The 433,459-nt window shown below is 44.4% G+C and overlaps 33 protein-coding genes, 2 long non-coding RNA genes and 1 pseudogene across 49 annotated transcripts; 17 read left to right on the top strand and 19 right to left on the bottom strand.

The window, feature by feature from the left end:
* The first annotated feature begins 12,982 nt into the window (after positions 1–12,982).
* LOC121620931 (retinoic acid-induced protein 1) lies at positions 12,983–25,315 on the top strand. Its single transcript, XM_041957184.1, is given in 5 exon segments — positions 12,983–19,666; positions 19,880–19,973; positions 21,075–21,124; positions 23,714–23,761; positions 23,764–25,315. Coding segments are annotated over 5 exon segments (7,041 nt in total). The 3' UTR covers positions 23,929–25,315.
* Positions 25,316–25,894: 579 nt separating this feature from the next.
* srebf1 (sterol regulatory element binding transcription factor 1) lies at positions 25,895–41,112 on the bottom strand. Its single transcript, XM_041956623.1, has 19 exons — positions 40,785–41,112; positions 37,594–38,238; positions 35,463–35,638; positions 35,181–35,318; positions 34,757–34,975; positions 34,530–34,644; positions 34,128–34,285; positions 33,812–34,028; positions 33,506–33,690; positions 33,039–33,300; positions 32,550–32,716; positions 32,067–32,235; positions 31,796–31,904; positions 31,448–31,557; positions 30,408–30,540; positions 30,083–30,248; positions 28,785–29,000; positions 28,037–28,148; positions 25,895–27,695 (listed from the first exon to the last, which is right to left on the bottom strand). Exons 1-19 carry the CDS (start codon positions 40,888–40,890, stop codon positions 27,475–27,477), a joined length of 3,624 nt encoding a protein of 1,207 aa, XP_041812557.1. The 5' UTR covers positions 40,891–41,112; the 3' UTR covers positions 25,895–27,474.
* A 1,386-nt stretch (positions 41,113–42,498) lies between these two features.
* Positions 42,499–61,455, bottom strand: LOC121620382 (TOM1-like protein 2). 3 transcript variants are annotated; one of them, XM_041956418.1, is made up of 16 exons: positions 61,392–61,455; positions 57,052–57,136; positions 55,479–55,557; positions 54,914–55,063; positions 54,313–54,447; positions 53,579–53,722; positions 53,207–53,323; positions 52,382–52,515; positions 51,813–51,855; positions 50,705–50,876; positions 50,212–50,326; positions 49,280–49,355; positions 48,308–48,382; positions 46,030–46,089; positions 45,419–45,455; positions 42,499–45,272 (listed from the first exon to the last, which is right to left on the bottom strand). In XM_041956418.1, the coding sequence occupies exons 1-16, from the start codon at positions 61,441–61,443 to the stop codon at positions 45,127–45,129; spliced, it is 1,620 nt and encodes a 539-aa protein (XP_041812352.1). In that variant the 5' UTR covers positions 61,444–61,455; the 3' UTR covers positions 42,499–45,126. The 3 variants fall into 3 exon arrangements, with proteins under 3 accessions (XP_041812352.1, XP_041812353.1, XP_041812354.1); XM_041956419.1 differs by lacking the exon at positions 48,308–48,382; XM_041956420.1 differs by lacking the exons at positions 46,030–46,089; positions 48,308–48,382.
* Positions 61,456–62,342: 887 nt separating this feature from the next.
* drc3 (dynein regulatory complex subunit 3) lies at positions 62,343–65,588 on the top strand. Its single transcript, XM_041956460.1, has 12 exons — positions 62,343–62,502; positions 62,585–62,701; positions 62,841–63,007; positions 63,114–63,260; positions 63,414–63,533; positions 63,641–63,753; positions 63,855–64,029; positions 64,146–64,277; positions 64,485–64,555; positions 64,823–64,946; positions 65,237–65,368; positions 65,493–65,588. Exons 1-12 carry the CDS (start codon positions 62,343–62,345, stop codon positions 65,586–65,588), a joined length of 1,554 nt encoding a protein of 517 aa, XP_041812394.1.
* A 487-nt stretch (positions 65,589–66,075) lies between these two features.
* On the top strand, positions 66,076–71,143 carry gid4 (GID complex subunit 4 homolog). The gene is made up of 6 exons (XM_041957275.1): positions 66,076–66,438; positions 66,979–67,038; positions 67,898–68,005; positions 68,614–68,715; positions 68,809–68,939; positions 69,061–71,143. The coding sequence occupies exons 1-6, from the start codon at positions 66,214–66,216 to the stop codon at positions 69,122–69,124; spliced, it is 690 nt and encodes a 229-aa protein (XP_041813209.1). The 5' UTR covers positions 66,076–66,213; the 3' UTR covers positions 69,125–71,143.
* Positions 71,144–71,546: 403 nt separating this feature from the next.
* On the bottom strand, positions 71,547–72,960 carry LOC121620751. Its single transcript, XR_006007591.1, has 3 exons — positions 72,780–72,960; positions 71,970–72,048; positions 71,547–71,827 (listed from the first exon to the last, which is right to left on the bottom strand). It is a non-coding gene; the product is annotated as an uncharacterized LOC121620751 (long non-coding RNA).
* Positions 72,961–73,037: 77 nt separating this feature from the next.
* On the top strand, positions 73,038–77,340 carry LOC121620750 (NADPH oxidase organizer 1-like). Its single transcript, XM_041956929.1, has 8 exons — positions 73,038–73,189; positions 73,275–73,355; positions 73,454–73,526; positions 73,611–73,794; positions 74,624–74,814; positions 74,916–75,035; positions 75,614–75,731; positions 75,925–77,340. Exons 1-8 carry the CDS (start codon positions 73,124–73,126, stop codon positions 76,676–76,678), a joined length of 1,587 nt encoding a protein of 528 aa, XP_041812863.1. The 5' UTR covers positions 73,038–73,123; the 3' UTR covers positions 76,679–77,340.
* Positions 77,341–77,567: 227 nt separating this feature from the next.
* tbl3 (transducin beta like 3) lies at positions 77,568–90,996 on the bottom strand. The gene is made up of 23 exons (XM_041957019.1): positions 90,852–90,996; positions 90,677–90,728; positions 90,412–90,507; positions 89,790–89,837; positions 89,530–89,671; positions 89,342–89,426; positions 88,237–88,407; positions 88,043–88,118; positions 87,840–87,936; positions 87,554–87,771; positions 87,216–87,357; positions 86,644–86,702; positions 86,367–86,473; positions 86,101–86,236; positions 83,468–83,707; positions 83,114–83,184; positions 82,289–82,445; positions 81,938–81,996; positions 81,066–81,169; positions 80,168–80,239; positions 79,754–79,912; positions 78,900–78,993; positions 77,568–78,394 (listed from the first exon to the last, which is right to left on the bottom strand). Exons 1-23 carry the CDS (start codon positions 90,881–90,883, stop codon positions 78,013–78,015), a joined length of 2,799 nt encoding a protein of 932 aa, XP_041812953.1. The 5' UTR covers positions 90,884–90,996; the 3' UTR covers positions 77,568–78,012.
* A 534-nt stretch (positions 90,997–91,530) lies between these two features.
* Positions 91,531–93,467, top strand: rnf151 (ring finger protein 151). The gene is made up of 4 exons (XM_041957885.1): positions 91,531–91,581; positions 92,166–92,335; positions 92,455–92,551; positions 92,920–93,467. The coding sequence occupies exons 1-4, from the start codon at positions 91,579–91,581 to the stop codon at positions 93,388–93,390; spliced, it is 741 nt and encodes a 246-aa protein (XP_041813819.1). The 5' UTR covers positions 91,531–91,578; the 3' UTR covers positions 93,391–93,467.
* A 631-nt stretch (positions 93,468–94,098) lies between these two features.
* Positions 94,099–96,484, top strand: rps2 (ribosomal protein S2). The gene is made up of 7 exons (XM_041957358.1): positions 94,099–94,142; positions 94,467–94,604; positions 94,699–94,788; positions 95,362–95,469; positions 95,571–95,904; positions 96,174–96,265; positions 96,357–96,484. The coding sequence occupies exons 2-7, from the start codon at positions 94,470–94,472 to the stop codon at positions 96,438–96,440; spliced, it is 843 nt and encodes a 280-aa protein (XP_041813292.1). The 5' UTR covers positions 94,099–94,142; positions 94,467–94,469; the 3' UTR covers positions 96,441–96,484.
* Positions 96,485–97,275: 791 nt separating this feature from the next.
* Positions 97,276–98,924, bottom strand: ndufb10 (NADH:ubiquinone oxidoreductase subunit B10). Its single transcript, XM_041957636.1, has 4 exons — positions 98,715–98,924; positions 98,257–98,395; positions 97,710–97,849; positions 97,276–97,427 (listed from the first exon to the last, which is right to left on the bottom strand). Exons 1-4 carry the CDS (start codon positions 98,860–98,862, stop codon positions 97,339–97,341), a joined length of 516 nt encoding a protein of 171 aa, XP_041813570.1. The 5' UTR covers positions 98,863–98,924; the 3' UTR covers positions 97,276–97,338.
* A 157-nt stretch (positions 98,925–99,081) lies between these two features.
* On the top strand, positions 99,082–103,810 carry LOC121620420 (60S ribosomal protein L3-like). The gene is made up of 11 exons (XM_041956459.1): positions 99,082–99,095; positions 99,851–99,944; positions 100,598–100,790; positions 101,149–101,317; positions 101,404–101,539; positions 102,226–102,412; positions 102,510–102,670; positions 102,816–102,917; positions 103,231–103,326; positions 103,489–103,608; positions 103,700–103,810. Exons 1-11 carry the CDS (start codon positions 99,082–99,084, stop codon positions 103,757–103,759), a joined length of 1,332 nt encoding a protein of 443 aa, XP_041812393.1. The 3' UTR covers positions 103,760–103,810.
* Positions 103,811–104,249: 439 nt separating this feature from the next.
* On the bottom strand, positions 104,250–111,922 carry LOC121620256 (testis-expressed protein 2-like). The gene is made up of 11 exons (XM_041956238.1): positions 110,717–111,922; positions 109,048–109,248; positions 108,367–108,646; positions 108,084–108,271; positions 107,383–107,565; positions 106,657–106,756; positions 106,096–106,228; positions 105,833–105,970; positions 104,945–105,154; positions 104,725–104,845; positions 104,250–104,634 (listed from the first exon to the last, which is right to left on the bottom strand). Exons 1-11 carry the CDS (start codon positions 111,920–111,922, stop codon positions 104,488–104,490), a joined length of 2,907 nt encoding a protein of 968 aa, XP_041812172.1. The 3' UTR covers positions 104,250–104,487.
* Positions 111,923–118,758: 6,836 nt separating this feature from the next.
* Positions 118,759–121,036, bottom strand: LOC121621329 (zinc finger protein 180-like). Its single transcript, XM_041957755.1, has 2 exons — positions 120,760–121,036; positions 118,759–120,452 (listed from the first exon to the last, which is right to left on the bottom strand). The coding sequence occupies exons 1-2, from the start codon at positions 120,941–120,943 to the stop codon at positions 119,311–119,313; spliced, it is 1,326 nt and encodes a 441-aa protein (XP_041813689.1). The 5' UTR covers positions 120,944–121,036; the 3' UTR covers positions 118,759–119,310.
* A 1,032-nt stretch (positions 121,037–122,068) lies between these two features.
* Positions 122,069–126,259, bottom strand: LOC121621330. The gene is made up of 7 exons (XM_041957756.1): positions 126,003–126,259; positions 124,788–125,131; positions 124,366–124,426; positions 123,554–123,989; positions 123,205–123,395; positions 122,985–123,111; positions 122,069–122,613 (listed from the first exon to the last, which is right to left on the bottom strand). Exons 1-7 carry the CDS (start codon positions 126,184–126,186, stop codon positions 122,466–122,468), a joined length of 1,491 nt encoding a protein of 496 aa, XP_041813690.1. The 5' UTR covers positions 126,187–126,259; the 3' UTR covers positions 122,069–122,465.
* Positions 126,260–126,669: 410 nt separating this feature from the next.
* On the top strand, positions 126,670–128,787 carry LOC121621034 (methionine-R-sulfoxide reductase B1-A-like). Its single transcript, XM_041957332.1, has 4 exons — positions 126,670–126,769; positions 127,338–127,480; positions 127,715–127,829; positions 128,151–128,787. Exons 1-4 carry the CDS (start codon positions 126,715–126,717, stop codon positions 128,168–128,170), a joined length of 333 nt encoding a protein of 110 aa, XP_041813266.1. The 5' UTR covers positions 126,670–126,714; the 3' UTR covers positions 128,171–128,787.
* A 567-nt stretch (positions 128,788–129,354) lies between these two features.
* Positions 129,355–129,862, top strand: LOC121621152 (annotated as a pseudogene).
* Positions 129,863–141,832: 11,970 nt separating this feature from the next.
* LOC121620765 (heparan sulfate glucosamine 3-O-sulfotransferase 6-like) lies at positions 141,833–155,884 on the top strand. Its single transcript, XM_041956951.1, has 2 exons — positions 141,833–142,507; positions 154,591–155,884. Exons 1-2 carry the CDS (start codon positions 141,996–141,998, stop codon positions 155,207–155,209), a joined length of 1,131 nt encoding a protein of 376 aa, XP_041812885.1. The 5' UTR covers positions 141,833–141,995; the 3' UTR covers positions 155,210–155,884.
* A 9,522-nt stretch (positions 155,885–165,406) lies between these two features.
* On the bottom strand, positions 165,407–166,502 carry fahd1 (fumarylacetoacetate hydrolase domain containing 1). The gene has a single exon (XM_041957745.1). It carries the CDS (start codon positions 166,421–166,423, stop codon positions 165,761–165,763), a length of 663 nt encoding a protein of 220 aa, XP_041813679.1. The 5' UTR covers positions 166,424–166,502; the 3' UTR covers positions 165,407–165,760.
* A 256-nt stretch (positions 166,503–166,758) lies between these two features.
* Positions 166,759–171,196, top strand: LOC121620916 (hydroxyacylglutathione hydrolase, mitochondrial-like). 2 transcript variants are annotated; one of them, XM_041957158.1, is made up of 9 exons: positions 166,759–166,897; positions 167,438–167,579; positions 168,809–168,873; positions 168,971–169,088; positions 169,176–169,284; positions 169,474–169,577; positions 169,847–169,948; positions 170,045–170,124; positions 170,288–171,196. In XM_041957158.1, exons 2-9 carry the CDS (start codon positions 167,475–167,477, stop codon positions 170,385–170,387), a joined length of 783 nt encoding a protein of 260 aa, XP_041813092.1. In that variant the 5' UTR covers positions 166,759–166,897; positions 167,438–167,474; the 3' UTR covers positions 170,388–171,196. The 2 variants fall into 2 exon arrangements, with proteins under 2 accessions (XP_041813092.1, XP_041813091.1); XM_041957157.1 differs by having other exon boundaries at positions 167,395–167,579; positions 170,288–171,195.
* A 554-nt stretch (positions 171,197–171,750) lies between these two features.
* On the top strand, positions 171,751–175,976 carry LOC121620484 (hydroxyacylglutathione hydrolase-like protein). The gene is made up of 9 exons (XM_041956532.1): positions 171,751–171,876; positions 172,089–172,230; positions 172,646–172,710; positions 172,806–172,923; positions 173,042–173,150; positions 173,368–173,471; positions 173,748–173,849; positions 174,077–174,156; positions 174,259–175,976. The coding sequence occupies exons 2-9, from the start codon at positions 172,126–172,128 to the stop codon at positions 174,407–174,409; spliced, it is 834 nt and encodes a 277-aa protein (XP_041812466.1). The 5' UTR covers positions 171,751–171,876; positions 172,089–172,125; the 3' UTR covers positions 174,410–175,976.
* narfl (nuclear prelamin A recognition factor-like) lies at positions 175,308–179,831 on the bottom strand. The gene is made up of 11 exons (XM_041956530.1): positions 179,766–179,831; positions 178,846–178,941; positions 178,482–178,625; positions 178,219–178,348; positions 177,978–178,112; positions 177,427–177,545; positions 177,196–177,325; positions 177,037–177,109; positions 176,787–176,924; positions 176,344–176,501; positions 175,308–176,034 (listed from the first exon to the last, which is right to left on the bottom strand). The coding sequence occupies exons 1-11, from the start codon at positions 179,829–179,831 to the stop codon at positions 175,793–175,795; spliced, it is 1,431 nt and encodes a 476-aa protein (XP_041812464.1). The 3' UTR covers positions 175,308–175,792.
* A 1,845-nt stretch (positions 179,832–181,676) lies between these two features.
* Positions 181,677–188,567, top strand: e4f1 (E4F transcription factor 1). Its single transcript, XM_041957408.1, has 14 exons — positions 181,677–181,803; positions 182,074–182,207; positions 182,295–182,376; positions 182,612–182,793; positions 183,033–183,153; positions 183,249–183,401; positions 183,512–183,699; positions 183,903–184,157; positions 184,342–184,453; positions 184,668–184,885; positions 184,987–185,185; positions 185,282–185,445; positions 186,806–186,868; positions 187,580–188,567. The coding sequence occupies exons 1-14, from the start codon at positions 181,707–181,709 to the stop codon at positions 187,952–187,954; spliced, it is 2,343 nt and encodes a 780-aa protein (XP_041813342.1). The 5' UTR covers positions 181,677–181,706; the 3' UTR covers positions 187,955–188,567.
* A 1,199-nt stretch (positions 188,568–189,766) lies between these two features.
* Positions 189,767–215,488, top strand: grid2ipa (glutamate receptor, ionotropic, delta 2 (Grid2) interacting protein, a). Its single transcript, XM_041956458.1, is given in 25 exon segments — positions 189,767–189,889; positions 191,354–191,626; positions 191,729–192,061; positions 192,150–192,304; positions 201,554–201,826; positions 202,850–202,935; positions 203,122–203,191; positions 203,669–203,965; positions 205,134–205,285; positions 205,479–205,640; positions 206,155–206,261; positions 206,373–206,520; positions 206,806–206,860; positions 207,469–207,796; positions 208,799–209,248; positions 209,735–211,228; positions 211,368–211,455; positions 211,842–211,931; positions 212,101–212,297; positions 212,389–212,544; positions 212,879–212,965; positions 213,055–213,184; positions 213,367–213,485; positions 213,592–213,756; positions 214,682–215,488. Coding segments are annotated over 25 exon segments (5,619 nt in total). The 3' UTR covers positions 214,763–215,488.
* Positions 215,489–219,761: 4,273 nt separating this feature from the next.
* slc5a11 (solute carrier family 5 member 11) lies at positions 219,762–225,208 on the top strand. 2 transcript variants are annotated; one of them, XM_041957733.1, is made up of 14 exons: positions 219,762–219,791; positions 219,935–220,039; positions 220,150–220,209; positions 220,302–220,406; positions 220,529–220,634; positions 220,748–220,828; positions 220,916–221,121; positions 221,745–221,880; positions 222,117–222,224; positions 222,317–222,467; positions 223,016–223,184; positions 223,471–223,686; positions 224,725–224,851; positions 224,976–225,208. In XM_041957733.1, exons 1-14 carry the CDS (start codon positions 219,777–219,779, stop codon positions 225,206–225,208), a joined length of 1,818 nt encoding a protein of 605 aa, XP_041813667.1. In that variant the 5' UTR covers positions 219,762–219,776. The 2 variants fall into 2 exon arrangements, with proteins under 2 accessions (XP_041813667.1, XP_041813666.1); XM_041957732.1 differs by having other exon boundaries at positions 224,725–224,884.
* A 330-nt stretch (positions 225,209–225,538) lies between these two features.
* Positions 225,539–246,428, bottom strand: arhgap17b (Rho GTPase activating protein 17b). 4 transcript variants are annotated; one of them, XM_041957728.1, is made up of 21 exons: positions 246,061–246,428; positions 241,691–241,730; positions 236,522–236,626; positions 235,997–236,073; positions 235,626–235,737; positions 235,171–235,247; positions 234,953–235,055; positions 234,628–234,696; positions 234,440–234,521; positions 233,668–233,795; positions 233,064–233,175; positions 232,900–232,981; positions 232,692–232,772; positions 232,162–232,275; positions 231,973–232,064; positions 230,921–231,059; positions 229,888–230,166; positions 229,140–229,261; positions 228,660–229,058; positions 227,489–227,540; positions 226,713–226,913 (listed from the first exon to the last, which is right to left on the bottom strand). In XM_041957728.1, exons 1-20 carry the CDS (start codon positions 246,111–246,113, stop codon positions 227,533–227,535), a joined length of 2,274 nt encoding a protein of 757 aa, XP_041813662.1. In that variant the 5' UTR covers positions 246,114–246,428; the 3' UTR covers positions 226,713–226,913; positions 227,489–227,532. The 4 variants fall into 4 exon arrangements, with proteins under 4 accessions (XP_041813661.1, XP_041813664.1, XP_041813662.1 ...); XM_041957729.1 differs by having other exon boundaries at positions 227,495–227,540; XM_041957727.1 differs by lacking the exon at positions 227,489–227,540 and having other exon boundaries at positions 225,539–226,913.
* Positions 246,429–248,558: 2,130 nt separating this feature from the next.
* Positions 248,559–250,367, top strand: aqp8b (aquaporin 8b). The gene is made up of 5 exons (XM_041957345.1): positions 248,559–248,818; positions 249,332–249,458; positions 249,533–249,747; positions 250,048–250,182; positions 250,325–250,367. Exons 1-5 carry the CDS (start codon positions 248,559–248,561, stop codon positions 250,365–250,367), a joined length of 780 nt encoding a protein of 259 aa, XP_041813279.1.
* A 2,445-nt stretch (positions 250,368–252,812) lies between these two features.
* Positions 252,813–257,261, bottom strand: LOC121621219 (meteorin-like protein). Its single transcript, XM_041957611.1, has 4 exons — positions 257,102–257,261; positions 256,146–256,552; positions 254,377–254,436; positions 252,813–253,733 (listed from the first exon to the last, which is right to left on the bottom strand). The coding sequence occupies exons 1-4, from the start codon at positions 257,185–257,187 to the stop codon at positions 253,396–253,398; spliced, it is 891 nt and encodes a 296-aa protein (XP_041813545.1). The 5' UTR covers positions 257,188–257,261; the 3' UTR covers positions 252,813–253,395.
* Positions 257,262–259,794: 2,533 nt separating this feature from the next.
* cbx8a (chromobox homolog 8a (Pc class homolog, Drosophila)) lies at positions 259,795–262,535 on the bottom strand. The gene is made up of 5 exons (XM_041957114.1): positions 262,337–262,535; positions 262,171–262,214; positions 261,684–261,749; positions 261,153–261,219; positions 259,795–260,781 (listed from the first exon to the last, which is right to left on the bottom strand). Exons 1-5 carry the CDS (start codon positions 262,403–262,405, stop codon positions 259,924–259,926), a joined length of 1,104 nt encoding a protein of 367 aa, XP_041813048.1. The 5' UTR covers positions 262,406–262,535; the 3' UTR covers positions 259,795–259,923.
* Positions 262,536–267,892: 5,357 nt separating this feature from the next.
* cbx4 (chromobox homolog 4 (Pc class homolog, Drosophila)) lies at positions 267,893–275,737 on the bottom strand. The gene is made up of 5 exons (XM_041957113.1): positions 275,419–275,737; positions 275,259–275,302; positions 274,483–274,548; positions 272,303–272,369; positions 267,893–270,839 (listed from the first exon to the last, which is right to left on the bottom strand). The coding sequence occupies exons 1-5, from the start codon at positions 275,485–275,487 to the stop codon at positions 269,436–269,438; spliced, it is 1,650 nt and encodes a 549-aa protein (XP_041813047.1). The 5' UTR covers positions 275,488–275,737; the 3' UTR covers positions 267,893–269,435.
* Positions 275,738–304,973: 29,236 nt separating this feature from the next.
* On the bottom strand, positions 304,974–326,639 carry tbc1d16 (TBC1 domain family, member 16). The gene is made up of 13 exons (XM_041957112.1): positions 326,498–326,639; positions 322,947–323,159; positions 322,128–322,290; positions 321,727–322,035; positions 315,624–315,818; positions 315,266–315,413; positions 315,006–315,170; positions 314,316–314,464; positions 311,319–311,453; positions 310,184–310,370; positions 309,562–309,741; positions 308,247–308,393; positions 304,974–307,601 (listed from the first exon to the last, which is right to left on the bottom strand). The coding sequence occupies exons 2-13, from the start codon at positions 323,125–323,127 to the stop codon at positions 307,302–307,304; spliced, it is 2,259 nt and encodes a 752-aa protein (XP_041813046.1). The 5' UTR covers positions 323,128–323,159; positions 326,498–326,639; the 3' UTR covers positions 304,974–307,301.
* Positions 326,640–327,388: 749 nt separating this feature from the next.
* gaa (alpha glucosidase) lies at positions 327,389–336,557 on the bottom strand. 4 transcript variants are annotated; one of them, XM_041956426.1, is made up of 19 exons: positions 335,374–336,556; positions 334,898–335,049; positions 333,870–334,035; positions 333,024–333,120; positions 332,761–332,880; positions 332,481–332,599; positions 332,155–332,286; positions 331,806–331,916; positions 331,602–331,715; positions 331,090–331,174; positions 330,791–330,908; positions 330,186–330,319; positions 329,894–330,045; positions 329,576–329,724; positions 329,343–329,484; positions 329,100–329,198; positions 328,340–328,504; positions 328,018–328,170; positions 327,390–327,839 (listed from the first exon to the last, which is right to left on the bottom strand). In XM_041956426.1, the coding sequence occupies exons 1-19, from the start codon at positions 335,902–335,904 to the stop codon at positions 327,774–327,776; spliced, it is 2,805 nt and encodes a 934-aa protein (XP_041812360.1). In that variant the 5' UTR covers positions 335,905–336,556; the 3' UTR covers positions 327,390–327,773. The 4 variants fall into 4 exon arrangements, 3 of the variants coding, with proteins under 3 accessions (XP_041812357.1, XP_041812359.1, XP_041812360.1); XM_041956423.1 differs by having other exon boundaries at positions 327,389–327,839; positions 331,602–331,916; positions 335,374–336,557; XM_041956425.1 differs by having other exon boundaries at positions 327,389–327,839; positions 329,894–330,042; positions 331,602–331,916; positions 335,374–336,557.
* Positions 336,558–336,739: 182 nt separating this feature from the next.
* Positions 336,740–345,790, bottom strand: samd9l (sterile alpha motif domain containing 9 like). Its single transcript, XM_041956422.1, has 4 exons — positions 345,669–345,790; positions 345,534–345,591; positions 344,582–344,646; positions 336,740–342,357 (listed from the first exon to the last, which is right to left on the bottom strand). The coding sequence occupies exons 3-4, from the start codon at positions 344,583–344,585 to the stop codon at positions 337,727–337,729; spliced, it is 4,635 nt and encodes a 1,544-aa protein (XP_041812356.1). The 5' UTR covers positions 344,586–344,646; positions 345,534–345,591; positions 345,669–345,790; the 3' UTR covers positions 336,740–337,726.
* An 832-nt stretch (positions 345,791–346,622) lies between these two features.
* ern1 (endoplasmic reticulum to nucleus signaling 1) lies at positions 346,623–368,070 on the bottom strand. 2 transcript variants are annotated; one of them, XM_041957163.1, is made up of 22 exons: positions 367,829–368,070; positions 361,343–361,463; positions 358,241–358,274; positions 358,034–358,106; positions 357,767–357,839; positions 356,714–356,836; positions 356,078–356,179; positions 355,737–355,995; positions 355,051–355,129; positions 354,322–354,481; positions 353,811–353,926; positions 353,524–353,715; positions 353,071–353,335; positions 352,858–352,948; positions 352,570–352,759; positions 352,142–352,241; positions 351,805–352,004; positions 350,821–350,968; positions 350,535–350,662; positions 349,866–349,989; positions 349,190–349,257; positions 346,623–349,107 (listed from the first exon to the last, which is right to left on the bottom strand). In XM_041957163.1, the coding sequence occupies exons 1-22, from the start codon at positions 367,904–367,906 to the stop codon at positions 348,541–348,543; spliced, it is 3,291 nt and encodes a 1,096-aa protein (XP_041813097.1). In that variant the 5' UTR covers positions 367,907–368,070; the 3' UTR covers positions 346,623–348,540. The 2 variants fall into 2 exon arrangements, with proteins under 2 accessions (XP_041813097.1, XP_041813098.1); XM_041957164.1 differs by having other exon boundaries at positions 353,071–353,320.
* A 156-nt stretch (positions 368,071–368,226) lies between these two features.
* LOC121621471 lies at positions 368,227–369,191 on the top strand. The gene is made up of 4 exons (XR_006007628.1): positions 368,227–368,433; positions 368,527–368,639; positions 368,819–368,874; positions 369,051–369,191. It is a non-coding gene; the product is annotated as an uncharacterized LOC121621471 (long non-coding RNA).
* Positions 369,192–370,344: 1,153 nt separating this feature from the next.
* tex2 (testis expressed 2) lies at positions 370,345–398,087 on the bottom strand. Of its 4 annotated transcripts, XM_041957351.1 has the most exons (14): positions 397,452–398,087; positions 396,804–396,891; positions 396,478–396,569; positions 381,778–383,566; positions 379,789–379,989; positions 378,401–378,764; positions 377,402–377,691; positions 376,739–376,882; positions 376,504–376,603; positions 374,424–374,544; positions 373,708–373,830; positions 373,201–373,410; positions 372,391–372,511; positions 370,345–371,675 (listed from the first exon to the last, which is right to left on the bottom strand). In XM_041957351.1, exons 4-14 carry the CDS (start codon positions 383,539–383,541, stop codon positions 371,526–371,528), a joined length of 3,588 nt encoding a protein of 1,195 aa, XP_041813285.1. In that variant the 5' UTR covers positions 383,542–383,566; positions 396,478–396,569; positions 396,804–396,891; positions 397,452–398,087; the 3' UTR covers positions 370,345–371,525. The 4 variants fall into 4 exon arrangements, 3 of the variants coding, with proteins under 3 accessions (XP_041813285.1, XP_041813284.1, XP_041813286.1); XM_041957350.1 differs by lacking the exon at positions 396,804–396,891; XM_041957352.1 differs by lacking the exon at positions 396,804–396,891 and having other exon boundaries at positions 373,708–373,824.
* Between the last annotated feature and the right edge of the window lie 35,372 nt (positions 398,088–433,459).

The raw sequence follows: 433,459 nt of genomic DNA, 5'->3' as shown, positions 1-433,459 counted from the left end.
CTTGCCGTGTCATTCTGTGGCATAAACATGCTTACGCCGTGATACTTCATGCACAGCGATGATTTAAAAACACTTTAGCGCAGGCCTATTTTAAACCGCCAGGTGTCAGATGAGGAAGATCAAAGAGGAAGGTTCCTTTTCTAGGACACTATCCTGAGATTTCTGCTGCAAAGAAAGACATGAAATGGAACACAACGTGGCGGAGACGCACGTTTGTTTCCTCGACTGGAAAGAGTTGAGCGCTTGTTATTGCGATCATTACTTTCATTATCGCTCTGCCTTACAGGTCAGGCACATTTTCTGAGAGGGGATTCTGGGAAATGCTGAAAAATGCTCTTTCCAGCAAGGTTTATGGCAGACTGATGGTATGAAAGGCTGTATCTGAGAAGAGATTCTTACTTTTTTAAACTTGCTCACCTTAAATCTGATAGTTCTCAGTCTTTCACCTGACAAGTGGCCAAATTTAGCGGAAAAATGGCTTCGTGCATCCAAGGAAAAGCATCCAAGCTGCAAACTGGACAGAGCTTCAGGCAGCATGTAGAGTGACAGCCTTCATACTCATGATGTGTAGAACTGTGGTAGCTGGTAAATGCGGCATGTTGGGGGTGTTTCAGGATTTAGTGTTTAGTGTTTTTGCTTGCCAGTGGCTCAGTCACACACACACACACACAAATGCATGCATACACACAACCTCAGTGTCAGGTCTGGAAAAGGGCAGGTAGGAAAATGGTGGTAATTATCATTAGTTCTTTGTGATTAACCAAGTGACACACACACAGAGACACAGACACACACACTGATCTGATGCCCTCTGCTGTGTGGCACAAAATGGCGGTGTGTGTGTGTGCGCGCGCGCGTGCGTGCGTGTGCATGTGTGTGTCCTAGCAGAGGCTGTGTCTGTAAAAGAGAGATGGGAACGAGGCCAGGCAGAGGAGGATGGGAGGACTTGGCTAACATCAACTTTGCGTCCGTGTGTGCGCGCGCGTGTGATAGTGTGTGTGTGTGCGATAACATTCAGGTGAGAGGGGGGACATTGACTGGCTCGTTGAGTGAGGCCCCAGCCGACATCTGCTCCATTTAGAGCCTCGTTCACACACACGCACGGAAACAACACAGACGCAGGTGTAAATACAGAGGACGCAGAGATGGAAGATAGGAACGATTTCTCCTCTCCTGGAGGTGGAGTGTGACCTTCACTCCAACTCCCCTTCCCTTCGTCCGTCCCTCCCTCCTTCCCTCCTTCCCTCTCCCCCTGTATCCCTGTAGTTCAGCGCTCAGTTGCGTGGCAGGTAATTTGCGCGCTATTGGAGATTAAAGTTTAATTAGTGAGCGAGGAGTCATTTGGGTCTTAGTTGAGCGGAATAAGGCAGCGGTGTGCATGAGCGTACGTGCGCGTGTGCATGTCTGTGTGTGTGTGTGTGTGTGTGTGTGTGTGTGTGTGTGTGTGTGTGTGTGTGTGTGTTCGCTCGCTCGCCCAAACGCATCAAGGCTCATCACCGAGAGAGAAAACGAAAGAGTGGGAGTAGAGGATCCAATTCCTCCTTTCATCAACGAAGAACAAAGGATGGAGTTTTCCCCCTCTCCTCTTCATCTCCTCCTCCTCATCTCTCTCTTGTCTTGCCTCTTTTCTCCTCCTCCTTCCTCCTACCCCCAGCTCCCGAGCTCTTGGTTGGCAGACTTCCACAGCCATATTCACACTTCCCTGGTCCCTGGCGAGACACGCGCGCACACACACACACACACACACCTCCAGCGCCACCATCACACTGCGGAAAAAAAAGAGAGTTAACTTTGTCTCTCTTCATCCACCTGTGAGACGTGACCGATAGATGTGTCACCTGAAGCGAGAGGTGCGCGAAAATGCGCCATCATGGCATGATCACTTCTTCCTCTTCTTCTTCTTTTTTTTAATTGGTAGCATCTTTCTCTCCATCACTCACTCGGTCCGACACAGTCTGCTGGTCTCAATCTGTTCCTCCCGTCCTCCTTTCTCTCCCATCAAGTGTTATAACTTTGTCATCTGTCTCTTTACTTTTTTTTTCAATACTCCTGCTCTTAATCGCGTGGACATCAAACGTGCCATATGGTCGCACACCAACACGGCCGCGCGCGCGCACGCGCGGCGCACGCGGGCGTCTCGCGAGCTGTGCTTGCTAATGACGGGGGAGTCTGCGTCCCAGCACCGCTGTTATTTCACCGGCTCGAGACACTAACGCGAATCAATAGGCAGCACGGCCCCGCGATAACGATCTCCGCTTCTCCTCTCCTCCCCGCTTCTCTCCATCCGCGCCCTCCTCCCGCACACATCTGCCTTGATCTCCCCGCTCCAATCCATCTCCCGCTCTTCCTCTCCCTGTCTCTGCGCCCTCGATCTCACATCCCCTCTCTCTCTCCGCTTCTCACCCCTTGTCTTCTTCTCCCCCGGCTCCCTTGATCTCTCCCTCCACTTTCTCTCACCTCTTCCTCCAATCTCTCCGCATCTGCTCTTTCCGTCTCCTCCATATTCCCTCACCAAGTCTCTCTCTCTCTCTCGGGCCGCTTCTCCCACTCCCTCTCCTCCACTCTTTTTCGGCCCTGTCGGATCAAATGTCCTCTCCTCCTAGCCCTCTCCTCCCGGCTCTCTCCTCGCATTTCAGTTATCTGCCATCGGTGTATCATGGGTGGCTGGCCTGCTTTTAGTGTCTGCAGATGGAGTGGAGTATTCCCCAGTCTGGCTCTCAGGTAACAGTGGAGAGGTGAGGAGAGGAGAGGAGGGAGCAGGCCATCAAGGACACCTTCTGGGAAGATGCCAGAAGGCACAGATACAGACATAGGTGTTTTTTGTTTTTTTTTTAAGATCCAGGAGAATGAATGCTGTCCTGCTTAACTGGAACGCACAGTCACGTGCATGCACACACACCTGAAAGCACCGTGCAAAGCCTCGATGGAGGGAGTTACTGCAGGAGGGGATAGGGACAGGTGCATACAGGAAGTCTGGTCCACTGATTTGACCCGCTCACCAACACCGTCAGCAATTCCAGCCGCAGCTCATGGAGGATATTCAGGTACTTAAAAACACGTGGCGGACGATTTGGCGCCTTAATTTGTGTTAAATCTGAACATGACCTGATATCTGAGCAGACATGATGCACGTATTTTATCTGATGTCCCTGAGAAATAAACCTCTCCAAATCAGTATCGAAGAGGCCCCAAATAACTGCAGGACTTGCCTGAGAATCATCGCGTTTTTAAGTATCAAAGTAATCCAGTGGTAGCTGTCTGTACATTAATGGGTCCACTGCAAACAGGAATTGCCAATAGCTAATTCGGCATACTTTTAATGGTGGTAACTTGCCAAAATGTAAACCAATGTAGGCTAAAAAAATGTGACACAGGTTGTAGCCCTCAGCTACCTCAGTGACCCTTTGGAAGCGTTATACTTCCACCTTATATCCCCAGAGCATTATGGGAACTGTAGTTCCAACCCTCAAAGCATGCAAATTCCCCCAATAGGTAATCATACTGTTTAAACCCGTTGTTGTCTGTGCACCTTCTTTCTATTGACATGATTTCAGATATTTTCTTTCTCTTAGATCACGGAACACTTTCTCAAGAGATTGTAAGTTAACACTGGTGCAAGCTGCCAGCATATAAAACTAGACCCAAGAGAGCTGTTAAAGCTAAATAAGTAAATGTGTGTTTGCTTGTGTGCGAGTGTGAGGTAACCACAAGTACACACACGCACACACACACAGACAAAACACATGATGTCTGGCCTCCCTAATACAGATATGAAATAATTATAAGTACTGTATGAACAAGTCAGAGACATGAGTCACCAGTGAATGCATAAGCCATGACATATCACCCCCCTGCCACTCAGAAATAAAAAATGTATGTCTTTCCACTCATTATTTTTCATAAAATAGACGTGACTACGCACAAAAAAAGACTTTCATTCTTATTTATAGACACACAAGCTGCAGAGGACAACATCTGAGGCTGCTCATCGCCACTACCAATCTGTCCTCCAGGCTATGGGTTCAGTGTGCCAGATCAAAGAGCTGCCTGCCCTAGTCTAACCTAAGACAAGGTCACACACACATGTGCAGACAGACACACGCAGCACCGCCAGCAGCTGCACTGTGGCTACAGGGCAAGCAAAGGGTATGAAAGTTAGAGGACAATGGAGGACAGGGTATAACTTAAAGGACACAGTGAGAAGGAGAACAGAGGTGGAGAGGTAGGATGTGTGGTTGCGTGTGTGTGTGTGTGTGTGTGTGTGTGTGTGTGTGTCTTAGACAGAAACAGCAGGAGTGGCACGGCATCATCAATTAGATGAACCGAAGTGGCACAAAGAGGGAGCAGGTGCAAATCAGCGTGTATGTGTGTGTGTGTGAGTGTGTGAGTGAGTCTGTGTACATTTGCACATGTGTGAGCACTTGCGTGTAAGTGTAAATGAGTGGAGGGATCGAATACATGGGAAGTGGAACACACCATGAGCCCCAGCAGGGATGTCACACCGAACCTGCTCCAACACCGCTCCCTCTGCTTTATTGAAGCGCTCCACCCCATTACCTGGAAAGGGAGGATGTGTGTGTGTGTGTGTGTGTGTGTGTGTGTGTGTGTGTGCTTAGATGGACCAAACCAAAATGGGTCACCACAAGACACGAGCCATTTCACATCTGTTTCCCAACCTGAAAACACAGAGGAGAGTTGGGCAGGGCACCTCTCTCTCTTGCTTTTGAAATACGTTTAAAATACAGATTGGACACGCTCGCTTCTGATCGCTGTGTTTTTTTGTCTTCCTCTCTCGTCCCGTCCTCCTCCTGCATCGTTTCTTTCTTGTGCTCCACAGTCTCCCTCGCCGGAGGATTCTGATGGAATACCAAGTAGCTCTGCGGCCCACTTTACAGGACCCCAACTCCCCTGTGTGTGCTTTTGTGTGTGTGTGTGATGAGAGATGAGAAAGAGGCGGAGAACGAGAGACAAGAAAAGGTGTGTGGGCATGGCTGAGGTTATCAATACTATGGGAACATGAACCCACGGTCTGTATATCTCACTCACTCTGCACTCTGGAAGGTTAGCTGGAGTCCACCGATGCCCTAACACTTGCACGCGCACACACACACACACACACACACACACACACAGTCGTTTATCCGTTTATTACTTCTGGGGACATTGCATTGACTTACATTCATTTAATGGAGACTTGCCTAACCCTAACCTCAAGTCTTCACCCTGAATTTTAAGGATTTACATTATGGGGACATACATTTTGTCCCTATAAGGGAGGCTAGTCCCCACGATGTGACTGTGTAAACGGATTTACGTCCTCACAATGTAAGTAATACACGTCCACCTACACACACACACACACACACTGCGGGGGCATTGCAGGCAGTCAAGCTTGATCATGAAAGCTCTCATCAAGCCCGCTCCCTCGCACAAACACATTCATGCTAAACACTTGCACGTATGAGCACATATTAGCAAACGCTTGCACAAGCTGAAAATGATTCACGTTTGTAGTCGCCTACCTACACACAGACATCGACTCACTCGCATATAAGCACACAGACACATACGGTGGGTAATGAGCAATCAGTTTTCCTTCTTCTGATTCCTGTCACAGCCCCAGGTATCCACGACAACCTTCCCGAGAAACAAACAGAACCTATGTGATGTTTACGTGTGTGTGTGTGTGTGTGTGCACGCTTGATTGCGCGCGTGCCTGTCATTTTCTCTCGCTCATCCCTCTCCTCCATCCCCGCCAGTCTCGCCGCTCCGTTACCATGTAAACAAAGCCAGGTTTAGTCCTTCAAAGGGCAACGCTCGGCAGCTGCCCGTTGGAGGTGACCGCGCTGAAAGACGGACGGACGGACAGAAAGGGACGATAGAAAAAGAGATAAAGGAGAGTTGTGCGGAGGAGCAGAACAAGGGAGGGCTGAATGGTTTTGGGTCAAGGCTAGAAGGCTGGAAAAGAGAGAAAAAACATATTCAAAGAAATAGGTCTACAGGATTTGTCCTTTCACAGCCCACATGCTCATCTTTCGCCCATTGTTCAGTGAGAAAGTGAAGTGATTCAGTGTTGTGCCCTCGAACGCCTATAAAGTGATATATGTAGATGGAGCAGACTTAAATCGAAACTCGTCTCTCAGAAGAGCGCACAATGCCGGCTTCATGCTGCTGGCTTGAGTCTGCGTGGCGCTGAGCACACACCACGCTTTCTTTCTGTGTGGGACAAAACGATCAATACACGGTTCTCAAAGATGCAGCGAGGAAAAAAGAAATTCTCCAGAAAGACCTTGTCAAAACAATAGACATAGGCCGAGCGGATTTTCCAATCGGTGGCATTCACACAGTGAGGTGCCTTCCTCCCAGGATGCAACGCGCTAAATGACGCTGAGCAGACGTAGAATGAAATAAGTGACAGCAAAGCATGTGTCTCTCAGCTTTTTAACAGTCAAGTGAGAGATTCCTGTGTCAGATTCTATTAAATTGATTTCAGGTATTTAATTTCTGCTTTCTAAATAGATCTATTAGTTTCGTGCGCATGGACAAGAATGTCCCGTTTTGTGACAATCATACGGTTGCCGAGAGAGCGCAATGCACCACAAATTACGAGAGCATGCAAGGAGGCAAAACATAAGCAAATTAATAAAACATCGTCATCACTTTGACAGCACACGTGCTGCGGATACACACAACACAACCAAATACAGAAACACGCTGCAAGTTGCACACATGACAGAGAGACACAAAAAAGTGTCCAGCTTGGACGCCCTTGTTGCCGTGGTTTGCGTCTTTTGAAGTTGCTGAAGTCGGGTCCTCCTCTGCGGTGTTTGAAAATTAGCTAAAATGTATGTTTTTTTGTTTTATTTAACATTTAACACTTAAACCAAGCTTTAGCCTTTTGCTTATTATTAGCCAATTCGAATACCCTGACGAAATTAGCACAGTGGATTGTGAAACGTTGAACTACTTGCGGCACGTTTCTCTATTTGGTCGTGTTGTGAGTGTATGCATTGCATGCATTGTCAAACTGATGACAGAATGAAAACAATGGTGGACGTGATGCAGCCATGAAAGATACTTCTAACTGAAATACATTTGTTTGAAAGGAAAGTTCATGTCCGTCTCCACTATTCCTATAGATTCAACGTTGTGACTATTTCACGGCCTGCCATGAGATTGTGCTGCACTAATCAAAATCAGCCTTTTATTGTGAAAATTTGTTGGGTGTCAATAAACATCACTAGCTGATCTGTGATTGTGTGTGTGTGTGTGAGTGTGTTTCTGTATGTTTGCCTGCATGTGTGAGAGCATCCGGCATGCTTTTATACATACACAAACGAGAGCGTGTGTGTGTGTGTATGTGTGTTTGTGTTTGTGTTGTGCATCACCTTTGCCTCAAATACACACTCAGACTCCCCAGGTGTATTCCCCACGTTTACTTGCGTGATTTCTTCATGCCATATGCATACTCAAGGTTTTCCACATGACTGAGTGGCTCTGCCGTTGCCATGGTGACTGTAGACCCTGTTTTGTGTGTGTGTGTGTGTGTGTGTTTTTGTCACTGTTGTTGCTTTTATGGCGTAACAGTGTGAAGCTGCTCCTCTCGGAAAGGTCACTGGACATCACTGACCTGTCAGTCAAAGAAGGGCGATGGAGAGATACGTGTCCACACACATCGGTCCAGCGCTTCTAATGAATTGAATTTCACCGTTTTTTTCATCTCAGACACAGAGAGAGAGAGAGGATGTTGTTTCTACAGTATGGTGGGATAAAATCGTCTCTGCGTCCTGCTTTCAGAGCTGAATAGGAATTCTAAACCTAAACCGCAAAGTAGATAACACGGCGGCTGATGTATCCCTCTCTCGCCCGCAGACACGTCTGCCTCGCTTTCCCTCTCTCTCACTGACCTTTAGTCATTCTTTCATGCTGAAGCCGCTGCAGCGTGTGCATCTGTCTGTCTGTCTGTCTGTTTGTGCAATCAAGAGCTCCCTCTTCTCTTCTTCCAGGTTCATGCATTTGAGTAATGCCTGTATGGAGTGTGTGTCCACGTGCACAATTCGGTGTGTGTGCGTGCAGACGTTTGTGTCTAGAGTGTCATCTTCATCAGCGGTGGAATAGACAGCCATGCCTTTGAATGTCGATGAGTCATCCTAAACCCCAGAGATGAGACGGTTGCACCTCACACACACACACACACACACACAGACCCCGCATTAACTGGCTTCACTCGCAGAACCAAAATGGTCTCCCAGATCGACCGGGGTAAGGCTCAGTTTCCTCAGTTTTAGATGCTATTGAGCTGTTGCAGCCTCAAAGCTCAGACAGATGCGCTTCAGCAAAAACCTAGTGAAGTTAATGAAGGGAAACAGAGGAATTGGTAGGAAAATACAGAGACTGGTTCATTTCTGTTTGTTTTTTAAATCGGGACGCCAGTCTGACACATTGGGTTGGGCTGAGAGAGAAAAATAAGCCAACAGATGGAGACGATGAGAGGGACAAGAGTCAAGATGAGGTCCCCATTACTCATGTAGCTTCTTTCAGCCATTCGCCAGTATTATTTGATGGAAATCATTGTAATGTCAGCAAACTAATGCGTGAACATGCTCAATATAATCAAACTGCTTACATCATTCATTAAAGGCTTACGCACACACGACTCCCTCACTGTCAGCCCTCCGATCCGGTTTATTCACCGCCTGCCCAGTATAGCCTCAACGCGCCATCTGTCCGTCTGTCTGCCCGTGAGTGTCAATGGCAGGTCTACGCCCCTTCCATGTCTCTTCCTGTAATCTATGTGACTGGCTGCTGGTGACCCTCCGTGACCTCCAGCTGTGTGTCATGACAACGGGACACCGACAAATGTCAGAGCAGATATTGGCTTCCTCCGTCTCCTAAGCCTCTCCCTTGGGGAGGAACCCACCCACACAGCCTGGCCAGACACTGCAGAGGACAGGAGGAGAGAGACGGAGGGAGGACGCGTGTCTGCCTGTCCTTGTGTCTGTCTTTCCAGTGTGTTGAACCTGCCGTTATCAAGCGAAAGGGCACGGTGTCCGCCGAGAGGGGAGGATGCTGAGATGCAGAGGATGCTGGGGAGAGTGATAGTTGGAGGCATCTGAATGCTCTGTGTGCCTCATTGAAGTGTGTGTAATTAGGAAGGGGGTAGCAGCGTGCTGATTGGGAGCAGCAGCGGAGCAGGTTGCTGTGTTATTTTGGAGCGTGCTGTGTTAAACAGGGTGTTAAAGGCAGATGTGTTAGACACGAGTGTATGTGTGTTGAGATGGGGCATGGGGGAGGGGGGGCAGGGAGAGTGGCATGTTTGGGTTATTTTCGAATGCGTTGTCGGGTTGTCGAGGAGCATGTGAGCGGTGGTGTGTGTGTTGCCGGGGCGTGCTGTGATGATTCTGGTGGTGGTGGTGGTGAAGTGCGAGCGTTTGTGAGTATGTGTGATGGGGTGAGCGTATGTGTGTGTGTGTGTTTCCACCCAGGCCGCTCCACCTCCCCAGCAAACTGCCTCTGCATGCATAATTAACCAGGATGACTGGGGAGGTAAACACACAGGGAGACGCTCCATCCTTCCACTCTGTATGCCTCCACTTACATGTGTGTGCGCACGCGTGTGTGTGTGCCCGCACTCGCATTTGTTTGTGTCAGATAGACAGAGAGCAGGAAAAAGACTTGAAGCAAAAGTGCTTCAGAGCCAGAGTTGATGGAACGAGAGAGCTGTCTGCTTCTCCCTTTGTGTGTGTGTGTGTGTGTGTGTGTGTGTGCGTGCATGTATGCGTGCGTGCATGCATGTGGCTTGTTCTGTGTGTGTGTGTGTGTGTGTGTGTGTGTGTGTGGAGAGAGAGAAGATAAATCCCATCTCAAGCTGCCTCTGAAGATGATGTGATGAAAGAGAGGGAGAGAGGATAAAAAAAGAATGAAGGGGGGACTGTAACCAGTCGCAGCTCTGCGCATTATGAACCATCCAGCGGAACAATCAGATTCACCCTCCTCTCTTCCTTCACCCCTCCCTCACTCCCTCGCTCCCTCGCTCCCTCACACTCCTCTCCTGCTCCTGTCCTTCCTTCCTGACAATATTTTATTTACAGACAGACGCATTCTAATGCTAGAGATCCGAAACACGGTCCTGTGGGGGCCCTAAAAGCGCGCACAAGCCGCCGAACGCTGAACGTCCGATCACTTTAAGGTTTTGGAATCTATAATAACGATGAAGCTGGTTATGAGGGCAGCTGCCTTGATAAGATTTGAAGAGATAATCAATCACGCGTCTAGCAGCTCATGTTTGTCTGGAGGGGTGAAGCATTTGACTAATAATGGACCCCACCGCATTGTAAACTGGTGCACAATCTACCGTTTTGCATGTGTGTGTGTGTATGTGTGTGTGTGTAAAGTGTGTGCATGTGTGTGGCAATTGCTGCAGCTTATTTCCCAGGAGCCCAGGTTGTAAAGCCCACTCAGTAAATCATCTATCCTCCTCTGTCCTCTGCACCCGCTTCTCCTCATCCTCCTCCTCTTCAAACTTATCACTCTATCACTCGTTTCCTCTGCTCGCGCCCCCCGCCCTCCGTCTCTCCACCAGCCTCGACTGACTCTTTCTCTCTCTCCTCCCATTAGACCCCCAATGCCTTGGTGTCTTTCTCAATCGCCCAGTTGCCAATACATGTGTTTGCCTCTTCTTCATCTCTCCTTCTCTGCGCTCGGGCAGCAGCAAAATCAATGCAAGCACTACCTAATAAACAGATAGACAGATCAACAGAGAGGATTCGCCGGTCTCAGCATGTATCCTTCGTCCTCTGTCCTCTCTGACCCCTACTGAGGCAGGGAGCAACACAACATGACGCGGTGCATTCGCAAATACAGCAGTCGGCCGGCTCCACAATGCCAGGGCTCTCTGTGGAAGATAGAAGTGGAAGGAGGAGGTGCAGCACGGAGGTGGAGAAGAGACGTGATTGGAATTTAGACGCCATTCGTGTGTTTGAGTACGAGAGAACAGACAGAAGGAGGAGTGAAGTAAATTGATTGGGGAGAGAGTTTCTTTGGTTTGTTTGCTTTGTTTTTAGTGAGAGACACACAAACAGTGAAAAATCCAATTAATTATTCTTCATAATAGGCTATTGTGGAGCAGAGCGGATGTGAGAGAAACACACACAAACGCGCAGACAGACACGAGGCATCGAAACGCTGGATCCCGACATGTGTGCCTCAGTCCATCCTCTCTGCTGTGCTCGGCAAGCTTGGTCTGGCAGAATCCCACCCCCCTGTCCCCTATAAGTGTCTTATTTAGGTCATTGTGTAAACAAGTATCCTCAAACACATGCACGCACACGCACACACACACACATACACACACACACATACATATACTCACATACACACCCACACACACATCACCGCAGGTGAAGCTCTAGTAGGCCTCAGGCAGGTGAGATAGGAAGGTAGGAGGGAGGACAGAGAATCTCCAGGGGAATCTGTAGGTGTGTGTGCGTGTGTGTGTGTGTGTGTGTGTTTTTCTATGAATGTGTGTGTTTGTGTGTATATTTAAGGGACTGCCAAAAGCTGTGGACCTGCATAGATAAACAGAAACAGACCTACACTCACTCACAAACTCACATTCAGGGATGCACACTCAAGACTGAATGCATGCAACATTCACGCACTGCTTTGCCTCCTTGCGTGCACGCACGCACACACACACACGCACACACACACACACAAACACACACACACACGCAAACTGTGTGTTTCAGAGATGAATAATGCTACTGTGCGTCTGGTGGGATGCACCACCGTCCCTGGGGCGGGTTGAATGCCGGGATATTGTGCTGGAACTGGCTGACACACACACACACACAGGCTCAGTGCTCTGTCTCCAGGTGACTCCGTTCCTTTTATAGAGCAGGAGCACTCTCCACCCCTCCTCTCTTCCGTTCCCTTTTATATGAATGCATAAACACACACTCACATTCACAAACATAGCCACGTGCACTGACACACTGAAACAAACACACCAAACACAGAGCACACACACACACGCCACGACAGCCCTTCTGGTGTACTGAAAGCGTGCATGCAAACACACACACTGTAACACTTCCCACTTCCCCTTGGAGGAAATTGGAGTTTGCGCTTGTGCGGGAAAACACAGGGAGGAGAGAGGAGGAGGAAAGGAGGGCTCAGCTGAACCTTTTATGAAACACTGCATCAAAGACAAACCAGAAAATATCACTTTACTTTGTTTGTTTAGGTAATAAATTGTAATATATTGGAGCGGTTAGAAAAATGGGGCCAAGTCTGGGGACCATATTTGATCCAAAACAATTATGGATAATGTGTCGTAAAAAATCAGCTGGAAAACTAAATGGCGTCAGTGGCTCTGTAAGTCATGAACTGACTTACAGGCCAGTGTTCCGAGCCAACATGGACGCTCTTCAGATGTGATCTTGTTGCTGTTGCAATTGTTATTATTATTTATTTACATACAGACAGGTAATTGAGTTCACACAAACACATTCTCTCTTTCTCGTTTTTCTCCTGAACATGTCAATCATGGTACCTGAGACCGCATCACATGTGTCTGCCCCTCCATCTTGAGAGGCTGAAACAGATCCTGGAGCCTGCACCATTGAGGGGCCATTTTACACACACACACACACACACACAAACACACACACACACACACATACACACACGCGTAATTTCTTCAAATTTAACTACAAGTATTAGCAATTTGAGCAGTCTGAAATACAGTTATCGTTGTGAAATGAAATGATGCCAGTGAATGAAATATATCTGTGTTTGTGGGTCAGAAATCTAATAATATTGTAGCTACATGGGATGTGCACACTTGTGTGTGCTTGAGTGTAAGTGTGACTGAGTGTGAAAAACATCATCCTCAATGGTTTTCAAAGAAGGGGAGAATGTGTCTTTGAGTCCAGGTGAATGTTAAAATAAAATTAGACATTGAATATGAAAGGAGAAGATGCAGAGTGGATGAACCCCAGGCTCCGCTACACTAACCCTCATAATTTCTCTCTCTTTTCTCTCACTTCCCCCGCTCTCCCTGACTTCAGAACCCCTAACCCCCCTCCCCCCTTTCCCGTCTCACCTCACCTCCCCCTCCCTGCTCTGGCTACAGACGGAGAGAATTATGCAGTCCTTCCGCGAGCGCAGCGGTGGTTACCACAGCAACCAACCCTGCTACCAGCAGGAGCCCCATGAATTATCCCGCCTGGAGACCTACCGGCAACACCCGCATCATCCACACCCCCAGCACCCACACCCAGGTCCCGGTCCACATCCAGGCCCGGGCCCTGGGCACACCAGGTCAGGCTATGAGGCTCATTCACTGGCAAACCCCACAAGCATGCCTCCAGCTGGAGGACCTGGAAGTGGAGGAGGACCCAAGGACTGTTACAGCCAGCAAGCCTACCCAGGCTATCCAGGCAATGGTGGAGGAAATGGGAGTGGAACTGGGGGCTCAGCACCCTCACAGGCAAAGAAATCCTACAGAGGAAGCAAAGTGCCCCCACCAAACCACAGTCAGCACCTACAGGGTCCTGGGGGCTATGGTAACCACATGGGCACTGGGAATTACTCAGCCCAGTATATGAGTGAGGGCCACCTCCAGCAGAAATGGGAGGACCCAGCTCAGTTAGCACAGTATGACCAGGAGATGGTGGGACGCATGGAAGCCGGTGTTACCCCTGCACCTGGCTCCTCCCAATACATGGACCAGAACATGCTGGGTCACTCCCAGACCCAGTGCCACCAGCCCTCCACCCCTGCCTATACCAGCCCCCACCACCAACCCCACCCTCCTAACCCTGCCCCCTCCCCTCTCATGTACCCCCAGAGTCACCTGCACTACCCCCAGCACTCACCTTCTCCTTCGCCATACATGGAAAAGTGCAACCCTATGCCACACTGTTACAAAGGTTACAACATGCCCCCCAATTCCCAGTATGGCAGACAAATGAGCAGCCACAGCAATCTGAAGCAGGGGGGATATAGGTCAACCCAGAACAGTTATGGCTACCAGCAGCCTCCCTCCAGAGGTTATGAGCAGCAGCCCCCTTTACAGGCCATGACCAATCCCCAGGAGTCCCACCCTAAATACCAACACTACAGCCAATCACAGCAAAACTACTGTCTCTCAGAGCTGTCCGTCAGATCACCAGAACAGTATTATCAGACTTGTAGCCCCTCCTCAAGCCACTCCCCTGCCCGCTCAGTAGGGCGCTCCCCCTCGTACAGCTCCACCCCTTCACCGCTAATGACCAATCCAGAGTCTTTCCAGTATGGTCAACCTCCCATGACCCCTGGGGCAGCTTCCTCTTCTTCATCCTCTTCAGCCGGCATGCAGGAGCAAGCCACTACCAATGCCATGCTGATGCCCCCACGCTCACACCCCTCACCCAATTTGCCACATGCAGCCCCTCACAGCTATACCTCCACACCGCAGGTCCCCACCATGAAAGAGCGCTTCTCAGAAAAGCTGTTGTCAAACCCAAGTTTGTGGAGCCTGAATGCCCTCACCTCTCAGGTAGAGAACATCTCTAATAATGTCCAGCAGCTGCTGCTTTCAGAGGCCCTGGTTGCCAATAAGAAAGGCACTAAACGCAACAGTGGTGGGAGCAACAGCAGTGCTGGAAGTGGAGCATCCTCCAAAAAGGGTGAGGAGTACAAAACTCCTCCATATCCAGACAGCGGTGGTGGTAGTGTTGGTGGAGGCCCCATGCAGGACCCGTACTCTACCCCTCAACACCAACCAATGCCCATGGAACTTCATGAGGGAGGCTACTCCAGCAGTAGTGATGAGCAACTGGACAGGGGCTACTACTACTGTGGCCAGGGCAGAAGTCCCGCACAGGCCCCCAGTAACACACAACTCAGCCTGGATACAGCCTCTTCATGCTCTATGACATCACCAGATGATATGTCCACCAGGTCTGGGGACTCAGGTCTTCACAACCTTACCCCTGACCCTACTAGATGTCAGTCAGGGCAGGGAGGAGATGGCATGAGTACTCCAGTGAAAAGCATTGGTGATGAGAGGTCTCCTACAAGTATTACAATCCCTAGTCCCATGAAACAAGAAAGGGACTCCCCTTCGGATATACAGCATATCAATGAGCCTGTCAAAGAAAACTTTGAAGAATCCGCCTGGACAGAGAAATCAGCTGACAAAGAGGAGGTTACAACAGAAAAAACCTCTGAATGCGAGAGAGACTCAGACACAACAAAATCTACAGAGAATCTGGAGAAATGGTCAGATGAAGAGAAATGCCCAGCTCTCTACAGTAAAGTAAACAAAGCATTGTCAGAAAAAAGCTATTGCTATAAGGAGACGGTGTACCAAGAGGTCCAGAGCAAATATGACCCTGATGCACGAGATTCAGTTGAACAGTCCCCAGCAGCTCTCTCTGACTCCAGCCACAAGGAGCACTTTGGCCAAGAAATGAAATCAGAGGCATTCAAATCTGAGTCTCCAACCGCCTCTGAGAGCTCAGTGAAAACATTGCCTTTCATTTCCAGAGGTGACCTTGAACAGGATCAATATTCCACCGAGAAGGAGGACAGCTCAGAGAACACCTCTCCAACCCCCCAAGTCGAGGCCTTGGACGAGAGCAACTCAGACAAGAGAGAGAGTAGAGATGAGGAGGGGGAAGGGGAGGAGGAGGCCGATGAAGAGGAAGAAGATGAAATACAGAAACAAAAGCAGCGTTCTCTTTCCCCTCCCCTGTCTGCAGAGGTTAGGGAGGAACTGGGAGAGGAGGAGAAAGTGAGTCAGTCATTGACAGAGGAGCACATGAATAATAGAGATGGGCCAGAGAAGTCTCCTGGAGATCCCTGCAGCAGGACAGAGAGTCAGACTACTGAGCTCCATATTGACAATGAGTCTGCAGGGGCGCCTGCCCATCCAAATGCAGCAGTAGCAGATGCTTCTGCGAGGGAATCAGCCATTGGTGACACTGCTCCTCAGCCTCAGTCTGCTATGCCAGTCTTCTCAGCTCTCAATGATAAAGCAACACCTCCAGCTCCGGCCAGGGATCATATTGATCACAGTGATGCCAAAGTGCTGGAGCCAGACTCTCCTCAGCTGCCAGGGAAGTCAATACTTCCTTCAGCTCCCTCCTGGGCAGACACTCCACCCTCTCCGAAAAAAGGTGATGAGGACATGGAGCCAGGCATCAGCTGCGCCAGTGCTGTGACCCCCTTGGCCAAGCCAGAGCCTGTGGCCCCATCTGCTCAGCCAAGGGCATTTGGACGTAAGCACGCCAGGGGCAGAAGAAGAATCATGCATTCAGGTGTGGGAATCAGGCGACAGCTAAGCTTGGAGCGGGAGGGGGAGAAGGAAGAGGAAGGAGCTCCCTCGCCTACACAGAAGCCCTGTATGCCCCCTAGCAAAACTGTGCTATTCTCAGATCAAATGGACCTAGCTCATCGGGAATCTATTGTGAGCCAGACTCCCAAAATGCTAACAGATGGTTTTCGCTCAAGAATGTGCACTCGTTCATTCAATGCACCAGACTTGCCACCGAAAGTTGAGCCTCATGTGAAGAGAAAACCAGGCCCCAAACCAGGATCAAAGCCTGGGCTCAAACCAGGACCAAAACCTGGGGCAAAACCTGGGCCAAAACCAGGAGCAAAGCCAGGTCCAAAACCAGGGCCAAAACCTGGCCTAAAGCCAGGGCCAAAGCCTGGGCCAAAACCTGGGCCAAAACCTGTGCCAAATGAACCAGAGCTGCCACCGAAAATTGAGACTCCCATAAAGCGTAAACCAGGACCCAAACCAGGTTCAAAACCTGGACCAAAACCTGGGCCAAAACCTGGATCAAAACCTGGGCCAAAACCTGGGTCAAAACCAGCTCTAAAGCCGGGTCCAAAACCAGGGCCTAAGCCTGGACCCAAGCCTGCAGATGTTTTGCTCCCCACTGACACTGCACCCATCAAGGCCCCAGTAGGTCGTCCCAAAGGCTCAGTTTCTAAAGCAAAGCTGCTACAAGACGAAATCATTCAGCCTTTGACAGGACTACAAAGCAGGGGCAGGAAGAGCCTAAAAGCTATAATATCACATGATAACCAGGATGTAAAAGCAGTCTACCGGGAAGAAAAACAAGCAAACCATGAGGCAAAGGTGCCAGAGAAAGAGGGTAAGAACATGGTATTGAGATCCAGAAAGCCCTCACAAGAAAAACTGTCCAAAGAAAGAGAAAAAATCCTAGAGGAAGATATTCTACCCCAGACACTAACAGAAATTACAGCCACTGATGTTTCAAATGTAGAGGAGTCTGTTACTGTGGAACAAACTCTAACTCCCCTTCCTCATGCAGTCAAAAACACAGACGTTCCTGCTGAATCACCTGCACCACCTGCCTCACCAGTCCCAACTGAACAATCTGAAGAAAAGACATCACTTCCACTAAAACGGAAACCTAGCCCAGAACTTTCTACAACCCCAGTGAAGAAAAAGAGGGGTCCAAAGCCCAAACCAAAACCCTCACCACCACAGCCCCCCCTGCTGGAACAGGTTGTCTCTACACCCAAGGAGAAGGGTGTCCGAGGCCCCAGAAGAAAGCGAGGGCCACCTAAAAAAGCCTCTGTGGTCACTCCCCCACCCAAAGATGCTCCTCCCAATATCAGTGAAAGTGACATCACTAATGATGTGCCTGTGGTGCCTCCTCAGTGCCCGACTAAAACAAAAGTTCTTCCGCCACGCAAAGGCAGAGGACAGAAATATGAGGCCATGGTGCAGAAAATTACATCTCCTAGCTCGAAGAAACACTTTCCAATTCCCCAGATAGACAGCAATCTAACTGATGATGTGACAACCAAGGCTTTGTCTCAACATGTCTTAAAGGAAGGTGAGGCATCTATGCTCATAAATAGCACTGAGATGATAGAGGGGGAAGTGAAGAGCATAGAGTCTAGTCAAGAAGAAGTGAAACAACAGAGAAAAGAGATGACGCAAGAAAGGCAAAAGCATCTGGTGAGTCAAGGCATATCAGTGCCAAAGGAGGTGAGACAAGAGGTGGAAGAGGAGGTTGCAAATAAGGAGGAAACGAGACAGGAAAACATTCAACCAGGGACACAGCAGGACGTTGGAGCTGACAAGGTTTGGAGCTCAGTGGAGGCCCTCACGGCTTCAGGAAAGTGGACACAACAGGCCTCAGAAGAAGTATCTTCTGCTCTCACTAAGTCTGTCAGAACTAAGCGAAAGAGATGGGCCATGGTGGAGAGTACAGATGCCTCAGTAGTAGCTTTGGAAGCAGGGAACCTAATAGTTACAACACCAAGGCTAGCCAAGCAGAGGGCCATTAAAAACAACCATGAGATGCACCTAAAGCAGCGGAGGAAGAAGAGAAAAGGCCAAGCCCCTCTCGAAGAAACAGAGACAGTTGAGGAGACAAATCTTGAAACAGCAGAGCTACAACGGGAGAGGGTAGAAGAGAAGATAAACCCCACAGAGTCCACAGTGCCTCTGCCAATCAGCCCAGATGAGGTCGCAGAAACCCCTGAGGTTACCAGCAGCACAGAAGTTGTCCAGAAACCTAGGAGAGGCAGAAAACCATCAGCAAATCCAACCAAGAGGAAACGTGGTAAAACCTCATCAGAGCAGATTCCTGGCAAGCCAATGAAGGTCCACAAAAAGCCTGGACCAAAACCTGGGATGAAAGACGCCATGGAGGTAATTGAGGCAGTAGTAAGAGCTGCAGGATGTGAACGGGACGAAAAGGAGGAGAGAGAGCAAGACGAAAGGGAAAGAAGGGAGGGAGAAAAGACAGAAAATTGTATTGTGGGTCCTGTGGTGACGATATCAGAAAAACAGACCGAGACCATTTCTGTGAAAAGAATCAGACGCAAACCAGTCCATCAAAATTCTAAACTGTCTTTCTGTCCTTATGTCCGGATTAACAACTCCAGAGACTTTTCCTCTTGGTGCGCCATAGTCAACAAGCCTGAGGACGCAGTAATATTCCAGAGACGCAGAAAAAAGGGCATACTCAGAATGAGGAATCCTTTCACAGTCGCAAAGGTAGTGCCACACACTGCTGCCATGCTACAGGGACCCTTGGTAAACAAAAACCTAATTGACAGGTGTCTTACATGTAGCCTGTGTGGAAAGCCAGCAAATTACAGAGACCTGGGTGATTTGTGTGGACCCTACTACACAGAGGATGGCGTTCCGCGGAAAATTTTGACCATCAGGCACAGAGAATCCCTCAGGGAAGAGTCAGAGAGGGCCGATGACGACAACAACAGCAGCAGTGAGGAACCAGGCGACCCTGCAAAGAGTGAGGGTGAGTGCAGCACAGAAAAGGAGGGCAATACAGAAGCATCCACTCAAGAGGGCAGTAGTAGCAGGCACCATCATTGGCGCTACCGGCGGGCAGAAAGAGCAGAAAGAATGGGCCAGGAGGGCGGTCCACGAAGGTTAACTCTCCGAGAGCGGTTCAGGAGGATGAAGCAACTCCAAGCCATCGGCACAGGGGCCTCAAGTGATCAAGAGGGCAGTGACAGCGTGTTCCAAAGGCTACAAGTGGAGGCAGAGGCTAAAGAGCACTGGGCGCATGAAAACTGTGCCATCTGGACCAAGGGAGTAATTATGGTAGCTGGGAGGCTATACGGACTGAAGGAGGCTGCCACCAACTCAGCCCAAACGGTACAATAGCAATTATACAGAACTGATTCTGAATTCTGAAATGACATTCTTCTTACAGTCACTTTCAGAATCGCAGCTTTTTGAGAAAAATTGCTGTTAACATTGAACTTGTTTTCCTTTTTTTCCTCTCTCTGTCCCTGTGTTCCTCTATCGGTCAATTTGGTCCTTTATTGGTCTCGGCCCATATATGTCCGTCTGTCTGACTAACCCCAGAGCTGCTACAAGTGCCAGATTGTGGGGGCGTCCCTCAGCTGCTGTTGGAGAGGCTGCTCTCATAAATACCACTATGTCTGCGCCAAAGAGATAGGTAAGAGACCACAGCAAGAGAGAGCTTGAGAGGGAGAGGGTAACAAGGGGCGAAAAGGGAAGAAAAGTCAGGGAAAGGGAGGAGAAATGAGGAGGGAAATTGGGAATGGGAAATTGAACATGGGTTTAGAGAGCAGTAGGGAGGGGAACAAAATAAGGCAGGTCGAAAATAAGGGGGAAAAGGAAGGAGGAGAAGGAAGAAAGAGAGGGGAGGGGAAAGTGGATGTGGGTAAAATGAGAGAAGGAAAATGCATCAAGAAGTAACATTATTGAGTGCGAGGAGAGATGTCTGAGAGTGCTTGGGGAGAGCAAAAGAGGAAAGGAGGGAGGGAGCTTTGAATAAAGGGGATGATGAGACGAAAGTGGGACCCTGGAGTGTGCAGGAGGGTGAGGGGGAAGAGATAGAAGGGAGGAGGGGGTGTGGATGTGTGCATTATTGACCACAACCCCTGTGGCTCCGTCCATCCATTCTGTCGTCAGGGGGACTGAATGTGTGTGTGTGTGTGTGTGTGTGTGTGTGTGTGTGTGTGTGTGTGTGTGTGTGTGTGTGTTTGCATGCAGCTGTGTGTGTGCCTGCTTGCTTAAATGCTTCTAAGTGTGCAGCCACGTCGCCTGTGTACGTTCCCCTCAGCGCTTGCCTGTGTGTGTGTCCCTGGTTGGTGTTGTCAATAGAAGTGAGCGTCTGTGTGTCAGCACATGCGTTGTATGGCTTCCCCTTACATTACCTCATGCCAAGGAAGTACAGTGTGAGGATTAGAAGGCCTGCCACGTCTGCCTAGCCAGCACAGAGAGCGGAGCGAGGCCCTTTTTAATCCTGCTGAGTGCACCAGCCATATCTGACTGCCTGCCTGCCTGCATCGCAACTCATCCACTCAGTCTCTCTCCTTCCTCTGTTGCTCTCCCTCTCTCTCTCTGCCTTTTTTCCTGCTCGTTTTTCATTTTAACCTCACCTCTTTGTCATCTATCCGGCTTTTTTCGAGGTGGGGTGGGGGCTGTCGTGTGCATTTGCCTCACACTATTTGTTCCGTTTATTGTCAGTGTTGATCTGCGCCACCGTTGCTTATTCTTTCCTTTTCTCTGCGTTCTCTCTCTTCCTGCCCAGGCTGCACATTCCACGATGATGACTTCTCCATCAAATGTCCTAAACATGAGGTAAGACAATCACAGCCCGGTAGTGAATAAATGCATAATCAATCCTTAATTTATCCATTTTGATGTTTTAGTATCTTTTCAGCTGATCTCTGCTGATTGATTCCAAATTATTGCTGCAGCCTGCCTTAAAAGTGAGTCAGGCATGGAAGAAAGAAGGGTTAGATGAAGAGGATTTTTGGTGCCAAGGTAGTGCCCTTTAGCAGCTCCCATGGTACCAACCTCTCAGACATGTTTTCATATATGTTCATGTACCATCATCCCATCACAACACTTCCTCCCTCTCTGCTCTAAGACCCACTGTGCCTTTTGATTTTTTCTCCCCTCCCCTCCCCTCCCTTTTCTTGGCTCCTCCCTTCATCCCTCTCCTCAGCACAGAAAAAATTGAGTTCACACTTTGCTGTCACAGGCAGCAGCACCATGGCTGGATAGATGATACAGTGCAAGACAGAAAACACAATTGTCAGCTCGTGTAAAACAGAAAGAGAATCAAAGGAGAAAACATGAGGGCTCGGGTTGGTGTTCGGTGTACGCTGGTATCAAGTACCATATCTACTCCCATGCCAGTATGTAACTCATGGAGGCCAGGATCTCATCTTGGACTGACTGGTATTTTGTTACCAAATCAATATGTACCCAATGACCTTGGCAAGCTAAACCCATATCATCCACCACGAGCTGTGTAAACACTTAGTTATGCGCCCTTTCTGTATTACCGTCACTCAACACCCACTGTTATGACTGCAGACCGCTGCCATTACATCGGGTCACCGTTTTTGTGTTAATATGAAGGGTCCGGCGCCGCTGTCAGCTTCCCTGTAAGACAGACGCCATCTGCTGGTGGCGTCTTTCCGCTGCAGCGGCAGAGAGAAGGAAGGTCAAATGCAGAGGGAGGGAGGAGGGGGAGCAGAGAGGGAGAGATGCTGACATTCAGCAGGGAGCAGCGGTGCATTGAGGCAGCAGTGGCAGTAGCCTCCCTTCCTCCCTCCCCTCTCTGCATCTCCTCTCTCCCTCCCTCCCTCCCACTCTTGCTTTCCTGTTCTCCTCTGTGCAGACTGACAGGGATGAAAAGCTGGCTGTTGATCAAAACACCCCACCCAACATCACTGCCTGCTATCCTCCCCACATGCTCTCTCCACCCTTTCTCCCTCTCGCTCTCTCCCTCTTTCTCTCGTTATTTCTCCTCCCTCGCTTTTTTCCACTGCTTCCCTTATTTTGCGGCCCCCCTGCTGTTCCAGCTCCCTCCGTCTCTCACTCCGCTCACCTCTCATCTCCTGTGAGCTCCCTTTTCCATTTTCAGCCATCCTCCCTTCATCCCCCGTCCTCCCTTTCTTCCCCCCTTTCTCTCTCATCTCCTCCCTACTCCTCTCACCGCCTCTCCTCACCTCAACTCCCACGTCTGAGCGGCAGAAATAGCGTATGAGAAACAGAGAGAAAAGGAGAGCAAGACAGAGAGAGGTTGTTGTTAGCGGGCTGAGGCAGAGCTGTCATCAGCTGAGGGATCTGAAGGTCTGTGTGTGTGGGTCTGTGACGCGCCAATTTGCGCTGAGCAGCCTAATCAAAGGGAGGAGCAGACACATACATGCACACACACACACACACACACAGACAGACACACACACACTCAAGCATGCAGCCACCCCACCCATGGGCCCCCCTCTGCCTGTGCTCACTTGGTTTCAGGCTAATGGAACACACATATGGATGAAATTCAGCGGTGGACCCTCTAGAGCTTAGGGACACACACACACACACACAGTGTGCATCCACACGGGTTCATTAACGCTACCTGTAAACTCACACGCGTACGTATATGCATGTAGCGAGGGGGAGAGAGACAGGCGGAGAGGCAGGGCGAAGAACAACTGTTCTGTGCTGCGGCTGAGTGGGAACAAAAGGCACAGAGAGCGACAGAATGAAAGAGACAGAGATAGACAGAGAGTGAAGGTGTAGAAGAATGAGTTAGTCCAGGGAGGTAAACAGAAAGAGAGGGAGGGATGGAGGGAGGGTAACTTCAAAGAGAAAAGGAAGAGAGAGAAAGAAAGAGGGAGAGATAAGAGACACAGAGCAAAGCTACTGGTCTGAGTCCAGGCCATAAGGATGGGCAACTGGCAGTTCAGAGAGAAAGACGGAGAGGGTGAACGAGAGATACTGGGGGCTGCAGAGGAGGATAAGGGGAGAGAAAGCGCTCCACCACCGCCACCACACCAGCGCAATTAGTGGGCGTTCCTGCTGTGTCTTTCACAGCGGAGCTGGTTCACCGGCCAGCTGCATCCATCTCCCCACTCCTGCACACTGCAGCCAGCTCGCTTTCATGTCTGCAGAAACGCTCCGGCACACTCGCAGAGACGCACGCACAGCACGAGAGGCACCTCCACCTGCAGTATACCTGACGCCACGCATCCTGCGCTGTGTTTCAGAACGGTTTGGACACATACCAGCGGAAGATAAAGGCTCGTGAATGACGGGAAATGTTATGTGTGCTGAGTATAATGCCGTGCTGTGAGTTCAGGGCCAATGCAGAAGAAGCCCTGGAAACATCTGGCACAGCTCACACGTTTCTTCCTCTCTGTGTGTTTGTATTTACGTCAGTGTCTCCTCCCTATCTCCACAGGACCTGTAAGATATTCCAGCAAACCACCTCCACCACCAACACCACCTCTCAGCCGGTCAAGCGTCACCTATCCGGCAAGGCAAATAAAAACGCTGTCCTAAACAGCCACCTACACCTAAAAAACACGGTGAGGACTGATGCCGGACAGGCACATCGGCCAGTGGGGCTGGGGGAGGCTGAAAGGCTGCACTGAGGTGGAGCTGGGAGCAATACAAACCCTGGAGAACGGCCCCCGCAGAGAAAAGCTGCTCCCTGGACCCGGCCTGGAAATGTGTTCTCTCCACTGAGCCCCTCACTGGAAGGCAGCCGCACTGTTTAACAGGAGGATAGACTGCGCGGTAGAGACGGCGAGCCTAGGGCCCAGTGCACAGGGGGGCTGTTTGAAATGCAGAGCGAGGAATGTGTGTGTGAGAGTGTGTGTGTGTGTGTGTGTGTGTTCTGCCTTCGGATGGGTTGCTATCATATTCAGACACCTGGCGGACACTGATTGGATAGGAGCATCCCTCTGGCCACCTTGTCTGCAGCCCAAGAGGTGTGTGTGCGCGTGCGCGCGTGTGCATCATAATCACAGAATTGTCATTCTGCAGCCACATCACGGGTGTGTTTGTGCACATGTGTCCGTGCGAATAAGGAAGTTCGTCTCTGATTCAAGATGTCACGCATCAGAAAAAAAAGAACAGCAGCCAATCACTGGATGTACTATCTCAATGTGTGCGTTTGTGTTTAAAACAAGACGAAACAAAAAAGGAAACTGTACATGATGATGTGCTTTACAGGTTCTAAATATTCTGATATTGAAGAGTTAAGAAAAAAGCGGACGCAGTATTTTAATATAATGCTCTTATCTTCGGAGATGTATTTTGATGTGCATTATGACTATACAACATCATTGCGTCACCCTTGGTATATGTCAGGCTTTGTGTTATTCCGAAATTAAAAAAAAGAAAAAATAAAGAAAAAAGAAAACTCTGCTTAAGAGTCCATTTCAACTGTGTGCACATTCAGTATGTACAGTAGATGCCGCCATCATCACTTGACAGGTTGCAGAGCAGGGCTCCAAGGGTCCAACCGGGAGTCAGGTCATCTCACCTCATATCTATGTACAGTTCAGAAGTATTACTGTTAAACATTGCCACGATGTATGATTTCACCTACCACAGCAGTGCAGAAAGATATACATTCGAATCAGATTTCATAACACACCCGTCTGTCTGTGTATCTCAAATGTAGCCTCTTTCACTCTTCCATGCTATGTAACAACGCCCTGCGCAGGGTCAGTCAGAGTACTGGTCATATCAAAAGGAGACATATTTAAGTATTAGAGCATAAAAGAAAGTGCAAAAAAACGCCACACCAAACTTTCTCTTTTATGAAGCTCATTATTTAATGGTGTATATAAGTATTTGATGCTGTTTAAATGTAAGATGTGATGTACTAATATAATTGTGTATAGTATTTCCTAGAGATGTTTATTTTCTATAAGATGGAATATGTTATTGCTTATAAAATGTTATTAAAAGAATCCATTGATGAAAAAAAAACGTTTTTTGGGAATGTCACTTGTCTTAAGTTGGAGCATGCCGTTTTATTGATTTTCATGTCTCTTTGTTTGGAATCGATGACACAGCATCACTTTGTTTGAAATGTTTTTTGTAACGCCAATGTTAAATATACCAGCACCTTTCAATGCTGCTATGACCAATGCCTGCTCTTTTTGTCTTTACTGCACATGCACGGACATGAACACACTGGAGACACTGTTCGGGTCAGCGCATTTCCTCTCATCCTGTGCAGTTTAATGGTGCTGCTGTGCAAGTGCTCACCAAGTCAAAGTACAATTTTCCATTATCACAGCTATATTAACAAAATATCTTCAGTCAGATTTCAAAGCTTCCAATCTGATATTAATAAAATTGTTCATCATTCAAATGAAAAAACAATGCTTGAAAAAAATGCTTGGCTTTTAGAAGAGATGAACAAGATTTAATTTATTTCAGCATTTTTCCCAAAACATATATCTTCTACATTTTGCAAAAGTTTTGTCCCATTTTACATGTGAGCACACGACCTACTTCCATAATTTTAGTGGAGGGAGACTTTTAACTACTTTTATTACCACCATCATGTTGTATCAAACTCCATTACCTCATTAAAACCAAAAGCACCACAGGAAACATTAGTCTTCTTTACAAAATGCTTTAATATTTACATCATAAAAGGATGCAGCCAAAGAACAAGGAAGAGATGAAAAGATGTCAAAGGACACATGAATATTACCTTTCGACATGGTTGCGTCTCATTCATCTCAACTCATCGTCTTTCAGTCTTTCACATTAGTGACACACTATATAAACATACTGGTCCTGGGATTAAAAAAAAAACAAAAAAACATGCCAAAGTTTCTTTTTTTAAACATTTTACAGTCATCTACAAAAAAGTTCAACAACCGGTGCTTCTCTATGGGGCATGAAACTATAATGACTGAAAGAGCACGTATTGCCCTTCATGTGTCGGAGCTACAAAGAAAGAACAGAAAATGATTCACTACAGGCCCTCTTTGGAGAAAAATAATGGTCAATATTTTGAAATTGTCTGCATGACTTATGTAACTTGTTGCAAAAGTGCCAAAGGTTCATGGTTTAGTCTGAGTTGTCAGTCGGGGGTGCCAGAATTTGGACGCTGCCAATTTCTTTTGATACCATAGTTGCATATGTGTGCAACAGTGCAAAAGGTCAACTGAGTCAGACGATGTGACGCAAATAAATTGATACTGTCGCCTTGGCAATACAGAACAGTAACTGCATTATTTGGGCCTGGTCAAACGCTACCAAGTACAACAGGTTAAAGGGAGGAAAATAAGCATTTATCACTCTGCTTATGCAAAATACTGCTTAATCAAAGTTCATACAGATTATAAATACATTTTAAAATATGTACACAGCAAAATAAAACAAAAAAAAAAGACCTCTATGAAAATAACCTCATAAAGCCATATTATTACTCATCTTGTTTAAATCAGCCTCGCAGGGCTAGTGCAGACAGACACAGAGCTTGTGCAGCAGTATCACCAGTGAAACATGATTCAAATCAACTTGAACACCGTTTGAACAACCTGCGGCGTGGTTTCCCACTGAACAGGCCCAATCTCAGTTAGGTTGTTCTCCAGAGAAGCCTCACTCTGCAGCCAACCAGAGCAGCCCGCCACTCCAACCCACTGAGCACTCCCGCCTGTAGAAGGTGCATCCATGTTGAAAAGATTGAGGGGCGGGACTATACTGAACAAACGCAGGGCAAATATCTCTGTCATGCTTTACTCTCTCGCACTCACACACACATACATACATCACTCACACTGAACCATGATGGCTCCTCTCTGTGGACAAACTGTGGCACTGCAACGCACTCCCACGAGGGGGATTCTGCTCGGTAAGAGAGAAAAATGCTTCTCATGTTCTGGTAACGATTCACAGCGAGAACTCTACAAGTGCCACCTGACGTGGGGTTGGGAGGGACAATCCATGAAGAAAATCCTGACAGTTTGATATGAATCTGTGTAATCTAATAAATCTGTTCAATAGCTGCTCGCCTAAATGCCAGAGATTGTAAGATTCTATGGTTGTGTGTCTGCAGGGGGGGGGTCTTTTCTGTTTGTGTGTTTTTTGTATGTCAGAGATGCTTCTATATACAGTGTCCATGCATGTCTCTAGACCCCTCCTCTCCCCCCTCCAGTCCCTTCTCTCTAGCTGTTGGTGACGGTGGTGCCGCTGCCCAGCTTGATGATCATTTGCTGGCAGTCGTGGAGGGTCCTCTTGTCTCCCAGCTTTTCCAGGGTGCGAGCCGCGTCCGCCAGCATGCCCACCCTCTGACCGGGAGCCGACAGGAAGGAGGGAGGAAGGTAGCGGCACGCCAGCATCACGGCCTCCGCCTGCTCCCGCTGGCCTGGCCGCGTCTCGCACTCCTCTGCACGCAAAAAAAGAAAAGAAAAGAAAAAAAAACACATGAGAATGTCAGTAGTGTGGAATTTCAGGGTGAGCTGCTCCATGTCATCAGCCACCGCCAGCCAATAAGACGTGTGGCTCCTTGTTCGATTACTGATAGGAATGCTGTAGATTGAGCAAAATAGATGAGAAGCTGACTAGAGCCACTAATTGCAGAAACAGCCCAACAAACATTAAGCTCTTATCTATGTGGACAAACAATAAAGCTGAAAGAAATTCAAAGCCTCATGAGCAGCAAAAAGCTAATAAAACCATTCTGCCTGCAGACAGATTACTTACTACAAAAACTCAACATCCACACACCTGTTTTGGCTCCGGGCGTAGCTCTGCGTCGCAGTGAGCGATCCAGGAGCTGATGTGTGCGGGTGGGACTGGCGCCCGCCATCAGCCTGGCTGTAGCTTCATGAAGGAACAACTGGAAAGAGATGGAGGGACGAGAGATGAGAAGGAGGAGGAGGAGGAGGAGGGATGAGAGCAGGTGATGGTGACTCATACCGAGCGTTCGGCTCTACCTCAGAGAGACTCTGAATCCTTGTGAACAGCGCTGCTAAACACTTGCCTCAGGGGTGTGTGTTTGTATGTGTGTATGTGTGTTGCAAGACCTCCCAGCTAATTTCCACAGAGACTTGCACCGTGGACTGCCTGCAAATATGTGCACAGGAAGTGTTTGTACGTGTGTTTCTCCGACAGTGATGCCATTTCATATTTGAATTTCATGTTTGCCATTCGAGGTATTTTGGAGGAATCTGTCTCCATGCCTGTCAGTCTCCTACATGTCTGCTTTTGAGGATTTTAAGGCACATTCTGCTGAGTGATGGATTTAAGTGCCTGACGATTCAAACACACCAACACACGAGCTGCATAGGTGTGCTCATCTTAAGTATCTGTCAGTGAGCCAGTACTCATGTTGTTTGGATGTCTGCTTGTGGATATTAAGGTTAGAAAAGAGTCAAGAAGAATTAAAAGTTTCACTATGTCAGCTGAATGCTAAATGCGGCTAACGCTAAACAAACACCAGGTAAAATGTGGTGGCTAACACTATTACACATACTCTTCGCATTGCAGGCCTGAAGCTGTGCGCCAGCTTGCGTAGCGAGCTGAGATCTTGCTGGAAGCCTTGGAGCTCCGGCGGGGAGGCTTGATGGACGCCCGCGGGGCCGCTGGTGCCTGCTGACCCCGACCCAGCAGGACTGGCACCTTGCTGCTGCAGACGCCACACGTTGGTCCTCATCACCAGCAGGAGGTCACACAAGAGCAACTGGACGACCTACGGAGAAAAGGACAAGAATAGGCCTGAGACAGGAGACATTTTACTGCCAGAGCTCATCACCGACGCCACAAGCTGCGGTGCAGTAACACCGCCGACTAATGACGTGGATACTGAATTGTGAGCAACGTGTGGTGAGTGTCAAAAAACACAGTGGTGGTTGGAAGGACAACATGTGTCTCTGTGTTAGACCTGAAACTGAGGGACAAGCTTAGGAAGAAAATATGTGTTTCTACAACAACTGTTACACCGAGGGCCAAGCTATATGAAGGGGAAAATGAGAAAAGCACAAATAGTGTGCTGTTAAAGCGTCTAATAAATCCAAATCTGTTATATTGAGCTGTATGATAATGGTAAGTCAAACTAGAACATTTCAGTGGCCGTTCTCAAATATTTCTGGGAGAAATCTGTCTCAATAATTATTTTATAGTATTAATTTCCACCATAAAACTATGAGTCATTATCTGGATTTATAAAAACACTATGCTTCGAATGACAGCAGATAAAAAATACATTACAATAAAGCTCTACTTAACGCTGAAGGGCATTTTCCACCCTCACTGTGAGTGTGTGTGTGTTCTGCTGTTAGCGGCCCAGCTCTGTGTTGCACTGCAGGTACATTGCACTCCGCTGAGACACACATGCAATGCAACTACAATGCACCACAGCTCTGGCCGTAGACGTACACACGCTGTGAGCTACCTATCCACCAGCATTACCATCTGCTGAACGCCAGAGGGTAGGACACGGCGGTATCACACAGAGGAGCCGCTACAGGGGATTCACCGTCTGTGGTAAAGTGTGCGACTTCGTATTGTGAAAAGCGTTTGTAAACTTGGGTGATTACGTGTGCCCAATAGTCTGCATTTCTAATTTTATACACACACACACACACACTCGTGTGGGCACATCTGTCACTGTGTGCATTCGTGTGTATTTTTTTTAAATATTTTTAATGTTAATGCTGTCGCCCTCACAGAATTTTCCTCAGAGGAATGATAAAAATCAACTTGACTTTAATGTGCACTCTACAAGTGCTTGTGCCTTTGTGTTTGTGTGTGTGTATGTGTGTGCGTGTGTACCTTGTCTAAACTAGAGCTGTGGCAGTGTGGGCCTAGGTTGAGGCTGTCTCGGAGCAGGGCGCTGGCCTTGTCGCTGTAGCTCAGACTCAGCTGGCAGTTTTCTGGCTTGGACAGCAGAGCCCGCACTGCCCTGAATATGTTCAGACATGCCTTGGGCAGAAGACTCCTGACAGAGCGAGGGGGGAAAAGAGACAGAGGACACAGGTTAAAGTAGTGGAAAGTGTGTGTGTGTGTGTGTGTGTGTCCTCTGCTTGGCATCAGCAGACGAGTGCAACACACTCTAAGGCTGGCTGCAAACGTTCCAGCATGTGCACGTCCAACTTACTCTGCGTTCTGCAGACTGCGGGGCAAGTGCTCAACAGTCGGATACAGTCTCTCCGCCGCGGCGTCATCTCCTTGGAGCCAGTTGATGATCACCACGGCAACAGAGGACCACCACTTGGAGTGGGGGTCGCAGCCTGGAAGTTGGAACAAAACAGTCAAAGGCGAGACACCCGCAGACGAACAAACATGCAAATATTTGAATCCCCTGCTGCCCACTTTAACATTTAACATGCATGAGAGTGTGCACACACACATGCGCACAGACAGCTGCTGTCTGTATTTTTTGACCTCTGAATCAATCTGTTTCTCCCCTCTGGCATAGTCACAACATGCTGAGAGGAAGCAGCCATTTTGACGACTCCCTCACGAGGGAAAACTACTTCATTTAACATTGGGCAAAACACACACACACACACACACACACACACACACACACACACACACACACACCTAACACTATGTGAGCAACCTGAGGGTCTGCCAAGAAAAGTCTCTCCATTAAAATCCCTGCACAGCCTCCCTTTCCCTCCCACACCCTCCCTCCTCTCAAGGTGATCACCAATTTGACAGCGCTGAAGATAGATGAAGCAATCTACTGGATGCCTCCCTTTCACCTAGCCCCCTTTCACTCAGATCAGTGATCAGTGAGGACAAAGGAAAGTGGCGGGAGGGTGGAAGTCAACCCAGTGGAAATCAGGCTACCCGATCTCAATAGCATAAAAATGAACTTTATCTCACTGCTTCTTATTTTGCAAGCGTATTAAGGAAATCGAACCGCCGGGGCAGGAAAAATGCAGGGAAAGCAGATGCAATTCTCTCAGAGGAGATAAGTGGTAATGAAGAAAGGAGCCCAAATCTACACTTGAATGTGTTGACGTACTCGAGCAACAGAAGCGGCCTCAGTCAGTGAGTGTTAGGTTGCCAAGGTTTCAGATGCTGATTTTGGGCTGGGATTCAAAAGAGGGCTGCCATTAGTTGGCACTAATGATTTCTGAGCAAGTGTGCTGTTGACAGAAGTGACAGTTGCCACCAGTGACTTACCAGTGATGGTGGCCATGTTGGAGCCGATAGCAAAGGACTGGGAGGTGGCACCGGCCGCGTCTGAGGCACTAATCAACAGCTGGAGGTACTCCAGCGCATCAGCATACTCCCTGAAGAGACACACACGCTGGAGGGTTATTTTGCTGCCACGTGAATGTACAATCACAAGTTCAAATCTATTATTACCAAAGGTGATACGTTTATTTTTTATAGTCAATTGTGTTAACCTTATTGTTGTTGTTCCACTTGTCTGCATCAAAAAATAAAGCAACCATTAAAAATTCTAATTTAGGCTATAAATGGCATACAAATTAAACAGATATTTGGAAGTATGTTTTGTTTTCTCACCCCTCGCCCTGGCTGGGGCTTTTCTCTCCACAAGGTTGGGCCACACAGTACAGAGCCTTCTCCAGGAGGTGTTCTCTGAAGGCCTGAGTCACTTGGGCCAGAGGATCCACTGTAAGAGCACAAGCAAACCATTAATGCGACAAATACAACTGAGTGAGCCTCTGCGAAACAGGAGGTTTAGGCATTAGGTGACAAATTTTAAGAGGATTCATGGCATTGAATTAGCCATTCAAGAACACAGGAACACAAGGAGGGTGTACGCTGCACTGACCAGTGTTGCCAGCCTGGCTGTAGATGCTTTCTTTAGGAGTGCTGCGAATGGCCCAGTCCCCGTCCACAAAGAAGCGGTGACCTAGCGGGTGGCAGAGCCACTGCATAGCTGGAGGCACACTGCCACTGGACGACAGACAGGCCTGGCGGGCACTGCTCAGGAACACACGCTAGCAGAAGAAAGGATAGTTTACTAATGGTGTTTGTGTTCAGTGCAGTTCAGTTGGTGTCAAGCGGGTAAGCCCCAGGGTCATTAACGACTCAGTTTCTGTTAATTAAATAAGGGAGACAATCGAGCCAAATGTCAACTCAAAACTTGCTTGCTGTTTAAGTGCACACCACTTGAACTCCAAACGACCAACAAGTTGTGAAAGTACATCATTCTGACAGCAGCTAAGCAAAAACAACTGAATAAAACATTATATCTGCACAATATAAATGAGTGAGGTGGGTGGCAAGGCATGTGCTAACCAAGGAGACTTACAGAGGTAAAATGCAGGATCCTTGGCAGGCTGGCTTTGACCCGTAGAGCTGCAGACACGTAGACCTCAGCCAGAGAGGCTACAGGCAGGCAGGAGCCAGCACACTCCGCCAGGTTCACCGCACTTAGAGCCATGTGCACTGCTGAAAGGTGGCTGCCGTTCAGCTTGCCTGTATGCACAGACAGAAGACAAGAAAATAATTGAATTTTTTCTCAAATACACAATTTTACAAAGGACAGTGATGCAATAATCATACAAAGAAATCACAAAAAAGAGGGAAAGTGGTTTCGTAATAATTACATATGCCAAATTATTTTGCAGCCTTGGTCTAAGCTCTTTATTGGCACTGAATTCTCATAATTACTTAGAGCAAAAAAAGGGGGCTGAGTTGTTTTTTAATCACCTTAGATCCTGTCGCTTGAATACGCCACCCGACAGTGCTTGGTAAACTTCACAAAATTAGAAACAGGGTCTTTGTCCCAAGAACCAACCTGTCATGTGTAGCTGGTGCAGGCGGTGGTAAACCAGGGCAGCGTCACGGCTGCTCTTGCACGCATCCTCCTGCAGGGGGCGGTCAGATCGCAGCCCTCCAGCCCGGGCGGCCAGCCAGCGGCCCACCCAGAGCCGCTGGAGGCAGAATCGTAGCAGGGACCAGAGAGCAGCACAGGCCAGATCCAACTGGGAGGTGGGTAAGGGACGACCGAGAGCCTTTAGACAAGTCCACAGGTTCTGACTGGCCTGAGCAAAATCTCCCTGGGGATGGTGAAAGAGATCGGTGATGATGAGGGAGAACAGAGACAGGTAGACAACAATGGTGACAGCTGAGGAAGAATATAGGAACGTGGTGTTCTTTTGCAAATGACCTGTCTCCATGAGGATCATTAGACTACATCTGTCTGTATCAAGTAAAAAGAAAAAGAAAAAGAAAAAGATAATAAAAGAAAAAAATACAACATACTCTTGCTAAGTCCAGGTCAGCCTGCTTGCGGTGCCTCCAGAACAAGACAGAGGATCCAGAGTGTGGTCTGGTTACAGGCTCTCCATACACTAACAGCCGAATCAGAACCCCGGACACCAGAACGCCATTCAGGAGCCACACCAGTATAGTTGGCAGCATCCAGTCCATCCAGCCCCACGAGTCCGCTACAGAAAAACACATTAAAAAAAAAATTGACTGTAAAGTCTTGGAATAGATCACATGAAAACCAGAATCTTACATAATTTCAAACAGCTAATTTTTTGTGACAGTGGCTTCTTTTTGTACCTGCGATATCCACATCCAGGATGCTCCTTCCTGCATGATGGGTGGCAGTGGCTGCTGCGCTTCCAGCTGAGCTGCTGCCAGATGAGCAGAGCAGGGCGGCCAGAGGATTGAGGGAGAGGAAGAGGAAGGTGAAGGCGCACAACGCCATGCGGGAACGGTCCAACATGCCACCAGCGCTACCTCCTGCTGCCGGTCTGTCCAACGTGCCCACATTCGGCTGCCGAGCAGAAGATGGACATTTGTGTTACTCCATAGACAACAAATACAGTTTGTACTCTGCTGCTGCAGTTTTACAGTTTAAATGTGAGCTGCGTACCTTTGTGTCCTCCCCCATCGGGCTGTCAGGCTCAGAGTCACTGCCACAGTGGGAGAAAGAGGTGGGGGAGCCCACGTCAGAGGCGGGTGGGGTGGGCAGCTCGTTCTTCACGTCAGCCGGTCCGTCCACCTCCATGGCAACCAGGTCCTTGAGAGACTCTGAGGAAAAGATGAGGAGAGCAGGTCGAGGGTCAATCAGCAGTACAAAAGTAAAGACATCTTTAACCTTCAATTCCACTCACTCAGAGGACCATTTTCACTTTTTGTCATTTGAGGATAACAGTCAGCTATCTATAGATCTCATCACAGAAGGTCAACTGAATGACTTGCTTTCAAGGAGCTCAAATAAACTGCAGAGAGGCTGTTATAGAATAAAGACGAGCGAAAGATTTGAAGCACGTACTGTTTTTCTGGGCTGCCATTTTCAAAGCCATGTTCTCCTGTTTGAGTTTCTGGTTGGTCAGCTGCAGGTAACGAATGTAGTCAATGGCCTTCCTCAGCACTGCAGACTTGTTGAGCTAAAGAAAAGCAGAGACATACAATAACACGGTTGGCTTCATCTTCCTCTTCTCAGTGTTGCTGCTTGCCAGATCTCACAAAAAGCACCCCACATGAGGTGCTCTCTCCCACCTTGGCCTCAGTGCCAGCCACCAGATCTTTGAGCTCGATGATTTTATCATTAATGGATGAGCGGTAGCGCTTCTCGATGGCGTTGTGGGCCGTGCGCTTCTCTCCCTTGTGTTGCTGGCCGGCTGGCTTGCCGCTGATAGCAATGCGGTTGATGGGAAGCTTGTCAGCATCCACCATGACGGGCACAGTGGTCAGGATGGTGCCACCACCCATAAAGGCCTGGGGAGGTAAGAGAGAAAAAAAAGGATGAGTTACTGAAGAATGCACAGTAAAATCATACTTGAGCCGTAATCAACACAATTGTTTCAAATTAAACTCATAGGAGTGTTCAGTATAGTGTGATCTTAGCAGTGACGGCTATGGCTTTAACAAAAGTACACTGTATGATCTGAGTATTGATCTGTGCTGCATATGATGTGCCTACCTGCAGTGACGTGCTCTGTACTGGGTTAGTGGTGGCCAGGGATGTGGGAGAGGCCATGGTCGTGACAATGCAGGGGTCATGCTTCAGAGTGGTCAGCAGCAGAGACTCAGCCTTGATGAACTGGGGCTGCAGCAACACCTGAAAAGACACATAGCAAGTACACATATACAGTAAATATACAGTCCTGCTTTTGGTTCCGTAATACACAAACCAGAGACTACAGAGCATTTATGATTTTATCTATAAGTGAGGCTCATTCAGGTGCCAGTCGAACACTCTTACAGGTACTTGCTGTACGTGGGATGTGATGGTTTGGGCTGGCGGGCTTGCTGTCGTGGCCAGGAGAGGAGACGTGGTGGTCAGCCCTTGGAGCTGAGTCTGAATGGTCACTGGCTGGACACTTGGAGGTGAGGATGACAGAGTGGTGGTGGGTTGGCTCAGGCTGCCGGGACTGCCGGCTAGGAAAGAGTCACACAAAAAGATTTTTTCAGCCTGTACAAAATGTAGAAAATGTCCATGACAACAATCTGTCCAAATACCTGGGAATTCTACTGAGCATGAAGTAACTGCTAAATTGCTTTCACCCAATTATTGCAGCAGTTTTTTCATGCGAAACTATTTCTGTATCGTTTATAAGCTGATGATATCATATCAGAAATCTGAGTGACATCAGATTCTAGCACTCAAACAACAAACCTCTACTGCAATTTTGTAGTTTACCATTATACCAGAAGAAATTACAGCACAACCAATACACTACATCAGTAAATGGCATCCGCCACTATCAAGAGAGTAAAAGAAATCCAGTATGCTTTTCTCTCTGCTGCGATGTGTCAGTTTGTAGTACATTTTTGTGATCTTTCAATTTCAAATAGCAGATCACCTGTTAAACCTGAAATAAGCAACACAAATAAGTCTTATAAGCCTGAATTGGTACCAAGACAAAAACATGCTGGCATTGACCAGAGAATAAAAAAAAAGAGATTTGTATCAGTTTAAAAAGAAATATTGGTTTTTATTGGTGCAACTCCAAAGGCAAGGGCCTCTTTTGCTATACTTGACACTGCACAAGTCATTGTCTGTAAGTTTTAGGCCAATAGGTGAACTGTAATCTCATTGGAAATAAGTGACAGCAATATTCAGTGTGTCACCTTATGCTTCTTATCAGCTCCAATGACTAACTATTGCAATCAGCTAGTCATATCAGGGTTAGGGAGTTTCTACAGGAGTAATAAAAATGTATTGCATCTAAGACAATTCAGAAACCGCGTTTTGTTTACTACTTTTCTCAAAGTTGGTGTCAAAAAAAAAAATAAACAACCTAAAACTGACCACTGATCAGGGTAAAGTTTTCACAGTTACACTGTTGCGGATGTGTATATATAGTACAATATACAATGGAGATTGCCCAGACAAAGTATTTTCACTTAGCACACAGACACTCACACCGCTGGGCAAAGTCTGTTAGATTAGGACTTGATATGAGATCACCTGTGGTTGAATAACCTAGTGTCCTCACAGACACAAGCAAAGAATAAACAGATTGAGTGGATTCATTACTTTTAAGTGTCAATATTCAATATTACACAACACAGATTTACATAAACAAACACATTTTTTCTATGTCAATTCTCCTTCTTAGAACAAAATTCATTTGCTCTCCATCTTTACATCGTTTCCTGTATGTCAGTAAGTGATTATAAGGTTGGAACACAATGCTGTTGTGTGTCCTGTGTCCATCTGAATAACCCAGGAGTCACTTCCTTGTATCTCAAGAGTCAGGAAAACAGCCATGCATGCAGGAAAACACTCAACACAACTATTGTTGAGAAGGATTGTAAGAGTCTTATCACTAAAGAATCAACACTGGCAATCGTATAAGCTTCAAAAACCAATATTTTAGCTCCTATTGGCTAAAAAAAAATGCAGCATTAATGTCTTCTGTAAAAGCCATTTTCAACTACTTTTTCACACTGTGAATGTCAGCATTTGCAGCTGTCACCGAGCCGGCTAAAGACTTCTTATTTGCCACCTGATTTTTTTTTTAATTCAAAAACCAAAATAAACAAATTTGTCAGCCCATTTCTGGCGGAAAGCTGCTGATCAACATTGTTAAATACATGGACGGAATAAGATAAAGGACAACAGGAACCCCACTGTTGAAGAACAACTGTATTAACTGAAGCAGGCAGGACAGAAACCGATACTGAATTGATCCGATGACAGACATGCAAAGTTAAAACACCTGCCACTGCATAAAGAAAGTAAGATCATCAACTTTTTAAAGCCCTTAACTTGGATGACTTACCGTAATATGTTTTGATTTTTTTAAAGGACCTGTAGATATCCTATAGTATCTATCCAGCACCTGCAGGCACTGGATTAACCCTCATCACCATTAAAGAGTGCTTACCTGTGTAGCCGTTCTGGCTGCTGTAGTTGGTCCGGACCTGTTGGGGCTGAACCTGAGCCTGAAGCTGTGTCTGTGGCTGTGTCTGTGGCTGTGTCTGTGGCTGTGTCTGTGGCTGTGTCTGTGGCTGCGGCTGCGGCTGCGGCTGCGGCTGCGGCTGCGGCTGGGGTGCAGGCGCGGTGAAGAGGGCCTGGGGTGTGGAGCTGAAAGCTGGATTCGGTCCTGGTGAGCCATGGGGCGAAGCTGCCTGGGCCGGGGCAGACGGGCTGAGAATGGGTTGGGGCTGCTCCACCTGGGGCTGTCTGAGGCTCTGAGCCTGGTGTGGGGAGGCTGGCTGCTGCCTCTGAGTAGAGTTGGGCACCGTGGCCAGAGGGGACTGCTGGAAGGTGGGAGGCTGGAAGGTCTTGTCTGGGGTGGAGGAACTACGGGTGATGGGAGGGCCCAGGAGCGCATCCAAGTGGGGGCTACTGCTTAGGATGGAAGAGGAAGATGTAGATGGAGGTGTTGTAGTGGTGGTTGGGGGGGCCGGTGAGGTGATAGACCCGGTCAAACCGGGAAGCTCTTGGGTGGGAGGGGGCCCTGTGTATGGAGGGTTATCAAACAGTCCTCCAAACTCCATGTCCTGGTTGCTGATGAGCTGTAGCATGTCTGAAGAGGGAGAGAAAGCAGAACCACCATCACTGCTATTGACAAAGTAGACAAATGCATGAGAAAGTAATCAATGCACCAAACTGAAAACAACTTCTCATTAGCAAACTGGATCTCCTGCATTTCCATCTATATTGATAATTACCCGTGCATCAACACACGTACCGTGTTTATGCTACAACAGACCAGAGAGAGTGATCAGAAGTAAGACAGAGAATACAACAACAAAACATTCAAAACTCAAATTAACATCCAAATTGTACACTGGTTAAAAAAAAATTTTTTTTTCTTTGTTTAGCTTTTATTTCCAAGATGGAATCGCCACACATTTCCAGGGTTCGTGCAGCTTTTTACGATTGAAACTCAAGCACTTTACAAGCACTTTCAAGGTCCATAAACAAAACATTTCCAGATTCTTGAAGCATTTGTCATCACATCCCAATTGTTGCTATGAATTTCAAATGTGAAAAATAACATAAGCCGAATTCCTTTCTAGCAACAGCAAATAATGTCTGTTGTCACTTTCCTTACTTTACCAGCTGTTCATTTTAATTTTGACTGTATGTTTTCATCATGTTTATTTGATCCTTACTTATGTAGACACCACGAGACAAGAAACAAACGTGACAATGGGATCACTTCATTTCAAATATTCAAAGATTTTTGGTTTACATGAGTGATTGTGTAGGTGAAACACCACCTATTCGAGCTCAAGCACATTCCTAATTTTGAAAACTGGTTTAAATCACTCTTTTTCCAAACTTTGTACAAACTCTGCATGTTGATTTATGACAAATGACTGTTGGGGTATCTTCAAACAGCTTAAGGTTTTTGCTTTCAACACATTTTGGTTTCTTTTCATTCTCATAAACGATGACATCAATTAGAACCAGGATTCAAAAATAACCAAAATTCGATCTCGATGGCAAAAATAACTAAAACATATTCACGGTGCATGCTGATATTCACAAACACACAACAAGGTCTTGTGGACAAGATAAACACCACGCACACACATACCATACTGTACTACATTTAATGTTCACCAGCTCCTGTGCAGTAAGACTATTTATAGCATTCCTGCAGCTGTGGGCCAAAGTACATAAAAGGATGAAACTGGCACATGTACTGTGACAAACATATGAAAGTCATGAAACTAACTTGATTATAGCCTCACTACTGAGTCCTGGGTTCCTAAAATGTTCCTAGATGTATCTTTCCATACAAACCACCTTGGTCTTATGGGTAATGCGCTGCAGCTTGAAATATATGTGACAACAGTTTACTTTCAGTTCATTCAAGGTACTGCCAAATTCTGCTGCAGAAAGATGGCAAATAATTTTATAGTCTCTAATTTCGAAGCTCACCAGGAAGATATTGCGACAAAACAGACACTTGGAGTGTATGTTGTGTCTGCAGAGAAACAGCAGCCTGGATTTGTAATCCAGTGTTTTGTATGAGGTGATCGCTCTTGACCAATCAGAGCGCGTCTCGGAGACTTGCTATGCCGATCAGCCCAAGACACGGAAAGAGAGGGAGCGCTGTCTGCGGCTTCGCGCGAGGTTACCATCGAGCAGCATCACTGAGGGTTACTGTCGGTCAAATTTGGGAAGCGGGCGAGCAAGACTGCAGGATGTGTACTACAGAATACAGTATACACAGTGGTGCTTTTCACAAATACACATATGAGATATTACTGGAAAACAAAGTATACAACTAAGATATGTATGTTTAATGTTTCTCTTTCTCATACACCCCTAATAATACGCCAAACGAGTGATGAGAATGTGACCAAAACACATCCATTAACAGTTGAATTGGGACGAAAGCATTACCATGTGCACATGGTTTTATTTTTTTCTAAAAAGTATATCACGCTAAAGCAAACATAAAAAGCAGGTGATCACAACAAAAATAATAAAGGGACGAAATGTGTCAATAGAGCGTATCGTTGTAATAATCCTATTTTATTTTATGACAAAAATATAAGGTTTGTCAGTTCGGTCAATTAAGGCACTGTGAACCCAACACGGAGGAATGAACGGCAGTAACCTCTGTCTGTGGAGCAGGCTGGGGGCGGGGCGCGCTCACGACCATTTCCCAGCACGTTAGCCTCACCTACTAGCTTAGCTCTAATTATCGGTTGGTCTTAATTTACAATAAGATTAAGGCATTGAGTTGTGATAGTGTAAGACATAACACTTCAAAAGCCTAACGAGACCACCAATTATTAGCTCAACTAAGCTCCTAGGAATATCTTAATGGTTAACGTCAGTTTGTCTGGCTAAGGATGGCTGTTTAAAGCTACGTTGCGAGCTAATGTTACTACCTTTAACTTGGATCACATGTGATGCTTTAAATTGGAATAAATTAGGTTTTTAGTCTAGATATCAGATGTAAAACACAGGAGGCAGGCTGTACTGACAAGTGAAACGCACATGCCATGCAGAAGGCAGCGCTAAGTTACAGGCAGTGTTATGGGCTTAGCTTTTAGCAAATGTTAAACACGTCTGGATTAGCTACCAACCACTTTTACATTTTCCTACCGTCAATGTCGCTTAGGAGGGCCGTGTCAATATCGCTGGGGTCATTAAGCGACAGTGTTGGATCCAGGTTATCCAACGAAGGATCGTCAAAAGACAGGCTGTTCATCTTTACACTTGTGTCCGGCTTTCCAATATAGACTTGACTCGCTGTCGAATCGAGGATCAGAGGGAAAAATCGGAAAATTTCTCACGTCCCTACATTTGCCAAGGGGTCGGATCCAAAGTGTACCTAGTACAGGCGCAAAGTGAGCTGCAACTTTGTATTGATGTGTCAACTAGCTACTCATTCCTACCCCCATGATCGTCCGGGGAAACTTGTCAAACCAAGACAAACACTGGAGCTCATTCAGTACTAACATGCTTACGGCGGTTGCCGAACGAAACCACCGAGCAGACGGTGATTGACAGGCGCGCTAGCCAATCAGTATCTTTGAACCAGATTCCCACGTCCTTGTGTCTCACGGTTGTTTTGATCATTTGACTGAAGAGGAGTGAGGCATGTTGAGCATTATGCCATATTTTTATAATAAGACAATGTACAATAAGAAATGAGTATTAATGTACTCGGCAAACCAATATAATGACTCCTGAATATACATATGGATCTATTTGAAAAGCAATAGAAAAATGTTATCATTGTGTCGAAATATAACATGCTTTCTATATAATAAATCAGGCTTGTTATTCACTCCATTCATGTACAGTCATATTTATATTAGGTATTTATATCGCCAAACTGTGTATTCTGAGGGAAACAGCGTGGATGTGTTTATTGTGGGCTTGCCCCCCGACAGCCAATGAGAGCCAAGAAGGCGTGTGCCACTGAAAGCCAAGTTTGTTTGACTCGAAGCAGCGGCTCCTCCTGTAGAACCAGAGAAATCGTCCAATGGGACGCTTAGGAACCGAGTGGGGTGATCTGACGTCACATCACTGGCTCTAGTGATTACATCATGTGTTTCTATCTTCGAATAGTGGTGGCAGCAGCAGGGGAGTAATCTGCAGAGATACAGGTGGCCTGACAGAATAAAAATAAGGCAAATTGTTATTTTTTGCCAAAGAAATTTAGAACAATGCTGATTTTTTTTCCTGCATTACAGTTACACATTAAAATTAGCTTAGGAAAGTGAGGCTTTTCCAGTGACAAACACTTAAATTAATAATGTAAACAATGGCCAACACACACTTTATTTTCAGATCAGCATCAACTAAAGTAAAACTATAATGTGAGCACACTGCTACATGAATACAAAAGGTGAGCCCCCCAAAGGCACGATGGGGAAATGGGTCAGTGACCTAGAGTAGCACTACAAAGTTGTTGGTGTTAGTGGGACTGGAGTAATTTTAAAAGCATGTCAGCAAGCCTGGTATTGTTAGTGATGGGGTGTGTTTGTATTGAGGTGTTCGTCTTATTCACTTGACTATGTGATTTTTGGAAACCTGCCATGCCAGTGATGCTCCATAGCTACGGGAGCAAACTTTCATAAAATCTGCATGTGACCAAGATTTGTTTACATTCTATGTGTACTAAACTACTGGAGCAGAAGGGATGAAGTGTCCATGACCAGCACACAGGAGGGGGTGAGGGGATCATGTGACATGAATGACCAGTACAGTGCAAGATTGAGGGCTGGTTGCATCAGCATTGTGCATGAAGAAGAAGCAAGAGACCGCCACGCCACCCTGAACTGTAAAATAACCACAAACAGTTGTGAGGTAGAGGTCACACATTGCTAGTGTTTTATTGGGCAGTTACATACGTGCATTAGGTCAAACAACAATCTGACCATTAGTAATGGCAGCAGACGGCACAGCCAAACAGACATGGGACTCCAACAGAAAACAAGCCTCTCTTCCATGTCCACACAACATCAGCAAAACATTCTGCTTCATCAAAGTTAAAAGACATTCATTAACCATCTCGAGAGAGCTAGAATTTCGAGGAATACATGTTGCACTCAGAGACTTAAGCCTCATAAAAGCAAGTCACACAATACACTGTTACAGATCCAGAGATATGTAACACACAATCAGAAAAATACTCACACTCCCTTTGAAAGGATCTCTTGTTACATTTTTAGTAATCCTCTTTGTTCAGCCTGCATGGTAAGTTTTTCAAAGTGAACACAATGGCTGATTGTAAATTTAACGCTATTATCTCAGTTACCTGGCAACCATACTAAAACTATATAATCATACAGCATTAAAAAAAAGTTAAAGCTCATTAATCATTAATTTTCTAAAGATTTAATCACAATGATTATGCAGACACAAATCATTTTCAATGCCATCATTGCATTTATGCTAACGAGTGTAAGAAATATTTCCCTCTAGTGGAAGGCCCGCACTGACAACAGATAATTCAACAAGTAAATCTGAAGCATGATTAGGCTTTTACAACTTGGGAGGAGATTCAAACGGACTGCCTCGATTGACAAGGCTTTTGGTCTCAAATGGACTGAAAGAGAAAAAAATCTTTCAAGTGCAGAGCGACGGTAAAACAAAGCAGAGGCTCGGCAAAAGAGCTGGAATGAAGACAGGACTGCTTTTTGCCTCAAAGTGCAATCTTAACTACACCAAGGACAAACTCCAGTAGGCGCTACTTTGCTGAAATCAGTCAATCACACAGATGCTTGGCAGCAGCTCCAACAGGAGCAGATGAGAAGAAGAATGAAAATACGGCAAGTATGAAAGTACGTCTTTGAATGCACAAATCAAGAGAGTAGAATTGGGTTTGTTTGCTGCGTGCTTCAGCCTCAACCACAAAAAGATCAATAATGAAGGGTACAAACATGTTTTTTTCTTTTATACATGAACTATAAAAATACAATCAGGGGATCAAATAATACATAAACTTATCTGTCTTCTGGATATAAGTATGAGCTGATACATTTTTAACCAGATACAGAAACTAAAATCCCTGCATTATGAGGTATATAGATTACATAGTATAGAGTAAGTGAAGATTTACCTACTATATGAATACATGTTTTACAACAGTGCATTTCTGTAAGCTATGCATGTTATCTTTCAGTCGACTACGGTGCCAGCGATAAGTCATGCTGATAATTTAAATGCCATGTTTTGTCTTGCATCTTCATGTAACTTTTCATAAAAGGTTTTACAATCCAAAGTGTAACAGTCCATTAATCCACTTCTATGTGAACACACGCTGCAGTTACACAGTTAGAAAACTTATGTGCAAAATGATGTCAATCTACAGACCACTTCCCATCCCCTAGAAAAATAGTAACCATCTTGTAAACACAAAGGACAAAACACAGAACTGTTTTTGTTTCAAAGTGCACAGATATTAATATAGCAGGGGAAGGAAAATGTTCATGATCCTTTAACATTTATAACACATGAACACGGTTATTGTTCGACAGCTAAAATCCAGTGCTAGTTGGTAATTAAAGCCTCAATATTCTTTGGAATGGCTAAAAGGGTTTGGAATTGTTCAAAAGCACATTTTTCTTAGCTAGTTTGTTGCAGCTTTTCAGAGGCCTGAAAAGACTGATGGGACATATTCCATGGACATAATCCTTCCCCTTAGCCATTTGAAATCCATAACAGAGAATCCTAACTAGTGCTTTCTAGACTTTTTTTTTGTTTTTTATTCCCTTTGGTAGAAGGAATGCTGGCATACACTCATCAAGATTAGGTAAGATTTAGCTATTATATTCCTAGTTAGCAAAATTAGCCTGCTAACACAGGTCTTTTCTCCACACTGCTGCAGGCAAATTGGGCAATAAAACATGTTGCCATTCCACAGATATCTCAGTATTAAAAGCATGACTAGAGCTCTAACTGGAGTATTTGTGGGGTAGGGGGGATTGCATGGATGGACCATAACCACAGCGCTAGTATGCAGTACAGAACAAAGACAGTAAATGCATAAATTAGCAATTAACTGAATTTAGTTTAACAACACAATATAATCCTAATTGTATTTTTCCATACTGACTCAATGCATTGACCTGCAGTGAAAGTCCTCCATTAATCTCGCAGTAATATGCCACATTTTTAATCCACATCAGACAACTTGTCTTCCTTTGGTGGCGCATTAAAAATGAGATGCAGGGCTGCGAGTAGTACATCCCACACTAACAGATTAATACATCCATATAGAGTTAAATGCAACACAGCTGTGTGCAGTAAACATGTTGGACCTCTGCATGTTAGAGCAACACGGTGGCAAGAGAATGACGAGGGGGTGGACATCACTCGCTACACCACTGCCAGTCAGCGATGAAATGGGACTGGAAGAACTGTTTGGGAGGAATGATTTAGGGTGAGGACCTTTAGATGCTCTACGAAGAGATCAAGGTCCTCTGAGATCAGTCTACAAGGCAAAGAGGGCGTCCTCCGTCCGTTCAGCCTTCTTGTGGGAGCCACCAGGGGCGCGGGTGGGGTGAGCAGGGTTAGCTCCGGGGGGAGATGGCAGAGAGTCTGCTGCCTTTGCTCGCTCCTCCAGGAACTTATCAAACTCTGAAGGAAACAAATTGATTTGTCACGGACATGGGAAAGTGAGGGTTCATCAATGTTACAGTTTGAATCAGGACAGGGTGAAAATGAACAAAACTTCACACATGTTTGAGCAAGTGGAACAGACATAAATTGTGATCAGTCAATACCTTCACTGGTCACCCCTTCGTCTGTGGTATCCCCTTTCTATTAAGAAAAAAAAAGTAATGAGATAATATACACATTATGGTAGAAAAATCATTAATGGAGTTGTCTTTGTTTCAAAAGACGCAAACAAACCTGAGTGAACAGTGTAAAAAGCATCATACAAGTCAAATGCCTGTAAAGTTCACGCAAACGGCGGAAAATCCATACAAAGTTGTTCATGAAGGACCCGTCAATCATGCATCCTTCCACACTTCCCCAGATGAAGAAAACAAGGAACCCTCTAGAGCCTGACTGCACAACCTCCACATGCATACAGTATGTTAAAGAAGCTCATATCAGCTGTTTTAACTTGTTTCTGTTTTAGCACCGTGTTAGCATTTGTAAGTCAGACCACTCAGGAAACTATTGTATGTCAGTCATTGGTGGAAACACATTAGATTAGAGTGAATGAAAGGACGTGACGAGAAAAGAGACTAAAGTAAAATGTATGCAGTTATATGTGAGATGGCAGGATGAAATGTGTGCTACCAAAGAAAAGGCAAAAACAAAACCAAGAGGAGAAGAGAGAGAGAACAAAGAGAAGAAGATATAAATCAAGGTAAAGAAGTCTCACCACATCAGCACAGAGCCACTCCTCTATGTCATCCATGACAGAGGACTGCGATACGGGGATCTATGGAGCAAAGCCATGGACAAACCAAGGGGTAGCACCGAAGCCACACAACAGAAAGACACCCAACCCAGACAACAAAAACAAAAGTTGTAACACGCACACACACAAACACACAAAAATAACAAGAATAGGAATCACCAAAGGCTCGGAGAGGAAGATGAACAAAATAAAACAAATCAAAAATGAGAACAAAAGTAAAAAATTTGCTCAAAAGACACACTCAACCCCTCTCAAGTCTGTGCTCTGATTCTTCTGTACTGCGCGACTTAGCTGTGAGAACAGGAGTTCCCAGGTTGGGTATTGTTCTCATTAGTTCTGTAGTGCTGACATGGCTTAACAGCTGCCGACTAATGTCACACAGCAGCGTTAATTATTCCACATCATTTGTTAATTAGCAAATCACTTGAATGTGATTAAGAGATTGATCGGTTGGGAGAAGCTGAAAGCACAGGGGCCGTCGAGAGGCAGGGCGATCCCTCGGTATATACAGAGGTGGAGAGCGCGCGCGCTCGCCCGCACACACACACACACACACACACACACACACACACACACACACACACACACACACACACACACACACACACACACACACACACACACACACACACACACACACACACACACACACACACACACACACACACACACACACTGCACACACAAACGCTGCATGGCGTGCAGTGACTGTGATGATGGGAGGGTGGACGATGTGCGATGGTGTTCATTTTTGTGTGGGCACCAAACGATCCCAGTGAATCAGGACAGCTAGGAAGTTGCGTTGCATTACATGTCACTGAAAAAGGAAACTTTCTACTGTGACTCAAAAACTGTGAGGAGTAACAATTAGCGGAAACTGGAAAAGATACTCGCATGCTTTTTGTTTACAAAGCAGAAACGTTCACACGTCTTCCACGTCCTTTCACTGCCTACGCGATGAAGTCAAAGTCCACATTTGATGTCGACCTGATATCAAAGTTGAGCAGAGAAAACAAAAACCTTTTCCTGTGGCCCTGTTACATACTACAAACAGCACGGGTGGGGTTTCCTCGTGAGATCCCAGTTAAAGCAGTGAGGAAGCCTTTGAAAATAAAGGTCAAGGCAGTGGAAGTCATTCACAGGAAAAAAAAAAAACACATGCAGCTGTGTGAAAGGAGGGGCAACGTGTAGAAAAGTGCGCTTTTCCTATTGTGACTCACAGCTGATACACATGCAATCATTTATATTCAAATATTCACAGTCATAACATCAACTTAATCATCACACTGTTACAAATATTACAGCTACTGATTTGTCTGTTAGTTGATCTATTTCTGGTTAGTGTGAGACATGTGAGGCCGTTACATCTAGTGTATCATCTAAGATCCAAAGACAGTTAGAATACAGCTGATAAATACTCTCCACCACACAGCAAACCACCATCCACTTCCTTATTCTTTGGCGCTTGGATGATATGTTAGCAGCACTTCAACAATGTTCATCACTGTCGATGTTGCTGTGTAGCGGAAGTATGTGCTGCTTCAGCGTGCAGCTGTTAAAAGATGGATCGAGCCGATGGAAGTATCCCGTCCATAAAGGGAGGTGGCATTAAAGTGGGAAGCATCAGTAATGCTTGTCCATGTCAACAGAGTGCAATAGAGGTGGGCAATATAAATAAGTATATATCATATATCAATATAAGTCATTTTATATCAGTGCAGCAACACATAAGGTTTCCTGTAAATGAAATTGACAAACTTGTATCAATAAAACACCTGAAGTTTTATATGTTTTACATTATCATTATTGTTTTTATTTTTTTTCACAGAATTTTTTGTTAATTCTGTGAATTAAATACTTAACAACATATTTGATCATGCAAAAAAAATGATTTGCAACATTGCCTAATACAACCAGTTAAACAGATATTAAAGAGACGGCTACATTAGCAGAAACAGCAAAGTTAGACAACTCTCTAACGTCGTAAGGTATCGTCATATTGCCCAACACTAGAGTACAAGCTCTGCGCATGACATGGAGGGGGGTGTTCTTGGGGGGGGGGGGGGGGGGGGGGGGGGGGACTTTGTTGGTACTGGACTTGTTCAAGCATTCCAGGAGAGAGCTGTGAGATGAGGCTGAAAAATGGAGAGCAGCTCATGAGGATTATGGAGGTTGAGAGCAGGGGTGATGGCGGACATGAGGGAGGGGTAGGAGGACACACTGAGGATGGAGTCCTCACCATTCCTTGGGTAATAAGCCAGCTGTCTATGGGCAGCTCCTGATCTGCTGGGTTATCATCCCCTTTTACCCTCAGCTGAATCAACAACAGAACAACACCTTACAATAGAGAAGAAAGGTAGCAGGCCCCACCACAGCATAGCACACAGTGCAGAGAGAGAGACAGAGGAGAAGTCAAATATGCAAGAGACGATCGCAATTTAAAGGAGGAAAAAAAAGAGGGAACGAAAGAAAATGGTGAAAGGATCATTCCATAAAGATGAAAATGAGGAAAATAAAAAGGGAAAAAAAGACTCTCTCAAGTGAAAGTACTGTCCGACGCACACGGCACTGAACTAAAAAAACAGGGATGGTATCCGCAGTCACCACTGTGCGTGATCTTGTGTGTGTGCATGTGTGTATAGCAGTTCAGGTTTCAGAATCATCTGTCTACATAGTGATAACTGTGCAAATATATCGCAATGTGTGCTCAGGGAGAATGACTACAAAAACCTTGAAACAAGCTGTTGTGTTTGACTTTCTGCATGACCTTGACTGTGTGGTGTTTTATTTAACTGAATTAAGAATGTTCTGATAAATCTGGTTTGAAGAATGAACCTGAATCCATGTTTTTAATTAACAGAACTGCTAGAGCTAAGATTTACCCAGAATAAATGCAAAAAAATGACTCACGTGGTACCACTTTGAGCACTTATACTTATTTATAGGCGCGCTTGACATTCGCATAGTCGCAAGATATTTATTTTAGCTATTAAGTAATAGCAATGGTCAATACACAAAGTTCAAGTACCACTGCACACAGAACAAATGTCACTGAACAACATAGTCTAACAGACCATCACATGCAGGGAGTGACTGAGGGCTGAAGACAGACTGGTACGGGAAGGCTTGTCAGCCATGTAAATAACACAGCACACCCACACTCCATACATGGGTGAAAGCTGCATTAAACTACATGCATCAGGGTACTCACCCCTCCTGCGTTCTGTTGTCTCACATCCAGAGCCGAGGCCAGGCCGCCCAGAGCCTGGGGGTCCTCATACTTTACACTGTGCACGAGAACATAAACAACATAGTTAACAGCACTGGAGCAGGAGAATGAAACACTAACCAAAATAAAACGACAGATGTGACAAATAATGTAAAAATACACCTTGAAAGAACTTTTCGTTTAACACTGTCAAAACGGTTAAACCCCCAGCATTTCTCATTTTTTCTGGCCAAATTGTTTTTATAAGACAGCACAGAGTTAAAAGACAGAAAGAGGAGAATCAAATGCGACAAAGGTCACTGGCTGGATTTGAACCAGGGATTTTGCTGTTATGTGGTGCAGACACGCCTGCACACCCATCCTTCTGCAGCTTTCACAAACATTCATCAAGAACAGGAACAAGTCCACAGTACTGGAGAAGAAGGCAAAAGTCTTGAGAAAAGTAGCCTAAATAGACAACAATGCAAAGCGGTAAGGAAGAGAAAAGTTCCTTTTACATATTTTCCTGAACTGGGCAACCTGCCTTCTTTACTTTATCACTTTTATTCTCTCCACCTAAATGTTTCAACGTTCAGCTGAAGGCAACAAGTCCTTGGCGGAGAAAATATCAGATTAACATCTATAGCCTGGAGTTATTCAAAAGCCGTTTCAGGAAAATACATGAGTAAGGGCAGGTTAAGGGACAGTGGGCACATCAAAAAGTAAAGTATAAAACTTAATCATGAAAAAAAAAAAAACTTGTATGCAGGGAACATCACAGAACAAAACTGTGTAAAAGCGCCCATGGGTGGACTTTACTTTAAATATTAAAGATGGTTATGAATAGCTATTTAATTAAAATAAATGACACCCTGAATAATAACACGAGAGGATCTGGGCTGCCCTAGAAGCAAAATTTAGAAACCAAGACTCACTTTTTACGCTGCTCAGCCAGAGAGCTGCTCCTGGTCTGGGCAAACATGTCAAAGTCGTCCTGGTTGCGGCCTGATAGAGAGGACAGGGTACCGCTCACGCTGTCTGACGCCACATCTGGAGAGGGAGACAGCGAGGGAGGAGAGCAGAAAAGTGACAGGATATATGGAATTAATAAAAAATGCAGCAAAGATTGAGCCCTGTGTAGCTGCCTCTACATCAAGATCAACAAGAATAGCAATATATCTAAGCTTTAATTAGAATACTGTGCATACTGAACTGCAGAGTGGTAGGGAAGAGTGTCTCGCAATGAGTTATGTTGCTGGGCTGATCTCCTATTAGTTGCCAGATTATGAGCCTTTTTTACACTCTGCTGCTTCTCCAATGCCAGGTCTGCAGAGACTAGAGGGGGGGCGGCTCTGGTGAGAGCGAGAGTACGATAGTTGGGATTTGGAAGCAAGATGGATAACAGACTAGACGGTATTTTGTTCTTACCAAGCCCAGCTAGTGCAGAGGACAACGAGGCTGTGGGGGGGTTGTGCGTCGGGGAGGCAGTGGCCCCGGCGGTGGAGTGGGGCGGGGGGCTGGAGGCGATCCTGGGCGTGACAACGGCAGGGGAGCCCGGGCCCAGGTCTATCAGGTTGTCCTCTGTCGCCTCATTCAACATCTGAAGTAAAATGGATGTAAATAAGCTTGAAACAGCGTCAATATGCAGTGCCTTTGAGGTTTTGCAAGCAGAGAGGAAGAAGGCTTCTAAGGAAATTAGAGTGTTTTCCCTTTGTATGCAGAGAGAGACAGAAAATACTTTGTAGCTACCGAAAGTCTACAGGATTGACTGTTTACATGATTTGAGCAGATTATGGGTGAGTGGCTGTGGACTGGAGGCTATGCACAGGAACAACAGTGAGGGCTGAATAAACGGACTTCAAATGTATGAGACAGGAGGCAAGAAGGAAGGCAGGGAAGGACACATAGTATCGTGTTTCACACAGTGGTACTGCTGCTGACACGTCATATGGGTCTAAGCATTAGCTCCATATAGCAGACGTGTTAACAGTTCATCACTCTGTTCATCCCGGCGCGCTGGCTGGGACTGAACGTGGCACTAACATCATACTTGCCTCCATCAGCTAGCCACAACACAAACAGACAGAACACACAGAAAGATCAACAGAATGCAAAAACAAACAGCTATGTGGGATGTAGTGAGAGATGCCCCAATCCTCTGGCGAATCACTGATACTGGCAAATGTACTCTCTAAATAGCCGATTGGAACTAATTCTGCTTTGCTCTTCCAGTTTTAACGAAGCTAAATACGATCCACTTGCATTACATATTAATGCTGCTGTGGATAGTGTATGCAAGTATAATATACAGTAAATAATATTTATTAATTCAGATACTGAAATGGTTTCTGTTTGAAACATCTCTCATAGCATTAATGTTAGAGAAACTGCCACAGGTGATGCAAATGCAGATGTACTGAAATGTAAAATAAAAAGATGAGAATTTTTCTCAAAACAAGCTATAAAGCAAACAGAAAACAAGCGATCCTAAGAGAGAATTTAGGGCGTTTGATGAGTTTCTGCTGATGGTACTCACCCCGTTGTTCTGCGCCGCTCTACCTGACCTGTACCTCTCGTACCTGCAAGCGGCAAAAAAACCTTTGAATGTTTTACCACAAGCTTTGTGATGTTCAAATGCTTACATGTTTCATCTCCAAAAACCTCATGAAAGAGACATTTTACCAGCGTGAAGCTGCTGAATGTTTAAAAGGGAATGAATTAGGCGTAGTTCTTCATATAAGATCTGCAACTTTGTGAGGTTTGAACTCAAACTGTGTCCAATCTGTTTTAGGCATGTCCTCTCAAAAATTCAATTTTTCATTGGTAAGCATAGATATAATCACATCTTTAAATTTGTTGACTGAGATACAGTTCGTCAAACCAAAAACGTTCTAACAAGCACCAATTATCTATCCAAGTTCAGCTGGTGGACAGGCAGAAACTGAACTCACATCAAAGTGATTTTTAAGCTTTTAAGTTCTGATAAGGTAAAAATATAAAAAATTAACTCAAGGATTTTTCTGAAAATCACAGCATGTAGCAACAACAAGCATGTCGTGCTGTGCCACATGAATGAAGTCTGATTGACGCTTTGATTGATCATACCTCTCATATCGGAGGAAAATGTTGTTGAGGTCGTCATTGACATGTAGCAGCTCCTCAGTCACTTCCTCGTTAGAGACGCGTGAAATCAGCTCGACCACTCTCTGCTGCATAGCTCTGCATGTTCTGTTCAGCTCCTTGACAGGTCGGCACATCGACAGATGAATTGATTAATCAATAGACAGAGACAGAAACAAGGAGGTGTATAGAGAGGAGTGAGCTATAGAGAGATGGACAGACACAAACAAACAGGCAACAACTAATGACATCATAATTATAAGCATAATGATTTTGTCAGACACCTACAATATTAAACAGCTCAATCGTGACAGAATAGGAGGAGAGGCCTGTCAAAATCTGGGAAAATTAACAATGCAATAAATGTACTGCATGTATATTTTTCAAAAGGCATTCAGTGTTGAGCAAGTCAGAAATATTTGCTCAGCTGTGTACAGATTCCGTGAATGCTTTTTCTCGAGCAGCTGGAAAAAGAAAAGTCAGAAAAGGTGCCACATAACCGTTACAACTGGCACAGGGCCCTCAGCTCCGAGCCAGATCCTTGCAGCTGACACAAATACCTGAGCGGATTTGCCATGAGGAGATTAAGCTCTACATGACTTTCTATACAACTGGTTATTTGCCAATTCCAGGAATTTTACCACAGCCAACTGGCTCTTGATAAGTTGTGGGCGAGTTGAGCGTTTCCTGTGAAAGCTAAGGACACTACTCCCCCTGGTGGTTGCACACAGATCCAACCGTTTACACCTGACGTGCCATGTTGGCAAGCTTGTCTCTTACATTGTGTGTGTGTGTGTGTGTGCCTCCAACCTGGAGCAGTTCGAGGTCAGAGGCATCTTCCTGACCAGGGACCATCTCTGTCAGCATCTCCGACATGACTTTGGTGTTTCCTCTCACCACGTCCAGCTCACTGCGCAGGCGAGCGATCTGAAAGCACAGAATGTCAAAGGCCATATAACAACATCCAGGGCTGCAGATGTTCTTGAAGACAAGAGATGAGTCATAATATCCACCTAAAATCTTGAAATCTGATTTAATTTATGTACTTCACAACTTGCTGAACTCTGGATAAATCTGCTCTGGGGAAATAGGCTGTAGAAATAAATGACTTCACTTTAGGAGCAACGAGTGCAGCAAAAAGTTACATTTCATCGGTCAAAGGTTGCAGGCAATGCCCCTCACCTGCTCAGGGGTTGCTGTGATGGGGCTGGGCACCTGGGGGGTTTGTGTGGCAGAGGCGGGGATCGGGGAAGGTTTAGGCGTCCCAGCAGCAGGTGAGGCAGGGGCTAGGTACTTGATCATGGCTGGGTCTACCTCTGGTGTACCCTGGAAGACAAAAATACCCCTATGGATATTGCCATGTGAATGTGTAACCCCATTTCCAAAAAAGGTGGGGCATAAATACCATAGAATGTGATAATTTGCTAATCCTTTTTGACATACACTCAATTTGAAGCAGTCCAAAGACAATATATTTCATGTTTTATCTCACCATCTTGATTGATTTCTGTAAATATATGCTTACTGATGGCAGCAACATCGTTCAAACAAGTTGGGACAGGAGCAACAAAAGACTGAGAAAGTTGTGGAACGCTTCCAAAACACCTGTTTGGATCATTCCACAGGTAAACAGGTTGATTGGTAACAGGTGATAGTATCCTGTTTGATTATGAATGGAGCATCCTGGAAAGACTCAGTTGTTCACAAGCGAGGATGGAGCGAGGTTCAACACTTTGTGAGCACACGATTCTATAAAGGACGTTACTACATGGGCTCAGGAACTACTATTTGTCTCCAACACAGTTTGCAAATTATTGCATTCTGGTTTTATTTATGCTCTACACTGCGTCCCAGCTTTTTGGGAATCAGGGTTGTACATATGTGTTTGTACTGTATGTGTATTTGTTTCTTCTCACCCTCTGTGGCGTGTGGATGGGAGACAGCGCATCCAGGTCGGCCATTGGGAACTCAATGCCTTTCCTCTTCAGCTCCTCATAAATGTGGACCACGCCGGTTAGATCAGGGCTACTCCTGAAGGCATCAGCCCAGGCCTGACACAACACACACATTATCACACAGAATATAACTACATCACAAAATCAGTAGAAAGAAGTTTATTATCCTGCCCTGTGTGCCAAAAAGAAAAAGTGATAAACACAGTCTCTGATAGTGGAAATACGCAGAGCAGAGGACAGAAAGACAGAGTCTAAAAGAGGAATCTGTGGGGTCTCCTTCAACAAATCCCTATAAATAATTAGAGGACAGCGGAAAGAGAGATGGAGGACACCACCTGTTGGCCAAGGGAGGTGACCTCAGGTAACTGGATAACACCAGAGGCTGCAGTCTGTGGGGCAACCTGCGTGATGCCATTTTTAAAGCTGACTGTTACAGTCACACTAAGCGGGATAACTGTCATTTAACAATATGATTCCATGACGTCATGTTTCAATTTGGCAATGGAAGTGTGGCTTAGTGAGTAAAAACAGAAAGAGCACTAAGACAGAAAGAAGCCCCAACCTGTATGAGCGACAGCACTTTGTCTTGTACGATGGTTGGAGGGTTGGTTTTGGGGGAGATGATTTTGACCAACACGCCGTCGATGAAATCTCTGTTGGCCACCTGGACATGAAACCTGTGGCCGCAGTTCTTTACACATGTCTCCAATACCTGCAGAGGGAGGGAGAGAGAATATTAAACAGAGGTAGAAGCCCGGCAAATGAAACAGCTGGAGAGCGGGAAGGCTTGTGCGAGACAGGCAGCTAAGAAACAGAAGACTTTGTTCACTGGTGTTCACAAGAGATCTCAGTCAGGATGCTTCCATCACACAGACGGGCTTTCAACTAGCAGAGATATCGAAGACGTGGGCGGGTATGAACACAGCATGGCTAAAAACAGTCGTGACAGTGGCCGAGAGAAGAGACAAAGTGGAATAAAATGCCAAGAAAGAACACAAGATCTAACAACTTAGATATGGTTTCCTGAGAATAAACCCATCAGGGAACTATCCGAGGCTCAAAACCAGTTTCTTCGCACAATTGCAATTTAAAGCCAGTTTTACAATAAAAAAGGAAGAACCTCGCACCGTTAGCGCCAGCATCACTTCTCTGTAGTTCTTGTTGCCACAGAGTCTCTTCTTCAGTGCCCGCATGGCATCTTTTGGCCTGGAGGGAAACAGCAGAGCAGATACAGCTGGATAAAGCACCCCAGCTGAGAGCAGGCACAACATCTCTGACTTTGTTGGAATAAATGATTTTTCCGTGCCACAATAACAGATGCCAGTCAGTCTGTCAGTGTGACTGTCTGACCAAGACAGAGAGGAACCGTCACGCCATCTGTTTCTCTTTTCTTCCTGCGTCGCTATCTGTTTCTCCCAAGGCAAGATCAAAGCTGCCCATGCATGAAGAGTTCAGGTTGGCTTTCTGCCTCATGCTGGCCGCCTCTTTCCTGCAGATGAGGCGTAATAAGCTTTTATGAACTGCTTCATGAGATACTCTACATTTACTGAGTGAGGGAGCTGAAACAGACAGAAATGGATGGAGACAGAGCATTAAGTGATGTATAGCTTCCTTGGACAGCATTCTGCACGTGCCTGTTTCTGATTCAGAGTTGCAGTTGCCTTTTTGGTTTCGGACGGTACATCTTTTGTGCTGTATCTAGTTTCACTACTTATCAGACACGTGAGAGCACACAGTAGCGTATGTTAAAACAACATAAGTGAAAAAAAGTCATTTCCAGTTGCAGACTTTCCTGAAGCTCAAGTCTAAGTCTGGAGCTAACCAGACGTTGTCTGACTTGCTGAAGACAAGAAGTTCTGTGTTCTGTGAAGCTGAACTCCGTCTCTGTGTGTGCTTTGGGTGTGACAGAGAGGGCCCCATGTTGCATGCCAAGACAATGAGTGTGCGTAGGCTTGAAGAATGTGAAAAAAACATTGGAAAAGAGAGAGGGGAAAGTGCTGAGGGAAAAATGGAAAAAGACAGATTTCAATATTCTTCCTCGCTGGGATCTCTTGACGATTCCATTTATTTAGGCTACAAAACTGTCTGTTTAATATGCCTGACTGTAGCTGGACCAAAAACGCTCTCGCTACGATACGTCACAAGTGAATTCAGTGGTGTTCAGTGGAAGAAAGTTACAAAAGTGTGTATGGATTGTTGTACATTAAAATTTTCATCCATCATATACTACAATCCACAATCTTCTCTATAGCTGTTATGGTCTAATAAAAGGTTACAACATTTATGAATGCTGGAGACGGCAGATAAAGCTTATTGTTGAAATAGGTTTGAACATGAAAAATGCAAATCATCATCATTTCATGTTTGACTTTGTCATATTTCATGTTCTCACATAAAAATCCAACCTTTGTAGAAGACTCACATAAGATTTCATTCATTAACACAGTCATTCAGTCAGTCAGCGACACCTAAAGAAAACAAAAGGCTTTCTGTAGTGTCGACGAAGCACTGTAGCCAGTGTATTATTTGCTGAAGTCACTCAGTCAGCCAGTGTGTGACACAACAATGAAAGTTGTGAGACTGACTGATTCAGGAACCACAAGTCTTTTCAGGCCACATTGCCTCACCAAATCTAGGGAACGCTGATAAAGCAAATTGCAGCCCAACAATGATTAACGTCTAAAAGGTGTGGTGGCTCACCCCTCGTCTGTCTCGTTTATGATATCGCAGATCTCCATGTTGAGGGTCCAGTCCTCGTTCTGTAGGCCTCCATCTGTGGCCCTCTCTGATAGAAAACACAAAAAGTTCAACAGAATGTTTAGATTTAGATTGATATAATGTTATTTCCACTTGATTTTTGCCCTGACTTATCTTCATTATAGTGTCCACTGACAATACATTTTTACCTGACCACTAGCGGTTTATAAACCCAAACCTCAGGGTGGCTGGCACTGCAGTAAATTCTAATTTTGACACCCGATCCACTGTTTACACCCTGCCAGCTGTCTCACTAGTAATCATGATGCCGCATTTTACTCAGGCTCAGTCGTTGCCTGTGCTAAAGTGGATGCACACTAATTAAAGCAACCCATGGTTTACATAACATCGAAAGTAACCGTTGCATAAACAGGCCAGCATGTGGTGGCAAGACTTCAGTGCTATAATGTCCCTTTTTATTCAGCCAAACATCTTGTGCATATAAATGGAAAATAAATCACAAGCCATAACCTTATTCACTCAGTTAAACACTGACATACAACAAATACAAGGCTAAACAAGACCAATGTCTCGTATTTGTTGTAATTTGTTCTGCGATGATCGTTTCTGTCAAGAGAACAGAAATTTAGCAAACTGATATAATGAATAATAAGAAAGCAAAAAGCTATAGCATGATAGGATTTCCTAGAAAAAGAGATCTACACTGTTACTGCAATTTTAAATTCAGGCGAACATGCTCTGTTACTTTATAGCTCTCTTTTTGAGCTGTGGGAAGTCTGTCCAAGCGAGATCCATTAATAGCCTAACTGGAAACTAATCCCTGTTAAAACGGTTGGGATGAAGTCTTGGTTCAGACCACATTTCTTTATTCCACTTCGTTTTCACAACATTGTTATCTCCAAATCTCGCAAGAATGTGCTGGAAGATACGATCCACCACCTGTTGCTCCAACTCCAGCAGATGACCTAAAAGAAGCAAACAGTCAGCTGGGAAGAGGGAAGCAAACATCTCAGAGGACAGTGAAGCTGCTTGTGGGTGTGAATCGGCTGTGCGCTCGGCCACAGAGACCTGCTTTCCTCTTCACACTCCACTCTACCATTTAATAACATTTTGGCTACAGCCAGGAAATAATGTGACCCAGACTGTGAGCAGCAACAGTGATGAAGTAGCATTGCAGTCATCACAGCGTTCCTTGCCCCGTCTCCTCCCTCCTCCGCCCGTCCCCAGAATCCATCCATCATGTCTGTGAAGGTTCATATCTTTGAGGATCGCGGTCATGTGGGGAGAGATTCACGGTGAAAAGGGAAAAAAGGTTTTCCACCGAAGTGAGCTGTGACCGAGTTCCTGTGACTGACACTCAATAGATTCTCATTAGATGACTCTTGAGCTTGGACAGGAGGAGCTTCCCTCCCTGAAGCCCAGAGGCTCTGAGCAGGCTGTCATGCCCAGGCCAAGAGCCTCTCGCTGGGCCGTGTTGCCTTCCTTTTGGGAAGCTGAACGTCGGACGAGCCTGACAGCCATGATTTATTCATGCTCTACCTCCCCCTCTCTAATCAACTTGTCAGAGACTGGGCAAGCACACAGAGACAGGCATTTTTTTTGGGGGGGGGGTGCCACCTACAAACACACTTATCTACAAAGACAGAGAGACATAAAGTGAATTTCAGCAGCATTTAAAAACACTGAGCTGTGCCTCGGTGTTAGACTGTAGAGTATATAAAGCATAAGTTTGGAAGAAATAACAGCTACTGCCACAGAGATATCCCACGTAATCTCCTCAAGTGGATTGTCAGGTCAAGGCCGGGTGGAGCACGAGTGGCAGAGGAGGAAGAAAAAGAGACAAAAAAAAAAATCTGATCACTCCATGTGAAACGAGCTGGAACGACACTGAACAATCAGAGCCTTGCTAATGAAGTTAAATGCCCGCTGAGTGCATTCATTCATGGTGTTGTGTCAATTCCCCCAAGTCCTGGGAATTGACACCAGTGAAGCCAGTTGATCACATGGCTTTAACGGTGGCAGGCCGTGCCACACACTACCAACAAAGCCACAGATCTCTGTCCCTCTCTGGCCTCATCTCTGCACGTTTTTTTCTTTTAAGACTCTTGCTTTCTCTACACATTTTCTCCTTACAATTACCTTCTGTCCTTATTGTATTTTCTGACTTTTTCCTCCTCTAGGTACCTCGGCAAGAGTTGAAGGTTGTCTAAATATTAAATATGGCTGTAAATTGCATTCAATGGAACTTTGTCTGGTCAAACACTGAATGAAAAAGAAAAACTTTGAATTTAAATTTTTGTATGTTATTCTGCGAAGGACAATAGTCAGCGGAAACTAGTCATGTATGAAAAGATGACATGGCAAACTGATCTATGGGCCTACTGACAAGCTGTGTAAACATCAGTTTTACAAGTCAATTGCTCCTGAGCCCATGTAGTAACATCCTTTTTACAATCATGTGTTCACAAAGTGGTGAACCTCGCTCCATCTGTGGAATGATCCAAACAGGTGTCTTTGGAGCGTTCCACAACTTTCCCAGTCTTTTGTTGCTCCTGTACCAACTTGTTTGAAACACGTCGCTGCATCAAATTCAGAATAAGGATATATTTACAGAAATCACTGAAGTTGGTGAGGTCAAATGACAAGAGGCACAGCAGAGGAGAAGGGCAAAGAGCCTTGATCGTGAAGCTGCAGCATGAAGAGAAAAAAACATAAAAGAGACCCATGGCTTGAACCCCCCCCCCCCCCCCCCCCCCCCCCCCCCCATGTAAAGTTACAACATAAAGATGTGCACACATGGCACACATCTGCACACATCATTCACCACCTCTAACCCCTCCACCGCCTCCTCAGTCACTTTAGGAAATGAAAAACCTCTATAAAGTTCTCCATCCCTCATCAGACCTGTCTCCTCCTTTGATCTCTCACTCATTGTTTCAGGTAAGCTGATCCTTTGCCCTGCTGCTGTGGTATACAATACCACTGCAGCAGCCCAACAGACAGCTGACAGTACAACACTGCAGCCATCTCTGTGAAATGGGGAAATCCAAGATGTGCTGCATCCAGCCCACTCCATGCATGACCTAGAAGGACCTCTGTCAAGTAAAATGTTTGAAACTGTACTCACAGTTGGTGCCAGACACTCAGCAGCTAACCATTGGGTGGTAGACAACAGGCCAGAGGACAAGTCAAAGGCCCTCTAATTCATATTGATGTCCTTCCTCCAAACTGTTTCCAACCACTGCACTACTGAGCTTCATTGAAACATGCACTACTTTCTATCTCTGGTAAGTGAACCATATGTTGGGTAAGAGATGAGAAAGTAATAAGAAAATCTGAGATTTACAAAAGAGCAGCTGACTGTACTTTCACTCACAGAAGAAAACATGTAATCAGTAAAAGCTTCTGTGACAGCTGCTGCTTTTACTTAAAGGTAAACACAAATCAGCGCTGTGAGAAACGAATGTTTGGGCCTCATCTGTTTGGAAGGGCCTAACTAAATGTTAATATAACAGGACATGCAGCTTCAGATCTTTCCACACATTCATAAACAGTAGCATTCAAAATCAATTGAAAACTGTTTACAGAGCCAGCGATGGTGGCCTCAGAGAGCTGGGGTGGGTCACAACAGACCTCCTCATCACTGAGCCTTATCAGAGAAATCCTGATCATTTGTGCCATTCTCTCACGATAAAGGCACAGGAAGGCCTTGGTGAGACTGCTCTGGATCAGAGGTTGTTTATCTCTGAGCAGTTTTGCAGACAGCATGCAAGTATAGATGCAACCACATCAAAGGGATGTGGTGGGCCACGTCGCTCCTCTCCTCTGCAGGACGAATAAGCTCCACAGCACAGAGCCTTAAGATTCTAAAACTAAAACCAAGTAGGTTAGGCTGACCGAACAGTGTGGTCAACTAAAAACCAAACCACAGAGTTCAGGAACTGAGGAAATATTGAACTTAAACTTGGCTACGATTGTGCGAGACACTTTAAGCCAAATCACTACACTGTCCATGTCATTCCCTCTCATTCAATTTCCTTGAAGGCTACATTACATTGTCTACACAAATGGAGAGTGATTTCACGTAAATGCATTCGCGATTAACGTGACGGCGGACTAAGTTAGGCAGGTTAGCTGGCTAACATTAGCTGAAAGCTCATTCCAAGCAGATGACGTTGGCTGCGAGTGCGCTAGCTGGCTATTTCTACTGGCGCAACCTTAGGTAAATCCTACTAGAAAACACCAAATGTCTGCCCATGCTCAAATTATGTGACGTAGAGGAAGTATCACATCTCTAATGAAAAATTTCAAGGCTAACGTACCTATACATTGGCCCACGGGAGTGCTGTACGGATTGCCGAGTAAGAACTCCATTTTGACAACAAACAATCCGCTCGGGAATGACAGAAGCTGAGGCCCAGAGGCGGTACTACCAAGTCCCGCCTTTTGAGTAATGCGATTGGTCAACAAAACAGCACTTTCAATACGTATGGCTGAAATCAATGTCGGTCATATTTAGCAACTGAAGCTGTGTTCAACAAACATTTTTACACATATAAACAGGTAATTTACTTGATAGCGCACCACAATTGGACAGAAATGCACGACAATACATGATCAGCGATACAAAGTGGACCAAAGCATCAATCCTCCGAAATATGGCATTGAAATTTACATAACTACTGACTGGATATATCCTACAGTGCACTTTTGAAAAGTTACACAGAAGAAAATAAGTGTGCGCAAAATTTCACTGTCATCATAGCTAACCATTGTCTTGATTTGTGCTGTTATTACATTCATTAAAATTTCAAGCGAGTATATTTTGACGTTAAAAGTTTATTTTAACAGAGTCATTTGACCGTACTTGAACGCACCGTTACTATGGCTAGTTGCTATGTAACGGTGTAAACAACAGAGGTAAGAGGTTAGAAACTGACCTAATCTTAGTACGAAAGCTTATGTGGATTTTTGTTTATTAATTTGCCTTTAAAATAACAAAAAGATTAGCTAAATATTGCGGTTGTTCGTTAGTAGGTATTAATGTTGGCTAATGTTTGTCTGGTAAGATCATTCATTCATTCATTCTAGCAAGCTAATGATGACGTTAGCTACTGTAATCCTAGTTACACTATCATTCTTTTCCGTTCTTTTGTTTTCCATGATGTTTAATTCAACAAGAAAAAGTGCCAAATTAACAAAATTTTCTACTTTCTTTTATTAGCAGAGGGTAAAGTGAAGTCAAGCGTGCCTCCAACCCCACTGACAGCAGGATGAATAAGTACCTGGTTAAATCTCCTCCAGTTTTGATAGATGAGGAGATTCTGCAGGAAGCTGTACTGCAGCATCTTTCTCAAGATCAGGCTAGGCGTATTGCAAAGGAGGAGGGAATCGTCTTCAGTGAAATCCTTAAACTACATCTGGATTACAGAAGTGAGATCACTTTTTACTAAATGACTAAATTGTGTATAAATGTGTAATGGGTTTAGGTATGTGAGATGTTGTTTGTTTGCAGACATCCTGCTGATTGACCACTTATGGGAATTCACATCCTTGGCCTTTCTTGATTTGAACAACAACCTCATACAGAAGATTGAGGGCCTGGACCGTCTGGTTAATCTGACATGCCTTAGTAGGACAAAGCTTTGTTTTTTTTATCCTTCTCACACTTCTTTGCCATAATTGTGCAGGTATTAGCAGAAATGCAAAGAACATCTTAAGATATCAGCCCAGTAATTACTTGTAGTAATGATTCTAACTGTGTCTTTTAGATCTGTCATTCAACAGCATAGAGAAAATTGAGGGACTGGAGTCTCTGCGGCAGCTCGAAGTGCTGAATTTGACCAACAACAAAATCTCTGTCATCGAAAACATGGACGCACTTGAGAAACTCAGTCATTTCTGCATTGCAAACAACTGCCTTGGACAGCTGGACAATGTAACAACATTTTCTTGCACAAATCTGTCAAATATTATTTGTTACATTTGTGTTTTTTAGTTTTGGAATGTAACAATATAACATGCAAATTTAATGCATTTCAAAGGTGCTCTACCTCAGGAAGTTTAAGAAGCTGTTCACCCTCAACTTCTATGGAAATCCTGTCTCTAAGGATGACAATTACAAATTTTTCATCGCAGCCTATTTTCCAGAGTTGAGGTACCTAGACTACAGATTGCTTGACGAGAAGACAGTAAGTACAGGCAGTGGTGTGTTTTAACTCAAACTCAAGTTGCAATCTACTGTATTCACATAAGTGTAATGGTTGTCTACCTTTAAGCCATTTTTTTAATCTTCTTTTGTACTACAACATTTTTTTAATCAAATCACACATATCTATGGGCAGAAAAATAAAGCATCTATGAAATACCACGATGTCCTTGAGAAAATGAGACATGAGGAGCTGCAGTTACAACAAGCTCATGAGGCTGAGCAAAGCCAGGAAGCTGAGGTCAAATTACACACGGTAATACAAGTTGTATAAAGTTAACATTTGGCAATGCAGGTATTTTCCACCGAGCTCACAACATTTGTGTACATACTGTGTGTAAATGAAGTTGTTCTCTCCACCAGGATGCCTTTGTGGAGTTCCTGAATGGGTCTTATCTTTTTAAGAGCATGCTCAAAGATGATCCAGAGGCAGAGACGCTACACTGTGTGCCCGGAGTGGCTCCTGTGCTTGAAACATATCCTTTATTGTCTTGTTTTTCTAATCCATGCAGGTGCATTAATCTGAAACATATAATCTGAGGAGATCATTGCTTGAATTCCTTAATCCTACACTTACATTTGAGCACCAAATTGTGGAGCTGTTTATGCAGTTGTTTAAAACAGGCTTGTCTGAACATAAGCAAAGAGAGAAGGAGGTGAACTCCTTCATCAGTGGCCAGACTAAGCTTGTGGCAGACTCTCAGCAGATAGCATCACACATATTGGCAAAGTTTGAGCAGCAACACAAAGAGGTGAGCAATGAGGTTTTAAAAAGACCAGTACTGGGTGGTACTCAGCAAACTTATGCAGCTAACTCAATAAATCTGTTATTGCTGTAAGTTTATCTCTTGTGTTTACACATTTCTAGAGGATAGTGGAGTTGCAACAGTTATCAGACCCAGACCTGCTGAGGACCAAGATCAACCATTGCAATGATGAAATCAACCAACTCTGTAACAACCTCATGGCTCTGGATTTTGAGCTGGTCAGCCATCTGAAGGTAGATGTGTCAAAATCTGTTTTATTCTGAAAGAGATAATGTAATTGAATTTAAGACATTCTAAGACTCAGTGATATAAAGTATGTTACATAGATTATTTTAGACTCTATAAATGCAGATATACTCATTGGATTTGCACCTACATGTCAAAAGTGTCATATGTGCATCTTTACTGTGCCTCATAATTAATCCTCCTGTTCATTTCAGGATATTATCAAAATGTTTGACACCAACATCTCAAGCATGGTTGGCAACTTCAGTGAAACTGTTCAAGGGATATATCCTTTCTCACTGTGCATCAGTTTAAGAGCTGTCACGCTGGTTCATTACAGTTGTCAGGGTCTTGTCTTCACTATTGAGATACTGTGCTCATACCTTCTCATTTGGGAAAGGAACCAGTCGGGGCCCCAGGGCAGTCCTGGTTTTGTGTGGTCAGTAATCCAGTTTCAGTGTCAGGGTTTGAATCCCACACAGCAACACACAGACAGAGTTTGGGTGGAAATTAGCAACAAATCTAATCTAGACTTTCCATGACACAGTCATACATTTGCGCAATGTAGAGATCTGGAGGATAATTATCACGAGAAGGTGAGGGAGATTGCTTTGGCAACTCTGGAAAATGTGGCCAAGGACGACCTGGAAGAGGACATGCCAGACGATGTTAAAATGGTGAGAGCTATCCCTTTTAGACACACTCTGGCCATCCAAAATATAGGATTACATTGCAGGAACTATTATAGTCTTGAAAACTGTCAGTGCTCATTTTGGCATATATTTGTAAAGAACTATACAGTATATAATATTGCAGCTGTAGAAGAGTAATAGCAGTCTAATGTGAATGCTGACGACAGAGATGAACCTGAATTGACTCAAGATGAGGTGAGGATGTCGTTCATTACCAGTGTTACCAGTACCAGTCAGTGTTATCAGCCCTTCACACCTGTGTTTTCTCTCTGTAGCTGTTTACAGACAGAGACACAGTGATGGACGCCTTGGCCGCCGGCCATGACAACCACCTGCTGAAGATCAATGACCGAGAGACTCAGTTGGTTACACGTGTCAATGCCTGGAAAGTGGCCCTCATTAAAGGGGTAGAGAGCTGACATTGCATTAAAACAAACATGCCAATTTGTAATTTATATATGGATGACAATCTCTCCTCCATATCTAACAGTCTTGTTATTGCTTGCTTTTTCTCTTTATTGGTTATTACAGATTGAAGACAAGGAACTTAAGCATAGCCGCACACGCATCTCAGATATCCACAGATATGCGGACTATTTGAGGGAGCAGCTGGAGGTGTTGCAGTAGCATCATAAGCGAATTTCATCCCAAACATCCCTTTTTGCATTTGGTTAAAAAGAAAAAGAAGCTGAATGTATACATGTATGTGTATTCATTGCCATAAAAAAATGGATGGATTGTTATATGTGGTGTGGTAAGCAGAATTGTAGATTTTATCATATATTAAATATGTATTGTAAAAACAAGAATTTTTTCTTTGTGGAATGCTGTTTGCCGAACAGAAACAATAACTTCATCAAATTTTTGCTTATAGTTTTTAGAGTAAGCATTTAAAAATCAGACCTAACTTTCGAAAACTAGGACCAAAACATTGTTAATTTTTTTTATATTTCTCTCATATATCTCTAGTTGTAGTGCAGTAGAAACTTGAATACAACTCCCAGAATACATTTGGGTACATTATCCAATACGACTCTTGCGCGAGCGGGAGCACCAGTTTCCAGCCAATGGAATTCAGAGAAGCTGGATTCTGAAACGAAACGTTGCCGTATCCCGCCTTAGTAGCGAATCCATGGACTAGCTCGTAAAATTGAGCGAAGTTTTGGACCTCGGGGATTTCGCGCAGCTGGCAGTCCCACCGCTGTCAGCACCCATTCTCTCGCCAGCTGCGTTGCGCTCAGTCAGAAAGTTCATGACGGTTGCTGACGGTGACAGTTTAGCGCTCATCATGCCCGTCCGAGCAGAGTGCTGCACTACCACCGGCTCGGCCTGCCCATCCGCGGCGTCTCTTGTTCCCCCCGCGCCGATCAACACCTACCAGCCGGGGGTGGCCACCTCATTGCTGTACAGCGGTGCACAGTTTCGGGGTTATCAGAAGAGCAAAGGCAACTCCTACGACGTTGAGGTTGTTTTGCAGGTAATGTGTTGTTGACATGCGCTAGTCCTGTTTAGTATTAATATTAGTTTATTCACTGTTACATGCAAAATCAGCATATTTGTAGCCGGAGTTGCTAACTTGCTAACTAACCTAACGTTAGCTTGCTAAGTCTTTTCTGCTGGCTGTCGGGAAGTACTAACACGCTGACCTAATTATGAGCCAGCCCAGGTGACTGCGTCTACTGTGACACTTTCACCAAATTTCAGTAATTTACGTTTTCGTCACCTGTTTTGCACTACTTTTACTACCCAAACACGTTAGCATTTTGTGCAACTAGCTACCCAAATGAGTGGAAGCAATCTGCCAGTGTTGACTTGGCCAGCAATGTTAGCGGACATGCGAACACAATGTATAGTATAATAATAATATGCCTGCCTGCACGCCCACTTCGTAAGGTTTGCCTCTATTCACACCAGCCTTCCTGCATTGTTGTACATCATAAAGAAGAACAACAACCATTCTTACACCCATGATTTCAGGCGCAATTACATGTTCCCTAAATCTGTTTGTCTTGGGTAGCATGTGACTGTGGAGGACTCATACTTGTGTGGATACCTGAAGATCAAAGGCCTGACTGAGGTAAGCTTTGAAACTAGGTCAGGTGCAGTAACACTGACCTTTATTCTGTCAAAGACTGAGCGCAAACTGGTTTCCACTTGCCTGATGCAGGCTAAACTGTGACAAAGATTACAGGCTGCCAGGTCTAGACTCCTAGAGTCCTCAGCTTAAGTGTGTCAACTGTATACCCATTACATTACGCAACATATGGAAGGGAAAAGGTCAGCAGGATCCTGAAGTGAATTTTTGGCTGCAGCAGAGGGGAGTGAAAGATGAGTAGCCAGGTTGTGTTTGTGTTTCTATAGAAGTAATGAGTCATGTTTAAACTGACAAGTTGCTTATGAGAAAATTAAGAGAACAAACGTATAGGGCTGAACATTAAATGGAAATATTATCCAAATTGCAATATCCAAACTGCAGGAGTAACATGTCACAACATAAATGAAGGATTGTGGCACTACAGAAATGCCCCGGCCTACAAATCATATTCTCCTGATGTAAGGGAACATGCTTCAACCCTAAACTGACATTTACTCACATTTCTGTTCGTTAAGTGGGTGTCTGAGTGCATCTGCTTATTGCAAAAAATATATATATACGCAGGGCAGCAAGTCAACATGCAAAACCATGGTTGTATCATGCTTACTGTAATCTCTTCTGCTGATGCATAGCTCATAGGCCGCTGCACAACATGTACATGAGGAAGGAAATTCTTGAAGTCTAAATCATCCTCATGTTGCACCAGGATTGACAGAGCAGTCTTACCCTTTAGCTTTTTTAAAATGAATATCATCTGAAGGGAATGCACCGTGGATGCAGTGTTGAACTGCTATTCATGTATTAACCTTTTCTTTGCCTTCTCATTTCCTCTATGTGACAGGAGTATCCCACTCTCACAACGTTCTTTGCTGGTGAAATTATCAGTCGAAAAAGGCCCTTTTTAACGAGGAAGTGGGACGCTGATGAAGATGTGGACAGAAAGCACTGGGTATGTCCTGTTTGTCTGACAACATAATAGAAAGGATCCCTTTTTGTTAAGGAGTAGAATTATTTTCATTTAATCAGAAATCCACTGTGTCGCTCTCCCCAAAGCCACCAGACTCCATTTAGAGAAACAGTCATTTTTATCATCATAAAACACACTTCATTCAAACTCAAAAACAAAAATAAATCTCACCAAACCAATCTTGGTTCATCTGTCGACTGTTCCACCAACAATCACCATCTCAGGTTTGGGCCAAATAAACCCATAATTCACTGAGTTCGATGTGAAAATGAGAGTGAGAGGAGCGAGAGCGATGGTGGAGAGAGAAGCAGCCTGAGAAACAGTGTGGAGAGGCAGAATATTTTTCCATCGAACTCAGGAATTATTTTCACATGATGATGATGATGATGGTGACTGGGGAGATTTAAATCTGTTGGACTTCAACAGGTTTTCTTGGTTTAAAAAAACAGTGATTAGTGGATAACGGAAACACTAATGATTAATACTGATATTTTAGGTAGCAGTCTTTCAGTTAAGGAAAGTAGACTTTGCATCCCTAGTTTCTGCTCTGTTACCGGTTTTTAATCTACATTTAATGAACTCTTTTTCAGGGCAAGTTTAAGCCTTTTTACAAATACACCAGAAGCTTTAACTCAGATGACTTTGACTATGAAGCGCTGGACAGCAGTGATTATGTCTTCATGAGGTGGAAGGTTAGTACACAGTCTCACTGTGCCTCTCATCACTCTCTCTTCACGTTAGCTTTAAGGTCTAACCTCCACTTTTTTTTCCCCCTGTGCCATCAGGAGCAGTTTCTAGTTCCAGACCACACTATCAAAGACATTAGCGGCGCCTCCTTTGCTGGCTTCTATTACATCTGCTTCCAGAAGTCCACAGCTACTATCGAGGGGTACTATTACCACAGGAGCTCAGAATGGTGACTACCAGCACTACAAACCAGACTCATTCACTCACTCATGATTCAAAAAATTCTTTTAGTCTCTTTTTTTGCCACTTTAGTACATGACTCTAATGCCGATTTCTGCTTACATCTGCAGGTACCAGTCTCTAAACCTAAACCATGTTCGAGAGCACAGTGTGCCTATTTATGAATTTCGGTGACAAACGCACGGAGAAGCATTGAGTGAAGGAGGGGACTGTCCATACTCCCCTACAGTTAAATGGGACGGGAACGACAGAGAGCTGTTTAGTGCCAAGATTGCAGCTGACCTGTTGTCCTCACTGCAGGGAAATAAATATGGTCAGACACTCTCCTGGTGTACTGAAAGAAAGAAGGCACGCAGAGAGAGAAGAGTTTAAAGGAAGACAAAAGATCAATGACAGTTCTTACCGTTACTGTGGGACTGACGTTTGCCTCGGATTACATTTCTTACATTTTATTTTGCCCTTTTTTGTCTGTTTTTATTTCAGTTTTGTGCTACCTGATTTCTTTGCGCTCTGTCTCCCTGTGGTTGGACATCAAAATCGTTTTTTCCTTCAGTGGAGACACTAAACATCACTTGCCTTTCATTTGCGAAAGAAAAGGGTATAAATATGTGAGAGGAGTTTTGATCAGTGAAGCTTAATTTATTTCTCTTATTTTAAATGTACAGTATCTTTGCAATATCACTGCTGCCCCACAGTGATTAATGCAGAGTAGGACGGGGTTGTTGCCAAAAGGTTGCGAGAGAAGCAATGATGAGAAGTGATCTGCTTTTTATGCAAGGTCTGTAAGACTGTGATGGTCTGTTGCTCAGGGATGGCATGTTTGGGCAATATGTATTTACTAACTGAAAACCAGCAGCTGAATTCGGCTGAGTTAGGACTACAGCGACGTTGGCCTCTGAACGGGCCATTGATCACCAATAACAAATCATTTCCAAGCTGCTGCTTTTTCAGAAGATCCTCTGAAGACGGTTGTCTCAAGAAAAAGTCTATAAAAGGCTTCACATTAAAATGTGTCTATGCAAGCCAAAGATCACTAATAGCTCTGATTTCTAACCCAAGTTATTTTGTTTTCAGATCATTTCTCTTCCAGAGTGGTTTATTTTTTAAAATCGAGACTGATCTTGGAGTGGAAATGCCTGAGAAACTCAGTAGATTTATTTAATTACAGTGACCAGCATTTCAAGCTCAGATATGTGGCAGTACATTCCGACTCTGTTTCAAAAATGTTCGAGGTTTTTCACAATTTCAGGCGTCGACAAACTGTTGAGCAGAACGACAGAGATTTGACTGACTGGGAGAGTTGAGATGTGACACGGCAGAAGCAGTGCAGTGATTTGAATGTTAATTCATTTCAGTCTGTGGATAAAATCTCAGTTATATTCAACCTCTCCTCATTATTTCCATCTTTAGAAGCAGTTAAATGTGGCTGAAGGAGTTAATTTTATGCCTTGTTCTCTTAACCTTCAAAACAAAGGCACAACAGCTGGACGTAACTAAATAACACGCTTATCTCCGACGTGTCACTGCTCTGTCCTCGGTGGAAACAAAACGATGTGAAAAAGCACCTTTTGTGGCTCATGAAGAGTGTACTTTAAGTGTAAAGTAGGGAAGGGTGATGGAGAAAGAATAAAACCTCCTTTGATGCTTTAGGAAAAACCTGCTGCCTTACAATTTTAAATGTTTGTAATGCTTTGTTGTTTTTTTAAAAAGACATGATTAGGTTAGTAAAGTTTATTTGAACAAAATCATGAAAGTGTATTTCTGTGTCCGAGAGGATTTGTGCAAGAAGTGGCTGAACTTTGGATCAACAACCTGAGGATTCTCCAAGTTTCTCTGGAAAGGGTTGATACGGACGTTGTGTGCTGGAGAGTGCATGTACTCCGCCTGCCTCTTTGTTGCTTATAGACTTTCAGCTGGCTTCAGCTGCAGCATGACAAGTGGATTTAATGGGTAGTGGCAATACTGTATAATGTACAGCTTTTTTTTTTTAACCCAAGCAAGCAGATTGAAGATGTTAAGAATCACAATAATTTGCTTTTTTTATTAATCAGATACAGAGAAACAAAAAACAATGTGCAACGTGTATGTGGGATTGTGTCCTTTAATGTCTTGAATGGATCCACCTGATTTCCTAAGTCAGCTCAGAGATGATGATGTATGATAAATGTGCTATAATTGCATTGTGCAAGGAAAAATAAAGAGTGAACTATTTCATACACAGCTGTGTATTCTTGATGTTGTTTGGGGGCGTTTCAGTAAAAGCGGCACTGGTAACGTTGGTTTGAATGCCATATTTGCCTTTATTGGAAAAAGACATTAACAATCAAACGACCTGTGCAGGATTCAGGCCACAGAGATCACAGCAGCCGGCACTAGATGTCAGTAGTGGACCATGAAAATGTTATCTCTCCATCAGGATCAACACTATCCAAACCTCTCAATGTCTAATAATTAGTGGCATCTGGCAAACTTTGCTTCTACATTGTGTAGATGCTGATGAGTAAATTAACTCATGTTTACTAATTTACAAGCCAGCCCCTCTTACATGTGCACACAAATAACACACATACACACTGACTCAAATCTTAGTGGAGGAAGCACATTCCCAATAAATGCTCCATTCCTTTATTATCAAATCAATTGCACACAACAGCCGTTTCATGTGCTGGGTTGTTAAAAAATGCTTTTAGTATTAAATGAAAGCCAGCCCATGACACAACGTTTGGTTATTTTTAGGTGCATGGAGACCAAAGGTAGTCTTGCAAGAACAGTGTGGCTTCTTCAACACTTCCAACTAACAGATGTGTAGAGTAACAACAAATGTGTTTTGGGAGTTCCTTCGCAGCAGGTTAATGATCAACCTATAAAGCTGCCTTCCTGAGAACACACAAAAAAGAGTAAATGATCAAGAAATGTGGCTAGTTTTTGGCGTACGTGCTGCAGCTCACGAAGCCTGGCTGATGAGAGGAGGAAACGTGTTTGTATGGACGACAAAAGGAAAGAATGTGAAAAATAATACCTTCCTTATCAGGCTTAAATGAAGCTGGCAGCTGTCTGAAGAGCCGTTCATTATCTTACAGAGACTCTGGTGCACTTTCCTGTAATGAGTGAAACAAGCAGTCCCAGAGAATGCTCATATTGCCCATGTGTATGAGTATTCATATATTAATATAGACTGTTGTTTAGGTTGTGTGTGTGTGTGTGTGTGTGTGTGTGTGTGTAGTAAAATGCATCTAATTTCTTGCACCACTTGCTTGCAGCATCAATGGAAAGCCACAGTAAATCAGACACTTTGACAGGTGTGAATATGATGTGAATCCACACTGCTTGATCAAGAACAACTTTGGTATAATAATCATTATTATAACAGACTTCTATAATTTATACAGTATGTAAAAAGACATGAAAGTACTTAACAAAAAAGGAGAGACAGAAAAGACAAAGAAAGAAGAAACCCATTCATCTGTAATTCCAATTGTTTTCCCTTTATTCTTTTGTCCATTACTGCTTTGTCTTTTGTCCACATTTGATTGTTCTTTTCTTTATTTCTCCACTTACTGTCTGTTAAATGCAGCTGTGCATCTTCAAACTGACCCTGTGAAGCTCATCCCTCCACAAAAATGTCACAAAATGAGCAGAAGCATGTTTTTTTTTCATCTCTCTGAAACTAATATCTTCTGATGTGACTGGCCTGAATAAAGTGGGAGTCAGTATAAACAAATAAATAAATGAACGGGATCCACCCTGTCTGTGTCGTCATCGGGTGTTCTGCTGTTGCACATCCACCTCACCTCCACCAGCCAGACCTGAAGCAGGTGTCAGGACTTACCGAGCAGAAGAATCAGTTTCACCAGGACTGGAAATGGGAACAGATCCGTTGATTGATTTCCTGGACACGCGTGCTGCCTCACCCACGCATCCTAAATCACAATACAGATCGTGGAGTGACATGATGTGTATTCTGTTACGAGGGTTTGCAGCAACGCCGGAGTTTCCTGCCGGTGACGAGTTATTTTCCACCTCTGATTGTCTGCGTGACTCACGCAGCCACGCCCGCTGGCCGGTGGTACAAATGCACCTGCAGAGCATCCCTGCCCCAGACCCGAACCAGGCCGAGGAGGAGCGCCTTCTGCCCCCGCTCACACCTGTGCTATCCAGCACGCCTTTCCTATCATGGAGGCCCAGCGGTATCCCATCAGCGTCCGTGTGATCGGAGTGATGCACAAGGAGAAGAGCAAAGTAAGCGCACATGATGTTTTTTTCACACGTCCCTCGATGCTTTTCGACAGCGTGATAAACAAAAAACTGCATTTTCCACCTCCAGATGTACGTGATCTCCGTGCTGTGGTCGGACCAGAATGACATTGTTGTGTATAGAAGTTTTCGGGATTTCAAGAAAATGCACGTAAGTAGGCTATAGGATGCCGCCGCGCGTGCTGGCTCTCGCGCACGTGCAGGTGGTTGTTGGTTTATAACAGCAGCTCTGTTGTGAATTTATTACAGAAACAAATGAAGAAAGCGTTCCCAGGCTCGAGTAAACTGAACAAGTCCGACAGGGTCATCCCCAGATTTCGAGGTACGTGTGCGTCAAGTTTTGCGCGCCTCACAGTGCGCATACTCAGACACTTTGGATTGTGACTTAAAGCCTGTGTGCTTTTAGACAAGAAGATGAAGCGCAGCAGTCAGAAGAAGGGCCCGACCAGGTCACTGGTGCGCCTCAAGTTCTTGCAGAAATACTGCAACGAACTTCTGAGCAGCGACCCGCGCGTCTGTCAGTCTGCGGACCTCATCAAGTTCTTCCACCCCACAGACCAGGACCTGCAGCCGGAGTTCGCCAAGAACAGGTGGGCCAGACACGGCGATTAAAACGCCACCAGGCTGTGAGGGGAAATTGTGTCAGCCGTTTTGGGCCCTGGGCGAAATGTTCTCTTAAACCCAGAGCTACCTGAAGCTGTTCGACTTGGAGCTACATGAAGCTCTGCAGTGAAGTGCAGTTTTAGGTTTTGAGGCAAAAACTGTGAAATTGAGACCCCAGCACAACATGAATTATCCTGATGATCCTCATGAATTAGTAGATTATGAAAATACGGAAATAATAGTAGAAACTTGAACAAGAACACAGAAGAAAAGGGCTCTACTCTGCCCTCGTTTACATCTATATTTGTCTTAAAAGTCTTCTATACACTCAGTCTTGTTCATTTTTTAAATTCAGATGTGTTCCAGTGGGCGCTACAAACCACTATAAACATATTCATAATAATAATAGCAGTGACAATGTGCAAATACAAATTGTATGTGGGTAATGCAAATGTGCAAATGGTAAAGAAAGTAATAATAAATTCAACAATCTAGTAAAAATATTGCTGATAATAGCACTAAAGGGTTAAATTAGAGTTATCTTTAACCCTGGTGCAGGGTCTGTGTATATGATTCCTGTAGCTGTTAACATGAACAGGTAGAAGAATGTAGAGGAACTGGAAAAATAGACAGTTTGTGTCTCTGAGCAAGCATGTGCACCTGCATATTGTTACGTGATCTGCATCCGGAGGCTTTGAAACAACCTGGAAGGCTGTGAAAGGGGAAAAGGGCTTTATGTATTGCAGGGGGGGGGGGGTGTGTGCATAAGATATTCTGTGTTTTTCCTCCACGTGAACCCGCCACTCTCCTCCTCAGTATCATGGTCATGCCGTCAGAGGATGACATCCGCGCCGGGGTGGGACAGGTCGGCGGGGGTAACGTGACCCAGCCGTTCGTCACGGAGACCTACAGGTGCGTGGCCCAGTACGAGACCAAAGACACCAAGAACAAACCTTTCAAGGTGGCGGTGGATGAAAAGGTAGACGTGCTCATCAAAGACAAAGCAGGTGAGCGGGCTTCACTGTTCGGTGTCCTGTTAATGATTGAGGAAGAGCCCACAAACCCAAATACACAGAGGCCTCTTAAACGAGTGTTTGTGTTGGCTCAGGGTGGTGGCTGGTGGAGAACGAGGACAAGCGGATGGCCTGGTTCCCTGCCCCCTACCTGGAGAGGCTAGATGATGATGATGACGACGATGAAGATGAGATAGATGGGACTACTGAAAGAGGTACAAGCATAGATGGATGTCAACTCTTCGACATTCTGGTTTTAATTTTGAGATATTGGGCTTCTTCTCTCAGACGGGTGGAAAGAAAACATTCAAAATACACATTGAGGTATTATTTTAGTTCAGATTTCTGTTCTGGAAATGTACACAATTTAATAGATCGTTTACATATTAAACATGAAGTTTCAGAAAACCTGTGAAGTTTTATGGCGATAACTGTTTTTACCCTTTTCACCTGTCGTCCATATATTTAAAGGCCACTTTCCTCATAATCTGAGTCAGAAACATAACTTTAGTAGCACTCAAACTTCACACTTTTGCTTATCTGCAGCATATTCTGAAGGTTTTTTACAGAAGGGTTTGTTCATATATCAGTATTTGCTTGATTTATATGACATTTTTATCCTAAAGCTGATTTTTTTTTAATGGCTGTTCACATGTTCAGATTTCTGTTCTGAATATGTATGAAGCTTTTGGTCATATTTAATTCGATAATGTCTTGTTTGCATATTTAAACATAGAATTTTGGAAAACTTGTCATTAGTTATACTGCATAAGTCCTTTCCTTTCACTCTCAGGAGTGCTGTACACTGCGGTCAAGAGCTACAAGGCCAGCAAAGATGACGAGGTAACCGTGGCCATCGGCGCAGTGGTGGAGGCCCTGCAGAAGTCTGACAATGGCTGGTGGCTCATCAGGTATTTAACACTGCTCATGGCTGATGATGATGATGATGTGCTCATGTTGACTTTTTTTGGAAGCGACGTCTTGAGTCGCTGCAGCCTGAACACATGCGGTCGTATCTTGATGTGAAACAAAAAAATCCTGGATTAGTTTCAAAACCAATCCGGACTTTCACCCCTACATTCTTGTCTTTGTTGTGTTGAACAGATACAAAGGTAAAGTAGGTTACATCCCTGCAATGTACCTGCAGCCCTACAACCACCCTCATATCCGCATGACGGCCCTCCATCAAGACCCTCGCGCCTCCCCCCAGCTCCTCATGCCCTCCTCGAGTCTGGAGCAGCAGTCCCGCCAGTTCAGCCGCTCGCAAGCAAACCTGCTGCAACTCCCGGCTGCCAGGTCGCCGTCGCCCGGCCAGCCGCAGCCGGAAAGCAGGCAGCGATCTCGCTCTCTGAACATCCCGTCTGAGCAGCCTCCCCCTCAGCGTGCAAGCACCCCTGTCTGCCCTGCAAACGTTGCCGCCAAGCCTACCACCATACAGCACGCCCCTCCACCCACCATCATGGTGGAGATGGACGGAGACGGGGGGCGACGTGGCAGGAGCCTGACGGAGGACAGCGAGGGAAGCTTCGATAGCGACAGCAGCGACTTCAGCTTCAGCGACGACCTCAGTTCCTCCTCGGCGAGCTCGACCTTCAACCTGAGCTGGGGCGTCAGCGCCGAGCAGCTGCGCCTCAGCCGCACGCCTGAACCCACGGCGAGCGACCGCCTGAGCCCGACAAGGGGCTCGGAGGGGAAAATGATGCCCAGCGTCTCTGATCCCAACCTGTACAAGGGCCCGACGACGCCGAAGGTGCCGCCCAGGCCGCGGACCCAGGAGATCCTCACCAGGTGCTCCACCGTCACCCGCAAGAAAGCAGCCGCTCTGTCGCCCACACAGACTGAGATGCTGAGTCGATGACGTGTTTGCCAACGTTTGCTGTATCATTAGAGAACAATGCTGTTGCTGAAGGATTGAGTTCTGCTAATTACAACTGCTTGTGAACTTTGTTTAATGGAAGAGATGAAAGAGATTGTGTTCAGCAGCGTAACTGTGTGTGAAGAGAAAAGCATTCAGAGGCTGTGCATTGTGATCAGAGTGGGAATGTTTCAGAGCCATGACGTTGTGCCAACACTTGGTCAAGTTGTGTTTGGTAGAAATGTAACTTATTGGTCTCGTTAATGTTGTTTGCACATTCTTTGACTACACTGCCAACAAGTATGGAGAAAATGTAGCCTGTACAAAAGGCCTTGTTTACAGCAAAATCACTATAAACATGTAGACGATAAATCAGGATGCACAAAGCTTTGCCACACACATGCCTCCTTCCTGTCTGTTTCGAATGATCATTTATTTTCCATACTGGAAACCTCGCGTTGTTGTGCCTCGTATGCATTTTGACTGTGCAGAGTGCATCGATTTCTTCTTGTGGCAGCAAAAGTAAATGTTTGAGTGTGCCGACTGGTCCGCAGCCAGCTCCACTCCGCCAGCAGGATGTGTGTGAGTTAACGCTGAACCATGTAGATTCTGGTTGTATTCACGTTACTGAAGAGCTTGAATCAAATAAAAGCATGTCTGGGCAACTTGTACAGTGTTTGTTTTTCACATAAACCTTCATTAACATACCCTAAATTGAAAGGATCATGCAGCAGTTTAGTTTTAGTTATACTTGTAGTCCCTAGTATGGGTCAAGCTTCAAAAGCATGGATCCTCCATTTCCCATAATCCACCCAATTACATTTTTTCCTGTCTGGTAGAAGTGCATATCATCACATTTTGAACTCCATGTTCCTGGTCAAGCATGAAGGTAATTTCGATGAATCATCAGGGCAATTTAAATCACAAAGAACATACTTTTATTATATAATCATATGTGGTCATGACATATAAAATGCCCACGTTATGTAAGGAGCCTTTTGTGTTGCGGTCGAGCCGGTAGATCAGGACTGCGCAACATTGCAGAAGCAGACAATGTAGTCGGGGACGAATGCCTGAAAGCTAATGCAGCTTCTCCCTTCAGTCTTTCCGTCCCTGCAGCTGCTCCTCCTGATGTACAATTTATTGACACCAAGGCAGAGAGTCTTTACACCTGAGCTGCTGAGTCGGGGAATGCACAGAGAGGCCAATTATCTGTATTATCATGACTCCACGCTGGCCTCCCTCCGTCTCCTCCCGCACTGCCGCACACTCAGTGTGTCGCTCCAGCTGATGGTCCGAGACAAGGCGACCTCCTGCTGTCAGCCTGCAGATCCCTGTCAGCTGGCGAACGTCTGGCGTGGTGCAGAGGAGGAAACTGGGAGGCGCTTCACCGCTTTCACTGTCGTTTCCTCCTCCTCATCTTCTTCCAGGTCTTCCTCCTCTGAACTCTCCTCACTTCCAGAGTGGTGGTTGCCATTCGTTTTGGCGCCCTCTCCGTTTTCTACTCGCCCATTGGTGGCTGAGGCTTTCTTGGCGGCACTGACCTCCTCCTCTTCCTCTTCCTCTTCAACTGGGCAATTTGGGTCTTCATCTTGCCCGCTGTCGCTGTCGTCTCCACCTCCTCTCTCCTCATCGCCGCTGCCCATTCCTTTCTCCTTGTCAATCATGAAGAACGGCTGAGCGAGAGGAGTGGTATCCATCTCTTCATCCTGGTCCATGCTGGACAGGAAAAAACCAACAGGGGTTAGATGTTAGTCTCTCAACAGCATCTATTCAAGTAATTAGATACAAATATTCTGAAGTCATACGCGATGTATGAACAAGCTATGTGCAGTTTTGTATATTATGATGTATAAGTGTCACAGAAAACTGTCATTGAAAAAAGACACATGAAAAAAAACCCTGAAAAACACTTCAAAACATAAAAGTAACAATTAATAGTAATATTTAATGTGTGTTTAATTTTTCATTCTGTGGCAGATCAACCTGAGTCAGTCTCCTTTCTTTCACCGCGCTGTGACACAAACTTTATTTTTCTACCTCGTGTTGAAAGGTCAAAAAGCCGCCGCTGTCAAAGCTTTCCAGAGTTGTGGACTTTATTAACGGCCGCACACTGTTTCCGTGTCTGATAAGCTGCTAAATGTGATCTGCTGCTCCAACTCAACTTCCTGGATCACGTTTCACTACATTCGCCCCCTGCGCTGTTCCCGGTCTGAATCCCCACCTGGACGGCGCTCCGGCCACTCTCATCTTCTGCCACATGTAGTTCAAGAACATGGAAGCCTGCAGCAGATGTCCGATCCTCTGCATGTGTCTCTCTGAGGGGGGGGCGGACAGAGGGGTTAATGAGTGATGAGATGGGAACAGGCCGTCATATACAAACTGGAGTGTCCTGCTTGTACGTACACTGTGTTTACAGTGAAGAAAAAACACATACCAGAGGTGGTATGTGGGTTTTTTCATTGTAAACACAGTCTAGTGTCGAGACTTAAATATCCTGTTTCTCCAGTTTACCACATGCTGCAGGCCTTTTGACAAAAACCCGTGACATTAATATATCATCTCTAAATTCACTCACACTCAAAGTACATGATGGTGCAACGGATATCGGATCACGACACACGCCAATTTGTCAAAGGGGGTTAAAAGAAGCAGCCTCAGACACCGGGGACTTTGTTTAAGGGAGAGTCCCTGCAGTGACTGCAAAGGGACTTAAAACCTGTTTGTTCCCATCAAGCAACATACCAGCTTTAGATGAGCTTCTCTGGCACTTGTTCAAGTTGCTGCTTTTGCCAACTAAGATGATACATTTGTTCCAATTACATGTCAGCATTAACGGTAATCCCAATGTACTGTTCTTCATCATTAGGGTAATTACTGTGAGTTTATGTTTTGCCTGGCCTGTTTATCTAGTCTGTTTTATTTACAATATCTAATATATTAGATGTGGTATATTAGATATAAATATCTGAGATGTGGGGAGAGGCCTTCTTTTCATATACAGCTAATTTTAGAGTCATTTGGACACATAACCTACAATCTACATAAATACACCTCACTGTCTCCTCCTCTGCTGACCTGTGTACGGGATGAGTCCCTCCAGGTGGGCTCGGGCGCCCTGGTACTGCAGCAGCTCCTCGGGCGGCAGGTGCGTGAGGAGCACCTGCAGGACGGCCTGAGCATCGTGGCAGTTTCTGGCGTTGGTGTTCCACACCACGCAGTAGCGCAGCAGCGACTCTGAGAGGAAAGAGAGACTTCACTTCCAAACTTTCCACAGACGGCTGATCTTGTGTTTGACTGACAGCCTCTTTGAAAAGGCGGCAGGCTTGTGAATTTCACTCAACAATTCTAACAATGCAGCCACAGGCCTCTGGCCCATTGTTAAAATACTTCAATGTTTGAAAGAGGAGTTTTAATCTGCTTTATTTTTCAGAGAATAACCTGACTTTTAAACCTTAGAACATTTTACTTGTCGTTTTCGGTGTTCGTTACCTTTCTGGTCCAGTCGAAGTTTCAGCACCGTCTTCTCCAACAGCTCGTGGCTATCCTCCACCTGACGGATGGCTACAAGCAGCATGAGAGAGACACCGTGTCAAAGGCAGCAGACAGTCAGTGGCTGCGCTACATTTGTTCATGTTCAGTGTGCACTAATCAGGTTTGGTTTGTGACGCCGCGCTGTGTTATTTCACATACACGCCTTTAGTCTCATCCAGTGCTGCCGAAACATCTTTTAATGTCAACATCTCGAAATATGTGAGTCTCCAACAGAATGACATCACTTCAGTCGTGCAGGACAGAAACAGTCTGTGTCAGCGTGACGAGCGTGAATGCGATCGAAACCGCATCACCATTACAAAACTGAGGATGCGTTTGCCTTTTGTTTGTTGACCTGCATGCTGATTCACCCGCTGCAGGATGAATGATGTCCTAACACCTGTTACTTAAGACAGATAACTCCTATTGTTCAAAGAGATAAACAGAGACACAAACACAGACAGAATCAGAAGAAGAAGTAATGTTGCTACAGGATTAAGCCTAAACGTTATAAACAATGCATGATATGTCCCAGAAACCTCTTTGTCTTATTCCGCCTGTAATTGTGTCACTCAAAGACATGATAGACTAACAGAACGTCACTGCACACGCTTGTTTTGCTTTTCCGGCTCAGCGTCACGGGTATCAACGCTCGAGTGGCTCAACTCCTACAGCAAGCAGCCGTCCACAATGAGCGATGAGAGATGGCAGGAAGTTAACCACAGGTGAAACCAAAGATGCAGATCTGCTCCTGTCTTAGGGGCTTGAAGGCCAAATGCTTGAACTTGGATTAGGACCTTTGTTGTGCGTCTCAGTTTCAGCTCAATGTAAATTCACACAGCCGTAGCACAAATACCTTTGATCACAGAGAGCACGGTGTGAGGCTGGTCCAGCGAGATGGCAAGACCCAGCGCCTTCAGATACTTCTTCTCATGGAGCAGGTTGGACAACTCCTGCTGCCTTCACGCACACAAGAAACACACAAAGACACGCGTTCAAACCTGCGGACCAGCCCACGCACCTGTATGCATTTAAGAATTTACAGCAAAGTAGCTCATTAAATATCAGGAAAAAAACGAGTTTGTCAAGGTGGGTTCAGCTGTGGTATGCTACAAAGTACAAAGCAAATAGTTCACATTCACTTTTGTTTTTCACATGAAAATACCTTAAATTGAATATTTACTTTGACTTCATGTTGTTTTGAGCAGGAGTTCATCCGAACTTATTTCAGTACAAACAACAAGGCTGTGGCGTCTTTTACTTGAAGAAATCTGACGGGTTTATCCTATCTGTCATAATGAATCTTCTCTGTCTGCGGGACTGGCTGATAATAACCGATTTGTTACCCAGGCTGTCTGAGTGCATGTATGCACACATCAGTGAACAAACACACACAGATGTCTGAGAGCCAGTATTCCTTCACTCTTATCAGACGCACACACACACGCAGCCCTGACCTTTGCCAGGCTTGAACCAGTGAGGTCCACCTTAGCCCAACACGCTCTCTGTTTATTTACTGGGTGACAGACAGACAGACGGGATGGCGCAACTAGATGGAAAGTGGACCTAAGTAAGAATCCTGCAGGATCTCTGACCTTTAACAAAGAGATGACAGGATTTTGTTTGTCTGCCGCCTCAGTTTGACTGAACGGACGGAGGTTTGCGGGGCTGAATCAGCGCGCTCTGTGATTGACTTTTCATACCTCAAAGATAACGAGTGTCACTCACTTGAGTATCTGATCCTCCTGCTTGGCCTGCTCCTCTGCCAGCTCCACCTCAGTCACATCCTAGCAGTGGACACGACAAACACTTTCTATGATTATCTGTTGAAGCCTGCAGGGGAAATTCCTCATTTTCCCCCCATGAGAAGAGAGAGCTCAGACACATTTTCATTCTAGTTCTTCAAAGGAACCTTAAGCTGCCACATCATTCTTTCCTCAACCTTCTTTTGTGATTCATTTCCCAGAATCAGAATCTGGCAATCAATACTTTTAGCTTTCTAGAAATTTAATAGCTAGCTGCTGCAGCTTAGTCCCCCCTCTGCGTCCTCTGTACGACCATCAGTCCAATCACACTTACCACCCACACGGTGATGTTAGAGTCCGCAGAGCCGGTCACCATCTTGTCGTCTTTGCGGCTGCCGTGGAGACCCCACACTTTGTCCTGGTGGGCGTCCAGCGTCTTCACGCACTCATTGGTCTTTATGGTCCACAGCTTTACTAAACCATCAGAGCCGCTGAGGACAGAGCATGTTCAGGAGAGGTGAGTTATGAGTGTGTGTCAACAGTTCAGACTTTTCTTTAAACGACAAGCAGAGAGACGGGAGGACGAGGATCCACAATAATTAAAAAACACATACAATAAATAAAATCACATATAATAATGACAATATTAATAGTGAAAATGATCATTAGATACAGATTTAAAGCCAAAACTGCCAGCATGCAGACTAAAAAGCCCAGATTTTCACGTGTGCAGTTGATGTACAGTATTGTATGTAGTGTGGATTTGGGACTTTGTATTTATCTACATGTCAAATGTTTTCCTACTACACTCATTTGGAAAGTTTGCTGTCAAACGTCAGAACAACAGAAAGTTACTTCATCTTCCTCTGCTTGGCACCTGAGGCTGCAGCTTTGTTTGTTTTTCCACATTCTTCAATCTTATTAGCAAGCAAGCCTGACAAACGGTGGTTAGAGTCTCAGCAATGGATCGTGACAATCGCGCACTGGAGATAAGATGATAAGCATAAGTGAGGGTTTCTGAGCTCAGATTTCCTGCTGCAGAGCACAATGTGAGGCTGTTCGTTCAAAAAACAACTTTCCACAATGAACCTGCGAATGCGATCATTGGACAGTGCGCTTTGATGGAGAGAAGCATTGCATGAGAGGCAGGTGGGGTTACCTGGTGAGCAGCTGAGTGCCTCGACTCACAAAGACGACCTTCAAAACGGACGCATCGTGACCCTCGAACGTCTTTAAAAAAAACAAAAAAAACATGTAATTTCTACTTTCCAGCCACAAAAACATCTAACTTACAGTCAGCTATAGGAACAGAACAAAAGCGTAACTTCAGCAAACAATTCTTGACGTATTTCAGATAAGTGTTATCTTGACTGAATTACTCAGGCCTAACATAATAGAAAATCACCTGCTGGAATAAAAAGTGGGAGATATTCTGTCCAGTAAGTGTTTCACTGATAAGGAAGGGAAGTAAATGAGACCCTGTGACACCTGCATGTCTAATCTCCAGGCCCACCTTGAGGCAGCTGAAGTCCTGCAGGCTCCACAGTTTGGTGGTGCCGTCCGCGGAGGACGTGGCCAGCACCTGGTCGACGGGAGAGAAGCAGACGGCCCAGACGCCGCGACGGTGGCCCCGAAACACCCCCAGCAGGCTCACGTTCCCCTCCCCCGCCAGCGACCACAGCTTGGCCGTGCGGTCCTGGGAGCCCGAGGCCAGCAGCTTGTCATTGGGCGACACCGCCACACTGTTTACATCCTGGAGCAAAGGCGAGGGAGCGAGATGAGGAAATGAAGAGCAACTTTTTGGAAAATTGATTTAGATTTCAGTAAATGCGAGCTGAAAGGAGGAAATTCTCTTTGAAAAAAGGAGATGGTGCTAGGAAACGAGATGGAAGACGGGGGGGTTGGAGGAAAAAAGCGTGAAAGAAAGAGATGATCGGAGCTGTGTGAGCTGTATGTGAGGGGACAAACAGCCACCAGGATGTCGTGACACCTTCTATTCTTTGGAAAGAGAACAAAGTATCAATACCCTTGGATCAAATTACAGGAAAGCTGTTAAAGAGTCGGGATAATGCTGAAAACCAGAAACTCTAAGACAAAACAATATGAAAGGGATTAAAGGTCTCGTACCTCCTCCTCCTCTCATAGGCAAAGGATGCAACAACAAGTTTGTGTGATTGACTGAGGTGAACTGCATTATCTGGACAGATGAACTGAGACCCTCAGTCATAATCGATATCTTTTTCTCATCTGACAACGCACACGAAAAGGCGAGGCAATGACAACACCTGCCACCTGTAACCTGAGGAAGCGTACAGAGTTGGACAGGTGAATCATAAGCCTCTTCCACACATAGTCACTGGTAAATTACTGGAAGTTAGGGTTAGACTCTGAACCAGAAATTTAAACAATGGGCAAATAGAGGCCTGAATATATTAGATACAGTAATTGAAAAAAGATAAATCAAAAGCTTTCCTGAATTAAGAAGGGAATATGGATTAGAGTATCAAGATTTTTACATGTATTTACAAGTCAGAGACTATTTTAATAAAGAAATAAAGCCAGACCTCCCAGATGAACCAAATAAAGTGATTGTGACTCTATGTAATGCACACAAGAACAAATTTGGAAGAGTAATATCTGAATTGTACCAGGGTATGGTAGCAAATAGAAACACTTCAACTTTGTACATATGAGATAAGTGGGAGAAAGAACTAAAGGAAGTAATAACTGACGAGACGTGGTATAATATATTTAAAACACAGCTAAAAAAAAAAACTAGTTGTTCCAGAATATGGAAAGAATTTTGCTAGAAAAACATTGTGAGATTTTTCATCACACCGAAAAATGAAAAAGGGACGATCACCTGTTCAACAACTCTGCTGGAGACTGTGTGGGGAACAGAATGTGGGTCACACACATCCAAGACAGACACTGGTATCTGATTAAGATTTTACTGGCAGCTTCCAAGAAAGCCATCACAAGGAAATGGTACAAAGAAGACCCCCCCTACCTGGAGGAACTGGATGGAGATCATTGATGAGATACACGTTATGGAGAGACTCACACATATTATAAAACTGCAACAATCATTATGCGAAGGCAGATGGGAAAAATGGACTGTCTACAAAAAACAGCATAAAGACTTAAAGTAATTTTACTGACACTATGTTCTATATGTGTTGTGTTTTTTAAATGAGAAAATCAATAAAATATAAGTTTAAAAAAAAAAATTATTGGGAGTGATTGCGGCTACATTCAGGAACACACGCCACGGAAATGCTGGAACAGACCGGGGAAAGGGACAGCTCAGCAGATGGCGGTAATGCAGCATTTATGGATGCCAACTGCCATGAAACTCAATAGAAGAAGAAGATGGTGAGGTGAGGCCTGACGTACATACATGTGGCAGGAGACGTCTCCTATTTTCTCCAGGACTATAGGGGAAAAGCAGCTTTTTTTTATCCAGTGCTTTTGTCTTTTTTATTGTTTGTTCGTTGACTGCAGTGTTTGTAAAATGTGTGTCACGATGGATGATCCTGTCTGCTGCAAACCAAATCTACCTACGGGTACAAATACAGTAACCTGAACCAGAACACAGCTGTGCCGGCATTTCCCTGAGATGTGACTCTTGAGACGGGAAATTGGCGGCACAGACTTCCCCGAATATCGATCCCTGCTCCCTCTGACACATGAACCGATGCGGGAAATGTGTGTGAAAGGGGCCAATAGTTCAACATTTTGAAAAGGCTCACAAGTTTTTCCAGTACAAAGCATTTGTAGACACACCCTGACACAACTCGTCTCTTCACTTGTCACCTCAGATATTGGTTTCCATTTCATTTGCAGCTGACTGAGCAGCTCTTTGTCTGCTATGGTTTTATATATAAATATACACATACACACACACATACACACACACAGTGCATCCTCTATGTGGTGGGCTCAGATCTGGACAGGGATCATTGTCACATGGTGTAAAGGATAAATGCAATAAGAAAAAAAAATCATTTGCAGGAAGTTTAGATGTTGTTAACAAGAAAAAACTTTGTGTGCATACATGTGTATGTCTTTCTGTTATACCATCAGCTACAAATGGTTGCAGGCTTATATCCTTCCTGAAATGTGTGTAGAGTTTTGTGCTTGTACCTTATCATGTGCCTTCTCTGTGGCGCGGGGGGTCAGCCGATGTATGTCCGCCCCTGTCGTAGACAAGTCTGCGGGCAGATCCCACACCTTTACTGTGCAGTCCTGACTGCCAGACACTATGAACGACGCTTTTATCCTGCACACAAACACACAAACAGCAAAGATGGAGGATCATTCCCGTCATCTTTTCTGAGCATGTGTGTGTTGGTGCATGTGAAGAAAAAAATGTGTGACACATGTGTGACAGCAGGAATGTGGGGTGTTACCTGGAGCAGGTGATGGAGCCCACGGCGTTCGTGTGGCTGGAGCCCTGGGCCACACAGTGCACCTGACCACTGTCACTGTCCATCCGCCACACACGCACTGACCTGTCCTAAAGACAAAGACACAGCACGCAGGTGTTACTGCTGGTTAACATGTGGTGTCTCTATGTGGTGACATTTGTGGGTTTGTGGTGCTGCTGGAATACACGCATGTGCTAAATGCATTAGTTTCTGCTCTTTGTCTGCAGCATCGCTGGATGGTGCAAACATGCATGCTCACCTTTGCACAGCTTGCAAAGAGAAAGCCCTTTTTGAACACGTCCAATGAGAGGACAGTATCTGTGGGAGATAAACCGAGAAGTGAATGTCAGAGTGGATAAGCATCTATCCAACCTGCTCTGCAGGTCACCTTTCAACAACACAAAGCTGAGATAACCTCATTGTGTCAGATCGGAATTCTTTGACTCTGGTTCAGCCATTGACACCCTTCATTTTCCACCAGTCCTGCCATTGTTTATGGAGCCTCTTTTTCATTTTTGCTTTTGGGAACTCTGTTTTTAAAGGTTTATATGAATACATCCGGATGGAAAAATGCCTGATTTTTCTAATAATAGTTATTTCAGCGTTTGACAGAAAATGGAGTTAAAATGTGTGGAAGACAGATAAACTGCATCAAATTAAGATAAAACACTGATTACACGTTTACTTTTTTTGCTGTTCATCTCTGTGGGGAAACACATGCTCACTGCAGTACTGTGGAGCTTTCATGCCCTCTGGTGAACAAATACGACACACTGTGACACGCAGGTACACACACACGCGCACACACGTTGCCCTCTGCTGGTGACTGACCTGTGTGTCCATACAGGATCTGGCAGCTGTTGGTGAGCAGCTCAAACACCTTGAGCTGGCAGCTGTTGGTGGCCACCACGATGTGGCTGTCGTCTTTGCCCAGAAACTTCACGTCCAGCACCTCGTCACTGTAACCCACAAACTGTGAAAGGGTGGACAGAGGAGGACAGTGTCCATTATTTCTGCATAAACGACAGTGAAACCAGGCACAGATGTCTGGGGTCTCTGGTTTGATGCTACACAAGTTTCTTATAATAATGTGCAAGGAACAACAAAACATCTCGAAACACTGAACAAAATTCACATTCACACATGTGCACAGTATCCTTGGAGCCCACCTGCTGCTGTGTGGTGAGACCAGGCAGCTGGTACAGCAGTATGTTGTGTTCTGCTGTGACTGTGGCCAGCCTGGAGGAGGCGGGCAGGTGAAGAAGGTACATCAGACTGCGGGGGTCGTCGTCCTTCTCTTCCTCCTCCTCCTCCTCCTCTGAGGCAGTGGTGAGGGTCTGGGTGTAGACACATCGCGCCGTGCTGGCCTCCCACACTCTCAAAACACCTGCAAGAGGGGGAAGAGGTGAGCGACAGAAGACACAGACACACAGATCAGTCGTTCAAGAGCCGAACCTTTGCTGCCAGCTGTGATGAAATGCAAGTCCTTGCTCTTCACTCCGATCTCAGAGAAGTCTTTATTCTTAGGCAAAAGCACAACACCCTCCACAGCCTGGAGACAAAGACAACACACACAGAAATCAAGCTGTGGTATAGTCCCCCCACATGTTATTTAAAAATGTCATTCAGTTTTCAGCACACTGTTTTCCTCACTTTACCTCATAGACCGGAACAGTTCTCTTGGCTTTCTGACTCTTCAGGTCCCAGACTGTGCAGATCTTGTCTCTGCCAGAACTACAAAGAAAGTTTAGCACACAATTACACACAAAGAGCACGCAGCTTTAAATGCATTAGAAAGCCAAAAATGCTTTAGGCTAACAGCTCATCCACCGAGCAGCTGCGTGTACGGTACCTGACCATGGTGCCACCGTCGGGGCTGAAGCTGAGGGAGGTGACGGCGCTGTAGTGGCTCTGCAGCACACACACACACTGACTGGAGCGCAGGTCCCACAGCCGAATGCCACAGTCCAGAGAGGAGGAGAAGAGCTGCAGCCTGCTGATGTCCGGGTGGAACTGGACCAGGCTGCAAAGATGCACAAAGGACATTTATTTTGTAACTTTCAACTTTCACCAACTTTAAAAACTCTTCAATACTGGAATACCTGAAAACGTGATGTTTCTGGCTTTCATAACCAGCAGAAAAATACAGAAGAGCTTTTTTTAATAACGCTTTCCGCAGATCCCTCATGTCGTCCGAGCATGTTTGATAGTGATCTATGCTTACTTCGGATTAGTCTACAAACTTGTTTAAAATACAAGCCACTATATGTACAATCCTGTTGTATCTTGTAACGTGTCCGCACCTGTAACAATTAAACTGAGAATCTGCCCCTGTTGAATTAAAGCAGTTATGCTAATTTATTTTTCTGTTCAATTATGTTTTATCTTTATATGTTTTTAATACCCACTGATAAGTAGGTACAAAAAGTTCTGTCCAGAGAGCTGGCATGTGATCCCCTGTAACTGTACTAGTATGACAGGCCGTCAGGCCAATGGGAACTTCAGCTTTTAAAGTGGTTTCCTTCTTAAATAAGTGCTGTGTGCTGGATCAAATTTATGCTGACGTGAAGAGCGGTTCATGTAGATTTCAAAAAAGTAACTGATAAATATTTAACGAAATTTTAGTGTTAAGTTTGAGAATTAATTTAGTGTGGTGGTAGAATGTTTAATTGCAATAGCCCAATAGTCTTGAAATAATATAATCCAATTATAATAATAATCTTGTTTACTTATTCATGTATCAAATAGTTTCTGATTTAAATCAAAATGTTGCTCATTTTAGAATATTTTATCGGGTAAACTATTGTGCCTTTGTTTAGACAACATTAGGCTTCTGTTGTTAAATGAAAAAAAAAAATCTAGGAAAGAGATACTGAAAAAAGGAGAAATTACATTACTCTTGTCCTTGAGCTAAGTGTACATACATATGATTGCAGTTCACAGATATTTGAACTTACTGTACAACGCCTGAGGACCCTTTAAGGTTGTGGGTGCAGTACTGCTTCACCACATCCCAAAGCTTTATAGTGCCATCACAGCCACCTGCAGGACAACAAGAAGACAAACTCTATCTCTCATGTCTATGTAGCAGAGATCAGCAGAAACATGGAGCACAAACCCCACAAATAAGCCTGTAATTGCTGACCTGTGGCCAGGAGGGTAGAGGTGGAGTCAAAGGTCATGCTGGCTACAGGAACAGTGTGAATGGCCCTCCAGGAGCGAGTGCACTGAGCTTGTTTCCAGTCCCACTGCTTCAGTAACAGAGCTCTACTAGCTGTGACCAGCAGCTGTGGTGGGACAAAGAGCAGAGACACGCTAAACACTCTTTTATAGGCTGACGAGGTGAAATCACACCGTGAAGTTTGACTGAAGTAATGACTGAGGTGGTTCAGGTGTTTGCTTTACCTCATCATCACAGCTGAGTGCAAAAGATGTGATGTCCTCTTGATCGTCCTGAAATTACATAATGGAAATTACATAATGTTTGACCTCATCAACTTCAGTGATTTTTGTAAATATCTGCTTATTCTGAATTTGATGCAGCAACATGTTTCAAACAAGTTGGGACAGGAGCAACAAAACACTGGAAAAGTTGTGAAACGCTCCAAAAACACCTGTTTGGATCATTCCACAGGTAAACAGGTAGATTGGTAACAGGTGATAGTATCACGATTGGGTATGAAAGGAGCTTCCTGGAAAGGCTCAGTCGTTCACAAGCGAGGATGGAGCAAGGTTCACCACTTTGTGAACACATGATTGTATGAAGGATGTTACTACATGGGCTCAGGAACACCGTTGTTGAAGACGCACTTCTTTTAAAAGTGACAGTGTCACAGTTTTTTGGAACCAGGCTTGCAAATAACTTAAATGATTATGAAAAATTGCTGCCATTGATCAACTGATTCATCGTTTTTACTCTAATCAAATTATTAACAAACCAATACTATAAATACCGAATTTATCATCAATAAAATCAAGTAAAAAAAAAAAAAAAAAACACCTATTACATAAAGTTTTTCGGACTCACATGCTCAACACTGTGGACAGTCTTCCCTGTGCTGATCTCCAAAACATTGACACGAGATCCACAAGTGCAAAAGATGTATTTTTCATCTTTGCTGATCTGAAAAAAATACATGAATAATTAAACAGACAGAGATGTTTAAGGGGCAGTCATTCGATTTTACATGTCAAAATCAGTTTGCTCAAGGATATTTTGAATGCTTTGTATCGCTTCTCGCTTTAATCCGCCTATCACCATCACCATCATCAATACACTGCGTATTACTCACTTGCACTTTTCCTCCCTTGTAAAATGGTTCAATCTTGCTGGAAACAGTATAACTGCAAGAGAATAACAGAACTATGACTGTATGCTGCAGCAACTTTAAATGACACTTTCGCCTAGCTCCTGCTAGTCAGATAGCAATGTTTGCTATCTGTACGTGCTCTGCGCCAAAAACTTACTTCGTTTTGAATTGGAGGTTGGGATTTGCCATGTTGCTCACGAGAGATGCCAAAAACGAAAAATATTGACAGTTATGATGATGTAAATGACTTATTCCTCAGTTCACACGTTAGCTGAAGTCAACACATCGCTGCCGCATGTTGATAACCGAGTCGCACACATTGTACGTCATCCGAGCGCACTGAATTGTGATTGGTCAGACGGTTTTTGCTCGGAACACTGTGAAATCCCTTTCTATTGTAAACACGTGAAAGTACAGAATTTAGTTTAAAAAACGTAGACTGGTCGCTGTTTAAGGACAAGTTTTTAATATATATTGTACATTTACATTTATAAGTGAAATATTTGAATGCCGTGCGATCGTTACCATCTCAAAAATAAACTTTGCCTTTTTGTCCCCGAGGCTCAGAACAATAGCCTCTGCTGGAGCTATTCATGTTAAAAAGTTCCTGTTGGACGGGTGGAGGCTGAGCTTTGATGCTAGAACAGCAGGGAATGGACGCGCTCCATAATGAGCGCCATTCACTCCCTTCGTTTTTATAATTTACTGTTTTCATTTGTCCGCACACAAACACACACACGGTCCCTCCTTCGTGTTTTGTCACGAATGTTCATGTGAGTTGCATTGATAACACGGGTGTGTGTTTCGTGTGTGACATGTGAGAGGACCGATATGGAGTAAACCAGCGCCGGGAATGGAAACACGGTGAGGAACAGGAGATTATCATGGTGAGTTGACAACAGCTTCTGTCTATTTACCATTTTTTTAATATAGATTTTATTTCTCAGTTTTATTAACAGGTATCCTGCGGGTAAATTCCGAGGCTGTTCTTAATATGTGAAAAACGCCTGTTATCCTTATAACTTTGGTAAACTTTTTGTTGAATTTGTTTTCCCTTTTTTCAATTAAGAATATATAGTCTTGTGTGAGTATTGTGGTATTTTTCAGTGAAACATCCGGATTAACTAAAAATGCAATTATGGAAACTATAATAAGAAGACGAATGTGTTTTGAAGCACTTGTAATCTCGTGTTTTGTGTTGAAAAAACGCCTTTTGGTAGAAGGATTATGCCTGCTTTTTGTTATCATGTAATCAGTCATATGACTTTCTAGAACAATTCTATTTTGTCATGTCTTGCCTTTATGTTGAAAACACTGTGGACCTGCTGTAGGCAGCTGCAGAGCCATGTTTTACAGCTGTAGGGATATAAAACTCACCCACAGTCTGTCCATCTCTCCACCTGAAATAATGATAATGATAACACACAATGGGAACACAGAACAAAGTAGGATTTTCATTGGTCACATCCAGGCGGACCCAGAGGTGTCAACACAGAGTGGGGGCTATGATGTGGAGCTGTTTGTGGACACCCCAGACTATGATCTGATCTGCACCATATGCCAGGGGGTCCTTAGGTGTCCGGTAAGAGCTGCATGCCACCACATCTTCTGCAAGAAATGCATCTTACAGTGGCTGAAGAGGTACTAAACATGACATGAATCAATATCACCACACAAGAACGTTATAGAACTGTCCTTAATTGTTATTCATGTCTGGTACATAGAGATGAACAGAACTAACTGTTAATTATCATCTATAGGCAGGAGACCTGCCCCTGCTGCAGGAAGCCTGTTAACCCGAGCCTGATCTTTGTCATGTTCAAGCTGAGCAAATCTATTGGACGCATGAAGATCAAGGTAGGAAATGGAAAATAGAAGTTGTACATTTATAAATAAATAAATAATAAATTATAGTAATCAAGGATGGAAGTTACATACTCTTATTACAGCTCTCATTACAGTAACTGAGTGGCTACATTAGTATTTTGGGGGTAAAAATGAGAACCAAACAAATATAATAACACGGCCTAAAAAGACGCCTTGCACTACACTACATCGTCTTGAGGCTCTGGGGGAGGGGGTCAGTAAAGGGGTCCACTGTAGATTTTTGCCCTGGGTGTACATCTGTCCTTGTGAATTGGTTCATAGAGCATATTCAGTATGTGAACCATGTCTTTTATATATATTGATTTCTTTGTATATCTCTGTATCTGGCTTCTTAACAGTGTAAGAATGAGATCCGTGGTTGTGCAGAGACCTTCCCCCTCTCGGAGCAGTACTGTCACAGCATGAGCTGTCTGTACGAGCTCATCCCCTGTCCGTACCAGGGCTGCCGGGCGCAGCTCCTCCGCAGGGACCTGGACACCCACGCACGCCACTGCGAACACTGGCGTCAGCCCTGCCACATGGGCTGTGGGACAATACTCTCCCACCGCACACAGGCGCAACACAACTGCTACAAGCAACTGAGGCAGGAGTATGAAGCCAGGCAGAGGAACCACAGGGCCATCGCCACCGCCCTGCAGAGGAAGATGAGGAGGATGCAGAGCACCATGGCCCACATGAAGAGGCAGATAGGGCTAATCTGCGAGAGCCTGGAGGTGATGGACGACCTACATGAGGTAGAAGAGGAGGACCTAGGAGAGAGCAGTGGCAGCTCCAGTGGGACTCCAAGTAGCAACAACAGCAACTGCTGAGGGACTTGTCGGTTACCGCTGCTGGTTGGCTACTGCTGTGTACAAATTCTGCATGTGTTCATTTCTTTGAAGTTGTGTGTTTTTGAAAATGTAGGTTTTGATTAAAAATGAGTGAATTTGTAACAACTTTGTGCTATATTTTATTCTATTTTGTGAATAAAGTATTTGACATTACACTTTCATCCTGATCTTCATCTGGGAGAAGAGTGGAGGCTGAGTCTTTGCTGACAAGTGATGAATGAGGATGAACACACTAATGCACCTGTCCAACAAAAATCATTTTTCTGCACCTTTACAGGACAATGCAAAACATGACTCATCCGTGAACACAAAATAGGCACGTGACTGCATATAGAACAGATACATCAAGTTATATAATTATAAATATATATATATATATATATATCACCAACAGAGAAAAAATTATGTCTTCCAACAGACTGAGAGTCTTCCAATGGATGAGCAGTTTTTCTTTTCTAAAGCTTTTTACTATAAGGGAGCATCTAAAATAAAGGCTATTTTTGCTTGTTTTTTAAAAAGCTAAAATATAACCAAGTTCATCAACAAGAAAATAGATCAAATCAATACCAACAATCTTAAAACCAATCCTTCAAAAACAGATCTTGTCTGGAAAAGGCTGCCGGTAGGGGCAGTCATTAGCGCGTTCACTCTTAGAGGAAATATCGCGATAACACTTCTACATATAAGCCCACGAGACTTTTTGCTGGCCTTCTTCCTGTTATACAGATCACGTAAGTTGAATACTAGTAGATACACTCCGGCCAAAATCCTCTTATATCTCACTCATCGTTCTGCCAAATACAATAATTATATCTACAAATTTACGCCTGAATATGTTATTACAAAACCCTGCTCATATTTACGAGGACAGTGAGGCAGAGTTTGAGATATTTATAAATGATGATGGAAAGTCCTTAACGTTAAACATGGCGGCGATGCTCGTGTTTTGTGAGATCAATGAAGTGGCTAGCTAGACAGATGCTCGCTCATTTCAGCCCTCTCTTGCTGTAGCGATTAAGTGATAAATTGACTATTATATGTGATTTGTCCTGCAGCAAATGGCGGACGACGCCGGTGGTAGAGGAGGTTTTCGCGGAGGTTTTGGCGCAGGTGGCCGCGGTCGGGGCCGTGGACGCGGCAGAGGCCGTGGAAGGGGCCGCGGTGCCCGGGGCGGCAAGTCCGAGGACAAGGAAGTAAGTTTCAGACCCACGAGTGTTTAAAAGTTTACTTGGAATAAACCGAAAAGCCATCAACATGTTTTTCACGGAGATGTTTGTCTTCTTGTAGTGGGTGCCAGTCACCAAGCTGGGCCGCCTGGTTAAGGACATGAAGATCAAGTCCCTGGAGGAGATCTACCTGTACTCTCTGCCCATCAAGGTAAGCAGTATGTGAAGATGACCGTAAGAACTGCCTGTTAAATATTAGATTAAAATGCACTAAAACCAGTGGAGTAATGGTGGGTCTGTTGCATGCAAAGAGGCTCCTAAGTGGTCTCCCCAGGGTGGTCTTATTAATTTCAGGAAGCTCTATGATATTTTTGCTTAGTTAGAGGTTTGTACCTGTGTCTATCACATGCAAATCACAGAGCTAAGCATCACTTTATCTCAAAGAACACTGAACCAGAGTGTCAAAGATAGTAAGATTTTCTTCAGCAGAGATGCTTAATCTTTATACATGCTAGGCACAAACTGGGCTTAGTGTATTCTACAATACAACTGCATGAATATGTGTGCAACACCATTTGATGGATGTGGTATAATGGAATTGTAATGCAACATTTTTGATAGCTGCACCAGTGTCCCTGAACTTTATAACTTGGTGTTGATAAATCTGCACTGCGCAGTCTTCATCAAAATTAGTCTTATTGATATAACAGTCTAAATGGTAGTCTCACAGCTGTGGTGGTCTATAATCTAATGTGCATCTTTTTTCTTTTTTTTTCCCTCGCAGGAGTCTGAGATCATCGACTTCTTCCTGGGTTCTGGTCTGAAGGATGAGGTGCTCAAGATCATGCCTGTCCAGAAGCAGACCAGGGCTGGTCAGCGCACCAGGTTCAAGGTAAGTTGACACCAAATCTGTAATAGTGACCTGATTTTCTCAGCATTGTCATCCCATATTGCCGCTGGTCCAGATGTGACATTGTTTGGCCTTGTTTACAGGCCTTTGTTGCCATCGGTGACTACAATGGCCACGTGGGTCTGGGGGTGAAGTGCTCCAAAGAGGTGGCCACAGCCATCCGTGGGGCCATCATCCTGGCCAAGCTGTCCATTGTCCCCGTCAGAAGAGGTTATTGGGGTAACAAGATCGGCAAGCCCCACACCGTGCCCTGCAAGGTGACTGGCCGCTGCGGCTCTGTCCTGGTGCGTCTCATCCCTGCCCCCCGTGGTACTGGCATCGTGTCCGCCCCTGTGCCCAAGAAGCTGCTCATGATGGCCGGTATCGATGACTGCTACACCTCCGCCAGGGGCTGCACCGCCACCCTTGGCAACTTTGGTAAGATTCTTCTGATGGTTGTGTGTCTTATACTGTGTGCGGGTTTCTCCTTGCTCTGCTCAGCTTCACCTCTGCAGTGGTGTAGTTGTCGTTATCAGGAGAGAAAGAAACGAGTATTGTAATGCACGGCAGAAAGACTGTTTAAGTGGTCTCCTCTGTTCCCCTTTTCAGTGCTCAACATTTTTTTTTCCAAAAAAGATAAATGTTCCTATTTGCTAAGAGCTCCTGCTTAAACATCTACTCATGGTATCTTTTTACTTCCCCATCAGCCAAGGCCACCTTTGATGCCATCTCCAAGACTTACAGCTACCTGACCCCTGATCTGTGGAAGGAGACTGTCTTCACCAAGTCTCCTTACCAGGTACAGTACACAGCCCAGACATGATTTGTTATGGTTTTTAACATGTGAGGTTTGTGTATTAATGGACTTTTCTGTTTTGTTCTTGTTCCAGGAGTTCACTGACCATCTGGCCAAGACTCACACCAGGGTGTCTGTGCAGAGGGGACAGGCTGTCCAGGCAGCTGCTACCTCCTAAACATTTTATACAGAGAATTGTTGAATAAACATTCTGAAACACCATGAGATGTGTTTGTCTTGTTATCTGTGCTGAACTCAAGACAGGGGTGTTCTGTAACACTGCAAGGATGGAAGTGCAGTGAAATGTCAGTGACCACAATAGGCAAAACTGTGTAGTTTTCCATTAACTTTTATGATTAACGTTACCAGGTAGAAGAGGATATGTATAAGAACCACAGTATTGATGTAGTGATTATATATTTTATATAAAATGTATGAATAAAATGATGAGACATGTATCTGGCTAATTCACCAAATGAAATGCCTAATGATATATAATCAGTATTACCTGAAGTCAATTCTGCTCTTTAACTTGTCTACAATGGTGTAATACATCCAAATATGGCAAAATCTGGTCACCTAAATATATTCTCACTGTATCTGTTCACCAAAGTACCGATGGTCTGTTGACAGAATCAGCTGCTGTATTAAAGAGTAGGTGGGTGTTTACGTGACCCAATAAGGAGCACTGTCATGACAGCAAAAGGGTCCAGCTTTCCCACACAAAGACATACATGTTAATTCTGTCTGCTGTTGACCAAGACACTGGCTTGGGCCAGACTTGGTCCCAGGCACCACACAGTGGCTGCCCACTACTCCCAGTGTCTAGGATAGATTACATGCTGAGATCAAATTTCACTATATGTTGACCTCTGTTTGATTGTTGGTGTGACAAGGTTGATTTGATTTATTTGAATAACAGCTTATTGTGCAGCAGTCACTTGAGAACAGAGAATTTTCTATCCATGCATGTGTTGTCACAGATGGAAGGATGGAAAGACACTAAACAGACATGAGTTATCACATAAATTTTATTTTACAATTATTACACAGGACAGATAGTTAGAGAACTGTTCCTAGGCACTCTTGGCCTCAGCTGCCATCATCCGTTCTTTTTGCTTCATCAGACATTTCCTCCCACTGCCGTACGCTCCCAGGTCTCCATCTGGAATGAATGAAACACAGAAAGTGGGAGCCGAGCAAAAAGTTCAAAGTGATGATGTCCATGCGAAAAATCCTTATTTTAATGATCAAGTCTACAAAATTGCACAAATGCTTATCACAGTTTCCAAAAACCTAAGGTGTTAAAAATGTTGTTTAGTCCAATTTATATAAAAACCGAGAAAAGCAGCAAATTCTCACTCGTTAATTTTTTGCATGAATGAATGAACTGATTATCAAAAGAGTTGCAAAATATATTTCTGTTGATTTACTGCACATTACTTACAGCGTGACAGGAAGTTCTTGGTCACCTCGTTGAACTGTTGCATTTCTTTGGCACAGTTCTGGTCATGGCTGTTTCCTTCTCTCTGCTGGCAGGCCCTCAGACGCTCCTGGATCACCCTCACAATCTCCTGGTCCACTTTGCTGAGGGGGGAAGACAACAACACCAGGTGAAACTCTTCAGCAGTACCTTCACGGCTGATAGTGACACTAATGGCGACCAGACAACTAGAGCAAACTTCGAGGTGTAAGAATTCACTACAAGTCCTTGTTGTAGGGACTGTATTTTTATGCCCATGCTGTTTCATAATGAGACTCCTAAAAACGGTCTTACACCCATATGTGATTCTTGAACATCTCATCCTTAAACCACGGGGCACTGATGAGCTGCTATAACATCCTCCAACACAGTTTAACCTGGCTGCAGAAATATGCATGCAAACATTCAGCCACACGAGCATCAGGGAGGTCCAGCACTGATGCAGGGTGATGAGACCCCAGACACTAACGTCCATCGGGGTAAAAACATCTCATCTCAACCAGTGACTTACTAGTCTCTCCTCCACTGCATCTCGGCCTCATAGTAGCAGAGATAATCTCCGTGCTGGCACTCCGTCAGGTCAGGGACACGGCGGAACTTCTGGTGGTAGTAGACAGACTTGTTTTTACCCCGAATGCTGTCAACAACACCTGGACGAGAGGGGGGGCAGACAGTTCAGGACATAGCTAAACGCAGGCAAAGACATGAGGGTTATAAGGATACTGTGATTTGATACTTCTGTTAATGACGCTAGCTAGCAGAACAGCTAGCTAATATGCACCCATAACTAAGTGGCTAGCTAACGCTGGCCATTCAGCTTTGTAATTGATTTGGAGTGATAGTTAGAATAGAAGCACCAGTGGTAGCATTGTTACAACGTTCAAATATATCAATAATATATCAGTACCGCTGCTGGTAGCTATGTTGTGCTAGCTTGTTAGCCCAGTTAGCTCTGTTAGCTTCAGTTACCTCTAAATGTGGTGACAGGCAGGTCCACGGAGTAATAGAAGAGTTTAGACAGGATCAGAGCTGGATTTGGCAGCGCTGTCTGCTTGTCCACAACCGGAGTCTGACGAGGAGGCTCCGGATATGCTCCTTTATCATAGTCCGCAGGCATTTTGCCTCTTTTCGACCAACACTGAATTCGACCTCAACAGCTCTCCTTTCGAGTGGCGCATGCGTAGAAGACGCGGCATAATGGCGAAACTGAGGTCGTTGATGTTAAAACTTAATGTTATCCAGATACGTTTTATTCTGATAATTCTGAAATTATAATTCAATACAAATATTATACATAAAGAGGAATTTAGTATAACAATCACAGAGTTTTAGAAACATGAAGGTCGAAGGGTAAAGGTCACAGGTGGACCTGTTGTCCCACGGAAATGCAGCAGGTGGTGGTGCAGAGCTGACATCCTTCAACCACCAGTGCACAGATAGTGGAAACTTCTGACACTCAAAATGCTCTTTAATATTAATCATCAAGAAGCATTTAAAATGACAAAAATGCGTAGTTTTTTTTTACTGAAAATACAAAGAATTTTATAACAAAACCATATTTGTGTCCATGTTTGCTTATGTATGAGGCGCAGAATGCTGCCAGGAGCCTAAAAATTAGCTTAGAGTCTTATGTAAGATTTGACAATAAAGCTCTGATAAGCAGCACTGATAAAGGTGTGTCTCAGCTGTGAGATGGCGAGTTAAACAGTGAACACATCTGTCTTGCTTGCCTCTTGATGTATTCCAGTGATCCGGACCACTCCGATGCAAGGAAACATGCTGGCTGATTTCATGTGGCCTGATGGAGGCTGCATATGGTAAATACAAACATGTCAAATTGTTGATTTGTTATCAAAGAAAGCGAAAAGACTGTGTCTGTCCTGAAGCAGACCAGGTGGATGTTGGCCTCATGACAGTGAAATCTTTCTTCTTCTTTTCGCTCTCCTTTCTTGGTCATGTGGTTCCTGTCCACTGGACCTTCCCACCACCTCAGACGCCTGAGTTTACCCTCTTCCCTCCTCCTTTCTTCTCCTGTCAGAACTTGGCAGAGATTGCCTTGTTTGAAAGCGAATATGCTTCCTCAACTGGGCCAAATACCAAATTAGAGCCCTTACTCCGTGTATCATCTTATGTACGACCCTTGTATCAGCACTGGCCCCTCTCTCTTTCTATCCCTCGACTGGACACTGCGCGGACATGGTCAGTGCTCCTCTTATTTTTTGTTTATTTCTCCTCTAAAGAACACACTGATTTGCATTTTTGTCAGTCTTTTGACTTCCGCATGTGTGCATGTGTCACTTTGTTTGGCCATCTGGGTTTATAAGGGAAAGTGGAGCATATTAAAAACGTATCTTTTAATGGCTGCCTTTGAGGAGACCACGTGGAATACTGAAATGGCGACTACTTCTTATGTAGCATCCCATCGTCTGAGTTTTATTTGTTTTTTGGCCTGTGCTGGATTTCTGAATCACGTTAGAAATCAATGCAGAAAGTACAAACATGTGGCCTGACAGGAAGTCAACACACCTGAAGATTAAAGGACTTGATTCTATTACAGGTCATTGTTTCGATGTCCTGTTTCATTTTCATTTCATACTATTTTCAGAGGACCTTAATACCAGAGGATTTTAATACCTGAAGCATTTTGGAACGTAGGCCAGTTGTTCAGAAACAGGATAAAAGACCACATTTTATTGCACTGAGTTCAGGAAAGGATTAACGTGTCTCTTCTTGATCTACTGCTGCAGTTCATGTGGTATTACTGCCAAAATCATTGCAACACATCGGGGTTGCATTTCCATGAGTTTCATGTCAATAAGTGGTGACTCTGTGTGGCTTCTGTCCTTCTCCAGTCTCATCGCAAGTTCCACGCCCCTCGCCATGGACACATGGGGTTCCTGCCCCACAAGCGCAGCAAGAGGCACAGGGGCAGGGTGCGCACGTGGCCCAAAGACGACCCCAGCCAACCTGTCCACCTCACTGCCTTCCTGGGATACAAGGCTGGCATGACCCACACGCTGAGGGAGATTCACCGCCCTAGCCTTAGTATGCACGACTGGTCTTACTGCAGCACGGATGCATGGGAGGATGAAGGAAAAAACATTGAGTTTTAATGATTCTCGCTGTTTGTTTGAGAGGATAATGTTACTGCCCTGTTGTGCAGCTTTAATGCAGTTGCACTAGTGTGAAACATTATTACAGGATGTTAAGAACTGAATGTTTTAAGTAACTCAATCAAAAATGTCATCTTTTTTGCATATTTTTTGCCTTTCTCTGCTGCATATTGTTAATAATCCTGCAATGCCACAAGGAGCTACTGTTACAACATGCTTGGTTGATCTTTACTGAATACTGATGGTTAAAACATCAAAACAGATGACTATTTTCCATGTTTCTCCCACAGAGCAATCAAAGCGAGAGGAAGTAGAGGCAGTCACCATCATTGACACTCCTCCAGTTATTGTGGTGGGGGTCGTGGGATACATTCAGACCGTCCATGGCTTGCGTTCCCTCAAAACCATCTTTGCAGAGCATCTCAGTGACGAGTGCAAGCGCAGATTTTATAAAAACTGGTGTGCGATGACACAGTGCTCCCCTGCATGTACACCTACGCGGTCATCGCCTCACTGACGCTATTGTTTCCATTTCTGTGTTTCAGGTACAAGAGCAAGAAGAAGGCCTTCACCAAGTACAGTAAGAAGTGGCAGGATGAGACAGGAAAGAAACAGCTGGACAAGGATTTTGAAAGGATGAAGAAATACTGTTCAGTAATCAGGGTTATTGTTCACTCTCAGGTAGGAAAAAGTGTTTTTTTTTAGCTAATTTCACTCCAGTTGTAGAAAAACAACAATTGCTGTTTCATCCCACGTCAGTCAAACTTCACTGGCCTAATGATTAGCAGTTATTCACAGCCCATCTCCTGAGTCCACCCCTGCAAAAGGGCAGAAGTGTCAGACTTATCCACCTGACCACATGCAACGGAAAGAAAAGCCGCCACATCACAAATCTCTCTGCTGCTGAGAGCCAAACAGCTCTGGCTACGACACTCTGTCCCTGGGGAGCACTGGAGGGTGCCGTGTCAAATAACAGTTTAAAAATAATTTTCAGGGCAGAACCTGGCAGCTCACCCAGGATTTGCCGAGGGAAAACCTTTATGTTGGCAGCGATCAATATGAAGATCAGCCAGGATCTCAACTCTTTAGCGCTGTTGCTAGATTTTTTTCTAGGTAGGTTTCAGCTTCAGAATAAGGTCAAAATGTGCTTTGAATTATTGGTGCTGTGATAGTTTTGTGATGTTACAGAGTTCAAACATGATCTTGAACTGGATCATAAATCTAATTATAAAAAGACGGGGCTGGGGATACCTTATAAAGCATAGTAAGCTCAAAGCAAGCTTTCTGGCTTTTTACTAATCCACAAAAAGCCTTTCTATATTCTTGGCCTCCTTTCAGTTGCAGTTTACAGGCTTCTCCATTTCCAGATGCGATTGCTGCCCATAAGTCAGAAAAAGGCCCACATCATGGAGGTGCAGCTAAATGGGGGAAGCATCTCGGACAAGGTGGACTGGGCAAAGGAGCGTCTGGAGCAGGCTGTGCCCGTCTCTGCTGTCTTCTCCCAGGATGAGATGATTGACGTCATTGGAGTCACTAAGGGTCATGGCTTTAAAGGTGGGAAACTGGCTCGGACTAGCTCGGTCCAAGGTCCTGTAAAATAAATGTAGGCCCTCTCTGATCTGTTCTTATTTCTGGCTCTTTGTGCTGCCAGGCGTGACAAACCGCTGGCACACAAAGAAGCTCCCCAGGAAGACCCACAAGGGTCTGAGGAAGGTGGCCTGCATTGGAGCCTGGCATCCGGCTCGTGTGGGGTACACCATAGCTCGAGCTGGTCAGAAGGGCTACAACCACCGTACTGAGATCAACAAGAAGGTTAGCTGATTGTTAGGAGTCCAGTTTCACCCACAAAACTTCATCTTCAGCTGCTCTTAGAAAAATCAGCTTTTATCTAACGACCATAATCAATTTTATTATACGTAAACGTAGGCAGGTTTACCATAATGCTATGTCTCCTCAGATCTACCGTGTTGGTAGGGGTGTGCACATCCAGGATGGAAAGGTGATCCGGAACAATGCCTCCACCAACTATGACACCAGCCAGAAGACCATTACGCCGATGGTACAACTCTAATTCTTCTATGACAAGATTATAATATGAAATAAAGAAAGGAACAGATGGATTCTCTAATCTACCACCTTATCTATGAGTGGTAATGCTTTCCATCATGTCATAACCACACCTGCACAACACATTGAAACATTGCATAGGCCATTATAATTCATTCTGAGTGTGATAATACCTTCTTTCAATTTAAAAGGTGATAATGTGCATCGCATCATTCATTATCAATACAGTAAGGACTGCAGAACAAGTGATGGCAAATTTCTTCCTGAAAACTCTTCGTTCACTTTTTATCTGTATGTCCCTGCAGGGAGGCTTCCCACACTACGGTGAAGTGAATAATGACTTTGTCATGGTGAAGGGCTGCGTGGTTGGGGCGAAGAAACGTGTCCTCACACTCAGAAAGGTACCGTGTGACTTTGAAAGTCTAACTTTAGATCTTATAGGCAGTTTGCAAGTGTCTGACTTCACACTGAACAAAGCAAATCTTCAAAGCAAAAGCAAAGGCTCCTGCATCATTGCAGTACATGTGGAGTATTTGAACATCTTTGCATCCCCCCCTCTCCAGTCTTTGCTCGTGCACACATCCCGCAAGTCTAAAGAGGCCGTTGAGCTCAAATTCATCGACACCACCTCCAAATTTGGTCACGGCCGCTTCCAGACGGCCCAGGAGAAGAGGGCATTTATGGTGAGTGTGAGAACAGTTTGGTGCACACGCAAATGTCATTATCATAAATGCTTCTGCACTGGTTGAACCCTGACCTCTGGTTCACCTGCAGGGGCCACTGAAGAAGGATGCCCTGAAAACTCTGCCGGAGCCCCTAACCGAGGAGGCCTGAGAAATATTCTTATATCTGACTTCTCGTACAGAAATAAAACTGAGATTCATATACAATGTGTTGTTGTTCCATGAAAATTAGCTCTGGTAACAGCTGTGTGTTGATGTTTTACTGTAACCTCTAACCATTCTAACTGTATGCTCAACAAGTTCAACAAGATTTAAAGGTTTGAAGAAGTTTTTATTCACTGATAAATCCATGAGCATATTCACGCTGTTCAAACCTGACATGCACCACCTCTTGAGCACAATCAGATCAGATTATCATCTCCATGTTTTTCAGTTTCTCATTTCTGCAAACTCACAGCCAACAAAAGAACCAGTGGATTAGAAAATGGATGAATGGTTTGTTGGAACATCGGCATCTGGTTTTGACGTGCAGTAAAGACATCCAGTTTTTTTTTTACAGTCTCACATCTTTTATCAGTAGTAGCATTAAATAAAAAAGTTGCATTTTGGAAAACTGGCCTTTCATGTGCTCTCACTGGTGTTAGATACAGTTTAATTGTCTTCACAGTAGGGGGCACTGTGGCACCATTCTCACAGTCCTGAGTTCGTTGTGCCCAGTGCTCCATTCAGGGGGTGTCTGTCTGCACCGGTTACAACGAGCACACTCGGGATGAGCACCGAGCAAGCGCCCACCTGCAACAGCCTCAGAATCTGGTCAAGACCCATGGCAATAGCTGCACAATGCATTGACGTCGTCCCAACTGTGGCCTCACAGCGGCGCTACTCTGACAGGTAATCCTGGGACTCCACGGAGGACTGGTGGGATGAGGAGTGGACTGAGGATTGGTGGGATGCAGGTGGGTTGTCCAGGCCAGATGTCATCAGGGGCAGATATAGATCGTCCATATTGGGCATAACAAACACTTTCTAATGAGGGGCAGAGGATAACAAATGAACAATTAGTGCAATGATTAAATGTTTTTACTGATATGGAAGACGTTTCAACAGTGGACTCACCTGGAACTCACACTGCAGTTTCTTCTCGATCCACTCAGTGACATGAGTGAAGGTGACCTCCCTCTCCCCGAGTGTGGGGCGCACATGCAGGTCTAACCTGGGAGGCACCCTGAAACTGTACCTGAGGAGACAGAGCGAGAGAACGAGACTGCGTGAGAAAGAAAGAAAGAAAGAACATTTCAATGTGCGGTCTAAAATGACAGAGAGAGTCAGTCAGTACCATATCCTGTCAGTAGGGGGAGGGGGGATGTTGACGGCCAGAGTGCCAGAGAGCTCCAGAACCTCAACGCTGAGCATCAGAGGCATGTTGGACACCTCAGCTATCTTCTTCCTGATGTACTCGTTCTCTGTGGCTTTCTGGAAGTACTTGGATTTCGCTATCTTGTCCACAAACCTCAAGATCTTCCTACTTGTGCTGCCACCTGTGTGCCTGCGGGAGGATAAGAAGAAGAAGAAGAAGAAAATCTTTTCGTTTTACATGTTTTTACTTTCTGTTCCGCATAAATGTTGCTTATCTTAATCTTGATGGTTTCATAACATCAGAGCACTGTCGTTTCTTCATTGTTCCCGAGTGAATCAGATTCATAAACCTTTCTCACAACAGACATTATGACTCAATGTAGCAGGGAAAGCACAGGTGGACTTAAAGGTCGGGTGAGTCATTCTGGAGAAAGAATTTGAAATTCTGCAAATCATGATGTCGCTTATTGTTTGCAGTGAAATACAGTTTTTTTGCACGCAGCCTTGGCTCTGTAAATGGGTAACGGGCCGAGCCACAGAATAGCCAATCAGCAACAGGTGGCACTCGAAGAAGACAGCAGTATCAACAACCTTTCTCCAGAACAACTCGTCCCACCTTTAATGACCTCAGTGATTGCCATTGTTAAAGTCACTGAGTCCACCTGTGCTTCCAAGTCAAGTCGACATGATTCGCTACACCTGTGTTTGACAAGTCAAACTATCTGCTGTGAAAAAATGGACTTTTCCACCTTCTGTTACATCACCGAACAGGATATGAGCTAAAGCACAACATGCCTCAGAATCTACAGTGACATCATGTTACATTTCATCTCTGTGCTAGAAAATGCCAATAAATTCGTTAATTTACCCTTCAGCTGCCACCACTGTGCTCTTATCTCCGGCAGACCCCTGTGGCTCAGACGGAGGGGCTTCCTCTTCATCAGACGAGCCTGCGCTGGATGACTCTTCATCACTATCGGCCAGTATACACAGCCTGGGCTTAGAGCTGAAAAACACACCAGCGGTACTTCTAAATGCAAACCACTGAGCTCATTTCTCCTCAAGCATGCTCACATCCACCTCCACACTCACTTACTCCACTGAGGAGTATGAAAGTCAGATGAGCCTCACCCTGCCTGCTGTGTCTCTGGAAAGCTGTGAGCCTCATCCTCTCCATCTTTACCCAGCTTGCACAGGTTCATCTTCGTCTCCAGGGTCATCTGAAGGCAGCCTGTGTACACCAACTCCAGCTCCAGCCACAGGCCTCGGGGATAAATGAAGGGAGGGAAAAAACAGCTCACTGATAGCAGTTAATGCTTCAGATTTCTTAACGAACTTTGATCCAAAGCCTGAGTTGGGTTTGGAGGCTGAGCCAGCAGCTCTTCTAGATCTGACCAATACAGGTTAGCTCACAGAAGAGGATTGCTAATCCTATTCGCTTACGCTTAGGAAGGAGACAATAGAAAGCTTTAAGAGCTGGCATGACAAACTCTGTAATGAAACAAATGAGATCAAGGCCTGAGCTGCCTGCAGGAGCATGTCTCAGAGAAGAAATCTGTTCAGTCCGGATCAAAGTGGTGGACTGGCCGACAGAGAGACCCCCATGTTGCCATCTAGAGAGCCACATCGCTGACGTGGCTCATAATCAAAAGAGCAAGAGCGCGTATACATGAGCATATTCATCCAACGTACCTCTGCGGTCCAGTGTAGGTGTGGAGGTGCTGAGGACTTGAGGCAGACATGTGCCCATGTCCAGATCAGCCAGAGTCAGCTCGTTCATGAAGTACGGCAACTGTAATGAGACAAACAACACCTCTTATGAGTAAACGTGCTGCGCTCATGTCAGACATACAAACTTCCAAATATAATGTGTAAAATGAGTAGAGAGGCTCCGCAGAGGAAGCTATTACTGCAAAATAATGAGTGAGCAAGGGATGCCTGCAGTGTGTGTATGTGTGTGTGTGTGTGTGTGTGTGTGTGTGTGTGTGTGTGTGTCTGTGTGTGTGTGTGAAGGACAGCGGAGTAAGATAGCGGAGCAAAAAGGATGGTGTGTGTCGAAGAGGAGAGCAGGACATGAGTAATGAGATCCTGCAGTGCCATCAGTGCTCCTCTATTCACTTCCCCACCTCCTGCCTTTGGAACCAGAGGGAGTGCATTATCAGCAGACTGTCAAACACACACACGCAAACACACACACACACACACAGGAAAGAGAGCTGCAGCATCGATGTGCCTTCATGTCACATCTTTTGACCTTGTGCACAGACCAGCACTGATGTTCAGGTCATATGATAGAGTGACACAGTTTGCAGAGACCTACGGGGTGCTCACTAGGCCACGTCGTTACTCAATATGACACTGATGATGCCGTGAGAATATGAATATGAATGCGAAAACACGCAAACGATCAACCCTCACCTTGATCTTGCTGAGCTTCTTCTGGATCTTGTGTGCCACCTGATCGGTCCAGTACTTCTCCTGAAGAAAGTCCCAGAAGATCCTTCCCACCAGGGAGTTCACCCAGGTGGACTGGCCCTCGGTAGAGCAACCCTCCGCCCCTGCACCGTGCTGTCCTCCGGATCCATGCTCTTCATTGTGAAGCTGCAGGGAATAACAGTGAAATAAGAGGTTACATGACCCGATAGAGCTGAGATGCAAGATACAAGGTTTGCAATTTATATGCTCATCTGTCCTCAGGCCCCATTTATGCTGACTCTCATACTGGCTCTGCATCTACCGCCTCCAAACAATAGGACAGACTGTGTCTATGTGGGGCGCCAATTCCAAACCACCCAAGCCAGGATTAGCGGCGTGGTATGGTATGCTGCAGATGTACCACAGTCAGTTGCTATTAATATCCTCCCAGCCAGGTGACACCTGATATTTCTGCACAGTGACATTTGGTCTAGTCAGCAAGGATGTGTTTGGCTGAGGCAGCATGCTAGGCAAGGCTGGTCTGAGCGCAGGGCAGAACAACGGAAGAGTAGCTGATACAGGCCAGCTCTGATCAACGAGAGTTATGCAGAATGTTAGCATGGCATGTAGATGGCAAGTAAGGTAGAGTTCTGATCATGTGATGCTAGGCCCGATACTAGATCTAAAACCAAAGTGTTGTTGACCTTCTTGTGGGTCGTTGGGCTTCCCTTGTTGCTATGGCAAGGGCTGGGGGTGGGATCGCAACTCTGTGAGGCAATCAGTTGAGTCATGTAGGTGCTGTAGTCCAATAGCGTTCTTGCTTTCATAGCTCCGGGCAAGTCCCGCAGCTCCTCTGTGCTTTCTCTGACGGCGTCTCCGCCACAAGGTGTTTCTGAGTGAACAGAGAAAAGACAGACATGAAGTGAAGGAGGTAATGTTTTGCAGTCTGCAGACAGTATTTCACCACGAACCGAAACATCTTCCTACCCGTGTTCTCCTCCCCGCTCACGCTGCTCTTGGCTCCAGCCTGGGAGGCGGAGGCAAAGCGCTGGAACCACTCCTCCTTCTCTCTGCCGGTGCGGCCAAACAGGTGCAGGGTGACAGGAAGCTGGTGGTCCGGGGCCGCGTGTCTCTCTGCCCTTTCTTCCTCCTCCTGACCCTCAATGACGCTCTCCTCCCCGACCTCCCCCTCAGCCAGAGTGATGCAGATGGGGTATTTCTTGTTCCACACCCTCTTGCGAGCCAAACCAGGTGGCAACAGAGACACCTGGGATCAAAATCATCAATCAAGGAAAAGTGTCATTTTATTTTTAGCCATGTTTTCTTTCTACAAGAGATGCTGGCAGGCGGCAACTGTGTTGACAGTTTGCCGTTGCCAGAGCCCCCCCTTCATTGATTAGTGTTATTCTGTTACCCTGTTGGAAGCTACTGCCTCAGTATGCGAACAGGACAGCAGCCGGGTCAAGTTCATTCAGAGCATCATCACTTCGGTTGTAATCCTTCTGGTCTTTCACCTCCGTTTTAGATGACAATGTGGGTGCAGAGAGACGGGCGTAAAGAGTTCAGGTGAGAGGCCACCCCGCCTCTCTCTTTTAACTCCCCTCTGAAGGACATGTTTGCACCCCTGGGCCCCAGAAATGAGATTTTTTTTATTGCAAAAGCACTGACCTTACAGTTAGCCAGCTGGTAAGTGCGTGAACGCAAAAACGAGGCTTCGTGGACCATCTCGTCGAAGCCTGCCCACCGGGGGATGTTGGCACGCGGGTATGCCAGGCGCAGGCTGCTGCCCTCCAGAGTGACATGGACAGAGTGTGTGATGGAGGGGTGGAAAGTCTCAGGGTCGTAGCTGTGTGTCTCATTCATCCAGCCCTGGAGAAAATGATGACGATGTTAAACCCAACAGGATAAGATCATCGCAAGTGGCCACACAGTCAATCACAAACCACACTTTTCCTTTTTAGAACTGAACTATAATGAAAGCCGTGCTGAGGCTTCGTTTAGGTGCTTTTAACTGACAGTATATGTATGTATCAAAAATCTAGCAAAGACTCTACTCAGGCAAATGAAATCCACAGCATGTGGTGCAAACTGTGACAATGCAGCTCAGCAGGAGGGGAAACATGAGACAAGGCAGAGTGCATCTGTCTCATTTGACCCTGTGGACAAGCCTTTGAAGTGGCCTCCGGCCTGCAGTTGGCGACTCCTCTCTCCTCGTCATAAACCTCATCATGATCCTGCTAACTCTGCATCTGTGGAGGCAGCCAGCCTCACCTCTCAGCAGAGCTGTCAAGAAGTGCTTTAGGAACGCTATTTTCAAATTATCCTGCTTTTAAGATGCTGAAAGTGCTGCGCTTGAGGGCAGTTTTTTATAAAGCAATTACCTCCAAACTAATCCATTAAACGGCACCAATAGCACTACCTTTAATGCCATCCAGTGACTCACATGGCTGCGGGTGTTTGTTGTTTTGATCTCTAACCCTGCAGAACAAACATTAGAGCTTGAACCTCATTTCCATGCAGCCAAATCAGTGACAGGACAGCACTGAGGAGCAGCTGCAGAAAACAGAGCGGGTATACAGCCATGCTAACGGCCCTGTGAGGCTGCTGCACCACGTTAGCATGCTGATGTTAAGCAGTTGTAAGGTTTATCATTGTTACCATCCTATTTTAGTGTGTTAGCAGGCTGACATATGCTAATTAGCACAAAACACAGCTGAGGCTGGTGGGCATTTCATTAGTTTAGCGGGTATATTAACGCACAAAGAAGTGGTGGTCCAGGCGACACTGCCATTCCTAGCGCCACAGTGCTAGCATGGCTTAAAACTAGAGTTTGAGTAAGATCCAACGCGTTCATGTGCAGATATGTGTAGGTTACTTTTTTTTTGAGAAATCAATGAAATTAGTTTTTTAAAACTAATGAACAACTAAGAGTCCTGTGCCAACAAGTGGTACCATTGAGCTGTGTTGATCGTATTTCTGCAGGCAGCCAGTAGCAGTGAGCTTGGCGGGTTCTTGAACTGACAGAGGAAATCTTAAAGAGGGGGAAAATGAGACAACACATATTCACAAACACCCAGGGCTGGGTCAGACTACTTTGAAATGTAGTCAGATACTGAATCACATGGATTTTTTTGTAATCATTAATGTAATCCATTGGATAACCAAAAAAAGTGTAATCTAATCAGAATGCTTTTGGATTACTTCAAAATCACGCAGTAAAAATATTGCACCATGAACTAAACACGGAAGTAGCCACAAAATAATTAGTCATCTACATTTTCAATGCAAATAAAATGCATTTTGTTCAGCATTTTCCAGTGGGTCACTCATTCATTACCTCTAGGGTTTCTGGATCTGTGAGCTCTCCATCCAGTAGATCCGTGTTCAGGGGTCTGGACTTGTTCAAACGTGAGCCCTTGTTGTTTCTTGCAGACGAGCGTCGCGGGGCAAACATGAACACCACCACCAGGCCCAACATAAAGCCACACGCAACCCCCATGGACAGGCCTGTCACATAGGAGGGCAGGGGCAACACAAAGAAGCCATAAGCTAGAAGACCCACAAGGAAGAGCCAGTGAAGAGGCAGCGATGAGCCCGGCACTGTGACTCGAGACGCCGTGTAAGTTCTGTGATGAGTCCCTCTGGACCCGTTCTGGAGCTCCACCACCTGAATCATATCTCCGTAAGTGCGAATTTCGAAATGGCTGTCTCTGCTGTGGGTCTGGCCTTCTGGGGATAAGGGGGACTTTATTGAGGAGCCCTGTTGGAGTCTTTTCAGCGGTGTGTCACACACACCTCTGTGCTCCCCATCAGTCCTCCTCCGGCACTTCAGATCCACATCTTCACTGTCTTTTCCACAGCTGCCTTGGGAGGCCGGGGAGTCTCCGGCACCAGAAGCTCTTCCCTGCTTGGGGCTGCCAGAGCTTTCGTCACCCATGATCTTACTCAGCATGCTCAGTGGATCCTGCATGGCCTCAGAGAACTTCCTCCGTGTGTCCTCCAGCTCTGCGATCAGCGAGCTGCCCCGGGGTTCAGCGGGAGGCATGTTGCCTGCGGACGGAGGTGATGCCCAGTCATCATCCTCACTCAGACCTCCTGCTTCAGGCCTGGCCTCTGGGATCTTTGGATGGGTTAGCTGCTTCCAGGGATGCAGATGCAGCTTGGAGTCTGACTTGGAGAGGTTGACCTCTGGCTCGACCCGGCGGGAAATCTCAGTGCTCAGGGACTTGACCAGGCTGAGCAGAGGCTTGCCTCTCAGAGAGCTGCTCTCGCTCGGGTCCAGCTCCGTGGAGGAGGATTTGACCAGGTTGGTGGTGACAAGCAGGCTTGCTGATGATGCCGAGAGATCCGCTAAAGAGCCTGGGGATGAGGGGGAGTGGGGCAGGAAGGGGGGCTGGGAGCGATGGCCTTGGCTCAGGTCCAAATCCATCCCGAGGCTGAGGTCGGGCTGGCTCTCCCTGCCTTGTGGTTTTTCTTTAGAAAAGGCCACACTGGGACCTTCATCGTGGCGGTCCAGGCTAAAGATGAGCTTGCTCTGCTCCATGCTGGCTGTCAATCGGGAGCTACTGTGAGAATGTGCTCAACCAAACAGAGCAGCAGTCCCTGAGGACATGGAGCATGGTGCTAGCACAGGCAGACATGTAACATCCTCCTTGAAAAACAAGAAAAAACAGTGAAATGAGGTTATTTGAACATGCTTATGTTTAATGACAGCATGACATTTAACACTAAGTCTCTGCTGCTTCTTCATCTGCTGCTCTGACCTTCTTCCTCTCCAGTGCTTTTCTAATTTCCTCTCCCCCTCCACCTCTCAACCTTTCTCTCTAATCTCCTCTGTGCTTCCTCCTTTGTCCTCTTTACTGTACCTCTTCAGCGAGACAGGTAACTCTATGCGTTTCACGATGTGTGTGTGTGTGCTTGTGTTTTCTGCCGGAGTCATCACAAGGAGTCGTTAGCACAGACGCTTTAATCCCACAGTCACAGCTGATCCCAAACTAGATGCAGAGATCCGGCTCATTAGCTTAATTGACACATTTGTTTGAGCCAAGATTCCCTTTACAAAAGCGTTTTCCTCTCTTGCCTTATCTTTCCCGCAGACATCGAGGACTGTTACTCATTTACCTCCCGTGGCCAATAGCAGCTCTTCAATCACGAGCTCACTTCTCCAGACTCATGGCTTACGTGAGGTTTGATTTAAGTAAAACACAGGAGGAAGCAGCCTCATCTGTGAAAGCATCTGCTCGTGTGGACGATGAGGGCGAACACATGCCAGAGAGCTGCAGAGACAAACAAATGCCCACACTTGACCAACCACTCCAGATAAACATATGCACACTCACTTTAACTCCATCTGTGGTTTTGTGACCGAGATTTACCGCCCGGCTCGTCGTAGTTACTTTCTCCCTTCATACTGAACTCTCTCGCTGGAAGTAATATCTGTTACAACTCCGAGTAAGAGCTCATTTACAATTAGTGCGGCTTAAGCTTCACCATGTCATGAATATAGCAGAGAAAACAAGCTGCCTTTTTCCAACCGCACCCCAACCACTGTCTAATGCGCCAACAATTAGACACTCCCTCTGGGATATCAGGGCTTTGAGAGCGTATGGATCTGTAACAAGCCGTTTGCAGCTTGTTTACATGTGACAATCGCTCACATGAATCATGGCAGCCAGGCAGCTCAGCCCATTTTTGGTACGATCCAGACCGAGAGTGGATTAACTGTAATCCTCCATATTAAAGAGGCTTTCGCGACAGGAAATTAAGACACTTGGGACATGAATTAAATCTGATGAATGATCACTGTGCCTCTCAACTCCAGATGCATTTTCAAATGCCAATCGCTTGTGCTAGTTGTCAGCCACACACACACAGAATGCAGTGGCAACCAACAAGCTGGCTTTATGAGCAAGCGCTGAAGCAAAAAATACTATTTTTGTTGAATGTGAAGGTTTCTGTGACAGGTGCTCATCACCCCCAAAGAAGCTAATCAGCGGACCCAGAGGAAAGATCTTGTCTACTTTTCTACTTTTGTGTCCCTGTTTTAGTGAGTTAGCTCATTAGTTTTTGCAAATATCTCATTATTCTGAATTTGATGGCAGCAAAACGTTTCAAACAAATTGGGACAGGAGCAACAAAGGACTGGGAAAGTTGTGGAACGCTCCAAAATCACCTGCTTGGATCATTCCACAGGTAAACAGGTTGATTGGTAACAGGTGAGAGTATCATGATTGGGTATGAGAGGAGCATCCTGGAAAGGCTCAGTGGTTCACAAGCGAGGATGGAGCGAGGTTCACCACTTTGTGAATGATTGTATAAAGGATGTTACTACATGGGCTCAGGAACTCTTTGTGAAAGCGTTTGTTTGCAAATGATTGCATTCTGTTTATATTTAGATTTTACACAGCGTCCCAACCTTTTTGGAATCAAGGTTGTACTATTCTTGGTATTTCGAGGCCACATTTATACATAAAAGCAGCAACAGAAAATGTAATAGTAGTCAGACTTGAGCAGTGACTGGTTATTGTCCTGTATTTTAAAAATATCAGTCCTAACCTGGATGAAACCAGTTCACAAGGTGACAGATAGCCATTCGTTAGCATGTTGCTCGCATATTTTAACTCTCCCACTGGCTCCAGCCTCATCTCCTCACTTGTTTGCACACTGTTGCACACAAGGAGAGATATTAATTTTAGCACCAACCTGCTGGGCTGTTTGTCAAATCTAATTAACCAAAAGTGCTGCTCCGCAGGGCTCAAGAAGCCCCAGACAGCCCTGCATTACCCTAATCAATTTCTGCTTTGGAGTCAATTTGGATCAGTTCATGCTGACAGGGAGAGGAAAACCTTTGCTGCTCTGTGGAACACAGCAGAGATTTGACAGCTTTCCAGTCAGGACTGTGGATGATGAAAGTTTTGGTTTGTCCCTTGAGAGTGGAAAGTGGATCAGATTTAGCAATTTTATAATGACAAAAGGGAGAATTTCTTTATGTAGTTAATGTAAAAACTCTTTGATGCCCCTAACAGGTTCTGTTAAACATATTTCTCCCACAGGAGAAGGCAAGTGGGGTGAAAACAGAGCTGCAATCTGCTCTGCTGAAATACACTTAATATCTACATTTCCCACAACAGAATCTGACTTATCGGAGACAAGAAATGTCACATTAGTGCAACAACTAATGATTATTTTCTCTATCACTCAAAAAAATTGTGAGAAAATGCCCATTACAATGTCTCTGGGACAAAAGTGACGTCTTTAAATGTCTCATTTTGTTCAACAAAGGATAAAAACCCCAAAATATTCAGTTTCCAGGAATATAAAACAAAGAAAAGCAGCAAATTCTCACATTTTGAAAGCAGGAATAAAAAAAATGCTGTTTTTGTTTGAAAACTGTGGTTTCATACGACCACAGTAGGTCACCTGAAAACTTTGACTGTTATATGACTGTGTGTGTGTGTGTGTGTTGATAATAGCAGCAGCAGATAATAGCGGTTGCTGACTCTGACTCTGGAAGACTCCAGGCTGCTCAGTGAGGAGGAAAAGCTAATGAAGTTGACATTTTTTTAAAGCGGTGGAGAGGTATTGCTCGCTACCAGACATTTTAAATGGCTGAACGCAGTAGAGGCTGACTAATCAAAGCCTGCGTATTTGCTCATGATGGGACAGGTGCATTAAAAGGTCTATCAATGAGCATAGACAGTAGCTGGAATGGATTAAAAGTGACAAGGAGAAATGAGGTGACCATCAGAAAATCCCACTTTTATCCCTGATGTTGGTATGAGATTGAAACAAAAAAAAATCATGTCTTTCCACCTCCTGTCCTCCACTTGGCCTTTCTATCCTGTTTAAACGGGGACAATAGGATAAATAAGACAGAGACACAACCTGATGAAAGCCCAGCTGGAGAGAGGGCTGTTTATGCAGCCTGGCATCACGCAGAGAGGCAGGACGCTTAACTCAATGGCGCTCCTGTATTTAATCCTGTCCTCAAACTACCATTTGACCCTGCAGACTGACACATTTGGCACAGGGCTGCTGTTGTGTGGGTATCACATGGTCAGCCTCACTGAAGCTGGACTTCATCTCATTAAGCAAAGGTTGACTCACTGTTTATGGACACCACCTCAGTTTTTAAATGAGTCCCTTTTGCCTCTTTTAACTTTTTCCCCTCAGGAGATAGTGCAGTTTCAGGGGACTCAAACGCATCACCGCAGTGCCGGCGCGAGCTGCCTGTTCTCACCTGTGGAGAATTCCGCTTTGTGCTCAGTCCGAGGCACGGATTGATGCACAACAACCAGAGCGCTTACCTGAATCCGTCTGAGCGGCTTCTCCTGTGGCATCAGGGTCGGGTTTCTGTGCAGGAGCGGGCTTCAGGTGCAGGCTGCAGTGATCGCTCCGATGCTGCAGAGAGCTGCACTCGGGGACGCGCACCACCCACCGACCGCAGCCAACAAATATTAATTCAACTTTGCTCAGATTGCCGCGAATCGTCGTCGCAACATCTCCAGAACTGCTTCAGGGATGTTTTTCCCACCTCTCCATGTCAACGCTTTGAGGTGAACGCGTCGGCAGCGCTGCCTCCGTTTCACGTCGTTTATTCCTTCCGCTCCAGGAGGCGTCAGCCCGACACAGAGTAATGTGATTACTGGAGTCCAGGTCTGCAGACTGGAAACTCTAATCCAGATTAGACTGGAGAGGCCAACAGTTGACAGAGCGACTCCTCCTCTCTGCTCTCTGCGCTCAGCGCCAAAACACAGTCGCTCAACTCTGCCCCTCTGACACCGCAGTCCTCAGTACGCAGACTTATGTAATTGCGCGACCTGGAAAATTCATGTCAGAGTTACCGCTCAAAAGAAGCAGATTACTAATTTTCATTGGTTTTCTGGTTTTAAGGACGCGCCATCCTCAGTTCTGCACATTTCCAATCTGCATATCTTCACAAATCCCCTCTAATTAAATTATTTTCGATCATATCTCACCGATGAGACTTCAGTTTGTTGAAATTAAATCATTACTATTAAAATGATTAAAATGAATAAATGCATCGTTAGAACAGAGATGATAGAGTGGGCAACAGCTGGCTTTTGGTATGCGCGTGGATTGTTATCACTTCCTGCTCACGTGGAGTCTGATGCTCTGTGCTGCTGGTTATTCAGAGCAAATGAAAAATACACAGTGCAAACTTTTCTTTGAGACGGGTGCAGATGGAGCCTCGGGTGTCCCTGCAGAGGAGACTGCAGGGCGGTGCTGTGCTGCTGCAGACTGCGAAGGTGTGAACCAGCGTTGCCACATACATGACTTTAATCATGTGTAGTATGTGACTTCTCAGGATCAGCCAGTGTTGCTGGCAGCTGCAGGCTTCATGTGTCCTTCAGTCCAACTCATACAGAATAGCTTCGGTGTGTCTGCTGCCACCTGCTGGCTAAACTGCAGAAGTAGAGATGTTTCTTTTCGAGCAGCATGCTTCAGATCTCGTCTGTCTGTAAATCCTTAAATGTTTCATTAAGAGGCTAAATTCATAAATGATGGGGAACTTGGCGAACACCCATTACACAGCATTAAAGGGGCACTACAGCAATCATGCACTTGCATAAAGTTGGGAGCTCAAAAGAGAAATGTTTGATTTAAAAAAATGAGGTTGAGAAATGCCCTCTTTTAGTCGCTGGTCAGGGTCAAGCTCCAAAAACTTTAAATCCTACAAGTCCCATATTGCTATTTAATGACATCATCAGGGTTATTTCCCAGAGCTCCCTTCAGAGCCACAGAGAACATTATAAAACTGTTTCTAACATCACAAACACATCATCTAATGACCTTCAAGTTCCTTTGAAGGCTCACTTCTCTTCTCATGTGTTTCGTGTGCTTCATGAAGGGTACAGTAAAACTGAGTACAAGACGTTTGCACAGAGGAATGATATTGGTGAAAAGATAAATCGACTACAGTGATGTGATAAGACAGGATATTAAACTTTATTGCCCCACATGTGGAAACTTGGTTTCACCATGAGAAGACACCACACAGAACAGTATACAAAAATACATACATGAAACATATTGACCTCTGACAGTCAAAGGGAAACTGGCTTTGCCTGCGAGCGTCAGTTAACCGTCTCGATAACTGCCAACATATTCAGCTTTCTAAGTCAAAAACTGTAAACACAAACCTGAAGGGATTCTGGAGACAGGTAAAGGGGCTCTTTGAGTTGTTGGAAAAAACATGACAACGGGACAGTCACAGTTATCTCCTCAGCAGACAGAACAGTAAAATAAAAAAGCACATTCTTTAATTCATTGCTTTGCCAGTTTGTGTAAATAGGTTAGGAAGTAACACTTCCAATGAGAACTGTTTTGAAGCCTCAAGTTTGACATTATCATCGCCATCTTGTTTTTTTTTGGAAGCCAGAAGTGACCACATTGGGATGAGAGGGTGGGACTGTGGAGGAGACGCACTGCTAAATCTCTATCCTGATTGGATCTGCCTGACAACCCGAGGACACAGTGGTAGCAAGCTACTCCAAATGAGACCATAACTCACAAAATGAACATCAGGCTGTACTGAAGAAAACTTGAAACTAGCGATGGAGACCTTAAATTCATTAGGAAACGGTTTACTGAGGTTATAAATCAGTCAGATTCTCATAAGCTTGCATACAATCAAACTTTTCTGCAACCAGAGGAGTCGCCCCCCTCTGGCCATTAGAGAGAATGCAGGTTTAAGGCACTTCCGCATTGGCCTCAGACCAGGAAGCTCCGTCCACTATTTACTTATACAGTCTAAGAGTTTACACCTGTATGTAGATTTGTTCTTCTTGCTCGGCTTTGTGGGTCCATCGCTCATCGTACGTGACCGCATGGCCCAACAGTCGCGGGTGGATTCTAGCCACGTCCCTCTCTCTCTGCTTTCTGTCTGCCTCTTCACCTGTCGCTTCCAAACTAAGGCAAACAATGCCCCAGAAAATATTCAAATAAGAATAAAAAAATAATAATGTATCCTTGAGCAAGACACTGGAACAAACCTGCTCCCTATGTGTGTATATAAAAATAAACTACTCTGGTTTAAAGCATCAGCCGATCTAATGCAATGTAAAAATGGTTACATCATGGTCTCACACAGCACACAGATACAATGTAGTGCTGTGGAAGGCAAATTTTACAACGACTGAACTCAAATCATTTGCCAATATTTGATATGTGGAATATTAACCCACAAATCTCTAACACTGCTAATTTCAAACAGTCAAAGCAGCAGAACCACCACAACAACGTTTTCCTTCGTCCAGTATGGACTGGAGCGCGTGGGTCTCTGTCTCACTTCCTGTTACGGTGCGATCAGACTGGATTTTGTCAAAAAAAAAAAAAAAAAAAAAAGCGCTGGTAGGGTTGTAAAGATAAAGTGCTGGAGCGAGTGTTATACAGATTTTAATAAAACATTTTACACCATGAAGCGCTACAGGCAGGCAGCAGCTCAGTCAGACTGAGCTCTGCAGTGCGTGAAGGAGGCAGGGTCACCTGGTGGCCTGTTCCTCTAAGAAATAAGTGGAGAAATCCAGCATGGCTGCACCTGCAGCTGTGGATCTCTATAGAATTAGAGCTTTCATGTTAATCACTCTTATAAGTTCATGCTGATTCATGACACGATGGCCTGTAACTCCTGAACAGAAGTCCAGGCAGCCGCGGTAACTGAAAACAGGTGGACCAACTTGAAAGTTTCAGCAAATTTCCATGACAACGTCAATGTTCATGGCAAGATGACTTATTTCAAGTAAATCAATGTGTGCTGACGTGTACAAAATCAAACCGAAGGCTATGCTTTCTGGAGCGGCTGGCAGCGATCTAAGCACACATGAGATGCAGTCACGAATGGCCGACAGGTGAGTTACGCCACACGCTCTAACTCGCGTTCAAGGTCAGAGATGACCCGCGTGGCTGACGTCACTCTGCGGCCGCCTTCTCATGAGTCTGCAGGTGCATCTTGAGATTAGGAGCGAACCTGTATCTCATACCGCAGACGTGGCAGGCGTACGGCCTCTCTCCTGTGTGGGTGGTCCTGTGTCGAGTCATCTGCCCGCTTTGGCGAAAGCGTTTACCGCAGATATCACACGGGTACGGCTTCTCTCCTGAGTGGTACCTCATGTGTGTTTTCAGGTGACTGCTAGTGTTAAAAAGTTTGCCACACAAGCCGCAATGATACGGCCTCTCCCCCGAGTGACTCCTCTTATGAATCGTAAGGTTCTGGCTCTGACTGAACGCCTTCCCGCAGATGTCACAGTGATATGGTTTCTCCCCAGAATGGGTCCTCACGTGCACGGTCAGATGCTCTCGGCGGTAAAACGTTTTGCCACATTCTTGACACATGAACTCCTTGACGCCCGTGTGTATTCGCTCGTGCAGCCGGAGACAGCGGTTATTGGCAAACGTCTTGCCACAAATGTCACAAAAATCCGTCTTGTTGTGACAACCTTTTAAATGGGTTATCAGCTCTTTTGTCGACTGGCACGTCATCCCACAAACAGTGCAGTCGCTCCGGTTCTCGTGTGTTTTTATGTGCTTCATCAAAGAGCCGATGTACTGGAATCCCTTGCCGCACAAGTGGCAAAAACCCTTTTCATTTTTAGATTTGTCACACAGCAACGCTGCCTGGCCCTTCTTTCCTTTCTCTCTTGTCGCTTTGGCCTGGTCTCCTTTGCTGTTCACCACCTCCTCATCTTCCTCACTGTCCTCCCTCAGGGCTGCAGAGCAGTCTGAAGACGCCGGCTGCGTTTCGTACAACGCTTGTGTCTCTGGCTGATATTGCTCGCTTTTCACAATTTCAGGAAAAACAACCTCCTGTGTTTGACTGTCATCCCCAAGTTCCTCCTGCTCTTCTTTTATTCTGGACGTCTTGAAGTCAACCGAGCAGTAACTCCAGATATTATTGTCCACGTCTGCGCTGGTTTGAGAGGGTCCCGGGCCTGTGGTGCTCAGACTGAAGTTAGACTCCTGCTGTGTTGAAGGTACTGGGGTCTCCTGCAGCAGCAGGGCATCACACTCGTCTTCATGCTCTGCTGCGCTGCTGGTCAGTGAAGGCTTTCCAGCTGCAAAATAGATGGAGCAGAAGTTACGAACAGCCGGTACACACAGCACGCTCTCTCTCCTAAACCTCTACCTGCTGCTACTCTGAGGCACAGAACAGTTTGCACAGTATTGGAATATTTCCACTCTTGCAGCAGCAAACTCCTACACTTCATCGTGAGTGTCTCGTGGTCGTGTGCGCATGCGTGGACAGGGGGGGCGCAACATCCACAGCTACTTCTTTAGCTAACACCACGCTCCTAAATGTAGAATACAGTGCGTAGTAGCGCAAAACGCCGCTAAACAACACATTTAACAGGAGTCCCACACCTGATGTCTTTCGCAGGAGGTCCAGCTGGTGTCGCAGACTGTCCACCTCCCCTTTAGATCGACTCACTTCGGCTTCGTACAAAGCTAACGTGATGGTTTTCTCCACCTCCCCGAGGATCTCCTCCGCCGCTGTGTACAGCCGCTGGTGGACGAAGGACCGCAGCTGAAACATCGTGGTGTCCATGTCTCAGGAGACAGATACGGGACAAAAACATCCGCCACAGCAGGCGGATGGCAAGAAGAGGAGCTCAGCTAATCAAGCTGAAAGCACTCAATCACCACAGTTTGTGATCCGCTGACAGATGCGATATTACTTCCGGTTTGCATCGTTCATAATAAAAGCGTTAAATCTGAGGAGCCATGGAAAAACAAAGCAACATCACCCTGAAAGTGAGAATATAAGAAATAAAAAAAAAAACCAAAAACCTAAACTATACTAAACTAACTTTAATATTAGAAACTGATCCAAACTGAAACTAGTACCATAGTCTAATTCTACATACTGTAACCGCACTGATATTGCTTGGCAATATGCTGGACGTTGGTAGTGAAATTTAAATAATAATAAAAAGTTCCTTTTTGTTGTATTTCTGGATATAAAAGTGCAAGAGAATAAGAAAGATAATTGACTGAAAAGAAGATACTATGAATCAGTGTAACATAAATATGATAATATAATATAAACTAAAACAATATACACCAAAACACGACTGTACTTTATTCTTCCTTTAGGCAAATCAATCATGAAAAGGAAAGTGTAATTTCAACTTTAACTAAACTAAGCAGTGAGCAGGAATTGTGAGATGAGTATGACCAGTAGAAGGTGAATATAAGAAATAACAAAATGTTGCTTGTCCCACTGAATGGAAAATTTATATTTAAAAACCGCCCAAATGAAACAGCTGATGTTTTCGGCAATTTCTACAATAAGGAATTTTGGTACCATCAAAGTACTGAGCAGTGAGCTTGAAGGTCTGACAGCACGATCGCTGATGATGCCATCAGCAATCAGTCTCACCAACCACACTCGAACAGGTGTTCAGGTGCAGACTAAGTCTACCTGTGACAGACTATGCAGTTGGTCCTGGTAGCTGATAATTAAAACTGTGTAATGTTGATGCATGTTGTGAATTCTGGTGGACACAGTTTTCTTCTGTGAGCTACAGCCATTTATTTACAGTCTAACAACTACTAAATTTAAAAACAAGAAAGTGAAAATCAATTGTTTACATCCTTGATGTATTCTTTTTTATTTAGTGAATAATAATTCAATAATAACTATTATTTTAATACAAAAAGTAAAAAGCACATGTGTGCATCCTGGAACAGAACCGCATGGTTTTGACGAGTCACTCGTTGCCAAACTGTAACATTTAGGAAAGCAGTGAAAAACAACCCAAAAATGCACATTTTGGAGGGAAATATAGTTTACAATTAAAGGTACAGTATGCAGGCTTTTCTTAAAGACTCATACAAAAGTAATCCTTTTCAGTCATCACTTATGACCCAGTAGAAGTGTGTGGGGGTGTATTTATCTTGGGGTGTTCCTGGCCTGTAGCCTGCAGTGGGTGTGTGGCCCCAAGCCTGTAACAGGTTCCAGCTGAGGCTGGGACCACAACAAAGACAGCATAGTATACCTTTAACTCGCAAACTACATGAGCTAATGTGGCCAACTGCTGCAAAAACTATATACTCCAGTGTTTTTTTCAACATATACTGTTCATTTGGTTCTCCAAACACTTTTCAAATATGGACAATATGATGTCCAACATTCTGGACATGAAGCCATGAGAGGCCAGGTCCACTGCTTCCACTCTGTCCTTGATGGCTGCTATGGCTCTCCTCAGGTGGGACCTGCAATGAAAGGTACACTTTCCTCCAGTTCAGCGTCTCCATTGACTTCCACTGTGAATTGTATTTTTGCATATGGCCGTATGAAATTTCAGGAACTGGATTTGAATGCTCTCCACTAATGAAACTGTAATTCCAAGCTGTGCTCAGTTATTCGAAGCAAAGTCAACGCTACTTTGTTGGCACAGAAAGCAGACTCAGACATCAAGTGAATATCCATACCCCCCGAGCTACTAACTAAAGATTAAGTCAGAGTAACAGAGTCACATAAAATGTTTGTCAACCATTTCAGATGCGCAATCTCACATGCAGAAATTACTTTATACATAAAAGGCAGCGAGATGTACATAATTCACACTAAGCCAAAAACATACCGGAACTCGGACAACCTCTCCAGAGTGGCCACCTCGTCCTCAGCCTCGGGAATAACGTAGAGACCTGGAAAGGGAAGATGGTCTCGCACCAGGCCAGCGAGGCTCTTGCATAATGCGTCTACCTCCTCTGATGAAAAAAAAAAAAAAAAAAAGATAGTATAAATAGTGAGTCGTCAGCAATTTGTAAAAATGACGAGGACAGAAAAATGACACAGCTTGCCTTCACAAAGCCGAGAAAATAGGGACATCTCTGTCGTAATCTCACTGGGCTTAATCCTAGCTTCCTCCAGCTGGGCTTGCAGTTCCTTCCTTGCGTTATTATCCGTCCGTAAGTACGCCGCTAGGGATGAAAATGACATGTATTCTGGGGGGCCTACCCGGCGCACTAGTTCCTCCACTGTGATTTTACATCTGTGTGGACAAACATGATCACATTACAATACATCTAAGACGCTGCAGTTTGCGCCTGACCCTGCAGCATGGATTACACACAGACAGGTATCATTGGTAAGTAGGAAACAGCGCTAGAGGTGAATTCTGAATATCAGAATCCTTTTGGCGAATCATACCTTTTCTTTTTCCCGCCGGACGACAGAGGGAGTATGCTGCAAATTTCTTTGAAGATCTGTGGTGTGCAGGGGGCAGGAGCTGCGGTCGGTGCGTGGTGAGAGGAGGGAGTGGAGTGGGTGGGGACTGCTGAGTGTGAGGCGCTTGTGGTGTCAGTGTTGTTGACGGTAGCGCCGGCGGTGGCAGCGGCGGCGAGGTTAGCCGTAATAAGTGGGTGAATTTGGGTAAAAGTGGAGTGCTTGTTAGAAATGGAGGGAAATGAGGTAACAGACTGGTGGGAGGTTGTATTTTTTGAGCTGCGGGTGTTGTATGAACTAAACTGGGAGGTAGAGGGGTATGCGGGTTCAGGAGGGGAACACTGGTCGTTGGTGGAGATGTCGGGTGGTAGCTTTTGCTGGTTGATGGCGGATGGGTAGGCAGTTTGCTCCGGTGGGTCGACTGAAAATGAAAAGCCATTTTCATTAATTAATTGTAAAATAACCTAAAAACCAAACAAAAATCAAAACGCAATCATGGAACAAAATCTACCACTAACAAGAGAGGTGCAATTACTGTAAAACTCTGCTTTAGTGAATTTCTCCATTGTGAGATTAATAAGGTCTTATCTTTAAAAAAATGAAGCCTTTATTTTTGTTTTGTAGAAGAGGTTGATGAAAATGTCCAAACTTAGTGCTGAATATATGAAAAATGTACAAAGGACACTGATTGACACTGGACACTGAGTTTCCTTTCCGTTCCACGCCTGCTGTAGCCAGTTTCAGAGTCAGCGGACGCAAACTTGGTCTGAGCATATAAAAATTCAATCAGGCCTTACGTGAATCCTTGTGAGGATTAGGACAAGCGGTCCTCTTCCGCTTCATTCTTCGCGGCATTTTCTGAAAGAAATGAAAGATAGCATTTTATTAAAGGGGGGGTGCCACCTCTTTTTATAATTCACATGTGATCCCCTGCACCAGGAGAGCTCACTGAGTATTTGTTAACATGGACCACTGTCTCCTGCAGCTTGAACTCAGACAGTCAAATAAATTCCCCTTCAGCTGTGAAGGGGCTAACGCTGATGTTTTCTGGACGAACGTAGCTGGAAAGCCAAACAACCTAGTTGGCTTGTTAGCTTTAATATTGTCATTCTGGCTTCTCTTGAGAGAATATACGAGATATAGCAGCATAGCTACACAGTAATCAATAAGTATTTAGTATTTGCTTGAACAGCATAGCGTCCATAACTTTAATATTTACCAGTGAAGCAAACCGTGGAGGGTTGGTCGAGAGCGGGATGTGCGGTGAAAGTGAAAACGGCACCTCATTGGCTGAAGCCTTGTTTGATCCTATTGGCTGCTGGGGAACAGGCATTGGATTTCTGTTAGAAAGGCTTTCTGCAAGGCGAACTTCTCCCACGTGCACCAAGCAGTAGTTCCAGTTATTATTGTCCAAGTCTGTGCTGGTTTGAGAGGGTTCAGGGACCTCAGTGCTCAGACAGAAGCTAGACTCTGGTGGTGTCGAGGGTTTTGGGTCCTCCTGCAGCGCAGCATCACATTCGTCTTCACGTTTCACTGAGCTGCTGGTCAGTGCAGGTTGGTCAGCTATAAAACAGACAGCAGAGGAAGTTATCCAACAGCCTGTAATGTTTCCTACAGAGCTCCTAACATCCTGACAGGTGATATCTTTTTATCTTGCAACTCTCTCCTAACTCTCATGCGAGTTTCTGGAAAAGTGTTGCAAACTTGGCTCTGAAGATGCACAGCATTCAAACAGTTGTACTGGTGCTGCAGCAGAGCTGTGGATCGGACGTGGAGTGAGGGGTGGACTGACTGTGCACATGCACAAGGAGAGAGCACCACCCACAGCTTCAGGGCTCCCCAACCACGTCACGGGGGACACACTGCTGGTAGTGGGTTGGATCCCCTGTTGCCTTCAGAAGAAGATTCAACAAAGACCTGGAAACCTTCCTCTGAGATTTTGACAACATATAATCTTATCCATAGGTCTTATTATAGTTTGCATTGATTGATTTCTCCATGAAATCATCTATTTATTCATTTATTGGGTGGCAGTAGTTGGGCTATGACTATTATACCGTTGAGTTTTGTTGGTTTTTACCTGGATTTTACAACTTTTCTTGTAGTTTAGAAAGGGTCAATACAAACAATAAACAATAAGAGTACAACATTGTGTAAATGAAGTGTCAGTAAGGACTCATTTGCTGATTTGGACGTCAAATGACATCACAACCCAGAAAAAATTTGCTTGCAAAGTAAACATTTATGAAACCTAGTTTGCACTCAACCATTGTTTTCACTGAGGACGCTTCACGGCAGAAACACGATCCTTTAACAAACCTGATTCCGGGTCAAATGAATGTTTGAAATATCGTATCTGTACGCGTCTACTCAGGTTTCCAGCACAAGGTTTCTCACAGGGAATAAGATCAGTTCCTCCACAGCGGTCCCACACCTGATGTCTTTCGCAGGAGGTCCAGCTGGTGTCGCAGACTGTCCACCTCCCCTTTAGATCGACTCACTTCGGTTTCGTACAAAGCTAACGTGATGGTTTTCTCCACCTCCCCAAGGATCTCCTCCGCCGCTGCGCACAGCCGCTGGTGGACGAAGGACCGCAGCTGGAACATCGCGGTGTCCATGTCTCATGAGACAGATACGGGACAAAAACATCCGCCACAGCAGCCGGATAGTGAGAAGACCATGGAGCTCAAACCTGACATTCCCGCTGACAGCCGCAGTATCACTTCCGGTTTGAATCATTCAGAATAAAAGCAAAAAATAAATCAATTCACAATAACAAAGCAGCACCAACCTGGTGGTGAATGTAAGAAAAAAAGCAGCAAAACCCTAAACTACTAAATTTAATATTAGAAACTGATCTAAACTAAAACTGGTGTAATAGTGTAATTCTAACTGTAATTCTACATTCATCATTTTTACTGTAATAATATTGCAACCATCCTGATACAGGGAGCATAAAGAAGGTGAAGAGCAAGCAAAGTGGCAGCACTGTTAGGAAAATCATTGCGCGTGGTCAGCAGTGTCCAAAAAGAAGTAAGAGCTGCTACAATCCAGTGGGTGGCAGCAATGCGCCTATAAGATGTTTGCCAACAGACATTAAACAACTAAAGAAGAAGAAGCAGACGCCGGCCACTGAAAGCAGGAGGATGTCGTTTTGTAGTTTCTTCGGCGGAGAGGTCTACAAAGAGCACTTTAAACCAGGTATCTTCATGGCTTTAACTTTCTGTGCTTGAGTCAGAGTCTCTGCACATCGAGTGCTGTTTAGAGACTGTTTAGCAAAAGCAAAAGTTAGCGCTAACTAACCAGCTGCTGTTAGCTAACTATTCACTGTAACGCTAACGTCAAATAACTTGGTAAACAGTTGTGTTGATCAGGGCAAAGTATCCACTATTGTTCCTTGTGAGCTGTGAAATACCAATAAAAACTTTTTAGGACGGCTTGAAATTGTGCACATGGTCACAGAAAGTTACATCGATGGGCGTAAATACTGGAAAAACCTTAACCACTAACCTGGTTAAGTTTTGTAACCCATCTTCAGGTTACACAATAACTCTGTTACAAAACTGGATGTTGTTTAACTGCTAAGACGTTAAATTTTTACTTACTTATTTAAAAACAGATACAAACACAACATTATATAAAAATTATACTGAATTATATTACAAAAAAATTATAAACAAACAAAATGTTTATTTTAATAATAAAATGATGCCAACAAATTACCTGTTCAGGTCATTCTGAAATAATTCTTCCATCCTTCACTCCTCAGGCATTTACGCATGTTCCAAGTGTGATCACCAGCTGTTCTCCAGCTGCTCCAAGTATGAGCATTCATCTCCATGGCCGGCCTTCACAGAGACCATCCACAAGGACAGTGTGTCCAAGCATGAGGAGAGACCCGGGGCTTTTAAGGTACAGTCAGTAGAGAAGAGATTCAGAGGAGAGTGTAAGAGTAAGTTTACTGTGTTCATTTCTAGACCAGCCAGCACACAATTCCATATGTGTATATTCAGTATAAACAGAATAACTCCTGCTGTAAGTTAATAGCTGCAGGTGAAGAGCTTTTTACCCTCAAACATTAAGTTAAACTTTGTTTAATGTAATCCACTGCTGACTCTACTGTATATCTGTAATGTGTTGTTACAGGTGCGGTGTGGGAAATGTGGAAATGGACTCGGCCATGAGTTTGTGAATGATGGGCCAGCCAGAGGCCTTTCTCGCTTCTGAATATTCAGCAGCTCACTGAAGTTCATCCCTAAAGGTATTATTGTAGCTAATGTGTTCACCCTGTTATGTCGGCTTTGTGTTATTTTGGTCCTAGTTATACGTATCTAGCTATTCCATGCTCAGTACATATCTTGATCTTTAAAAAAGCTAATTTCAGTGATACTTAGTGAAAGCGTTTGCCTACGTTATGTGTCATTTATGTGTTTCTTTTTTTGGCGAGGTGAACTTGTAAGTGTCCTCGCAGGCATTACAGTTACTCCAATTTGCCCTAAAATACCACATTGGCTGTAATGTACGACCTGTGAAACTGCTCTGCTCTCCCACGGCCTCACGGCGTCTCTCTCCCCTCTCACAGATAAGGTTGATGGACAGTAAGGTGAGCCGTCAGAGGGAACTGCTGCTGGACTTGTAGACGTTTCTCTGTGCTGCTGAAGGTGCGGACAGTGGATGACGAGTCCTGGGACAAAACCCAATCCGGGAGCACCAGGGTTCTGATGAACGATGGCCTCGCTGGACAGTGAGAACAGAGGACTAGTCTCAACGTCTTTTATTCCAAATCATCACCGTTTGCAAGATGGCGTCACTGATTACACAATCACCGTCTCATCAGTTTGACATTTTTGGAGATTTATTCATAATGATTGAGATTGTCTAATGGGAAGAATAGACTTCTCATGACCCTATGGCCTCTTGCTTGCTGAGAGACTAAAATTTTATTTTGATTTTAAGACATCATGCCGGAAGCAAAAGGGGCATGACATGCAACAGATTAGATGAACTGTTTCCAAAGATTATATTATGATAGATTTTTGATCTTTTATTCATCGACTATGGTCTTCACCAGCAGTGTTTGGTGTGCTAGATGCAGAAAACGAGTAGCAATACATTCTATTTTCACACTCTTGGGATGCTTTATGTAAATGGGTCACAATGACTGATATGCAAAGAACTGAAATGAATATATTTTAAATTAAAATAAAACAATGCTTTGATGAAGTCTGTAGTGTTGTTTTCAAATGTGAATGTCCCTCTTTCTACTGACTGAATAGTTTTAGGTCTTATATATGATTAAATACAATCGAGTTTATAATGAGACAAGTTGGACTCTTGTTGTGGACTGAACTGGATTGCAGGTTTAGCCACATGGCTCGGAAAACTAGTTCTGTCCTCAAAGCAAGAATGTAATATGGAGCTCTTTTCCTGACAAGGGAAAAAAAAACACTTCCTGGTATTTTCTTTCTTTACTGATCCCATAATAATTATCGCATTAACATTATTATATCAACTGATGACATATATTGTTATTTTTAATGTTTAAAATCAGACATTTTAGCCAGGCTGAGCATTCGACATTGACACTAATGCACAGTCACGTTAGTGCTGCCATCAAGTGGAAGTAATGAGCATAAGACCCGATTCCACACACGGGAGACCAAGCTGTTGACACATGATCTGGACGTGCAGGTTTGTTCCAGCTTGAGCCGGGCGGCCCCTTGTAAACACACTTTTCAAACTAAAGAGAAACTCCTTTTGGTTTGAAGACATTTGAAATGGATGAAATGTCATATTGCTCTTTCTCTGGTGGAGAAGAATATAAGAATCACTTCCAGCCCGGTGAGTAGTAAAGAAGCATGAGGCATGAAAATGAAAGTCCACGCTTTGTTGGCCCATTCATTGATACCTGTTGCCCTCTCAGGTGTGTATGTGTGTTCTGAGTGTGGGCACGAGTTATTTGCCAGCTCGTCAAAGTTCGAGCACTCTTCTCCTTGGCCAGCCTTCTCAGAGACCATCCACGAGGACAGTGTGTCCAAACACCCTGAGGCATGGGGACCCATAAAGGTGCTGGATGTTTGGTTTTATAAGCTGCAACATATCAAATGGGATTTCCTCCCACACCTGTTATTACTCATGTGATCCATAGGTGCAGCATTTTGATTTGAATATGTTACAATAGGTTTGTTGTGGGAAGTGTGGCAATGGACTGGGCCATGAGTTCTTGTACGATGGACCAAGAGAAGGCCTATCACGCTTCTGAATATTCAGCAGCTCGCTGATGTTCGTCCCTAAAGGCGAGTCTATGAGTGCTTTCTATCTGTCACGCACACACAGTGCATCACACAGCCGTGCTAAGAGATCATCAAGCCTAAGCCTCGTTTGTTCTGGCCTCTTATCTCTCCACAGAAAAGGTTGATGGACAGAAAGGTGAGCTGTGAAAGAGGAGGCAGTCTTCTGCTGCTGAAGGTGCAGACTGTGGATGAAGTGCTCCGGGACAAAGCCTGATGGAGCTCCGGGGCTCTGATGGATGTTGGTCTCGCTGGGCAGCTAGAACAGACTGGCCTCAACCAAAAGCAGCATATACAAATTCACCTCAACTTGTACTGCAACTGTACAGAAACAATGTCATATGTAACGTCCCTCCTTGGCAAAGAGTACAAGGTGTTTCACTGTCTCAGTAGGATAGTTAGTCAGTTTTGCACCTTGTTTGCACTGCTCATTAACCTCCCACTCTGGATCTATGAAAACACGTTGAACACGCAGTAGAGGCCTCATGTCCTTTCTCTGAAGTGTAATTGCACACCACCATCAGTTGATGGCGCTATGAGCCCTAAAAAAATCTTTAATGAATGCATTTATAGCTCACCCAATGCAATACTGCAGGCATGCATCAACTGAAGTACTGAACTTACTTGATGCAATTTTGAACTACTTGTACTTAAGTTGAGGGTTTTCAATTTTCTGATTCTGATTATTTATACAAAATATACTTAACAAATAAATGATACATCATTATAGATTAAACTGTGTAACACCAGTAAAATGAGCTCCCCTTTTACCAGCTGCAACATTAAAGTAATGAACACATTAATTAATCAATAATTATGATTCACTAATATAATATATAATATTCTGAAATAGGTAATGATTCTGTATAAGGAGTACTTTAGCTTTTGGTACTTTAAGTATATTTTGTATCTAACACTGTACTACTTTTACTCAAGTAAAGTTTTGAATGCTGGATATTTACTGGTAGCTGGAGTATTTCTACATGGTGGTATTAGTACTTTTACTTGAGAATAATTCTTTAACTACTGCTCATTCCTTATGCAACAGCAAAGAAATACAGTACAAGAAATGCAGTACTTTTGAGTGACTTTTTACTGCCGCTGTGATTCACTTGCAACATTTTCCCCTTTCAGTTAAATGTGTTTGAGTAAATGTACAAGTACCTGCAAAAAACTCTTCACTTCACAAGTTAAAAAAGCTGTTATAAACTCAGAAAAACTAAAAAAAAAAAACAAGTTTGTGTACAGTCTTCACTGCATAGTGCTGTTGAGCAACAGATGCCCACCTGCCCTCTTCCCCGTTATGGTAGGGGTCTGTTTCAGATCCTCGAGTTCTCTGGATAACTTTGCTGGTTAAAACTCAGACCTCAGTCCATGTTCCAGACTTGAGAGGGTTCAGCGTCCCTCTACCTGGCAAAGTCCTCCAGACAGCTCCGGTAAACCTGCCTCTTGGCTCGTGGAGTGGTGGAATTATAAACAAAGTGAGGATGTGGGGGTACGTTCAGCGGCTCTTGAGCTGTTTAAATGTCTGGGGACGAGCAGGTGTGGAGTTGCTCGTTTCAAAGGCTCCAAGATCAGAGGGGGAGATGAAAGCTGCAGCGTCGGGCCGGGGATTAAGAAAGGAAGTGCAAACATAGATTGTAATGATGTGTAGTGGTACAGCATTTAAAGCAAAGACTGTTTTGTGCATTTGATGCAATGATGGTTTTGTCTCTGAGGTATGATCAGAACTCTTGAGCATTGTTTTAAATTTCAGCACTTTGCCCTAAATGATGAATGCTGTGGATCTTCCTCTGACTTTAAGCCAAGCTCGTCCTCCTCTGCTTCAATCCAAACATCGCCTCTGACCTCACCTCCAGCTCGTCATTAATCGAGTAATACCTTCCTCATGTCTGATTAGACGTCTTCTCTGCCGTGTGGCCACACACGCAGCCACCACACAGACCAAAGTGTCCTAGGGGTGACGTCTGGAAGAGGAAGGGAGAGTCAGAGACGGGAAGAGAGACAAACAACAACAGACAGACAGACAGACAGACAGACAGACAGAGACCAAAATACAAAGAGAAACCACATGTGAGAGTGAGAGATGATGAGGAAAAAGGAAATTGCCCGAAAAACATGAGGACTGTAATTAGCATTTGCTATCTGCGAGAGCACCCTTTCTGGCTGGCATCTGAGCACAGCTGTATGGCCAAGAGGAAGCAAACAGGAAGCAGGAAGTGGTAATCCTCCGATAGGATCATGAGACGGCCTCAAATCCACTGACCTCCGGGGCTCATCCTGCTCCTATAAGCAAACGGGATCCTTAATTACATTAAACCACCACTCCAAAGCCTTCCCCAGTCCCAAAGGCCAGGCCTCGAGCTACAGCTAAACATGTGTGTGTGTGTGTGTGTGTCTGTGTGTGCACCACTGACTCATTCACAGGACATCTTGTTTTAATTGTAACCTATAGGAGCCAGTTGCTCAGATGTGGATGTTTACAGGCGCTGCACCTGCTTCTGTTTTGAGCCCCGGAGAAGAGCGTCTCCTTCTGCGTCCACCCAGCTCATCCAGGTAGAACTCCCTGAAACCATGCGTCACCCAGCGGCTCTGCTTCACACGCCGCAGAAGCTGCACGTTATCGCTTCGTTGGCGAAAGAAGCTCCCCAATGCGTGACTGCGAGAGGGAAATCTCCTTTCATCAGGGAGCTGTATCTGCAGAGCACGTCGTCTTCATCCATACATGGCGGGGCTGCCCTCCACATGTTATAGGCGCACATGTGCAGGCCAAACATCTCCCCTCCGTGTAATGAATGAAAGGATAAACAAAGCTTTTATACATGTCACTGGAATGCGATTTCATCTCCGGTTCAAAGGAAAGTTCTGGAAACTCGAGGCCGTCCAGGTTGGGCACTGTTGTAATCCTGTCAGGACAACATGTGTTTGAAAGAGCCGGGGCTTACAAAACCCCAAAATGAGAATATCTGCGCTCGTCCTCACTGAAAGGCCCAGCGGTGAACCACCGTCTGAAATGATGTGCAGTTTACTGGCCGTATAAACATATTTTTACATGTATATGAAATGCATATCTTGGCGTGTCCCGCTGGTTATAAACACTGTGAATGTGGAATGAGGAATAATAAAAATACAATTACATTAAGGACGAAACAATGAAAAACCTCAGTTTTCAGTTTGTTCCAACAAAACGTCAACAGCTCGAGCATGCGAGGGATCGTTTCGCAGAATGTGGAAAGCCAAAAAGAGGCATGTGAAATCCAAAGTATGAGGGCTCTGGGTGAGAAAGCAAACAACATGAGAAATCTTCAATGGCTTCTGCGGCTTTATTGTCACCTTTATCACACGATCACATTCCTGTTTCTGAGCTGCACCAGCTTCAATAACACGTGTGCTGGCAAACACCGCTCGCTATCTGCACTCTGATCTGTTGCGGGGAGACACGACCCCGAGACAGCAGCGCAGGTTGGTCTGAGGGCTTCAAAGGGAATGCTTGAGGTGTGTGGCACCGGTATTGTTCATGCAGATCAGGGAGAAGGGGTCCTTATTTTCAGGGGGCCGCTGGATTGACTGCGGGATAAGAGAGAATGTTTAAACCAGGAGAATGAGGCCGGCTGACTGTGTGCCCACATGTTAGCTTTTATCTCTTGATCAGGCACTGCGGGTTTGAAAGGCCTCAGAGGTGGGCACGGCAGTCCAGAAAGAAACTGTGCATTGTGTCAAGCCACTTTTCTCACACCACTCTCACACCGCTGCATGTGGAGTCGGGGGCTTTTAAAAACGATCTAATGGAGCCTCAGATAGAAGCGTGCCAGAGGCGAGGGAGCATTTATCAAACGTGCCGTCTTCAGAGTATGGAAATATCAGGCCGGTTTTGGAGTTCGGCTGAATGATTTAAAGGGGGCCGGGCTCGCAGATAGTCAGGGCCGTGATGGACTGTGGAAAAATGCTGTATTTGTGTCAGCGCGCGCTCAGAAACGTCAGAGGCCTTCGAGTGTCTGGAGAGGTTTAATGCATGTGAAAAACATCTAAATGCAGGCAGACTGAGCACTACAGAGGAGAAGAAAGTAATTACCTCAGTCTTTCCCTGGGTTCAGTGCCACATACTGTCCCCCCTGCCCACCCACCGACCCACCCGGCTAACCCGGGCTCCCTGCAATTTGTGGCTGCTCATCCTCTCTCATAGTTAGTAATCCCAGCGGGCTCCATCCGAGCTCCAGATCAAACTGCCTGTGTGTTAAAAATGACTGCAAGCATGTTTGTGCATACTCGTTTCCTTATATGATCTCACACTCTTTTCAACGTGTGTGTGTTTGCTGCACATATGTACATAGAGTCTGTACCAAATTTTGTGGCCCCCCACAGGCACCAGATGGGTGGTCTTAATAGTCAAAATTGCTCCTTTGGTCATGCTGATTGTTGACTTCTGTGCAGAAAATGTTAAGAGGTGCCTGCTCTTTATTCTCCTCAGTGATTATAACCCAATCTGGAGCCTGTAATCTGCATCACTCCCAGTATTATGAGGCAGTTATGGCGGTGTTCTCACTTCAGTCTCTCTGAGTAGATACTGGGAAAGTGACAAAATGTCACATTTGAATCTTTTACCAAAAATAAAGCGTTAAAACAATAGTCTGACATCTCGGGAAAACATTCATTCCCTTTGTGGTGGGGACGAACAGACTGATATCACTCTCATGCTGGTTCTCTTAGCTTAACATCAACAGGGGAGAAAGGTATTGTAAAAAATAAGTGAAACACTATTTTAATGCTGCAATCATCTCATCAGTATGAATCTAAATCTACCTCTACTTTTAAAAGCTTAATGAAGGCTTTTTTATAGACTGTGGAACTGAAGGGTCATTAATAGAGATGATTCACATTCTGGAATAAAGTCATTCTTGTACAGTAAACTTAAAAATAAAGTCAAATAACTTGGAAACAAAATAAAAGAGAATGAGGCCATTTTGATTAAGAAGATTTTGAGGTGTTGGTAGGTTACCTCTCTTTGGTACCTCTGGACAGAGACGCTAGCTGTTTCCCACTGCTCCCAGTCTTTGTGCTAAGCTACGCTAACCGACCGCTGGCTCCAGCTACATGCATCGATCTTCTCATCCAACTCGCCACCACGCAGCAAATAAGTGTATTTAAGGCACATCTAGCCTCTTTAATGTTGCATTTTACTGCAAAGAATAATAATTACCGGATTTCAATAAAACATTTCACATGTGTGTTTATTTGTGTGATCACATCTGGATCCCCCTCGTTGCACGAATGAGGGGAATTCCACATACCTCTGCAGCTTTATGCCCCTCAGCACCTATTGTGCAACACACATTCACACACACACTAATTTTACCTTTTAACAGCAGCTCCTTAGAGTGTTCAACACGAGAGCCAAATGTCTTTCTAGACTTATGATTCATCGCCCACTTTTATATATAAAAAATAATCCTTGAGTACATGATTAATATATCAACATTTGGCACCGACAAACTTTAATTCTCCACATTTGCACTTTATTCCTTTAGTTTTGTGCCAGAAAAGCGAATACCCTCTAATCTGGCCTGTCAGTCACCCTGCAGTAATTGTTTCTGTTGATCCCTCAGCCTTTCCCTTGGCTCATCAGTGTCCTGGATATGTCGGGAGAACACCGTGTTATGCCAATACTAAAGACAGGAAGGACAGAGGGTTGTGTTCCCCTCCATGTGTATCTGTAACAATTATTCCAGGGAGTGAATGATTACTTGGTCAGAACAGAATCCAAATTAACTTGAGATGTATTTTGGGGAAGTCCGCTGAAAAGCCGTCCCGCTGTCATTTGGACCGGCAGCTCTGTTGTGTCCCCAAAAACACAAAAAACACAGACCTCAAAACCCAAAGTGAGACCAGATGAGAGCAATGGGAAGGAGAGGAAGATTTGTGTGTGAGCGTGCGTGATTGTGTGTGTGTATGTGTGTGTGTGTGTGTGTGCTGGTAAAGGGGTTAAAAAAGAAGAGGTCAAAGACTCAGAATACATTCCCACAGGAATGAGGCTCACGGACAACCCAATGTGATTATCAGCTTTACGACAAAGTGAGGGTGTGGTGTTTAAAGAAAGAGGACAAATCTCCAGGTTTACCACGACCACGACTCAAAGTTCTGGACCTGGCCTTGAAGTCTTGTTCCAGAGAATCTCTTTGAAGCATAAGTTAAAGAAATAGTTGCAAATTTTGAGAAATTTGCCCTTTTTCAGAGAGTTAAATGAGATGTTTGATGTCACCCTCCAATCTGTATGGTAAATGCTAGGCTGCAGCCAGTTAGCTTATCTTAGCATAATGCCTTGAAACAAGGGGAAACTGCTAGCCTGGCAATGTATGAGGGCAATAAAATCTGCCTACCAGCACCTCTAAAGCTCCTAATTAACACATTACATCTTGTTTGTTTAATCTGCACAAAAAACTATGTTTTAAAGTGACAATTCAGTGTTTCACAACCAGGAGATAACACATAATGATAATTTGGCGTATATACCCTCATGAAATGGCAATTAATCGTTTTTACACTTGGGTTTTCAGTATGTTGGAGCTTTGGAAGAGCTGGTAGGCAGCTTTTATTACCTGCTAACCTGCCGCTGGCTGCAGCTACACATTCAGCATACAGACGCTTGAGTGATATTAATCTTCTCATCTACCTCTAAGGAAAACAAATCAGCATATTGTCTGACTATTCTCTGAAGTTTTCCTTCATCCCAGCCAATCCAATGAATTACTGCGTTTGGATAATGATATCCAAGTATCCAAGCTATGTGTCCAAGCAGTGTGAATGTTTTACTAGAAAACATCTGAACAAAAGTTTTGATTTAAATGGTTCAAATTGTGAAATGTCCAATCTTTTTTAAGTTCATTTGTCTCGCCTGTTTTTTCCTGGTGGGTCACATATTTGCTACACTCCTGTCCCCTTCGGCCAAAACAACCGTCAGCACCTCTGCTGATCGGTTGCTTGTTTGAGTCGCGCATGATTTCGCATTCCTGTGAAATGCAGACTGGCCCCCACGGGGAAGAGGCTCATCTCCTGTTTCTGCAGCATGAAACTGTTTTACACGCGCACACACACACACACACACACACACACAGGACAGGTGATACTGTTTCAGCCGACCTGAGTCAACAGGGAAGCAATGGATGGAGCTGTTTTTCTCTTCTCTTTTTAGGATGACAGCTCTCTTTTCTCACAGTCGATGTGACAGGTCGGAATTCGAAAAACATGGGAAACTCCAGAGAGCGGGGAGACAAACTGCTGTGGTTTTACACCAGTAATTACAGTCAGTTAACACCCATCTGATGACTGTTTGTGTTTTTATTTACAGAGCTCGTCCAGGTTTGACTTGTTTACATAAACGAACACATAGCCGCCGGCTGAATAATGAGACGAGCACCCGGCTGCTTGTTCACATCTCTTGGCCCTCCCGATTGTTTTGCATGAGCTGAGTGAGCGTGAAAATTAACGAGCGCGTCCATTTGGGTGGCGGTTCTGGCCCAGTAACAGTAGCACAGTGTTCGCTCCAACTGTCCGTGTCAGTGAATCGCAAAGATAGACAGAAAGTTGTTTTTCGCACACTGGGCGGAAATAGATGGTGACAGAGACACATAAAAGGCAGGGCTGCGGTCTGGAGCTGACGTCACGGCAATCAGCGCTTGAGTCGACGAGGCCTTTCGATGAAGGGAAGCCGCACAGAGCAGCCCACAAGCATTTCTGTAAGTAACAGTCTGGGACTGGGTACCACAAGTGGTGCATGTGCACGCAGGCTGGAACAATAGGCCTCCACAGGCGCACAGATGCATGCATGAGAGCCCGAAGGCAGAAAAGTCTGCGCTCGCATATCCGCACACTTCACATAAACATGAGACACATGCTGCAGCTGAAAACGCTTCACCTTCACGGCTCCGTCAGATTTGCAGCCACACGTCTTCGTGAATCCCCCAAAGTGAGCTGGGAGGCATGAAACTGTATACCGAGCTAATCACAGTTGTCTCCTTCTTAACCTCTCGCTCACACTCATCTTCTGCCATGAAGACACAAACACATATAGGCACACACAAGCTCCCCTCACACACCCCTCTCTCTCTCTCCATCTCTCCCCCTGCGCCTCCACCCTTCCCAGCACACCCAGTATCACTTAAGAGCCAACCAGCAGATCCCACTTTTCACCGCAGAGCTGTGGATTAGAAAAGAAGGCATTTCCCAAAGGGTCTGCGGCTTGTGCGATGACATGATTGTCATTCAGTTAAATTCACGCGGCGCTCTTTAGATTCCCGCTCGCCTGATTCTGCTGCTACAATAAGGCTTCCAGAGAGGGTAAATAATAGTTTTAAAAAAAACATGCGACTCCTGTACAGACTTGCTCCCTGGAGAGGCATCTCAGTTTTTACTGCCAAGATGAAAGACACATTGAAAATAGTTCTGTGCAGCTGGTTTCCAGCGGTCGAGGAAGGCTTGCATGCATTTTTGTTTATTTCAAAAATATCTGTGGGCTTATATCGCTGTACATGCATATCAGTTACGTAATTGAACCTCCCGGCTCTGGGTGCTGCCCAAATCGAACCCTCATGAAGTTGGAATGAATCGCAGGAAACTCTTCCTCCTAAATTACTCCCATGTTGAACTTGAAGCATTATGCAGGTCTAACACTGTTTAATGCTTCCAAGGCCGTGGAGGCTGTTGTGTAAGCTCCACACATCTCTCCTCTCAGATCTCTGGCACAGTCATCCTTTCAGTGATGTCTCTATAAAGCTGCAGGGCAAGACTGCGAGTTCTCCTGGAGGCGAAAGAAGGTCCGCGCACCTGTGCGAAGGTGGAGGGACATGAGGGCCGGATGATGGGAGGAGGAGAGGAAGACGAAAGGCGCGGGGGCATTGTGTGTGGACGGAGAGATCAGAGTGATTTTGTTCAGCCTTCCGTCTCCTCGTCCATCCGTCATCCTTACCGCCTTTGCGTATGTCTGCAGATGAAAGTTGGGAAGGCTCCAGGAGAAGGGTGGGGCTTCACAGGCGCTTTGTTGTTGGCTTTTTGCATTCAGTGATCTTCTCCACCCGAGGGTTTGGCCATTGAGCATCTAACACATAGCAGAAAGCGCGTGTGACATCTTTCATGTCTTCAAAGGAGCCGCACTTCAGACACCACAATATGAGCATTGAACTCAATTGTTTTGGAAAAAAAACAGATGAAAAGTGCATTTGTTTACAGGCCATACAAGCTGCAATAAATCCAAAACAGTGGGAAAAACCTCTGCTATACATCTTCTATACACAGATATTCATTCCAGACACATTAAAAAAAAACACCAGGAAACTGCAGCCATGCCTCTGCACCGCCACACTGAGTATCTCCTGGGCGGTGGTTTCAAGGATCTGTCACGACGGCTTTAAGGATTCTGCCGGCTGTCTTGCGGCTATCGCAAATGGCCAACAGCTTCTTCCTCATGCTGGAAATTGCGAAATGAGAGTGGAACATTCTGCTTTTGCTGAGGAGGATGCCTAATTCGCTGTAATGGCTGACACATGTACACACCACCAGCAGGCCTCTGGCTATGGAAATCTGTATCAGCGGTACACACGGGGATGTAACAGCAGCGCACACCTGCAGGCACGGCAGTTGAAAATGAAAGTTGAAAATGCAGTAGGCTTAAATGCCTACACTTGATTGTGAATGTGCGCAGTTATGAAGACGCATGCACAGAAACACATCAGCAGGCAGGCACATCATCCAGCCTCAGTCCCGTACACACACACTCACAGTTCACAACTCGCATGTTGTATTTGTTTCGTCGACGCTGCAGCTGCCTGTTTGTGTCTTTAATCTCGCTGTTTATATTTCTGGGTCCAAACCTGTCAGTGTAACTCCAAGTAGAGCAATTAGCAGGAGGGAAAAGCAAATAAAATGTCTGATGAAAGCAGAGCCTGGATCCTGACCTCATTCTGACTGAGTCCGCCGCTAGCCAGCAGACAGTCATTTCCAAAGCTGTGAATTCCTCAGTGCCAGGCTGGCCTCTCTTTGGATGGATTTACAATGGCTGTTTGTGCTTCAAAACATATCATTATTCTATATTTGCCTGGGTCATGTCAGTATCCACAGACCTTTGTTTGAGCACTCTTTTTTTTTTTTTCAAAAGCACATGTCAGAAGACGGAAATTGCAATCACAGCTTTTGTGAAGCTAAACTTTGAAAAGTTTATATGTCCCTTAAATGAAAAGGAATATCGTTGTCATGTATGTTAAATATAAATCGTGTCAGCTCCTCTCTTGCCTTATTTGCAAGCAACAGCTTGCTTTCTTGCTGTAATGTTGTTTATATTCTTGACAGCTCTCCTTTATAACAACCTGCTCCTATCGACTTAAGCAGGCAGCACGTGATCGGTTCATTTTATGCAGGAGAAGAGTCAAACGATGCATCCCTTTTTATGGGAACATGCACTGAGCCTGATGAAGAAAACCTGGGTCAGCAAAGAAATGGACCTGTCAAACCCAACTGGGTTTTTAGGTTTCGTCACAGCAGCTCACGCAAAGAAAACCAGGCTAACTCACTTCGTAGCTGCCAAGAACATATCCCCATAAAATGCCACTATTGATTTTACACTTTGGTTTTTGCACGGACTAAAAAGGAGAAACTAAGTGTTAATGAATATTAAAAAGAAATTTAGAGATGTTGGAATACAGATTTTTCTACCTTTGGACAGAGTCAGGCTAGCTGTTTCCCTCTGTTTCCAGCCTGCGTGCTAAGATAAGTTAGCCGGCAGCTGGCTTCATGTTTACTGCACAGGCAGGAGAGTGGTATCAATCTTCTTATCTAACAAAGCAAGAAAAAGTTGAGCTTTTCCTGTAAGTAAAGTTTAAACCAAGCTATTTTCTCAGGGGAAAGAGGAAAAAAGATAAAATACAAAATCCTCATTTAGCCAACGCACTGATTCATTTATTATCTCTGTCTGGAACTACGGCTCCAGGCTGAGTGTGTGGAAGTGTGTGTGCGCCTCCTTCCCAGACAGATTATGTACCTCAGTTCCCCTTTACCTCCCCTCACTCTCTTTCCATCAACCTCACCCATTCAAACAGCTGCTCGGTGTGTTCGCCAGGTTCAAAGCCTGAGCGCTGTCTCTTTGCCAGGAGAAACTCTAGACCTGCTCCAGCTTTACGCCGTCGGGGGAATATCCCGGTGCTGATCCTTCCTGTACTGCTCCAAAGGTGACACGCTCAGCCCTCAGATACTGTAGTTATACGGGGAAGAGCAGTTCACAGGGGCCCCGCCTCGCTTCGGGCCCATTGTTTTGGAGGTCTGTGTTGGGAGACTTGTCAGCTACGTGCCGCTTCAGTGTTGGGTCTCATGGTGCAGGGAGGATACAAGAGGTTTTGGATGGACATCCTCGGGCCTTCTCTTATTCACGAGGCTGACATCTATCATAAGGGTTCAAAGGGGCGAGGAGGATTTTCCTCTGTGGGATCCACTTACATTTACACTGATGTGCCTGTAGCTCATAATAAAGCGCTTTTTTTCATGTTACAAAGTTCCACAAAAGCATATCATATATAGATAACTTAAGGCAAACCACATGTTTTCCCAAAGGGTTTTTTATATGCATCAAGTGGTTATAGATGATGGAGCTTAATGCATATTATTATTAATGCATGCCCTCATTTATGTTCTAAATAAGAAATAAGTTTGGATGTTCTTGCAGTATAGAAATAAAGCTGTAGGCTACAGCCCGAGCCACTATATGCATGTTTATCTATAGCTGGAGCAGGGAGGGGTGGAGACTTGTAAAAAAAAAAGGGCGTAGGAAAAGCGGAGGAGAAACCTTGAATGGGAGATTAGTTGACCTCAGAGCGCAGAGATACCGCAGGCTGCAAGTCTCATTCGACTGCAGATGACTGAGTCATGTTAAATGACAAAACTTTATCGACTGACAAGGAATAATTTAGTCTCTTATGGGGGAAAAAGGAGAAACATTCCACGCTGTGCCTTTCCACCGACGCCAGAAGCTCTCCAAGTGATGCTTCACTTTTGCGCAACAGGTTCAGCGAGGTAAATTTAAGAAGGTATTAACTCAATGTAGGAAGAAGAAGCATGCTGTCCCCGTTTTGGCCCTTTGGCACCGCGCAGGAGATCAACTCATGGGATGTAGTGGATGCAGAGTCAGGTTCAACTTCGCCAAGGCGCTGTCCAAAGTCTCGGTGTTTTTTACCATGGTCCTGATCTTCACCTACTTCTTCTACTGCCTCACCGGACTCTGCGATTCGGCTCCGAGAGCTCTGTACAGCCAACAAGCTTCAGACTATGACATTCTGGACGATCATCGCCGCTTTTTGGACGACCTGCGACCATCGCCGCGTCTCCTCCCGGACAGAAACCGCACAGCCTCCGCGGACGCAGAGCAGGTGGACGCGCCGGGACAGCCGCCCCAACACGTGTCGGACAGCGCGAAGGACAGCGGCCAGGGCAACGGCATCCCCGTGTCCAACACGTTCGGGACCAAGAGGTTTCCGCAGGCGATTATAATCGGCGTGAAGAAAGGAGGAACCCGCGCCCTGCTGGAGTTTCTCCGCATCCATCCGGACGTGAGGGCGGTCGGCGCGGAGCCTCACTTCTTCGACAGGTTTTATGATAAGGGGCTGGAGTGGTACAGGTAGGAAACACACCGACAAACACACGTGCGCACGCAAGTTAAGGTTGACTTCTAGCTGTTTTGCAAAGTAAAAGCTGGAGGGAACTTTTCACACCTCTCCTGAATGTATAATCAATTAAAAATAATATTATAGGTAAAAATAAAGGCAAAATAGGGCTTAACCATGAGCTTTAATTTGTTATGAACACCACTGTATTGACTGTAAATTCACTATTGGCTGCAAAAGACATGCTTTAACTCCCAAAAGCAATATGCCAAGTCTTTAAATCTTCACATTAAAGGCTTGGATGCTCTCTCAGACAGTGCAGGATGACCAGTGCAGGCTGAAGGGTCAGATGCAGCGCTGACAGGCAGAAGTGCCCCTGTGCAGAAGTGCTGATGTCTCCTCATCAATAGCCTGGACAGCCAAACACTGGCTCGCTGATGCATTCACATCACCATAAGCCAATATCGTCACTGCATGCTGCACTGTAGATCAAAAGGCTCGCGAGGTCTCCGAGGAGCACTTTATCATCTTGACAGTCATCGAAGCAACATTTATACACTTCAACATGACAGCATTATTCCCATCCTGATCAGAGCGCGAGTCATGCAGACATTACAGACTATAATATGTCTCCCGCATATACAGGATGTAAACCTGACTGATGCAATTAACTCATATCAGACTGCACGTCACAGTGATGTACAGGTCTCTACATGGAGGCACATAAAATGTTCTTCAGCTACTGTCGCAGTGACAGCAGCTGATCTGGGGGTGACTGGGCTGACCAGAGCTATCATTTGGGTGTAGTTTAAGGCCCTAAAGGAGAACAATTCAGGACTGGATGAAGCTAAATCCTGATCATCTCCAGATGTTCCACCTGGAGAAGGTCCCGGCTCACAGCTTGTCACCAGAGTTACAACAGCCTTCTCTTTTGGACCTGTGAGCATTAAAGGTGACATACGGAGAGAGTGAGCTTTGACAGGATGAAGAGAGCTGATAAACAAATGCCGTGCTGTAATTTAATCTCCTCTCTTTTTTAAACCCTTAGCTGCATTTTAACTGGGAACAGCAGGACACATGGAAACACTTTCATCACTGATAATTTTAGCATGCTGCTAAGCTTCCTCTCTATTTTTCTCATAAACACATGCACCAAATACACATGCAGGTTGGCGCTTTGCTGCCTTCTCCACGACTCTTCTTCTACACTTCTCTCCTCTGCTGTCTCTCTTCACCACATTTATCCTTCTCCCCACATCCTGCTCTCTCCTCTTATTTAACCTTCTCACTGTCTTTCTCTTTCTTCCCTCTCATCCAGCTTCAAGTCTCTTCTATACTCTTCCTTTAGTGTGGGGGATGAAATACCTGTGGTAGACCTGGTGTTTCCAGGTCCATGTTTTATGTGTGTTTCTGTGTGTTTTAATTAGCCTGACTGGCGCTGTAACGCTGCTATGCTTTAATGCTGTAGTTTTGTTGGTGCTATAGCACAGCAGTGACACTCATATGGTCTCCGAAAGTTAGATCAGTCACAATAAGGTCTGCAGCTGATGATTATTTTCATTAAGAGCATTCTGCTGATTATAATTTCCCAACATAATTTCCACTATTTATTAAGATTGCTTATTTAGTTAAATTAACAGCATAAAAACCAAGTATATTCTGTTTTCTATCATACATGACAAAGAGAAGCAACTAATCTTTAGATCTGAGATGTCAGAACTGGCACATATTTGGTATTTTTGCTTTGAAAAATTACTGAGAGATTAGTGGATTACCAAAATAGTTAATAATCTGTCGACTGACTAATCTTTCTATTAATCAAGCAATCGTTTCAGAAAGAAATACTTTATGTGCAACAGAAATTGCCAAATTTTTCTGTAGCTATAGCTTCGACTACAAATGTCATGATAAAAAAAATGTCTCAGCATTTGTTTGTGTTGATTTTTCAGCAGCTTTTATATCGATTAAATAAATGACTGCAGGGCAGGTGATTCGCTTAAACCAGTTCTGATGGGTGTGAGCTACTACTAGTATTTTGTTGATTTTTAAGATTAGCCATTTTCCACATCGGGCAGACAAAGCGTAGCTGAAACCGGAGGTGCAGAGGAGTTGGAAGGATTAACAACAACAATAGAAACAGCAGCAACGTGATCCTGGGTGAAATCACTGAAAAATGATTCCCCTGTTGTCATCGAATCTCAGAAAAATTGGCAAAAGTCTGTTTGCTGTCATCTGCAGTGACCCACAGAGAAGACTCTAGAAGTCATGGAGCGCGGCGGTGTGTGTGTGTGTGTATTTGTGTGTGTGTGTGACAGCAAGAAGTCATCCATGTGGAACAAGCAAGTCCTCTCCACCTGACAGTCACATCTGGAAGCTAACAAACACACGCACACACACGCACAAACACTTTGGTACGAGGCTGCTGTGTATGACAGGCTCTGAAAAGCAGCCCTGATATTTTATCTGGTTGAAGTTCTCCGCTCCATCTGCAGCTCTCTGCTAAACAGGGTCACATTTCAATGATGTGCATGAATATAAATATTTCACCAGATCATTAATTTAATCTTACTATGGCAGAATTAACCTACACCATTTTATTACTTTATCGACTCTCCCTTCATTTAAGACATTTATGACCTTTGCATGCTCGTGTTTCAGCCATAATCAATATAAAAACTTATTCAAATGCCTCCAAATGAGAAAATTGTTAATCATTTTATAGATGAATCAGAGTCTCTTCATAAGTAAACAACCTTTGCCAAAGACACATTTCAGATTAGCGTATCTGACAACAATTTGTGCATGGTGAAAACCCGCCTGCTTCCACATGTCTTGGAAGGAGAAATAAGCACGAACTGTTTGGCGATTTCAGCAGATGCGTGAGAGTCGTGTGTCAAATATTGAGCCTTTGCTGTCAGACTCTGGCGATCTTCACGCTGGAGACACTTCACAGACGCAGCAGTACCCTCCCGAGCTTGCTGCTCAGCAGCATTGTCTTCTGTGAGACGATCCTCATTCGTGTGCGTTTTCCATCGCTTTTATCTCGAGTGATGCAGTCTGCAGCCTTCTGTCTCTCTTTCCTCTCCACCCAGTCTGTCCCTCCATCCAAACCCTTCTCTAGTTTGCATGTGTGCATATGAGCCCATTACGGGAATGGAAAAGCCACAAATAGTGCATTCAAAATGAGGCAAAGATTTAATGAATTTCTGTGTTGTTTTATGGCTTTAAGGGGACTTCATGGGGTGATGGGTTTCATATGGGACTTGAGAGCCACCACAGAAAACTGAAAAACCTCAGCTTTCCACGGCACAATGGCTCTGATTGTCACGGCTTTGTCACCATGACGTGTGCTGGAATGAGTCACTCACAAGTCTTCTTTTTTTTTTTTTTCAGCTCCTTGATGATGTGAAAATGAGAGCATTTGTTGTTGTTGTCTTGTTGTTATTTTAAAAGAGATGAACACTAATCGCACAGCTTTGGATCCACGATCCAGAATATCGTCATAGAATAGAAATACCAACTGTAATAGAAATCAGTATGCATTTCTATTTGAGGAAAAACACCAGTCCTCATCAATATTTTGAAAGCTCGTCAATTGGCTGACCTACAGCCTTGACACCAAAGGCCATGCCTGATCGGATTGCTATTAAAATATAGTATAAATCCATTAAGGGCAGCAGCACAAGGGCAAGGAGAAATTACATTGGTCCTTAAAAAGACATAGATTTTTGTGAATATGGATATGAAGTGATGACAACAGGTGAAATTAAGAGAGAACTATGTGTTTATGTGCAGGTCATTTTTGATAGGCGTCTTTTCAATCGAACATCAAGTTCCTTGGATCAATTTTGTGAGATCAGAAACATGACTATCTTCTAAAATAAACTGTCAAAAACCTCACCATCGTGTTACTTTTCCTTCTATTAATCCAAATCTGGCTGATCTGATCTTTTTCTCAAATGCTTTGGAACCTGTTATAAAACATGGAGGCACTTGTTCATTTGTTTAATTTCTTAAAAAGCATCTTCATCGCATTTGACCTTTTACCCCTTGCATATTTCTCACACAAAATTGAAATACTGCATATTTTAAAATGTGTTCTTTTTTAGATTACTGCTATATATTGTACAAAACTCTGCACTCCTTTACCATTTATAAAACAGACTTGATACCAATTGTTTGCCGTTTATTACTGCCGTTTATTACTGCAGTCTGTTGTCACGTATGTAAATGGTCACATCTTTGCTGTCTTCAATTGAAAGAAAATTAAAAACACATTGAGAAACACTGATCAGACATGACAGAGTACAGCACAATATTTATTCTTCCTGTATGTGGAACAGAAACTGGTTGATTGGTTGGATGATTTTAATAGTGCATTTATGAATATAGGTTAATCCTGACTAATACTCAGTGTCCAAAATAGGACTTTTCATTTTTGTAGTGTTGTTAAATAATGATGGAACCATGAGCTGTTGAGGTGTTCTTATATGCTAGATCTGGTTGGTGAGACGGTGTAGATAGTTTTCCAGGAGGTCAAATTCAAACGCTTACCATGTCAGTCAGGATTTTTGACAGCTGAAATGGTGAAAGTGGACTCTAATGCACGTGGGCCAATGTTCTCCAGAGTGAGGGTGACTTTCCCCACACCTCATTCTGTGTCCAGCCCCAAGGCCATTAGTGATAGAGGCCAAACACGACTGATTGGTGTAACAGACAAGGAAGTGGTCTCTGTAGTTTTGAGCTGTATTGTGTTTTAATGTTGGTGGGGTTTGGCTGGAGTTGGGTCTAGGTGATGTTATAAGGTTTGAAAACACCCACACTCACAAACCATATGGTGGAAATTATAATAATTTGAGGTGCATTGTGGTGCATTTTGGGGCGCCTGTAAAAATCTTGGTTAAGATTTCAGTCGTGTCAGACTGCAGTTAGCTTGTGAGGAAAAGAATGTGCGAAGAAACCATGGTTCTGTTTCAGTTGGCAAAGAGGAAGTGTTCCAGATATTTGGTAGTCATGCTCAGTTGCACCGCCGCTTCCAAAAAAGAATAACTCCAGGGTTGAAAACAGACAGGAGCATCCAGTGGAAATACAATGATATCACCCCCGGGAAATTAAAAACAATTTTCTTGTCACACATAGTCTGTGGTTTGAATTGATCCACATCTCTGATTCTCATAACTATAATAAATGAAGAACTGCAATCATGATGTTCTGTCAGCATCTGGCTAACATCAGTATTAGGACAAGGGTCCCTAGCATCAAGAATCAAGTATACTGAAAGTCTTGTTGACTTACTGTTATTAAATATAGATATTTCCAGATTTGCACAATAGTTTTGCATGCTTTTACACTACTTTTTTAAAGTGAAATTTGTGAAAGGCTAGTATCCAGCCATGCTAGTGGCTGTGTGAGGACGAACAGCGGTGCTCTGAGCTAAATGCCAATGGTCAGCATGCTAACAGTGACAATGCTAACATGCTGATGTTCAGCAGGTATGTTTGTGGTAACATTTGCTGATTGACAATAAGCACAAAGCTCAACTGTAGTTGATGGGAATGTCATTAGTTTTGGACAAAATGAAATTTGACCTGATGATGGCGCTAGATGAAAAGTTCACCAAAGTTACTGCCGTTTCTCGTGAGGGGAGCCTGAATGTCTGAACCAAAATTCATTGCAATCCCTCTAGTACTTGTTGAGATATTCAGTCTTGAAAAAGTGGTGAACCAACCGCCCACCAACGGTATATTCTTCATAAGGTATCAAAAAAGTATTGTTTTGGTATTGGTGCTGGCATAGAACATTTTCAAGCCAAGCCCATCCTTTGTACTCGTACCCTGGTGTCACTGCTACTTTCATGTGCCAAATGCCACCGTCCTGTGAAGACTAATTATGACTGGACGCTCATATGCCATGCAGTTACTAATTAGCCATTGACCAACAAAAAAAAATTTCACATTTCTTTATAGAAAAGCCCACACACGCACACACATGTGCATGATTTTACACCCCCCACCCACCCACTAACCCACTGACACACACACATATTCAAACTCATTGCACCGACTTCCTGCTGTAAACCACTAAAGATGAAGATGTAAAACACTATATTCTCTGTAGAAGCGGAGCAGTTCAGCTAACCTCCTATTGAGAAAACCCTCCTCTCCATCCGTTACTGCATCATTATTCATAGGAAGAAAATAATCATCTGATAGCAATGTATTTAAAATCTGTGGGTGGCAGCGGTCTTTCTGCCAGTCATGTGGGTTCCCAGAGGGCTCTAACCATCCACTTCCTCTCTCTGCCTATGGAGAGAGGCGATGAGAGTCAGAAAAAGCGGCAGAAATTCACCTCCAGGCTGACACTCGAATCAAGTGTTTCGCGTGTTTGTGTGTGTGTCGCATGCTGCTTTAGCTCTGATACGCACTCATTCGCCGGCTGTTCTGAAATATTGTTTTTAACGCTGTTGCTCATTCTCAAGCTCATCCTCAGGCTACGTTTGGCTTTGCACGGCGCTTTGGCGTCCATGACACTTTGAGGCCTCGTTGTTAGCTCAGGTTTCTACGGACAAAGAGCACGTAGACAGCATGGCAACGTTACCCCTCAGTATCCCACAGACAGTGATGACTCCTCATCCGTGGCCTGCTGAATTGTGCTCATGATGAAACACAGGTTATACATAAAGCTGTAGCTTGACACTTTCATTTCTGTCCATTAAATATGAAGCTACTGTCAGCAGCTGGTTAGCTTACCTTAGCATTGAGACCAGAGACAGAATGAAAGCTAGCCTGGCTCTATCAAAAGGTAATAAAAGTTCACCACTTAACACATTACATCTACATCTACAAGACTAAAAATGACAAACTTCAGTGTGGCTATAAGTTTTTCTGGACCCACTTTTCAGCCATTTTAACCCACTTATATATGATGAAAGCCTGTGTTGCCATGGAAACCACATGTACGAGCCTGCAAAATATAACAGCTACATTAGCTTGGAAATATGAGGCACGTACTGTTTATCAGACCACAAATTAGACAGGAATTAGCTACCTAGCATGCTATTTCCTAGCTGTATGTTCAGTGGGTGTCTGGTGTTGAGTAATGGGAAACTTAAATAAGGACTATGAGTTAACAGTCTGAGTCAAGCATATGTATATGTACGTAATTTTATAAAAATGTCCTGTTTATCAGACCACAAATCAGACAAGAAGCTAGCTAGCGTGCTGTTTTCTAACTGTGGAATACAGTTAGAAAACAGCAAGGCATTTAGTAATGTTAGCTTATTGGCATGACAGCAACTGAAGGGACGCAGCCGTCCAGACTTTCGTCATATGGAAGTGGACATGGTTTCATCTGAAGTGGGTTGGAAAAATGCTTTTTGGACAAGAAATAACTGCAATAACTCAAAGATATAACTAATTTGTTATTTTAAGAGGTGCTGGTAGGTGGATTTTGTTACCATGGGCAGAGCCAAGCTAGCAGTTTCTGTTTCCTTTATGCTATGCTAAGCTAAGTGGCTGCTAGCTGACCTTATATTTAATGGAAAGATATGAGAGTGGTATTAATCTTCTTATCTTACAAACTATACAGTATGTTGAGTTTTACCTTAAAGTTTTGATCTTTTCATGTATTTCTTCAACAGAAAGCATATGAATCCTTTAATTCATCCTCATGTATACTCTTGCATAGCCACGCAATGAGTGGAGTCAATTTTCACATCTAACTGCCGGCAAGAAAACAAATAAGCATATTTCCCAACATGTCAACCTGTTCCTTTAAGCTGCTATTTTCTGCTTGTTGACCTTTCAGAATTTCTTTTGTTGTTTTCCTGTTGTTTTCTGGTCAGAGGAAAACAGCAACATGTGTTTCATCCAGGCATGGAGGCGTAAATCGAGGTTCCCACACTCATCCTGTCAGCCTGACGGGCCGTCCGTGGCCCTCGGGCTGCCTCTGTCTCCCTCTGAGCTCAGCAGCACTGCTGGGAAATGTTTTCACTCAGTTTGTTGTTTGCTCTCCTCATTTTTACGGCCTTGATTTTCCACTGCCTCATTAATTGGGTCTCGGCTATGAAAGCGTTTTGGACGTAGAGACGCCTGCCAGAGCAGAAGTCTCCTTCAGCGAGCCAGTGTTTAGTGTAGATGGTCCAGTAAATGAGTATAATAACCTGTGGAATTTAAGATCTGTTTTTGTTTTAGAAAACAACACGATAATTAGATTTTTAGGATCTTTTTGTGTACAATCGGCTCTACTTTGTGTGCAGAATGTCTTTTGTTAGGGCGCTACAGGGGATGTAGCTGCAGCGCTTCAGCGGGAGAACCCATAATCTCGGAGGGCAGGAAGTGTCTTGGCCACATCCTTGTTGCCAGGGTTAGTATTTAATCTTCTGATCCAGACTGCCTAGAACATATCAGTAAAGTAATCAGCGCTGTAGCACTTCAGGGAAGAAAAGCACTACATCCTTTAAGCAGCAGGGAGTTCCAGACTAATGTGGCTAGTCAGCAAGACTTTCCAATAGTGGACTAAATAGAAAACATCTTGGTGCCCTGACTAACTCTCTTTGCACATTAAGATCCAGTAGAATGAAAGGTATTTTTCCTTAAGTTAAATGAGAGAGATCTGTAAAGCATCTCCAACATTACAATAGATTTACATGCATGAGAAAATTGACAAGAAATGAATCATCCCTGATCTGTTTACAGTTTCTCCTGACACCACATACAGGAACAGATTTATGATAGAGAATGGCCATTATTGATTCTCTGATAATGAGACAGATTGTGATGAGGGAGATAGGGACCAGAGGAGAGACGGGGGGAAAGCCATAATTCATTAACTATTCATGAGTATGGAAAGACAACTTATGGTCAATTACTGAAGTGACACTTATGTCAAGGAGTGAAGGACAAATCCGAGAGTAAGGATGAGAGAGAGGAGAGGACAGAGAAGGGGACGAGCACTCAGTTTCTAATCAGTAAACACTGACACCTCCGTGCTCGCATGTGTGTCTGTGTATGTGCACACACACACACGCAGACAGGCACACACACGCAGGAGCACATGTACACACTGTGAGTAATCCGTCATATAGAGACAGACGTATTGATTAGACACAGATAAACAGGGGACAGACAGGCAGCGATAGGCCATTTGCAGCTCTTGTAGTTGGATAATAATCAATTAATGGTCTTTTATTATGAGGATCATTTAATGGGGGTGGATTGAAATGGCTTAACTTCAAGTAAAGAGGGAAACTTGAAACTTGCAAGTCCAAGTTTCCTCCTTCACACTCGTGGTCACGGTCATGAACTACAGAAGACTTTCTTTATAGTTGCAGCACACTTGGTGCATCTCCAAATATAAACCTTGTTTCCCCTTAAGTAGCTTTAAATAGGTTTTTTTCATCTTAAGCATCAACTCATCCTCATGTACCCAAAAATTCGGCTTGACACCTTTTTAAACTTTATAGGATTAGTTTGACATTTTGGGAAATATGCTCATTTGCTTTCTAGATGAGAGGATCTGTATATCCAGTATGAAGCTACATTTGGTTAGCTTAGCTTAGCATGAAGACTGTGAACGGGCATTCAACCAAAGGTAAGCACCTGTAAAACTCACTCTTTGTTGCTTACAAGAACCAAAGTGTATAAACAACATGTTGTGGTTTTTTAATAGAAGCAGGAAGTAAGTGCACCAGGCCAAGAAATAATCTGGCATGCCCCAGACCCCCAACCCCCCAAACACACACACACACACACACACACACACACACACCCACACACCTTAAACCACAACATATTGCTTTTACACTTTAGTTTTTGTACAGACTGAACAAACCAGATATAGTGTTAATTAGTGAGCTTTAGAGGTTCCGGAGGTGGATTTTGTTACCTTTGGACAGAGCCAGGCGATTTATTTCCCCCTCCTTGGCTAAGCTATGCGGCTGGCTAGAATCACATTTACTACAAACACCAGAGTGGTATCACTCTTCTTCCTTGTTTTTTTTCCCAAAAAACAAGACTATTCCTTTAAGATCCCCAATGTAATGTGGAATAAAGTTTGAGTTCTGTGGGTTTGAACAATGTTTGGCTGCACAGGAAGAGTTTGTAATGACTGATGCTTGTTAAGGGCTTACTGTGCAGCATTTGACCACAGAGCAAGGGTGAAATCAGTGAACCTGTACTTTGACTTATGACTGCTGCTTCTAACCAGAGTCAACCTGCCTAATGTACTTTGAGACTGTTGGAGGGTCACTTTTATCAGCCATTGGCGTTCTGCCTGACTCTAGTTCTCTCAGCTGGAATATAAAGATCGAAATGATGTTGAAATACTGTACCGAAGGCTCAAGTGAAGTCAATCATTCTACATGGCAAACAAGAGTGTATTTGTTTTGGTTTTTTTTACTGATCAGCTCAAATTTCTTAGCGTTTTTGGTTTTGCTGTTTTTCATCTTTAAAGCAAACAATGGGGCCAATGAACCGTTACTTCATGAATACAACAGTTTGCTTTTTATTAAACATCAAATCAGTGTTCGACCACAGACAATCTCACTAGAATAACTGGAAAAATGTGAATAAATTTCCCTTGGACGTCCATCAGCTATCCACATTTCTGAGTGGCCTCTTGTCATTGACATTTTGACTCTATGCAGACTTCCAATCTGAAACAAATAAAGCACCCAGGCTCCATTACTTGTCTATTTTATAGGAAGCCACATGAAAGCTCTCTGTTTCCAGTAAGACAGTATAAGATGTGTGGAATAAATGAACTACAGACAATTCATTTGCTTTTTTAAACATCGCTCATCATCCGTGTCATGTGAAACAATTTGTCTCTGAAATCCAAATCCACCACAGTTTTGCCTCACGCAGTCCATCAATGTCAAACGCAGACACACCAACAAACGCTGGATCTGTCGGATACCCACAATGCCAGTTTGCCAGATAGTGCTGAAATTAAAGCGGTCTGTGTAACAGGCAGGACAGCTGCTTTGAAGTGTGATGAGATGCTTTGAATCAAATCATTGAAGAACTTTCATAAGAAAGCAGGTGCGCACAATTTGTAAAGTAGAGAAGAAACGTAGAAAATTCATTGCTGCAATATAGTAGCACATAATTCAGCACATGTCCTTTCACTGGCACATTCTACACGGCGTCTCTCCTCATTGCAGCCATATGTTTAACACACTAGCTGAGCTCAGCAGCTTGCCATCCTGGTTGCACTTCCTGCACGCTTTGGTCTGTTTGGGTCCTTGTAGCTACCCGGAGGGGAGGTGAGGGTGCTGGGGGGTTGGGAGGTACACTTTGCTCTCGCAGGAAGAAAGGAGGGGATCTGTAGGAAATTGCTGTTAAGTGGTTCTTGAGGCTTTGTGGTTTTGACTCATCAGGCCCATAGCGAGGGGATGGTGCTTTCGTGCAGGCCATGCAGTGAGGCTCAGATGGCTGTTTGGGGCCCTGGTGCATAAACACACCACAGCGTATGAAGCTTTAATCACAGATTTTGGGGTGCTTTAGTGTTTAGTGTGTATAATGTGTTTACGTTATCTCTTGATTTTCCTTTCAGTGAAGTCAGTACAATAGAACAGACAAATGGGGCGATACTATCTTGGGAAGTGCAGATATTCTTTACTCTTTAGAATTCATGCTGTAAACTGTTGCACATTCCCTGGTTGCTTTACATGTTTTAATATCAAATTCTACTTTCTATTTATGATTCTTGCCTTAAAGTGTTTTCTTTTTTTATCTTTCTTTCTTCATATTCTCTGCTTACTGTGTTCATTGTTGTGCACCAAAACACCAAGTCAAATTCCTTCTGTGTGAAATTTGGCAGTAAATCTGATTCTGACTGTGAGATCAGACCCAAGCTCTCTTGAAAAGTTTGCAGAATGATAAGTGATGATGCTACTGCCACTTTTTTAAAAGTTGCATTAGCTGTGCTCTTTCATTAAGAACTGGTCAAACCTCTAATGTGAAAGTGGTCACTCTTAAAGATCCACAGAGAAGTGTCATCCCACTCAGTGTTTTAGTGTGTTTTAGGTAGTTATTTTGGTTTTAAGGCTCACACCTTTACTGTTTTGTTTGACCAGTTTCCTCTTTTCATTTAGGAACCTGATGCCTCGGACACTGGATGGCCAGATCACCATGGAGAAGACACCCAGCTACTTCGTCACAAAGGAGGCTCCCGGCCGTGTCTGCACCATGAACTGCCATACCAAGCTCATTGTGGTGGTCAGGGATCCTGTGACGCGGGCTGTATCTGACTACACCCAGACACTGTCCAAGAACCCCGGCCTTCCATCCTTCCAGAGCCTGGCTTTGAAAAACTCCTCCACAGGTCTGATTGACACCACATGGAGCGCCGTGCGCATTGGCCTCTACGCGAAACATCTGGAGAACTGGCTTCAGCACTTCCCCTTGTCTCATTTTCTGTTTGTTAGCGGTGAGCGGCTGGTGTCTGATCCGGCTGGGGAGATGGGCCGGGTTCAGGACTTTCTGGGTCTGAAAAGGGTTGTTTCAGACAAACACTTCTACTTCAACCAGACCAAAGGTTTCCCCTGCTTGAAGAAGCCAGAGGGGAGCAGCAGGCCTCGCTGCCTCGGAAAGTCTAAGGGCAGACCCCATCCTCAGATCCCCTCGGAAGTCCTGCGGAGACTCAGAGACTTCTACAAGCCCTTCAACCACCGTTTCTACCAGATGAGTGGACAAGACTTTGGCTGGGACTAGCAGAGGAGATTCCTATCCCAGATAAAAGCCAATCTCTTCTGGAGACTTATTGCTCCACAGGGCTAACATTCTCAGGGACAGGGTCGAGGAATACGGGGTCCACAAACTGAATGCCTCAGTGGAATCAACATGACATGCAGCACATGAACTGTCACCGTTTTTCTGCAGAGTAAAAGCCAACATGGACAAAGTGCTGCCAATATATAAGTTACACACATAGTTAATGGCTTAGTTATTAAACCATTTTCTTGCTTGTATGTTAATGTTATTGTCGTACAGAAGTTAGAAGAAACCTACAAACCAAAGGGAACGCAAACATTGCCTTTGAATATAATTTTTGACTTTCTTTATGTTTTGTTTATAAAATAAGCTGATATTTATAGTTTCTGTTGATTTGAAATACAACAGTTGAAGATTTCTTTTATGAAAGAAATGTATTTATTACATGACAAGGCAAGACATAAAAGTGACTACGTTTTCATTGACAGGACATTGGAAAAAGTGTCATACTTCATGATGAACCACTATTTCTTTTTAATTACTAGCAGTGTTATCTTGGCTGCATTTACATTTTTGTTACATTTATTGTTTCTAAATGGTCTTTAAAATGCTACATGTCTTAGCTTGATGTTGCAGGATACTTCTCAGTACATTGCAGTTGATATACCACGGATACCTCATCTGTAAATAGTAAATGTGCAACAACAGAAACCACACACACATTCCATTTTTAAGTATTTGTAGATATGTTCCCTGTCAAAGCTACATTTTAATTTCCTTGGACAGTACCAACTGTATCCACTGTCATCCACTTCAAATAAATAACTTTTTTGTGATTATTTTGAACCATTTTAAACTCTATGTGTACACAGAGCACAGTGGTGTGTATAAAACTTTAATTCTGACTCTGATTCTTTGTGTTGTGAAGTAGTTTTAAAGGACATTGCCTTCCAGAGTACAATGTTTCATCTTTTATCATTTCAAGCTGAGCATATTTCTATAAAGACTGCTGGAAGGATGACATAATTTTCCTTCAAACGTGAATCATAATCCAACAAATATAATGAGTGTAGCTGAAACCACTGCCTATTATAACTCCTATTTGTGGAAGGATCACTTTCAAGGTCGAGGAGCACATCAATAATTAACTGGGCGACATTGGTTTGTGGGGTTATGGGTTACATTTAAAAAAAGTTTTCAAAAACCCTACAGAGCACCTTCAAGTTTGTCACACACATCAATTGGTCCTGATCCAAAAAATCTGCTCTTGTAGTGTTAAAAGTAAAACACACAAAATATGGAAGATAAACAGCCAAACAGAGCTGTCTTAATACTTAAAATACAAGGACTAGCTAGTTCAACAATGCTGTTTCTTTATTACCATGTTTTCTACATGGATAATCAACTGGTGAGGAATATTTTAGCATGCTATCATGTATCTTTTACACGCTCAGCTCTCAAAAACAAGGGAAAAAAGCTTAAAAGTAGTGCAGCCAGACTAAAAACAAGCACTGTCAGGCTGGGACTCAAATCAGGTCACAGATGCAGAGATTTCAATATACAGAGGTTTATTTACACACAAAGACCTCTTTGCTGACAGGCAAACAAAACAGGCTATGAAATTAACCTAGGGTTAATCGATCTAGCAAGCGAGTAGAATTAATCTATACAAAGCAATGAAAAGAACAAAATGTAACAAAAATCGTTCCGAATGGAGGATAAGGAAAAGAACACCTATGGCTACAAAACCTAAGTAGACGAAAATCACTCCTGAGGGAGGAAGAACTCAAAAGGCTATGAAAACGAGAAACATTTAAAGTAAGGAATCAGAATAGGGAAAATAATAAATTTCACTCCTAAAAAACGGAGGATCTACAATCACTTTCAAAACTGAGACTAACAAACAAAAAACACTAAAGAGGACTATGAAATGGCTATGAACAAACAAAGACAAAAAGGCAAAAACTAGACTATAGAACTTACAAACAAAAACACTCACGAAGAGGAACAAAGGCTTACGAAGACAAGGTCAGGCTCGGGTGAATCGACCTACGGACAAAGACACACTGGCACAAGACAAGGGGGATGCAGACTATTTAAGCACTTGGAGGGTAATAGGGAACAGGTGGAGACAATGGGTAATCAGGGAGGACACACCGGTGACACATGAGGAAGGGCAAGTGCTCTGAAAGGAGAGGAGAGTTAGACTTTCAAAATAAAACAGGAAATGACAAGACAGAAAACCCAAGACGGGACAAACCTCACCACAGCGTGACAAGTGCATTTGTTTGTATACAAAGAACTTCTGACTTTGATAAAGCAGGTTTGTACTTGCCAGTGATGCTTACACAGCTTTATTATTGTGGAAATTCTAGTTTCAAGCATGAAGTAATTCGGATAATAATAATATCTCAGTAAGAAGTTATAATAGCTTAAGACACTTCAAGACAAAAAGGTCCGAATGAGTGAAATGCTGAGTGAGTTCTTGTTTTAATATGAATCAGTCATGATTAAAAACAAAAACAGCTACAGCCGCCGTTTCAACCCAAAACACGGAGCTAGCGTTAGCTTAATTTGTAAGCAACAGCTACAGCTAATAATGCAGCAGGCAAGTTCAGACCAAACTGACAGTTGCCGGGTAGAAACTACATCTGTCCCTTGTTGACCCGTTGTTTAAGGAATGGTGAAGTCTTTGGAGCGCGAGCTAGTTAGCATGCAAACTGTAGCAGCAGGGCCGAGCTAAGGGTTGAGGGAGCAGCGAATGGCCAGTTCCTCCATGATAACCCTGTTAGCGCAGTCCTGGTCAAGCTGCTCCTCACCCGCTCCTTTTATTTACGCTCTCAAGCCGCCTTTATTTTGTCTCTGGAGAGGACTCCGGCTCGGCCTCTACCCTCTCCTCCTCGGCCCCTCTCACACGGCTTTTCCCTCTCACCACTTCCACACAGCGAGACCACATGTACAGTCTGAGGCCTGCGTGCGCTGTGGCCTTTAATTATGAAAGATGTCAGCTCAGTCAGGGAGCCCCCTCCTTCCTCTCCGGGCGCAGAATTAGCAGCAGAGCTCGTCTCTTTCATGGTAAACTATCCTGCGAGGGGGGGAACATCTGCTCTCGTGGAACAACCAAAGAAGGAACTCACTTCAGATCTGAAACATACACTGCAGATGTTTTTTTTTTCTCTGGACAATGCATGGAAATATGCCTGACCAGTTCTTTCATTCAAGGATTAAACCAAAACTATTCAATCAAATCGATTAACAGTGAGCTTTGCTTGTGGGAACATTAGCGGCTTGTGAGAGGAAAAATTCGTGGCTGCTTGCATTAGCATGCCAGTGTGTGCAATCGTGCAAGTTTGCGTGCACACACGCCCATTACTTTTTTCTCTTCCCATACATCTTGCCTTCTCTAATTCCTGTCAGTATTTCTGTCACATCCCCCCTCTGTTTTATATGTCTGGTATTAGCTTTTAGTGAGCCTCGCTAAAATTTAAAAGTGCTTGGCTCACTTCATCTGTGCCAGCTTTTATGACTCGGTATTACCAGTCGTAGTGATAGCTGCCTCTCCGCTGTGCCAGCCCAGCAGCAGGCAGTAAAGATAACTGATTTCCCATTCCGCCATCTGGGAAAGACGTTGGAGTCGGTGTTCGCGGGACTAGCCCAGTCGTTAAGTTCCATTAAATCAGCAGGACGTTCAGTATAATCTACAGTTGTCACTAAGCGCTGGTAATGATGTGAGAAATCCAATTGAGGTGGAGGAAGAAAGACGGAGGAATGATTGAGAATATATTCCCTGGAAGCGACACGTGAGGATGCACGTTGGTGTTCATGTAAACGATCTACTGCATATTTAAAAAAAAACCCATAACTTCATCTGACGGTGTGATCTAAGCAAACAAGTCTTATAAAATCGCCTCTGGTCTGCGTTTGCACACACTGCTCCGTTAGAGCTCGTGAACACACAGCCTCCACTTGTGGCTGCCACAAGAATCTGTAGTCACCACCAGCGTTTAGTCATGTTTTACGGCTCTGTCATCAATATTTTGGGATTCAGAAAATTCACGATTTGCTTTGATTCAATGGAGTACAGTGGTGTGAGTACTGTTTTGTTTTTTCCTGTGCAAGCACATTGAGTGCAACGTTTAAACTGGAGTCAGATTCCTTGTATGTGTGCACATGCTTAGACAATAAAGCCGATTCTGACTCTCTGAAAACAATAACTCTTAACCACTTTTGAGTGGTTTCTCTGTAGATGATACAGTCATAAATATCAAAAAGACAAACAACAGGAAATGCTTTATCATCTTATCTAAATGACCACAGCTGAGCATTGTTCGACAGATTTTGAATGAAACACATAAGCCTTGAGCTGAATGATACAATATGAAATTTTTATACATTTTGGACCGTCCATAAACTCAGACAAATTGTTGCCTTAAAAGAATAAGCCTGGCGTACAGTTTTTTTTCTCACTGTCAACAAATCCCATGAAAAGACCAGAATCAACAATACCTTTGACTTCCTCACTTGGTCTGTGCCTCATTTGGTTCCTAAAGACATGCATGTGGGTTTGACTCAGAACAAACTACAGTGTCCATTTTCATTGGAATGGAGAATGTCAGTGGGGGTCAATCTGGATCAGAGGAATAACACATGTTAAGCTTCGGTGACCTGTAGCATCAGTTCATTGGTGGTTTGGTTGAAATTAATGGAGAATAAAGCACACACATCCCAAAAAAAAAAAACAAAAAAAACCCCTTCAACAAGTGCTGGACCAAGCAGAAAATCTCATGAGAAAAAGTCAAACCTTTAAGGTTTTCGGGTTAATTCCTTTAGATTGAGCCAAAGCCACCGTTTAAAGCCAAAAAGAGATGTCACCCTCAGCGCTTACACTAAATCCAGATGATAGACAGGCAACATATTTTTCTCCAAGTTTGTTTGAAATACAAGATATTCTGGATTACAATTTCTCAATTTAAGTAAAAGGGAAAGACAATAAATGACACGTCCACAAAACTGCAAATCTTCCCTTCTCATGGGGACGGTAATTTGTTTAGCTTCGGCTGGCATGCAGCTTCCAGGCATTTGAGCCCACAATTTATTGCGTGCCATCAATTCCTACCATTGTGGATTTGTTTGCATGAATGAAAATCACCCAATGTGGATTGAGTTACAGGCCACTGTGACTATTTGAGATTAGGCGTGATGAGGGATGTGTATTTTGTGCGGTGACTCTTCGTTGGGAATAATGGGCGCATGGCAGACTAATGAGAAACACTCGGAGGGAGGGATGAACCGCTCTGAAGGGAAGGGGGGCTGATCCCTGCGCAGCAGATAAAAAGTAGGATTAGAGTGTAAAAGTGGTTTCCCTCTGAGGAGCCACAAATGAAGACGGTTCATACTGAGGACTCCACACATTTTCCACCCGTACCGCAGTCTCCTTCAATTCAGGGAAGAAATGCTCGGGGATTTTCTCTCTTCTCTGCGGTTTAGGCCTCACAGCATCTTGTTAAATTGTGACTCCAGCTTTAATTGATGAGAGAGTAATTTGGGTTAGAGGGATTTTCAAATGGTCATGGTAGCTCAGTGCAAATTGGGGAACTTTTTTTAGGGATATGGCATTAAGAACTTTTACAATGGGATTTTACAACATTGTTTTTCTGGACATATTTCAGTGCATGCCTCTGCTGCCATTTTAGCTTTCAAAATTCCAGCTCCAGGCTCTTTTAGTGGGCTTTGATTGGAAAACTTGAACAATCAGAGTTTATAGAGAAGCTTGTGCTCGGTTGATGAGGTACTAACTGAGACAGAGCTGCCAGATGGATGGAAACCTGTCACACTCAGAAATAAAGCTGATTCTTAAAATAACATTAAAAAACAACTTCTGGAAACATCTGTGCTCGTTTGGAAATGTACACACATCTGTATGGATGAAACAAACTTAAATCCAATTCTGCATTTAGTTGTGAAACCTACAGTAAGCTCCACGCCACACTACCCACCTGCACCTTCAAACAAAATGTTAACACACTACGTACAGTTGATCACTCTGACTGAAAGAGGCTCGCACCTGGCCTTCACGCATGGTTTCTTTTCATTTGCCAAAGGCCCCATTCATTATTCTGCAAGAATGAATCACAGCCCTTAAGTTTGGCCTATAAAAAAATCACAAATTGGTTCTTGATTTGCTCCGTGGTGTTATTAATCCCCAACCACCCACTTGTTCATTCTGTATGAGACTGGCTAATTGAAGGCGCGGTAACTGTTTACATGCAGAACCAGTCAAAACTCATCAATGATTTTGGAAATGCAGGAAAAAGAGGTGCATTCACTGTAAGACCCAGGCTGACGTCCAAGCATGTAAACCTAAGCACGCATCCACTACACACACACACACACAGACACACACACACGCACACACACACACACGCATGCACGCACGCACGCACACAGTGGCCCTTCTGCCTTTCCAAAAACAAATTAAAAATCAATTTCCAGGCCGTGTGAGTGTGTGTCTTTTTGATGTGATATGTCACATGCATCCTGTTTGACTCAGTCCTTCCAGCGGGTGTGTGTGTGTTGGTGGTTTTTTTCTAAGAATGGCCACACCGCAGCGCTGTCTGATGACATACAGTGTAGCACGCAAAGAGAGGTAGCACGAGTGGTCATTTTCCGGACACACACGCACACGCACACACACACACACACACACACACACACACACACACACACACACATTGCCAAGTTGTAAAACATTTTCACATGTTGGACCTTCCAATAAATTTAATGTCAAGGGCTGCTGTGGCAAAAAAAGGTCAAAGCGAAGTACTTTCAAATTTTCAGACGCCTTTCAGGCATCTAAGGAAGTTATATTATTCTATTTGAGCATTTTATAATCCAAAAAAGGCTGTTGTGTTTCTTTTTACGTGATTTCAACTGAAATTATATGTTTCTTCATATAAAGACTAACTTAACTGGACTTCATTGTAAAAAAAAGTGAAAAAAAAACAACAACAAACTAAACAATTGAGGTTCCATTCAGGATCCATATGAACCACTGTTACATGTTCAAGCAAGCAGCCATGTTTTCCACGTGAACCTGAGAGATTTGACCCAGCAACCTCCAGCAAGTCGGCTACCTCTGAACTACAGCTACTGATGAGCTGATGGATACAAACAGATGTTTTAACATGTCTGTGGTAATATGTCACTTATGGCGTGTTACAGTAGGTGTAAAACAGGGCTCATTTTCAACCGCTCCGCATATCCTGTTTTATCATTGCACAGTATGTTTTGGTCATATGTGCACGCACAGCATTACATCACGCCAATAGAGGCTTACAGTAGACACCCATTGAAGGAGTGCTCACAAAGTCTAACAAGACCAAGAGCCTCCAGCCGTGTCATGAGAGGTTGCACTCAGCTACATGCTAAGATCAGTATGCTAGCATGACAATGACAATGAGACCGTCAGTTTTGCAAGTATTCATAAATCAAAGCACAGTGGGCAAATTTTGACTTGGTGGTGGCACTAAATAAGAAGTCAGGGGCTCGCCAAAGTGATGACAACTCATTCTGAGGGCGACAAAGATGTGTTCACCACATTTCATGGCCATCCGTCCAAGAGGAGCTGAGATATTTCACCCAAAGCCACAAGAGTCAACCTCACAGTGGCACCAGAGGAGAAGTCAGGGGATCAGTCATCTGGGAACCGTGAATGTCTGAACCAGTTTTTGTGCCAGTCTATCTAATAGTTGTTGGTATTTCAGTCTGGACCAAATTTAAAGACACTGACGTTGCCATCCACAGCGCCATGCTGCTAAAAATGTATATTCAAGCCAACTTTTGCCCGTTATTAGATGGGTTTGTTTACAAGAGAATTCCCTCAAATCTCTGCTGTTTGGCTCAGTTACCCACTGGCTTGATTTCATGTCACAGGTGACATCACCGTTAGTGCGCGTTAGATCGGAAGCCTGTGGCCTCCATGTAATCCCTTCTCTCTTGAAAGCGTCGAACAGGCCTTCTCAGACCCCTGCTCCATGACAACAGACCGCTTCATGTGGTGAACGCTAAACCAGAGCTGAGCCGGAGCTTTGAAGCCATTGTTAAAACCCGTGAGGGTGTAATACCTTCAGTCACACGGGGACAATGAATAGTATGATTCATATCTCATAAAAGACGACACCTGTGTGTGCATGCCATACCGTGCACCGCTGTGCTAACATAGTGGGGGGAAAAAACAGGCCACAACTACATTTCCCTGATCCCAAATCTAATTGAATCTGTCATAACTGCTCTAATGATGGACGTGCACAACCCCGGAGTCCCCTGAGGGCCAGGGCTTGGGTCCTGTGAGTCTTGGAGATAACATGCCCCACAGGTGTGGGGAGATGATGTACGCTGACTCGGGTTACAGCAGACTGGCCTGGGACAGGTTGATGGAGGCTCTGATTGATCCTGAAAACAGAGAAGCCTGTGGGAAAATTGTAATTGAACCTGGAACAGATGTTTAACAGTCCAGGAAGAATGTGGTTGTGATGAAGGTACACAGCCTGAAAGAAAAAATGACTCTAGATGAGCAGAAATACCACAGTTTCATTAAATGATATTAGCAAGAGGAGTCTTTTTGGTGCATTTGATTGTTAATTAACCAGACGGCATACACCGAAAGGGCATCGAGGTTCACTGTGCAGCTACAGAAATGTACCCACATGGTAGTTTGAAGCAGAAACGGAGGTCCATCAAACTTTCTGGGGAAAACACGTCTCTGCTAATCCAACAAGCAGCAAAATGTGTTCCAAATTTAAGAGTAACCACAGGTAGCCAGTGCCAAACCCTCAGTCCTCTAAACTCGCTCACTAACATGAATATTTTCTCAACTTGAACTCATCTGGGATAAACTTTACTTCACATCGAAGCTTCTGGAGGGGGCACCACATAAATTCAGACTGTGCTGCTGAACGTGACGGTCGGAAATATCCTCAGATGTGAGTCGACTTTTATCATAATTACACCAGTGGGCTAAAATACACTAACGTATAAGCTCTGAGAGGGTCAGACGCTATAGATGCTGGTCTTTTTTACTGCCATTTTTACACCGTCATTATAATCATCATTATTTTTATTTCTATATCAATATCATTGTGACATCTTGGGCATGACTGCTGTTATACTCGTTAGTAATGTATTGTGTCTATGAAGCATTTAATGTTAATTTTACTTAATTTTCAAGTATGAATCTATTGTTTTTTCAACAAAAAAGAGCTGCAATGGTGGCATGTAACTAAGTACATTTACTCAAGTACTGAATTACCTCTAATAATAAATATTTTTACTTTAAGTACATTTAAACAGTAAATACATTTACTGCAGTCCTGTCCTTCACTGCAATTTTGAAGTACTTGTGCTTTACTTGAGCATTTATGTTACTTTATATTTCATTTCAGAGGGAAATGTTGTACTTTTTTACTCCACTTTATTTATTTGACAGCTGTACTGACTGGTAACTTTGCAGATTTGTATTATTAATACAAAAAGTAATTAACAATACATTATGATGTACTATTGTAGACCAAGCTACCCGTCAGTTTCTAAAGTCATTAAAATGAGTTAATTGGTAGCTTGGTCTACGATATTACATCATGATATATTGTTAACTACATTTTATATTAATAATACAAATCTGCAAAGTAACTAGCTGCAATGTTATAGTGATGAACACATTAATGCATCACTGATTATAACACTGTCATATTATGTATGTTACTCTGAAATGGGTCATTCTGCATGATGAGTACGTCTACTTTTGATTCCTTTCTTGCTTCTAATATTTTTGTGTTTTCACTCAAGCACAATTTTGAATGCATGGCTTTCACATGTGACAGAGTATTTCTACACTGTGGTATTAGTACTTTTACTTCAGTAAAAGGATCTCAGTGCTTCTTCCAGTAGTGGAAGAAGTTCAACTCAGTATATACAGAATATAAAGTAGTTAAAATTAGCTCCCACCTAGTCAGCCATAACATTAAAACACTTCCACTTTAATGCATTAAAAATAATCTAACAATGTTATATGTATTAATTTAACACTGAGGGTTATTATGTCTCCAATAACAACTTTTACCTTTTTTGATGATACATTCATGTGTATTATGAATGAGTATTAAGTTTTGAAAGAAAGAGATTAACTTTTAACAAAATGTATATTTTTTACAACATATTATTGCATCTTTTATTTGAGAACAAGTTCAGAATACTTCTTCCACCACTGATGATTTGTAACAAATGAATGATGGACGATTATCTTATCCCTGACTTAAAAAAGATAACACAGTAAAACAGATAATGAGATCAATCAATGTAACCATACTGTGTTCTGCAGACTTATTCTCAAATACTGTTCAATGCAGAATAATCAGAAATATGCTCTTTGATGGCACAGCACTGCCACCTGCTGATCCAAACACATATGAAAATATATTGATAAGAATTAAATTCAACCTTTCAGTGAAACTCTCTTCATGAGTCTGAGTATTTATGTCTTGTTCTTTATTCTCACTACTGGTCTTGTCTGTCTACTCTGAAGCTCATGGTGACAACGTCCTCGATCCCAGCCTGCAGCTCATCGTGCTCCTGCACGGCGGACACTCCTTTGGGGGTCCCGGTCAGGATGAGATCCCCCTCCTCCAGGGTGATGAATTCGCTGATGTAGCTGATGAGATAGGGGATTGAGAAAATCATCTGGGAGGTGCAGCCGCTCTGCCGCAGCTGGTCGTTCACCTTCAGCCACAGCTTCACGCTCCCCGGGTCGGGGATGCGCTCCTTGGGAATGAACTCACTGACGGGGCAGGAGGTGTTGAAAGCTTTGGCAAGGGTCCAAGGCAGACCTTTGGACTTGCACTGGTCCTGGATGTCCCGTGCTGTCATGTCCAAGCACAGAGCATAGCCTGCAACATGCTCCATAGCGGCGGACTGGGGGATGGCCGTGCCCCCTTTCCCGATGACCACTCCTAACTCCACCTCATGGTGCAGGTTGCTGGAGTATATGGGCACCAGGATGGGTGAACCCTCTCTTACATATGCAGAAGGTGGCTTCAGGAACAACACCGGCTCCGTAGGAATCGCATTTTTCAGCTCTTTGGCGTGATCTGCATAGTTTCTCCCAACGCAAATTATCTTCCTCCCCCATTCCCAAAAGCGGGATATATTCCGTGCTGTCATTGTGGAGAAAGGTGGAGGTTTCAGCCGCTCTGAAGCAGAACGCACCAGGTTGACTAAACTTTGACCGACTGGTCCCCGCAGACAGATTATTAACCTACGGCAAGCCTGAAAGGACATACAGAGAACGCAAAAAAATCTAATAACAGAAATGATATCGATAGATGTAGAGGATTTACAAAACCAAACGGAAAAATAAATTCCCTCACATACACCCTATTCTATCTTTATGGATTTGGCGTTTTAAAAAAAGTAAATAACCAATCTACTCACGTGTGAAACTGTATATTTACGATCTACTCCCCCTGAGTTGATTGGTGGAGCCTGGGAGGTGAAAGTTGAAGCGGAACTGAGGCAGCAGACAAACTTTTCTGTTCGTACGATTGTGATAAGGAAAGAGGGCTGTTGTTATGTTATTCAAGTCACTAGTAGGGAGTGCCTGCACTCTGCTTGGAGCTGCAACAGCCTTCAAATTTGGTATGTCCACACGAGTTTTTTTGGGGGGTTTTTTAGCATACAAACATCTAGCTAGCATGTTAGCTTGTGTACATAGATTTTAACCAGTTGCGGGTTGCTAACGTTGTTTTTTCTTTTGGCGTGTCTTAAAAGGAGTCAAAAGAACACAGCTGGCCTGCCTGAGCAAACACATGCACCTTGTTATATAATCTACCCCCTGACAGTCAGATTGGATCAATACTGTGACAGATAGCTAGCTAGGTGACATAAATGTAATGCATTATTAGCATTTGAAGCTATCGTTGTTTACCTCATGGTGGTGTCGTTTACTTGTCCAGTCAGTGGATGCTGTCCAATGCCAACAGCTTCCGGGTGTTTGTGGCCGCATGACATAAACATGTTTAGTGAAAGAGAGCAGGAATCAAAGGAATTATTAACAGAGAGTCCTCATGCCAGTCAGTCATAACATAACATAACATGCCAGCCTGTCAAACATTGACTTGTAACTTCTCATGAAGCACCTGTGGAAGTCAAGGCCCAAGCAGCTGCTCTCCTTCACAGCGCAGTGAGGAAGTCCTCTGTGGTGGAACAAGCAAACATGAAGATTGAACTTCTCCCAGCTCTCAGCGACAATTACATGTACCTCCTGATTGATGTGGACTCCAGAGAAGCAGCTATCGTTGATCCTGTGGAGCCAATAAAGGTCTGTGCATTTCATCATGTAATGTATTCTGTATTGAAAAGTAACTGAGCACATTTAGTCAATTATGTTTGAGGTACTCTTACTTGATCTTGTCCATACTGTGCTACCCAATACTGATACTCGACTAGATTTTAGAGGCAAATATCATAGTTTTTATTCTGCTTTATTTAACACTTCTAGATACTTTACTGATTCATATTTTAGATGCAGAACATGGTCCCAATTTACAGGATATGATGAGTAGGGGATGAGCTCTAAGGATAAAATCCACTATGTGTGTGTGTTTATTTATATACATATGTCAGCAAAAATATAAATATTCCAATATTGTAATACTGTTGTTGTTCATTTATTAGCAACATTGTCCTAACACACCCAGAGGTATTACTATACAGTCACAGTTTATTACAATTTAATCATTACGGATTAAATTGATCAGTACTTAAATAGTTAAAATGAGCTCCACCTTGACCAGCTGCCACCTCAAAAGGCTGCTAGCTGTGGCTGCAACAATAATAATTCAATTGTGCAGCACATATAATATCAACACTCGGAAAGGGGCCCCTCTGCATAACAAGCACTCTTAATGTTGATACATTTAATGTATTTTGCTGGTAAAATTTTTGTTCTTTCATGTACGTAAGGTTTTGAATGCAGGATTGCAAATAAAAATCCTGCATTGAACATTTTTTGTATTCCTGCTTAAGCAAATGATCTCAACGCTTTTTCCATGACATATCATATTATATTACATTATTATTACATTATATCGTATTATATTACAATACACATGCTTCCATTTATGGCTGCAACGAAAGGTTATTTTCAGTAAACTGTTTCTTTTTTTTTTACTACCTGAACCCCTCAGATATTCAATTTGTGATCATATAAAACAGAAATGAACAGCAAGTCCTCACATGTGAGGAGCTGGAATCGACAAATATGCTTCCCTTTTCCTTGATGAACATTTTAAGGTACAGCTGCATATGTGCGAGTGCAAATGAAGATGCATATTTGCTCAACTGCTTCTATAATTTTGTACAGGGTCCAGTCACGTGCAAAAGTTTTAGCATGTGAGCAAATATGCATCTGCACTTGCGTTCGCACATATGTGACTGTCCCCTTAAACAATGATCAAAAATTGCTGGTGATCAGTTCCCTATTGAGTTGATTCATCAATTCCTCATGCAAGCACATCTTCAGTTTGGCCCTTTTTATGCTTTTTACAGGTTATAGAAGCTGTCCGAAAACATGGCGTAAAACTCACAACAGTTCTGACCACTCATCACCACTGGTAAGCTACATGCTAAACTGGCTATTATTTGCATGACACAGTAAATTCAGGAGAGCATTCTCTAAGTTCACTATGGCTAACCATTCTCTCTCCTCAGGGATCATGCCAGTGGAAATGAGAAGATGGTGAGACTAATGCCGGGACTGAAGGTCTATGGAGGAGATGACAGAGTTGATGCAATTACAAAGAAAGTTTCTCATTCCAACACCTTCAAAGTAAGACCATCAGTCTGTCTGTTCTGCAATCCAAATATATACTTCAAATGGCTGACATTTGACGAGACAGGTGTCTTTCTTTCCCAGCTTGGATCACTCAATGTCAAATGCCTGTTTACGCCGTGTCACACAACTGGTCACATCTGCTACTATGTGACAAAAGAAAACAGCACTGAGCCACCAGCTGTCTTCACAGGTATGTCTCATCTCATTAACCCTTCCAATCAGATGAGCTGAAGCGATGAATACCGGGTGATACTGAAGACGATGAAGTCTCTGACAAAACCCCTAAATCTGTCGAGCTTGATCAATAAATATTGATGCAGTAAGAAGTCATCGCCCTGTTGTGTGTGAGCAATAATGCATGCTTTTCTTTCCCATGCAGGGGACACGCTGTTTGTGGCTGGTTGTGGTAAATTCTTCGAGGGTACAGCAGAGCAGATGTACAAAGCCTTGATAGAAATTCTGGGACGCCTGCCTCCTGAAACAGTAAATATATGCACTCCACTTGTAATGTCAGGGTGAAAGGTATTACTGGAAGTCTAAATGCATCACGGAAGACTTGAATAATTCTGAAAGTAGTTACAGAAGATTTGAGATGGAAGTTAATTGAGAGAAGAGCTGTGTTTAAAAAAATATGTTTCGTCATCACACACGTGTGATACAGTTCCCTTGTTGAGTGGTAAAATGTGCTGTTCTGATAAAGTATACTTCAGCTGCATGCCAGGCTGACTAACCACGTTGTTTATGTATTTTAGCGTGTTTACTGCGGTCACGAGTACACCGTCAGCAATCTGAAATTCGCACGTCATGTGGAACCAGACAATGAAGTCATTCAGAAGAAGCTAGCGTGGGCAAAGGTATTTGACTGACGTGTCACATCCAATCAGATGATCAAGTGCTGAACCTGCTGAGAGTAAAAATAACTTTGCGTCTGTGTGTTTGTTTTTCTGTAGGAGAAGTGCAGCAGTGGAGAACCAACCATCCCGTCCACTCTGGCAGATGAATTCACATTTAACCCCTTCATGAGAGTCAAGTACGCAGTGCACAATTTAATATTATTTCAGAAGATTTTCCAACAAAAAAATTGTTTTGTTGCTGTGCAGCACATATATGTGTCAGTGTAGTTTGTCTAGAGCTAATTGCTGTTAGCTCTGCTCATTTTTTTTAAATTTTTTTTAAAATTTCTTTTATTTTAGAGAGAAGTCTGTGCAAGATCATGTAAAGGAGACAAGCCCGATTGAAACCATGAGAAGTCTCCGGAAAGAAAAAGATGGCTTCCGGGTGCCCAAGGAGTGATGTCCATGCCGACTGTTTCCGAACAACTGCTTACAACACTGCTAGCCGTCAATAGCATACTACAGAAAATATCTGCAATTAATCTTCAAAGCCATTTGAAATACCAGTAGAAGTCCTGCATTCATTTCAGTCGAGGTACACATTCAGATAATCAGTCCTAATATGACCATAAGATAATCTGTCATTATTTAAGATGTATTTGGTTTGTTTGGATGATGTTGGTGTGATGATTTTAAGGAATATATGGCCATTAATTGAATGATTTAAATGAAAAATAAGTTTGTTAATCTGTAAATGGGAGTTTTAGAGTATAGTTTTATGTTGTAATATATAACTGTGCAAACTGCTGTCTCGTGATATTTAAATTCCAAAAAAATTATTGAGACAGGGAGCTGCATGAATGACAAATGTTGCAATATGTGTACAATTTTTGTAAATTGATAAAGTCATTTCTGTAAAGGTTCGTATCCATGATTTATTCTGACCTGGAATGTGTCTTCATGACACTTCTCTGCATATTTGCTGGTTTAGTTGTTCAATATATAAAATTCAGCACAAGTGCTTTTATTCCTTCCTTTATTTAAAAGCATTGTGTGTGCAAAGCATTGTGAATTTATCAGTGTGTCAGCATTAAATGTTCTATATCCTGAATGCTCTTTTGCATGTGAAGGACAATCTTACAAAGAAAGTTGCATGATGTTCTTTGCAAAAAGCAATAAAACACGTACTTTAAGTCAGCAGAAAATGGAAGACTTGCATTTGAAATGTACTTTAAGTATCAAAAATAAAAGTAGACATTATGCAGAAGAGTCCCATTTAAAGTGTTATATCATCTATATTGTTGGATTGAGAGAAATGCATGTCAGCATTTTAATGTAGCTGTTCGAGCTGGAGCTAATTTTAAAGGCCTTCAAATACTTAGTTAATAGTTAAATTCAATAAATGCATCATTTTTATGATATAAAAATTATCTGCAAACTAATATAAGTGTCACAAATGTAATGGTGGCTCAAATTTAAATGATAATGCAGTGAAGTACAAGTATAGCAGAAAATGGACATTTGCAAGTAAAGGTACCTCGAGATACGAGATAAGTAGAAAAAATAATGAAATGTATTATATTATAAGTAATAATAAACAATTTATTATATAAGTTTTTATCTTCAGTCAAATTTTTATTATTTTATTTTGTTTTTTGTTTCATGACTCATTCAAAAAGAAAGCATGATTAATAAAACAACAAAGCGATACAACAAACGAAGACAAATTTCCCTTTACAAAAATATCTTATTTGCTTAAAACATCACAGATCGAAAGGCGTGTTTCTGGGCTCGATTAAAATGTCTTGGATTTGACATGTAGGCTGGACGATGTCGCGATAACTTCGCAGTCTGGGTACAGAAATGTTCAACACTGCTGTATTAATAGCTTTCAGAGCATCGCAGACGCACAAGGATAAAACAGACTGATCGGGATTTTTTAATCTGAGGTAACCGTGTTTTTCTTGACGTGTGTAGATTGTGTAATTTAATGTTCAAGATTCACGACACACCAACAGAGGCAGTGGTGGCTTTAACGTCCTGCTAACCCAAGAGTGCAGCTGCATCCTTGTATTAGCTGAATTCAACACTTTATAGTATCAGTGATAAGAGTGCAGCTGGTGCAGATAAATACTGTTGACTAATTGAACTCTCCCTGAAGTGTCGCGCCCAGTGCTGCGCATGCGTTCGAGGGAGCCATGAAGGTAAAGGTGATCTCCATCCTGGAGGATAACTACATGTACCTGGTGATCGAGGAGCAGAGCAAGCAGGCTGTGGCCGTGGACCCTGCTGTGCCACACCGGGTGAGAGGCACACACTCCTGTTGTTGGATTGTGGTCTTTATTCTTTCTTTGTCTTTGTTTGCACAAATTCAACATTAGTCGAAAAAGTGTGAGATTTTCTCACTGAAAAAAAAAAAAAGTAATAGAACAGTTAGATTTGATCAATTAAGAAACAAACTAAAAACAATTCGAAAAATCTGAAACACATACTGTAGGTATAATACAGAGAAAAGCAGAAAAGCATCCTAATTTTCACATCACATAGACAAAGAAAAGCAGCAAATCCTCACAGTTTTGAGGCTGGAACCCAGGACAGTTTGGCCTCTTTGCCTGAAAAATAGCTTGAATGATTCATCGGTTATCCAGATAATTGCTGATTGTTTCCCTGCTGTTCATATGTGAAATGCTAACAGGTAGAAACTGTTTGTTTTGACAGCTGCTAGAAATAGTGAAGAGAGAGGGCCTGTCCCTGACGGCTGTTCTCACCACACACCATCACTGGTGAGACCGTTCGGTCGCCATGACTTAAAGTGAATCAGTGATACCACATAATCCCCGCCAAAGCAGTAATTGACCAGCCTGTTTTCACCGATCAGGGACCACGCTCGGGGGAATGAGGCTCTGCTGAAGGAGGTTCCCGGGCTGAGGGTGTACGGGGCTGATGATCGGATCGGGGGTCTGACGGATAAAGTCACCGACGGTCAGGAACTCAAGGTGCCCACAAAGCAGCAGGAGTCAAATGAAAAAAAAAAAACATCAGAAAACAATGCAGCTTTTCTAGTTGCATCTCTGCCGCGCTGTCTTTTGATATTGTGTCTTCTCCACTTTGCAGTTCAGCTCCATCAATGTGAGGTGCCTGTTTACTCCCTGCCACACCTCTGGTCACATGTGCTACTTTGTTTGGGAGGATGAGTGCACTGACGCCCCTGCTGTGTTCACAGGTCTTTGTCTCTAAACATAAAGAGCTGGTGAACCAGTTTTTACCTGGACAGCACCGTCGCTGTCACGTCACGTGTACTGTACTGTATATATCATCACTTTATCTTGACTGGCTACGGATATGAATCCTTGTTGACCAGCACATTGTCCATTGTTCTTGTTGTGTGGGATGACAGGGAGTGACCGCTGTCTCCGCTTGTCCTTTATTTTGGTTGTCAGGGGATACGTTGTTTATTGGCGGATGCGGGCGGTTTCTGGAGGGCACGGCAGAGCAGATGTACCACAATCTCACCCAGGTGCTGGGCTCTCTACCTCAAGACACGGTTAGTGGAAACAAGAGATTGTTGCCCTCTCAGGGTTAACGGCAGCTAACATGACCTCAGACAAGAGCTGGTCGAAGACTGAGTCACTGTGATGCGTTAACACAAATACAATGAAGGGATTGAATGCAGCCTGACTCTGGTTTCTCCCTTTTTAGTACAAAATATCTCAAAAATGGCCCAAAGCCGAGAAATACTCAAACTCTGCTGCTATGTGCGTGTGAGTTCATTCATTAAATCTGTAATCCTGACTTTAAATCATGCTCTGTTCATCTGTAGAAGGTGTTCTGTGGACATGAGTACACCATTAAGAACCTGAAGTTTGCCATGCTGGTGGAGCCAGAGAATGAAAAGGTTAAAGAGATGCTGAGCTGGGCCCGGGTGAGCAATACAAGGAAAAGAGTATCCAACAAAAGACCAAAACCACAGTAGCCATGTTAAGGGTAATGAAGGTGGCTCGCTGATGTGAGCTGCAGGATAAATTAATTGCTGGTTTTGGTCTTTTTCGTGAGATTTAAACAAAAATATAGAATATCGCCAATCTTATCTGTTAAAATCATATGAGAAATGCATTTTGCAGAGTTGCCTGACAGTCTTTTTGTCTGCAGGCCAGAGATGATGATGACAAACCCACAGTGCCGTCTACCTTAATGGAGGAGTTTGAATACAACCCTTTTCTTCGGCTATCGTGGGTTTTTGATATTTATCCACTGTATGTTTGAACGCAAGTGACATTTCCTGTCACAGTTTTGTGTTAATCTTTCTTTCTAATCCTCGTCCTTCACTGTAGGGAGGAAGGAGTACAAAAGTTCACAGGGAAGACGGACCCTATAGAGGTGCTGAGGGCCCTGCGGAAGGAGAAGGACAAGTTCAAGAAGCCCAAAGAGAGACTTCCTCCCCATGCCATGTTGGCTTTGGAGTGGGGGCTTCTCAGACCCTGAGCTCCGGCTTCGGAGCTCTAACATACTCAACCATCAAGGAGGAATAGTTTCGAATGGCTGAATGAAGCAAGACACAAGACTGTAGCGTGTTTGTTCCTGCATTTAACCAATTCATGCCGCTGCTGACCCCCATGGGCGTGTGTGTTGTTTTCATAATTATGAAACAACGTCTGCACAAAAAGGCCAGTGTAAAGCTGCTCTCATTTAATATCCCTAAAATTAATTTAACGGCTGGTCTCCAAGTCTGATATGCACAAACGAGCTGCACCAGGTAATACCCACTAAAAAAACTCCTGAGATTTTAATGTGTTTTGTGTATTTGTTGCTTTAAAAAGCTGGTTTTGGGAGAAAATACGCTTAATTTCTTAATGACTTATTTGTATTAGACTCTTTAATTTCCTCAATATACACTTTTGCTCTTCTTATATGTTTATTTTCTGTGTGGTAACCATGTGACTTTCTGCTTCAGTTGTTCATGTTAACTCTCAGTCCAGAGCTGGCACAGCGCTGTGGAGACAGGTCTGGTTATGCAAGACTCTTTCCCTATTTCAGTTTGAGCATTGTGAAACCAGTATATTTCACAGTTGCGCTCTTGCTTACTTTTGCAGTTGAACGTGACAACTGATTTACCTTAAAACACAATTTAAGTAAATTTGTCTATAATTTATAGCCTTATACTGAGTATTTGGGAACAGAGGTCTGATATGTTGCACTCAAACTGTACAAGGGTAGAAAAATCATGCAACTCTGATGGTAAACTGCTGCTTTTTATCTCAAAGTTTACATCCTCACTCTGCAAGAGCTTGTAACTGTACATCAGTCAAGATTATTCAATAAAACATATCAGTCTGAATCAGTAATCTTTAAGCATATTCTTCACATCTTTTAAAAAGAACTTACAAAATGAATGGTTACAATTAAATAATGTCTTTATTTTTCTGTATATATACATGTATATATATATACATATACACACATAATAAGGTTTAATAAACAGGAATGATTATATTTTGCTGTATATTATTTCAGATCACATTTTTGAAGTGTAACAGGTGCCACACAAATTAATAACTGACTATTCATACGTGTGAAATGACAATCAGCAGTGTAAGGACAAATTCTCAGACCACATACATAATTTGGCTTGACTTTCATCATTGTGTCTTCTATCCACGCCTGGGTCTTCTACCTTTCCAGGCACACTATGTTAAGTGGCTTAAAAGGTTGTTGGCACACATCACACCTGCTTATATTCGACTTTGCTCACAACCCAGAAGTAAGCACATGTATCTGGACGGTTCTGTATTCAGTGTCTGCTGTGCAAAAATAAAATTCTGCAATAACATCCAGTCTGCTGATGGTGGATTCCTGCAGATGCATTATTCACCACTTCATAGTGAGCCCGTTCGTCATCTTCTCCACAGTGTGGTACTGTGTGTGCAGCAGCTCTTTGGCTCTCTGCTCCCCTACACTGCGTAGCCAGGACTGGTACAGCTCGGCCACACGAGAATCATCCTCAGGCGATAGGGGGCGCTCTGCCTTGTAGAGCGCCTCGACCTTCTGGAGAAGCTCCTTTGGGTTCTGACCAGGTAAGGGCTTCACCTGTCCGCCACCGTTTAGACAGCCTGAACAGAACAAAGAGGCGAAAGAGAATGTGCTGTGTTTATCGCTTTAAATTCACCTGCAAACATGTGCAAACATTAGATTAGTTAAGCAGCGCTATCATGACATCTGATGACTCAAAGCATGAACACTGCATTCTAGTGCTTCCATATGTACATATACGTAATGAGCATGCCATCCATCCTCAACACTTCAACTGTAATACTAAACTCTGGTCTGTGGTGTGTCGCTTTACCAATGGAGGAAAAGTGCAACGGCACACGTGAAGGAACACATTTAGCAAATTATCACATCCACATATTTCACTTTACCTGATGGACAGGCCATGACTTCCACAAAGTGGTAAGGTGACTTCCCCCTCTTGAGCTTCTGCACCAGGTTCTGGATGTTGCGGAAACCGTATGTGGATGCAAAGCACAACAGGACAACTCCGTCTCTCTCTATAGTCACTTCCTGGAAGTCTTTATTCCTGTGGCAGAGAGGTTGAGGTGGGAAGCCAGGCTTAGGCAGAAATTCATATACACATGAGGTAAAGACAAGTAAGATGGGGCAATTTTTGGCGCTGCGCACGTAAAGCCGCTAAAACAACTCATAAGTTAGGATCCAGGTTGACTAACATCCTAAGTAAGCATGAGCTACAAGGAAAGTTATTCTGAGATCATTAAACTTGGAACTGTTCTTGAGTCACAATGAGCCTGAACGACAAACAAGCACAATGCAGTCGAGCTTCTTAAAGCCATCGAGGCAGACTCACCTGAGGGTTTTGTAGGTGAGCTCCTTCACCTCTTCTCCAAACAGCTGCCTGGCAGCATAGGTGAAGACATGATGGAGGTAGCCCCCTGACCCGCTCCCAGCGTGGCTCAGGAACTCACCCCCACTCACGCTGCTGAACCTGGGTTGAGAATAATATGTAGTGGGTGACTCCATCTAGTCTTATAGAAATTCATGCTACGGCTTATTTTGAAGGAGGAGGACTAACAAAGACAAAAAGTGAAAGAACATACATTTCATCAAGGGGCGCCGGTTCCACATCACTAAGAGACACATTTTTCTCCTCCAGCATTATCTGAACCTCTCCTGTATGAGATGGTGAACGGTGTAAGAGAGAAGATACATCCACATCCACATTCATACAAAGAGCATCATAAGAGTAGTTACTGTACCAGAGGTGATGACACAGTCCACTTCCCGAGTCTCAGCTTCGTTCATGTAGAAGTCTGACCTCGAGGCCTCGAGTTTCTTGTCAAAGCAGGGCATTACTGCCACATGGTAGATCTGCTGTGGACTGAGACCCTGACAACACACACAAAATAGACTCATTATTCACTGTTTTCATAACCATACATCTCAACTTGTCACAGTTTGCAGTATCTGCTGTGCAGGTGTTCCCGTACCTGTTGTTCAGCAAAGTAGCCTTTAACCAGAGAACCCATCATCTGCTGGGGGGAGCGAGTGGTACTGATGTATGGAAGAATGAACTCCCCGTGGGTCTTCTCTGCATAGCAAATCCAACCTGAGCACAATACAAACACACACACACACACACACACACACACACGTAAGTATTATTACTTTTTTATTTGACTTTTATTAAGCATATCAGTAAGCTACGTGATCCACCACAGGTTCCTCGCATAATTTATTGTTTTATTATACTTTTACAATTTATTAACCAATGGAATTTCACAGTGCAACAATCAAAATTTGTTTGTCTGCAATTAAAAAATACACTGAACCTTGCCATATCTGAAAAATGATATAATAATTAATATAAGTGGTCAATAAAATAAGACATGTTTTCTTATTCTGTAGTTGTTACATTGTACATTTGGTCATTTTTGCTTTTATTAGACTGTGGACAGCAAAGGAGAGCTGACAGGAAATGAGGGGAGAGACATTAGGATGACGCTCCGACATTATACATAGAGGGTTTTTAGTGGGGTACCTGGACAGGCTGATGTCAACATGGGTAGACATTTGGTGTCCTGCTCCTTCCTCTGGAAACGCTCCACAAACTCCCTCTGGCTCTCCAGCAAGCTGAAGGTCCGACTAAAGCTTGTATCAAACACATGATGAACCCCTGCAACAATGATAATCACCTTTAGAAGGGTTTGTGTCAGCCTAGATCAACCTCTCATGTTCATCTTCCTGTGTTACTTTGGGCTGTAGGTGGGATTTGCACTCACCAAGACCTTTGAAGAAAGAAGTAAGCCTGCTCCCTGCCTCAGTACTGCTGAGGTCATAGCGTGCTGCAAGAGAGGCTCTGGACTGCGGCGACACCGACACCACCACCACCTTTTGCTCTGTCGCACTGGCCTGTGGAGGGAGTCCAAATGATACATAGGTGAATACGTTCAACAATATTACTGTCACATTCAAAAGGCTGCAAAAGCAATCATGACCTTGACACATACTACACAAGCCTTCAAACACAAATATCCATCTCCACCTTGTTGTTGCGCAGCACTTTAAAGAGCTCCTCGTGGCTCTGCTGCGTGATGAGGACACTCTCAGCGGAGGTGATACAGCCACTGCAGGCCAAACAGTCATTCAGTGTGATCTTTGCTTTCTCCAGCTTCTGCTTGCCACCATCCTACAAACACAAGACGGATGAATTCAAGGAAAACAGCAGTGCAATCCTTCATGTTTTTGTATTTTCTTATTGTTTTTTTCAAAAGGGTAATCATACAAACACGCGGTAGATCGCCAATAACACGGATCACATGTCAAAATATCACAGCAAACTACACTTAAGACGGGACAAGAACAGGAACAAGGACAAAAGAAATATTCAATACAGTCTTGATACCCACCTGGCTGACCTGGACGTAACTGCCATCGTCTTCTATTTGAATTTTGGCCACAGATTTACCTTGTTTCTTCTCTACTTTGACAGGTTTGACACATTCCTACAGAACAGGAACCACACATGTAAAGCAAATTACAACATAACAGTTGTACTTAAAGGGTAAACACAGCAATGTATAACAACATCCGAGGGGCCCTGACAGAACTGAGTGAGAACAACCAAAGAAAGAGAATAAGTACGGACATCAATAACACACAAGAAAAAAGTATTAGGGGTCAACACAAGGGACTTTAGCCAGATTCGTCAGTTATTTAACATCTTTTTCTCAACACATTTGGTCAAAGATCGCAGGAAATTACTAAATTCAATTCAATTCATGACAGGCAAGAAATTAGAGTTTAAGACGCAAATGACCATCACTGCCGCATCATTCATCAGTTATAAATCTAAATAATATAAACTGACAATATAGACTTTCAAATGACAGTTTGAGCAATAACATAACTTGCAGTGCCGTATTTTCCATTGAGATGAAGTATAATTCAAATGTATCAACTAACACCAAGTTCTTACTTAATAACGTTAACGCTTCATCACTGTTACATCATTGCTAACATTAGCAACAAGCTAGCTGCTTACCACGCATTCAACATTTCTAACTTTAGTGGGTTTTGCGATAAATAACAGATAAACCAGATAGTTCACACTGCATTATGTTAAGCTTTTGTCGAGATGAACTCAGGGTTGCTGTCGTTTTTGTGGTCAATCGCTCACACAACAGCACAGACAAGAACAGCTAACAGTCAGCATACTAGCCTTTTCCGTACGTTTTCGCTGTTGGCTGTTTTTATATGTGAAGATGATCATTAGCGATAACTATGTCCTTTTGGAATAAATCTGCTGTTGCTATGATAATTTCAGTACCTGAGAGGGGGTGATAAAATCATCGAGGTCTGTCAGCTGCAGCACACCGCTGAACTGCGAAGCCATATTTACTGCCGTAAAGTGGTTCTTGTTTACTTTTGTGTCGTGAATAGCTATCCTCCAGCAGAGACAACCCTCCCTGTCAACCAGATGTTACTAAACTTATCTGTCATCTCTCTCGGTATTGATTTAATTATATGTATCTTATATGTCTTTTGTACGTGCTATAAGATTATAATAAGGTGGAATCACAAACTCACAATCTTAAAATGCTGATATGAGTCATATTCACCCAAATAAAGGGAAATGAACAAGTCATAAACAGAAAATATAGATATTACATAATCTCTACAAAATGATTTAAAAAAATACATGCAATGACACAACCTCACCAATTACTTATTAACCTCATAAACTGGGACTGCATTCTTTTCAAGTATTTCACTTTTATTTTAAATTGCAGTGAGAAATGAAGGTAGAATAAGAATGTCATTGTACAGTTTGTTCAGTGTAGCCCCTTGTTTCTCAGTGACCTTACAAGATGAAATACAGTGTCAACCTAAAATGTATTTTTTAACTGTTGAACATGTGAAGCTGCTGCCTGGTCTGGACTTCAGTTGTTACTTTTGTGTGCTGGTAAATCATGTGTCCTCATCATTGAATGCATGGCCACTTTAAACATTTAATGTGAAAGATATCTTCGCAAATCTCTCTCTCTAAGCCATGCCACTGTTTGTCCTCTTTACTGATGCCAAGTAACTTATTAATTGTAAAAACTTGTAGATATTAGAGTAATATATTATTATTGTGCAAAAATGATAAAACCGAACATGGTAAAGAATTTCTCATGGAGCAACGGGTGGGAAGCAGGGACAGGGCATGGTTAATCCCTCCCCTACATAGGTACAGTAGTACAACAGGAAACTTCACATGTGTTAAACTATAACGAAGACTCCTGATATGCAGAAATTATAGTCTGATGGACCAATATAATATTATGAGTATGTAGAGACTGCTGGACAGCCTGAAGGAACTCCACATTAATAGCCAGGGCTGCTGTTAATTTCTGGGTCATTGTGTCATTGTCTACATATTCTGATTCATTTAGAAAGAGTGTAGCACTCTCCTTGACATGCACTGTGTCTTTCAGGGCCTTTGATAATGTGGGGCCCCAAACCTGTCCCACTTCCTGCAGTGGATATCCAGGTATGCTTGAATTAACTGACTGAAAGCTTAGATGATTCTGTACTATGCTGACTTTGCTTCCAGATATAAGATAAATTAAGATAAGGTAAGATAAGTGTAACAGGGTCAATTGTACAGCAGTGTAACAGAGTCATACACCATGAATGATTATTTCACTTTCATTGTCAGAAATAAATGGAGAGCACCTCCAAATGCATCCAGGTCTGGTTCTCTGCATAACACAACGCACACGACGATAATCCATCGGTTACATAAGACAAGATAAGATAAGATAAGACTTTATTCATTCCCAGCTGGGGAAATTTGAAATGTTTCCAGTGTTCTCTATATCTCTATATCATTGTATTAACCATCTTAAATTATTAAAGCTAATGGGTTTTTTTCTAATGGCTATGAGAGCAAAAAAGACATGCTTTATTACGGTACAAAAATAATCATATGTTTATCACATACGGAAATAGATAAAGGATTACTCGATATCACTATAGAATTTATACGTATACATTCATTTCAGGGCGAATTTTAAACATTTCACAAAATACTTCGTATAATTCAATCATTAATTCACATAAGATTTATGGCCCGAAATTAAATAAAATATTATTTCCTTGTTTTCTCCTCTATCCATGAAAAGACATGCGCCCTTTTGTTGTTATGACTACGTGGTCGTAAATCCGCCATGTTTTCCCTCCTCCTTGTAGTAGCGTTGCGACAGAGACGGAGAATTCGAACGACATGAATGTAGAAAATAATCATACGGCAGAAACAGAGAGGGAGCAAACGAAGAACGGCAACGAGACGATCACCATTCAGACTACACTTGGAGATGAAGGTCAGTCCTCTTCCTTGCTGAAACAAGAGTGAAATGTTTATCAGATGTTGTATTTGGGCCTAGCTAACTTCCTCCATCGGGAAATGTTGCTAGCAGCTAGCTTTTAGCTGCCATTAGCGACAACATTAGCGCCTATGCGTGCTCGCCGCAGCTTTGCTCAGATTAGAGGTCCAACCGCTCAGCAGTATTAAGACAAGTGTGCATCAGATAGGTGGTAGCTAGCAGCACTAATACTTCATGAAGTTGTCTCATACTGACATGTGTTGTCAGATGAAGATGTGCACAAGTGCGGACGCTGTCAGACCGAGTTTTCCACGCTGGAGGCGTTCATCCAGCACAAGCTGCAACAGAACTGCAAGCGTGTGGATGCACGGGAGGCGAGCAGCGAGGACGCCAGTCAGGAGGTATGAGCTGTACTGTGTGTGTTTGTCTCCAGTAACCACTATGAACAGCAGAGGTGGAATTAAATGATGATATCCACATTTTGCCAGGTTACTGCAGCCAATGGAAATTCTTCAGAGGTAAAAACAGCTGAAGGTGCATCCTCAGATGAACAAGTGAAGACCTCTAATGGTGGGTCAAATTATTAATAACTATTATGAATTCAGAAAAATGCATCATAATTTCCCACAGGTGACAAGGTGACCTAGGATCAATTGCTTGTTTTATCCAAACATCAGTCTAAAACTCAAAGATATTCGGTTTACTACCAAATATGTTTAAAAAAAAAAAAGTAGTTTCAACCTGTGAATTACATCTTTAAATCTGCAGGGGGATTTGATTACTATTATGTCTGTTTTTGTCACAGATGAAAACTGTGGTCTGTTGGGTCGAGGTCGCAGGAAGAAAATCGTTTCACCTAAAGTAGCCGACCAGTCGGATGGGACTGAAGGAGCCATATCTGACAATGCTGACAATAACAAGCATGTTTACAAAGTCAACCAAGAGGGACGCTACATTTGCCAACTTTGTGAAAAGACATTTAAAACAGTGAGTCATTCGTTTCATTTGTGTGTGTGTGTGTGTGTCTGTGTGTGTGTGTGTGTGTGTGTGTGTGTGTGTGTGTGTGTGTGTGTGTGTGTCTTTTTATCAGGAAATGTGGTTAGATTTTCTTATATGAGTACCTTGAATGAGTAGATTTCGTAATTGTTAGAATTCATCTTCACACCAGACAGGGTATATATTACTCTTTGCCATGTGTCTAATACTTTCTATTTTTTTCTTGACAGACCAACATCTTGAGAACTCACATGAAAACTCACAGCGACCAGAAGAACTTCTCATGTGACTTATGTGGGACCTCCTTTCGCACAAAAGGCTCACTGATTCGTCACAATCGTCGTCACACTGGTACAGACAGTAAACTGTGACTGTTTTTTCTTGAATGGATGTCCTCTAATGAATTTTACCTTATGATAACACTTCGCCTTCCTGTTCTCTTGCAGATGAACGGCCGTATCGCTGTAACCTATGTGGCCAGTCCTTCAGAGAGTCAGGTGCCCTCACCAGACACCTAAAGGCCCTCACACCCTGCACAGAAAAGATACGCTTTGTTCAGTACAAGGAGATCTTGGTCAGCAAAGATGGAGTACAGAAAGGTCAGAATTCTACTGCAGGAGCTGTTGCCTTGTGCAAATGTGTCTGTTTTAGAATAACTATGGATGGAATAATCCATTGAGTCACTGACAGGTCTGTCTGAATTGTCCAGGAGTTGAAGATGATCACACTGCAGTGGCTGGCCAGCAAGAGGTGGTGGTTGTGGAGCAACAGCCAGACGAGCAGGAGATGGTGGAGGGTCAAACTGCCGTCGTCAGTGTGGTAGAGGCTGGTTCCCAAGAGGTCCTCCATCAGGTCCACTTCACAATGGAGGTGGATGGAACAACACAGGAGCAACAGGTGAGTAGAGAAAGGGTGCACATTTGGCTAAACTAATCATAGTACACGCAGATTATGCACTCTTTCCTTTCCTTAAAATGCTTTTTGGTACATTCTTGGAATGATGAAGAAAACATGCAGTCATAGGGATTTGAGGTGAGACGGTTTTGACTCAAACACTCATCCAATCTGTTCTGTTGACCTTGTGCTCTGCCTCTGGCCAGGTTGTGGTAGAGCAGTCTCAGGCAGAGGCCCTGGCTGCTGCTGCAGCAGCAGGCGACAGCCTCATCTGCCAGGCCATCATCAACTCTGGCATTGCGCTGGGGACAGAAGAAGCTGTGGTTGAGGAGACCTCACAGGCCACCGAGGAGATAAATAAAATAGATTCTGACTGTCCTGATGCTGAACAGGGTATCACTGAGATCCAGGTCAAAGAAGAATTTGTGGAGGTGGAGATGGAGGCAGAGGCGGAGGCAGAGGTAAGGATGACACATGTACTGCATTGCAGTACATGCAAAGGACATTGCAAGTCTTCAGTACATATATTATATGAGTCTGGACAGACATGGATGTAAACTCCAACTTGAGAGACGTACAACCCAGAGGCAATAATTCTAATTTTTCAAGTTCTTATTTTCTGCTTCTTCTTTTTTTTCTTTACAGGAAGCAGGTGATGGAAATGATCAGACGTCACCAAAATTGCACACGTGCCCACACTGTAATCGCTCCTTCAAGGGACTAAATTACTTCCGCTTTCATGTCAAGGGTCATTTGGGTAAGTCCCTAATAATTAACTATGGCTCACAGCATCACTGTACGCTGCCCTCTTATAATCATTTTGTCCTACTTGTGTCAAAATGTGAAATCAAAAGAAAACAGTTGATGGGACAGTGATCTGTCAGAAAACTATGTTGGAATTTCAGGAACTTAATGGACCTTTTTGTTTGTTGTTTGCCATTTTTCTCTGTGTGTCCTTTCTCTTAATGCAGGCTACAAACCCTTTAAGTGCACACTGTGCCACAAGGAGTTTCTGACTGGCTACCTGCTGAAGAAACACATGGAAGTCCATTTCAGTGAGAGGAGGTACAAGTGTGGTGAGTGCGGCAAGCTGTACAGAACCATTGGGCATGTACGTGAGCACATGAGGGCCCACTCAGATGAAAGGCCCTACCACTGTACCAGATGCAACAAGGGATACAAGACAAAGGTGATTTTTGTAGATATGAATCAAATAATTGTGTTGTACGGAAGTGAGAGTTAAGAGACATTCCAGTGTTAGTGTCTAAGATGTGTCTTTGTGTTGCTCAGAATGCCTTGCAGGTTCATCAGCGGACTCATGGTGATGAGAAACCGTATGTTTGCCAGTTCTGCTTGAGAGGCTTCAGGGAGAAAGGTTCTCTGGTGCGACATATCCGCCATCACACCGGAGAGAAACCTTTTAAGTGCCCGAAGTGCAACCGAGGCTTTGCTGAGCACGGGACTCTCAATCGGCATATGCGCGCTAAAGGTCAGTATGGTCGACAGGAAACAAACAAAACTTAAAACCAGTAGCTGCAGCAGTGATGCAGACAGACCTGATAACACAGCCTGGGATCTCCACCAGGAGGCTGCCACAAGGACGATTCCAGCGAGCAGCAGGATGCGGTCACTGAGGAGCAGGCGTCGGTGGACAGCCTCGCTACAGCGGCCATCATCTCAGAGGATCCTCATGCTGTCCTGGTGGAGTTCTCGTCGGTGGTGGCAGACACACAGGAGTACATCATCAAGGTGAGCCACAGGGGAGCTACAGTAAGAGGTGCATTTAAGGGTAAATCGTATGAAAACGTTCAAGCACTTCTGTCCCTATAAATGAGTTCATGGCAGGTGTTTTCTGTTAGTGGTGACTCATAGAGACTGCACTGTTATATCATTAATTGAGATGTAATCTGAAGGGCGAGGTCTGCAGATAATTAATTGGGTCATTGATTAGAACCAATCATTCAGCACTTTTAGAGTGCCGAGTGCACAGACCTTTAGCTTTGAACGTCACATTGCAGGACCATTAAAGAGGGGGGAACTAGTTTATTAATTTGCAACTGACATGTAATTTGTTTAAAGAGAAGAGTAACAGCAGACTGAATTTAAAAGGCACTGTTGTCAATATGAAATAACCGTGAAATATGGTGTTTTTACATGGTACAAATACAGCTACACAGTATACAGTACAGGAGTTATTAGATCAGGCACTAGAAGTCAGCACAACTGCTGATATAATGTGTCCATATTATTAGTGATGACAGAAGAAGCCGTAAGAAGCTTTGGGCTTTTCTCTCCATTTGTGCCAATAAAGGTTTTAAAAGATTTGAAGTGTTGGGGCTTCACACTCATCGAACAGTGACATCTGGTGGCTTGTAAAACTTACAGCAGCCCTTCAAGTCTGTGACTGAAGCAGCACCATACCTCGCTGAAAGTAGTATTTTTTTTGACTCCTGCATGTGCAGTAAAAGTTCAAGAAGCCTGCTTGCTATTAAATCTGCATCATTTTGATAAGAAGTGATGAATTAAATATAGACATTATCGTGCAATATACTGTAATATACAGTACATAATTATAATTGTCCAAAAAAAGCCAGTTAGGTCAGCACCTAACAATGCTTTTGTCAGGTTTGTGAGTCTGTAATTCCATTCAATTGCCAGAATATAATAAAAAAATAAAATCAAAATACATTTCTCACAGATTTTACTGGAGTTACCTGTGAGTCATGTGAGTCCAGTGAAATCCAGTCCGTGTTTTTCATCAAGTCGATCGGGGTTTATTTACAGCTGCTGTAGCAAGGACCTCCTAGGTCTGGAGAGCTCCCTGGAATTTATTTCCCAGAGGTTTCAGCAAGAGAACAAACACAGATTTACATACAACGCTGACTTTAAACAAGAAAACAGAGAAGACAGACGCCAAACAGGAAACTTTTTGCTTACACGGGACAGTGTCACCACCTCCTTCACCAAAATAAAATAACCTCCTGTGGTTGTCATACCAGATTTAGGTTATTATAAAGATGAAAATGAAATGTGCTGTAATGTGCCTTAATGCTGGGTGTACCATAGTGCTGGATTTAGCCATTTATTCTATTTGTCTCATATCCTCTAGACTCAAACAGACGAGGATGTGCAGGAAGAAGAGGTTACACTCATTCAAGACGGCCAGAATGAGGTCAGTACACACACACGTGGGCTCACACACACACACACACACACACACATGGGCACACATCTGTATGATCTATAGAAAATCTCTGTTTCTAGAATTGGGCTGTTAATTGTATTTGTCTTATCTTATAACTAGGACATTCACTGCTGCATTTCAGTAGCCATTAACTGCTCACAAAAAGAAGTCCAAATTGAGAGGCTCTTTACGAATGAGCCACGATATGATTGGATTAAAGTCCCAGCAAGACTGCAGAAACCTAATGTTTGACTGATATCTTTCAGAGACATTGGGAGTCTTTCCTTCTCTAATTACCTTAATTTTGTTGGTATAATGTTGAAAATAATTGTTCAAATGAATCTGTATCTGCTCTGCTAAACTATTCCCACACGCTTGATTGTGGTTGAGCATTGGGACGCGTAGCCATGTTTCTTTCTGGCTCTTGCTGCATGTCTGCTGCTTAAGCGCCACACTACACAGTGTTAAAGTCACCCAGCGACTGTGGCTTGTCAACAGCTACACACAGCGCCCCCAGCTGCATATCTGCTGTAGATGCATCGCCACTGATCGAATACTGCACTGTGCTAAAACCACAGATGAAGACTTAGTCTACGTAGATGCAAAGAGTTGACGAGTGGCTTTGATAGTCGACTATTCAGTGAAGCCCCTACTCATAACTCTACCTCTGCCCGTTTCTATCAAACCTCTCTCTGCCAGATGGGAAACCACATCATGAAAGTGGTGCAGCGCATCGTCAGCCAATCACAAGGCGCCGGCGGCACAGGCAGGCACCAGATCATTGTGCGCAATGTTGCGGTGAATGAGGAGGGCACGTCCATCTCTGACTGCGGGGACACCATCACCATCGCTACGCCCGAGAGCCTGACAGAGCAGGTGGCCATGACGCTGGCCTCCGCCATCAGCGACGGCACGCTGCTGGCCACGGCGGGCACCGTGGAGACGGCTGACGGAACTGTTACTATGGTTACCACAGAGGAAGCGGTGGATGAGGGAATACAGATGGTGCAGCAGCAAGAGGAGTATGTCATCACCTCCCCAGAGGAGGTGGAGATTCAGACTGTCATTGTATGATGGACGAAGACTCTAACGCAAAACAACGGCCAAAGTGTTTATCAGGTTTATAGTTAAAGAAGCGGAACAACCTACAAAGAAATGTGCATGTGAGTTTGATGACTAGCAAGACTAGCTCTAACGTGTGTTTAAATTCGGGGATTGACTTTTTAAAATGAAGCACTGCTCGCTAATTTTGGAACTTTTAGGTGCATACAGCTTAAAAGAATAACTAACTTGATTAATTTTGTAAGGGTGAAGTTCTGCACAGATGCGTATGTGTTCTTAGGTGGTGCAAACTGAACATGTCTTTGCCTTTTATCTGTCGTAGCCTGGTCTCTTCTTCATTACTGCAGTCAAAAAGTGAAATTCCTTCTTTTCTGTTACTGCCCAAAGTGGCATCACATGAGTGTAGTTTTCACTTCTGCTCTCTGATGTCCGTCGACTTTTGAAACTCTTCACCTCCGCTTTGAAATGTGATGCCCTTTAAAGACTCACGGATGCGTGTGCGTGCCATTTAGGGAGAGGATAAACTGAACAGTGTTGCCCTCCTGAGCTGATCAATCATGATGCATCTTTAAGCATGACGGATACACCAGACATGAAAAATGTGTTCACTTTATTCGAGCAGAGTTTGCATCAAATAAATGCTATTTTCTTATACAGTTGGCTTCCACTTATCTTTGTTGATAATCTTTTTTTCTAATTGAGAAGATTGTCTTTAGGCATGTGATCATTTACATCTCACTATTATGGAAAGAATTTTCTCTGGCCTGTTTATATCTGGTTGTTTTCAATCTTCTCATTCATAGTTTTTACCCAAAGTCTCCAAAACACCTTAACATCTGCCCATTTCTGGCATGTGTTGCTGTCCTTTTTTTGTATTGTTTTTTTAGGTGTGTGTGGCTGTAGAGTGAATGTCATCTAGCATCTCGTCATGGAAACACCACCTGCTTTGAAACCACACACACACACACACACACACACACACACACACACACACACACACGTGCCAGGTAAAACACAGCATCCCCTGCTCCAGCTCCCTCTGAGACACACACCACGAGGCCTGTTCTGACCGACGCTCGGAGAAACCAAGTCATGCCGTTTACTGTTTGTTACTGTAATATTGGCAGTCCTGTGCTAAATTCGCCTTATCTGATTGGATTAGCTGAAATAGTGCTGCATTTGGTGTAACCTTGAGCATATCTGTAGGCTACATTTCTAGCTGGTGTTCTAGTACTGAGGTTAACGCAGCCGCTATAATCAGAGAAGTGTCCCTGGCTGGTACATCACAGTTTCTGGGTCAGTCCTCAGCCCTCTGAGGGGGGCCCCATCCACATGAGCAACCGAGGAAGACAGAGAGAGAGAGGGAGAGAGAGAGAGAGGGAAAGGTATTTATAGAAAAATGGGGCTTCGCAGTACCTTTTCTTGCAAAGAACCATTTCAGGACCAAGTGAGCGTGTCCTAGTTTTCTGATCGTCGCTCAGCCATAGGGTTTGGACTGAGGCTGAGGCTGGACCGCCTCACCCGGGATGGAGAGCCTGACTCTCAGACGCTCTCCCCTGTCCTCAAGCCTTCCTCTCATCAGCCACACACCGCTGCTTCTCTGATTTAGAACAGGAGGAAGCATTGGCCCAGATAACCTACAGATGTGACCCTTTAGGTGTGCTTGAGTTGCCTAGCTGGGTAGGGGCTTTTAGGGGAGGGGGCAGTGAGCTCAGGTGAGGAGCAGCAAGAGGGTGTCTAAGGGCGCTCTTTGGCTGCGTCGACCTCCAGGCCGGGGGTGAAAGGAGGCTGGCTGGAACGTGCCCTGCCGCAAGTCGGGCAAGGATGAGGCGTTTCCTGAGCAGAAAGGGCCGCTTCTCCCTGCGCCAAAGCAAGTCTGGGACCCGGAGTGCCTCCAAAGATTTCTGTAAGTCGATTTCTTTGAATCTTAGTTTTTACATGATGTTTGTGAAAAAGCTTCATCTGCTGGAGGTGAGATAAAAAGCTGAGGGGAAAGGAGCTGAGTTGGGTATGCGGGGCGCAGGCTAGAGAGAAAAGGACAAGAAGTCTTGACAGTTGTCTGTGTGCCGCCCGTGTTCTGCTGGGGAGAAAAGTTTATGATCCACAGCTCCATGTCAGTGATTTCTTCAATCTATTGTAGATCAATAATCAGCTTCAGCTCCATGTTTCCTTTCAGCAGGCTGACACCAAGTTCTGTGGCTCTTTGAGTCTTTGAATTGGATATGTTTTATTCACTCAGCCACATCTCACCCTGAATCTGTAGCCCTGTGCTCCAGTAACTGATTTGCATTGAAATAGATCTGACATTCCTGCTTTCCTTTGCAGAAGTCTTGCACAGACTTAATTTCTCACTTCTCCTGCACTTTCTTTGCTACTTTTCTTACTTCCCGTCTCTAATTTAGTTTCTCTCCGTCTGTTGGACATTTCCCCCGTCTCCACCTTTCTATGCCTCTGATCAATTACGAAAAGAAAACCAGCAGTTTGGTGCAGCTGGTTTGATGGATGACTGGAATTTTTTGTGCATCTGCAGTTTTATCTTACATAAATGCGCTCTGCCTTACATCCCAAGGTGAAGTTTTGCCTTCTAATTTTGCACTTTGGTGTTGTTTCATCATTTGAAAACACTGAAGATGTTGTATCAGATGAGTATCAGAAGTATTTTCTGCTTTTACACAGAAATCTGATTTTGCCAAAGTGAGTGTGAGGATCCTGGAAATGCAGATGTGTAGTGCAAAAAAAAAGAGAGACAAAAAGATTACAAGTTATTATTAAACTAGTAAACTAAAATAACATCTAGCAATAGTGTGGTGGATTTTCCGTCAGTGATCCAGAATTTGATGTTTATGGGCTGTTTATGGAGAAATCAGCAGATTACATCATAATGCGGACTGACCAATCCCTGAAATATCCTACATGTATATCTTTGACGTATCCAGATGGCTGTAGATGACAGGAGAAGAAGTGAAGTGAGCCTGTTGGGACACTTTCTGTTGCAGTAGAATGAGGCCAGTGACCAGGGGAAGGCCAGCAGGTCAACATGTGGGCTAGATACCAACAGTCAGAAATAACCAACTCTTTTTCAATTTTTTTCCTTTTTGTTGGCGTTCACCTTACAGGAAAAATAAATCTATCAATCTGAAAGTGCTTTTTGATGCGACTTCTGTGTCTTTATATTTGTGGCTTCATTAAGTAGACCAGTGCACCTGCTGCTAGGCTACAGAAAGGCAGCTCCCTCCCTGAGGTGCCCTATTTAAACCAATGGACCGTTTGACCTCCATTTCACAACCTGCTCGTCTTTATGAGCAGCTCGCACCAGATTATTAACGTGTTCCTGCACGTTAATATTGACAATAAATATCATACAAGCAGTAAAATATTCCGTCTCACAATCTCACCCTTTGCCTACCAAAGTCCTCTGTCCGTCCTGCAGACCTCGGCCTCCCAGCCACCAATCAGAACTGGCCGGAGGCTTTTGGCTTCCGACTGGGCGGCACTGGGCCAAGTTACATCCTGTCCGTGGTGGAGGGCAGTAGCGCCTACCTAGCTGGCCTGCAGCCCGGGGACCAGGTGGTGGACATCGAGGGCCAGGACGTGACCAACCTCAGCACACCGGCCCTGATCGCTCTGGCTCAGACCCTCAAGACAGTGCCCCCCAGCATTGGAGTGGTTTCTCGGATCGAACAGGTCAGCTGACACCCAATAACCCACATGCTACAGTGAAAGCACCTCAGCTGTGCAGTGGTGCAAACAGCACTGATGTGGCAACCTTTTTTCCCCCTTCCTCAGATTGACATCACTCCCGGCCCAGATGGCCGCTTTGGCTTCACCATCGTTGGAGACAGCCCTCTGATGGTGGAGGACTGCATGCCCAACGGTCCTGCCGGTCGCAGCGGCCTCAAGGCCCGGGACTACGTCATGGAAGTCAACGGGATCCCGGTGAAACACCACGAAACGGCGGCGGCCATGATAAAAGCAGCTCAGGGCCGGCCTCTGCGTCTGGGCGTGCTCAGTATGGCACGGCGTCCCAAGCGGCTGAGCAGCAGCATGAGGGTGTTGTCACAGAGCGGGGACAGCGTCAGGGAGAGCCGCGCCCACAAGGCCATGGAGTTCAACAAGAAAGTGGGTGTGAAGTAGATGCTTCTTTCAACAGACGTTTATGTGTATAATGAATTAATAATTCACGCCTGTGCTTTTATTTGTCCACCAGGTGGAGGAAGTGCTCGGGGAGGAGCCAGATGTGAAGGAACAGCTGTTTGAGGTGCTCAAGCAGTACGCTGCCGAGAGGGACGTGGAGAGTCTGGCTGAGGCCCTGCCCGACATCTTGATCACGGAGGAGCACCAACAGCTGATTGACAGCGTCAGGTAGCCAATCAGATGCTCGGACATGCGTTCAGAGACAGACACATGTCTCATGTAGTGATTAAAGAGTAAGGAGATGTCTTAAAACTGTTTTGTTCCCCCTCTCCCTCTGCACTAAAACAGATTTCTCCGCCTTCACATCTGGTTTCAGTATCTGTCACTGCCAGTGATGCAACCAGGACAATTCATTGATGTTTTAGCTGACAGTGCTGCTTCCAGTCTAAACTCTCATAGGATATACAGTATGTGCCGTTTTTTAGTGCTGTCATGCACTGGGAAGAAACGGAGATGTATATTTTGTTGGGAAAGTTTACTGGCTAATGACCAGAAGACTAAAAGTCACTACGCCAAAAGTGGATTTGAGCACCAGTTTTTAACCGTAAAACATTGACAAAACAGGAGAGCACATTTTATTAACAGGCTAGAAACACACTCCACTAATTCAAATTCTCGATCAATGATGGACCCTCTTTGAAATACAGGAAAACAGCCAAAAACTAATGCATCCTAATCAATCTCAATCCAGTGAGAGTGCGAAATGAATATTAAACAAGGCTAACTGTAATAAGGCTCTGACTGTGTTGTACTTCAAGTAGTTTCTCACAGTTTTTGGGAACGCTTGTAAAAGTGCACTCGGGAGAGTAGGTGTCCATTGTGTGTTCTAGTGTCTGCTCTAGTTCAGCCTTACACGACAACAGGGACACAGTGAGGAGGGCAAAAACCCCTTAACTGCTCCATGACATCCATATTTTTAAACTCCCCCACGTAGGACTTTACAATGAATCATGGGAAAGGTTCGCATCAAGAGCACATCTGAATATATTTGGCCTCAGGCTGAAGCAGTGCAGTAAAGCAGCTGCCCTTGGGTGCTTGAAAGTCGCTTTATTCATGTTTCTCAGGTACAGCACACAAGGGTATGATGAGAAATTCACCTCAGATATTGCGTTTCTTCCTCCTCAGCACTGATCAGAAAATCAAAACCCAAAACACAATACCTCTGCACACACTTGCAATTCGTTTTGTCATCCCCCCCTCCCCGCCCATCTTTTCCTCTCACTTTGACTTTCTCTCTGTTGGTCTCTTTCTTTCCCATTTCTCCCTGTCAGCTGTGATGCACTCTTTGATACACGCACCAGTTTCACTGGATGCTGTTTATTCCCTCCTCTGCATACGGCTCTCAGCTGCTGCAGCCAGTTTGCTGCCGGTGGTTGAGATATGCACACATACAGTACGAAAACAGAACAACATGCAGATGCTTAGGCTGCATGCTCGCAGCACTGTTCCTCACATGCACACGGTCCTTGCTTTGAAGTTCAATGCTGGGAGAAATCATGAATTGCTGCCTCAGGTGAGTACTGAAAAAACTACTTGGCGTTGCACATTTTATAACAGTTGTAGCATGTGAGTGGTCATCAAGTTTGGTGTCAAAGCGTTCTCTGGTGTCCGCCTTTCATGGCCATTTGTGATTGGTCATGAATTAAGCTGTAGTGTATTGAAATCATTCTATAGTTGCAGTCTCGTAACAATCAAACAGCATTCAGTTTTTCCTGTGACTCATTTTCGGGGAGCCGTCCGTTCTCCTTCCAGCTAGAAAACAAAGCTGTTGTCCAGCCATCTCGGCTTCCTCCGACACAGCTGTCTGTATCCCAGCTTTGATAGCACATTTCCTTCCTAGAAAGCTGCCTGTGAAAATGCTTTGTAATGTTTGTTTTTGCACAGGCTCCCATTAATTATGCATTTGCTGGATCCATAGAGGACTGAGAACTGTTTCCTCACCTTTGGGCTGTGAGAAAAGTACAGCAACTCTCCCAATAAGAGTCTGAATCTCTATTAAGATAAATCCATTTCAGATGGCTGTAGGTATATACATAATATATAATAAAAATAATATATATAATTCCATCCTGGTGTGATTAGTTCAGGTGCACTGTGACCTTGAAGGGCTTTAAAGCAAAGTCCTCTTCTCTTTGTGTCTGCCTGCTGTGTCATTCTGTTGTCATCATTATCACTGCCATTTTTACCATAATTTTGCCCCTTTACACAAATCTTGCAGGGTATTGTTGGGTTTGCATTATCCAGAGAAGGCTAAAAAAAAAATCGTATTTATATTCCAGGTTTGGAATAGCTCTTATCGTTTACAGCAGAATCTGGCGATCATGTTTCTGTGGTAGGAGCCTCAGGGTGTTTTGCTTCCAGATGTCCATGAGCCATGCCTCAGGGTGGTGTTGGTGGAAATGGCTGCTGCAGAAAATGAGATGTCTCAGGTGTCTGGGGAAAAATGCAGTGTAGAAGTTCTCTGTTCTTTGGGAAATGCGTTGCTGGTGACAGTTTTTAATTGGCTGCTTTTTTAGGTTTGTGTATGGCTGCAGGGATGGCAAAGGTAGTCAGTCCACCACTTCGGTCCAGACTGAAATATCTCAACAGCTATTGGATGGGTCAGCTCAAAATTTGTTACAGACATTCATGGTTCCCAGATGATAGATCCTAATGACTTCGACTTTTCCTCCTTTGGCTGAAATGTCTAAAAAACTATTAGATTGCCATGAAACTTGGTATCCTTCATATCCTCCAATCACGGTGATCCCTTACTTTCCCATCTTGCCATCATCAGCTCAAAGATTAAATTTATCCGATGCAACCAAAGAAATTCCTCGGCTGTACATTGTGTTAATGCTAATAAGCAAGCTAACAAGCTAAACTAAGATGGTGAATATGGTAATATATAATATTTCCTCTTTAAATTTTCTAAAAATGACTATACATATGTCAAATATTCTGTTCAATTTGTACTTACATTATCCCAAATGTAATGTAACGGTGCATTTCATTTGGTCAAATTCGTCACAGGAAACATCAGATGGCACATGAGAGAGTGAGGAAGGAAGTCGTTGAACAGGATTAAATGTAACATCAATAAAACTTTAATACATTACCTCATTTGTGAACATCTCTTCCTGAGTACGTTGGGTAGATTTTCATCTGCAGTGGAAGTTGTTTAACAGTGAAGACAACAACTCCTGTGATCCCATGCCACTTCACATTGCCATCAAACAATGCCATTTGTTTAAACCTGCAGCATGTTAGCGTGTTGCTTATCATTAACATGTAGTTCAAAGCACCTCTGTACACCAAGCCCAGCCTCACAGAGCTGCCGCCATGGCTTTAGACTCTTAGTCTTGCTTAAGTTAAGATACGAGGTGAGGGTTAGACTGAGTTTGTCCACACTGATCGTCTGTTTTCTCCGTTTCAATTTACTGCCCTTTGGCCCCTGATCACAGTGCTCGGTCATTATTCCCAGCAGGGAGTTGATTAAGAAAACAACAACAACGTATCATACGAGAGGTTGTTAGTGATGCCAGTGTCGTCATTTGAGGTGTGGAGAATCAACCCGTCTGCCACTGAGGCTGAATCTCTCTCTTCTATTCACCCGCTGTCTCCGCCCCAATTTGTGTCTCCCAATCCGTCTGTCTCCGTCCACCTCAATCACTGTCACTTCCTGTGGCAGTCGCACGCTCACACATGCATATGAAAACTCTCCACCCGCCCCACCCGGGTCCCATAATTTAGAGGTCGTGTGTCAGGTGTGTTTAACAGGCTTATGAAGTTATCTCATCTGCATGCCTTGACCAGCTGGGCCACACTCAGCTCAGTCTGCCTGTGTCCCCTCTCCGATTTGCCTCGCCCTCCCACAGGATGTGTTCTATTTTTAAGCAGCCTATTTCTTTTAATAAATTCTCTCTTAGGTTTCTGACGCACTTGCCAGTGTCGATTCTTAAACGGCTGTGAAACCCAGGGGTTAGCGAGTGCTTGAGCACTTGAAAGTTATGCAAAAGATCGCGTATCTGGAGTGTCATTAGAGACAGTCTTGGAGCGCCTATTAGCTCTTTTGTTCATGCGGTTCTGTAGTGTTATGGTAATTGAATGTAATTATAGTGAACTGTAGGCCTTTGATAGCGTATCTGTTTTTAGACTTAAAAGATTTGAATTAATTACACTGATGCATCCTAGACCCAGGATTAAGTATGCAGAACAGTTATTTTCTTTTACTCTTCCTTAATATCTGTATAGCAGAGTGTTTTTGTCTCTTACAAACGCTTTATGAATCAGTAAAGTTGCTTTTGGAGCTTGAAATGCTTGCAGGCATTTGGATAGCTGTCGTCATGCTTGTAGAAATAAGCGTCATGGATGCTGTGAGTGTCGCTCAGACATGACTGTCGAGGCTTCTGTGCAGTCACTTGTACACATTGTTGGTTCTTGCACACTCACACAGTCATTGTGCTGACCTGCCTATGAAATTCCACTGGGGCTCTCCTCACTTCTCCACTTCTCTCCTCTCTCCCTCCTCACTTACTCCTCTGTTCATCTCATTCTTTCCTTCCTCCTCCACTGAGGGAAGAGAAGATTTGTCACTCTCTTACCTCTTACCGCCGTATGATGGACGACTCGGTGACAAGGATTATCCTTTGACTGTGACCGAGAAGGCTCCCCCGTGGCGACCTTGACCCTGGCCTCTTTGGGACAAAAGATGGGGACAAAGGAAGAGTGCTGCCCCAAACACGAAGTTGGAGAACAGCTGATGATGCTGCCTGAGGATGTTTTGGAGGTGTGGAGGGATGTGAATCACGGCCACTTTTCCAGTTTACTCCCTCCCTCTCCCTCATTCTCTCTCTTTCTTCACCTGGCTGCTTTCCGAGCCTACAGCAAACGCTTTTGAGATCCAGGACACCTTCCCTTTTCTCGTCTTCTTCCTGCTTTGTCCGGGAGAGTTTGTTTGTGCAAACTAGATGGGGACTCATCGAGATACGGGAGAGGCATTTGCATTGCTTAACTGAGCTCAGGCACTTCCTCAAAGCCCCAAAGAGCCATGGGAAGGGATAGGAGCCTTTCCAGACACTTTCGGTATGGCGCTTTTCCTTTGATCTCAGCTGTGTTCGCTGTGCTTTGTCGTTTGTGCTGACTTGTATCTGAAGTTGCTGAAGTATTGTTGTGCAACTGCTCTCTGTTTGTTTGTTATCAAGGTTTGTATTGATGTTTTTTTTTTACACTTTTTGTCAGCATGTGAAAATCTGAAATTCTGCGGGGTCCCTAAATTTGACTCCAGCATGAGAAACTTGATGAGCAAACTGCTAGGTTTCAGCAAAAGTACTGCTGGTAATTCATTCTTGTTATATTCTCGTTTCTTGAGACTTTTTCATTCGACCCAGCGTCTCTTGCCAGGCTTTGTGTTTGTGAATTCATAACTGGCCCAGCTGTCAAGCTGGCTGATCAGAAGTGGGTCTGATAATAATGGTTCTTGCGAATGATTGCAATTGTCATTCATCCCTCTGTGAGCTGTGTCCTTGATCCACCCCTCCTTCAGACCTAATTATAGACTCCTCTCGCCCTCCTTATAATTGAGGGCATCCCAAAGCCTACATCCAACTTCAATGGAGGAAAGCTGTGAAGTTTCTGCTCACGTGTTTTAGTTGTGTTACGAGATTTGACAAGTGAAATATTCTTTGACTGAGATCGTGACATGACATCGAGGTATTTGGAATATGTTGTTAGAAATCAATAGTTGAATGAATTAAATAGTGCCAGGCCCTGATACTGTCATAAATACTCAATAAATGGCCCTATTCTGTTCTGTTTTCCCTATCTGCCGTTTGTCTGAGCAACCACGATGATGTATGAGTGTTGTTTGGGAAAGTTCTGTGGCCTACATAGCCTGCTTCATTCCCAGTAGTTATGTGACCCTGGCCTAGAAAGAGCTCTAGTTCTCCACTTACTCTCTTTTCTCATCTCTGGCTCTGTGATATTTTACTGCTTGAGTCTTGTATCTATCTCTGGAACTTTTTCTGCCATTCTTCAAATCTATTCTGACAGCTTGGCTGCTTGTCAGTCTTTCACCATCGTCTGTCTCTTTGTTTCTCTGTCACTCACTCTGCCTTTCTATGAGCTAAGTTTACAGATTTTTTACTATTTAATGTTGTCGTGCTGTCTCTTACTGGAATTCTCATAGTTCTTCTCGTGCTATTCAAAACCGATCCCCAACACAACAGTTCAGAGCAGCCTGGAGTAGCAGATGAGCACATTGGAGACTTTTTGCTGCATTAATAAACCCTGCACTTAATCACTGTCACCCACTTAAACTGCTCCCCTGGCCTTTATTTAAATTGATGCACCAATAATAAGCAGATGAAATAGTATCTATGGAAGAGATGATCCTTTCACTGATGCCCACACTCAGTGACCGGTGTTGTACTGATACAATTTCTACACACGGACGGACATTTACCTTTTATCAACAAACTCACACCATAACTTTAACTGATTGAACCAAAGTGACACATTTTGTAGCAATATCTGCAGCTTGAGCAAAGGCAAGACTCCTACCCAACCACTCGTGTTGTTTAACAGTAAAACCAATGGCACGTCCACTTATGTATGTCCACAATAGTGTAAAAATGTAAGTGTGCTAAGAAGATTAAGATCATCCAAGTCACAGAGATATATGATTGTATATCATGATGATACTGATAAAGTCAGAGGTGAGTTAAAAGGGGGCCCAGGATTGAGCCCTGTGGAACACTATATAATAAATTCATTGTTTTTGACACATGCAGATAGTTGATGAAACAATGCAACATACTGTCAGAAAGTCCCACTAACTTTTCCATTCTCTCTAACAGAACAGTGTGATTGACAGTTTTGAATGCAATGACGACATCAAGAAACACAAGGATGCACTTGTTTTTTTCCAAGTCTAATCAGGTCTGTTCTGCAAGTCCCAAGTAAGTTTCAAGTTAAGGCTGCAGCTACCAGATCAGAAGCATCCAGACTGTGCCTCTTTTAAAAGTCGCTGAATTGCAACTTTTCACTGCTGTAATTATTTGCATTGTTTGACTTCTTTTGTGATATGCCCCGTTGATGTTTTAAGGTCCCTTACAAAGCAGCTGCTTAAGAAACAAGCCGTGTTTCCACATAAGTTCATTCAGAAGAAACGTTGTTATATGCTAATTGGGTGGCACACACACACACACATACACACACAAAATGAATCAGCAGTTAATGCTCATTATGTGACTGTTATGTGTGTTTGTATGACTCCACAGGGTGGGGAAAGAGAAGAATTGTGGACGGGACAAACTGTAGTGTTGCTGCAGTGCTATTGACTTAATACTGTTTAGGGAGATTTGCATTTGCAAAATACTGCAAGTGTGTCTATAATTGGACACAAGGATTCCAAAGCAGAAAATCTGCCTTGTGATATTTATAATCTTTGTTTGATCCAGTGCAGCTCATAACTAGATTCAGAAATCCGTGCAAACCAGTTCAATAACAAAAACATGTTTCATAAGTCTGAGTGGTCTTAAATGGTAACTAACATTTTCTAAATGTGTGTTTATGTTACACCTACACACAGGCTGGGTTTTGGTGTGTTCTCAGGCTTTATTGGATGTGTGGGTGTCCAGGACAGCTATAAAGGTGTGTTAGTGTGCGCATGCTTGCAAAAGAAAGTGAACTTTAGTGAGTCAAAATTATGTCGGGATAGAAATCTGAGTGAAATATCTGTTAGCTTGCCTCAACTTTGGATTGTAAGATATTAGTATGGGGGTAGATCAGCTTTGGTGTCACACTTAATTCAAAGCCAATGCTTTCTGTACATTTTTATGAAACTACTGAATAGAGAATCATCTAATCCCTGCCTCCAACACTGTTCCCAAGTGTACCTGCAAAAGGACTGTGATGGCTTTGAAAACCAAACTGCACCGCTGAGCCTTATCCTCAACAGCAGCGTGTGAGTAAGGAGTTGTGCTGTGTGTCTGGATGCACTCTGAAAAACCAAAGTGCTCTTTTCTCGTCTGCACAGTGGAAGTACTCGGGAGATTCGTGTTGAAGACGTAGAGATAGAGAGAGGCTTGTGTTGAGGATGGGAGGCAGCGTCGTTTTGTAGGCAGGATGGGGAGGAATATGCAAAAGAGGAAAAGAACAAATGACGTGTGTGTACATGGCTGTGAGATGGAGGTTTGCCCGTGTGTGTGTGTGTGTGTGTGCGGTGATAAACCACAGATAAAAGCGAAAGAATGGTGGGAGATGGCGCCCTATATAAAAAGGAAAAACACACACTAAAACAGTTTTCAAAACACAGTTATTGGCAACGATTCTTCCATTTCTGGGTCATTTCTCCTGTTTTGTTATGTAATTTCTTCTTCTTCTTGCAGATAATTGGCCAAATACAAACCACAGGCAGCAGACAGCACAGCTACAAGAGAGCTTAATGGGAGAAGACATTTCAAGCAGTCTAAAACATCAGTGGTAAATGTCAGGTTTGAGTGTTAGTCCCCGGGAAACAGACAGAAGAGGCTGCTTTCTTTACAGTTGAGAACGTTGTGCTGATGCTGAACAATCTCTCAGGGAGAAATATGCCAGAGAGAGGCAGCGGTATCAGTTTTACAGGCAGCTTGTGCATCTGAAATTTAAGCGTTCTCTGATGAGTTTGATGCAGCCACTACTTGTTCTCTCTCCAGTCTTGTTTTATTGTATGGACATCTACATGCATGCAGCACACAAAACAGACTGGAGGGAGGTGGGCGCACCACGCCCACAAAACCACCACTGGAACACACCAAATATCCCAAACTGATACCCAAGAGTATCCGAGGGTGGGTTTTTCCTTTAAGAAGAAAAGAAGTCGTTGGGAGTTGATTATAGGAGGGGAAAAACACCATAGCAGGGGGAGTGGAGCGCTTTCTCCCAGAGGTGGCTCTGAGCCTCCTCCTGTTCGCATATATGCTGTGAGCTGTCGCCGATGCTGAACGCTCTTACCTGCAGCTGCTAATGTGACAAGACCACACAAAGCTCGTCTCTCATCTCTTTCATACTCTCACACCCACACACACACACACACACACAAACTAATGTTGGACCAATCCCTTCTACCTGCCTCAGCCCTCCCATGAGATGATATGGACTGAACTATTTTTGAACCAATTAAGTGCATCCTGCAGCTGGAACAATACGTAATCAGAGCAAGAATCCCTCTGTTGTTTTGGATGCTGTGGACGATGGATCAGGAGAAGGAATTATGGATTTTGTGGGGATTTTGGCTGAAATGCTGCTTTGATGCAATGTTCTTGTTTCTTTTTCTGTAAACCCTTTCAGTGTGTGTGATATTGCTCTCATGTAGAAAAGCAGAAACTGGACGCCTCTGCTTTCCTTGACTTTTCCTCATCAATCTGAGGTTGTGTCTGATCCCACCATGTTTGCCAGGATCTTCATTCCCAAGAAGCACCGGGAACGTTTTGACGAGGTGGTGTCCCAGAGCCTGATGAGCCGGCTCAAAGGGCGAAGCTTCAGCGACCCTAGTCGTAACCACCTTCGCCGCAGCCGGAGCGAGGACCACCCCGAACGCCTCCTGGTCTCCACCCGCGCCAGCTCAGTGCCACGCACCCACGCAGAGGAAGGCGTGGTCCCCCCAGCCCGCGGCATGCGCAAGACCACCTCGCTCATAGCTGGGCACTCCAGCGGCACCACCAACTGCAGGTCTGTATTAAGCGCCGCCGTGGTTCGCATATGACAGGATTTTCTCTGCTCGTCCTCTCTTGTTACATCCTGGGTGTTTTGGCCTCAGCAGGAGTCACAGCTTTTATTTCCCATCAGCTGCACAGCGCGCATCACTTTTAGCTTTCAAAGAAAAACCCTCATCCTAAAATAACACCCTCTCTCTTCTTACGTCTGATCAGATTTATAACCCCTCCACATGAGAGCTGCTGCGACAGGTCTTCCTGTGGAGGCGTGGAATTGATGTGAATTAAGATGAGTAGGAGTTAAGTGAAAAATAGACCCTTCAGTGGGAAAGCCAATGGGAACATAAACCTGTTTGTACGGTCACGCCTGTTCATGTGCTATGACGTTGTTTCCTGTCATCTCTTTATGATTTGATAAACAAAATCAAAATGGATTAAAAGATATTTAAAAAAAAAATAAACACGCAAACAACATGAGTGCAAACAGCCCGCCGCCATCTCTTGAAACTGTGCCCCAAAGAAACTGCTAATCTCTTCTACGGCTCTGGTTTGGGAGGATGTTATACGGCTCTCTTGGGATGTACTGTCCATATTTAAGTAGGGTTGTTAATGCAGGATGTGAATTTAAAGCAGTCTGCTGAATATGGAAATCTGCAGGAGGCCACAGATGGGCTCAGTTTCTTTCAGGATGGGCAGAGGAACTTATCAATTAAATTCTATTACTTGTCTCATTGCAGATAACTTTTTGAACAATGTGAGCAATGAGCTATAGTAATTAATGGATCCTACCATCCTTAATTAAGTACTATTTGTCTCCATTATGTCATATTTATTGAGTTTAACACAGTTTCTATGGTAACCCATGCATTTTTACAATGTAGAGAATTAAAAGCATTACCATAATCATGTATTAACCATGCAAATTCAGCAAGTGCTTTAGACAGGGCTGCGTATATTTACCTGCTTCTCTTTGACCTCATATGGTCTCTGGTTATTCCTCTGTCCCATTATTAATCAAAGCTCAAATTTGTCTCTTCAGGACGGTCAGAGTGTGTAAGGGCAACATGAGTTTTGGCTTCACTCTGCGAGGCCATGCTCCAGTGTGGATTGACTCTGTCATCCCCGGTAAGTTAAAGTCTGTGTGCTCGTTTGTGTGTCAAGAATCACACGTTCATATGCGTGGTTTTAGTTATGTTGTAATTACACTATTACACTTTATATTGTAATAACACTTTATAATATTATTACAGAGCTGTGCCATTCTCCTAATGAGGAAATGATCAAATCAGACGTTGCTTTCTCTCTCTGCAGGAAGCCCAGCAGACAAGGCCGGTCTAAAGCCAGGAGACCGCATCCTGTTTCTCAATGGACTGGACATGAGGTCGAGCTCTCGTCTGCTTTTACTTCACAAATTCCTTGCAAATTTGTGTTCAACCTGCATAAAATCTAAATCAAATTGAATAGAAAAGAATTCAGTTGATTAAGTAAAAATAAATAGAGTAATTTGGTTCCCCTGCTGAAGATGTTTCGTTGCTTGTAGAGCTCACACAGTTGTTGAAGTGAGTGGGGATCTCATTTGAGAAGGACTTGATAGAAAAACAACAGTTTCCTAGAAGTTAAAAGACAAACAATAATAAAGGAGCTCCACAGATAATGAAAAAATGTCTTTTATACTCCAGCATATGTAAGGTCCTCTGCAGAATACACAAAGTATTTCACAAGTTGTTTGTTTATTTACACATCGGTCACATGAAAAGACTAATTACTACACAGTACAAATTTAAATTATGGCATTGAGCTTCTTTCTGAAACATAACTGGCACATGCATCCCCATGTGTACCATGCATCTGCCTGTAGGACCTCCTCCCATGAGAAGGTGGTGTCAATGCTCCAGGGCAGTGGTGCCATGCCCACTCTGGTGGTGGAGGACGGTCCGCCTACTTTCACCCTGGCAGAGCAGGACCTTGTAGGTGGTGGCATTCCCACAGAACGTGCACGCTCCCCTGTGCTCAGCTCCCTGCAGTGGGTGGCGGAGATCCTGCCCCCGAGCATCCGGGTTCATGGCCGCACCTTCGGTCAGCAGCTGGAGCACCTGCTGACCATCCAGGAAAGGTACACCATCTGCAAAGCTCTGGAGAACTTCTTCCAGCACAGGTGAGCAAAAGGGCTGGGAAAAAGGATTGGGAGAGGAGTCAGAGGGTGGATGTGAAGTGATGCAAAGAAGACAAGAAAACGCTGAGAGGAAAAGCTGGTCATGTTTATATTTTGTACTGTTTGCAAAATACTGCAGGGGAATAGGGGAAAAAATGTAGGTAATAGATATCACCATGAAACTTCCCCAGTTGATTCCTTACGGATTCCTTCCTCATTTTTTGCACTACGCATTTTCTGAAATTTTATGTTTGAATGTGCAAATAAGTCATTTCATTTTATACAACTTATGTGAGTTGGAATTTTGATCTTTTTTTATCACTCCACAAATCAGAAAATTCTGTCAATGGACATAAAAAAACCCTGTGTTTTTAGAAATAAAATGTTATGTAATCAGGCTATAAATGATATATGAACAAACCCTTCTGTAAAAACCTTCAGAATGTACTGTAGAGGAATAAAACTGGGATGTTTGTTGAGTGTAAGTGCTACTGAAGTGGAGCTTTCTGGCTCAGAGTATGAGACAAAATTCATTTTGAGAAAACATCCTTTATATGTGTTGGAAAGTCCATAGAATTTTGACAACACTAAGACCCTGCAGGTGAAAAGAGTAAAAACAGTTAAAAAAAGTTTTTTTTTTAATTATATGTCTAGATGTAGAAAAAAGAAAATAATTTATTAAATATGTGCTAATTTGCGTACATTTCCAGAACAATTTTTAATTTTTTCCTTCCACTAGTCTGGCAGAAGACATGTTATGAACGCAAAAAAGCCCAAAATCTCAAAATTCACCGGTGCTTGAAAAAGTGTTTTGTCTGCTGTGTCTGGCCTTGTGTGCATTTAAACTAAACCCCTGATTAACATGTAAAACTACAGCGAGAATGTACATTTTATGCAATTGTGGTTCGCTATTAAGGTTTGGGAACATTAAAACCACAGAGGCCGAAATAACCTAATTTTTCCATCCCTAGCATGAGCCGAGCTCCAAATCACTGGATCTACATCCCACATTACCCATAATGCCACCATTAGCATCATCTCATCAGACTGTGGTGGAGTGCCCTGTCATTCTGTGTCCAGTTTCCTGCATGACATGGTTGACCACACCCGTGAGCTGTGATTGGACAGCCAGGTGATCTCTGTCACCTTGCCTGTGTTTCGATGGTGACAGGAACGTTGACACCCTGATCGTGGATGTGTTCCCGGTGCTGGACACGCCGGCAAAACAGGTGATCTGGCAGTTTGTTTACCAGCTGCTGACGTATGAGGAGCAGGAACACTGCCAGAGCAAGATCTCACGCTTTCTTGGATACAAAGCGCCAGGTGTGTGCACGCATTTCTCCTTCTTTCATTCTTCTGAGGTGTATGCGCGTACGAATGAGACGGGGTTTGTGTGTGAGATGGACGCTGTCATTATGTGGGAATAAATTCACTGGGTCAGATCAACCCAGGTGCTGCAGACCTTCATACACCTTTGCCTCTTCCTCTGCATTGCCAATATGTGTGTGTGTTCCAGTTCCACCACCACCACCACCTCCTCCCCCTCCTCCGGAGCCTGAGGTTGCCCCCGAGCCCCATCGACGTAGCAGCTCCATGAGGGTGACAGGGACCACGTACAGGAGCAGTGTGAGGGGACGTAGCTCTGATGACCTGGTCATTGGCACACACTTGGGCATGGGTACAGAACTCCATTATCTTCATCATCATCATCATCCGTAGCAACAGTAACACTATGACCGCCATGATTCTTATCGCCATCATCACTAATGTTATTTTCAGCATGCACATTACCCTCACTGTCATTATAAACACAGACCTCCCATTTTTTTGTATCACTGCTTTCGTTTGCGACTGCCAACTTCTTTTACATGACAGCATGGTTCACACTAATTCAGTTCATACTATATGTTTTCTACAAGCTTTCACATACTGAATAATAGTTTAACATATTCCCACGTAGCCAAAGTCGTTTGGTTGGCTCCTCCATTACTGGCCCAAAGACAGGCTGATCGCTGCAAACTGGAGCTGATTGTCGCCCAAATCAGCACAAGCCCACATCCTAAAAAGTTGGCCAGAGCTGGCTCCTTTTTAGTCCTCTGCTGTGTGAACGCAGCCAAATGTGCTCAGCTACGGTCTGCTTGCTCGGCTACCTGGGTTGTATTTTGGTCATGCTAACGGGTGTATTGTTATAGGGCTCCGTGTAGAGCCAATGCTGGAGACAGGGATGAGGTTGGCTCCGGGAGAGAGGCAGTCAGGAGACGGTACTTCCCTTCCTGAGACTCCCAACAACCTCACTAATGTACGTACCGAGGCCCATCCTCGTGGGAAAAGATAAACATCAGCTCAGGACTCGTCCTCATTAGGGCGAGAGGTCTTACTCTGGTTTCTTTGTACATTTCCACCATACAAGCTGTCAGCAGTGTACGCTGAACTGGAGAACATGTATTCAGCCAAGAGGTCCAAGTCTCTGAAGAGTCGTCCTCCTCCTGCCCCCGAGAGTTTGCTGGACCTGGAGCCTCCGTCGCGCACAGCCTCCCCAACAATACATGCTAACACAGGTAGCTGAAAGTATAAATGTTACACCAAGCTCATAGCAGCTGGAATTCCATTTGACTGATATGCCGTATAAATGACTATCTTGCTGATCTGCTGTGTGCATGAGTGTGTGCGTATGTGTGCTTGTGTGTGTGTGTAAGAGAGGGTGGATAACAAGTGTTTAAAAAGCACTGCAGTGCAACAGTGATAAATCCCAAGGTAGCCAACCCATTTCTGACTCAAGTGAATATCCTTGAATTTAACACTGACACAATTTCTGTGATTTCATGCTGCACATAAATACACAGCATAGCAGAGTCTCAAAGCATCACCCTGCTCTGAATCTGTTTCAACCCGGCACTTGTGATTAGTTTTGTTAGATTAGGACCTGAGGAGGAAGGAAGATCTGCAGACGGGGATGCAGAGTGCACCCATGAGAGTGCAATCCATCTGCATCAGGCAGGGCCAGGTTGACGTTAAATAGAAGGCAGTCAAATATAGCCTAGAAATACTGGATAAGGAGGATATGGTGATGGTGGAAGTGGAACTAGAAAACACACAGTTAAAGACCCCCAACAATAAAAAATGTGTTTTCTGCAAGGGTTCCTCTAGAAGACATGTTCAGACTACCAAATTCTTCAAATGCAGAACTTTTTACATTTTTCCATTGTGGAGGGAAAGACACTTATTACTCCTGCACAACTATGATTTTATTACTTTACTTTTAAGTCTTCAGACTCTCTAGAGGGGAAGTGTGTAGGTGTATTTGTTTAAAAAAAAAAGTATTTCTGTGCTTCTTTTTATCTGCAATGTGAGACGACCTGACAACACTTTACTGAATTGATCAACTTGTCGGAGACTGTCATTGACAGCCTTTCATGATCTATTTAAACACCTGAAAGTCAGAAGAGAGACATTTCTGTCAGTATTATGTAACTGTACACTGTACGTCTCTTCCTTACCCCAGGCAGCCGTAAAGGCCCCCCACCCCCTACATCCTGGCCAGAACCTCTCCCCAGCCCCCCTGCAACCCAGTTCTATCCATCAGGGCTGACAAGCCAGACCAGTGGCGAGTCCAACCCTTACATCAGCCTGGACAGCCCCCCTCCATCACCTCCAGAGCCCCCTGACTACCCATCCAGTCCCCCCACCCACCGCAGCGGCAAGCGGCGTTACACCTTCTCCAAACCGCCACGCTCAGAAGACACAGACCGCTTTCTGGATGCACTGAGCGAGCAGCTGGGACAGCGGGTGGCCATCATTGATGACTTCCTGACCCCTGAGAACGACTACGAGGAGGTAGAGTCACAGGACTGCATGTCCCAGTTATAAGAAGTGATAATGAATGCTAATCATACGTCTCCAGTTAACATGTGGTTCAGATGTTATCAGCTGTTACGTGTTATGAGTGCAACGGTCTGAATCATTAACTTTTTATGTGCTCATGCTGCTCCTCACAGATTGTTTTATTATTACTCAGCAAAAAGAAACACAGGCAACAGAGAAATTAACCTTCAGATAATCTGTTCTGCTAAATGTAGAAAAGACAACATTTCTCTTGATCAGGCTTTAGGTGGTAGCTAAACTAACACTGAAAATGAAAAAACATTCATTACCCAGAAGGTTATATCTACACACAGAGTTGTTTGTTTTCCACATACAGTCAAGCCTCACTTACACAGTAAATTCACAAGCCAGTACTTGTATTTTTTCTTGTTTAAATACCTATGATTCCATAGTTTCTGGTGCTAGTGGGTTAATTCCCCATGACACAGCACACTGATTCCCTGTGATACTCTAATGTAAGTCCTGCAGCCAAATATAAAATAGGACAGATCCTTGAACACACATACACGTACTCACCTGTATAAAGAAATATCAAGATTTATAATGAAACTGTGTTAAGAAAAGAATCTTTAGTGTAACATTGCAGGTTAAACAGCCTTGCATAAGAAAAACAGATCCCCTCTATGTTGTCCACCAGTTTGACCTCAAATAATGATTAAAAACACAATCAGTTTTATACATGTACATGTACATGTGCATGTATACAAACAATTTCATGTTTTAACCATGTTTGTACAGCTGTTGCAAAGAAATACATTGAGTAGATCCTGTGCAATCTGCCCAGTTTGTATAAACACCTGTGTGTATTTTAATGTTCAGCATTTGGGATAAAATAGACTCCCTCCTGTTTTAACCATTTAAAAGAATTAACACATTTTTGATCAACTCATCTAGACTGACAAGTACTATTTTGACTTTGAAGGCCTAATGAGGTGTAATTGGTGTTAATGCCAGGATATTGTGCAGATGGGCTTCCCAGATGAGGAGGATGAGGATAATGAAGAGGAGCTGGGTGTGGACGAAGACGAAAATGGAGGATTTGTGGCTCCAGAGCTCAGCAGCCCGAGTGACGTTCAAAGCAGCAGTGGAGAAGAGAATGCCTCCTCCCTCACCTACTCTTCCTCTTCTGATCACATCCCCCCGCCCCCAATGACTCCTCCGCCGCCCCCGCCGGTTCAGTTCAACGACCCGCCTCCTCCCCCTCCAGCACCTGCACAGACTCAGCCTCAGCACCAACAACAGCAACAGCAGCAACAGCTCAGTTACACCCCGGAACACTCCCCAAGAACATATGTGCCCATCCGGCGGAAATCTGGACCCCCTCCCCCACCTCCACCCCGTAGTAATCCACCACCAAAACGCCACTCCTTACACAAAGTGCTGCCCACAAGAGAGGAAATACAGGTCCATGCTACCATACAAGAGCTGAAAGCCTACCAAGAACAGCAAGCCTACCAGGAAAGACAAGCCTACGAGGAGCAACAAGCATATAAGGAGAGGCAAGTGTTTGAGGAGCAGAAAGCCTATGAAGAACAGCAACTGTACCAAGAGCAGCAGGCTTACCAGGAACAACAGGCCTATCAGGAGAAACTTTTCAAAGAGAGACAAGCTTATGAAGAGCAGAAGGCATATGAGGAGCAAAAAGCGTTTGAAGAGCAGCAGCTATACCAGGAGCAACAAGCCTACCAAGAAAGACAAGCATATGAACAGCGCCAAGCCTACCAAGAACAAAAAGCATATGAACAGCGTCAAGCCTACAAGGAGCAGAAAGCATTTGAGGAGCTTCAAGCCTACCAGGAGCAAAAAGCTTATGAAGAGCGTAAAGCCTATGAGGAGCAAAAAGCTTACGAGGAGCGTCAAGCCTACGAGGAGCAACAGGCGTATCAAGAGCAACAAATGCAACAGATCTACCAGAGCCACCACTCGATGCCTAATCAGCCAACGCAGCAGAAAGCCCACTCACCACTGCCTCTCCAGCAACTCCACCAGTCCTTACCCCCACTCCCCTCTCCAGACTCCACCCATCACCACGCTAACCATCCTCTTTACATGATGCGCCAAGCACAGCAGCAGCCGGCACACCAGGGTCACCACCACCGACGTCAGTCCCGTTCAGCCCCATCTCCACACCAGCCGTCACCCCAACCGACAGCCCACCCCAGCCAACAAGGTCAGTACTCTGAGGGCATCTACCAAAGCCACCAGGGCATGAGACACCAGCCCCACCATTCTTCTGCAGAGATGCTCCACCAGATGCACCCAGCCCCAGCCCACCACTCCTCTGCAGAGATGCTCCATCAGTTACAACAATCCCAGGCCCACCACTCATCTGCAGAGATGCTCCAACAGATACAACAAGCCCATGCCCACTACTCATCATCGGAAATGCTCCACCAAGTGCACAAAACCAAGGCCCATCATTCTTCAACAGAGGTTCTGCAACAAGCTCACCAGATGCAGCAAATGCAGCCCCACCACTCCTCAACCGAACTTCTTCATCAAGCTCACCAGATGCATCGGGGACAAGCACACCATTCATCCACTGAGCTGCTCCATCAAATGCACAAACCCCAGGCCCACCACTCCTCCACAGAACTGCTCCATCAAGCCCATCAGATACACCAAACTAAGCCACATCACTCTTCCACGGAGCTTCTGCATCAAGCCCAGCAAGAGCCTGCCTCCCTCCCAGTTCAGCTGAACCGGGACAGCCACTCCCACCAGAGCCGGAGAAGTCTTAAAGGTCATCAACAGGCCCAAGTGTCACCACAAGGCAGACACCAAGAGCAGCAAATCCACCAAACCCATCATCCCCAGCCCACCAAACCCTCTCCCCAAAGACCCCACTCTATCCAGCAGACCCACCACCACTCCAGCACGCCTCAGATCCACCACATCCACCATATGACCCCACAGCCACCTCCGCAGGACTATCAGCACCAGATTCATGTCATCCACCCTCCCCAGCAGCCCCACAGGCCTCAGCCACTTCTCTCCACCTTTCAGCCCCTGCAACCACACCAGCCCACCCTCTCCACTTTCCAGCCTCTGCCACAACACCACCAGTCCCAGCACCAAGTGCAGTCCTCCACCCAAGCCACCCGTCCACAGTCCCAGCCCTCACATCACCTGCTTCAGTCGCCGCACCAACCCCAAACTCAGCCCCACCATAAGCAATCCCACGGCCAGCCCCAGTCCCTCCCCCACTCTCTATCTGACCCCTCAGAGCATCTGGAGCCCCCACCACCTCCACCCCTGCCCCCACCCTGCTCCCCTCCACCCTTGCCCAGGCCTTCGCTGTCCAGGATGGACTCCAACCACATGAGCGTGAAGAGGTTGCGCTGGGAGCAAGTGGAAAACTCAGAGGGGACTATCTGGGGACAGGTGAGCTTTGTGGGGTTCAGACATGTGGAGCTAAGCCCTCTTACAGTGTAGCACCATTTAGATTAGAATTCCAAGTTCAAAGTAATATAACAGCCATGGAATTGTAATTCATGTTGCCATTTTTACATGTCTTTGGTAGTTGGGAGCAAATTCTGACTATGAAAAACTGCATGACATGGTGAAGTATCTGGATCTGGAGCTGCACTTTGGGACACAGAAGAGCTCCAGTGAGTATGAGTGGCTGGATGTATATCTGGTATATCTGCAGTGCTTTAAATGGAAACACAGCTTAAGGTCATAAGATAATATGTAAAAAAAAAAATCTGGATTTAATGAGTGAGCCCCATTCATGTGCACAGTATATGGCAAATATTTTAATCAGAAGTTAATTTGATGGAATGATAGATGACACATTCATCATTATTTCTTAGCACATCACTACCCAAGTTCTTGGATCTTGGTGTCCTTGGAGTGTGAATATTTGATCACTGAATCTGCAGCATTTTACCCCTGATCTTAAAAAAAAGCTAACACTAACTGAATTCAGCTCTCTACTGTCAACTATGTACCTCCATAACATATGGGCTTTTACTAACTCTGGTCCCATATTTAGTGCCTGCTCTAGAACCATCCCCCCTGCCAGACACCTTCAAGAAGAAAGACGTGATCGAAATTCTGTCCCATAAGAAAGCCTACAATGCCTGTGAGTGTAAAATGGCAAATTATTCTGTTTTGCATTCCATATGTGTCTTTATGTCTTCTGCTATCAGATATTCTTCCTCTTTTTTCTAATTAGCTCAGATTTAGAGGCTCATTTATGGTTCAGAATTAAGAATTTATAATCCATGTCTATCTTCCTTTTTAACCTCTAGCCATCCTGATAGCCCACCTGAAGCTCTCTCCAGGGGAACTACGTCAGGTGCTGATGAATATGGCCACTGATAGGCTGGAGCCAGCCCACATCAAACAGCTGCTGCTGTATGCCCCCGATGCAGAGGAGGTCAAAAAGTATGAAGAGTACAGACAGGACCCCAGCAAACTCAGCGAGCCAGACCAGTTTGTGCTGCAGGTACAGTCAGCTGGTGTGTTTATACAAGTGGTTGTGTTCATTGCCTGAGTCTGTGCCATTGTCCATACACTACATTTGTGTTCTCCATCAGATGTTATCCGTCCCGGAGTACAAGACCCGTCTGCAAAGCCTCCTCTTCAAGTGTTCTCTGCAGGAGAAGACGGAGGAGTTGAGAGGAGCGTACGACTGCCTGTACAAGGCTTCGCTGGAGCTGAAGACAAGCAAGAAGCTGGCTAAGATACTAGAGGTAGCCTACTGTTCAGCAAAGTACACTAACAAGGAAAAAGAGCATGTTGTTGTTTATGGTTTAAAAGAACCTGCTGTTATGATGATGATAAAAATGCTCCTTTTCACAACTCTGAGTGGTTCTGATAAGACACACTGCACTGCTCAGTCAATCACAAGCAAGGATGGAGCGAGGTTCACCCGTTTGTGAACACAAGATTGTGTAAAGGGTGTTAATATATGTTGTACATTGTACATGTGAGAGATGAATGTGTTGCAAATGTAATGAAATCTGTTGGTAAATTAGCTGTTTGACAGAGTTACAGTTCTGCTTGCTGCATTCTGTCTTCCTTTAGTTTGTGTTGGCGATGGGGAACTACTTGAATAACAGCCAGCCTAAAACCAACAAGACCACAGGCTTCAAGATCAACTTCCTCACAGAGGTACTTCACACATGCAACAAAAAAACATTGTGCTTGCTGCCCTTGTTTCCTCTCTTGTATAGTCAGTAACTTCTTTGTGTCCTCTGCAGCTGAGCACAACTAAAACAGTGGATGGGAAGTCGACATTTCTACATATTCTGGTCAAGTCGTTATGTCAGCACTTTCCTGATGTGTTGGATTTCTCCAAAGATTTAACCATGGTTCCTCTTGCAGCCAAAGGTGCATAGATACATTCCTCTTTGTCCTCTGCTCCGGGGCTTGGGAGCATTTTAAAATATAGAGAGCACTTATTCAGGATTTATTTGTCCTCGTCGTGTTTTTTCATTTTTGTCGCTGATTTTAAGTGTCCTCCTTCTTCCTTCTTCTATTTCCGTACTTTGCCCACACGCTCTTGTCTATAGTAAACCAGAGGACTATCACATCAGATCTGAATGACCTTCACACAACCATCCAGGACATTCGCTCAGCCTGTCAGAAGATGCCTGCCACTGCTGAGGACCGTTTCGCTGTGGTCATGAGTGTATCCTTCACAAAGCTGCCAAAGAGCTGTGGGCTAATGAAAAGAAAAAAACGAATGTAGTAGAAGTGATGATGAAGCGTGTGTCCCTTGACTCCAGTGTGTGCAGAACTTCCTGGAAAACAGTCATCCAGCAGTGCAGTCTCTGGAGTCCCTGCAACAGAGAGCTATGGAAGAATTCAGCAAAACTGCCTCTTACTTTGGAGAAGACGGCAAAGCCACCAACACTGAGGCCTTCTTTGGTATCTTTTCTGAGTTCATGGGCAAGTTTGAGGTGAGCAAGAGAGATTCAGGCCTTCAGATAATTCCTGTTGTCACCTTTGCAGCCAGCGTGACAGTCAAAACTATATGCTTTTTAAAATATAATGACTATATGCTTATTATCCTCTGTAATTCTCTCTCAGCCGTCCCCTAAACTAATGAACATAATAGTTTGAAAAAGCCTTAATTTGTCTTCAAACAGCTCGTGATTCACAAGTTTAATGGCTGCAGATAAACCCTTTCGCTGCCTCTGATGATTGCCTCATTACTTCCTAGATTTTCTACTCCGCCAGTGTTTTGTTTTTTAGAAAGGCCCATGCAGTGTGTTTGGTAATGAGCACAGCCTGAAGAGAGAACAGAGAAAGTGCGCCAGGCTAATGTGCTAATAATGAGCTCCACACAGCAGCAGGATCAGTGTGTTGACACTGAGTATCCAGCGCTGTGCTGCAGCCTGGCAGGCCCTCGGGTCTGAATATTTTCCTCAGGTATGCAAATCTGAGCAAATAAAGCAGAATTTTCAAAAAAACAGATCTGAACCAAGTCATTAAAATAAAACTGTATTCTATAAATTCAGCAGCAGCTCAATATGAAGACGACAGTTTTCATGAGTGCAAACTGTTTTCTACGCAGCCTTAATGGTCTGAGGTTCAAAGAGCGCCACCTTGAAATCACTTGGACTGTAATTAGTGTGCATATGTGTGAATGATTTTAATGGTTGGAATCATATTTATTCATTCATAAAATTATGGACATTTCAGGTCTGAAATCCTTTATTATACAGCACCAATTAAAAAGACTGAGCAGATTAAAAAACAACACAAAATAACAATAATAGATATGCATGCAGCATAACCACGCATTCCTCTAAAACTAGTGACAAGCCAAAGCGGTAACAACATGTATGTTAGCTTACAAACCCTGTTGTTTCTTTACCACAGAGAGCTCTCAGTGAGCAGCAAGCTGCAGAAAGCCTGAAGAGCCCCAGAAGTCCACGAATGGCCTCCCCACTGGCCTGGTAACACACACATACACACATACACACACACACTCGTATGGAGATGACTGCACAGATACACAAACACATCCACAGACATACTGCATGCATGTACTGTATGTACATGCACACACACACACACCTCTCAATGCACATTGTTGAGCAAAAAAAAAAAAAAGATTTTATGTGTTTTTGGTCAAATTAAGGGAGAAACTTTTGCATCAAAGATGGACAACTTAGCTTTATACCAGTGGTGTCATATCTACTGTTTGTCTTTTCAGAATGAAACAGAGTTGTTGTCGCAGTCCAAAACTTTAAATGGCGAAGACTACTACTTAGAAAATATCCTTGTATGGCCGTCAAGGTCTCTCTGCTATTTGAAAGATAGTTCCTCAGTAACATCCAATAGTTTAAGTTTTCTTTCTCTAAGCCTGAGTTCAGGTCGCGTCTGTAAGCGTGTTATTACAGCCCTACAGTCAAATCTTTGCTGTATATCCATGAATAAGACATAGATTTACAATAATACTCTTTATCCTGAAATAGATATTGAATTAAAATGCATTTACAGTCGCTCGGTGGTTTGGAAGAAACCACTAAAGCCATTCTCCTGTTAGTTTACATGTTCAGTATTTTTGTACGCCACCCACCACACTGAATGTAACATAAGTCCTTTACTAAGTGAGCAAACACTCGTTGAACTCAGCTGTCCTGATGATGGCTTGTTCCATTGACTCTGTTGTATCTGCCTCACTGTCAGCGGTGTTTCCAAAAACACCCACCGTGTCAGTTATATATGCTTTTTTTTTTTCTAAATGGTGTTGTTCTTGTGTGATTCTTAACTTCTAATGCTACTCACTTGTACATATGAGACCATGTCAGTGGGAAGGTGGCACTTGCAACTTGTTTTTATAAAATTTTAACTGTTCGGAGGATCATTTTTAAAGTCATCAATCACAGGAAGCCGAGGTGGGATTATGTGGAGTCAGCAGCGGGCAGTGTGCAATACGTGGATGTTTAGCTGAGTTCCACTGTTAGATATTATCCTCTTTAAACTATAACAGAGATATATTGTGTTTGTACTGTACAGAATGAGAGTGGATGTAAAGAAAAACAGGTACAGATGCTACATTATACTGTGTGAAGCACTTTGTTACGCTCATGTACCACCCAAATATTTCTTTTGCCAATTCTGGACCATGAAGTTCTACCACGACAGCAGTGTCGTTAAGTTACTCGCAGCAGATGCAGCATTTTCAGACAGTGAATAACGCAGCATTACCAGCTTCTCAGACGTGCCACTGCTCTGTAAAACATAACGCTTAGTCTACGAGTGATGATTTTTAATAGTAAGGCAAATAATTCTGATAAGAATAATGTGTGCAGCTATAGTGAGCGCTCTGTTTTCTAAAGGTCTTAGTTGCTTTTTTTTCTGCTTAAACTACAGAATGTAAACCTCTGAAGCATTGCTGTCCATTTAAGGCCTATAAAGTGTTAAGTCTGTATTTTGTATTGTATCCTTACAATGCTATAAAGAGTGGTATGAAACCGGCTTTTGCCTGGATGTCTGTGTGTTTTTCTTATGTAAAAGCAACTCATCGGTGCTCGTGAACATTTGTGGTCTTGTGGAGGAATGATACTGTATCCTCTGCTTTATTATCGACAGTACAAAGGGAATCACCTCAGACGCCTCACACTCACTTGTTCCTGCAACTCTTATCCTGTAAATGACAATCCTGTCTTTACAACTGCTGCCCACGCCTTCCTCTCTATTGCTGCAACCAGTTTATCTGTCCTGCTGCAGCAAAATCTCACACTAACATTAACAGATTGTAGGCCTGTTCTGGACATGCAAGCACACACACTCACACACTCTTCCCCTTATCTAGCCTTAACATAATGATATCTTTGCCTGTACTCTCTGTAATTGGAATGCATTTGAAACTCATTTAGCAATCCTTTCACTGAGTGCTGTGCAAACACTTCTCTGTTAGGAGTAATAAATCCTTTACATGTTAACTCAAGCTTTGCAGCGCACTAGGTGACAGTGGAGTTTGATCTTTCGGCGAGTGGGGGGGAAGCTTCAAGACAAACATGAGATCCCTGGTATTATCCCGATGTGGCTTGTGACATGCTGTATTGTTTTGGCCGCACAGCACAGCTCGAGGCAGTCCAGCTGGAATGATACACAGCGTGACATCTGACTGGAAGGTGAGTGTGCTTAGCGGATAACACGGTCCGATGCGCAGCCCGGAGATGGAAACAGCTGTAGCTTTTACTGAAGTCTGAATTGCGGTGAAAATGTGAGTAGATTTGTCGTTTGCTGTGAGTAAGCGAAGTTTGTTTTTTATGGCGCCTTTCCAGCACACGTGTCCCACAGTGCTTCACAGGTCAGCAGAGGAGTTAGAGGGCAGAATCTCTGAGCTTCACATGGTGATAGACGTAGTTTATCAATCTAGATTTAAATATTAAACAGTATTCAACTTGGCCACAGTTATTAACTGCTCAGGCCCATAACACGCAGGACGGCACGCTTAGTAAGCACACCTCCAGTAACTGACAAATTGTAATTTATGGAAATTAATTAAAAAAAAACACTCTCTCATACAGCGTGTGTCCCCTGGTCAGAGGTGTAAGTACTCAGAAAAGCCATTCAGTATTTTACTTCATTGAATGCACAGAAGTTTATCTGATCAGTTAAACAAATCAGGTGAGTCTCCCAAAGTCTCCAGTGTGAAAGTCCCTCTGGACTGACAGGCCTGAGTATTGTTTTAAGACAAATCTGAAAAAATACGTGTGTCCTTTAAGTATCTGAAATTTATGAGTCTGCAGAGTGGCCTCTTGCAGACTCTGACGCTGTGGTATTACACTGTCACACAGATAAAGATCTTAAACCAGCTGAGACATTTTCCCTCTAAACTTTCTCAAACGGTTTGATCTAAATAACCTTTGAAATTCAAATTCTACTCAAGTAGATTTAGTCGATAAGACCTCTGTTATTGATTTGTACTTTTACTTACATAATGGATGTGATTACTTTTTCCACTGCTGGCTTTTCACCACCAAGTGTCTGCCTACATTATATACCGTTGGGTAGTTTAATTTATAGTAAAGAGTTCTATATAATTGACTCATCATATGTTTTGTCAAGTCTGTACATGAAAAGTAACAATATCTGTCAAAGAAATGTAGTGGTGAGGTCAAAAGTAGTGCATAAATGATATAAAAGTACCTCAAACTTGTATTTAAGTACTATTAACAAGACCAGGCATGGTTGGAGCACTCTCCATCCTTACCTGTGAACAACTGAGCCTTTCCAGGGTACTCCCACCTGTTACCAATCAACCTGTTTACCTGTGGTTGATGAACAGGTGTTTTTGAATTATTCCACAATTTTCCCGGTCTTTTGTTGCTCCTGTCCGAGCTTGTTTGACATGTGTTGCTGCATCACATTCAGAATAAGCAGATATTTACAAAAATCACTGAAACTGATGAGGTTAAAAAATGAAATATATTGTCTTTGTACTGTTTTCAGCTATATGTCAAAGATGATTACTGAAATTTCACTCACAAAGCTGTGAATGAAGTGGTCACATGACTCCTAGGTCATCTCTTCTTGCTGAAAGTGGTGCTGTCAATCATCCCCGGTCTCCTCTGCTTAGTTTTGTGCTCTCTTTGGAAACTATTCCAGACCAGACAATCTAAACATTTTATCACCTTACTCGCTATCACAGACAGAACAGAATGGACCTTACAGAAGCCCGCCAAGGGACCAGCATGCCCCCTTCCACTTCGCCCGCTCCAGGGGACGTAACAACCCTGGCTACTGTGGATATAGTGGTGCTGGTAGTCTACTTCCTACTGGTTCTGGCTGTCGGCCTCTGGGTAAGTACAGGGTGAAGAGAGGTCTCTGTCTCTGCAGTACTAAAACCTGTGGTGTGTGGAACGCTGTTCTGGGTTGTTATGAACTGAGAGATCATGGCTTCAAAAATCAAAATGTTCCGCACAGACTCTTTGCCTTAATGCTGCTGACATCCTTCAACAGAACAGAGCAGAATTATTCTGTATCACACTAACTTTGTCACAGGTTACATCCCACTTTCAAGGCCTGCTCGTTGCAAAGATCTCTGTTCATTCATTAGATTCTGGGAACCTGTGTTTAAAAAGCAGCCTGTCCATGCTTGAATAGAGATGGAATAGGACCCTTCTGAATCATGAGAGAGCTGCAGTACATTGACTTTGATGGCAGTTGACTGTAAAACACAGCTGAGCCTGATGACCACATATCAGGCCCGTATTAATATTTAGCTTGTGATTTTGCATCACGTCACTTTCCTTGAAACATGAGATAAGAGGTAATTTCCTGTTTGTCAGGAAATGCCTTCTTTTCTCATGCTTTTTTTTTTTTTGTGGTCTGAACAGATTCTGCTCGGGCTCCTGCTCTACATCTCCAGAACATCTGCTCAGTGTGTTACTGTAACAGCTGTCAGACACATCATGGTCACTTACGTGCAGTATACGTGGAAGAATGTAGAATTTCATTGGCAGAATAATGAACACAACCCGTGCATGGCGCAGTTTTTAAGTGCTTTACAAACATTTTAGCTTTAAAAGGAAGCAGATATGCCACAGGTGGCTTTTTCTTCTTCATCTACGCTCGGCAGGTTCAGCACAGCAGCAGCACACGGCTGCAGGAAGTGCTGGAGTCACGGTTCTTGCAGCGTTTCTTTCATCTGGAACCCTGTTGCATGGGTCTGATTTTCCTCCACCCCTTTCAAAACCATTCAATGGCTTCAGCTAAAAGAAATAAATCAGTCACCAAGGTGTGGTGCCATGTTTTAGTGCTTGATACTGCACATGATGAAGCTGTCTTATCCCTTAATAGGGGATCCTGTTTGTGATGCCAAGAACTTTCTTCTCAGGTGTTGTGAATCCACAGTTCTTCTGTAATTATATCTTTAAGAAGTGTGTCATTTTTCCGGCAGTCCATGTGGAGGACAAAGCGCAGCACGGTGGACGGATACTTCCTGGCAGGGAAGAACATGACCTGGTGGCCGGTGAGTCAAACAACATCAGATCAAACTAAAAGCTCTCTATCTCTAATTAGTTAACACTGTAAAGGCCAGATGGAGGCGAGCTGTTCTGCAGATCAAAGTGAAGCACTCATGATTCTGATTCGGACTCTTTCATCTATATTTAGGTGGGTGCCTCGCTGTTTGCCAGTAACATTGGCAGTGGACATTTCATCGGCCTTGCAGGGTCAGGAGCTGCCGCAGGAATCGGGGCTATTGCGTATGAGTGGAATGTAAGAAATTGCACATGTGCTCTTAACATAAAAACAAGTTTCATATGATGAACATAGCTGCTGTTTTTCCAAGTCTGAATCATCCAAATGTGATATGTGGTCATCGACAGGGCATGCTGATGGTGCTGCTGCTGGGATGGCTCTTCCTGCCCATTTATATCGCCTCTGGGGTGAGTCCACACATCAAACGTCAAACAAGTGCATGCACACGGCTTTGTCCGTGCAGTCCTTCACAGCCATCTCTGAACTGTCTCTTCTCCAGGTGACGACCATGCCAGAGTACCTGCAGAAGCGGTTTGGTGGCAGGAGAACGCAATTATTTATAGCCGTCCTGTCCTTATTTATATACATCTTCACGAAAATATCGGTATGGTGCAAATCCACAGTGGTTCTGCAGTGTTTCCTGTGTTCAAACAGATATCTACGTGCATGTGTCTGAAAGCTGCTGCATTTTGTGTGTGTGTGTATGTGTGTGTGTTTCTGGACCAGGTGGACATGTATGCAGGTGCAGTGTTCATTCAGCTCGCCTTGCAGTGGAACATCTACCTGGCTGTGGTGCTGCTGCTGGCAGTCACCGCACTCTACACTATAGCAGGTGACCTTTCTCCTTCCTTCGCCGTTTTAAACACCTCTTGCTTAGAAGCGGACACAGGAGTGCTGCCTGTTGCTTGTCCCGCCTGTCTCTGACTGTTTCGCGTTGTGTCCCAGGTGGTCTGGCTGCAGTCATCTACACAGATGCCGCTCAAACTGCTATCATGCTGGCAGGATCTCTCACCCTCATGGGCTTCAGTAAGTCAGATCTGAATGTGCATGACACCCTCACATCACCAGCACTTCATGCTGCAGTTCATCTCACCCTGCTGTCCCCCTGTTGAGGCTTTGCCGAGGTCGGAGGCTGGAACGCTCTAATGGAGGGATACGGCAGCGCCATCCCTTCGGTCCGTGTGCCAAACTCGACCTGCGGCATCCCCCGAGCTGACGCCTTCCACATATTCAGAGACCCCGTGGACTCTGACCTGCCGTGGCCTGGCGTCCTCATCGGCATGTCCATCCCTTCCATGTGGTACTGGTGTTCTGACCAGGTACTTGGATAAACTTGTCCTATCAAATAAGAGCAAATGAAAAGATAAAGAATTAACACTGTGGGTTTAACAGTGGTGAAAAATGTCCAGATATTACAGCTCAGGATATAGAAAAGGCCTCCTCATTTAAAGACACTTTAATCTGTGAATATAAATTAAAGCATGTGCGGCAAGTCTGGTCCCTGCAGGGAGTGTCAAAATGTCAAAAGGTCGTTCATTTAGAGAGGTGAGGGTGTATTTTAGTGTTTTTCCAACTTGTTTCTGCTGCCCTACAAATTCCTCTGAAGTTCGGAATAAAAGAGTATTTATCTAAATATTCTTATCTTGAGAATACGCCACGTTTTGCTCCTCAGAGAGGTTAAAAATTTCTTTTAAACACTATCAGAGATGTTGTTTGTCAACCGGCGAAACCTGAAACAACAGGGGACAGTTCAGCCCCCGTATCTCATTCATGCACAGAAAACCTTTACCCTTCAGACCAGACACGTAGCAGCAAGCTAAGTGATTTCCTTATCCACCCTGATCCACATCTTATAGCCCTCTATTACATGCTGCTGCATATCTAAATGACTCATTAACCAGCGGTCCCTGGGGGTTAACCGAGGGTCTGGGATTCTCTGCAGGTGATTGTGCAGCGATCCTTGGCTGCTAAGACCCTGACCCATGCAAAAGGCGGCTCGCTGCTGGCAGCATATCTGAAGATTCTGCCTTTCTTTGCCATCATGCTGCCCGGCATGATCAGCAGGATACTTTACACAGGTACGGTATGAAATTCACCTTATCATGGATCAAGCCAACAGCTGGGGAAATGTGCTTGACATCACATAGTAATTATTGTAATAAAAGTGCTCTAATGGGTTTTCAGTACTGGTCAAATTAGTTGCATTTAGGCTACATTGATGTGTTGAGAGCTTTAATATTTAAAAAGCAATTAAATGGATTAAACTGAATGGGACTGCAGATGTTTGAGTGTGTGTTTTGATGATATTGTGTAGACGATGTGGCGTGTGCAGACCCTGAGCTGTGTCAACAGATCTGTGGAAACCCAGTGGGCTGCTCAGATACTGCCTACGCCCGACTGGTCATGGAGCTGCTGCCTGCAGGTGAGAGACTGTTTCCCGTGCCGCCTTCCGCTCTGCGTAAACGTGCCTGCAAACATCTCTTTTATGCCAACCTGCTGCGCTTTCCCTCCCAGGACTGCGAGGTTTGATGATGGCGGTGATGATCGCTGCCCTCATGTCCTCTCTGACCTCCATCTTCAACAGCGCCAGCACCATCTTCACCATGGATCTGTGGAAGAGCTTCAGATCTCGTGCATCCGAGTGGGAGCTTATGATAGTGGGCAGGTATGTGACCACCTCTGGACAAGCGGGCATAGCCCAAAATATAGTCCTGGTCTCAGCATATATGCTGTGTACTGCAGCGCTGGTTTAAGCCTGCAACCAAACAAATCAGGCGTTTTTTTTAAAACATGTCAGGAAGTTGAAAAGTTTAAGGAATCAGAGTCTCTGCAAAGGCCACCCTGCTTTTTCCACAGAGCTCTTGAGTTAAAGGTTAAAGGCTTATACACCATGCAGAACATTTCAATCCCACTCAGGCCATCAGCATTTAAAAAGGAACCACATATGGCATTATAGTGCACTTTGGATGAAATCATCCACCAAATTGCATATTAAATTATGACATTTTTTCTGTCATGCTTGCCCAAACCATAACCCCTCTTTCCACATATTCCTAAGTAACGACTTCACCAGATTTTCTTTTCCTGCCTTCACTTGCACAAGCCCTTATGACCAAATGTACGGTGCTGTTCAGATGCACAGTTTTCCATTCCCTGCAAGCCTTTGCAGGACTCAGTGGCGTTAAAAACACGGCTCTGATGTTTCACATGCAGGGTGTTTGTGCTCGTGCTGGTGGTGCTGTCCGTGCTGTGGATTCCTGTCGTCCAGGCCAGTCAGGGTGGGCAGCTTTTTATCTACATCCAGTCCATCAGCACCTACCTGCAGCCCCCGGTCTCCATCATCTTCCTCTTGGGCTGCTTCTGGAAGAGGACTAACGAGAAGGTAAAGTGGTGAAGCCTCAAACTGCGTCTGTGACCGATCAAACCGGTCAGATCGAAGGAAAGTAAAAGTTTATTAAGACTATTATTCACTCACTGAGACACTGAGGAGCGAGATCCTGCAGAGTAGCAGTGTCTGGACACGTGACTGCAAGAATCCAGATCACGGTGTGAATGTATCTCATAGCCATATGAGGGGAAACGTGAGAAATCCCTGTTTTGTGTCACTTTTTGAGTCCTGCTGTGATTGGATGGTGAAACGTGTGATTGCGGACTCTCCTCTCCCTCAGGGTGCATTCTGGGGCCTGACCGTGGGCCTGCTGGTGGGCTGCATCCGCATGCTGCTGGACTTCATTTACCCTATGCCCCTGTGCAACGAGGAGGACGACAGACCCGAGGTGTTGAAATACGTCCATTACCTGTACTTCTCCATCTTGCTGTCCGTCATCACCCTGGTTGTGGTGGTCGCAGTCAGCCTGGCCACGGAGGAGCCCACACCGGAGCAGGTGAGGCCACTCAATCAGATAGAGTAATAATATAAGGAGGATCTGCTCATTATAACCAGTGGTGGAATGTAGCTAAGTACATTTACTCATGTAATATAAGAATTAAGCCCACTTCTTATGCCACTTTTTACTTCTACTTCTCTACATTTATCTGACAGCTTTAGTGACTTTACACATAATATTTTTGCATCATAAACATGTGACGAGTTTATAAAAGATGATGTTTTCTTGTATGTTAAACTGTGCAACAGTTTATACAAATACAGCTGCAATGATTAGTCGGTTAATCCATTCATTCGTCGTTCATTGGCAACATTGTTTGTTTCATGATTCCAGCTTCACAAATGTGAGGATTTGCTGCTTTTCCTTTTGTTTGTTTTTTTTTTTTCATAATTGTTGATGTTTTTACTATTGGATGGACCAAACTAAGCATCATGAAGGTGTCACTCAGGACTTCTCACTATTTTTTGAATATTTACAAACAAAACAATCGATTAATGGTTGAAAATAAGGAGCAAATAAGGAGCTGTCTAATACAGAATAGTTTAAAATGAGCTCCACCTCAACCAGCTACAAGAGTCAGATCCTGCATTTTTCTGCATTCAGTAGAATTACTTTTCATGCCTCAGGGACATTTTCATGATTATAGATACATAATTTTACTTAAGCAACATTTTCAGTGCAGGACTTTTACTTGTAACAGTGTTTTGATTGTGACATTAGTACTTTCACTTAGGGACCTCAGTACTTCCTCTACCACTGATTATTACATCACTCTACAGCACCACTAGATGTCAATAACACCTCGGGCTACCTTTTGCACAACCTGACATTGCATTAGCTTGCAGTACACTGATTTAAAACTGTGACCAGATTTATCGTCATTTGGGTCCTTCAGTAAAGTATGTTGGCCTGTTTTTGCTGTAATTTTGCTGACTGCCAGCCAAACTTTCTGAAACATCTACAGGAGAAAAAAAAAAGATTTTCTTGTTTGGAAGTTCACTTTGCACAGTGTGTCAATTTTTGTTTATTTCACAGATTAGTCGCCTCACCTGGTTCACAAGGTTTGACCCAGTGGAGCCCAAAGAGCAGGTCTTCTCAGTGGAGCGGAGCACTAAGACCTTAGAGATTACCAGTCAGACCAATGAGATGGGAGAGCAGGAGGGCAGCAATGGAAACACATGTCATTTCAGGAAAGGTGGGTCTCTCTCCTGCTTGGCGTGACACTTTTCCATTTGACCATCTGTTGGTCTAACTGCTGAGCACACCCTCTCTCTCTCTCTCTCCAGACTCTTCATCCTCTGTGTCCAGCGTCCAGAGGCAGTCCAGGCTGACGTCTGCCCTCTACTGGCTGTGTGGGATGGAGAGAAGGAGGGAGGGAGGCAACAACCTCGTGACGCCTCCTGCACCTGAGACGACTGTCTGTTCCCTGGAAGAAAAACCACGTCTACGAATCATTGTTAACGTCAACCTCATCATTTGCCTCTCTGTAACTGCCTTCATCATCGGCTACTGGGCTTGACAGGCAGGTCTTGACACTCTGATTGGACACGTGGAGCATGGGGTGGGTAAAACTTTGTGAACAGTCGTTTCTGTGCCTTCAAAACACACTGGCAAACTCACTTTACTTGTAAATGAATCATATGCCAAATTCCATTCATTTGTAATGACAATATTTGTAACATTGGTGATTAAAGTTTTTAACTAATTATAGCTGTTAAACTGATGATGATGCTGCTGCAGGTCAAGTCTTTTTCACACTTTGTGTCCACCTTTGTTTGAATAATTACGAGAAACACTTACATTTTTGACAAAATGATAAATAAGTGACGAGAAGAAGCTGACAACACTGTAAAATGTTGAACAGTATTTAATTATTGAGAGTAATGATGCATTGTGTGCAGAAAAGCCAACATAAAAAAAAAGCTGAAAATAAGAAATAAAAAAAAACGTAATCAAAGAGCTGAATAACACCTCAACAATGTAAAAAGATTGTCAGCTGCAATAAAAACAACACACAAACAGGAATTGCACCATTTGGCTGTATTTGGTCATAGCTTTGAGCTCGAGGGGGAGTGATCAGATACAGGATTTATAATGTCTAAACACAATTATCACAATCAGTTTGGTAGAAAAATCCCTTTTAATGATAAAAGCTAATCCTTGAGCATCAAAGAAGAAAAAAATTTGAGCTCGGTAAATCAGGTCAGTCGAAATCAAATAAAATTCAGATGGAAAACAAAATAAAATTCTCCCCCCGCTGGATTACTGGAAGGAAAACTGCCTGAAATACCAAAATGACAGCACACGTGCTGTGGAGAGGACACCGCTGGAAGACGACTGCGTTTTTTATTGCACTCTTGCCAAAATGTTTGGTCATTAGCAACCATAATATAAGCCGAGCAGCTCTAAATTTTTATCAGATTTCCATTGGCCCACAGCCACGTCTTTGGTCCTGATGTGTTTGGTGCTTAAGTGTTTGGCAAATATCTGAAAGTTTGGAAAATGATTCTGAAAATGCCAGAATGTGATTGTGTTTACTGATAAATAGATCATCAGCAGCTGCCCAACACTCGGACATCTCCACACAGCTGCGCTGCTGAACGGCAGATTTCTCTCTCTCAAAAAACATTCATAGCTTTCAATCAAAAGTCTCGAAAGCAACATTTTAAACAGAAGCCGAGTTCAGCTGCTGTGTGTTCAGGTTATGTATTTAAGTCCCATTAGCCTTGAGTCTAGCGAGGTTCTGCAGTCCAATCTGAAAATACCCAGCAGTACATAGAACAAAGAGAGCCTGATATGAAGTCTAAGAGCTGGACAGGAGCTTTTTCAGTTCACGCCACCACTGGAAGATGAGGTTTCTGGTTTGAGTGTCAGAGAAAAGCTTGTTTGTTTTTCCCAGAGAGCAGTCTGGCATCATGTGAGTGAAGCCTGCAGAGCTGGAGTGAGCGGATGCGTTTGAGTGACCTCTCTGATATTTGATTTTAAGCTTTCGAATCTGTTGCGTGGGCCAGCTGAGCGGAGGAGGATTTTCGATGATCCCGCTTTCTTTTTTTTTTTTATTCACAGAATGGTGCTCTCTGTCTCTGTCTCTGTCTGGGTCTGAGGGTCTAGGGGCGGGGCTGGGTTGGTGGCGGGCTCTTGACCAGCAGAGCTCTCCCCTCGTTGGTCCACAATCACCTCAGGGATGAGGGCTCGTCCAGTCCCCTTTAGGAGCAGGCCTCCGTCTGTGCAGGACAGTTAGGGGGTCAGCGAGTAAAACAGTTTGCACACATCTTTAACTGAAGCTCAGGCAACGAACTGACAGTTTCAAAGTGGCGGAGCACACACACACACATACCACCGTCACACACTCAGTAAGACACCAAGGATTGATCTTTCTATTACATCTAATCAGTACTGCATCACAGTACCAGTCATGAGACATTTTTAGAGATGGAGGCAGCTGTTGAAGAGTATCCTTGGTGTGTTAATCTTTAAATGTGACACATTTTCTACACAGATCTGTCCAAGAAGTGCACGTACAGAAGAACAGCACAGTTTTAAAGTTTGCTGAAGGCCATGTTAGTTATCACAGCAAACTGTTAGCTGTTAGCAGCATCGGTGGACGGTGTGCGAGTCACAAGCATGTTAGTTTTGCTGCACATGCATACTTATACACATAAATATATGTATACAGCATGTGCACAGGCAGCAGCTACATGCTAAAGAGGAGCAAACGCCTGCATCCTTTGTTCGCCCACACAGACATACACACATGCAGCGGACACAGAAGCAAGGCGTCAGCCAATCAGATCCTTACCATTACCTGCCTTACAAAGCTCATCTGAGAGGCAGGTCAGCAGCTCAGACATCTGCAACATTTACACATTTCCTGTCATGCGTCAGATCACCACAGTTACTACATTTAGTGTGCGAGGCACTATGACAGAGTGAAACCAAAAGCCAGACGACTCTGTACAGCGATGCCCTAAGAGGAAGCTGAAATCACTCAGTACTGAATACAGTATCAGCAGACGAGCAGCGAGTGATTTCAGTCTGCATGGAAGAAATCATGTTTAACTACGTTAAACATCACTGCAGACACACTCTCATTATGCACCGCGTTTCACTGCATCTGGGACTAAAATGACGAACAGTAAAAGTACACCAATCTCAATTCCCACAAGTACTGTACTTAAGTATCATTTTGAGGTACTTACACTTGAGAATTTACATTTTCTGCTACTTTATACTTCTATACAACATTTGTGTTATTGTAGATAAGACTTTTATTGATGCACAATGAAATGGGCCATTCTGCATAATGAGTACTTTTGGTACTTCGAGTATATTTTGATGCTAATATTGTTGTACTTTTACTGAAGGAGATTTCTGAATGCATGACTTCTTTTTGTAAGGCAGTATTTCTACACTCCAGAATTGCTGTTTTTACTTAATTGAAAGGTCTGATTACTTCGTACAACACTGCTGAAGGCAAATGTTGTCTTTTTTTCTTTTTTTTTAACAGCAGCATTTCACAAAACAGGTACTTTTAATTTTGATACTTCAAAAGCATTTTGCTGATAGTACTTGTGTATTTTTACTTAAGTAGGATTTTTAGCATGTGACTTTTACTGAAACAAGAGTTGTTATAATTCTGGTATTTCTACTTTCAGTTAAGTAAACAATATGAACACTCCTTCCACCTCTGACTGTCTTAGACCTGTGCACCACAGCAAAGATCAAAGATCCTGCTCCACCTGGAGCTCCATGTGAGTTTCCACTGGAAAAACTTCAGTTCACATGTTGTGGACACAAGCACAATGTCTCTATTTTACAGTGTTATCTGTAATGTAATATTTTTGGTAAATACATTTAGCTTTTCATGCGTTGCTCGTACTATTTAAATATGCTGAACACTATTTCTTAGATAATGTATGACTGTAAGAAGACTGTGAAACAGGACTCGCGAGATACAGGAAACACACTACCTGTTATGATCTTGGAGGCGGAGCTGCAGATTCCATTACCATTGTCATTTGCTGCAGGCTGGGGGGGTGGCGGCATGCTGGGTCGGGGCCTTGGCCTAGGAGCTGGCCTGGAGGGGCGCGGCAGAGACCCAGTGGGGTAGGAAGACAGCGGGTTGGAGTGCGAGCCATCATGGGGCGGAGTGTCGGGAGGTGTGGGAGTGCTCGGGGGCGAGGGCTCCGACTCCCCCTGGGCGTGGTGGACTTGAGGAGGCTGTGGGGGCGGGTGGTTCGGGGCGTGGATGAGGCTGTCTTTGCTGGGGTTGCGGCGGGGGGTGATGGGTGGGTGATGAGGTGAGCCTGGTGACTGGGAGGCAAAGGGGCTGGCTTGTTTGGGTGGGGCTGGGGCCTGCTTCTTGGTGCCTTCAGAGGGAAAGATAATTATTACATAATATAAACATCACTGGTGCTAAATAATAATGGAAATAATGTGCATTCTCTCACCTCTGCGAACCAAGTGTGGACTGGGGCCCCTGGATCCACCCTGAGAGTAGGGGGTTCCCACTGCAAGATGGGCTGAACCATTCCTCTGGGGAGGGGGGGTGGACATGAGCTCTCGGGCTGGGCTGTGGAAATACCATGAATGCAAATGTTAATTCACCAACACTTCATCTGTGCGTTAGATTTAACAAGGAGGTGCTGCATCGGTGCAGGAACTCATGCACTACACATAAAACAAATATTTCCATTCAAACGCTGATTTACATTAGATGAAGGTTATCACACTAGAAATAACTAAAAAAAAAACAATATGAAGACAAGTGTGGAGAAGAGGGTGCAAAAATCAGAAGTTTGTTCAGCAATGCGCTACATGCAAAATCAGACATGGCCAGAAGTAGTCAGCCAGACAGACACGCTGACGGGCAGGCAGGAAGGAAGGGGAGTACATCTTTAAAAATAGGCTGAGTTTGGTCAATCATCACAACAAGCAGGAGGGAGGATAAGAGCTGCCTGTACACAAAGCATCACATGATTCTTGTTGCATTACATTAAACGTAAAAATGAAGCCAAATTAAAAGCTGTGGACATAATAACGTTGTTATTGTCATGACGTTCTGTTTTATCACTTCCGTTTCGGGACTAGACGAATCAAACACATGACAAACACAAAGGGTGGCTGAGCTCCGGATTGGCTGATTGGCTGCGAGCAGGCGGTGGAGTATTGTTGCTACCTCAGCTCGCTCCTCCTTACCTGCTCTCCTCTGCGCTGAGCTGGCTTACAACCTGAGGTTTCACTGTGGCTACCTGGACCCCACCACCCAGACCACCTCCAACAACACCACCACCACCACCAACACTCAGGCCAGGCTGCTCAGCCTCTGTAGCCGGGGATGGAGGCTGGGGCTCAGGCTGGGCCCAGGCTTCCAGAGGGGGCAGTGGGGGTTGGAAGGTGGGTGAGGTTAGCTGTGGCTGCTTTCTATTTACAGCGGCGGCTCTACGTGGAGCGGGCTCCGGCTGTTTGTTAACAGTGCTAGGGAAGGGGGGAGAGGGGAGAGAGTTCAGGAGGGCAAACCACACGCCGTCAGACAGAATGAAAAGGCAGGAGGCCAGAGAGAGACAAGAGACAGACAGAGAGAGACGCCACTTCCTGTGTTCAGTGAAACCAGCTCAGAAAGAAGAACCCAAAAAAGGACATAAAACCACATGACTGTCACCGTTTAAAGAGAACAAAATTTGAACTGCGACATCTCTGCAGGGACAAAGGAGACAGACCATACAAACAAAATGCAACAGAGGAAGCCCACACAAAACATAAAACCAGCAACCTACAGTGTGACCTAAGCTTTAATTGGAAAACAAAGGAGATAACACAGGAGTACACAAGAGTAACACAAGAGAATTGTAGCTATAGACAAAATGCTGTCCCAATGATAGTGAAAAATGTTTCATAAAAAATGTCTTCAGTACGGACCGTGAGGAAAACATAGATCAGCTTGTGCTAAAATCACCTAAACAATAACAGAAACGTGGTGCAAAAATCACACAGAACATCATTCCCTTCTTTGACTTGTCAGTAACTGGGGGCTACATGGGACTACGGCACAGCTTTGAAGTCTGGACTGGGCAGATCTTCAGTGGGTGTTTCAGTGACTGTGATGGACTCGCTGGCCACTACATAGAGGGCCGACACAGCTGGGCCCCGCGACTCCTGCCTGCTCAGTGTCTTGGGACGGGACGGGAGGGTGAGGGGCAGGCTGAGGCTGAGGTTGGGGCGAGACAGGTACCTGTCTTTACGGGGGGTGTGACTGTCCCCGTCCTGCCCCACCAGGCTGCCGGGGCGTTTCCTCTCCATGCCGGGCTCGGGGTCTGGGGTGGCTGGGTGGGTGGGCATGGCGAACATGCCCGAAACGTTGAAGTCCACGTCTAGGGGGAAGAAGGTGGGAGGCAAATAGAGAAGAGATGATGAAAATTATGATGGTAAACATGATCTTCAGATTCTAATAATGAGTGTGGGATGATCAATAATTCTGTTATGATATTTTTTGCAACGCTAGCTATCAAATTATAATTATTGTGTGTTTGTGAAATGCTAGCATGCTAACACACTAAACATGGAAACCATCGTACCTGCAAAACATGTTAGCATTGTCATTGTGAGCATGTTAGCATGCTGATGTTAGCATTTATCTCAAAGCACTACTGTGCTTAAATACAGCCTCACAGAGCTGCTAGCATGGCTGCAGGATTTTCCAATCTGGCATCTGACAATCACTAGAGTTTGCCAATTGCACTTGTTGCAAAGCGCAAATGTGATGGAGACAGCATATGCAAATTAAGAGGAGCTCAAGAAGAGCCTCCAAAACCTGAAGTTGCTGGGGTTTTTTTTTAATCAAGGAGGTTGAAACATTTTCTGCTCATTACAGCTGCATTCAGCATATTCAGACAAAATACCATCAAAGTTTTGTAGCATTTTTTGAGAAAGATATTATGAATCACAGCGCACAATGAAAGCGCTAACCTGAATCTGCAAAGTAAAGCTATCAAATAAATGCAGTGGATTTTTTTACTCCAATATTTAGTATAAGAGTATAAGAATAAAATAGTATATAATGGAAATACTCAAGTGCAAGTACCTCAGAATTATAAGTACAGTACTTAGTTACATTGCACCACTTGGAATTAATAAAGAAACATTCAAAGGACATGGCCAATGGTTGGTAATAAGTTAAATTCTCCCCAAATCTCCTACTTGCATTGTCTTTTCTTTATTATTTTACCTCCTATAGGTAAGACAAAGAGAAGAAATATTATCGCAAATACAACAGAGATGTTTTACCTTCTGGAAAGAACCAATCAGCATGCTGGATAATGGGCTCGATGATGGCGACCACGTGGACAGACGTAGCCGCTGCCATCTCTGCCAGCGTCCTAAGGACAACCACAGACAAGCAGGAAGCCTCATCAGCCTCAGACTTCACTCGGACGTTAATCATGAATGTGAGGTACGAGGTCTCAGAGTTATTACCCCTCAGTCTTTGCCCAGAGCAGGTTGGGCCCCAGCACTATGGCGATGTTGCTGGGAGTCATCTTATTGACCTCGCTGTCCTGAGCCAGTTTAGCCAGAAACTTCACCAGATACCTGCAGCAGAGACGCCGACTGCTTTAAAATCATCATCATGAACCATCTATCATCACAGTTCAACCACAGCGCTTTTCCCTCTCAGACTGTAAGGTCTGAAAGATTTTTTTAGAGGTCTGAAGAGGTAAAAGTGTCCAGTATTTCACAATAAATAGCAAAAAGTTGAGCAAACTGGGAAAAAAAGGCTTTTCTCGTTCTCTTTAATTATCTTTGGCCTCCAGGTTAGGACCACTGTTCTAAGCAGAAGTGCAATGGGTTTCTATTATTCCACCCGTTAAAATCTGCTGTATCAGTTATGAAAGCAAGAAACAGAACAGAAATGACCTCTACACATTCAGCTCTGTCCTGGTGTACGTTCAGAAACGAAGCTGGCACCGCACCTGAGCTGAACACAGCAGAGCTGAAGATGCTCTTACCTGAGGTTCGCCTTGTGGGTCTTTGGCAAACGGTCACATGTCACCCACAAGGCCTGAAGCCTCTTGTCAGGGTCAGACACACTGAAACCACACAAACACACACACAGGCAAAATATATACTGGTTATTAAAGCACCAGAACATCTAAAGCAACCTGAGAGCACACACTGTGTGTTTAACATGATATTAACAGAGCCATGTCTTCTTACTTGGAGGCCTGCAGCCACTCGTCGTACTGGCCAAAAGTCATTAGAGGTTCAGGAAGTTCCCTGAGGTAGGACTTCAGGGCTCCTGTGTGTCAAGAGAAAAGCTATGAGAAAATGATCTGGACCAGATGGTTTCACTCTACGTGGATTTGCAGACGAGGTTGTACCAGCGACGGCGTGGGGATCAGAGTAGAACTCCTCGAGCTGCGAGGTGGAGCAGTCCAGCGCCGCTTTGAGCTTCTTCAGCTTCGAAGCTCCGGCAGCTATTCTGAAGAGACCCTATGAGCGAAGAAAAAGGTAGAGGGAACAAGCGCTTTTATTCGACAGGTACGGGTGACCGGTTTCAATCCTGACATTCAAGAAGTGAGTCTGGGCTGGTGTCAGGAAAGGAGAAGTGAAGCAGATCAAGTGTGAATGTCGAGGGAGATGTGGCTCTTTCAGGATGAGTGGCAGACAGAGCTTTGTGTCTGAAATTGTCCTCCTTGGGGAGTCTACTGACATGGTTCAATTTAATGTGTGTAATAGTGAACACACTAACGTATAACAGATGTCTGCATGCACACACACACACACACTACAGCCTCACACTGACCACAACTCGCCCACAGATGTTTCCAGACCGTACGTGCCGTCATTTCTGCAGAGCGCTCCCCATGTCCCACATCTCCTTCCAGCTCCAACAGAGTTAAGTTTTATGGGTACAAATTTACAAGAATCTCTGGTTGATCTACCCGTCAACTTTGCCCCACTTTGACCGCAATCCATCCGTACCTCCTCCTTCATGCCGGTCTCCAGCAGCATCATGACGCAGGCCTCGATGGGCAGAGCGATCTCGCGGTTGCTCCTCTTCAGGTGCTCCTCCAGCGCCGTGCCGAACGCCGGCTTCTCCATCCAGGAGTCTGAGAGGGACAGAGGTGCAGCGTCAGCGTCTTCACGCTCATCTGAGTGTCCACAGTTGACGGTTAACGCTCAAAGCTTATCCCCAACTTTTAAACCAATGTTTTTAGACTTACAGAGGCTGTGTTGTGTGAGTTTTAGTTGGACTTCTATTGATTATTTTGGACATAAATGTAGTGCTGGTGGTCTCTTTCATCCCACTGCTTTGCCATCAGTGATACTTCCCCCTCTTTATTACCATCGTCTGCTGCATGTCGACCGCCTGAGCTGTTCAGTAACTCATTTATTGAGACCAGAGAAAAAGCAGATGTGTCATATAAGTCAGAGACAAAGGAGCTCACATGCTAATTTATGCTGCTGGCTTTCATGAAGTAAATAAAAGCTTCTCATCATAGACACATTTAAGAGTTTTCAGGCTGAAATAAGGAATTTCCTCTCCTGCTGCAGCGGTGAAAAAGGCACAAAACATGGAAAATGTGCCAATTAATGACTTGATTGACTGACTTGATGAGCTGGCTCTGTTTTGCTTTGCTTTACAGAGCAGCTTGAGCGCTGGGCTTTAATGAGGAGCTAAACAGATGCAAATGTGTGTGGTCTATATTGTTGGCAGATTAACTGAGTGTCTGTTTTGTGTCTTGCTGCTCACCTTGCTGTGTTTGGATAGTCGGTATAGCTGCCTCCAGAGCTGCCAGAGACCTCCTGTGGTAGTCCGCCTGGGCTTCTAACAGCTGGTGCACAAACATAAACACAGGTCACATACACAAACCTTTGGCATCATCTTCATCACTTTTTCATTTTCACTCCAGGTCATTCCCGCTAAACCGGTGCACCCACCATGACATAATAGCGTGCATAATCCCCCTCTTTGGAAGCAAAGCTGTACATGTCTGCAGAGAGCTGGTCCTGTGGGGTGAAAAAAAAATCCATATGTGACAAAACACCACAGCAGCTGTAAACCTTCCGCTTTAATTTACACAGAAACTTTTCATTGAGACGTAGACTGACCCCAGATGACAAAGCAACGACCTTTAATTACATGCTCCTGATAATGTGCGTGGCGTGGTTTGTGCCTGATCCAGCCCCGTTACAAGGCTTCCTTTGTTCAGTCCGTTCATAAAATATGACCCTAACCTGAGCGGAACGTGCAAACAGAATCTACCTTGCATATTTCTACTTTGTTGAGAGCCTCGTCCATCTCGTCTTTGAGAGAATCTGCCTTAGCTGCCATGGCCTGGTTGTTGGACTTGGTCGCCTGGTACCATCTGCAGGCCGAGGAATTATTTAGACACTAATGCATGTTTCCTCTCTAAATAAAAAAGGGGACAAGTGTGCGAATTAAAGCTGATACTTAAAAATAAAGGAGCTAAGCCGGTGTACCTTGTCTTGGCCGAGTCGTAGTCTAGAACCAGCTTGGCGAGTTGTTTTCTCTGTTTCAGTATATTGGGAATCTCGACCTGTGAGAAAAACAGTGAGTACACACACGCTTTCTAGTCAACCGAGGGAAAACACCTTTGCCAGGAGAACATTTTGTCATCATGAATCATCCAGACTGCTAAGAGAAAACAAAAAGATGCCAAAGGCCACGTTGAATGTGGCACAATCATGAGATTAAACACACACACACACACACACACACACACACACACACACACACACACACACACACACACACACACACAGTTCATTCAAATCCTGTGCAGGCTCACTGAACGTTTCGGTCAAAAGTAATTTGGTTATTGATTTTTTTTATAACCTGCAAATATGCAAACGTGCAACGCAAAAGCACTTAATAAGCGATCGCTACAGTATGAAGAGAGCTGTGCTGTTGTTACCTCGGCCAGCTGGGTGAGAGGATCCAGGATGTCTCTCTCAATCTGGACTTCATGCTGCATCAGTTCAGTCGCTAACCTGCCCTCCGCCTCCCCACACACGTCCATCATCTTGCTGCTCACACACATACAAATATATACAGATATGACCGTTATCACTGCTTTCCTCACAGCTAGAAACATTTTAATTCAAAATAAAACAAACACATGCAAACCCTTGTTAGACCCTTCCCCTTCCTTCCACTCTAATTATCACATTTAATGATGTTTTGTGGTTCATCAGGATGCATTTTCGCAACAGCCAGACGCTGCACGTTCTGAAATACCGCTGAAACTTGTCTTGCATGTAATAAATTCTTGCTGTCGCATCTCACCCAATCAGGCTCTCGTCTCCCAGCTGACCGCCTCCCTCCTGCATGGCCTGAGACAGCGTCGTCAGGGGCAGCTTTTTCTGCATGCAGCAAATAAAGTTTAGCCTCCTTAAAAGCCCAAAGAATAACCCAGTGACCGGCTGCAGCCATGTCCAAACACATAGAGTAAGACAAAGCAACGTATAACATGATTCCTTCCGAGTTTTGTCAGTGTTCCTGTGTGTGTCTGGCTGAGGTGGGTCTTGTGCAGTGGTAGTTGAAGCTGGCAGGGGGACAGGGCTGAATATTTTCCTCCTGAGTCTCTCCCATATCACCATGTTACATAAAAGGAGATGCTGGGAGCTCATAGCACAAGATAGCAGGTCCTTGCCAATACTGACGGCGGCGTGACGGTGATTCACCCTTATTCCAATTCTGTATGAGCTACATGCCACACATACATCCCTGTGAGACTGTGGCTTGGTGGCATGTTGCTAACATGCTGAGATACTAAACGACTCAGATTCAGAGGGGTGGAGTGCTTCTTACATGTCTCTTCTCCGTGTCTGTGCCCAGTTGACCCTGCAGACAGGACACCAGCCTCTTGTGTGTGTTGTGCAACAGCAAACGCACCAGCTCCATCCGCCTCTCGATCTGTGCACACATACACACGAGAAACAAAATGTTAGAAGCTCAGAGCAAACGTAGCAGGCTCACTCCAGTGTTCACACGAAACAACACAGGTGGGAAATCAAAACACAGAAGCTGCACCAGCGCGCAGCTTTTGTTTATGGAGGATGCTCTGTTACAACAGGCAGCACCGAGAGCCAGATGGAAGGACTTATGGCTGATATGCAATGCAGGCTGATGGATTGAGGTCTTTAGCAAGAACAGGGAAAGCTTCTCAACATGTGAAGGCTGCACGCAGAGATATTATGAGGAAGAACAGATGAATCATGCTGACTGCAGGTCTGAGGTGGACTGATCCACTGGTTATCCTTTATGTCTCATATGATGGTTTTGCATGTTTTTAGCACATCATTTACAAAAAGTTACATTTTCACCATGGTACAGCTCAAAATTTGTTGTGCATTGAAGAACACTCCAACACAAGTCAGCAAAATGTATTAAGTTCTCTATCCTGCTGTATTTTAGATTGCAATATCAATATATGCATTTTCTGTAAAACCAACTGAGAAACTGTAAATCGATAAAATAACCACACAGGAGAGTCTGTGCATTGGGCCCAGGGGCTCACAACTGCAACTCCCAATTATATGAACCTGCAAGAAAAGAGCAAACAAAGGCACAAGCAAACAGGCACAGTATCAAATTCTGTGCTCCAAGATTGCCCTTGAATGCACCACCAGTGAGAGTTTTCAGTCCCTGCTCGCAGCTTCATGACCATGTGACAATAACGAAACTCTGACAAGCCTCAGGTTTCATTTCGTTTTGATTTCCATGTTACTGAAAGGAGCTGAAGCCGGTGGCTGAATGGAAGGTTATGGCCGACAATTATGTAAGTATGCTCTTTAAGACCAAACCGCAGCAAATTAAACTCACTGTTCAATATCCTCAACAAGGAAAACTGTCTGCAGTATTTAAACAAAAGTGAGATTTAGCATGAGGTGAAACATTCATGACAAACCAAACTTGATGTTTGTTATTAAGTACCACTTCCTCTTCCTGTTTCAGTGTAAACATCCTGTTGTATCACTATTTGCCCCTCATTTGCTGTCTGATCCCCATCATGCTCTCAGTCCTCTTCCTTAGCTTTTATCCTCACTAATTCGCCTCCCTCTCCCTTCGCTCGCTCCTCCCCTCTTTCCTGCAGCTGTATGCTCCACGCCAGACCACAGCTGGACTTGGCTTTCTCGCCTGGATCCAATTGATTTGCTCGCAATTCAGCTGATCCCCAGCCCTGATTAATGCATGGAAGTCTAGCTCTATCTGGTGGCGCCACGATTGGATCCAGACCTCCGACAATCGCCGCCAAGAACGAAAGAGAGAGGCCCGAGTGGCTGAATCCGCCGGGTGATCGCATTGTCTCTGTCGATGGAAAAGTGTTCTCCATGAGCGTACACCGAAAGACCCTCGGGAGGCACGCCGAAAGTACAGAATATCATGTCTCTGGTGTTGAACTACAGTCTGTTCATGCACAATTGTAGCTTGTCTGCTTCTTTTTACCTATATTATAGATGACGTCATGACATATTGCATAGATTAAGCATGGAAATTTCTCCTATAACCTCATTTTAGCATCATAACTCATTATAAAGAAGTCTAAACTTCAATTAGCCAGCCTCAGCTGCCTTTAGTTTGCTCGCGAGAGGAGATCTGCCCTCAGGGGCAGAAACTCAATTATGGAAGCAGACCGGCTCGCACACAGAAACACCCTGACAAGCTGAAGTTAAAGAGTTGAAAAGAGGAAGAGAAAAAGCAGGAAAACTCCTCGATTGCAGGCACAGACAAGCCCACACTCTCCTCTACGATCCTTTCCGCCTGCCTCTCCAGTTATGGAGCTGTCCAAAGGTTTACAGCCCGGTTACTGGCATCTCCCCCCTGGACAGCAATAAAAACAGAGCGAGATGATGACCTCTGACCCCCCGCAGCAGAAACTGTGGAACGTTTGGTGAGTCACAGAGGAACCGGGCGGGTGGATACAGTTTTGTTTTCTGGCTCAGGGCTGATCTGGCTGCCTGGCTGGCCTCGTTGGCCGGACGGCTAACTGTCTGGTTAGCTGATGACAAAGCAGAAACACGACTCAAAAGCAACAACGGTCACGTTTGCTTGAACAGTTTGACTTTTTGATAAATACGCTTATTGTCTTTCTAGTCTGGAGGTAGATGAGAAGATCACTCAGACCACTCCTCTCACGTCCGTCCCTAAAATATGAAGCTACGGCCAGCGGCTGTTAGCGTAGGTTAGCATAAACACAGCTAGCCTAGCTCTGCCTGAAGGTTACAAAATCCTCTACAAGCAACTCTGAAGCTCATGAATTAGCACACCATATCGCCTTTGCTGGTGTAAAAATGAGAATTTGCCAAATCAGCTGGGGTGAACTATTTTTTTGACAACTTCCTGTTGTCTCCAGACTCCAGGAAGTAAATGAAAACAGCTAAGAAAAATAGTCCAACATGTCCCCTGCCATAAAAGCACATCAATTCTACACTCCAGTTTTTGTAGTAATGAGACAAAGGAGATTTAATGTATTAATTATGTTTGGTGGGTCACCGTTTCCCCCTGGTTTCAGCTAAGCTAACCACCAGTTGGCTCTTGTTTCAAATTTAGCATACGAGCATTTTAAGGGTGGCGTCGCTCTTCACATCTTACTTTGAGCAAGAAACTTGAACTAAACGCCGACAATGACGAACTCTGAGCCACTGTTCTCAACAATAACAAAAACTAACGCTGGACTTGTCTGGTTCTCTCACTAGCAGGTTTGCTAACAGATACCTGCTTAACACACAGTATCAGACATGAGCACGCTCCAGTCCAGTCACTGAGATACGGGACCAGTCATAGCCTGACTCCATCTGCTCTGGATGAGGCCTGGCAGGCCTGAGAGCCTCCTCATCTTTCCCACTGAGGCGGGACGTGCCCAAACAAGAGAAATGCCTCAGCCAAAGTAAAAGGACGACGGAAAAGTGGAAAAAACTACTACGACACCATGGAAATCATGGTGTCAAATTTCAAGCTGCTGAGAGAAGGGGTGTGGGAGCGCACAGGAGGGGGAAAGGAAAAACTAGTCTTTCCCTGCTCATGTTTGGAAAGAGGGGAAAAAACTTTCCCAGCTAGTATGATTAAATTAAAATGTCGAAACTGATTCGCCGGGCGATGAATCAGTAAACTGCGAGCTGCACATTTTATGGAGATGACTGTAATCAGGTTGCATATCTGAAAACAGGCTGCGAGCGCTGAACGGCTGCGCCGAACCACAGACTCCGACAGGCAACTCGGAGTTGTCGTTAAGCTAAAAGACATGCAACCACTTCCAGCGTGCAGACCGCCTGACAATCACATTCCTGGCCGGGAGCTGGAGCTGAAGGAATGTCTAACGCAGCACAAAGCTCCTGTCATTCAGGACGAGGACCAAAGACGAGAGAAAGCATTCCCTGGAAGGGTTGGGTCAGCCTGTGCTCCGTGATCCTGGGACAATATATCCGACTAAATTAAACTATTCGCCCTGCTGAAACAAAAAAAAAACAGGCCTCCACTCATTGTCTTAATGACAGCGGATCAACCATCTGCATGTATTTCTGCCTATTCAACGAGAAATAATCGCTTTCACCACCAAGCGTTTGCGTTGTGTGTTACGGGGGGGTTCATAGTTCACTGCTGCACGTCATAAAACTTTGACTTGCGTGATCGAACGAGAGGCTCGAGAGTTCACCTTTACTTTTCCACCCACAAAAGCTGCCTTTCGTCTGTAAACACGCTCGGTCTTCCTTCAAACTCTTTTTCCGAGCAGTGATCTCACGGTTTCACTCGCCCGACTGCTCCCATCCCCCAACACACACACACACGCACTGGATGCACATCCAGTATGATTTCAAGATAACAGAACATTGCCAGGGTTCGCCTCGAGTGGGAAACCATGAGGCACTTTTCCTACAGCGCCAAACCCCTGAGCTGGCGCGGCACTGCTGAATGAAAGACTCCTCCAGTAATGCTTTAATACCAGCAGTTGTACTCCAAGGCCGCAGGGAGGCTTGGCATCGACAAGCTGCTGAGGTATGATGGCTTTAACAGAGCCTTTGAGCTGAACCTGCAAGTCCTTTGATAACTTCCTCATTTTACTCGTCCAGAAAAAGACATTAAAAGAGTAGCATCAAATAAAGAAGGTTTGAATCACAGTTACATTCACCTGTAAATGTCTCGGCCCCAGCTTGAGCACAGCTGCAGCTACTGAGCTGCAACAATACAACCAGCTCTCGGCTCAAAACTACTGGTTTTAATGGTTTGATGCACTGACAATAACCTTTTACTAGGTTTGACATAAACCAAATTACAGTGTGACATAAAAAAAGTCCTCACTTGTTCTTTTGGCTTAAAAGGTTATACCCTTCTTGGTATTTGTGTAATATATTTTCTTAAAAAATTAACCTGTTCTTTTACAAGTACATTATACTGCAGAACAAAAAGTTTACACAAGGCAAAATGTAGGTTTGTGTAGGATTATTTTCATTATCAGCTAATCTGCTCTCTCTCGATTAATCGTTTTGCCTACGATACGTCCAAAAATGGTTAAATATGCACGTTATATGTATTTTATATATATCCAAATTGCTTGTTTTGTTCTATTTAATAGTCCCAACCCCAAATACATCCAGTTTACTATCATACATTTTCATATTTGAGAACAAATATTTGGAATTTTGCTTGGAAAATGACCAAAATAATTAATTGCTTATCAAAATTAGTTCATTCAATGTCTAAATAGAATGTCCCAATAAGATTAAGCCAGTCAGTACATCAGTACACTCCACCTCCACAATGCTCATACCTGGTTTGGGAGCTGGTTGTTGATCTTTAGCCACTCAATAATGTATATGTCACATTTTATAATACAAAATATTGTGCAACAACATATCTTTACACTCCAGAAAGAGGGTAAACGCTGTCAACACTGTGACACAAAATACAGTTTGTGTTCAAAGCCCCTTAAAAGTTGATGTATGTTTTAAAAGTAACAGAGAAGAAGAACATCGTACTCACCTGCAGGAGGTCATCACTCAGCACCTCAGTCTTCTCAGCCCTGGTGAGGGAAACACAAACATGAAGCCAAAGGTCAAACACTGATGACAAATACAAGCACAGTATGATGAAGTCAGAGGACACAAGTCACGGGACACACCTTAGGCACCCAATCTGAATGAAATGCCTACATAATATGGAGTATTTGGACGTGTGTCACCATTCTGTGTTGGTAAAAAAAAGAAAAGCCACACACACTGTGATGTTAAAACTCAGACAAACTGACGAGCACACAGCAAACGAGACCATCGCACTAAAGCAGAAGAGCCGATCCAGCCCGACCTGTCTGCAGTTTGTGCCTGCAGCGGACTCACAAAATGCAAAACATGCTGAAATCCACCAATGCATAATAAAACGCAGACGTGAATTACTGGCTACCATTTGTGCGCACACACTCAACGCGTTTGCACAAACACACCGCTCGCGCCTGTGGCTGTTTTCCACAATGGTCCCGTCAGATTCCTCTGTTCGAACACACACTTCCTGTTGTGTCATCTACACCTTGTTTGTTATGGCAACATGGGCGAGGTATGTGTGTGTGTGTGTGTTTGTGGAGGGTTGTTGATGTCGGAAACGCGCTGAACGCTCTGCACATTGTAGCAGCGTCTGTGGAAAATGGGATTGTCACGTCACTCGACGACTTGCAGGAAACGTCGATTTGAAACAGGTCACGCGTTCGCTTCTTCTTCTCTCGCAGCAAGTGTGCAGGTCTGCTCTCTGCCTCTTGGTTTGAATCCTGCTGAGCGAGTAAAAGCCAGCGAGCGAGCTCATCACTCACGGTGATTTCTGACAAATACACCAACGCGAACGTATCACACACAAATCCCCAAAGACCCTCCCTCTACCAGAGCAGGCCCACTCTATAGATTCAACTCTCACAGGGATCAATTAACCCGCTCCCACACAGGAGTTATTACCTAATGCTGTTGTAAGTTACAGGTTTTACCTCACTTATGCCTGAAATATCCTCACTGTTAATCGAAATGGCCTTCGGCTGCACTCTGCTGTCTCCAGCTCGTACCAAGAGGAGAATTTTTTGAGTTCAACTTTTGGAAATGAGTGACAAGCCACAAGATCGCTCATTAAATATCTTAATAATCAATGAATCGCAAAAAAAATACTGGTTTAAGTGTCTGAAATGTGAATATTGTCAGGTTTTCTCAGTCTTTCCTGACAGCAAGCACAATCTTTGTGCTTTGGATCGTTGGTCAGACAAAACAAGACATTTTTAAGACAATACGTCGGGATCCGGGATCTTTTGACGGACATTTCGCTTCTCTCTTCGCTGACATGCCGTGGACCAAACGATTAAAAGGGGAAAACACTGGATGGATTGATCAACAATGAAAACAGTCACTAGTCGCAGCCCTAGTTGGCATCAAATATCTGGTCAGACTCATACTCCCCTTCACTCTTTGATCAGATGGTTCCAGATTGGATCAAAATATTGCCAATTTCAGATGGTTTTATTAAGGCAACATTTTAAATCTGTAAAAAACATGTTTGTTTATTTTTTTCCTCATATTTGATGGCAAGATATCTGATCTGCAGCTGCAAAACCTGCACACCGATCAACACGATCGTATTACACATTATGGATTTACTGGCTCACCTCTGAAGTAGAAAGCTACACGAGCAATCTCTAGATTCCTATCAATATTGAATTAGCATTGATTTGACTGGAGTACAGCTTGGCCCCGGCCGGCAGCTATTGTTCTAAGAATAGACTCTCACAGCACTGGTCCAGACCCTAAGAGAAAACTTGGAGCAAAAACGACACAGAAAGGCAGACAGAGTGGACCGGCGACCGTGAAGCCAGTGAGAAAACAGTGTCTGCTTTCATCTGAAATCAAAGTTTTATTAAAAGGGTTCTGTGTGAGCTTATCTCTGCAGAGGTATGCAAGGACTCATAAACACTGCCACCCTGCAAGCTTGTACCACGCTGTAGCTTCACGTAAACCAAACTGCTTCCTCCTTATCAATCACATGTAAATCAAGCTGGCTTCCTCTTTTATATATAAAAAAAAACACCCCGCTGTGGCTGCGTGTCGTCCCCAGCCCTCCACTTTGTCCCTGACAACAACCATGGAAATGCTTACTCCACAAAAAGCCTCCGTGCCTGGCGCTTCCTGTGCCAAACAGAGAACCACATCATCACAAACCGTCGCGGGGGGGAAACTAATTCACTGCTGTGTGAAAGAGAGAAAAACGTCACCCTGCAATCACTCCACAGTCCATCACTAACATTTAATGTGTCTGCAATGTGTGGAAGGATGACTTGCCGTCACCCCTCTGAACCCTTCTGATAATCCACCAATCATTTCATCTTTTATTGAGCAGAAACTGTGCAGAAATGCTTCAGCTCCTCATCGCAAGATTTGCTTCTCTTTGGGTTTTCTGTCAGACAAATCAAGATGTTTGAAGATGTCACCTGAGTCTCTGGGAAGGTGCGACTGACTTTTTTTGCCATTTCATAGACAAACCAATTAATTGTTTAATAATAATCGTTAGTTGCAGCCAATGAAGAGTGAGTGAGGGTCAGTGATCACTGACTGTACAGTTTTACTTTAACCATCTTTTCATCCAAACTCCAGCATTTATTTATAGAACATTGTAACTCCCACTCTGTTTTGCTTATGCGGTGCTACAAATGGCACCGAAGGATTCTCTGACACATTCAGCTCTTTCCAGCAGTAATCCACAGTGGGTGTGAGCTCGCAAACACTTCTGCCTCTTAGTAAGCAAGCCGTCATTGTGCTCCGTGGAGTTTTACTGCTCTTACACAACCTATGGAGGAATGCATGCAAGGAATCCAGTGGCTACAGGCTATTGGCTGGAAAGTCATGGAGAAGGAACATGACGAGGGGCATCATCTGCAGACAACATTAATGCAGCAATAAGTGGAGACATCGTCTCAGTGGTGGCTGCTGATGGAGAACAGGGCTGGAAACCCCTGTGGGGACGGAGATGAAGGGAAGGATATGGTATAGATATAACGTGTGTGTGTATAAACTAACTGCCAGTATCAACACACATCAGTAAACATGTGTTTTACATGCACATCCCAGCCAACAACAGCAGAAACAGCAGCAACGCTGTAGCATGATCTTATATGGTAAAGACGGACAGAGTGCAGGTTCCGTGAGCCCAGAGGTGTGGCCTTCAGGTGTACTGGGAGATATAAATATTAATCAAGTGAATTAGAGCTCAGACAATGAGTCGATTCATCAATAAGTGGCAACTATTTGGATAATTAATTGTTTCGGTTATTCCATCAAGCAAAAATGCCAAATATTTGTTGGTTTTAGCATCTACATTGTGAGAATCTGCTGCGATTTTAAAATGAATATACTTGTGTTTTAGTCTGCTAAAACAAAACAAGACATGTGAAAATATCATCTTGGGCACACAGAACGTGTGATTGGCATTTTTCAACTTTTATTTTTAAATGTCTGAAGGTAACGATGAATCAATTGTTGTAAATTTCATTGCATGTATGGTTTATCCCCACTTCATTCTTTGTGTATATTATTTACTTTATATTTTGCACTATTCAACTTATCGTTCAGTTTTTTGTTCATTTTTCTTCCTTTTGCCTTCTGTATGTCCTCTTTTCCTTCTCCTGTGCAAGTACATCGTGAGCAGTGTTTAAACCGGAGTCAGATACCTTATGTGTGCACACATACATGGCCAATAAGGCCGATTCTGATTCTAATTAGAGCTGCAACTAACGATTACATTCATTGTCTGTTATTTTCTTGAGTCATCGATGAGCTGTTTGGTCTGTAAAATGTCAGAAAATGGCAAAAATAATGACGATCAGTGTTTCCTAAAGCCCATATGACACTCTTTAATGTCTTGTTTTGTCCACAATCCAAAAATATTAGTTAGAAACAAGAAAATGTTCACTTTTTTGACTTTTTTTCCTTATATAGTTGGTGATAAATGGTCAAATAGTCACAACTAATCGATTAATCGCTGCAGCTAATCATGGTGACAGCAGTTATAGATCCCCTAAATGTCACAGAGCCACTGACTCAGTATTAACACACACCGTGAGAGAACACTACAGTGATTTTTCATGAAGGAAACCTCACACTGAACTTTTCTACCTCCTGTATTGTTGTGCTGTCGTACAAATCGCCGGGAATGAAGCTCATGTGACTTGCGGGCAGCTACGAACGGAAGCTTCAACTTTCCTGAAACTTCACCAACAGTTCAGGTTGTTACGCAAAAAGGCAGCCCAGCCCTTCCGACTGATGCCACCAGAGGAGCGCAGCTGTGATCACGGTGAAATGGTAACAATGCGTGCCGTCGACCCAAACACTCACCTTCCCACAGTCTGGTTGGCGAGCTGCTTCATGCGATTAAACTGCTTCTTCATGTTTTCTTCCTCCTCCGCGTCTCCTCAGAGTCAGTAAAAGTTCCTCGGAGCGCACTCGTTCATCCGCCGCGGACCCAAAAAGTTGCGCTACGTCGCAGCCATTGCGGCGAAAGAGGGCTCCGAGCACTTAAACGCACCACAACTCCGAACTCTTCCGGATTCGGGTCGGTGTCACCGGCCGCGGCTGCTCGAGAAAAGGCGGAGGAGTCAGTGGAGGCGGCCGCGGAGCAGCTTCTGGAGCCCCATAGTCACCGATACCAGACCTCCTTTAACCCGACTGAGAGCAACCAGTGTGGTCGGAAGAAGGAAGTGCCTTTACTTCCCCACTGTAAGCTGCACGGCCCAGCAGTGACATGTGATACCTTTGCAAGAAAAAAAAGCATTGACTCAGCTATTGGCCTGTCATGGTCACGGCAAAGTCACACTCACACATGTTTTAGTGCTCTCTAAAAAGTTGTTCTCCTCAGATCATATTACAGCAAAAATCAGTAGAATCACAGTCATGAACAGGTTTGTTGTTTTAAAAAAAGTCGCTAACTTGCTGAACTAATGAGGCAAATTTTTTGAAACATGCCAAAAACTAAAACTGCACTACTTAAAAAAAAGCGGTCACAGGCCTGTTGCTGGACCAATAAACGTCAGTCAACAGCTGCAAAAACCGACAGCGAACCATTTGATTTCATTTGCTCCACTGATCCAGGGTCAGTACTGCTAAAAGCCTCCAGGTAACGCGCTCCCCGGACTGACTGGAGATCAGTCGTTAAACGGTGGTGCAGCACTCCGGTGCTCACTGTGATCTGCTGCCACCTTGTGGCTCCTCCTCTGTCATTACACCGGCATCGCCTGAAAATCAATATTTCTACAAAAAAATACTAAAATGAATTTTTAAGATAAAGATAAAACACGCAAAAGAACACATTCTGTCGATTATCTCTAGTAGCATAATCATCATTTTTATTGCAGACCTCTGATCAGGCTTCCTGCAGTAATGCAATAATAGTGAATTCATGATATTCAGGCTCATTGTAGTTAAAAATAATCCACCATACGTTTTCAGACAGAGCGCACACCTCTGCCTTATCTGCCTGATGTAGTCTATATAATGAGGGTCTATAATGTGTAGATTGCAAGGGCATTGCTATCTGAGCTGCAGCAATGCTGTGAAACCTCTGAACCCTGTTTGTCAGGGCCTGGTGAGCATTATATGAGCCCAATAAATGCAGGGAAACATGCCCTATCTCTTCATTCCCATGTGCATAGAGTGGAGGAATCCTGAAACTGTTCAAGGTCCTTAAACTCTGGTTTGTTGATGTTAAAGAACAACTAGAGCCACCGTTTCACATCTGTCATTTGCATGCAACAAACCCAGTGAGCCACACAAAACAGCTTTGAGAGTAGAGACGACTCAATTTGTTCCTGTTTTATCTGTTCCTGTCAGACGTTTCTGTCATACTGAGTCCCCGGACCTTTTTCGAAGGGCTGCTTTCAGGACAGCTCAGAGATGTGAACTGCTGTGCTCTTGAATCCAGGCTGTTCAAGGAATAGTGTCAGGTGTGTGTTCCCAAAACCGACTGCTCATCAACCCAAAGGATCTCTTGTTTGATATCTCCACCTGCTGGTGCATCTCACCTTCTCAGCACTGTGCCAAATTATCCGTGCGTGACCATGAACACCTCTTCAGCTCTTTTTATTATCATACATCCTATAAAGGATTTAGAGTTCCTTTTCTAAGACATCTACCAAACAAAGATGTCTGTTTCTCTCTGTGTAAAGTGTGCGTTCTGTCATCTATTTGCTTTGGTTTAATGTGTGATCATCTTGTGGGAAATGATTAATTTGTAAGCAAAATCTTATGTATCATGAAATTATACAATTTAACAGTACAACATCGTTTCTCAGGTAAACACGTAGCAGGTAATTGAATCCGTAATGTTTTTTTTTTCACAGTTTTAGAATTTAAGACACTTAAATTTAAGAGCACTGAAGTCTCACTGTATCTGCAGTAATATAAGGGGGAACTCACTGACCGACGGCCAAGTGTTTTACTCAATTTACTGCATAATTGGAAAGAAGACTTCGCCACAGACTCTGTCCTCTGCCCTGTTTTGACACTACTTGGAAAAGTAGCATCTGGAAACATTTGCTGGTTATTATGAAACAATCATTAACAAAAACTGGCTGATTTTTAAGCAGTACATGGCACAGTCAACCAACCTGTCAGCAAATGCATGAAATATTTACCTTCCGCAAAGAGAAGGCATGTGATGAACAAACTGTCTCGGATTATTAAGAAAAAGGGTCAGTGGGTCTATGACAGGTCAGTGGGGCAACTCCACCGGACTCTATCTTTACACACCAAAGTCCTTGTGATTAGCAGAGACACTTCAAGGCTGCGCACTCAGGGTCACATCTTCAGCTTGCACAGCCAGACCTCACTGACGACTCATGGCGGACGAGAAGATGGAGATGGGTGAAGTCGGGACGTCTCTCGTGTCCTCAGAGGCCAAAGCGCCTTCTGCCAGACCTCCTAACAAGTTTGAGCGTGTATTTCAGCCCTGTCTGGGGGAGCTGGTGGGGACTACGTTCTTTGTGTTCATCGGGTGTGTGTCGGTCATAGAGAATACAGAGTCTACAGGGAGGCTTCAGCCGGCTCTGGTGCACGGTCTGGCTGTGGCTGCCATGGTGGCTTGCATGGCGGAGATCAGGTGAGGCTCGTCTTCAGTGCTCATTCAACTGCAATTCAACTGTTCTATTTTGGGGTAAAGACTTGGGTTAAGGTTGGGGTAGGGGTTAGAGTCAGGGGGTAGTATCTCCAGGAAATGAATCTAAGTCAATGAAATGTCCTCTGACGTGATGGAAACAGTAATTGATTACATATAAAACTTTTTTTTCCCTTCAGAAACAGGATTTAAAAACACTTTTTGATAGTTAATTGTTAAAAATCTACGAAATTGAGCTTTTTTCCAGGTGATATTACTCATGTTTGCTACTAGTGATTTTTCTTTCACATGCTTCTGTACAACATGTAACACCATTTTCTGTTTGTTAGAGAGCTATTTTTTAGAATACATCAATCCTTATTATTAACCATTATACACGTAGTCTTTCAATTTGTGTTATTATTTCAACTATAAATATGAATAATGCCCCAAAATATGATCTTTATATCACTTTTTGGCTTAAACTTAGATGTTTTCTCTCTGTTTTTGCTGCTCCAGTGGCTCACATTTCAACCCCCCTTTCACTCTGGCCATCTATCTCTGTGGAGGGATACAGCTGAATATGGTGGTCCCATACCTTGCGTGTCAGTTGATTGGAGGGGTGCTCGGAGCTGCTATGGCAAAGGTGAACCTCTCTCATTTCTGTGCTGTGAAAACGGCCATATTCTCCTCTGTGCTGAAATCTGTTTGCATGAGCAGGCGATGACCTCGAGAGAGAACTACGCCAAAGCCCACGGAGCTGCGTTCGCTCTGCTGCAGCCAGACGGTGAAATAGGAGGCGCTCTGTTTGGGGAGGTCGCCATGACCTGCCTGATCACCATGGTGGTGCTGCTGGGGGCTTTCAACAGCAAGACCAGAAATCCCCTGGTGCCTTTCATGGTGGGCTGCACTGTTATCACCAACATCTTGGCCGGGTGAGTGAGGAGAAGAATTGTGAATCTACAGATGAGATGCGAGGGATCATTTCATGTGAAATTCTTTAAATGTTTGTATGTAGAAATGCTTTCATGGTATTTTACAGGTTTGTCCCAGAGAAACATTTTAAAATATTGCATCGGATAAGCATTTTATAGCGGTGTGTCATACAGGACTGTTGTATGTCATATTTATGGAGCAGTGATCCAAAAAAGACACAAATATGCAATAGATATCATTATTATTACACATATAATGGGAAACTCATGTGAATATCTCTTGCCTGTTTGTTTTATCAGTGGCGATGTATCTGGCACCTGTATGAACCCAGCCAGGGCCTTCGGCCCAGCCATAGTGAGCAACTACTGGACCCATCACTGGGTCTACTGGGTGGGGCCCATCGCAGGAGGCCTGATAGCAGCTGCTCTGGTTCGGTAGGTGCAACACAACATGTGCACTTTTACTTTAATAAATCTGTATGTAAATTGAGTTTTGCTCGACTGCACTGATAATAAAGATTCATTAGTGACTGAACTGATATAAAGAAGTGTGGAACTGTTTTTCCTGTGTTTGCAGACTCCTACTGGGAGACAGGAAGCTTCGACTCATTCTGAAATGAACTGAAAGCTAAAGCGTGGGATTGTTTAATCATCTACAGTTACAATATACCTGACACCTTTGTTCCACTGAGACGTTTGTGTAAGGTCGGACTTTTTTTGCTGTACAATAAAACTGGATTTTTTTACATTCTTATATTTGTGTTTTGCTCATGTTAACTTGACTCTTGAGTCTCCAAGCAGACGTGTTGGAGTTTGAGACTGAACAGTTTGTAATGTAATGCTTGGCTTACAGTGTTAATGATAATGGTCCTGTCACACTACAGCAAAGTTAAACTTAAACTGAGTTGTAGACGATTAGCAAACTGTGTAAACTTGCCTCTCCAGTTCAGAGAAATACAAAATTCTGGTTTTGCCATTGTCATCCTTTCACTCTGTGTTTTTATTTGAGGACAATGGGAAAATCGAGTTTTCAACCAGATGCATGACAGGTGCATGAGTGACAACAATTATATGTAGAACTTTAGAAAAACTCTCCAGCTCATTACCTTTTGAATTGAGGAGAGCATTTATATATATATAAAAAAGCTTGAGCTAAAATTCAATTACTTCAGATTTTCAGCCACACATGCTGCCCACTGTTAAAAGGAGACCAAATGGCAACCTTTTCAAAGCCAAGAGACATCTCTGCTCCAGCTTTGTGCTCCTGGTACCCTGAGCCCGCTCTCTATAGCCGGGGCAGTGAATGCCTGTTCGGCACTGGAGGGTATCATGCTGTTTCCATATTGTACCCCTGGGCCTCCCCGCAGCAGTGGCCCACATGGGAAAGCAGGCCAGGCGGTGGGATAAACCAATTACCCCCCAGTCTGGGTGGACTCCTGCCGGTGCTCCACGCCGCGGCTCCGGGCCGAGCCTTCCTGGGCTCATTCCCCATGAGAGCCTGCTGGAATTCCCAGAGATGAGAATTGAGTGGTCTCAAAAGCCTGCAGAGAGGCTATATTTTCCTTGGAAATTTGACATGGTGGCCCCCCTGGGACAATACTGAGGGACGGGACTTCAAACTGGGCTTCTGTTGGATGAAAAAAGTTTGTGCAAAGATTGATTTTTGGGCAGCATTAATCAAAACAAGTGCTTTTTGCAACCTTTAACCCTGTCTTCCATACAAACACAGAACATGTTTTTTCTATCACCAGTGATTTTTTAAATAAAACTTTGTGTGACTGAATTTTTTTTTTAAATTAATATAATAATGGCATAAAATGTACAAAAACTACACCAAAAAAGGGCAGTAAGTATATTTTTATTTGCTGAGATATCTTGCACGACCTGTATGTGGTGCTTGTTTAAAGTTAAGTTTAACTGTAACTGAAAGAGGAGCAATAGAGAGAAAATAACAACAAACTAGAGCAGAAATAGACAAACTCCTCTGGTTTGTCGGATTCATGAGCCCTGATGGTTTCTAGATGAGAGCAGCCATGACAATGGTCATTATGTCTGCCAGAGGCCTTGTCGCTGCAGGGCCATTGTGTGGGCCCCATTCACCACACAGTCATTTACACTTTCATTGGCAGCTATTTAGTCCTCATAAAAAGTTCAACACACCAATTTGTGAGCCCTGCTCAGCCAAGGAGAAGTGTGGAATAGGCTAAGAAAGCAGTTGCCTTAAAAGTCAATTAATTGTTCCCCTCCGCTGGGAGGGGCCGAGGGGGAGGATCCCCAGGCTTTGGGGCCTCACATCTGTCCATTTGTCTTCTTGAGCTGTGTTGCAGGGGCCACACGGCTCAAAAGAAACGTCCAATTCAGTCTGCACAGAGCTTCAGCCATCGAAGGAGATTTTGTATTTCATTTTATGGTAGGGCTATCCTATTATCATAAGAATCTGATTACAGGGGAAAAGATGGGACGCAGAAGGAAAAGGGACAAAATAAGCCTGTAGGACACTTCAGCTCTAAATCCCTCAAAAAGCGGAGATTATGCAGCATATGATGGGAAATGGGGGGCGTAAGTTCATTTAAGCCTTTACGAAACCAGCTATCAAAAAGAGCACCAAGGGGCCAGAGCATTCCTATTAACCCGAGGACCTCATGAAATTTAGATTTTTATGCACTGCTCGTGAGCTCTGTTCACTTCTAAACACTTCATCACACACACAGAGACATGCACTGACCAGATTCTCTGTTAGACTTTTAAAAATCAGCTCATTAAAATTAGATTTAGTATTTATTATGTGGCTATAATAATAAAAATCAAATCCTACTGAATATAATGCTATAAGACACATATCCATCTGTCAAATGTTCATTTTTGCACAGTTTGATTTGAAGTTTTTCAAACAGAGACGTGCAGATCTGTCTGATTTATTGTGTCCAGCCAAAGCTGAGCCACGCAAAGCTTTTGAGAGTCTCTCATTGAAAATAAATGCAACATAAAAATAAATGTTCTCATTTTAAAACAAAGACATATGCAGTTCTTACTATTGTGCTAAAAAAAATGTGATGACAGCCACATGGAGTCTACAGAGGATTTATTTTGCATTGCAAGTACAAAAATCCTGATGCAACAACATTTAACACAAAGGTCATGTGTAGAGGACGACACCAATAAATAGACAAAGCAAAGAGGATATTAAACATGGGCGCAGACGAATCAGGATTAAAACCACTTCACAGTCATATGTGTGCGAGCCCATTCACCGAGACAACCCTCAGCCTCCCTCCCACCTCGGTTCAGGGGGCAGTTGTCACACAGAGGCAGCAAAGTGAACGACGGTTGACGCTGGGAGAAGCACAAAGGGAGAGCAGCAACCCAACCCCTTCTTACTCTCCCAGGACCGAGGGCAGTGATGGGAGAGAGACAAAGGCCGGCCCTCTCTTAGCCTCAGTGCAGGAGGCCCTGCTGTTTGTGCCTGTTCTGCTCCCCAAAAGTGCCTTTTTACCAGCAGTTCAACAGCTCTGTCCCTGCTGGTGATGCTGGATGCCACCTTGCTGGTACATGACAGCATGACAGGGATCCCACAGTGCCAGCGCAGGGGTGAGGACGCCTGTGGACAGAGGCTGGCAGGGCTCAGCGGTGCTAAAACAACACACTTCCTCAGTCCAAAGGGAAGTCACAGGAATTCCGACGGGCCGCCCAGGCGGTCTGGTAGATGGACAGGAAGTCTTTATATCGAGGGGCACACCCTAACCAAGCTTCCCCGAAGTGTTCTGACCCCGTGAAGAGAAACTCTCCTTCCCCAGGCTTCACGTGGCACTGCAGGAGCGTGTGGATGTGTCCACGCCAAGGCGGGCCAGGCCGAGTGGAACCAGAGGCGGCCGCCTGTTGCTCGAAGACCCCGCTGCGCTGCCAGTACACCCTCACTGCTGACACCTCCACCAGTGACGTCTGACGGCCAGAGTCATGGGAGACGTTCTTGATGGAGCCTCGGACCACTGACAGAACAAAGAGCAGAACCATGTCTACACACTGCACGAGGAGGAACATTTTAGTGTTGCAGCTGGGCCAAGTGGAGCTTTCTATATTGTGTTGGTTTAATGTATTATGGTGATTTTATGAAGTGATCTCAAGTTTTGTCTGTCAGATCTGTGGTGGAACCAGCCAGTGCAGCAGTGGAAAAAATTTAGTCAAGTAAAAGTTTTCACACGACTCATGAAATGGAAATAAATCTGCCTGCATTTTTGTACTATGTTCAATACTGGAATAAATGAATGTACTAAGATGACAACAGCAACTGTTTCCAGGGGACTCCAGAAAGTGGTGAACACACCCTCTCTAGGCTGGGACACGATTGTTGTCCCTCCAAAAAACAAAAGAAAGTGTTGGGAAAGCTCACTTTCCAGCACCAGTTACTGAGAGCCAACTTGGCAACAACAAGCGTGTCCCAACCACTGCACCACTTTTTAGTGTCCCCTGGAAACAGTTCTACACGCAGCATTTCTGTACTTGGTTGCATTTTTCTCACTCACAGTACGAACATATCTTAGTAGGAATTCAACAGTGCTCTGTCAATGTGTTTACATTTCATACTGAGCAACTGATCTTGTTATTTGTAGAGGAAAATTATTATGTACCCACCAAAGTCACTGTTGCAGATGGCCATGAGGAGTTCTGTGTCATTGCAGGGTCGGCATGAAGCTGTGGGTAGAAAATCAGTACAGAAAATGAGGAAGTAGGGTTTTTTTTCCATGTAGCGTGGGGACGTTTAGCTGCATCAAATCATTTTGCTAGGTATCCTTTTCCCACGTTTTTCTGTCAGTCATAGTCCCCCTCTCCCAAACCACGCACGGCCTAGCGCTCAACAGTCGACGTTGATGGATAGATGGGTGTCACATCTCCTCCCTAACACTTCACTGACTGAAAATCTGACACACATTCCAGCTCCATTCACCAAAGAGTGAAGAAACTGGGGGTTAGATGAAGGAATGCTGCTCCTTTAAGGGTCTGCCTCCACATCAAAAAACCCTCACTAGTCTTGACCCTGTGTTTCACTCCTATTGTATCTACCTAATTGAGTGACCCTGTGCCAACGCAGGAGACGGCAGGAGTCAAACGCTTCTACCAGACTGGCAATGCAGAAAAGATAGACCAGCAGCTGTCTATTATGGCCACAGAATGACATCACCGCACTGGGACAGGCCCGCACACATGGATAAATGCTAATAAACAGACATGCACAATGAAAAGGCATTTGTGGAATCTGCAAAGTATTTGCCGTCTCAATTCAGGCCCCTTGGCCCGTTGCCCTCCAGCCGCCCTGTGGTCTGCTCTGTCTCTGGTGCTTTGTCCCCCGATGGAAACCAGACAGCCGGACAAAACGCAGGACTGACCAGCAGCTGCATGCTCCAGTCAGCATGATTGGGGTTGGTAATTAAACAGACGCAATTTTTTCCTACAAATTATCACCGGTGGCTCCCTCAAAAATGCCTTTAAAATTGCATTAGAATTTTTGGCTCCACTTTCCAGTGAGGCATCCTTTAGGAAGGATTCATAAGTTGTGACTTGTGGCATATTAGGCTGCACTAATGCTTTATGGGCCAGTTATAAACCATTATCAGCAGGAAAATCCAGTATGTTTAGGTTTATAATTTATTCTTGCTAATAAGGCAGTTAGAAGAGTTATAATAAATGCTTCATAAGTTGTTGGATGGATTTTGGTCACAATCCTCTGCAGCCATTCTAAGATGAGTTGATCATACTGCCCCATCACTGAAAGGGACTTTTCATAATCTGGCAACCTAAAAGTTGGCCTTATGAATGTCTTATAACTTGTCTATAAAGCTTATTAATCATTAATAATGTCATTCCTTCAATGCTCATTCCCTTTATACAAAATGTAGAAATGCATCTATTTTGGGCTGATCCTCATGAAACAAAATCAGAGGTACTTTCTAATAAGGCACCATTTAATATGTTTATGATTTATAAATAATGGCTTATTAACATGCATTAATTATTTGTCAATCAGCTATAACCCATTAATAAGAGCAACATTTCTGGGTTGCCAGTTTGAGAAAAATCCATTTCTTTGATGTTTATCCTTCCTGTTTCCCAATGAGGCCGTTACATAGGATAGTAAACCATTAATAAATGCTCATTAAGTTGCTAGTAAAAATAGATAAGAACGATAGAGAAAAATCTCTATAAAGCAAGTGATCATATAGTTTCATCAGTAAAAGGATATTTCACAACCTGGCAACCTACAAATTTATCTCATTAATTGGTCTTATAACTGAGTAAAGCTTTAGTAAATTGTTTGTTATTTCTAATTATTATAACTTACAGTTATATTGTATTACCAGAGTGATATTTAAGACATGAATAAATATTAGGGGGCATGTGCTCACTGTGAAGCCCGCTGTGGCCCAGGTTGGGTGCAGCACTCCTGTTGCCCAGCAGCTCGTATCTGAAGCTCATCGTGCGCCTGCTCCAGGCTCCATCGCTCTGCGGGCTGGACTGGAGGTAGATGGCGGGCCTGTGCGGACCGTCTGCCCGGAAACAGAACACCTGATGCTGCGGCCGCCCGCCGTCCGTCACCAGCAGCTCCAGCTTGCCGGCCCGTTCAATGTACACGCTGGCTCCGCGGAGAGAGGGAGACGGTTTGATGCAGACAGTGGTGCGCCGGGCGGACAACAGGTTGGGCTCCAGGACCACCCGGAGAGCCTGGCCCGGGTATATCCACCTCACCGAGCCCTCTGTGCAGCGCAGCCGCACCTGGAGCACGATCCTGGAGTCCACACCAGCTGCAAAACCGCTGGATCCAGCGGGGAAACCCGAGGAATTAATATGAATTACTACTACAAATGACTGCTTTTGTCACAATGGCGTTAACAATGGTTAATAAATCATTTACGAGGCTGATGCTTTATAGATCCGCCACCAATCACAACACATTTAGGTTCAGGTTGTAAAAGATCCCCCCTGCTGGAGTTTGTCCTTTTTTAATTAGTAATAATGCAGCTATAAATGTTAATAAATCATTGGAAATCATTCTAATGTTTCTGACTGAGACTAATAATTAATACAATCAGCAGTTATAAATATTAACAAGTCTGCTTTTTTTGCATCGAATTTGCAGTTGTAAGCAAAGTGTTAATTTTTTTTACAGATCGTCTGCACTTTTCGCAGCATCTAAGCCAAAAGCTGTTCTTATTTAATGGCTTTTAACCGATCAATAAAGTGATAGCTAATGATTTCTGAATATAATTAAAGCCATTAGAAACTGTGCCTTCTAAACGGCCAGTTTGCCCGTCGCCCCTCTTTAAAATGCAGCAACCCTGCAGAAATCAGAAAGTTGCCTCACCTTCCGGACCAGTTGCACAGATCGGCAGCGCAGTGGCGCAACTGAAGAGTCAGCATGTACGTGAAAACAATCACGTTTGGCAACATCTCAACCACAAAAAGATGGAAACCCAGACAGAAGTGGACGGTGTGGCATGGCTGGAGTCTGTCTGTGAGCTGTGCGAGCGCTCTGCTGATGATCCGACTCCACGGGCTGCTCTCTCTCTCTCTCTCTCTCTCTCTCTCTCTGTCTCTCTCTCTCTCTCTCTCTCTCTCACACACACACACACACACACACACACACACACAAATTAAGCCTGATCCAGTTGTTGGGGACTGCCGGCCTCTGCAGGTCCTTTGTCTTTGCTCTCTAAGGGGACCATCAGTTTGGCCATCTGTTAACTTTCTGCACAATAATTCATTCACTCCTCAGAGACTTCATTTTTTCTCTTTACTCCGCGTCTCAGTGAGGTTTCACCTTTGCATTTTACGGCCTGTGTGTTTATCTCATCTACTCTGAAATGCAAGCGCTGAGTAGAAATAATAAAATTCCAAAAGTAAATAAATCAGTGAAACTTTTGATCTCTGACTCTGCTTTAAGAGCAGTTTACTGAAGTCCGTTTCAAAAGTAGGCCAACTAGAGGGGGAAAAAAAAGAGAAAGAGGATAAAAGGAGAGGAACTCGTGTGTTTGTGTGCTCGGGCTTCATCTAGTGGCGGGATGACGCAGCGCACCGTCTCCTCACATCTGGAGGACTGAACGCGCTCTGAAAACACCGGCAGCAGGAGGAGGCTGCGACTCCACTCATGCGGTGGATGAGCGCAAAGCGGAGCCAGCTTTCACCGCTGATTAATCCACCGAGGACGACTGGCTTCGTTTCTGCGGGGCCTCTTTGTGCAAAATAATAAGAATAATTTGGCAGCGTATCAAGGTCTTGCCGGTGGCGACATCTTGTGGAGGTGAAACTCCGCGGACCGTAACCAGGCGGGCCGGGCTGCAGCTTGTCCCGGGGCTCGGCTCTGGACTGGGCCCTGGGTGGCGTCACATCAAAGGGCTTTCGCCGGGTTTGTCGTGGAGTAAATTACACTCGTGTGGAGAATTTGGCCAGATGTCTTCTGGGCTGCAGGGAAAGCCTTTGCTGCTCAGGTCACTAAATCTGCAGGTTCGGGACCTGATCACATCTGTCTGCACCACGCGCGTTTTTTTTCCAGAAAACACGTGCGGATGAGCGAAGCTGCGGTGACGCATTTCAGGCGTGATTTTAATTCAAAGCGCGGTGATTGCTTTCCATTAAACAATAAAGCCTGCGCGCAGCTTTGCCGTTACGGCCCGAGTCGTCTCCATTTAAAATAATGAGGCAGGGACCGGACGGAGCGGCCTCGCGGGAGCAGCGGATGGTCAGGCTGGGTCATGTGTCCCGGAGAGACAAAAGCTAAGTCAAAATGAATGGAGGCTTTGTGCGCGGAAGAAGTGGCCTCTTATTGGCGCAGTGCAGCCTGGATCCGTCACTGTAGGCCTGTCATGGACCGAGGTAGTGCAAATTGTGTGTTATCAGAAAAAAATCACAGTCCCTTATGGGGGATCTCTGCGAGATCTGGGAGAAAACCCGCACTTTAAAAATGCCAAACCTCCGCTCAGCCGGCTCGACCCGGGGTCACAGTGTGCTGCAGGCTTCTGTCCGAGCAGCACTCAAACGCCTCACTGACGCTATAAAGTCAAATCATTCACAGCCTTTAAATGAAATCTGTCAAAACCAGCTCACCCCCACAGATCTACAATCAGTTTAAGGCCCTTTGAAGCCTGCAAAGTGAACGCGTCGAGGTGAGGATAAAGATAATGACGTTGCTGATGAAACAGGAATATGTAGGTGAGTTTTCATGCGTAATTAAGATCTATTTTCTTTCTCATGAGACATGCGACACCGCTTTTTAACCGCTTCTTACGATAAAAGGACAGAAATTCAAAGAAAAGCAGCTGTATGTGAGATCAGGCCCCGCATGTCTGAGTTGCACCGGAGGGGTCAGCAGAAAAAAAATAACCACTTTTTAAATAAAGAAATCCTCACGAGAACATTTTTTTAATCTGTCGCGTGTGTTCAGTCCTGTTCCCCAAATCCTCAGAATAATTCATACAAACAAAAACTTGATCAGCAGCAACTTTAAACCAATTTTGGATGGTGACCCCTGCACAAAACAGCAGGAAAGCCTCGATAAAAACACTCCACCCAACCGGCTAATCGAGCATTTTTCCATGAGGACTTTACAGTTTTCAAGACTTCAGCGCTTCAATATGCAGACGCTGGAGATTAATTTCCATGAATCAAATATCTCTAACTCGATTCTTCGATTATTTCGATTATCTGAAGTGATCCTGCGGCCTGCAAACACTCTTAATAATTAGTTAGGTGTGAAAATGACAGATTGTAACCTTCAGTTCACAACTTTATGGCTTTTTTATAATTAAATCTGTGAAAAACATGACTGTAAATTTGTAAAAATGCGTAACTTTTTATTGGGCAACACTGTCACAACCGAGTTGATATTATGGGATTATTCCACAGAGATTATAATAAACTTGTTCTTGATAACAACAAGATTAACAGTCATTTTAACAAGATGACAACAGTGACACTGAATGCAACGAAACACTTATTCAACTCACAATGTGACGTTCACTTTTAATTTTCTCAGCAGCGTATTAAATATTTGTATGTACACGTTTGAAAGTTACATAGAAAAAATATAGGATTACAGTCGGCGTGTTAGTTAGTAGCTTGTAAAGCTTTTTTTTTTTTTTTAATATAAGCATATCTTAGCCTCCTCTGACCTCCGCGCAGAGCACATACTCATCTTTTCCCTCTGAAAAAGCCTTCGTCCGTGCTGCTCTCTCTCACCGTCACTGTCAGGAAGTTCATGGTGACGTCCGTCACGGTCACAGTGTCCACGTTGGTGAAACAGGGGGCCCAGGACGAGGCTGGGCCCGCGGACGAGTCGTGGAGGGCCTCGGCCTTTGCGGGGACGCCGTCAGGTTGCTCCCGGGGCAGACAGCACTCATTCGCCTGGTGTCTGCGGGCTTCTGCAGAGTGCTTCAGCTTCCTGGGCTGAGGGATAGTCATCCCGCTCACACAACTAGTCCTGTGCGCCCCCGGACCACTGCTGCGCACATCTGGATCGAACGCGCAGCTGTAGGACAACCTCGCGCCCCCCACGCGTCTGTGCCCGCTGCAGGATTTGGGCGTTATCGTGGTCTCCTCCTGAAACCTCTTGGTCAGCTGGATGAGGCTGTGGTCTGACATCTCCCCGTGAGGGTGCAGGCGTCGCGGCATTTTGGACACACCGTGTGACTCCTCCAGGAGCCTGCCCCGTTTGGCGTCCGGCTCTGCGGAGCGGCCTCCGTCGTCTTTACCATAATGTAAATGCAGCTTCGGTTTGCGACCTCTCTTTTTGGGGATCCGGGTGGATTCTTGGACTGTCAAGGCAGCTGGCGGAGGCGGCCTGGGCCTCCTCTCGAGCTCCGGTGGTCGGACGTGGACACTCTCTCCTCTGTTGACCGCGCTCGGTGGGAAGATTGTGGGAACCACAGTGCGTAAACCCTCCCGGGCCCTCGGTGTTATGACAGGCTCCGGGATGGGGTAGGAAACCTGGATCCCCCTGGGACCCTCTCCTCTAAATTCATACGTCTTTTCTTTGGCTTTGGCTTTGGCCTGAGGAGAGAGTAAACAACGTTCGTGAGAAGAGGTTTCCCAGAGATGGAAATTTGAAGCCTCCTGAGGAAATTTGAAGGTTTAAGACGAGCAGCTGGAGGTCTGTTTGGGCCTCTTCCTCAAGCTGCTTGGCTTTTTAAAGGCATGCATGTCAGATACATATATAAACAATGTAGAAATACTGTACCCAGCCTAACCTCATGAAATTTGCAATAATTTTACTGCTTTGTTTGGAAGTCTGAATCACACCCAGCGGATCGGAAATTAACGAGACCGTAGATGCCATAACATGGAAATGATTCATCACCTGTTCCGCCCGAGAAAAGCGACACGATGAAAAGAGAAGCAGAGGAATCAAAAGCTTCACCCACCTTCAAGAGAAATGTCTCGGGTTTGGGTCCCCTCTTTTTCGGCCCGAACAGCTCCCTTTCGCGCTCCCTGACGAATGAAAATGATTCAAAGATTCAACACAACACATCAATAAAAAGATAAAGATCATTTTCACATTTTCTGACTTCAGTCTATCATTCAATCGGGAAATGGATTTTTCCAGGAAAGGGCCAAACTTTGCCAAATGGAGCCAGATTTCCCCACGTTTTTACTCAGCTTTTTGTTAGAAATGAGTTCGATCAAAATGAAAAATATGTGAGAATAAAGCAGATGTCCTGTTTGCGACGGGGGAAAACGCCATCACACTTTGCAACCATTCGAAGTGGAAACTGAATCACCTCGCTCCACTGACACTTGTTACCACTTCCTTTTCGGAAAAATAAGATTTAAAGAGTCGAATCCACACAGGAAGCCTCATGTTGTTTTTTTTCTGGACGCTTTTCGTCGCGCAGGACGCGCGGTGCCATCTCGGCTCTGCGGAGCGGCCTACTGCTGCGCTGTCAAACCCTCACCTCTCCTCGAAGGCGGCGAAGAGACGTGCGTCCAGAATGTTTTCCTCCGGCTCCCAAGTGCTGTACCTTCATCACAACAACGAGGAGAAGAGGCGTTTGTTAACACAGCGCGAGCGGATCACACGTCAAAGCGCACACGGGCCCGCTCAAACACTTTTATCAAAGCAATCTCGCTGCGTGCGCTGCAATTACAGACTACGTAGCGGACACCCACTGACGCATGGTGAACCCAGCCATTGCAAAAAGCTACTGTGGACTTTAATACGTCCCAGCTGGCTGCAGCTCAGACATTTACAAGCCCCGACTGCTGCACACAAGCCACCAGACATACAATAAACTGCACTAGGGCACGCAGAGCAGATATGATAACCATTAAAAAAAAAAAAAAAAACATCCAGGAGCTGAATAACGACAGTCTGAGGTGGTGCAGTTGTACGAGCGGCCAGGATGGAGCGCTGTCCTTCACAGCCTCGGCTAATATACTCACTTCTGAGACCAGCCCTTCCATTTCACGAGATATTCCCAGCGACCCTGCAAAGCAGATCCGTAACAGATTCAGGTTATCAGAGGATCGCCTGTCGGCGCAGCACAAACAAATGGTTGCGTAATAGGTGTGGAGACACAATCTGCGGGTGAGAAAAGGCAGCAAATACCCGTCTGATTCGCCGTTTAATGATGGACTCGGCTGCGAAGACGCTCTCACCAACAGCCGAGAGCTCCATGATTCACCATGCACCTCGTTTATTTCTGTCTCTTTTATTATATTTGGCTTCCCCGTGTCCTCGTCGGGTTGTTTAATTCCGCACATCCCATAATACGCAATCTGGAGTGGACGTCATCACGTCTTTTTCTGTTGCCAGGCACCGCGGTCTGTAGGACGGATCGCGTTGGAGCACATTGGCTCAGTTGTTGCTACGTGCTCCGGGTTTCTGAGTGGAGGGGAGGAGCCCCGCTGCTCTGGCTGCTGCACAGGAATGTCTGGCACAGTGGGACAAGCGGAGCCAGAGGCTCCCGGAGCGGATCCACGGACCCCCCCTGAGGTCCCCAAGGGGGGTCCCTAGAGTCCAGACCGAAAGAAAAAAATGTTTAATTTCACAAGCATTTTAAAAAAAATGAGAAATTAGCCAATGAGAGAAGAGCATGACTGGTTTAACAAAAGGCTTCATCCTTACATTTACACAAAACATCTGTGAATATTATCTATATGCGTAAAATCATGAATTAATCAACAATTAAATTCAAAGCAATACACTCACAAACAGAAAGCGTTGTATGAAATCTGCAGCAAATGTAAACATAAACGTTCAGATATCTGTCCGTGATCACCTGGCACAGCTTTCCCCTTTCCCCTCAGACACACGGTGATTTGGATCAGTTTACAGGTTTATTATTGATTATTTAAAAGAATTAGTTTCAAACAAGCTGCGGCAACACGTTAACATTATCGGCCGCTTCAGGTTCACGGTGCTGCAAATTAAAAGAAAGCGGTCCGTGCAATGCCGTGCCACGCGTCACGCGACTTTTGCACATTAACGTTTTTACGCACGCTGTGACAGCGCACGATCCCTCACAGTCTGCGCACATAATTCAGCGTTGAGCACGACAAATAAAAAAGTATGTTACATACATGTACTGTATGTGTGAAGTCTTCTTCTAATGATCATTTCAGGTGTTGTATTTATATATTTCTTGTTGTAGCACGAGTTCAATCTATTGTACTTAAAACAATAAAGGGAAGTCCGTTTATTTCTACTCATTATGAATAATACTGTTATGCGAAATATTTCTACAAGCCGAAGAAAATGTCAAATATGGTCCAAAACGATCGTTTTAATATCGAGTTCACAAGTGAAAAAACAAGCAGCACAATCACAGACATTAATAGCTGTTTATATTCTGAGGGGCTGAATGATTTTATTCAAGGTGTCACTTTATTTGGCTTTGATTTGGATTTGGAGTTGATTTCAGCCAGCAGGGCAGAGTCTGACTTACCTACAAAAGCTGAAGTTTATTTATTATTTAAATTTAAAGTTTGAACCTGCTGAGCTGCCTCGTGTTTATGTGAAAATAATCTAGAACAAATTGAGAACAAACTCAATGGAAGAAGGTTTTGTACATCTACAGACAATAAAGATTTAATTAAATCTTCAGTCCTTCTTGTATCAGTATGACCATATGGGCCTGTTGTTCCTGAGGTAATTTTTTAACCCGCAATTGTTGTGATATTATTAACAGATTTTGTTATTATTACTATTCTTATTATTATCATCATCATCATTTATTATCACTGTCTGATACGTACAAATAAAACGAATTATTTTTATTATATTTAATTGAACATAAAATGTTTGTATTTCTGCAGTCAGTAGCAAATTATTATTATTATTATTATTATTATTATTATTATTATTATTATTATTATTATTATTATTATTATTATTATTATTATTGTTATATAGTTTTGCCTAGAAGCCAGGCTTTATATTGGAATAAATAAAAGATATATATATTATACTGGAATATATTTAACAGCTACCGTGGTGGTGATGAGAATTCACTTGGAATATTAATCACACAAATTAATAACAAGCAGATGGATTGAGGAGCGGAGCTGTTTCTTCATTTTCTGCAGGCCTCAGGTGCAGTTTTCCACATTCATCAGCTCTTCGTTTTAAATGACATATTAAAATAAAATAAAACGAAACGAAATACACTCTGACCAGCAGAACCGTGTGTGTTAATCTTGCGCTCTTTGTACCCGTCAAAGCCTCCAGCTCACACACATCTTCCACTGAACTGAACTGAGCTGAGCTGAAGGTCAAACACATGCTGAGGATTTCATTATTTCACAGAACGCTTTAAACGCAGCACAGCTGGGCGCAGGAGTGGAAATCCGTTTTTCTCATCGTCAGATTTGAACTCTTCCTCTTTTCCAGTTGCTTTAAAACGAGCAAAGACGGCACAGAGGTGCAGCCTGCTCAGGCCTGTGAGGCTTTATTAACCACACGAAGAAGGCACATCATCATCACCACAGTGTTTGTTGGTGCTGGGACTGAACCGCCTGCTGCCTGAACCTGAAACCACTGACCAACAGCACCTGGCCAGGATCACCTGGCCTCTCGCTCAGGTGGCTTTAAAACATGTTGCAGTTTTCACAGCTTAAAGGCGATGCTGTGTATCTGACGCCAATTTAACGCAAATTCTTAGTTTTATTGACAAATATTGGCCACAAATGTTTTTCTCTCCATTTTTCCTGCAGATCTGTTTCGCAAACTCTGAAATCCTGACTTAATATTTACCTTAAATGGCGCTCAGGAAAGCGAACAAGCAGGATTTTTTTAATTGATTTGAACAATTTGTCAGGTTCATCGGACGTGTGCTCGTTTCCTGCAGATGTGTGAGATGAAATCGCAGCGCAGTGGGGGAGGCAGTCCGCCCCGTGGAGAGGCGCAGCAGCGTTAAAACCCAGCCCGCTGGGCGACAGATCCGCTGCTATCTGCCTGTTTGAATTCTCCCCGCCGCCGAGCAGACAAAGGCGGGCGCGCCGCGGACAAAAGATGCGTTGTGGCCGCCGCCGAAATATGAACCACCATTTTGATAGTCATAGCCTGTGGACCGACATTTCCTGTCGGTACTGTAATGGCCAGAGCCTGCGCGGTGTGCGCGCGGAGAGGGAGGCGGCCGGTGCGGCGCTGCGAGGCGGCAGCCCCGCGCGGACTGCCGCGGCTCTCTCCATATTTGGCTGCGAGGCGATGCGAAGCGAGTCTGCCGGAGCCGCAATGGCGACAGCCGCACATGAATAAACAGTGCTGGCTCTGTGAGAGCGTTGCTGGCTCTCTGGTTTCTGGGCAACCGCTGCACACAGCTCGCTTCTCACTGTCCTACTTTACCGGGCGACATTTTCTGCCGAAGGTGGCTCAGACAGAAAAACCTCAAGCTGTGCGGCTGCGACCTGCACGCTTGGCCGTGTTGTGTGTGTGTGTGTGTGTGTGTGTGTGTGTGTGTGTGTGTGTGTGTGTGTGCTTTGAATTAGAAAGCATCCTTCATGCACCCTCCACCACAACACCAGCTCTCTTTCTCACGCTACAACTATTTGGGGTTTTCAGGTTAGACCTATTTGTGCTCAGCAGCTCTTTCTCTTTCTATCGCTTCATGCATTTGGAAAGAAAGCCATACCACAATTAACGGAAGCCCCTTGTATTTCTTATTTTAAATTATCTATTTATGAAGAGCCGCTTCATTTTGTGAGCAACAGGCCTCCGCCGGGTCACACGCAGGGCTTTAAATTAGCCCAATGATCCCGCTGCTGACACGGTGCTGTGAGGGGGAGATGAACCCGACACTGTGCAGGCTGCTGGGGGGCACGATGATAAAGGGGGAATGTGAAACATCACACTTGGTCTATAAATATGCCCCCCGTCCCCTGCTCAACGATGTTTCAGTTTCCTGCTGCTGTATGGCTGCCTCGCATAGTTGGTGCAAAGCCATGAAGGGCCTATAGAGATACAGGCTGAGAGGGAGACATGCGAGCAGTGCGTGAGATGGGCTGAGTTCCGCACATGAGACAACGGGCCGTGTCATGCGTGTCTTCGGTTGGCTCTGGTCCCCTGTGGGCCTGTCTGGATTAGAAGCTCACGCAGCCCAGACAGCTACGACCATGCCTTCGTTTTTTCTTTTGTTAATTCATATGTTTCCTCAGATTATAAAGTGCCAGTGTCATATTTGAAAATGGAGTAAATTAACTCCAATTTCTCCCTCTTCAGCGGGTTATTCTGCTCGAGCAGCAGGAGAGGAGAGCAAAATGTCTGGTTCTGGGTGTGAGCATGAGTTTATGCGTCGAGAATAATGAGTCAAAAGTGGAAGATGAGGTCACTCTTCCGCACAGGTTGCAGATCTGCAAAAGCATCGGGTGGTGCCGCCTTTGGTGCTCCACCCGCCGTTGGCCGTTGACCTGAAAATAATTTCCCTCGGTCTTGATGTTGTTCTGACGGCGGAAAACAAGCAGAGTCGACTTCTAAGGGCAATGGCAACATTATCCAGATCACGTGGGAGTTCAGAGAGAAATAAATTAATGCTGAAAAACTATGACATGGCTCCTTTAACCTCAATCCATCTGATTTAACTGGAACAGACACAAAGAGAGAATTTGTTATTTATATAATTTACTGACCCCAAAGCAGCCTGTGCATCAGCATTTAAACTTCCTTCTTCCTTGGTTTTTTTTTCCTCTTAAAGGTTTCTGTCCTATCAGCATGCTGTGATAGGCAACTCCCATAACTAAAGAAGACATGCACTTTCACATTCCTGAGCCTTTCTGGCATTCAAAAACATTCACCAGTCAATCTTTCTTCCAGCCTGAGATTCCAGCACAACGGCAACAAGTTCCCAGATCAGTCCTGCAACCGCAGGCCTGGTAATGCCCCTCCTGAAGGCTGAGAGAGGCCCACGCAGCATTTGGCAGCGTCAGGACACATCAGGGCTTGAAAGTGGGCGTCTGAAGCTTTGCATGTGTGTCTGTGTCTTTGTCGGCCTCAGCTCGCCTGTCCAAATTTTACTGTATGATAATGGTGGAGGAGAACTGCTGTGTCATAGTGACATGCCTTTTTACGAGAGAAAACAAGGCCGTTTATAACAACTTACCCAATGTTCTGGAAATGCCACGAAGCCTGTTGCAGGCACATATTTAAATGGAGCATAATTGACGCCCTTCCCTGCCACATTGTGCTGGACTGCACACACTTGTAAAGCCTCGTGGTGGCCAAATACTTACCGTACCACGAAGCCTTTCTTCTTGATAGAATCTGAGAATTACATAACGGCCTTCCCCTGCCCTCCTCCAGTTATGCTGTGTGTTTACATTCCTGCTCGGGGTCAAGCTACAATAGAAAAATAATGCACGGGTAAAGTTTTAATAATACAAGTGGCCGGTGCAGTCATGCAGTACAGAGGGCCCTTTGTGCAGGATCCTTTGTGATTATGCAACACGATCTGTTTTTCTGTTCATGGTTCACAAGCAAGTTAGTGTTTCTAGTGTTTAATGTTCCATTCTTTCTATGTATGAGCAGAGAGGCTTCAGAACAACTGCAGGACATGAGCAATGATGCAAAAATCTTCCAGTGGAACAGAGGAAAAAATAAAACAGCGACAAAGTACGTTCAATATGTCGACATGCCCAGTCTGTACCCACCACATATCAACGCAACAACATGTCAGAGGTCATGTCTCTTTCTTTATTGTGAAACATACCATCCAATAAGCTGTGCCAACAGCAATGAGTCAACCAACTCCCGCTAGAAGATGCTTCATAACAATCGTTTTGACTTTGAACCAAGTGCAAGAAAGAAAGAACAAAACAAAGCCAAAGATAGAGACCAGAAAGGAGCGAACAGACTCAAAATATCGTTCAAAAAGGACAAATCACTCGCAGCTTCGGACGCAGACAACATCTCGCAATGTTTCTGAGCAACAAATTAAACGTCAATAAATATGAGCTCTTCATTTTCATTATTATTATAGCATTTTAGCATTCTCACTGGTTTTGCATTAAATGTGCATGGAAGGCAATTTAGACTCAAATGAAGGTTACATCCACGTACGAATTTTCAGCAGCATAATCAAAACAGCTTGCACTCATTGGATCGCATGTAACAGTATACAAAGCCAGCCTCGCAACTCATCCCTAACCTGTGTGAGGTCCTCACGAATGACCCTGGTAGCTTTTTCTAAAGGAAATAGCAATAAAGTGTGTTTAGTCAAATTATTATAATGAGCTTCAATAGCAAAATGAGATGAATGTCGCTAATCTGTGTGGCATTAAGAGGCTCCAAACAAGACTAGCACGGGTGTTTTTAAAGTAACTCCAGCAATACATGAGGTCAACAGTAAGGTCGTGAATCACAACCTAATTATGGTGGGAATCAATACGTCGTCTTAACAGGAAGTCACACTTTTGATAAATCAGACCATTTTCTTAATGGTAACTGACCTTTGAGGAAGTAAATGCCACACTTTTTTCTATAAATGTTTGCTCAAGGTTAAAATGTGCAATATAGATCGGGGCTGTAAGGGCATAGAGTCAATGGTGCCTTTGATGCATCTCAAGAGTGAGACAAAAACCTGACAAAAGAAAAGTCATCCGTTAAAGTTTGTCGACACAGCCGAGTGCACCCCGCCATGTGTTTACACTGTGCTCAGACACACCTGTAACTAAACATGCCAGTTCATTCTGAGGGTGCCTGTCTGGAGTAAAAACCTGTGAACTAAGACTTACAGAGAACAGCTGATTCTCCACGAGCAATGACACAAACCATTGTATGAAAATGTAATTAAGTGCTTTCAATTTGATCTTTGATCACCATATATTCAACAACTTTCTCTCTACCCTCTATCAGGACCAAAATAAGTGATATTATTCATACAAAATATGTATAAACCTTCATACATCTCAGGTTATAAGTTTGGTACAGGTATGAAACAACAGCAAAAGTATCCCATTAAGCTCCATATAACAAATAAACTGATTTTTTTTTTCCAGTGGAATACATCCACCCGAATGGATTCGCTCAAATCCTCGAGGGCACTTTCTTGGCTACAACGTCACAGAGGAGTTACAGTATAAAACATCATAAGAAACATATTGAATTTGAATGATAAATTATAAATTTCCACATATACAAAATTCTGATGTTTTTACATATGCACATATTAACAGGATCAGGATCGGTCACTGGTAGTCCCACTTTACAAAGTTTCTTAGAAAGAAACGTATTCCTTGAAGGTGACGGTGAGACTGTTTGTTGTGATGTCAGTGATTATGATATTTCCCATAAAAGGGGAGATTTTTTTAACGGGCGCTTCTTTCGATTTCTCCGTGGATTTCTGTGTGTCTTCTACCACAGGAGGTGTGTTTTTGACGGCAGGCTCGGGCTCCGACTGTACTTCCGGCTCCACCTGCTTCTTAGTCTTTGGGCAGCTGAGGTCCATTGGCTCCTCTTGGCTGCCGGAGTCCACGACCTCGTATGTGCATGTGCTGCTGTGGCGTGGGCCACTACAGTGGAGGTCCATAGGTTTGTCCTGAGGCGGCGTGACCACAGTGCTGGGGACACTGAAGCTTCTGGAGGTCAGGTAGACTTTAGAAACGTTCCTGTCCTCCGCGGGATCTGAAAGCTTTCGCTTGCGGTCGTTGGGGAAAGAAGGGATCCTGATCTGGTCGACGGCTGTAGGGGTCGGGATGTTGGTGTCAACAGCCCATGACGTCATGGGTGAGCTGGCGGTGAGCTGAAGGGGCAAATCGTCCGGTAAATCAGCCTGACCGCGAGCCACTTCGGTGTTGTATTCCTCTGCCGTGCTTGGCGAAGGTTTGGAGAAATGTCTGTCCTTCTGGGAACACTTTATGGGATGCTCTGCAGCAGGGGGGGAGCTGCCATTACAGATCTCTTTGGGGATACCGTTCTCCGGGTACTCCAACATTTTGGCTGTGTGTGCTGGATTGTTCTCTGATGGTTTGGTGTTTTGGGGTTTCTCTTCACTCGACGACTCCCCGTGTTTACCCTTTGCCCCGTGAACCTTGTTGCTGTCCATATATTTGCTCATGACAATAACAATGCGTCCGTTCTTGTTTTTGTTCTTGATTATCTTCATTTTGCTGCTAATAGCGCTCGGCAGGGTTGCGTCTTTAGGGTTGGGTTTAAGGGCATGTTCGCTTTCAGCCTCTTTAACGGCCGGTTTCCTCACCTCCACTGCCAGTTCTTTGACTTTGCTCAAGCAGCCTGTGTCTTTGTCACGAACCCATTTCTGCTGCAGGGCCAGCGGTAAGTTCCAGCCCGGATTGGCTGGTTTACCGGCCGGTTCCTGAACATTCACCACCTCTTTGAGCCTCGAAGCCTGCGCGTCGTACATATTTGGGTCTGGCTCATAGTGGTGGTGCTTCTTGCTGTTGAGCTGGTAGATGAACTTCTTCTTGCCGTTGCTCAGCTGGTCGGCAGGCACCTCCTGGCTGCTGGGCTGGTACTGATGGTGCTTCTTGCTGTTCAGCTGGTACTGTTGAGCCTGGGGGCGCTGGACCTGGACGGGGTCGAACTTAAGGCTGCCCTCTGCATCCTGAGATGATTCCTCGAAACCTGCAGGGATGCTGGACCTCCTGGCAAATGATGGTACCTTGAAGAAAGAGACAAGACAGCAAATTGAACATGTTTTCATCAAAATCTTACTGTTAACTTAAGAATGTAATAAACCAAATAAGCAAAGTGTTGCATTCTGGGATCTCGTTTCATTCCTTTAATATAAATAGAATGTGACTAAAATGGTGGAGAACATTGAAGGGACTCTCCAGAGATTTAGCATTCATCTTTCATAAATTTGGGGGGCTCACAAGAGAAAAGAATGGTCAAAAATTATAGCAACAGAGGCTGAGATATCCTGATTTTTAGTCAAGAATATATATATGAAGTTCCTACATTTCCCAAAGTGCAACTACCCACAACAATTTGTTTTACCATCCCTATCTGGCAAATCCCAAAGTCTTTCAATTGCCATGTAATATAACCTTTTAATGCAAGGTTTTATGGAATACATTTGCAGTCTCCATGCAAGCCCAAGATGAGATAACCCCAATGACATCACAATGACATCATCAGGGTTATTTTTTTCCACATTAGAGCCATTATACCTATGCTTTCAAAGGTGGAGAATAATGATTAAACCGACTGTTATGTGTGAGGCTGCGAACAAACACGCTACGGCTAAAATACGCAAACCTGCACGCTAAAATACAGTTAGAACTTCAGTTTACAGGATGCCCATCAGGAATCGAAATTAACTAAAGCTATCCAATCAGTGGCCATCTTCTGACCTCCCTCCCACCATCTCGCCCCCTCCCCCTCCTCCTGGACAGGCTGACCCCTCGGGCCGTCAGAGGGGCAGTGCAGCGGAACGCTCAAGACGCTTTGGCTGTGACCTCAGGTCAGAGAAGTGCCACCAGACATGTCACGCTTTATCCCTGATCGCTGGCCACGTGTGACTCTGGCAGAGTGGTATGCCTCTTAAGGAGTGACACTGCATAGCAATCAGCTCAGAGTCTCTCAAAATATATAATCACATTTGGCTCAGAATACGGTCCTGTGAAGGCCTCAGCTAAGATAGTCAAAGCACGACTGGAGTGCTACTTTAGCCGTCTATTTTTGTCCTGAGAAACATTTGCAAACGGGGAAATGAAAGAAAACATTCAGACTTCACAGATTTGCGGTGCAAAAAGACCCCAGAATAGCAAGCGAGACACTGTTTTGCATATGAAGCTATTTAGCATAAAGAAATAATGAACATGCAGATAAAACGAGTGCACTCAAGCAGCGCTTACGTAACCTCAGGCAACACAACACGGTTTCATGATGGGTTTGGGGAGGAATCCAGCTGTATCCCCATCCTCTCTTTGCCTTTTACTCCACTTCTCTTAAAGGCATCTATAAATAACCGCGACCATAATGACGGCCACTCTAAAACACCTGACAGGACCCTTCACCTCCCGGCCTCTCGCTGAGTGGCCCTTGCAGAAAGGCTCAGGAAAAGCAGGACTTTTTCCACAGAGACTGTTGTGATTCATCAGTGGCGAGGATGATAATTACCTGCAGTAAAAGATGTTTTGGTTTCGGCCCCCGTTTACGATATCCCATCAGCTGCTCCTGCCTCTCTCTGTGAAAACAGAAGATAATTACATTTTCTTGCACCGTATTTGCCTTCTATAGACAACATCTCATCTGACAGGCAGTGGTTCACCTTCCTGCATTAAAAATCAACTCACATCGCATAAAAAACGAAGGGTTTGACATTTGGAGATTAGTGCTTTTACGCCTATTCAAGGTCAAAAGTGGAATTTTGATTCGAAGGGCTAATGAATGCCCGCACGTGACCCGCTGCAAAGCATTGTGGTCCTTATTTGCATAGCTCTCCATGGTAATCGGCCCATTCCATATTCTCATTATCCCGGAGAAATTCAATTAAGGCTACAGCAGGGAGAGTCTCTCCCTGTCTTTCAAACATCCTCCCTCCTTCTGCACGCCCATCCTCTTCCTACATTCAATCTCTAATTAGGGTCATGAGGTAGGGGCCATACAGGAGAAACACAACATTGCGGTGCACTTCTGGGATGTGAGCTGCAGCTGAAAACACGCAAACCGCCGTGCTTTCTGCGTCGCGATGGCTGCACTCTGAAAATGCGGGGTGATAAATATCGGAGTCATAACAAACATCTCTTGGAGCAGTTTTTATTGAGGGTGGAGAACAGGAAAGCTGTTATTGTAGTTGCACAGACTAGACTAAGCACTGGGCTGCCGTGACGTACTGCTCCCTGATATAAACCTTGACTCATCATTGGCTCATAAATAACCAGCGGCGGGTGAAGGCCGGCTGCACACCGGCGTCACCGGGCATGCGTGAAAAGCCAGCCTATTGTTGGCCTCTTGCTACAGATGTTCAGGCTATCAGAGCTGCCAGAATATCGCCATTATAAACAGTCCACGTTTTAATGCTATAATGTGTGCGATTTCAAACAGCATCCAACGGGGTGACCCCTATTCACAGAAGATTTGGCAATTACAGCCTCCCTTGTCGGATCCCCTCCCCCATCCTCTGGGAGCAGAGAGGAATCCACACATACACACACGCTGCAGAGGCAGCACTCCATGACCATCAGCACAGAGCCAGGCGCGCACACACACACACACACACACACACAGCCAGGCAGGCAGGCAGGCAGGGAGGCTGTGGGGAGAATATGAGAGCGGTACACTGGAAACGCTGGAGAGCACTGTGTGTCAATTAGCCTTTTCAGAAATGCGAATTCCTTTCCCCAGCCATCATGTCTTTACCCAGCCCCACGAGCGGCCTGCTGGCCTGCAGAGAGAGACCATCTCACAGGCCTCGCGGGTCCGGCAGCCCAGGCGAGATGTGGTTGCGAACGCGCCTCAGGGCTAAAATGACAGTGGCATTTGTATTCATTTGCATCTAAAAACCCGGAGGTTGACATTTATGCGTTTCTGATTATTTCTATTTCTATTAAGCCTGCTCTTGACCCAACATTGAAAGCAGCTTGACAATTTATGCATCCAAGAGATATTCTGTCCCAACGACAGTCGAGTGTGGTGTGGCAAAACTAGTGTTCCTGGACGGTTTTGTCCTGGGTGGAAAAACACTACATGAAATCCAGCCTGATAAAGTAAAGCACAGCTGGGCCTGATACTGCTGGTGATGAGAATCCCATCAGGCAGCAGCTTGGCCTCCTCACATGAAACCACAACAAACACGCTGTCTAATTCAGCACCTGTCCTGCTAAGGCCTTACAGCTGCAAAGCAGATTAACTGCTGCAAAACACGCGAACATAAACAAATATTTGTAGTTTGATCCGCGTGGAGAGCATCGCTTTTTTCCACCCTTGCTGGTCCGTCATGCGTCTTCTTTGGGGGGAAAAAAGGGGGCAGCTTCAGCTCCTTTTGTGGAATTGGGTCACGGCATGCGTGGAGCCCTCTCCTTCCTGACGCAAAATCGAGTAATAGCTCGATCATTTCTTACAATTTACGCCTTATTGCATGAATCCACGCGTTTCCATTCGCATGATTTAGGAATTCTCACTACCACATCCCCAGCCTTTTCCCCAGGGGACAGTCCTGTGGGGAGGGGGGAGGGCGGAGGGGAGGGGAGGGGGGGTTGGATCAGCGATAGAGTTACTGGAGTTCCTCCCATGCCCATATATGGTCACGGCTGAGCTGGAGGCTGCGCGGCCTCGTCCGAAGTCCACATCTCTCTCACCTGTGTTGAAACGCGACGAGGAGACGCGGGTCAAGGATGTTTTCCTCTGGCTCCCATGTGTTGTATCTGCGGAGAGGAGCAAACAACTGTCAGAGCCATCACGTGCACACTTCCTTTTTCTAACTGACACACACACACAAACACACACATTCCCACATCTTCACCATAACTGTGCCGAGTGGACAGGTAGGACAGACCTCCACTTTAATGCCAAAAGACGTGTTTTTGTACATTTTTCCTCTTACTTCGAGATTTGGAACATGTAAAACAAATATCCGTCACATTCCCGCTTCAACAAATCAACCATGAGGGCAGAGGAAAAAAACTGTCAAACAAACATGGCCTGTAGCCTATATGCTCTCCAGTCGCTCCTCCAGCAGCAACATACAGTCGGCCATTTTAGCACCACTGTCTCGTAAATTCGCTGGCAGAGCAGAAATAATTAAAACGGGATTACATGGCTGTGCCTACCCCCTTCCCTCGCATAAATTAGTGAAGGCATCCGCGGATACACTGAAACACATACCGACCGCGCTCTCCCAGTTCACACACACACACACACACACACACACGGTGCGCGCGCACGCCCTTGATGAACGGCATTTTGAAGTAACAACACTTGATTTAGTGGTTATATATATATATATATATATATATATATATATATATATATATATATATATATATATATATATATATATATATATATATATATATATATATGCATCTTTTCTCTGCGTCCGCTCCACGTCTGGAAACGTTGCGTTGTGACTTACTTGGGAGACCAGCCCCGCCACTTGACCAGGTACTCTATCTTGCCCTGTGGATGGTGGAGAAGGAGAAAAAAAAATGTACAAAGATGTTGGTGAGGCTCATGTCAAACGCCGATATTACGACGTCCGGAGCGCGTTTGCAGACGTGCTCCCTCTCTGTTACCTTGCGGATGCGCTTCTTTTCGATGCCCTCTACCGCAAAGACGTGCTCTCCGGCGGCAGGGAGCTCCATTCTCGCCTGGATCCGATCGCCGGGGACAGGGGAGTAGGTGAAATGTCGATGTGCCTTCCGCTCGGTGCGTGCTGTGCGCGCTTGGTAGTTTTCCAGTTGTATCCAAATCCAACCGTATTCCCTCCACCACTCCTCTCTCTCTCCCTCTCTCTCTCTCTCTCCCTCTCTCTCTCTCCTCTGCACACTCCACAGTCCTTGCTCTGAGCATACAGATATCCACAGTAGTGCGGCTGCGAGCAGCTCCTTTCGTGCAATAGCCTCAGCTCGGTGCATGACGTCAGGAGGGGAGGGGGGGTGGAGACCTTGCACAGAGGTTGGGGTTTATCCCGTGCGTACTGGACTGCAGGAGGCAGGAGGGATGTCTGGAAATTCAAATCAGCCACTACGTTACTGTCACATATGCATAAAAATCCACTTGTGCAGTTTTATTGTTCCTTTTCAACGGCGAAGCTGCTGGAAACTCCTCCTCCAACAACTGACTGCGTAAAAAAAAAATACTTGGAGTGGTTGATTCAAGTGCATATCATATGTGGGTGTTAATTAATGGATGCATTTACAACAGATGCATATGCTGCTATTAAAATGAACATATAAATAAGACAATCTGTTACAGCTGCATCAGGCGCGTTATTGCTGCCAAACGGCACCTGAGGGAGCTGGAAATGACTAGTTTCGTGTGCGCTCAACTGTCTCCAAACGGAGCCTCCACGTCAGTCGAGAACACTTTTATCAGGAGGTTTGTGCAACGATGCACCAGCAAAGACAGTCTTCTGGGGCTCCAAAGTGTGTGCAGCGTGTCACCCGAGCTTGTTTATCGTTTCTAACTGGCTGCCGGATGAAAGACAAGTTCCCCTTTTATTTCCGACCCCCTTAAAAGCAGCGCAGTTGTAGACGTGCACACAGAGGCTTCCAGTTCGATCTGCTGACTGCGCCGCGCAAATATAGGTCAGCCACACTCTGATCGTCAGACCAGTGCTGTCCTCTGGGCTCAACTGCCATTAATTTGACACTCAGCAGAGCGTTGCTGCGCAGCCTTCGGTCTACCTGTGGCAACTTTTTAATGGTGAGCTCCCACAATGCCAGAGCGCGCAGCTCGTTTCCCCCGAAATCAACATTACAGCCTGTTACTGCGTATTATAGTGGTTCTCCCTCTGCATCTTGACAATCTAAATCCAAAAACATAAACCACATCGCCAGCGAACATGTACCCTGTGCTGTAAATGTCATCAGCATTAAGTCACTTGGATTTATGGGGACTTAATTGGAAACATGGGAGGAATTGCGCCTCCGTGCATCAAATACATGCTTCTGTGCGTAAACTGCGACTTGAGCGCATGGTCGCGATCAAAAAAAGGAGCAATTCGTTTTGGTGTGCGGCACTGGTGGCGCCAAAAGAGAGCTAAATCAGCCAAAACCCGATGCTTGTCTTGCTCTAAAAATAATTCAGCACCACAAGGGTTAAAATGAAGCCTGTAAGCAGAGCGGCAGCGGCCAGCCTATTAAACACAGGCACGATATATCTCTGCCCTGCCATATAAGGCAATGGACAAAAAGCGCCGAAATACGGCATTTTTCACTCATTCATTCCCGAGTTTCGCTCTGGAACTGGGTGCAGGAGGGGGTTAAGACTCTGTCGGTCGCAAACATGCTCGATTAAAACTCCTGATTTGCGCCTTATTCCTGTTTTTTTCCAGTGCCCTTCAGCCGCGGCCAGGGAGCGCATACGCCCTGCTTCCCTAGCAACAGCATGAAAGGAGAGAGAGACAGAGACAGAGAGAGGGAGAGAGAGAGAGCGAGGGAGAGACAAACACATAGAATTTAAGTTTGTGACAAACAAACGAGCTCTTGATAAAAAAGGCACCACGGAGCTGTCGTTTCCTCAAACATTATTGAGCCTTTGGGGAAGATCTTATCGAATCGAAACGCACATCCCAAAGCAAACAGGTCTGAGAGCTTTAGAGAGCAGAAATTGGAGTTGGAGGTGTTCTGTTTACTCTGCGGCTACCCAAAATACAAATTATGTATCATTTAGTGTTTGCACTGACGGGAATGACGCCTGGAGTCTGCGTCAAGACAGAGATGATCATTTAGAAAATCCTCTGACTCAGACTGCCGACGTGATCTGATCACAGCTCGATGTAACGATGAGAAAGCTGGATGTGTTTGGAAATACTTCCCCCCAAAAAATCAATAGAGTTTTATCTGAGCGGCTTTCAATCTATTGATGAGTGGAACAGCGTCACCGAGGCGCAGAATGACGGGGTTTTTCTTAATTTACAGACATCACAGGAAGCGTCGAGCCCTTATAGAAACCTTTCGTTCGCTCTTTAAAAAATATTTATTCGTGTGTGTGTGATTCATGTTGACAGTTCAAATCACTAGAAACACTGAGAGGGGCCACCTCCTTTATAACAGTGGTATATTTACAGCGTTGTTGGTCCCAGGTGTGCGTGCGCCCTCTCAGGAATGCGCTCAGGTGAGTTCACGTCCCCCTTTTTGCACTTGTTCATCTGTGTCATCTGTCTTTTTTTTTTTTTACATTCAATACGCTGATAAAAAAAAGTCGCTGACTGGTGATCAACTTTTTTTTCTCCCCCAGAGATTTGATTAGCCGACACATGAAATTAAACTCATTTTTTTTTAAGACACAAAACTAACAAGGCGCTGCTGAAAATCTGCCGGCGCCGATCAGGTGGTTTGGTTGAGAATGATCTGAATCAGCTGTTCAATCCCACATTTAAGAGCGCAGAGACGCATCTCGTGCAGTTATTTGGGGTGTGAAAATGCCTCCAAAATGAGCAGCAAACACTTGCTCCTTTGTAAATGTTCACGTCTTTCAAAACTCTTCTTGTCTCCTACTTTCTGGAATTGAAATTATCTTCTTCTCCTTTTTTTTATTTTTTGGTTAAAAATGCTCCATGAGTGCTTTTGCAGAAACCTTTCAACGTTTATTTTGTCCTTGCTGCCGACCGTCAAGGTCAGCCGAGCTGTTATCTAAAACAAGAGGATAAAGTCAGGGTCAGCCTCTCTGGTTTTTATCTCGTGCTTGGAGGGACTCTTTTCAAACAGCCTCGAGCAGTCTGCTCTGCTGTGCGTCCACGCTTTCCGTGATCACACGCGGGAAACAGAGAATTTATTCGCTGTAAAAGCAGGAAATATTTAACACCGCAACTTTGTCTGTGAGGTATGCTTGGGTGTGATTTCCACGCAGTGACGGAGAGCAGACGGGACGGCTGTGGGTGCATGAAAGAATGTGTGTGGAGCGCGTTTGCGTGGGTGTGAATGTAGGAGGGCCAGGGTCAGGTTAAGTCCTGATCTCTGGTCCGGTCTCAGCAGGAACGCGCAGACAGCTCAGCCTTGTGACCTGTTGTTTTTCATTGCAACACAATTTCTTTCTTCATTCGCCCTTTTTCTGCCTCACACACACACGCACACACACACACACACACACACACACACACACACACACACACACACACACACACACACACACACACAGCTGACTCAAACTCCACAAGCAATCCACAAAATGGTGGCTCAGGAGGGGGAAAGCCAGGAGGCCTCCCCTCCTTGGCACCCGCCACCCACGGTGCCAAGAGTGCCAACTGAGGGAATGGAGAGATGAGGGGAATGGAGGAGGGAAGCTTGGGAAAGTGCGGTTGGTGCGGAGGGAGGGAGGGGAGGGAAAAAAAGGTGTGGTGGAAAGAGGAGAAGAGGGAGGATGAGGGGCACAAAGAGGAGACAGGGGAGAAAGGTTTCTGCTCCGGTCATGGACGAGCATCCGATTCATTCCTCCACAGCGACTAGGAGGAAAAGAGTTCACGGGCTTCAGGGACAGAATGCAAGGCCAGGGTGGAGAGGAGGGGCGGAGGTATCGCAAAAATGTTAAGAGGGCCCTGCAGCCATTCTCACGGCGCTCAGCAGGCGGTCATTAAGCTCCGCTGTCAAACAGGCCGATGCGCCGAGGACATGCAGACCCAACGTGCACACAGACGACGCAAGAAGGCACAAGAAGGACGGTGCGCGTTGCTGTTGCTGAAAACACGGGATGGAGCAGAGGCTCTTTAATTAGCTACTGTAAATATGCTGTATGATTACAACTTACAAGTCCATTCAGGCTAATTACGCCGGAACAATAGCGATCTCTTTCCAGAGCCCGCAGAGCTTCAGGTGCTAACACAGAAATCTCCCGCTTCCTTTGTCTGCCCCTGACATATGTTTAATTATGATAATTGTAACAAATGAAAGCTATTAGGAAGCTATTCATCTTGGCGCTGCGGATTTTAATGCACTATGAAGATGGGGTGGGGAGGTGTGTTTGTGTGTGAGGAGGGGGGCAACGGAAATTCCTCCTCCAGTGTCATTGTCACGGCCATTGTTGCAGCGAGGCGACAGGTCTGCAGAGAGGGGTGCTCCTCTGCCAGGGTGGGCTCTCCTACCCGGCCTCCCTCCCTCTGCACCCTACCGCCTGCTTGCCTGCAAGGCTGCCGTCGTGGGGGGTTCAGCCCCACCACCACCACCATACGCTTCCCCATTGATCCCCCTTCCACCCTGCAGCCCGAGCAAGGGGTGGTGGGGTGCAGGGAGGCTGTGAGAGAGGGGAGAGGAGGAAGGGGGGCCTTTACGCACAGCGCCAGGCTTACAGGGGGGCGAGGGCCGAGGCCAGAGGAGGAGGAAGGAGGTGGTGCAGTGGAATTCTGGCAGAATGCGGCTGAATGCACGACTTGTCGATACTGTATCGAGCTGCAGCGCGATAAGCGAGGACGGTGGCGGGGATGTTTGAGAGCTGGGGAGGCGCGCAGCTGTGCCCTCCCGCTCCTGCACGGTGCTGCTATATGTTGAAATTATTCATTCACCGCCATCAATGATAGATACGCCACAGCGCTGTGCAGGAAATCACAATTGTGAGCTTGTACATGAGGCACAATAGTACGCGCACAATGGTGCGCCTCGGAGAACAATGGCTGAATAATCCGCTGTATAATTGTGTGGATTTTTGTCCGACGCGAGGCAGGAATGATTCCCTCTGGACGGCGGGATGGTGCGGTTATTTTCATCGGCGTGGAGACCTCGCAGTGGCACACACAGCTACTGCTAAATGTGCCTGTGACCCAGTGTTCAGATTTAGCTCCCTGCAGTCTAATGCCATGCTAATGATGAGTGACGCAGGCCCTTATCCTGAGAGCTTTCCTCCTCTCCCCTCCCTCCTCCCTCCTCCATCTCCAGGGAACAGCTTATTTGCCTGTTTTTAATTGCGTTTTAATTTACATGTAAGCCTGGAAGCACCATGATGAGGAGCTGCCTTTCTCTCTTTTCCCTTTTTTTCATGAACTGTAGCTTTTACAGAAGGGAGAGGAGGCCAGTTGGAGCAATAACCAATGAACACAACAAACCATGATAGGACTGTCACCAGGCGCAGGTTCCTCTTTATGAGGTCAACACCGGTTCAGAACCAATCAAGTGTTCAGGGCAGATAGAAACGGGACAGAGAGAGAGAGAGAGAGCAGGAGGGGTAAAGGCGGTGTTGCAGGTTGATGATGTAGATGAAGCGGCCATCTCTCCATCAAAATGTAATAAGAGGACGGATGGACAGCGAGCTTGCAGAGAGACAAGTTTAATGTGCCCGTCTATCTATATGGAAATTCAGCCACGCAGGCGTTAGCCCCACTGCTTCTTCTTTTATCATAATTCACTTTGGGCTTCTGATTGGCTGCGTGGGGAGCAAAGAGAAGGAGCTTCAGAGGAGGGGCTGAGAGATAAAGCCAGCTCTCTCCACTTGAGCAAAGAGCACAACAGGGATTTAAGATTTGTATTAAATTTGGGGAGATAATCGAGGCGCCATTTCCTGCAACAGTGAAAAAATGGTGACAATCACTCAGAAACTGCCATCCACAGCACAATGTAAACAAAGACTTTGCAGATCCATATTATCTATTGTTTTCTGGATCATGCTCTCCTTCCCCCCTCGCCCAGGCGGTCTTACTGTTTGCATCTTCTGCATTCATATTTGAATAAAACCATCCGACATTATGGAGAACTTCCCAGACGAAGCCCCGATACCCACACGACTGTCTAATCACCCACAGGTCCCACACTGATGGCCTAAGGCAAGCCTGTCAGGACTCATACAGGCAGAGCCGGCAGTGTGTGCGTCACTCACCGCCCTGCCACGCGCGCCGCACATCATCCACTCAACACAGGAACTCTGTGCGTGTTGCAGGTACTGCAGCTCGCCACATCAGAGCCAAACGGGCCTCTTCCTGATCACAACAGCACAGACAGCCCTTTGTCTGCTGCGTGTCCTGTACTGTCCCCCTCCTGCGCTACTGTCACAGTGTCAGACATGCATTAGATCACCTGCTTACTCAAACACTTCAATATGTAAAGTCACGCATGCACAAACTTCTACACATGAACACATCAACAACACAACAATCGCCACAGTCCTCGTTGTGTGCATAAAATGCACTCTCAATTTTAGCCAAAGCCAATACAAAGCTTCAGCAGTCTGAGTCATATCACGGGGGGATCTTCCAAAGTTTAAGTGCTGCAAAAGTCCCTCTTTTCAGTGTTTCCCCGCTGAGCTCAGGGGATAGTAACACAAAGAGGGAATACTGTTGTAAAAGCACAGTCATTTTGGAAGATGAACATTTCATTTCACTAAGTCAGACGGCTGAAACCTCATATTAGAATTGGCTGAACTTCTAAATGCACTTTTTTATGCAACTGTTGACGATTACAGCAAACAGTGACTCTTTCACTGTGCATATGGGCATGTCAGTATAGTTTTAAGACAGATTTGAAAAGCTCTATCCTCCTCTAACTATATTTCAGTGTGAATCAGGTCCTAACTACACCGGACGTCTAAGAATCCATCAATATGATCACAACTCCTGCTTCTTTTTGTCAAACAAGGCCAAGAATGAACTTTCAGGCTTGAATTTCGCCCAATTCAAAAGCCATCTGCATTACTGAAACCGTGCTTACCAAGTGATATGAATACATGCAGATTTTTCAGCGGAGCCTCTATGTGAAGAGGAATCTCTCATGACAACACACACACACATCAGGGTCTCTAGAAAAGCCTGATTCAGCAAAGCTTAAGATAATTCACCAGCTCCGTCTTTGTCAGACAAAAGACACACAGAGAAGATTGCCTCGCTTACACCAGGCGTCCCATGTGTTCCAATTCAATATGGTTTCCCCATGATATATCTCTCTTGCCCTCATGTGATGGTTATTTAAAGGGAGAGCCATAGATTTTCTCCCCCATACAACATAATGGCAAATCAATAACGCAGCCCATACGGGGAGAGTGGGCATTTCATAGAGCGGCCTAAAGGATGGGAGGCCAAATTGGACTGGAGTTCTGGCAAAAAGGGGAACAGATGGATTTCTAAAATGCATTATCAGAATAAATGTTTCATCATTCTTGTCATTTATGGAGTTGCATGCAAAATTGCTCACAATCATTATGTCACATGGTGAGATTTGGCTTCTGCAATCAAGGAATAAATCCACTGCGTAATTTTAAAATTGGACTTTGTTTCCAAATGGGTTTCCTTTGGTGCATGTGCAGTTCAGTTACAGCCGTGGGTATGTATTTATTGTGTGTGCTTACACACATGTGGAGCATGAGGACGTGTACGCTAATGTGCCTGCAAGGCCCCTGTGGTGTGTGCACACACACTTAAACACACTTATGTGTGTTTTTCCCATGGCAAAACCTGTCAGCCAGCAGACGTCTGACATCATGCTCTGAGCAAGGAGGAGGTTTTCCAGTGCCTGTGTTACAGTATCTGTGTGTGTGTGTGTGTGTGTGTGTGTGTGTGTGTTTTTTTAGGAGAGAAGGAGGAAGACGGTTGTTATCATGACTTATGGATTGGACAGCAGTTTCCTACTGAGCAGAGAAGACGGGAATGGTTACACAGAGGAATGCAGTTGTTTTTTTTTTTTCTTCAGAGCAGAGGGGTTTGCAGAACAAGGGGATGACAAGAGAATGGAATTTAAGGAAAATAAGGAAATGAAGCTCCACCAACCACTGGGAAAGGCAAAAAACCACAGGGAGGAAAGATGTCAAAAGACAAGACGCCCGGAGGTCCTCTGTGTTTACACTTTCCACCCTGTCAGTCAGTGTCTCCTCCATCGTCTTTATCTCTGACACAGCTGGCAATCCCTCAATGACTCACTGCTCTCTGAAGTGCTCCAAACCTGGCTTTGCTGGAGGAGGAGGAGGGGAGGGTTCAGGATCGACAGAAAATCCTGCTTAATCATTCCCACCACCTCTGCAGCCGATAGCCTTTGGGTATGAAAGGATGTGGATGCTGTGGGTGGGATATAAGGGAGTAACACTTCACATCCAGATATGGTGACAGCTGAAGTAACAGTTTGTGACTGTTCAGCTTTACCCACGCTCCCACGCTGACAAAGGGAAGGTTGTCTTCCTTGTGTCCCACATCGGAGAGCCCTCGTCAGGGCGAAGCTCTCGCCAAACTCCTTGGGTCGAGGCTGGGGCTCGTTTTCAAAGAGCCCCTTTTGTGTTCGCGCAGCCTGAGAAGACTGGATGACTAACAAGCTGTCAGTGCGATCCAGTTTTCTCAGTGTGAACACAGTCAGATCAAACCTGATGAACCTCTTATTCGTGGTTTTATTGATTTGCAGGACTGGAAATGGCTCAAACGTGCAGCATTTCTGCACATGGACAATACACTGAAAATAAACCTTGCTTTCTACCGTGCATAGACACACACGTATACACACACACACACACACACCCAGCAGTGGTTGATGACGAGCTGAGGTGTTTTGTAGACAGCACTGTGTCACTCTTCACACCTTTGCAAAAACACACACTGGGCACGTGTGATTTCAAACACACCACATGCACACACGAAGCCATGCATGCAGATACTCATCGCTGCTGTGGCTCTTCCATGATTTATGGGAGAGGCCCGAGTGCACATGCACACATTCACTTCAGTCACATTCATTGCCTGGAGACTTACGAGACCCTATCCCAAACCCTAACTGCTACTAGCCTAACCCTAACCCAAACCTTGACCTAAACCAAACCTTACCTCAAGTCTTCACTGTAAAATTTCATAATTTCATGACTGACATTACAGGGACTTACCTTTTTTTCCACATAAGAGAGGCTAGTCCCCACAATGTGACTGTGTAAACAATTTATGTCCCCACAATATAATACAAATCCCCGCACACACACACACACACACACACACACACACACACACACACACACAAACAAACACACACACACGTCTGTAGATACTGTATTGCCTGGGTTGAGTCTATCAGAGCAGAGGATGAAAGAGGGCTGAGATGTGTGATGTTAATCTAACACTTTTGAGCTCAAGAGTGAGCACAGTAGCTGATCTCACACCTTTCTATCTTCCTACTGAATCTGACATCTCACATATACAGGCACATGCACATGCACAGGCAGGCATGCATGCACACAGAGGGCCGTTCTTAGCAGTTTTTTGTTGCTGTTTGTCATTACTCACTGTCGGTGGGGGGAAAAACAACCAAGTAGCTGACTGGAAAAATATACATACAAAATGAAATTCATGCAAAGACGAGCTTCTTGTTTTTTCTGGATGCAGCTCGCTGATTAAATAGAGAAGGGAAATCATACTGAACTGCTCACACATCCTGCTGCAGGATGGATTCAGCTACAGAGACACAACCATGCAGACTATAGAGAAAAAAGGCTTCATGCATGGGGGCCTTCCCTAGATTGGTTGGACCCCTAAACAGGCCTTGTTCCATGACAATCTCTCTGGTTATCACGCATACAAGTGCAAACACAGACACGTCTCACTAAAAACACACACACCATCCTCTTTATCATGCTTGTTGTCATCTGCTCTCTCATACTTCTGCAGAACTGCCAGATTGTGTTGTTTATAGCGGATTAGCACAGCACACACACACACACTATGAGCCATGAGCACATGTTTGAAAGCTGAAGAGAAGATCAAGGCTGTTTTAGTGCCACATATACAAGTCTGCTCACTTTCTGCAGGCCTCTATGAAAAGTCAAAGGCGTCCGGTCAGAAGAGAGAAAAGGAAAATGATTCTGCACACATTGTAATTATTTCCACACCACTCTAGCTACATGACAGCATCTCAGTCAGACCGCTTTCACAAGACAATACCAGCTCTGTAGCTGTCTCCCCAGAATCCCTTAATGTGGCTGCCTTTTCTGGAGTGGAGTCACTGGAGAAAAATGATGCTGTTAAGAGCATAAGATGGAAGGTGCACCGCCAGCAATGAGATTGCAAAAAGTAGCAAACTAAAATAAAAAAGAACTAGCAACTGGAGTGGAGAGTGGTCATCAGTTAACCGGAGCCAAATGCTCATTTCCTGAACCCAAGAGACGCAAAGCCAACTGACATGTTTTAAAATTGATATTAAATTCAATTTGAAACTTCAATAAAAGCTTAGAAGAAAGCATGTTGTTGTCAAATGACCGTTCCAGGGATAAAGATTCAAGACAATTTTATTTGTCCCCAAGGAAATTGTTTTTCACATAAAGGCATAAAAATATGAACAATTACAGTGCAGTAACACACATAAAGTCTGACCCTGCTTTCTATTCTGTATACTAACATATAATGTTTTCTGCCATCTTCAACTAAATCAAAAATAACTTTGCTGCACCCGGCTTCAAAAGCTGCTAATGCTTCTGAACTGACAGTACAGTTGCTACATAAAGTCTAATGAATGGCCCAATTTAACCAACAGATTGATTGTAAATGGCTGGTAAACTCCAGTGAGTAAAAAGACCGGAGTAACGATGCCATAAAACTGATGTTAGGCCTCGGTCACATGACCCAGAGTTTGACTGCATTTGTCTTGAAGGTATTGATCGAAATGGCCACATGAATGATTGCATCAGTTGGATTATTGATGGACACGTGGGGAAAGAGTGTGTAATTAAACAGTCCCTCGTGTGTGCTCTGGTCACTCTGATGGCTATCAGCAATAAACACGAGTCGGACAGAGAGGGGATGGAGATCAATGTCTGGGTCTTATATTTCAAATCAGGAAATCGTGGGATGTGATATGAGTTCATGGAGAGTAAAGGTCCATTCTGGCATTTGTGTGTGTGTGTACTTGTACTTGTGACATAGTGAGGACCAGAGGTTTTTTACCCACACAGTGAGGACATTTTTGGAAAGAGAGGACATTTTGGCCTCACAACTCAGAAGGGCTGTTTGAAGGTTCAGACTTGGCTTTAAGTGTTAGTTTAGAGTTAGGTTCAGGTTAGGGTAAGGGTTGGGGTTCGGCCTTTAGTTGTGATGGGTAAGGTTAGGGTAAGGGGATAGGGAATGCAGTATGAGGGTCCTCACAAGTATAGAAGTACAAGTGTGTGTGCGTTAACTTGGGTTTACAGTTAGTAAATACTGGGATGTTAATATGAAAAGCCTTCGAACACTGCATCAAATGTGGCCAATTCTTCTTCATATGGACTAGTTTTCCGTCATGTTTACATGTCACGCTTGTGTCCGAATCTTTTTCCCTCCGGGCCTGTGTGTAGTGACCTCCTCCATCATCTGCAGCCGAGAATGACTTTGATTCCCATTTCATCGCCTCATCTCATCCATCTCTCTCGAGCTTGCCATTGTCTGAGGCATGCATTTAAATGACAGTGATACATACGGCACATTACAGAGACAAAAGGTCGACAAGGCCTCAGATTTTACTCGCATTTAAAAAAGAAAATGTGACAAAGCCTTACGCCATGGCTCGGCCTCGTGGCGCTGCATAAAAGATTCACGGGGGCCGGGAATTTATCGGCCCCCTCTTTAACAGCAGCACCCAGAGACTTAGCCGGCTGAGGTGTGTGCGAGGATCCCATTAAAATGCACTACAGAAAATGAGATTTGGGGGAGCCCTGTGAAAAACCATGCATGTAATCATCTCTCTTCCCCTCTCAGTTTATCTGTGAAGGATTTGGAGGAGGCTTTGGTTCCCCACCCTCCCTGCCCCTCAACCTCCCCCTGTACTACACATTAATATTCATAGAGAAGATTCTCTCCTTGCTGTCTGTAACTGCCTGTAGCCCACAGACTTGGCTTATTAGGAATCTAAAATATGGCTAGCAGACTCTCTGCTGGGAGAGGTTATTGTGATTTTCATGCACTGGCTGTGTAGACTGATAATGTTATGACTCCTCCACACTGTCTGTGTTGTCGTCTTCAGATTATCAGACTTTACTTAGGCTAATTGGTGTGTTTGTGAATTTGTTGCCGTGTGCTGATCAATAGCAGATTCACAGTTCAGTTCTGCAGAGTTCACAGACTGACTTACTTGATCTTGTGGCTTGTTTTGGTCAAAGCCACCATGGTAGAGTGAGTCAGAGTGAAACAGAGTGCTCCATTTTGCCTTTCCTGCTTTGGTTCATGATGAACATTAGAGAGAGAGAGAGAGAGAGAGAGAGAGAGAGGAGGTGACTCATGCCTCCCATGAACAGCTTCATTAATTACATGCTCAAAGACATTAAGTCCACCTTGCAGATCTCTGAACAACAAGCTCCACGATGACTCCACCTTTTACAGCACTTCTTTTCCCCTCAGAGTCACCTCCATGTTGCGTTTTCTCCACACTTATTGCAAAATATGACTAATTTCCAGGTTCAACTCTCTCCTCATTTCTCTTTTTTTCTTAGAGGACCAGATATGGCTGCGAGCAAAACCTCCACCTGTCTCACACTCACAAGTGCAGCACAAATGCAACATATATTAATATTAGGAAGATATAGAACTTAAATATAATTCAAAGGATTTTTTATTGCATATTCCCATGAATGCAATTAATATAAATAATTTCAAAAGGATTTTGGTGGCATTTTGCTTTTATTTGACACTAAAGATAGACAGGAAATGTGGCAACAGAGTAAGATAGTTCACCTGCAACAAAGATTGTGTGTCTTAAACCACAAACCACAATGATGCACAAACATAAATGTTTTTTATGCACACTTAAAGCTAAAATTTGGTAAAATGTGTTAAATTGCATTAAAATTACATTTAATGTGATACACTGCAAGACAGAACCCAAGCCCATAACGCATGCAGATGTACGTAAATGGTCAAAATGTTGGTCAAAGCTTCTGCAAACATTTGCCTGTACCCTAACTGACCCTCTTCTGCAGAATACACTGAAGTGAGTAGAGTGCAGTCTCTCTCTCTTTCTCTCTCTCCTCTTTCACATGTAAATTAGTCTTTAATCTCCGCTGCTCTAATAGACAACCATGGCAACAGAGGCAGGCCTAATGAGGCAGAGGCGCAGGTTAAAATCAGCCTGCATGTTACCACCATTCGCACGATCAACAGCTTACATGCACACACAATCACTCTTGCCCACTCACATATTCTCACATGCACGCTTTGCACACATGTATATATCCACTCTTGCGTTACAGCACAGGAGAATTACAAGTTTAAATCAACATAACACCTACATGAAAAACAGACCAGAAAGCCCACAAAGCTTCCATGAACAATGCTAATGCTGTAGGTTCTGGATTGAGAAATAAAGAGCAAACTGGAGTTCAAATTCAAAGCGGGAGCCTTTACTAGCTATTTTTGTTAAGCAGTTGTCTGAATAATTAGACAATCCACTCAAATGAAGCATGAAATTAATCACCGACTGACAAGAAATCCATGCAGTCGCTATGAAACAGAGCATGAAACGGTTGATGGAAAAGAAATCATAGGAGGGAGTCGTCTGAAAGATATGAAAGAGAAAGAATAGCCAAAGACATAACTGACCGCAAACACACTCAACTTAGTCCACTGACAGACACGTGGAAATGAAGACGCTACACACACACACACACACACACACACGGATAAAGCTTTGAATACAGCGTTAAAAGGCACTCAAGTAGTGCTCATTTCCATGTGAGTGGTACTGATGCTCCAGCACTCTGTTGACTGTAATTTACAGCCATATTAAATCCATTAGACCAACATGTGTTTTCAGAATAGTTCAACCCACAGACAAGCTTTTCAGCATGCTGCAGTCCCAAACCTCAAACTCACAGACACATGCTTTACGTAGGCAGCGAGTTAAGAGGAACGTGGGAGGGGGGTGAGTCTGTGTGTGTGCTGCATGACAGCTACAACACAGCAGCAGTATGTGACAATTATATCATGAGAACCTTGTTGTTCGGAGGTGCAATCTTAAAATCCTGTTTTACTGGTCGCTTGTGGAACATTTTGTTTTTAGCTCCGCAAACATCCTGCCAAGCACACACATGAATGGATGTTAAGTCGTCTCTGGAATGAGAAACAGTTGGTGCTCTATGAGACATTCATGCTGCAGGAACATATGCTGAGAACGTTTGTTGTTTTCATGGCTTTGCATTTGAATTTTTTACTCAAAATCTATTGTTGATGCACTGTTGACCTGCTGAGGATGTGTGCTGTTGCATTAGTTCATGGATTCTCTCTGCAAAAAGTTCATTTATATTTGAGTGTTTCGCTTTGTTTTTTTAAATTAAAAACTGTGAAGCTACAAAAAAATGCAGTTTGCATGAAATAATACAGGTAGTTATTATATAAGCTTCTATATTCAGGAAGATACATGTAGTTTATGCATGAAAAGCTTCATATAGTTAAATATCCTCTCAGTTCTTGCTCTAAAATCTCTATATCAACTGCACTGCAGCAAATGCACAAATGCCACTGCACCAAGAGGTACAACCTGTCACATCAGTGAGAGCTCCTCTCACAAACCTTTTCTTGTCTTACAGCCACACGGGGAGCAGATGTTGGCATGCTCCTACAACACCTTCCTTTGTAATTATTCTGTGTACACCGACACAGTGCTATCACCTCACACAGGGGTCTGTTGCTACACCAGCCTAATTAGCAATTAACAGTCACAGCCATGAAAACACTGTCTATTGGGATTCACTGGGGGATATAGGCTGTAAATAAGAAAGGAAAGAAAATCTGGATAAAAGAACAGTGTGGATATATTTTCCACAACATATATATATATATATATATATATATATATATATATATATATATATATATATATATATAATATATGATGAGTAATAATCATTGCATCAATGAAGCAGATAAAGTGTGTTTTATGATGTGTGATTTCATGATTGTGTAATTTTGTGCTCACAGAGAGGCGTTGGCTGCTGAAAGACAGAACACACTCCGTCTGTCTGTCTTTGGTGCAATGTTATTTTTGCCCTGAGGCCCAACACAATTAACACCCACTGCCAACTGGTAACTTGTGCGTGTGTGTTGTGTTGTGAGCTTGTGCATGCATGGGTGTTTACATGCATTAATGTGTCTGCTCTAGATACATAAACCGCTTTAATTTGTTTATTCATTCAGGCAAAAATCACTGTTTTTCTGACAAAATGTGCGTTTTGCCATAATTACAAAGGCGCATACATATCCGCAGATGCACATTGAGGGAAATTTCAGTTTGATTGATTAAGATTTTAATACGTTCTGCCTCCTAATTAATTGCTCTTCACAAGTTAATTTCTCAGTAAATGCAAAATAAACATGCAATGAAGCTCTGTTTAATTTGGCACACAGAACACTGAAGAAAATTACAGTAACGCACACACAAACATGCGCCGTTTGTTTTACAGCATCTGTTAAAAAAACACAAATCTCCCTTGATTGATCACTCAAAAGCAAATCAATGGCATTTGGACATTTTGGAATGTATCAGTAAATCACTTCAACCCCCTGCAACAAGAAACAATAAACCTCTCTTCAGAGGTAATAAAAGAGTACAGCCCATTCCATTAATTTATTGCCCCCCTCCGTGTGTGTGTGTGTGTGTGTGCTTGTGTGTGGATGAAATATGAGTGGATAATCACAGGCCAGGAATTCTTCCGGCAGTCCGGCAAGCAGGTCGGTATGCCGTGCAGAAGAATGCGGAAGCTGCAAAGTCAAAACAACATTGGGTAGTGGAATGAGGGGAAAAATGACGAAGGACGTGAGGAGGTTCCTGGAGGACGGGAGCGAGGGAGAGGAAAAAAAGGAGTGGCCAAGAAGTGGAGGAGGTGGAAAAGGAGTGGGGAGGATTTTAATCACACTGGAATGAAAATATTCCCAACCTTTCTGTGGCATCCAAATCTGTCAAAGCAATGGGAGAGCTACAGTAGGAGTCCAGATTTGAGGCGCAGCTTGAATTTAGACACTCCTGGAGCCAAAAAAAAACCCATCCACGCCTTGAACGAACATGCTTTTCAGGAACCAAAATATGCATAAGCACTCTGTTCAGGTGTTCTGTTTATTATGAAGCTCCAAAATCCCTCCATAAAGGACGTTTACCACAATAATCATTCTTATTCTCCATCTTCTCCCTGCCTCAAAACTCATCCATGTTACAGCCTCCCATGCCCCATCCAGAATCGCTCTAAATCTGTGTAAATAAGGAAATGCTCCAATTTCGATGCACGCCACAGAAGAAAAGATGCATGAAAAGATGCGTGAGCCCCGTAACACAATACAATTCAGAGGTGTGGAAATCTCCCCTCCATAATCCAGAAATCAGTGCTGTGGAAAGAGGGATTTAGGGCTGTCACTGCTAAGCTCCTTGTCCCTGGTGTATTATTGGAGCTGTGGCGTAGAGTAGAAACACTGGGAGGATGATGCCGCCGCTCACTGCATTATAAACAGGTTTCAGTGTTTGGGAAATAAGCATCTTGCCGTAACGGAATTTCCAGGAGCGACGTAGGAAGAACGATGGCATCGACAGCAGCCGGCGCTTATCTCTGCGCTGCATCTGCGTACATACATGTGCAGCTCCGACTGCTGGGCTGCAATCTTCGGATGAACGCGCAGAACGTGTTGGTGTCTGCTGCAGAAGAAGTGGGAGAGCATGTGCACCGAATGCAAATGAGTGTGATTACTTATTAGTTGTTTCACACACCATATCTTTTCCAGCTCAAGAGCAGTAGAAAGATGACACACATCACCCGCGACACCCACATTCAGACACTAAGATAAACTGCTGTTAATTAACTGTGCTCGCAGTATTCGAGAACAGTGGAATCGAGCCTTGAATCTGCACATTCAAAGCATCATTAGATACATTATATGGTGTGCAATTCTCTCGTATTCTGGCGTTGTGCATGTTTTTTAAGAACTAGGTGTCGTCGCACAACTGTAGCCGAGTAACAGTAGACACAGCACTTGGGAGATTCTACATGCAGGAGCAATGCATAAGACATGAGCTTTGTCAGGGAGGAGAGTGGGTCGCAGCTCCAACCCTGTGCTATTCATAGACCCTGCCGATAACAGGTTGACTTCTCTGGGAAAGCAGCAGGCAGAGAGCAGGGGCCAGGGGGGTGGGGTGGGGGTGGTAGACGAGAGACAAAGGAGGGAGGGTGCAGAAGAATTCACCTGTGGAAAGAAACACAACAGAGCTGAGGAAGAGCTTTAGGCTCAGAGCAAAAGGATGAAACAGAGGATAACGAGGAGGCGGAAGCATCCCTTCATCCACACACACACACACACACACACACACACACACACACACACACACACACACACACACACACATCCACACACACACACACACACAGACACACACCTGACAGTTTCACATCTGCTCGTCAGAGAAAAGAGGCGCTGCCACAGAGAGGGTTGAATAAGACCGAGCGATCGGCAAAGAAAAGAATGAAAAAACTAGCGAGTTTCCACCCAAACAAACATCTACATGTCAGTTGCGTTTTGGTGTGTATAGGCCCGGAGGAAAAATGTGGAGGAGCGCCTCCCCCTGCTCCATCTCTCCCTAATGCGTGAAAACAAACTTGTGAAAGGAGACGACAGCGAGGCAGACTCGGGACAAACGCGATGTATCACGCCAGCCTCATTCAGCCGTGGCAGCAGTCACGTTGGCCTGGTCTGACTAACTGCAAGTGTGTCATCTGCGGGCCGTGTGACTGCGCCCTGTCCGTCTGCGTGCAGCAGGGTTTCACACGTATCCTCGCGATCCAGCCTCAGACCTGAAGGAAAGACAGAAAAGTGAAAAACACAAGCTATCTCCTTTCTCCTGTCTCACCTGTAGTCTGAGTGTCTCAACTCAACTCTCGTCTGCTGAGAAATGCAGACGGGCATCTACTGAATCAATGACATCACCCCTCAGTGTTTTTTTTGGGTCCCATTTGGCTCCTTTAACCGCTTTACTCCATATCACAGTGTCCATGGTCTCCCCATCAAGGAGCTCTGCCAAGGTAGCCAATCCCTCATGCCAACGGAAATGGCTGCCTCTAATTTAGCTGAACCGGCTGCATTCCTCGCCTAAAACAAAGCCGTTGCTGTTCACCATATTAAGGCGATCTTGCAACAGATACCAGCTCCATGTTGAAACGGACTCTAATCCCTCTTTTCATGCTGGCCTCCTGGTCCTCATCCAGTTGTGCTACAATTGACAACTGAACTCCCTCGGGCGTAGGCACTCTCATTTTTTTCTGGCCTTAATAATAATAGTGATAATGCATTTTATAAATAACACATGTTCCATTAAATTCAAATCTCGAAGGAGCGATTGGAGGGCAGAGCCACGGTGTAATTAAAAGCAGGTAAAACAACAGGGAAAAGGCAAAATCTAAAGCTGTGCGATAAGAATTAGCGGTTGGCTTTTTAGTAAATTAGAAATACTGCGACAATTTGTCAGGACGTTTTTTAGGATTGCTTTAAATGAGCGTCGGATGTGCCTTCAGGTGGTTGGGAAATTTGTTCAAGAGGTTCAAAGCAGCTGTCGCGGAAGTCGAAACCCCCTGTGGATCACGTTAGACCTGGAGGCCTGAACCTGATGGTGCAAACGGAGGTTCTATTTTCTTCCTTTCTCCATGCTTACATCTGTCTCGCTACGTTTCACCCTTATTTCTCTTCTTCACACTCCTCGTTTCCCCTCCTCTCCCTCTCCTACACCCTCTCTGCCTGAGCCTGCCCTGACCCAGACGTCTGTTCCCTGTCTGAGCTCCTGCCAGATTCCTGCGCGGGGAGGAATGCGCGAGAGGGCCTCGCCGAGCCACAATTAACATTTCGTCGGTGCTGCGCCCACACCTATGCAGGGTGCTTAATGATGGCATATTCATGAAACACAAATATTTGCACAGAAAAGCTGTCTCCCAGCGACCCCCGAGAGGCACGGGAAGATAATTGAAAGGAGCTTGAGGCACTTCTAAAAAAGCGAGGCGGGGAGATGAAAAAGAAAAGGAGAGCTGAGATAAATGGAGGACCGGGCTTTAAAGAGACTTGGTAGCTAGAGGATACCCTGTGAGGAGTGTGTGGTGACAGGAGAAAACCCCTCTCTGTGGGGGACAGCAGCACATGCTGAGAGGGCACCAGCAACAGCGGAAGAAAATCCTGGCACATCGATATGGAGAGAGACGGAGAGAACAGGAGAAGGGAGACAGAGAGAGAGGGGGGGGGAGGGGGAGACAGGTAGGGTGTGATATATTGTTTTAGCAGATTGAGAAATCAGATACAGTAAAACAGAGAGTGTGTTAAAAAAAGAGAAGAAGAAGACATTCACAGCTGACAAAGGGTAGAGAGAACGGAGAGATGATACACTGAGCGGTTTTCCAAGAGGAGCAGACTGCATACCGTCCTCCATTTCCCCAAAGAACATCCCTCCCTACTGCTGCCCCCAGCTGGGAGCGCACGCACACACACACACTCACACACGCACACACACACACACACACACACACACACATCCAGCCGGCTGTCTGGTTGGGGGAGGGGTACGCTGAGATGCAGGGAGACGGCGAGGGATAGTGATGGAGAGAGCAACAGTGAAGGATGCAACAAGGAGGGGAGGAAAGGAGAGACGTGAACGGAGGTGGAACGCTGGCAGTAAAAACAAAAGAGGAAGAGAGAAATGATGATGATGTGTGTGTGTGTGTATGTGTGTGCGCACGCCTCCACCTGCACTGCAATGCTCACACTGTAAATCACCCACCTGACTCAGCATCCCACTCTGTCCACACACACACAGACACACACACACAGACACACACACACATGCATTTAAATACACACACACACAAACACACACACCTCTATTCATCATCCATGTTCTCCGCCTGCCGCCGCCACACACACTCTCAAAATTCCAACAAAATACCCCTGCAGAGAAGTAATTCAGGAGTCAATAACACTGTACACATGCACTCACTCACACACACACACACACACACACACACCGCTCCCAGCACTGAAAACGCACACATGCACCATCCCCCCTCCAAGCACACACATAAACACGTACATATACGTACACACACGCACACACATGCAGTCCTAAACGAGACAGCTGGAGCTATCAAACCAAAGCCTGTGAGAGCCAGCTTTCTTCAGATGGATTTGAGAAGTGGGCTTTACCGTATCATCTGCCAGCACGCTGCTGGGAATGAGACGTCACATTCATAACAGCCTACTGCCTTATAAGGCAATTATCTCTCTCTCTCTCTCTTCTCTCTCTCTCTCGTTCTCCTCTTCAGTGGGGGGAGGGATGAGTGGTTTCAATTATGTGCGACAAAGACCAAATTAGGCACCTGGCAATTTCAATATGGCCCCTTTCTCTGCATTAAGTTGATAGGATGTGGTTTTGATGGGGAGGCAATGTGGTTGCATGCATCTCAGGCTCATGGATGTCTGCGCAGTGATAAACAAAAAGTGCTTTTGAATTTACGAATAACAAGAGCAGAGATCGCGTTTCCAAACCTTGCAACATCTTGCAGAAAAATGAGCAATGGAGAAAAATGCTAAAAAAAAAAAAAAAAAAGAGAGAGAGGTGTTCTTTTGTTCTCATGAAGGAAAGCAAACACTGCTGCACACATTCCATTATGCCGGTTACACAAAGGGCCCAGCAGCAGGCCGTGATCGATCCATCCGCAGCAGCTTTGAGGGCACATTGAGACTCTACTCTCATTGACTACTTCACAATCAATAGTAGCTGATCACTGGCTGGAGAAACTAGCTGGGGTATCTGACGCCGCTCTGCTGCTGCTGCGATCGCGCACTCAGTTTCACACGCAGACCACAATGAACACAAGACGTACAAATGCAACCAGTCGCTGCTCTCACCAGCACGCACACAAAAAACACTGTACAATGTGCAAATGCACACCCACGCACGCTGTAAGGTAGATAATCTCTCTAATGAGGGATGGCAGGTTGCAGCTGTATGGATGCTGTCATCCGTCAGGCTGCGCGGCCTGTGCAGGGTATCATGGCTATGAACGTGTGAACGCAGCTTTTCACTTAAATTTCCTTTCGCTCAGTTTAGTTTAGCACCATCAACCCGTAAAGCCAGCCATTATCTCCTGACACCATATCTGAACACCCCGAGTCAAGAATGGAAAAATCAACTCTTCCTCGAGTGTGAGCGTGCACTCAACCATCCCCTTTTTTCCATCTCCATGTATGGTGCTGCTGCTGAGTGGCTGCGAGGGGACCGGCGAGGCACGCTGTTCCTCTGCACCTCACAGGCAGCCCGGCTCTAATCCGCTGAGCCGCTGAGGAAAGAGTGCTGACGGTGCCCTTTTCCACCGAATATCTCCTAATCCAGCTGGCTTCGGGTCTGGGAGAATAATCCTGGATTAGGAGCTCCTCCCCACGGAGCGGCCATAGGGTCCCTCATGGGGGCCCCCTGCCACAGTCAGCTGTGCCTGAGGCGCTGCGCCTTTCACATCGCGAGAGAACATAACAGCCAATCCAAAAACGGGCAAACAGCGTCTGATTAGGATTGAATTGCATCAGACCTCGCCGTGTCGCCCCGAGGGTAGCAGCAGTTCTTATTGGAGATGAATACCAGTAAAGAGGGATAATGACGGATAGGCCTTGTGATGTTACAAGTGCTTTTCATCGGAGGTGACACAGATTTGGATCCAAGAACGGCAGGAATTGAGCCCCCAACGAAGCACTTTGTCAGCACAGGATACACTCTAATTGGTGTATTGTCAGAAATGACAGCTATTGTCTTAATGAGAGCGCTGGCGCGTGTGTTTGCGTTCCCACCTTAACCCCGAATGTCAAATGCTAAAGCAAAGGTTCCTCTGGCTCTAAGCGGATCAAAAAGACCAGAGATGACTCACAACACCGTCACGGTTATGACACATAGGTTATTTACACACATTTCAGACATCGGCATCTTTCAGGCCTGAGTCAAATAACATACCAACATAGCTGTTTCACAAGTAAATAAGGTATAAAAACACTTAAAGATGAGTTGTTCACAGTTTGAAGCGACTACAAAGCGACCACTGAACGGTCTGCTGAGAAGCCGCAGAGATTCTCCGGACATTAACAAAGAGTGACAAATTATTCATGTAACAGAGTTTTGCCCAACTCAACAGAGGTATCATGATCTTTTGACCGAGATACGATGTGTCAGAGCCACAGACTCGCTTGACGCAATAAATGGCAAGAAGTCATCCGCAGCAGAGAGTAGAGATGTTGTTGCATATTGAATAACAGGAGGGTTTCGCTTTCTTTCAATTGATCAGTAATTAAGGTGAAAGACTATTTTTACCGCCTCCTGTATTGAAATCAATGTCGGGCTGCCAAGCACACGCAATTAAATCCAAATGAATGATGCAGGTCTTTCCCTGCATTTGTATTTCTGTCACCAGACCAAAGACTGATTCAGAGCTCATCTTTAGGCACGGACTCAGGACACGGAGTGTTATTAGCACGGCGGGCCGACCGGCGATCAACAGGCTGCACATGTCCTCCCTCAGCGCACAGTCACCAGTTTATTTACCTGCATGGCTGCCCAAGAGAGACGAGGTCTTGCGTCAGCGCACATATCCCACTGCATCAGTGCAGCACAACAGGGGACATCAGGGAGACGTAATGCACAGAGTGTGTGTGGACACATCATGGAGAGATCACTAATGGTCGTCAAGACGGCTTTTAGCTCCATGCTTTGAATTTCATTATCAACGGTTGTTTGTAATTCAGTTAGCTCTTAATACAGCCACATGTGAAGCCATAAATAAAGACAGGACTGCTGTTATTCTGTATGTTTCTTACTTCAGACAAATCCCATGAAAAGATGAAAACCAGCAATGTTTCAGTCCATCTATCAATTCCTCCTTAAGTCCATTCATTTAAGACGTAATGTCTCACACATGTACAGTTTCATTCTTTAAAAAAAGGCTCAGAGATTTTCTGAGACAGCTGTAGTTTTTTTAGCAACCGCTAACTCAAACAGGAGCAACTTAGTTTAGGCAGCTACAGTATATGCAAAATGAAAAGAGGAATTATGGCACATAATGGAAGATAAGGCTGACATTATTCTATATGTTTAATAATGATTCCATAGTTGCTGCCCTGTCTGCAGCACTCAGCCCAATGGTTCCCACTGGAGACATAAATCTTTAAAAACAGCTGATGAATATAAAGCGTCATTTTAAGAACAGGGTGAGGCATTTGCCTAAACAGCTGAACACTGCCGTTTTTAGCAAACATTGCTTAAAAAGATGCAAATGGCTCATTTTTGGGGGACTATTTTCTGCTGCGGATCAATACACATTTGGGTCTCTAGTGAGAATTTACAGCAGCTGTTTGAATCAGAATAAACTGTAGAGCTCGTGTTCATCACAATGAAAGCAATCAGATGGAGCCTTGGTACACAGATGATACCTGTCAGGACGATTGATTAATTGTTGTTTGTTGATAAAGTACAGAACGTTGCCAACTTTAACAACTATGAGTGACAGAAAGCAACACACGTATAGCTTCAGTATCAATGAAAAATACAGCATTACTGTGACATGTGATTGAAGCGCTGTACCGGTGGCCTTGGATTTCATACTGTTCAAATATGCTTGCAAATGATAAGAAATTGTTGGGGATTTCTTTGGCAGCAGTATAAAATGTCATGTGCACAACAATAAACCATCTTTCATAAGCTGCATGCAGCTAATGCAAAAAAGCTCATTTTCAGTCTTCTATGAATCATCGAGCTTTTATATTAAGAGATGATTAAGAGATAAATGCAAAGCTGAGTCTGAGTCATTCATTTCCTCCCTTGTTGTGCCTCCACCAAAATATGCAAACACATACACGCAATGTTTCACACACACACACACACACACAAGCAGGAAGACCAATGGGGCGAGGGTGGGGATCTGAAACATGCACAATAATACAGATGTGTATTTGCATTCAGAAGCACACTGACACACACCTGCGCTCTGTGTGTGTGTGTGTCTCACGCTCACACAGTGTAAATCCACAGCAAAGTTAATACGCCACAAACAGAACCGCGCTCTCCAATCCATCGTAGCACCTGTGACATATCTCAGAAGCATTCAGCACAGCAAAGACTCAAAATAACCCGTGAGCTCTAAAATACACACAAAGTCATAACATATATCTTCACCCCTGTCACCCTCAATCCTCCGACTACCAGCCCCCCCACACACCACCCACCCCGCCTCGGCTGCCTGCAGCTATTTTGAGAAGTGCCTCATTTTCATTTCAATCTCCTGTATGATGCAGAGCACGGCTGGCATGAGCCGACTCCTTCACCTAAACGCCGCTAACAGTTGAATAGAGCGCAGACGAGAAGGGCTCGACAGAGCGACTATTGTAATGATAAGAGGCCGAGTCAATCTATTTGCATTCAGGGGTGAGAAGACATCTATTTTTGTGTGAATGAATAGAAGAGAGCGGGGACAACATGAAAGCAGTGACCTCTGCGTGTCTTCTGTCATACTTCATCACTTAGTGTGGATGAAGATCAGCAGAGGAAGAAGTCTTCAGCTGCTCTACTGAAGTAGAAGTACTGATACCACACTGTGAAAATACTTCACTACAAGTGAAATTACTCACTGTGCAGTGAAATAGTCTCTGATATGAAATATGAAATATCTGATGTTTTGGGATTAATATTACTGCTACATTAATGTGAATGTTGCTGCTGTAGATGTTTAAGGTTGTGCTCATTTGAAGTACTTTATATACTGTTGGGTAGTTGAATCTGCAGCAATGCATCATATTCCATGCATATTCGCTTTTCACACGCTCAGAAGAACAGCCCGTTTTCAGCTTTGTGATGACGCGTTTTCCTGCTAATCCAACAGGGTTTGCAAACGTGTATTTTTTTTTAGCTGAAGAAGAGGGAGAATTTTCTCAAGCCACGAAGGAACACTTAATCCTTCAGTCCATCAGAAATGTTCACATTCAAATTGACATAATTTGGAGATATGTGGTTTTCACTGGACAGGAAGGGTATGAACATTTGTAATCTGAAAGGTAACTGGTAACTAAAGCTGTCAGACAACTGTAGTGGAGTAAAAAGTACAATATTTCCTCTGATATGTAGTGGAGTAGAAGTAAATGGAAATTCTCAAGTAAAGTACAAGTACCTCAAATTTGTACTTTGGTCTAGTATTTGAGTAGATGTACCTATAGATGTATTCTAGCACTGATGAAGAAACCAGTACCAGCAAATGCTGTATGAAGTGAAGAATCTATATGAAAAAAGTTGCAGCTTTCTTTCAATGTTGCACATTGTTCTGAATATACTGCGCTGAACGCTGCGAAGTCTGAAGCTGGACGACGAAATTAAGGCAGAAACAGAGCAACAAGGAAATGATTCAGAGGGCAGACTCTTTCTCATGCTTTCTTTGGTCTTTCTGAGGAAACTCAATAGGTGATGACCTCACATTTCTCATGCGTAAACCTGCTCTTCCCATCTTGAACTCTCAATAGATGAGTTAGAAGAGTACTCCAGCGATATAGTACTGGACTTAAAGTTGGTGGACTTGCAAGAAATTTATTCTAAAGCACTGGTCAAAATCGATGCGGTTGAGGTTGAGGTTTTCGCCTTTAAAAAAAAGACAGGAGCAGATTACAAAAAGGGAGGCACATATCCAGAGGCTGCCCACCACAGGACGCTGTATGAGCACAGCGACGCTGACAACATCCCAATGGGAACGCCTGTTTTATCACATTTAATCAACCGTTTTTAAGTTAAGTTTCAAGTTGTTAGATCTGTGAATATGTTCACTTCATTTTTTTTTTCTCCAGTGTGGTTATGTGATATTTTGAGGGGTTTTTTTGTTTTATGTGAGGCCACCAAAGCTAATTCCTGTCAAATCAAACGAAATGTCAATAAAGCATTACACATTTTGAATCCTTTAGTCCCTGATACGAGTCCGGAACCAGTAAAATCTGCATTTTTCTTAATGCAACTCCCAAGTGTCATTTGTCAGACCCTCTCCCTGCCTGGTAAACGGCCACTTCAAGCTCCACCTTTTCAATGAGCTTCTCAGACTAGACGGTGTTCTCTAATGATGCAAAATATCAGAGCACAATTGCCTTTCACTGCGATCTGTTCCAATAACCCTGAATGATCTCTTGGAATTCAAGTCAGAGTTAAAGCTTCAAAGCTTTGAAACAGGGCAGGAAAATGTTGACATACAATGGCAATAATGGGAAATAATATCTATACTAGAGCTGAGCTTTAAAATCTGAACGGCAGTGCAGCATGAAGCTCGTTCTATTATCAGACACTCTGGTGGATCCGCCTGCTGACTGTGCCCCTGGAAGGCCCATTAACACCTCCAGAGGGTAGAGCCCAGCCCCCTCCATAAACAGCTCAGCCGGAGGTCCATCCTAATGGGCTAAGCTCATTCCCAGCCTGGCCTGCTCCAGGTGTGGAAGCCGAGCCCTGTAATTGATAATTAGGGGGCAATAACCCAGCATTCAGTGCAGGCCTAACGACAGGAGAGTGGCCAAGCCCTACACTGCCACTCAGTCAGGGGCAGGGGGAAGCGAGAGGATTGAGGGGGAGGTGTAGGAGGAGGGCTGGGATTCAACAAGGGGAGCTATTGGTGGGAGGTAGTAGTGGGGAAAAAAGGACAAAATAACATGCACACACAGGTTTTATTGTGTGATGCACATGTAAGGACTGATAGAGCCGAGAGTATTTGAGTACAACTCCATGGAGCCCGAGTGCTTTGCAAAGGTCACTGATAGTGAGGCTTGCAGTATGAGGTTGCGACTGGGGACCACAGGTCGGGCATATCACTCCACACACATGTTCCTGTCTTACTGTTAAACCACAGACCTTATCAATCACAATGACGCTCTAAAAGTTCTCTAATCTAACGCTAAGTAGAAATAAGCAAAGTGCCTCCAACGAGCTCTGCAGCTCTCAGGCAGAGTTTACAACCCGCTGATGTAGTCGTTATGGAGCTCGGTGGGTCCATGCGCTGCTCCATCATCCACACATACAGTCATTTAGTTTTTTTTTCTGCGGATAAAAAACTGCATTAGCCTCTCAAATGACGCAAAGAGGTCAAAGATTTGAGTAATGAGAAGTGGCGTTTTATTCATTTATGTATTTATTGTCATTTTCCCTTTATCTCGTTTTCTGCTATAGCGATGCATTAGCCCTCAGAGAAGCTATCAATCAGGGGCTAATGGGTTGTAATTGCAGGCAGGCAGGCCCCCACATCAGAGGCAGCGGGGTCTCCGGATGGCAGAATAATCACACGTACAGTGGAGAATCCCTGGGTGATCTCGGGGGGTATAGGCTAAGGTAATTTCCCACTCATTTTGCTTTTGAAACCTATTATACTGATCCCGACGATGTCTTCCATAATTCAACAAGGTTAATACAGTGAGGGGTTAAAACAGAGAGACAGAAAGTAACGGAAGAGAGTTTCAGACGTCACTGGAGAAGAAGAAGAAGAAAAAAAAAACCCGGCTGGATGCCAAAAAGGACAGTCATAATTTGGGTCTTCCAAAGAAAAAGGGTTCAAATTTTGTTTTCCTGGAACAACTCTGAGTGACTAAAGCAGGATACCTGCGCTGCCAGAGCCGTTCCCCGGAGACGACCGCCAGCCAGACGCTTTCCCTTTCAAGAAGGCAGCCACCTGACGACGGCGTCTGATGCTATCTCCACAGCTGTCTGTGACAGGCGGTTGATCGCTGTTGAATGCCTGAGCTGTCTCTCTCTCTCACACACACACGCACGCACACACACACACACACACACACACACACACACACACACACACACACACACACACACACACACACACACACACACACACACACACACACCAGCAGATAGGGCTTTAGGGTTAAACTCTGGGAAACACAAAGTCTGCTTTGCGGCCTTCTCTCATGGGAGGCCTAATATTGTTTGTCAGAAAACTGGAATGGAAGGTAGCATCATTTTTAAAGCTTCGTACATATTCTCCGTGCTTTCAGAGGGACGAGAGCCCAGAATCTAGGAAATGCTGGAAAAACGAGCCAGTTTGTTTCCAGGAGCCGAAACTGACACTGATGAAAATGTGACATTTACAAAAATATTTTAGCAGCACCACAGTGGTTTTTCAGATGAACCACAATACTCTCCAGAGGAGAATTTGGAAAAGAACCGTACAAGTCACAAAAATTCAATGTTTAGGTGCAAAGGCCTGAGCATGGTAACATGGTCTTTTTTTTTTTTTTCCTACTGCACAAAGCAAAGGACACGTTTGTTGAAAAAAGTTTTTTTTTCTTTTTTAGTCAACCTAGTTATGTCTGCTCACCATCTGCTGTGGGGTAAATTAGCTAGCTTTGTGCTAACACAGCAGTGGTTCGGCTGTTCCCTTGGTTATTACGGATGCAGAAGTTGCTGAAAAACCAAGTAAACATTTCAGGAAGCAGGAAACTCTGTCCTACAGCTTCTTTCCACACGTACTGGTTAAACTGGTTCACAGAGCAGGCAATTATGAAGTATGACCCCGATTCCAAAAAAGGAGGGATACTGTGTAAAACTGAATGTGATAATTTGCTAATCCTTCCTGACATATACTCAATTAAAAACAGTACAAAGACAATCATTTAATTACCAACTTCATTGGTTTTTGTAAAAATCTGCTTATTCTAAATTTGATGCAGGAGCAACAAAAGCCTGGGAAAGTTGTGGAACGCTCCAAAAACACCTGTTTGGATCATTCCACAGGTAAACAGGTTGATTGGTAACAGGTGATAGTATCATGATTGGGTATGAAAGGAGCAGCCGTTCACAAGCGAGGACGGAGCGAGGTTCACCACTCTTTGAGGATGTTACTACATGGACTCAGCCGCACTTCATTTACAAATGATTGCAAAATTGCAAACTTTGCCCTACTGAATTTTGTTTCCTTGTATGATGTCAGCATAGCACAAATCCTGCAGCTGCTACATATTTTGTGAACTAAAATATTGTGATATTTGAGCTCTTACTGACATGGGAATGGGACTGTGTTTTATTTGTATTATTACAATTTTATTATAGGCAGCAAAACTATAAATATCTCCATTTGTCTTTGTTTCTGCATCTTTTACTCATCGGTTACAATGAAATCAACCTCACTATTCAACGCTAGACTTTATTTTATGTGATATCCATGTTTACTTTAATAATTACAAAACAAATCACAGACTTAAAGCTATTACTTAAGCAGTGTTTAATGATGAAAAGGTGGTGGTTTGTAAATCCCAGCATTGTTTTTACTTGGTATCAGATCACAATCACAAGTCATTTATTGTCAGAAAGGCATTTATAAATTGTACGCTGAGTACATTTCGTTGTTCAGTAAAACATGTTTCTTTGAAGTATGACTGTGTTTTTATCAGTACCAAGAATAGGCTCTTTTTTCTGAGATGTGTACAGTAATACATCAGCATATCATGGAGCTTAACAGCAACATTGTACATTCAGTGATGACTGATCAAACCCCCGTTAAATAGGAGTAGTCGCTAATTAGGCTCGTGACTCGGAGTGGCTGTGCAGACAATGTGATTTCAATGAGGATTTGAATAAAATTCATGAGTTCATTGAGGCACACACACACACAGACACACACATACACACCCAGTTTGATTACTTTCCCAACGTGCATCTCTAGACTTTGCTCATTTTAACGCAGCCGGCCAATCTTCAAAACTCTGCGTGCATTTCCTGAAAGCAGCTGCACATAATAACTGATAGGGAAAAGGAGCAGTTATGAATGTCATTTGCAGAGATTTCTTGCTGAGTGAGAGAGCGACCATGAGAGAGAGGGAGAGAGAGAGAGAGACAGAATTTAGCAGCATTTTAGCAGCATTTTCAAGATGTTTTCACATCTTGAAAATGCTGTTAAAGGAGCGTCACTCAAAAGCTCTCTGGGAAAAGACCACCTTTACATCTGGGACCTGCAAATCAAAGACACAAGCTCACTATACATCCCAGCATGAAGCCTAAATCATCCCATTCCTCTCCATATCGCATTCTTCTCCAGAGCAGCTTTTCTTTCTTCTTTTCTCTCCCCCATGATGACTGCTATAATTAAAGAGACTGGTCAGGGAGGTGGGGGGGGGCTTTTCTACAGCTGTTCTCCAACTCATTACCAGATGTTTAGAGGTCACTCCAGTTTATACACACACCCACGCGTACACCCAAGAGTTTCACACTGTTGTTGCTGAGCGAGAAGAAGAAGAAAACACAGATACATTCATGTGGACTGATTCTCAGTGTGGTTCGTGTGTTCGTTGTTCATTTTCAGGTGAAAGTGGAGAGAAAAAAAAAACCGATAACACTGTGCTGACAATTTTTTCACAATTTGTCTAAACGTGGTTTCAAGACCAAACTTCAAGTAAAACACAAGGCCATCAATTTCTCTGTCAGGATAACAACTTGATCTATGCTTTCTTTGGCAGACGGCGCTGTCATATCCATCCAACACCTCGAACAGGAAACTCATATTATACCTTGTGATGGTAATGTGTAAATGGTTCAGCTCTTGTTGCTCGACAGGTAAAATAAACGTCCGTGTCAGACTTTATCAGAAGGAAACATACGCCTGGCTGCCTCCTGCCTGTCTGGAAACACCGTTTTAACACAGAATTATGAAAATGTTCCCAAACAAAATCTGATGAGGAAATATGCGGAGCCCTGTCGCGATGTGTTTGTCATGTAAACACATTCTTACCTCTGTTTTGGGCTCGAGTGTTTTCCAACAAACATGTTGCGCCCTCTATAATGTCAAGAATCACTCATGCAAGGATATAATATTGCTAAATATTGGTAACTTTGATATCTCTGATATAAACGCAAACATTCACTTGGTTGGAAATGAAAGCGAAAACAAAACTTAAAAGTACCGGCAATTAGTTAGAATCCTATTTGTAGGTTAACCCGTCTTTGTTAACACAGAGGGTTTGGATTCATGTGAGAAATGTCCTGCTCAGACTTGAGATATGCACATATAATTTGATATTCACACAAATATTCGGCTGTGAGAACACAGGAACTTTTTTTTTCCAAGTTCAAGTTCAAGTCCTGTGAATGAGTCTCCAGTTTCGTTTGACCCGCGGTCAGAGTCTGCAGGCTGGTTGCCTCAGACCCTGATGTGACCCCTGGCTAAAAAGCCCATGGAAGTATGCCAAGCCAGCAGCAGACTCGAACCTGAAGAAGCTCCAGACCAACAGAGCGCCTGGTGATTGTCTGTTCTGCTCCAAGAGGAAAGCAGCCTCTCGTCTTCCGGCCCGTCGGGCAGCGAAACTGCCCTCATCGCAGATTTCACGTGATGCCGAACGCTGTAAGTAACATTCTGGTAAGACAGTGTTCCACGTTGCACCACATGAACGGATCAAGTGACAAAAATCCTCAGTAACAGTGAAACTAGAAGCAGGGGTTGTGGAGAGAAGGGGGGCAGCAAATAGTTCAGGAATCCAGCAGATGGATCCAAACCTTTGCTGTACTAACACGAGCCAAGACCAGCAAAGCTCCCCCTCGCCTCCACCTCAGGACTGTTTCCGGAAGGTGAAAATATCCCGGGTTTTGGAGCCTTTCTTGCCCACCGGTGGAGGCGTGGTGGTGGGGTTTGGTGAGGGTGAAGGCGTGGATGACGGGGAAGGTGAGGAGGGCTGGGGCGTGGAGGTGCCTCCATAGGGGCAGCTCTGCGAGTCTGGGTGTTCACCAGAACACTCCACAGTGGGGATGTAGCGGCTGTCCCACATCCCCGGGCCACACAGTTTACAGAGGTCGTGTAGGCTGCATGGGATTCTGGGGAGGAGGCGGAACTGGTAGAGGAGGCTGCGGGCCTGGAAGAGCAGGACGAAAAGTGCCAAGATGAACTAAAATATGTTGCAGATATTAAACATAGTGGATTAAAACATTAAAATAAATCAATACCCCGGACTCCCAGCTAAAACAGAACAAAACTATGTCAAGGTCAGCATTGCGGCGCGTTACCTAAAGCTAAAAAGCCAGAGAGGCCGCTCTGGATGCAAAATCTCGGGCAAACAACAAAAGGAGGTACGCCAGCTGCATGCTAACATGAACTCACTGCCTGTGGTTGCAGCAGTACAAACACAGCATCCATAAACATGAGGACGCAGGCACAGGCTCAGTAGCAGAGATGCAGATCATAAATCCTCTGCATGGCACGGCAGCATCCCATTTAGCACCTCAAGGCCTCTGTGGGCAGTTTACAGTATATCGGAGCTGCTTTGCTGCAGCGTTGGGCAGGGCGGCTTGATGCAAGCACAACACTAGTTTCAATTGAATATAATGCAGCAGTCTTTGCGGATAAACCACTGCCTATTAAGACATACTGAGATTGATGGATACCCATGTTCTTTTGGGTGTGCACAGGTGCAGAGTAACTAAGTGGAGCCACGTAAACACAATCGTTAAACGACACGTTATAGAAGGAAAAAAAACACAGAGCATCTACTTCTACAGACCTTGCGTAGCACCAGTTCTCCATTCATGTGCATGGAGAGGTTGCTGAAGTGGAGCAACATTTGGTCAGTGGCGAGCTGCTGTTCGGTCACATCCTCCCCGTAGAGAACGATGATGGCCACACACAGGAACAGGTGGAAGTAATCCGTCTACGAAGAGCAGGAAAGAGGGTTAGTGCGGGGGTCGCTACTGGGAGACAAATAATATCTGCAAACAATCAGTTTTTTTATTCCAAAATCCACTGACTCTCTGTACTTAGTCATGCTTTTGCTGCAGGGAACAAGTTGAAGGCTACCACAGAACGAGGAGAGACGACGAGCAGATTTCACTGAACGCAAATTTATAAGGAAATCCAGTTCAAGGAAAATGCAAATTATAACATTTGCCACTTTAAGCTTAAAGATATACATTAAAAACATGGACAAGTAACACTTTATACTGTATTTATGTGGAAGTAATACTGTTCATCATATATAAGTGTCTGTTTCAGATGACAAGTGCAGCTAAGATCAGTCTATTGTGACACAACATTAGTCGATTGCCTCGGTTTTCACAGAAACGTCAGATATCAATCAGAAGCTCTTCCTTCTGCTCCATGTGACATTCAACTGTCTAAACCGAGGTTGCGCTCTGCTGTCTCCTCTATCAGCACCTGCAGCTGAAGATCACATCATCTCGCAGGGAGTCTGAAACAGATGGTGCAAAGCAGAGAGGCTGATATTTGACTCTGCCACGGCGAGAAGAGGTGTTAAGCTCTGTGTCAGTGAGCGCAACGACGAGTTTACTGGACAGAGGGGGAACTGATACTGCAACTGACTTCCTGCTACAGCTTCCATCCTTCAGACACTCCTGCAATATACTGCACTGAATATATACACTATACGTGCACTGTACTGTATAGACTGCCGTTTTAATGCATATGTAAAGCTGTTGTGCTTTAGGTAGTATTGAAATGCATCAATTCAAGGAAACTAAATCAAAATGTAGGATTTTATATGTTGAATCTTTAATTCAAGAATCACTAATCCTTGTTGAATTAAACCTTTAAACCATTAAAGCCCTCAAAAACCAAGAAGTAATGTGACATTTTAAAGGGAATTTAGGAGGATTACAATAGTCTGTGGTGACAAGATTTAAAGGAATAACATGGACTCTTCTTATTGCAGACAATGTTAACTGTGCATTTCTTAAAACCCCCTGAAATGTCAGCCAGAATTTAGTGCTGCAGTGAAACAGACTACAGTCATACGCTCATTTATGCAAAATTTTTCTTACAAACTTGCGTATGCAAAGGAGCCGTTCGGACTTTGCCCTGACCTGGTAGTGTGCCCAGCAGGCCTCCCACATTCGCAGAGCCTCGGTGTCGGGGAACTCTCGTTTGAAGCAGAGCAGGATCCAGCGGTGGCAGAAGAGCAGCTGGAGGCCGTCCTCCCCCAGCCTGGTGAGGTGCTGGTGGAAGCGGGGCAGCATGAGACGCAGCAGCTCCCGCAGGTACATCTGGAGGCGGGTCAGAGAGGGTACACGCTGTCTTACAAACACAATCGAACATTTTCCAGTGAGTCTTTAGTTTTCTTAGGCTGGAAGAATGAGCGTTTGGCTTTATTATCCCAAAAGGACGGGACAATGACAAGACGGGTAAAGATATTAATGTAGAATAATTCATTTTCTTATTTTTCTTTATTTTATTTACTCGTTCCATCCTCGCTTGTGAACGGCTGAGCCTTTCCAGGATGCTCCTTTCATACTCAATCATGATGCTATCACCTGTTACCAATCAACCTGTTTACCTGTGGGATGATCCAAACAGATGTTTTTGGATCATTCCACGACTTTGCCAGTCTTTTGTTGCTCCTGTTTTCATATTAAAAGCATAATTCCAGCTTTTTTCTACTTCTGTTCCATTTTGCCTGACTCATACGCACTCACACACGCATCCTACCAGCTGCCTCTCCATGTCTTCATCACGAGGTGAGCTAATGAAGATGGTGTTCTCCATGAGGCCGACGAAGCACCAGAAGGTGTCGCTTTCATCCTGGATCTCAGTGAGCAGGGGAGCCACCAGGTCAGACATGCCCTGGCAGTAGCCCATGTCTGGATTAAACACTGCATAGTTGAGCAGAATCCGCCTGCAGGGAGAAAACGGCCGCAGACATCTTAGTGCCGCTGTTACATCTCAGCAGAAAACAGAATATCTAACAGCAACACAGTCTCATAAAAATTTCAATTTTTAGCTTCTTTTTTTTTTTTGAGTCTCTAATGCAGAAATGTTCACGCCCCTGCAGCCCAGCCAAACCGCTGAAATGTATGGTCCCACCCAAACACTCTGAATGATCCAACATGTGTTTCAGCATTACTGGTAATGCCCAGAAAAACATGACAACTCCTCTGCTAACCAGGGAGCTAATTAATGATCCCTTCCTTTTTGATGTGTGACTGTGAAGTAAACTTCCCGGCCAGGCCTCATGCATTAGCGACGATTGTATAAACAAAGGGAAAACCTTATTGTTATTCGTGCAATATTTTAAACAGTAAAACTGGACGTCATTTGGAAGAACTATAGGGGAAGTAGTGCGATTTTGTGTTTGGAAAATGAAAGATAAAGTAGATGCCAGCATCCTGAGTGACCCAGACAAAGTCCTATCAGTGAAATAGATGTGAGATATCTGAGGAAGCATGAGGTAAGTGCTGGTATCACCCTGCCCCAGACGCAGCAGAGGACATAATACCTACACAAATACCAGGAGCCTCGATGAGAGTCACTAAACTAATATGCTATTTAAATCCTCCTGCTCCTCGTTTAGAAAGCCATTAGCTCTGAGTATGCTTCAAAAGTGCTCAGACGGCTTAGTCAGAGTCAATAAAGCATGAAACTCATTTGCGGCTCCCCCAGGGTTCAGAATATGAAATGAATAAGTGCGCCTGTGCGTTGGGCTGAGGAATGGGAATGATAAGGATGGATCGGAGGCAAGCTGGCAGGAGGAGAGGGTGAAGGAGACGAAGATAGAGATCGAGAGCGGCAAAAAAAAAAAAAAAAAAAGATGATGGAGGGGGAAAATGAGAGGAAGCAATCTGACCTCATGATCTCCACGTTGGGGTTATTCTCTCCTCTGAAGAAGTGGTTGCTGCGGTCCGTCCTCACCACGTCTTTATCCACTGTGAACTGGACCTTTCTCCAGAACTCGCTGTGCTCCTCCGGGCTCATGGACAGCCTGAAAAACGCACACCAACACCAGGCAGAGATAAAAAGTGAGACACATGAAACAGAGAAAAGTGAGACTAGTTTCCAAAGTTGTGACTGTTTAACAAGACGGAAACTTGGAAAAGTTTTTAATGCAGAATCTCTGAGGAAATTAAGGTAATTGGGATAAAAAAATAAAGCTGTATCAAATAATCTTTACCTCAAATGTTACTCTGGTGTAAAGCACTAATTGTTAGCTTTAAATGAGATAAAAATGTGGGGGTGGGCAAGCAGTGGACTGAAGGGGTTTTTCAGCAGGAAGCGCTCCATTGAGGATAATACAACGACCATAAAACCCCCATCTATCCCTCTAAATGTTAGGGACTGTATTAGCAATGCACTCTGTGTATGGCACTAATGTACTCAAGTCCTAACAAGCAGAGGGGATTTAATTAACACTGTTTGTTTTCCATGCGGCCCCACCAGGAATAATGAGCGCACACCTGATGCAACGCCATGCAACTGTTTAGTTTCAGTGCCGAGTGTTTGCGGCGCGGGACCCTCCAGAGCCACCTTTCTGCCTCGCTCTCTCCCTCCTGAGGATGCGACTTCAGTGCATGTTTTCATGGCTTTATATTTCAGAGGTTGGTGTGGTTCAGCAAAAACATAGCTGTGTTTACATTGGAACATTAAACGGGAACATCATCTTACCACAGCCCGGACTTAAAGTTTATTTTTGCTCATTTTATTTAATGTCTGGTCAAGTAAAGCATGGGCCAATGGCACACAGCACAGAGTTTACAGACGAAGCTGTATGACTGACCGGAGTTGGGCCTGTAAAATACACAGATCCCAGCAAGCAAATACACACAAAACGACTAAAGTACAAACAATGATACAGTGAGATCAACGTAAAACTCACTGACAAGCACCGTGAATCAGACTTATTACTTTCGAGCTCAATAATACGAAGCAGGAATGAGATGATGCACGGTCTAAACTAAACCTGAAACAACCAAGTGGTTAATCGATCGACAGGGAATTAATTCCAATCAATCTCCGGCTTCCTCTTCTTAACTGTGACGATTCGCTGTTTTTTGTCTGTTTTATTTAATTTTCAGCCCAGTCGCCAGAATAAAATGTGGGCATTGTACATTTCTGCAGACCAGGGATGAGTTAAATTTGGACGTTTTGTATGTTGTATGTTCAGATTACTTGTACGTGTATATGAGCTGAGTTTCTCATCAGGAGGAGGAGGGGATGCTGGTGGTGTGACGGCCAGGCAAGACAACCGACAAGCAGCAGATCACTTTTCAAGCCATGTTTGTGGTGACAAAACCGATATGATGTTTTCCTAAACCTAAAACTGAAACATAAACATAAAGTTTGAATGTCAAAAAACATAAAGTTCAAACATACCTGTGGTTTGCAGAATCATACAATGCCAACATTTAGTCTGATTGGGTTGTAATTAAATACTGAATATCTTTGGATTTTGAACTGCTGGTTCAGTCAAATCAAGATATTTGAGGGCAGAAACTGAGAGTGAACTAACTGAATGTATATGGCCAGAAGGTATGTGAAGAGACATTTATTACTGACTGAGAGAAGTGAACTTCCTCTTCTCTTCCAAAAACCTAAACCAAAAATAGAGCTCTTTTGAATTTTAGTCACTGTTGCACCAAAAATGAGATATAAGCCCTTCCTCTTTAAGCCAGCCAGAGAGGCCATGAAGCAGGCAGCCTGTTAGACAACAAGTTCAAAATGCAGTTCCTCACCTTGAAAACAGAACCATTCATTTTCCAAACTTTGTACGACCCCTGAAAATGAATCACTGACAAAACCCTGACGTTCAATGAACCATAAATAAAATCTGAAGTGTTTCACTACAAGACAGATTATTTAAAATGTCGGGATGCTTCATGCGTTTCCCTGGAAACTAAGTCACCCAACCATCTTTTTGTGTTCTTATTTATTAGTGAAAAACAATAAAGTCATTCAATACATTCAACTAAAGAAAACAAGTTTGCCATTTGGTGATTTTGTAGCATTTTGTGCCAATATGACAACATCCTAAATGTTCCCTCTTTGTCTGTTTACCTGTGTGTGCAGTAATCCAGTCTCTGCTTAGTCAAAAGCCTGTTTACTCGTTACAGCTGCAGTCACATGCAGCCGCTTCGTTATCCCAGCTCAGGGAAGGACACATGGTTAGGAGACGAGGAGCGAAACCGCAGACGTGTATCCTTGCTCCTAATGATCAACTAGTGGCCCTGGAGGCTGCTCTAGTCAAATGGTCTTTAAAGGAATCCACATCAGAGTCAGAACAAAGGCTCTAATTACCTGACTGCGATAAGACCATCTGATGTTCTCAAAATGTTAATAGGCCATACAGATGAAACCTGTCCAATTATCATATTCATCATAGGCAGAGAGGAAAAACGTGTGAAAATATGAGCACGCTCAACCTTTTGTTCGTGGGGTGAAGACAAATGCACTCAGGGATGCGCTTGTGTGTGTGTCCGTGTGTGTGTTTCTTCCATTCGACCAGAGAGTATTATCTGATAAGCACTGACATGTTTTTTCTCCAGAGACTTTTTATTTCACACCCGACACCTCCCCTTAACACTTCCCTGATTGTGCCTATTGATTGCTCAGCGCCTGCGACGAGCCACCGCAACAGACTCACATATGGTTGGATGTTTGACTGACGGCCCGTTTGGCAGCCGATGCTGCAGCCGTGTAACAGTTTATCTGCCGTTTCGCAGTGTCAAGACTACGGCTGCGTCTTCGTCTGACTTGTTTTTTAATTCATTGATTTCTACGTAATCGGCAGCCAGGAATCTCCCCATATTTCTGTAACACAAACACACATTTATTTCTCCCCGTTGCTCACCTCCTCTGCTGGATGTCATGATAGTGGGTGCGTTTTTGCAGCCTCCAGGCCTCCCTCTCCTGAGAGGTGGAGTCATAGCTGTAGTAGTGCAGCAGGAAGGGCCACACCTCGCCGCGGATGGATGGGTCGATGCCACCGAAGAAGATGGCCTGGCGGAGGGTGAACAAAAACATTGAGAAGAGAGGGCAAACAGGGGTCACCGCGGCGAGGGATCACTTCTGGTGGGTGAGAACAAACTGTGTGCAAACAAGATGTGCAGGCAGAGGTGCACACTGCACAGCCTGCACTCAGTTGTCCTCTGACTGAGCCACAGGGGATGTGTTTTTTCACGACTGTTGCAAAATGCTGCAAAAGAATAACTGCACGTCCAGCGAAAACACTGCTACTCTGTGTGCATGTGTGTGTTTACTGAGGAAATGTCTTGGTCACAGTCTAACTGCCACTGAGTCATTTCAGTAAGATGGTAAACCTTCAACTGAGTCAAACCCAGACAACTCAAATGACTCACAGGGGGACACTGGCCAAGACCAACACATTAATCACGAAGAGACGGGAGGTGCTGATTAAAACTGAAAGCTGTATGTGGCGGGGATGACTTTCAAAATGACTTTCAGTGTGTGATGCGGGGGAAAAATGCAAGAAAAAGTGGCTGTATGGACAGCAGCAGGAGAGACTGATATGTAGACAGACCTTGCGTAGCTTGTACTCCTCTTCCACCTGCCCACTGTGGTTCAGGTGACGCAGCCAGGTGGTGACGTCCAGCCGCCGATAAAGCTTCTCCTCTGGGTGGGTCTCAGCCGACGGCAGGGTGGGCCTCTGGATGGAAAACTGCATGCAGGATTTCTCAACTGACACCTGGCGATAAGAGTGAAAAACGACAGGATGAAAGATTCCTTCGTTTCTCAATAAAAATTAGACGCCAAACAGGCTTCGTTCGTTTGTAGCCGGACCTGGTCTTTGAGCTGAGTTTCCCTGCAGCACTTCCACTGTTGGAAGACCTCGGCCAGCTTGTCCAGGCCAGCATGATGGAAGTGGAGGATCTTATATTGGCTCTCTCTGCTGGCTATCACCAGCTGGCCACTGGTACACGCCTCATCACTGCAGCAGCACAAGAAAGAATGAAAAAGACTCACTAACCTCTTCTCCAACAGGAAATTTGAAGGAATGTGTTAACCCCGGATTAATAAACCACTACACTCTTTATCCACAGTTCATTTTCCACAAATTATCAGACAACAAACCACAAACACAGTACGAGACATCGCACCGTAGCACGACAAGGTGACCCCCTCGTGACCCCCGGCTGACCTGAAGAAGAGTCTCAGCGACCTCATGTGACCCAGGTCCACCCTGAAAACGCCACACAACTGCTCCAGAGCCAGCACCTTCTGCTGCTCCTCCCACCGCGCGCCCTGCGACTGGCCACTGCTCTCGGACGGGGCGTGGCTGTCCAGGCTGGAGGCGGAGCTTGCGGAGTGGGTCATGGACTCCTCGCACAGCTCCCTGGCAGAACAAAAAAAAAACACAAAGGAGTTTCTATGAATTAGAATTTAATTTGGAGCTTAATTGTGCAAAAGCGAACACAGTCATGTTTTCAGTGAAATGAAAAAGGAATGAGGCTTCATGCACAAACCGCCTCACAGTCTGATCACACAGAGCCACTCTTGTCTTCTCTGAACATTAATAATAAACATCATGTAGACGGCCAGCGGTGTTTAGCCCAGCGATAGCTGTGCAGACATGTGGGCTTATCCTGAGCTCAGCTCTGCCCTGTTGTTTTGTGTCTCAATAAGGTTCAGCAAAAAGGCTGAGAATGGGAGGAATGCATGGAGGCTTCTGAGGACACACACACACACACACACACACACACACACATACACAGACACACACACACACACACACGGAAATCTGCACACACACAAATCACACTGTCTGCCATCCACTTTCTCCTGTCATTCCCCCCATGACCAGCATGTTGTTCCCGGCACTGAAACCTGAGCCGAGGGTTCCACTGCTGCAGGAGGAGACACAGTACACTTACATGTACAGAGAAACACACACACACACACACACACACACACACACACACACACACACACACACAAACACACACACATATATACACAACACAAAAAAACAACACAAATACAAATCCTGCACCACAGCAAGCACACACAAGTTTTTTTTAATTTGAAGAATCACTGGCTGCCATGTTCAATGTCTTACACACAAACACAAACACACACACACACACACACACACACACACACACACACACACACAGTGAATGGACCGTAGCTAATGACCATAATGCACTCTCGAACACGTCTCGAGACATGCTAAAGCTGAGAAACAGGCCAACACAGAAATGCATTAAACCCGCTGACATTTGAGAAGCAGACGTCTCAATCAAGATTTCTGCTTACTATCAAACCAACTTATTATCTATTTAGAAAACTAAAACCAGAAGTCATTCATTCAGCTTATTATAGCTCCATTATATATAAAAAAGAACCATGTGAGGATTTCTCCCTCTGGTTTCAGTGAATGTGTGAATTCAAAAGCATCCTTTTACAAAATAACACAGAAATCTATTCTCTCGTTTGAAAAATTTCACAGGTGAAGACAAGTGGCCTGTTGGTTCTTTGAAAAGACGAGGCAGGGAGGCAGGCCAAGCTGAATCTATTACACCCTGGTTCAATCATGTCTGGCTAATCATTTCCCCTGTCAGCAGATGGGAAAATAACAAGGCTGATCAATCCAAGCTGCACAGTTTCCTCTGCTATCTAGTGATTTACTGCTCTCTGCCTCATGTATCATGCCACAAACCAGACTGTGGAGCACAAGGAGACTGGGAGAGAGGCACAGAGGGCTCTGGTAAGGGAGTTAAGCAAGCTGAGAGAAGCTCCGTTAAAAGCGACGACTATACTCGCTTAATGACTGTCAAGCTCGGGGTGTTAACAAGGCCTATGAGTCCATTTACAGCGGACATTTCCTTCATTCCTCTCTATGTTTCAAGTAAAAATGCTTTGGCATATTTTTCAGTGTGGAAATAAAAGTGCAAAAACCATGGAAGAAAGCACATGATTCTTGGTTTATAGCACAGATCGTCCGCTGTGCTGCATCCAAGCGGAAACTGAACGACTGATTAGCAGCTTCTGTCAGCCTGATTCTGCTCATGTACTGCAGGCAGCAGCCAAGCCGTAAACTGTACAGAGAGTACATTATGTAAACAAGCTGTTTTGACGGAGTCAGGCTGCTGTAAGCGGCATGTCCCACCAGGCCAGGGTGAGATCAAACTGCCCCGAGGCCCTTCATAACACCTCTCCCCACATACGCGAGGCTTTGCCCTGGGGGAAGGTGCTGCCAGGTCATCCTGAGAACCAGGACCAAGTGCTACAGGCCTCCAGGGAGTCCCAGGCCCTTCAGCTAATCCCTGGGGGGGGAGAGCAGAGGGATGGGGGAGGCGGGGTGTCGAGGAACTGAGGGGTCCTCAGATTATTACAGTGCTTATAAAAAGTTTTCACCACCTTTTAATGTTTTATTCTTCTACAGCATTTATACCAGATACATACAATCGACTACAACTCGCACAGGTTATTTAACTAAACATGTGACACACCAGTGATGATATATGTGCATTGCGTTAAATAAGGGTTGGAATTCATTTAGATCACTGAGTAAAGATCTGTTTGCATGCTCACACTCAAGGGTCGTTCTCTGTTCATGTGTGAAAAAAAACACACACACATTAAATCTACTTTGATTCAACTGTGTAAAACAATAAGATGTGAAAAGGTTGAAGAAGGGGCACAACAAATGTTTGGCACTATCACAGACAAACAGAAGACATATTTCTGCTTTATAAAGTTATTTTAATGATTTGTTTTGCCTTCTTCAAGCCACTTAAAATGATTTAAATACAGCAAGTAAAAAAAAAAAACGGTGATAAACGGCTTGGAGAAGAAACGGCATCGTTTTAAAGGCATCACAAGCCAAAAATGTAGGAAAACACTTATCTGAGATATAATCACATGTTAAAAATTCTGCAAGTAAAACCTCAAGAAGGCAGCGTGGACACATCGACAGTCAACAGTGGTCTCATAAACTACTGTTAAACTTGAAAGAAACTTGTTAAGGAGCTCGACAGAGATTGCTGTGGATTCCTCTCCCACCGCTCTCCTCTTCCCCCCCCCCCCCCCCCCCCCTTTTCATCCGCTCTAGCTCTCCCATACGCGGTTCTTTCTCTTTGAATGATTCCAAGTGACATGTTTCCAGTTCCTGGCCCCTTAACAGTGTCAATTAAAGCAAGAGAGAGAGAAAGAGAGATTGAGTGGGTTCCAGGGTTTTGGCTGCTGCTCCCCTCTCTTCAGGGCTCTAATCCGGAGAGCTGACATTCAGCCCAGCACAACAACCCCGGGAGCACTGGGAATCAAAGGACTTCACACAGACTTTAGTAAGGGAAGGGGAAGGGGAATGAGGGGGGGCGAGATATTTGAGAGGTGGGCAACACCGAAAGAAACAATATTGAGAAAAACAGAGAGAATGAGCAAGAAGAAAAGATGCAAGATACAGTGGAAAGCATGGACGGATTGGGGGGGGGGGTAGAGGAGGATCCAAGAGAAGGAGGGAAAGAGTGAGATACGAGTGCCAGAGAGACACTAACAACGAGTGGAGCGCAGAGGAGCGGAGGAAGAGGAGGACAGAGTAAAGGTTAGAAGCTGTGAAGCCAAGAGCGCTGCCAAGTCACACACTGACTGCACATACAGCAAGCCGGGGTCTGAGAGTGGTTAAAAAAGGCTTAAACACACACTGACTCGCCCCCCCCCCTCTCTCTCTCTCCCCTCGACACACACTGACACAGGCTCGCTCACACATGCTGGGCAACATGTCAGGCCAAATAGCTGCGTGAGGAAAACGACCACGGGGGGAATCGTAAAGTCAAACGGCCGTGAGGTCCGAACAGCAACACAATCGCTGATGTCCAGATGGCTTGCTTGATTAGAGAGCCGTCTCTGGAAGCACTGAGGTTTTGGGGTTTGTGGGATTTGGGGACTTATTTTGGCCCATCTGTTATATTCTAAAATATTAAAATATTAAGAGCTGCTTTAAGTAAACGAACACATCTTGAGCTTGATGAGGTTGCAGGCGTCCTGCTGAAGTCATCTACCTGCTGTCACTCCCAGGGGACATTCAGTTGTAGAGCAGGAAGCCACCATGTGGCCGCAGAGTGTAAACCAGCCCTTGTGCAATCAATTCTTTTCTTTTTGGCTCCACCTTGTGGTGGTTTACAGCAACTGAAAAAGTAATCTGGGTTAGTGTGCTACAACAGGCTGTTACAGCTCGTCATGCAGAGCTTCTCAGATGAAAACTTCTGGCATTTTCCATCTGGAAGCGTGGAAGCAATGAAACATCCTGTCGTCAGAGGGCGCTGCAGCCGAGGGCACACGTGAATGTGACAGTGTGGTCAGTTCCAGATAAGATCAAATACGAGAAGCTGAGAAACCTCTCTCTTTGCAGTACTCGAGTACATTTGTAATGTAACACGCACACGCTTCCATCACATGTGGGAACATTACATTGACTTAACATTCATTTCCTGGAGACTTGCCCTGATCATAACCATAACCACTACTTTTCAAACTCTAACCTTTCCCTTAACTTTAACCTTAACCTTACCCTTAACCCAGGCCTTAACTCTAAAATGTAACAATTTACATTAAGGGGAATTGCATTTTGTCCCCATAAGGACGGAGAGTCTCCACGATGTGACTGTGTAAACAGATTTATGTCCCCACAACCTTAGTAATACACACCTTCCTTTGCCCTTCACTCTAAACTTAACCATCACAACTAAATGCCAAAGCTCAACCCGAACCCTAATTCTAACCTAACCCTTTAGACCAAGTCTTAGCTGTCAAAAGGCTCTTTGAAGTTCTGAGGACCTGCCAAAATGTCCTCTCTCTGTTGGTTAAAAGCTTGTTCCAGGAAAATTGTACACACACATGCGCGCACACACACATGAACACACACGCACCCTCTTAAACAAACACACACAGCTTCACATTAAAGTACACTCTGAGGATTTATATGTTTTATCCATAATCCCTAAAACTGGCTGACAAAAATAACCCAAAAAACCCTTTTCTGTCAGTAAAATATGTCTCACAAGTCGTAACATTAGAGCAGTTTTCACTAGAGGCCGCTAACACTGTGTGTCTTTGAACTGAGGACATGTCCTCTGAGTATTTGGGCAACTTCACAACCACGTAGATGCAGTGAGTGTTTTGTTTTGATGCTTTTAACGAATATTTTCAACCTAAACTTGACCATTTTTAGACCAACAGAAACAACCACGCAGCTGCTACCAATAAATATGAAATGTCCCTTTTGAGTGTCTGTCAAATCTAACTGAACCTGAACTAAACTGTACTTTTTGTCCTGTACAGAAAATAAGTTTACTTGAACTTTGACAGTTGTCTGACTTTTCAATACAGGTTTGAAAAAAAGAGAATCCTCATGCCTGAGGTGGAGGGGCATTAAGTGGACTGAGAATTTAGTATTTCCAAACTTCTGGCAACAGTCCTGAGTGTGGATGACATTTTTCACATTTGTCCTTATAACTTCACTCAACTTTTCATAATCAACTGTGGCAAATGTGATCCAGTTCCTTTGAAGCTGACATTTCCTGCTGCGTTTATGAAATCTCGTCCACCTCTAGAAGGCTTGGCTGCTGTTGTAACTGTTCACCATCACAATTACAAAAGCAGCCACACAATTAAACCTTATTGAGTCGAACAGCAGGTGTCAGCTTTAACAAAAGGTCTGACAATGACTGTTTTTATTTCTCTTGCAAATGTAAAACCATACCGATCGAATGCTTTCATATCTGACAGAACTTTAAGGTGCTCCTCAGCGGATTGAAGTGGCAGCGAACACATGCCGGCATCACAAAATCCAGGACCGCGACAGCTGACAGCTACTAATGTGCTACTTCAAGGACTTTCCAAGGCAACGTAAAGCAACTTAGAGAGGTACAGCGACACCAGATAGTGCTCTCACAAATACTGCAAAATAACGAGATGCAGTCAAAGGAATTATATTATGAAAAAATAATGGGAGAGTAGACTCACAACACAACCCTAACCCAGCTAAAATGTTACCATATTGATGAATTAACCAGTGAAACCAGGGAAGGACATATGGTGGCATTGCTGCGATGTAATATGCACTGTAACTATTCAGCTACCAGGGTGATCAAAACATCACAATTTTTGATAATATGTGGGACAGTGATGGAGTTAGGAGTGAGGTCAACAGGGGACCTATTTTCTCACCGCTGACTGACAAAACAAAGACTAAACTTAACTCTGCTGTGTAAAAAAAAGTCTGTTTCAACCCTCTCACTGACCTGCTTTCACTGTCCAGGAAGACAGAGCCGCTGCTTTCACACAGGGCCTCGCTGACGGGGGACAAGCAGAAGGGGGAGGAGAAAGTGTCCGAGTCCGAACCCATGGTGCTGTCCCGACTCACTTCGTCCGACAGCTCGCAGGAGCCCTCGTCGCCCTCCTCCCCCGCCGAGGGCAGCTGCTGCTGGTGCGAGGAGGGATCTGCTCCGGCCTCCACCACCAGGCTCTGGCTCTCTGCTGAGGTGCTGCTGGTGATGTTCCTCTCCTCGTCCTCATCTTCCTCCTGGGCTGCTGGGTGACGAGAATGGGGTCTGGAGCAGACGGTTGGTTTAAAACACCATCAGTAACATGTATAATGACGCAGGGCTGCGCACTTCATGATGATAAGAAATGGCTTTCTTACCGTCGGCCTCTGCGGCGGGCGTTCCTGCGTACAGGGGAGCTCTCTGGCGTGATGTAGCGCAACGCCTCCTCATCCTGTCTCTGGATGCGCGAGTTGGGCACCCAGGTCAGAATCAGGGTGGTGCCCAGGCTCTCATCCTTCTCCGTGTGCACACACAGGTAGCCTGCAGGGGGCGACATAAACCACAGTACGGTTGGGAATAATTATGAGATGAAAACTCAGGTAAAATAGGAGGAAACGACAAGGCTTTATTAGTAAGTAGCAGGCAGCTGCGACCCAAAGACAAACATGAAACCAAAGAAGAGATAAAGAACACACCCCGTGCACCAAGGCTGTGTCCTTCCTGCAGCGGCCTGGGTTCAATAACAACCTTCGGCCCTTTGCTGCATGTTGTCCATTCTCTCTTTCCCCACTTTCCTCTGCACTGTTCTGTCTCATGAAGGTTAAAAAGAGCCCAAAAATATTTTTTAAAGGCCACTAACTCCCCTGTTTTTACAACCTCTAGGTCAGAATCACATATCCGTCACATGCATAAACAAGGCCAGTTCAAATATTAGTAGAAGGAGGAATATTTACAGTTAGCCAGTAGCAGAAGTTAAACTGCTAGAAAAAGTCTAAATGATGATGAGAACATGTGTCCTGCAGCTGTAAAGATGTTGCATGCTGTAGACTCATTTTTAATCTTAGCCCTGTGTAATCTCTGTGCACCTTTTATTCTGTATAAAAACAAAATATGTTTGTGGGTGGGAAGCTGCTGAGAGACAGTTCACTCCATTCACGCCGCAAGGAAACACACTTTCTACATCAGCCCCGCCTAACCTGGGTGGTGCTCCGCCAGGCCGGGCAGGTGCTCCGCAGGGTGCACACAAACATTATTCTTGGAGAAGATGACCTCGCCATCCAGGCCCGAGCGCAGCGATGTGCCCCCCGCCCCGGGGTTAAAGGTCAGGAGGTCGGAGGCCTTGGAGGAGGCACGCCGCAGGAGCCGACCCAGAGACATCTCCTCAGGCACCGGGACACTGGGCCCATCCTCTGGATATTTGGGAGTAGAAAAGGGAGTTTTTGGCAGAGGAGGGGAGGACGGCCCGTGATGGGAACAGCATGGGAGTATTAAAGAGCAGTAAAAGACAAGAGAAAAAAGGGAAGACGACAAAGTTAAGCATCTTAAGGACAGTGTGACGAGGCTTGGCACGACAGGACTGCACAGACGCTCACCTACACTTCATCTCCTCTGCAGCACGTGTGCCTGTATTCACTGCAGTGTCCTTACTGCAGAATCCCCTCTGTACTTGTTCAGCATTTCACTGAGCCACACTTTCTTTGCCGCCACCTGCACCCACTAACACAAGCACATTCGCAGGATCTGTGGATACTGTACCAGCGTGTCACTAACAGCGTCCCGCCTTCTGTAAACAACACACACTCACACACATACACCGGTGTGTACACACACAGAGAGACATGTGCAAACACACTCCATCCGTGTGAAATTCCAAGCCATTATCAGTAGCCGACAGATGTCGTGAACATCAGTGCTGTGCCGGGATCAGTATGTGCTGGCACCGGTGTTTAACTTGCCTGCTGCAGAAAGAAAGTCTGCTGCGATGAGACAAACTTCAAATGACATGAAAAGTAAAGCAGCTCTTCTGATGTGGCAGCATGACGTGTTGCTGAGGGCTTTCTTCTTTGAAAAGGGAATCTTGCTTTTCAGGCTCAAAGTGAAACTTTTGTTTAATGCTCCTGTACAGATCTACTTTTTTTCGCTTCCTTTATCGTGGGTGTCTGCGGACCCGCTTCATGTGTGCAGCCTTATTTTCCTGTTGGCTGTGCGCCGACACGTACTCCCCACTCCATCTGAGGAATGTTCCCTCCTTTTTCTTCACAGGGCATGTTTACCTCTGCCTGATTAAGCAGGCACCCCACTTCCTGATGCCAGGCCCCAGACAGGAAGTCTGCTGGCACGGCATCCCGCCATGACCTCGGAGGAGAGACTTACCGTAGGCCATCATTTGGCTCACATTTAAAATGGTGGGAGTTTTTTTGGCAAGAGTTTCACGCCTCACACGGTACATCTTGTAAAAAGGGGCTGCTGGTTCTTGTAGATGTCAATAATCTTGGGCAGCAAGTTATTTTAGTGTTTAGTCTATCAAATGTCAGAAAATTGTGAAAAATGTCCTTCGTGAGGTCTGAGAGCCCAAGGAGGTATTTTTACGTTTTGTTTTTACCCACAAACAGTCCTGCAGTTGTTCCTAACTGCTCCTCTAGCCACATTAAACTACAAGTGAAATTAGCGGCTACTGGGCAACTTGCATGCTAACTGCTTCAAAATAACCCTGGACTAACAGACTTCTGACTCGCACAGCATCCACATTAGAGCTGCAACGATTAATCAGTTAGTTGGCAATTTAATCTAAAATTATATTATAGATTATTTTGTAGTTCTTTATTCTGTGACAGTGATCTGAACATCTTTAAGTTGTGGACAAAACAAGACATTTGAGGACATCATCTTGGTCCTTGGGGAATACTGATGGACATTTTTCACCATTTCTTGACATTGTATAGACCAAACAACCAATCGATTGATAGAGAAAATAATCATCAGTGTAATCGACAGTGAAAATAACGGTTAGTTGCAGCCCACTGTGACAAACATGCCACCTGAACATGATCTCAAACATGACGCACATCTGTTTTCCAGTAGCCTCGTAACAGTAATAACACATCCGCTGCTGTGCTACTGTGCAGCAGTTATTTTGGTCTGCGTGTGATTACAGGGCCGCTCGGGTCAGTTTGATAGGATGGGCCAGAACAGGCCGGCTGTTAAAGGACATTCATCTTTTATGCTGTCAACACCTCAGTGTGCTCACACTCTGCCTCTCCTCTCTGACCTTTTATCAAAAGACTCACATCCCTAAACTCAGTCCAGTCTCACTCTGGCCTGCAGAATACTTCACTTTTTTTGCCTGCCAAAGAGAGAACGTTTAATAAGAACCTGAAACCTACATCACGGAAATTTAACTGCAGCTATGGAAGCCACAAACTTCCATGGTCTCAGCTTCTCACCTCTGGGCTACATTAATTAAGCTGTCACGCTGACATCTGAATAGAGGAGCCAATCCAGAACTGCAGTTCACAGTGACTTGCCTGGGGCAGCTGAAAGGAGACCAGCCACAATGAAGCCTGAAAAACAAGGTTCTTGTGGACTCTGCAAACGGCGGGTAAGTCATTAGGAAACTTTATGAGAGTGGGAGGAGTGTGTGTGGACTTTGCTACAACGGAAGACACATATCAAAGCATGTAAAACATATTTCTCCTGCAGGACAAGTGTTGTGTTGAGCTTTATGTCATAACGTTATATACAGTGTGGCCTAAATACATTATCTGAACAGGAGGTTCAAAATAAGCTGTTAAATACGCAGTATAACCCCTGCAACCACCAGCTGGTACTGAGTGATGTAACTTTCATCTGTGTTTAAACGATCAAAGAAGAAATAGTGATATAAATTGTCTACCAGAATGCTGACATGTTTATTTTTCAGCTATGAAATGTCCCACTCAGTACGGACAGAATGGTTTAATAATAAAATTCAAGGGATCCCTGTTATAACGGTTTGTGGTTGGTGTTCATGTAAAATAAAATCATTTTTTAAACTCTCAAATATCAATGTATCCACCTCCACCTCTTTTGAGTGGAGAGAAGTAGTAAAACACACACACACACACAGCGTGCAATCCAATAGAAAAACACCACAAACTACAGCCTGAAGAATCCTGATCAGTTGTATTGAACTGAAGTACGATGCACAGGTGTGCATTTCACTGCTCTGTCAGTGTGTCCTGTGCATTTAGGCGAAAGGTGGGAGACCATGAAGTGGGTCAACTCTTGCAAAATAAAAGCGTTGACTGGAGGTGGACTTCCCCTGCTGGTCACAGTGGAGCCTGGGGGACAGAGGCGTGCTATAATGTCGGGGGCTCCATCAGCCTGACATGCAGCATCCGCCTGACAGGAGGAGAGGGGAGGATGGGACAAGGCTTTTGCCACCACAGCACTATTCATCCACAGGCCCGCACTAATATACGACGTGTTTTTGGCCCGAGCGGGGACTCGTGTCTGTACCACATACAGCATAAATATTTTAGTTTAGCTGCCGAGACCATGGCCGAAACCCTTAGCTAGTTACATCTGAGGGTGTCCGCGTTCACAGGCAACTTTAAAGTTTGTTTTAATGCGAAAGGCAACGTTACATTAGTGGCTCGTACCGGAGGAATGTGTCGTTGTTGACTGTCGGCGTACACACCTGTTCCAGCAGGACAAATGAATGAATAGCAGAGCAGCATGTAGAGAGAAACGGGGCCAAGCGACTCACCTTCAGTCCCGCCGCAGAAGTCTACAGCCCATGTCGGACATCCATCTCAGCGGGCAGCCGGGGACCGAGCAGCGTGAACCGGCGTCGTTTAACCGCCTTTCTCCCTTATTTAGCTCAGCTGTTAGGAGCTGTAGTCTTGTTTGTATCCCTGTGTTTTCCGACAGTGACACCACACGTTTGACTGCTGCTCTCGCTACAACAAAAAATCACGCTTCCGGTTCTGGCTTTCAAAATAAAACAAATCGTCCATTAGAGAACGCGGAGTTGACGCTTTAATTTGTGCGTCTGACTCATCTTATTTCCTGTGACTGCTTGGTCGTCTGTGTCTAACTTGACTGACCAGCTCACCCACAGACCAATCCCCCAAATCTCGCTGCTTCCGGAATGTCAAAGACAATTTCTATCACACAAACCGGGAATTTTAGATTTTACATCGAAAAAACGGAGGGACATCAGAGCAAGACTGCACGTTAAAATAAATCTACAAACATTTTTTATTAACCAAGTCATCATCCGACCCGGCCTACCTTTATGATCTGACCCTTTTTCATCATAAGTGACGTTTTAAAGGTCACTGGCAAATGCTTGAATGCAGTTGGTCCATCATCAGGACCAGAGCTGGAGTCAGAGCATCCTGCCACACAGCTGCCAGGAGCTTTACCTGTCTGTTTTAGTTTAGGCAATAAATAATTTCTCTCCTCACTACATTAAAAACTCACAATTTACTGTCTACAACCTACAGATTGGGGTGTTATTTTTTCCTTATAACTCAGAATTCTACATTAAATGTAAATTTGGCAAGACAATCAATAATTTCTATATTTATTCAACATATGCTGCACAATGACGGTGTTACTCAAAAAGTCTGTCAAACTATTATATTGATAAAAGTAATGATATAAGTTGGTACAATGGATCTCATTTCAGAGAAAAATGAATGAAGACAGCATGAGACAGTATATGCAACATCTTCTTTGCAATGCACTTCTGTAATTAAGATGTATAAACAGGATTTTAAAAACACAGTTTTATTGATTCAGTGTAGCAGTTAGAAGCAAAAATGACCCAGCAAGAATAAACAGATACAAGATGATGGCGCCCTTGCTTTGATGTCACATTTTTAAAAAACCTGCTGCTTACGAAGCACTACTTTCCAATTTAGACAAAGAGGAAGAGCAAGCGTTGAGTGCATCTTGAGCTCTGGGATGATCGGTACGGCTCAAGGAAATGAAGTGGCGATTTCAGCCAGCAGTGAAAAAAGGCTTCATTCAGTGCATCAGAGGGCCCATTGGACTGTAAACACCTCTGACATGGGCAAAGCCAGGCTGGTCACTGTCAAAACCTGTGGGAACAGAAAGACCCAGGGTTGGACTGACAGAGCGGTTTGAGGAACGGCCGACATGATGAGTGAAAAGGGAGAAACACACTGACACTTCTGCATGTCATCTGCAGAATGACATCATTATCCTCCTGAGGAAGACAAACACCAAAGGAAGTAGTGCTGAGTCACAAGAGCTCACCTTGGTGTCACTGCGGTACGTGAAATCCCTGACTTTGTCCCCATTGGCTAGTACATAGAGGGGTGGTGAGGGCACCCCGAACACCTGCAGCCCTCCCAGCACCAGACCGGCCAGGGCCCCGTTCAGCTTGAGAGGATCACTCACCACCTGAGACTGAAGAAGACATTTACGGACCATTATTTTCTTTTGTCTAAAGGTAGCAAACAAAAGAACAGTAAGCAGTGAAACTTAATTGTGTCATTCAGTAAAGGGACTTGCAGTAACATGCAAAACATTGCTTTATCTGCTTTCCCAATGCAAATATCTCTCGTCTTTGCTTTACCTGTCCAGCAATGAAGATGACGTAACAATAACTTCCCATTTCGAAGGTGTCAAGACTGTCCCCGTCATCCCAGAACAAGTCGCCGTGGGCCCAGCCTCCTGCTGATAGCGCCACCGTCAGGAAGAAAGGGTTTCTGCGCGTGGCTGTGGTTGTCAAAGCAGGCTCCTTAACAAGTAAAGACGAGTCAAAGAAACTTTGTTTAACGTCATTTTAAATTTTGAGACGTGAGTCAGGATGTCATGGTAGTTACACTTCAACACAACCCAGTACAACACCTGATGAAACAGCCGTTTCACTGAAAACTGAGGTTAATGCTCAAATAAAGTGGTAACAATTCTGTTTATAAGATGCAAATGTCCAATGAAAAACGTCCACTAGAAATTATTCAACAATATATATCAACTGGGCCTAAATTTCCGTCTTCTGCCAAGAAACTGGATCTATTACCAGACCAAACAGTGTGAACAGGTCCGCACTGAGGACCGCAAACTGTAATATTTGTTTGATTTACACAGTCACTGGTGATCACTGCCTGTTTAAATCACCAGCTTCAAACATGATTCAGCTAAATTGAGGTAGAAATCGTAAGTAGGACTTCTAAGTACTTTTATCACCTGTTTCAATTATGTATTGTGGGTTTTTCTCATCCTCAAACATTGTATCAATAATTCATCTACCACATTCTCTCACTTAGTGAACCAAAAATGACACAGAACGTGCCAAGCGCACAAAATGAGCCGCATACGGGCAGGTTCCCCACCTGCCGGGGGATGATGTGTCCCTCCCTCACATGGATGTTGATGGTGTCCAGAGGAGCTGCCAAGAGCAGGTATTGACCCTTACTGTAGAAAGGCTGACCCTAGAAAGCAAAACACAAACAACCAGGTGACCACGTTACCACAGAGACACAAAGAAAAAACGATTATAACTTAAATGATGAATTTTGGCTTCAGGCTCATGTGCCAGTTTTATTGCGAGATTGTGGTGTAGGGTCACGACTCACATTGTGCAGGCTGTACCAAGTGCCAGGGGGCAGGTAAGTGGCCAGCTCTGCTGCCCCTTGCTCTAAGACTGGGCTAATGAGAAGCGAACTCCCCCACAGGAACTGTCTGTCTATGGTCTGGCTGTTCGGGTCAGTGGGAAACCTAAGCGGGACAGGAAAAGAAGATAGTTATAGAAAGTGGAGCATGTGGTCAGAATCGCTTCATTTACATTGAACAATAGTAGGACACACACTCCATGAAGAGAGGCCGGGCCACGGTGTCAGCAGAGGTGTGTGCATGATGGAAGAGTGTGTAGAGGAACGGGAGAAGGGAGTAACGAAGGTTCAACACACTCCTCATGGCTGCCTGGGCCTTCTGCCCAAATACATAGGGCTCCTGAGGCTGTGGGACACACACACACATAGAAACACACAGACAGTGAGAAGATATAGAGTTACCTCTATTCATTATACATGAAACAGATGGACTGCTCTAGACACAATGAAAAAAACATACAGTGCAGACCCCTACATCCTTAAAAACAAAACAAAACACAGTGTCTTGGTCTCACAGCATTTGCCCGGTCATTGTGGTTTCTCATAAATGGGTAGAAGGCCCCAAGCTGCATCCATCGCACACACAGCTCCTCCGTGGTGTTGCCTCCAAAGCCACAGATGTCCGCCCCCACAAGGGCAACCCCAAACAGGCTGAACTGCAGCACTGCTGGAAGGGGGGCACAGGTGGTCACAGGTGTGGTCACTTCAGAAAAGGTCTCACCACTAAGGAACCACGTGCATTCAAGTATCCGTGAAAATGTAATAACGACACAGTTTTATGACCCCTGAGAAACTACGTCTCCTCACCAGGGATGGAGTATCGAAGCTGCTCCCAGTCGCTCCTGACGTCACCTGTCCACACCCCAGAGAAGCGTCCGATGCCAGGGTAGGAGGAGCGAGACAGGACGAAGGGTCTCTTCCCTCGAACCTTCATAAGAGCGCTGCGGATGGCAGCCCACCATGGGGTGAATACAGTGTACAGTACAAACAAAAGCCAAAGAACAGCTTGGTCCATATATTCTGTGGCGCCTATAGTAGACTCATTTTTAACCAATAAACACACACTAGAAAGAGCAATTCAAACTTCCACGAGCTGTAACCATGACTTCCACTATGTTTTGCTCACACAACACATTGAGCTGTATGACAAGGTGGTAAAAACATGTTATAGCTGTCCTATACAGATACTGGCTTGTATAAAATGGTCATTTTGCTTATTGCTGCTATTAACTTAGCTCTTATTCATTTCATTGTGCTTCACGGAAATGTTACAATTGAAATAAACTCTATATCCTGTTTGCTCTCTCTATGTATGCATTTACACAGAGAGTTGAGAAGAGTTTGGCTGTAGTGTCAAACAGCGAAATGACTCAGCTCTGTGCAAACTGCATCTGATGGCTGCATGGTCTAACCTGTGCGTGGCATAGGCTTCTGTCAGTCCGTACATGTTGTGCAGGTTGTAGTGAGTGGACAGCTTCTGCAGAGCCGACATACAAATGGTTCCTGAGTTCAACTGGCCTCCGACCACCCCTGCATGTGTAGCGGCCAGAGAGACACACAGGCTACAAATAAGTGCATCACAACATACAAGTGAAGTATGTTATGTAAACATAACATACTTCAATATATAAACTGACTAGAAATGTAAAATCAATAATGTTTGCATGCCTTAAAATGCTACTAAGGTGCGACTCTGATCCAGGACACTCACTGGGTGTGTAGGGTGGGTTCTCGAGATCACTGTCAGGACAGCCCTCCACTGAGCCCTGCACAAAACTGGCTGGTTCATTCATATCCTGGGCGGAGCGTTGGGAGAGAAACAACAGAGGATAAAACACTCTTTATGTGATTCTAAGGCGACAAACAAACTAAACACAAAACCACAAAACCATGTACATGTTTCAGAAATGAAAAACTGACACGCCTGATGTCTTAATGATGGGATCAGAGGCTGTTCAAGTTGCTAGAAAATGACGTATGACATTATATTGTCCATTTTAGAGCAGGTTAAGTCTTTGAAAATTAAAAGTCTAATGTCATTTTCATTTCAATTTTAATATGGTCATGAAAATGAGAAGGCATATTGGATTATTGCATTTTCATTTTGACCCAAAAAACACATAAGTAAATGGAAAATTGTGGAATGACATTATCATTTTAATTAAGTCCCCTATGGGCTTCCATACTGCGTGTGTGTGTGTGCGTGTGTGTGTAAATACTCACAATCCACAGACCATCCACAGGCACTTTAGAATGAAAATCTCTGATGCAGTCCTCCCACCAGCGTCTGGTCTCTGGGTTGGTGAAGTCGGGGAAGGCTGTCAGGCCCGGCCAAACCTGGATACACAATATGGGAATGTGCAAAACATACAGAAGATCACAATGAGAAAGAAAAGCATACGCCACTCCCCAAAAAAGAAGTCTAACCTTCCCTATGAGGATGTGTCCTGTGGCATTTTTAATGAAGACGTCTCGTTTGAGTCCATCATCAAAGGGCGAGTATGTTCCAGGGGGGCTGGTGCTGCTGATCCCAGGGTCCTGAGGCAAAAAACTCACACTCAGGCACAAGTTAGGAACGTTTTGTCGCCATCTACTGGAAAAACATTGTTCATGATTACATATGATCATTTAGAGAATTACATAATACTACAAGGAGTTTAAACCAATGAATTTTGTGCATGTGTTTTTTCTATTTTGGATTAAATGCTTAAACATTTAGTTTAGTTTAATCAGCATCAGCAGTTGGCGAGGTTTTATAAAGTTAAAGATGGCACACCAAGATCAGGATGTACTTCATGCCTCGATTGTGGAACTCCTCCACCATCTCTGGGAGGTCCCCGAATCGCCAGGGGTCAAAGGTGAATACCCTGCGCTTATCTGCATAGTCCAGATCATTCCACTGCACATCCTGGGGTTGGAAAAACAGTAAGTAATTCAATGAGGAGTGCAACTGGATGTCAGCATCATCCAGTGCTGATGTGTTCAAATTAAGTTTTCACACATTCAAATTTGCACGTAATAAATGGACATATATACGAAAAATGTCCCATGTGCCTCAATCATTATTTCCATTTCAGAGAGCTCTGTGAGTGCTTTATTTACCATGGGAAAGTTTGCATTGTGCATGCGTTGCGCCACATGCCGGGTTGTATTAGTGGTGGTGTAACCCCAGCGACACAGATGAAAGCCCAGTGACCAATAGGGAGGCATCATAGGAGACCCTAGGGATAGATATAATACATCCTTTCTATTCCAGGTTTCCTCAGGGATCCTTCAAATAAATATAAATAACCTGTAAAAATTTTACAGGTTTTCCACTTAAAACTACACATTTCTTTTTTTGGCATGCACATACAATATGCCTGTTGCTCTTGCTACGTACCAATGACCTGGAGGTATTGCCGTATAACACTTTGAGGGTCAGGCCCCAAGAAAACGTACAGGTCCAGGATTCCTCCGACAGCCACCCAGGTGAGGGCGGGGGTTGGCTGCAACATCACCTCTACACAGACATTTGGAAAGATATTTGGCAAAAATAAGCATAGAAAAAAATTATTCCATGCAGAAACTGAGGGCCAAAAAGGGAAAAAAAAAATAAGTCAGCGGGATGCTGTGTGTGTCTTATTGGAACAGACAGCTCTGTACCGATTGCATTGCTGTTGAGAAGGAAAACTCCATGTGCAAAGCCGTCCTCCTCCTGTACTATGTAGAATGGGTGGGAGCCATAGAGGTTAGCATCAGCCTGCAGAGAGATAAGTGTCAATATTTCCATTAACAACAGGAAAGACGTAGTTAATGACAAAAGCTTAATGAGGACTGTAATGGAAATTTCTGGACCTCATTCATTTTTGTACATTTTGTCAGAGTGGCCAAGCAGTAAATGTGAGGAAGCCTTATGTTTCACTCCTCTTCAAATACATTTTATATCTCTGCAAACAGCAAACTGTGGGCATAAGACAAGACACGATCGGATGGGCTGAATTGCTCTGACTGTCTTGCGAGAAGCTGTTTTTGTACCAGTTAAGATATTGTACAGCTCACCTGCTCTCTGTGACCTTGCAGTCGTCAGTGTGTATTAAACACTGACAAGTCAGGTGTTCTTTGCTCACTCGCTCAGCTCATTCATTTGACTGCTGTGAGACCATCAGCAGATGCTGAAGATTTGTTTTTGTGCTCTATTGAACAGAAATTGCCACCACAGGACTTATCTGTAGGGACTGCTTGATAGACTTAAGTATGTCTCATAGATACTAACCTTTAAAGCAAGGAAATGACTACTTGCAATCCCTTGTCAAAGGTTATATTTCTTTGAATTGTGAGCAGGTGAGCCACAGAACAATGTTCCCTCTTCACACTGAGTTTTGTTTTATTTAGGTTTTTGAAAAAAAATATTAAAAAACAATTTATGCAGTAGGATTGTTTTTTTTATTTTCCTTGTGACCCCTGGAGGGGTCCCGACCCTCAGGCTGGGAACCACTGCAACAGACTCACATGAGGCGCCATGTCTCTGTTCCAGAGAGTCAGAGAAGTCCAGTTAAGGTCCAGGAGGAGGGAAGTGTAGTGCTCCCCGAGGCCAGACACCAGGGAAGAGGCCAGAGCAGTGGACAGCTGCAGGTACTGGTCAGCAAACAGCAGAGGAGCGACTGTGGTGTTCACGCTGGACAGAAGAGACATGGAGGACAGACAAACATGCACAACACGATGATCGTGAGGAAGAAAACCATCACAGCATGTTGTGTTATCCAAGACTCGTATTATAAAATAAGAGGACTTTTTGTGCCAAAAGATGCTCAATATCAAAAGTGAAGTTAATACACTCCTTGGCCACTTTATTAGGAACACCTGTATAATATAATGCAATCCAGTTCAACAGCTCTGCCACATATTGTTCCTTTATGAAGCTTATCATGGCACGTCTTCATTAAAACGTTCTGATAGTAGTTTATTTGTCTATATGTCTATTACTGAGGTCACAGTGCCCCCCTCACTAAACGAGGCGAAACATTCAAAATACATTTCTATCTGATGCAGTCCAGCTCAACACACCTGCAAACTACAACCTCAACAACAAAGATAAAGTTACACTAAGACCTCTCTGACAGTGTCAGTCAAAACTGTACCTTATAAAGTGGCCACTGACCCTATACACATTGTGAATATATACTGTGTGTGCAAATCGTAAAAATAAAATCTACAAATGTACTAAAATGAATACACAAAAGTAGAACAACCACTCCACACCTCCACCACTGACATTTGTAGTCCTACATTACAACTGTCAGAAATTACATTCAAATATACATTATGAATGTCAAAGGAAAATAAAACACTACTTTAACTGTATTAACTGAACTGTATGTATGCATGCAGATGGTACTGTAACAGTGTGAATAAGTACAAACTTAGCAAAAATAAGTAAGTTGTTGATGATGACAGACGTAGGTCAGGTTATACATGTTGCTATGGTGCCATTTATAAAATGGATCATATATAGATTAAAACAGAAAAGAAGAACTCACATCACCCTTCCACTGGATTTTCGCCGCACTATGAAGCCAAATGGGTCAGGCTGGTATTCAGTGGTGTAGAGAGCATCTCTGGGATCAGCTTTGCCCTGAGGAACACCAGCTGGGAGCTTAACTTCATATCGCTGAGATGATAAATCCTTTAACTTGAGAGAAAACAAACGTCAGTTCATTTGTTCCACCTGCACATCCCAAAGAACAACGTGTATAGAACAGTAGAGGGTCTAATCTCTCGAAGTTTCATTATTGCATCTTTCACACAACTTTATTTGAACACACCACAAATTCAGAGCGCTGCGTATACATTTTCAACCACCACTGCAACTTTGACTTGGAAAATAACTCTCTGAAATAATCATGTGTGATACAAAAAACAATGGAAAAACACCTTCACACAATCTGTTTTCCTCCTGAATCTGCCAATCTTCATCATAAATGATTGCAGTTGACACAGAGTATTGGGTACTCACAGTGAGGTGTAAGCAGCCTGCAGTCTCTTCTATGACCTCCAGATGCAGAGTGGGGATATCCCTGGGGAGATAGGAGGAGGTGGTGCGGGTCAGGGTGGCAGCCTGGCCTCGCGTGGTGGGAGTGAAGGGACCCATTTTATAGCCAGGGTACAACGTGGGGTAGAAGCACCACGGTGGTCCTGCAGAGTCGGGCAGAGGGGCGTAGCAGCATCCCCTCTCCTCACACTGCCTCTGGCTGAGGACCCTGTCCCTGCCACAGTCAAACCGACTCTCTGGGGCCGTGGTGCATTTGCTGTCTCTAGGAATATCAGGCTCCCGGGAGCCTCCTGGGCGCCCTCCCCCAGTCTCATCTGAACTGTTCTGTGCTTTTGCTGGATTATTAAAAACAAGCATTTCACGTGCTTTGGTCTTACTTTGCGTTGCATAGACTGATCTAACCAGTCTGCCTCCATGGGTAGACAAATACAAACAAGTTGACAAGGCAGAGGCGAGGAGCAGCACAGCGACAGTAAAGTTAGCCAGCAGACCCATATCCCCATCAGACGTCAAAGGGCACTTTAGGTGAGGGCTGCAGTGACTTACTTGTGCTTCGTATCGTGCAAATATTCAGCAGCAGTGTGAGTTGTATCTATTACAAAAAGCCAATATGGACATGTAGCTAATGGAGAAGCATTCACACTCGCAGTTTTATTCATTTTGTGGACGTCGTACCGCTTTTCATTGGCGTAGCGACAGCTGGATTGGTTAGACGTGAGCTAGCAGTTAGCCAACGAGTAGCTCAGTGTCAGAGCTATCATGTAGCATTTCCTACAAAAAAAACGAGCACGCGAGCAGCGGCAGAAAGTAAGTTAAAGAGACGGGACCAAACTGAATCTGAGTAACATTAGAGTCTGCGTTAAAATGAGATAGTAGCGTGGCTACAGCAACAGAAACAAGTGCATGACCCTATGGCATAAAACTATGGCAAGCGTACTAGGACAAAAGTGCTCACAATCAAATGCTGCTTTGTTGTTATTGTCACCAATGCTGTTGTCATTAATTTACAAAAAATTTCAACTTCATGATAATTTCAGTCATAAAACATTACAGTTTCAAGCGAGGACAGAAAATATATAGCATAGAACAACAAACGCTATGGAAGTTATTTAAATCAACATCCATAATATGATGTTTGGTTTCCTGATAGACTGACCACACTAATGCAGTTATCATTCCAGACTTAAATATTTATCAATTTTATTTGTGTGTTGTACTTAAATTATGTAATACTTAAATCCTGAGTTATCTCCACTAAGTTCTTATTGCCAGCAATCACATCCACATATGTGTACTTGAAGGGTCAAGGAGAAAAAAACTCACTAGAAAAACAGTTTATTGCATTTGGTGACATGTTTTACATTTATTAAGGAACAGTAATGTTTACACGGTCAAATATTTCTTTATGTTACTATCAAAAACAAGTCCCCTTTCAATATAAGTTTAGAAAACAATAATAAGAATAAAAAAAATTAAAGTACAGCAATAAAAGTACATGTAGGCTCTGTAGCCTGACTGGCTTCATTTGTTGTTTCATCATAAGGATAAGTAGGTTTTCATAGTTTGTAGAAAGTATATTTAATATACAACCATTACATTCTCTACTTTACTACACACGTTGTTTTGTTGCATATCAATATGTATACACGTTCTTCTTCAACTGCATTTAATGTTGCTGTTAACTCTTAATTCATTTATTTTTTAAAACACAAATATAATATCCATGAAAATACTTTTTCTTTAATACATAGTTGGACTAAACTATCTACATTGTAACATAGAAAATAGCAAAAAATTGAAGAAAATATCAAGTGCATAAATGTGAATGACAGTCCATCTGAACTGGATCTACAAACAATCTGAAAATAACATGATACTATATATGAGTATAAACAGAGACTTAAGTTTCTTTTGGAGAAGCACTTCAGTGGTAGAGTAGCAAATTTAGTTTACATTGTTATTACTCTGGGTATCCAGAGTCAATCATAGTCCACATTCATTTATGCGCAAAAACTATCTTGCAATTTTTCTGGCACTTCAGTTTTATTTTTTAGTACACTTACATACATAGATACACAAGTATAAGAGGGGAAATGTAAATATCAAACTCTGTCACATCTTACAAAACAAAACAATACTCATGTCACGTGCTTCAACATTTTTTGTTTCGTCTTTTACAAATATTACCTACTTGACAAACTTTTACAAGAAGGCTTGTGTGAACTGATCTTTTAATGAGCCGTTCTTGCTCTTGGTAATGATACTAGTCCAGTGCTTCAGGAGGCTGACATACAGCCATATGTGGCTTGAGGATCAACTATTTTTGCACAACAATGTTGCAGGCGACAGGGCCTCTAAAGGTAAACCCCAGGTAGAATGTGATGTTCTCATTACCGTGAGGCATCGAAAGTACATGAAGAGGCTTCAAACTGAACCTCTTTTTCTGAGGGCCCTCAAGGTACACCACTCCATCTTCAGTCCATCCAGACACACATTTCAGCATCTCGGCAATCTCTGGCTTTTTCCAGGCCTCACCCCTAAACCACTTCATGCGTTTCTCAGAGACTGAGAACCCTTTTGTGACACTTTCAAACTTTGTCTTGTGGACAAACTTATCCAACCCATTCCCACTGCCCAGAAAAAACAGGGTGTAAATCCTTCTTTTCCGCTGAGGAACGTCCTTCCGCTTGGTCCAGTAGCTTTTTTCCAGGTGTTCAACAGCAGACTGCACAATTTCATATTTTCTTTCTTTCTCAAGGTCTGTGTCATGATCCTCTGGCCAGAATAGCAAGGTAAGCAAGAACAGGGCACTTGGTAAACATTTCCTTTTGTCACATGGGAACTGACGACAAAGTGCCTGAAGATCGTTCAATAGAGCTTCCTGTCGAGGCTGTGGTGACAGACAATTCAGAGTAATGTGGGTTACTATGTAATTGACAATATCCTTTTGGCCAAATTTGGCATTTTTGGGATTGCTGGGGTAGTAAGACAGGATGGTCTTCAGAAGAGATACTGTATCCCTCTTGTCATTTAGCTTGGAGAGGATGGATGTTATGTTCCCCCCGCCAAGGTGGTAGATGATCATGCGTTTTTGGAAAGAAGTTAAATTGACTGATTTCCCCTGGTTTAAAAATGCAGTTGAATAACCTTCGCTGAAGTACTTCCCATACTCTGAAGATTTTTTTGCCAGCCAGGTCAGTGGATGACTGATCTTCTCTTCAGGACTTTCAGGGGTACCTTCTTCATCCAGACCAAAGTCTGTCTGGAAGTAACTGAGATCTTCTGAAATCCATTCCAAGGCATCTTCCATTGTCTTGTGAAGTTTTTTCAAACGGTCATGAAATGGTTCCCAGGGACCTTTAACCTCCTCCGGTATGTATTCTGTTAACAGGTACTTCATGCACTCTGAATGGCCACTGGTTTTGTTTGCAAACACGTGTGATGAAGAGATCAGTTTGAGCAAGCTGCATCCAACCTCAACTTCAGCAAAAAATCCGGAACTGTTGACATTTTCCATTTCTGCATCAGCTGCTTTCTCACATTGTTGAAAACACTCCAGAGCTTTCAGCGCAGTCTCCACAGCATCTGCTACATTTTGAGCTGTCATTGGTACATTGTCATTTTCAATAGCCTTGCATTTTGCTTGGAACCATTTTTTGTACACCTGCCCTTTTGTGTCAAGTATATACGAGTTGTTGGGCAGCTGTTTGGCTGCTGTCTCTGCCCATTGTTTTGCCTCTTCAAACTTTTCATAAGTATAATGAAGGCGAGCAAGTTGTTGTGCAATGAATGGATCTTGATGGAAACGCTGGAATGCTTCTTTGAGTAACTCAAATGCTTTGACTGGCGTCTTCTCGTTTTCACGCACATGCTCAATCAGAGGAGAGAAAAAACTTTTGACAAATTTGTTTCCCTTGCTTATTATGGATCGCGTTATGAAAAGGGCTCTCAGAAATGACAGATATTCCTCCCTTCCAAATCTGTGCTCGAAAAACACATTCTCACAGAGCAATTTCATTGCCAAACTGCTCTGGGTCTGTTGGCTTCCCAAAAGTTGTTGGAGAATTTCTTTTGCAACGAGTGGGTGGATGATTCTGATTGATTCAATGTGCGTCTTTTCATCTCTGAGGTGCAGGAAGACTAGTTTAGCCTGAGGGCTGAGTGATTTCTCAAACTCATGATGGCGAAACCTTTCCAAGTGAAAGATTAAGGCAAGGAAAGCTTCACAATGGGACTGTGAGATGAAAGAGTTTTGAACGTAAGTGTTCAGCAGTGCTACGTAGAGAATGAGCTGAGTGACACGAGATCCAGGGTCAATGTCTTCGAGCAAATGTGTCACAAACTGTTGAATGTAATCCTCTTTGAATCCTTCACTCATTAAAACAAATGTGAGGATGAATTCAGGCTCATAGCATTTCTCAAGCACTTTTCGTTTTCCAGAGAACTCTCTCTTCTCTTGAGGAGACAGTTTGTGAGTGACAGACACATTCTGTAATGGAGACTCCTTGCATTTCCCCTCTGGATCATGGGATCGTCTGCAGCTCAACAAAATGAAACAAAGAGTTCCATTCTTGATTTGTTTGGTGATAGCGGCAACCTCTAGTTCATTCCTCAGATCATCTAGGTATTCTTTGTCTGAATCTTCAATGAGGAGCAGCACCGGTAGACACCTCTGTGGGTCTTCTTCATATTCTCTTAGTTCAACAGCATGTTGTGCAACGACAGCAGCCGGGTATGAAATCTTCACAACTGCACATCTTAGATCTTTCCTGTGGTCCCACAGCACTTTTCTTGCCACAGTGCTTCCACCGCTTCCTGGATGATGGTAGATGTTTATACTACTCACTGGAGCATCATCTGCATTGCCTTTCGACGCGTCATGGAGAAGTTTGGAAGCTTCATGATAAGCATCTCTTTTAATTATCTCTCCAACATACTTACGATCAGCAAGCCAGAAATTCAGCCAGTTCACTCTCCCACCATGATAGAACTGGCTTTCAATGTTTGCTTTCTCCTCATTGATGAAGTCTTCACTTGTTTCATCACAATGATTAACTGTCAGAATTTCCAGAGAATACATCTGCTCCTCTTTTTTTGTTTCAAGACAACATGTCCCTTTCACAAAGACTGGCAAGTGTTTGCTGGTACATGATTTGACGAGTTGTATTTGCTGCAGAGTTGCATTAACGTGACTCATTTTCATCCCAACAATACTGGACTTTTTCACAGTTTCTGTTCCACATGACCCCTCTGCAAAGCTTTGCCACTTCTGGAAGTTTCTCTCTGATTCGCAGATGCAAATGATGTCTTCATGGCCTTCCATGTCTGTGAAAAACTCATTAAAGGTGTGCAAGAGTGGTTTCTCAACTGGTGATGTGAGAAGAAAAATTACCTGGAGAGTCCCCTTTGGTAAGATTTGTTTACTGATCAAAGACACAGATTCCCGAAGGAAAGTCATTTTTGTCTTGATCCAAGTCATTTCATCACATGGAGTTTCATTTCCTTTGAAGTCACTACGGCCATTACAAAAGATCCAGCTGGTTTGCTCAAACAGATGCAAGTTGCTTGTGAATTCTTTGATGGTCGTGTCACCAGACATCCTATAGCTCTGCAGAGAATGCATGTTTGCAACATGATGCTGGCGGTACTTATTGCAAAGACCCGATTTGTTTGAGTCTGGGTCAAAGTCAAACACGCAGAATATCTTCATGTTAAGCAGCCAGTCAATGTTGCAAAGGTCATCAGGTGTGAGTTTGTTTGTGATTACTATGAACCATTTTTCCTTTTCAATGAATTTCTTCCCACTCGTCAGTAGCATTGTGAGTTTCCTTCCGAGGTCTTGGCAGGAGTTTGGAGCATTGAGGAACTGACTTTTCTCAGCTTCTTCTCTTTGAGCATCCCGATCTTTGACTCGCTGGTAAAAATCACTCAGCTCTTTGTCAGTCACTGGCTCAGTTTTTGAACCCACCCTCCGCAGGATACTTTCTTTCTCAAATTCTATTTTGTTAGTCGTCTCCTTGAAGTTTGGCAGACGAACCACATAAACCTTGCCCTTAACAATACTCATTGAAGGCACAATGTCAACCTCTATCACAAACCTCTTTTCTGTACTTTCTCGATCCATAACCTCAATGAACCTTGGTGGCCGCACACACTGGCGTACATGCTCCTTGTCAGAGGGGATACACCTTTCGATGTAGTCCAAAGCATCTACATAAATGTCTCTCTCTCTTACAGGGACACCAATTATCTCACCATGCACGTATCCTGCATCCTCCTTACTGTCCATCACACCAAAGTGTATTGTGCCATTTGATCTGATATTCATACAGCCAGTTCCAAATTTAAGAACCTCTTTGGCAAACTTAGCCTGGAGTCTTGTGCGATCCAATGTAGCAGCTTGAGCAAAAGACTTGAATTCATGGCATGGAGATGTCAGATTAAAAGCACCTGATTCAGGTTGCAGGACTCTGTGCTTTACATATATGAAGTCAATCCCTTCTTGATCAAATGGCCGTGGTCTGCAGTCTTCCTTTGAAGTCAACACACATTGTTCCTGAGCAGTTTGTCTCTCCTTTAAGATACTGTGATCTTGCTGAGTCTGTGCCAGAGGACCTTCACTTGTTGTAGAAAGAGGTTGGGCTGATTTTTTATTAATGTCTTTCTGCTCCAACTCAGTTTTCTTGCCACTGGTGGGCTTTTTCTTCTCTTGAGTTTTTTGCTTGGTGTTGATGAGCTCATCTCGCTTTTGAATGATCAAATGAGCAGGCCCTGGTTTCATGCAAATATCTCTCTTCAGAAAGTCCTCATTCAGTGCAAGAAGGACTTTTCCATCTACCTCGTACTCATAGAGCTTGTCTATGTACTGGTCTTTCACTCCAATAGATCGAAGCCACGTGCTTACTTGAGACTCTGTCCAACTCTTGGGTGATTGGTCAAGTTCATCAGCTGTATTGGGGTGGGGGGCAGAAAAAAGCAATACATTTTAGTATACCGACATAAACAGATAAATAAATAACAGAATCAGAGAAGCACTTCAGTTCTCTTCTACTCTTCAGGGATATTTGTGGATTGCAAAGTTAGAGATGTTCGATGATAGTAGCACGTATTCTAAATGTGGACAATATTCAAAATGTTCTATTTTGTCAGCAGATCCCATTAAAAAAAGTCCAAAATGAACAATGTGTTAGTCCATATTTCAATATTTTCCGACTTCTCTGCACGGCCTATGGCACTTGGCCCCAGGCATATTAATTCCTAGCGAAGACTTAAAATCTATTAAGGTGTGACTGTTTTTTCTTTTTTGGTAGCCAAACAAGCTGTAAACATCACCTTAAAAAAATGATATGGTAATCAGTTTTAGCAAATGTAGAGTTTAGTTTCCAGTAGGGGTGCATGATAATTATCGGGCCGATAACAGGAAATTTTGACGTCATTCCGATAAATCCGATATCATGACGAATAGCCCTGATAACATATATTTTTTTGTCAGCACGTGCCTCACTCCCACCATGAGACCCGAATGGCCTACAGTGAATGCTGTGTTCATGTGACATCAGCATGAACAGAAAAACTCTTGGAAAAATTAAAGAATACCACCTCATGCCAGAAAACAACTTGTTAACTCGGTCATAATTTTGGTAGTTGCTGACTTCAATTGATATTCACCGTATTTTTTGACATGCTATACATAAAAAATAGAAACATGAACTTAAAAAGGCTGAAAGAACGACTAGCAAATGAGGGAAATTTACGTGACACCTTGAATGCAGCATGCGGCACAGCGTGCTTACGATAGCAGAGTTAGGACTTATTCAAAGTTTCCGAAGAAGACAGTTCGCTGGTTATTTGCAACAAATGTCCAAGCGAGTTCCACAAGGAGGGAGAAATAGCACAAGCTTTAATACTTCAAATGTGATCAGCCACCTGAAACATAACCACCACTTCATTGGAGTTTGGAAAGCGTATGAGGACACCCGGGCGGCTAAAGATGCAAAGGAGCCAGCTTGTGTCAGTTCAATATGCACTGCGCATTATTTTTTATTATCATTGAGGAATGGACTTTTTCCAGTTTGTTTACATAGAAATGTTTGAATCTATCAGTTCAAGTGGCCTTTATTTTTTATATCAGTAAGTAATGCACCTTTTTTAAATTGATGTATCAAATAGGTTTGTTTGATAGCTTTAAGAACATGTTTGAGAGGCTTGCCAATAGTTTTTCATTGGAAAAAATAAACTCTTCATTTAAAGAGTCAAAACTGTTTGTTAATAGTATTGATGCCACGATCTTAGGTATATGTGTGTGTTATCGGTTATCAGTATCAGCCTTTAGGAGCTGAAAGTTATCGGTATTGCTTTTAAAAAAGAGTTATCGTGCATCCCTAGTTGCTAGCCCTGGTTAGTTTCCATCCTCCACCAACTCCTGAGGGAAATATCTGACTCTTTAGCTGCTAAATGTTTCATCTAAGTCACCAGATATTTGCAGAAGAGTAATGTTGTGGTGTTTAAAGCCAAAACAATGCTGAACAATGCTACAATGCTCCATATAGTTGAGGGGAAGTGCAAGGTTGGGTGGGTTTGTCACCTTTCAGCCATTACACACAATAATAGGACTCATTTTTAATATAAAAGTACTGATTGGTGCAGCTTTAAAAACAGGTCACAAATATAAAGTGTAATTTTTTTCTTAAAGAAGTAATTTTTTTATGTTTGTGTGTTTTTCTACATTTGTCGGGGTCCTGACACCAGAGGCCCACTCATGGTGTTGGATCCACCAGCTTTGTGGGGACCAAAATGCTGGACCCCTTAATCATTAACTTTTAGAGTGAAGACTTGTGTTAAGGTTGAGGTTAGGGTCAGAGTAAGGGTTAGGCAATTAGTCGCCATAGTTAGGCTAAGTTTACGTAATGTTCCCACAAGTGATGGAAACAATGGCACTGCACTGCATCAAGTGTTTTTCTATAATATTACACAGATCAAATCTCATATAGAGAACCAAAATACAATTCATAATACAGTGTTGGTAGAGCTAAACCTGCGGTGTAAATAGGTATATTTTAGGTATTAGCACTTTAAAAAGAGAGAAAAAAAATCAAATATAACAAATTTCAATGCACAATACTCAAGGCACTACACTCTATTGCAAGTACTGAAAAAACTGACTTGTACTCACCCATGACTTTCTTTGTCTTTTTGTCACATTAGCAATTTTATTGTTTACTTATCACCACCTTCCACCTGCAAATGAAAAGATTATACAGTTACATTCAGTCTATTATCATCTATGTAATACCCATCCCACCCACTGCCTGTTCACCCTGCCGCCATCTGGCAAGCACTTGCCACTTATCTGTATACGGCATTCAGTAATACTCAATTTCCAACCCTGTGTCCAAAAAAGTTGGGACACTGTGTAAAATGCAAATAGAAACAGAATATGATGATTTGCAAAACACTGAAATCCCATATATAGTTGAAAATAGAACCAAGAAAACAAATGCAACATGAAATTATCACCTACTGTTATTGCACCATTACTTTTAGCCTTGGTGGCCCAATATATTTGCAATTGTTCAAGACCAAAATGGCCTTGCCCTAAAAATGACTTAATTCCAGGCCTGAAAATGCCTCTTCGATATGACCGGCTTCTGAGGAGCATTTGTAATATTTTAAATGCTGTTTTTGTGCTGTGTTGAATATTGTAAATAATTTTGATCCCTGAACCTTGATCTTGGACACAGAATATGTGGTAAAATGGCTCACAAGCAGATTGATCTTGTCAAACTTTGTGAGGAAACTTTCAAACTCTCACTTCACAATAAATCATGGTGAGAGACTACCCTGCCAAGCTCCAAGCAAAACACGGTTTAATTACCGTCTTCCTGATGTAATGTCACAGGTTAGCCTACCTCTGGTTTCTCGCAGTTTTATTTGTGTCACGATTTAAAACACACCCCCTGCGTCTTTTATGGCAAGATGGCATACAGTTACACTGGTTAGACCACTAAAACAGGGAAATAGGTTTTCAGGTTTTAACAGACACCCCGTTCAAACCCGCTTGAAACATCAACGGGAAAACAAATTCAACAATCCGAACACATAACATACACACTTTAAACACTTACCGGTTTTGTCCCTAGAAGCTGCAACCCGGGCGGTCCTTCAGGAGTCTTCACGGTTCGCCTATAAACTCAAAGAAAAAAACAGTCAGTCTTCCGCACAGTTCACTGACAAGCCCACATAACATAGTTCAAGTTTACCGTTTCATGCAGCCTCAGCTCCTCACTGCCCCAGGGAGGAAAGAAGCACCTCCCGCACCGAGGACACGACTTCCTACTTCCCCCCTGCCGGCGCAGCACTCCCTTAAACCAGCAGCAACCGCGCGCGGGTATCGCACCCCGGACATGTGTAACTCGTTTGGTTTGACGTCAAGGCTGTTTCTTCGCTGTGATTGGATGAGCAACACGACTCTCCGCCCCACGCAGCTCAGCCCTGCATGCCATCACAGTCGTACACAGGGCGGCTTTATGCTCCTCATCGAAATTATTCAAGCTCAGGCACTGATTTTTAGGCCAGTATGGATATCAAGATTTGAGAGTTGTAAGAAAAATAAACAGATCCTTGCTGGACAAACTCTGTAATGGTGACAATTTCTAAATGATCAATTCCTGTCACTACTGTAATTCCATGTTACTTATTGCCTTACTTTTATTCTGAGAACGATACTTATAATATCAGTCAACCGTGTTAATGAACTTATGACTGTTTTTCAACACACTGACTTCTAATTGTTGATTGTATATCGTTTCATCTTCATAATATCAAATTATCACTTACTGTTACTGCGTCATTATTTTTAGTCTTGGTGCCCCACAACATTTGTACTTGTCAAAGGCCAAAGTCGCCTTGCCCTAAAAATGACTTCAATATGACTGTTTTCTGAGGAGCAACTGTGACATTTAAAATGGTATTTTTTTTTTTAAAGAGTCCGACAAAATATATACAAGACAATCCTGCGTTGTATATTGAAAATAAAGTTGATCCTTGAACCTTGAGCTTGACCACAGAATATGTGGTAAAGTGGCTCACAGTCAGGTTTATCTCTTCAAACTTGCTGTGGAAACTTCCACACTTTCACTTTCATTTCACCTCACTTCACTTGCACTTAACTTTCACTTCACAAAAAGTGCTACTGAGAGACAGCCATGCCAGACTCCATATAAAACACTGTTTAATTATCATTTTATGTTGACTGATATCAGTCCAACTGACAGCTTCAATTGATTTGACTTTATTGAAATAAATTAACAGAAAGAGATTAATGAAAAAAAAATTGGGAAGGAAAAAAAGAAAATAGCTTTGTGACCTTATAGTTGAAGACATTCAACACAACATACACAAACAGTTGTCACAGTAATACATCTAATTGAAATAAATATCTGAAGTACATACGGTCCAGTGCCACCTCCAGCGGATACCACACAGCCAAGATAAACTGAACTTCACTAAACTTTTAATGCTGCAGGCAAGTTATGCAGAATTATGCAAAACGGCACAACAAGCTCACTTTTATTTTTTAGTGTCTGTGCCGCCAAAGGAAATCATTCAAATTTACTTATCAGTGACTAGCAAGACAACTGTAGTGTTAATCATATTCTCTTTAAAAGCCTTGCACTTATTATGGGCTGCTGTTGAAGGCAAACACATCAGGTGAGCATGAAAGCAGTTACACAACAGGGTGGACGCCCACAGAGCCTTTGAAGCGAAGTAAAAGAAGAAGGGCAGTGAATGTGCAGAGATGAAACTGATATTGATCTTCTCATCTAGAGCATATTTCCCACGATGTTGGATCTTTGATTGTTACCATCTGGCTAAATTGCATTTTAAGTTCACTCGTATTCATCGGTTTATATTCTGATGTGCGAGTCTGTTTTTTGATATATTAACATGTATGTCAGGTCCTTGGAGAGGGCATAATGACTCACACACTGGCTCTGTGTTACCTTGCTGAGTCTTTGTGGCAGAGGCCTGCTTCATTCGCTTGTATTAAAACTCCTGCTTTTGTTTGGAAATGCTCCAAAACCCAGAGAAAGGTTTCACTGTAGGCTACTCTAGCCTTAGCTGTAGCAATAGCTAAGACAGTCATAGACATAGACAACCAGGGCATACCAGCTGCTTCGAGCACCTGTAAAAAAATATTTATTAAATGTAAGTTGTTTCTTTTAGGCACTGACTGTAGTTAAATATTCCAGATGCAGCAATCTCAATCAACACTCAAAATCTTAGTATTAAAAAAAAAAGAAAGAATTTAATGTGAAAGTCATTAACTTCACGGTGACACCCATGAAAAGTTACCATACATGAGAGTTTTGCAGCCTGACCTCTAAACGCATCTTTGACTACATAATCACATGAGAATAAAATTACCTACAGTATTCAGATGCCACCCTGAACACCCTTTGGAACAGTCCACTTTCACCAAGTCAGCACAATAGTCTTGATTGACAAAAGAGAAGCAGTCTAGCAGCATTAACTGGAATCAAGCACATTTAGCATAGTCAATTTTAAAGATCTGTACCCATTCAGCACAGTGATATATTTTAAAAAAAAGGCACATCAGCCACATTAAATGATTTATCATCAATGATCCAAATTCTGAATCAGTCTATACAAAAATATACATATAGTATCTGTGCAGTGAACAGGCTCACTGAGAAATACAACATTGCACAATAAAACTACCCAAGTGTTCAACAACATCCAGACATGTTTCCCACAATAGAGGCCAAATATTTTTGGGACAAACACGTTTTTGGGCATGCTGTTATAAAATAAAATAAAAAAATCTCTTTACTCAGTCCAGCTACAAGAGAATGTCCAACAACACCCTCTTGGCTGTCCGACTTCCTCGAGGCAGAGACGGACTTGTGGACGGGTCTGTTGGGGAACATTTTAACCCAGGTGAGCAGAAGGCACTTAACTCAGGGTGCAGCTGTTGCACCTGGCAGTGGATCCCAGGCACTGCAGGCCTGGTCCTCACCAGCTCAGGGCGCAACAACCGAGTCCCACTTGGTGCCCACTCTTGAAGGCAATGCTCCCGTCTGTGCTGGGTCCACCTGACTCTGGTCCAGTTCACACTGGTTCATTGTCCAGTGTAGAGGGATCTGGCAGAGTGTGTATCTCAGGCTGACTGGACTCTCCTTGTCTGAGGAGATCTGTATGGGATTCTGAGGCAAATGTGGGGTTCACTGTTTGACTGTGTAAGTCAGTCTGTGTGGGCAGTGCTGGCGCTGCTGGCTGCACTGTCTGAACTGGCAAATGTGAGGATACAGGCTCAGGTGGTGATGCAGAGGGCACTGATTCAGCAGGTGTTGTGTGAGAGACCTGCACAGGCTGTGAAGAACAGGTAGGTTCCTGGGGTTGTGAGGAGGGTGATGATGTGTTTGTTGGCAGCTGTTGAGTGTATGGCTCATTTTGTCTTTGTGGCCCGAGATATGTGTACTGGGCCTGTGTTTTTGCGAGCTGCTCTGCAGTGGAGTAATAAGGCAGGAATGGCCTCTCAGATGCACAGGTCCGCATGGCCAGGTACGTGTGCATCAGCAGGTGGGGAAAGCGGGAAGTGAAGTAGGAGACAAAGTCATCAGGGATGGAGCCTAGAGTCTCCTGTACCTCAGCAGGCAACTCTCGGTAATGGTGTTTCTGTTGAAGGAAGGTCAAACGTTTAGTCAAACAGTAGAGACCAGTTTCTTTTAAACACAAAAAAATGAGAATTCATTCCTACCTTGTTTCTCATTGCACGCAGCAGGTCCCTGACTGACCCACCCTTGTAGGAGCGAAATTTCCGCAGATCTGCCAAAGAAAGGGAGAAACATAAAATCCAATGCATCAGCCACGGAGCGATCCACAAGGAAGCAGTAAACAGGAAATCCTGAAATGATGTTGCTGTTTTTTGTTAATCTTACCAGTGCAATTTTAGAAATACAAGGACAAATAAGTGAGGGCAAAACAACAACTAGAGCCAGATGTATGAACCATGTATATGCCATTTCCCAAACATAAACAGTCATTTATAAAAGAAGAATGTAAGAATGTGTCACCTCACACAGAATACAGACCAGGCATACACACAGTTTTTAGAAATAGCTGCAGGTGGTGAGTTATGATACAATTATTTCAGTGAAGAATTTTATCTTTTTATTTGCATTTGAGGATAAAAGCCATTAAAGTTAGACTGGAAGGAGCAGGCTTATTTTACCAACCACTGCAATATTTTGTGGTGACAGGATACATCATTCAGTGTAATTATGAAGATATGACGTGCATTTCTCCAACTACCTCTCTAACTTGAATAATCTCAGTCAGTTTGTGGAGTGCTACACTTCAACCATCAGTTTGACGCAAAACAAGAAACAAGACTAGAGGTTGTATTTGACATGAAATGTTAGCCAGTCAAATACCTGTCTGCAGTGGCACTGTGATGTGTTCTCTCCAGTCACCCTTGACAACAGCCCTCCCTCCTCTCTCCAGCTGCCTCACGATTGGTCCGTCCAGCGGTTCCTTTTCTATTCTGTCGCTCACATCCTGCAAGCAACCACAAAAAACTTCCGTGAATTTCAACTAATGTGCCAGGCAGCCTGCAGTGTTACTCTCTCTCAGAACATTAGTATATGCAAAAAACTCTTTATTTGCAAAAGTGAGTGGGTCCAATTTGCTTATGACTGACAAATCCATTATACATTAATAAAGTTCTACTCTTTGAAAGTAAAGACGATGGTTTACATACATACAACCATTTAGAGTAGACATTGTAAATAATCAGCTCTTTATACAGTCCAGTACAGACAACCTGGCACTACTGCCAAAAGCACAATAAGATTTGCCTGTATTAGCTGCACTTATAAAAAAGTTTATTAATGAAAAATAAAACATAGATGAGGATTTTTCCAAATTTCAAAATCACTTGAGTGTGTGTGCACAAACTGGTCTGTCACAGCACAGTACACTTGCTGTCTGCACTGTGCTAAGATGTGGTTTGAGTAAGCAGAGGTTTAAACCACATCGGGGGCAGCCTACAACATGTGATACAATAAGCAGCGAAACTGTCAGATCGGTAAAAAAAAGCTGACCTGAAAGAACTGCAGCTCCTTCTCCAGGCTCCAGAAGAAAGGGTGTTTGAGAACACTCTCGGCTGAAGGCCTCCTATGTGGCTCCACGCTCAGCATCTGCTCTATTAGATCTCTGGCTACAATGTCCCCTGTTAAATGACAGACATGCTAGTTTTGACAATGTGCTCACAGGGTATGATAACACAGCATACACAGTTAAAAAATACTTTTTTTAACTTAATACAAAAAAAACTGTAAATCATTTCAAAATCCATGTGAACATAGAAAACAAAAGTTTAGTCCTCACTGTGTTTATCAGTCTGCAGATGGTCGAGGCTGTATGTGCCCAGTAGGATGTTTGCTTGCCTCTGCAGAGACTTGCCAAAAGGGTGACTTCCCTCAGACACCACGTAGTAGAACACACAGCCAGCAGAGAAGATATCCACAGTGCAGGTCTACAAGGCACAAGAGAAAGTGAGGATGGAGGAGGTCACAGTGTGGCATACAATGAAACACACATTTTAACAGCAGTAATGTGTGTATACAGTGGGGGTGTAACAGTATGTGTATTCATTCAAGGATGTTCCGTTCAGTATGTAACTTTTCTTCCTTTACAATTACTGTCAAAATAGACTATTTAACAGTTTTACTAGGAAAGTTTTCAGCTATAGTATACTAGTTGGCTTCGTCCAGGTTAGCCAAGCTCATGTAATGTCACTGCCATCCGAATGGCATACATGGAGAGACCAAAGCTGGAGGATCCTCCCATGACATGTAGATCCACTGTATTGGAGGATTACGGTTTCCTGGTTAGTTGCGGCAAAAATGGACTAAAATTATTGTATCGGATGAAAACTGTACACTGACATTGTTCAACTGAAGTAGAGTACGTTAGTGGAAACACTTAAAACGCGTGAGGTCATTTGTGACGGCATCAACCGAATGTGTTGATTAGCGGAACAAGACACAGAACAGGCTAGAGGGCAAGTCCTTCTCTCCACAGCCTTCAGGCAACCTCTCACTGCAGATTCAGACTGAAGCAACAACTGCTGCTGTAGGAGTGTTCATCACTGCAGATGTGTGAGCGTACTCGGCTTCAGAGAATACAGGATTTAAGCATGTGGTGAAAGTGCTTGAGTTGTGTTATAATGCGCCTTCTTGTGTGCATTTTAGTCAATCTGTTCAGCTGCCCAGTATGAACAAGCACGAGCTGCAGCTGTTAATTATTATCAACAGGTCAGAGTCTTACAGTGCAGCATTGCTGACATTTGTCTTATGTGTCTTAACTCACCGGGTTGTCTTTGCAGTCCTCACTGAGAACCTCGGGGGCGATCCAGCCCTCAGTGCCCGGCACCCCAGACCTTCTACTGAAACTGTGGCGGCCCACTGCTAGCTTCTTACACAACCCAAAGTCGGAGATCATGGCCCGGACCCGACCGTGGGCATTGGGCATGGAGACCAGGATGTTGTGGGGTTTCAGGTCCCTGTGGACTGAAGGACAAGCATGAAGGTGAGAAGAGAAAAAATAAGCTGTCCATTACTTTAGGGGTGTCTGTAGTATTTGAAAAATACAGAAAAGCAGACAATAATGAGAATGAGAAAGTGATTTTGTACTCAGTGATGGATACCTATGTTGAGAGAGTGCAGATGGGCCAGTCCTGACATGGTCTGCTGAAGAAGGATAACCGGCTCTAGTCCATGACGGTCAAAATCCTTCCTCTCCACATACTAGAAAGATGAAAGACAGTGTAGTCCAATAATTACAATAGGATGTGTCATTTTCATAGTTTGAGGAGGTGGATCATATTCGTTTTAACATGGGGTGTCCTTTTTTTGCAGTTTTGTGCTCAATGACACAATCACGACGAATCCTTTAAAAATGGCATGGTGCACTCACACTCATAGTACAACTGCATCATTAACGCAACATCAATTAAAACAGGGCTGCTATCAGCAAAGTACTTGAGTTTTGCAAATAGCAGAACCACACAACATTGATTCTACTTTTCCCAGACTCCAAACAGGTGCTTCAGGGATCTATTAAGGCATTCATTACCTCCTGAAGTGAGGCAGCACACAGCTCAATGGCGATGTACTGGAACTGACGGTCCCTCTCGGTGCAGAAGTAGCGGATGACGTTTGGGTGCTCGTCTGACTCCCTCAGCAGCTGGACTTCGCGGTCTGCAAAGCTGAAGCACTCCGGGAGAATCCTCTTCACTGCCACTGGACGGTTGTCAAACTGACCCCTTGTGGAGAATCAATGGAAATACAACTTTGTTAAATTTCTTCAGTATTTTACAAATTAAACATCATGAATACATGTTGACTGGTTGTTCAGACTTACCTGTACACAATGGTGCCCTCAGCACCATGACCCAAGACCTCTTTGGGACGGAAAGCTATGTTGCCCACTCTGACAGTATTAGAGTCCTCCTCTGAAAAAAGACAATATTCAAATACATAATTTCAGACAGTGAAAACTGGGCTAAAACTGTTACTCAAGTGTTGACCAAGCACCAACAAAGTAGCATGTAATCTTTAATGGCTCCATCCTTACCACCATCTTCGTGCTCATTGGCAGAGCTTCCCAGCTCAGACACGGACAAGTTGGAGTGGTTGGAGGCACGGGGGGTGATGTTGGGGCTGCTGTGGTCTGAGCATTCAGAGCGAGTGCGGGCCACCTCCAGATAGTCGCTTTCTGGGACTAAGCCAAGGCCCACGTCTGCAGGGGGGAACGGCTGCTGTCTCTGGAGGAGCTCCAGCCTCTCCTCCATCTGCCTCTGGAACTCCTGGTGCTGCAGCTGCTGCTGTTTGTGAACACTCTGTGGTGAGTGAGGAAACTCTGTATAAGTCCCACACTTGGATACCACAGAGTGTTCTGTGAGCACTCTACCGAATCCACTAGCAAATTTGACATTAATAGTCTTGTTTCGGCATATGAATGATTTTCTGTCATCACTCAGTAGTTGCAGGCACTCAACAGTCCACTAGGTGGTGTTGTTTGACTTACTTTTGGGTAGGTAATTACAAAGGCCACCCAGCCAGCCAGGAGGAAAGTGGAGAATATGATGGTGGCCATGTCTTTGAGCATAGTGTCCACAGGGGCCTCTGGACGCACAGTGCGAGCACTGGTACCAGGTTCTTCGATAGATGTTTCTTGCAAAGGAGGTGGGCCATCGTCCATACCACTATCATTCACCTTCTACAGCATGGTGGGAAAAACAGAGTGAGGAAAGCTGCACAGATGATTTGATACCTGAAAAATCCTCTAAACAAAATATGTCATACAGCACACACCTCCTCAACTTTCTTGTCCGTAGTAGGCGGGATGACGTTGCCCTGATTGCGAGGGAAGCTGTCTGGGAACTTCGCCAGGATCTTGGTGTGAGCTTCAGGGGGCGTCTCATGATGACCTTAAATGCAGAAATTAGTGAACCTTTTAATCATCAACATTATCATCAAAATCACAGCAAGTAACTGAAAGCAAACACAGATTTCAGCTGTGACATGCAGATGCTGTATAATGCAGATAAATCTATATTCACATGATTCATTTTATCATCCAGCAGAGGGCAGTCTCAGCACAACAGTCGCTCAAAGCGCAGTGGACAAGTCAAGGCCCTGGACTTCAAAATGTGGTGAACAGTACTGAGTGGCCCTGCGCATGAACCCTTTGTGAAACAGACTTCTTCATTTTTTGGTGGTGGCCCTGAAACCCTCTCCCTCACTGTACCAAGAAAGGTCACACTAATCAGAGTGAGTAGTTTAGACCAGATATTACTTTGTGTATTATATACTGATGTAGTACCTATGAGGAGCAGGTAGTTCCTCATGAAGTTGATACGGTTTCGCTCTCGGAGCGCGGCATTGAACTTGACACTGGTGCTGGGTGTGATGACACACTCCTTGTCCTCTTCAGTCTCCTTGCTGTCAGGACCCTCCAGCATGGGGAAGGTGCTACCACGAGGCTGTTTGTACACACATGAACACACACAAACGTTTAAGAAATTCAGATGAATTTCCTGTCAGATGCCTCACAGGAGTACATCAGAAAAAACTCTGATGATTTTCTTGTAACAGTGAATTACAACCCCGATTTAATAAAAAGGTGGGTTGCTGTGTAAAACATAAAAACAGAATGCAATCATTTGCAAATGTTCCTAACAGGTGTTTTTGGAGCGTTCCACAACTTTCCCAGTCTTTTGTTGCTCCTGTACCAACTTGTTTGAAGGGTGTTGATACATCAACTTCAGAATAGGGAGATACTTACAAAAATCAATGGGGCTAATGAGGTAAAACATGAAATATATTGTCTTTGTACTGTAATTGAATAGATGTCAAAAACGATTAGCAAAGTTATCACACTCAGTTTTATTTATGTTTTACACAGCATCCCAACTTTTTTGAATTTGGGATTGTACTATTTGATGGAGACGGGCCAGTGAGGCAAAGTGACTTAAGCCGGGGCAAGCTAAGACAAAACTGGGACAGGATGTCTTCATGCAATCTCACTGGCATACATGTAACAGCCACTCACCACCACAGTGACTCCATCATGCACCAGGGAGGGAGAGGCATACAGGCTGGTGGAGTATTTGCCCACATACAAAGTGGCCCTGAAAAAGGAAAAAAAAGGACAGTAAAACAACTGCCTGCTTACTTTTAGAAGTACACTACACCGTCCACATTTCATGCTAAATATAAGTGTGACAGAATACAATCTTGAGATCACATCTGGAGTGCGTATATCATTACACATTCAAAATGTAGAGTTCTCAGTAATCTCTATAAATATGTGAACAGAAATCAACCACTGAAAGACCCATTTGTCCTTTCCAGCAAAGCAGGTGTGAACACAATATATAAAAATAAATCAAGTACTGCAGTGTGAAACCAGTGCTGAAACCAGGCTTGCTGGCAGCCACATGTTAGTTATTACATGTCTAGACTCCATCCCAACATTAAGCAATCTCACATCTTACAAAACTTTATGCTGATTTCACCTTTACAGTAATTTAGGCCCCCATGATTAATAGGCAGAAGGTTCCAACATGTTTAAAAGAGTGTTTGGCCAATGTTTGTTCTCTGAATGGTGTTATGACAGAATTCAAAAACCAAATTAATCATTTTTTAAAACTGTAGTTGTAACAATAATACAAGTAAAAGGCTACGAAAGTGGACAAAAAGTCGAGATCAGTCAGTCATTTCACTCAGTCTGCTTACATGAACTTGTTTTGAGGCTTCTCTTTGGGAAATGGATATTTCCACTGGGTGATGCGGCCAGCCTCTCCAGACATGAAGGTGAGGTAACGCAGGGTTTCCACGGCCACATTAGTGTGGGCAACTTTGCGGAGGCCCTCGCGTTGCCAGATATACATGGCCACCACCGGTGAGTTATAGTTCTGCACCCACTGAACGTCCCCTGATTCGCTGTCCACAGTCACCACAAGGCCGTCACCGTTGGACACAAAATGACCCATCTCTGTGGGGAACCAAAGAGCAGACAAGTGACTGGATCTTGAATCTAAACAAAACTAAAGAACAGACATGTCCAAGAGTCTTACTGTATTTGGTGTCGTCATCAGGAAGAGTGGAGGCGTAGTCAGAATAGGTGGCATTCCAGCGCAGTTCCCTGCTTTTGGTGTCATACATTGTGATGGTATACTCTAACAGGGAGAAGGACAAGAAGGGAATATTCACACAGGAAAAAAAAATCCTTTCCTTATGTAACATACACAAAAGCCAGGCACTGAGTATCCATTTCTGGGTGTAAGTGCAAAGCAGTGTTGAATTTCCTTTGCTTCAAAAAATGGGATTCACAGGGTGGAAAATGTAGAGACATGGTGAAGCAACATCCAGCACATATGATGTTGGATGACAAAGTGAGTGCTGACTTGACACCAAGTTAAGGATTTATAGTATTCTATTTGGAGGGCTCTTATACATTATGTCCTTGTCTACAATTACCACCCCAGCCTTAAAAACTGCAGGGACAGACTAGGGGCTGATCTTGTTAAGGCGAGGGCGGGGATAGCAGTAGAGATGAGCAGTAGGTAAATAAGGGTTCGCCAACACCTTTTGGTAAGAACATGCAAAACAAATAGGCCTGTTGATTAGCCAGATTAAATCAGTAATTGATTGCTGCAATGCTGATGCGACTAGGATAAGGCTCCCCAGGTTAGGACTGGTTGTGTTTTTACCTGTGCGTCCCAGATAGAGAAGAGATGAAGAGGGACACAGCATCTCAGCAAAGGAGGAAGTCAGGGTCTGCTGTTTCTCACCAGTCAACAGGTCCACCACATACCACAAGTCCTGCTTCTTGCCTGTACACAAGCACATACCCAAACACACACAGGCAAAATTATCTACCTCTGCCAGCATTCACGTTGCCCGAGGAAAATGCACAACACAGGCTCCGTAAATGGGCTTTCTGTGGTGTGTTTCTTTTATGAAATCGAGGGTCTAAAGGTTAATGAGGCAAATTTGTGATTTTGGCCTATCTAAAGACAACTGAGTTGACAATTGACATGAAATTGTAAAAATGACCAGAAGGTGCACTGGTGGAAGGCTAGTCAAGCAGAATAACATGCAGCCATTTAATCTTGACAGTGATGTGTGTTACCATTTATCACTGAACTACCAACCCATCACGCCTCTTTGTACCGGCATTTTGTCTTTGCGGGGAGTGGCAGTAAAAACCTAACCACGGGTTATTATAGAATAATGCAGAACTGATGACTAAGAAAATAACCTCTTCAATTCAGAGAATCTAGATGTTGAAGGAGGACAGTTTTACCTGATAATTCCTGCAAACTCTTCTTGGCCAAAAAAAAAAAGTTACACATACGAACAGATTTAGAGAGTGAGAATTCAAGTCTGTGGTACTTTCAGACCTTTGCAACTCCAACATGCTTTGTGCCAGCAGCAGCTTCAGTTGAATGAAAACAAAAGCTTTGCTGATAATGACTATGGGGCGGCAAATGTCACCTGCTTCCCTTTAAACAAAGACAAAGACAGTTGCTACCTCTCGTCTGTTAACTGTTGTAAATTCAAAAGAGCACAGGCTGTGACCGCAGGTTGAGTGGAGCTGAAAGGTACTGTAAGATATTTGGTTTAAGCCAGATAAGACCAGCTCATTTATGTGAGCAGACACACGGGGACATGGACTGAACGTGTGAGTGGAAAAGGGAACTACAGAACAATGTGTTTATTGAAAAGGCATATTATAATCTCTATTTGAGAGTTAGCCTTACCCATGTAAAGGACTCCATCAGAGCTGCGACAGGGAGAAGCTTGGACCAACTCAGGGATAGTGAACGGTAATTTCTGTTTGAGCAAAATGAATGAATGAACATTAGATTAGCATAACATGCTCTGTGCTGGGACAGCATATGTGCAACATGTTGCACTACCACAGCTGCAACTTCAGAGTGACGGGGTATTTTTTTTTAGAGAACAGGTGTCTTTGCGGTATTTCTTACGGGGAGATTACGGTTTGTGATAAAATGATTTCCTCTTACTGTGAGGCCTTCGTTGTTCTTTCCTCCCAGAGAGTATAGGCTGCCGTCATTGGGGTCAGGCAGAAAGGCTGGTCTATAGTAAAGATTTAAGAAGATTTGTTACATCTCTAGACCATTTCCATTCACCATCTTTTGTTACAGACAGGCACAGTACACAAGGATGTATACACATACACCCATGCAGAAAAACAACTCAAAGGTACGTACTCTGCCACATGTGTGGGGACCTGAAGAACTGGATCTGTGAGGAGGAAAAGGGAGACAAGATGCAATTCAGGACTGACAAGAATATTAACCAACAATGGAACGCATGGCCAGTAGCTATTGAGTAAGAGAATGACATGAACATCGGTGACATTCAACCACACAGAACACAAAGTCCAAATGAAAACGAATTCCCCTTGGGCAAACAGGCAAGGCAAACAATCATGTCTGCAAACAGTTTTCCATGAAGAAGTCAAGCACGTTAAACCAGTGATGGGAACAAAAAAGAAATAAAAAGTTGTGTCTATTAAATTTTAAATATTTTCTTACTGAATTGTTAAAATTGTATTAATCCACAACATGATTAGTCACTCTTTCTGATTACAAATGTGTTTAAGTCATAAAACATGGAAAATTTAAAACGGTCAAAAAGGAAAACATAAAGAAGAATCTGGAGAAAAATGAAACAGATTTTGTAGAACTGTATTTTTGCATGTTGTGATGCAGTCTGTGTGCTGAATGATAGAGACCATTATGCTGCTAATTAGTGTAGTAGAGGGCACTTCATCATTGCTGCCTAGGAGATGCAGTACAGTGTGCTGCTCAGCTCAAAATTAACTGGTTAGTTACTAGTTAATGGATGTTGGACAATTAAAAGGCAAAATTAACTGAAAATGACATTCCTTGTAGGTGTTTAAGACACTGCAATAGCTCTTTAAGACAAGAGCACAAGAGTGAAGCCCAAACCTCAACTGCTACTAGACAAACACACACCTCTCTACAGTGTGAACATACAGGGCGTGGACCAGGTGGTGCTGATCTCTGTGGAGGTGCCTGAAGGGGTCGACAATAGCAGGGGGGAGGCGTAGGATTACCTGGAGCTGGTCAATGACACTTGCTCAAGAAACAACTTCATTCATTATGTGTAATTCCAGATTGGGGATGAGAAAACAACGGTACTGTGTGTTGCACAGAAAGACAGCAACTCTGGCTGGCTGGCATACAAATACATGTTCACAATGTCAACGGTGACAAGCAAACAGTGAGAGGGTATACATATGGGCCGAGTAGTCTTCAGGGAAAAAGATTTCTGCTTCCCCCTCATTACGTGGGTGTACGGTTGCCTGACTGGAGCACAACAGGTGTGTGCAGAGCCTGGTACAGAACTGGTCAAATTTATATTCAACAGCTCTTCCAGAAAAACAGATGAAGCGGAGGAAGCAGCCTCTGGTTATTAATGACATTGGTATTAGGTGGACCTAACCAGGACTCGTAGGTTCAAACCACAGTAGTTTTACTATCTAATAAAATCTTGTGACAAAATACAAATGAGAGGAAATATGTTTAGAACAGGAAAAGTCTTCAACTGTCATACTACTGGTATAACTCTTATTCTAAGAAAGATAAAAAAACAACAATGTCTTTTTTTTCAAGACATGTTTTCCAATAACCCTACACGTGCTTACATTACCATGTTAATCATAGTACATGCTGTGTGTGCAGGTGATACTACAGCAAAGTTGCTTACCCTTGCCCACTCTGACCTTGATTGCAGGCTATATTTGCCCCTCTCTCAGTTAATAATTACCCAGTTTCCATGCCTAACAGAACATCTCACAGCATTTTCTTTGGCTTAATCCCAGAAAACACTTCCTACATATCAATAATAACATTAAAAAAATCCCAATCAGTATTCTTTGACCAAATTAATTACAGATAAAGTTGTAGATTAAAAAAATGGTTATAATTGACACTACTGGCCTGTTTTATTGCCATGCTCACAAAAATTATTCAGGTAAACATACAAACATGATTAGACTTCTTGTCTACTATTAGGAGTGGCAATGCACTCAGATCCTTTTGTTTAAACCAGGGGTGGGGAACCTCTCACCTCCAGGCCACATACAAAACTGTCTGATCTGGCTCTGGAGGCAATTCATGACATCATGGCAACTGTTAAGAACACAAAAGTAGAAGTACATATTCTGTCACACTTTCCAAGAGAAACAGACAAAAGATTATTTTCTGTAGATGTACAAGGCAAGCCAACATGATTAAATAAGTAAATTTAAGTGTCAAATATGCTAAACTGGGTGAGCTGCATGGACAGATGCACTTTGATAAACTTAGTACTCTTCAGCAGAGTTAGGGTGCTCAACAAGCAACTCACAAGACCACAGTCTGACAGAGGCAGTGTCATGCAGGCAAGTTCTGCATTGAGCGAGCTAATAGCTAAGAAACTGACACGTCATTCAGAAGAAGAATTTATGAAGGAGTGCTTCATTCCTGCTGTGGAGCTGCTTGCACCAGACCAAGTTCAAATCGTTCCAAAATGTGAGTTTGCCTGGAATAACACATAGAGATCAAGGGAAAACCTGATATGGAAACTCAGTGACAGCAAGTAGCTCTTAGAGCTGAGCCTATAGCTCTAGCCAGCTTCTCAGCTCTCTGCTTTCAAACGAAAAAAAAAACAAAAGCCTGCTGCAACGTCTGAATATGCTGGTGAGTGTAAAAACCCCTTCAGGTGTTTGATGGGAGGTTTCAGCACATGAAAAGTAAACAAAAGGAACTGAACATATTTGCTATACTGTTTAATGTGGAACCAGCTGACGTGCAAGACAACCTACAACATGAAATTATTCAACAGCAAAGCAACGACCTACTACCGCGAGCAGTTCTTTTCAAATCTGACTCTTGCAAAGACTTGGTTCATCTCAAGACTGACTGACCCAAACCTGGAGAACCAGCTGCAAGTAGCATCATCATCATCAACATTCGCCAATGAAAAGCAGTTCCAGCCATGCATACTCAAAGTTTATGAGATATGGCATCAAAGTATCACACTCATCCTGCGACCACTTTGTTAAATTCTTCTGTTAATTACAGTCTTATTGTTGTGTTCTACTATACCCTTCATGATATAAATTAACACTGAAAAGACCAAAAGCAAAAATCACTTCATAGTGGTCCAAAACACAACACTGTGATTTCTGTGGCAACGCACAAAAGCACTGTTTTTGTAAATGTAACCCGAATAAGGAATTGTGCCTTGAGAAACAGGCTTACAAACCAAAACTTTACTTGAATTTGTTCCTCTCTTCTTACCTTCTTTCAGAGTCCATTTTATAGAGCCTGACTTCTTGCTAACAGCGTGGAGGTTTCCATCCAAGGTGGACACAAAGAGCAGGCTTTCAGGAAGGGAAACTGTGCTTGCACTGCAAAACCCCTATGGAAACAAAACACAAAAAATGAAGGTAATTAACACCTCTACTCAGGACTAAAATATCACATTTATAATGCATGTGAATAAAAGTGATAGCATACTAAACTCAGAAATTAGCAGGCAGGCATGTGTCAGCATGCATGTTCCTACTTAAGTCCACGGGTTAGGTCAAAATGTTGTGCTCCTGCATTGAGGCTGTGAATAATGACTTCAGCCACTAACCACTCAAACATTTCTTGTTCCTCACACACACCTGGACCAAACATTAGCAACATAATGAAATTACACCATGCTAATTAAATTATTTAAACCATGAAATCCGGCAGAAGATGATCTTTTGTCTAGTAGAAAAGAGAGGCCTGTTTTCATCATCACTCCGGTACCCCTTTACTGGAAGGGGGTGGGGATGGAGGGTTGCATGATTACAAATCAGCTGACTTAAAATCAATAAGTTAGAATGACAGCTGTAGGAGGGGACTGATTGGCTTGGGTTGCTATGTTCTAGATGGTAAACAAACTGGGCATTGGGCTGAGCATGCGTGCATGGTCTAAACTTTAGCATGACACTTATGCTACCACCCAGCACACCTTATAAGGTCGGTTTTGCTCTTTTTAATAGATTTCATAATGAACTGAGTGAAGACAGTGCTTCAGTTCCTCTCTGGCCAGATGAATAGTGGGCAGACAGGCCATATGAGAGCCCTCCTTTCCAGAACCTTTCACTCCCACTCAGAAGTACGGGGGACATGAACAAACAAGGGAACACTTGGATTGGTTCATAATATGACAGACAGTGTATAACAAATGGGCAGTACAATGACAGTCATCAGTGATATAACAAAGGAAAATCAAGAGAAGGGAAAAGCAAAAGAAGATGCATCAAATCCAGTGGAAACATCTGAACCCTAAACCACAACAGCAGCGAAATGACCCAGCCTCATGACTTGGCTTATGCCAGAATTAACAACACTGTGGGTGATGTGTTCTCCACTCACCCACTATGGAATTCTAAAAACGCTGCTCCTGATAACCAAGCTGTGGGCTTCTTATGGTTTTTGGCACCAATGTGCAGGAAGAGGGCCAGTGGGGGTGTTCAAGAACTCTGACTTCCTACCAAACCCGAGAGGACTGTATGAACTCAGCCTGACCAGCCTGTACACTTTGGTAGAAACGGTTCTTCAACATTATATGCAACTCGGACCCGTGCGCTTTCTGAACCGAAAGAGTTGAGGAGGGCATCAGCACTTTTCAGTGGCCCAGTATCAGTAGGAATGAAAACCTGGGAATGCCACCAAGTCTCCCATCTTTACCAGAGGTGGCCTGAAAAGCGGAGCAGCTGAGATGGACCTCATTCTCCTGCTGAACCACAGTGGTATTGATCAACATCCCTGACTAATCCCCCTGAACAGCTCCCTGGGGGCAGTGCAAATAGCTCCTACATATAATGCATATTACCAGTGTAGAATTACTACCACGGTCTCCTGAGCATTTAGCTACTAGGAGATAAGGAAGATGGGGGGTGAAGTGCTCTTAAGTCAGACTTGAACAAACCATCAGAGCTAGTAAGTCAGGCCTGGGTATGGGGTATAGAGAGCCAATGAAACCATGCTCAGTCACTCAGCTTGCATTTCCTTACAAAGACAAAGTCATATGAAAAAAAACCCAGTGCACAACAATCTGAGAGTGACAAGCTGTTATTTTACAACTCTCATCATTTTCTCCGTGTTCTTCTGCTTAAACTTAAAATGGGAAAATACTATCTGGTTATAACTGACCAAACAGAAACCAATGCCAAAACAACCCCACAAACTGAAAGTTTCACAGTTGCCTACAGGTCCCCGGCTGTAGTCTCACATCCTATATAAGCATTGTGTCAATATTATGCACCTGTGACTGTTCCCACTGGGCTGTAAACTCATGAGCAGCAGAATCATAACCAACTTGTTTTTGCACCCCCCCCTGTAACCTCTATCTGGGTTCTTGGTTTCACAAGCAAATAACTTTAACATCTGTTAGCCTCCTAGTTTGGGATGGATGCTGTTGTTCAGCAACTGCTGAATGTTCGACAGTCAGGTTTAAAATGTATGGCTGTAATAAAGCCTTTTTTCTCGTAGACTTGCTCAATGTCGGGACATTCCCTCTCATTTCCTCATTCTGTGTAACACAGAAATGTGTCGTTGTTGCGTAAGCAAGTTACATAATACTAGAGAACTAGGAGAAACCAGGGTCTTGGCAAGTTCTGAGGTCTTCACTTTCTTGTCTGCAATGAGGCCAGACATGCTTAAAGGGACACTGACTACAATGCTCATGAGATCACTGGTAATGGTAAGCCTGGAGTCTTGCATACCAGACCAACCTGCACACAGGACAGGCTGTAATTGGCAGCTTCCCCGCTGAGTGTATACAAGCAATTTAGTAGTACACCTGCATTATAATCCCTTTGTTCGATACTCTCATCTCTTATAGATAGTGAAGTATTGCATCACCAACCAATAGCTGGAGATGTTATGGCTTAAACTAGAGGACCTGGGCCAAGTTTGTAAAAAAGCAATCACTTGTCTTCAAAGAAAGAGGATTACTAGGGTACAGACAGAAGTAGACAGGGGGCCTCTTTATATGAGAAAAACTGGACACATATGGGGGGGGGGGACCACAGGGAGGAGAGGAAGGTAAGATGTAGAGATGCTGCAACATCAGAAAGTAGATGAGGCATACGAATGTACGACACCCAGCCACTCTGTGAAGGCTGCCCTGCATCCTGAAAGAAAATAAACTTTTGAGTGTAACTTTTATGATGCATCAACATCATATGACAATGTGGTAACACGTCAGAAGCAGACACTGGGCAGCCGGTTACTGCTGCACAGCCTCTCATAAAGGTTTGTGACTGCAACAGACAACAGACAGACAACGTTAATGGTAGGCCAGATGAATTGGTGGTGTCACCTGAAACACTGATTCAGTGTTCTGTTTGGCTGTCTTACTGAGTGTGTGAAAGGCGCACACAGATTTTCATCATTCATCATCTGACCTTTAAAGGCTGGTACGTGGTCATTTAGAAATGCATGCAGGAGAGAGAGGCAAACACAGAATTTGAAGATAAGTACATGGTTCTATGAGAGGGTTCATCACCGACACTTTACTATAAATGCAATTCAGAACTATTGTTCAATTACACTGGTTCCCTGAAAACTGCATGGGAAACAGATATCAGAATTGCATTTAGAGAAAAAGAATGGGTCAGTATCCTACATAATTTAAAGTACATGTCACGTGATATTCACAATAAGTTTAAGACAACATTTAAGAATGTATTGAACACACTCTAGATTCAATAGGGTTAAGAATAAAAGTGGGAAGTGCCCTGATGAACGTACGTTAACTCATGTCCTGTGGTATTGTGTGAAAGTACAGGACTTTTGGACATCAGTTCATGATTGCATCCAGAGAATTATTGGTCAGGATATCTCCTTTTGCATTTGTTTATTTCTGTTGGGGGACACATCCACCTTGAAGGGCACAATTTCCTTTACCTATACTGAATTGGGTAGGAGTCAACTCGTCCAACATTAGTAAGTCAGCTCACTCACAGAGTGGCATAACCTGCTTGCTAGGGTGGCAGCATATAAACAGGTTTGGTATTGGTGTTATTTGAAACGGGTAAGATTTCTTCACTACATTGCATTTGTTTATATTCCTATGACTTTCTAAAGTTCAATCACCAAAACAAGGTAAGTACATGGCAATCAAATGTAATGAAACGGCTAATGTAATGACTCATTTTTGAAATTTGTGATGAATCTGACTAAGTCTTTCATGGATAAAAGACGTATTGTAGCTTTAGCAGGGTCACTCGAGCAAGAAGTTTCTGTGACAATGTTTAAAAAAAGAGGAAACATTCAATTGGTGATTTTTATCAGAAATTCTAATGACAGCAAGAGTCATCACACTAAGAGGCCTCACTACAGTGTGTCTTTAACAGACAGAAAACTATTCTTCTATGTGAGACTTCTACTACAAGATATCTTCCGGCCTGAACTCTCCCATGTATTAATTGGGCCTAAACCAAATGTTCCCGTGTTCTGTTGAAAAGTAGAACACCCTCCTTCCACGAAACTGTCTGCAGCAATAAGCAGCCTGTTTGCACCTTGCTTGGGTGCAAACAAAAAACCAACACAGGAACCAAGAAATACTTATCTAACACTTTGTAGCCTGTCATGGGAAGTGTGGTGAAGCAACAGCTTCAAGCCATCAAAAATGTTTTTAAAGTCAATTAAGAAATCCCTTTATATACTGTACATAAGGAAGTGTCAGCAACATATAATTAAGAAGAGCCGAATTATCAATCAGTCTTTAAGTCCGACATGAAAGCAGTCTTTATAGGTTTCCCTGTAAAAATGACAGGCTTGGGGATGTTTTATTTTCTTCACAGTCTTAGACACCAATGGGAGAGTTGAATTATAATGTATTTCACATTTTAAAATTTACATAAACATCTGAGCAACCTTCCTAGTCAACACTGTCTATCAGCTGCACTCTGTGTGGTCTTGCTTCAGTGGGGAGAATGTCACGTGTTGGCCCTCGTTCAGGCACACTCAGTCAAAGCATATCTACTCTCAAGATAAGATACTTTAAGATCACAACTTTTTCATTTTTGCTAATCAGCCTGTCTTAGTTCAATCTGAATGTGTACACAGGCACAACTTTAAAGAAACAAAATATGGTCATAGTGACAGAGCAGTAGAACAAACTACACCTGATAAAGCAAATATTAAATCTTACAAGGAATATTAATGTTGTGATAAAGTGCTGGTAAACTGTGTGAAGAAGCATCAGTAAACAAACAGTAATGGCTGCTAAAACAAATAGTTAGATTTTAGTAACCGACACATGCTCCTTACAATGGAAAATCAGCTGTCCTTAAAAATAGTCCAACTGTGAAGAAGAGCGTGAAAAGAGATTAGTCTTCTTTTCTGTCACTCTTTTATTTGTCTCTCTCTCTCACACACAACACACAACACACACACACACAACACACACTCTATAGATAGCCTATCATCATTTGTCACACCCGCTGCACCAGCAGACTGTAACAGGCTAGGAGAAGAACCTGAGACATGATAGGGGATTAAAAGTCTACTTTAATCTGCTGCTTAGCCTTAGTGGTTTACTAGCTTGGTAGCTAATGTCTCTGCCTGGAGATTTTCTGGGGATCTGGCTCAGTTAAAGCAAGTCCACTAGCTCCCTTTTGTGACAAACACTAATACTATCCATTCTCTGTTTACAAGTTGCTTTAGTAAACAATACATCACAACCATATTTATTTTTATTCCAGCCTTCCCTTGTGAAGTAACTGGTACTTTACAGTCATTATGTTTGTATACCACATTATGTTGTATGTCGATGTGCACAAAAACATTGATGTTTGTGTGGTCATCTTGTACTGGCCTGCCACAGGTTGTGGATGATTTAATCAGCCTAACCACAAACATTCATCGTGCGTAACAATGCCATGCTCTGGTGTGGAACTTTTTAAATTAGAGACTACAGATAGAGCACACATACCGTCTCTGTCCAGCTAACTTCAGACAGCTGTAGAGATCCAACCAAATGAAGGGGGTGGCTTTCATAAAGTCGAAAGCAAGTGTGGATGAGAGATACTGGTGAAAATTGTCCTTTAGCTTCTATTCTTACAGTTTGATCTAAACGTGTTATCTGTTTGAAACACCAATTTAAAAAGTATTAATGTCTACGGTCATCTATTGGTGAGCCAAATGTCAAAGACCCCAATTTCACCAACACATCAACCCATCACATTTGCACCACACACTGTGCAGGGCCAAGTAATATTAAATGATTAAAGGCTGATCTGATGCTAATGTGTAAGCAAATGACTTGTGTTCAGTCTTGCCAAATCATGGCCTCTCATGGTCTCCTAATAGAGATATTTGTTAAAATTCCCCTGATGCTAAAGTTCCTCAGAAAGAAGATGGAAATCCTATTTTCATGACCTAACAGAGTAAGTTTCCTTAAACACTGGTCTGATAGATCAGAAGTGTCCTACGGTGTTAACTGAATGTTGGTTAAGTTAATAATAGGGTTTCTAAAGCACATATTACTTAAAAACGAGTGCTTTTAGCCAGCAAGCTAACATTAATGTTAGCTTACTTCTGTCATGTCGGGACAACACGCAGCATTCAGACAGAAATCAACGTTTACTGAATCACAAGCATTTTCGTTTGGATTTACAACGTTTGTGGGACTGAAGGGAGAAAATCACTAACGTTGAGTGAAAAGCGTAGTTTAGCGGGTCACTCCGAGCTAATGTCATATAACTTAAGCTAGCTTATTCAGTTAGCCCCTCTTACCTTTTGTGGGTGACCAGCGCAGCAAAGCAACGCCAAAATGCACCACAGCCGGGTCCGACTGCTCACTGTCCAGTCCATATTTTCTGGTCTCAAACCGGGATAGACAGCTGGTCCGGACGGCCGTTGACTACATAGAAAACGTGATTTTTGTCAACAGCCAGATGTTTGATTTTTTTTTAACAACGCTGCTACGTTAAAGGCGTTGAGCGTGCTGTGGTGGATCCGACGTTAGATGCGCCTCTTCCTGAAATGAAACTCGTAGGGGCTGGACTTTGGGATAGAGATATGCACAGGAGTGGAGGAGGGGAGATATGGAGTCAGTGTGAGCCAATGAGAAATGGCCCACAGACACCGGATGTGGTATAAACTGCTTCCGGGGTACAATCTCTGCACAAGTACATCCCTTGAAAGCATGCTCTCTCTAGCCAGACTAGCCCGACTCGAAATACTTGGGTTTAACATGAAAAGTGTAATAGCTGTATGTTTTCGACTATGTATTATGATACATGACATGGGTTTGCAGAAGAAAGTACTACTAATTTGATAAAGCATTAAGATCATATTGTCTTTGTGTGACTAGGCCGCATCGGCGTGGAAATGCGGAGGTAAGTTTATCATTATTATGTTTTAAATAAATTAAAATGATAAATACAAAAAGTTAATTTCCTCTTACTAGCATTATGCTGTGCTGTCCACAGGAAAAAACACTGCTCGATGCAGTGTTTTTTGAGGTATTGCACAGCCACACGTGGCCAGAAGGGTGGTGCACTTTCAGATTAAGGTCGGACAGGACTCGTTTGATTTTATGACTGTGAGTACTTAATAGAAAAATCTTTTAATCTTTTTTTTTTGGTTCATGAATGATGATTTTCGTGCGTTAGACTTCTGATGTGCAAATGAAGTCAACATATTCAATCTGACTTGACCCAGAGACACCAGTTTGTTCTGTGTTTCAATGATCAAATTCACTCAGACATTTTTTCTTTGCAGGATTGCAGGAAATAGGTTGTGGCGTGCACGGATACCTGGGTTAGCAATATATGATAGTAAGTATCTTAAGTGAGCAGGAACTGTATTATAGTGGTTATGAATGATGATCATGATGCGTTAGACTTCTGATTAATATTGAAGACTATTTAAATCTGACATAACCCACATCCAGTGGATTAATGGATTGAATCAATGCATAACTGAGCTCAATCAAGGTTGTTTTCTTCCGCAGACATTTGACCGATAATGAAGGAACGGACATGCTGGACTGGTAAAATACAAGGTGACGCCATGCTTCTTATGGGTTTGCTGTTTATGTACCTTTGAACCAGGAGATTCACAAATAGATTTATTTTTACACTTTAGGATGCAACAAATGTCCTGAATGAATAAAGCATTTGTCAGCAAACACTATTGTTCATTTCATTCTTTACCTCATTATGCATGTTTTGGTGAATTGATATTTAGGCACTGTGCTTTGAACCTGAACAGCCTTTTCCTTGGCTGTTCACACAGGTCAAGAGTAGTGCAAGATCATGTCATGTCCTGTCATAACTGGAGTTTCTTGGCAATCTCACCAAGTCTCTCTTTTAAAGCAAGACACAGAAGACCCAGAATTTCCCCAGCTGGTGATTAATAAAGTCTTATCCATCTATCTAGAATCTAAATGCAGTTCACATCAACATCTGCAGATTATGATCAATTATGAAAAAAAGCATTGCAGCCACAAACATGATTTACAAAAGTAAAGAAATGTGACCTGCATGAACGGATGCCTTTTAATGAGAACTTGGCTATGTCTTCTAAGATTCCTCCTTTTGTTATAGATGGATGGATAGAGTACTTAATTGATCCCCTGTGGGAAATTGCATGCAGCCACAAAGATGCACACCTTCTTTCCAAGCAAAAGGTTTTATTGATCCACAACGATCAGAACCAGAACATTCTGTGACATCACTGAACACAACAGCAATGTTTCCATGTTTTCAACACTGTGCAAATGAACAACACCGAAAACCTGTGAAAACGAAACAGCATGTCTGAACAGACAGTAATGGCACAAAGACATTTTTCTCTCCATCTCCGACTGATGCAACAAATGTGGCGGCTCACTAAGGAGGAATGTTTGATTACTTTAAAGGCACTTTCTGCCTCGTACACTTTGCCAACACACACAATGAACGTAAAACATGAAATAATAGTTGCCTCTAAAGCAGCTGTTTGTCTTGGCAGATTACAGAGTTACTGTTCTAGTTTTGGTGTTACTCCTCAAATGTGTACAGTACAGAAAGAACAGCAAATCAATAAATAATTCAACAAAAAAAGAGCATTCATAAGCTGGATGTCTGCTGATGACATTAAATAATATGGCTAATATCCAGTATGTTCTTTATTCACATAAACCAGGAAGAGCGGGTATGTTTCCCACTCTTTTCATCTAAAACATGTGTTACCATGGTCACAAAGGGCCCCTGTCTCCTGCTGCCCCCCCCCCCCCCCCCCCAAAAAAAAAAAAAAAATTCCCTCTCTGCAGATTATACCTCTGTCTAATGAATGTCCAGCTACAATTATCCAAACTTCTGCTGTGCATCGCTGCAGTGGCCTCAAATCGGAACACAAGATAATTAACCGATTGCTTATTTGTTCACATCATACAGTAGCCTTCATAGAGGACTGAGAGATTGCTTTGGCAATAAAAACAGAAAATTATTACTTTTGCTCAACTCTTGAGTATAACATGAAAAGAAGTGTTGGAGCATGTTGCGTAGAAGCACGTTGTCAGTGAATGAGCTGTTCCTTGCACAGTTAGGGAGCTGCATTCCTATTTATACATTCATCAGACCTAGGCAATGTTCAGCTGCTGTGTTTGCAGATATGTTTTAATTCACCCCCCCCCCCCATGAAGTCAGTTGTAGCTCTAATCCCTATAAACACGGTTAAAAGCACATGGGCTGTGTTATGACAGTGTCCAGGGAGGATTTAAACTGTCCCAGCATCTTCGATGGACACAGTGCCATTGATCTGTTTGCATATAAGTGCCACGCGATTGGCACAGGCTGAAGTGTGGATGGGTGGTAAATGAGTCTCAGTATCCCTGTGTATTAATGGACGCAGGGGCTTTCAGCAAAATCATCTCCAAATTTTTAAGATTTTTCCCTCATACGTTTGCTCACTTGGACAAACACTCTTCAAAGTTCTCTCAGAGTTATAGCAAACAATAAACCGCTGGATTAGAAAGGTCGCACAAAAAAAGTTCACACTGTACATCTATCGTGTTTGCTGCGGCTGTACATCACAGGTATTATGGTTCTTCTGGTTGAATCGGATGGCTATTTGTCAATCCACGTTCGCACATATGTGAAACAGTCTTGACGTGCACCATTTCTTGTGTTTCATCAGAGAATTACACTGTTTAAATGTTTGACGTCACACAAATGAAACTGTGATTGGATGACAATCTATGAGTCACAACTCTTCCGTTTTTCCTGTTTTTAGTTGCCACGGATGATCACAAGCTCACCCAGTGCTTCCAGTTTTGGGAGTGCTCTTCATGAGCGGCGCAACAATGGGACTGGGGCATGGGTAAAAATATTGGAGTGTTGGCCTGGCCCACTGCTGCACCCATGGGTGTCTGAGGCGGGGCGGGGCCTTGTCGTATTGCCATGGTGATAAAATGTCCATCGTTATAGGCTTTGAACTGCAGTCTTCACATGTCCAAGACCTCAGACTCCTCAGGCTCTGGGTCCTTCAAGGCATCATTTGTCACAGTAACCAAGTTGGCATTTGAACGTGTGTCCATGGCAGAGTGCATTATGGGTAGCCATACATCATCCATGTTTGGCATCACAAATATTTTCTGTGGGAGGACAAGCACAGTAACAAGCAGAGTCATCTTTATTTTACAATAAAAGGAGGAAGAGGACACTGAAATATGCCTGTTCAAAAGCTATTGTGAAGGGAATGGAGCTGAAACAACGGATTAATATGCTTAACTAAAAATATATACTGAACAAAGACAGTGGCATGAGATTATATCTGTTAACCAGAATTAGTGAAAAAACCCCTGTGTGTATCAAACCCTGCACAAGAGTTTGGCATTTGTTGAAAGCCAGATATACACACTCACAAGTGACAACAGTGTGCACTGCAGCACTGTATTTTACTGGAGGCATGGTTGGGGGGGGGGTGGTACATAATAATAACCCCCAGAGGAGCCAGGCAGGGATAAATGTAGACGTGTGGCAGAGCTGACAGGGACACAGTGGTTTGCAGGTGTGCCTCAGGGCAGTCATCCAGCAGCAGGAGTATCATTACTTTAGATATATATATATGAGGGGTGGGACCGCCACAGGCACAATGCTTTGAAGTGCATGTAGGTGGGCAGCTGTAAATCAGTCCTCTTTTACCACCTAAATTCTCATCCTAAAACATCTGGGGGAGAGTTTCTTTGTCGAGGAAACATTTAGCTCCTCAGTGGGATATCACTTCACTTGTGAACCGTACCGACAATGTATATGAATTGCATTTAGGAGCATTTGCATGCACAGTTGCCGTTTTTTCTCAGTGTATACCTGGAACTCCTGGTCCAGTTTCTTCTCAATCCAGTCTGTCACATGAACTAAAGTGACCTCCCTCTCACCCAGCTTAGGCCGTGCTTTTAGCTCCAGGTGAGGCGGACTCCGGAAACCATACCTGGCAGCCAAGAGGAAGCAGCAAGGGGAAGAAAATTACATAATTTCATGCAAGATGAATTGTAGTCTGTAGGAATGAGTTCTCATTAAACAATCCTGTTTATTCTATGAAATCTAATGCATATTCTTATTTTGCAACATGAGGCTCATTGTGCTACGCAAACTGAGATCACAGTGATCCCAGCCTTGGTTGGCTTGTGACCCCTCATCATAGATCATGGAGTCAGTATGTACATGAATTTTGAGCAGTTCAGACCATGAGTGGTTTTTCGTACTAGGATTGTTTCATTTTAAGAGTTCTGATGCCTAAAGAGATGAAAGTATGCAGTATTCACCAGACAAAACTATTAAAGAATCAGATTGTTCTTGGTACTTACTCACTGCTGTAGATGCTGATGTAGGTGATCATTATTATTATTACTCAGATATTAATTATAATTAACCTTATAAGACACACAGTGTGTACTTAAGAATTTAATATTCAACATCTTTAATGCAAATACATATCTTTGTACCCTCATTTTCTTTAAACGTTAGGTATATTAAGTCATTTAGTTAAACATTTTCATTTACTGGGTCTGTATTTGCCCAGCAGAGGGCAGTAAGTTACATTCTCAAGCCAGAAATCTCATACATTCACTGTCTACATCCCACAGTCTTCAATGCACTCCTCCCTGGAAGTGAACATACCATATCCTGTCTGTGGGGGGAGGAGGGATGTTGACAGCCAGCGTCCCGCGGCACTCTTGCACCTCCACGGTGAGCAGCAGGGGCGTGTTTGACACCTCCTCCATCTTCTTCTTAATGAATTCCGTCTCTGTGGCTTTCTGGAAGTACTTCGACTTGGCTATCTTGTCCACAAAGCGCATGATCTTGCTGGGCCTGTGGCCTCCCACATAGCTACGTGAGCAGAGGATGGAAATGGAGGAGGAGGAGGAGGAGGAGGAGGGGAGGCAAGGAGTGAGTCAGGTTTATGATTTATTCATAACAGCATCTCTTGCTACTCGGCACCCACGATGGAGGGGAGTGGCCGCGTGCTACATTAAATAAGCAGCAAGCTTTCAAACGTGTGGGACTGAGTGAGTGGGTGGACTGAAAGGACAGAATATTCTGCTTCAACACATCAGTGCGAATCGGTTTCTGCCCATTCTCAATTTAGATACTTGATGCTGCTCCTGCAAAGAGACGATTGCTCACCCCTCGGCTCCAGGTGGAATGGCTTTGTCACTGAGGAGTTCTGGGGGGTCCTCCTCATCTGATGAGCCAGCACTAGACGATTCTTCATCGCTGTCTGCCAGGCAGTATGTGCGTGGCCTGGGCCTGTCACACACACACATCAACACACACACTCACTGCTGTGAAGTCAGCCTTTAGTGGCTTTACACAGAACTATTACCAATTAAAACTAAATCCCATTAAATACATCTCTACTGATATAAATCACAGGAAATCAATCTCCAATGATTCACTAAAGAAACTACAAGCAAGGACAAAAATGTGTTATTTTTTTGGTGACAGGTGTCTATTCCCCAACTCACCAGTCATTGGACAAATCCACAGCGGTAAGCGTCCAGAGAGAGGATTAGTATATTAAGAGAAAGGAGCAAGAGTCAACAGAAAAGGGGTAAAAGGGGTAGGGAAAAAACAGATGTGACAACTAACATGGTTCTAAAGGCAAATGTACCCAATTAACATCAAGTTCAGAGCTGTAAGTTTAGCATGAAAATCAATCCATCAAACATCCTATTTTTGACTATTCACTGTGTTATAGGAGCATAACAACAACAAACATGGAGGAGGAAGGACAAGCTGTGCAGGATCACTCTCAAAATCTGTAAGACATTTAAAAATCAGACTCAGCCTCATGACAAGCTGTAAAAGAGGAAATGACTGAGTGTAACTGAAAGCCTCACCACTCTTTTCCATGCTCCCCGAGCCCCTCACCCTCCTTGCCCAGACGGGCCAGGTTCATCTTGGTCTCTAGTGTCATGAGGAAGGAGCCCGTGTAGGAGACCTCCAGATCAAACCACAGACCTGCAAACAGACACGTTATGCTTCAATAATAAAAGTACTCTATTTTTCATCCCCGTCGACACCAGAACAGCATCAGAAAGGATCAACTCTGAATGGTGCTTGTGTGAATAAACAAGAACCTCCTGCCTGGTGTCTAATTGCTGAGAGGTCCCCTGCAGAGCTGCCAGGAAGATGACCTATCCTCTAGTAAACACTGACAGCTAAAAAGGGCAGCTCTAGGGCAGCGTCGCCTCCTTATTGGCTGACTTCATCAGACTACTTCCTGTTTACACATCACACTTCTCAGGTGGCAACGTGAGAACGACGTGGATTTCGATCCCTGTGCTGTTTGCTCATTGAACGCTAACCCAACAGACGCTCATTGATTTGTATGTGTGCTGCAGCAGAGTCAAACAGAAGCTTAATGACAGCATTAAGTCAGGACACCTTTGACAGTGTCTCAATGTCTCTGTTTGTAGACACACAGGAGAGAGTCTGGAGTCCCTGATTCATTATTGAGTCAATGTCTTAGATTCTAACTAGATTTTGTTAACATCTATCTGTAACATCAGTCATATCACGTATCTCTACGAGCACAGCTAGAGGAGCCACATTGCCAGCGGCTGCGTCACTCTACTTGTTGTGTACATGACAATGAAAGAACTTGAACTGTACTTTGTGCTAATTAGCAAATGCTAGCATGCTAGCACGATGAAAACAATGATGAAAACAATAATGATGTTTAAACTGTACGAAATTGGATTGAAAAACCATTACTATACATATTATAAACACTTCATGAGGACAATACAGGCTCAATGTCTAGGGACTGAGTAAAAAATGTAAAAGAATTGCAAAGTTCTGCTCTACACAAGCTTGTGTGCATTTAGCAGCTCTTGGAGCACAGCGTGAATATTATAAATCAAATCATGTCTTCCCAGCATTAAGGAGTCAGGAAGCACTCTCACCCTCCTTATCATCATCACAAGAGCAATGAACTATCTACATGTGATATTCTGTGCGTTTCAGTTCAAAGCAAATACATCCTGTTTGGTTCATGCACAGCACAGCGCCATTAGAGATGCTATTTGCCCAGGACTAATTAGGCGCTGGGATGCTTTGTGAGTGAATTTCTGTGGGTGTATAGGTTCATACAGAACACATTAATGAGTGCTGCAGACTCAGACGTGGAAATGCTGCTGACAGGAGAATGAGTCATGTGTGACTCATTCTCCTGTCGACTGAATAGAAAAAGGTGATGTATTGTCGATGCTTGTGTATCTTTAGATGCACGATCACGTAAGACCAGACTGTCTTTGGACAAAACCTGAATAATTACGTAAATTAGGACAGATTCTGCTCATCCCTCATTCTATTCTCTCCTTAAAAGCACCACTAATGATGGAAACACGCCTCCCACAACCTGTTTCCTTCTTTCCCCCCTCTTAAGCTTCTCTTTTGTCGTTTTCTCCCGACACCAGCCAGGAATTAATAAGCCCCAAATGCCTGTATTGTCTCTATCTGTCAAACCAGTCCCTTCGCTGGGGCTGAAGGCAGGCGGCAGACAGGGTGAGTCAGTAATGGAAGAGGGGGACCCGAGACGTGAAGTTTAATTACTGTGCTAGCTTAATAGAGCGAGGCGAACAGAGGGGCTGGACTCCAGAGGAGAGTGGGTTGAAGGGAAGGGAAATGTCTTAATCCAGAGAGAGGAAGAGCAAAGCTTCGGGAAGATGGAGGAACGGTAGGAAAGGGAGATGAAGGAGATGGATAGATTGAGGGGAAGAGAAAAGTAAGGGTACGTCTTACTATTGTGTCAGAAAGGCAAGAGGGTAAACTGATAAACAGCCTGGGTTATGATGAAGGACAGCAGAGGAACAGGAAGAAGACTGATGGCAGGACAGTAATAAATCTCGATTGCAGCAGACCATCCAGAGCACTGTGTGAGAAACACGGCACAGCTACTGTAGCTTCTCTTCCTACCTTGATGGTCCACAGAGGGTGCGGAGGCATGGAGGATCTTGGGAATGGAAAAGCCCATGTCTAGCTCTGTCAAAGTCAGCTCATTCATTACATATGGCAGCTGCAGACGATAAAGACATGAAATGCAGCCATTAGAGACACAGAATTGTCTCTTGAGCTGATCACACTGAGAAACATTCTGATTTGTTAGTTACACTGCAGGTGCATATTTGTGCAAGCAAGCGCCAGTACCCACCCTGATCTTACTGAGCTTCATTTGGATCTTTTTGGACACTACATTGGCCCAATACTTCTCTCCCAGGAAGTCCCAGAATATCCTTCCCAGAAAAGCGTTGACCCAGGCCTCAGGTTCCACAGCCTCCTCTGAACTGCTGCGTATCTAAAGGATGCACATACAGGTATGCATGTAGCTTACCTTCAAGGGAGAGTTCACCCCAAAATCAAAAATACAGATTCTTCCTCTCACCCGCAGTGCTATTTATCCATCTAGATTGTTTTGCTGTGAGTTGCCAAGTTTTAGCTATAGAGATGTCTGCCTTCTCTTGAATATAATTGAACTAGGTGGCACTCGCTTGTAGTGCTCAAAGAGCCAAAAAAAACATCATGACCGGGTTACTCAACATAATCCTCAATGATGCGGTTCGGTAAATCACGAAACTGTACAAGAAACAAGGTCGCTTGTTTATTTTGTTTTTGCCAATTAATTTGTCAATTAGACGAAAAAGCTACGAGCGCTTGTACCTCTTGAGCTACAAAGTGATATGATGACACAAGACAGGTAGCAGCTAGCTGGTTAGACATACTTTCAGAACTGTTACTTCTTCATATTGTTTTATTCCCCAAATACCCACACTTTGCCTGATTGGCTGTCCACCTCTTTGGTCCCTCTGTTTCCTACCTTTTTGGTAGTTTTGGGGCTGCTCTCGGGGCTGTGCCCAGGGCTGTCGGTGGCGGTCGGGCTTCTCTGTGGTGGCTGGGGGTTGACAAATTTGGCCATGTAGACATTATAGTCCAACAGCATCTTCTGCTTCATCCCTCCAGTCGAGCCACAGGAGGGGGCAGAGGAGGTCTCTCTATGGCGAGACTGAGACAGCTCCTCCAGGCTTCCCCGGCTGCTGCTCCTGCTTTCAGCCTCCAGGCCTCCAACGGACTGGGTGCTGCTACTGCGGCTGTGAGAGGGCAAGAAGGCTGCGAGTGGAGGGGTGGGGGTTGCAGTGAGTGGAGGGTAATGTGACACAATTATGCATCAGCAACATTTTCAGTGATTCCAATCGATGCATCATATTTCACATACATAATGCATGCTCAATGACAGCATCTATTTTTCATTAAATTTTCACAACATATTGCAACACTCTGAATCAGCATGCTTTACACCAGATGACACACTGAATCATCTCCCTGACTCATATTAGCACCGGAGTAGTCATTTTGAATATAATTGCTATGTATATCCACACAACAGCTTGATATTTAAATAATCTTTCCAGTAATCCTATTCACCCTGCACTGCCTTTATCACTGGACCGACACAGTGCTGGTGTTTCCCTTTGAATTGGGCCTTATCCTTACAGGCTTATATCCCACAGTGGAGACCAATGCTATAATATGCTGCTTCTCTGTGCATGTAATCCTGCTGACCCATTCACACTCATCTGTTCGCTCAGTTGAGGGGATTGGCAGTCCCTAAGCTGGGGCTTTTGCACAGATCTGATGGCTGTGCAGTTACATACTCAAGAGAATGACTGTTCTGACTGTGTGGAGTAATGTGTATGTGTGTGTGTGCAAATACAGTACATGTGTGGAAAGTGTGAGAGAGACAATTAAACCTGTCTACTGTCCATGGCTGTTTGCATTTCGGTGTGCGAAACTGTACATGGCTCAGTCTCACACTCACCACTCTTGCAGATGCCAGGCAGACCGCCACCTCTCCCATCTGACTTCATTCGTGACGCCAGGAGAAATCTCCGGAACCACTCTTCCTTTTCCCGACCTGTCCTCCCGAACAGGTAGATTGTCAGGTCCCCTCCTCCAGAGGTTGGTCTTCTGGGTTCCTCTGCTGATCCCGATACTTCAACTTTCTCGCATTTGTCCGTTCGTTCCAGCTTCTCACCGAGACCTGATAACTTGTCCTCCCCACCTTCAGGCTTCTCTCCCTGGGCCCTGGACATGAAGTCCTCCTGCTTGGCCAGCTCAATGCAAATGGGGTACTTCTTGTTCCAAACTCTCTTCCTAGCCAAGCTTTGGGGAACCAGTTGGATCTACGGGGGCACATAGACCAAGTTCATATAATCAAAAGCATGACAATAGTGGTGTTATTATGTTGTTGTTTTGGGGGCAGTAGAATTCCCACTTTGACATGAGGGCAAACAAATAAAAAATGAGTAGCGCACACTGACATGACAAAAAGTATGTGGTAGTACGCAGGCCGAAATACAAGCGCACCCAAAGCTCACTCTGTCTTTGACCAGCAGTTTAAGAACACATCCTTTGTTTTGTTAATGCTGAAAGTATCTAGCATAGTTGCTAGCATTTGCCATTATTCAGTGCTGTACTGTGTGTTGTAATGGTACATGCAATATTGTTTACATCCATCCATGCATAAATTCTTCCTCCAGCCTACTGGCACTGACATCTCTCTGGAGGTGTGTAAAACAATCAGACCTTGGCTGCATGTCTGGGGACACTACTGCGACTGATCCGGCGTCTATAAATGCCGGCAACATTCAGGACTGACTACACATCCACAATAATGGTGGTGAACTGACGCTTTAGGGAGCCATTCAATTTCAGAGGAAGGAGAGCAGGGTAGTTCTATGATGTGGATAACCACAACAACCCCTTTGCTCCATGATACGCCGACATGAGGAATGTCTTCTTGCTGTCCTGCCTTCAGATATGCAAAACCATTGAGTCAGCACACTGATACAGAGGACACACAGTTGTGTGTGCAGGGTCAGTGACCTGTGATATTCACTCCATGTTTACACACAGTATTTGACTCTGAGTAGCTTTGTCACTGAACATGACCTATTAGCAAGCATGCACTCAGGCAAAGGCAAATCTGAGGGGACGTGTGCTTGATGTCACTATCTGTTAAGTGCACACAAACACTGGGGAGCCAGCGGAGACACACACTTAACACATTAATGCCCCCCCTCATTTTGTCCCTCTCTCACCCGCTCATATTTCACAAGCAGGCACAGAAACGCATGACAAAGCATTTCAGCACCTCTCTTTCATTTAGCACTACCCACACACACACACACCCGCAAACTACCGCACCTTGCTGTCAGTCAGGTCGTAGATCTTCTGGCTGATGTAGATGACGTCAGGTTTAGGCTCGTTGTGGGTGGCACGGCGGGAGATGTTGCGATTGGGCTTGGACAGACGCAGGACGGAGCCCTCTAGACGGACATAAACGGAGTGGGTAAGGGTGGCGTGGTACATCTCCGGGTCATAGCTGTGGATCTCATTCATCCAGCCCTGAGAGATTGAGGGGGTGGAGAAGAGAATACATCAATACACACATCAGACTCCCAGTCAAACACCAAGGATTTTGGGGTGTAGGTTTACTCACTAGTTGAGTTTCCTTGTGGTTGCTGGTGAGTCAATATTTATACTGTACAAATATATACTGTCTTTGTTATTTTTACAACAAGCATCTTTACCCATGTACCCATGTTATGTTTGAAATTTTCCTCTGTCAAATATTGTGCATATGCTTTTTATTGTTTGATATTCTTTTTTTTATTCATTTTAATAACTTTTTATAAGGACCCTGTAAATTTGGCTATTAAAGAAAAACTAAACTGAAGTTCCCCCTAGTAAACAAACACAAACAACATATCTTTATCTGTTCTGCAACTTCTTGTTACTTATCAGCCAACATATTTGCCTGCAACCAATATATCTATGATTATACTACATCATGATGTATTGTCATGCTCTGCTAGTAAAGAGAATTGCTGAAACCGATGAAAGACCAACAGCAAGTCCGGTTGCCTTTAACTTACTACTGCTATATCATGAAAAAAAAGGTGTAAGGATGCAAAAATTTTGTCTGCCAACAAACCTCACTGTCTAGAATCCTAGACACATAGTCACTAGTCACATACCGATATATTTCGAGACAAATTTCTTAAAACTCAAAGGTGCAATGCCACAAAATTAATACAACACAGCAAAAGGTAAAGTGGTGCACCTGAAACACAAACTCTCAGATCCTCAGAGCAAAGCAAACGATGAGGAGAAAGAAGACAGTTTGTCCCCACTGCTGTTGCCCTGCACTTGTGTGCTGCAGGGCCCTTCATCCACATGTGTGTGTATCATGTTCTGCACAACCACACAGCTCCTCTTTTGGAACAGCTGTGCCCTCGAGTCATAAGGCTCTCCTGTGCAACAGCTTGGTACCCACTAAGACACACACACACAAGCAAGTACACATACTTACATAACTCCCTTAAACTACTGAAGGTTTCTGTTCAAGGAGAGCTTCTACAGCAATGGGTGAGGTTAACCAAGAACAAGGGGCAAATGTCCTGGCGCTCTCATTCAAATGCTTGGTTCAAAGCTAAAATGCAGCTGGAGAAAAGTGTAATATAACCCCAGTATGTCGCTGTTGGTCCCCATGAGGCTGCATTGAGTTTAATTTTCATCCAAACTCCCACCTTGTCAGTCCCAAAGGAGGCTGTGAGAGCAAAGCCAATTCAATTGAAGCAACAGGGGAAATTTCAGTGCTTGGCTAGTACAAAAAGATGCAAAAATGAGCAAAGCACATACAGTCTTTAGATACAAAACAAAAGCCATTGGCAGACAGCGATGTTACCTACAACAATTTAACTTATGCTTGATAGTAAACAAAAAAAACTGGCATTCTGTGCACTGTATGGCATTCTCACTTTGGATGGTTCCTCTGAGGTATGGTAAGATAAATACAGTGCCCTAGCCATATATCATACTGTTGCTATAAACTAAACGTGGCAAACATGTAAGGCTAAAATTTAATGTAGGTTATCTTGACTCCTGGAAATATAGAACAAGCTCTTTGTTGGACACTTGCATTAAATTCTCTGACTTTCCTGTAACTACCAAGAATGTGGAAATCTGAGCAAAACATGCATCTTAGATGTGCAATTGATAATGTTGCAGCAAAGCAAGACCTTAATAGTAGTCCTACAGCCAAGCAACAGTTAGAACACCTGTTAGCCCAAGTCCAAGCCCAAAAGGAAGGACAGGCCTAAACTGAGCCATCCACGGCATGCTTTGTCTCACCTTGAAGATTCCTGGTTCTTTGATATCCAGCTGAGCCACATTCCAGTGCTCTATCCTTCGCCTCCCTCTTCTCATCCCTGATGAGGAGCGTTGAGGAGAGGACAGCCAAAGGACCAGCAAGGCCAACATGAACCCAGCAACTATCCCCTGCACCACTGCACATACATACGGTGGCAGTGGAAGGACTAAATACCAGTACACCAACTGTGTCAGGAAGATTAGGCCAGTCACAGGCACAGTCTCCAACTCCTCCTCCATTTTCTCCTCCTCCTCTGTGTCAAGTTCACTGCACAATCCAGTGCTACCAGTATGGGGCTGCTGGGACCCGGGACGATCCCCATCTGGTGTTTCTGTATCGGTACATAACTCAAAGTCTTCACTGTACAGTTCACAGAATTCCTCGTCTTCCTGTCGAGCTACCAAGGCCGACATAGAGCAGCGGCCCAGAGTGAGAGAGGGAGACTTGGGGAAAACAGATGTGGAGGCCTGGGCGAGGCCTGGGGCTGGTGCCAGTGATGGGAAGGAGAAATAAACAGAGTCAGGACCCTTGCCTGTAGGGGTTTCTTCCTCTTCTTCCCCTTCTGCCCCTTCCTCCTCCTTGATGCTGTAGTTGTTGTTACCTTCAGCATGTCCGTTTACTGCTGTCACTCCACTGAGCTCTGAAGCGCTAGAGGACAGAGACTTGGCACGATGAGTGGAACTTCCAACAGCTCCCACACCAGACTCGTCCCCCATGATCTTACTGAAAAGCTGCAGGGGGTCTGACATCACCTCTGACAGCCGCCTCTTGGTATCTTCTATCCTGGCCTCCACCTCTTGGACCTTGAAGAAAGACCTACCATCTGGGGACATGATTGGGGAAGAGGGAGCTGTCTTGGAGTCTCCACCTGTGTGAGTGACAATAACTGGACAGGAGGATAAGCGAGGCTGGGAGAACTGTTTGAAGAGCTGCATGTTGCGAGGTGGAGGCCTCTGAGATGGCTGTACTTGCTGTTGCTGATGAGGAGGGTGATGAAGATAGTGATGAAGAGGACTTTCCTGATGATCGGTCTTTGAAGTGTCCGTGGAAAGAGACTTAACAAAAGATTTCATTAAGTGGCGGTGACGTGCGTGTGACGGTGCAACATTGGTGGGTGCAGGAGTCGTCTCTCGAGACTCAATGTCATTGGACAAGGACCTGACCAGGCTGAGGAAAGGTTTGGAGGAGGGCAACGCTGCAGACTTGCAAGGAGAGGAGGTGCTGGAGCTAGTGGGTGGGGGATTGCCTAAGGGTCGGTCAGAAGGCCAGGAGGAGCTAGCAGGAGGGCTGAAGCTTAGATGGGATTGGGTGGAGGTGGGGATAATAGTCATGGCTGGGGAGGGTGTATGTGGGTGAGGGTATGACTGCTCAACAGATAGGGTTGTGGAGGAAACAGGGAGTACAGCAGCCCCAGAGGAGGTCTCCACACCAGCAGATTCAAACAGCAGCTCCTCTTTTGCTTCCAAGCCTGTGGCCACAGACTGGTCATCAGCGCCTGAAGCTTCTAGACCTTGAAGTCCTCCTCCACCATCAAGTTCAGATTGAGCTCCAGCGGATCCAACAGGTACCCCATAGAGCTCCTCTTCCTCATCGTCTTCCTCCTTCCCCAGAGCAGAGAAGTGGATAGTGATGGTGTCACGAGAGAGGGAGCGCTGCACCTGCAGCTTGGGTCCGGGGGCCTGACGAGGGGGAGGAGTGTCAGCATGCTGCCCACTTCCCCTGCTGCTGCCGCCCTGACTGCTCATCACCACCCTGCACAGGGCTCACAGCCTGGAAGAGACAGACAGAGAGAGAAGCAACACTGAAACATTGGTGTGAAACAAAGGAGGTTGAGAAGTTGCGATGCAAATCAGGAAGGTGATTAAATGACTTCAGAGGTCCCCACATGCTTTGCACTCTCTCCCCAAATGCACACTTGCATAGAACACAAGAGAACAGCCCCACAGCTCTTTATTCATCCTAATGTGAGTAGACTGGACAGGTATGTCCACGCTCCCCCATCCATTAGCCCTCATTATGCAAGGCTGTGGCTGACAGACTGAGTTGCTCTCAGGCCTGGCCTCTCTCTGTCGTACCAGCATCCTACTCACTCCTTCACCCCGACTATGGCAACGTGATTAATGGGTTACTTCAGAGCACATGAGCCTTGAGAATCAAGGCTGTACTTACTCCACGCTCCACTTTATTGCGTGGAAATTATTATTTGAAATTATTTTGATCATTTTAAGCTTAAACCTGCATTAGCTGATTATTTTGTCCACTTGGGGGCAGCACAACAAGCTGAAAACACAGCACTGACATATTAACACCTTATGAGGTTGATATGGCACAATGTGGCTTATTTGCACATCAGCAGATACAAAGCAACACTAGCGTTATGTTTCTGGCTACCTGGTGAATGTAAGTCCAATACTCACTTTCATTTAAGTCTGTTTTGGTTACCAGCACTTAACTGGATCTTTAGCAACGAAATACTACTAAAATGTTCACCAGCTAGTCGGTAACTTTGTCTTTTTTCGGCTGTGGAAGTAGTTGTTAGCGTTCATCGCTGCTTTTTCATTGAGTGCTACTGATGGAAATGGTGCTAATTACACTGAACCAAAACATTTGTGGACCATTAAACCAAAACAATGAGCTGAAAGATGCTACAATGCTCTCTCTAACTGAGGGCGTCTACAGAATCGGGTGATAAATCTCTGTGGGTTTTTCACTATGAGAAAATCCTTCACATTTCACATATTCATTTAGACTAGTGTTTTTTTTTTTTTTTTAATTGTAATTTATGCAGCTTTAAAATGACGTGGTTAGAAAAGGTGGAGACCTTTGTTTCAAATCATAAAACTCAAAATGAACGACTTTCAGTGAACAAAAACGCCCTCTGGCCAGTATTCCTAATTACTCTTTTTACTCATTTATATTTATAGTTCAGATATTGTTTTGATACTGCTCATTACATTTGTTGTGTTTGTCATTTTGTTATTCTTGTCATGTGTTGCATTATTTCTGTACTTTATGGGATCCTAAAAGCATAAACATATGCATGAATACAACGAACCCTCCTTCCCCCACCCAATCGTAACAATGTGCAGGACATAATCACAAAACAAAGAAGCCGTTATGCTCCAGTGATCACAGGAACAAGGCGTCTATTGTATAGTCTCAACGCAGCGGAACCAAAGTCATTCATCACGCCGTGATTTCGCTGAATGAGGCCTCAACTTGTTATTGAGTTATTGTGCCTGCTTATTCTTCCACATCGTATCGAGACCATCATCCCTGGTTAGCATTATCAACAGGCACAACAAATCAAGCACACACACACACCCATGCACAGAAGGGCACGCACTGACATGCTGTTTGCGCACACGCAGAGTCACTCAGGCTGCTCGATGAAAATGGCCTGTAATGGAAGAAGGAGGGACGAAGGTAAACAACAGAGCAGTTAGCTTGTGCGATTTCTGAGAAAGCCCCGGCGCCCCTTGGGGCTCTCTGGTTGGCACCACATCTCCAGAGATTGTATTCGTTGGGATGAAATAACAGAGCATTTGACTTTCCCAGCCAGCCATTCACTTGGCTGTGCTACAATGGGTTTTGTGTGTGTCATTTTGAGTGTGTGTGTGTGTGTGCACGATGCCTCTGCCATGGCTGTGCTAGGGGCACGGCGGATCGAATAAAAACAAGAGACAGGCAGAAAAAAAGAGCAACAAAAAGACGAAAGATGAGGAGCCGCGGGGGGTCTGTAGAGGCTGCAGACGACCTTTCAGAGACAAGCTTTTGAAGTGGAATTCACTTAAAGACAGCGGCGAGGCAGAGATGGAGAGAGAAAATGGGGAAGATGGCACAGACGAGAGAAAGTGACGGAGAGGAGGGAGGAGGGAGGAGACAAATGAGCAGGGAGACAGAGCCATGGAGATGGAAGTGGTTGTTGTTGTCATCAAGGCCTGAAGGACGGGCTAAAACATCGCAGAGGTCGACAAGGGCAACAGAGAGGGATGGTTCCAAGCTTTCCAGGCGTCTGGTTTGAGGAGGACGCAGACAAAAGACAAAGACAAAGCATCTCACCCTCATATTCCAACGCTGCTGTGTTAAATGTGTGTTACTGTTACTATTTTGATAATCAATTCCTCAATTTCAAGCACGACTGCCAAACCTTTCCTGGCGCCAGTTTCTCATATCTGAGGATTTGCTGCTTTTCTTTGCCGTGAAAGAGATCGACTAAATTATATTTGGGTTTTGGACTGTTTGTCAGACAACACAAGCAATTTAAAAGGCATCATTTTGGGCTGCAGGGAGGCTGTGATAGAAGTTTTCAACGTTTTTATACACCAAATCAGTCAATCGAGAAAATTATTGGTGGATTAATTGGCAATGAAAACAATTATTAGTCGCAGTCCGTCAGAGTTTTTTCATTGAACCACACCCATCTTCAAAGTGAGCCTTTCTGATCTCAAATACACGCCTGCAAAGTTTCATTAATGCATCTTGCACGGTCGTCACGCTGTACATTCCTTCTATTGAACAAGGGAATAATTCAGCAAAACACACATATGTCAATACTAACGTAGGTTAAATGCTGACTATGTGAGGATGTTTGGGCATACTGAACAAATCTGGCACAGTTCACCTGTAAGCTCACTCGTCTCATGTCATGCGTATAGAGCATATATGTAAAGTACTTAAAACCGCTTCTGTGGTAGTTCCTGCCACAATAGGTGACACATTTTACCATCATTAATACTGTCACGGCTGGCAAACACACATAAAATGAAGTATGGGCTGGTATGAATGGCTCGTACACAGCACAAAAGACCCTAGGCTTTATGCAAGCTGAAATATAGATGCCACACTGGAAACACGTCTAGTGCTTCTTCTCAGACCTGCACACTGTTTGCTGACACACCCACAGATTCAGCCACTTCCTCTCACCAATGCGCCGCTGCCATTGAACGCACTGTGTTTGTTTTAGCTGCTTCTGGATGAGGAGGAGGTGGAGTGGAGAGTCTGGCGTGGAGACAGGACTCATCCAATTAATCAAAGCAAGCAGTGCCACTCTAATCAGCTAAAGCCAGCACCCTGGGAGAAGAGAGAGGAGGGAGGGGAGGTTAAAAGCAGCAGGGTAAAAGAATAAGAAGAGGGTGGACGGAGGGTAGAAAGGGAGAGGGGGTGCAAAGCAAAAACACAAGACAGGAGAGAAAAGCAAAAAATGGCAAAGAACTGTGCATGAACTACTTCTACATAAATGTTTCTGTGATGTTAGATATCCAGAATTAGATACATTTGCAAACCCTTCCCACCCTAAAACCCTGCTTCAACTTGAAATACATCCACACAGAAGGATAAAAACACGAGAACGTGTGGTGAGGAGGAGGGAGGGACAGATTGGGTGTCGAACGAGAGATGGAGATGTATTTATGGTCAGTCTGTGCCGCCTTCAGCATATCGTGTCTCTCTTTTTCCAGCTGAATGATCCACTGAAAACCACCAATTTGCCCAAATTCTTAAGAGCCGAGAAGCACTCTTAATTGATTTAACACCTCCAGCTGCGCTTCAAAAAACAACATTTGCCACAGTTTTTCATTATTTTCTGCTCGGTTCACTCCGGCTAAAACACGCAGCTGATACACCGAGCCTGACAGATGCTGCAGCAGATTCCATATGCGTCTACTCTTCAGCCTCTTTTTCCCCATTTTTTTTTGACAGAGGCTCACCTGGTCTCCCTCTCCTCTCTCTGCATGTGATGGATGGGTAGACAGTCCTCGACTGTCACACACCCTGATAAATATCGGGCCCCGAGGAGACGTGTGTGTGGTGGGACGGCTGAATGTGTGGACCCACTGTCCTTATACAAGAGTCACACAGACTGGGCTACACGTTCACATTTCGAGATCATCGTTGTTGTTAAGGTTGGAGTTAAGATTGACAGGACGTCAGGTAGCATGTCTGCACAAGTGTAGTAAAGCAACAGTTACCTTAGCTTAGTATAAAGACTGGAAACAGCCTGGCCTGGCTCTGTCCAAAGGTAAAAAAAATCCACCTTCCAGAGCCTCTAAAGAGAAAGATAAAATAAGATTATCCTTTATTAATCCCACATCAGGGATGTTTGCAGGGTTACAGCAGCAAAAGGGACATTGAGTTCACACTATTGTACAAAGGAAGCATCAATATAGCCCAGTGTTGTATGCAGCAGTGTTGATTGTAAGGTCTAACAGCAGCAGGAAGGAAGGACCGGCAGTATCTCTCCTTCACACACCGCGGGTGAAGCAACCTCTCACTGTAGGAGCTGCCCAGTGCTGTCAGAGTGTCCTGCAGGGGGTGAGACATGTTCTTCATCAGGCGTGACAGCTTAGCCATCATCCTCCTTTCTCCCGCCACCCCCACTGGGTCGTGGGAGCATCCTAGGAGAGAGCTGACCTTCTTCAAGCCCTGGTTGAGAGAGGGGTCTATGCAGGTGGTAGATGACAGTGTCATCCACCTCAATACCAGGTTAATAGTCAAAGTGCCCACTGATGAGCTCACCAGCGGGTGGAGATGGACAAGGACCAGCCTCTCCAGGGCCTTCATCAGGTGTGATGTTGTGCCACCGGCCTGTAGCTGTTGAGGTGCTTGGGGTGCGGAGTCTGTGGCACTGGTGCCACGCAGGATGACTTCCACAGCTGTGGCACTCAGATGTGTGTCCGCACCACTGGTCTGCACAGGACTTGAGGAACCGGTGGCATCCAGACCTGCAGCCTGTTTCACCTTTATCATCCTGAGTTCTTACCTTAGCTGTTTTTTTGTGAGGGACATATTGCAGCAGAGGTGCTGTGAGCTGGAAGCTGTGGGATGAGGGGTGTAGGTGGGGGTGAAGTACAGTTTTAAGGCCCCTCCAGACTCCGCTGATGATGTTATGCTCCCACTGATCCTCCATCTTCCTCCCGTAGCTGTTTTCTCTCTCCCCGATTCTCCTCGTCAGCTCCCTCAGTGCACTCTTCAGATCCTCTTCCTGACCTTGAGGAGAGCCTTTATGTCAGGAGTAATCCAGGGTTTGTTGTCGGAAAAGACTCTACAGTCCTGAGGGGTACTACATTTTTCACACAGAAGTGTGAGACTCCCCATCACCATTGCAAGAGCTTCCCCCGCCTCATCAGCCTCATTGTACCATCTTGTCACTGCGTGAGTGACAGCCAGTGTATCAGAGGTTTGTACAGGTGCAGGAGGTGCTCCAGGTTGTGATAAGGTCCTCCCAGGGGAGGGAGAGGTGATGAGTTATATGGCTCCTTGGTGTTCATCCAGTATTTCATTGTCTTTGTTGTAGCATGTGACATATTGAGTGAATGTGGGCAGAATGGAGGACAGAGGGGCATGATTTAAGTCACCAGAAATACAGCACAAAAAAATAGAATTCGCAGTTTTATGGGAGATTATGTGCGGGACTATTTCTTGCTTGGGACCAGTTGCCAGGCAACCAGCAGAGACTTCAAGAAGTTTAAGACTGGCACATGACCCCCTGTAAAACAGGGAACGGTCATTTTTACTCTTTCATTTACTGCCGGATTAAACAAAGAAGATATGAAGTGTTAAATAGTGAGATTTAGAGGGGATGGTAGGTGGGTCTGGTTACCTACATAACACCGGCATGAGAGCTGTAGGCTACAAGTCATAACCAGGCTGACCTCGCCGAATCAAAAGAGGTGGGACCTTGTCTTTAAATAATGGGAATCAATGATTTGGCCTAACAATGTGCAGCCAGAGGAGCAAATAACAGAGAGAAGAAAAGAAAAAGATAAAAATCAATGCAAAAAATATTGTCTTTTCAATCCCATGTATTTTTCTTCTCTGTCAAAACATGGCACATGCATTACCCACAATGCACTCCGACTGGCTGGTCAGAGAGCTTGGGTGTGTTATGATACTAACTAAAGTAGCCTTGAGCGTCTGGCCTCAAGCAGAGATGGAGAGCTACAGAGGTCTGGTGAGCTCACTTCTCTCTAACTCCACGCCCCCAGATTTTGTTTTCATTTTTAAACTTGTAGTCTTCAGCACCGACTGATTCAAGTGACAACCCCTGAAGCGGTTTATCAGACTGATGCAGCGCCCTCTGGAGCCGCAACAGGCATCTTTGTTCTCATGTGCAGTCGTACTCTCCAACACCTGTGAACATCCTTTAATCAGTGCAGTACCGCTTTAAGACTTTTATAGTCCCTTAGCACAAAATGGCCACGATATATCTGTATTCGTGGGAGTTATTTTAAGGCATGGATCAATACCAATGACTCAACTGTTACTTCAGCAGGTGCTGAGATTTTTGCCTTTTAAAAAACAACTTTCAAGCCTGCGCTCCAATTTAGAGATGACAAATGCACGCATGCAATGATGAGGACGACGTGGGCTGAGCAAACCTTGTCATCATTGCGTCATGATGTATTTAGTGGGTAAATCTGTTGGATTTTTGCTGGCTGTGTTTATTCAATTGAGAACTTCTCCGTTCTGTCTACCTCAGGCCTCCAGAATCTGTGCCAGAATCAGTGTTGTTCCTGGGTTGCGCCCGATAAAAAAATCCCAAACTACTGAATACTTCTCTTTAAATAACGGTGCGCTGATGTGATTGGATGCGTCAGCAGGTGTCGAGGACAGGACTGACACGACCTCTGCTGAAGGATGTTAAGTTAGCATGCCAAATTCCCACAGAGGGAAGATCAAGCAGAAAAGTTCAAAGAGGAAAAAGAAATTTAGGCTGGCGTCTGGAGCCCACCGAGTGAATGACGCCGTGAAAAATGGGGCAGGAGGGAAAGTAAGAAACAAGTCGGCGAGGCATTAAAAAGGGGAGGGTGACGGCGGGAAGATAGATCGGGTGAGACGGAGAGATGGGGGATGAACACGGGGCGCACAGAAAGAGAGAGGGAGAGGCTGAGTGGATTGACAGCCCCGCAAGAGATGAGCTCCTCGGTCACATGTTGTTTGCAGAGAGCAGGTAAACACTGCACAGGCCTTTTTTTTTTCCACGCTCACACTGGTCCCAGTCATCACTAGCACCCTGGTTACGTCACATGCAGATACTGTACAGTTCCATACATGTAGACTTACTGTACACTTATATAAAGGCATGCAGCGAGGGAGCGAGGAAAATAAAAAAGAGATGAGAAGGTTCACCATCACATCATCTTGAAAAGGCGGCACACAGGCCGAACTACACCCTCTATTACTTACCACAGAAAACTCTGACCTGACTCTGACAGCGAGGAAGCAACACAAGCAGCAGCTCTTAAAATAGCTCAGGGGTGGGCGGGGGGTGCTGTCGAGGTGTTGGTCCCATAACGCCGAGGCCGGCCACTTAAAGCACTCGCCGGAGGACAGATTGATGGAGGGATAAAGGGGTGCGCATGGAGGAGGGGAAAGGGGACAGAGGCCCAAGGGAGACGACTGACTTTCCAGGAAAAGATGAAGAAGTGACGCAAGCTCAAAGTTTGAGGCTCAACTGCTCTCCCTGCAGCGAGATCTGCCGCGCACGAGCCAGCGCATCAATGTTTGATCAAAACCGGTTTGTATGTAAGCTGCAAGCGTTATTTTCATGCCTAAATGCAATGTTAGGGCTGCAGCACACAACTCCTCCAGTCATCAATCGAAGTGAGAAATGTCTTTCCATTAATCAATCAATTGACTGTGCTATAAAATGTCACATTCTTGCTTTATCTAATGGACTAAAACTCAAAAATATTAATTTCATGAACATAAAAGACTCAAAAAACTGAAAACATTTACATTTGAGGGGTTGGAACCAGTGAATTTTTGGCACTTTTGCTATAAAAAAAATGATAGAAGCAATAAATTGATTTATTAAATTGCTGCCAATTAATTTTCTAATTTATTCTCTGTTGATGGACAAGTCAGTTGACTGATCTGGATGCCAGGATGAAATGTTGGCACTGTATGTCTCTGCAAACCAGGGATACATTACATTTGCATTTCATATATATCAATAGGTATCAAAGTGACGTGGTACAGATTACAGGTAAATGACAACTGTCTCATCAGGAGGAGGACGAGGTGATGGTGCTGGTGTGACAGCAAGTGAGATAAATGCCAAGCAGCAAACTGTTTGTGCTGACAAAACCGGGTATTTTAAGCCCAAATGTGATCTTTCCCGAACCCAACAGCATTCTCATGACATAAAATTAAAAATTTAAAGGTGATGTGTGCAACATTTCCTCCCAACAGCATGTATGACATACAGTACAGCTCAAAAAGCCTGTTGTAGCTCACCTATTCCATGAAATTAAGTGGACATGAATCTCTGCTGTTCATGGTTGACCTTTGATAAAAAGAGATTTACATAAAACACAATAAAAACAGCCCACTTAAAGAAATAAAAATGGCAAAGAGAATCTGATTTCACAGCAGGCTTTACAGACTGTTCTGATGTAGCTGCTCCAGCAGGAGACCGTAATCACATTGACAGTGAACAACACTCACTGCCTGATACTCAATATTAATATGTGGTGTGTCAATATGCCTGTCAGACCAACAGCAACACGCACGCACATGTGAACACACAAACCGCGCACAGAGGCGCTCCGCGCTCTGAGCACATCGACCGGCAGCATTATGAGCCCCGGCAGCATCAGAGGAAGCGCTGAGCAGAGGTTTGATGGCGAGCATCGCTGCTCTGAATCACGCAGCCCTCTCTTAATGAAAGGAGGAGAGAGCGCAAAACAACAATAAAACAACAGAGCACTCACGCAGCCGCGCTGGATCAAACCGGTTTCCTCCACCTTTCTGTCTCTAACCCAGAATCCGCCGTCAACACGTCAAACATCAGAGCTCGCCATGCAGATCATCGGGTGGTTGCCATGCCAACAGTGAAGCTTTCATCTTGTTCCGCACTTATCCCCACATCCCATTGTTTGGCAAGGCAGCTCCTCCTCACTGTATAGCCTTGGTCTCCTAGGAGTGTGTTTGTTAACCCAAGATCTTCTGTGAAGGGTTGTCTTTCTGTGTGTGTGTGTGTGTATGTGTAGGATGCAGCGTAGGCACTACACCAAGGCACAAAAAAAGAACGGAAAAAGCTTAGATCTCCCTCTTTGAGATGGGTGAAAGTGTGTTTGTACATCATTTAGCTGCATCAGGGAGCACCTTCTCCAAGATGACAGAGCGCCTGATCAATTAATAACTTCTAATCAGGGTTGTCAACATCAATACACTTTCTCCTGACAACTTCGACTGCTGACTCTTCTCCGTGAGCGCAGAGACATAAGTGTGCTCGTTTTCATCATTACAAGCTGTTGATTTGCTCAAGTAGCGCCATATGGGTTTAATGCTCCACTTCGATAAATATCAATGTCTGGCGCAGCCTAAACCGATTTGTCAGTTTAGAGATCAAAAGGTGGATGAATGCGCAGCCCTGACTGAACGCACACAAACAAACAGCCATCCAAATATATTAAGCAATTTATAATCTGTGTAAAAGCTGCTTGACAGCCCCCAAACAGCTGGAGGGTTCGGTATTAGTCATAATCCACCCAATTACATGATGAATGGAGTGATGGAGGGAGACGTGGGGGGCAGAGACAGAGAAAAACAGAAAAACATCAGCTGGGAGTATATTTACAGAGAGAGATTAATATTAAAAATGTTCTGTTTTCATCTTGTGTGACCACCACTACTTTTAGTAGTGCTGTTTTGCAGGATTATGCGGGCGCAGGGCATAAAGTACAGACTGTCTGGAGCTAATAACCTGTGGCTAATGAGAGAAGAAACAGAAGACTCTTAAATATAATATTTGAAATTAGTGTTCATGGATCAGTGCGTGACAACACACTCACAGGGCGTCTCAGGGTACGCCGCATTTACCCCGAGTACCTCCTGCTAGACTTGGAGAAGCAACGCCGGCAGCCAGGCCGACATCATTAGAAAATTCTAGGCCACTGAAAGCAGCTCAACATATCTAATCCATTTACTCCCCCCCCCCCCCCCGATTTCTGACAGTGATGTGCCGCACAATAGAGCCATCAGCACAAACACTGAGCGGAATTAGCATATTAGTTACATGATCACACAAAGTCAGCAGTGCTGGCAGTAAGTGAGAGGCGGTCAACACTTTTCTGAACCGACACTGGCAGAAAAATTATAACGCTCATGGAGCTGTTACCAGGCAGAAGCATCTCGGACGATTTACGATGAGAATCTCACAGAAATCCACCTTAAATAGCCGAGTGTCACACTTAGAGCGAGGGTAGGTTGTTTATTAGAGGAGCATTTCTTGTTATATTTGTTAAAATTCTCTTTACGTCCCAGCAGCGAATGAATCAAACACTCTGACAAAAAGAAAAGAATTCAGCTGTGGCTGTTGCAGACCCGTCATATGCTCATCCAATCATTTCATTTAGCCCACATTAAACGGCTGGATGGCCCACCTGTGCGCACTCACTGAGCATGACTGGAGCCTCCCAGAAGGCTAGGCAGATATATTGCTAAAGCTACAGCGAGCTAGTTGCACAGGAATGGCAGAATGAACGGCAGTTCCTCGTCTACCTGCAACAGCTGGCACTGCTAACAGAGGCGAGCAACCAAAGACAGAAGCGGAAAAGGTTACGACCAAAAAAGAGGTTGGATAAAGCAACAATGGTGAGAACGGAGGAGGTTGAAGGGCCTGAAAAGTGACAACTCTTGCTGGTTTCTTCAGCGTAACCAATCCCAACTTTAAATAGATTGAACATTATTGCGTTAGCATCCACTTCAACTTTTGAAGCAATGTCCCAAAACAGCTGGGCACCGTAGTTTTTAGCAAACGTTATTCAGACCGGAGAAAATAGTGCATTTGTTGGGGACTACTTTCAGCGGTGGATTAATACACATTTAGTGCTGGTTCTGGTTTGGGTGCAGAGGGTGAAGTGCAGACGTCTGTCTGCACTTAAACTGCACTGCACTTGCCTCACACATATAACTGGCTTGCGTGCTGAGTGCGGTGTGTGCATACAGAGTGTGTGTTCAGTGTGTATGTCAAATCTCTGTGTGCGATCTGGTAAACAAAGACTTCCTCCTTCCTCCCTAACGTTAACTTCCTGTTTGGTGAGATAGCCGCAATTAGGGGAAAGCACTTCCCATTACTCGCTCTCTCTTTCTCTTCAGTACGAGCTCAAACAGATGTGTCTTCAGCAGCTGTGTGATGTGCTTTTATGGTGTGCTTTTATTCAGTTCCAATCCTGGTAAATAGCGGGTCAATGAGTGCGCGCACACACATACAGACACACACACACACCCATGTAGTTATGGCAGCATCAGAAGCCATTAGCTGTGACACTTGTGGCTGCTCGTCGCTGCGCCAATGGCTGCCCCACTGGCTTTAGCATTTAAACAGCGAGGGTTGTGTAGGACGTGTGTGAATGCGTTCATGCATGTGTGCGTGTCCTTCCACGTTAAAATAACGCTGCATGTCTGTCATCTTACAAACACAATCCACAAGCAAAGTGACACTTTCTGCAGCACTTCGCGTCACCATCTTCTTTTTCAGATCACATTTGCATTTCCGCGCCGCGCGGACAAAAGTGTACGGACACGCATTCGTGACGGTTGAACTAATAATGTCTGAAGCCGGGCTGCAGGAATCTTCCCATTCAGCCACAAGAGGATCGATGAAGTCGTGCTCCGATGCGGGATGGGGTTGAGGTCAGGGTTCTGTGCAGGTCAGTCAAGTTCTTCCACAGCAAACCACCATTACTTCATGAATCTTTGCTTTGGGTAAAGGGGCACTGTCATGCTGAAACACTTGTACTTATGACTACAAACACTGGCCACGTCACCAATTTTTCTTATTGCCCAATCTCCTGCTATGGCACAGCATCATTGTAGTCTAAGTATATATGACTTTTATCATATATATGAAGTCATCATTATCTTTTCTCGCTTCTCAAAAGTTTAGACTTACAACTGTTTGCTAGAATGAAATAAGTCCGACAACAATACACACACACACCCAACATGTACACAGTCCTGACCTTGACCAGCACGGGGTGCATCCATGTGAGTTTAAAGTTAACACTTCCCATCCGCTGACGCCGGTTCAAACCGCAAAGAGGGGGATGTCAGGGTCGACCGCTGACTCAGGCAAGATGGCCTCAAGCTGAATTATTTTAACTCTGAGCAACTTGAAAGCTCTCAGCCTGCAGCACAACACACGTGTCAACACACACACACAGAATGAACATCCAATCACGTCTTCAGCCTTACACTCTACACACACTCAGATGTTTTCTTAGTTCATATTGTATTTTGGGCTTTTAGTCTCCAGTGTGGCATCAAGCCCCCATTTGTTATCCGCAAACAACAGCTTATTCAGACGGTTCAGCTGCCACTGTTTGCTTTTAGCCTCACAGCAATTTGTCTAATTAGACTTAAGAAAGATATTCCCTTCAGACTTGCTGACACAAGCCCCTCTTGCATCTAGAACCGCGCCTCAGCGTGGGACGTAGACGTCGGCGTAAAGGATGAAATGTAAAAATGTACACAAACACACGTCTTTCCATTTGGACGGATGGCGTGAGTGAGATGTTGAGTGAGGAAAAGAAAGAGAGATAATGAAGAGTGACGGGGCACAGCCGTTCAAGGCCATGGATCAATTTCAGCCCCCCTCCCACACACACACACACACACACACACACACACACACACACACACACACACACACAAGGTCAAAGGAGAAGTCTTACCTTGAGATTTTAGAGGCATTCAATCTCCTCTTGCGACACAGTCTGCACTGACACTCCGAACACCACAGCCATGGATCATGGTGCTAACATGCCTAAACACACAGTGACAGGGAGACACGTTCGTTTAATGGGCAACTTACAACTGTCATCACCGCATGTAACATCTCATGCTGTGAGCTTGCGTCTTGCATGAGAACATCTTGAACGGCCACGACTTCAGATCTGAGTGGAACCACGAGGGTGGGTGAGTGGGCACGGGGCGTCACGCAACATCTCACCTCCACAGAAAGTGCGCTGGACCAGTTTTCAGACGTATTTGCACACACCTGTATCAGAAGCCACCTCGCAGTTCTTTGAGGAACCAGTTCACATGAGGACACTGGGCAGAAACTCCCTCTAAATGACCTGATGTCCCTGGAATAAAGGGTCGGCGTAATGAGTCGACACAGAGATGAAAGTCTGAGTGATCAGTGTCTTGTATGGCTGTGATGCTGTGGGCCTGCTGCTAGAGGGAGAGGCGAGAGGCGAGGAGAGAGCAGCTCATGTCCAGTTCACAGCAGGCTGCATGGAGAGTACCACCTCCTAGAATAAAGCCATTTCACATGGCAGCAGCTCTGCAAGGCATTATGATCCAAACACTGAGGCTTTTAAACCTGAAACAGCCACAGGGATGTGCTTTAATAGGAAGGTGCACCACAGTAGGCTGGACTAGCCACAGCTTTATTTAATGTGTTTGCTGTTAAAGGAAGGACACATCTCTGCTCATGCTCTTCTTTTCTATTAACACCAATAATATCATCTAAAATAGTCAAAGCTGCGGCTGCTCTCGCTCCATCCGCCCCTTTGTCCTCCTCACATCTTTCGCCCTGCGCTGGTTTCTGTCTGAGTGAAGCCGGACTGTCATACGTCCATGGACCCAACAGCTGATACTCAAAGCAAAAAGGGACAAAAAGCAAATGCACCTCCAGTCTTACCATAGCTATCGCATCTTCATGCGCAGGCCACTGCTTCGCTCCGCATCCAGACTCTGAATCTGCGTGATGCGATGAGGATCCCTGCGCGGAGCGCCTTTTATTCGCAGCCCGGAGCCTGCGGAGGGACGGAGGCACGGCGGGCTGCCGAGGGGCGGGCTGGCTGTCTGGCTGTCTGGCCTGTGCACCCAGTGAGAGCCGGAGAGCAGACAGTGATCAGATCTGATCCCCCGGCGCGGCTTTTTACGCCCCAAATGCGCGAGTTGTCCGGACGCGTATTGATTTTGGTGAATGGGAGCTGCTGAGCGCCACACCCCCTCCTCACCATTTAAATGTTATTTACATCCAAGGATCCCACCGTCGGCACTCTGGTGATTCATATTTTATGGTGTTGCAGCAGCAGAGTGTGAGTTGCGTCATGGCGCTGCGGTGTGCCTGTCAGACGCGGGTTCCCCTCCACAAACGGCCCCGACTCGCTTCAAAAAAAGGCTGCAACTGGACAAGTGATCAGCTGCTGAAAACACTGCAGCTCAGAAAGAAAATAAATGTTTGTCGTTTTTTAGATGCCGCCGTTTCTTCTTTGATAGAAACTCTAAAGTAACACATCCTACCCCTGGATCAGACCCACCAGGTGCGCGGTGTTTCTGGTGGCCGGCAGAAAGGTCCGAAATTCGGCTCCTTTAATCTGTTTATATTCGCTTGGACAGGCTGCCACCTACCGGGCTGGCGTGCCTACGTCAGGGGAAACTGTCCACGTGAGTGTTGCGCCTCCATGGAGAGCTCAGAGGCGTCCGCTTCCTGTCTCTCACCTGTCCTCACCTGTAGCGCATTATTTGCAGATCCTCCGTTTTGATTGATGTGGAAGTGTTGCCTCTGAGCTGATTCCCAGCAGAAGTCCCGCTGAGCGCTGAAGGGATCCATCTGGTGGACACGGATGCTGCATTCAAGGGCTACAGTAAATCTCACATATTCTGGCAGGAAATCAAATTCCTTTTTTAAATTAATTTTCTTCTTAATCTGCGTTTAAACCACCTTGCGTTTACCGCATTCATAGAATGTGCTACAAATAAAGCCATCAGCACCCTAAAATTCAGATAACTGGTAATCAATATATTTTAAAGACATTATCTATTCTTATTACATTTCAATTGTTCGTTTGTTTTTAGCATTTCCATGTCTTACTGTTGCAGGTGATGTGTTGGTTAGGTGAATCATATTTGAGGTCACAGTGATGAGTATGACGCATATTGTATTAATGGTTATCAGTGTACTCGCATAGGATGCTCAAAAATACAAGCCAGAGACTGAACAATAAGTTAACTAGTGCAAAAATAGAAAATAAACACCATGATGAGGCAATGAACAATATATACAATGAAACTTACAATGTGCAGGGACTTTTGTTGACAGAGACAGTAAATGAGGAATGCACATGTTAAAAGCTGTGTATTAATGGATGACAAATCGTCAGTGGGTGTTTTGCTGTCAGAGGTTTAGTGACACTGTATGACTGCTAACTTGTTCATCAGGCCTGTGGGGAGGAAGTGTTTTTGTGGCTGTTTGTTTTGGCATTCAGAGCTCAGTAGCGCCTACCAGAGGGCAGGCGCTGGAACAGGTTGTGTCCAGGATGTGAGGGGTCTGCAGTGATGCTTCCAACCCGTTTCATTGGTCTGGAGGTGTGCAAGTCCTGAACGGAGGCCAGGTTGGCACCAGTTATTGTCTCAGAGGCCCTTATAGTCCGTTGCAGTCTGTTCTGGTCTGGATTATTCCCACGTAGAATCTGAATCAGCAGTTGCAGAGGCAGGTTGAACTTCCTCAGCTGGATGTGCATCCTCTGCTGAGCCTTCTCTTTAAGATTAAATAACATCTGTAATAATGATGAAACTTATATTATAACCAAAACAGCAAATATCCACTCCACACTCAATTTACTTCAAAGCTTTGGTTACAAAGCACACCAGGTCTTCAAAGCAGATTCAAATTACCAATCCAAAATCTATTTAACAAATACATGATGTAATATTATTATAGATTAAACTGTGTAAAGTCATTAAAATGAGCTCCACTTTTAAAGTGATGAACACTTGAATGCAACGATTATTATAATCCAACAGTTTAATGCATTATTCTGAAATGGGTCATGATTCTGCATAATAGTACTTTTACTTTTTGATGCTAATGCTTTTGTAGTTTTACTCCAATGACATTTTGAATTTCACCTGTCGCACAGTAGTTCTACACTGTGGTATTAGAACTTTTACTTGAGCAAAAGATCTGAGTACTTCTTCCACCACTGGTTAATATAAATCAGGTCTAAAGGTTTAAATGAATGTAAATAAAAATGAATCAATTCATAAATGATGTGTCGTGTTAGAATCAAATGATTTGATCAATTTAAAAGCAGTTATGCAAACCAAGTCCATCATAATCCACTGCAAAGCACCTGAATACTTTCTCTCTAGCGTTATTTGACTGATGGATTAAGTCTGTGGTTTTCTACCAGAGGCTCATACTGAGGAGGACATTGGTAACTGGTAGGTGGAATAGCAGCGCCACCTTCAGGCCATTGTGAGTTACGTTTTAGACTTGATATATAAAACCATAGAAAGGCAGAGTAAATATCAAGAAGGTCTTTTTTCCTGTAATTAAAGGAGAGAAACCGTTGAATCTTTCACATCATTTGTCTGTGTCTGACCTGTGTGTTGCCCTGATCCCATCAAAATTAAACTAGTCACACTAATCAAACACGAGTGAAAGAAGAAAAAAAAAAACATGCGATGAGTTGTATTTTATTTTCTGGGTTGTGCTTACATAAGTGTGTGTCTTTTCAGCATCTTTAGGCACTGTTATCCTTTATTACAGACAGTAGAGGAGATCTGACAAGAAACGAACAGGCAGCTGTAACAAAGATGATGTTGCAGTTCATAGAGACCCCTCAAAGCTACGGTGTCACCCTGCTGCTCTCAAAATTTGAAAAGGCTGTAGTTTAAACTCTTCCCTCCCCTACCTGGAGGGTGACGATACCCAAAGCACCTTGTGTGTTTGAGTCTCTGTCTCCACCAGTAACACCACGATGGAGAAAAACAAACCAAAGATCGAATACGGCTGCATTATTCACACATCACCTTCTATTGATTTTTCATTCTTGACCTTATAAAACTGCAGCTGACTGCATTTTCATGATAGTATCACGGCACCTGGGCAAACACCATCTGTTGATGAAGATCATGTCATGTCATCAATCACTCCACAACAGCTACTAAATGCACCTGCTGCACATGCTGCCTCCAAGGTGAAGGGGCAACTTTGAATCTCAGCTCACAAGCCAACAAGTCCTTAACTGAAAATGTGATGATTTACAAAGTCATGACATTTGTGCGCATCGCATCTGCTGATGAAGGTCATGTGATACGATCGAAAGCCCCAGAAGTCCTGCTAAATGGACCTTGTGGCAGTTTTTGCAACTATGAGAAAGAGAGAGAGCGATGTTTTGTTGATTTTGGAAGAATATGAGCTATATGTAGCTTCATGTCAGGGATGTGGAGTCCAGTTTCACAGTGCACACAAGGAGCTCTACCTGATTGGTACCTTTATTCCTGTGTTGTTGTTGCTGAAGTGTACTCAAGGTGTAAAAGGAAATGAAGAAAAAGAACTGGGTCAATTATCACTTATATAACAGGGTCTTGGCCCCTTTGTAAGGTTTCAGTAGCTCCCTCTACCTTTCAAAAGTTATTTAACAGTGTGATTCACATCAAAGCACTCAGGACCCCTGCTGCTAAACTCAAAGGCCAGACAGCCCATCTCCACTCTGATGCTCTAATAACCATCCCTTTATGAAGTTCATAAAACCCACTCCTCACTAGATCACTGCAGATGGTGGGCCAGGCTAATAGCTGGAAAAGTAGCACAGACTGCCACCTCGCTTGGACTCCTTTGAACTGAACCGTGCATAGATTGAACAGGGGGGCAACCATATGCATGTTTCTGTGTGTATATGAAAGGACTCAATCTCTCGGTGTATGCATGTGTGTGTGTGTGTGTGTACTTGTGTGTCCTCGTCCTTATCCTGTCACAGCGGGGGAGAGACATGAAAGCCTTTCTACAGCGTTTGGTAATTGCAAAGACCTCCGTTCTGCCTAAACAGCATAAGAGACGACAACCTCATCAGGACACGGTCAAATCTAGACACACACACACACGCACACACACACACACACACACATGTATTGTACAGATGTGCACACACCTTTGGGACAGCTGACCAATCAATAGTCTTGACTGTGTAAAAGTGCACAGAAGAGTGTACAGGGTGCTTTTTCTTTTCCACACAGGCCTTTCTTTGTTGTGTGTAACCTTTTGATCTAAATGAGAAAAAAAGGGGTGGGGGTGGGGGGGGGGGGTCTAGGTAGGCCAATGTGTTTGAGAGGGGAGGTTATGCGAAAAGGAGAAGAGGGGGGTGAGTTGCCACCTTTTCATCTTACCTCTCCTCTGTTCAGCTTTATAACGAATGTCAACGCTGATAACAAAGCCTCATTTGCATATCATAATCCCCATCTCTCGACCTTCTGATCAGGTGTACTTGGAAGCACGGCTGTGTTCTTTCAAAAAGAGAAAAAGATAGAGAGCAAGAGAGGAAAAAACTCGGCTCACTCTGAAAGCTGTTTGAAGTTCTCTGCCAGAGTTCAAATAACACTAAAACATGTGCATGGCATTGAGTGGCTGATTTGTATTAAAAAGAAGAAAGGTGGAGGGATGTGGGATGAAAGGGGGTCAGGGAGGGGAGACTGAGGGAACTTTCTGGAGCTCGTGAGGCCAAAATCCTCTGGATCTCATGTCACTACACATACAGATGAGCGGATCCTTTTGCAGTCAGCCTTTGAACTTAAACATGATGTGTTAAGCACTCTGACCCCAACAAAATTACTTTTCCCCCAAATGTTGTTTTCCTGTTCCTTTTGCATGCAAAAATCTGGGCTCTTATTGAACGGTGGGGAACTGGCAGCTGAAATGTTATCTGGAGCATTGCAGCAGCTCCTTTCCCCTTTTTGTCCCCTTCAGGCTTCACACGAACCGAACAGCTGAGCAGGACTCCTCCGCCAGGCTGCAGAGGAGCCGCTGCTGCTGCTGCTGGGTGATGGCAGGGCGAGAGAAAGAGGCGTAGACTTGTGGCGCGGCTTACTGCGGAGGTCAAGGTGTGTGTCTGTGTGTGTGTTATTAGCAACTCTGCATGTCATAGCAACAGATCCAAAGGTCACGGACCACCCCGACTGTGTGTTCACACGCTTCATCATCTACCGCCGCACTGATCAATAGTGGCTGGACTGTTCATGCAGGGCAGAAGGTTTGGATGGCTACCAACACCTATGCTTCTGTCCTCTCCCTGTCAGATACTCCTTGGCTTGAGCACACTGTTCTCAGAGGCCCACGGTTTCTGAATCCCGGTTGTGAAGACCAGACGTCCTTTCCCATGAGTGAAGAGGGCCTCCAGCAGAGCTGCCTCAGCTCCTCCACATTCTCATAGTCCTCCGTTTGGCCGGAGTTGTAAAGCTGGGCCCTGGGAGTCGCCCGCCTCCGCTCTGATCCACTCAGCCCAGCTCTGCAGCAGAGGCTGTCCTGCCAGCTCCTTTATCCCAGCTACCGCACACCCAGGGCGGGCAAAGCCAGACTGACAGTCCCCCGCTGCCTCCAGAGCCTCCGTCTCATTTCCCCCTGTAGCCGCCCACCACCCCTCTCGGCTTTTCAATCTTCGAAGCAATTAGAAGGAGATCCCTTTCTTTTGTCGTCTATCCGTGGAAAGAAGAAAAGCGAGAGAATGAGGAAAAAAAGAAGAAGGAGGGCCAAGTTGTTGGTGGTGGTGGAGCTCAGGCCTAGCCAGGAGCCACTTGTGAAGCCCTGGGTATTAGGACTCACATGGTTTGTTTGGAAAGGCTTCTCCAGGGGCCAAAGTGGGATTACGTTGCAGATTGCAAGTTCCCATGGAAGGGGCCTATACCAGCGAGGGCTTTGGTGGGTGGGTTTCAGGTTGGGGGCCATAGAAGAGGTCTTTATGAGTTTGGGGTCTGTCTGAATGGAAAGGGCCAACTCCCAGCATGCTAGCCCTCCATATTAGATGGACACAGAGAGGCTATTGAAGTTACCCAGACATCCCCCCTTTATTTCTATCCTTTTCTCTCCCTCTCTCTCTGCTCTTGAAGGCTTAGCTGTTTGCCAGTCAAGAAGAGAGTGAAAGACTGTTCTGAGGTCTGAAATGATTCTTGTGTTCATTTTTAGGATGAAAATACCATCTGTGATTCTGAGCAAACATAATATGATATGACCGTTTCAACTGCAGCGTCTGACATTAAAGCCGCGGCTCAGGGGATCACCTTGAATTATCGCGGCTGAATTTAGCCGAGATTTATTGTCTGAAATCATCTTAAAATAATCTTTTTACAAATATGTGAGTGAAGACCACCTTTGAAAAGTGGAAGAGAGTTCAAGGAACTTTTATTCTCAAACTATAAATCGACAGTGGAGAATCTATTAGTTAGATTTGACCGGTCAATTTCAAGAGTGCTGTCGTTCCAAAGGATTTATCAAGCAAACAGCGATCATTTTTCAACAAGTCAATTAAAAAAAGGAAGTGCTGGATCACAACATTTCAGCTGAAATAATCAGCTAAAAGAACCAAAAGCAAAGGAAACAAGAACAACAGATAATCGTATGAAGATGGAAAGAAGATGAGAAGGACCCGAGGGACCCTGGCAAGGCCTTTGAAGCTGCGTCACACTGTTATTTTTTTCTAATGTGTGATCAGATGCTGGAGAACATCATTTAATATTGTCAAGGAAAAAGCAGAACCCCAACAGAGAGCCTTTAATGTGATAATTTAAACACAAATCCTCAATCTGAGCGCTAAAGCTCCGCGTTTAGAAAGAAGCCGACAGTGTCCCGGTGAAGTGGCACGGAAGACTCGCACCTCTGGAACAACATCTGGACCTGTGGTGGACTTGGACCAAAATAACATCAAGTTTTCATTCCTGTGTTAAAAGGACACATCCAGCTTGGTGGCTCACTTTTGTTGACATTTCAAGATATAACAAAGTGAACGTCAAAATACCAGCGTCACCACGGAAAGAAGCCTTTAATTAACCAATGTGCAGCTCAGTCTGAGTCAGTGTGGCAGCTCCACTCCAGACTCTCCGCTCCCTTACAGCCCTTATTTCTTAACATGAGAACTCAGTAAATAAAGAAAATGTAATGTGATGTAACATGTAAGGATCAAAAACGGCCTCATTCCTGCACATCAGCTCTTCAAAATCAGTGTCAAACTGATGTGAGCTCACTAGGATTCGCACATCCCTCAAAAATCCTCATTTACACATTTTTATCCCTTCAAACAGTTTGGTTTGTTTGTTTCTTATCAATCAGTCAATCAATGTTCACACAGGTGAGCACAATTTAAGGTATTTTACAAGTGACAGATAAGCTTATAGTAAGACATTACGACTATAAACAAGTTCGGCCCCATAAAAATACAACGCCAAGCTTTAATTCACTTCCCCTCAACAGTGTGTCATCAGTGTAATGTGTCCTCAGTGGAGGCAGATACCTCCTCCCTCTAGTGTTCAGCTTTTGTTACTACACTCAGCTGCTGAACTACAGTTACATGTTTGAGTTTCTGTCAAAACAAAACAGCTGAATTTTCACACACAGGCTGTGGTGGAACATAACCGAGAACATTTACTCAAGTACTGAACTTCAGTACAAATCTGACATACTTGTACTTCAGTAGAGTATTTCCATGTTATGCAACTTTATACTTCTACTCCACTCAAAGGGAAATACTGTAGTTTTTACTCCACCTCATTTGTCTGACAGCTTTAGTCATGAGTTAGTCTGCAGATTCAGATTAGTGATACAAAATGTTTTTCATACACCTCATCTTTCAAGTGTAAACCATGTATCTCCAAATTTGGTTTGGATTTTGAATGTGAAAGTTTCAGACAAACTGAAGGATTAAGTGTTCCTTTGCAGGCTGAGAAAACTCTCCCTCTTCTTCAGCCCTCAGATTATCTGGAAAATGCGTTGTCACAAAGCTGCAAACAGCTTTGTTTTTCTGAGCTTCTGAAAAGTTGACTGTGAAGAGATACATGGTTGTCACGGACAGCAACTCTACAAACACATTATGATCCTATAGAACTGATGCATTGCTGCAGTTTAAAACTGTTCAGTAGTATATAAAGTAGTTCAAATTAGCTCAGCCATAAACATCTAAAGCGGTAAAAAGCAACGTTCACATTCGATGCAACAGTAATATTCATCCACAAACATCAGATATAGTAAAACACTGACACAGACTATTTTTTTCTTTTGCTACCTGAAGTAAATTCTGCTGATAATACTTACATACTTTTACTTGAGTGCAGTTTTGAATGCAGGATTTTTACATTTAATGGACTCTTTTCACAGTGTGGTATTACTACTTTTACTTAAAGGTCCAGTATGTCGGATTTAGTGACATGGTGCTTTAAGCAGTGTATAGTGACTTGTTCTTAACAAAATAACAAAAATGAACCTAAGCCACTGAGGGGCTGCTGCTACCTGCGGGAACTTGTAGTTGACGCGTCCGTCGTCTTGCGGGTCCAATGAATCCAACACTCGTTTGCAATTATCAACATTTATTTATAGATTTACGTTCTTGCCACTATGCGCCGATACTGAACTGTGCATACAAACAAATAGGCTCACATAAATTGTCACAACGTACAAACAAAGTCGACAAACACAATGTGGCGTGACCTGGCGTGGCGTGACGTGACGGTCAAAAAACTGTTTGCTCTCTCTCTCATTCAGCAGCACACCTGCTGAGTAATTACCTCTTACTCTATTTAATAATTTCTGCCCCCAACAGTGCAGAGCGCCCCCTACTGTGGCTTCCAGACAATAAACAAAAAATAAACACAAATACACATTACCCAAAAAATGGCTCTAACACAGTGTGTCTGCTTTGGGCTTCTGTAGAAACATGGCGGTGCAACATGGCAGACTTCATGGAACAGGACCTGCTCCCTCTGTAGATATAAAGGGTTCATTCTAGGGAAACAAAAACAAGCTATTCTTATTTTCGGGGGAGTATATGCTTTAATTAAAGCAGCTGAATACTTCTAACACTGAATAGGAGTTTAGGATATTTAGGATATTATTAGGATATTTTTCATGAAATTTAGATATTTTCAGTGGCAGCAACAGAAGCATACTATCCCACAAATCCCTAGAACAACCTTTATTTTTTTTACAGCACAACTTCAGCTAGAGCCAAAATCCCAACCTGACTGCATGAACTTCGCTATAGCTGCAAGGAATGAGAAATGCCAAGTTCATTGCCTGTGACCTGTCTGCTGAGAACAGCCTCATGGAAGTGATATATGACAATTCATTGTTTAAAGGAATGAATTTTGATAAAACTAATCATTTGGTGCGTTCAAAGTCATTCTAATGAGCTGAAATAGACTCCATAAAGAGTTTCTATTCTGGTTCATGTGTCCTGGAAGATTTTAATGCCTCAGACAAGTGGGAGAATCTGTCAAATCTGTTTATGGACCCAATTTTAACATGTTTTTCTGTCTAAGTGACTAATGGTTTTTGAAATTGGTACAGTACTGAGCCGGCAGATGATCCTTTGGGTACGTCCACTAAAAGTGTTTGTTTTTGCCACTGACAGGCTCAGATTGTTATTCTAAGTGTCCAACAGCATTATGGAAAGGATCTACACAGACGCAGACCTCCCTTTTAAACAAAAATAGCCGCTATGTCGCTCTTGCCAAAGCCACCAAACTCCATTTACAGAAACAGTAATTTTATCATTGTAAAACACACTTCATTCAACAACTCGACAGACACAAAATAAAACTTCGTAATTGTCTAATTGTCAACCCTTTATTCACTGAGTTGGATGTGAAGATATTGGCCGAGGTGTGAGAGAGAGAGGGCGGACATCAGAGAAACAGTGAGGGAAAACACCATGTAGAGCCAGAATGTTTTCACATCTAACTTGGGAATTAATTTCACCAGACACGATGACCGGAGAGATTTAAATATGTCGGACTCAAACTAATTACCGGATAACGGAAACCCTGATCCCACATTCTGTTAGCATTCAGAGGCTGCTGGCGCGAGCCTTCTGTAATAGCCCAGCAATGGTGGATATAGTAATAAAAATCAATGATCACTCAAAGTTAAAAAGCTCTCACTCACACAAGTGCAGTTCTCCGCAATGTGGAATGTGTTTATTAGTCGCAAGCTCTCAGTGTTTCAGCATGCACACCCGAGCTGTTGCATATGTTTAAAGAAAGCAAACTTTAGGCCTTGGTTACTTATTCTCTGCATATATTTCAGTATGTTCCAAATGTTTTCTGTTTTCCCATTATTTTAGTTCTCTGGAAATGGAAAATTGTTTGGTGGGTTTTCCCAGAACTACCATTTCCTGGGATTAAACCCGAGCATGCAGAGTATCACCTCATAGATGTGATGCACAACAGAATAAATATGGGTTTAAAATGCAGGGCCACAGCCTGCTTTTCAAAATGCTGAACGGTGATCTAATACGCTGATGTTGCTGCTGCGCTCCACACACACAGCTTCTTCACTGTAATTATGATCATAGCTTACGAGAGCAAAACAGCTTCAGTGCAAAATGAAAAACCCTCATGAAATTGTGATGAGAGCTTTCATTTCACTTAACCTTCCTCAATAATTTGAGTTTTTGTGAGAAGTGCTCTCGTTCAGGCGGAGTAGGTGGAGGCCTTCACCACCACAACTTGTGAATCAGCATCATCATCGCTCTGCAGATGTCTGCCACCCCTTACCCTCCTCTCCCTCCTGCCCTTCAATCTCTCCTGTCACCTATAGACCACCCCCCCAACTCCCAGCACCCCATCAGTCTCTGTCTGCAGACCAAACGGCCTCTCTCCCCCTCTACTCTCCCCCAACCCCCTCCAGCCGTATCCCTTTGAGCTGTGCCGCCGCAGTGCATAAATACATAAATCTGCTGTCAGTGTATGCATGTGTGTGTGCGTGTGTTAATGCGTGTGTGTGCGGTGGGGGATGTCGACATATAGACGACAGGCCGGCAACCCCACAGGCAGACCCCCTTTCATGTGTCACCAGATCACAGACATTCAGTGTTTACACACCAGACTCATCCAGACCCACAACCAGACCCCTCCCAACTCTACCCCTGCCGTGTCCCCCAGAACCTGTCACCCTGGCTGGGGAAGCTCGGGGACAAAGGCTGGGAGTCAACCTGGAGGCGGCGGTGCCAGACCGGCTCTCTGATCTGACTGACTGCCGCAGACCTGATGGGAGATACGACCGCAGGTCAGAGGTCAAAGGTGCCATAAAAAAAGTAAGATGACCTCCTCTAGCTCGGCTCCATCATCAACTGCCCTGCCCCCCCACACACGCCGCTGAACCTCCATCTGACAGAAGTCACACGACCGAAAAGTTATTCCAGCGCCAGCGTGTGATTTCATGGGTGAGAGATTCATCGTTCGCAAAACACTTTCATATCATCGCCATCCTCAAATTACAAACTTCTCACCGCGTCACACAGGAAACTAATGCTGATGGAAGAGCGGAGCATGATGCGGATTTGAGCGATGACTTTTAAAAAAAACTGCTATCACACGAGAAGCCGTCAGCGCGTTCAAAAAGTGATGACGGAGAACCCAAGAGGGAAGGATCAAATCAAATCACGGCAGCGTGAAGATAACATCTCCACAGGTTCATTTTTGCTTTCCATAAAACAGCTGAACTCCACTTAAAGCTGCGCTGTAACGAGCGCCAATCCTTTTCTTCCCTCCTGAAACAACAAGAAAGGTGAAAGAAAACGCGACGAAAGGAAAAAGAGCAGAAAACAACAAAGCTAAAGGAAGCATTTTATCCTGCTGTGTTAAATTGGGTGTGACTATGAGCGATTCGGAGGCCCTGAAAAGGATGAGAAAATACGCCCACTCACACACACACACACAGACACACACACACACACACACACAACAAAAACAAATTAACATCTAAAATGCTCTGGTTCGTTTCAACTCTTCACTTCAAACCGTCATCAGGCCTCTAATGGGGGCCAAGTTCAAAGCTCCACTAGACTCCCGCTGCTCTGCAGAGATGGAGGAACAACACTTCCGCCTCCCTCTCCCTCCCTCTGTTTGTTTATCCTTTGCCTTCCTCTCTTTCCACCCTCCCGCTCCCTGCTTCCATCTCTCTCACTGCTTCACTCCTTCATTCTTTCTTTCACTTCCTCTTCTTTTTCTTCGCCCTCTCCTTCCCCGATCTAAACATCTGATCCTGCAGTTCGCTCGTTCCTCTGCAGACCCCCTCGTTCTTGCGTTCTTCCTCTTTGTATCTCAATCCGGCTTTCATCACGTATGCCAGTCTTTCAAATCTGACAGACATTGATCAGCACGCGGCAGCGGGGATGCTGTCCTGGTGCAAGTTTGTTCAGAGAGCCCACATCTAACCCTGGATATCCAAACAGAGCCTTGAACAGCGAGCTCTCGAAAGACAATCGCTGGTCCGAGATAGACAGTTGCTCAGCGCTGCCCTGCAGATATCTGCCAGGATCAAAAACCCTTCCCAGCTCCCCCTCTTTCTCTCCTCTCGCCTCTTCCTCTCGCCTCTTTTCTCTTTCGAAGATGGCACTTCCACAAATGTTTAACTCCAGCTATCTGCTCATTAAGAGGTCTTCAAAGGCTTCCATTGATGTAAAAGCATCCATTTGAATTTGTAATCACCCTTCGCTGTACGGCTGCTGCGCTCAGCGTAATTTCCCCCGGATTTTCTGATAGCCGGCTCAAAGAGCTAACAACCCGTTTTCTCTTCTCTGTGCTGCGGCGGAAAGAAAGAAAAGGGACTTTTATCGAACTTTTGGAAGCAGGGAGGTGCGTATTTGTGAAGGCCTTGGGTTTGTTTATATATGCTGACAAAGAAAGTAAGAATATATAGAAATTCACTCTGCCGACAACGCTCGCAAGAAGATAAGAGTGCTGAGAAAAACCCACTAGAGCTGGATAAGGTTTGTTTGAAGATTAAAGTTCTGTCGTCGTCATAGAAAAGGCTATTTTCTTGAAAAGCGCTTAAATAGCCCAGAAATTGGTTGGTCTATAGGGAGCGCCTTTAACTGATATTGCCTTTAATGGTAGGTGTTTTTTTTTTATATATTCCACTGCACAAACTTTAAGGTGTCTGAGGCTGTGAGGAAACGCACTTTGCCCACATGATGCATTTTGAAAGAATGCCGAGCAACACATTCGGCTGCGACCTGCATGCATATTTAGCTCAAACATCCTCTGTGTGTTGAGATGATGGAGAGCCAAACTCTGTCACTCCATCACGGCGCCAAGAAGAAGAAAATATCGAGAGAGAGAGAGAGGGGAAAAAAAAGAAATCTGTCAGATCCTTGAGGCAGAAGAACATACCTTTACATCTGGATTCCTCACAGGAAGGAAGCGTTTGAAATCTAATACATAAACATTATTCCCCCGACTCGCCAGTTTTCTCTTCACCTGCGGAAAAACAGGCTCTTCTTCTGAGCCACTTTGGGGAACTTTTCCACAACACAGTCCTCCTTCAGTAGGTTCAATAAGAGGGCTGCCTGGGATTTGGCTCCTGCCATGTTTCATCAAACACACTTGTCTTCAGCCATCGCAGGCCTGTCTGTCAGTCAAACAGCTGCTCTCCCCTCAGGTTTCCACTGCTGTCTTCTGAAATGTGGATATTACGTCAAAGTTAAAAAGAATTTACAGTCGAATTCTCAGGACTCTGCGCTAAAGACAGCTGGGAAATACAGCGTGCAGCCTGCTAATGCTAATACAGACCCACTAATGCTAATGCTAATACTCGTGCAATACTAATACTAGAGGATCACACCTGCTGTGACGCCTGTCAGCATGTTGACGTTGCGACCCATGACTACTCAGTAGTCATTATTACATTACTACATGAGTACTCGGTACTCTTGGGTGGGACCACAACCATCTTCAAACCCAGCCCTGATCTCAGCTGCACACCTGTAAAGTTCGGTGCATCTCGCAACGCTCTCGTGTTGACAAAAGTTGTCCTCAGACATATAAACACTTGGAAAAGTACTCAAAAGTGCTTCTATGGGAGTTCCCGCTGCAATAGGTGTCTGCAGGACCACAATGTGCCATGATGACACACACACACACACGCACACACACACTGACTCACAAGGTGAAAGCAATGCCGGCCATGCTGTCACGGCTGGTAATACAACTAACATTAAAGGGAACAGCTTTGGTTTTCTTTTTGCTCGCTATGGTAACGTTGTACTCGTCAAACTAACTGCTGAGGTCAGACGATCATTAAGGCTTTAAACAAACCTCGGAGCTGGTAAAACGTATTTGGAGGAGAAAACAAAGGTGAGCGTTCAGATTACAACCCAGACTGTCCTCAGTAAACATCCATCACGGTTTATGGGAGACTCTTGACAGCCAAATCCAAGGTCAAGCGACTGACGAGGGTGGCCGAGCTAGCATTACCACTACCTAGCTAATTTACTAGCATGTGCAACCGGCTGGCTACATTGACTGTGAGTTATTTTAGTTTTTTTTTTTCTGTAAGAACATGGAACATTATATTTAGCTTCATTACAGTAATTCTATTACAAACCCCAGAGATAAAACTCAGAATAATGCTAATATCTATGTGCATGTGTGTGCTAATGCTAATGGTCTGTTTCAAATTAATGTACTCGTTTTAATGCTAAAATGTCCGGACCAACTCAAACTAATGCTTAACAAAATACGAATATTAAAACTGAGCTAATGCTAATGCTAACAGCAGTGTAAATACCAATGTTCTTTTGGTTGATTTGAAAGAGGGTCATAAAGCTCTGTGATTTGTGTATTTATTTGTGTGTGTATGTGTGTGTGTGAGTAGTGAACTGATGGCAGACGTGTCACCAGGACCATTGACTCCAGCCTAATCCCATCCTGATGGCCTTTTCTTCAGGCGCAGATGGAGACTAGGGGCTCTTGACCTTTGACCCGCGCCACTGAATCACTTCAGTTGTTGGCTGTGAGGACCACAGGGCCCCGGGACTCCACCCGGCAGATGGGCAGCTGCCCCCACACACGCGCACACACATACACAACTACACACAATTGAGCTCCACACTGACACAAACACTGAGAAGTTTAACAGAAATGCTTTCATGCGTCATCTGTACACGGCCATGTTTTCACATATATGACACACAATAAAACACACACAGGTCAATACGCTTTCATGCACTTGCAGGGACACACAGATCGATGTGTACACACATACACACACACACACCACCACCACCACCACTAAATAATGTTCTTTTTTCTTTTTTTAAAGTATTCTCTGTCATCTGTGTCCTTTTACTCAGCCACATCACACACTCTCTCAAGCTCTCTCCTACACTTTGTTATAAACTTCTTTTCTCTTCTCTTCTTTTCTCCTCTCTTCTCTTCCGTCCTCCTTTTCAAAACCCTTCTGGTCTCCCTGTGATGTGGCTTCTCTGTTTCTGCTGAATAAAACACAGACTAGGAGAGAGACGGAGGGAGATGAAGAGAAACATAGACAGCAGAGAGACAGAAAGACGAAGAAAGGCAGAGAGAGGTAGAGGGTGAAAGAAACAGACAAAACAAGAAAAAGAAAGCCAAGACTTCTTCTGTCTCGCTTTTTCATGCGGTAAAACCAACATCACAGCCCACCCTGCTATTATTTGTCACAAAAATGTGCCACAGCCATGTCAGATGAGGTCATGTCATTTACAGTAAGTTTCAGTTATAAGCAGGACGTTCTCTGTGGTAAATATGCTTATCTTTCTGCATGAATTTGCATTGTAAATAAATACTTCAGGTGGGTTTCTATAAAGCTGGATAATCAGTGCACATTTCATTTTTCCCTCAGCCGTTTCGGGCCTGCTGTCACGCAGCATCTTGAGGAGCCTCACACGGTGACAAACATACCTTTGAAACTCAACTTTGAACAACTGCTTTGCATGAGAAGCAGGCGAGCAGAGTTGAAATGTGGGCTGGGCTCCCTCACACCGACGTGCTGCTTGCCCACGCTGCGCTCCTATGGAGGTCCTCCTCACTTTGTTGTCCTCACAGCAGGTACCTGCATTCCTGGCATAGCTGTCTCCCAAGTTTCAAGAGCAGCTCACTATCTCTCTGTCTGCCGGTCTCCGTCTCTCGCGCTCTCTCTCTCTCTGCTCAGACCTCCATTGCCTTGTTGCCTGGAGACGAAAAGGAGCGAGAATGAGGACAAGGGAGAGACAGGAAGAGGGGGCCCTACCAGAGGAGGATGAAAGAGGAGAGAGATCAGAGGGGAGGACAGGCCAGCAGGGGAGTGATGAAGTTTGTTTGGGATAGTTTGGATTTTTACGGCCATTGTGTGGTGCCAGTATCCTCTCTTTACTCCCTGGCTCCCGGCTCAAGGCAACAAAGAAGGTTTCTGCAGGTGCTGGTTTACATGTTTCCAAACAGAAAAGGAAAAACATGGTTTAGATGGCTGATGGTGTTCGGTTTTCAGTAAGGGTAGGTCGACAGGTATCGTTCTGATCAGATAGATGTTGTTGTGTGTTTGTGCCCGGAGCGGAAGATATCACATCACAAGGAAAACATGCGAAAGCATATGGGTGATGAGCATGGAGGCTCATTATTGGCCTTGGGAGCACACGTCTGCTAAATCATCAAGTATTCTCAGCTCAAGCTCGAGTTCCTGAGGTTTTCACTAGCTTTCAGCCATATTTCATGGCCTTCGTGCCATCCAGAAGCAGACAACATCAGCTGTCTAAGAATAACTTGTTATCACCAAGTGGTCATATGACCAAAGCATCAGACATCAAACATCAGAACTGCTTGTTGCAGGGTCAAACAGCCTTGAAACCCCCTCCCCCAGTCCTCTCCAATGCTGTAATAAGGGAGCTGTGTCTAACAATTACGGCAACTTTCTGAAACCGACAGTCCAGCGTTCATAACCAGTCCACACTCTGATTGGACAGCTATGTGCAGGTGAGAGCGTAAGATGGGTTTGAACTGCATCTTTACAAAATCTCCAGGTACCATATTGTAGAGGTGATTTGTTGGAAATAGGGAAAATAGGAAAGATCATAAAATATCACCTTCAAGGCAACGTTCACATCACGTAAGCTGTAGGATAATGTAAGATTCTGTCACATGGTAAAAAGCATTGATTTTGCTGAAAGTTACAACCAAGCCTTGCTATGAAAGCGAGGTTACTGAGAGATGTACCGTGTGGCCAGATCTTTTGCCGTTAGAACATTTTTTACTCCGAGGCAACAGAGTCATGATGTAAAACATACGCTCTCTGCTGGCACGCAGCAGTGGAAGGGAGTTGTTGTGAAAGCCTGTCATTTTGAAAACAAATCCATAACAAACTTCTAAAACTCATGTTCCATGGTTACAAAACACGCACGCACACACACACACACACGTGTCTGTTTACCACTTTGCTCCATCAGTACCCCTGTGTGTGTGTGTGTGTGTGTGTGTGTGTGTGAGCGACACAGATTTTCCTTTAGGAATCTCAACATTCCCGTTTCCTCCTCGCCTCTCTTTGTGCAGTCGTCCTGGCTTATTTATCTTTCCCTCCTATCCCAAACACGGGAACGCTCCCCGTGGCTCTGATCTCGCCTGCCACCCTGATGTGTTCACACGCCGACCCCCGTGAACCCTGCTGCTCTCTGTTTTTCCCTCTCTTCCTCATTAAACCTCAACCCTCTTCTGCATCTTTGTTTTCCCTCTCCTTCTGGGCTCTGCAAATCGCTTCGGGCCAGCGAGGAGGTTCGGTTAAATGTCCTGTGCCCTCCGTGACGTCATCAGCTGTTGTTCTCTGTCACAGCGCCTGAGGTTTCCTTTGAAGCCAAAGGCTGCTCGTGAAGACGCATCTGATGGCTTTTGCCCTCTCTTTCATTCGCCCGCTTTCATCCCTCTGTGCAGCAACAGACATCAAGGGAGATTCCTAACAAGCATGTTATTTAAGACAGTGATGTCATGGCCACGGGGATGTTGTGTTATGTCTGAGGCCGAGCAGCACCGGAAGGGAGAAAACACAGTATTTAGACGTGGTTAAATCTGGCTTTAGCATCCAGAATATAATGACAGTAGACGGTTATATCATGAAGTGCTCAGTTCAGCTTTTTTCGCCCGATCTCTTCCCATGAGTGTGCTGCAGAAAACCATCTCTACATGCTGTAACCCTCTCTTGATATTATCCTTGTTTTGGCTGATGAGATCATTGTTAAAGCCGCAGATAGAAGCAAAACATCTCATGCTGCTCCGACTGCTCTTACTTTTAAGTAACTCTCTGCAGCACTGTGGTCTTTGCATGGCAGCCGCCCATGTCCAGATCACAGTCCTTGATAGAGGGCCGGCTGGATCAGCAGTGTGCCCACCCTGAATAAGGCCTCTATTGTTGGCTGCAGGTGTGTGTTTGTGCATATCAGCGGTACTTGGCAGAGGGGGAGGGAGCAAAGCGAGGGGGGTAAGTGAACACCTTGAGTCAGCATGTGCAGGTGAGGGGTCAGGAGGGCAGTGATGGAGACAACCTTCAGAAAACAGCAGAAGATGGGAAGATGGAAGGATAATACTGATGTGCAAAGGTGATGGAGAATCAGAATCAGCTACAGTGTGGGCAATGATCTTTCAAGAAAACAGAGCGTTAAGGGCTGCGTGACAAGCTGGACTCAAAATGCAGGATACATATTCAGATGGACTAGGTTGAAAAAACGATTATTGCAACAAAAAGGTAAATTGATCCGTGCAGATCCAGGAAGGAGCGGGCAGGCAGGTGAGCTGAGTCAGCAGGAGTTCAGGTGGGGGACTGGAACTGGGCAAACTGAGCTGGCAGACACGCGAGGAGGATGATCCTGACACTCAAGGAGAGCACGGTTCAGTCACTGGGAAAGCCAACGCAAAACCAGAGCAAAGAACAAAGACTCCAGGAGGCTAGTGAGCACAACAACCTGGCAAAGACTGGTGAGGAGAACCAGGTTTTTATCCTGTGGCTGCTGATTCGTGGATTGGCTGCAGCTGTGGGGGCTGATTGGCATGAGGATCAGGTGTAGGTGAGGCGTGACACACACACAAGTCAGGCATCACGAGGGGACTCACAAGACACAAAGAGATAACGATAAAACCCAGAAAAATACAAGGAAGGTGAGGACGAGGCATCCTAACACTGTGGAACCAAAGGTACTTCTGGTCCGCCATCTTGCTAGCCTTCCCAAAGCTCTTATTTCTGCTCTGAGGAGCGAGGAGGGATCTCGGAGGAGCCATTAGCAGGATACATGAGTGCATCCTTCTTGGAAAAAAGACGCAAGTGAGGGAAGCGTGGATGCAATTTAAGAGAATTGGGATGTACCCTGTGTCTGCAAAGTGTGGTACAGGTCAGAGTTCAACCAGGAGGTTAGGCTGTATCAGGTTTTATCTTAATCTTCAAAATAGCTTCGGCAAACCTGAGGGTTTATCTAAAACCTGTATGATCATCTGACTGCTCCTGACCAAACAAAAAAAAAAGATTCTTATAAACCAGAATCATCCTTTTAAGATCACCTCCCAGTGTTTTTCGCTGTAATGTAATCACTCAAGATAATGTGCGCTTTAAATTGCCCTGACTGACTGCTCAGAAAATGTTCCTTTAAGCCCTTTGTGTGCATACGTTTGCTGTAAGGTAAGATCTGCACGAGAAGCTCCTGGACACACAGAATAAAAAGGGACTGATGAGTCAGATTTGGAAAAATATTAGCTGCTGAATTTCAGATTCAGAGTGTGCAAAAGAAAGAAGAGACAATGACAAGGAGTAGTGGGAACAAGGAGTGCAAATGATTCCTCAGTGCAAGAGTCCCTTTGCTCTCAAACCTGAGACAAGACTTTAAAAACAGCACACGCCGCTGGACCGTAAGCACGCGCTGTGAGATACGAAGCATGAAAACAGGTCTCGGGAACAGATTAAGAAGATAAAGAGGATATGTTTACAATCCTGCAGAGAAAAAAAAATCTCGGCCAAATATCTCTGTGTAAGCGACACCGAAACGTGTTGAAAAGTGTGCTGCTGAAACTTGGTATGGGCTGGCCCAGAGGAGGAGGAGGAGGAGAGGGGGACTCATTTGAGAAGATGAGAGGTGACAGTCATCCTATCTGGCCAACGAGGTCTGGCACTGCACCAACACACACACACACACACACACACGCACAAACAGGTAATTAAAGTGTTGGGTGACAGAGTGTCGCTTCCTTTGGCATCCTAAAGTCGGAGCCGCCATCGGACACTCTCTCTGGTCTTGCTTGTCTTTTCAGTTCTGTTTTCCAGTCGGAGGGTCTGGTTTGCTGGTCTGGCTCACTGGCTGGTTGGCTGATCAGCTGGTTTGACCGACAAGCAGGCCGACTATCCGGTCGCCCGCTTTCTGCGTCTGCCGCTGCGGCGATCATTGTTATTAATGTGCGTTCATCTCACCTCCGCTGACGGTTTCGAGAGCTGACAGCAGATTGTGCGCTTCCTTAAAGGCTTAAGAAAAAGTAGATTTTTTAAAGGCGGAGGTTGTGCCAAGCCCCAACCTGAGCCAAGCCCTCGAGCCAGTGTGTTCTCACATTTCAGCCACCAGGAATGGGCAAAGGTGAGACAAGAGGTAGATTCACTACAAAGAGTTGTGTGTGTGTGTGTGTGAGTGAGAGAGAGAGTGTGTGTGTGTGTGTGTGAGTGTTCAGTTTGTAATCCAACCCTGCCAGATAGCTCCAGGGAGAAGGACATTCTCTGTTGTTGTTTCCCCTTTCCTGCATTCCTGCCTCCTCTTGACGTGTGGCACCAGAAAAAGTGAAGGAGGAGGAGGAGGAGGAGGAGGAGGAGGAGGAGGGAGGAAGAGATGTAACAGGTTGTTTCATGCCAAACCGATCGCCTCCGTGCTCCCTCCCAGCGACGAATCACATTCATTCCAGCAGGCACCTGCTCTCATCAGGGCTGAAAAAAAACACACACACACGGACGCGTGCGCACACACTTGGTCTGCACTGCCTCCTTTGAGCCACCTTCCAACCACACTGTCAGGACTCGGAGCAAACAAGAGCGCGCCCCGCTCTGAAGCGAGAGCAATGCTCTATTTTTGAGTACAGTAGACGATGATGAGGCCACACAGAAGCTTTGTGCCAAGCGCTCAGGGCTGGGGAAGCCAAGAATATACGGAATAAAAGCCGAGCGTGACAGCAGGAAAAGACGGCGTGCTCAGGTATTGTTTGGAGTGGAGCCTACTGTGTGTGCAGCGGATTCAGAAGTTTGTTACAAAGAGCAAAGTAACTCTGCTCCTGAGGGAAGCTCGACATCGGCCTGCCTGCACAGAATTCTAATATCTGCCACTTAAAGTATGTAAATACTCTACATGAGACTGTACACAGTCTTCAAGCTGTGTGCTGCGTTAAACTGTGTAACCGATGTGAGAAGATACGAGCAATGACATTAGCCTTTATAAGTGGGGCCGGAGCCAGGGCCTAGAGTTACAGAGGTCGTTAATCCAGCGTGCTGCCTGAGAAATAAAACTTCCTTAATTTAATTGGTATCCCATCTTTTGTACATTTCTTCCCAGAATCCCTGCGAATATGTATATACTGGACGATTCTACGGTACAGGATTTACACCCAGTGCCAACATTTGCTGCCGATGTAGGACCCTTCATGCTGTTGTTTCCCAACCTTTTCAGCCGGTGACTCCTTAAAACAAAGAAATGTCTACCCCTCCTGTGACCACTTCAACCAAAGCAGAAATATGGAAACATCATCTTGTGATTGTCTTGTGAGATGCAACAAAATACAGAAACATTAGTGAGGACATGACGTCAGTGTCCTCCAGGATCATGAATATTCATGGGAAGACTTTTAATCAGTTTTATATTAAAATAAAGTTCTTTTACAGCAACATTATTCTCTTCAATCAGGAACCACAGTGTGATTCTTCACTGAGAGCGAGATGTTTGTGGAGGTGAGTGTTGGCGGGCGGCCATAACTTTGTGTAGTCGTGTTGTTGTTCCGAGTCAGACAGGACCTCAGCATGTGTCCCGAACACACACACACACACACACACACACACACACACACTCACTCTTCCTCCTCTCTCAATCCTCCTCTCTCTCTCTCTTTCAAGTGTCACTGCTTTGCTGTCAGGAGGAAAAAAGTCATCAGAAGCTTGCGAGATGAAATCATGGCGAAGGATTCTGCTCTCTCTCGCACGCACTTGCATCCATTTGCGCACACACACACTGAACATGTATGTTACAGTAATTAAGTCACACATTAGACAGCTTGAGAGATCCGCAGCTTGATGCCTATCTGAAGCCACTCGAGGAGAGGATGTAATATGTGTGTGTGCAGCACACGCTCTCCTGCGTTAGCTAATTAAAGCGGAGGGCGCTGCAGGGGGTCAGCAGACCTGTGTGTCGCATCCCTGACATGATTGATTGTGACTGTCAGGGCTCTCAGCTGGGTGTCTCCCTGCGTCGGGCCTCGAATAAAGGATTACACAGGCCCTCGGTAACCTTGGCTGGCTTTGTGCGCCTGGGTCCCGCATCAAAGACACGGCGGGAGACATTAGCATTTTTAATGAGCAGGCCGGGCCCCGTGCTGGCGCAGGATGCCTGATCACTTTCATCAGAGCGGAGACGGGAGGGTGGCACAAACGGAGGCCAGTGCAAGAGACTACATACATGCAGGCAGCCAGACACGTACTGTAGATTTAAACTTAAAGCACATGTCACAAGTCACACTGCGCACTTCTTTAAAAACTGTGCACCAGCAGCGGCATCTGTCTGACTCGTCTTCACGCACAATGTCCCTCTCTTTTCCCAAAGAGATGAATAGAGACGTAAAGCTTCACATCTCCCTGTGACTCAGTCCTCTCCCCCTCCTCTCCTCCTTGGAACCATGCTATTAAAGCCTCTTCTAGCAGACGTAAAGGCAGGATGAGGCCCATTTTGTTTAAGAAAGTGCTCCATTTTCAATTAAAGCGAGACCTCCGCGTGGCCTTCAGAAAAGTTCTCAAAGACGGAGGATGAGATCGCCCGATCTGCACGCACTTAACTCTTTAATGCAGTTTGTGGAGCTGTCTAAAACAAACGCAATAAGCATGAAGCACACAGAAAAGCCTGGCAGACAAGAAAAGTGAGAAAACTCGGCGGCGAAGAAAGAGGAACATTAAGAGGGAAAGAAGTGCCATATCGCCCTGGGTGGAGGATTTATGTTCAAAAACAGGGCGAAGCACACAATAACAACCCTGAAAACATTTCCAACATGGTGCCCAACTGTATTTTGTTCATTTGCTCCAGACACCAGCACCAGCACCTCTAGGAAACGACAAATAAATGCATGTCTCCTATCTTCTCTCTGGCTGAAAATTGAGGAAGCAGCAACAGGGGCGAACGTGTGCCTTTTGGGTCATGTGACAAGCACATTACAGGAAAAAAGCCTCTTTATTGGCCGCTGCAGTTTCAACACGGTGCCAAGAAGAGCTGGAGGACAAAACAATGGAGGAAAATAAGAGAAGAAGTAAAACATCATCAACAAAAGCCACAAAACTGATCGTAACGGCAGCAGCTACAAGGAAACAGGAAGTGGAATATGAAGAAGAGGAACAGTGGATCAAACTCAAATCCAGTTAGGTAACATCATTGGTATATCAGTCTTTGATGTTTCCTTTCTGCTCTCTGTGGCGCACTATCAGCACAGGCTCCTCACAAGCCCGAGACAGCTTGGAATAAACCCTAAACTGCGAAAACAGTTGCTACAAAGCCTGAGATGCAAATGTGCCACAATAGCGAGGATAGCTGGTAAATCTCTGCCCGTGAATAGCACGGCGAGAGACTTCCAAGACTTAATATCCCTTTAGAAGTCTATTATCTCTGCCTGGCAACTCGCATCGCGACAAAACACACAATCCCGAACGCACAGAACTTTAAAGTAAACTGCAATCCTTGCATCTGGCACTTTTAAATGAGTAAACCTTATCAACAGCAGTAAAACAAAGAGGGCTGTTTATGTGTCTTTTTTCTTTTCTTTTTTGGTATATCTTCCCCAACACACACACACACACACACACACACACACACACACACACACACACACACACCTCCCCCAGTTTTGCCTTTGAGGATGACGTTTAGATATGGACATCGTTTGATGTGACTCATCAAAGCAGAGATCGGGGTGTGACAGGAGCGTCTCCCGATGTTTGCCTCGCTCTCCCGCTGTCAGCCGAGCGGACACGCAGTCAGGAGCCGGGAGGTGACCACTGGAAACTTTTTATTTGATCAACTGATAGGCATACACGGGGCCTCTCTTCAGCTCAGTTCAAAACAGAAGTCACGGATACGGACGTGGCAGGATGCATATGCAGAGAAAGGTTCCCTGATGGGCTCCACTCTGTATGTGGAACATGAAGGTGCAAAGGACATGAAGGTGTGTCAGAGCTGTGGTCTTTTCACAACATCTGCGCTGGCCTGGACTCTCCTGAGAGAAGATAGAGGGAGATGAAATGAGAACAAACAAGTGCAGGAGAAGAGAGGCAGCGCTCAGCAGTATCCTGCCCGTTGGACTTTAAAGAGCAGGAAAGAGGCTGCTCGGCCTTTTCTCGCCCGCTAGCTCCAACAGATAAGGAGGGACGCACCAAAAGGAACATGAGGGACGGAAAGAGGGAGGAAAATAAACTGACAGGCCTGTGCAAGATGATAATATTAAAAAAAAACAAAAAAAACAAAACAGACCCATTAATCTGTCAAGAATCCGTGATGGTAATTAATGTTTGTTCAATCAGTGTGAGAAATCAAAGATGACGCAGGTGCAATGAGCACCATCATAGTTTGGTGTGTTCGCATGCTAACATGTCATTTCATGTCAAAAATCTGTGTTTTTTGCAACTTGGCGCCCCCTGCAGTTCTGGGGTGTAATTCACTCTCTCTGCAAGGACTGAAAGTGAGTCCAAGATTTATGGGCGGCTCGTGATCTGCAGCAGTTGTTTCAGCATCTGTTCTATTTTGTCAGTGCACCACCACCTAATCCGACAAAAACCCGCCCGGATAATCTATTTTAAGCCATATAAATGATTTATGATATAAATTATTGTGATGAAATATGCATCTCATGATTACCAACCCTTTTGATTTTCCTGCTTCGCGTTAGCTTCATCCATCGACGGCCTCCTCTGTCTCTTTGCCTCCGCCATGACGGCCACGCTGAGACGCAGAGCTAGCTTCCTTTGAGCTTCTTCTTTGCTGGCTGAAACCCCGCAGGCACAGTGCTGGAAAGCATACTTCACTTCTCATGGGAGATCGTACGAGTTCAACCCATGTTACAACTGCAAGAACCATCAAGATGATGTTTTAAGGTAAACAGTTGCATAATGTGGCTTGAAATGAACGCGCCCTCTTCAATCCATTCTGGAGGTTGTTTACGACATGCCAAACATCAGATCAGCTGTCTTTTTTCCGAAGGGAAAAAGTTGAGCTGAGCGACATCATGTTCAGACCAGTTGTCTGTTTTGCCACATCAAAGAGAGATCCCTGCTTTATTAAACGGCGCTGCGCGCCTTCGCCCGCTGCTATGCAGTTAATGTGGCTGGTGTGATGGTTTGCAATGGCGGCAGTGATAGGGTGACAGGCAGCGCAAGGGCAACTTTAGCTAGTTGAGCTAAAGTGGTGAAATGACTGCAGAGTCTACAGCTGCAGTTCAAAGCCTATCAGCGTTTGAATCTTAACAAGAAGGAAAAAAGGCCCCTGTGCACAGGGAGAGAGGGCAGAGCCTGACTTAGATCTTCAACCTCAGCGCACACACGCAAAATCACGGCTCAGGCAAACACACACACGCTGACATCAAAACGCAAACATTAAAGGGCACACAAACAATCACATCAAGACACACAGCAAGAGCCACAAGAGTGCTGACACACAAATATACAAAAAGCAAACAAGTTCATACGCACACATCAAGACATCACCAACACACACACACACACACACGGCATGAGCTCTGTGTTCCTGGCTGGCCAGCTGTGGGAGGTCACACAGACATGACAGTTCTGCTATCAGGCCAGCATTAAGGCCTGCCGCTTTAAACACAGCCTTTTGAAGTCACACCAAAGTCAGACACTAGGATCTCTCATCTCCCATCTCCCTTTTAACACTGCAGTGCCAACATTTCATTCTGCCACCCCTTTCATGCTCCCAGCTTTGAATTCTGCCTTTTAAAAGACTAATTTTAACTTCTTCAAGGCTGGAAAAACAGGCAAAGGCGTGTCGTTAAGATTCTTCCGCCTGACGTGCTTCTTTTTCAGCCAAGTAACGAGTGTTCAAAGGTAGCCAGGGTCCACCAAAGTAACGCCGCCTCCTCTGATGTTCAGTGTGAGCGGGCTGATAAACGGTGCATTATGCCTTTGACGGGTTTTGCATGTCAGCTTTTATCTTGAGGGTATCACATCAGGATTATTGTGAAAATAATCATGATTGCCAAGAATCACCAGAAGTTATCCTCGCAGAATGTCTGATGAATGGATGTGAACGTGTTCATTATACCAACATTTCAGGATCATTACTGGAGCTGCCATGATCAGTGGGTTTGTTTGCATATGCTAAGCTAGTCTGTGCATAGAGTTAAACTTGGTGCTACTGACCTTTGGTGGGATGAAGAGCCAGATACTGCAATACAGAAATGCTATAAAACTAGCTGTTTCGCTACACCTGATTTTCTTTAACCTTCCTGGAATAGTAACTGCTTCACAGTGGAGATGCAGCATGGATTTAACTATTCGTGACAGAGCAGTCAGTGCAAATGCACCTCTTGAATGAGCTGGTAGAGCCACATGTAGTCACTATATAAGCCCTTTTCAGCAGAGCAGGGGTTTGCATGTCCATCAAAACAGGGCAAAAGAGGCGCGCTTTGACCGGACTTGCAACTCGGCACAACTTGGCACGTTTAAAGTGGTAATGGTATCAGAAATCAGCATGGTGTGGTTTGACGAGGCACGGGCTGAGGTGCCAGTGGAAAAGCCGTTTAAGTCACCAAGCTATCAGCACCGTCTGTATCAGGAGACCGAATGAATCTCAGTCACACTATCTGGTCTGAACGAGGCTTAAGACTTGAATGAAATGAAATGATTTTATCTTCCTGCTCAAAAGAGCCCAAAGTTGGCTGCTGTTAGGCGACAAGGCCGCAGTCTACGGATGAGACGGGAGTGCCCGAAGGCTGGATGATGCTCAAACCGAGCAAGTTTATAACTGTTCCAAATGGCCGGTCAAAGGTGGGCTAAACAGCCAGCCATCACGGAGATAGGCGAGACAGGATGAGTCATACAAACAAGGGATAACAGCAAGCTCTTTTGGACAGCGTCTCTTTGAAGGTGCTGCAGTCGCTTTTGCAAACAGAAAGTGACAGCGGAAGAAAAAAGCTTGAGAGAGAGGTTCAACACCTTGCTAGCTGCTGTGACAAGCGCATGCGTTTCGGAAAAAGTTCAGAAAAAGAAGAGGATTTCAGACGCTGTTGGACCAGCTGACAGGCACACAGGCTGACACAGTCTGACGCTCATTCATCTTCTCGTAGGAGAATGTCCTGTTAACGTGCTTCCTGTCGTTGTAAGATGTTCGAATCGGTGACTGACGCTGCAGTTTTCCTGGCGAGGGCCGCCCCCGCGAAGAGATCATGGAGGAAACACACCGTGTATAATGTAATTACAGGAATCAGCTCCTTCCTCGTCGAGCTCAGAAGCCACTTTGTTCAAATGCGCCACATTTCATCGAAACTCAAAATAAGTGATGACAGGCTGAGTTTGAGGTGCTGAAAAGTGGTCTTCACAGACCGAGGTGAGAACCCTCGTCCGTTTGCTTTTGGGTTGGAACAGCTAACGTGCCCCTGCACCCCCCCCACAGCCAAACACACACACACGCACACTCGTACACCCCTCCACAGCCCTCCTCTGTAGCTGACCCAGTCTAATTTTTCTGTTTACTCCACTCAGTGTTTCGCAGTTGAACAGATCAAACGCGCTGCTAAGCTGTGGGTTTGTTTACTCCGGCTCTGACCCACGCCCAGCCAGGGACGCGCGAGCACTGCAGCTCTTTTTCCACATTTGGCATTTTTTGCTTTTCATCTGGATCACAGCCTTCTCCTCCCTCCCCTCCCTCATTCCTACTTCTGATGACTCCCCCTGCCCTCTTTGCCCCTGAAAAGTTTTGTTCAGCAGATACTCAAGGCTTTCGCACGTCTCCGTTTTCTGCACACATCCGAATGTAATCGATCCCCCGTTTTGCTTCTTCTCTTCTGCACCTGCGAAGCCTTCATCCGCAGTCACACTTCTCCTGACTTCTTTCATCACGGTTATGAAGCGTTTTTCTACCCACACACACCCCCTGCTTGATTTCTCTCTGCCTCCTCACACGTTCCCTGTTATCCTTTCTAATTCTCTGCTTTGAAACAATTCTCCCCTCTTTGTGCGCTCTCCCAGTCACGCACAAGCGTACACGCTCCCTCGCAAGCAAATGCACTCACGTGCGTGCTCACACGTATGCCGATGGAGGCCGTGTGTGATGTGAAGCCAGGTCCGCTGCTTTCCCAGGCAGACCAGCAGGAGTGAAGACCCTCAGCTCAGAGTTCACCTACCTCCCTGGCTCATTCTTTCTCCTTCCTCCCTTTCTTCTTTTTCCTTTCCAACAAGGTAAAGGCAGAGGACGGACATCACTGACGGGGAGTCCAGGAGGATGTAGAACTGTAACACAATGAGAGCCAATGAGTGATGATTGCATGACGTCATGTGTTCTTCATCTTTAACGCTTAGCAGCATGGATCTTTTTCATTTGTAGTCTAATCCTTGGATACAGAATTAGGACGGTAGACCGGATAAAACATGGACAGTCTCTGTGACTTCACCCTCAGGCCTCTGAACAGCCATTGTGGAGCTCACAGTGACAGTGGCGCCATCTTGGCAGTGCCTGACTCCACCAAGCTCAAAAATGGACAAAGAGGTGGAGCATGGGTGGAGATGAGGTGGGCCGAATGAAGCCTGGTTGCTGAAACCTAGCAGCTAGCTGCTTGTCAAAGCAGCCATGCCCATAATTAAGCATAACTTCAAGCCTTGATATAATTTAAACGAGTGAGATAAATTCACCCTTGTACAGTTACCAGGGTTTAAGCATGTTTAATTCTGCTGTATGGTTTATTTTAATATGGGTTTCTATGGGGATTGACTCACTTTTGGAGCCAGCGTCAAGTGGCTGTTTGAGAAACTGCAGTTTTTTACACTTTCATTGTTCAGCCCTGCAGTTTACTTCTTCAGACAGGTGCGTCTACAGCTCAGGAGATGGAGTTGTTTTTCAGGAAGTTAATTCTAATGTGTGTGTGTGCTTTACTCACTCAGGTCGCTGTCTTGCTTCTCATGAGCAGCTCACTCGGACCAGGTGATCTTCTTCCCTCCATTGGGCCGCTCGGCCAATCAGCTGTTCACTTCACTAAGTCTACGCACAGCTTGCAGCGGTGGGTGAAACAAATTCGGTTTTCTCAATCCCTTTTATTTCCTCTTTTTATTCATGTCTTTCCTTCAGCATGTCTCCTTGTGGCGTGTTCAAAATATCTCTGCCACAGGTGAAACTCCTGGCGGCTAATGAGTCAGAGCCACAGGTGTGACGTCAGAATGACCCGCCTGCCCACCTACATCCTGCTCTGTGCCGCTAAAAGACTGATTGATGGGTTGAAGTCATGATTTTATTGGTTGAAACTGCTTGATTAAAGCGTATGGAAGCACAAGTCTTATTTTGATTCAGAGGAACAAAACATGATTGGATTTTGCTTAAAGAATGCAAAGAAATACTTTTTTCCCCCTACAGGATGTGATCTAAAAGGGTTAAATTTTTCATTCCATCTCGACGCAGTTGAGAAGAATCACAGTGGATATCATGGTAACCTACAGAAATAATTGGTAATGCTTTATTTTACGGGTCTGTAATTTACTGATAATTTCCCAAGACGGTTCCAAGACAGAAATATATAATTTGCAACTAATCATATTCCTTAAAAGAACTTTAGTTCTCCATATATATTGAATTGTATTCTTGCCTGGAGATAAATTTCAGCTATACTCTAACTTAAAGGCGCTTCAGGTTACATGAGCTGTTCATAGTAATTAAATAGAAGTGTGTGAAAGTGACGAACAAGTGACATCCAAGGAAGTTATTAAAAAATTACAAAAACCTATAAAATAAAGGATTATTAAGATGATCTTTCCTGATAAAATGCTTCTTAATGTACTTTTTGTCATGGATAATTTCACCCAAGATTATATCATTAAATCATTGCCCTAGCGTCGTGGCCTTTGAGTGTTTTTGGGGGTGTGTGAACATGTAAAACAGCTCATTACCCAGAGGGCTTCACAGCTATGTGGGTGTTTCTTGTATCTAAGAGACTGAAGGGGGGCTGTGGTTTGGTGACTTTACTACATACTGTAGTGAATTCACATAGCCCACAGGCATCATGCTAATACGCTCCCACACAGCTGCAACCAACAAGAAACCTGATCCAGAACATTGGCGATATACAGTAGTATAAAGGAGATGTGATAGATTAGAACGTGTGTCTGTACTTTGCCTTTTAATTTGAAATTAAAGAGGCTGATTTGCTGCGATCCCCCTGTGTTTATCAAGGGGGCATGAGAGCATCCTTATTGTTTAAAAATCAGTGGGATGTTTGCAGGTTGGAGCAAAGAGAAGCCAGACCCACCATCTCTGCATGCAGCGCCCCAAACCAGAACCACATGTCCCAGTCCTGGTTCTTTAATTCTCTCTCTCTCATACCCCGACTTCCCTCTCTCCGCCCCATCCTCATGCTGCAACTCTCCCCAGCCCCTCACCCTGGGAAAAAAAAAAACGTGGAAGCTCAAAGATTCGAAAACACATGTGGTTAGCCATAAAACTTCACATGCACTCTGTGTACCCTAACCCCCCTCCAACCCCCAGCCCCACGCTCCCATCCCCTCCAACCGCTCAGCCGGCCGACACACACATCGACCTACAAGCAGGAGAAAAGTCATACACAAGAGGAGACGTGGAAACAATGGGATGAGGAGGAAGCAACATCAGGCAACAATCTGAGCTGTCTGTGGCGGGGAGCAAAAACAAAGAAGTTGAGGTGGGGGGGGGTGGGTGCTGGTGGTGGGACAATGGTGACAGTCAGAAAGAAGGTGACTGCAGGCTACCATTCCTGCACGGGCGCAGAACAATGCCTATCCTGTGGCCTGGTGGGGCTGCGCTGTGCACTCGGTGAAATCCAAGACAAACGTAAACACCGAGGGAGGACAATGGCGCTCACTCTCTTTACAAAAGATGCTTTTCCTTCAGCTACAGGGAGGATGCACACAGGGTCCCCCGGCGCGGCGCGGCCCGCGATCATACCTCACGTCCTCGGCGGCCTTTTAGCAGCGCAGCATCCGATACCGCCACGCTGCACCGGCGGCGGATTGGGTTTCTGCCCCTCAACGTCAAATCTCTGTCTTCTTCGTTTCCCAAAGCATTTCGCAAGATACATAATCTCTTCAGACGCTCGCCGTGTGATCAGGGAGGGAAATATAATGCCTTTTTTTCTGTCGGGAAAAAAAACTTTGCAAGATTTGTTTCAACCTTCGAATATTTTGGTCACATATGTTGGTCGTTAAGTTACCAGGCGCTTGTCTTCCATAAACAGGAGCAGTCCAGTGCATTGTTGCAAGCTTATAGACATCGGATAGCCTCTCGAACGGTGTCCTGTATGACCCCGCTCTCCTATAACATATATCTAAGTGATGCCTTTCTTTCAGTAATGTTAAATTTAAACTCTTTATAAGCTACAATAATAACTGTTAATTTCTTTTTGATAGATACGTTCTCAAGCAGCTGTCATCTAAACATGTCAGCGAATGTGGCATTGGTTGATACTGAAGGCACGGGAGTCTGCCATTGGAGTCAGTGGAGTTTCAGTTTAGAGTCACGTGACTGGTCACATGGTAGGGGGATCAGCCACCGCAGTGGCGCCTGGCCAGGTTCCAGACGAGGCCCCCGGGTTGACCACAGTCCCATGGCTGTCTGGGTTGGTGCCTGTGTGGAACAATTGGCATGGCTGATCCAGGTTCCAAATGAGGGGGTTCAGGACCCAAAATTGGGGGTCTCACTCTCTCATATCCGTCTATGGTGGAATGATTGGAGTGTATTTAAATGAGGTTGAGGTTCGCGGTGACAGACAGTGAGCAGAGCCTTTTCCCATGTCTTCTGTGTTCAGCTGTGCTCTGCTTTGATGCTGTTGACTCGACATTAACCTACATTGTGTTTGAATCCATTTTGCCGTGTTTTTTTACAGGCTTCAGACTATTTGCACCGACAGAAAAAAGCATCTCCGCTGCTTTGTAACGGATTGTCTTTGAAGGTGGTCAAGGTCACGTCTTTTGTATTACAGCCACCCGTTTGGAAAGTGACTTGCACAGTAATGACTGCATATGGACGTCAAAGACTCGCCTCCACCAATCAAAGCGCATCTGTGTGATCCTGGTTCCACTTCCTGTTTTCCCGTTCCTGTGTGCTGTTGTTCACAGTCACAGCCTTTGATCTCGCCTCATGTGGGCGGGACAGGTAACAGACGTTGGATATCATCGGGGGGAAACAATAGCAGGCAGAGATGTGGACATGGGGGGGCCGAGGTGGCGTGTTGGCACAAAGTCGTGCCAATTCATTATCAACCACAGCTGATTTTCTTTAAAGCGGTGAACAGACAGCGGCCAGATCGCTGTCAGTACTCATCGTGTGAGACGAGCGTCTCATGAGGGCATGACGGGGAAAACATTGTACGTTCATGGTGATCTCGGGACTGATGACTGAAAATCTGACTGAAGTGCTCAAAAAGTTAATTTCTCTGGAAAAATCTCAAGCTAAGCTCAATTTACTGTTTTTTTTTTTTTTCCTGAGCTTTCAATGGAACCTGATGGTTTTTATCAATGAATGGAGCATGGCTGGATTACCAATGAGCAATGTGAGAATCTGCCCCGTGGCCCCAGACCTCCAGGGACTTCAAAAGTGCCCGGTTGACAATGTGTCTGTGTATTTGTTTGGGAATTAGCACCACTGAAGTACAATATGTACAGCCTGCATAAATAGGAAATCTTGTAGCGCTAAAATGTAAAAGGGCCCATGTAAAAATGGTCTAGGGCTCCCAAATAGCATTATATGCATGCATTACATGACATAATTATTTAACCGGTGGTGGGTAGACTGTTGAAGAGATAAGAAGACGCCTTGTTAAAAGCTGAGATCTCAGTGTTTTTCAGGAGGCACAGCTTAGATTTTGGAATAAAAAGAGTGGTCAGATGCGTTCAGGGACTGTTGCTGGAAGCTGTGTCTTGTTCTGGGTTTTGCTCTGTCATCACTGTATTGTGGTCAGACGACAGGTGGTGCTTCTTTTTCCTCCAGCCAGCTGCTAATTTGGCATCTTTAGACCCCTACGCTCAATCCCTGCATTTAGAGCAGACTAGTTGTCTCAAACCGGCTCAAAAATATACTCGAGTTAAGAGGAGAAATGAGGTTTAAAGCTCTGGAGAAATGATAGTAAGTGGACCTTGAGTTTAGCTTATTTTGTCAGACCGATTTTTGTCACATCTTTCCTGAAGAAAAACAGAGATGCTGGCAGTGAATCACAAGTCTGAAAACTTTACAAACACTGCTTCCGCTTGACTCATTGGTGATATCCGACACAAAAGTGAGCACACGACCGGCTAAATAATGTTCTGTAACCTTATCAAAAGACTGAAGTCATACAAATATACACAAATAAACTCTTTTTAGCAATCCACAAAAGCCCCCAAATCTTAATACGCACCCAGAAAGCACCTGCACGTTTGAATAGCATCCTGGAGTCGGCCTAACCCGGAGCACTCTTCAAAAAGATGACCCCATCTAAAATAGCCCTCTATACAAAGATGGGTTCACAAGGTCTTCTGACAGTGGAGCGCCGCTGAGTGAGAGCCTCTTAGTTCTAAAGAGTCCAAAGGATGGCCTTCAAGTGTATGCACTGACCTTTGCTGATGAAAGGACCGAAAATGGTATTTTAACAATATCATGATGCCCTTTCAATATGAAAGGCGGCATAAGCAACACTCTTAGCCAATGAAACTTGAAAGGAGGGAGGGTGGCAGAGGAGCGCGGTGTGGCAAACTAAGATATCAGCGTGCATGTGTGTGAAGCTATAAGCTGTTACACATTTAAATGAAATAAGGTATCATGTAAGGCAGCCTGGTGCACACTATGATCCAAGCTTCCTTTACATCTCACACAAGTGTGGGTCTCAGCTGATACTGGAGGAGCCTGACAAAGGCTGGGTACAATCAGTTTTACCATGTGCGTCTGGTATTAAAGTACGATGCTGGTGATTCTACTTTTCTATTGTCAACAAATCAAATGAAAGACCGGCAATAAAAAGGATCTGATCCCTTTAACAAGTATTGTCTGTGCAGCCAAAGCTGGTTCAGATTATTCCTCTGCAGTGTGGGAAGTGATGCGTTGCAAAAGTCCAGTGAACTTCATGCAAAAGAGGTGTGTGTGTGTGTGTGTGGCTGGCTGTGTCCAGAGCAACGCACCACACACCAACACACAAAACCAGTTACAGGGTAAGCACTGCAATTTCCCAGCTTGGGATAAATAAAGTATATCTATCTATCTATCTATCTATCTAACATTGATCAGTTATGCTGAGGCAACAGCAGCGATATCGTTATTACTACAACCCATAATATAACCGTAACATAGCCAGATATAATGTTAGTTGAACATCTGTGGTGAAAGTAACGCCAAAGTAGTGTAATCAGTAACTGATTTGTTTACACTGTAATATTGCTCATTAACTGAAAACTTTTGAGTGAAAGTAACAAGTGATATGTAATAAAGTACATTGTGACACATGAAAACAGTGATCCTCTGTGTCAGCAGGTTACGTCTTCATCCAAAAACTGTTAAAAACATAACAGTGAGCCACACCGTTGCTGCTTATGAATGCACTAAATGTGTATTAATCCGCAGCTGAAAATAGTCCCCAGCAAATGCAGCATTTACTCCTGCTTGAGTCACTTTTGCTAAATCCCAGAGTGCCCAGCAGCTCAGGAAATTACTGAGCCATAAAGGTTAGCTTAGCGCTGAGCGCCACAGTCAGAGAGCGCTGAGAGGTGGACTAACACATTGTTTATTTTCATCTTTTCATGGGATTTGGTGACAATAACAAAAATGTGGAAAAACACCAGCCTGTAAAGGGTTGGATTTTTCCTCACCCAGACTAGAAATGATCAACAACTCACATGAACTTTGTCGCTTTATATGATGACAAAGTTCAAATCTCATACCTGAGATTTGAACTTTGTCTTAAAACAGTTGCCCAAATGAACATTTATGCAGCGTTGTAATGATTCCTACTGTTCACTTCCATTAAAAACACATTATAAAGGGTCTTTTAATGGCCAGTTTGAACAAGAGGAATGATTACAGCAAGCAAAACCTGTTCCAGTGTTCACATGGGCACCTGGCTGTCACATCTGAAAAACTGTCAGCCTGTCGTTTAAAGACGGACTTCAACCGGAACACATTTCACTCCTCAGGCTGCCTGATTGTCTCGACCTGTAACTCACATACATGAAGCGGCTGGTTTTCATCTGAGAGAGAGCTAAAGCTCACATGACACTCCCACTTCTGTGTAAAGAGCTGGGTAAAATAGACTTATGGCAATTATTCACCAAGTGTCTCATTAACACACACACTTACATACTCTCCCTCTCTCACTGAAACACACACAGAGGCTCTGGTGGCCAAATTAATGCATGTTTTAATTTCCAACAGGGAGTAAACTAAGAGCTGATAATGGATGCAAATCTGCCGGAGATTCCTCTCTGGATCCAACGAGTTGCACTCTCCACAGCGGGGTGTGTGT

The sequence above is a fragment of the Chelmon rostratus genome, chromosome 17 (genome assembly GCF_017976325.1).
Source record: "Chelmon rostratus isolate fCheRos1 chromosome 17, fCheRos1.pri, whole genome shotgun sequence".
In the NCBI taxonomy this organism is placed as follows: domain Eukaryota; kingdom Metazoa; phylum Chordata; class Actinopteri; order Chaetodontiformes; family Chaetodontidae; genus Chelmon; species Chelmon rostratus.
The sequence above is the reverse complement of the archived record's forward strand: the minus strand, read 5'-3'. Positions and strand labels throughout refer to the sequence as shown.

What these genes read in the sequence shown, in the direction of transcription:
- aqp8b (XM_041957345.1), top strand. Translation starts at nt 248,559, where the DNA reads ATGGCGGACGAGAAGATGGAGATGGGTGAAGTCGGGACGTCTCTCGTG. An exon ending in ATCACCAACATCTTGGCCGG is followed by an intron (nt 249,748 to 250,047) that starts GTGAGTGAGGAG and finishes TTGTTTTATCAG; the next exon opens with TGGCGATGTATCTGGCACCT. An exon ending in ATAGCAGCTGCTCTGGTTCG is followed by an intron (nt 250,183 to 250,324) that starts GTAGGTGCAACA and finishes CTGTGTTTGCAG; the next exon opens with ACTCCTACTGGGAGACAGGA.
- ern1 (XM_041957163.1), bottom strand. Translation starts at nt 367,906, where the DNA reads ATGGACTGGACAGTGAGCAGTCGGACCCGGCTGTGGTGCATTTTGGCG. An exon ending in TTGTAATTACCTACCCAAAA is followed by an intron (nt 353,336 to 353,523) that starts GTAAGTCAAACA and finishes CACTCACCACAG; the next exon opens with AGTGTTCACAAACAGCAGCA. An exon ending in TGCGTGCAATGAGAAACAAG is followed by an intron (nt 349,108 to 349,189) that starts GTAGGAATGAAT and finishes TTCCTTCAACAG; the next exon opens with AAACACCATTACCGAGAGTT.
- arhgap17b (XM_041957727.1), bottom strand. Translation starts at nt 246,113, where the DNA reads ATGAAGAAGCAGTTTAATCGCATGAAGCAGCTCGCCAACCAGACTGTG. An exon ending in TACGACTCGGCCAAGACAAG is followed by an intron (nt 235,056 to 235,170) that starts GTACACCGGCTT and finishes CTCGGCCTGCAG; the next exon opens with ATGGTACCAGGCGACCAAGT. An exon ending in CTCAGCGCAGAGGAGAGCAG is followed by an intron (nt 229,262 to 229,887) that starts GTAAGGAGGAGC and finishes GTATTTCCACAG; the next exon opens with CCCAGCCCGAGAGCTCATGT.
- srebf1 (XM_041956623.1), bottom strand. Translation starts at nt 40,890, where the DNA reads ATGAACAGCCTGTCTTTTGACGATCCTTCGTTGGATAACCTGGATCCA. An exon ending in TGGCTGGCACTGAGGCCAAG is followed by an intron (nt 34,645 to 34,756) that starts GTGGGAGAGAGC and finishes GCTTTTCTTTAG; the next exon opens with CTCAACAAGTCTGCAGTGCT. An exon ending in CGCAGTCTGCAGAACGCAGA is followed by an intron (nt 30,249 to 30,407) that starts GTAAGTTGGACG and finishes TCGCTCTGTCAG; the next exon opens with GAGTCTTCTGCCCAAGGCAT.
- cbx4 (XM_041957113.1), bottom strand. Translation starts at nt 275,487, where the DNA reads ATGGAGCTCCCTGCCGCCGGAGAGCACGTCTTTGCGGTAGAGGGCATC. An exon ending in AAAAGAAGCGCATCCGCAAG is followed by an intron (nt 275,303 to 275,418) that starts GTAACAGAGAGG and finishes CACCATCCACAG; the next exon opens with GGCAAGATAGAGTACCTGGT. An exon ending in TGGCGGGGCTGGTCTCCCAA is followed by an intron (nt 274,549 to 275,258) that starts GTAAGTCACAAC and finishes TCCTCTCCGCAG; the next exon opens with ATACAACACATGGGAGCCAG.
- LOC121621329 (XM_041957755.1), bottom strand. Translation starts at nt 120,943, where the DNA reads ATGGACACCACGATGTTTCAGCTGCGGTCCTTCGTCCACCAGCGGCTG. An exon ending in CCTCCTGCGAAAGACATCAG is followed by an intron (nt 120,453 to 120,759) that starts GTGTGGGACTCC and finishes TCTATTTTGCAG; the next exon opens with CTGGAAAGCCTTCACTGACC.
- slc5a11 (XM_041957732.1), top strand. An exon ending in ACATCTTCACGAAAATATCG is followed by an intron (nt 220,407 to 220,528) that starts GTATGGTGCAAA and finishes TTTCTGGACCAG; the next exon opens with GTGGACATGTATGCAGGTGC. An exon ending in CACATGTCATTTCAGGAAAG is followed by an intron (nt 224,885 to 224,975) that starts GTGGGTCTCTCT and finishes CTCTCTCTCCAG; the next exon opens with ACTCTTCATCCTCTGTGTCC.
- ndufb10 (XM_041957636.1), bottom strand. Translation starts at nt 98,862, where the DNA reads ATGCCTGCGGACTATGATAAAGGAGCATATCCGGAGCCTCCTCGTCAG. An exon ending in GCCTGTCACCACATTTAGAG is followed by an intron (nt 98,396 to 98,714) that starts GTAACTGAAGCT and finishes CCTCTCGTCCAG; the next exon opens with GTGTTGTTGACAGCATTCGG. An exon ending in ATGCAGTGGAGGAGAGACTA is followed by an intron (nt 97,850 to 98,256) that starts GTAAGTCACTGG and finishes TTCCCCCCTCAG; the next exon opens with CAAAGTGGACCAGGAGATTG.
- tex2 (XM_041957351.1), bottom strand. Translation starts at nt 383,541, where the DNA reads ATGAGCAGTCAGGGCGGCAGCAGCAGGGGAAGTGGGCAGCATGCTGAC. An exon ending in GCCTGGCATCTGCAAGAGTG is followed by an intron (nt 377,692 to 378,400) that starts GTGAGTGTGAGA and finishes CTCCACTCGCAG; the next exon opens with CCTTCTTGCCCTCTCACAGC. An exon ending in TGAAGCTCAGTAAGATCAGG is followed by an intron (nt 376,604 to 376,738) that starts GTGGGTACTGGC and finishes TATCGTCTGCAG; the next exon opens with CTGCCATATGTAATGAATGA.
- LOC121620916 (XM_041957157.1), top strand. Translation starts at nt 166,831, where the DNA reads ATGTTATTCAAGTCACTAGTAGGGAGTGCCTGCACTCTGCTTGGAGCT. An exon ending in CTCATTCCAACACCTTCAAA is followed by an intron (nt 169,089 to 169,175) that starts GTAAGACCATCA and finishes TTTCTTTCCCAG; the next exon opens with CTTGGATCACTCAATGTCAA. An exon ending in AGAAGCTAGCGTGGGCAAAG is followed by an intron (nt 169,949 to 170,044) that starts GTATTTGACTGA and finishes GTTTTTCTGTAG; the next exon opens with GAGAAGTGCAGCAGTGGAGA.
- LOC121620484 (XM_041956532.1), top strand. Translation starts at nt 172,126, where the DNA reads ATGAAGGTAAAGGTGATCTCCATCCTGGAGGATAACTACATGTACCTG. An exon ending in GCTCTCTACCTCAAGACACG is followed by an intron (nt 173,472 to 173,747) that starts GTTAGTGGAAAC and finishes GTTCATCTGTAG; the next exon opens with AAGGTGTTCTGTGGACATGA. An exon ending in AGATGCTGAGCTGGGCCCGG is followed by an intron (nt 173,850 to 174,076) that starts GTGAGCAATACA and finishes TTTTGTCTGCAG; the next exon opens with GCCAGAGATGATGATGACAA.
- fahd1 (XM_041957745.1), bottom strand. Translation starts at nt 166,423, where the DNA reads ATGACAGCACGGAATATATCCCGCTTTTGGGAATGGGGGAGGAAGATA.
- drc3 (XM_041956460.1), top strand. Translation starts at nt 62,343, where the DNA reads ATGAATAAGTACCTGGTTAAATCTCCTCCAGTTTTGATAGATGAGGAG. An exon ending in CTGAGGTCAAATTACACACG is followed by an intron (nt 63,534 to 63,640) that starts GTAATACAAGTT and finishes TCTCTCCACCAG; the next exon opens with GATGCCTTTGTGGAGTTCCT. An exon ending in TGCCAGACGATGTTAAAATG is followed by an intron (nt 64,947 to 65,236) that starts GTGAGAGCTATC and finishes TTCTCTCTGTAG; the next exon opens with CTGTTTACAGACAGAGACAC.
- LOC121621219 (XM_041957611.1), bottom strand. Translation starts at nt 257,187, where the DNA reads ATGTTGCCAAACGTGATTGTTTTCACGTACATGCTGACTCTTCAGTTG. An exon ending in CTGTGCAACTGGTCCGGAAG is followed by an intron (nt 256,553 to 257,101) that starts GTGAGGCAACTT and finishes CGCTGGATCCAG; the next exon opens with CGGTTTTGCAGCTGGTGTGG. An exon ending in GGGCCACAGCGGGCTTCACA is followed by an intron (nt 254,437 to 256,145) that starts GTGAGCACATGC and finishes TTCTACCCACAG; the next exon opens with CTTCATGCCGACCCTGCAAT.
- LOC121620382 (XM_041956418.1), bottom strand. Translation starts at nt 61,443, where the DNA reads ATGGAGTTCTTACTCGGCAATCCGTACAGCACTCCCGTGGGCCAATGT. An exon ending in AGTGGCTCTGTGCTGATGTG is followed by an intron (nt 45,456 to 46,029) that starts GTGAGACTTCTT and finishes TTTTCTTAATAG; the next exon opens with AAAGGGGATACCACAGACGA. An exon ending in CGAAGGGGTGACCAGTGAAG is followed by an intron (nt 45,273 to 45,418) that starts GTATTGACTGAT and finishes TGTTTCCTTCAG; the next exon opens with AGTTTGATAAGTTCCTGGAG.
- LOC121620765 (XM_041956951.1), top strand. Translation starts at nt 141,996, where the DNA reads ATGGGATGTAGTGGATGCAGAGTCAGGTTCAACTTCGCCAAGGCGCTG. An exon ending in AAGGGGCTGGAGTGGTACAG is followed by an intron (nt 142,508 to 154,590) that starts GTAGGAAACACA and finishes CTTTTCATTTAG; the next exon opens with GAACCTGATGCCTCGGACAC.
- LOC121620256 (XM_041956238.1), bottom strand. Translation starts at nt 111,922, where the DNA reads ATGGAGCAGAGCAAGCTCATCTTTAGCCTGGACCGCCACGATGAAGGT. An exon ending in GAGCGGGGAGGAGAACACGG is followed by an intron (nt 108,272 to 108,366) that starts GTAGGAAGATGT and finishes CTGTTCACTCAG; the next exon opens with AAACACCTTGTGGCGGAGAC. An exon ending in CCAGAGACACAGCAGGCAGG is followed by an intron (nt 105,971 to 106,095) that starts GTGAGGCTCATC and finishes TGTGTTTTTCAG; the next exon opens with CTCTAAGCCCAGGCTGTGTA.
- rnf151 (XM_041957885.1), top strand. An exon ending in ATCTTACAGTGGCTGAAGAG is followed by an intron (nt 92,336 to 92,454) that starts GTACTAAACATG and finishes TATCATCTATAG; the next exon opens with GCAGGAGACCTGCCCCTGCT. An exon ending in TTGGACGCATGAAGATCAAG is followed by an intron (nt 92,552 to 92,919) that starts GTAGGAAATGGA and finishes GCTTCTTAACAG; the next exon opens with TGTAAGAATGAGATCCGTGG.
- LOC121620420 (XM_041956459.1), top strand. An exon ending in AGAAGACCATTACGCCGATG is followed by an intron (nt 102,918 to 103,230) that starts GTACAACTCTAA and finishes ATGTCCCTGCAG; the next exon opens with GGAGGCTTCCCACACTACGG. An exon ending in GTGTCCTCACACTCAGAAAG is followed by an intron (nt 103,327 to 103,488) that starts GTACCGTGTGAC and finishes CCCCCTCTCCAG; the next exon opens with TCTTTGCTCGTGCACACATC.
- gid4 (XM_041957275.1), top strand. Translation starts at nt 66,214, where the DNA reads ATGACGGTTGCTGACGGTGACAGTTTAGCGCTCATCATGCCCGTCCGA. An exon ending in ACGTTGAGGTTGTTTTGCAG is followed by an intron (nt 66,439 to 66,978) that starts GTAATGTGTTGT and finishes TGTCTTGGGTAG; the next exon opens with CATGTGACTGTGGAGGACTC. An exon ending in ATGTCTTCATGAGGTGGAAG is followed by an intron (nt 68,716 to 68,808) that starts GTTAGTACACAG and finishes CTGTGCCATCAG; the next exon opens with GAGCAGTTTCTAGTTCCAGA.
- tbl3 (XM_041957019.1), bottom strand. Translation starts at nt 90,883, where the DNA reads ATGGCAAATCCCAACCTCCAATTCAAAACGAA. An exon ending in CTCTACCCTCCTGGCCACAG is followed by an intron (nt 89,427 to 89,529) that starts GTCAGCAATTAC and finishes GTTGTCCTGCAG; the next exon opens with GTGGCTGTGATGGCACTATA. An exon ending in GTCTCACCACACAGCAGCAG is followed by an intron (nt 87,358 to 87,553) that starts GTGGGCTCCAAG and finishes ACCCTTTCACAG; the next exon opens with TTTGTGGGTTACAGTGACGA.
- cbx8a (XM_041957114.1), bottom strand. Translation starts at nt 262,405, where the DNA reads ATGGAGCTCTCGGCTGTTGGTGAGAGCGTCTTCGCAGCCGAGTCCATC. An exon ending in TTAAACGGCGAATCAGACGG is followed by an intron (nt 262,215 to 262,336) that starts GTATTTGCTGCC and finishes TCTGCTTTGCAG; the next exon opens with GGTCGCTGGGAATATCTCGT. An exon ending in TGGAAGGGCTGGTCTCAGAA is followed by an intron (nt 261,750 to 262,170) that starts GTGAGTATATTA and finishes GTTGTGATGAAG; the next exon opens with GTACAGCACTTGGGAGCCGG.
- LOC121620750 (XM_041956929.1), top strand. Translation starts at nt 73,124, where the DNA reads ATGGAGGCCCAGCGGTATCCCATCAGCGTCCGTGTGATCGGAGTGATG. An exon ending in GCTCATCAAAGACAAAGCAG is followed by an intron (nt 74,815 to 74,915) that starts GTGAGCGGGCTT and finishes GTGTTGGCTCAG; the next exon opens with GGTGGTGGCTGGTGGAGAAC. An exon ending in AGATGGGACTACTGAAAGAG is followed by an intron (nt 75,036 to 75,613) that starts GTACAAGCATAG and finishes TTTCACTCTCAG; the next exon opens with GAGTGCTGTACACTGCGGTC.
- tbc1d16 (XM_041957112.1), bottom strand. Translation starts at nt 323,127, where the DNA reads ATGTCTCTGGGTCGGCTCCTGCGGCGTGCCTCCTCCAAGGCCTCCGAC. An exon ending in CCTGGCGGAGCACCACCCAG is followed by an intron (nt 322,291 to 322,946) that starts GTTAGGCGGGGC and finishes CGCCCCCTGCAG; the next exon opens with GCTACCTGTGTGTGCACACG. An exon ending in AGGAGTACAAGCTACGCAAG is followed by an intron (nt 314,465 to 315,005) that starts GTCTGTCTACAT and finishes ACCCTCCGCCAG; the next exon opens with GCCATCTTCTTCGGTGGCAT.
- rps2 (XM_041957358.1), top strand. Translation starts at nt 94,470, where the DNA reads ATGGCGGACGACGCCGGTGGTAGAGGAGGTTTTCGCGGAGGTTTTGGC. An exon ending in GTCAGCGCACCAGGTTCAAG is followed by an intron (nt 95,470 to 95,570) that starts GTAAGTTGACAC and finishes CCTTGTTTACAG; the next exon opens with GCCTTTGTTGCCATCGGTGA. An exon ending in CGCCACCCTTGGCAACTTTG is followed by an intron (nt 95,905 to 96,173) that starts GTAAGATTCTTC and finishes CTTCCCCATCAG; the next exon opens with CCAAGGCCACCTTTGATGCC.
- LOC121621330 (XM_041957756.1), bottom strand. Translation starts at nt 126,186, where the DNA reads ATGGACACCGCGATGTTCCAGCTGCGGTCCTTCGTCCACCAGCGGCTG. An exon ending in CTCCACGGTTTGCTTCACTG is followed by an intron (nt 124,427 to 124,787) that starts GTAAATATTAAA and finishes CATTTCTTTCAG; the next exon opens with AAAATGCCGCGAAGAATGAA. An exon ending in ATTTTCTCGGCTTTGTGAAG is followed by an intron (nt 123,112 to 123,204) that starts GCAAGCTGTGTC and finishes TTTTTTCATCAG; the next exon opens with AGGAGGTAGACGCATTATGC.
- narfl (XM_041956530.1), bottom strand. Translation starts at nt 179,831, where the DNA reads ATGGCTTCGCAGTTCAGCGGTGTGCTGCAGCTGACAGACCTCGATGAT. An exon ending in GTTGACATCAGCCTGTCCAG is followed by an intron (nt 177,546 to 177,977) that starts GTACCCCACTAA and finishes TATTGTGCTCAG; the next exon opens with GTTGGATTTGCTATGCAGAG. An exon ending in GCTACTTTGCTGAACAACAG is followed by an intron (nt 177,326 to 177,426) that starts GTACGGGAACAC and finishes GTGTGTTGTCAG; the next exon opens with GGTCTCAGTCCACAGCAGAT.
- gaa (XM_041956423.1), bottom strand. Translation starts at nt 335,904, where the DNA reads ATGGGTCTGCTGGCTAACTTTACTGTCGCTGTGCTGCTCCTCGCCTCT. An exon ending in GCTTCGATACTCCATCCCTG is followed by an intron (nt 330,046 to 330,185) that starts GTGAGGAGACGT and finishes CCCCCCTTCCAG; the next exon opens with CAGTGCTGCAGTTCAGCCTG. An exon ending in CGTACCGCAGTGACACCAAG is followed by an intron (nt 327,840 to 328,017) that starts GTGAGCTCTTGT and finishes CTGTTCCCACAG; the next exon opens with GTTTTGACAGTGACCAGCCT.
- e4f1 (XM_041957408.1), top strand. Translation starts at nt 181,707, where the DNA reads ATGAATGTAGAAAATAATCATACGGCAGAAACAGAGAGGGAGCAAACG. An exon ending in GACTACACTTGGAGATGAAG is followed by an intron (nt 181,804 to 182,073) that starts GTCAGTCCTCTT and finishes ATGTGTTGTCAG; the next exon opens with ATGAAGATGTGCACAAGTGC. An exon ending in TTCAAGACGGCCAGAATGAG is followed by an intron (nt 186,869 to 187,579) that starts GTCAGTACACAC and finishes TCTCTCTGCCAG; the next exon opens with ATGGGAAACCACATCATGAA.